Genomic DNA, 417208 nt, shown 5'->3' with positions numbered 1-417208 from the left:
AAATAAAAACATTTGCATAAAATTTGTTTTAAATAGCAGTCCTCCTCCCTCTCCTGTCCCTCAAAATGTCTTTTCTTCTTTTTTGTGGGGAGGATTTCTGCATCAGACAATAGGGCTGTTGAGAGTTCTCATTTTTTTCTTAGTTAGTTATCATTAAGTGCCAACTTTCCTGCCCTGCAGAGTGTACAGTCTAAAAAACAGATGTTATACATTTCATTTTTATTAAAAACTTCTGAGTGCATGGAGTTTGGGTGAACTCTTGTTCTCACTGAAGTCAACTGGAGTTTTACCATTGACTTCAATGGGGCCAGAATTTCATGCTGTGTCTGTAAAATTCCATGCACACTAATGGTGCCAGACAAATAATGAGCCATATTTTCAAAAGAGCTTAGTTCCCATTTCGACACACAATGAAGTAGCTAAATTTCTCAAAAGTGTTCAGCACTTAGCAGCTGCCATTGAGGACAAAGGGAGCTGTCGAGAGCTTAGATGCTCTGAAAATTTCTCCCAGTAATTACAATTGCCAGTAAAGAAGCAATTATAATACATCAGAAACATCTTATTTTACATGCAAGGGAAGGCCCCTCTTTTCCAGTTTTTTATTTTGTTTACAATTTCCTGGAAATTGATTGGGCTTATTACAAACTTTAAAAATGGATGAAAATCAGTGCAAACATTAACTTCACAGTTTTCTGGGTAAATAGTGGGCTTAATATTGGGGGATGGAAGGACCAAAAAAAGCAACAGGTTACCAAGACGCCATTGCTCCTTCCGGAATGGGAAATCTGATCCAGGGAGTTCTGCACATTTCCTTTTTTAGGGCTCAAATACTGACATACACATACTGACATCCATGCACATGTGTGTATCTTCCAACGCATTGACTTACTTTAACAGACAGCCTTGCATATACACTTGGACTAATTTACTGTTAACGTAAACACATCTACCTCATGTAATGGATTGGATTTGCTTCACATAATCAGTATTTTCAGGTACTTAAGTAGTCCAAAATTAGGTGAAAATAGATTTAAAAAAACCAAATGATAGCTTTTGTAAAACCCAGGAAATTTTAGGTAAAAATCAGTAAAATCTGAAAACAAAGGGCCTTATATATATTATATATGCACATACACACAAATACATGTCTGTCCATCTGTATATCTATCTGTCCATATTTATACACTCACACAATGACTGATAGAGAATGCATGATGTCATAAATATAAAGGGAAGGGTAAACACCTTTAAAATCCCTCCTGGCCAGAGGAAAAATCCTTTCACCTGTAAAGGGTTAAGAAGCTAGGATAACCTCGCTGGCACCTGACCAAAATGACCAATGAGGAGACAAGATACTTTCAAAAGCTGGGGGGGAGGGAGAAAACAAATCTTTCTCTGTCTGTTTGTGTGATGCTTTTGCCGGGGACAGAACAGGAATGGAGTCTTAGAACTTAGTAAGTAATCTAGCTAGATATGCGTTAGATTATGGTTTCTTTAAATGGCTGAGAAAATAAGCTGTGCTGAATAGAATGGATATTCCTGTCTGTGTGTCTTTTTGTAACTTAAGGTTTTGCCTAGGGGGATTCTCTATGTTTTGAATCTAACTACCCTGTAAGGTATTTACCATCCTGATTTTACAGAGGTAATTCTTTTTATTGTTACTTCTATTAAAATTCTTCTTTTCAAGAACTGAATGCTTTTTTTCATTGTTCTTAAGATCCAAGAGTTTGGGTCTGTGGTCACCTATGCAAATTGGTGAGGATTTTTACCAAACCTTCCCCAGGAAGTGGGGTGCAAGGGTTGGGAGGCTTTTGGGGGGAAAGACATTTCCAAACGGGCTCTTTCCTAATAAAATAAACCCGGATAAACGTTTGGTGGTGGCAGCGGAAGTCCAAGGACAAAGGGTAAAATAGTTTGTACCTTGGGGAAGTTTTAACCTAAGCTGGTAAAAGTAAGCTTAGGAGATTTTCATGCAGGTCCCCACATCTGTACCCTAGAGTTCAGAGTGGGGAAGGAACCTTGACACATGATAGTATGGTTTTATTGACATGAGTATGAAAGAGTCTCATTGTTCACAAATGGGAAAGCCATGGCTGAGTTGTGTAGAAAATTGCCCCATAGATGTGCCAGTAAAAGATTCAGGCCAACCCCCACCATCAGTGTCTCCATATATGTTACATATTTTACAGGGGAAAAAACTGTTTTTAAAATTATTTTTAGAAGGTATTTTAAAAGTTTATTGCTGCCAGATTTCTTATCTCTCCATCTGTACAGGGGACTGACTGTATAGGCTGTATGGGCTTTCAAGAAAAACGAAAGTTATAGCTGTAATTCTAATGAATTTTAGAAACATCTAAAAATTATCTAAAATTGCTTTTTTCATACTTAAAATGTCACAGTTTAAATATCTAGTATTTCAAAACCAGCTAGGGCTAGAAACAATGGCTCTATGTCAGTGGGATTCCTAGCTTTCCAATAATATAAAGCTCCTATTTCTAGCCCTAATGGGTCACAAAATACAGTATAAGACCTTGAATATGTTAATAGTCCAGAGTTGACTATTTCCCAGTTTAAAGGGTTAAGCTGTTGGGAAATACAAATATTTGTGACAGGCTGTTCTGGAGGTTTTTGGTGATATTTTGAAGCTTCTCAGAAGTTTAGAATGTGCGAATGGCAGAAATAGATTAGTGAACAAATGCAGGCAAAACTTTCAAAGGTGTACAAAAATGCAATTTATCACAAAATTCCATAATTTTTCATGTGGGTATCTCCACCATTTGTGCAGGTATCCATGTATGTCAGATAAATAGATACATGTAAATATGTGTGTCTATATATCTATATTTTCACATATATACACATGCACACACGTCACCACTCTGTTACTAGTTTTACGGCATTGTGATTCCACTGAAATCAGTGGTGCTGCTATGCCAACATAAAAATGGCATTGCCTGGTGATGTATCAGGGCCTTTATTGGTTTCAATCCTACAATGCAGTGTTGTCAGCTGCTTATGGGAATACGGACTTCAAAGGCCAAATTCAGAGGTAATTCCCGCACTCGCAATGCCACGCATCATCTGGGGAAGCACATAGGCTGCCGCGGGGAGTGGTGCAAGGAGCTCCAGGAGCTGGGAGTCCTGGTGCCGCAGATCAGGTCCGACGACAACACCATCGTCACCCCGAGTGCCAGGGGCATGCTGGAGAGGACCCTGAAGGCAGCCATCCACTCACTGTACATGGAAACCCTGAAGCGTAAACGGGACCAGGGTAAACCCTTTGAACTGACCAGCAAGTGGGATGCGAGCAACCACTTCCTCGCCGGGGGCGGCTTCACCTGTTTCACTGACTGGCGGTTCATCCACCATGCCCGGCTCAACTGCATCCCGCTCAACGGAGCCGTCGGCCACAGGAACCGAGACAAGCATTGCAGGAAGTGTGGCTACTCCAACGAGACCCTGCCCCACGTCCTGTGCAGCTGCAAGCCCCACTCCTGAGCCTGGCAGCTGCGCCACAACACCATCCAGAACCGCCTGGTGAAAGCCATCGCACCGCGCCTGGGGGAGGTCGCCGTGAACTGCGCCATCCCCGGTACTGACAGCCAGTTGTGACCTGACGTGGTAGTCACCGACGAGGCCCAGAAAAAGATCATCCTCGTTGATGTCACAGTCTCCTTTGAGAACAGAACCCCGGCCTTCCACGAAGCCCAAGCTCGTAAGCTGGAAAAATACGCCCCCCTGGCCGACACCCTGAGAGCAAAGGGCTACGAGGTGCAGATGGATGCCCTGATCATCTGAGCCCTGGGTCTCATGGTCTCAGACACCATCTGATGGTCCAGGGACATCTACATCGAACACATCACCGGCCACCGACAGTACCAGGAGGTGTGAGCCGGTACAATATCATGCATCAACTATGGGAAAGGGACTGAGGGACTTTTTCCATTGGACCATATGAACTGGACCCATAAACTCACTGAACATTAAATCCCACCAAATGAGGGTAAATCCATCCTCATCATCGTATCCGCTCATTATACTCCACACCTGAACATAGCCATTATATGAACAACATACCCCCATATTTCAGTGTCTGTACTTTGACCCGTTAAACTTTTATCCCCAATTGGGGAGATTGCAGATTATGTATTCCTTACGCCACCCGTTCCTAAACCAAATTTCGCACCCCTCGATAATCTGTACCTTATTCCCTGATAACCAGAAACTTCTATGCTTAAACTCTGTACCGTTTTCTTTTTACTTCAACATCATCTTAATAAAATTATTAAATATGTAAGCAGAGTCAGGATGAGCTCTATCCTGACATCTGGTGGCGAGTTGTGGGTTATGGAAAAGAACTTCAGGGGCTGATCTCATTTGCATAGGCACACCCCCCTGCCTAGATGGTCACTTTGGCTGCTGAAGGAGCCCCAGTTTCTCTGTTATTGGGGCAGGAAGAATAAACTGTTATTATCCTGATTATGTGAATCAAGGACAGTGGAACTGTACTTGGCCTTTTTTTAATGATGGAGGGATTCACCATCAACTAAGCAGCACTTGCTAGGCAAGGGTCATGGGTTCCAAAACCCAGTGAATTGAGAGAGGCTGGGGAAAGGTAATACTTGGTGGTATGGGTCCTTGATGAGGGCCTTACATGCCAATTGCACCTTCTCCTCTCTCCCTGGTGGAATGTCAGAGCTAGTTTTGATTTCACTACAAGTCTAGTTACAGGCTACTGAGCTGAATTCACTTTGGGCCAATGGTGTACCAGCACTGAGGCTCCCCTACTACAAGCTGAAATCACTAAAGAGCTAAAATTACTAAGAGCTGAAATCACTGAGTGTTGTGTTAAGTAGCAGGGGGGGGCTGAAGATATATTGCAGAGCAGTTTGTGGGATGGCTGGAGGAGCGGAGTGGCTGGCAGAGCAGAGCAATTCGTGGGATGGCTGGTGGAGCAGAGCGGAGAGGAGCTCCACGGACAGGTTGGGCAGTCGGCTTCAGACCACGTAAGGTGCCCCTTAACCCCCCCTCCCCCCCCCCCCGCCATTTCCACCCAGGTTGGGAGGTAAAACTCTGCAGATAAACTTTTGAACTCTAGGGCTGCACTGACCAGGGACAGAGACTTTTGGGTTGTTGGACTTTTGGGACTTTGGGTGACTTTTGGGTTGCTGGACTCAAGAACCAAAGGGAAAGGACATGGCCCAATTTACTTGGGGTGGGTTTTGGCTCATAGGTTGTGTTATGAATCCTGTTGGTGGTGTTTCCCCAACATAATGCCACATTGTTTCTCTCTGTTATTAAAAGGCTTTTGCTACACTCAGATTCTGTGCTTGCGAGAGGGGAAGTAATGCCTCTTAGAGGCGCCCAGCAGGGGTGGTGTATATATGTCCCAGGTCACTGGGTGGGGGCTCGAGCCGGTTTTGCATTGTGTTATTGGAATGGAACCCCTACATACTGAACCGAGCCCTTGTTGCTGCCAACTCTGATGGGCAGAAGGGTTACATGTGTAAGGCAGTGAAGTTAGACTCCCTTATACCCAGTTAGAATTCCCTTAGGCTTACTTATTCCCAGCCTGCTGCTGAAAGAATCTGAGCTGATAACTTAGGCCTGGTCTATCTGAGAATGTTTTAACTGGAATAACTAAATTGTTTCAATAATACTGGACAAACCTCCTAAAATAGACATGCAGCCTTGGCGCAAAGTGGGGCTCAATCTGGTTTGGTTTAATAGTATAAAATTTTTCATAAATTTAGTTATGTCCATTTTAGTTGCATACAGATATGGATACAGTATTAATATGAAGAGAGAGTGAGCAAAAGTGTATATGTTGAAAGTTTCTTTTTATTGAGTCAGAGGTGCTGTTCTGTCTGATTTCAGTCAATTCCAAACCTGGCACTGATGTGGAGATGGGACTCAATGATTTTTCTAAACGTCATGATTATAATGCTAAGGAGATGGTGCATTAATGTCTTTGGTTTGGAAAAAAATTTAGTTCTGCATTTCCTGTATTCCATGTAGTGATGTGCATGCCATCTTGTTACAATCTAAGAATTTCTATCCCCTATTACTATATACTGTACTGTAGGATGTTCACAGAAGCCTTCAGATTTGCTTAAATGCTACTATGTGAGTCATATGTTTAAAGCATTAATTCACATTTTTCTTAACAGAGCTTGCTAAAGACACAAGTGGTATTCTGGAGACCAATGAACTATTTCTGCAGACCCCAGTTCAAGAACCTCTCTGGTATAGTATTTGCCCCCATTCTAAACTCTATAGACCTGTTACCTAATAATAGTCAATTGATAAGAATTGATAATAAGAAGTATATTTTATGGGTTTGAATTTAGTTAATAATTAAAGAGACCTAAGATAACTCAGCTTGATTGAGTTTATTAAGCAATTGTTATTCAGAACGTAACAGAAAGGCATAGGTTACCCCAATCTGGAGAATGCCTTGCAGCTAGTGATAGTCTGATTTTGATACTGTCTAGTTCTGTTATTTGCTTATAGCTTGACACTTTTATATGCAACTTGTTTGCAGTTTCATTTATATTGTTTCCTTTTTTTCACAGACAGACATATCTTATTTTTAGTATTTTTCCTAACTTTCCAGCAACATAATCAAATATATTTTATTTACTTTACTTTATATTTTGCTAACTGAAGTATCTGTTACTTGTTGTTGTTAGTGCATTGCTAAAAATAGTATTCCTTACTTTAATTCTTGCAAAGATTATCATATCTTTTCCGGTAATTCTTGGGAAGCTGGTATTTTTCCTTTTCTTAAAATAACTGCAAAGCATCAGTCAACAGGCCCATATTTGCTGTGCTTGCTCTCACAAAATTCACAGTGATGTCAAAGGGAACAGTTTACTCTGACTTTCCACAAGCTGTTTGGATGTCTTTTTTGTTTTGCTCTGTCCAAATACAATATTTTTTCTTCTCATAAAACTGACAAAGACATAAATTCAGACTTTTTTGCTGTTAGCATCCAACCAATTTTTGATTGCTGATCAGTTAATCTCCTTTCACTTCAGGGATAGAAACCTCTGAGGCACAAACAAATCTATTAACAAGCTGCTGAGTCTGGAAAGAAAAATCCCAAACTTACACTACATGAAACTTACAGTAATATAATTTGATATTTTTAATTACAGAGAATTCCAGTTCACTGAGAGAAAAAGCTCTGAACCCTTTTGATGAAGTCAAGAAGATCCTTGTTAGAAAACATGCAGAAAAATGTTTGCGTTTCAGTTTGTAATTTTAAAAGGAGCACAGAGTTGCTGTGCAAGCGCCCAGGAACGTTAGGTCCTTGTATGACTGGTGTCAGGTTCAATATGTGTCACAAAGGTTTTTATCTTAACTATCCTGCATGTTGAAATAAAATACAAAAGGAATGGTAGCATTATAAAGAAAAACCAATATATTTACCTATTACATAATCTATCCTACAGTGTACCTCCTGTGAGGTGCTGAGCACTCTTAACTCCCATTGAAGTCAATGGGAGTGGGAGTTGAGGATGCTGAGCGAGATCAGGCTCTAAACATATATGCTAATTTTACATCAAAATCTAGCATTTTGTCCATTTCTGTGACAGTACACTTAAATTTTGACCCCTTTTACACAGGGCCTTCAGTTGAGTTTAACAAAAGTGCTTAACAGCTGTGACTCAAATGGGTTTTAACATGGTTAGAAAAGATCCAGCCTGGTTGGTGCACTATAGCATGGTTTAGATCTAGGTTATAATACAGTTTGGTCCGAACCAGCTTCAGCCACAACTAGGTTTGTTTAAGCATAACTATTGAACTCTCTTGAAAGCCCTGTATGAACAAAGCATTTGAAATGCTGTTTACCGTTCCTAGTAAAACAATAACCCAATGTAACAGTGAAACAGGTATATTTAACATGGAAATTTTTTGTCGTATTAAAAATCTGTATTTGACATGTTTAAAGCTACACAAGACACCTTTTAAAAGTGCACCTTGTGCTTGTTCTTGTAATCAAACAAACTAAAATCAATGGAGACTGATTTTAGCTAATAACCCACTAATAATCTAAAACTCTGATTCTTTTAGTACAGTGAAGTCTGCTTGGAGAATTTTATTCTAGTTTGAGTTGGTCAAATTCTTCTTGTCAGGAGATTCCCCTCATGATCCTTAGCAGGCAAACTTCAATAGGCCATTTTCAGGGCTGCTGTAACCCTTGACCTGTATAGAAGCTAGGAGGATAAAAGATTGAGGTTGTCCTTCTGAGAAATGTAGTAAAAGTAGACTGTTGGGGACCCTTTGAGTTTTATTTGGAAAAATTGATGCAGTCTACCATATATCAGATCGAGGGACGTGATCATTTCCCTCTATTCAGCATTGGTGAGGCCTCATCTGGACTACTGTGTCCAGTTTTGGGCCCCACACTACAAGAAGGATGTGGAAAAATTGGAAAGAGTCCAGCGGAGGGCAACAAAAATTATTAGGGGGCTGGAGCACATGACTTATGAGGAGAGGCTGTGGGAACTGGAATTATTTAGTCTGCAAAAGAGAAGAATGAGGGGGGATTTGATAGCTGCTTTCAACTACCTGAAAGGGGATTCCAAAGAGGTTGGATCTAGACTGTTCTCAGTGGTAGCAGATGACAGAACAAGGAGTAATGGTCTCAAGTTGCAGTGGGGGAGGTTTATGTTGGATATTAGGAAAACCTTTTTCACTAGGAAGATGATGAAGCACTGGAATGGATTACCTAGGGAGGTGGTAGAATCTCCTTCCTTAGAGGTTTTTAAGATTAGGCTTAACAAAGCCCTGGCTGGGATGATTTAGCTGGGACTTGGTCCTGCTTTGAGCAGGGAGTTGGACTAGATGACCTGAGGTCCCTTCCAACCCTGATATTCTGTGATATCTCATATCTCAGAAAACCAGTTCTTTCAGATCTAAATAAACAAAGGTTTATGAGTCCAAATAATTGCGATTTTTTTTCTTTAACAACAAAGCCTCCCAGGTTCAGAGTCTGAAGGAGGCTCCATTAGGTCCTTTGGTCAGTTTTTATCACAGTCCTGTGAAAGTGAGAGCCTTAGCCATAACAATAACCCTGTCCACTCATTCTCTTCAGGGCTGCAATCTGTGTAACTGGTTAAGAACATCTGATAATAGGATTTGTTCTATTAAGGCTATGCAAAACATACAACATTTCTAACTCCATCTGCACATTTTTGATCAGGATGCATATATGCAACACACATACAATACATCTGACACAGTGTGACGAGTTCGGTCACAGAGACCCCCTTGGGACTGCCACCTGACATGCTGAGATTACCTCTGAGCCCATTTTCCCTGCCTTGTTAGTTTCAGCAGACATCTTAGGTGGAAACTAGGGGTTTTCTCATGTCTGGGCCTCCTTTGTTCTGTTCCACCCCCTTTTATAGCTTTGGCACAAGGCGGGAATCTTTTGTCTCTCTGGGTCCCCACCTCTCCTTCTAAATGGAAACGTACCAGGTTTAAGATGGATTCCGGTATCAGGTGACATGTTCACATGTCCTGTGAGACCCCAGCCTCCATTCTTCCTGGGCTGGCTCACATGAACACAGGAAGGCTTACAAGTAAACAGAGACATCTACAACCAGTTGTCCTAGTCAATGGGAGCCATGAAGATTCTAAACCATCATTAATGGCCCACACTTTGTATAATTACAGTAGGACCTCGGAGTTATACTTCATATTTCTAGCTTCAGATACAAGAATAAGACATACGTACAAATAGGAGGAATATATTCAGTAGGTTATAACCTTTGTAATGATACCTTACAATAGACCTTTTGCATAAAGCATATTCCAGTTACATCTGTGACGGTGCCCCCCATAAGGCTCTATGGAAATATGCTTATGAATATATATATGTGACATAAGTGGAATATGTTTTATGCTACATATGCCATGTAACATATCTGTGTAAAGGTTATGATCTACTGAATCTATTCATCCTATTTTTATGTATGTATCATTTTTGTATTCGAAGTTATGAATATTGGCTGTGTACTTGCTTGATTTTAAGTAGCCTTAGTAAAGCATTTGGTCAGCTTCTTGAGAAAGGAATGTGCAAGTTAAATACCCAATCAATATGCAATTAATGGAGAATGGATCTTGGAAGGCTCCAATCCACATAAGAAGTCTACATGAGGACGTTCAAGCTAGCATGTGAGCCATGGCTGCTTCCTGTAAGTTCTGAGTCATGCATGGACATGTGACTTGCCCATGTGACTCCAAAACTCCATCTTGAAGCTGGACTTTGCATAGGAGAGAGGAGGGGGTCTCCACCCACAAGAGAGAGTCTATTTAAGCCTATGGGAGACTCCTCCATTTTGTCTTCAGCTGGCTAAAAGGAGAGCCTCTCCACCCCCAGGGATACCTGAAAGAAACTGGAACAAAGGAAGTAACTACAGTTTACCAGTGATTGCTGGACCCAGACTAGAAGGAGACTAGTCTGTAAAAGGAAGCTTACTGGAATTCCTCTGAGGGTGAGGTTTTATCTGTATTCAGTTTTCTTAGACACAGACTTGTGTGTTCTATTTTATTTTGCTTGGTATTTCACTTTGTTCTGTCTGTTACTACTTGGAACCACTTAAATCCTACTTTCTGTATTTAATAAAATCACTTTTTACTTATTAATTAACCCAGAGTATGTATTAATACCGGGGGGGGGGGGGCAAACAGCTGTGCATACTCTCTATCAGTGTTATAGAGGGCGAACAATTTATTAGATTACCCTGTGTAAGCTTTATACAAGGTAAAACGGATTTATTTTGGGTTTGGACCCCATTGGGAGTTGGGCATCTGAGTGTTAAAGACAGGAACACTTCTTAAGCTGCTTTCAGTTTAAGCCTACAGCTGTTAGGGGACGTGGTTCAGACCTGGGTCTGGGTTTGCAGCAGGCTAGCGGGTCTGGCTCAAACCAGGCAGGGCACTGAAGTCCCGAGCTGGGAGGGTAGGGAAAACAAGGGCAGAAGTAGTCTTGGCACATCAGTTGGCAGGCCCCAGGGGGTTTCTGTGATCCAACCCATCACAACATCATATTCACACTCATAAGCATATTTCCATAAAACATATGGAGTGCAACGTCACACACACATTTTATTTTTTTAACCAGAAATCTTTACTGTAAGCATAAAGATTGTTACAGCAATGTTCATTTTAAAACTTGAATACATTTTGAAGGTCTGAGAAGAATACACTTCAGAGGTCTGAGACGTTTTATAGGGCTGTTCCTACATAAATATATGCATACAGTCTCATATATCTCTCTAATAAATGGTTAAAAAAACCCACAGAACTATAAATTAAATGCTAAATAATAATACTGTTGTCCTTTGAGGCTAAAGTGAACTGGTTTCCACAGAGTTCACCCCTTATATTTCAATATAAATATTATTAATGTGACACTGAAAATATCAGAAAAGCAAGATACATATTTTATAGATAATAGGTGAAAATCACTTTAGTTTAATTTGAAAACTTTTATATAGGTCTCTCAACCTCTGCACTTTGTAAGTAAGGGAGCAATGGAAAGCACTATTTCCAAATATCTGATTCTGCTGTTAACAAAAACTTATCCTAAGAAGTGGAGCATTTTAATTTGTCCTTTTTTGTTGAAAAAACCTACTCATGCTTTAGAAAAATAGACTATCAAGAGTATACCAGACAGACACTGACTTTTTACGTGGTAGCTCCCAGAAATGTTAAGGATTATAAAACATGATATACTTTGCTCTTGTAATTGAATGTGATTTATTTCTGTCTCCCAAACTTTAACATGCAAATATGCTAATTAGCATTCATAAGCATCATTACTTTTTGTCAATCTACACTAGTTACTAGATGTCACTTTTTATAGGTGTTTGTAACAAAATGAGCACACATTCAAAATATAAGAAAATAACTTTAACACATTTTTGCCAATGCTTTTTACCCACATAGCTTTGAATGAAAATAATGAATTGTATTATCATAGATATATATGATATTATATATGTAATGATTTTCAAAAGAATCAAGGCATTGTAGGATGTCATATTTACAGAGAAAAATTAACCCAACAGTCTAATTCAACCACCTCTATGGTAGAGTGCAACCACCATCCCACTCCAGCAACAATTCACAGATTTTTTTTAATAGGGGAAATGAAATTTCAGTTTTCCAGGTCAAATAAACAGAGGAAGCAGAATGTAGTTCCCTACACTGGAATTTGGACAGGATTCTGTGATGAACATCCCTACTCTTGCAAACAGTACTATGAGGTATCTGATGTCTATAGATAATGGTCAGGACTCAGTTTAAAGTCTCATATAAAAATGACACGTCTAAAAACACAGTTCCCACTGTCACTCTGCTGGAGCATTGGTTCAGTACAGTTTGGAAGGATAGTGCCACCTACTGAATTACCAACTCCTTCAGCATCAGGATTTTCTTTGATGATCTCCCATCCAAGCATTGACCAGATGTGGGCATAATTATGATATGAGATTTGATAAAATCATAGCTCTTTCAGAACGTCTCTAATCCACAGTCCCCTAAACATCAAGATCAGGAAATAAAACTGAGGACAATCAAAGTACACATTGTAAAGACACTGCAGCTTATACAAGAATATATAATAATAGTTGACGTGAGTGGAATTTACTTTGCGTACATCAGAGCTGAGTTTGGCCCATAGCTTCTAGCTGTGCAAAGTAGTTTCAAAAACAAGGCTAGCCAAAAATATTGCAGCAAATCATTTTTTTTGAAATGGTAAAATTTTTGTCTTTAAAAGCAAGTTTTGTTACATAATGTAAGACCTGGCAATGACTCCACTTCATTGAATAAGTTTTTAAATAAAATTTTTGTGGATCAAACAGATGGCATCTTACATTAAATAACAATAGTTCATGACTAGGAAGAAAATGTGTGTGTTTGAAATCATTCTGTTTCTCATTTAAAAAAATAAAATGTACTGTAAGTTAATAGGTTGTATCCTCTAGATTAAGATATATACAATATTTCACCACTTACTTGTAAAGCCATTTTGAAAAATACTGTCTGAGTCACTGAAAGGTCATTCTGTTCTGGAAGGAATCCATTCATCTCAATGTAGTCCGCTATAAATGTAGTGGTAGAAATACTATATATAATTATCTAGGGATAGATAGATTAGATGGTGGTTAATATCACTTTTTATGTTACTGCTAGGAAGCAAATGGAAGACACAATATTATCTTATTTGTAAATAAAATGCAAAGCATAGGTTTATAGTCACAGTCAATGCTATTTGTCAGGTAAGACTCATACCAGTACACTCCAAGGTCAAAATTCATCAGCCTACCACAACTTAGAATCATTAAAGACTATACCTGGTCATGAAATCTGTTTAAGCATTTCTAAAGACTCCTAACACAAACAAGAGAATGAGGATATAAAATATATTTGCAAATCTGCATCTGTTTTGCTAATGTATCTTTATATGTACATGTTTTGGCCTATCGATAGATAGATCAACTGAAAGGTTTGTGTTGTGTCTGAAAATGAAATAACATTTTTGAGGAAGGTCTTCGTGTTTAAGTCTTTGGTTGACATCACCGTACTGCTGCAGAGTGATATCCAGAACACTGGGTGTCAAGGAGACTACATTCGTGATTGTAAAAGAGATTTCATAGGAATTTAGTAATTAAAAGATTAATTTCTTTCTTTATATTTGTAATATTCAGTTTCAATATTACAATATACAAGGCAAGAAAGACTTCTCGCCAAATGAACTTTTAAAAGGGACAAGGTTCAATGGAGATACAGATATCATTGGGTTGGGGGAAGGGAGGAGACAGGGCACTGGTGTGCCTTTAGCTGAAAATCTACCATTTAATCCCATAATTGTTTTCCATTGCTTCCTACTTCATGGGTAGTGAAAATACAAGATTCTACTCCCATGTGCCTCAATCCTAGCCTGGAGGGGTTAGTCTCCACAGGTGAGAGGGTAGTTAAGTGTCCAGATAAAGTCCCTGACCTTCTGCCTAGACTGCTAACTATTTATTAAGTATTTGAGTGTTGTGGGAGTCTGTTCACTAGGGTCAAGAGTGGCGTTGTCAGTTCATTTCACAGAAATGGCAAACAACTGTCAGATTGTAGCAGTTTTGAGGCACGGCTGCCCTACATCAGATCTGAACTACTGACATAAAACCTGGTCCTGAAGTAAATGAGAGTTGAGGGTGTGTAACACCTTACAAGTGTCATTCAGTACGTTGCTGGATCAGTCCCCTAGAAATGTAAAGTTCTGTCTCATGTGGCATCAGTCCACACAGCTAAGTAATCCTCTAAACCATCCAATTCCCCCATGTTATTTGTAATGAGTCTCTCCAGCCTCTGTGTAGTGGCCTGTCTGATTCACCAAAGCTGAATATTGTTCTTATTTCATTATAGATGCAATTTTTTAAAAATATGAAGTTTCTTAGAATTTGATTAGCTCACACAAGGGCCTCTAGAGATGTCTCCCAGCATTGTGTGATTTCCATCTTCTCTGAACGATGAAGGGCACTCTGACCATTTTCTACAGTTTTATTTTGTAAGTGCATTCCTTCAGCTTCCCGGAGCTTGATTGGTTGCAGGGAATAAACCTCCAAAAGGCCTCCCTTATCCTGTGTCTATCAGGAAATGTTGTCATGCACTTTCTAGGTCAGAGTTGTGGTGTTTGTTACAAACTATAAAGTTCTTTATGGTTCAGGACCTGAGTATCTTAAAGACCCCTCCTTCTTTGTGCTTTACCTCAACAGCTGAGACAAGCTGGGACAATTGAGCTCATAGACCCTTTGGTTAAACAACATGGAGCTGGTATCAGGATTTCTTCAGGGGCGGACACACAACTACCCCTGGTCTTCCACACTCCCCAATTCTGACAAAGCCTGAGTGGACACCTAACTAGTGGTGCAAGGTCTAACTATCCATGCTGGTGAGCACTAACTTGAGTAGCTTTGCTGAAGTCATTTGGACTATAGCATATATACTCACCAGCGTGAATGAAGGCTGCATGGCCAGGGTCCCAGGTTTTCACAGGGTAATGGGCTCGGCAGTTATTTTAATCTCATTTATTTCACATTATGTACATCTAGATCAGAGGTTACCCCACAGGGTGCTATGTTCTGCGAAGGGGACGATTCTACCCCAGCACCCAGCCCATCTACATAGACAGGCACTGGCCTCTCAATTTGCACCTGCAGACTTACGAAAGGTACACAATAACAATTACAACAGAATAATATTCCATGTTTGTAATACAGGCAGATCAGTGTTACATGGCCTGTGTTTCGAACCCCAGATTCTAAGCTCTGCAACAGCAATGTCTTTAGTTTTTATGTTCTGAATTTGAAATAAGCCTTCATGTCTGGCGAGACATGGAACTCCTCACAGGAGCTTTGTGACTTTAGAATATTTTGAGGAATCAGGAGCCTTTGCTTTTACTTTGCATCTCCCATACTCCCCTGTGGGAGAGCAATATCACGAGTGCATTCAAACTTTGTCATACATGTGTTGGAGGTGGCTGGAGAACTGCTTGAGGTCAAGGTAAGCATTTCTAATCCTTCCTGTTACATTAAAGTTCTTGGAGCACTCTAAGAGAGGTGTCCATGTTCAGACATAATTCCCATTTATAATAAAAGTTACATGCACATATCAAGGAGCACCTTCATGGTAACTTATAAAGTTCAAGTGTTTATATGTGGATTGTATGGCATTCCATAATAGCAATCAGAAGGCACGTGCTTTCTTAAAATTATAATTGTAGGCCAGCCTATGGGTAGTTCTTTAAACTGCTGTGCATGAGACCCAACCCCAAAGCTTGTGGAATGCTGTAGAAGCAACATTGTCAATCGAGACACAAATTGTCTCACATGACTCAGTAGCTACCACTCCAGCCAAATAATAAGTATTGCTGATAACTTGAAGGGAGTCTCTCCTGCGCCATAATATGAAACCTGAATTTGAATAAGACTTCAAATCTGCTGACACATTAATTTGTGGTTTATTGAGGAGGATTGGGAGAAGGGTGAATAAAAGTCAGAGCATGGAGTGACACCATACAGAAAAAATCATGATAGCATCTACCTGGAGCTAAACAAACAATTCACAATGAGCAGTTTATTCAGTGATTTGTCTCTTTTTCCGCTCATGGACTATCTGCAAACAGAGCATCATTTCCATGAATGTATTTGTTGTCTTAATGCATTTGTTGAATATCTTTTTTAACTGTTTTATTATTTGGATTGATTGAAAATATTCTAAATTTGGAGCAATGATCGTAGATTGTAAACTCTTTGTACAGGGATCACCTTTTTGGTTAAATGTGTGTACCATGCCTGATAGTGTGGGGTCCCGATCACTGACTGGTGCTTCTATTGCTGTACAAAAATAAAAATCCTGAAAATAATCATTTGAGCTGTGTTTCTGGTTGTGATTGGTCAGATAAGTCACACGTTGTTTGTTTCCTGATTGGGTAAGTGCAAATGCTGAAATCTGCTTTGAAATTCACATTCTGTGAGCATGTATGCCAGTAAATTGGATGGCTCAAATGTTTATGGAAAGCCAACACAAAACAGCTCTGAGTGTAGCTTACACTGGTTAGTTTAAAAATATGAATTCCTATTCACAGGAATGTTTTTTCCTTATTCACCCAGATCTGCTTCAACCACATCACTGGCTGTTCTTGTGTAGATTCCATCAGCACAACAATACAACTTCCTTTGAAATCTGTTGGGCTTAATCTCACCATCATATGCTCTGATTCAGTACTGCAGTCCCCTGTTGTACATTTCCCAATATCAGACACGAGTGAAATATCTTCAGGACTGTGAGTGAGAGTGAAGTTAACTATTTTTTAATAAAAAAAGATACTGGAAATATATAGTGGTCTTCAACTGAAAGAGTATATAAAACCTAGGCCTGCATCCTTTGGTGTACATAGTGAACTCTGGGTGCTACTGATAGGAAAAGTTGTAAAGAAGATATTTCCAGTTGCCCACTCACGGGGTTATTTCCATACCAGCCCTGTCCCGATCATAGTTCAGAGCAGCCTCAGGGCAAAATACACCAGCTGGAGATTTCCAGAGCCAGCTCACTGCATCCTGCAGAGGTGGCATAGAGCCACCTATTGCAACTCTGTGATGTCCGAGAATTCCATCATCCTGGGTAAATCATCAGCCTTTCCCCCCCACCCCCCCGCAAGTAGGGCAGCTTTAAGTCTCTTTTCTACTCCCAGAATGGCTCAACGGGAACTTATGGTGGATATAGCCCTGTAAGTGCTTTTAACTTATTCGCCATATACAGTAATGCCACCCAAAGTGTTCAAAAATCATTTCAGGCCCCCAAAATCATGAGTTTTTTCTAAAAAAAATGACATTTTAACTAATAAATATTGGGTCTTTGTTTTTCCCCTTCTAGTTTCTAAGCCTCTATGGTGCACTTAGGTCACATTTTAAAGCTTTTTTTCTGCACCCGTACGAACTAAAAACTTACTTTTTAAATGTCAGCTGAGATTTTCATGTAACCTCTTGACTTCAGAAGCTAGGACTTTAAGAACAGCCCCAAATATTGCGAGACTTGCAATAAAATTGTGAAACTTGCCAACACTGCATATGATGTCTTTACACAACTAGTTTCTATTATTTGTATTCAGTACAATTTTGTATTTGTATATATGCATTGTTTTCAGTTTGTATGAAAAACAAATATACAACAAAAATTATTGTGCCTGGTGATGAAGTCTCTTCCATAGTTCAGTTTTTATATCATAACTTTATCATTTCTAACTGCTTTTTCATATCCCTGAGTGACAGCCACAGATTTCTTCAGAAGTAATCTCAATGATCTTGACTGTTTTTTTCACTGATCATTTTCTGGGGAAAGTTTTCAGAAGTGTGTCATTCTACTTGTTTCACACTCTCCAAAATCACACCGTGTTTAGTTCAAATAATGTCCCACTCTTTAGTTTGCAGCATCACTGTCTGCTTACCTTTTTTATTTTAACGTGCTCAGGAAGCTGTTGTTTGTGCAGTGCAAATGGACAGTTATTTTAGTCACGCAGAACCTCTAGAGACTCCCAACCGTGCCATGGAGGGTACTGAAATGTATCTGAGAGACAGAGCGAGTCTAAAACCGGAGTAGAGATGAGACTTTGAGACTGACTCTCCTCCTGTGCTCTCTTTCTCCTTCTCCATTCATTCACTTTCTCTTCTGTCATTATCCCCATTCACACTTTCCTCTCTGCTCTTCCCTCTATCTTTCCCTCTCCTCATCCACTCCCTTTCACTCATTCATTTGCTCAAACTGTCCTCTCTCACTCTCATTTCTTTTAATTAAGCTTAGCTTCTACTGAAGCTGATCAACATCATCCATCATGTGACTTGCCGAAAAGGGGGTCATGTGTAATCACATGTTCTGCATAGTCTAGGACCATCTCTGAAGCGCGATGCCAGTTCTGTGACTTCCTGAAACTCTTCGTTAGCCAAAGGTAGGTCATAGTTCCATGAGAAACATTCACCTTCCTACCAAAGAACTCCATTTTTCCACAGGTTTCCAGTGTCTGAAACTGTTGAGCCAATAAGATTTGGACTGTATTGATACAGTCTCCAGTAACTACTACTACCAAAGTGATGTGTGGCTGTCTAATATTTGTCAGGATAGGAAACTCACCTGAAATTTTTACTATCCACTCCTGTAGCCTTGTTATATCATAACTTTATCATTTCTAACTGCTTTTTCATATCCCTGAGTGACAGTCACACATTTCTTGCATACGTACTGATTGTAGATGTCAGATATATCTGAAATAAAAATCAGCACGTGATGCACTAATTCTAATTACATTTTGGTATAAACTTAGTTGGTTCCTAAAAGTTACGTTATGTCCTCTGGGAAAAAATGAAAATGTATGAGCCAAAAATGACATTGATTTCTGCATACCATGAGGACAGCCAAATGCCTACCAGATTCTGCTTTTCAGAAACCTTGATCTTACTGCAGCTCTGGCTGTGGGCCAAGTTAGTAGATCTGTATTTCAGAAGTACATGATCAGTGTTCAACTAACACCTAATTCTTTTTAATCTAATTTCATTCATAACAGGCTCCCTCATAATTTTCTTCCCTGGAAGTAAACTGATTGCCTCCATAACAAGAATTAGCATTATTTAACAAACTGTTATGTTTGTGCTGTTAAAAGATCAAGATCCAAATCATCTAAAATATTGTTCAGTAATGGATTATCCCTAATACTATTTAGCAAAAATGTCATAATATCTCACATGAGCCAACGTTATATAATGAACTCCTCATGGCAGTATTAATTTCAAGACACCATGGCTTTGTGTACTAAGATCTGTAACAAACTTGCAATTTTTTGCCCAGTCAGTGTTTTCAGCATCAGCGTGTTTCTCTGTTATGCAGCCTGGCTGTTAGACATGGTAATGTGATACTGCTGGAGTTGCAGGAATCTGACTTAAAGGAGATCAGAGGTACGTTGCACACCCGCTTTTTGCTTATAGCAAATTTCCTAGGCGATATGGCAATATTGCTCTTTATGTCATGGAATATGTGTTCTGCCACACCAAAACCAACCAAACATGATTATTGTACATCAGTTAAGTTGGGAGATATTTATGTCAAAATAAAGTACTTCTCAATTTCTGTTCCATTCTACTTGCTCACATTTAGGCCTCGATCCAGCAAACCACTTATGCATGTGATCAAGGGCTTAGTCTCTTTAATTGGTTCAAAGAAAGCAGTACCCAATCTATTCATCACAGCAGAACGTACTGGTTTTGAGACTACACTAGGTTAATTGTCATGGTGCTTATTTTATTCATGCTTTGAGATGTTTATTTCCTTTACCTATTTCAGAGTGCCAGTTTGAAGAAAATTGGTTCTGTTTTTCTTTACATAACATGAACAATATTGAGAAAAGATTAAATTTGTCACAGATGAAAAATATACCCACTTTGCAAACTGGGTCAACTGTCCCCAAGGTTCGTTGGATGATCTGTCTCTAGGGCTAGAAGAGAAGCCCAGTTATCCTAACTAAGTGGTGTTTAGCATGTGTGGTAGAGAAAATGCACTTGTAGCAGCAAATAGGAGTATATGGGTGAGCAAGGGGTCAATAAATGCTTGTCCATTTAAATGGAATTAGGTGTATTCATTGCTATTGGATGATTGTAGAGATGATTATAAACAGGCCTGGTGAGGTTTGTTGATTATGTGAGAAAGGAAATTCTGATTAGGGTTTCTCTGTGTGTACTGTTTATTCAGTAGATTTGAGTGACTTTTCAGTTTAGTAAAACTCTTGTTGCCATTATGATATAAATGAGCAAACTCAAAATGTTAATGTGATGAAGACAAAACACTTCTTTTATTTGTTGCTTTGACAAAGTGACTTTTCATGAATATAAGGCACTCCTGAGAGAAGCAGCAAAATGTTTATTACAAAAATGAAATATCAGTTGCACTGTGTAAAATCTGACTGCATTTAGTGTCTGTCTTCGTACTACAGCTTCCACTTCATCAAAAATAGCATCAAATAGTGTAAGTGTGACAGAGTGCTGGGCAACACCAACAGAGCCAGCACTCTGATCACTGCAACTCTAATGAATTACTCTAAAGTAGACCTCATTAAGAAGAGCTGTGTCTAAATGATGGATGGGGATAGGCTGAGGAGAACTAAGAGGCTAATTAGCCCATTAGGCAGATGATACAAATGACACAGGAAAGAAGGGAGAAAGGGGAAGTAGAAGAGAGAGAGACTTTTGACTTTTAAAGCACTGTTAATAAAATCAGTATAAAAACACAGTAAAAACAAGAAAATTCAAAAATAATTGCCCATTCCGAACAATACAAAGTGCATTTCCAATAGCCCATTGCTGTATAAATTGATCCACATTGCTTATAAGTGTAATATCTAAACAGAATGTTGTTTACCTGTGACACATTTTTCCTTTCCTCTCTTGCACTGTTTCTTTTATAATTTGCTGACCTTCTCTGACTACAGCCTGCAAGACAAGTAAAATGGGGCTTTCATGCGCATAGCTGTTGAAATGAGGACATGTTTTCCTTAAATAAAACACATCTATGCTGGCATTAAAAACATTGTAAGTGATGTGTTTTGCAAAAAAATGGAAATGTCATTTACATAAATATGCCACAATATGATAGTGTGTGGATCAAAGTGTTCAAAATGAGACAATTCTGAGACAGTAAGGTAAGAATCAAAATAACACATCCATGAGTATCGTGTAGGATACCAGTTGCTTAACTGTGGCTTTTTACACATACACATTTTACCAACTGTTTAAGTAAAATCCTGTCACTACATTCTAGTAGCCATGTTGGGCTATGTATCTAGGTTCTTGTACAGGGCTCATCATTGTGATTTCTGAGCACCTTCAATTGTCTAGATTCATTAAAAGGTTAAGAAAAGGGAAATTTTGAAAATAAGAGTTAATAGATAATGGTGGTTAATTGTTTTAATTTTCTACTTTTGACAAAATGTTCTGGTGATAATTACTGAATTTCTATATTTTCATAACACTTATTCACCAAGTGTTTCTTGTTCAAGCTATCTGGGTTGAAGATAGCTAGTTCAAGGGAGGACTGGCTGGCTCAGCATATTGTGGTATCTTTCACATCTAGGTCATTTGTTCAAATGTAGCCCAGCACCTAAGTGACAAGTCTTAATGATGAATAGATGATGATCCATGTGAAATGAAATGGTAGTATCAGTTCCTAGAGGGCAAGTGTCAATACCACAGAAGTCGCACTTGCCCTTGTTGGCAGTCTCAACTGAAAAGCCTTAAATCATATGGGCAAAAGAGCTTGTACTGTCCACCTGTCTTCATAATATGATCCTTCCAAGTCAGTGTTGATAATCTGGTTCTCCCCATGCCATACATGTTGGTCAATAAGTACAGGACTTTAATTGCTAGGGTTGTTAATCCACCAAAATCACTTCTAAAATCTTGGAGGGAAAAAAGAATGTAAGGAACTCAAGTAGTGTGGCCAGCATCCTGGGAATGATTTCAACTTCTCTCTATTTTTCTGGATTCAGCAATGGATTTGAAGCATACATATTTCTTTTTGTTAACTATAGAAATTCAGCTGTAGTCTTCCTGCAACTATTCAAGGACATTCAAATAGTGAAGGATATTTATTTGTTAAATAGTGAGAAACAAACACTAAGTCCCATTGCATAATTCCTTTTGTGTTAATCTGGCCTGCTGTCCATGAAGACTTCAATTCTTGTTGAGGAAGAGCCATAAAGGAGGGTTTGTCGTATTATTTTTCTTAATAGAAAGCATCTAAATGTAAGAAACTTGAAAGATTCAAATAGGCAAGGCACCAAACATGTCTATTAGAATCTTTTAAAAGACCTATTTAAAAATAATAAACAGGAAGGGATGATCTATTTTCTTAAAGATGAAAAGCTGAAGAACAATCAGAAAATAAAGTAAATTTTACAATTAAGACTGATATATCTAATTTAAATGCCATAAAAAGAATGATCCCTATAATATCTTCTCCTGTCTCAAAAGATGTCTCCTCTTAATTTGGGATAAAACTTGCCTCCATTAAAAAGGAAGCCCAAGCCAACTCCATGTTTAATTTAATTTCATGCCCAGTTTGATCAGACCTGTCATTCTTATCACTATAAGTAAGGGCTTGTCTACAATGGATACGCTACAGCGGCACAGCTGCAGCCCTGTCGCTGCACCACTATAGCATTTCAGTGTGGACATTATTACCCTGATGAGAGGTGTTCTCCAATTGCCATAGCTTATCCATCTCCCCAAGAGGCAGGTTGATGGAAGAATTCTCCTGTCAATCTAGCACTGTCTACACATGGACTGAGGTCAGCTTAACTATACCACTCTGGGATGTGGATTTTTCTAATGTAGACCAGGCCTAAGAAATTCACTAGGGTTAAATTTAGCACAGTGTAGGCTCCAGAGCAAGTCTTATGTGCCACTTTAAGTTCCATTTCACTCTCCAAAATAGAGCAGAAAAGTGAATTGCTCTTTAGTGACATGAAAAGAATTGGTATCAATTGTGACAGCGTTGAAAGTGCTGCTGCTATAAAATGTTGTAATTGTTGTTAAACCAGACCTTTCACGAGACCTTCAACCACCATCTGGCTTGTTTTTTACTTGCTCAGCTGGTTTTTTAATTTTGACACTTGAAACCTTTTGATGTCTTTGTTAGATAAAAATAAAGACACTTTTATAGAAAATAAAAATGCAAGGCACTTTGTGCATGCTGTTACATTTCCCCCATTCATTCTCTTAGCCTTCCCCTCAAAAAAATCCCATCCCAAAGGCAAAGGCAATGTAGTAGGACTTCCCACAGAAAACGTCAATTAAAAAGGGCCGTCCACAAGTTAATGGCAAATTTTCAAAAATAGGGTCAGGCAATGCTCAGCTGTAGCTCAGGAAAGCTTATGCTCAAATAAATTTGTTAGTCTCTAAGGTGCCACAAGTCCTCCTTTTCTTTTTGCAGATACAGACTAACACGGCTGCTACTCTGAAACCTGCAAAAATAATTGCATACCCAATTATCACATTTGCACATGCACATCAGAAACATAGACCTACTAGTCAAGTACACGTATATGCAAATTTCTAGTTAAGCACCCAGCTTGTCCTTTTATCTCAGTTGTGCTCCCTGGCAATGAGTATATGCACAACTGGGGTTACACATTTGTGCATGGAATCTAAGCTATATCCTTTGAAAAGGTGGCTCTTAGTTTCTGGCTCACCCACTATGAGAATGATACTTTCCTAGCATATCTTCCATGTGATGTTCTCAAAGCATTCTCTTCTCCCCCATCTACAAAGTGATTGGCTTGTTCCGCAGGAGGAAATTGAACCCCAGAGAACTTAGGAAATGTGACTGAGGTCACACAGCAAGTGGGTGGCAGGCCCACAATGGAAACTGATGCTCCTGATGCAACTCCCCTCTTCTAACTGCTAGACCCTTCCCTCCTACTATGTCCAGTGTGACCAGGCCACTTTTGGACAGAGAGCTTGCTTTAATGATTCAAATGGTTATCTTGATGTGATTTGCAATTGGTGGAAGGCATGTAAAGCAGGCCTTTCTGCGCTGACTTAATGGCAGGGGGAACCTCAAGGAGCTTAGCACATGGGATAGCAGGGTGGTGGGACAGGAAGATAAGGCTTGTCTGTGTAACCTACCTACAACAAGGGCCTGGATCCAGTTCTTGTATTAACCCCAGCGAGGAGGTGCTTTTGAATGATTCTGTATTTCCCCCTTTCTGTCACAACCCTCCCTCCCCCCAAAATAGTGACTGGTTACTAACAAAACAAACCCTAGTTAGTGGCAGAAGAAATGTTAACAATCCAGGTCCCGTGGATTGTTCCAAATGATGACTATCCCCTTGCTTCCGGCTTTGTGCCCTAAGCTTAACACACATTTGATCTTGTGTGGATGGCGTTGTGTGTAGATTTTTCTGTTTGTGGAGTTTTGCTGAGATGCACTCGGAGGATAAGGACCCCACCACAACACACACGCATTCCCCATTATTTTCCAGACTGGCTTTCTTTCTGGGGAGGAAAAATTCCTCCGCCATCCCCACCCCTGGTCCCAAAACCACGTCTCTCCGCAAGGGATTGCTCTTTGCGGCTGGGAGCTGAGGAAGGCCAGGCTAGGCTAGATCACAGTCCAACGTGCGACTCTGGCTTTTTCTCTTTTTGAACTCGAGTGAGTTTAGGAACCGATGTCTTTGCAAACAGATCAGGGGGAAACAGAGGCAACATGACAAGCAGCGTTTGCAGAATCCTTTCCGTACATCAAAGTGCCACACTCAGGAATGGGGATGTGGCTCAGGCATCCCTTAAGCAGCGGATCCCCCTCATGAAAGGGCCTCAGAGACGAAGCATGTCGTGTGCAACTGTGCAGCTCCAGCTCCGTGTGATGGCAGAGACGAGAGAACTGTTCAGCAAAGCAGGACACGTTTCTTTGATGGCTTCGGAAAGATCATAAAAGGGAAAGCGCTGCTCTAATTCCTGGGTTGATGGGAGAGAAAAGCTTTCGCGTTGAAACAATGGGGCAGGGTGAATATGCGCACGTCTGGTCCCCTCTCCCTGCTGCTCTTGAATGTAATTTTGCCCAGGCTGTCCCCAGTTTTGTCGCCTTAGGCCACTGGCACAGAAAGAGCGGTGTCATTTCTACCAACTGGGCTCCGGACCCAGCCACTCATCTGTCACCGCTGTCTCATTCCTGTTATTTACATCTGTCTTTAGCATTCTAATTACTCGCTTTATTACTTTAGCCTGGAGGAATCCCGTAAAAAACAGTGGAGATGAGGATCCTACCAACAATAAAACTGCCCCAAATCCCCACCTCCTATTATACAGAGCACTTGAGAATATTTGTGCTGTTATATGACCTCAATATGTCCTTAAATTGATCTTATTATATCTTCCTCTTTCCCCCCTCCCCCTGCTGAAATGAACTCTTTGGGGCAGGTGGTTAAAAACCAGAATATTCAGCCAAATGTGGAAGATGTGATTATTCCTTTGTCTTGGCCCCGGGAAGGGAGGGTGGGGGAGAGGGGACTTCACAAACTGAATCATATCACAACAAAATGTTGGAGAAAAAGCTGCAGTTTTGTTGTGGCGGATTCCAGATTTCCTCTGTCCTCTCCCGCCCCAACACACACACACACACACACATGCCTGTCATCTGTCAATGGGGGGAAATGTAGAAAACTTAACTAAAACGGTTGGGGTTTTTTTAGTCTATTTTCTATTCAGTCTAGCAATTTTGAAAAGGCTTCATCTGGCTTCTATAATTCAGGGGAGAGCGTATGTACAGATTGAAGACAGCGATTTATTTACGTTCCTTTATAAAGTATAATAAAGAGAGAGAGACGAAAAGTTTGCAAACCCCTAGTTTCTTGCAGTTCACTACGTCCCTGAAATAAATGATCCAAACGCCGGACTAAGGCCCTGTAATTAATACAAACATATCCGGGGAGCCGGCTGCAAATGCAGATTTGTTATTTATCCCTGCTAGTGAAATGCTCGTTGCACTCACACTTTTCTGCCTGTGCTAATGGTTTTTCTTTATTGTGTTACACTGCCAGAATCTCCTCCAGAAAGAAAAGGACAGCGTGTGTGGATTTTTTAGCTAAATAACACGTGATTTATTGGTCTTTATGCTCGTCTGATGGAGTGGTTGATAGATAACGTAATAATATGTACATAATTAAGCGGGTTTACTGTACCCCAGTCAAATTAGGTTCAGCTCCGCAGTATGTCCCTCCCCCTCTCAGAGCTGAGGGCTTCACTTCACTTCATCCCTCCTCATTAACTGGGGGGAGGGGAGGGGGGAAGAGATGATGTAAAAACCAAAACCCAAACTCAATAACTAGACAAAGTGCAAGCTTAGGGGCTGCCCTGCTGGAATGAGCAGTATCTGGATCAGGAAGCCCTGCTCTACAATACAATAACACAGACATCACCCCTGCACACGCGAGACCCAATCTTTGCGTAAGGCGAGAAAGAGTGTGTCAGACAATGGAAGTGTGTACAGTACAGGATATGCGTTGTGGCCACATTCTGTATGACGAACAGTGTCTTCGATGGAAGCCCAGTGCACCGAATGCTACGCATGACTCACTGCCTGCTCCGGGGGTTGTTGATCGGGCTATAAGATGAGTGCTTTAGAGGAAATCCTTTCCGACCAGCCTTTTGTAACTAAAGCTAACCCCTCTCCTTGTTCTTGTAGGTTGCCCATTCAAGGCATGGCGTACTTGCTCTTCCAAACTCATCTAAATTACATCAATAACAGAGCGCACTCTTTAATGAGCTCTCAACTTTAAAGACTTGAAGGATATTAACAAGCCGCTTGACAAATGGTGCTTAGAAGCACATTAAAGACGCGGCTAATGGAGCGCATAATGACGGCTAATTTTCGATCAGATATAAATTAGAGCCCCAACAGTTATTTGCCTTAAGGACTTTATGTAAATGATTCTGTTCTGTATAAACCGAAAGACGAAGCCAGCCCTGCCATGTTGGCAACCCTTGTGGATATGATTAATAGATCTGCAGCAGAACTGGGCGGACAACTCAGCTAAAAGTCATACACTGTTTGAGCACTAAATATTATACCTGCACTGAGACAATGTGACTTGCGAGTAAATAGATAGATTATAGACCGCTACTGATACGCAGCTGGGGCTAAGAGCGTCTCCGGCCACTCCACAGTTTTAGGTGTCTGACCCTAAATGGAGATAAATTTTGTATTTATCTTCTCTGTCTGTGTGTGTGTGTGTGTAATACCTCTCTCTCTCTGCCACACATACACACACAAAGATGAATACTATCCCATAAAACCGGGAAGCGATTTCGAGGGAATTTGTCCCCGTGAGGTTACGTCTCTGGTTCTGCTGCTTAGAGTGGACTGTGTTCATTCGCGTTTAGGTTGTCCTTTTCGGTTACAAATAATAGTAATCACAACAGTACCCTCCTCTGAGCTGCCTTCTGCTGGTTAATCGCACGCAGCTCACGGTTCTGGACAATGTCAGGAAGCCCAAGTACTAGCCAACGAAGCCAGGCGACTAGGGTGTCACTTCCCAGCCCAGGCTCTTTGTTCCTGACTCGGAGAAGTTGGCGCAGGTTTCCGATTGGTTTTCAAGTAGATCTGGTCAACGTGCAATGGCGTCGGTAACATGTGGAGCCCTTGCTCCGCCTCCCCTGAAAGGAACTCGCTTTCCACCCAGCCTCAGCACCCTGTCTAGGCTCTCGGGAAGGGTGCTCTGCATGCCCTTTGCGGGTCCCATATACTGCGGGAAAGGGCTATGGCCCGCGGTCAGCCTGCAGCCAAAGCCCTGGTCTCCGTAGTGCAGCACTAGCGGCCTGCCTTACCTGCACAGGCGCTGCCCTCACCCCGGCCCTGCGCCCTTGGCCCCTGGCCACGACACACAGGTGGCAGAGCTACTGGGGAGTGGGACCCGTGGCGTTGCTCTCGGCGCGTCCGACTAGCGTTACCTCAACAACCAGTGGCGGGAAAGATGCTCGCTCTCCTCAGCGATGGCGTGCGCCCTTTGGGTCTTTCCAACTCTCCTGCGGCCGGGACTAGCCGTAGTTCCTCCTCCGACTGCGGGCTGCTCGCCAGCTGAGCGCCTGTGTCTGACAGCTCTGCGCGTGGCGCGGTGTGTTGCACGGGGGGCAGGAAGGGCCTTCATTGGCACCGCCAGGCGTGGGTGTTCCGCGCCTGCCCCCGCGCGCGCGCGGCCTCTCTCCTCCAGCGCGGGCGCTGCGGCCCGTCATGCACCGTGGGTCGTTAGGCAGCTGCTTCGTGCCAGTCCTAGCGAGGGGCTGGCGTGCGTGCAATCGTTCCAAATGCTCGGGCGAGGAGTGAAAGAAACTCTTTTCCCTCGCATGGGACGATGCTGCCCTGGGTCAACTTCTCCCCACCGTTAATACATGATGTAGTCGCTCCCCATGTGTGAACATAAATTAAATCCTACCAGTCTTCACCATTACAACTCTGGCTCTCTCCCACACACCTACAATAGGGGGAGGGTTCTGTCTGTTTATTCCTGTTGGGAGCCTTACACAAAAGGAACGGTGAAGTGGCAAATGAGTTATGACGGTCTCGCCCTTATATGAAAACTAAAATGCACCACGCCAAACCCCTAAAAATACGCCCGTTCTCTGTGCTTTTCATTTAAGAAAGTACTGTCTTTTGCAATGGTTTCAACTGATTCCACTGATGGAAATAAATACTGATGTGACTGTAAAAAACAAAACCAAAAACAACCACCAAGTAAGTACATTCTTGTCCTGTCAACTCTCCCGAGCACTGTATGCATTTGGGGAAGAAGAAAAATCTCCAGGTTACTTATGTTGACTTTCCGGTATACAATACCTTACTTCTATACTATACTTCTATACTTTGATTCTTAAGCCTGTTTCACTAAAGGGTATAAATGGGGCATGCAACACCAAGTTCTTCCTACGCTCTTCAACATCAGCCAAAAGTGACATTTAACTCCACATCGAATGTCTTCCTGTTTAGATCCAAATTTTCCACATTATAAAGAATAATCACTGACATCGTTTTATCAGCAGACATCTCTTTCATAATAATTGTTTTGACAAAACAGAGCAGAAAACATGGTGGGAACTCTCCAAGCGGAGCTACCTGGGGTTTTAATAAAATCTAAAGTTGTTCTTATTAACTTCAGGAGCTGAATGACTGTGATAATGAGTCGAGAGAGAATGTTGAGTACTTACCCCTGTTCCGGCGGGTATACAGCTTTACAACCGCAAGCTTATTCTCTGTGGATGAATTTAAGGGGGTACATTACCTCAGAACCTTCCTCCACAAGGTATTTCTACCAAATATTACACATGCAGTGCCTGCAGTTACAAGTAGCGTGGGGAAGTCAGTAACATTATGCAAGAGAGGAAAACCAAGAAATGTATTCTGCATACAAGCGTCTAGCACAGTACTAATTAAAAAGTGTTTGAACTTAAAATATTTGGGCTAAAAAGAAGCACGTTAGCTCTTATCTAGACTCTTGGTGGTGCATTTTTACACGTGTTAATTTTAGTTTAAACGTTTGAACTTTAAGTGACAACACACACACGCACACTGTACTTTTGCAACTTAGAAGTAACCAGATTTGCTTCTTTTTGCTGTATTAAGGTGCCTTGGCACGTTTCTTAAAATGCTGTGAAAGTTGGCTGTCGAAACTCCCTGGACCAAATGGAGAGCCAGTGGTTGTCATGCAAGAAGGTTTGTTATTCTAAGTGCTGGTCGCTAATGTTTATTTCGACATGTCCTGCGTGCATAGAGTAAATAAGCAATTTCACTTTAAAGAACGTGTACCGAAAAAAACCCCCATGAACTCATGACACGTTTGTTTCGTAATGTGTGTTATTTGCATATAAGGCAAAAGGTAATGATGTAATGGCTTTCATTAATTGGATGAAACAGTTATATTTTTAGGAGTTTTCTTTGCAAATTCTAAAGTCTAAGGCCCCTTAATGTGTCCCCGTAGCTCTAAACTAGCCAGGTACATTCACTGTCCAGCACTTAGGGTCTGATACTGAGGCGACTGAAGTCCGCGTCAAAACTCCCTTTGGTTTCAGTGGTGCTGTACAGGGTCCGTAGTCAGTTACTTACCTCCATTAGCACTTCTCGGGTGATTGAGACAAACTGGATTTAGCTCCTGTTCAAGAAAATAAGTAAAAAATAAATAAGTTCTGCCTCGTTTTCTGATATCAGGAACCACAAATGAGATGTTCCCTAGCTGCTGCATTTCTCTGCTGTGTTGTGATTTCGATCAAGCTAGATGTTTAGCTTGCTTTATAGAAGTCCTTCTATATCCTTTTGTCAGCGTTGTACAGGATTTAATATGAGCACATAGCACTCTCTGCATTCACACTTGTTCAGTTCCCTGGGATTATAAATGCTTGAAGAACTTGGGTTAGTCATGTGGTGCCAAAATAAGGGGACTAATGTGTGACAAGACAAGCCAGAGTGAAGGCATATGCCAAGGGTTAGTTGATTGTGCTATGGTAGGTCTAACTTTCAACTTGAACCTTCATAAATATATTTCTTAGGATTGTGGCAACTAGAATTCCAAATAATTGAGTTTAGATTTTATAAAGAGCTCCTTTTCAGCTCCAAGACAAGTGCATTACTATCTGATAACTTTTTAAAAAATCTGGTAAATGTATTTTCTTCATTATCTTTAATGGATAGATAGGTAGATGTAGCATCGCATTCCCAGTGTGTGTTTTAAGTCTATTGTTATTTAAATCAAATGCAGAATAGCACATGTTCTGCAGTTCCTGTGGAATATATTTCATATTATTGTTTGAGGGTGATGTCCTTTAGCTACCCACAGAAACGGTTTCAAAACTAAAACTAGGCTGGAAGGAAATATGTGCCACTAGTTACAATGTGCTATTTTAATGTATTTCTATTGTATGCTATTTTAATATAACTATAACGTTAGAAGTATTTTCCAAATGCATTCATTCTTCATCAGCTTATTACTTCTATGTTCGGTCCAGTGAAATAAAATAAAGAGAATGATGCAAGGAGAACACATTCAATATAAAATGCAATATTATAATCACTTTAGGAAATCGAGTATATCAGATCCAAAGTTGTTTAAACAGATTTCATCCCAACACACACAGCCCAGAACGTTTCCCCACGGTATCTAAGAGAGTGTGGGTCGGGATTTATTTAAAGAAACATTCCCTCAGCAGTCAACTCCACGAGGAGAGATGATTACGTGAGACTGCAAAATGACACCTTCTCTCCAACAAGTGACAGCTAGAGTAATGGATCTAGCCCCCAGAAAATAACAGAGCTGCGGAGGGTGTTCGGGAGACGTTAATTACTCACAAGCATTAATATCATACAGGACCAGATCCTGCAGTCTTTCCTCAGACAAAACTCCCACTGAAGTAAGTGGGCGATCTGACCGATGGTACATTTTTATGCCTTAAGGGCTTTTTGCTGCATAATTGAAGTCAGTGGAAAGAGTACCATTGTCTTTAATGGTGCTGGATCAGTCTACTCTACGTGACTCCCTCTCTGCACCTGCCTACGCAGTGCCTGCGACTTTTGTGCATAATTTCAAACCAGCCTAAATGAGGAATTTTATTTCATTCATTTAATGGAATGAAAACTTCTGCTACTGCTCTGCAAAAGCTAGATGTGCGTTGGTGGCGCATGAAAGCAACCAGTCAGGTTAAGAAGCGTACTGCTCCCTTCCCCCTCCCCGTTTCTGAACAGGATGAATTAAATTTGTAGAAAGCGAAGCCGAGAAGGGAAACAATCTGTTCATTTGTATCTATCTGCTGTTCTCATCTTCAACAGCAAAGCGCTTTACCTTTCCTGTGCACGCTCAGGGCAGTTTTCTCTTCTGCAAATATTGTTGGTGTTGCATCCACAGACTGGGAAGTCACAGAGTTAGAATTAAACAACCTTGTATGCCTGGATAGTTTCACATGACTGTGATAATTGTATGGGAATCTGCTGGAGAGGAATTTAAAGACGATACCTTTAGAAAGAGGCACATTTAAATGCCGCCACTCCTCCTCCCCGACAGAATGTTTTGTAAACTTTGCCACTCAAAACGTGCTTAATGTTGCTTGGGAAACGTCGAAGGGAGCAGAGAGCAGATTAACTCGCAGTCTCCCCCCTTCTTCCCCCCAATCTGGAAGCCTCACGTAGCTTGGGATTTTTTAAGAATAATTTATGGGTCCAGTTCTCAAGAGCATTTCCTTGAAGCAAATGGTGGAACCATATTAGAATTTAAATAGACAGGATTATTAAAATACAATGGACTAAAATAGCCCCTAATTTCGTGATGACTGATTTTCACAGTGTCTCTAGGAAGAAATTGTTTTAAAGAATAAACCGACAGCAATGTAGTTAGCTAGCATAGACGCTTTTGGTGCGGCTCTGTCTTATTTATGCACCAGTTCTGTGGGCTGCGATTTTTCAGCAGTGGGTAGTTTGTTGTTTGTTAGGGGAATTTGCTGTGATGAATGTCCCTGCGTATAGCAAAGGGTTGAGAGACTCCTGTTATTTCCCCCACGTCTCAGATACTTTATTCGTATCCAATCTACAGCCGTTTGTTCTGGCTCTTTCTGCCATGAATACGCGTCTGATCAAGAACACAAACAGAACTGACAATCTGTACTCACCTAAAGCTCGGGGGGTATTTGAAAATGAAGTTATACCGCAAGCAGAGCGTTTACCTTTGCTTTCACATCCCAGACTCATCGATTTGTTCCCGAGAAACGCTGCGCAGTCTTATAACAGCTACAACCAATTAATATTGCATTAACCCTATTTAAAAAAAATCCAAAAACACAAGAATACTGCGCCCTATCAAAGCCATCTATTATTAAAGCAAATGTAATTGGAGACCTGAGCTAGATGCTTGTGTTATGGGGCAATGGAGGCAAACACAACCGTGACAGTATTCCAGAAAGACAGGGGAGCCGACGGTGTCTAATATTTAATTTCAGGTCTGTGGTTTTCTAATTCGAGATTAAAAGCAGTCACGTCTTTGAAGCCAGACACTTGGTGTAAATGTACAGTTAAAATATTCGATTCCAGAGTCCCCAGACAGAGCTCTGCTAGTCCCAGGCTTCATTAAATTTTAATTATCATCCCAGACTGGAGCAAGGAAAGAGGAAAAAGACTGTCCACCTAATTGCAATTGATAAAGAAGCTTGGATTGTTTTCCATACACGAAGAACATTTTCTTTTATATGTGTAAACCTCATATAGGGAAGTATAAGCTTCTCTGCATATGCATTTGCTGTCTAGAAAGATCCCACTTGAATACAAAATGGAAAGGGATGGTAAATGGGACAAAAATGACATTCTCTCTCGGAGAGATCTGGCGAAAGATCAACAGAAGAGACAACGCGCCTCTAATTAAGATTCCACAGTTAAGAGATGAAAGCTCATTGTCTCAAAAACAAAGCACACTGATTCCTTGAACCTTCCCCAGTCCGGGCAGCCCTTTTGTTTTGCAATAGGAAAAGAGAGAGGCTTTTCCTTGTACCTTTATTACGTTTGTTGGAGCTCAGATTTCTTGCTCCCTGTCTCATTCCTCTTAATTTGTGATTAATCTGCATGCGTGGGTCAGACAATTATTCAGAATTGGTCTAATTGCAGAATATTTTTTATTTGGGGCACCAGAAAGCTTTCTATCTCCAGGCAGTAAAAGGTAAAAAATAAAACCCGCAGCGTTTGCTTTCTAAGCAGCTTCCTATTATCACATCTCCACTTAATTTTATTTCCATTCGCTACAAGTTAAATAGAAAGACTGGCTCACAAGGGAGCTGCCATGTGCCTACAGACTAGGGATGTCAAGCAGAGAGACTCACTGGGCAAAGTTAATTTCAATTCCCGAGGAGGATTTCATATTCCAGCTCGCTCTGACCCACAGTAATTAGCTGAGCTAACTAATGATTACTTACTTATTCCTTGTAATTATCTGGATTTAATAATTCGCTGTGTAATTTATTAATTCGCCCATAATAGCCTTTAAGTGAATGGCTCATTTAAGAGGGCAAAGCGGAAGTTCAGAGACTACCACACGCCTATTGACAAATGCTGCCCTTCTGGTGATTTTAATTACCCGATTCACTCTTTCTGTGGAATAGGTAAGTGGCAGCGTGGATCTTTTTTGTTTATTTGTTTACATATTTGGTAGCTCTTCTCTCTTTCCCTTTCTTTTCCCTCTTTTTTAAGCCACATGAGAAGCTCACAGAGTATTCTTTGGTTCCCCTCCCCTCCTAGAGACACAAACGTTATTAACAAAGCAACTTCAAAGTCATCAATACTTCCATCACACTGGGAAACATGAACTTCATTGGAGAAGCTTCAAAATGTTGCTTTATTTCACGCAAATTAAGTGGGGAGGAGGAAGATTTTAGCTTAGGCAAATAGGAGGATTATTTTGTGTTGTTTAGCAAAGAAATGTACATATCCCTGAATAGAAGTTTAAAGGGAAGAAATCACGTTTTGTAGTTTTATTTCAAGTTGAAATTGTGATACTAAAACGATAGTCGCTTTGCTTACACGGTGTAAACGCCGTTTGCAAGCTTATTTCTATTCATTGCAATATTGGGTTTGTTTAGCTCATGAAAATGCATTTTTCCTTCTTAGGGAATTCAGAATAACTACTTCACACCTTCAACTCGCCACAATTTTAAACCAGTCTCTTACTGCATTTTAGTTTATTTAAAAACAAACAACAACAACAACAACAAAACCGTGGTTACCAAGCCAGAGAATTGCACTTTCAAGAGATTTATTTTTTTGTAAATGGAACTAGCTAACAAAGAGATATTTAGATGAAAGACTCTAACCCTGATTATTGATAAGGCTATTCATCACTGTAGTTTGCACGTTAGTTCACAATCCTTTGCCTCCCGCTTCCTCCCCCCCCCCCCCCCCCCCCCCATTTAGTTCTTGATCACTGGGACGTGGAACCGAAAACCATGAAACGTTATGACTGAAAAGACTTACAACAGTAGCGACTAGCCTGTGACTCTTTAAAGAAAAATGAGGAAGTGAAGGAAGTAGGGTCTGAAACCTACGAATCCTCTCTTTCGCCGTCTCTGCGGTAAACATAGATATAAAATATCAGTCTGTATAACTTGAGTTCCTTCAGTTGTGAGGCTTGGCAAACATTTCAAAGAAACTGAGTCATGCGATACCGATTTATTTGATTGATACACCAGTGACATACGGTAATATCTGTCTATCAGTTATCACTCTCGGCGTGTTCAAGGTATTTTTAAAGCAAAATATCGATGTAATCCCTGAAGATAAAAAATAATATGTAACAACCATTTGTAGATTACATACTTTTTTCCTGTTCGGTGTTGGATGTTTCCGTCTCTTATGAATGCCAAAGGATCTGTTCTTAGTCAAATTACTTTTTGTTTGTTTTATTTTTCTAGTGAACAAATAAGCATTGCGTCAAGTGGAAACAATGGCCTATTAAACAGAAAATGAATCCAGATCTTTAAAACATGTTGGTGTCACTTTCAAAGTTATTTTAAAGCATTTGTTTATCTAATCTATCTATTCATCATGACTTTAAATCATAAAATCCTCAAAGAACCCAAAGCAAAAAGATTTACTAGCGGTCTGGGAAAGAAACGGCAAATTCTGAGGGGGAAAATGTTGCTATTGTAACTTACTGGAGTCAGTTTAACAATATGTGCTATTAACCCTTGACTATATCAATTCCCAGTGCAGCTCTCTATCCTAATCGATACTCTGCCATATCTGTAAAGCAGGCTTTCTTGTTATATTTAGCTGCCTCCCCTGACTTCAGGTTTTGTACTTTTTAAAAAATGTTATTTGTAAGAAGATTTAATATGGTGTTTCCCATCCTCCGCCTCCCCATTAGCGCTACATGGAAGGATTTGTCTAGGGCGAAGTAATATTTCGTTTAATTTGCTGAGTCCTAAAGCAATAAGCTGCTTCCCCTCCCCCCAGTCCATCTCTCTCTCTCTCTCTCTCTCTCTCTCTCTGCAGCAGGGTTTCTCGGATGCCTGGGCTGGAGGAGGCAGGCACTGGCAAGGTTGGAGGGCCGGACAGAGCAGAAGAGTTCTGTCCTTGGTGCTGAAAGCAAAGCCGGCATGAGGCAGAAGCAGCCACCATGACATAAAGGTGAGTGGAGAAGAGAAAGGGTTTGTATTTCAGCGCTCTCCGCTTTTACACTAATATGCGTCCCCCAGATCTTTTATGTACAAACTGCTCCTTCTCAAACACCCCGCCCCATAGAGCGAGTAATGGCCTGGCACTTGCGAGGAGACTTTCTTTTACCATCGCTGTTGGTTTGGTGCGTCTTTTTCTCAGTTTTAGCAAAATAACAGCCCATAATCCCCATTCCCTACATTTGAAAGGCGAAACGCCAAGGTTACAGCCCCATCGTAGCCGTTTATTCAAATTACTCTACATCAAAGAGCGCAACTCCTTGGGCAATAATGTTGTCAATCCCTACCTCTGTCTGACACACGAAGAATAGGCATGACACAGACCTTTCCAAGTGCTAAATCCGTTCTCTGTAGTACAAGGCAGGCTAGTTCTGGAGGGTATTTATATAGCACCTTCGGAATTATCTTTTCATCCCATCACATTTTAATTTGTCCTGCTAAACAAGAAACGCTCTTGGTCCAGGGCAATCTGTGGCTGTCTCTCAAATGGGGAAGGGGCTGAACTACACCTATATCTGATCTTTCCTCCCTGCTAGTCCCTCGTGCATTTTAAAATTCGTATGCATGTCCCCATGGCAGATGTTATGTGCGTGAAACTGATTACACACGGTTGCGTTTAAACGCATTTCACCACGCCAGTCCATACTATTAATTTTAAAGTATTTCTATTACTTCGCTGACTGTTCCTGTTGCCTTTGTGACTGGTAATATCGATCTGTACTAGCCAATAAGCAAGTGGCATAATGGCGCCACATTTTAATCTCCTCCTCGGACTTCTTTGGTCCAGAATAAATGCCACAGGAAACGCCGGTAGGTAAGTAGGCAGCCCTTCCTCCTTGTGTGTGTGTGTGTGTGTGTGTGTGTGTGTGTGTGTGTATTGTGCTGGGCACTGCGGCTCTGGAGCTGAGCTCCTGGGACCCAGCCTGCCCTCGTCATCACTCCCAGAGCCCAGCTAAGAAGACAGGTTAATTGAATAGCCATCTCCAGGCCACCCCAGCTTCCTTTCCACCATCCTTGCTTAGTAAATTCTACTGTGCAGTTAGCAAACTATTTATCTGGCTATATAGCAGGCCACACAGAAGCTCTGCGATGTTGCCTGGGAAGGAACAGTCAGCACATCCTTGGCGACCAACAGTGTCTATAAAGGTATGTATTTTACCGTCTGACAAGGTAGGCAAACACAGGGACACTATCAGCTCACGGGTTACCCCCTCCCGCCTCCAAAAAATCGGGTAAATACCGGATCAGACATATAAAGATGATCCAGCCACCATCCAGCCTGAAAGGAAGAGCTGGCAGGAGCTGTAAACCATTTAAAAAAATCAAAATAGTCCTCCCACTTCAACTTTAAAATATGAGATGTGGAAGCAATTTAAATTCAGTAGTAGACTTTTAATGAAAAAAAAAACCAGCAAACATACTTTCCCAATAAAACGTTAAAATCTTTTTTTAATGAAAGACAATTCAACAACATTTTAAATAACTTAATACATTACTGTAATAAATAAACCTTCTATTAACAAAAACAACAAAATTGTATCGGATACAGAACTTAAGACTTCAAATAGTCTCAAATAGAACAGCAATACAGCGAAATCTGTAAGAATATATCTATATGTGTGTCAATTCGAATGAAATATTTACAATACATATAGGTACCACAGTTCAAGTACCTTTCATTTTTCCTCAAAAGAATTGTACCAATAACGTGAATTTACAAGAGTGCACACTCTCTCTCTCTCTCTCTCTCTCTCTTTCTCTCTAAATTAAATTTGGCTTTTGTACAAACAAACCTCCAAAAAAGATTCTCCTCGAAGTATTGCAATTAAAGTAAATAAAAAGCGATCAGGTCTGAACACAGTTGTGATATAGCTTAGAAATCTAGAAAGACAAATACTGTGATGAAAACAAACCCTGAAACAACAAAACGCCACACTGTCACCTATTCAGCCACTTCTTTTCTCGCTTTAGAAGTGTGTGTGGGGGGGGACAATATGGGAATCCCCATTAAATATGTAACGCAGTAAACAAATACCTCGGACAGTGAATCAATCTACACAAATAATGTAGGACATCTATTATAGAGTGCCAACGCCTTACAAATAAGAATACTGGCCAGAGAAATATTTTAGTTTCAGGTGACAATTTACAGATGGCCAAAAGGGATATTTTTATAAGAAGGAAAAAGCTACAGATAATCAATTCTATCAACACAAAGTATTTGATTTTCACTATCCATACCTTTTTTTTTTTTACTTTTATCAAGACTTAGATTAAAGAGGTGTAATTAATTAGAATGAGCACAGAATGAAGTTGCTGGACAGATAAAATTAATAATTTACAAAGGGTTGTTTGGCAGTAATCTAATAATAGCTTTTAAAGATCAGTGAACACAGCAGGATCAATTCTTTTCCTAAGCATAATAATTTCAGCGAAGGAAAGAGTAATAATCACAGTAAAAATATATATATATATTTATAATACGCAGTGTATATGCAGAAAAAACTGCCATTTTTTTTTAAATCAAAATACTTTTGAGATGTCTCTCTCGCGGTATAGCCTCAACTCTAGATTAAAGTTTCAGTTTCCAGTCAATTTATTTTCTGAAAAATAGTTGCAAAGTGTACTTTTAAATTTTGAACACGGATGATGTCTTTAATAATAAAAACAAATCTTACTTGGTACGTCTTCGGTCCTTTAAAAAAGAATTTCTTATCTGCCTTCAAAAAGCCAGTCTCTGTTTGATAGTGTCATTCTGAACAAGCAGCCGTTCTGTCCAAGGGGAACTTTCCTAAACTTGACAATTTACTTCTTGTTTGGCAGACTCTCTGACAGTTTCTCTTTCTCTGTCGGTCTTTCTGTCTGTCTCTCTGTGTTTGTCTCTCTATCTCACTATAGAGAAGTATTAAAGTGTGTCTTGTTGCCGATTTTTTTATTTTTTTTTTTTAAAAAAGCTCCCATAGACTTTAAATCCCAGCGGAATATTTCATTCGTTTCTGTTTCTGTCTCTGATTACAGAACCAGACCCGGACCACGTTCTTCTTGAGGTCCAGTTTCTCTGCGATGGCCGCTATTTTTTCCGAGGAAGGACGTGGCTGGATGGCAAAATAGGCCTCCAAGGACCTCTTCTCAGGTGCAGCGATAGAGGTACGCTTCCTCTTCTTCTCTGCTCCATTGAAGAGCTCTGGTTTGGTGAGCTTCTCCCGGTGAGATTTCTCTGCTTCTTCTAGCCAGGCTTGCAAGATGGGTTTGAGGGCGATCATGTTATTGTGGGACAAGGTAAGGGACTCAAACCTGCAGATGGTGCTTTGGCTCAGTGAGCCTACCCCTGGGATCTTCAAGTTGGCCAGGGCAGAGCCCACATCTGCCTGGGTCACTCCGAGCTTGATCCTCCTCTGCTTGAACCTCTCCGCAAAAGCTTCTAGATCCCGGGGATCTGCGTCCACGTCGCTCATGCATCCCATGTGAGAAGGCAGCCCGTGGGCATGGGCCATGCTTAGAGCCGCCTGGTGCATAGGGTTCATACTGGCCATGTGAGGAGCATGGGCTGGCGTGGAGACCACCGAGCCGTCTGGTCCGGTCATGGCCCCCAGCGCCAGCCCTGGGGTGATGTGATCTAAAAGCTCCCCTTCCAAAGCCTGGTGAGGCTGGTGGTGGTGGTGATGGTGGTGGTGGTGGTGGTGGTGAGTGCCGGACAGGGCTGACGGGTGGGAAATGGGAACCGACGAGGAGGAGGCAGCAGAGGTGCAAGGGATGGTGTTCATGGTGTGGTAAGTAGCGTCCGGCTTGAAGGGGCTGTGATGAGGCGGGTGATGATGGTGGCTCTTGGTCTGGGAAACTATATCCACCGCCGCCAGGGCTTCGGCGCGGGCCAGCAAACTCTCATCCAGACCGCCGAATATATTGCTCTGCAATTGCAAATAGAAGGCACACATTACTGTCAACAGGGGATCGCCCTCCCTCCGCATCCGCACGCCTCTGGGCCATTAACACAACCCCAGCATGGCAAAAGAGAGAGCCTGAACCAGGAGAGGGGGAGAGAGAGACACACAACACGAGGCACATGCAACTTCCCAGGTCATAAAAATTAATATGAAAGGCAAGCGCCGCTGCATGCATAAGGCGGAAGAGAGCCGGGGGGTGCTGGGTGTTTTGCTGGGCAGGCATGAAAGAAACACCGTGCAGATCAAGGGGGCTGTGGGCATGTGCCTCAAAGCGGGCGCTGCTGCAGGACGTGCCTACCGGAGGGGTTGGGAGGCAGGCTCGCCTCATCGCCTCCGAGCTGCTGCTGGTGCTTGTGCTGCTCCTGCCGGCCCCGCTGCTGGTGCTGCTGGGGGAGCTGGCCGAGGGGGCGGCGGCGGCGGAGGTGCAGGGGGAGGCGTTGTGCAGCGCCGAGTACTTGGGCTCGTGCAGGCTGCCGCTGCCGTGGGGCATGCTGAAGGGCTGCTTGCTGTTCAGAGACATCATCATCATCCTCGCCGGCGGTGGGGGGCCCGCCCAGCCCACAGCGGAGACAGGGGAGGAGGTGGGAAGTTGAGGCTGCCGCCGCAGCCGCCTTGAGAAGGAAGGTGGCGCGGGGACGCGAGGGGCTTTTCTCGCTCTCCTCCTTCAGCCCCCGGTGCAGCCTCCGCCGCCTCCTCTCCGGCGGCAGCCGGTCGGCAAACTGCCCCTCCAGCCGCCTGGCCGCTCCGCTCTGCCTCTGCCTCTGCCTAACTCCCCGCTCCGCTTCCCGCCTGGGCGCCGGGTCCCTCTCTGCCTCTCGCCCCCCGCCCAGCCCTCCGAGCGCCTCTCCCTGCTCCGCTCCCCGGGAGTCCCCCTCGCCTGCCCGCCCTCCCACCCACCCGGCGGGAAACTCCCTGCTGCAGCCCGCTGGCTCAGCCCCTTCTCCGGGCCGCCGAGCCACGAACCAGCCCCGAGCGGAGCGTGTCCCGCTCTCCTCCCTAGTCTGCGCCTGGCCCCCGCCCGGCTCCGAGCCCCCTTCCCCGCGCCGCCGGAGGAGGCGGGAGTCCGGCGCCCTATTGTTCTGGTGCTGCCTCTGCTCCGGCTGCCGCGCACCTTGGCCCGGCAGGTGCCTTGTGCAGAAGAGACATCCCTGGAACTGGGCTGTGAGGCTTTCTCTCTCCCTCTGTTTCTCGCCGCTCTTCGCCCATTGGATGGAGGCGAGACCGGGGCGATGTGGACGCATGCGTCCTGCGAGTATGTGTGGGCAAATATTTAAGAGGGGTGGGGGTGGAAATCCGGGGAGAGGGGTGTGAGCGAAAAGGCATGGGGGCGGGGGGGAGGCTAGGGATGGCGAGAGAGCGCGCGTATGGGCGGATATATGGAGTGTGCGTTTGTGGGATGTGTATATGGCGCGCCAGAGACTATCTGGGTGTGAGGTGGGGGGTAGGGGGGCTGTATCTGAGAGTGTGTAAGTACAGAGTGTGTGTGTGGGTGTATGGAGTGTCTGCACAGACAGTGTGTGTTTGTATGGAGTGTCTGAATGGGATTTATGTACGGCGTGTGTATACCTGTACATGGGGAGTGTGGGTGTGTGGGGGAGCTGGTGGGGGGGGGGGCTGTGTGGAGGGTGCCTCGTGTGGGGGAAGAGCTGTGTGTGGGGTACCTGATGTGGGGGGGAGCTGTGTGGAGGGTACCTGATGTGGGGGAGGGTCTGTGTGTGGGGTACCTGAAGTGGGGGGGATACTTGTTGTGGGTGGGGAAGGTGTATAGGAAGTGTTCCCGTCTCTGGTGTGGATCCATTTGAAAACCTTTCCCTTCCAAGTCTTCTTCTTCATTAGCCACAGTAAAGGAGGTAGCTGGGTGCCCAGGGAGCCTGCGCTGCGCAGATGCAGTAGGACACCCCCACCCTCACCCAGACAGGCTGGCACAAGCTCCACTTATCTTCATTTCCACCGCCGCTTGTTCCTATTTTTATCCTGTCACGCAGGCACTTTGGCAGCACTTTGTGCCCAGCCGCTTCTCTCTGAAGCGGACGCACTTTTATTCCCTGCAAACAAGGCGCTGCCTCCTCCCCCGCCCCGCTCCTCAGACCTTTGTCTCTAGCACTTCCACAGCCTCTTTAGCTTTAGCCGAGCGCGGGGGGCGCCTGAGAGGATGCAGGAGCCGGTGCCTGGGGGAGCTGGGGTTGGAGGGAGAGGTGCTGGAGCTGGTTCTGGAGAATCAGGGAGCTGGTGCATGGGGGTCTGGTGGTGGAGGAAGCCGAGGCAGGAGGGAGCTGGTGCCTGAGCCTGGGGGAGCATTCAAGAGCTGGGGATGGTTGTGTTGGAGGTAGCAGGTGCTGGAGCTGGTGGTATTGGAGGGAGCGGGTACAGGAGCTGAAGGGGGTAGAGCATGTGGCGAGCAGGAGTTCCCACCCTGCTTTCCCATATGTTGTTGCAGCCCGTTATCATGAGGCTCCATAAGGGCCCCATGCTGCTCCCTCTGAAGACACCAGGACTTCTAGCACTGACATCACATTGGAGCAGGATCTGGCCCTACATTTCCAAAACAAGCAGTGAGGAGCATGGGCATCTCATCCCTCCGTCTGCACCTTCCCCCTGCTGCCCGATTCCTCCAGATACCACCAGGAGACATTGGGTACTCCCCGTTGTATCAAACTGGGATTTGTGATTAAAAACCACCCATCCATTCATCTGTACTGCCAACTTCATGCTTACCTCCCTTTTAAAATAAATAAAAAGTCCCTTTATTTAATGTGGACGGGTTTATTTCAATGAATTTTTGTTTGCACCAGGAGATTCAAATAAGTGCTTAGGTGTTTAATTTCTCACCTAAACAGTAGACTTGGTAATTTTAAAGGAAATCAAAAAAATTACACCGTATCAGCTCTCACTGTCGCCAGCTCAGAGAAATGAAATAAATCAAAGTTAAAAGCTTGAGTATCATTTAATTATGGTGCGAATAGCGCTTGGAAAGAAGTAGAACAACATCTCTAAACAAATTATAGCCGGGCCAGGAAGGAATTATTAGATTGAAATTTCATTTAGGCTCGGGAGACACAGAGCTTCAATATGTAATCTGTTATGCCTCATCTGATTTGTATGCTTAATTCAGCTTGACGAATTTATTAGTTTTCATAATAGTAAAAAAATTGAGCAGCACTATGGGCTAATGCATTGTGTGTACAATAAATTGTATGTCACCGTTGAAAGGCTGAAGTCTATAGAAATCTTTTATTAATGACAACATAGGAAGGAGAATTTTCTTGCAAGCCTTTATGGAGTTCATGCCAAACCTCTGTGCTTAGTGTCTCAGCAGGCTATTAACATATCGTCATACTAATTAGGCTACTTCATGAGTGATATAATTTCAAACTTTAAATTATGTTCTAATTAACAAGGGTTGTCCAATTTGCTTAATCTTCAAAAGGCTTTCGGTTTGTCTAATTAGCCGAAACTATTGAGCATCTCAAATGCCTAATAAAATCCATAGATAATATTTTTGTACTTTCATTGTATAGTGTGTAAAGTTTACAAGAAAGAACTGAACGTCAGTGAAGGGAAATAGTTGGCAAAAACGTCAATTCACTAGAGTCATTAAATTTAATTTCGCCATCCTTGTCTTATAGCTTCAAACTCCCAAACAATAATCACATTTTACATCTTATTTTGGCTTTGCGCTGAGTTTTAAGAGGGAAACAAAATAAAAGGCAAATATCTTACTTCTCAAAATGCTTAGATTTAAAGTAAAATTAATCCAACATTTTAAATGAACATTACTAGAGTAAGGACTTTAATTCAACACTCTTAACTGAACTTTGATACTAGCAATCTTTTAAAAACATAAATTTAACATCTTTGCATTCAGTTTAATTACTTGCAATAGTTGTTTTAATGTATGTTGTCACATGGGAGAATTGAGAATGCATATCGTTAATATGAATTAATTTTGATTTTAATAGCAACTGACAACTGATCTCCAAATGCTAAACACTTATCACCACTTCATATGGTAAGTATGGTATTCTAATATATACATGAAATAAAGAGACCACTGCTGAAACAACAAAGCAAACTTTGTTTGGTGCTATATTGATTGACCAAAATTATTTAAACCCATCAGTCCCCGAGGCGGGCCGAAAAGATATCCCTACATTTGTGTTTTTAATTTGGAGCCATCTTCAGCTTTCACTTATTTACAGGCAACACTCTTCTCTGTAACAATGTATTTATCAAGTTGACATTAAATGTGTTTATCTTGGTATAATAATTCCCATGTATGCGGCAGTCTTCGCTACCTCATCGGAAAACAATTATGCTTTTATTAAATAAAATAAGTAAATAAATAAATAAATACAAATAAAAATATCCGGTTATACTATTCCAATTCTTCCTTTACCTCTCCAATGTGACAACTGAAAAGCAGCGCATAGAACTGACACTTGTGTAAACAAAACGCAAACCTTCCCTGTAGTTTGCAATCTCCTGCTAATTACAGAAGTGTCCAGAATACCAACATATTCAGAAGGGGAAGGATATCAGTTAATATTCACTCTTTCTTCTGAACGGGTGTCACTGTCTCGAACAATAGCTCTGAAGCAAGGATACCAGTACCTCTAAAAAGGGGAAATAACAGAAAGTTTAGTGGGAACGGTGGAGGCCAATGTTAGAGTCCAACTGGGTGAACATCCCTGATCTACCTGAAATTAATGCAATATTACTAATATTAACTGTTATATTAATAATTAATAAAAATGACGACAATGACCTCACTAAGTGTACAACAAATTCATAAACTCAAAAAAGAAGTGGATTCCATAGGGCCATATCAAAGGCCTGATCACCCTAGGTGATCCTGGACATGCCGGCCTCTTTGTCTGACTATAAGTTCTGCCGCTGTCCTCAGCCAGATGCAGACACATAAAATGTACCTGTTCCAAGTAATGACAAAGCTGCTGGTGAAAGCGCAAGGCTGCACTCGCAAGCCTTCAAATGCCATTAGTCTTTCAGCAGGCTTTGCACACAAATGGACTGCCTAAATAAAATTAGAGTCCCCTTTCATATCCTGACCCACGCAGACATCTGGGGAGAAATCACTGTCGCCTCTCATGGATCCACGTTCTGATTTATGATTAAAATTTAAAGCAATGCATTCATATTTTACTGAACCTAATGCGTTGTATGAATTTTTAATCCATTAAGATGCAGTATATACTTTACGGAAACTCTACCCTTGTTTTAAGCACAGAACAGAGTTTGGCTATAACTACCGTATTTATTTATTGAAAATGCAGCTGCTTTTCGCTCTGCTTTATAGTAATGTTCACACTTTTTTGTTTTGACACTTCAATTTTATTTTTCTTCTTTTAGCATGGAGACAAGCTCAGTGCTAACACCTTGCTAACCAATACGGTCTAAAGTGATCTAGTAAGATAAACACATTGTTTCCGTTCCCTTAATGCGGAGCACCTTAACAGGAGTGCTCTGATAAAATTTCAAAGGGATGACAGTTCATATGGAAGCAAGTAAGAAAAACTAAGAATGGCAAAAGCTCCCGTCAGGACCCTGGACAGAGCAGATCGGTTGATGCACTTTTCTTTCCTGCTAATCTGGAAAGTAGAAAATAAACGCAAGACCCTTCAACACAGATGGAATAGCCCCACACAGTGAAGAGCAATCAATGAAGGCTTCTGCAAGATACCTCAGGCAAATGCTGTGGCCAGTTCATGCTGAGGTCAGGATATGCTCCCAAGCTGTTGTCAGGGAAGGAGATTCTCCCGGATCGATTTATTCCCATTGTAGGTTCCATGGGGCAGATATTCAGACCCAGCACCTAGGGTTTACTAAAGGGATTGCCAAACAGCATATAGTTTGTTGAAAAATTAAATAAAAGTGATTATTTCTGTATAGTCCAGTTACCTTATTTGCATAAAATGCAGGAATAATTGTATAACAATTACAGAGGCCACTTATATACAGGAACATGATTAAATAAACAATTCCCTGCACTGTTTTGGGGTGACTCATTGGGTGCTCATTTACACGGGGGTATATCAGCGAAGTTACACCTCTGTAAAACCGGATCGAGAGGAGAGGCAGGCTCATGAATTGTATTCCCTGATCCTTGGAGCATGTCTCTAATGCTAAACATCAAACGGCAACCCTTTGGCCTTCTGCTTATGTATTCAGACACAAGCTGCCCCTCAGTCAGTGGCTGAGGTTAATACAACCTGAAAACACTGCAGCTTGCAAGCCGTTTCAGTGAACCTGTCTAGTCCTAATTAACAGGGAAGATCTGGCCCTGTGAGAATGGGGTGATGCTGTGGGTGCGTGGCGAAGCTTTCCCCTGTGCTTCTGGGAAGGGGGTGAAGCTCTCCGCAGCCCTTAAGAAAGGAATGAATCTCTCCGCGCTAAACGCTGGGCTGGGGCTGGGGTGGGGGGATGTCCCTCACAAAACACGAAAGCCCCACCCCCTCCCCGTTGTGTCCGTTTCAGTGTCTGTTCCCCTCCAGAGGTAGGGTGATTATGCCTTTAGAACTGTCTCGTGCGCCCAGGGGTCTGTATTAAGGGCTGGAGCTCAACCCCGCTCCATCATACGATCTGTCTTCCTGCAAGCAGGGGGAGAAGGTGGCTCCTGCGTGTATCAGACTAGTCTGGTCTCTCGCTGGCATCTCTGGGCGGTGACGCCCTGGCAAGCGTCAGCCTTGCCCCAGCAGAACTGGCATTTCACAATGGACAAGCGCCCCTTTCGGGGGCCCCCTCCCCGGCATCTCACCAACGCCCCCGAAAGGGAAACTATCCAGAAAGGGATCTGGCTATTTATACTTCTGGAGGAAACTCTCGTTTCAGTGTCTTAAACTGAGCCCCAGGCAGAGACACGTTCAACCCGCCAGCCCTGCTCTCCTACCTCTCCCGCACTGGTTCGCAGGACGGAAACTTCCGGAGGTCTCCCTCTCTCTAAGCCCCCGGCAGCGGTTGTTTGGCAGCCAACTCCTGACTTCCCCAGAGCCGGCGTGTTTACCCTTTTTGAAAGTTAAGTCAAGTCACGAAATCAAACTTAACGCACGGAACAATCAATGGAGACTTTTGCAATCCATGGCGCCTTGTGCTTCCTGGCACTAAAATAAATGCAAGAAATCGAAACGTAATTACTTGAAAGAAATCCCTCTGCATAATTTATCCAGTCATTTTTAGTAGAGTTGGTACTGAATGCATGCATTTAACTCTGTACCTCTGTCTCTCCCCCCTCCCGCCCCCACACCGTCCAATAGTTGTATTTGCATTTACATTGCTGATTATTGTACTCAGCCCTAGACTCTTTATTTGCAACTGTAACCTTCATGAATCTGTTCTTGTTCTGCCCTCTTTTAAGTGTGTGTGTGTGTGTGTGTGTATTTACCGTTTTTGCATTTATTTGTAACCCAGTGTTGGCTGATTACCCGTACTGGAAACGGGGTCTAAGTACACACCAGAGCGGAATATTTCTCATGGAGAATTTGCACTATCAAAAAGTAGCATTCATCTGGTGGTGGAAACATTGATTAAAAGAAGGGTGCCCCCCCCCACACACACTTTTTGCTTTTTTTTTGTTTGTTTGTTTCTTGTTTCTCTTCGGAGAGGAGTAATGTTCTATACTGGAGTTATTCAGTTCAGTATCCCATGTGGTTAACGGTGCTTCTCAGTGGTAAGGATGCTACAAGTGTTATGTACAGTATTTCTCTCTGCCCCCCTCCCCCAAACCCTCATGGTCTCTGTGTTAATTTTCTTAAAAGAACACTGTGCAAAGATTTTCTGATCAGAAGCACCTGGAAGGACAACTCCAGTCCCACAAACTTAATAGAAAGTGCCACCAAAGTAAGTAGCTGCTTTGTTAAACTTTCCCCTAGTGTCTGATGATACCCCGGATATCCTGCCCCAGTCCTTTTATGGTTAGGGTTTGTATAGCTGCAGTTAGTGTATTGATTGGAAGTGCAAGAATGGCCCTCTAATTTATCGTCCAGCTTGACAGATGAGGGTCTACACAACCAGATATCCTCTGAGTTCATTAGTTTTGGAATGGTGACTGTTCCGAGCCAAACTTTATCATAGATATAAAGTAGCATAGAACTTTATCACAGAACTTGAAGTAATGTTATGAAAGAATGAAAAATACATTTGGGAGCTGCCTGGAAACTGAAGTACTTTTTGATTTAACTTACATTAACAGAAATGTAATGTAAAAGTGAAGGGATCTAACAAAATCATTAATAATTTAAAAATAATTACAGATAGCCTATCCTTACTATTCATAACCACTCAACACTTTAGACAAAGAAGGCTGAATATTCTTAGTGTGAAAAGAATGTGAGCTGACTGCTAATCAGAAACTAAGCAAGGACTGCATGTTGACAGTTTTATGCTGGCTCGATGTATGTTTCTTAGATTTCCATCTATACATATGCAGAATTTAAAGTCTCCAGATTTACTTCCCAGAGTGGAAGGTGGGAGCTAATAGGTGGGGTGTTTGAGCCTGTGTGGAGAATGGATTCTGGTGTGTGTAGTGAGGAAAAAGAGAACTTTCTATGGCTTACATTAGTCTTGCCTTGACCTGCTTGATCTGTTATATTTTATATTTAATGTAGGCCCCAATCCTGCACAGGGAGCCATGCAGGCAGCCACCTATGCTTCTGTGAAGTTCTGTTGATCTCAGCACAGTTCTGGGCAGGCCAGGAACTGTACCGTTATCCTTGCAAGGTCTTTTTTTTTTGCTGTTCAGAACCAGACAAACCAATACTTACTCTATTTTGTTTCTTTATTGAATGGCTTTTCATATCAAGCCATTCAATGGCTTCTTGTACATTATCTGCTTGAACTTTTTCAAAAATCTCTGCGTGAAGGTTTTTAAATTCAGCCATTATTATTCTTGTTTCTATTGTATTGTTTTTATTTCTCACAGATCCTTAAATGTAACAAAAGCCCACTTGTTTGGTTTTATTTATGTTAGTTGTTATTTTCAGATACCTGGTAACTAGACTTTGTATGAAAGCAAATTTCGCTGCTATTTTTCAGAGATAAAGACAAGATTACAAAAGAGGACATTCACAGACATGAAGCTACTATTAATGACCAAAAGAAACATACATGAGCCTATACAAAAGGTTTGAAATTTGAACAAGAGTCTCACAATATACCCACTTTATATAAATCAGGACATAGACGTTCCTCCCTTGCCTTATCTTCTGCCTGAGATAAAGAGTTTCTGGTCTTTCATGGATCATTTAACAAAAATATTAAAAATCAAAGTGTAGCTCTTATTATGACTCCATTCTTGCTGATTTTAAATATAAAGGGGCCTGATTCTCATTTCTCCTTGCATCTTTTTGCATATGTACCATCACAGATCATATTCCACACACATTTATATAGTAAGCACGAAATTCCACTTAACTTTCTTACGTATACCTGTGCAAAGCCAAATTGAGGGGGCATCTATTTAGTGGACATTTTCCAGATTACACACACACACAGAGTATACCAACAGAATGTAAATATAACAAAAAGGCAGGGCTTATGCACAAGATATTTTTAAACTATTATAATTCAGAAAAATATTGATATTTCACTGGATCATTCAAAGGCATGACTGTATCCTAGAGACTATATCACTGCCAAAGTTCAGTATCTACCACGGTCTTAGCTAGAGCTTTTCAAAAGAAGGTTGCACCATTTTTTTACAATAATAAAATTGTATTTTGTCACTCTCTTCAGTCTTGATATTGGCTGGACCATTTTCCTACAAACTCCCCCAAAACAACATTCCCTGGCTGAGACAACCTGCCAAATTTCAGCCAAAAAGGTAAAAGTTTGAGGAAATTATATACATTTGAAAAGGACCCTCTAGAATGAAAGCAGTACTCCTATAATAATACTTACTATCACAAATGGATTGCTGCAATTTTTTAACTACAATCCTACAGGGAAAGCCTGAATGAAAGATTTGCATTTGTACCTCTGACTCATTGGAAAGACTGTTAAAAACACATTCAATCAGACAATTTCCTATTGGCTACTGTAGTGGGGTGGATTGGCTGCCCACAGATCTGGCATGGGAGGAGCCCCTCATTGAACCCTGGTGGACCGAGCCACACCATGCTCAACCTTCCTGCTGGAAGTTAGTGGGCAGGACAGGAAGTATAAAAGGCATGCTGGAGAATTCAGTTGGGAGGCAGCTGCTGGAGGAGCCAGACGCCTCCTGTGAGCTCCAGAGCTGGTAGGCCGCTGCAGACCCGAGGGAGCCGAGGACTGGTCAGGGCTACCAGGACCATTTATGGACCCAAGCACGGAGGAGCTGCAAACACTGACAGAGGCCTTCTTCCCCGACACCAGGCGACCGTATACAGAGCCAGGTATACCTGAGGGGGAGTTGGGAAGTGGCCTGAGGTAGCCGACCCCTGTCTGGCTGCAATGCTGACAGCAAGCAAGTCAACGTGTTATGGTCAGGATCCCCACTTGACACAGTGGCAGACCGCTCTGCCACTGCTAGGGCCCTGTGCTGGGGTGCAGTGGAGTGGGTGGGCCTGCGTCCCCCCTGCTGCCCCAACCCATGGGTGGCAGTCTCCCCCTCTCTTAGGCAAGAAGCCTGTGCTTGTCAGCCCTCCGCCAGAGCTAGGAGGCCCGACTGTTTGCTGCCCAGCCTGAGTACAGGCCTGAGCCAGAGACTCTTTGCTGCCTCCCCACCCACCTCAGGCTCCATAACTGTGTGTGTTTGTTCTGCCGTGATCACAGGCCTGAGCCCACATCTCCCATCGCCCCGCTGATTCCCCATGTCAGGCGACCCCCGGAGATGTAGAGTGGCGAATTGGCTGCCCGCAGACCCAGAAGGGGAGGAGCCACTCCTCCCAATGGACTACAGTTACACATCTAAGGAGTATAAACTGTGTCAGCTGAATGTCTTACCTTGTGTTCTTTAAATCGCCTACAAGTCTTCTAAGGTCAGATATTCCACCTATCTTAAATTTTCTTTGGCCTTCCCTCATGATACAAAGGGGGTGTAAAACTGCCTCCTAGTGGCAGTTGAAGATTCCCTTAGTATAATACCTACATAAATACCTCCTAGCCCACATTGATGTGAATAGTGTTCTGGGGTGGGCTAGGTGCAGAAAGGGGGCAAGGACTGAATGTGATGTGCTTTGGTGGTCCTGGCTGGCAGAACAACAATTTGCAGCCATTATCTATTAATGCAAATTAAAGCAGTCCTGAGGTTACACTAACTTGCAGCTGAGGCTATCAGCAATCCCCAGAATCAGTGGGAAGGAAAAATGGTATTTAAGCCACTTAGCCTCCCTTCTCAAGGGTGTTAGCTATTGTCCTTTTGGACATCTACCATCACAGATATTGGAGACAAGTGGATCTGAATGGAGAAAGTTTGGAACATGACATTAGCAGTACGTGAGTAGTTAAGTGTGGAGGTCCCTCAGATGCAAATCATACCAAATTTAGAATGTGTCTCTTAATGGTCATTACATCTATTTTTTATTTGCAAATGTCATTATTGTTGAGTTCTTTTTTGTTTGCTTCAGGGCTCAGATTGGAAGGAATGAGGGATACATGGCAATACAGCATACTACCGCCTCTCCAAAAACACCATCTTCTGCTCCAGAAACTCATGGGCATTTCTTAAAAATGATCATCACAACTCAGATGCCCAATGATGAAGATTTAAAACTAAATGTCAACATTATCAACTATTTCACTGCTTATCACAGCATATAATAAAGAAGGGTAAGTATCATATTATGAATCTATACAATGTACTGTGAATCACAATTCAAGTACACTCTATCATGAAAAGAGAAAATATTGTCTATAGGTGAAATCACAGAACAGCAAGTCAGGTGATCTGGTATCTGTCCTAGGCTCTGCTGCATACTTCCTTTGTGATGTTGGGCAAGTTAATTTACTTCTCTGTACTTCATTTTCACCACCTATAAAGTGGACATGGGAAATATTAAGGCTTCTTGTTCTTCAGAATTCAATAATTCACAGTAAAATCACTGCTCCACACTAGAGGTGATCAGAATTTTTTTTCCAATGGAAATTTTTGAGTTTTTGGTGAAAAATCAAAAGTTGAAAACTTTTGATGAAAACAAACAAATTAACAAAAAAAGTGTCTGTGTGTTTTGTTTTGTTTTTTTTGGCCAAAAACTTCCAGTTTAGCACAGAACATTTTGATTTAGAAATTTTGCCATGATGTCTCATGGGCATTGTAGTTTGGATGCTTCTTACCTCCATTCTCCTCTAAGGGCCAGGCTGACTAGCGGGGCTACATCTCCCATGATGCACCATGGTCTCCCATCTTGCTAAGTCACCATGCTGCATTGTGGGAGTACAGGGTCATGGTGTATCACAGAAGATGTAGTCCAGCTAGGGAATACAGTCCACTGAAATAGAGGTTTTTCAGGTGTTCTCTTTTTTAATGAAAATTCAAAATTTCCCAGTTATTTTGCAGACATTTTTGCAAAAATCTTCATTGTGTTGAAAGCCTAGTTTACTATTAAAAAAACCTTAAGACCAGTTTTTTTAAACCAGCTGTATTTTACACCTCTTGGTGTTCAGCTGGGAGCTTGAGTGTCCAGCAATTCTCAGGATAAGACCTTGTTTCCCTAAGGGCCTGTTACTGATCCCATTAAAACTAATGGAAGGTTTGCCATTGACTTCAATGGGAGGAGTCTCAGTCCTAATATCTGTAAAGTTCATGGAATCATAGAATATCAGGGTTGGAAGGGATCTCAGGAGGTCATGTAGTCCAACCCCCTGCTCAAAGCAGGACCAATCCCCAATTTTTGCCCCAGATCCCAAACCGCCCCCTCAAGGATTGAACTCACAACCCTGGGTTTAGCAGGCCAATGCTCGAGATTCTTGGATGAAAAGCAGTATAGTAGGGCAATATATTAATTAATTATGTATTATTATTATTTTTTATTCACAAAATTACTGACCTGGAAGTCATTACAAATTACAATTTATTTTGTTGATCTGGCTGTCGCACATGCACACTAAGATACCAGTCCTGCAAGAGATGCATGCTGAAGGACCTCTCATTGCAGGATTGGGACCTATACGCACGAATCTGATCTCAAATAAATAGGCTCATGATCCTTTAAAATGAATCTTCACAGTATGCTGTCTTTTTCCTTTAAAACAGATGTTTATATGTATGCACCAGTAAAGTGTTTCCCCACAATATGTGGTGATAGGCACCTGCATATTTGAAATTTGAAGCTAATCATAAAAATACTCATATTTTCTTTGTATCCCTTACTGGTTTTCAACATTCTACCTTTGGATACAAAAGCCAAATCAAAGCAAATCACTGCATGCAATGAGTGTGTGCAGATCTCCTCATATGTTCTACTCATTCTTTTTATGAATGAAATATTATTAAGGTTTGAAGAATGTTAAAGTAATGAAATCAAAGCAGGAAATAACTAAGTCATGCAAACATTCCATAACAGAAAAAGCTGAAGGTTATTGTTAGTATGTAGGCCTGTTTCTCAGCCTGAGACAGAATTTGGGGTTTAACTTTTGATACTTTTACATCCTTACTAATATGTGTGAACAAAGACACAGTGTGTTGCATTTCCCACAACCAGATGGGGCTTTTAAACAATGAGAAAAGATAAGGAATAGAGCGAACGTGTTTCTGTGTATAGTGGGAATGTAATATACGAGTGTACACTTAAAGACTGCCTGACTCCTATCTCAAGGCAAGGTCAAGCAACCAGTCAGGAGGGGAATGGGGGGAGGGTATAAAAAATACTAAAAGCCAAAGAAAAGCCTGGCCTTGGCCAGTATGTAACCTCACGCCTTACCCATCTCATGGGATACAAAAGATGTGCTACCAAGCTCCCAGACTCAAGACCCTCCAAAATAGAACATGACCATAAGTTGTAAGGATTACGACCAGGGTGTGCACTGCAGATATATTTGGCCCTGCTAAAAAGGAGGAGGTGGGAACAGAGACACTGGGAAAAAGGCTCTGTGGCATCAAAGCTATGGATATGCTTGCTTGAAACTAACCCCAATAAACATCGCATTGCCTGCACTTCAGACTTCCAGCCTTCTGCTTTCTATCTATGTGATAAGAACCAGCGGAGGGGTGAAAGGAAAGCCCCTAAGAGTCATTATACCTTATTACAATTATATTATGTGTTTATAATATTGTTTTGTAAAGCAAACACCTGATGCAGACAAATTTGTATCTTGAAGTCAATCATATAAAAGTGTCAATGGGAGTTTTGCCTATAGGCTCAGGCATGATGAAATGGTTCAATGATTAAAACAGAAAAAATTCTGAAAAAATTCAGTCCAGACAACAAATCAGAAAACCAGAAACACAAAGAAAATAAAGAAGAAATAATAAAAGGGAGACCAAAGATTAACTGATGGTTCTGAGTTTGTTAGCCAGCTGACACACACAGCAAACTCATTCTGAACTAAAAAAGATTTGCATGGAGGCCCTGATTCAGAAAAGCACTTAGACATTTAATTTTACATGCTGTGCTGAACAAAGATAGACTCAAGCATATGCTTCTTGAATCAGGACCAAAGGGATTTGTCATTGCAGGTATGTCTAGACTAGGTTATGCTTTTAATTTGAGTTAGTTTGAGGTACACCATTTCAGACATCACTTAGCTCCAAAATCTTTTTTAAATGTTAACACTTTAAATTAATTTAATCTGGTAGGGGTTGATCCTATAGACTGCCTGGATATAGCTAACTTGAATAAATAAAACCCTTTTCCCCCTAGTATAGGCTCGGAAGAGCTACCAAATGTGCACTTATTAAACATGTTAGTGCAAACTGGTGGTGCTGAGGTAACATTTTCAAATGTGCCTAAGTGCCATTGACTTTCAAAAGGACTTAGTTTTCTAAATCACTTAAGCATCTTTGAAAATATTACCCATGAGTCTATAGGGCCTTCTCCAGGACAAGATGCTTTAAAAATTAAGTTAGCTAACAGCTTTGAATTCAGCACCTGACCTTGACCAGCTAACATGTTTTAAAGGTGTTAAAACCTGTCTGTATTAAGTGCTAACACATTTTTAACAAGTCTTAATTAAAACACATTCGCTAACACATTTTTTAAAAAATAATTTTTTTCCTAGTCTAGACAAGATCTATCTGAGTTAATCCCGCTCATGGTACTAGAAATGGCTAGTTGCCTTAGCAGTGTTGTGAGGGGAAGTGAGGTTTTGCATCTTCCTGGAAATAACAGGAGGTTCAATCCATGGAATCTGTACATTCCCAATGATCTACCTGGATCCCATAGATTCCCCTGCTCATAGCTGCTCAGCAATCTTCTCTCAGGTAGATTTCAGAGTGAAGGAGAATATGCCTAAATTAATGCTGACCCATCACTGTTAATTTGGGCAGGAATCCTGTTTCTAACACAGATACATATTATTAAGGGATTGGACTATAATGAAGACTGAAAGCAGGATAAATTCTATTTTCTAGAAGAAGGACATTTTTGAATTATAGGGATGATAAAACATCTGGAACCAAGGGTGAGTATACTCCCTATCTGGGTCTTGGAGGACACTGGGCCTAGGGCCAGCTGCAAATGGTCATACCCAAAAAACCTTCCTTTCCCTCACACTTGTTTCCAAGACTCAGAGACCAGGCACATAAGGGTTAAGCATCTGGGAGGTCAAGGCAGCTGGAGCTCATCAGCGAACCAGGCCCAGCTGCTTTATGTACTAAAAGGCAAGAGAAAATGGTGGGGGGAGAGGAAGAAGGTTATTCTGTGTACATGTGAAGCAGGTTGTGGTCTAATGTTATGAGGTTTCTGTTTATTTCAGGATTGTGTTAGTATATTGAAAAGAGATCATTTTATTTTGTGTAATATTGGAGAGGAAAGGGAAGGAGGTATGGCTGCCCTGTATCTTTGGATGTGTAACAAAATATGGATAAAATATTTTTTTCTATAGAACTTGGTGCTTAGTATTCATGTGGTCAATTTCTAGCAGAGATGGGCTATCTACATATGGTTTTCCTCTTCACTATGTTGAAAGTAAGGCTGTGTTAGCATATCCATTATAAACCCATCTTTTCAAAGGTTTATGACATAACCATAAAAATTCACTCTGGGCTGATGTGTGCCATACAGTGTCTTAGTTAGGGAGCACATTTTCAAAAGCAGCTTTGATTTTTAAAACTGAGCCACATGACAAGGAATTAATCCATAATGCGACCTAATAAAAATGGATGATATTTTGAGGATTGCAGATTAACTCCTACACCTATACAATATCTTTTTAGTTAACACTAGATAGAGATTTTTAGTGTGCATGGGCAATGTGAATGACATGATAGATGGTAATAGTATTTCAGGAAACATTAGGGTCTATTATGTCAACTTTAATCTAATCAAAATTACTTCATATGTACAAAAAAAATCCAAGCTAGGTAACGGGTGTGGAGATGTTAATTCAAATAAAGATGCGTGGCCACTTTCTGCTCTTAAGCCATTTTAAAGCTGGAGCAACTCATTTGAAGTGCACTGGCTCAATAGAGAATCTGACCCAGACATTTAAATGTTCCTGTTAAACAAAAAAGACAACTGGGACTGTGTTGGTGTCCTTCCCTTTGAAAGTTTAGATAGGTGGTTTTCTAACCCTATGGTGGTATCCATTTAAAAGATTTTTGAATATTATATCTGTTTTGAAAACACAGCACACAAATATATCCAATATTTGATATTGGCAGGGCAATATTACAGGTTCTCAATCAAGTTTAAGTATATCAGTAACATTCTCTTTTGAACACTTGAAGTCACTCTGGGGGGAAATAACCTTCCAAATATATAAGAACAATTTAATTTTTATTTAAAAAATGAGGAAAATTCACAGACCCAAAATTACATGTAATATTAAGTGTATGTCAAAAATCAAGCAAAAGCCAGTAAATTGGAAACTGTGGGCTTGACACAGAACTTTAAGAGCAGTTACACAATGAGAGTTTTGCCTGAATAACGAAGGCAGAACTTGTTTTGAAGGGTGGCAGTCCCTGGGTGTAAATTAATAATAATAATTAATTTTGTTTTGTAGATCAGAACAAAAAGTAAACAACCCCCACATTATGAAAAAATAGAATGTGTTTGTGATATATAGATATATACACACACACAAGTATGCACTTTAAAAAAGTCATTCTGCCTTCTTTTCTCCCTTGTATATGACTATACATTCATATATATCAATTCTTCTCTAATATGTTAAACTCATATACATATGTATCAATACTTGAATAATATATTAGTGTGTGTTCAGGTATCAATATTTCAATAATATTTTGGCAGCTACAGTCAAAAATAAATGTGGAGTTCAACATTAGTTCATTCAAACCCAAGTACACCTTATAGTAAAAATTTAATATAAGGGAGCTACAAATGAATGAAAATTTGATTTTAAATATTGTGTTCTCATTACCAGCTCTTCTGAAATCAAAGCAGAATTTGTCCTTGCTGGACCCAATCAGAAGATGAGTCTTGTAAGTAAAGGCAAGCAAGGGGGACAATATTTTATTTTGGATAAAACTCCACAAAACTTCTAAACCTTTCATTTTTTCTCTTCTTTCATTCTTCGCCTGACCAGCATTTGGATCTCTCTGGGTGTATACCTTCAAAGACACACTAATACAAGTTATACAGTCAGATGATCTAGCTCAGGCAGTAGAGCATCAGACTCTTAATCTCAGGGCTGTGAGACCCATGCTGAGCAAGTTGCCTGTCATATTTGCTGCAGCTGATTCTCTGACTGCCTCCCCTACCCCGCGTGGAGGGGAGGGCTCTCGGCCAGGAGGCAAGCCAGAGTAGCCGGGGTCAGAGCTGTACAGCAGCTATGTAAAAAGCATGAGGAGGGGAGGGGCATTTATGTGAAAGCACATGAGTACCTGGAAAAGGGCTGCTCAGCTACCTCAGGTCTGCCACCTTCTTATTGGCTGGAGGTGGGGGAATGGACTAGCCATGTTCTCGTGGCTCCAGCCTCACAACATATTTAAATTGCCCCCAAGCTTTTCAAAAACCTCTTGCACCTGCTAGCTACCCCACACTCCCTTCCCATAGTTGTAGGGTCAGTATTGTGTATGTGGGGGGTGGAATTGAATGCTATGGACCTGAACAATTGTCTCTTTCAGGCTCAGGAAGGAATATTTCCTGTTGGACCAAACTGACAAGAAATCTGGTGGACTTTTTCACCTTCCTCGCCACATCGTGGCAGGCACAGTTAAGTTATAACCAGTAAGACTTTAAAAATGTAATATTAGGAAAGGTCTGACTATTCAACTTGTGGTCAATGTCCAGTGTGGATAAGGCTGAAAGCCAGAAACCAGCTCCCAGGTAGGGTTGCCAAGTGTCTGGTTTTTGACTGGAACAGCCGGTTGAAAAAGGACCCTGGTGGCTCTGGTCAGCACATCTGACCAGGCTGTTAAAAGTCCCTTTGGCATGGGGTTGCCAGGCTCCCTACCCAGCTCTGCACAGCTCTCCGGAAGCAGCGACATGTCTTTCCAGCTCCTAGACGTAGGGGCGGCCACAGGGGCTTTGTGTACTGCCCCCTGCCCTGAGCACTGGCTCTGCAGTTCCCATTGGCCAGAAACTGTGGCCAGTGGGAGCTTTGGGGGTGGCACCTGATACGGAGACAGCACACAGAGTCTCCGTGGCTGACCCTATGCCTAGGAGCCGGAGGGACATGTCTGCCGCTTCCCAGGAGTCCTCTGAGGTAAGCGCCACCCAGAATCTGCACCCCTTATCCCCTCCTGCACCCAAACCCTCTGCCCCAGCCCAGAGCCCCCTCCTACACCCCGAACCCCTCATCCTCAGCCCCACTCCAGACTTTGCAACACCAGTCAGAGCCCTCACCTCCCTGCACTGCAACCCCCTTGGCCCAGCCTGGAACCCCCTCCTGCTCCTCAAACCCCTCATCCCTGGCCCCACCCCAGACCCCACACCCCCAGCCAGAACCCTCACCCCTCCTGCACCCCAAACTGCTGCTCCAGCCCAGAGCCCCCTCCCATACTTTGAATCCCTCGGCCACACCCCCCAGCCTGGAGCCCCTGCCGCCACACCAAATCCCTCATCCCCAGCCCCACCCTAGATTCTGCACCCCCAGCTGGAGCCTTCACCCCCTCTTTCATCCCAACCCCCTGCCCCAGCCCAGAGGCCCCTCCTGCACCCTGAACCCCTCATTTCAGGCCCCATCCTGGAGCCTGCACCTCCAGCCAGAGCCCTCACCCTCTCCTGCACACCAACCCACTTCCCCAGCCCAGTGAAAATAAGTGAGTGAGGGTGGAGGAGAGTGAGTGGGGTGGGGGGTGGAGTGAGTGAGGGCAGGGACTTGGGGAAGGGGCAGGGCTTCAGGGAAGGGGTGGGGCAGGGACCAGGCAAGGGTGTTTGGTTTTCTGCGATAAGAAAGTTAGCAACCCTACTTCCAGAATAGAAAAGACCCAGGATTTTGCTGGTGGCCCTTTTGCCTATGGAAAAAATGGGGATGGATCACTTGATTACCTGTTCTGTTCATTCCCTCTGAAGTACCTGGCATTGGCCACTGTCAGAAGACAGGATCCTGGGCTAGATGGACCATTGGTTTGATCCAGTATGGATGTTCTTATGTTCTTCACAGACTGAGGTCCCTCTTTGGGAACCTCTTGTACACACACAAATTCCACCCCACCCTCCACTCCCAATTTTTCTGAAATAAAGTCACTTTCATTCCATAATAGAATACAGGGGGGAGTTACGCTAGCATAACTATAGCAGACAAATCATTCCTCTTAGCTATGCTGGTTAATTTCCCTGGGTAGACCACGCCTCACTGTTACACCTCGTCTCAGTTTAGGCATTATGCATGTGGGTAACAAAATGGGACTACTCATGTGCATATAGTTACTTACACTTTAAAGGGCTTGCAGCTGGTTTGGTGCAGTGGACTCTTGTGCCTGTGTGGAGCCCTGCGACGTCAATGAAGCTGTATGTGGGTAGAGGGGGTTGCACAAATTACAGAAATAGGTGCCTTCAGGGGAGGGGCTGTGTCTTACTATGTGTTTGTACAGTGCTGAGCACAACTGGGTCCTGATTCTGACTAGGGCCTCAAGGTACAGCTGTAATACAAATAAGACTTCATTACATTTTTTTCTATTTTAAAAAAAGGAAACTTTCTCTTTTAAGAATCTTATTTTACACACACCTGATTAGTCAATGCTACTAGTCACTGCAGGTTAGTTTAGTGTACAAACCTACCATTTTCAGGGGTTTATAGTTCAGTGACAGTAAAACTGCTTTAGGGAGTGGGGAGGTAAGAGTGGGAAGACGTACAAGTAGAGGTGCTGAGCCTTTGAAGAGGTGTATACATAATTAGCAACGTTTTGTATGGTTTCTTTCATCAAAATATCCCAGCAGGCTTGGAAGTTTGTCAAAACATGAAAATGCACAAAGAGTTCTAGTTTTACATTTACTCTAACTCTGTCTAAGGTAACTATGTTTAAACTTTAAAATGTGCAGTATTTTAGAAGCTATTTTAGGTAACAGTTCTGCACAGCCAAGCTCTCTTTGCTTCCGGCATGTTTTCTTTAGAACCTAACATTTCTTCAAGATTCTTTAGACTCTTGTAGCATTAGAACCTTGTGTATTTTGCAAGCCTGCAAGATGACTCTAACCCAGATGAGAACATGAAACAGCTCTTTCTAAAGTAAGTCACAGTCTGCAGTGAGTGAATTCTAGGCTATTTAACTTTAGAAGAGAGAGAAATTAGCTGAGAAAATAAGAAACATGTTGAGTGTTAGACCTGCTGAAATGTGAGTGCTATGCGCACAAACAGACAAGTACTTTTATGCCACTGTAAATGGAGATGGGTCTTTCTGCAATGTCTGTAGCTGAGAGGCTCAGATAAAGCATTTCTTCTGTAACCTGCAGATGTAAGTGAGGGAGAGTTCATTTTTATCTATAAATTAATTGCTCTAGTCCTCGAAGGAAATGTAATATACCTTAATGTGATCAAAACAACTTCAGCATCTTCTATATCAAGCAGATAGTTGATGAAATGCATATATTTAGCCCAGTCCACTTTCCTATTAATAATAATTAAATAATATTATTAAAATTAATAATAACGATTTTGTAGGGTAAACATGTCAATATGTTCAAAATTTTCATATTGTGACTTACAGACTTGATCATATTCTGCTTTTGGTTTACCATATGTCTCCAGTTCTTTGTGTTACTTATAGAAAAATGTGATGTAAAAATGGTGGTTTGTTTCTGACATAGTGATGTTCTCCCACCCCTAAATATTCACAGTCAGCTCTGCGGAAATGTCTAACTTTAATTCTTACTCTGCAGTCCTTTATTCATTCCTTATTCAGGTAAAATTTCTGTGGATGTCAATGAGAGTTTTTCCTGAGTAAGTATCTGTTCCTGATCCCACTTAAAACAGTGGCAGTCAATTGACTTGGGACAGAATTGGGTCCCAAGCAGTGAGTACAGAATGCTGAATAAAGCATAGTGAAGGGCATATCCAGTGACCATGGTCAGAGCCACATAATCTCACTTGGTCTCTTCTTCCTTATCTGTAAAATGTTGATAATGATGCTAACTCTCTTTTGTATGGTGCTTTGAGATCTTCTAATGAAACGTGCTAGGTATTACAGATTTTTTTAAAGTGGCATGGCTGATGAACTCAGGCAAACTTTTCAAGTTCTCACCTTTAAAAACAAAACTAAGCAAACAATGCATATGCAGGGCATGATTGTATCAGCTCGCTGCATTTTCAAACAATGCAGTTTTTACAGCCAATAAAATTCTAACCATGTTCAATAATATGAAATATAAGTACAAAGTTTTAGAACTGCTTGAAGTGCAAACTTAATAATGAAAAGAGAGATTCTTTTATTGCAATTTAGAAAACCATATAAGATGCAGCATCAGTTATTTTTCCTCCCTTGTATTATTTTCTCTATTCTTCTCTTACTACTTCTAGATGTAAAATTTTTCACGTTCGCTTTTGTTACCTTCCCTCTAGGTCTCTAAAAATATGTCTACACTGCAAAAAAGGTGTGTTCTTAATAAGGCTATCAAGCGATTAAAAAAATTAATTGTGTGATTAATCATTCTGTTAAACAATAAGAGAATACCATTTATTTAAATAAAATCTGGATGTTTTCTACATTTTCAAATATATTGCTTTCGATTACAACACAGAAAACAGAGTGTAAAGTGCTCACTTTATATTTATTTTTATTACAAATATTTGCACTGTAAAAACAAAAGATGGTATTTTTCAATTCACCTAATAAAGCAATTGCATTACAGTACTTGTATCATGAAAGTTGAACTTACAAATGTATAATTAAGTACAAAAAAACTGCATTAAAAATAAAACAGAGTAAAACAAATATTTAGCACATTGCCACGTAAATATCTTGCAATGCCGGCTACAAAAGTGCTGTGCAAAAGCCTGTTCTCACTTTCAGGTGTCATTGTAAATAAGAAGCGGGCAGCATTATCTCCCGCAAATGTAAACAAACTTGTTTGTCTAAGTGATTGGCTGAACAAAAAGTAGGACTGAGTGGACTTGTAGGCTCTAAAGTTTTACATTGTTTTGTGTTTGAGTGCAGTTATGTAACAAAAAAATCTACATTTGTAATCTACTTTCATGATAAAGAGATTGCACTACAGTACTTGTATGAGGTGAATTGAAAAATACTATTTCTTTTGTGTTTTACAGTGCAAATATGTGTAATAAAATAATATAAAGTGAGCACTGTACACTTTGTATTCTGTGTTGTAATTGAAATCAATATATTTGAAAATGTAGAAAAACATGCAAAAATATTTAATAAATTTCAATTGGTATTCTATTGTTTAACAGTGCGATTAATCACAATTAATTTATTTAATTGCAATGAATTTTTTTTAGTTAATTGCATGTTAACTGTGATTAATGGACAGCCCTAGTTCTTAACTCTAGTTAAAATAGCAATGGAGATACACAGCAACTATGCTTCTAACTTGGGTAAGCAGCCCCAGGCTCCTCAACAGGTTTTACTCAAGCTGCCAACCAAAGATTTTCTCTTTGGTGCTGCTATCTGAAAATCTGAGTGAAATTCTGACCCCACTGAAGTTAATGGGAATTTGCCATTGATTTCAATAGGGCCAGGATTTCACCTGTAAACTTTCACTACTTACACTTTCTATAAGGCCTTCAAGTCTACAATAAGAGATGAACTAACTTCACCCTACCTCCTTCAGTGTTGATGCTGATCATGATCTTCTTTCACAATCTTCATATGGATAAAATGCTAATATAACAAACCATTTAATTGCTGATCATGGGCTAAGTTAATCTGTGAACCAGCATGCATTTGGTTCTCTATATATACCTTTGCAGGTACATGATATGATGATGATCTAATCATTTTTTTTCTCCATCTGATTCTATTATGTGACTAAAAACCAGCTGTTTTGCTTATCCTGGGAATAATAATGCACTTCCCTGGTCTCTTCATTCATTGGAAAGATCACTGCAAAATAATAAGCCTGCAAGTATTTTGAATAGATAAATGTTTTATCAATAACAAATGAGGCTGCTCCATTGTATGTAGTTGATTCAGGATGTAGTTGCAGAGTTATTTATTTGATTTCAGGTGAGCACGTTATGCCCATCAAGCATTCTTTACATATGTTGTCCATAAACTTGTAGATTGACTTTAAATTGGCAGTTCTGATTTTTAAAGTCCTAAATGGTGGTGGTGGTACTACATTTATATTGACAGTTATCTGTGCATCAGTTACCCCTGTTGGCCAAATTTTCCCCGGTGTGAGCCCACTGACTTCAATGGGGGTATGCCAGGGATGAATTTGACTTGTTGTGTCTGACGTTTGCAGGCAATTACCTTCTGGAACTCACTAATCCCCAAAACAGTCTTATTTCATCCTTCTTGACTTCTTAAAATCTTTTTTCTTTTTCTTTTTTCAAAGGTGATTTTAGAATAGCCACTCTTGGGCCCCCTCAATTGTCTGTAGGTGTTTGCATTTTAAGAAAGTAGAATATAATTGGTTTCATTTTGTATATGTTCTTGGTATCTCATCCAGTGCTCTGGCAGGGGGAGTGATATAAAAATAAAATTGTTCTATGTTGTAACCCATGGAATTCCCAATGGGATTTAAAGCTAAGTAGACCCCCTTCTCCCTACCTCCACGAGTAGAAAAATTGCTGTTTCCCCCTAGATTTAAGGAGCTAGACTGGTGATCTGTAAGGATGTCATATAGGCTACCTCTACATATCACACCACTTGCAGCGGCATGTAGTGTATGTGTAGCTACGTGCTGCAGTGAAAAGCCTGTTGTGTCCGCATTGTGGTGTAGCTACATGTGTCAGTGAAAGGCTCTGGCAGGGGTATGGTAGCGGGGAGCCCTTTCCTGCTGCCAGAGTCTTTTCCTGCAGTGGGGAAAGGCTCCAGTAGCTCCTTATGGCAGGGAAAGGCTCTGGCAGCTCGCTGCTGCAGGGAAAGATTCCAGCAGTGGGGAGGCAGTGGGACATTATACTGCTAGAAATAGTAGTGTAGACATACAAGGCACAGCTTGGGCATGTTTAGAGAGCTGTTTAGGGTACATACCCACAGAGTTCAGGCATGTCTTTTCTCTACTAGCCTAAGCAGTGCCTCACCATCTACACTAGTATTTATACTCATGCTGGGGCTGTGGTGTAGTGTATGTATTCTACACGCTGCCAAAAGGAGTGTGCAGTAAAGATGTACCTATAGAGACAAGACACTTAGTAAAAACTATCAATGGCTCTGAGCATCCTAGTGACTCACAGGTAGAGTGAACCATTAGCTGTGTGAGCTACTTCTTCCTTATGGACTGATCCAAATTCTAAGGAAGTCATTGAAAAGATTTACTTTGACTGCAATGGGGTTTGGATCAGGCCCTTGGAGAAGTCTGAAATCCGGTGAAGTCCACCAGAACCCAGACCAATGAAATGGATCCTAATGGAGGTGATGACAAGACCCTGCCAAAAATGTCATTCGCACCTCTTCCCCAGTCCAAAAAATACATGCCGAGTAGAATCAGTTATGAGTGCAATAATCCCATGCTTGTCCTGGCATCCAGGAAACCCTGAATTAATCCAGAAGCATTCACCTGTGTGTGGGCTTGAAGTTACCCAGGACAATAAGCCTCTGTGATTCTATCACCAAAATTGCCAGGAATTCATTAAATGGTGTGACGTTGCACTCCATGTTTTATGGAAATACTTTTGTAAGTTTCAGAGTAGCAGCCATGTTAGTCTGTATTCGCAAAAAGAAAAGGAGTACTTGTGGCACCTTAGAGACTAACAAATTTATTTGAGCATAAGCTTTCGTGAGCTACAGCTCACTTCATCGGATGCATCAGCTACAGCTCACTTCATCGGATTCAATATCCGATGAAGTGAGCTGTAGTTCATGAAAGGTATCATTACAAAGATTTTAATCTACTGAGTGTGTTCATCCTGTTTGTATGAATATATCATTCTTCTAACTGAAGCTAGAAATATAAAGTATTACTCTGAAGTCCTATTGTAACTATGCAAATTATGGGCCATTAATGGTGGCTTGAAATCTTGATTGCGCCCATTAACTAGAACGATTGGTTGTGAATAGCTCTGTTTCCTTGTAAGCTTTCCTGTGTATGTGGGTGCCAGCCAGTGGGTAATGAAGTCTCAGAGGACATGTGAACATGTCACATGATACTGGAATCCATCTTAAATCTGGTCTTTTTCTATTAAGAAGGAAGGGTGGGAACTTCGCCCTGGGCCAAAGATATAAAAGTGGATGGAACAGAACAAAGAGGGCAACCAGTCATGAGAAATCCCTGAGTTACCACTTGAGCTGGAACTAACAAGAACTGTACCAGGGGAAAGGATTGGGCCCAAACTAGAAAGGAGTCTAGTCTGTGAAAGAAGCTTATTGGAACATCTCTGAGGGTGAGATTTACCTGTAAACAATTTCTTAATGTATTAGGCTTAGACTTGCGTGTTTTGTTTTATTTTGCTTGGTAACCATGTTCTGTCTGTTATTACTTGAAACCACTTAAATCCTACTTTTTATACTTATTAAAATCACTTTTGTTTATTAGTAAACCCAGAATAAGTGATTAATACGTCAGGGAGCAAACAGTTGTGCTTATCTTTCTGTCAGTGTTAGAGGGCGGACAATTTGAGTTTACCCTGTATAAGCTTTATACAGAGTAAAACAGATTTATTTGGGGTTTGGATCCCATTGGGAACTGGAGATAGGTGACTTGCTGAGCAGTTTTTGGTTTAAAGTCTGCAGCTTTGGGGGCATGGACCAGACCTGGGTCTGTGTTGCAGCAGGTTAGCGTGTCTGGCTCAACAAGGCAGGGTTCTGGAGTCCCAAGCTGGCAGGGAAAATGGGCTCAGAGGTAATTCCAGCATGTCAGGTGACAGTCCCAAGGGGGGGGGGTTCTCTGTGACCAAACCCATCACAAACGGGTTAGAAAATTAGAGCTGCAGTTAGGTGACCTGTCCCCCTCATGTATATGTAACAGATTCATACTGTGTGGTGACATCCAGTTTGTGCTCCACTATTACCTTTCTCACAATATTAATGCTTTCTTAGCAACCATGTCCAACTTCATACTTTTGCCTCCACTTAAATGGCAGTTATTAGCCTGAAAATAAATTACCAGCCAAATTAATGTCAGCCACTGCTCCTCCACAAAAAAGGGTTTTTATTTCCCCCCTTTTCCTCTATAGCTCAAAGGATGGGGCAGATTCTTTTCTTACACTGATGTAAATCAGGAGAAGATCTATAGAAATCAGTGGAGTTACACCAGGGTATGTGAGAACAAAATCAGGCCCAGATTGTATTTTGCTTACTGTACCGCTCTTACGGTATCTGTTTAGAATGAATGACAAACAGGCTCTGTGATGCCCCAACTTTTTAGGCCCTCTTACTTGACATCCATCTTTACTCCAATTGTCTTATTTTTCCTTTGGTGTATAGCTGGTAATGCATGTTTTCCATCTGACAACTTAACAGCAAGGGGAAAAGTGTGGCACTATGCTATTACTGTATCTATTCTTTAATATTCCAGGATGTGAAGTGAGCCTTTTAAGTGCCTGGCTTGTGGGTGGTCATCATTATTCTGTCAAGATAGTTCTTTATTGCTATTTTCCATAAACATATTTAATACAGCAACCTCAACTCAAGTTGTTTTCCTAAGCAGTACATCTTGTCTCTTGGAAACAGACCTCTTGAAAACAAGCTGTTTTTACTATGTTTAAATGTGAGCAGTTTCTTCAGCAGGAATTTTGTGTAACAAGCATGAACAACAAAAAATTAGCTCTCTCGCTAATATATAATGTGTATATATAAACAAAGATTCTGTCTAAAAAAGGAGCATATTAGACTCGTTTGAGGTAGACTACACAACAGCATACCAAGGGGACATTATATTTTCCAAGATACCGGGAAAGCGAAAATATATTATTGAAGATAATGAAAGCAAATTTACAGTTCTCTTCTGTGTGTGAATTAAAAGTTCCTATTGCACATAATGCATAGCTGCAAGAAAATATAACAATGAAAAAACCATATAACAGATCATTAACATAATTCTAGATATAGCTAGTCCTTTCAAACCTAAGCAAATCTTGCTGCACACTTTACCACAACAATAGTCTGCCCAATCTAATATAGCCAAATTGGTTCACATTTCATTCTCTCCTACTAAGATATGAAATGGAAATCCCCTCCAAAACCCACTGGGATTTCAAAACTGATTTGAAGTTTTATGTTTCACCTTAAAAGAAAAATTAGTGTCCACCGGTAGTCTCTGGCTTCCAAATTATAAGGTGATTTGGGAAACTTAGAATAACTTTCTGCCATGAATGAAAAAGTAAATGGCTATCTTAAGCCACCAATGCAATTAAAAATCCTTTAAAAAAAAATACTTACTGATTAGTTGTTGTTTTAATTGCTTTATAATAAGGCTTAATCGTTTTGTTATGTATAGCGTTCTTCAGAATTTGGGTACCTTCACAGGAAATGAGTTTTTTAATAATCAAAATATCTTCTTAGGTAGTGGGAATTTTATATTAAAATACGTATTTTAAGTGTGGGTTGTACTTTCCTGAACAATATCAGCTGAACTACAACATTCAGGGTGAAATCCTGGCCTTATTGCAGGCAATGGCCAGGATTTTACGCTTGCTCCGATGAAAATTATGAAAATATTTTCAAAATAGGTAGACTTGAGATTCCATTTTAATGTGCATGTGGCCCCCTGCTCTGAATTTTCTTCCTGTTTTGTATTTTCAATATTTAGCCCTCTTATTGGAACTAAAGATATTGGAGATGCTATGTACATAGAATTTTGCAGGAACTAACTCTTTTTAAGGACCCAGTCCTGCAAACACTCATTCATGTGACCAGTTCCATTGCCTTCCATTGATTTCAATGTGAGTACTCAAGTGAATAAGGAGTACTGTTTGCATGAAAAGAAATTTACAGAGTTGAGCCCTAATGAATAGGACTGTATGCAAGGCTAAGGAATGGGATTATGCTATAAAAAGCCTGACTCTGCAGACTTTTTTGTGAAGTATTTATTACTCATCTGAATATGCTCATGTGCCTTTAATAGCAGCAAGGGCTACTCACTTGAATAAGGTCTACAGCAGGAGAGGGCAAACTTTTTGGCCCTAGGGCCACATCGGTTACAGAAATTGTATGGAGGGCCAGGTAGGGAAGGCTGGGGGAGTCTATGCCTCCCCAAACAGTGGGGCATGGCCTGGCCCCCCACCCCCATTCCAGCCCCCCGGAACTCCCATCCCCATCCAACCCCCCCTGCTCCCCACCCCTGACTGCCCCCCGGGACTCCTGCATCCTAGCCAAACACCCCTGCTCTCTGCCCCTGACCATCCTCCCGGGACACCCGTCCCCTATCTAATCTCCCGTTCCCCACCCCTGACTGTCCCCCAGGCGCCTCCACCCCTTATCCAACCCTCCCTGCTTTCCCTGCCCCACATTACCTGTTGGGTGGAGGAAAGGGGGGATCAGTCTTTTCCCAGTGCGTTTTCCCTGCTCGTTTGGCTGCTCTCCCTGGCAGTCAGGCAGGGCTTTCTCCCTGTCTGGGCTTGGCTGCTGGGGCAGGGGCCAAGCATGCTGGAAGGGGCCCTGGTTTGCTATGCCTGTGTTCCCGGCGGCAGAGCCCAGACTCCTTGGCCACGCCCCTGCAGCCCCCCCTGCTCCTCACCTCCCTCCCCCCCCCCCCCAGAACTCCCCCTGACTGTGCCACCCTGGAGCACCAGGTCTGGCCACACTATAGCCGTGCAACCCAGCCAGAGCTGCAGCCACACTACCCAGGTGCTGGGGGAACTGTGACTGAGGGAGGGAGGGAGGGGAGCAGAAGGCAGGGGGCCAGGGGCTAGCCTCCGCCCCGCTCACCAAGCTGCTGGGGAGTTGGGCTGGCTCCTCTGCAAGCCTGTCCTGACCCCGCTCCCTGGCAGGAGCTCAGGGGCCAGAGGGAAGGGTCCCGTGGGCTGGATGTGGTCTACAGGCTCAGGGTCAACATGTATGACTTCAAGGTGTATTTATCTCTGCAATATTAAATTGCTGTGTATGATTTTACTCAAATTGTTGCTTTTGACATACTGAAATGCCAGATGCTGATATGTTAAAAAAAAAATAAGTCCATAGAAAGAGTATCACTCCTTTCCGATCAAAATAAATTCTCTCAGACTCTTTATATGTTAATAACAAAGCAGTCTGCAATTTTTCCATCAAGAGATTTGTGGGGGGAGGGGGTATGGAAGGGGGGAATTTTTTTTAAAAAAACTCCTTTTTTCAAAAGTAGAAAAATGTGAAAAACTGACTTTTTTAAAAATTTCCACAAAATATTTTCCCCATTTTTACTGAAATCATCCATTTTTTCATTTATCAAAAATTGTGGTTTTGGGAAACAAAAGAATTTAAATAGCTGTTAACATTTTCATACAAGTTTTGATTTTTTTTTCTGGTTTAAGAATAAAAAAAGTCTGTTTCAAACTATGAAAAACAATTTTGAAACTTCAAATTTGTTTTTATTTTTAGCTAGTTCTAGCTAATGCATCCCTTAAATAATTCTGTTGATTGATGGTTCAGAAAAATTTTATGACAAGAACGTCACAACACTTACTATATATTAGCTTTATTAAAATTGCTGGGTAATGAGTTGGTTCCTGCTATTACAAGGAAAAAGAGAAATCTAAATTACAAATATCAAATTTCATTTGACAGCATGTTTCTCAGTTTGGCCTCTTAATCTTGGTGAAAGCCTCCTGGAGCACCCCTGTCCTCAAGAGGGGCAGAGTCCACTTTCTCCTTTGTCCTAAATTACTCAGTGTCCCGTTTTAGGGCCAATAGGCTTGGATTCATTCAGCAACTTGTGATGACTGGTCTTCTTACTTTCTCCACCTATTTGTTGTATGAATAGACAAACAGCCTCTAGGACATGAACATTTTGTAAGGACTAACTAATTGTAAGAAGAAATAAATACTCTATTCTGGGAAAGGATAGGGTTGAATTTGAAAAAGGAGTAAGGGCAGGAATCAGAGACAAAAGGAAAAGTCAGGGGAGACAAAAGTAAAAAAACAAAAAAAACCAAACAAAACCAAACCTAATAAACCCCACAGCAATATTTAAATATTCCTTTCCTCAAATAACGATTAAAAGCTCACAAACTGAGCACAAAAGTAGAAAGGTGCAACCTAAAGTCTCCCCCACAGATCTCAGCTAGTCTGTAGATTAGAGCTCAGTAGGCAGAGGTAATCTCTTGCCGGGAGGCTGAGAGGTCACACTTCAGGATGGAGCAAGGATGTCTCAAAATCTGGCTATCCCCAGGCTTCTGACATAGGTGTCATGAGTAGGGAGCCCTCTTTCATGTTGTGGGTCTGGGATCTCCTTCTCTCCTTTCCTCTAAGGAGAGCTGAGGGGCCTCATTTTACTGTATTGCTGGAAGCTGATGCCTTGCAGCTGGCTCCCTTCCCTCAAACAAGTGCACCTGTCGGGGCACTCCCAGCTGTGGGCAGACTATTATGACTGTATATTTGGTTGCCCTGAAATGTCAGTCAGCTTACTGGTGCAGGCCAATGCCTTCTTTTATTTGGCTTGGCCCCCCACAGGTTGCATAGGTCTTAGGCTTCTGGGTTAGGCAGACCTTTCCCCATCTCCTTTCTGATAGGCTCCAACTGAGATTGCCAGACAAATATTTTAATTTGTAATTCCCCAACCACCATCACCAGCTACTGTTGCTTCTGGGCTGGTGCTCATTGGAACTTTTTCTCATAAGCCCCCAAATTATAGGGGGGTTACATGTGCATACGTTGATTTCAATTATAAATTTAAGAAGAAGAAATGGTGGCAGTTACCCATCTTTTCACTCTTTACATTCCTCCTTTAACTGGGCATGTGTCTGGCATAACATTCTTATTTATGTGACCTTTTTCTGGCTTGGAAACATCAGTAAGCAGTTGTCTATTAATATTCCATTGATATCCTGCATACAGTGCTATGAACAGTGCTTCTGTGGGCATAACAGGGATGTTGGTTGAATTTTATTTGCACCTGTGAATTTATTGAGTGGTATAGAAATAATTGTCTGCCTGAATGAGAAGGCCTGATTCTCCTCTAGCTTATATACTAGCTTTATATCATTGTAGCTTCATTGATTTCAGTGGATTTGCAACAGTATAAGTGAGAGGAAAATCAGGCTCAGGAAGTCTATAACTTGTGATAAGGACATTAGTAATTGTTCTTGAGTTTCTTAGTGAATGTTGGCTCCTCTTATATTTCTTACTGCTATTTCTATTTTCTTTCAAAGACAGTTTAAGAGAAATAAAAATTGCATTAACACCAGAGGAGGTTATTGCATTATATGTTTTATTTACCATCATAGATCCAGATTCTGGTCTGTTACATCAGTGTAGAACAGGAATAACATGACTGAAATCAGTGGAGTTAGTCCTGACTTACACCAATTAAAATTAGATTAGAATCTGCTCCATTGCAAAGTAGCTGATGTGATTTATAGGGGTCACAGGGCTATAATTCCATCTTTAGGGGATTCTGGTGGTATCAGAAAAGGAGATAAGCCTGAATAGTTTGTGTAAATATCCAAACTAGGAAAAACTGTACAGCCTTATAACTCAAAATCTATTTTGCATATAATGCAAAGATCCAGTAATAAAAATCTATTAGAGGAAAATAAACCAAGAGAGAAAAAAGTGACTGAAATCCAAGTGCTGTTGCTATTAAAAAAATTATTGTAATTCAGATCTGTGATGTTGCTCTGAAAAATACAATTGTTTTTTCCAACTATGTTGGTTTGAAATCTGATTAAAGCAAGTATCCATGTGTTTCTTTCAATGGAACTGCAAAGCATCTATTTGTTGCAGCAACTATTTAACTAGTCACCAGCACAATCAATTAAATTAATCCCATGAAATAAAACTTGAAATAAAGATGATATCTGAAATCATTTTTATTCATGGTTAGAGACCATGCAGATTCTTTTGACAAGCCTAAAAATCTTATGGGTGATGTTGAAAACTTCAATGTACAAGTGCTAATTCAATTTGAGGGGAAAAAAATTTGACTTGATAGAATGGTTTCTGTAGAGATATTACTAGAATAGCAAACCCCCAAGTAATACAAAGGCAACCAGAGTATTGTATGCTCATTACCTGAATTTTCAAATGCTTAACAACTGTGAGCAGTATGAATATGCAAAGCTTGCAGACTCTCTGACCAACATCTCCCAGTCTCTCCTACTTCTGGAATGCAAAAGTCAGTGGCCCAAATTTTGCCTTCCAGGTTGTGCAGGCAACTCTCACTGCGTTAATGGAAGTTAAGTGCACGCGTAAGGGCAAAGACCCCAATTCAGCAAAGCACTTAAGGATGTAATAAGTCCTCCATTGACTTCAACGGAACATAAAGTTGAACATGTGCTTAAGTGCACTGTTGAATTAGGTCCAGAATTTGGCGAACTGTGTATGCAGCTCAATTCAAAGGTGCCCCTGAAGGGGAGACAAGATGAGGGGAGGGGAATGCATAGATAGTATGATCTTCAGAAATGAGTTCTATAGACTACAAAAATGTTTCCTCTCATCTCTAAACACCTCCTTTTAGTGAACAGGGACAGAGGTAGAATAACCCCCTGAAGGAAAAACCCAGGGGCGGGAGCCTGGGTGAAAAATCCTCAGAGATTCCTCTCATGCTATGATCTGAAGAAGAGGAATTCTCTTTCCACATCCAGAAGTTTGCTTGATAGCCACACAGATTTCAGGGATGTACTTCTGCATCAGATCCTAAGGCTCCAATTTTAATGTTAACTTGGCTGCTTTGCACTTCCTGGGCCAGATCCTTCAAACTCTTGCTCGCATAAATACTCCTAGTATACCTGAATGTTTTGTGTTATTACATTTTGTGATGAACAGTAATATAGTAAACGATATAGATACAAAATACTACATATGTGTACCATGACTGAATTAGCATTGCTGCAGGAATCTTAACTTTTTGCATTTCCAGACCTGAGACTTCAACTGAGCCAAAAATTTGTGATAAAAAGATATTTGTGAAAGATTTAAAACCCTTGTCCTTTGAAGTGAGGGCTCAAAGTTTTGAGTCCAATTCTCTAATCCTGAGGAGGAAATAACAGAAATTACAAGATTCTCTGTTCTAATATATCTAAGACAAAAACATGTCATGGCTAACAATAGCTGTTTGTATTAGCATAACACTTACAAGCCCTGGTCATGGACCAGGACCCCATTGTGCAAGGCACTGTACAAACACAGAACAAAGAGACCATTCCTACCCCATTATAGGTCATAAATGAGCAACCAGTTTTTCCCTTTTGCAGTGCTAAATTAACAGGATGGCAGCAAATCAGTTTATATTGTGCTGCTGTATCTCTGCAATAGGGAATTTTTTTAAATGAAAACTTGAAATGTGCTTGGTATTTTAGAATGCAGCCTAACTTATTTATTATTTGATTTTCTGCTGCCCTAGACTTATTTTGGGAGATTTTCCTGTGAGACGTTTACAGTCTTTCTCTTGCAAATTGTCCCAGCTGGAGACGGAGAGCAGCAGGCTCTGTGTGTGCTTGAGTCCCCTGGAAGAATGTGTAGTAATGTGACAAACTTAGCAGGGCTTCCAGCAGACATCCAGTGAGTACTGAGTTATAATAGAAACATTTCTGTAATCTTAGGGTGTGGTTGTATTTGGAAAAGAGACTGTAAAAATAGGGTTCCCTATTTGTCTGTCAATGACTCCAGATCAAATTTTCTCCATTTACAAGTTACTTAACCCAAGACGTGAAAATCTATCTGGGTTCTTTTCCTTCTTATGCATCATCGCCAGTAAACTTGCCCAAACTGAGGTGTATACTTCAATTACACCTATACATTACTGCATTTTAGATAGGTCAGGGTATTGGTTGTGATAAAAGACCAAAATCTCTTTCAAATTCCAAAGTGAGTTTGTAGACTGAGCAACTTTGATGTGGAATCACTGAAACATACGTATCCCAAAACACATTTTTTTTTAACTGTTGCCATTTTGTTGTTGCCATGTTGGTCCTAGGATATGAGAGAGATGAGGTAATATCTTCTATTGGACCAACTTCTGCTGGTGGTAGGGAAAAGCTTTTGAGCTTCACAAAGCTCTTCTTCAGATCTAGGGAAGGTAAGACACTCTGGTTACCTTCCCCAGCCCTGACAAAGAGCTCTGTGAAACTCAAAAGCTAGTCACTTCCACCAACAGAAGTTGGTCCAATAGAAGATATTACCTCACCTACCTTGTCTCTCTCATTTTTCACTTTTCAGGGTACAACTACACTTTAACTATAATGTAAGGTAGAGTATATATGTCATGTAGCTTCCTGTCTGAGAATGGACAGGTAACTTTATTCTGGCAAGCATTCGTTCAGTTTCAACACTCTGCTGCTTTCTTGAATTATAGGCATTTTCCAATAATCAATCAAAAATGTTTGTTTGCTGTCATTGTTCAAGATGATCAGAAATTAAAGGATTTGTAAATATAAATTAAACATATAGCGTGGCCTAGAGCAATGAGATGCAACTTGTGCAAAACGATATTACTCTTGACTCAATAAACAAGTAGCTTTCATTTTTGCATAAAAAGGCAAAAATGAATGGAATGCTATTTTGGAATGCTGAACAGAAAATAAAAAATGCAGGCCAGTGTTCAGGAACATTTTACTTACTGTTTTAATAAACTTTTGTTTATGCCTGGAGGTGCCATTAAATTACCAGCCAGACATTAATATACAGTACACAAGGGATCTTGTATATAAGCAGTGATTATTGCAGTGTGACTCACATGAAGCTTATTATATACAGATAGCTGCTGGACAGAAGAAAAGTAAATTTGTATTTATGGTGTATTACCTATCTGTGGATAAACAGTTGTGATACATGTGCAATAACACACCATTTGTGGACTGTTTCCCCAAAAAAACCAGAAAGAGGGAGAAAAGGAGTGCCACAAGTACTCCTTTTCTTTTTACGAATACAGACTAACACGGCTGTTACTCTGAAACCTAGAAAGAGGGAGGAACACCCTACACCCCCATGTTCATCTTTATAAAATGATTGTGTGGTATCCAATGCAAAGTTTGTCATGTTGGGTATCTTCGGAAGGCTCATGATGCACAGAGCACGGTTGTTATAGTGAGGTTACAGTAATGTTATAATTTCATGTATAAAGTTATAAGGCTGAAAAAGTATCCTCATGGCTTAAAGCAAGCCCAGACAAAAACTCTGCAGAAGCAGAGGGGCAGTTCACACCTCATCAGGGCATTGATGGGACAAACCCAGCCCAGCCTAGCCTCACAGGAACAATAGATGCCGGCCTAAGCAGCAGGAAAAGAATGTTAGACTCTCAAGTGAGTCATCCCCTGTAAAGGAGCGAACTCACCCCTGCGGTGCTTCCTGCTGGTCATTGGGAATTAGCTCTTTTCCAGCCTGGAGCATCCTCTGCACGCCAGTGATCCACCCAGCTCTGGCCCCCGTGTCCCTCACAAACCCCAGTGCCCATTTCTCTGGGGTTCTGCCCCCTGGCAGTACTCCCACACTCTGTCTCTGGGTCTCCCCTTCCTGGGGAACCCCCAATCCACTATCCCCACCTTGCCTCAGTCTGGGCTACTGCCAGTCATCACCAACCCCTGCTCCCTGGGGTAGACTGCAGTGTAAAGGCCACTCATCATAGGCAAGGGAGTTCAGACCTGTTGCCTTCCTCTGCCTCCCAGTACCTCTATGGGCCTTGGACCAGGCCCTACAGCCTGGGGAGTTGCCAGCCTGGAGCACCCCTGCTCAGCCTGCTCCTTCCCTAGCAGTGCACCACCCTCAGTACCCTGTCAGGCAGGCCCTGCTCTCTCCCAGCCTGGTGAGAGACTCCTTGGGCCTCTGGCTCACAGCCTTTTTATATAGGCCAGCTGGGGCCTGATTGGGGCGTGGCCCAGCTGCGTCTGCGTCCTCAATCAGCCATCCCCAGCCACAGCCCTCTCCAGGGCTGCTTTTAACCCCATCTATTTTAGGAGTGGGGTAGCCACCCCACTACACCCCCCCTTCCTTGGTCAGTTTGGGACTGCAATGAGGTAATGTTCACCTGACTTTGAAGGGGGGTGCAAAGCCAAGAGGGAAGAAAGGACATATCAAAGGGAGAGACATATGCCATGCTCTTCCTTTCTCTTCCACCTACATCTACAGACACCACACCAAGCGACTGAAGCATGATCAAAGAGGAGAACCTGGCTGAAAAGCAAACAGCCAGACTGTGGTGAGAAGCATCAGAGTTTGTAAGGGCACTGAATGTGTTAAGATCAGCTTAGAATATGTTTTGCTTTTATTTCATTTGACCAAATTTGACTTGTTATGTTTTGACTTATAATCACTTAAAATCTATCTTTATAGTTAATAATAAATTTGTTTGTTCTACCTGAAGCAGTGCATTTGGTTTGAAGTGCGTCAGAGGCTCCCCTTGCTAATTGGTGTTGTGAGACTCTAAATGTATAATTTCTTTAATTATTTGTTAGGTATTTTCTCTCCTCCAAAAGTAGTGAATGCTTACACAATTATTTCAGGTGAGAATCGCAAAAGCACCTATGGGAGTTGGGCCTTTTAATCCAGTAGGCATTTCTGAAAAGCCTGCCTCTTATTCCTTGCAAAGGTTTTAGAATTACTAAAAGTGCTGATTAATTTTAATGGTAGAGGGCATATTTTACAATAGAAATTATTCTTTCCTTCTTAGGCTATATTGGCTTTATTTGACCTTCTTATGAAAAGGTAATAGATAAAAACTGTGAATAATACTAATAACCATAATTTTTAAATATCAGGGGTAGCCTGTAAAATTGTGTTCTTTAATGTTGAATATCCATCCAAAAATGCAATAGTTTATTCTATGCACAAGAACTGATTGGGGTTTCTTCATATTACCTTAACTGAGAAAAGTGGATTTTTAACAAAATCCATGTTTTGAATAAACCACAACTAGGAATCTATTTAATCTATTTGAACAGTTGGTAGTAGTTGAACTAGGTTGAAGGAAAAAATGAGCCACAGAAGATCTTAATAGAAGAATCTTGTTTCCTGGGTATCTGGATAACTACCTCATGGAGGGCTACTCAGACATATTGTTCTCTCTAGCAGTATGTGAAAAGATAAGAAGCAGAGTCTAGATAAATTGTAACTGGAATGATGTTTCAGCCAATCCTGCAAACTTCTACAAGAACTGTATCACTGATTTCAGTGGTACTACTCACATGAGTAAGGGCTACTTCCAAGAAAGGATTCAGGCCCAAGAGGCGAATAGGATATGTATGGCATGTATAGAAGAACAATATTTCTTCTTCAAGTGGTGTCCCTGTGGGTGCTCCACTGTAGGTATCAGTGCGTCCCTGCGCCGGAGATCAGAGATTTTTCGCAGCAGTACTTGGTCAGGGGAAGGGCGCTTACAGGAGCTGTCTCATGCAGCCATTGGCACCTCCTGTAGCACGCTCACCCCCAACTGTTCCCTCCGTTCCTTCTCAACCATCCTCGGCTGCAGACGGAGCTCCGCGGCAGTGCTTGCCTTGATACTTTCTGGGGGGAAAATAGGAACTTCTTATTAGTTTATACTTAGTTACATAGTTTCATTAGTATTAGTCTATACATAGTTACATAGTTTTGTTAGTTCCTCTTAGAGGTTTTTCTTCAACAAAAAAAACCAACAAACAAAATTTTTTTTCTTTACTTAGTTCTCTGTTTAGGAATAGTTCTACAGTTTACCACTACAATTAACTCCCACCCTCATCTATCGAGGGGGCGGGGGAGAGGCTTAACTGAAGTCATGCCGGACTTAACAGGATTTAAAAAGTGTGACTCCTGCCGTGAACCGATGCTGGTCTCTGACGGCTACGCATCCCTCATCCGCTGTCTGGGAGAAACTTATATCTCCCAGAAATGCATACATTGCAGCAACTTGAAGTCAAGAGGCAGATGTGATAGGGATCTCCATTTGAAAATGCTTCTGATGGAGAAATCCCTCCAACCTCTGCAAGAGACGTCCTCCAGAGTGAGCACTTATGAGGCACCGAGCTCCTCTGGCACCGTCCCTCGGGACCTCTGCCGAGCCCCAACGCATGGCACCAGAGTTGAGACGTCAAGTCTCCTCCGTGGCACCGATTACTCTGATGCGGCACAGGCAGCCGCACCGCGATCAATGCTGCCGCCCCCGGCACCAACCCCAGTCTTAATGCCAGCTAACAAGCCAAATCCAGCACTGGTCAGTGCTCCAACAGTTGACCGCAATCCCAAGGCGGGACCAGCACAACTCCTACATCATGCTGACAGCGGTTTCTTCTGCATCGCACTCACCACTGCTCAGCATCGAACATCCCCGAGCTACATAGCACGGTACCATCCTTCATCTCCTGCACCAATCTCCATGCATAGTGGCGAAGAAGGAGACATGAAGAACAACCGCTTCTCCTCCCAGCATTCATGGCCATCACAGATGAGACCTACATGGAGTGCTATGAAGCCTAAGACTCATCCCTCTGAGCCTTCACAGCCCTGGTATGCACAACACTGGCCTTACCCATTACCACCTTACCCTATGCAATGGCCACAATGTGGTCCTTGGGCCACGTACCAGAGCCCCTATTCTTGACCCCCTTCTCCAGCCAGAAGAGGTTTCACAGTACACCCATCCTTACCACTCAGAGAAACCTCTGATCCCCCTGAGACAGAGATAGAAGAGGAAGAGATACTATCACAGGCAGACCTGGATGATTCACCACCTGCCCCACACTCATTTTCTGCACCAGAGGAAGTGGTGACACCGTCTACCCCAACGGCACCAGATGACCTGAAACAGTTCCAAGAACTCTTCAAAAGAGTAGCAAACTGCCAAGAAATTGCCTTACATGAGGTGCAGGAGAAACAACATAAGTTGTTAAAAATCTTACAGCTGGCATCATAGGCCAAGATCGCCCTCCCCATGGATGAGGCTATAATGGAGCCTGCAGAGGCCATATGGCAAATACCAGCATCAGCACCACCCACCAACAAATAGGCTGACAGGAAATACTTTGTTCCAGCCAAAGGCATGAAATTTTTGTTTTCACACCCTCAAGCCTATTCTCTGGTAGTAGAGGCTGCCAATCAGTGCAGTAAACAGCCTCATTTCCACTCCTCAAGAACACAAGAGACTGGACCTCTTTGGGCATAAAGTTTACTCATCAGCCACCCTTCTGCTCAGAGTTGCCAACTATTCTGCTCTACTAGCAAACTACGACGACTCTAACTATAGTAAAATACAAGAGCTTGTGGAAGACCTCCCCGAGCACAAACGTCCTCAATTCAATGCCATTATTAATGAGGGTCAGTTAGTAGCCCACACAGTGCTGCAAGCCTCAATGCCTGAAAAACCACCACAGCTGTGGTTAGGAGAAGAACATCATGGTTGCAGGCTTCAGGAATTCCGAAAGAACTACAGCTAAAAGTGGAGGACCTTCCCTTCAATAGGGGAAAAACTATTCCCGTCTCAAACAGACTATGTCCTCCCTAGTATGAAGGACTCCTGAGTGAAGCTGTGTACACTAGGCATACACCCACCGCCTGACAAATGCCCACACTTTACACCATACCAGAGTTCATGAGACACCTCATTTAATCATCAACAACCATGATACTTCGCTCAGAACAGACCCAAACAATGGGCTCAGAGACAACAAGCTCCACAGAACCAGGCCTCGTCCAACCGTCCATCTACATCTAAGCCACAATTTTGAAGTATAGGTCGAGGGTATGCACAACCTCCCCACACCTCTAGCGCCAACAGTTACCCCATCCCACAACTTTGGTCACTGCCTACACCCATTTTACCGTGCCTGAGCTGTGATAACCACAGATCAATGGGTTTGGAGATCATACAATCTGGCTACATCATCCCTTTCACAACCATCCCCCCTTCCCCGTCCCTCCTCAGGGACCCCTCTCATGAGCACCTTCTGCAACAGGAAGCAGACCACCTTCTACTACTGGGTGCTGTAGAACCAGTACCACACCAATACCAAGGGAAGGGTTTTTATTCCAAATATTTTCCGACAGAGAAGAAAGGAGGGGGATGGAGACCAATCTTAGATCTCCGAAAACTCAACAGGTTCGTACACAAGCATAGGTTCAAAATGGTCACTCTGGCCACAGTAATCCCAGCGCTAGACAGGGGAGACTGTCCTTGCAGCCCTCAACCTCCAAGATGCATACTTCCGTATTACAATACATCCTGCCCACAGATGGTTCCTGTGGTTCACAGTAGGACCCAATCACTACCAATACAGGGTCCTTCCCTTCAGACTCCCTTCCACTGCTCCCCGCGTATTCTCAAAAACACTCAAGGGTGCCAATCGACAAACGGCAGACCTGCTGAAGACCACAATAGACCTGTTTCACCAGCTAGGTCTACAGATAAATGAAAAGAAATCCACCCTGGAACCAACCCAGCAATTGGAGTTTATCAGAGCTGACCTAGACTCCATATAAGCCAAGGCAATATTACCAAACCACTGATTCACTACATTCACCAATCTTATTTCCACGGTGACCATCAGCCCACAAACTTCAGTGAGGACATGCCTTCAGATTCTGGGACATATGGCAGCTACAACTTTCATAGTAAAGTGTGCCAAACTCCGTATGTGCTGTCTGCAGCATTGGTTGAGCATGGTCTATGCACCCAGCAAGCATTCTCTCAACAGACGTGTGACACTATCACCAAGGGTTATCCTCTCCCTACAGTGGTGGACACAGCCAGGGAATGTATGCTCCGGGATTCCCTTTCAACAAGACCCCCGCATCAGTGACTATTACAATTGATGCCTCCCTGATAGTTTGGGGCGCCCACTTGGGTCACCACAATGTACAAGGCAAATGGTCTGCAACGGAAACCCAACTATATATCAATCTCCTGGAACTCTGCTTGGTACACAATGCATGCCCCCACTTCCTCCCACTCATACGACAAACCTCAATCTCTATTCTCACCAACAATGTGGCATGCATGTTTTACATCAATCACCAAGGGGGAACCAGGTCTCACTTGCTATGTATAGAAGCCATGAACTTATGGAACTTGTGCATCCGCAACATATAAACATCACAGCGTCATACCTACTGGGATGCCAAAACACTCCAGCTGACAACCTTAGCAGGCACTTCTCACAGGAACACGAGTGGGAAATCCACGAAAGTGTTCTCAGCACGATATTCCAAAAATGGGGTCATCCAATAATCAACCTCTTCACCTCAGTGACAAACTACAAATGTCCACTCTTTTGCTCCAGAGCAGGCCTGGCGCCGGGATCATTAGGGGAGCCTTCCTCATCCCATGGAACGGGTTGCTTATGCACACCTTCCCGCGGATCCCACGGGTCATCCGCAAGATACAACTTGACAGAGCATACATCATTCTCATTGTCCCCACATGGCCCAGACAGGCTTGGTTTCCAGACCTGTCACGACTAGCAGTCTGTGCCCCACAACCATGGTCTTTACGGATGGACCTCCTGTCCCAGAACAAGGGCCTGATGCTCCATCCAGACCCAGCAAAGCTCCATCTCAAAGCATGGCTCCTGTGTGGTTCCAACATGGAGAATTGAACTGCTCGGAGAAAGTAAAACTGGTATTACTAAATAGCCATTGCCTCACCACTAGAAATACTTACCACCACAAGTGGAGAAGATTCTCCCTTTGGTGTCAGCAAAAACAGCTGGACACAACCAAGGCACCTCTATCTGTGATCCTAGACTACCTACTAGAACTGAAGGAAACAGGGTTAGCCATAAGTTCTATTAAAGTACACCTGGCTGCCATCTCGGCCCTCCATGAACAGATAGAAGGGGCTTCAATATTCTCTCACCTGGTTACACGGCGCTTTCTCTCAGGTATACAGAACATGGACCCAAAAGTAGTCAATCTCTGCCACCATGGGATCTCAATCTTGTGCTCAAATGTCTCACAAGACCACCCTTTGAACCTCTAGCAACCTGCTCTCTTACATATGTCAATGACTGTCATATTCCTGGTGGCAACCATGTCTGCACGATGTGTCAGCAAAATAGGAGCATTGACAGCTGAACCGCTGTACACTGTATTTACCAAAGACAAAATCATGTTACGTCCTTACCCAAAATTGTTGCCCAGAGTGGCTACATATTTTCATATTAACCAAACCATACACTTACCTGCCTTCTATCCCAAGCCACAAGGATTCTCGAGAAGCAACGTTACACATGCTAGATGTCAGATGGGCTGCAGCCTTCTACTTGAACAGAACTAAATCATTTCACAAGTCACCAAGACTATTCGTCTCTACAGCAGAGCGCTCCACGGGCTCTACAATATCAACCTAGAGACTCTCCAAATGGGTCTCTTCCTGTATTCAGACTTGCTATCATCTACAGAACAAAGAACCCCCCATGGGCATCAGATCCCACTCAACACGATCCACGGTGACATCGATTGCATTCTTGAAAAATGTCCCCTTAATAGATATTTGTAGAGCTGCAACCTGGACATCAGAATACACTTCTGTAAAGCATTATGCTATCACCCAAGACCTTGTCTTAGACTCTATCATTGGCCTCACAGTGCTCTCATCACACACTTATACGTAACTCCGAACCTCTGCCACCCCTGTGGGGTACTGCTCTACAAGCACCTAGAGTGGAGCACCCTCAGGGACACCACTTGAAGAAGAAGAAGTTACTCACCTTGTGCAGTAACGATGGTTCTTTGAGATGTGTGTCCCTGTGGGTGCTCCACTACCTGCTCTCCTCCCCTCTACTTCGGAGTTCACAAAGCTGAGCTCTGCAATAGAGAAGGAACGGCGGGAACGGTCGGGGGTGCGCGCGCTACAGGAGGCACCAATGGCTGCACAAGACAGCGCCTGTAAGCGCCCTTCCCCTGACCAAGTACTGCTGTGAAAAATCTCCGATCGCCGGCGCAGGAACGCATCGATACCTAGAGTGGAGCACCCACAGGGGGACACATCTCGAAGAACCATCGTTACTGCACAAGGTGAGTAAATTCTTTTTCCGAGTATGTTTTTAAATGTTGACATGTTTCAACTAGAATAAGGATTCAAATGTTTCTTTCGTACTGCAGTAATGCCTAGGGGACCAAACTCATGGTTGTAGGTTCTGTACAAATTCATAATAAGATGGTTTTTGCCCTGAACAGCTTCCAATCTAAGTATGAGATGAGAGATAACAGATGGATACAACAAACAGATGTAGGAAGCATACTGAGGAGACAACTATAAACGGTGTGATAAGCAGCAGTCTCAGCACACCAACTTGTCTAACCATTGTCAAGTTTTTGTAGGCCTCATGACAGAGGTTGGTTTTAAGTAGTGATTTGAAGTAGGACAATGAGGTGGCTTAGTGGATTTTTGAAGGGTGCTCCTTCCAGGCATAAGAGATGGTATGGGAGAGGCACTTGTTGGAAAATTTGATAAATGGGCTATCAAGGCTGACATCAAAGGTGGAGTGAAGACAAGGGTTGATAGCATATAAGGAAAGATCAGTAGGGTACGGATAGATTATACAGGGCCTTAAAAGCGAACTTGAGTAGTTTGTGTTTGATGCATTAGAAAAGTCCAGCTGAGGGATGCAAAGAGGGATTGACATGCTTGAAGCACAAACCAGGAAAATTATCTTTGCAGCACTGCTTTGGGATGGAGGAGGTTGTGGCAGACAGTATGTGAGATGATGAGGGATTTAGTTGTGTGGATGGAGAGGAAAGGCCAGGTCTTAGAGCTATGTAGGAAGATGTGACAAGATTTAGACCTGAGCTGGATATGTGGGTCTAGAGAGAGGGCCAAGTCAAAGATGATGCCCAGGTTATGGGTCTGACTAGCAGTGAGGATATCTTATTCACAGTGACAGGCAGATTGTGAGGAGGATTTAGGAGGAGAGAATAAGAGTTCTCTTGCTGGCCTGTTCAGGTGGTCTAACTTGCTGGAGTATCACAGTATAGGCAGGGAACTAACATAAAAATGGCCATACTAGGTCAGACCAATGGTCCATCTAGCCCAGTATCCTGTCTCTGACAGTGGCCAATGTCAGGCTCTTCAGAGGGAATGAACAGAACAGACAGTCATCAAATGATCCATCCCCATCATCCAGCTTTAGCTTCTGGCAGTTGGAGGTTTAGTGGCACCCAGCGCAGGTGGTTACATCTCTGACATCTTGGCTTATAGTCATTGATGGAACTATCTTCCATGAACTTAGCCAATTCTTTTTTGAACCCAGTTATACTTTTGGCCTTCAAACATCCCATGGCAATGAGTTCCACAGATTGACTAAGCATTGTATGAAGTATTTCCTTATGGTTGTTTTAAACCTGCTGCCTATTAATTTCAACAAGTGACCCTTAGTTCTTGTATTATGTAAAGGGATAAATAATATTTCTCTATCCACTTTCTCCACACCATTATGTCCTCTATCAGATCCCCCCTTTAGTCATCACTTTTCTAATCTCCCCTCATATGGAAGCTGTTCTATACCCCTGTTTGTTTTGTTTCCCTTCCAATATATCTTTTTATAGATGGGGTGACCAGAACTGCATACAGTATTCATGGTGTGGGTGAACCACTGATTTATATTATGTCATTCTGATATTTTCTGTTTTATTATTTATCCCTTTCCTAATGGTTCCTAACATTCTTTTAGCTTCTTTGACTGCCACTGCACACTGAGCAGATGTTTTCAGAGAATTATACATGATGACTCCAAGATCTTTCTTGCATGATAACAGCTAATTTAGATCCTATCGTACTGTGTGTATAGTTGGGATTATTTTTTCCAATGTGCTTTACTTTGCACTTATCAACACTGAATATCATCTGGCATTTTGTCAGCTAGTCACCAAGTTTTGTGAGATCCCATTGTACCTCTTCACAGTCTGCTTTGGACTTAATTATCTTGAGTAATTTTGTAACTGTGCAGTCTGGAAAAACTCTGGTCAGGAGGTAGAGAAACACAGGTCTCTGCCGAAAAGAGGTGACAGCGGAGGAGCCAGCATCAGTGGGTGCCCTTGCTGGACCACAGAAGGGATATACAGGTGCAGTTGCCCTGAACTGTGACAGTAAACGGAGATTGTACCGTGGCAGCAAGTTCTTCAGATTACTTTCCTCTGCCCACCAGAATCACCTCTGTCTTGCTTGGGTTCAGCTTCAGCCAGCTGTTCATCATCCATGAGCTGATCTCATTCAAACACTGGGCCATCTTTGCAGTAGTGCTGTGGTAGTACTTGATGAAGGATAGGTAGAGCTGTGTATCATATTGCTAGCACTTGAGTCCATGTCACTTGACCAGTTTACCTAATGGCTGCATGCAGATGTTGAAAAGGACGGGAGAGAGCTTGTGGAACTCCACAGGAGGAGGTTGAGTGTTAGAGGTGGAGTTTCCCATCACTATTCATTGAGTGTGTCCTCCAGGAAGACTCAAACTATTTTAGCACATTACTCTGGACTCCTGCCATCTCTCTCAAGCAAGATAGCAGTGTCTCATGGTCAACAGTGTCAAATACCGCAGGAAGGTCCAGGAGGATTGAGACTGGATGTCTGCTCCCTCCTATCCATTGACAGGAGACCATCCTGGAGTGGTTTCAGTTCTCTGTCCCCACCCTGAAACAGGATTGTGCCAAGACTAGAACGTTAGCTTCAGTTAGATGAGCTTGAAGTTGGCCTTTGGGTAGCTTTTCTATGAGCTTGCTCTGGAAGGGAAGATTTGACACTGGGCAGTAGTTGACAAGAACAATGTATCCATAGTAGGTTTCTTCAGCATTAGTCAGACTGCTGTGTGTTTTGAAGGAAAAAAGGAAAATTCCTTGTCTGAATAATTCACTTTTCTCTTTCTCTTTGACGGATGACTCAGGGTGAGGGAAGTGGGAGAAGGGTGGCATTGTACAACAGCATAGTTGCAAAACAAGGTATTCTAAGTCTCTAAGTCAGGAAATGGAAAGAAAAGAAGATGAAAATTTTGTGGAGGGCAATAACTTTGTTAGAGAGAGAACAGGCATTCCTGAAGGAGCAGGGAAATAGAGGGTGGAGGGTAGGACAGTAGGGATAGGACTGGTGGGGCAGAAAGGATGACAGGGAGGACGTGGGGTGGAGCAAAATCGTGGGAAAAGAGGAAGTCCATGACTGGGGCACAAGTCACCAGATGCAAGCAAAACATATCCAAGGAAGAATAGAGATGCAATGTGGATTTGTGAAACAGCCTTCTACAGGACCTCCACGTACCATAGGGGCTCCTGGGCAGGATTTATGCCTTGTTTACATTTAGCATGTTGGGCTTTATATTTCCTCTGGAGTAATAATTACATCCAAATCCTTCATCAGACAGTGTCAACTGCCATGTTTTGGATTTGATTAATATAACAAGAAGTTGCTATTATTTCTTTGTTTATGATGTACACAGACAGCCTTTTGAGTTGTATTTTTGTTTTTGTTTTGTTTTGTTTTGAACTCACGTCGTCATTCATTAGCAGTACACAATCAGGTCCTTTGTTTTAGTTCAGCTTTATTCCTATGTCCTCATGTGATATTGCTAGGCAAAAAGAGTGCTGACTTTTTTTTTATTTGTCTTTATTGTTCATCATTTATTAATGCCACAGATTGTGTGATGAGGAGTTGTCAACATCATCATTTACAGGTATAATAACTGTACAGATGTATACATCTGTATTTACAGGTAGAATAAATGCACTGCAGTTGATTTGTCATTTAATAGCCTTTAAATGATCTCACCCTTTCTGGCTGCATTTTTCCTCATTATTTACTGTGCTTCCCAATAGCTTATCATCCATTCCTAACTACTCTTTTCTTGGTCTTTAATTTTCTGAGACAGCTGTCCTGTTAATAGTGAAATTCTAGGGGGGAAAAGATTCCACAAACACTAGCAAATAGGTCCCATAACTAGACATGCTCACTTACCTTTCTAGGACATGGACTGTTCTATCTTTGTTTGCACAGCACCTGGTACAAAGAAACCCTGAATGTGATCAGGGCCTCTGGATTCTACTCTAATATAGAAATAGCATTTTGGATAAATTAAAAGAAAAATTAGTTGATTCCATCCATGCAGTGAGGCATATTCTTATACTGATGGGTGGGAATGCACACAGAACTCTCAGATCTGGCTCACAGGATGTGGTATTTGTATATGTTCACATGGGGCCAAAACTTAGAATCATAGAATTGGAAGGGACCTTGAGAGGTCATCTAGTCCAGTCCCTTGCACTCAAGGCAGGACTAAGTATTATCTAGACCATCCCTGGCAGGTGTTTGTCTAATCTGCTCTTAAAAATCCCCAGTGATGGAGATTCCACAACCTCCCTAGGCAATTTATTCCAGTGCTTAACCACTCTGACAGTTAGGAAGTTTTTCCTAATGTCCAACCTAAACCGTCCTTGCTGCAAATCAAGCCCATTGCTTCTTGTCCTATCCTCAGAGGTTAAGAAGAACAATTTTTCTCCCTCTTCCTTGTAACAACCTTTTATGTACTTGAAAACTTATCATGTCCCCTCTCAGTCTTCTCTTCTCCAGACTAAACAAATCCATTTTTTCCCAATCTTCTGTCATAGGTCATGTTTGCTAGACCTTCAGTCATTTTTGTTGCTCTTCTCTGGACTTTCTCCAGTTTGTCCACATCTTTCCTGAAATGTGGTGCCTAGAGCTGGACACAATATTGTAGTTGAGGCCATAACAGCAGAGAGTAGAGTAGAAGAATTACTTCTTGTGTCTTGCTTACAACACTTCTGCTAATATACCCCAGAATGATGTTTGCTTTTTCTGCAATAGTGTTACACTGTTGACTCATATATAGCTTGTGATCCACTATGACCCCCAGATCCCTTTCTGCAGTACTCCTTCCTAGGAAGTCATTTCCCATTTTGTATGTGTGCAATTGATTGTTCCTTCCTAAGTGGAGTAATTTTGCATTTGTCCTTACTGAATTGCATCCTATTTACTTCAGACCATTTCTCCAGGTTGTCCACAACATTCTGAATTTTAATCCTATCCTCCAAAGCACTTGCAACCCCTCCCAGCTTGGTCCATTGAAGCCAAAAGAAGTTTTGCCATGTGGGGCAAGGATTTGTCCCTTGATCTTCATGCCAAGTTTTCTAAAGCAGATGCATGGCTAGTCCAGGAAAAATGTGTGTGCCAATCGGGTAAACGTACTCTTGCCTGCCTACCTACCTGCACACAAAATAACCTGATTTGTGCACACAAATCAAGGGTTTTGCAGGCACAAACTTCCTATGAAACCTTGTCTCTTAATGCGTTTCTTCTCCATCTTGTTGTCAGTTCTGTAATTGTTTATGCTGATGTACAGAAGTCACAGTGGGAGAAGACTGAATGGCCAGAGCACAATCAGAAAGGATGGTGCCATGGTGCGGGGTCAGGAACAGTCAGTAAGTCAACACCACAAGCCAAGCACAGACTGATCGGGGTTCCAGCAAGGCCAAAGACTTCCCTTCTGGGCCTTTCCTTTCCTTCAAGGAGGCCTGGGGAATCTCTCCCGTTCACCTGAACTTTCAAACAGATTGGTATATTCAAATCAGAGGGAGTAACCAGTCCCAGATGGCTGAGTGGATTAAAAGTTTGTAGCCTGAGGTTCCCTTTCCCTCAGGGATGCTCTGATACTGTTACTCTCTGGCAGCTAGGCTGTAGACCTCTGGCTCCTGGTATCCAGTCCCTTCCAGGCTTAAAAGAAAAATCCTTCCTCTGTCACAGAAGCCCTCTCTCTGAAGCTTGCTTCTTCTCTTTTATTTTCAGTTTCTCTTTTGAGTGTTCCCGCTAAACTTTTAGCAGGCATTGCACAGCTGAACTGACTATCTGCAGGCCTGATTGTTAACCCCTTTCTGCCTTAACCTATTAGAGAATTTGTACACCCTGTTGCGGTTGGTTAGTTACTTTCAAACTATAATTCAAAGCTTGAACACACCTACAACCTGGCCTACCCTGGCTAAAATGGCCATGTGCAGAAATCCCTATGCATTGAAATTACAGTACACTGTATGTGAGTAGACCAGGTTTTCTTATGTTGATAACTGTTAAAATATTAGTGTGTGTGACTTTAATACACTGTATATATAAAAAGGTTATCTCTGTAAGCTGGAGAGGGAATGTATATAAAAGAAAGTAGAATTACATTACCTCTGAAAAGTTGTTTAGTAGACTGAACCTAGCTTTGTGGTTTATTGTGGAAATCATCCAACAAGCTATTTTACATGTTCACGTTTCTATGCTTGATAAAAAGTAATTTATTTGTTCTCTTTTTTGTATTCAAACAGCAGTTAAGGAAGCCTGTACCTTATTTCAATCGTAAATAATTCTGCTGATTGCTTTTACATGTTTTAAAAAAAATCCAAACTTCAGAATACATCGATAGTTCTGGAGTCTGAGGTCCTAGAAATGTAAACAACAATTACAGCACAGGCACTGGTAATGTGACCATCCCTATATTGCTCTTTTAGTGTGCTGTCTTGGAAGGGGGCAACTGGTTGGGGCCAAAGAGTCTTATGGTAAACTTAAAACTCCATTTTATTCACTGTAAGAAAGAATGTACCCTGCCAACTGGACCAGCAAAACAACACTGTGTTTTGTTGCCTTTAACCTCTCTCTCTAAAACACTAGATTACTGCATGAAAGTTTTCACTGGCTAAACATTTTGAGGTCTAAGTCAGTAGTATCATCCCAGGCTGTGACCTTTTCATTAGCTAAATAGGATTTGTCCAGGGGTCAGAGAACTACTAAAGAAAACACAGGTGCTGTAAGAAGTGGTGACAACTATAAAGTGGTACTTTTCCCAGTAAGTCAGTACTGAATACCTTCCATAGGATCTACTGCGTCTCTGGATACAGTTTCCGAAGGCAGGCAAAACAGGGGTCCTGACCACTTTTACTCTTTAAGGGACAGCTTGTCCCTGGCCCTAACACAGGTGTGGGAAGGGCACACAAGGAGCCTTCCCTTGCTTGTACTCTCCAAGCAAATGAAAGGTGCCTCAGCCCTTTTTTACTCTGTTTTTGCATCCCTAGAGAGTAAAATACCTCAAAGAGGAAAAGTTGGGCATGGGGTTGTGGTCCTGCCACTCCATACAAGCCTGTAGAGTGGCTAGCTGTACATAAAGAAACACGCTGTGCTATCCAGAGGACATAAGATGCCCTGGAGATGAATGGCACATAAATACTTCAAAAGAATGGGTGTGTATTCTCTATGCTCCCGGGAGCTATAGAAAGATTTGCTCCCTGAGGCACAATCGCTCCGGAACACCAGCTGGGGCATGGTGGCTCCATACATTGTCACAATCCAGCTATGAAGATCAGCTGACCTTTTTTGCAAGAACAGAGCTATTAGCCACAACGTTCAGCCCAAATATCAGTTTGAGCAATCACATGTTGTCTGACTAAATTCTATCTGTAGGTTCGATGGCTCTGCTATTCTTAATCTCCTGGCCAAAATTGTAGTAATGTTGTTGTTTGCTGTTAAATGGCTGCTGCACTTCAGAGTTGGCTACATTTCCACCAGTGGGTGAAGTGATTTCTGTGTATATATATAATTGTGTGTATTTGTGGATCATAATTTCTAAAGCATTTTAGGATCAAAAAGACTGAGGAATACTCAATAACATTTGCATGGCAAAAGGGCAGCATAAATGACTGTGTGCTGAATGCTGTCCTGAGTTTGTAATGTTCCCATTCATCAAGCAGGGTGCGTCAGTGGTTTTATCTCTATCCATTTTGCTACCTAGCCCACATATGGTTATTTATTAAACTTAACCAGGAAACTATTTTGCCATTGATAAATCATAGCTTTTATTTATGGGAATTATATGGATGTAATGGGGTGCCCTCACCTATCGTAAGCACCCCCTTCTGGTCAGGTGTGGGCCTGCTGTTTCTTAGTTCCTGGAACAGGATGGCACCCACCTCTTGCAAGCCCCCTACCCTCTTGGCTGATGGCTTCTTCAGCGGATCTTCAGTGACTCAGCCCTCCAGCTGAGTCTCACACGCTGCCTGTATGTGGAACAGAACACACCCCTTCTGGGGTATACCATCTTTACTTTCAGACCAGGCCTCCTCCCTGGAGACACTGCCCTCTATATCAGTCCAACAAGGCCCGTTGTGGTACCCTCCATTGGTGTGTTCTTTTTGGCAGCCTCCCCCTGGGTTCAGTCTTTAATCAGACCAATAATAAATACCCATCACAGTATCCTTGCTTGGCCTTGCTAGGTTCTGTGCTCATTCCTTGCTTGGTCCCTTCAGCCAGCCAGGAGCTCTTTCCTAGGGCTTGTCTACACTGGCAAGTTTTGTCGATGAAACTAATGTTGACACGAAAACATCGACAAAAGCAAAGTCGCCAAAGTGAGTCTACATTTGCTCCCTCTGTCGACAGATCCTGTCCACCATTGTCGATAGCATGAGCAATGCACTGTGGGTATGTATCCCACGGTGCCTGGCAACACCATCTGTTGCTAGGTGTTGTGGAAAGGTGGAAACGGAGCGCAGCACATCCTGGGATGTGCAAAATGTCCCGTCATGCACCGCTTTGTGTCCCAGCCCTCCAATGGTTTCTGGCTTCCTTTCGTACCATTCTGTCTTTCCTTTCGCACCGTTTTTCCAACTGTCAGTCTTTGTAGTATGCGCCAGCATCTGCAGTGAGAGAGGATGGATCCCACACTTCTCTCCTATGTGCTGTTGACTGTCATAAGGACATCGCGCATGGCAGCAGAGTTACTCGCAAAGTTACCGACAGAGGATGAATCGCAGGCACCCAAGTGTGATATAGACAGCAGCAACGTATCAGTGCTTTTGACATTCACAGAGCAGCTGCATACAGTAGACCATCGCTTTTGGGCTAGGGAAACAAACACTGATTGGCGGGATCGCATTGTCATGCAGGTGTGGGATGATGACCAGTGGGTACGGAACTTTAGGATGGGTAAAGCAACCTTCATGGAGCTATGTGCTGAGCTGGCCGCCGACCTGCGGCACAAGGACACCAGAATGAGAGCTGCCCTTTCGATAGAGAATTGTGTTGCAATCGCTGTGTGGAAGCTGGCGAATCCAGGCTGCTACTGGTCAGTTGCAAATCAATTTGGAGTGGGGAAGTCCACTGTTAGGGCTGTATTACTCCAACTGTGCAGGGCAATAAATCGCATCTTGCTGCAGAGGACTGTGACTCTGGGAAATGTGCATAAAATAGTGGATGGCTTTGCAGAGATGAGTTTCCTTCACTGTGGCGGGGCAAATGATGGCACACACATTCCAATTTTAGCGCCAGACCACCTTGTCTCAGAATACATCAGTAGGAAAGGATACTTCTCCATGGTGTTGCAGGCGCTTGTGGATCACCAGGGGCATTTAACAGACATCAGTACAGGCTGGTCTGGAAAGGTGCATGACGCATGCATCTTCAGGAACAGTGGCCTGTACAGAAAGCTGCAGGTGAGGACTTTCTTTCCAGACCAGAAGATCACAGTGGGGGATGTGGAAATGCCCATAGTAATCCTGGGAGACCCAGCTTACCCCTTACAGCCCTGGCTCATGAAACCTTACACAGGGCACTTGGACATCAGCAAGGAGAGTTTTAACAACAGGTTGAGCAGGTGCCGCATGGTAGTTGAATGTGCCTTTGGCTGTTTGAAAGCTTGCTGGAGGTGTCTCAATGGCAGGCTAGACCTTACCAAGGATAGTATTCCCGTGGTCATAGCTGCGTGCTGCACTTTGCATAATCTGTGTGAATCTAAAGTGAAATGTTTGCTCAGGTGTGGAGCACTGAGGCAGAGGACTTGGCTGCACCGTTTGAACAGCCGGATGCTCGGGCTGTCGGAGGAACCCAGAGGGCTGCTATTAAGATCAGAAAGGCTTTGAGGAGCCACTTTGACAATGAGGGGCACTAACGCATCTGCTTTGGAGTTGCTTCCCTGGTGCATCCATGTACAATTTTGGAGCCCAAGATCCATGCAACAAAATGCTTTAGAAGCCTGTTCCCATGAGTGAATTGATTGCTATACGCTTTTTGTAGAACACAGAATAAAAACACTGTACCATTAAATACCTTAGCCTTTATTTATTGTTAAAAAGGGTAAAACCTCACAACTGTGTGTAGCTCCAGCTATCATTGTTCAAGCTGTGAGAGGGGATGGAATGATGGGGAAACTCAGGAGTGCTGTGAAGTGAAAAGGGACGTGTGGGCATAGAGAGGGGTGGGATTGGCAGAGAATTGTACATATGGATGTGCTGCCATGGAGGTCAACCACAGAACTGCTCAGTCTGCAGCTGTATCAAAGACTTGAGCATTTCTGTCTGATCCTCCATAACTTTTATCATCCTCTCTCTCGCTTGCCTAGCAAATGCTGCATTGGCTTCCCAGTACTCTTTGTGTTCCCTGGTCTGTTTCTCATCAGGCTGAAGCACCTCCCTGAACGTCGTCTTTGCTGCATCTCTGCTTCTGCCTTATCTGCTGAAGCCGGTTGGCAGGGGTGCCTGGTGTGTTCCTCAAGGTCTTGGCTGCTGTGGACAATGCACAGAAGAGGGATTGTTACATTCCAGCAAACGATTGAAACATTTCGGTAACAAGGGCCTTTTGCAACTAGTAGCAATCAGTCTGCTGTTTCTCACTGACTCCAGGCAGGCACACAGATCCGTTAGCACCCCAGTCATGGTGAGTGTCAGGATCGGGGGGAAGGCAGTTGTGCGTACGGACAAAACTGTCACGGCTTGCAGGGCAGCTTTGCAGGGAACTCATTCTAAAATTATCACACGCTTTTTCACAGGTGGCCAACCTGCTTGCTGACATCTCACTGCTGCAGGTGAGCAAGGAAACCAGGACACCACTACTGCATGCTTGCAGCTTTCATCCCGGTCTATATGCAGCTCAGCTATGTGCTGCTTTGGTCCCAGCTCAAGGGATTGCTAAATGGCATTGTACAGTTTCCTACAATGGGGGAACTAACAGGGCTGCAATCCCTTGGAATCTACCGCAGAGGATTAACAAGTACCTCTGTTAACAAGGGAAACTTTCCAGAGCCTCTCTCTGGAGGATTCCCTGCAGGTCTCTGTCCATCCCCACCCTGCTTGGCCATGCAGATTAGTACAGGGCAATGTCCAGCTCACATAAAACACTACCTGCCTCCCACTTTTCGATTCCCTACACAAGCCACAGCAACTTATGTGGTGTCTCATCTGCTTTCTGCCCCATAAAGCACTTCTGGAGTGGAGAAAAGTTTCTGGCTGCCTGGCCCACTGGATGACCCCGTTGGGAGCTCCACATCCTCTTCCAGCTCCATTTCTTCATCCACAATTTCAGCCTCCGGGTTACCCCCCTCTTTCTGCTGCCTCCAAAGTATCCACTGGGCTATCGGTGGTGGAGATGCAGTCACCACCGAGGATAGCATTCAGCTCCTTAGAAGTGGCAGGTCTTAGCTGCACCACCAGAGCGATGGTTTGCCTCCCACACCTTATGGTATGCCTGCCTCACCTCCTTTATCTTCGCTGTGCACTGCTGCGTGTCCCGATCATAGCCCTTTTCACACAAGCCTCAAGAAATTTGCCCATATGTGTCCCGATTCCTATGGGTCAATCGCAGCTGTGACTGAACAGACTCCTCTTCCCATATACTGATCAGATCCAACAACTCAGCAGTGGTCCAAGCGGGAGCATGTTTGGTGCAATAGCTGAGTAACTTCAGTTTCAAACAATCATAGAATATCAGGGTTGGAAGGGACCTCAGGAGGTCATCTAGTCCAACCCCTGGCTCAAAGCAGGACCAATCCCCAATTTTTGCCCCAGATCCCTAAATGGCCCCCCTCAAGGATGGAACTCACAACCCTGGGTTTAGCAGGCCAATGCTCAAACCACTGAGCTATCCCTCCCCCCCAGCCATGCTTACCTGGGAAGTCACCTGGGAAGCTCACATGGGAAACCAGCAAGCAGGAAATGAGATTTAAAATTCCCTGGGCTTGCAAGGGGGAGGGGCGGGTTGGCTGCAGGGCAGCGGAGTTCAAACTGCTGACCAGAGGCAGCATGGGAATTGTGGGACACTTTCTGGAGGCCAATAAAATAAAAAAAAAGGAGTGTCTACACTGGCTGTTCGTTGGCAATAAAGGGAGGGGAAAAGACAAAAGTCTCTCATAGGGATGAAAGTTTTTTGTCGACAAAAGTGGGCTTTTTTTTGACAGAAGTCCCATTTCAGTGTGTACGCTATCGCTGTTTTGTCGCAAAAACCTGCCTTTTGGCAACAAAATTTGCCAGTGTAGACTAGCCTTTGCTTCCCCTCAATCATCATCAGCCCAATCTGGGCTCAGCCTTCCCACACTGAGCTATCCATGGTCCTGTTGTTCTTCCAGCCAGCCAGGAACCCAGTCCTCTCTCTTCCAACTCCAGGCAGCAACTGACTGCTCTGTCTCTGTTGCTTCTTTTTTATAAGGCCCTCCTTGCCCTTGATTGGCCACTCCAGCATCCCCTCCAATTGGCTGTTTCCCCTGCAGCCACTCTAGGCTGCCTGGAGGACTTCTCTGCTCTTTCCTGGGGCAGGGTGAGGCAGGGCTGCAACGCCTCCAGATCTAGTCCATCCTGTCACAATGGATCAACAGGATAATAAGACATTGGTTTTTATCCTTCATTCAAGCTTTGCTCTTTGTGTTGGCTTTCAAATACACAATTAATTTCTTTACATGTGCCAGGATTGATCTCATTATAAACTAAATGGAAATATCTGACTATTATTCATCTCATACTACAGAGTCCCAGTACAATCTTATAATAGTTAAATATGCATATATTTAAGAATCGTACTTCAGAAATATTGCCTGTGGAGTCAATCAGATTGGATGAGTGGCATACGGTATGTGGATGGGTTTTAATGACCACTGTTGGTTTTAGTTATGACTTAGCTAAGTAACTATTTACTAAATATGAATACATGTTAAATTTTTTCCAATTACTTCTTAAAAGTAGCCCAGTTTCAATATCTTCATAGTTAGGCCCTAACCCTATGGAGGGATCCATGTGAGTAGTCCCTCACACCCATATGATGAGGACCTTAATTTGTGAATGGGGCAGGTGTCTCAATAAGAACTACTGTTCTGATATTTCACAGCAAGAAATCCTGTTTGATTCCGCAGTTTTCAATTCAGGGAAGGAAGTTTAGTTTGAATGCATGAAAAAGGTGGGAAACTTTCAAAACTGTAATGTAAGTTATATGGAAAATAGGTTTTTCAGTTGGTTAAACCACAGAAATTAACCATAATTTGTCATTGTACTTCCCTTTAATAGTCAGCCATGTATAAAAAATACAGCTCTAAAAATGAACTGACTCACCAGACAGCATTTACTTCTGGGAAAAGGCCAACCTACAAATGTTTAACCATATCACAAACTATCTTTATATTCTGTAGTTTAAGATGCATCCTGCTTATTTGTTAAATGTCTAATTGTATGTAGTCAGATGGTCATTCCTATTACAGATTTAAAAAAGTGGTTGTATACTTGTGAAGAAAATACCAGTACAGAAACAAACATAATATGATACAGAACCATGAAATCTAATGTCCTCTCTACAGTCCCTATTCAGGACAGCACTTGAGCATGTGTCATCCTTTTGACAGTCAGTGACATCCTACTGACATCAAGGGAACTTAAATACACACTTAAGTGCTGTTCTAATTTGGAGCCATTGTGCATAATTCCTACTACCATTGGAGTAATGAACTAGTAACTCTTGCAACTGGTCTAAGACATTTTATAATACCCAGTAGTAACAAGCAGGAGAGACCTTACAAATATATAAAGCAGTGTAAGCACCTATACAATATATATAAAGTAATAAACTCCATTTCCTTAAGTAAAACCAGTTAACTAATGTTAACACTATAGCAATCTCTTTCAACTGTTGAGAAAATCTGAGATTATGCCATTAAGTGACTGCGAGAAATATAAATGTGTTGTAAACTGTCTCCTATATATTTCCACTTTCTCTCTGCAACTTCTCTATAATTAACACCTCTCTTTATCTTGTTCTTCTTGACTATCTTTGTTCTTTTCAAGTTAAATAATTTAATACCTTCTCTTCCTCTCGTTTAAGCTCTTTATCTTGTGATCCGCGTTCCTTTATACTGAAATCTCTGCTGTCTAAATGCATAATCAGATGACATCCATTACTGTAGAATTTAAAAATCCCAGCACATTCACTAAAAACATCTAACTGTGTAGTTATTAGACATCAAGGTATGTCATGCACGTGAGAGGATGAATACACAAAAGAAAGAGAAATTTAAGAGACTGAATGTGCTGCAGAGGGAGCCAACTTCTAGATATGACTTAAGAATTACCTATCTTGGATGTTCACATTAAGGGCTTGTCTACACTAGCGAGCTTACAGCGGCACAGCTGTACTGTTGCAGCTGTGTCACTGTAAGATCACTCGTGTAGCCACTCTATGCCAACAGGAGAGAGCTCTCCATTTGTGCGTCGACAAAACAAAATCACCTCCATAAGCGGCGGTAGCTATTTCAGCGGGAGAAGTTCTCCCGCCAACATAGCGCTGTCCACACCGGCGCTTCTGTCCGTGTAATTTATGTAACTCGGGAGAGAGGGGTTCACGCCCCGGGGCGACATACGCTTTATACCAACAAAAGTGATAGTTTAGACAAGCCCTATATTCAGAGTGGTGCATTCTATTACTCTCTATCTTTTAAAATATGAAAAATGGTTACTGTTGACAAAATCCTGTTCACCGTACACAAATAGTCCTGTTGACATCAGTAGAGCTACTTGTGTGAGTCAAGCAGGCAGGATTTGGTTCCACATAACTATACATCTCATGATGCTATTGGATCTTGCAGAAGGAGATGCAAAGGGCATAAAGAGGCAGAAGAAGCATCTCGGAGTCTCTGAGGGGTATCACACATTCTTTTCTGGAAAAAAAAACGGAACAAGTTTGAAGGTTAGTAATGTGAAAACTGAGAGACACTATACAGTTTTCAACTGGTGTGCTGTGTCTAAGCCATAACCAGATTTATCCTATAATATTTCCAGAGTATAATGGACAATACACCTGCAGATGCACCAGCTGATGCTGAGATCTGGTCAGATCCCATTAGCTGATTAGGATACTCAAGGGAGCTGCATGGGAAAATCCTGAGGAAAGCCTAGTTACTGCAGGAAGTGGGTGTGGGTGATTCAGTATCTGCCACTCTGCCCTGAGTTAACACTGAACAATTTCTATAGGACATGATGATAATGTTCACACTGAACAATGCTATAGGGCATGATAATGTTAGAGGTGCTGTCTTGCAGTACAGAGAAAATCAGTCATGGTCCTTGAATTATACCTTCTTAGAGTTTTCCTCCTCCCTAGCCCCATTCTGTGGGTGAAGTTGATCTGGCCCTATAATATCAAAGGTCAGTGACTAAAATGTGCTTTATTTTACTTAGAAGACCCACATGCCAAGAGACATAGTAATAACTGGGAAACAGATTTTAGATTAGAAAACAAACACTAAAAAATAATTAGGGATAAGTTATGGATTCAATCTACGAAAACATCTCTGCATAAGCCCTCTGAATATGCAGTGTAAAATACTGCATAGATCCTAACATCCAAAGGCTATATAAAATGAGTAGCAGATACAGGTCTATGCCAGCAACGAAATTCAGCAATTGGCAAGTTCTAACACATGATTACAGTATCCCAAAGTTCAGATCTTCTAGAAACAAGTTGTTAAACAAAGCAACCTGATAATCTCTTGTAAAAATGAATGTTTGTTGTGTTATTTGGCATAGACAAAAAGTTGACCCTTTTGGTGACTGGTGCCAGACTTGTTATTGCACCCCACAGACTAGCCTCTTTCTTTCCAATCTCAGCAACTCAGTACCATAAAGAATGATATTCTGGATGTGGAAAAATTTACTTGCATGGAATATGATAAAAATAATGGCTACCTGGCTAATTAGCATCCTTCTCTTAACCATTCTGAATCTGATACGCACTCGGCTATCGCAGCTAGCTTATTCTTCCCTTTACCTTATTGATCTTCTCTGATATTGCTGTGTATTTTACTCCTAGCAGTTATTCAGTGGGTATTTTCTTGTTGCCAATACTCTGTCAGTGATTTGTTATCCTATTTCTGTTTTTTTTGCTGTCACTCTCAATTTTTTTAAAAAAAGTAACAAAGCCAGAAGACATGGATGAAACATTAATTTCCTTTGTTTTTAAAAAATCATAAAGTTGCCCATTCTACAATGCGTAGGCCAGTCCCAATTTCAACTGGCCTATGCCTTGACCCTGAAGACTAATGTGCAGGGTATTAGTAAGTTCAGGATTGAATTCAGGAACAGAAAACCTTTTTGCTATAGAGATTTGTTATTGTTCCAGAGGACCAATCAAAAACAGGGACATATCATGCAAACTGTCTTTAGAGACAGTTTCAAAATATATTCTACAGAAAGGCATGTGCTAGTGTTGTATTACTAAAAAGAAAAGGAGTACTTGTGGCACCTTAGAGACTAACAAATTTATTTGAGCATAAGCTTTCGTGAGCTACAGCTCACTTCATCGGATGCATTCAGTCCACTGAATGCATCCGATGAAGTGAGCTGTAGCTCACGAAAGCTTATGCTCAAATAATGCTCAAATAAATTTGTTAGTCTCTAAGGTGCCACAAGTACTCCTTTTTCTTTTTGCGAATACAGACTAACACAGCTGCTACTCTGAAACCTGTTGTATTACTATGTACTTTGGGGCTGATGCTGCAAATAGTCCCACAGATTCTAATGTGGGTTTCATTATTGCATATTTGTAAGATCCGGCCCAATGCTAACAAAGGTAAACTATAAACTGTAGAAGTCTGAGTAACTTAACATCATTTATAGATAAACTGATGTATATTAATTCACACCTCTACACTTTCAATGCAGTCATGGGGGATTTAGCCATGCAACTCAGAGTCAAAAGCATTCAGAAAACTGAAACTCTTGTAAGACTTTGGAATTGTAAGGGACAGCATCCAGTTTCTTTGCTTTTACAACAGTCTGCATAGCATGCACAGAAGAGATTTTGGCTAAGCCATAACAATGGGTAAACTGAGTTTTAGCATACATAGACAAGAAAGTGTCCACAAGTGACCTGCTTTCATCAGTAATGTGAATGACGTGTAAGACTGGAGTAACATAGTGGCAAATCAGGCCCTCTAAGCATGTTATGAAAATTATCACTGGAATTGAGGGCTAACATTGAATAACTGGCTCTCTTTTTTTAGCATGTGCTAACAACTATACATGTACATCTCAAGCACAAATATTGTGGATGTATTGGCTGGATTTTGCATGTGCCAGTTACATCAACAAGACAAACCTGCCTGCACATACAGTTGTAAATGCACAAATGAAGGCTAGGTGGAGGCAACCTACAGACTGTTTTAAAAAATTACAAGGAAGCTTAGTGGCTAGACATAAAATGACTAGTTGAAACAATAGTAAAGAATAAAATTGTCAGACACATAGAAGAACATAAATTGTTGCGCAAAAGTCAACATGGTTTCTGTAAACAGAGATCATGTTTTACTAATCTATTAGAAAAAAGAGTACTTGTGGCACTTTTGAGACTAACAAGTTTATTTGAAAATAAGCTTTTGAAAGCTTATGCTCAAATAAATTTGTTAGTCTCTAAGGTGCCACAAGTACTCCTTTTCTTTTTGCGGATACAGACTAACAGGGCTGCTACTCTGTAATCTATTAGAGTTCTTTTAGGGGGTCAACAAACATGTGGACAAGGGGGATCCAGTGGACATAGTGTACTTAGATTTCCAGAAAGCCTTTGACAAGGTCCCTCACCAAAGGCTCTTACGTAAATTAAGTTGTCATGGGAAGTTCCTTTCATGGATTGAGAACGAGTTAAAAGACAGGGAACAAAGGATAGGAATAAATGGTAAATTTTCAGAATGGAGAGGGGTAACTAGTGGTGTTCCCCAAGGGTCAGTCCTAGGACCAGTCCTATTCAATTTAATCATAAATGATCTGGAGAAAGGGGTAAACAGTGAGGTGGCAAAGTTTGCTGATGATACTAAACTGCTCAAGATAGTTAAGACCAAAGCAGACTGTGAAGAACTTCAAAAAGATCTCATAAAACTAAGTGATTGGGCAACAAAATTGCAAAGGAAATTTAATGTGGATAAATGTAAAATAATGCACACTGGAAAAAATAACCCCAACTATACATACAATATGATGGGGGGGCTAATTTAGCTACAACTATTCAGGAGAAAGATCTTGGAGTCATTGTGGATAGTTCTCTGAAGACGTCCACGCAGTGTGCAGTGGCAGTCAAAAAAGCAAACGGGATGTTAGGAATAATTTAAAAAGGGATAGAGAATAAGACGGAGAATATCTTATTGCCCTTATATAAATCCATGGTACTTCCACATCTTGAATACTGTGTCCAGATGTGGTCCCCTCATCTCAAAAAAGATATATTGGCATTAGAAGAGGTTCAGAAAAGGGCAACTAAAATGATTAGGGGTTTGGAACGGATCCCATATGAGGAGAGATTAAAGAGGCTAGGCCTTTTCAGCTTGGAAAAGAGGAGAATAAGGGGGGGGGATATGATAGAGGTATAAAAATCATGAGTGGTGCGGAGAAAGTGAATAAGGAAAAGTTATTTCCTTGTTCCCATAATATAAGAACTAGGGGCCACCAAACGAAATTAATGGGTAGCAGGTTTAAAACAAATAAAAGGAAGTTCTTCTTCACTCAGCACACAGTCAACCTGTGGAACTCCTTGCCTGAGGAGATTGTGAAGGCTAGGACTATAACAGGGTTTAAAAGAGACCTGGATAAATTCATGGAGGTTAAGTCCATTAATGGCTATGAGCCAGGATGGGTAAGGAATGGTGTCCCTAGCCTCTGTTTGTCAGAGGGTGGAGAAGGATGGCAGGAGAGAGATCACTTGATCATTACCTGTTAGGTTCACTCCCTCTGGGGCACCTGGCATTGGCCACTGTCGGTAGACAGGATACTGGGCTGGATGGACCTTTGGTCTGACCCGATATGGCCTTGCTTATGTTCTTATGATTCTATCTCTGTCATTATTAGGGTTGCAGCTAAGTTGTGTCAGTAGTAATGCCAGGTGGTATTACCTGTATAGCATCTTATTATTGGCACTTCTCATTATAAGACCCTGGTTCAGTAGCTTATAGTTCTGCCAAACTTTAAATATTTACGCTGTAATTTTCCACAATGGGTGTCTCCCTCAGGTTGATTTTTTTTTTTTTTTTTAATTTCAGCCATTTCTGAGATGCCCAGGCAGTGTGGCGGAGAGGCCTGCCTGATTCAAATTCAGAAAGGACAAGAGTCAAACATGGGGTGGAGCGAGTAGATGGGACATGGAGTACATGTGGGGAAACAGGACTGGAGACTGGTGAGATGTGGGGAGAGGGAAACTGGGTATGGGCTTAGAGGGGAGAGTGGGTCAAGGAGCCCGGGGAGAAGACCATGAGCCTGGATGAGAAGCCCTTGGAGGGAGATTTGGACTGGATCCAGTGGAGATGGAGAACATAGGTGGGGGCATGTGGAGGTGACTGGATGCCAGAGTTGGGGAGAGAGATTGGCTGAGAAGCCGGGAAAAAGGGTTTCAATGATGATAATGAAGTGATCGTAGCAGTTGAGTTTCTGAACATACAGGACAACGACTTCTACAAGATGGTCACAGCCAAGCTGAAGCTGCACTGGACCAAGTGCACTGATGTCAAGGGGGACTATATTTAAAAAAACAAACAAACAATTAAATGAAAATTATGTTTTTTTCTTTGTCAGGCTGGAACCTTTCTGAAATACAGCAATCAGTTACTTCATTAGCTCAAGTAACTGGTCAAAGCAGTGGATCTAAAGATTACAACCCTTCACACAAACTATGTTGGTATCAATATGATACTACATGATGGAAGGTTTTTCAGAGTTTGCCTTTTTTAAAACCTAGGAAGTTATGCACAACGAAAGCTGCTAAAAGAACATTATTAAAGTTGCAAAGTCAAGCACTCCAAAGTTAGAAAATGCCAGAATTAAGGTGACCCAGGCAACCTTAATTTGGTTCCCTTGTGGATATGCATTCTGATACAGTCATTAACTACATGAACACATAATTTTTCCAGAGGCCCCTTGCCTACTTCAGTACATAGTATGGATCTGCTATAGAGATGAATCACAGTTAGATAGTGAAGAATGCTGTTGTCTGTGTAGGATTACTGCATCATTTGTAGCAGATGTTGGAAGGCGTGTAATGATTGAGGCAAGAGATTGCAGGAAGAACAAGGATGGTCTCGTGCCCTAGAGAACTGGATTCTATCCCTGCCTCTGCCACAGAATCCCTTTGTGATTCTGGTCAAATCCCTTTAGCCCAACTTTTCACAGGTAGTCACTAATTGTGTATTCCTTGTTTTGTGAGTGTCTGACTTGAAACTTGGGGTCTGATGTGCAGAAGTGCTGATCAGTCACAATTGAAGTCATTGGGAGCTGTGCTTTGAACATATAAAGTGCAATACAATTCTAAGATCCTAGGTGTCTCAAATAAGGCACCCAAAATTCAGGTACTTTTGACCTTAATCATTCTTTGCCTCAGTACCCCATCTGTAAAATGGAGATAACACCCTTTGTGTGACAGGGGTATTCTGAAAATAAATACATTAATATGCGTAAAACACTCATATATTATAGTGATGAGTGCCATATGAAAGCCCATCAGGAAATTAATAATCCTGTCTTCAGAGCAAATAGTATAGTGTACAGAGAATAGGGCATTGTGTCACACATTGAACACTGAGAATCATGGGTGGCAAGTCCTATGGACCTGGGCACCAGGAATATTCCAGCAATGGCTGAGGCCGGGTTTCTCCCTCGGCGCCATTATTCTGTGAACTGCCAAAAAAGTATTGATCATGTAATTAAAGACTATCATAATGCATATACACAATGGGTGGGGGAGCAAATTAAGGATGGACAGGAAGCCTTAATTCTGGAATTCCTTAACTTTTGAATGGTTGGCTTTGCAACCTTCATGATGTGTTTTAGTGTATTTTTGTCTTTGTGTTAACATTGAAGTAAATAATATAGGTGTTTATCTTTTGCTTAGTAACAATGGTAGCTCATTTAATGAGCCCTGATAAACTTGGACATGCCTTTCAGCCCTACTGGGGCAGAGTAAGGTCCCAATTTCCCCAGCTGTAGAATAGGGCTGGTAATGTTTGTAAAAGGCTTTGTGATCCATGGATGAACTGTCCATATAAATACTGTTACCTGATGAATAGTAGGTAAAAACCCATTCCAAATATATTTCAGTAGGTGCAGTCCCATAACTATTGTAACCACCCATTGATATTGTGAAAACAGCTGCAGGACCATTTCAACTATTGCTGGGAGCAGTTTAAATATTAAGGCATACCACAAGAGAAGATCTATATATAAAATACAAGGACATTGACCAGAGGATGGTTCTAGTCAAATCAGGACTTGTGAAGTCTGACAGAAAACACATAGATCAGCATGATTGCTTGCATTATAAAATCAGCTGCTGTGATCTATTTTTCAAAAGACAACCAATCCTTACACACATGTATGTTAGCGGATTTTGCAAGTTTTGCACTTATGTATCTGAGATTGGAATTAGGTCCATAATGTGCTTTGATCAGCTATAGTAAAATGCACAAACATTTTTAACTGTGCAAATTTCTCCTTATGGGGTGGGAGAAGATGCAGCCCTACATATTCTGAAAATTCAGGTACGGCATGTGCACTTAAACATACACTAAATTGTTCAGGATACCTGGCCATACACACTTACATAGGTGAGATCAGAACTGAGCTGTGAGCTACAAACAGTAAACATTTATATACTGGAAAGCAACAGCAGCATAAACTTACCTTAAACACTTAAAAATCAGATATCAGGAACAATTATGTGCTTAAAACACCACTGAACAAAGGGCACTATGAAAGTACTGGTGTGAGCAGTTACAATGATAAAACGTTTCATACTTTATCATTTCCTTGTTAATGTGCTTTAGAGGAAGGGGGTCATGGCCAGTCTGAGACTGGACTAATGAATCCATCAAGGAAGCTGATACAAGAGAGGAATAGAAAATTGAAAGAGCAAGTCGAGCACCAGAATCAGATTTTTATGATACTCTGTTTTAATGGAGATTTATTTAGTATTGAAATAAGCCTGCTGACTTTCAGCTAAAGACTAGAAGAGAATCATATATATTTTTCTAAGTCTGAAAGCAAGCTAGTCATTCATATGATAAATCACAAAAGATTAAGTTGGCTTTAGTTTATAGTAAGTGTTCCTTTTCCTGGAGGCAGGGCAGATGAGTTAGAATGAGTTCAGACTGAGAGGGAATCTGCTTTTTGTGGTGATGCAGTGGTAATGATAAGTGGATAAACTTGAAGACAATGATGATGAATCTGCCATATGTGGTTTTATCACATCATTTAAATGACCAAAAGTAATTCTTTTTTGCTCTCTGTAATTTGACTACATGGAAACATAGGATTATTAATGAAAGAGAATCAGATTTCACCTTGGAGAACTTCATCATTAAGGGAAAAACACAGTTATTTGGTAAGGATCTATAGTGCTTGGTGCTCTACAAGACACAAAGGAAAACACAGCCCAAAGAGTTTACAGTTGAAAGCCCTGCTCCAACAAGAAATGTATGGACTCCAGTTCCCGCAATCCACTTTTCGTGAGCTGGAGTCTTACACCTGTGTGGATCAGACTGCAGGATCAAGGCCAATATAGACAACTTTGAAGCCATTAAGCCTCCATCTATTTAGATCAATTAGAGCACTTGAATTCTCAGAAAAGTACTTTGTAGGCTCTGTGGTAATCTGTATACAAACAAAAATTTTTTTATGCTAGTGTGTAGGAGCATATCTCAACCCAGGCACACACAGCCTACTCCAAACTACACACCAGTAACACCCAGTAATAATCTGAACAGAGAAACTAGTCTCCCTCGTTCAGTTTCTGACATTTTTTGTTTTATTGTGAACAACCTTCCTTCCAAATAAAGCGTATTCTACGTCTTACACGCCTGTTTCACAAACTGTCCTAGTGATGAATTAATCTAAACGATATTACACAAGTCAGAACTATGATCATAGACTTAAGAACAAAATATGATATCTATATTTGTTTAAAGAAAATAAGTATTTGTGGCACCTTGGAGACTAAAAAATTTATTTGAGCGCATCTGATGAAGTGAACTGTAGCTCACCAAAGCTTATGCTTAAATAAATTTGTTAGTCTCTAAGATGCCACAAGTACTCCTTTTCTTTTTGTGGATACAGACTAACAGGGCTGCTACTCTGAAACCTATATTTGTTTAGTAATTAGACTGCCAGATGTATTTTTCTATGCTGTTCCTATTGTCATATAAACAATAACTTCAACTGTCAATGTTATAAATCAAAGGGGGTCAGTTCAACGGCGTTCAGAAGCAAACTGGGGGGATCCATTCTACAAGTTGGCCCAGTAAGTGAGCTTATCAGTTGTTGACCAGAAGAAGCAATCGGTTAAACCACTTCTGGAAGGCCACTAATTGTGGTCTCCTGGGTGAAGAAAAACTTGCTGTGATGGTAGAGCCTGGAGGTGACAAACACTGAACTTTTGCTTGAATTTTGGCGGTTGTAGCCCTCTGGGCAAATAGCGGCTACAAACTAAGGGATGGGTCCATGCTCTCCTTGCTTGGTAGTTAAAAGAATCCTGAAAGGCCAGTGGATCGAGGTCTACTTTTAACAGTAATTCACTCTTACATTTTATCAGACAATTTCCAGAACCTGAAACTTCCTTCTTTGCCAAAAATTGTTTCCTGCCAGATTGTGCAGCACAGGCACCGGTTGCTGATTACAGCCTAGTCTCCCCTGCTGCATGCGGGAGTTTTCCACACCCCCTGCCACGAACAAAGAAGCGAGTCATTCCAGCAACCAGCCTCCCATTGCAAACGCGCCCATTGGTTTGCAAAGGTCGCTCGGGAGGAAGGCGCACGTGTTGCTCCGACTGTCCCTCGCGCCGTGGCCGTCCCTGCCCCAGGCGCCCCTTTACAGCGGGCCCAGCTGCGATTGAGGAGGAGGAGCGCGCGCTCCCCCAGCCCGGCCCCGGGGAAAGCCTCCAACCCCGGGAACTGAAAAGCCGAGTCACCCCTCCCCCCGGCTCGCGCGTCAAACGCCGGGCGTCACGGACACATTGTAATGTATCAAAAAAGCGCGCAGCCCCCTAATCGCATAAGCCTCCGGCACGGGCGCCAGCCCCGCCGCCCACGGAACCTGGAGGGGGCTCCCCGGGCGGGCCGCAGCCGTGCCCCGGCGGCAGGAGCAGCTCCCTGGCGCTGCCCCGCGGTCCTCGCGCGCTGGCCGGGCTGCAGCCGCCGGCGCCCGCCTGAGCTAGCGGAACTGCCCGCGCCGGGGGTAGCCGCGGAACTCCGCGCCGCGGAGGCAGCGGGCGCTGCAGCCCGACCCCCCTCTGATCTCGCGCGGCGCCCGGCCGGCCGGCGTTCCCTTGCCTGGGGGGAGCTCGGGGCTGCGGCGGGAGCCGGTGCGAGTCTATTAGCAGGCGCGTGGTAATGATGGCGGCGCTCAGTGAGACTTTCCCTGTCACTGGATACTACTCCCGGCTCCTGCCCGCCGCCGCGGCAGCCCCGCTCCGAGCCCGCCCTTTGCAGCAGCGCCGCCGGGCAGGGGCCAAAGGCGCGCGTGGGGCGGCCGGCGCGAGGGGGCGCCGCGCAGCATGGGGCTGCTGGAGCGGACGCGGAAGGAATGGTTCATTCTGGGGATCGTGCTGGTGATCGCCGTGGCGAAGCTGGAGCCCGCCGTCGGGGTGAAAGGGGGTAAGTCCGATCCCGGACCGCGCCGGCTGCCGCCAGGGGCTCGCCAAGCCAGCGAGAGAGAGATGGGGCGCGGCGGGGGGCATTGAACAGGTGCCGGCCGTGCCCTGCGCGGCGCCCCTCGCCGAGCCCCCCTCTCGGCTCGTTCGCAGGCAGGCAGGCGAGGGGCTGAACCCGAGCGGGTGGGGGCAGCGTCCCCTGCCGCAGATCACAAGTTTTGGGGGGAACCAGACCAACCCCGGGGTTACTTTCAGGGCACAGCATCCTGTCGCCCCAGGAATGTAGCGTTACTCCGCCAGGCGTGGCCGTTGCTTCCAGTAACGGGGCAAACCCCCCGCCCCGCCAGCCCCCGCGGGGCGTTGGGCTGCGCAGGTTATGGGCCGCGGAGCCCCCAGCACAGGGCTCCCTTGCGGCTCCAGGGCCCGCGCTGACACGTTGCACTGAGAGCCGGGCGCGACTTCCGTGTGCCGGGATTGGATGGCGGTACAGTGCTAGCTACCAGCACAACCTTGCTCAGTCGGGAAGGGTGGATTTTTCTGCAGCTGTCCAACTTGAAGAGAAAGGTGGTTTTTTTGAGTGAGGTTTGTAAGTGTCTCATTGAAATATACACCAAAAAAATCCCTGATCACAAGAGAAAGGAGACACTTTAAAATGATCTAAAATGAGTCCAAAATTAAGGAACCTCCTTCCAAATGAGTGACTCTAATAACTGGACAAATAACATTTAATCACACTCAAGTTTTAAGCGATGGCAAATCGTATTATAAGGGATATGTTTCAAATGTGGGGAATTCAGTCTTGCTAGTCCCAGTTTTTTTCCTGACTTTTTTTTAAAGTTGTGTATAGCATAAGGTGTTTTGTATGTAATACACAGACTGTTTTTGTATCTCCTGGAGTCAGGCCTATGTAAATTCAGGATTTCTCTGTAAATAGCTTGTCTCCAGCAATGCAGAAGTTGGGTGGATTCAGTGTAGAATCAAGCTCTGTATGAACTTTGAGATCATTGACTTGTGTAGAGGATTCAGTTTTTCCGTGACCGTCAATAATGTATCTTTCATATGCGAGAGGAGACAGGATCTCCTCTTTTGGAGTAGAGCGTAAAGGCCTGCCTGCTTGCTACTGCAATTTTAGTCATGTCAGATTAGTACTACTAAAAGTATGAAATAAAAAGGAAAGAGAGAATTTTAAAATAAGATCCACTAACTGAGTTTAGATAGTAGCGTGGTCAGAACTCCATTAGTAATGCTTAAAAATGGAGGCTGGGTTTTTGTTTTCAGCATTCCCACATGAGGCATGGTTCCTACCCCAAAAGGGTATTTGTCATTTTTATAAGAGTGAAAAATGTTAATTCCTTTGAAAGAGTGTACAAACATAGGCTTTTGATTCAGTGGGGTTCCTTGGAGGTGCAGGGGTCTGCCCATGAAGATCTAACTGCTGGACTGGGACCTTAGTGTGTTTAGAAATCATATACAGCTGGAGGTGTACTACACTGCCCCAGGGAGCCCTGTGTAGGGGTGCAGCTTGCTTTCCACTGTGCAGCCAACCAGCCTGTCAACCTGCTGGCTGGTACATGTTGCAATTCTGACTGGCCCATATGTGTGCAGCCCAGAGGTGTGAGAAGGCTCCTTATTTGCCACTTACCACTTAATATTTCCGCATTAAGGCAAGGCAGAATCTGCCCCATGGTAACCAACAGGTTTTGTATACATAGGCATACTTTTCATTGCATCATGCCTTTCATTGCTATCTCTCTCCGTTAATTAGTCTTGTTTGTTTTTGTTTTAAAATAAGAATGACATTCACTTAAATAGCAAAACTTAGTCTTTTAAACAGACTTTAAAGTTAATGATCAAAGTGCTCCAAATATTTCTCTACATTCTGAAATATTTAATTACTTTGGTATATTATAACTTTTTATAGTGTTATTTCCTTAAGTGGTTCACTTTGTTTTTGTGGTTTTGTTTTTTTTTAGGACCACTGAAGCCAGAAATTACCATAACATATATTGCTGTTTCAGCTATATTCTTTAACAGTGGACTCTCATTAAAAACTGAGGTACTGTAAATAAGTTCTCTTTGGTTCTTTCTTATTTTATTTTAGAAGTTTGGGCTGATCTTGAACAGGCCTGAATGTAGTTAGGCACATCAAATTATTGACTCTTTTTTGTTGGTAGGTAACTAATGGAACCATGTGAAAGTTACATGTGTACATAACTAGTTTGTGTGTTTTTACAAAAATTACACAGCGCCGGAGGGAGAGAGGAGCAGGATATGCTGAGTGAAATTCACTCACGTGTGGAGGGTCTGCACAAGACACTTTATTGTTGCAGAAATCCCACAGTCAATCTCTAGTGAGATAGAGAGGGTATAAATGGAGCCTCCATGCCTCTATGAACTACAGAGAAGGCTTAGCATCATCCCCAAATGAGGCTGACTGAGCAAGTAGCTACAGGATCCATGCTTATGATGATCCAGTGGCTTCAAACTGCTGCAGAGGTGGACGCCTAAGGGATAGCAGTTGCTACAGCAGTTTATTGCCTGGAATAATGGTCCCAGAAGAGTTTCTCTGCAGCTCCATAGCTTGCCTATGGCTTGGGAACAGTTTACTAGAAGATTCTCATATATTCAGTTGTGCTTGGTGGAATGCTGAACTTCAAAGGAATATTGCTGCATTTGTGCTTTGACTCTGCTGCCACACTCAGTAGTGCTTCAGGGGTGCCTGAGCCTGTTTCAATTCTTATTCCCATTTTACTTTAAAAAAAGAAAAATTGGTGGGGGGAAAAAAGTCTCAAGTAGCTTAAGAAATGTTGCCTAGTTGCCTGCAAAACTTTGGTGACTGGGTGAAGGGATGCAGCAGTTTTCTGTCAAATTTGTCTGCCAGGGCATCTCAGGTGACCTTACTTGAAAGAGAACCATTGCACTTCTCTGCCTGTGCAGCCTCTCTGTTCCTTTTCACTTTGTTGGCTGATTTGATCTGTTACTTAAGAGGATAACTTAAATAGCTCCTAATTCACCTGCTTAAGTAAGTAATTTAGCTAGCTGCAAAGCAATGATGAAATCAGTAATTTGGCTAATACTTTGCACCAGGGTTTGACAAATCTACTTACCTGCTCACCTTTGTTAAGTGGGAAGTTTCTCTTGGCTATTGAGCCAAACTATATTATTGAATTCTGCAGAATTTAAGCTTTCATATTTTGTTTTAAGTTTCTAAGCTTATGGTTGTGAAGATAACCCTCCAACTGGGAGCCAAGTCTGGATTAATGCCATCCTGAGTCTATAGTCAGATTGTTCCAGCGCCACTGTTGATTCTCATGGTTTTGCCCGGTTATGGCAGCAGTGAAATTAATCTCTCTGGTTGGTTTCATTGCTGCTATTTCAGAAGCCTGTGGTTATTAGTGAAACTGTCAAGAATCCTGTCAGTTTCATCCTTTCACATGGAAAACCAATTAATACTAACAGAAGCTAGCACTGGAGTTATTCACGGGGAAGAGGACCCAAAAACAGTGGCTGGGAAGTGGTGGTGTAGTTGAGTTCTCTTCTCTCAGCAGGCAGGAATTCCTGAAGTGCAGGGAAGAAATGGAAAGGTCCTTTTTCCTTTCAGTAATTTCAAGTCTTGATGCTTCAAATTAATAAAACAGCTGCTAACTAGAAGCTGATGAGAGATGTAGCCCCACACCTTGTCCAGGGACAGTACTGTGGTAGACATGCCAGCAAGTGAGGGTGGCAGAAGGGCTTGGCTTTTGTGTCTGGCTGGTGAGGCACCCCTCCCCACCCAAATCATTTTTTTGTATCTACCTTTGTCTAGTAGGTTTAGTGCTTGGCAAGTTAAGTGCCTAATAAACTTTTCAAGCCCAGCTTTGGACTTACATGGCATCTTTTCATCCAAGGACCTCAAAGCAATTTATAAACATGAATAAGGCCATGTGTACACTACAAAATTATGTTGACCTATGTTATGATGGCATACCGCCGCTATGGTAATTAAATCACTTTTGCGGGTCCACACTATATTCGTTGTGTCATCAGTGAGCGTCCTCATCAGGAGACCTTGTACAGATTGTACTGTCAGTGTGGAGCATTGTGGGACAGCTTCTGAAAGCCAGTGACAGGTGATGTAAACAATGCAGTGTCTACACTGATGCTACATTGACCTAGCTACGTCAACCATAACTCAATGCTGCTCGCAGAGGTGGCGTTACTAAGCTGGCACAATGGGGCAGTTATGTAAGCGGGAGCGAAATTTTAATGTAGACTCTTAGGTCTTACTCAGTTAGGTTGATGCAAGGCAACTTACATCAGCCTATCTTCCCATATTTTAATGTTACAGTATTTTGAGTTGCAGTGCAAGTTATTTTCTCTTTTGGTTTTTATCAGTTCTTGAGTGTGTGTGTACGTGTGTTGGGATCACTTTGTTTTTACATTTGTTAATTTTAATGGAGCATGCATTCAGTATATTCTGTAAAATCATAAGAAACTGTACAAATTTTATGTCATTGTTAAGGAAAAGTTAGCACATGTGACTCCATTTTGGTTTGGGACCCACCATTGTTTAAATGCCAGCACATCATACACCAGGAGGAGTAATCCTTAGATACTGAATCCATGTGAAAATCCTCCTCCTTGTCTCCAGCCTGCCTTGATTTGCAGTATCTGGTTTTTGTCAGTCTCTAACTCCCTGTCTCTTGGCCTTGATGTGAGGCCTCCCATCCTGATAATAAAAGTTACTGATGCATGGTTTTAGGACCATGCTGTGTAATTAACATACTGGTATAGCACGAGGAATGCACCAAGCAGGGATAGGTGGTAGATAAGACAAGGGTTTGTTTATTGGCTAAGGTTTCCGATGCACGAGGGCAACATGCTTTGCTAAAAGGTATATAACCTTTGTATAATTTGCAGTCGGGGTCCTCTCCTGGCTAGCAGGGGGGCACCACGCTCGAGCGTAATAAACTTAGTGTCTTTTGGGAACTCTGCAGTTGTGGACTTTATTTCTGTGCCTCAGCCTAGATTCGAACTGTGCGTGTCCTACCAGGTGTAATTCGCAGCACTTGTGTGCGTGTCCTACCAGGTGTAATTCGCAGCACTTGTGTGCGTGTCCTACCAGGTGTAATTCGTAACATCATTAATAGACAAAATGTTCACACTTCCAGATTTTTATTTTAATTTATAAACTACAATATGCTTGCTTTTTTTTTTTTTTTTTTAATATTATCCTTCATGGTTCAGTGTTATCAGGAAAACAGAACTCATGCTCAACAATGCTATTGTAGATGTGGATTCAGAAGTTCTTTACAAAGCAGTGGGCAGCTTACTGGTATAGCTCTGTTTATGCACATACAAAAAGCATCTTGGTTGTATTTTCAAAAACATGAATTACCATAAGTAGAGAGAATTTTATATTTGTACTAATAACTCTGTAGTCATGATACATGAGCAGAATATTTGCCCATACCATCACGCCCATTCAACTTTCAGTTTATTGGCTGGTTTGGTCTTTGAAAGAGCTCTATTAACTAAGTCCCCACAGACCTAGAATTTGAAATCATATTCCTGAGTATCTGGTTAGTGGCTACAGTTGTACAGTGGGGAATCTGATGAGTCATTGAAAAAGGTTTTACTGTGTGTATGTACTGACGCACAAAAAGCCATATTGTGCTCACTGGCCTGATTAGAGGGAGGAGTGGAACTGCACTGCCCTGTGGGAGCTTGGGTGGCACAGAAATGCCCTGAATGTCCTGATATGTTGGGGAGATAGTGTAGCTTTCTCTGTTGGCTTGTGCAGGGAGGGGTGGGGCTATGGTTTGGCAGCTTCCCCCGCCCCTTTGAGGTGTCCTGAGAGGGTAGTCTCTGCATTTTCTCAAGTGCACCGACTGAAATTCTGACAGGCTTTTTTGTGAGATGCACAACAGGGTGAAGGTTCCTTATTCACTCCTTTCCTTTGTATCCATGATATAGACTGTGACAATATGATTCAAAATGTATCCTTTGTAAGGGTCTCCTCTTAAAAGTGACCAGCAAAGACATTGAAAAACCAATAATTTGGGGAATATATTTCTTGTAACGCAAATCTCTTCCTCCACTCCCATCTTTTCAAGTCTGCAAAGGCCTATCCTATAAGTGTGGCACCACTGCATGCACTTCTACAGCAATTTTCATTAAACCTATCTTGGGTTCCTTATAGGGCATTTCCCAAAAGATATAAGATGATACTATTGAAAACTGTATAATACTGTACAGTTCTAAAATCCAGCAATGGGTGGCAATTTCACACTCACCCAGACTGATTATGGGGTGAGTGTGACATTGCCACCCATACACTGTACAAGGGGTCTTGGACTGGCGTAGTGAATGATCTGTGGTGGGACAGAACGTTTCGGACCTGGCAAGAAATAAGACGGAATGTACAAATGGCCAGATAATTCTCTTATTCTAATTATTTGGGGTTTTAGCATATGTAATAGTTGTTGTTTTTTTAAAAAAAACCCTTGCTTTTAAAATAGCTATACTTTAATCACCTTCTGTATTGTCTCACCTCATCTGGTCTTTAAAAAAATTCTTTCCTTTGCTGGTGATGAACCCTCTATTCATCTTTGTTCTCCTTGTTGAAGAAAAGATGACGTCGTACTGTGATGAGATTATCTGTAGTGCAGTAGTTGATATGCAATGCTGGTTAAGAAGATGCTATTCTAATGCTTCTTCACAGATTGTATTGCATTGTGATCAGTCTCACATGGATAAAGAGGCCCTTTTTCTTACTGACGATTTTCCATTCTTTAAAAATATTTTCACTTCTTAAAGGTCTTCTGTGTTTAAACAAAAAATTAATATATTGTTTCTTTTGTGATAATATTGTCAGTATATATTATAAATCCCTGTTTTCAGGGCTACGTGACTTCCTGAGAACACCTTGCAAATAGAAAAAAGGGGCAGATTTTTAGATCAAATGTGTTGTGGGTTTTTGTTTTTTTTTGTTTTTTTTTTTTTAGTCAAGTTTGAGGGAAACACTTTTGGTTTGTTAAGAGAAGGCAAAAATACCTGACAAGGTTCCGATGCTGAATCCCTTATATTTCTAAAACTTTTATTTTCTTCAGTGGTGGATAAAGATGCAGTATTTGACCTTAGTGTGGGTCTTAAAGCTTGTTTGTTTGTTTTTTATTTATAAATTGCCTTTTTCTTAAAGTTGGCTAAATTTTAAAATTAAAAACTTCAACAGGCCCTTACTTTTTAAGCTGCTTGAAAAATAATCCACTGCCAGCTGATACAAATTTACAGTTTAAAAAGTGACTACTATGTATGTGCAATGAACTAGACTTTCTACATTTTTTAAAATGTAGAATCTGACATATCTAACCTAATTAAAGATAACTGGAGAAACCTAACAAATTAGCTTTCTCATAAGAGTTACATTAGATATCAGTTAAGTAAAGTGACTGAAAAGGACTCCAGTGTTTTTCTGAGGGAGACAGCTAAATAGGTTAGGGTGATCCATTTCCATTCAGATTTATTACATTCAGAAAGAGTTGATCTGACGACAAGAATTTTTCTTTTGTTTGAAAGGAAATGTATATACAAAACTACTAAGAGAATTGTTGCACAACAAGAGTACCAATGTGAAGAGACACATAGTTAAGAGGGAAATATGTAATAATCTTTAATCACCCTTGTGAAGTGCTTTGAGGTTCTCTGATGAGAACGATGAGATGTAGCAACAAAGTCGTATTTATTTTTCCTGCATCCAGCTGAATTTTACTCCTCACTTCTCTGAATTTTCTTGCTTTTGTTAATTTGTCATAGCCTCAGCGTTCTTTCTGTGTAGTTCTTCCAAACCTTAATATTACTTGGTACGAATTTGCTGTCGATGGTTCTGGTGTATGTCAGTTTTTAAGCATTTCTGGGATGCTGAACAAATAAAAACTGACGCTGAATTAATTTGCTATGTGAGTTTTAACTTTTCACTAGAGAAAGCCTACCTGTGATTCTTTCTGTAGTGTAAAGGCCCTTTTCTGTTGGCATGCAAGAGACTTACACTCTTGTTGGCTCTATTTAGATTAGAGAAACTTTTAAAACTGTCTCCATATTGATTACATTAGTTCATCTCCCTTGTGGTATTCATAGAATCATAGAATATCAGGGTTGGAAGGGACCTCAGGAGGTCATCTAGTCCAACCCGCTGCTCAAAGCAGGACCAATCCCCAATTTCTGCCTCAGATCCCTAAATGGCCCCCTCAAGGATTGAACTCACAACCCTGGGTTTAGCAGGCCAATGCTCAAACCAGTATTAACAGTGGGAGCCTTAGTGTTGACGGGCTGTCAGCTGACATAGTTCTTGGAAGGGTGACAGAGCCAGAGACTTTTCTGCACTAACCTACCATGATGGGAGCTGAGCTGGTGTTAGCAACAGTGGGAAATATTTTGACAAAAGACCCTTTAGTAGACAGGGCCTTGGTGTTAATGGTTTTGAAGGGGAGAATAGACTTCTAAAAGACTTAGAATGCGTGCATTTTTGTCTTAATGTAAAGGTGACCCTATTTCAAACAGCCCAAATGTGAACTTACCTTTGCTGTTATGACTGCAGCTTCCTCTCTTCTTGTTTTGCAGGAGCTGACAAGTGCTTTGATGCATGTGAAACTACACCTTTTTGTCCAGATCTTTACACTTGTGTTCTTCCCAACAGCAATATGGCTTTTTCTTCAAGTGTTATCAGTCACACCTATAAATGAATGGCTTTTAAAAGGGTATGTTTAAACATATTAGAGTGAAATATATTATGGCTACTTATTAAGGGCTGCTGTACCAGTAATATGTATTTAACAGTTATATAGTGAAGAGATTTCACTGTGTAGTTTCATGCTTTGACACTTGCTATTGAAGAAGAAGTACACATAAGATTATCCTTTCAGAATTATGGTCTCATGTTTAGAAAGACTTGTCAGCTAATTTCATTTTTAGTGAGCTTGCAACAGATCAGCTTTCTCTTTGACATGCAGTCTGTCGAAGCTGCTATGCTTGATTTCAAGACGTATGGAAAAAAGTGATTGCTGAAGAGAGGCTTAAATCTATGAATACTTTTAAAAAAGCACAATATGTGGCATATGTGTTACAAGTATTGTGTGTATTTAGCATCACACTGCACATCCAGATGATTGTTCGATATTGGTTCTTCCACTAAGTTGTGGAAAAAAAATTAGAGTTTTTATGTTGGAACAAATCTCTTATTCTTTGAAATGGTGAATTAAGTAGTGGCTGTTTATCATGAGAATAAAAGGCATTGTCTTAAATGAATTTTTCTAATCTTCAAACAAATGTTTATAGATACAAAGTGACACCATAAATGATATGATAATAAACAGTACAAAAAATCCTAAAATAGAGAAGCATCAAAATCAAACTTATATAGCAAGAACCACCAGGCTTTGCTGTGTAAATAAAATATAAAAATAAACTATTGTGTTAGAAATATCCCAGTTGTAAATAGAGAGCAGTGCTGTTCCATCCACTGGAAAGAAACCCCATTGTTCCAATAGAGTGGTGTTGCTTCAGAACAATCCTCCATGTAAATATCTTAGTTGTAAAGCTGCACATGTGTGTATGTCCTTAAAATAGAGCTGTTTTTGCTGTTTGTTTCAGTATTTCTCCAGACTGTTCTGATTTTCTAAGTATAAAGTGGTGCACACATTACAAGTGACGTTGAATTCGAGACAACAAAAACATCATTTAGGAAATGTTAGTGCTGTTCCTCATAATGGTGTCAATAGATCAGTTGGAGTAGAAGCATGCCAGTGTATCAGAATTAATTTAGACTTGGTGAAGCATAAAAACAGTTACAGTGAATATGAGTGCAAAGGTTTTGCACCAGCAAGACCACTGACAGGCTTTCTCATCGTCATAGCCTGTCAAAATTCAGTCCTAACAAAGAACAGTCTCATTTGCTAGACTGCAAAGTGCAAGGAGTTTTGATTCCTCTCTTCCCACTCTCTGCATTACCATCCCCATTCCCCTCTTCCTTTTGATGACATTTTTCATGCTGATCTAGTCCTTAAGGGATGCATTCTTATCTTAATACACAGGGGTATATACATGCAACTCCCTACACGCTGTTTTTCTCTCAAATTTGCATTTACGGCCATTTTTACACATTGATCTAATGAGCAAATATGCTTTTTGTGATGCTTATAAATGCTTTTAGAGAGGCACCATCAACTTGCCAGACTGTTATATATATATATATTGCCTCTTAAAAATAAATAAATAAAAATTTAGAGCTGATCCCGCAAAAACACCAAATGCTTTTAACTCCAACTGGCATTATTAGGCTTTGAGGGCACTCACCACCTCAAAGGAGGTACTCCAAACCTGGCATGACTGGATCCATATAACGCTCCTTTCCATCATCTGCAGTTTCCTTCTCTAACAATGGTAACTGTGACTGAATTGATCATCCTTTATCCATTCCTTCTCATTTATATTTTTTCTCATGTTTCTAAGCATTCACTAACAGCAAATCTATTCTGTAATATAGTTTCTTTCTGTGCTGGCTTATAAAGTGATATTAACACCAACGGTGTATTGATATTACATCTCTGAGTGTGAGCTAACACTTTAAAATTCATAGTAGTTAATGTCTAGAGATGGCCTTGAACCAGAATAGTGGGTCAGAAACACAAATACTGGAAAGTTTAGGTTGGGCCCATTATCAGTTAAGAGCCTTAGCTGGTTTTGTTGCCCTTACCAGCCTCAAGTCCTAATGGGCAGAGTCTGAACTCTTGTTGCATATCTTGTAAGACTAGAGGCACTACTTGTGTAAGCTTAGCAACTGTGAATAGAAGATGCCCTGCAAGATTAGGGCATTGTGATCTTACTGTTGTAATGCCTGCAACATTGCATATGTAATATAAAACTTATTTAAGCCATAGTAGCTAACATTGTCCTGGTACGTGAACTCAAGATCCCTTACTTTCAAAAGACACGCTGTCAAGTATTTAGGCCTAAAACCTAACCTCCTAAATTTATAGTAATCTGCTGTGGCATGTTTTCATATTAAATGTATAATTAAAAATAACCAATGATTAATTTTTGTACATTTTACTATTTTTGTGGGATGTACTTAAAACAAACAAAAAGCTTACCTGCTATTTTTCTCTTGTGCTCACTCTGCGGTAGCATTCACAATATACTATACGCATTACTAAAGCATCATTGATGCACAAACGGGGACGTGAGCAACAGAGCTATTTTAGTTTCTGCATTTCTAAAAATTAGGGGGAAAAGCAATTGATGTTTGACTAATAGATGTGGAAAAAACCAGTAAGGAAGAAAATGTTTATCTTCATATGTATTTTCACTCTCTCTTAAAACTCTCAGAAGACTGAAGATGAAACACTTGACAACTTCTCTAAACATACAATAAATAAAAATTTTAGTGGTGTTTTTAAAATATGTTTTAACTAAAAGTAGAAGAGGACAATGTGAACCTAAAATAATGAACCTACATCTTCTCCCTCTGCCACCTTCTTAATGGTCCATGTTTTTAGAACATGGTATCTTCTATAGAAAAATAAATGCATACGTCTTATGTTGCATATTTTCCATTATAGATGTGGTGTTTCAAAGCACTTTACACACATAAATAAATCAAGACTCAATTTTGTGAATTGTAAGCGTTATAATCTCCATGGTACAGATGGGGAAACAGAGTCACTAAGAGGTTAACTGATTTATTCAGGATCACAGAGCAGGGATGATCACAGTGCCATGGATGATAACAGAACACGTAAAAGTCTTGCTTCCTAGTGCTGTGCTCTAACCACTAGACAGTTGAGCTTGTGATAAATAATCATTTTTGTTCAGCTTTGATGGTTGTTTAGTGCTAGTGTCTTGCAGTGAATATTGCATTTCCTTTTTTGTGTTTAGTTTGCAGACAGTAGGCTGTATGCCGCCTCCTGTGTCTTCTGCAGTGATTTTAACCAAAGCTGTTGGTGGAAATGAGGTGAGTTTTTATTTTATTCACAATTGATTTTATTTGTTGTTGATTTATACAAAGAACTTTTGTGTAATCAAAGTCATGTGCTAAAATGTACAGCCTGGTGAAATAGAGCTTTTCATATTATTACAGTTTATGAAGACTCTCAAACTTAAAGCATGGATATGAAAAAAGGCAAATTTAAATTTATCATGTAAACTGGGGTTCTCAAAGTGGGGGTTGGGGCCCCTCAGGGGTTCATGAGGTTATTACATGGGGGGTTGCGAGCTATCAGCCTTCAGCCCAAACCCCGCTTTGCATCCAGCATTTAAAATGATGTTAAATATATAAAAAAGTGTTTTTAATTTATAGGGGGGGCACACTCAGAGGATTGCTATTTGAAAGGCTTCACCAGTACAAAAGTTTTGAGAACCACTGGTGTAACATCCTGACAAACTCCTGTGGCTACTGAGCCCACTGTTGCTACAAAGTAATATAATCACATCATCTCTATTATGGTTTATTTCTCCTTCCCTGACCAGTTTGTGTATTTATTCACCTGTTGTATATTGTCTGAATCTTAGATAGTGAGCTCCCTGGGGCAGGGACAGTCTCTATGGTGGTTGTTTGTACAGTGCTTAGTATTATGAGGCCCTAAGCCCTTGTTAGGATCCTGAGGCAATACAAATAATTATTACACACACAAAGCTACATTTAAAAGACCCTTCGAGGGTTGTAAAGTCAAGTGCTCAGAAAGTTAGGAAATGCCAGAATAAGCAACAGACAACTTTAATTAAATCCCCTTGTGCGTATGCAGTATGATGCAGTCTTTAATTACATGCTCATGTACTGTTTTTTTGCCCAGGATCCCTACCTTATTCAGTGCACATGATGGACAATGCTCACTGAATGGGTAGCTGTTCATTACTTTTTTCTCTCCTCATTTACTGCACACTATTCAAACCCTGCTCTGAAGTCAGAATTATTAATTTCCTCTTTGGCTTTTCTGTTGTACTTATTGCTATAGTACCTGAGTACTTCAAAAATATTCATGTTTGTTTTCATTACACACCAGTGAGATTTGGAGGGGGAGGGTATTATCCCCATTTCACAGATGGGGGAATTGAGGCCCAGATGTTTACAGGAGTCTAAGTCTCATTTTTCAAAGGGATTTAGGCACTTATGAGTTTAAATACCACAGATAGTGTATGGTTTAGACTCCTAAGTGCCTAAGTCCCTTTTGAAGATGAGACGTAGGCTCTTAAATCAGTTAGGCATTGTGCTGCTGAGTAAAGCAATGCCTAAATAGCTTTAAAAATCAGGACAAGAGAGATTAAGGGTAGGTCTACACAACCCACTGGATTGGCGGGTAGCGATCGATATATTGGGGGTTGATTTATCGTGTCTAGTCTAGACACGATAAATCGATCCCCGAGTGCTCTCCCATCGACTCCGGAACTCCAGCGCTGTGAGAGGCACAAGCGGAGTCAACAGCAGAGTGGTGGCAGTAGACTCACCGCTGTGAAGATGCAACGGTAAGTCGATCTAGGTATGTCGACTTCAGCTATGCTATTCTCATAGCTGAAGTTGCGTACCTTACATCGACTCTCCCCCTAGTGTAGACCAGGGCTAAGATCAAAGGTATCAACAGAGAAGCTCTAGAACTAATTTTTAGGTGTCCAGGACCTGGTTTTTCTTAGCAAACTTAATTCTGGCATTTTCTAACTTTTGAGTGCTTTGCAACTTTAATAATGTTCTTTTAATGTAGGGGTTTTTAAAGTGTAATTTTCTAGGTTTTTTGTTTTTGTTTTAAAGCAAGCTGGTGAAACAGAAATTCAATCATGAACCATCGTATTGACACCCCCATGGGTCATCAGCAGGGTTGGAACTTTTAAATCCTCTGCCACTTGAGCTCACTGAGCAACTTATAGCAGTAGTACGTTGTCATCCTTTGTGTGGACCAGGTTAAAGGGGGATGAGACATATGCTTTGCCAGTAGGTTGTGCACACATTTTCTGATGTCAGGATTGGTGAAGCTTGGGTGTCTTGGTTCCACACTAGGTTCTGGAGGGGAGTGTGGTCTAGTGGTCACATATTTCTGCCTCTGTTCCCCCGAGCCGGACCCTTTCTGCCCTGTCCCCTCCAGACTGTCCCTGTCTCAATCATCTCTGCCTGCCCCCCTTAACCCTTAGCTTCTTGTCTCTTTGCCTAGCCAGTCCAAGTCTCCACCCCCATCTTGGATTTCACATCTTAATACCGATTTCCCTCACTAGCTCATTGTCCCAATCTATTCCCTCACCTTCCTCCGTACCATGTCTGGCTCTTGTCCCTTCTGCATTGAAGTCAGGGTGCATTCTCCTCCAGACTCCCTGGGCACCAGAAGCGGGAGCATTGAAAGCACAGAAGAGACAGTCTCCCTGCTCTCAGTTCTGGTGCCTGGTGCTACAGCAGCCACTTGCTCCTGGAAATAGCAGTTGCAAGGAAATTTCCCTAAAGCCTCTCAAGCTCTGGGCTGAAGCATGCTCAATACAGATGGAATCTATAGAGAATTTATTTGCCAAATTCTGACAAATTCTACAGAGAATGTGCAATTATTTGTGGTTTACAGCATGGCCAGATTCTGGCTCTTTTGCTGCATGGGAACAGCAAAAGGCAAATGACTGACACCAGGGCAATGCTCCCTGCCAAATTTCAGTCCTTTGCCCCAAAGCACGGAGGTTCTAGAGCTTCTCAACTGAATGGTTGTGAGAATTTTTTAATGTAGGAAAAACAATGTATTTTTCTCTGTCACTGAAATCACCTCTGATCTGTGAAGTTGTATTCAATACCTGAAGCGAAATTCAGCTTGCATGGTGGTAGTGATTGTTGACTATTATCCCTTCTAGTCTACTATTGTCTCATCAAGCACTGATTCATCTTCTTACATGATCCTTCTTACTGAGTTAGAGATTTGTTAGGGCTTCAGTAGATTTTATAAGGGTAAAGAATGGAGAGGGTGGTGGGTAGTTGCAATATGTTAGTAAGAAACATGAAGTGGTGAGTAGAGATGCCTAGTTTGAAATAGCAGGCATTATTTAGTCTGTCTGGATTCAAGTACTGAGAGGAAAAAGAACCGTGAGTCTTTAAAGGAAGCATTAGACAGTGTGGCCTAAGACAGAGCACTTGACTGGGACACAGGAGACCTGGGTTCTATTTCCAGCAGGCCTGTGGCAGAGATGTGTAACTTTGAGCAACTCCCTTCACTGTTCAGTGCCTCAGTTTCCCCATCTTTAAAAATGCAGGTAAAGGTGCTTATGTTCTTTGTGAAGCACTTTGAGCTCTTCTGATGGAAAAGCACTATATAAAAAATGCATTAGATAAATGCTATATTTTTATTATTATTAGGTCTAGATAAGAGCAAGTAAGTATTTGTTAAAATGCTTGGGGAGATAGCTAACACCATTAGGCTAGAAGCCACTGGGATAACTGGAGATTTTGAAGCATAATAATTGGGAAAACTTGGTCATGAAATTATGAAGATAAAGGGAGGATTTTTTAAAAAAAATTTTATAAGGATCTATTTTTATATCAGCATATGTACTAGAGGGAACATACTTTTGTTGAATAAGGAGGGTACAGTAAGTGAATTTAATCTTAAGGGTAGTTTGAGTAACTAATTGAGCTTTGTTCACTGATTCTGAATTTCAGCTGTACTGTGATTTTTGGTGCAAAACCAGGTAAATTTAAAAATCCAGTGTCAGTAAAATGAGGAGTTTAATTAGGAGCATAAATTGGCATTTATGAAGTTATAAGATCTACCAATATTTATGTATTTATTTCTATTTTGGTCTAAAGAAACTCTAGACCAAAGAGTGACCACCAAAGTGCTGGGTGCCCTTGATGCACATTTAAGAACACAATGACTCAGAAGTTACAGAACATAAAACCATCAAAAGCAGTAACACTTCTCCATCTTCCCTCACTTCACACATCATTTGGTCACTAAACACATGACCCGTACAGCATGAAACCTCTAGTGCACTCCACTACCTCTGCCATCCACAATGCCTGCTCAGATTGGCTTTGCAAGAGCACCTGGAAAACCAACAAATTGGGGCTATTTCAGAGTTTGAGGGTCAGAGCAGTTCAGAGGAAACTAACTTTTATGGGGAGCCTGCTGCCAGTAGTCTCCTGCCTTTTATAGTGAGGGGGGAACCAAGATTGAGGGCCTCTGCTGGTTGCAACTGTGGCATTATGATATGGGGGAGGTATTCTCTCAAGTAGATGGCCTCAAACTCTGTAGGGTTTTGTAGGTCAAAACTAACATCTTAGACTCCACTCTGATACGTGGATGAATGGCAACTTGTTTAAGGTATTTGGGAGCAAAAGTAGAGCTCATAAAAATTCTAGGGAGGAATAAACTTTGCAGTTTTTTAAGAGAAATAAGGGAAATGCAAAGGGGTATGCAAAAGAGAAGAATGGAGTTCAAGTGTCTGGGACGCTAAGATCAATAATAAAATATATTTAAAATACTGTATTGGAGTTCAGAGGGTGGCAAAAGGGGGAATCCAGTGAGGCCATTAATAAGCTGGGAGAGCAAAATGGTCCTTGAGGGTTTCAAGAAGAGACAGCAGCTGTTCCTTTTCTGCAGATATTAGATGTAAGGGTAGTCATGAATGGCAGTTTTTTTTCTCTTCCTGCTGCAGGATATGCTGCACCTGTTGCTGATTAGGAAGAATAGCCTTCTCTGTAGGTCCCCCAGTTCATATCTATTGGGGCAGTTGGGAGGGTTGACAGTGTCAGCTCATCCTCATGTACCTCTGTTCATCTCCCTTTGAAAGAGGCCACACAAATCTTGAGAGTGGGCCATCCTCTCTGCTCTTGTTCCCTCCTTCCATTTAGCTTTCTCACTAATTTCCCTTTCTTCTTCTATCATTTCCCTCTGTGCACTGATACCTTCATCAGCCCTACAAACAAAATTCTAAAACAGCTGCTGCTTATGTCACAAATCAATTTAGTTTAGTTGGAAAACTAATTTCAGGTCCATGTGTAAATGTGTTGTGTGTGGGAAAACTCTGCTCCCATGAATGCTGGCAGAAAGTAAATACAAAAGGGGCTATTGTGAAAATGACGCATCAAGATCTAATATTTATTTGAGATGTTTGCCACACTATTTGTGTGGCTATGCCGTTAATAATTTTTGGGAAATCTCTTGGTACTGGGGAAATAGTAGAGAAGGATGGTCATGGAGTGAAAACACAGAATTGAAAGAGAGATCTGTTTTCAAATTTCAGCTCTGCCAGCATGCCAGACTCTCATCATGGCCTTGGGAATACCACTCAGGGCCAGACTATTAAAGGTATTTAGGTGCCTAAAGATGCAGAATAGGTGCCTGATGGGATTTTCAAAAGCACCTAGGGGCTTATCTCCCATTGATTTTTTTGTTTAAAGAGCAAGGCACTTTTGTAAATCATACAAGATGATTATCTGCACCTAAATACCTTTAAAACTCTGCCCTAAATCTCTCTCTGTTTCTGTAAAATGGGGATTATAATTTTACCAACATTACGGGGAGTTGCGAATTCATAAAAGAGCTTTGAGATCTTCAGATGGAAGATTCTATGGAAGTGCAAAATATTATTAAAAGGTGTTTGGCAGAGAGCAAGTATAGTCCTTTCTTTGAAAAAAGAGGCTGAAAATTAGATTTGTAAGCCTATCATATTTTTTTGGAAAAAACAATTTGAGATGACTTTTATGGGCAGCTTAATGACACATTTTGAAAAGTTTAATTTACTACACAAGAGTCAGGATAGTATTGTGCAGATAAATCACATCAGACAATTTGTGTTATGGAAGACTGACCCTTTACTACTTCACAAGAGGAAATTGTAGAAGTGATTTTTTTTTTGTTTTGTTTTTTATTTTGACAGTTAATTAAAAAAACTGTAGTCTAAATAACTCCTTAATTTTAGTAAAATTGACTTCTATTTTTGTATGTTCCTCCTGGCTTTGTATATACTGGATTTGGTGCTTCCAAAATAAGATGCTGCTATATATTCAGGGCAGAGGACTTGTAAATACAAAAGACTGAAATACAATGAAAAAGCTAATAAATGTATTCCAGGACCAAGATAATTGGGGAAAGTACTAAAACTGATTTTTAAATGTTGTTTATTTAAGGATGTGTAAAAGATAAAAACCAAATTGTAAAATGAAAGGTATACAAATAGTTATTTTCTCTTTGATTCCTTTCCTGAAAGGCTATGTACAAATAAATAAACTAATAGTTTTAACTGATATTTTAAAATGAACTGCATGGGAGTTGTCACACTGGCAAATAAATACTGGAAAATTCCAGTGATTATTTTTTTTTTTTTATTAAAAACAAACAAAAAAGGTGAACCCTAACAACATGGCAAAGTCAGAAGAAAGATATTGATTTTTCTAAAAATATCAGAAAGCTTCTTTGAACTGTGTGTATATGTACATTAACCTTTTAAAAACAAAATACTATGAATTTAAAGGAACGTGCAAGCCTTAATGTTTTGTGTTTCTTACTTTGTACCACTGTGTGGGGTATTATTTGACACTGGATGGTAACGCACAAATATTATGAAAGAAGATCACTTAAGACCTGTACAGGAAATATGCATATTGCAATGTTTGGCTTCCTTCTCTAATATAACCTTTTTGTGACTGAATGTTAAATCTTCTCAAGTGATCTTTCCGAAGATGTTATGAAATGTAACTATAACCTGGAAGCTATAGTATGTGTTAATAGATATTTTTCAGATTTTGGTATATGTGTGGAGGGGGTGGGGTCAGGAAGAGTGCAGGACTAGTCCTGAGGGGCTGCATTTGTGAAAATCTTTAGTTAAGCTGCACTGTACACATACACATGCAGAGAAATAACTATGAGCATGCACTTTGTGTATACATAGGGAACTGCCTTATTGTTACTGAGAAGTGGTCCATCTCCTGTATTCTGGTATTTTCTATACATCCTAATGTGGTGTTTACATTTTTGACCGCTGCTTTGCTTTGAGCAAATAGTTTTTATTTTACTGTCAGATGAGGCTCAGTTATTTTTCCATTGAATGGTTTGTTTGTACCCATCAGTGCATATGAGTAGTCCGAATTGTGACTTACAAATCTGGACTTAATCTGCCACAGTATCTGTTAAGAACCTCTAAAGTTCCTCACAGTCTTCTCAAGTCTTGACTAACCTAAAACATATTGATATCTGCAATTTTTTCTCCCATACTGTTTATATGTATTTAACAGCAGTAGTTCTAGTACAGATCCATAGGATGCCTCCTGTTAACCTTGTGAAAAGTTGAAAATTGACGACTTAGTCCTACTCTTTGTTTTTGCGAAAAGGAGGACTTGTGACACCTTAGAGACTAACAAATTTATTTGAGCATAAGCTATGGTGAGCTACAGCTCATTTCATCGGATGCATGCCTTGGAAAATACAGTGGGGAGATTTATATACACAGAGAACACGAAACAATGGGTGTTACCATACACACCATAATGAGAGTGATCAGGTAAGGTGAGCTATTACCAGCAGGAGAGCTGGGGGGAACCTTTTGTAGTGATGATCACGGTGGGCCATTTCCAGCAGTTGACAAGAACATGTGAGGAACAGTGTGGGAGAGGAATAAACACGGGGAAATAGTTTTACTTTGTGTAATGACACATCCACTCCCAGTCTTTATTCAAGCCTAAGTTAATTGTATCCAGTTTGCAAATTAATTCCAATTCAGCAGTCTCTCGCTGGAGTCTGTTTTTGAATTTTTTTGTTGAAGAATTGCCACTTTTAGGTCTGTAATCGAGTGACCAAAGAGTTTGAAGTGTTCTCTGACTGGTTTTTGAATGTTATAATTCTTGACGTCTGATTTGTGTCCATTTATTCTTTTACGTAGAGACTGTCCAGTTTGACCAATGTATGTGGCAGAGGGGCGTTGCTGGCACATGATGGCATATATGACGTTGGTAGATGTGCAGGTGAATGAGCCTCTGATAGTGTGGCTGATGTGATTAGGCCCTATGATGGTGTCCCCTGAATAGATATGTGGACACAGTTGGCAACGGGCTTTATTGCAAGGATAGGTTCCTGGGTTAGTGATTTTGTTGTGTGGTGTGTGGTTGCTGGTGAGTATTTGCTTCAGGTTGGGGGGCTGTCTGTAAGCAAGGACGGGCCTGTCTCCCAAGATCTGTGAGAGTGTTGGGTCGTCCTTCAGGATAGGTTGTAGATCCTTGATGATGCGTTGAAGAGGTTTTAGTTGGGGGCTGAAGGTGATGGCTAGTGGCGTTCTGTTATTTTCTTTGTTGGGCCTGTCCTGTAGTAGGTAACTTCTGGGTACTCTCCTGGGTCTGTCAATCTCTTTCTTCACTTCAGGAGGTGGGTATTGTAGTTGTAAGAACGCTTGATAGAGATTTTGTAGGTGTTTGTCTCTGTCTGAGGTGTTGGAGCAAATGCGGTTGTATTGTAGAGCTTGGCTGTAGATAATGGATCATGTGGTGTGGTCTGGATGAAAGCTGGAGGCATGTAGGTAAGCATAGCGGTCAGTAGGTTTCCTGTATAGGGTGGTGTTTATGTGACCATCGCTTATTAGCACCGTAGTGTGTAGGAAGTAGATCTCTTGTGTGGACTGGTCCAGGCTGAGGTTGATGGTGGGATGGTATATGCCATCATGTGCCAGCAATGCCCCTCTGCCATGTACATTGGCCAAACTGGACAGTCTCTACGTAAAAGAATAAATGGACACAAATCAGACGTCAAGAATTATAACATTCAAAAACCAGTCGGAGAACACTTCAAACTCTTTGGTCACTCGTTTACAGACCTAAAAGTGGCAATTCTTCAACAAAAAAACTTCAGAAACAGACTCCAACGAGAGACTGCTGAATTGGAATTAATTTGCAAACTGGATACAATTAACTTAGGCTTGAATAAAGACTGGGAGTGGATGTGTCATTACACAAAGTAAAACTATTTCCCCGTGTTTATTTCCCCCCCCCGGCACTGTTCCTCACATATTCTTGTCAACTGCTGGAAATGGCCCATCTTGATCATCACTACAAAAGGTTCCCCACCCCCACCCCCCCGCTCTCCTGCTGGTAGTAGCTCGCCTTAGCTGATCACTCTCTCTTTACAGTGTGTACGGTAACACCCATTGTTTCATGTTCTCTGTGTATATAAATCTTCCCACTGTATTTTCCACTGCATGCATCTGATGAAGTGAGCTGTAGCTCATGAAAGCTTATGCTCAAATAAATTTTAGTCTCTAAGGTGCCACAAGTACTCCTTTTTCTTTTTGTGGATACAGAAACATGGCTGCTACTCTGAAACCTGTCTTTGTTTTTGGTCTCTTAGCCAGTTTCTGATTAATGGCAGAACCTTAACTCCAACCCTGTTTCCTTAATATCCTCTTATTTACCAGGTACTGATGTAATATGCAACTGGGGAATTGTGCATGCAAATAGATATTTACACACACATTCTAGTTAACATATGTAGCTATCCATTTTGCATTCATATATATGTATGTTTAGCTTAAACTCTGATTTATTGAACTTTTATTAGTCGATTTGTGGGAGCAAATAAATGAGGAAATAATTTAGAGGCCCAGTCCTGCAAAGGCATAATTCTGAGTTCAATACATTACACGTATGATTTTCAAAAGCATTTAACATTGCTCTTAAGCCAGTGGGAGCAGAGTTAAGCCAACAAAGAATACTTTTAATAATCCCCACCTTTATTGTCTTACGCCAAAGTTTTGTGCATCCCAAACTGTATTGAATTCAGTGGGAATTGTAAGTGACCTTCACCATTTTGATTTATTACCTGTAGGCATTAGTGTTGGGGGAACTTTTATCTAAGCTTTCTTCCTATTTACTCTTTGCTTGTGTGCCCCCAGAATGCCCTGGTTGTCTGCTGAAAGAAGCCCCTCTTTTCACCTTGTAAAGTCTGCTGGAGAGCACTTGTCTCACAAAAGATAGGGCTGGAGAAGTTGCTTTATCCCTTTCTCGGCTACAGATCTAAGGCGTATTAGAGCAGGGATTTTCTCTTTACCCTTTGTAACGTACACAGGAGCCATCCCTCTATTCCAGAACATCTTGAAAAATATCTTAGAAAGTGCATTTGGGCTGAGGAAGGACATAGTTGAGCTCCACTCCTGTACTGCTCTCTGGGGACTCTTTCAGCTCACTTATTTATTTCATTTCTCTTGTGGTAGCGCATTGAGGCTGAGGCCCCATTGTGTTCGGCACTGTACAAAAGTATAACAGAGTCCTTGCCCCAAGAACTTACAATCTAAATATTAGACTGCAGACAGCCGGTGGATGCAGCAAATAGATGACTGGAGCAGAAGAAGACAATGAGATAATAATTACTTAGGCCTGGTCTACACTAGAGTGCGGGGGATCGATCTAAGTTACGCAACTTCAGCTACGTGAATAACGTAGCTGAAGTCGACGTACATAGACCTACTGAATGTGGTGTCTTCACTGCAGTGAGTTGACTGCTCCCGCTCCCCCATCGACTCTGCCTGCGCCTCTCATGGCGGTGGGGTACAGGAGAGTGCTCGGGGGTCGATTTATCGCATCTAGACTAGACACGATAAATCGACCCCCACTGGATCTATCGCTGCCTGTTGATCCAGCGGGTAGTATAGACATACCCTTAGAGTGAGACGATACTGTTGCCAGAGGCAGGAGGGTAAAGGACAGGTTAAGGTGGGTTTAAGACATCTTTATGCCCTCTCAATTCTGTGTTGCTCCAGGAGCTGGAGAGGTCCTCAATTTAGACAACCCAGAGTTACACCTGCTTCCCTGGACTGCCCTTTGGGCTGCAGTACTGCCTGGAATCTTCACAGTGCTTTGTGCATTTGCTCTGCCCTGACATGCTCCCTACACCAGGGCTTGCGAGCGAGCCTTCAGAAGGCAACCTCACAGTTGTGTCTGCAGTACCTGCACCAGTGGAATCTGGCCTCATCTGACCATGGGCTTTCAGGGGCCCTTTTATGCTGCTCTGGCCCTTTTACCTGGTGTAAAGAGGTTAGAATGGGTGAGGATCTCATCTCCACATTTGACAAAACATGCCCTGATTGAATCCAAAGACATTTGCAAAACCTTTGCCGTGGCCCATGTGCAATTTATGCACATTTATGAGTACGCAGAAGTTAGCCACACATTTATATGTGGCTTGAGCTTCCTTAGCAGCGTGGTTTGTTGGCATAGTAAGGAAGGGTGTGCAAAATCTGTTGCCCAGGCACAGCAAAAGATTTTTAGAAGGCTCATTACTTGGTCAAATAAGAGCCACTTTTCATTAGACACTGAAAGACGTTTTCCATTGAGGGCTATTACCTTGCTAAATTTCAAATTCATACCCCAATGGTTGAGAAGAGAGGTTGCAGAAATTTTATTATATAAACAGGGAAAGTGTTTTTCTTCGCTTTCCTTTACTCAAAAATGACAGAACCATTTTTGTATAAGCTTTCAATCACAATTGGAAATTTTCATTCTAAAGGTGAAAGTTTCAGAAAGTCATAAAGCCGAGATTTTTAAAGGTAATTAGGCAATGCTGTACTCAGTGTTCCAACGCTGATCTGATTTAGGTGCCTAAATCAGTTAGGCATTGCAATGCTGAGTCGCTGCAATGCCTAATTATGTATTTTAAAAATCTGGGCCTAAGTGACTGAAAACAGGGGTTCACAATAGAAATGGCTGATGTCACAGTTACTGGGCTGCATCCTTGTCCCTTTTTGAGGTCTCTGAGTGCCCCCCCACAGCAGTCAGGCTTTGGCCTGTTACCTCTCCTGCAGTGGGATTCTGTGGTTCTCCCACTCTCAGATAAGGGCCTAGGCTACCATCCCCTGGGAACCAAGTGTGACTAATTCAGCAGGTCCAACTGGGGTTGGAGCCTGCAAGCATTTCTCTTTGGAAACCTGTGATAGCTTACATTAGTAAGGATACAGACACAGCTTTTTCAAAACAAAGCCCAAGAGAAGTAGATTTAAAATAAAGAGGCCTGTATTCCCTTAGATTATCTTAGCCTCTCTATCCATAGCTCAGGTGGGTCTGGCTTGTTCCCCATCTCTGAGTTGGAAAAAATAGCCTACATGGCTTGCAACTTGGTCCCTCTGTCTTTTTCTGTCTCTCTCAGCGTATGTCTACACTCTGAGTTAATGGTATAAATTCCAGCTCGAGGAGATGCACATGCATTAGTTCTGATGAAGCTTGTTCACTAAAAATAGAGTAGCTATGATAGTGTGAGCAGTGGGAGGGGATTAGCAACCCCAAGTACGTTCCTAGCATCTCAGGCGAGATTGTGTTTTGGGTTGGCTAGGCCCTCCCACCATTCATGCTGCGGCGGCTACCTTCTATTTTGAGCACACCAGCTTGATCAGAACTAGCCTGGGTATGCCCTCTTGAGCTGGGAATTATGCCCCCGTTTCAAAGTGTAGATATACCCATAGTCCATCAGTCTTTCTACAGACTCCTTCTGGCCGGCCAGCCTCTCTGACCAGCTCTTCCCTCCCTTTCTATCAGGATTATGTTTAGCGGACCAGTGTCTTTGGAATTCCCTGTGTTGCCAGTGTTGGGGCTGAGGAGTTCCTCATATGGCTATAAACCTGGCTATTGTTTGAGGGAATGTTCCTTGTCTGGGCCATTGTTTTACCTTTCCTACATTCCTTAAGCCCCCTGTGATTTAACTCTGTGCTTTCAGGTAGGTGTTCAATAATAAACTAAGTCCCTGGCCATTACCATCAAGCAGCCTCCAGCTCCAGATTACAATTGGATCTGTGCTCATGGTACATTGAGCTCGTGACAACTGTCAAATACATGGGCAGCGCCATGCAGTGCCAGAGGATGCTCAAAAGATGTGGACGCTCCTATAACAGCAGCTGCTGCTGTGCTTCGGGCCCCTCTCTGTCACAAAGCTGCAGATCTCTAGACCCCTGGTTATACCAGCTCTGTTTTATGGAAGTGAAACAAGCGCACTGAAGAACACTGGACTGACATTTTGGATTCTTGTAATCTTCGTCAGTTGCTCCATTTTAAGCGGCAGGACAAGAGCAGAAATGGGGCTATCCTAAGCTGAACCCAGCAACCGCTTCCATCTGCACTGGTTGGCTTTCTTGGAATGGACATATTATTAGGACAGAAGACCAATGAATTACGATGTATGCTTACCAAAGAATGTCTCTACAATGGCCATTGATGACATGGTCATCAAAACCTTCGGTGACACAATAAGTTGAACTTAATATCCAAGTAGACCTTGTTATATGGATGGAGCTTGATCTGCAAGGAGGCTACGGCCCTTTGGGATTTGCCATGGTGAAAATGATTCAGGCAGGTAACAATGTCACACTGAACAGGGAAACTGAGTCACACATCATATTAATTAAATATATTCCACAGTTATTCACACCTCATGCAATTTTAATTCTTGCTGTTGCTTACATTCTAACAAAATTTTATAGAATAGGTGGTGTTTATGAACAGTATTCATTTGGTTGGGAAGTACCATTATTTTTTCACATTGGCATATTGAATCCTACTGTCAGACAGCTGTAGTTTCCACTATGCCTTTTACCGTAATAGCATAACAATAGGCAGGTATGAACAGAAGGGGAGCCCTTCCTGTCCTGTCTGCTTCTACTGCAGAGGGCATTGGATTTGCAAGAAGGCATTATTTCTGGTAGTTTTTATTAAAGATTCTAAAAATCAAGAGATTTTTACTGATTTGGCCTCTTAAATTGATGGGTTGATTTTTTTCAGAAGTGCTCAGCACCTAGCAGCAATGAATGACTAGAGTTGGTGCCTCAATGTTTTTTAAATTAGCCCTCTTTTAGGAGCCTAACTCTTTCAAAAGTAGGAGCCTAAAATCTTGACCTCCACATTAGAACTCCTGGTAAACTCTGTATGGGTTTGCCAAAGTAATGGCCTGTAGCCTTTACCAATTCATCATGCTTAAGACTGCCGTAGCAGAGCACTCGGCTAGGCAGTGGAGATTTTTTTTTCAGGTGTTTGCTGCTGCATAGCATATTTTCTGCAATGCAGAACCAAACACTGAACCTCCCTACCACCATTTGCTTCCATAATTGACATAGGTTAACATGGATGGATGGGAAATATGTATGAGTGGCAATAGCAGAGTGTTATTCGTTGTGCTCAACTACATGCATGCAACTCCAATAGAAGCTGTTGGTATTCGGAAATGCATATCTGAGGGAAGAACTTAGTTCAGAATGTTTTGTACAAAAATTCAATATTTGAATAAGAACCACAGTGAGCAAACAAGCCAACAGCTGATTGCATCGGCAAGAGAGAAAGAGGCAGCCACAAGAGCCTCAATTTCTAGTAATTATGTAGCCTACAAACTAAAAAATACCCCGACCCTTGAAATACGTTTGAGCTAATGAATCCAGAACTATGGTTTGTTTTCAGAGTTTAATTTGGCAGTTTACATGTGTTACTTATATACAATTTTGAATCCTACAAAAATGTGTGGACTTGGGTTTTTTAAAATCATTTATATCTGCAGCAGAATTCTTTATTAAGTTTTTAATGTATAAAAGTGGTGTGGGGTCTACACATAAATAGATCTTGTTCATGATACTGTTATATTTTATAATTTTTTAATTTAGTTTGCTTGTTATTCAAAGCATAATGAAAAATCAGCATTGTAGAAATGTTATGTTCTCCGTTCCAGCTATGTATCCAAATCCTTTTCAAAGGATATCTCGGAGTCCCATAGGCCAAAGTAAATTATTACATGTGGTGAACTCTAAGTTATCGAGCAAGGTCATGGCAGTGAGAATATTTCAGAAAGGTTTTATCTTTGCTTGGAAAGCAAATGAAACCTCTCATCATCAACTTTAAAGTTATAGTTGTAAGAGAATTTTCACTAGGGGTGAAAGATCAAGTTCATGGGAGACATAATTCATTCTAAAAAGTTCTTCCTCAGACATAACACTGGGACATGAAACATTCACAGAGATTTTCATGTTGTTGGTGGGGTATTTACACATTCACTAATATTGAAGATCAGAATCATTGTAACTTTTCACAATCTATTCTGGTTTTAGTCCAAGTTTTCCTAAGTGAGGAAGACATTCATTCTGTGATGATTTAAGAACTTAATTTTTTAAAATATTCGTTATTTTACAGCTATCATAATTTTTATAGTGTGCACCTTTTAGAGTATTTAATCAGTAATACCTGTTCTATTATTATTAATTTGTTAAATAGTAGCACTTACAGAGCCTAGATGATTAGAGCTCTATTGTGCTAATGAACGGACACATACACAGTGAGATCATCCCTGCACTGAGGTGCTTATTATCTATAATAATGAGAAAAACAAAAGGTTGGAAGGGAATCAGGTACAGAGAGGTAAAGGGAATTGTTCAGGGTCACAAAGCAGGTCAGTGGCAGAGCAGAGGGAATAGAACCCAGATCTCCTGATTCCCATTCTAGAATTCTGTCCGCTAGACCACTATTTATTTGTCCCGTTATCTAATAGACTTCTATATGATTTTAATCGATCAATGATACACCTGTCACAGATCATGGCAACCTGTACCTGTATTACCACTCTGTGGTCCAGCAAGGGCACCCGCTCCAGGCTCCTCTACCAACATCTCTTTTGGGTGGAGACCTGAATATTTCTCCCTCCTGACTGGGGTATTTCGGCTGCACAATTCTCTGACTATGCTGTAATATCCCCAGCAAAAAACAGACTGCCTAAGCAGGCCTGTTTTGCTTCTCTCCTCAGAGGCAGTAAGCAGTGTAGTTGTCCATAGTTACACTACCACACAGCTTTTCCTAAGCAAGCACTTTTATTCTGAGGGTAAAAACATTACAGCGAAACATACAAAAGAATCTACACACATGCAAATAAACTTCCCGGAGATCATCCCCTAACTCCAACAAGAGCTCTGCTTGGTGAACAGTCCTTCAAACCTCACCCAGGGTTTGTCTGTCACATGTTCATAATAGCTTTAATTCAGAACAAGGATGCAGACTGAGCCAAGTCCTTCTAACTCTTCCCAGGAAGGATTGGGGGCCCGTCTTGGACCAAAGGTCCTGTCCTTTTGCTGGATCAGAAAGAAGGCCCTGAGTCAACTCAGGCTGTTTATCCTACAATCCTTTCTTTGTCTGTTGGTCCCTGGAGACTTCAGTTTGAAGGAGTTCACGTGAGCCTATCTCTAAGTGGTGGTAGCTCTCTGCAAGTGTTACAATCTGAGTGAATTTGCGTAACCATCCCCCACTATTCTTAGTTCCTGGAGCATTGTGGTCTCCCCTCCCGCATAGAATTACATACAGTCCCTGCCTGGCCTGGAATGATACATAAGATTATTTCAGTAAGGTTTGTCCAGAATGTTGCAGGAAATTGCCATGCCTGTCACAGCACCCACCCCAGTAATGTCTGAGTGCAGTAGAAATCTGCTCAGTAGTTTGTGCCCTCTTCAACAACCATTTCCGGGGGGTGGTGTTTTGGTACCTGCTGGCCTATGACAGCTGTCCTTTGTTAGGAGGGCTGCTAGTGGCCAATCCCTTTCCTTTTAAAAGGTGGGCAATGGGATTGGACAATGATGTGCCACTTGTAATAGCATAACAATAGGCAGGTATGAACAGAAGGGGAGCCCTTCCTGTCCTGTCTGCTTCTACTGCAGAGGGCATTGGATTTGCAAGAAGGCATTATCTCCGGTAGTTTTATTTATATCCGCTTGTTTACACACTATTCAAATTCTAGGCCAAATTGACTCTACTTTTAAATCCTTCACATGATATTAAAACAAGAATATTTGCTTTAGGGTGCGCTTCTTTTATGTACTACAGATACAAATCTTAAGTACTTGTATATTTAACCGGTATATTTAAATTTCTTTTAAAATATAAGCTAATTTAAAAGGAAGCATGTTGATAATGGGAATTGTAGAAAGTTCTATCTGTCTTGGAAAGTAAGTATGTGATGTCAGGATCTTCCTACTTCGAGAAAAATATTTTGTTTCTTATGCAAGTTGTTTCCTTGTAAATGTTTGTTTTGAAATTATGTAATTTTATTACAAAAAAACTGTTTTCAGAGGAAGTTACAGTTGGATTGTTAAACATCCAAAACTGAATAAATGATAAAATTAAGGTCACATATAGAACTGTAGCTCTGTTTTTATGGATACATTGATACTGTTATAAATTACACAATCATATGTTGTTTGCAAAATATTACATAATTTTTTCTTAGAGCTATATCTAAAAAAATAAATAAATTAAAAAAAATCCTGGTTGCATTTACTTATAGTTTCATTGCCCCAATGGTGTAATATGTATTTATTGAGGTAGACTTTTTTTTATATGTTCTCTAAGGTATCTATTTTAATAATTAAGTAACAGCCATATATTATACAATTTATTTTCAGCCACCAACACAGCTTGCTTAAGGTGCAAGTCTGGGAGGAATTGCTCAGTATTATCCTATTTACAAACTTTTGTGGCCTACAAATACTATCATGTTCCTATGTGTACTTCTTATATAGATTATTTTCATGTGACCTGATAGTCATCTCATGCTGTTTTTATATAAGTGTATCTCTTCTTGAATGTAAAAAGTTTTATTCCTGATTTTCACAAGTGCAATTAGATCAGGACAGTGGGCTCTGTTTGTCTGGAATATGCACAGAATAGCATGCAATACTACAGTATGCTTAAGGCCCTTCGTTTTCAAATTTTATTGATGTTTACCAAAATATTTTCAGGTTTTATGGAAGCTGTTATTGCATTGTTGATTTTTCAGTAGTTGGACTACTCAAGTAGATGAAAATACTAATTATGTTAAGAAAATCCAATATATTATATTACATAGATGTATTTGTTAGAAAATTACTCTAAATGTAAATGTGAGGCTGATTTAAATTAAGACCATGTTGTGGAAGATACATACACACATGTGTGTTTATATGTGTACTTAATGGTAATGTACAGTTCATGAAATAAATTACAGCATTAATCTGCCTTTACTTTCAGCATTCTTACTTTTTTGCTATTTGTTGCTTTTTTGATCCTCTTTTTCCGCAATATTAACCTCAATATTTACCCAGAAAACTGTAAAGTTAATATTTGCACAGATTTTCACTCATTTCATTTTTGTAATAAATGCTATTAAATTGCTGGAAAATTTAAAACAAAATACAAATCAAAAATGAAGGGCCTTGAAGATGCTATACATGAATCCCTAATGAAAAGAAAGTCATTCACCACTACTATTGCTTCATAAACTCTACCATTGTGATCCCATAACTGACAAGTACATAACCCACTACTCCTGGCTTTTCAAATGACATCCACTGAATGCATCCGATGAAGTGAGCTGTAGCTCATGAAAGCTTATGCTCAAATAAATTTGTTAGTCTCTAAGGTGCCACAAGTACTCCTTTTGATCATAGTATTGTATGACAAACGAATATTTATTTGCCTTCAGAATTTTTTTTTTTTGTTTTTTTTTGAAAATTTTCTCTTCCAAGTCTGGGCCCCTTGTTTTGTTCTTTTTCCAAATCTGGGCATTGAGAATCTCCTCTCTAAGTCTGTGTCCTTCTCAATGTAGGACGAGGGCTCAGGGAAGGGTTATGGGGGTGGGGGGAAGAAGCCCTGTGCATTTTGCTGGTGCACCAGACTGTTAGCAGATTTTTCACTGAGAATAGCTAGGAGTGGGGTGCAAGCTGGCTGCAACAGCACTTGCACTGAAGAGCCACATCCAACAATACCCACCAGTTGGGCAAGGTAAGTCCAGGAGGGATGGGATCATGTAGCTGGAATACCTGCTGATTCTGCACTTCTTCCAGGCAGCTTCTACTTGTGGGATGTCTGTGTAGCCCCATCCCTAAAATAAAACTGCCTTCTAGTCATGGAAAACATCTCTTGGGATGGGGATGACCTGGTCGCACCTTGGGGTATGTGCCTGTGCCAAACCATCTGCCCCTGAAGACACAATGCATTGTAAATTGCATATCTGATATTATGGTGATGAATCTGGCACTATCAGAGCAATAAGACAAAGGGGTACTTTAATGATAACATTGCTGATTTGACTGGCAGCAAAAACCCCTGGAAGCCAACCAATCAAAAGGAAGAAGTGTGAGGTAGGAAGTTGGAATTATATATCTCAAAATTATAACAATCAAACTGTGTGTTTCAGTTGATCATTCAATAAAACCTTGATTAAATTACTTGTCCTTTCTAATTTTTTCTTGTACTCTTTTCACTGTTATCATTCCATAGATTCTTAAAGGTGATTGATAGTCCTTAAAGATCTAATATGCATTCCCTTTCGTTATTGTAAAGTGAAACTGCACAACAGAGCAGCCCCCAAACCCCTGTAGAAAACAGAAGACAATTTTGATACTCTAGTCCACTCAAAGAATCTGCTGATAATGTAATGATTTTTCCCTTGCCAGGACCGTCCTTGCCCGGTGTCATTTCTTGAGCTCTCGTGGGATGAGATTAGTCTAAAACAACAAAGTAGCCAGATGTCTGGTTCTGAGAGAGTCCCAGAGGCCAGGGTATGGTAGGCAACAGTAATTGCTTAGGGCTGAAGATCAAAGATACCTGAGAATTACTGATGGGTACATACTATGTGTCTTTCCCATTATTAACAGTATGAGAAAATTTGTATCCCTAATCAGCCCTTTTGTTGGTTATATTTAAGTGTGAGTTTAGTTCTGTCTGATATAAATATTTTGTGTGTGTGTGTTTAGTAGAATTAACAAGAGTAGAAGTTTACATTACATATGTTGGCAAAATTATGCAGCCTAACATTTTGACTACAACCACTTCTCTGTATATAAAATATGATTGTATTTTAGTTTAAAAACATTAGAAGTTAGTGTTCAAAAATTACGATGCCATACGTGGGCCAGTGTTGGTAGATTTTTTTTCTTTTTATCCAGAATTGTCACTGAGAATGGTTAACTTGTCTCAGTAAAAATTTTAGATCATTGCTTCATAGTCTAAAATGAATTCAGATCAAATCCCAGAGGCAGAATATCTGCACATCACTGCTTTTTTCCCACATAGATATTCCTAATGAAATGCTAATTAACATTTTTAGTGATCAACACCTGTTTGTGTTATATAAATTTGAGTCTGTGTTATTTTAGGGTAAGTGCTAGCTCTGAATTCTTGCAATGCTTTTAGAGTGGGATAGCTCCTGGGGAGAGACAGAAATCTGACTGTAACCCTCTGTGTGTTACCATCCAGATGAAAATATCAAGATAAAAAAAATGAATGTTCTGTCCTTCATTTTATTCAGTGAAAATGTTAGCAGTCATGCAGAATTTAAAGCCTCAACACCATTTCTTAGCTTTCAAGTAATAAACTCTTGTTATCAACAGTGGTACAAGTAGAAATAATTTCTTGCTGGTACTTCACTCATGGGAGGGACATGGGGGAAGGGAAGAGGGGAGGCACATGGCCTTCCCACAAGACCCTCCATGTGACTCCTCCCTAGCCCAGGGCCCCCACGCTCTCCCCATCCCCTCAATTACCCCCTTTTATTTATATATATATATATATATATATATACAAACATCAACATGTTTAACTACTCACTTCCCTCCCTGTTCCCTCGTATGTAGCATTCAGTCTATTTATATGGAATATGGGAGTTGGGTGAGGAGCCATTTCAGCATATGTATGACTTATTAAAAGACAAATTTTAAGTAGAACTGTATCCTAAAGTGCTTTATGGTATTGTACCCATACATTGCATTTCAATGGGGGATTCAACTTCCTTTGTAGGAACAGACTCCTGAAACTTTTACCAGTCCACAAAAGTGGTCCATGGTCATGCAAAGAGTCCCATTGTCTTCAATGGGATTGATCAAATGATTAAGGGTTTAGAGGATTAGGTTCTAATTTTGTAAATTGTTCTGGACGAAACTGACAATGCCTGAGCTGTCAGATCAGAAGGAGCTTCATTCGAATAAAGGTGGGCAGATGTGTGATTAGATCCGTTCTAAGCTCCATTGCTAAGATGAGGAACATATTTTCAGCAAAGTTCTTGACAGATTCCTGAGCAGCTGGTTTAAGGCATTATAATATTCCTTATAGTTCTCTCACTCACAAAGCTGGAAAATGAGGCATTTGTTTTCTTTGTTTTACTGCTCCAGTTTCAGTTAACCAAATGTGTGTTCGACTAATTTGACTGCAAAGAAGAATTCTGTGTGCACTGGTGACAACACCTGATTCCTGTAAGGCTGCAGAACTGGGCTGACGTCAGCCAAACATCGTCTGGTCAGTGCAAGCAGAGGCATTCCTCTAACGATTTGGACTTGATGTGATGCACTATGAATGTCCTGGATAATTCAGACCAATGGGGAGAAACAGAATCGAAAACACTATTTAAACAGGTTTCAGAGTAGCAGCCGTGTTAGTCGCAAAAGGAAAAGGAGTACTTGTGGCACCTTAGAGACTAACGAATTTATTTGAGCATAAGCTTTCGTAAGCTACAGCTCACTCTGGAGGACTCCTGACAATGTAATAGCACAATACATGTGCTTTTGTTTAAGTTTGTTAGCATATGTATTGTGCTGTTAAAGCCATATAAAGAATGAATGCCCTCCCTAGCTGCGTTTTGCCTCCTTTAAGGAGCAGAGCGCAGCCCCTACCCCCCTCCGGAGGTGGGAGGAGGGCCTAGCCCCAAGTCTTTCCGGTACCCCGTAAAAATCTCTTGCCAGTGCTGTGTACTAGAGGGTACCACCCTACTTGTGCTCCTAGTTATCAAGGACAAGATTACATGCCTTATTTTCTGTGGTTTAGCTGCTACAATTTCACTGTCTTTAGGACAAAGTAATGTTAATGTGCTGTAAACAGTGGGACTGGGGGCAGGTAGTTTCTGGTCACACTGAAAATGTGTTTGCAATGTATTGCCTATATTACATGTTTAACAATTCTATGGGACATTTTTAAGTGAGCAGGCATTTTAATTCTGAAGAAAAGATCCCTGGTTTAATTTAAGGGACAGAACTGATTTATCTGTTTTAAACTTGACAGTCTCTCTTTCTCTCTAATACATTGTTCAAGAAAGAAGCCAAATAGTCTGAGTGCACTAGAAGAGTATCTTGTGTTTACGTTTAACTCTGCACGTGTGCCCGAGGGACTACATCCAACAGCATAAACACAAGCTGCTGTTCTGGTGTTGATTGCATCAGTTTGACTGCTTTGCCTCTTCTTCCACTCCCTTTCCACCACTCAGATCAAGACACACAGAAGAAAACAGGCAAAAATGGAAGTTTGAACAAAAAGCTTGGTGACATTGCTGGGCCACATAAAAACTTGCTTTGCCTTTTGGTTCTTTGGGTTGTTCACTCCTCAACTGAAGAAATCCTTTTCATTGAATATTTTGACCACTGCTCCTTTATGATGTGGTATGATGAAATTATTGCTCAGTAATTTTCACTTTTTGTTTAAACTTTTGTCTTTTGGTTTTGAGTCTTCCTTCTCCCTTCTATCCTGCACCTACAGTGTTTGTAGCAATCTGTAGCTGTTTATGGTCCTGGGAAAGATCAGTACAGACAAATCTGGGGGGGCCCTGTAGGTCATTGGATTGGGGCTTATGTCTGCAAGGGCAAAGTGACCTTTCCACTTGCTCCAAACTCCTTTGCCACGCGCTCAGCAAGGGATTGAATCTCACATGCACTGAAAATAGCAAAGAAAAATAGTACATCTATAAGTGGTGTGTGTGGGGAGCATTATTAGATAGAGGTTTCCTTTTACAAGAAGGAGGACCTCCAATATGTCAGCTCAAATCATAAGAAGGGGAGATATTTGATTGCTTGGGCTGTTCATTTTATTTTGTCCATAGAGGTTTCACATGGCATGAAGCAGTTAGTAATCAAAAAGTGGCAGGGGAGTATGGGCAGTAACATCATGCTAATATTTTGGTGCTCCTTTGTCCATCTGTAGTTTGTTGTCTGACAGACTTGACTGAACCAATCCCATGTTTGATTGTTGCACCTACCTACTGTGGGTGAAGAGGTGACAGGGACTATGTGGATGTGGAACACTAAGGTGCAGAATAGTGTGGGGAGAGCTTTGCAAACTAGAAAATCTGCCAGTCTCTGACAAATATGTGTCATTGTGCTCTGGAGTGGAATTTTGGAATGGGCTGGTTCTTAAACCAGTACTTGATCATTCTTGAGCTCTGAAACTGATGGAGTTGGTGACATCAGCTGTGACTGGAGAAGGTAAAGATAGGAGTCTTGGAGCCCTGTTCATTTAGGGTTGCCTAGTGGAGAATTCTTTTTTTTAACTGATGGGAAGGTAGAGTCTCAAGAGGTTTGGTCATTTTATTAGTCTGGTGAATACATTTAAAAGTTCTTGATAAAAACTAAGGAAAATTTGGGCTGTGTATTCTGAGGCATCACATTGCAGGATAGTCCAGTACGAGTGTATGTTGGATATTATGTTCAGTTGTGGGAACTCAAGTAACAGGAGAGAATTAAAATTTTTTGGAAATCTTGCAGAAGAGTAACAGAAATTAGGGGGCTAAAGAGACTGATTTTATGAGGGAAATTAAACACATATAAAAGGTCCAGATATTCATATCTTGGTTAAGTGATGCTTGAAGGGTAGAAGAGGGATATAACATTTGATGGTTATAAAAATGAAAGAGGCAATTTAGTTACCACAAAAAGAGGTTTTAACAAGGGGTAGTGGAATGAAAATATGAAAGGGAAAATTTGGTCTGAATATGAAGATAACATTCCTGATGAGCTTTGGGAGCCTGTGGAAGAATCCCCAAAGGGAAGTAATGGAAACTCCATCACTTGACAGAGGCTGGACAAAACATTAATAAATACATAGTAGGGAATAACTTGCACTGATACAGAGAGGAACTAAGTGATGTAATCTCAACATTATATGATAAAATACATAAGGATAATATTATGCACATGGGGACTATGTGAAGATTTGAGAAAGGAGACTCTTGCTAGTGGGATTCCAGTAGGTTTTGGAAGGGGAAAGTTATGGGCCCATTCAATTTGATTGAGTTAAAAGTATAAATTGTGATCTAAATTAAAATGGCCAAAGTAGACCAACTGACTGCATATTCCCAATACATTAGGTGATTATGAGATCTCAAGAAATTAAATTTTTGACAGCGTAAGTGGCATCTATCATTTGTATTCATTTTTGCCACATTACAGCCTTGGCTCTTTCAGTAATATAGGGAATGTTCACTGGTTAAAAATCATCTTGTCTACCTGAGCATCACCTTCATATGCCTCTAAAGCCCCAGCTTCCCTTCTGTGCTGGGTGAAAGACATTTCTGTTCTAATCTTGGTGTTGGGGATGTTTATGGAATATCTCCTGTTGACTTAATTGGAGATGGGATTTGACCTTAAAGGATAAAACCAACAGAAAATACATACTACTACTCAGAAGCCAAGGAAATAGTTCAAACACATATGAAAGTAGTAAACATATATAATATAGAGCATGTCCCTGGTATGGGCCCCTGCAGATCTGTCTGTAGGGGACTACTCTTTCTAGAATATAACAGTTCAGTTCTGCTGCAAGAATAAGGAATAGACGATGTAGCATTTTGACTGAAGTAATAAGGTTCTACGGGTGATACAAATTTAATGTAAATTCTGCTAAACCTATGCATATAGTAATGTGGATTTTTATTCAACTGTGCCTCTTTCCAAATATCACTTTCTTTTTTGTTGCAATGTGTTTCTTGTGTAACTTATGATGATTTTTATTTGTGGACTTTTTTGCCTTTTTTAGTAGAGAACTATTCCCTTGGAAAGTGGTGCTCATTCCCAGGGAGGTTTTTTCCAAATCTATCAGACTTCGACACTCATCCATTCCTTTTCCTAATTTTTCTTTCTATATTTGCTGCTACTTAGTGTTGTTTGTATTTACAGATAACGAAGAAGCAAATCTCTATTTAGCTTTCCAACAAATTGTGCAGCAGAGTCATAATGCTGTCCTTCCCCTTACCACTAGGATAGGGCAATGTAAGGACCCCATTTGGCTGAAGTACACTCTTTAGAGCATCTTTGCAGCCTGGGGAGGATTCCTCAGCACCCTTCACTTTGTTTCTGCAACATATGGCCTGGCTTTGTGGGGTTGGTGCTGGACCCTGGGTTTGTGCCTTCATGCGTCTTGTCAAATGAGGAGATTATAGAACCCTCTGTAGGAGCATAAAGCATGATTTTTGTTAGGCCTGCAATATAGGTCTCCCTATGAGATGGGGATCAAGCAGATATCGGACACAGTGTTGGTATATAATACTCTAAATGCTCTTTATTGATTGCAAAACAAACCTTACTCACTCCACATTTTCACCCCAAACATACTATGCCAGAGTCCAAAGGTCAGAATGGTCCTGATGGCCAGTTGAGATTCCTTCCAATCATAAGATGCGGGGAGCTGGCAAAAATCACATCTATATCCACACGGAGCTCTGGATCAATAAACGACTCCTATTTGCAGAAATCATGGGCAACCATTTATAGTCCATTCCTCCGCGTCATCAGTTCTTTGCCTTTGTTTATTAGGCTTTCTACGCACACAATTCCAAAGAGACAATCCTGTGTTGGCTGCCGTGATCCAAGGCGTGCCATTTCCTCCAATTCTTATATTTTATATCAGTCCAGCTGGTGTTGTTTCCTTTTCTGCTTATTCTCCTTATTTTTCCTGGAACATAACAAGATTGTTTTCGGACAAATAGTTCTTAACCTTAAGTTCTTGCTTCTGTTGCCAACTTGCAACACACATTTCATGTCAAGCATGCGTCATTCATACCAGGCCTCAATGACCTATAACATATATGGATATATGAATCACAATGTATGTGTATATATGTATATCCCAACAGTTTCATGTACGTACAAATATTTGTATCTGAGATCACAATTTTTGTATGTGCTTTTACATCAGTGTATAATGCAGAGATGGAGAGGATTTAGGGAAAGGGGGGGTATTTTTAGGATTTTCTGAGATTTGTAAGGACAACGAACTTGCTTAGATTTTTATTGGAAGAATTATTTTTCATATCGTTTGTATTAAAGATTCACAGAATTCATTATAAAGGGTAATACTAGGGTTGCCAACCTGGAGTCCTGGAGTCTCCAGGAATTAAAGATTAATCTTTAATTAAAGATTGTCAAGTGATGAAACCTCTAGGAATACATCCAACCAAAATTGGCAACCCTAGCTAATACTAGTGTGGGGTTGAGGCTATTGAAAAGAGGATTCTTACCTGTGTTAATTCCAGATATTTATTATTTTTGCAGTCCCATAGGATTTCATGGTGCTTTACAAACACATGAGGCAAGGACCTGAGTTTCTAAGAAACTTTCATCTAAAATATATAGATTCAATGCAAGGAGCTATTGCCAACTGAAACACAGCTTCCCAATTTTGATGGCTACATTTTTTTTTTTTTTTTTTTTTAGTGGATTGGTGGAATTGTGAAAATGAATTACTATTGTATAGATGTCATCATTTTTATGTGAGTTAGTTTTAGTTACTATTTTTAGTGTAATAGAAGATTATTGGTAACTATAGATTATACAAGGGTTTTTTAAAATGTTGTAAAGGCAGTCTTTGATATATTTATTCTTTGGGATGTTATTGCTATATGAAGACACTTTCTAAAAATTTTCTGTTGTATTAAGGATGAAAATCAATGAAATGTAAAAAAATAAAAGTAAAATCTAAAAATTACTTCAGAAAGCTTCTCTTGAAAATACTTGACTAGTGAAGACTGGTGTATCTTTATAGAACTGGTACGTACCATTTATTTAAATAACATGTTTTTTCACAGTCCCCAAAACGTTATTTTATTAGAATGAAATTAAGTGTCTGTTAGACACCTTTGGCACTGTCCCTTTGTTAGGGGGAAATAAGGGAAATGATTTAAGAAGGAAGACTATAATGTTTAATTGATTGAATTGAATTAGAATCCAAAATGTCTTTCTCGTTCTTTATAAGATCACATTGTGTAATATGTAATAAATAATACCTTTAAATGGCATTCACACTTTTCCTGTCCCTATTTGATATGTGCTGTAGCTTGTAAAAAGGAGTGTGCACACAGTAAATCAAAGGTATTTGTAATAGAACAGTGTTTAAATACACTGCATAATGCATTTGAAGACCTGCTTAACTTATGGAGCTCAGAAAGGGGGACATTTTAATTTGATCTGTTTGATGTTTGTCTATTTAAAGGCACATTCTGGTAGTTACTTTGTAGATATAGGAGGAGCAAATTTGTAGATTAAGATAAAGAGGATTAGAACAGTCTTAAGCAAAACCTTCAGTAAATCTTTTGTTGATCTTTTGTCTGAAATAGTTGTTCACAGAAATTCCTAACATGTATAGATGCGCACATATACATGAAACATGAGATAGAGCCATATCTTGTCCGGCAGTAGCCATGCCATATATCTGAGGGCAGAGTTTGGACCATAGAAATAAAAGAGCTATGCTGCCGAAAGCCATCAGCTGTAGCAAATGTAAATACTATTGAGCCAGTTTTATTTGCTGAAAAGAAATAATGATGGCCTATATATATAGCTTCTGCACCACCCTCACCCCCACTGGCCCCCATATCCTTTCGTTCATTGGGAAATCACAGGAAATGTGGGGCTGAAAGTAACGTCTGCAAAGGTGTGTTTTGTATTTGAAATTTTGTTTCAAGGTCTTATTCCTGCTGGCTGTAGTAATATGTTCTTTAGACAGTTAGACTTTCAAAAGTTAAAAGGCAATAAGTCAGTCCCCTGGAAACGATGCAGAAATGTATATTCAAATCATAAATAAGGAAATGTATCAGGTACATTAAATAGACAGAAAAATGGATTTCTGCCTTTTGTAGTAAGGTAATTGGGCACCACAGCTTGGCAGGAGTTGGTGCTATTGAATTGGCTGTAACTGCCACAGGTTGATAGGCAGGTGATCAGGCAGCTTCCACTAGGGTCTGCACAGGAGGCCTACCTAATATGCTGTCTGCCCTAAGGGCCTATGGGAACACAGTTGGATTATTATGTTAATGCATGAGCCTGCTGCCCTCTTCCTATCCCAGCTGGGTTCCCTGTTGTTAGGAACTGCTTTGCACTGACAGTGGAGTAATATGCTTCATGATTGAAAGGGCAAAGGGGCTTGGAAGAAAAAAGAACAGGCCCTCACAGATATGTAAATGAAGAAAGCAAGTCTGTAGGAGGGTTTTCATATAGGTGTAGATAGAAAGTTTATTAGAAAAAGTGTAATATAAATCTGCTAATTAAATTGTTGTTTATAAATCCTTTTTTCAGATTCATTTCTTTGAACATAACCCTTTCTAATGCTGATGTACACTGAATTTGAAGTGCTTACCAAAGCAGGCACTTACGTTGATTTATTTTGAATCAAGGTGCTATAATACACTGGTACCGGTGCATAATGCTGACAGTAGTGTATTTTTCAGGACTTTGATTACTGTTTCATACTCTGCCACTGTATTGCTACACTGTAGCGTACAGCAATGATATGATTTTTTTATATATTGTAGGAAAGTACGTCAGTCTGATTTTGTTGATACTTCAATAAGAGTAAGATACAGATAAATTTATTATGGCATAGGAAGCAAATTGAATTTTATTTTGCCTCTGTGGTGACTATGCAGTGATATTTTCTTTTGAATCTTTCTTGCATTCGGAATTTCCTAAATGGTGACTCAGTCCTGGAACAAGTGTGTGACTCTTTGGTATGGCGGAAAACTGCCTGGTTTTGGTTTCATTGGATATATTGTGCAAACTCTTGTTAGGAAGAAGATACCCCCTTCCTCTTATTGATAAATAGCAAACCTCCATTCAAAATTCCAGCCACATGTAATTTCATAAATGGTTCTCGCTCTTCTAGTACACCCTAAAAATAAAGTAGCAGAGTACTCAAAAAATGATTAACTTGAAAAAGCCCCACTTTTTACCATGTTATCACTTTTTATGAAATACATACAGCTAAAATGCCTACTATACATTTGTCTGATACATGACTTGCATATTCTGTATCTTTATCTTGCATTTCTGTTTTACAGTGCATGTTTGTATTCATATTTTAATTAAAATAGTTTAAAATAGCAATTAGACTGTGTTTAGCTAACTTTTTGAAATAATATTCTGCAAGCAGCATACTATGGGAATTTTGTTGCTGTTGAGTATTCATTTGCCAAAATGTAACCTGCTCTCCAGTTATATTTCCCTATGCCAGGGTGACATACATGGCAATTCCTTATTATTAAAAGGAAGGTACTTCCTTCTTAGAATAAGGACCTATAGGTACACAGAAAGGCCATTGGCTGTTGCAACTTTGGAGTGCTTGACTTTGCAACCTTAAATGTTCTTTTAATGTAGGTTTTTATGGGTCTGTATTTTTATATGTATTTTATGCATGTGTGCATACACACACACACATACATACAAAAATCCTACATTTTAAAGAATGTTAAGGTTGCAAAGTCAAGCACTCCACAGTTAGGAAATTCCAGATTTAAGGTCACGTGGGCAATTGTTGTTTTTGCCCCATTTATAAGGTTACTAAGTGTCCAGTTTTCATCCGGAACACCTTTTTGAAAAGGGACCCTGGCAGCTCAGTCAGCAGTGCTGACCAGGCTGTTAAAAGTCCTGTTGGCAGCACAGTGGCGCTGGCAGGCTCCCTGCCTGACTCCTGGGAAGCAGCTGGCATGTCCAGCTCCAAGGCAAAGGGGCGGCGAAGGGGACTCTGCCTCTGCCTGCAGTTGCCGCCCCGAGCGTTGGCTCCACAGCTCCCATTGGCCAGGAAATGTGGCCAATAGGAGCTGTGAGTGCAGTGCCTGTGGGTGGGAGCAGCGTGCAGAGCCACCTTGCCACCCTTCACCTAGGAGCCAGAGGGACATGTCACCACTTCCTGAGGGCTGCCTGGAGCCCACACTCCTAACCCCCTCCCCGACCCCAATCCCCTGCCCCAGGTCAGAACCCCCTCCCTCACCCAGACCCCCTCCCGAGCCAACACCCCACACTCTGAACCCCTGGCCCTAGCCCAGAGCCCCCTCCTGCATCTCAAATCCCGCATCCCAATCACCTGCCCCAGTCCACAGCACCCTCCTGCGCTTGGAGCCCCCTCCTACACCCCAAACCTGTCATCCCCGGCCCCAAACTAGTGCCTGCATCCTCAGTTGGAGCCCTCACCCTCTCCTGCACCCCAACCTCCTGCCCCAGCCTGGTGAAAATGAGCGAATGAGCAAGGGTGGGTGAGAGCGAGCGATGGAGGGAGGGGTGGAGTGAGTGGGGGCAGGATCTCGGGGAAGGGGCAGGGCAAGGGTATTCAGTTTTCTGCTATTAGAAAGTTGGCAACCCTATGTGCCTATATACTATGATTACATGATCACGTGCTTTTTTTACAATACCCTTGACTCATTCACAGGGTGGCCAGTGCTTGCTAAATGGGTAGTTATTTGATAGATCTTTTTATCCTCATCATTCAGTGTGTAGCCCCTGCCTTATTTACTACATAATATTTAAACACTGCACTGAATACAGAATTATAAATTTTCTCTAAGTTTTGTAATGGAACTCTTTACCGGAGTATCTGATCCTCACAAACAGTGAATTTATTTATCTTCAGAACTCTCCGGTGAGATAGAAAGGCAATAGTATGCCCAATTATAAATGGTGAAAATGAGGAACAGAGATTATGGCCAAAGTTTGCTGAAGTGCTTGCTAATTTTGGGAGTGTTTTCAGTGGTTGGGTGTTTAAGACACTTTGGTCTGTGTAAACTCTTGGTCTGTGTAGATTAGAACTGGTTAAGGATTTTCCCATTGAATTTTTTTTATACATCCACAGGAAAATTTGGATTTTGCAGACATTTTTTACTTTTCTGTCAAGAAGATCTGAAAAAAATGTTTCATTTCAAGTGCGGCTGACCCAATTCAAAACTTTTCAGTTTGTTGAAGGGAACTGAAATGTTTTATTTCAGGTCAGCTTGACATAAACCTGCATCTACCTCAGCTGCCACTGTAGTTTGAGTGCCTTATACCCTCATTCTTGTTTATGTGCTGGCTGCCTGCAGCTGGACTTTGCCCTGCAGTTTGCCTTCTGGTTGAACTGCCAAAGTATGTCATTTGCAGTTCCATGACTATGGTGCATCATGGGACATGTAGACCAACAGGGGAGCCTGGCCCATAGACAAGAATGGGGGAATGAGGCACTCAAACTACAATTCCCATCAGGCACCATAGCAGCTTAAGTGAACGCAGTTCAGTATCAAAACAAAATTAAACTTATCAATTTGGTTCAATAGACTGAAATAGGGTGTTTTAATGTTTCCAAAACCAAATGATTTTTTTTTTTTGAAATTTCTGTTCCCTGACAAATTTCAGTATTTTGTCATTTTGCCTCCAAATTGGGGCTAAAACAAATGTTGAAATAACGACAGGTTTCAGAATAGCAGCAGACTAACAAATATGTTAGTCTCTAAGGTGCCACAAGTACTCCTTTTTCTTTTTGTTGAAATAATGAAAATCCCCATGGGATGAAAACACCTATTTTCAGCTAGCTCTACTGTAGATGGAATCTAAAGAAGCTGAGTGAGCTGGGGGCATGTTCTGTGCAGATGGAGTGTTTGTGGTTTTTAATGGCAAGCCTCTTGCAAGCTTTTCTGAGCAAAATCCACACCGAGGCTTCCTTGGGACAGATCCCATGCCAACTCATCAGAAAGGAGCAAATTCCCACTCCCCACAAAAGGATGTGAATGAAACTCTGTATGCTAGGAGTTTATGCTCTTCTCCACATCTTTTTTTATTGGCATAATTGCTTTTAGAATATTGTATGCTATTAGAAATCTAAATGCTCTGGATTTAAGAAAGCAAGATCTTTAAGGTTTGCTGGGTGAACTTTTTTCTTATTTAATAAGGTGTTTTTAATTGTAAAGGAAAAAATTATAATTCATGATAGTACTGTTACTGCTGACCAAGGAGACTGTGAGTTCAAGTCCACAACCAAGATTTGGCTGATACTGAATGGTGACACTTGCAGCTCAATGTAGAGTAGCCACTGCTTTTTAGATTAGTGGATAAAATTGAGGACTCTGTTGTTTGTTTGGGACAGCTGTATAACTAGAAGTTAAAGACCCTTTGGCATTTATTAAGAAGAGTGAAGGTGGTGGCAGTGTTTTAGCCCAGCCTCTTCTTCCTTTATAGAACAGGTTCCGGTGCCCCAGATTGTGAGAGAGCTACTACTGAGAGCAAATGGTTATTCCAGTGGCCGACAGTCATTGTGCTCCTACTGCCTAACTGCTTACTTTGTAAAATGCTTTGAGATACTTTGAGTAGCAAAGGTGTTATATAAAAACATAATTAACACTTCATGAATAGCTTTCTGTCTGTCAAATGTAATCTAAATATATAGTACTATGCTTAACACAGTGATACCAGAGCATCTTTTAACTTGTAAAATTATATACATACAGATTTCTCCTCCCCCACCCCTCCCGGTGGAGGTATTGGTGTTTTTTACATGTAATTTTTGTCATGATACTACAGAGTGCAGAGCTTTGGCTGGACTCATAAACTGTGAGGGGGCCACCAGTACAACTCAGTACTGTTTTAGAGCTTTCCCAAGGCCACTTGAAGAAGGGCAGTTGTGCCAAATTAGTGTTGGCTCTGTGATATGAACAGACATCTATTATACCTGGGACTAATAGAAACCTCCTAATATATTTCAGTTGTGAGCTCTGACAAATTCTGACATTCCCTAGAGGTCAGGGCTCATGGATCTGTTCAGTGGCTCATTTGACCTTCTTTTTATTTTATAAAACAGGTAATTAGGCAAAAACTACAAACTTTGGCCTTCTGTACACTACTGATTTTCTTCAAATCTCTCACCAGTGTACTGCCAGCAGTGCAATGCTGCTGTAAATCACAGACTCAGCAAAATAATCACAATATCATCTAGTCCTGTTCTGAGCAAGCTTTGGGGAGCTAGTAGTTAAAAAGCCTGGCATGCTCTACACTGCACTCCCAGTGGTGGACCTGCACTGTAGTATGACAAAAAGAAAAGGAGTACTTGTGGCACCTTAGAGACTAACCAAATAAAGCTTATGCTCAAATAAATTGGTTAGTCTCTAAGGTGCCACAAGTATTCCTTTTTGGGAATACAGACTAACACGGCTGCTACTCTGAAACCTGTATTATGACAGTGGGATATTAGTAGATAAATACTGGTATAAGCACAACTTTTGAGTTAATGCAAAAGGGCACCTTTTAGAAAATGGCCTTGTTCTTTCACTTCAGCAGAAAAGTAATACTCTTTGGAGTTGTTTAACTAGACCTCTAATCATGTTATGGATGATGTCTTCAGGAGGATCTGGGGACAAGACCTTTAAGTGTTTTTATCACAGCTTAAGATCTCAGAAAATTTGAACTTAAATAAAAGTATGGTTGGGAGATTGTTATTGCTCTGTATCCTTCTGAGGATACCTTCTGAGGTAATTTTTTAAAAAGAGAAAGTCACAAATATAAAATGTTTGACCAGAATAAAGCCTCCGGTTATCAGAGTAACTTATACACCATTATTCAGCTGGGCCTTTTTATTAAATCATCATTTAGCCATCCATTTGTTTTGGTGCTACAGTTATTGCCTGGCCTACTCAGCTAATAAGTCTTCGGTCACTAACAAAAATGAATCCCATAAGATTTGCAGATAGTTCTCATGCCTGGGTGTTTGGTGGCTGGTTTTGTTCTTTCTATAATGACCATTTAATGATGTTATACAGGATTGGTTCACTCTGCTGCTAATTTTGCAGATTCTGGCGCCCCAACCCGATATTGAAATGTTCCTGTGGGGTGGATAGGAGAGGGGGTTCAGCTGTTTCCTGATGGCTGGGAATAGTGTGGAAATAATTTCAATCCTTTGGTGAAAAATACATATACCAGTTCTGGATACACATACACCAGTTCTGGATATATTATTTCTTGGCTGCCGAACCTTTCCAAATCTGGCATGGCAGCGTTGTTTGAAATAGGTTGTAGAGGAGAAGGCCATATGCTGAATCTTGGATCTTGCAGATAGGGGCCCAGTCAAACAGCTTTGCAGGAGGAAGCAGGTTTCACTGAAAAAGTCCTGCTGTTCCAGGCATAAATTCAATGTGTACATACTCAAGAAAAGTCTGTAAATACAATGTTAAGATTAAAGTTAATGCTCCTGGTAATTTAAATGTGCGGAAACAAGGAAATGGAAGAAGTTATGACTTTCATAATATTTCTGACTACTTGTTAAATACATACAGTGTGTTCAACACAAGAGAAGCAACATAGCTATGAGATTGTCCACCTTTTATCATTTCTTGTTTTTTGTGTGTGCTAACAGTGCACAATGTTTTTAATTTTTGCATTTAATTTGTGTGACATTAAAGAAGGGAGGAAGAAAGAGAAACTGATTGTGCTGAGTAATGTTAGTATATAAATGACCAATTAAGATTTTTGGGGCCCTGCCTCGCTGTGGTGAGTGGGCTGGGAATGTACATACAGGCATTGATGATTTCATAACACATCCGTATGTGTATACCACTGGTTCTTATGCTACTGTCCATTGAAGGACGGAGCAGGAGGCAGTAAGTTAGAGCCTTTTCAGCTTCAGCAGAACTCTGGACTTCAGCAACTTGAGCTCTCAGTCTTCCTGCACCTCTTACTTGAGTATCAAACACATGACTGGGCTGTTCTTCTAAAGGTTTGTGTGAAGGGAAATCTCAACTGATGGTCCAGCTGATTTGCAGGGATGTCGAGGCCACATAAAAGGATAGGCATCACGTAGCTGCAGGTTGGTTAAGTTCCTGAACTTAACAGCTTCACAAATGCTGCTGTCCCTTGTCCACCAGCCTCTCTTCTGCTTCCACAGCCAACTCCACAGCTCTGTGCAGTGTCTCCTCTCTGTGCAGGACTTGTGAGCACCACACGGCCTCCTGTGTATTTTTAAGCTCTTCGGGCACTCATACACGAATTAGTAGCTCCACAAAGGCATTTGCTATGGGCAGAGCTACGCCCCTGCAGAGTCTAGGGACATGGGAGAAGCTGCATGAAATGAGAAGAAGGATTTGTGAAAGAGGGAATGTGGGTTAGTAGGGCAACATCTTCTGTGAAGCTCTTGAACTTAAGAAGACAAATCCCCTATCATTTTCACCAAGGGAGCAGACATTCCAATGTGTAGCAGAGGGCTTTCTCCACCCCATGTGCCTGGTCAGTTACAGTGACCTATGTGGCACTGTTCAGGGAGATTTTTACTTTACCAAATAGAATAAAAGCAAGACATCTCTAGTATCTGTAGGAAAATGACTCTACTATAAAAGGCCACAATGCTACTAGACCCATATTCATGGAGTTCCTACATCCAGGCACCTGTCTAACATTGAGACCACATCAAATATAAATGATCCTTCATTGAAAAATGAGTGGAAATTGGGAGAGCACTGTATACATCATCACAAGATCTTAAGGTGCACTTAATTGAATGTTTATTGTTCACTTATTTTCTGATTTCACTATCTGGGGAAAAACCTTACCAGTCTGCACACCTTTCTGGACTGATTTCAGTCTCCATTTCCAATCACCACTGAAATCTGAAGTCCCACAAAGACACTTCAGATCCAGCTGGAAACACTCAAGCAGCTCACAAGTAGAAAACTGTAGCCATTTGCTGACTAAAGAAGAGGAAGGTACCTCTTTCAATATTGCCAAAGATGTTGGTGAAGTTGAAGGAGACTTTCAAAGAAGCAGCAGGAAAACTAAACAAATGTCTTCATGCCAGTTTTTAACAGAATATTTTATTGCTACGAGTATCATTGTTACCAAGGGCAGTGATTATTACATGGAACAATCAGTGTGGGAATCTGGACTGGTGGAAAGAATGGTTTCTACACAAAGACCTTGGACCCAACTATGTGGTTAGCAATAATACATAATTCGGTAAAACCCTCCGTTTTAGCACAAAGCCTGTGGCTGGAATAGCACAGACTTATATGTAGTTGATGACAGTCTCTTCCAATGCAGAACAAATCTTCAGCATACCGAGCTTCATGTTCTGTGATTAATGTGAAGATGTTTCAGAGGACAGCATACTCTGGGTGGCATTCCCATCTTGCAGTGCAAATAAACATTATACACTTGTCACATTTGTATTTTATACTGCATTTTTTAGTATTTTCATAAAACGGATAGTTTTTGAACATTTTTGTAATCAAGAAACTCTGTCACAGAATTCAGTGCATGTCTGCTACAGAAATCCAGGGTTGCATGGTCCTGGGTCTAAATATGTAAAGTAATAACTCCTGTGACATTTTTAGTTGGTGGGAGGAGGAGGCTACAGAGTGTGTGTGTGTTTAGGGAAAAACCTTTTAATACCATTCTTTTACCAAAAGTGGGCAGTAATATAATATTTTTGTCAGTTTTGAAACAATACGTCTCTTTCCCTAATTTTTTGGGGCTTCATATAAGATTAGTCTTCATCAAAGCTTGCCTTATTGTGACTAAGTACTTTTGCAAGAATTACTAGTAAGAAATTATACACCTGGGGCCAAATGCTGCCTTAAGGTCCACATGTACGGCTCCCATTAAATTGAATGTGAATTGTATCTGCATCTTCAAGGCAGAATCTGGCCTCTGTTCATTTAAAAAAAAAATGATGTTGAAATGTGAAAAAGCATTTGCTTTGCCTTTGAGGGATACTTGTTCATCTGGAGGATTTGTTGAGCAGTTAGCACCATCCTTTTTTTCTATTTTTGCCATTTTGTAACAGGGTTTTTATATGCATTTTAACAATAATTTAAGAGTCCCTGTATGCATAGAAAGGAATCTGAATATGTGTGCCTTTTTTAAAGCAGCATCAAAACTGGGTTATTCCATCAGTGCAATAGAATGATGGGGAGCTGTTGGAACAATATGTAAAAATACAGCTTGTAAAAGATTTCCTTTATTAACTGTCATCATCCACAGAATATATGTTCAAATAAACGTTGTGTAATAACTAAATTTGAGATTAATAGGCCCCTTAAGAAACAGCGAAGTCATTCAGGATAGTCAGTGAAAAATAGGCTGTAAGACTGTAACATGCACATATTGTCCTGCTTACATGCTCTCTCTGGTGTCATTCCCATTTATCAATGTCGGCAGGCTCTGTTCTCATTAAAACACTCTTGCACAAAAGCAACTTAATTTTCTTAAGAGGAGAGGACACCTGATTCAATTTAGCACCTACAACCTGGAACTCAAACATACATTTTTTTCTGTCTAAATTCGGATGAATAGTTATGAACAGCAACAAATAGATTAAACATATCAAGTATATTTATATTCTTTTTGCAGTAAGAGACCTGTGGCTAACAGCTTTCTACAACATTGTATCATTTTATTGGTGGAAACAGTGTTGAGTTAAGCTATGGTAACCATAAAGATCATAGATTCAAGATATTTTTATTTTTAAACAAGGGATAAGTTAAAGGGATATTGCCAGCCCATTCAGACCAGTCTTGATGCCCTGTTTATCATCTTCCACTGCTATGTCCTTGCCTTTTTTGCATGTTGCTCCATATGTGTAGATAAAATTCCCTTCCTGAGCTGGGCTCCCAACCCTCTATGCTCACCTCACTCAAATCTCTCCTTAAAAGTCTCTTCTACTGCAAAGCCTGTAAGAAATGGGTCAACAACATCCACTGTATTAATACAGAAGTAAAGGTTGCACCACCATACAATGTGTTCCAGCCCCTGCTGAGTAACCACATAATATTACTGCTGGAACCCTTCCCTCTACCAACTGTTCTGTTACCTCCTTCATTGTGTCATGTCTTAAATTAGGGAGCTGGGACCGTATTTTGCTCTTTGTACTGTAAGGCCCATAGTGCTCACGTGTAATTGTTAGGGCTGAATCCCACTTGATTATGGGCCACTTGGGCCTTTGAATTTCATTATTCTGCATCTGCAGAATTTGCTGTGGAATGTACCTCTCGCTGCAGAATTGTGCTCTAAAAATCAAAGTTCTTACGTAAAAAAAAAAATCCTCCTAGCCCTTTTAATGGCAAAGCAGCTTTTTTAAAAACCCAACAGAGTATAAATCTATGCAGTGTTGTTTTCCATTAATCTACAAGGAAAAAGCAATAGCACTAATAAAGCTGTGAACACCCATCTCCTATGGGATATGAATTCTGAAACCTAAGGATGGCAATTTAATGTCAACATGTTAAACTATTTCATTCCTGATCTTTGCGATCACAACTAAGAAGCATGTGAAGCAGAGAGTGAATACGTTGTACCTCTATGATGTGTCTAATAAACTAAGCTTTATTTGCACCATCCATCTAAGTATTTTAAAAAAATTTTCAAACAATGAATTAATTTTGACAACACACTTGTGAGGGTATTTCTCCCTTACAGAAGGAGAAATTGAGGCACAAAATGGTTAATTTCACAGGGTCATGCAGGAAGTGTTTGGCAGAGCCAAGAATAAACATAGATCTCCAGACTGCTGCTAGGCCATGCTTCTTTATTCCCTGAATACTTCCATCATTAGAAGTAGTTGTTTCAGACAGATTTTATTTGAATTTGCAGTCAGTTGATATTCCATAAAGATTTCCTTATTTTAAACACACACAAATGCTTTATTTAGTATATAGTTTCAGCATTTTTTTGTGTTACTATGTCACTAGGTGGTCAGTAGATGGTATGTAAACTATCAAGCTACTGGGTTTTAGTATATAACTACATTTATAAATGTTTAAAACAATAGATTGAATTATACTTATTTACTTAATTTTTGTATCACACTGAGCTAAGACATTTTCATTCTGTATCTGATTCTGCAAACTCTCATTCACATGGGTAGTCCTTACTCAGGTATGTAGTTGCAGAGTTTGCAGGGTTGTGCCCATTAATTTTTGCTTTACTTTTTTTCCACCAGAACTGTAATATATAGTTTAAACACAAAATTGAAAATAGCAAATCTTTGTGCTTTTTTAAAAAATTATTTGTCAATGTGGGGGTTGCTGCAGAATTGATCTTAATAGAATGAGTCCCTGTTGAAATACTTTGTTGCACACCCACTCTACTATCCTTGAATAGGAAAAACATGTCATCACCATTTTGATCACTGAAGAAATGATCATGCCAGTTTGTAAATACTTTGTATCGGTCAGGACCTTGTAGGTGCAGTCTATTACATGTTTATGTAATAAATTCCTGGTCAAAGTGGTTACCATAGACAAGTGTATATTAACTTACATCCAGAAATGCTGCACTTGCTCAGCATCCATTGCAAGTCAATGGGAGTAGAATGCTTATGCCCTTAGGTGAATTTGAAAAGATCACCCTTAATCAAGTCAGTATCAAAACATTTCCAATGTAGGGAGATACTGCCAAAATTTTAGCAAGGGACTTCCTCAAAAATTTTCCTTCCCTTGGTGATACAGCCTTTAAAACAAAACAGAACAAACATGGATTTCATATTCTTCTCCTCTGATGCCAAATCCTTCAGTCCTTCCTCTCCCTACCATATTTTCTCTTCCCTATCTCTTCACGGAGACTCCTCTGGGGGCTTGCCAGCCTGGCAGGTGTTCCACTTGCCATCGCAGGTGCTATTATGAGGGTATACTGCTGGAAGAAATGGTTGCAGGTCCGTCATGCTGTGGCCATTGTCCGTGTGGTGGCTGGTTGGATGGGGAGCAAATCTCCTTCTGTGATTTGTTGGGAAGTCAGTTGTGGAGTGGTCCCTTTTTGGTTCTTGGGGTGGGTGTCTTTTCCCCTGCTGGTATGAGTAGTCAGTTCAGGGGGCTTGGTCAGGATGGCAAACCAGGTTTTCCTTGAGTGGTGATGGAAGTTTTGGGATGGAAGTAGTGCTCCAAGATTCCCTCCTAGAACCAGTTCTTCAAGCTCTGGGACAAGCAGGGCAGGTGCTTGAGGACATAAAAGGGCAGCAGGACTCCCACTCAATACAGCAATAAGTTGTCCCCAGCTCCTGTCATCTCATGCATTGTGGGGGTGCCCAACAGGAGTGTTCAGGGATTCCTAGTGGGTGATGCCAGAGGGGTGTTTCTCCTGCACCACCTACTATTGCATAGCAGGCTCACCTGCAAGGTAGCAGTTGCCCAGGTGAGTAGAGGCTGGCTCAGTTGTAGCCGCAGAGCATCCTGCAATGGAGTGGGCCTTAGCATTTTGGGCTGAGCAGTTTTTTGGTCCATGATCCCACCATTGAGGGCTGGGCCAGCCTATGGATTCCGGGGAGAGCTCATAAAATAATTTTTTGAAATATACACATTTTATGTGAAGTGAGATGGTTACATTTCAGTGTATATGATGGGAAGTGTGTGCGGGGGGAGACCTTTTTTTTTCTCCTCAGCCTTCTGGTGCAGAAGCAGAGCCCAGCGGTTTCTTCCTTTCATATCTGGCAATCAGTTTGTTTTGAAGGCTATTTTTTGCAAGAAAAGGGGCTAGAAGTTTGCTTTTTGTTTTTTTTTTTAAAAAAAGAGAGAGGAAAAAAAAATTAGTGAAAGCTGAGATTTTCCTTCATAGGTTCAGAGGCTGAATGTATTAAAAGGGGGCTCCATGGTCAACTACATACAGTCAGAGAGGCATGTTTCTAAGAAATACTGAAAGGATTTGATAAAGTGTAGTTCTTAATACAGTGATGGGAATTAGAGGGGTTATAAGCAAAAGATATCTACAGTATGTAGTCAGTGGTTATGATGTGTGTTTACGCGCACATGTATGCATTGTACATGTCATCTATATCTCTTTTCATATGAAAATATCAATCTCAAAGTTTCAAAACTCAAAGGTTAAAAAGCATGATTTAATTCACACTTCTTGAAGAATTAGTAGCGAGCAGTGCTCATTCTTGCTTTCACTATGATGTCTGGCAGGAAAAGCCATTTGGACTTATGCCTCCTTTTTATGTTCAAAAGAAGAATGCTGATGAGGAAGAGGTGTTAAAATATGGTGCCATAGTTTACAACTGTCAACTATAATGTTTTATTTAGCTGTATCTATTCAGATGCTCCCTCCGCAATATGCAGTGCCATATGCCATTGTCCCTGTTAGTAAGCAAGTAAGCAAAGGTTTCCCAGTCTGGACTTGTTTTTGTGTTTGGGCCACCAAGGAGCTACGGTCCAGTGCCATCTTTTATTGATATGGCCGGCAGAGGAGGAATCTAATGAAATTATCAAAGCTTTGAATTAATTATGAACTTGAATAAGAAAGCTGAGCTCTCTAGAGCCAGAGATCTCATTACCCATTCATTCTCATTGCATCCTCTTATGGAGCAGAAGGCAGGTTCAGCAACAGCTTTTAGCCTGGATTTGGACTTTATTCAAACTTGCTAAAGTCGCTAGCGTCCACTTGTTATGGCTGAAAAAGTCCATGTTGATTAATTTGACTCTGCTCTAGAATCTTCATGTAATGGTAGGTTCTCACTCTCTCCTTCCCTTATAACTTGTCTCATGGCTTTTCATCATCGGACTGAGTTTCTTTCCATTCCTGATAATTGTGGAAGCTATTCATAATTTAAGTTTTAACTTCATGGAATTTAGTGATTTAAGGTTCAGAGCTAAAACTGCCATTTTATGTTTCCTGGATATTTAGGTAAGCAAAAAGGCTTCTACAGACATTACCAGTTGTTTAAAAAGACTGTTAAATTGTAGGTAATGCTTGGACATTTTGGCCTAAGAGTTAACTGTATTATTCTGTTTTTACTACATTATTTCTATTTGCAATTTATTGCTCATTTTATAGAAACTTCTGAGCCTGTTAATAAGTGATTGTTCATAACTTCTTAGGTTACTTGCCCAATTAAGATACTGTGCTGAAAAATTAGTAAGAGGGCTATTAAAATTAACTATATCTGTTTTAGTCCAATACAAATTAGAACTCTCTTTCTCTCCTGGGCCCCTTAAAAGTTTTGGGTTTCTTTTTAAATGACTTGGTCAATCATGTAAAATTCTTGTCAGTGATTTAGAGTAAAATCAGTGAGACTGAGATTCTGTCTCGTACTTTTGGTATCCATTATAAGTTTGTAAGATATAAAATACAGCGGCAATCTTGCTTTATACAATCCATTATTTATGAGTATATAAGCTGGAATTCATCTGTCCTCATAAGCTACAGGACACTGGAAATTTTTATAAGCAATGGCTAACTTTGCTTAATCAGGTGTGTGTGTATTTGGAGGTTATGAAGCCTTGCTGGGAGGGGAAATAGCATTCTGTTCTTCACTAGGGCTATTTTTACTTTGAGTGATATTTTCTTTTTTTCTCTCTCTCTCTCTCTCTCTCTCTCTCTCTCTAGGCAGCTGCTATATTTAACTCGGCCTTTGGAAGTTTTTTGGTAAGTAATGCAATGGTTACACCTACTGCTATAACGTTGTTTTTTATCTTATGGTTGGTGCTGGCTAGTCATTGAGTTAGGCTGGTAAATAAGTATTTCTTTCACCCCTTCTTTAAATAAGTAGAAATACTGCTATTTCTTTTCATTGAATCAGAGTCTCAAGAAAATTAGTGAATGAATAATCTTTGATCAATGTAAATAAATGTTTAAAGTACATCTTAATTTTCTCTTATCTATTATTAGGCAGATGTTTGAGATGTTTCAGAGATGGGTGTCAATACATTGATTTTTCTAAGGAAGTTTATTAGATAATCATTATTTTCTATCAAGGGGCTATGGACTTTGAAAAGAAAACATGACCTGGCTAATCGAAAGGAGATGGTAATTTACTCAGTGACATGTCATTTGTTTAGCATATTTTACTGTCAGCGAAGCCACTCTTTTCTGTGTCCCTGAGGATCAGACTGAAGTAGCTAGAAACAAGGAAACGAACAAGCTGTTGCTTTAAAAAAGCCAAAGTGATATTTGTGGGCATATTAGTCTGTAAAATTTCAGCAAACTAACTGAAAAGAAGGCCAAACAAATTTGTTTTTCTAATAAATAAATGTATTTATGAAGAAAGAAAAAATATTTTGTACTGATGTATTGTTTAGAGACATATTGGATTATTTTCTTACAATATGATATAAACTGATGAGACTGATTACTTGAGTGGTATAGTTAATCATGGATTTTACTTTACTTTACTTAGGTTTTTTCCTAAAATATGTAAATGCTTAAAAGTGGATGTTTTCAGTTCCAGTCTTGCTTACCCAAATAGAGAATTAATCTGATGTGTGATTTGAATGAAAGGCAAAACTATTAATGTAAAATATGTAGGTGAAATTGGAACTACAGACATGAAATTGTTCATTAAGCATGTAAAAAGATTTTTAGAATAGTGTATGTGTGTAAATATATAAACCATATGTATATAAAAACACACTGCAAAGAGTGTGATAGTAATACTGAGATTTGCAGTTGTGTACCATGTTTCTATAGTTGGATGTGTTTTAGAGTTACACAATATGTACATATTGTGTATGTTTATATATAGTATATACATGTACACACAAGTAAAATCTAAAAATGTCAACATCGAAATGTTTCTTCCCTTTTATGGGTTAGTGGGGCTCTAGTAATGTTGATCTTAAAAAAAAAAAAAAAAAAATCTCTGCACCAGGTTTTGGAATCTTTTTGTCAAATTACCTTTTAAATCAGGGGTGGCCAACTTGAGCCTGAGAAGGAGCCAGAATTTACCAATATACATTGCCAAAGAGCCACAGTAATACATCAGCAGTCCCGCATCAGCACCCCACCCCCCCACCGCTCCCAGCGCCTCCCATCCACTGGCAGCCCTGCCAGTCAGCGTTTCCCCCCCTCCCGATCAGCTGTTTCGTGGCATGCAGGAGGCTCTTTGTGGGGGAGGAGTGAGGGCACGGCAGGCTCAGGGGCGAGGGCGGGAAGGGGCGGAGTGGGGGTAGGGCTGTGGCAGAGCCAGGGGTTGAGGAGTTAGCACCCTGTGGCACATTGGAAAGTTGGTGCCTGTAGGTCCAGCCCAAAAGTGGGTGCCTATACAAGGAGCCGCATATTAACTTCTGAAGAGCCGCATGTGGCTCCAGAGCCACAGGTTGGCCACCCCTGTTTTAAATAGTCACACTTTTTTTTCTTTGGTCTAATAAGAGAAAATGGTCAGCAAGGCCTAAATTCTCTGCAGTTCCCATTCCCACTTCAGTGAGAACTTTGAGTTCACAGAGAGCCCAATTCAGGGCTCATTTAAGCCATTTGTAGCCTATTGACGTCATTCGGAGTTTGATTGAACCCTGTGTCACCCACAATATAATGTGTTATCAGACTAATTTAATATTTTAAAAGAATATTATTTAGAATTTCTAGACTCAAATTTGAAATACGTTTTAAACAAATCTTGGTTAAAGAAGTTAGACCAAATTCTGACCTCATATAAATTTGTATTACCTCATTGATACAAATGATACAAATGTATTAGTTTTGAATTTAGTTCTAGGAATTTCTAATATTGTTTTTTAATTTCCCAAAATATGTGATTACCTAAATTACCTAAATTTCACACTTGTGTGCAATACTGGGGAGATGTGGTGAACATTCTTTTTTATAAATCCATAGAAGAGGAAATCAGATTATTAAAAAAAATTGTTGTAAAATTAACTAAAGACAAACTATGGTACTAAACAATTTTTAAAATAAAATAAAATGTATTGTAAAAATACCCCCTCAAAAGTAAATTAAATCAGAGGTTATTAATGAGCCATTTGAAATTTTATTTCATTATACTGTAACTGTTTGAAAATGTGATTCTATGGGGGGAGTGTGTGTGCATGATATGTAGTCACTTATAAGCCGTGTATATAATATAACTGCATTGGTTGTGATCTTGTAAACACTTATGAACATATTTCATTTTAAGTAGGTGAGTAGTCCCATTAAAGTGAGGATTTTTGCAGAAGTGGGGCCATATGTAGCTGGATTCCAATCTCACACCATTTTATACTGGTGTATATCTATTCCCTTCAGGGGAGTTCCTCCTGGTTTATTCCCGTGTGAGATCAGAATCTGGTCCATAATATGTATGCTTTCTACTAACTTTTAGGATGAGATTTTTTCAAAAATCCATAATTAGGCATGTAAATAAGTAATCTAATTATAAAAAGTCAATGGAAGCTACTGAATGGTCATCAACTTTGAAAATCAAATGACTTTGTGCCTAAGTATGGACTTTGGGCACCTAGAATTATGCTTCTGTTTTGAAAATCTTGACCTCAAAATGCCTCTAAAGTGCAAATATGAAACTGATATTGTCAAGGTTCCTCCCCCACTCTGAACTCTAGGGTACAGATGTGGGGACCTGCATGAAAACCTCCTAAGCTTACTTTTACCAGCTTAGGTTAAAACTTCCCCAAGGTACAAATTAATTTTATCTTTTGTCCTTGGAATAACCACTGCCACCACCAAACTCTAACTGGGTTTACTGGGAAACGTAGTTTGGACACGTCTTTCCCCCCAAAATCCTCCCAACCCTTGCACCCCACTTCCTGGGAAAGGTTTGGTAAAAATCCTCACCAATTTGCATAGGTGACCACAGACCCAAACCCTTGGATCTGAGAACAATGAAAAAGCATTCAGTTTTCTTACAAGAAGACTTTTAATAGAAATAGAAGTAAATAGAAATAAAGGAATCACCCCTGTAAAATCAGGATGGTAGATACCTTACAGGGTAATTAGATTCAAAACATAGAGAATCCCTCTAGGCAAAACCTTAAGTTACAAAAAAGACACACAGACAGAAATAGTCATTCTATTCAGCACGATTCTTTTCTCAGCCATTTAAAGAAATCATAATCTAACGCATACCTAGCTAGATTACTTACTAAAGTTCTAAGACTCCATTCCTGTTCTATCCCTGGCAAAAGCAGCATACCAACAGACCCACAGACCCTTTGTTTCTCTCCCTCCTCCCAGCTTTTGAAAGTATCTTGTCTCCTCATTGGTCATTTTGGTCAGGTGCCAGCGAGGTTACCTTTAGCTTCTTAACCCTTTACAGGTGAGAGGATTTTTCCTCTGGCCAGGAGGGATTTTAAAGGGGTTTACCCTTCCCTTTATATTTATGACAGATAAATAAACAGATATCTAAAGCTATGCATCAGACAGTGTGTTTTCTATATATGCATCCGATGAAGCGAGCTGTAGCTCACGAAAGCTTATGCTCAAATAAATTGGTTAGTCTCTCAGGTGCCACAAGTACTCCTTTTCTTTCTATATACAGTGATTTATTTACAGACCTACAATACTATAAGGCATATTGGTATAATGTTTGTTAAAGGTGAAGCTGGGAGATCTGGAAGAGCTGAATTAAGGGAAGAATCTGTCTCACTGTGGCTCCAATCCTGCAGTTTGAAGCACATAGGCAGATTGCTGCGTCCACATATAGCTGTGGCAAAGTGAGTGGGACTCTGTGTGGCGGAGCAGTGTGCCCACATGCTCTGCACCTTGTGGACTCAGGGCCTATGCACATTAGGTTAAATATAGCCTGCTTATGGAAGAATCCAAATTTTGAAAGATTAATTGTAATATTCTTGGGTATGCTATTTGGACGTCTAACTCCTCTAAGAGGATTGTGCATGGACTTTGGGAAGTTTTTCTCCTAAATAAACTGTTTGTGGTGAAAAGTATTGATTTGTAGGAAAGTTCTCTTAATGACGTTAGAATGATATTAAAATGTGATCTGACTGGGGGGGAGAGAGGTGTGTGTGTGTGTGTGAGACAAAGGGCATGGAGTGAGTAGGTTAGCCTGCACCCTGACCAGGAGAAGCTGATTGGGGGTAATGGACTCAATTGGACCATCTGCACAGGGCTGATAGGAGGCACAGGAGGGAAGTGCAAGAGAGGAACAGGACTAGCTGGGGCTAGTCACAGAGAAGGCTCAGAGTAGGGAGACCTCTGTTCCCCATAGGTCCTGCTGAGAGGACCTAAACCTTGGCAAGCACTGTAAATAGGGGGAAGCATGAGGGACTATGGTGATATTGGTGAAGTAAAGCTTAACTGAGAGTACACCTGGAGGACTCTGCAGTTTCTTCAGGGAAGAAGATGGGGGTGGAGCAGGGTCCCTGTTACAGGGGGAATTAACTAGTGTCTGGTATTCATATAATAGAATTTGAAAGGCTATTTTGGTGGGTCATCGTGTTCTTAGGTCATGTAGGTTGTGATACTTTTGTTGGGGAGGAAAGTTTAAAAAAGTACCCCAAACCAACTTCCTTCCTCTCTCCCATCTCCCCACACAAAAAAATTCCTGTAGATTTACATGCAGCAGGATGTGCAAAATGATACTGTACATATTCATAGCTAGTTTAATAATGTCCCAAGTCTAATTAAAACAGTGTTTTAAAGAACTAATTGTTACAGAAAACTGTTTTTTTATGTAGCTAGACTGGTAATAACTAATGATAGATGAATTCAATTTACATAAATTTCAGACCATGAGAATATTTTAGAATCATGCCACAGAGGATTGCTTTAAGTTAGGAAGTTAATATCGTTATCTCCTCCTCTCATTTTAACAGTTTGGTTTGCAATAATTGTGGAGCATAATAAGTGATTCAAGTTTCCCCCCTTGATGGGGTTTTAATAAAATCTGATATCCAACCACTCTGTATTACTAAAATGCTATCAGAGTGGTTGCTACTATAAAGCATGCAAATGTACTGCAATAGCAGTGCCATTGAGTTCAACAGCATTGCTGGCTACTGCTCCAACATCTAAAAGGAAAAGGCACTTTTTTAACTAAAGAAGTTGGTGATTTGCAGTAGAAATAGTCTAGAAGTTCAAACATCTTTCTATCTAGGTTCTTATACTGAGCCCGTCCCCATGGTAACTAAGCACCTCTGTTTCATTTCTGATGATTGTCATGTTAGAAAAGAATGAATAGTTTTTAAATGCTAAAACCGGACCACCATATGTGGTGGTCTGCTTTTCTAGTATTTTAAAACTTAACTGAATTATTCTAGGTTAACCTAAAGAATTCAGTTTAAATCTGGATGAAATAAATAATATGTGTAGTTTTGTCTGACTGGATTTGTTGCACCTAGTCAGTTATTTGCAGTTGTGCCTACTGGAATATTCCAATAAATGGCAAGGCTGTATACCCAATCTGATAACTCTGGCTGAGATTTGTTAGAAGAGTGACTGAGCAAATTTGTGTGAACGTAATTAATCTCTCTGGGTTAGCTTTTGCACCCAGCACATAAAGAAGCTTGGTAGATCTGGAACTTGTAATGTGACTGCTAATAACTGACTTGGGAGTTAATACCATGGGGAATTGTATTCTATTTTATGTTCCTGCAGTATTCTACCCTCCTGCCATACAGGTGATTATTCAGATTTGTTTATCTGGGAAGCATCATCAGAGGACAGTCACCTTCCTTCTTGGCTTTAAAATTGTTTCCAGAAACTGGGCCAGCTAGATCCTTGTGCACATGCAATTTCCTTGACTTCATTGAAGATGCACTTGTTCAGATGAGAACTGAATTTGGTTTTCTTATGTTTTTCCAGTCACAATGTAATGCCATATGTGTGAGGAAGGGAGAGATTGGTTTCATACAATTCTCTGCATTGCTAGGCTAGAAACCAGTTTGGTTAGTCACTTCCTTCTTCCTCTTCAACTCCCTTCCTCTTGAACCAATGGGCTGGAAATCTGTAGAGGGTAGTATTGTTCAGCACTTGAAGTGAGGGACTGCCTTGCGTCTCTCAATGGTGATCCTTTCCAGTCAATTTGGGATTAATTATGATAGGCTTCAAAGGACCAGTCATCTATTTTCTTGGATCAAAGAATTGTGGCTGAATCCTGTGGTCTGTGGCAGTAGGAGACATAAAATTAGGAATATACGGGAAACTGGAACCTTCAGATCCCTGAGTAAACGAGCAAAATGGCAGCCTAAAAATGAAACTCATAGTTGAAACTCCTATGACTCTGTCTTGAACTAGCCTTTACTGGACTATTTCTATATTGTAGTTTATGGGAAAATGAGGGTATGTGTCCTGGATGAAGTGTGTCAGGGTGAGGAATAGCCCCTACTTGGTGCTCCATCAGTTGAAAAATCTCCCTCACATAGATCAAGCATATGTTATGCTTATCTTTGTAGCACGTTTATGGGTACAAGGCCCAGGACTTAACCTTTTTTGTTTAAGAGGACAGAATTTGTTCTTATTGCTTGAAAACTCCATAATACCCATGTCATTTTATTTTTAGGGCAGCAACTTAGCTGGTCAAATCAAGGCCACTATTTTTATAATTATGTTTTAAATTTAGATTTTAATTGGAAGTGTATGTAAAAGTTTAGCTTCCCACAAACAGAAGAAGCTTTGTTAGTTAATAAAAATGTATGGAATTCTTATCTACTCAGTTTTAGCAGGCATAATGCTTTACACACCCTGACAGGACTTGTGCAGCAAATAAATGCATTAGTCATAGTGTCCATTTTTCTTGCAAATTTGTGACATAGATTTAATTATGGGAATGACCAGCAACTTACAAATCAAATTTTGGTAGGCTGAACCAACTTTTTTTTTTTATTTTAATAATGATGGATTTTTTTTTAGCAATGATTTCATTACTATTTAAAGAAATCCAGCAGTGTGGAACTAACCAATTGACTGAATTAGTTTACTTTATTATGTTTGAGCAGATGGTGGGTGTATTTTCTTTTCTTTTAATTTGTTTTTTACATTTTAAAATGTTGTCCGGAAAACTGAAAAATACTTGTATGTATACTTTTTTCCCCTTATTGTAACTTCATGCAGTGTAAAAAGGGGAACAAAAGTCTTCTGGGACTTGCTTTTTTGCTAGCTGCTTGCAAGAAGAACTTGCCAGGAAGCCTGTTCACTACAGGTGCTGAATTCTAGATTAAAACTTGTTAATTTCAAAGTATAGCTGCTGCAGCTGCTTTATGGTGTGCCACTGCATTCTCAGAAGTCGGCTCTTTTTTCTCTGTGAAGCAGCACAACGGTGCCACTGGACTGTGTTCTGAATTTGATTCCTGCAGCTCACAGAACCCTCAGGAAGCTCTTCCTGTTAATCAGCCACTTGGGAAGCCTTCTCAACCTCAGAAGGTGGGATTTTTTTTTCATTAGGGAGAGGAGGCCAGGTCTCTGCAGTAGAGAATCCTTGGACCACATATTATATACAAGGTACACAAGGCTTAGATGCCACGGAAGTTAAATCTGCTTGGGAGCCATTTACAGTTGTCTCACTGTAACTTTTCTATGTCCTAGGAATAGTGTTCAATCCTCCTTTATAATGATTGCTCTTGTTTGATTTTTGCTGGCTTGAGCTAGAAGCACGATATAATGTGGACATCATCCAGTGCTTTGAAATTCTCAGATTAAAAGTATTGTATATGTGCAGAGTATTAGTACTATTTTATTATGTATTTTTACTTGCAACTAACCCTGCACTTTCATTAGTGGAAGAAGGTAAAATGGGCATCAGTTATAAAACAGACATAAAAATGAAAACTGGATGCTCACATTGCTGCAATAGGCTGTGAATGGTGCTAATTCAGGTACCCCAGGGAGATGGGAGAAGGAGGAGGAGCAGCCATCACAGACTGAGGAAAAGTGGGTGGGCATCTCTGATTCCGGTTCTAGTTGCATGTTGGGGTGTTGTACTGTGCCCAACACTCTTACTGAGTAATAATGACGTATTTAGAGCTGTACAATTGTACTGCTGATCTTCCAAAAGAAAAACTAATTGAGAAAAGAGTGGTTCTGGCAACTACTGTTTTATAAGTCCAACTTCAAGTCCCTGTATTCTTTTTTTTAAGTATAGCAAATAGCAAGAGGAACATCACTAGATAAATGAAACCATTAACAATAAATCACAGAACTGGAAGGGACCTCGAGAAATCATCTAGTCCAGTCCTCTGCACTCAAGGCAGGACTAAGTATTATCAAGACCATCCCTGACAGGTGTTCGTCCAACCTGCTCTTAAAAATCCCCAATACGGAGATTCATAAATAACCTTGGTTTATTAAAAAACAAATCAACAAACGACTAACGACATCTGTGTCTGAATTTTTATTTTTTTTTTTTTTACAGCTTGACAGAATTAGTGGATCAAGAGAATTTGGGTGATGTATATTTGGGTTTTAATCAAGCATTGATAAGGTATCTTATTAAACCTTACACTCAAAATTACTTCCATTTGGCTTGGATAGGAACATTGTCACATGCAGTAAAAACAGGCTGAATGGCCATAATCGAGTTTTGGGGAAGTTTTTGGCAGCCTATTTCAGGGAGTAATATTAGGTCTAGTTGTATTCGATGTCTCTAATGATTCAGAATAGGGAGTAAAACTGCATATTAATTAAATTTGCAGGTGATGCTAAATTGGGAGGAGTTGAAAACAGCAGTGAGGCCTGAGAAATAATATAAAGAGGCCAACAGGGGGTTAGATACAAGGACCAAAACCAGCCAAGTGAGATTTAATTTGGAAAAATAGTCCTGATATATTTTTGGAGAAAAAATAAACTAAAACATATTGTGAGGGAGAAACCTGCAAAGCCAGTAATGCTGAAAGAGATTTAGCAGGCATAATGGCAGACAGCAAATTAGATGTGGATTTATAATATGACACAGCCAAAACACAAACAGTCATTTTTTTTGCTGGATATGTAGAAGCATCATATTCCATATCAGAATGGAAATAGTTCCTGTCTGTAGAGCTCTGGTGCAATAACAGCTGAAATACTGTGTTAATTTTTTAGCACCTCATTACTGGAAAGATATTGACAAATAGCTCAAAGAAGAGCAATGAAAATGGTTGGGAGGGGCTGGAAGGATCAGTTTGAGGACAGATGAAAGGTGCTATTTTTGTGTAGTTGGCTTAATGATGAGTATGTGGGAGACAAAATGGCCTGCAAATATTTGAGTGGAACAACAATGGGGAGGATTTATATAGGCTGGTTCACAGGGTTCCCTTTTAACTAGAAGTAAGGAAATGGAATTAAGAAAGGGGATATTTAGACTGAATATCAGGAAAAGCTTCCGGGTATTTCGTTGAGTTAGACTGTGCCGTAGAATAGTTTCCCATGGGAAACTGTGGAAGACTCCACACATAGGACTTTTAAAACAAGATTGAACAAAATACTAGAGAAGGACTGCAGAGACAAGCCAGTATTGTCATGGAGATGGACTACATGTCCAAAAAGATCTTTTTCTGTCTCTGACTCTGATCATCTCTGTCAATGCAATCAAGGACAGAGTAACTTCCAGGGACAATTTGTGAATCAGGCACTCTGTGGCCAAGAAGAGGATTGCTCTCTAGGCAACAATGGCTGATATAAGAAGATCTTCCCAAGAAATAAAAACCTCTCCACACCTCTTAATTTTCTGTCGCTTGTAATAATGCCATCATTCTGCCTGTCATTCCAGTCCCTTGACCTTCAGATCATCTGCCTCTTTTTCCTCTCTTGCTTCCCACATCCAGCTTGCACTCAGATGCTGCCATTATAAAACATTTCCAGGATCTGTCTATTTCTTTCTGTTCTTACAGCTAAAATTACTATTCAGTCCCACATGTTTTCCCACCTTGACTATTGTAACTTCCTCTTTCTGGTTTCCCTGCCACCCATATCTCCCCCTCCAGTCTGTGCAAAAACTTATTTTTAAAATATTTTAGAGATTCCTGCCTATTGATCTGACCACATCACAAACTTTGTCACCCTTCCACTGAATCAAGTTCAGGTTTCTTGTGTCTTCTGTCAAGGCCCTGCAGGACTCGGCCCCTCCCTGTTTTACCTTTTTTTTGCCTCTTGTCATGTCACTGCGGCCCCACTGTCACCACTCTACCAGCCTGGACTGCCTGGCATCCATACCATTCTACAAGTGTCTGGTTTTTTTTCCACTATGCCCTTCCTGAGCTGGTTCACAAGGTCACCTCTCTCTCTCTCTCTCTCTCTCTCTCTCTCTCTCTCTCTCTCTCTCTGCATTTGAGTCCTTCTTGAAGACCCACTTTTCCCATACTACTTACAAAAAACTAACTGGATAATTGTGGGTACAAAGAGAGTTTACATTTCATTTGTCATCTGAATCTTCTTTCTAACATTTTATAATAAGGCTATTTAAAAGCTTTTCTTTTAAATGTCACTTTTATGGATTTTGCCTATTTTGAATCTACTTGGAAGGTTGTTGCAGAATTTTCCACAGTCAAATGTTTATAAATAAAGTAGATCCTAGACTAGTTGTATTGTGTTTTTAGTTCTCCTCTTAACTTTTTGTACTTGTCAATGACTTCATTCATCTCTCCATTTTGTATGGCTTGAGTGGCCAGTTCCTTTGAAACAGGTTGGTTAATGGTGGTGGGGACAAGCCCATGGAGTGACCCTCTTCATGTTGTCTTTGCAGTGGAAAGCTACTCAATCATCATTTTTTAAGCCTTTCAAGATATTTCCACTTGTGTTGCCCCGTTTCTCCCATACAGTAATTAAGTGTGTTAATGGTAGTCAGGATTCTGTCCCTATGTCTTTTGGTCAGTAACCCCTTCTAGTGCTTGTTCTTGGTGTGATACAATAGCCGGATGTACCAGGCATTCTCTGCCGTTTGCTGGAGATCCCGGTGCCCTGGCCACCCCACCCAAGGAAGCCCTTTTTCTAAAAAGAAGGGCAGCGACTTTTGGACCTCTGCAGTTGCCGATTAAGACCTTCCCGGGACAGCTGCTGATGGAACCAGTGACTTGCTCCTCCCATGGCCAGAAGGACAGGGATCATGTGGCAGCCAATCAGGGACCAGCAGGCCAAATTAAAAGGACTGGCAGCTTCTACCAAATGGCACTTCCTGCATGAAGTCAGAGTGACAGGAAGGATTTTCCGTCTATCATAACCCAAGAAGCTTTGCATTTAGGTCACTGGGAGAGTTTCTCATTTACCCTGTGTAAGTGTAAGGCCCAAGTGGGTCCACCTGAGTTACACACTTGTTGGACTATTGAAAATTAGCGAAAAACCCTTTAGGTCAGTCAAACTGGTGATAGGTACTTTGGGACATTTGCCCCAGCATTTGTTTCTTGACATAGGGAATTTGATTTTTTCCCCTCCTGTTTGCTAAGCTTCACGATATCTAGTTCTCAGCGAAACCAGTAGTAGAGAATATCTGCAATACTATTGCTTGAGTTAACAAAACTAGCAGAAAAGTAGATGTTACAGGAGAAATTTCAGAGGCACACCTCTATTATCAATTAGAGCAATATCTGGCCAGATAGTCTGGGTTTACTCTTCCAATCCAGTGGCCATCCATAAATTGCAAAATAAAAACAAGTGATAGTTCAGCAAATGGAATTGAACATTTGCAGTATCTAAGGGCTTGGCTACTCTTGCAGATGTAGAGCACTGGAATTTAAACCAGCCTTCAGAGACTGCAGCAGGGAAAACGTTGCCGTGTGTTTACACTGTCATAGAATCATAGAATATCAGGGTTGGAAAGGACCTCAGGAGGTCATCTAGTCCAACCCCCTGCTCAAAGCAGGACCAATCCCCAACTAAGTCATCCCAGCCAGGGCTTTGTCAAGCCTGACTTTAAAAACTTCTAAGGAAGGAGATTCCATCGCCTCCCTAGGTAATGCATTCCAGTGTTTCACCACCCTCCTAGTGAAAAAGTTTTTCCTAATATCCAACCTAAACCTCCCCCACTGCAACTTGAGACCATTACTCCTCGTTCTGACATCTGCTACCACTGAGAACAGTCTAGATCCATCCTCTTTGGAACCCTCTTTCAGGTAGTTGAAAGCCACTATCAAATCCCCCCTCATTCTTCTCTTCCGCAGACTAAACAATCCCAGTTCCCTCAGTCTCTCCTCATAAATCATGTGTTCCAGTCCCCTAATCATTTTTATTGCCCTCCGCTGGACTCTCTCCAATTCTTCCACATCCTTCTTGTAGTGTGGGGCCCAAAACTGGACACAGTACTCCAGATGAGGCCTCACCAATGTCGAATAGAGGGGAACGATCACGTCCCTCGATCTGCTGCAAATGCCCCTACTTATACATCCCAAAATGCCTTTGGCCTTCTTGGCAACAAGGGCACACTGTTGACTCATATCCAGCTTCTCGTCCACTGTAACTCCTAGGTCTTTTTCTGCAGAACTGCTGCCTAGCCATTTGGTCCCTAGTCTGTAGTGGTGCATGGGATTCTTCCGTCCTAAGTGCAGGACTCTGCACTTGTCCTTGTTGAACCTCATCAGATTTCTTTTGGCCCAATCCTCTAATTTGTCTAGGTCCCTCTGTATCCTATCCCTACCCTCCAGCATATCTACCTCTCCTCCCAGTTTAGTGTCATCTGCAAACTTGCTGAGGGTGCAATCCACACCATCCTCCAGATCATTAATGAAGATACTGAACAAAACCGGCCCGAAGACCGACCCTTGGGGCACTCCACTTGATACCGGCTGCCAACTAGACATGGAGCCATTGATCACCACCTGTTGAGCCCGACAATCTAGCCAGCTTTCTATCCACACTGGCGTGGCCACATTAGCAGCTCTTGCAATGCCACAAAGAGCAGTGCATTGTGGTAGCTATCCTAGTGTGCAAGTGGCTGCAAGGTGCTTTTCAAATGGGGGTGGGGGTAGAGTGTGTTGTTTCACAAGGAGTGTTGTGTGTGTATGTGGGGGGAGAGACAGTGTGTTTTGGGGGGCAGAGAGCATGTCAGCATGCTGTCTTTTAAGTTCAGACAGCAGCAGACCCCTCTCCCCCCCACTTCTCTCTCTCTCACACTCACAGCAGCAGCATTCCACACTAATGGTTGCTTTGTCCCGGAGCAGATAAGCATGCTGACTGTCAGAAACTGAGCTTTGAAAGGGGATATCTGCATGCCTGCAGCTGAGTTCAAAACAATGACAAGAGCGGCCAATTGACTTCAGGGGATTATGGGACATTTCCAGAGGCCAATCACAGTGCAGTAATGCAACACGTCGTCCACACTGACACCCGGGCATTTCAGCCGGGGAACAGCAAGCTTCTCGTGGAGGTGGATTACCAGGAACGCTACAGCTGCAGAGTCCAGGCGCTCTATGTGCCTTGCCAGTGTGGACACCTCAGGAGTTAGGGCTCCCGGGGCTGATTTAAAAATGCGCTCTAACTTGCAAGTGTAGCCAAACCCTTAAAATTAAAAAGTTGTTGTATTCCTTCTGATCACATTCCAAATGATATAAGGAGAAGTGAAAAGTATGGTGGGGAAACAATAACTAAACCTCATCTAGAAGGTAGAATATTCTAGGATTAACACTCTGTGGTTTTGACCAAAATAAAGATCTGCTATGAAAAGAAAGTGTTAAAGTGAGATGCTTTGGAAAACTTGATTACAGACTTTAATGAACAATGAAGGCATGAGGTTATGTACTGATGGTAGCTATTGTCTTGAGAACATCTGGAGGGGGAGACATAGATGTGTTTAATATTATTATATTACCAAGCAATTTACTGGATTAGCATGTAAATCACATTAGTACCTACATACAGATTTGGTTTAAAATCAATTTGTGATATAAAGATTACTTTTGTCATGACTTGTAAAACCCATCAGCTTGAACCTATTTGCATTTGTCAAAAATTTCCCTTTTTACTGTGAAAGTACAACATTTTAATCAAGGGAACAATTTTTATTTAATTTCTTCAGATTTAATTTCAGGGTATTTTTGGTTTGTTTAAAGCTTGTTATTGGCTAGGTTTTGGGGAAACAATTTCACGAAGAAGGAACTTGCATATAGTTCACAACAATTTGATACATCAGGTACTCACTAAAGATCAGCTGTGGGTGTTTCTAATAATTATTCAGGAAAATATATGGACACTTTGTTTCAAACAGGATGATCATTTAATCTCACAAATTTTGATCAGGCTCATTATTAAATAAGAAAATAAGTTATTTGGCAGAATTTAAAATACATATGTAGGAACCAAAAAGAGGAGGGGATTTTACTAAGGCTTCAGTGTATAAAGGTCCATCACCAAAAAAGTCCAATGATGATTCTGCCTTTAGGAGTATCTTGGTTACAGATTTAATTAGAAAGATGTCGTTTTACTTTACTTCCAAAAGTGCCACAAGTGAAGGCTTGAATGTGTCTCTATTGTGGTGTACAGAGGCAGGGCTGATAGAGGATGGGGCAGGAGGTAGAGGATTGGGAACTACGTGTGTTCTTAAAGCTAATCATTGCTTTGGGCTAGTGTACACTGGCAATGCTAAAGAAACCACCCCGTACGAGGGGTGTAGCTCCTAGCGCTGGTGCACTGTCTACACTTGCGCTTTACAGCACTGAAACTTGCTGTGCTCGGGGGGAGTGCTCAGGGGGGTGTTTTTTCATATCCCCGAGTGAGGAAGTTCCAGCACTGTAAATTGCCAGTGTAGACAAGCCCTTTGTTGCGTGCATGCAGATGGGTGTAGGAAAAAAAAGATTCTTTCATTTTATTGGGTATTTGCACCATGTGGCTGTTTAGATGGAAGGACAAGAAAGGAGACAGAAAGGTCTGGGATAATTTTTTCTTTGTTCTGTCCTTTCTGGAACCTTCTTTAGTGCTGTAAGTAGAGGTGCATTCCATTAAGGATGTGTGTATATGTATAAAAGTTACATTGCAGCTAAGGCTGGTCAAAAAAGGATGAGTGTTTTCTGCAAAAAAAAAAAAAAATAAAATAAAATAAAATTGAGAGAAGCAATTTTTTTAACATTAATTAATTAATTATGAGTATTTTTGTTTGTTTTCATCCAAAAAATCTAAATTTTCATTTAGATTCTGTATAAAAATGTTTAGATTCAAACCAAAATTAAAACAAATCTGTATTTTAGTTTTCCCCTCTTTCTTCTCCTTTCCCTCCCCTTCTGGAAAAGGCAGGGGGGGGGGGACACAGAGAAACCCCCAACCTCACACGTTTCTATTGGAATAGAAAATATTTAAATATTTGTAGTTTTGGTTTTTGAACTACTGGGTTTAGCATTAGTGCTGTAAGGAACTGTTTCACCTCAGGGTTTTTTTGTGTGTGTTGAAAGACAGACTTGTATTTTGAGGAGTTGACTGTGCACTGATCCATAATGGAGGTTGTAGATTTGCTCGCCCATATTTTACATCTGCCACAGATGTTGGGTTCAACAGATAGTGGTGGATAAATTCAGAAATTAGAGGTTTATATAAAATGTGTACATGTATCATGGCCTGGCAGGCCTTTACAAACAATGTTGCTGTTGTAAATTATACAGTATCAGGTGCTATGCTTAAATTTCCATAATTTTAAGTTGACTCTTTAGGGGGAAAAACCAGGTATACATTAAGCCTTTTTGATTTTGCTCCAGAACTGTTAAAAGCCAGGCCTGTGTTGTCTAAATCCAGATGACTTTATTTCTTCGGTTCATTCTTATCTGGTCTGCTAATGCCTGCTCAAAAATCAGAGGTCCCTAAGGATAGAGAGAAAAAGGACACCACTGTTCTATAAACAGGCTAGTTCCAAACCTTTCACCTTGCTGTCAAGGTGACAAATGTTTGCCTTTATGGAAACACTGAAGGTTAAATCATAAGCTTCCCCAAAGTCCTTAACCAAACTGGCAGTTGAGAGAGTTGTCAGAGAACTGGCCCTTCTTTTGGAAATTCATATTACTTATTATTACTGACCTTTTAAAAAGTCAATCTTAGGAAAGCGTGATGAGCCACACAAGGAAAAGGCAATGATAGCTTTAGTGTACAAATGTTTACTAATTTTTTTGAAAGGCATGTATATGTATTGTTGCTGAGATGCTTCATTCATTATTTTTTTCCCTAAAGTTTTTTTAATGTGCCAAAACCACCTATAACTTTCAACCCCATGACACACATTTGGTAGAATGTTGTTGTGAGGGAGAAGAGTGAATGTCTTGATTAACAACTTTGAGATTATTTGGGCCCTTTCAACACGGTTGTGGGGAGGGCCTGGAGCAGGTATTTAAGTTGAAATTTATAAATTCATAAGAATATACTCATAGGGTATGTCTGCACAGCAACTAAACGCTCGTGGCTGGCCTGGGTCAAGCTGACTTGGGTTTGCAGGGCTTGGGCTGTGGTGCTGTAAAATTGCTGTGTAGATGTTCAGGCACAGGCTAGAGCTCTGGGAATCTGTGAGGGATGAAAGTCACAGAACCCAGCCTGTGCTTAAACATCTACACAGCAATTTTTAGCCCCGCAGCCCAAGCCCAGTTCAGCAGACCCCAGCCAGCCGTTGCCATTCTGAGGGTCAGTATAGATATGCCATTAGAGGTCTGTATGTTCAGCAATTTAGAGGCTTCCCCCAAAAAGTTTTCACATTTTATATGACGAAATGACAGCACCATTTCAACTCCCTTACTCCACCTCCTACACCCTTTCCTCTTCCCTTCCCTCCAAAATCCCCCCTCCTAATGTATTAATTTGGGGAATGGTTCATTTGTCTCCTCCACATATGCAGCATATGTTTACTGTTCTGAAAGCCTTTCTAAAAATATGCTCTATCTCCACCACAAGATAAGGGCTTGATTCAGGAACTACTGAGTGAAGTTCTATGCCCTGTGTTTTGCAGAAAGTCAGACTGGAGGATCATCATTGTCCCTTCTGGCCTTAAAATCTATGAATCTAAGAAAAAATGGATATTTCATACAAAAGTGGACCACACAGAAATTACAGTTCCTGAGCTCTGATAGGCTCAATAAATTTATGACAAATATTTTATTACATTCTCCCATCCTTCCAATAAAGATCATAAATGTATCTATGAATAAAAATAAAGAGATGAAAAAAAATATATCAAAGCCTAAAGAAAGCATTTCTGTGCTTAGGTTACGATAATGTATTTAGAAATTGTGCTTGATAGAATTTTCTCTTTCCTCACAAAGTATCTTCTTTTCAGGAGACTGGGGAAGCGACCCAGTAAATGCGTTTGTGAAGCCACTAACTTTAGGCTTCAGCCTACAAGATCAGTGGGCATTAGTTTAGGCCCTGAGCCAGCAAATCATTTAACCATGTGAGTAGTCCCATTGAAGTCAGTGGGACTGTTTATATACTTAAAGTTAAGCATGTGCTTACATATTTTGCTGGATGGGATCTTAGTCTGTTGTATCAATAGATCTTGAATATAAAATGTATCTGAAAAGGTTGCATATAATCAGAGTTGTGTTCTTGCTTTCTTTAATCTGCATAATCCCAACAATAAATGTATTCTGTCGTTCAAAGCAAGTCTATATTCAAACTTTTTGTTACAGTTAAGAGAATCAACGCACCTTTGCAAAGATGCAGTTTTTCCCTGTTTTGTGTATCACTGATTGTTTGCTCTGTCTCTTCTTTCTCAATTTTTCTACAGTTTGAGTTTCACGGAGAATGTCTTACAACTCATCTATTTAGGAGAACAACATGCTCTAGGAGCCTGTGATTTCATTTAGAATTTCCAGTACGCTTGTTTTTTCCCTTTCATTGTCATTTTTCTCTAGGACCAAAAAAATGCTAAACCCAAAGTATGAACGTGGTCCCTGCTCTTTAGAACGTACAATCTAGACACAACATGGCTGTCATGCCGTCTGGAGTGGTTCTCATCTGTGAGTGCCTACCTCAGGCCAGATTGTCCGGGCAGACACCCCAAACTGCTGGTGTGTTCTATAATTAGATTTTACCAAGCCAGTAACAAATGTGAACTCCTGGATCACCATACCAGTCTCACCATGGTGTCACAGACAGTTCCCTTAGACTCTCCAGTCTATCTTGCCACCCAGACAAGCTGGACTTTGTGATAAAAGGTCACTTAAACCAAAAATCGCACCACATCAGGATGCGCCCAGTCCCAAGAGGCCAGTCACTTATCCCAGATCAATTGATACTCTAGATCTTATATCAAAGACAATGCTGGTAGCCAATTCTATTGTAAACTAACTAAAGATTTATTCACTAAGAAAAGGAAGTGCGAGTTTAAAGCAGGTAAAATAAATGTACAGGTGAGTCATAGTTTGTAATTCCAAATGGTGGCAGTGATGTAATAAACTGCCAATTTCCCAAAAGTCTTTTCAGGGTACCCAGATTGTCTCTGGGAATCTCGGCTTTGTATCTGGTACCCTTCCCTGTAAGAGTCCAAACAGTTCAGAGATGGAAGCTCTTTCCTTGAATCCATCCACGGAAAACAAGCTGACAGTGTCACTACCTATGTGGGCTTTTCCTTTGATGACAGAGACCAGGGAATGCATTTTGATTCTTTGACCTCTGATCATCCCACAATGACCTCTTCCTTTAAAATTAACACTTTTCTGTTTAAAGTTCTTCATTTGCATTCCACAAGGCTTCTTTCTCCTTTGCTGGGTTAGTTGTTACAGGGGTATATACAATATAAATGTTTGCTATTACATTATAATAGGATAGAGATAAGTGAAAATAATGAAAGTAACATCCCATTAGTTTTTGTGAAGTTTAAACACCAAATTCACTCTGATACATTTAATACTCATTTTGATCTATACTAATACACAAGTGAATTGTGGGGCTCTAGCATGGTCTCACCTGTTCTGCCAGCATCACAATGGGCATAAACCAACAAGTGGGGAGAGAGAGAGAGGAGGTACAAGGGTGTTGCAGTAACAGTTTCTCAGTAAAACTTTTGAAGATCTTGATGCATTAACTTTTCTTCCCTGTTTCTTTTTTCCTCTCCCATACCCCTCTCGTTCTCCACACAAGCATTCTAGTAGGTTAGATGACAGAAGTGAGTTTGTAGAGAGATTTGAATGGGGTGAGGGTAGGAGGCTTGGTGAAAAAGGCTTGGGACGGGTGTTCCATGCTTAGTGGCAGCATGGAATAAGGCTCAGAGGCAGGAGTGATGGAAAGGAACAAAGGGGGCACATCATCTTCATAGTCTTTAAATTAGCTGTAGCAGATGCCATGTTTTCACTGAAGTATTTTTGGAATTTTTTATACACAAGCAAAACCTACTTGATAAAAGCTTGTTTATGATGATACCCACCTCATAACCTTAAAAAATACCTATTTAGTTTATCTGTTCCCTTTTGCAATAGCAATAAGTAATTCCAGGGCATGTACTAATGAGCCATTGGTACACTTATTGGTTGGTTAAAGTCATTCTGTCTTTGGCCTCCTGCATCCCAATGCACCTGAGGCACGCACTAATGGCCCATTAATGCACACCCTGTTGTGTCTTATTGCTTAATTGCATTGTCGTTTATTTGCAACATTTTTGCTAGTGTATGTAAAATTAATGTTAACTTTTTGAAGGGAAAATATATTACATAGAATTAGATAACATTAATAAAGAGAGATCCAGAGTTAAAAAACAACACACAAACTTTTATTAAAATGGAATTTCAAGCATATGAAAATGTCTTTCAAGAAATGATCAAAAATTGTGTGAATAGTTTCATGTTCTTTTACAAGCAAAATGATTATCTGACATCATATAATTTTTTGTTAGATGGACAGTATAAAGATAAAGATTTTACAGATAACATTGAACTTCACAGCTGACTGAAGCAGGTGTTAGAAATGCAGATGAACTGTATTGACTAAAAACTATACAAATGTGAAGTGAAAATGCCACTGGTCTGCTTACAGAGCTCTTCATATGCGAAGTTTCTGATAGTTAAATTATTAATTTTATTGTGTGAGATAGTTCAGCAGTTAGGGAAAAGGTGCCTTTTGCGTTTAAACTGTTTCCCCCCTGTTCCTTTATCAGCATTTGACAATAAGCAAGCAGAATTTACTTCATTTTGTTAGTTTAATTCCACCAAATGAATAGATATCACAGCTATATATATATATGTATATGTATATATGTATATTACAGATGTATACACCATGTATATGCTTATGCAATATTGGCATGTTATATAAATGTACAGCATGACTATACATTGTGTGTATAAAATCTATATAGACAAAGGTGTCTAAATATTAGTTGACTTGCTGTACAAATCAACAAAACTGAGAAATTTAGTTAATGAGGATATTTGATCCTTCATTAAAATTTTTGTGAAAGAGGCACAAGTTGGTGAGCTAGATTTAGTGTCCTGGATTGTGTCACTTTTCATCAACTATCATGGTATTTCCTACGTATATTTATTTTCCCCCATTTTTAAAGGAAAGCCATCTTTGTTTGAAGTAGAGCTGGGTGAATAATTGATTTTTCAGTTTGCTGTCAGCTCCAAAAAATAGACAAAAATTTTGGTTTGACCCAAACAAACGTGAAAATTCCAAAACAATTAGATGAACACAAAGACGACAAAAACATTTTGTTCGACCAAAAATGAACTTTTATTTTTGGGCCATTTTTAACAAAAAAGGAAATTAAGGGCCAGAGGATGAATGGGTGGTGCTACCTTCCTTAAAAGCTTTAGCCCAGTGATTATGTTACTCACCTGGGATGTGGGGGAGACAGGTTCAGTTTCCCTTCTGCCTATGTCTACACTATGAAATTAGGTCGAATTTATAGAAGTCGATTTTTTAGGAAGTGATTTTATACAGTCGATTGTGTGTGTCCCCACTAAGCACATTAAGTCGGTGGAGTGCATCCACAGTACTGTGGCTAGCGTCAACTTTTGGAGCATTGCACTGTGAGTAGCTATCCCACAGTTCCCGCAGTCTCCGCTGCCCATTGGAATTCTGGGTTAAGCTCCCAATGCCTGATGGGGGCAAAAACATTTTCGTGGGTGGTTTTGGGTACATGTCGTCAGTTGCCCCTCCCTCCATGAAAGCAACAGCAGACAGTCGTTTCATGCCTTTTTTTCTGTGTGGACGCCATACTGCTTTCAGCAGACGGTGCAGTGGGACTGCTAACCGTCGTCATCGAACCACTGCTTCTTCTGCAACTCTGCTCTCCTGTTCTTGTCTCGATAGCGAATTTCTCCATGTTGGCTGTCATGTGCTCCTGCCTCCGCTGCAACTCTGCTCTCCTGCTCTCATGAATCCACCTCGCAGGTCGCCAGCCACCGCTTCCGCTGCAACTCTACTTTCGTGCTCTCCTACAGATGCCATACCACGGCAAGTGTGCAGCCCACTCAGCTCAGCTCACCAACACCACAGCTGTTGTGTCCTGGTGCTGCTGGCAGCAGACGGTGCAGTAGGCCTGCTAACCATAGTCATCCACCGCTTCTGCTGCAACTCTGCTCTTCTGCAGACACCATACCATGGCAAGCATTGAGCCTGCTCAGATCATCGAGGCAATTATGAGCATTGTAAACACCTCACGCATTATCCTGCAGTATGTGCAGAACCAGAACCTGCAAAAGCAGGCGAGGAGGCAACGGTGACAAGAGTGATGAGGACATGGACACAGACTTCTCTCAAAGTACGGGCCCCAGCAATTTGGACATCCTGGTGGCAATGGGGCAGGTTTATGGAGTGGAACACTGATTCTGGGCCTGGAAAACAAGCACAGACTGGTGGGACCGCATAGTGTTGCAGGTCTGGGATGATTCCCAGTGGCTGCGAAACTTTCGCGTGCGTAAGGGCACTTTCATAGAACTTTGTGACTTGCTTTCCCCTGCCCTGAAGTGTAAGAATACCAAGATGAGAGCAGCCCTCACAGTTGAGAAGCGAGTGGCAATAGCCCTGTGGAAGCTTGCAACGCCAGACAGCTACCGGTCAGTCGGGAATCAATTTGGAGTGGGCAGATCTACCGTGGGGGCTGTTGTGATGCAAGTTGCCAGCGCAATCGCTGAGCTGCTGCTATCAAGGGTAGTGACTCTGGGAAACGTGCAGGTCATAGCGGATGGCTTAGTTGCAATGGGATTCCCTAACTGTGGTGGAGCGATAGATGGAACGCATATCCCTATCGTGGGACTGGACCACCTTGGCAGGAAGTGCATAAACCGAAAGGGGTACTTTTTCAATGTTGCTGCAAACACTGGTGGATCACAAGGGACATTTCACCAACATCAACATGGGATGGCTGGGAAAGGTACATGATGCTTGCATCTTCAGGAACTCCGGTCTGTTTAAATGGCTGCAGGAAGGGACTTACTTCCCAGACCAGAAAATAACTGTTGGGGATGTTGAAATGCCTATAGTTATCCTTGGGGACCCAGCCTACCCCTTAATGCCATGGCTCATGAAGCCATACACAGGCAGCCTGGACAGTAGTCAGGAGCTGTATAGGCTGAGCAAGTGCAGAATGGTGGTAGAATGTGCATTTGGACATTTAAAAGCACGCTGGTGGAGTTTACTGACTCGGTTAGACCTCAGCGAAACCAATATTCCCATTGTCATTACTGCTTGCTGTGTGCTCCACAATCTCTGTGAGAGTAAGGGGGAGACGTTTATGGCGGGGTGGGAGGTTGAGGCAAATCGCCTGGCCGCTGATTACGCGCAGCCAGACACCAGGGCAGTTAGAAGAGCACAGCAGGGTGCTCTCTGCATCAGAGAAGCTTTGACTGGCCAGACTACGGTGTGAGAGTTCTGTTTGTTTCTCCTTAATGAAAACCTGCCCCCTTGGTTCACTCTACTTCCCTGTAAGCCAACCGCCCTCCCCCCTTCGATCATCTTTTGCAGAGGCAATAAAGTCCTTGTTGTTTCAAATTCGTGCATTCTTTATTAATTCGTCACACAAATAGGGGGATAACTCCCAAGGTAGCCTAGGAGGGGTGGGGGAAGAGGGAAGCACTGGGTGGGGAGGGGGGAGGGAAGGACAAGGCCACACTGCACTTCAAAATTTATTGAATGCCAGCCTTCTGTTGCTTGGGCAGCCCTCTGGGGAGAGTGGTTGGGTGCCCGGTGCCCTGCCAGCCAAACGAGAACAGCTCAGTGTCAATGGCCCCCCCCGCCCCGTCTCCCAGCTGCGTGGCTAAAAGCAGGGATGATTTCTTTTCAGCCACAGGCAAACAGCTCAGCAGGAACGGCCACCTCTGAATGTCCCCTTAATAAAATTCCCCTATTTCATCCTCAGGGGAGTGATATAATTCATGGTAGACTCTCCTGAGGATAACACAATGGATGTTGTGTATCCATTATATCACTCTCCTGAGGATAACAGTGAATGTTTTTTGAATGCTGGCAAAGACCGTGACCATACACTGCCATGCTTTGTTATGCAGTGATTCCAGACTACGTGCTACTGGCCTGGCGTGGTAAAGTGTCCTACCATGGAGGACGGAATAAGGCTGCCCTCCCCAGAAACCTTTTGCAAAGGCTTTGGGAGTACATCCAGGAGAGCTTCATTGAGATGTCCATGGAGGATTTCCGTTCCATCCCCAGACATGTTAACAGACTTTTCCAGTAGCTGTACTGGCCGCGAATGCATCCCAAGTCTTCAGGGAAAATTAATCATTAAACATGCTTGCTTTTAAACCATGTATTATATTTACAAAGGTACACTCACCAGAGGTGCCTTCTCCGCCTTCAAGGTGCAGGAGCCTGCCTTGGGAGGGTTGGGAGGGTATTGGATCCAGGATGATAAACATTTCCTGGCTCTTGGGGAGAACGGTTTCATCCTCCACCTCATCATCATCTTCCTCGTCCCCAAAATCCTCATCCCTGTTGCGTGAATCATAGAATCATAGAATCATAGAATATCAGGGTTGGAAGGGACCCCAGAAGGTCATCTAGTCCAACCCCCTGCTCGAAGCAGGACCAAGTCCCAGTTAAATCATCCCAGCCAGGGCTTTGTCAAGCCTGACCTTAAAAACCTCTAAGGAAGGAGATTCTACCACCTCCCTAGGTAACGCATTCCAGTGTTTCACCACCCTCTTGGTGAAAAAGTTTTTCCTAATATCCAATCTAAACCTCCCCCATTGCAACTTGAGACCATTACTCCTCGTGCTGTCATCTGCTACCATTGAGAACAGTCTAGAGCCATCCTCTTTGGAACCCCCTTTCAGGTAGTTGAAAGCAGCTATCAAATCCGCCCTCATTCTTCTCTTCTGCAGACTAAACAATCCCAGCTCCCTCAGCCTCTCCTCATAAGTCATGTGCTCTAGACCCCTAATCATTTTTGTTGCCCTTCGCTGGACTCTCTCCAATTTATCCACATCCTTCTTGTAGTGTGGGGCCCAAAACTGGACACAGTACTCCAGATGAGGCCTCACTAGTGTCGAATAGAGGGGAACGATCACGTCCCTCGATCTGCTCGCTATGCCCCTACTTATACATCCCAAAATGCCATTGGCCTTCTTGGCAACAAGGGCACACTGCTGACTCATATCCAGCTTCTCGTCCACTGTCACCCCTAGGTCCTTTTCCGCAGAACTGCTGCCTAGCCATTCGGTCCCTAGTCTGTAGCGGTGCTTTGGATTCTTCCATCCTAAGTGCAGGACCCTGCACTTATCCTTATTGAACCTCATCAGATTTCTTTTGGCCCAATCCTCCAATTTGTCTAGGTCCTTCTGTATCCTATCCCTCCCCTCCAGCGTATCTACCACTCCTCCCAGTTTAGTATCATCTGCAAATTTGCTGAGAGTGCAATCCACACCATCCTCCAGATCATTTATGAAGATATTGAACAAAACCGGCCCCAGGACCGACCCCTGGGGCACTCCACTTGACACCGGCTGCCAACTAGACATGGAGCCATTGATCACTACCCGTTGAGCCCGACAATCTAGCCAGCTTTCTACCCACCTTATAGTGCATTCATCCAGCCCATACTTCCTTAACTTGCTGACAAGAATACTGTGGGAGACCGTGTCAAAAGCTTTGCTAAAGTCAAGAAACAATACATCCACTGCTTTCCCTTCATCCACAGAACCAGTAATCTCATCATAAAAGGCGATTAGATTAGTCAGGCATGACCTTCCCTTGGTGAATCCATGCTGACTGTTCCTGATCACTTTCCTCTCATGTAAATGCTTCAGGATTGATTCTTTAAGGACCTGCTCCATGATTTTTCCAGGGACTGAGGTGAGGCTGACTGGCCTGTAGTTCCCAGGATCCTCCTTCTTCCCTTTTTTAAAGATTGGCACTACATTAGCCTTTTTCCAGTCATCCGGGACTTCCCCCGTTCGCCACGAGTTTTCAAAGATAATGGCCAAGGGCTCTGCAATCACAGCCGCCAATTCCTTCAGCACTCTCGGATGCAACTCGTCCGGCCCCATGGACTTGTGCACGTCCAGCTTTTCTAAATAGTCCCTAACCACCTCTGTCTCCACAGAGGGCTGGCCATCTCTTCCCCATTTTGTGATGCCCAGCGCAGCAGTCTGGGAGCTGACCTTGTTAGTGAAAACAGAGGCAAAAAAAGCATTGAGTACATTAGCTTTTTCCACATCCTCTGTCACTAGGTTGCCTCCCTCATTCCTTGGCTTTCTTCTTGTTGCCAACATACCTGAAGAAACCCTTCTTGTTACTCTTGACATCTCTTGCTAGCTGCAGGTCCAGGTGCGATTTGGCCCTCCTGATATCTTTCCTACATGCCCGAGCAATATTTTTATACTCTTCCCTGGTCATATGTCCAACCTTCCACTTCTTGTAAGCTTCTTTTTTATGTTTAAGATCCGCTAGGATTTCACCATTAAGCCAAGCTGGTCGCCTGCCATATTTACTATTCTTTCGACTCATCGGGATGGTTTGTCCCTGTAACCTCAACAGGGATTCCTTGAAATACAGCCAGCTCTCCTGGACTCCCTTCCCCTTCATGTTAGTCCCCCAGGGGATCCTGGCCATCTGTTCCCTGAGGGAGTCGAAGTCTGCTTTCCTGAAGTCCAGGGTCCGTGAGATTCCCCCCTTGCAGGAGTCCATGTACAGGGGTGGGGTAGTGGTAGGGGCACCACCTAGAATGGCATGCAGCTCATCACAGAAGCGACATGTCTGGGGGTCTGACCCAGAACGGCCGTTTGTCTGTTTGGTTTTTTGGTAGCCTTGCCTGAGGTCCTTAATTTTCACGCGGCACTGCTGCGGGTCCCTGTTATAGCCTCTGTCCATCATGCCCTTGGAGATTTTTTCAAATATTTTGGCATTTCGTCTTTTGGAACGGAGTTTTGATAGCACGGATTCACCTCCCAATACAGTGATTAGATCCAGTACCTCCCGTTTGGTCCATCCTGGAGCTATTTTGCGATTCTGGGACCGCGTGGTCACGCCACGCTGGCCAAACAGGAAATGAAATTCAAAAGTTCCCGGTGCTTTTCCTGTGTACCTGGCTAGTGCATCTGAGTCGAAAGGGATAGCTCAGTGGTTTGAGCATTGGCCTGCTAAACCAGGGTTGTGAGTTCAATCCTTGAGGGGGCCATTTAGGGATCTGGGCCAAAAATTGGGGATTGACCCTGCTTTGAGCAGGGGGTTGGACTAGATGACCTCCTGAGGTCCCTTCCAACCCTGATATTCTATGATTCTATGAAAGTACTGTCCAGAGCGGTCACAATGGAGCACTCTGGGATAGCTCCCGGAGGCCAATACCATCGAATTGCGTCCATACTTTCCCCCAAATTTGACCCAGCGATGTCGATTTCAGCACTAATCCCCTCGTCGGGGAGGAGTACAGAAATCGATTTTAAGAGCCCTTTAAGTCGACAAAAATGGCTTCGTCATGTGGACGGGTGCAGGGTTAAATCGATCTAACGCTGCTAAATTTGACCTAAACTCGTAGTGTAGACCAGGGCTAAGCAGGGATTTGAACTTTGTTCTTCTACATTGCAGAAGCATGTCCTAACCAGTGGGCTCTGGGATAGTCTGCTGTGGCCCCTTCTCAGTCTGTACTATGGCAGCAGTTCCACTGTGTATAAATAATTAAATAGTCATTGGAGAAAGGATATGAACTTGTGCCTCCCACCTCTTCGGTCAGTGCCCTGACTACTAGGCTATGGAGTCATTTGCCTGCTCTCTTTCTCTGGTCCAGTGACTATTTTTAAGTATTTTTATCCAAAATGGAACAGCTTCAACAAGGCAGACTGAGAAAGACCCACTCCAGACTATCTTATAACCCAGACACGGGTAGTCAATAGGCAGACCGTGGGCCAAATCCAGACCGCCAGATGCTTTTGAACAGACCCTGAAATCTTTTAGTTTACTTATTATCATCATTATTGGGGGGTGTGGGGTGGCGTTGTTATTTTTTCTGGAGTCTAGACCTTGACCAAGAAATTTGGACCTTGACAAAAAAGAATTGACTATCAATGGGAGAGGTTTGGGCACTCTTCTGCAATGGGTGAAACCTAAGTACAGATCCTGCACTCTGACTAATTGTGCTTTTTTGAAAATGTAACAAGTGGGCAATGGAGGCTGACATCATGGGCTAATCAAAGGCAGGGGTTGACCTTCTGATATGGATTGAGAGATGAACCAGGTGGGGCGCTGACCAGAACAGATTACAAGGAAGAATGACCTGAACTGGCCGAGTATTACCGGATAGTTCCCTGATGTGTTACTTAATAAAGTTGCAGCCTAATTTAAACCACATTCCTGATGTCTTGCCTTCCTTCCTGCAGTGTGCAAGATGATTGTCATGGCAGGAACTGAACTCTGACTGAGAAGTGGTCTTTCAGGTAGTTCAGAAACAGCCCAGTTAGGATCAGGACTTTGAATTTGGTGAGAAGCCATAGCAGTGTCAAGGGAAATGGGAGTGTGATTTCAGGAATTAGTGCTGCTGAGCTGATGTGCTGCTGAACTCTGAACTGACAGAGGTTTTTGTGCATAAATCAAACCTTTCCTTTGTGTCATAATCTTTCCGGATCCTCCGTTTCTTGGGACAGCCAGAGGTGGGCAAAGGCATTTTTGTTGGCAGCAGCTATCTGAGTATCCAGTAAATAATGAGAAGGCCTCCAAGCTCCATGCTCTATAGAAGCTCTCAACATGAGTTGGTATAGTGTGCCTTGAAATATTTTCTTTTCCTCCTGAAAAATACTTTCTGACATGGATGAAGTTTTAATTAGCTTTATTTTATTCAGACAGTGATTTTACTTAGACTCATGGGCAGCTTTAGCATGGTGCCATCTGTACTGGAAGTAAAGGAGATACAGAGCTAGTGTCTTCTGCATACTGTTGGCATTAGTTTCTGCTGTCTGACTTTTCTTTCCCAATGGCTGTACACAGCTACTATATAACCAAGTTCGGGGATGAAGTCTTGCAGATCTTGATAGGTGAGTGCCCTAAATGCAGAGGTGCAGCTGCCTATAGTGACCCTTGGAGATCAGTCAAAAAGGAAGGATCTCCGCCTGCTCAGCACACTTCTGTGGACCCTGTCTAGCTCACTGTGACATGTCAGCTGCGTTTCATGATTAATTGTTTTGAAAACAGCTGAGAGAGTGAGAAGGACAAGTATGGATACTTTCCTGTTCTGTGGCAAAAAGGAGTTTGTCTGGTAGTACAACAGGCACAATCTCTGTGCCATAACCAGGTCTAAAATTGTGTTGGGAAGGGTGAAAGATGTTGACAGAAGTCAGTTGAATTTGGAAACTGTTCCTTGTTAGCTTTTCAGTTACCTTGCTCAGGAGTGGGAGATACTATGTAACATGATAGTTGAAGTCAACTGCATGCAACAGTGTATTCTTTGTGCACTGGCCACACTATTACATGTTTTTTAAATTCATGGAAGATAGGTCCATCAATGGCTATTAGCCAGGATGGGAAGGGACGGTGTCCTTAGCCTCTGTTTGCCAGAAGCTGGGAATGAGTGACGGGATGGATCACTTGATGATTACCTGTTCATTCCCTCTGGGGCACCTGGCATTGGACACTGTCGGAAGACCAGATACTGGGCTAGAAGGACCTTTGATCTGACCCAGTATGGCCGTTCTTATGTTCTTATGTTATTGGTGCACTACATTCTTCAAAGGATACACTAATTTTTTACTAGCAGAAGGTCCAGAGGACTATGGCTACCATTTTTTTTAGCTATGGAAGCCAAGGGTTAAAGTCTAGGCCATTCCCTTGAAAATTCTGTGCATCCATGTATCCTACGTGCACTCCTGGATGCACATGTATATGGAGATCTGGGCCCATTAGCACAATTCTGGCTTATTTTACCCATCATGCAAAAATAAAACCTACATCATATAACACAGCGTTTCAAACAGATTTTGATTTAACTAAATTTGATTTTAAGTCTCTGCTGCCACACATGCTAATTCTTTCAAAAACACATTAATACGTAACTTATTACAAATGATAGCAGCAGCAGTACTAAATTATATTCAGAATGTTTCATATAAAATGCATTTATCTTTTATTTTACCACTTTATGCAGGAAACACACTGTGTACTTAAATACTATATCATATGTTCTTCTGTTACTGCACTGAAGGAGGTCTGGCATTAGTGTGTGTGTTAGGTCTGAAACTGATCACTTCTTTGTCAGTTTTTTTTCCTTGACATGTTAAGATATTGAGAATCCCTCATTTTTTCACATTTAAAAGGAGCAAATTAATTTTTGGGGGGGAAATTATGTGTTAGTCTGACTAAAGAATCCAAAGTAACATGAAGAATACGTGCTGGGATTCACTTTTGTTGGTTATTGTCACAGTCGAAGGTCTGACTGACATTTGCCTAAGCTGTAGCAAGCAAAGGAGGAGGAGGTCTGTTTGTGTCACAAGGACGTGAAAGTGCTGGTGCAGAAAATTATTAACCCAGGCAAGTTATTATATGACTAGAGGCCATTGCAGGTGTCTTTGCTAAAGAAAGACACTATGTATAAAAACACAGAACAACTCTTTGCAGAACAGAAATCTGATGCCAAGGTTAGATGTGCACAGGGTTGCCAGCTTTCTAATCGCACAAAACCGAACACCCTTGTCCTGGCCCGCCCCTGCCTTGCCCCTTCTCTGAGGCCCTGCCCACTCCAACCCCCTCCCACCCTCACTCACTTTCACCAGGCTGGGGCAGGCGGTTGGAGTGTGGGAGTGGTGTGAGCTCTGGGGTTCAGGGTGTGGGGAGGGAAGCTACAGGCTGGGGCAGGGGACAGGGCTGTGGGACGGGGAGAGGGCCAGGGATAAGGGGTTTGGGGTGTAAGAAGGGGCCCTGGGCTCAGGCCGAGGGGTTCGCGGTGCGGGAGGGGGATCAGGGCTGGTGTAGGGGATTGGGAGAGGTGCAGACTCCGGCTGGGGATGCAGGCTCTGGTATGGGGCCAGGGATGAGGGGTTTGGGGTGTGGGAGGGGGTTCCGACTTAGGGCAGGGGGTTGGGTGCAGGAGGGGGTTCGGGGTGTGGGCTTTGGCTGGGTGGTGCTTACCTCAGGCGGTGACTGGAAGCGGCTACATGTCTGGTTTCTAGGCAGAGGGGCTAGGGGGCTCTGCAGCTTCCTTTGGCTGCGGTTCATGGCCAATGGGAACTGCGGAACCGGCGCTCAGGGTGGAGGCTGCGCGTGGAGCCCCTTGGCCAGTGCCTAGGAACCGGACATGTAGCCACTTCCAGGAGCTGCAGGGACGTTCCATCCTCTTCCAGGAGCCGTGAGGAGCCAGGCAGGCAGGGAGCCTGCCTCAGCCGCGCTACGCTGCTGACCAGACTTTTAGCAGCCTGGTCAGTGGTGCTGACCAGAGCCGCCAGGGTCCCTTTTTGGCCAAGTTTACTGGTCGAAAACCGGATGCCTGGGAACCCTATCGTGCACACAATTCAAAGTATTTATTAATAAGAATAATAACTAAGTTCACTTAGGTGGAATTTTCAAAATGTCATAACTACATAGGAGAGTACCAGAGTACACCACATGAGTCAAAGTGAACAAGCACAATACTGTTGTGTGATACTGCTAATCCATCATAAACAAATGAATTTAAAAAATAATGTACAGATTCTTGACATTATATCTGGATGTGAAACTTATGAAGCACCTTACACAAAACAGCACATTGCATTGTTGTATTTTGTGTCATTTTGTTGTCAGAGAGCCTTAAATATTTATTACTGTTAGCCCCATAAGGGTTACTGATTTTCCCAGAATGCCTTCTCTCCTCCCTTTGATCCCTTTTAAACTCTCCAAGTTCTCTTTCACCAATCTGCTCTTCTTTTCTCAGCCTGATCTTTAGCTTTGGATGGAAGACACCACTCTTCTGCAATGCCCACTTTGCTTCACCAGCTACTACAGAGCTTTTGGGATTCAAAACAGGACCCTCAATATCATAGTTTCTCTTCATAATAAAAGAAAGCAGTGTCCTTAGCCAGTGGGATGCTATGACCCAGTCTGGTACCCACAGGAGCTCAAGGGAAAGAAGGCAAGACAGCTGGACACAATTATCAGAAGAACCATATATAAATCAATCTGTCTGATTGAGGGTGGCTGCTGCTGCTTGAGGGAGATTGTCTCCCCTTCTTGAAGGAGTGTTCAGTGTCATGTGCATTTTGTTCTCCTTCTTTTGTTGTGAATTGTTGTTTACAATGAGCCGCCCACAGCGGTCAAGTACTTCTGGATAAACTGTATTTTGTGATGGCGCTCCTAAAATTGAATAGGCAAGCTTCATTCCCAAGGTGTATTCCCCTCATGCACTGTGGCCTGTAATTTATCAGAAGAACTGGGCTTTGCCACACCGTGCCTAGGGCAGCAGTCTAGTTTCTGTGGTAATGCATGCAGCAGTAAAAGAGGGAGGCATTATTAGCAACACCCCGCTGTTCCCATCTCCTTCCTCTTTTTCTTCTGGTCTCATCTCACAAATGTCCCTTCTCTGGGAGGCAATGGTGCACTGACTAGATCAATCTGACCTGCACCCCTACACTCTGCTTCTGGTACACCACAAGGAACAGGAATCCAAATATCATCCGTTCCATTATTTTGCTAGAGGACAGTGAACATGCAGCTGGCAAAACAATGATTTGACATTTTAAAACATTAAAAATGTCCAGTTTCATATGTGTCAACTTCATTTTTTTTCCATAGGAAGAGTAAATAAATCCCAAACACCCATTCACTCTCACTGTTGTCCCTTCATTTCCATTCACAGGCTAACAGTATTTCTCCCATATTTTTATTAACAGGTGCTTAGAGACCTGCATGTTTGTTCCTGTAGAGTAACAGTCACTGAATCTTTCTCAGTACTATTGAATTGAGTTCCTTCCAGTAGCTGGCAAGTTATATGAAGCCATATGTAATTTTTGGCAAGGTTGCTTGATACATTTATAAGATGTTTAATATGTTTAATTCAATGTCAATAAGATAATGGTGCAAATTTCACTCTACTCTGAAGATGTATGTTGCAGTGTTGTATCCAGGTTGGTCTCAGGATATGAGAGATATTGGACTCATTTTTGTTGGTGAACAAGAAGAGATTTCGAACTCCACAGAGCTCTTCTTCAGATCTGAGAAAGGTAATCAGAGTGTCATAGCTAAATACAAGGTGGAACAGATTGTTAAGCATAAAGAGCTAACACATGTTGCAAGAAACAATTCAGACTGAAGTGGACAATTAATACCTCTCCAGTCATAGGACAAAGGAGAGTTAGTGGGTTACAGGTTGCTGTAATGCAACATAAAACCAGTGTCTCAGAGTCCATGATTTTTGGTGTCTATCAGAGTTATGAATTTAAGCTCCCAAGCTTGTCTTTTGAAGGTGTTATGCAGGTTTCCTTTGAGCACAAGGACTGAGAACTCAGATACGGAGTGATCATTTTTTGATGTTTGCCCATGGGTGATAGGATTATTTTATTATTTTTCTGTGTGAGTTCATTTGAGAATGTAGTATTTGTCTGATTTCACCCACATAGTTGTTTGGGGACATTTGATGCACTGGATGAGGTACACCACATGTTGTGATAGGCATGAGAGAGAAATTTCCACCACAACTTCAACAACCACCACCCACCCCTCAAATTCACTTTAGAACACTCCCACGCTTGCATCAACTTCTGCAACACCATGATCCGTTTCAACACTGCAACCCTACGGACAATTATATATATATGAAACTCATGGATCACCACATCCACAGATCCAGCTACCTCCCCAGACACATCAAGAAATCAACCTAATATGCTCTGAGGAGAAAGTCCAAGATACACATCTTAACACTCTTAAAATCACCTTCACCAAACAAGGACACTCCACCAGAGAAAAGAAAAGGAGTACTTGTGGCACCTTAGAGACTAACAAATTTATTTGAGCATAAGCTTTCGTGAGCTACAGCTCACTTCATCGGATGCATGCAGTCGAAAATACAGTGGGGAGATTTTATATACACAGAGAACATGAAACAATGGGTGTTACCTGATCACTCCTTTACAGTGTGTATGGTAAGGTGAGCTATTACCAGCAGGAGAGAAAAAAAACCTTTTGTAGTGATAATCAAGGTGGGCCATTTCCAGCAGTGACAAGAACGTGTGAGGAACAGTGGTGATGGGGGGAAGGAATAAACATGGGGAAATAGTTTTACTTTGTGTAATGACACATCCACTCCCAGTCTTTATTCAAGCCTAATTTAATGGTGTCCAGTTTGCAAATTAATTCCAATTCAGCAGTCTCTCGTTGGAGTCTGTTTCTGAAGGTTTTTTGTTGAAGAATTGCCACTTTTAAGTCTGTAATCGAGTGACCAGAGAGATTGAAGTGTTCTCCAACTGGTTTTTGAATGTTATAATTCACACGATCCATTGTCCACAGCCAAGCTCTATAATACAACCGCATTTGCTCCAACCCCTCAGACAGAGACAAACACGTACAAGATCTCTATCAAGCGTTCTTACAACTACAATACCCACCTGCTGAAGTGAAGAAACAGATTGACAGAGCCAGAAGAGTACCTAGAAGTTACCTACTACAGGACAGGCCCAACAAAGAAAATAACAGAACGCCACTAGCCATCACCTTCAGCCCCCAACTAAAACCTATCCAACGCATCATCAAGGATCTACAACCTATCCTGAAGGATGACCCATCACTCTCACAGATCTTGGGAGACAGGCCCGTCCTTGCTTACAGACAGCCCCCCATTCTGAAGCAAATACTCACCAGCAACCACACACCACGCAACAGAACCACTAACCCAGGAACCTATCCTGGCAATAAAGCCCATTGCCAACTGTGTCCACATATCTATTCAGGGGACACCATCATAGGGCCTAATCACATCAGCCACATTATCAGAGGCTCGTTCACCTGCACATCTACCAACGTCATATATGCCATCATGTGCCAGCAATGCCCCTCTGCCACGTACATTGGTCAAACTGGACAGTCTCTACGTAGAAGAATAAATGGACACAAATCAGACGTCAGGAATTATAACATTCAAAAACCAGTTGGAGAACACTTCAATCTCTCTGGTCACTCGATTACAGACTTAAAAGTGGCAATTCTTCAACAAAAAACCTTCAGAAACAGACTCCAACGAGAGACTGCTGAATTGGAATTAATTTGCAAACTGGACACCATTAAATTAGGCTTGAATAAAGACTGGGAGTGGATGTGTCATTACACAAAGTAAAACTATTTCCCTGTGTTTATTTCCCCCCCGCCATACTGTTCCTCGCATGTTCTTGTCAACTGCTGGAAATGGCCCACCTTGATTATCACTACAAAACGGTTTTTTTTCTCTCCTGCTGGTAATAGCTCACCTTACCTGATCACTCTCATTACAGTGTGTCTAGTAACACCCATTGTTTCATGTTCTCTGTGTATATAAAATCTCCCCACTGTATTTTCGACTGCATGCATCCGATGAAGTGAGCTGTAGCTCACGAAAGCTTATGCTCAAATAAATTTGTTAGTCTCTAAGGTGCCACAAGTCCTCCTTTTCTTTTTGCGGATACAGACTAACACGGCTGCTACTCTGAAACCACCAGAGAAGTAGATCACATTACGGAACATGCCATCCTACTTTCCCAAGAGAAACTGCTTCAATACACAGCGGGGGAAACGCTGACCTCACACCCTAGTTTTCACCTACCACCCCACACTGGATCCCATATGGGGTATCATCAAAGAATTACAACCCATACTTGATGGGGATCATATCCTGAAAGAAATGTTTTCCATCCCCTCCATTCTGGCCTTCAAATAGCCCTCTCCCCCCTCCTCAACGTTACCAAGCTCATAATCAGAAGCAAGCTCCCAAGAGACCAGGATACACCAGCACAAAGAAGCACCAGATCCTATCATAAGAACAGATGCAAAACCTGCATCCATATTTCCACTACTACAGTGATCAATGCCTCCAACAACACACCTTTCAAGGTCCATGGATTCTACACATGCCTGGCAAAACATGTGGTCTACCTCATCCAGTGCATCAAATACTCCCAAAACAGCTAGGTGGGTGAAACTAGATAATCACTAAGCTCTTGAATGAACTTGCACAGAAAAATTATACAAGACAAAAACACCCATGTGTGAACACTTTTCACCAAGTGATAACTCCATATGTGAGCTCCCAGTCTTTGTCCTCAAAGGAAATCAGCTCAACACCTTCAAAATACGAGCCTGGGAACTTGAATGCATAACTGTTAAGCACCAGAAATCATGGTTTCAATAGAGACACTGGTTTTATGTCTCATTACAGCAATCTGTAACACACTAACTCTCCTTTGTCCTATGACTGTGGAAGTATTAATTGGCCACTTCATTTTGAATGGTGTCTTGCAACATATGTTAGCTCTTTATCCCTGACAATCTGTTCCACTTCGTATTTAGCTATGATTACCTTTCCCAGAACCTGAAGAAGAGATCTGTGGCGCTTGGAAGCTTGTCTCTTTCACCTGCAGAAATTGGTCCAGTGAAAGATATTACCTCACTCACCTTGTCTCTTTAATATGTGTATAGCATTTCTGATGAATTTTAAATGTGGTCATTGATTCTGAGAAACAAACTGCATCCATTTTTAATTCTCGTTTGCAGAGCAAAACTATACTTGTCACAGCAAAAGAGCACAAATAACTCATTTTAAGGTTTTATAATTTGGAAATTATACCCAGCAAGGAATTGCCATCTGAATTAATTTATAAGCTGCGTGTGTTTGGCTAATATCATTGTCTGTCTTCTAGTAGATAGATTTTATATGAAAGACAAAGTATGAACTGGACTTAATAACAGCACTCAGAGAGAGCTGACAAAATAATAAAACTTCAATGCATTTAATAAATCCTCTAATTGATTAGTTTAATTACACAATTAATAGAAGCACAATTTTGCATTGTGCTTTTTTTTCTTTTTGGCTGATCTGGAGTTTGGGCTCACCAGGCAAAACCTGCTGCTATTCTCTGGCCCTTGTGTATCACTTCCTCAGCTTCCAGAGGTACGATCAGCTGGCTTAATATCACTGACCTGCACATATAAGAAATCATAATACATAAGCAGGCCCCCACTCTTCCTACCCCCACAAAGACTGCTAATGGCTCTATCCCTCCATCTTACTTATAAAGATCTGGCAGAATGGGAGCAACCAGTCTGAAGATGCAGGTGAAAACCAATCCTTCAGAACACCTGTATATAGAGGTCTGGTTTATTTATTGCATCTCAGATGCTTGGAGTGCATAACAATAGTTATTTAATGACAAGATAATCTGTGCTTTTTGTCTGCTCTGTTTTAGATCTCTAAAATTATGGTAAACTGAAACATCAACAGCACAATTATATTTCTAACTCCACTTGACTTAAGATACATTTAGCACAAGATTTTCACATAATGTATGTAAAATTGATGTAGTTTATGCTGTTGTTTGCTGCTGAAATTATTTTCAGGTCCCTTGAAACCTTCCATAACCACTCCCAACTGACTATTATACCTACTTGTGAGAGCAGAACAGGTCCCTGTTTAGCATAACCAGGAAACTGCTATGGCTTTGGCATTTAAAGCATGAGATCTGTTTAAAATTGTTTTTCAAGCGCTCTGAGTTAGTGTAGTTTGAGTATACTTTTGCTAGATGCAATAATACAGTATGTTTAATATTAAATATGAACATAATATTTCAGTTTATTAACCACAGAGTTGATACTGCTTCAAAGATGAACTTCCTATGTTGACTCTGTTGTAAATATCCCTCTTGATAAAAAAATAATTGTGCTTTTTTATGACATTATATGATAAATCTCTTGAACTGAACTCAAAGGCACTCTGTTTCTTGGCTATTAATAAATAATTTTGTTAAACATATGGAGATTATCCTGAATGTTTTTATATGGATTGTTTTAAATCCTGGTTTAAAAAAAACTATTCAGCGTTAAAGATAAGGTGCGGAACCTATATTGTGAAGTCAGACTAAAATTCTCTTTCTGATCACTTATTATTTATCCAATTACTGAACTTCTAAAACTGAGATTTAGTTTTAGGGAATTAAAAATTGTTAAGGAACTTTACTGGAGTAGTAAAGAGCTACAGTGCATGGCGTGGTGCCTTAGTTTTGTGGGGAAGTCCTTTTGCCTCCCAGAAACTATGATTTATACCCATCCATGCATACCTGGAATATTGATTTTGGAATATGGTTATGTTATAAAAAGTATGGCCAGAGCCTTTTTTGGAATGATTGTAAAATTTGCATTGTGAGTGTTAGACAAACTTCTCAAAAGAGGGCACACGTGGTGTGCCCACCAAAGACCATGTTATGTGCAAAAATGCATTTATGCCCAGTGATCCATTAATTGCACACCTAACTGCCTGTTTTATATGCAGAATTATTAGCTTTGCCCTTGCGAGAAAGTATTGTACCACATTGTATAGCCAAGACTGCCATCAGCCAACTCGTTTGCGCACATTCCAGTTGTACTTTATGATGTGAAGATAAAAATCAAAATCATGTTAATGAGAGTGATTTAGAGAGGAGAACATGGAGAGAAAGAGAGACCTATTTAGTAAGATTTAAATGACAATATATTTAGAACCTGGGATTTGTATTGGATGTTGAGAGGTTTTATTGTGTAAACTTAAGGAAAGAAAAGAAAACTGAAATCCTTAAGAAAGAATCATGTTTTTTCCTGCATCGTGATGAATGTAGCAATTGTGTGTGTATACTGGAATAGATCATATTGAACATCCCCTAAGCTCTGTTTGCAGACAAGTCTCCACCATGACAAAAATCCCACAAGATTTTGAATTATTAATGCCTTGGAATCTGCAGGGTTCAGCAGATATGTTCAGTGTTCTTGATGACAAACTTTATCCCTTTTATTTGTAAGACATAATGAAATAGAGAGTCCCTCAAATAACTGCAGTTAGTGTTTAGGCTAATTTTGTAGGGGCCAGTGGGCTTGCTTTTGACTTGATGTGTGTAAATGCAGTTTTTCTCTCTGACAGCAGATTGCATGGTAGATAGAGGGAGACTGATTTGGCACTAATTTATGAACCCCTCCAGCATTCTCTGTGTGCTGCACCCTGTGAGGGCAAGATGCTCTAATTACACTTACTCTGTATAATGAGAGCTTTTAATGACAATTACTGATTGTAGTTAGGGATGATGAGGGACCTTTTTCTCAGCTTAAGATGATGTATTGACATTCACAAGAGAAGACTTCATTTGCACTTTATACAATATCTCCCCTCCCCCCACATTCTTGATAACTGACCACCTATTTGATGAAACTGCTAAGCTATAGTATATGTGGAATGCTTGTCTTTAACACGTAAGTTAACTGGACATAATTCTGAAATCATTTTTATTTCTTAAATCTAGTCTGCTGATAGAACTTGTTTTCTTTCATTGCAATTTAATTTTTATATTTATATTTAGTGATGTCACATAGACCGCATTTGTCTTATGTAACAAGACCAAAACTGCTCTTCAAATTGTGTTTGCCTCTGCCTCTGTAAAGTACAATCAGGTACAGAAACCTAACACTATTTCCCTCCTAATGTGTTGGTGTCAATGGTAGCACTTCTATCTTGAAAATTTCATAAAGAATTGCACATTTCAAATATGTGTAGATTTGCTGACTTGAACTGATCATTGGAATTAAGATCTGTAGTGGAAAACTATTGTTTCTCCTCCCAATCCCCACTCTAGTCTCCCCAGTAAGGACTGTAACCACTTCTGTTTGACTATTATTCTAAGAGTTTCAGCAGACTTTGGAATTGATTTAAGCAGCAAACACTACTATAAATAAAATTTAAATATCAGATTTTATTCAATGATATGTAATTCTTTATTTAGGTGACAAGAAGAATCTTGTGTGGACACTTTTGTCTAGTGGTGTTAGTAGTTGGTGCTTAAGTCTGTCAGGAGTTGCTAGGAAGGCCCTTCAGTAAGTTTATTCCTTTCTCTGTCGAACCTGGATGGTGGTAATGAGTGCTTACTTTTCATCTGACGCACAGGTGCTGGGTAGTGCTGGTGGCCTACGATATACAGGATGTCAGATTAGATGATCTAGTGGTCCCTTAAGGCCTTAAACTTTATGACTCTTGCATGTAAGGTTCCATCTTCTCTTCAAGCCATGCATGTAGCAATTTGAGAGAAAGTGAATGGTTATGGTCCACAGTGCCACCAGTAGGAGGATGATATTTGTGTCCACCTCTTCTTGTCAAAACTAGATAATATTACTCAGTGACTTGAGAGTCCAAGCATGAGGAGGTAACATGGGAGAATGTATGAAGGTTCTTCTTTGAAAATTTAACAAGTAGGCAATGGATGCTAGCATTGTGGGCTGATCAGAGATGATAAGAAATGGATGAGAGTTCTAACTGTGGGTGGATGGATAGGAAAGGCCATATCTTAGGGATGTTGTGCACAAAGAATCTGCAAATCTTAAACATAGCCTGGATGTGATGTCCTAGAGAGAGGACTGAGTCAAAGATGACATCTAGGTTACAGCCCTGAGTGACAGGCAGGATGGTGGTGGTGTCCACAGTGATTAAGGGAAGGAGGTAGTGGAATGAGCTTGAAAGGGAAGATTAAAAGCTCTGTTTTAGCCATTTTGAACTTGAGCTGATGGCTAGACATCTATGAGACGATGTCGGAGAGACAGGCTGAGATTTTAATTTGAACAGGAGACAGGTCTAGAGTAGACAGGCGGTTCTGTGAATTGTCTGCCTAGAGATGGTAGTTTAATTTGTGTTTGTGGATGAGATAACTCACAATAAGGTGTAGAGGAAGAAGAAAAGGAAACCAGAGTGTTGAGGAGCCCCCATAGGAAGCTGAAGAAGGAGATGAGAAGGATCCTCTAAAGGACAAAATGAAGGAGTAATTAGAAAAGCAGGAAGAAGACCAAAAGAGGACAATTACAGACGGCAATGGAGGACAAGAATTCAAGAAGAAAAGCATGGTCAACCGTGCTGAAGCCTGCTGACAGATCAAGGAAGATGAGGATGGAGAATCGGTTCAGAGATTTGGCTAAAAAAGAGCTCATTACAGACTTCAGCAAGAGTGCCCACCTCTAGTTCCACAGAGGAGCAGCACTGACTACGTCTAGAGGGACCCCTGACCAATCTTTGTCTGGAATGAATGGAGGCTCAGGACGTCACTAGAGGTACAGTCTCATCACTCCCCACAAAAGGGGGAAATTCAAACAGCTACTTAAAGCTTCTTATAACACAAATTGAAAAATAGATTTAAGTGGAAATGAATGAATGGGGTTAAAATAATATCCTGCAAATTTTACTACATCTATTAATATGAATTATGTGCAATACAATGGCAAAGTATATGTTGTTTCACACTCTAGTATCTGATCCACTAGTAAGAGAACAACCTACTACTACCGCCAATTCCTTTAGCTCAACCAATCTGTACTGTGGATATGAAGGTTCAACCCCCACTGATGATCCCACTGCCAGGGTGGTATGCATATTCGATTAGTAATAAGCCCTAAATAGGCACATGCTTTAGATATGCAACTGAGAAAGCCATATGGAGTGCTAGATCACTGTGCCTTAAACCTACTCTGTAAAGGTCTGCTTACCTACTGAAGTTATTCTGGTGATGGAATAGATGAACATATACAGGCACTCATTATTAGCTTCTTCAGGCTACTTTTAAAGGGAGACTGTCAGATCGAAATCTAGTATATTTACAGAAATGAGTTCACTAGTTTCAGGTTGCTTTACCATTGTCTTGTATTCCACTTCTTGCCTTCTCTTCAGCCCCCCTCTCCCCAAGATTGTTTTATCTACATAGTATCTGATTGTAACCCAGATTATACATCTTCTGGGGGAAGGGACTGTCTGTTTAATAAAAGTGTGTACAGTGCCTCACATTAGAGCCTTTAGTCTCATGGAATCCCTGCAGTATTACCATAATACAAATAATAAAAATAAGTTTCTGTGCCTGCCTGTGTCCCCTGCTAATTTATACCTATACAATCGTATTCTCTGATTTAAAAAAAAAACAACATTTTTTTATCCACTCTGTTGCTGTGTGAAAGGCCCACACAAACAAAATAGGAAACTGACTAAATGACGATACCCAAGTGGGCTGTCAAATACACAGAATAAACAAACCAAAAAAAGGAGCAAAAATTCTTCGGTCTCTTTCAATCACAGTAATCAAAAGAGTTGCTTGTAACAGTAAATTAAAAAAAAGTCAAATTTTTATATGATTTGTTTAAGTTGGCTATATCTCTTTTAAAGCAAGTTTACTGGTAGTTTGATGCAGACAGCAGTATCTGTTTTCCAGTATGATGTTAATTAATATGAGGATGTGCCATTATTTCTTTTAACTTATTTTGACAATATTCCTACTCTAACTTTTAATTGTACAGGTAGGATTTGAGATGAGAGCGCTAGCTAAGATGATGGATAAGAAAAGCACTTTTTAAAAACTGAAAATATTCAATCTTCTTTCATTCTTTTAATTACTTTTTGGTGGTCTGTGGCACTCCATATGCAATTCAGGCAACAGTTCAAATAGAAAAGTCTCTTCTTTATTATGCCATTTCATAGAGGAAAGACTCTGAGATTTTGCTAGGGCATGATCATCAATTTGTATTCATTGGATGTGAGATATTGCATAAAAGTATCAAACAGTTCTAATGTATTTTGTTCAAGAGGTTGAAAGAAGTACTGCTATAATTGTACATTATTGGCATAACACCAACCGTTAGATACTGGAAAACTCTTCTCACATTTTCCCAAGAAAGTGTTTATAGTATATGATCATGTAAATTCTGCCTTTGGATGTGATCAGTGACTTCCATTGATTTTAGTGGAAACACACATGTATATCTGACAGCAGAATTTGGTCATTACATTACATAGGTATCAGATTATAGATTTTTAAAAACGCTGATTAATCTCTTTCTGAGGCTGAAGCATCTTGCTATGGAAACACAAATAATACTTACCAATATGTGCACTGTACATACATCGGTGACACAGTCTAGTTATGTAGTTAGAGAAACAGCTGCAGTAACAGTATCTGCTGCAGCAGTTTGGTGTGTGGCTCATCTATCTTGCTGATGACTTAATACTGATAAATTTAGAACAAAATCTTCTGGTTGGAAAGTGACCAGTATTAAGGAAAGTATGCTGTGGCCCCCTCAGCCCAAATCACCCAAGATAATGATGTCTCTGTTGGAAAAATGAAACTGTGACATACCTCGTCTGTATATTTGGGAAGCTCACTGTGGTGGGCTTACCTTACCTTGGGGGAGTGGGGATTTCATCCAGGTGTTACACCTGATCAGATGGTATTTTGTGGAAATGTTGACTTAACTTCACTTGGCTAAGGTGATGAACTCAAACATCTCTGAGATAAACTTTGAATCAGGGGCTTGAAAGAGAGCAGTTTTGAGAACTGTGCATATCTTCCTTTGAGACCGAAAGGGGAGAAATGGTGTTTCAGGCTGGTCTGACCAAAGAGTTGGCAAGTAGCTCTTAATTTCTAGATATGGAAGATATTCAAATAGTCTCTAATCCCCATAAAATGATGATTGACCTTCATTCTGTTAGCAGGCTGACCCATCTAACCCTGGAAGTGTCCCCGAGCTTCCTGGCTCCAAATTTAACATTTCAAAGGTCATTTAGATTTTCTCTGTCTTAGCCAGCCTCAGAAGTCAAGGTGATTGAATTCTGATTTGCATGTCCATTATTCTTGGCTATTAGTGTTCAACAGGCCGGCTCTCGGCACCAGCAAAACAAGCAGGTGCTTGGGGCTGCACATTTCTAGGGGTGGCATTCTGGCGCTGGCCATACCACCCCTAGAAATGTGCCCCAGCTCGCCTCGCCTCCGCTTGCTCCCCTGATCCTGCCTCTTCCCCCTCCCTCCCAGGCTTGCCGCTTCGCACGGCAAGCCTGGGAGGGAGGGAGAAGAAGCCAAGCGGCGGTGCGCTCGGGGGAGGCGGCAGTGGTGGAGCGGAAGTGAGCTGGGGCGGGGAGCGGTTCCTCTACCCCTCCCCCGTTACTTCCTGCGCTCCCGCACACCCTCGCTCACCTCCGCTCTGCCTGCTCCCCTGAACGTGTTGCCTCTCCCTTGCCTGAGAGGGAGGGGGGAGAAGCAGAGCGGTGGCGTGTTCAGGGGAGCAGGCGGAGCGGTGGTGAGCTAGGGCAGGGGTTGTGGGTGGGGGGAGCCGCAGGAAGCAATGTGGGGGGGAATGCGGCATGCCCAGGCGTGGAGGCGGGGCCGGGGATTTGGGGAAGGGGTTTGGAAGGGGCGGAGTTGGGGGGGGGCATGAAAAAAAAGTGGGGCGGCCAAAAATTTTTTTGCTTGGGGTGGCAAAAATCCTAGAGCCGGCTCTGGTGTTGAATCATGTGTTCATTCTGTATACATTTTATATGGTGGCCCTTCAAAGAGGCAGAATAGATTTTCTTAAGTAAACTCCCTCTTACCACTTTTCTCTTGCAGTGAAATAAAACTTACTGATGTATATCGAATTCGGTCACTTTGTTTCATGTTTCTTTTTGTTTTATTATTTTTCACCTGTTCAGAGGCTGGCCCCTTCTTCCTTTATTACTGTTTTATCACTCCTTAGAAATGAGCAATGTCTTATGAGTTATAATCACAGTTGCCTCATTTGTGTAAGATATTTTTAAAAATATGATAATAAGCAACCTCCCCTCAACTCCATAATTACAAAGTAGCTGATTTAGGGGTAGATATTCAAAGGCATAGGTGTCCAACTCCCATTCAGTGAAAGTTGGGTGCCTAACTGCCCTTTGTGCCTTTTGAAAATCTCTCACTTCATTATTTCAGCAATATCTCTTGATTTGCAAATAGTTTTTGTGTGCCCCTCACAATTTCCATCAGCCAAAGAATGCCTACATATTAAAATAAATGCACAAGATGCATGCACATGCTGACGAAAATTTGTGTGCACCATTTGACAGTTTATCCCATAAGGTTAAAACCTGTTTGTTTGGTTTTATTTTTTTAATGTAGCAGTCGATATAAGAGAGAAACACAGATGTAACAAAGAATAACTAAACAGCATCTTTGAATCATACTTCACAACAAATATCAAAGGGAAACACTATGCCACCTGTTAACATTGCATGAAAGGTTGTGTGCATCATTGTTTACTAAATTATGTTGCTCTATGAAAACAGAATGTTAAGCAGTTAAGATATGAAATTGTTACAGTAACTGGATCTTAATTTAATGATGTTAGTCCATGATGTGTCTTAGCGTTAGTACAAAAGAGCTGCCCAGGTGCTCTGTGCTGACGAAGCATCATTAGAAGCCTTCCTTGTGCAATGCAAACACATTTGCTTTTATCACAGAGCCATAAGCCATTATAGGTTTCTTTCATCCAACAATAGCAAGAAAATAAGAAATAATTGAGGGCAATGATATTAAAAATCATTGTCGATCTTTTTACTGTGCTGTCAATATTACTTTATGTAGCTAGGTTTTGAAGAACTTTTTTTTTTCTTTCAAAGCTTGAAGCTGTTTTAGAGGGGAGAAGGAAAAAATAAGTTTTGTTTTGTTCATAAGGATGGAGAATTTACAAAGTGTTTCTATCAATATTTTTTAGTTCAAATGAAAACATTTTCATAAACAAATACACATTCCCCTTCTATGTTTTTTGTTTGTCAACCCAAATTTTTGTATCATGATGTTAGTCTGTGAGAACTTAAAGGTGAAATTGTCCTAGAAATGGCTTATAAACGTAAGTGAAAGTGACTGGTCTGTTTTCCTCTTCCAACCTGAGAGAAATGTAGCAAATAAACCAAAATTACAAGTAGTTAAACTAAAGCAGACTTAAAATATTCTGGATTTTAATAATCTAAAATGTTTAGTGGTAGCACAAGTAAATGGATGTGGTTTTTAAAAGTGACTTGGTTTTCAGCAGGTAACCTTTTCACATACAGAACTTTAGACACACTAGAAGAGACCTTTTCTTGCCTTCATAATGTACTATCAGGCACAGGAAATCTTTTTTTCCTGTAAATTGTTCTGCCTTTTATGATTTATTCAAGCATTGCATTGCTTATGACCTAATACTACATGTAGGAACGATGCGTCATAGTTATTAAGCATTTTTGGCTGGCTTTATATTAAGTATTAACAAACTTGCATGTACGTCTAAGATTATTGGGGCCAAATCCTCACAGATGTACATAGAAAAGCCACGTCCGTGCAAATAGAGGGAACCTTACATTGCACTACAATGCCAACACCATAATGTGGCTGCAGTTTGATCCAGTTGGGCAGATTCCTGGCATGTACAAGCCTAGTAACGGAGAACCAGAAAGACCTCTGGGCTTCTACACGCACATGCCATTGTACTTGACCTGGACCTTTGGAGCCCCAGAGGGAGTGCATTCCTTGAAGTCCTTTCAGAGCTAGAAACTTTGCTGTTCCTTGCTGAGTCCCTTTCAGATGTCCCACCAAACGCCAACTAGTACAAGCAGAGGTGCTCATCTTTATTCAGCTCTTCTCTCTACCAGAAGTAGGCAGAAGCCGAGTTCCGGTATTCACTATTAATTCCAACTACAAACTGAAATAAGTTGTGGATAGTGTGCAGGTCACCGTATATGAAAGTAACCTCTGGATATAACACGTCCCCCATCATCTTTCCTATGCACTCCTCTGCACGAGTGAAGGACAGATTGATGTCCCCATCTGCAGTTTTCACCACCTGTATGAAATGGAGTGTGCAAACAAAACCCACAGTTTTAAAGATATGCCTCCTTTAATCTTAACTTCATCCCTTTGTGTGAAGTCCACGTGGACAAACCTTGACTGAGAATTTAGGCCTAGAACTGTAGCAGCATCAGACGTAAAAGGACCAGATGAGACATTGATAACCTGTGTAAGCACTAGCTTAATAAATAGGCAGCCAAATGACCCAAAAGGTGCTTCTGGTGCCACTGTTTCTGTATAGAACCTTACTCCATGATTATTTTGTGGCAGGGGGAGCAGAGAGCAAAGTGTGAATCAAGAAGTAATTAAGAGAATGCAGTTCCCCCTTCAAAATTAAATAAATTAATTTAAAATGTGAAGAAGGTGCAGAAAGAAGAATTTTCCTGCAAATGTTTATTATTCAAACCCTAGACAGATGGTGAAAAGCAAAAAGTCGAAGTGCTGCTGTTTATTTTGTGTGCCTGCAAAGGCTACAATTTTTTCCCTTTTGTTCAATACAATTTTAACAGAGCGAAACAGCAAGATGAATCCTGATTTGACCTTAAGTGCCTTGCCATTCAGCTCAGTGGTTTCCCTGTAGGAATAAAAGCTGACACTGCCTTGCCTGAATTTCCTTCAATCAATATCAGTGTGGCACCATACAAATTATACAGATAGGCAGACAGATATGAAATAAAAACATATCTGTTGATACAGATGGATAAATAGACAGGTTTCTATCTAAGAACTTCAAAGTTAGTCTCCAGGAGTAGAACATGACCGGATGGGATTTAAGAATAAACTCATTAGCAATATAATTTCGGACCTACAGACAATGATTTCAACCATTTTTAGGGGTTTTGAATTATTTGTGGTGTGTAAATCTGGTAAGTAAATGGCTGTTTTTGTGCACTAAAAATATATTGCTTTGACTTTTTAGAACAAATCCCTGGAGATTATGCATTGTGTGACTGTAAATCTACAGTGGCAAAATTGTGTTAATTTGTCTGACTAGAAATATTAACCATATTATATCAAATAACTGCCAGAAACAATTTTCTGCCATTCCCTGTGACTTCATTTTAATTGATTTTTTTAAAACTTTTTTCAAGCTTCTGAGATTTTGTTTATTCTGACACACAATTTATTAAATGTGTAAAAAAGGAAATTGTTTTGTAAATTGTTTTCGAGAGTGGGTTTTTTCTTCTCTAAATTGGTTGGCAGTTTAACATTTTTCCATCTACCTTTTTGTGATGCATCCCCTGCTCCGCCTCACATGTTTCCTTCTAGATGTGGTAATCAGCTACTGATACTACTTGTTTTTAGCATTTTCAGATGCACCCTCAGGGCACAGTTGCATACACAATTAAACAGAGTGTTTGTGTGCTTAGCAGTATCGCTTAATCTCTTTTACAGATGTTGGTGAATTTTGAAAATGAAAATGTACAAGAGTGATCACTGAAATAAGCCTAACGGGTAGTTTCTATGAGCAACAGTACAAATAAACCATACATGCTAGTTCAGTAGAAGAACCCTCACATATCCTATAGTGTTTTCAATTATAAAGCTCCAACTTGTGTTCAGGCCTTACTCTAACCACACAGACTTCATTGGAAGTTCTGTTCAGTCAAATTTTTCTTTTCTCCCAGATACAAAATACACAAATTTAGTACGGTAGATTATTACAGAAATAATACTATAAAGGTTCATGAAGGAATGGTGCATTTTCATTTTAAAACTACATGGATATTTTCCATTACAAAACTGACACCTCTTCCTGCATACTACCAAGTCTACTGCTTACTGCTGTAAAGAAGTCTAATTGGTTTAAGTGGAAATCCAGGTAGTTGGTGTTTGCAGGATAAAGACCATACTAATTACTGTATATACTGAATAGGTTTTTGCAGCATTGTTTGTAGCCATGATGGTCCCGGGGATATTAGAAGGACAAGGTGGGTGAGGTAATATCTTTTATTGGAGATGTTGATGAAAGAGACAAGCTTTTGAGCTTACACAGAGCTCTTCTTTGGGTCTGGGAAAGGTACTTAGAGTGTTACAGCTAAATACAAGGAACAGATTGTTTAGCATAAGGAGTTAACATATTGTAAAAGACCGTTAAAGGTCAGGTGGGCAGGTTACAACATCTCTGCAGTTGTAGTACAAAGGAGAGTTAGTGGGTTACAGATGGTTGTAATAAGCCATAAATCCAGTGTCTTTATGAGTCCATGATTCTTAACCCTGGTCTACACTGGGGAGGGTGGGGGTTGACCTAAGATATGCAACTTCAGCTACTTAGGTCGACTTACCTGGCCCTGAGAACGGTGGTGAGTCGACCTCCGCCACTCCCCCTTTGACTCCGCTTCCACCTCCCGTAAGCTGGCGTTCCGGAGTCAACCGGGAGCGCGTTTGGGGATCGATTTACCATGTCTAGACGGGACGCGATAAATCGATCCTTGATAGGTCGACCACTACCCGCCGATCCGGTAGTGACTAACCCTTAGTGACTAACGTTATGAATTTAAGCTCCCAGGCTTGTCTTTTGAAGGTGTTGTGCAAGTTTCCTTTGAGGACAAGGTCTGAGAACTCAGATATGGAGTGATCGTTTTGTGAAAAGTGTGTGCCCGTGAGTGATAGGATGCTTTTGTTTATTATTTTTCTGTCTCAGTTCATTCAAGAAAGTAGAGATTGTCTCAATTCACCTACACAGTTGTTACTGAGGCATTTGATGCACTGTTGAGGTACAGCGTATGTTTTGATATGCATGTGTAGGACCCATGGATCTTGAAAGGTATGTTGTGGGGGATATTGGATCATTGTAGCTGTGGAGTTATGTCTTCAGGCTTTGCATCTGTTGTTAAGGGAGGGACTGGTGCTGCTTTGAGTTGGTAGGTGCTGGTCTGAGAGTTACCATAGCTATTGATAACGTGGGGAGCCTGCTTCTGATGATGAGGTTGCCAACATTGGGGGGTTGTTTGAAAGCCAAAAGAGGGAGTTCAGGAAAGATTTTGCCACAGCTTCAACAACCATCACCCATCCATCAGACTCTCTCTCTGAAACACTCCCACACCAGCATCAACTTTCTGGATACCACGATCAGCTTCAGCAATGGAACCCTGCAGACCATTATATACAAAAAAATCCATAAACCTCACACTTACCTTTGCAGATCCAGTAACCACGCCAAACACGCCAAGAAATCCATTATCTACAGACAGGCACTCAGATACCAGAGATTGTAGAAAGTCTGGGATACACACTTTAACACACTTAAAATCGTCTACACCAAGTAAGGACAGTCCACCAGAGAAGTAGATCGCATCCCAAATACTCTGAAAGAACCTGCTTCAGAACAGAAAAAAAAGCCCTGACTGCATGTCCATATTATCACCTGTCTCCCCACACTGGAACCCCATGAGGTATCATCAAACAATTTCAAACCATAGTTGATGGGGACCATATCCTGAAAGAAATGTTTCCCACCCCAAACACACTTAGAAATCTGTTATCTACAGCTGAGCACTCAGATATCATAGGTTAGAATATGCTCAGAGGAGAAAGTCCAGGATATACACCTGTACACACTCATAAGAACTGCTATATTGGGTCAGACCAAAGGTCCATCTAGCCCAGTATCCTGTCTTCTGTCAGTGGCCAATTCCAGGTGCACCAGAGGGAATGAACAGAACAGGTAATGCTCAAGTGATCCATCCCCTGTTGCCCATTCCCAGCTTCTGGCAAACCAAGGCTAGGGACACCATTCCTGTCCATCCTGGCTAATAGCCATTGATGGACCTATCCTCCATCAATTTATCTAGTTCTTTTTTGAACCCTGTTATAGTCTTGGCCTTCACAGCATCCTCTGGCAAGGAGTTCCACAGGTTGACTTTGCGTTCTGTGAAAAAATATATCCTTCTGTTTGTTTTAAACCTGTTGCCCATTAATTTTGTTTGGTGACCACTAGTTCTTATGTTATGAGTAGGGCACTACAAAATTCATGGCCATGAAAAACGCATTATGAACTATAAAATCTTGTCTCCCCCCGGTGAAATCTGGCCTTTTGTGTGTTTTTACCCTATTTGATACAGATTTCAAGAGAGAGGCCAGAGTTTCTCAAATTAGGGGTCCTGACCCAAAAAAGAGTTGCAGGGGGGTCACAAGGTTATTTTAGGGGGGGTTGCAGTATTGCTATCCTTACTTCTGCGCTGACTTCAGAGCTGAGTGGCTGGAGAGCAGCAGCTGTAGGCCGGGCACCCACTCTGAAGGCAGCGCCCTGTCAGCAGCAGCGCAGAAATAAGGGTAGCAGTACTGCAACACGCACCCTCCCACAATAACCTTGTGACCCTCCCACAACTCCTTTTTGGGTCAGGATCCCATCAATTAAAACACCATGAAATTTTATATTTAAATAGCTGAAATCATGAGACTCTGCAATTGACCAAAATGGACCGTGAATTTGGTAGGGCCCTAGTTATGAGGAGTAAATAACACTTCCTTATTTATTTTCTCCACACCAGTGATGATTTTATAGACCTCTATCATATCCCCCCTTAGGCGTCTCTTTTCCAAGGTGAAAAATCCCAGTCTTATTAATCTCTCCTCATATGGCAGCTGTTCCGTACTGTTCCATACCCCTAATAATTTTTGTTACCCTTTGCTGAACCTTTTCCAATCCAAATATATATTTTTTGAGATGGGGTGACCACATCTGCACGCAGTATTCAAGATGTGGGCATACCATGGATTTATAGGGAGGCAATATGATATTTTCGGTCTTATTATCTGTCCCTTTCTTAATGATTCCCAACATAGTTTGCTTTTTGACTGCTGCTGCACATTGAGTGGATGTTTTCAGAGAACTATCCACAATGACTCCAAAATCTTTTTCTTGAGTGGTAACAGCTAATTTGGAACAATCATTTTATATGTATGGTTGGGATTATGTTTTCCGATGTGCATTACTTTGCATTTATCAACATTAAATTTCGTCTGCCATTTTGTTCCCCGGTCACCCAATTTTATGAGGTTCTTTTGTAGCTCTTCGCAGTCTGCTTGGGACTTAACTATCTTGAGTAGTTTTGTATCATCTGCAAATTTTGCAACCTCACTGTTTACCCCTTTTTCCAGATCATGTATGAATATGTTGAATAGGAAAGGGCCCAGTATGGACCCCTGAGGACACCACTATTTACCTCTCTCCATTCTGAAATCTGACCATTTATTTCTACCCTTTGTTTCCTATGTTTTAACCAATTGCCAAGAGGACCATCCCTCTTATCCCATGACAGCTTACTTTGCTTAAGAGTCTTAAGTGAGTCTTCTCCAAGGCTTTCTGAAAATCTAATTACACTATGTCCACTGGATCCCCCTGCTTGTTGACCCCCTCAAAGAATTCTAGTAGATTGGTGAGGCATGATTTCCCTTTACAAAAACCATGTTGACTTTCCCCCAACAAATTATGTTCATCTATGTATCTGACAATTTTGTTCTTTACTATATTTTCAACCAGTTTGCCCAATACTGAAATCGGACTTACTGGCCTATAATTGCCGGGATCAACTCTGGAGTCCTTTTTAAAAATTGGCATCACATTAGCTATCCTCAGTCATTTAGTATAGAAACTGATTTAAATTATAGGTTACAAACTACAGTTACTCAAACTCAAAACCGTCTTCACCAAACAAGGACTCTTTATGAGAGTAGTAGATTGGATCATGGAATGGGCCACCCAAGTACCCTGAGACAACCTGCTTCCATAAAGAAATAAAACAATCCTCTGATTGCACTCCCCTAGTTGTCACTTACCACCCCACACTCAAACCGATATGGGGAAAATCATCAAACGACTGCCACCAATACCTGATGGGGACCTCATCCTGAAAGAAATCTTCCCTAAGCCCCCTCTTCTAGTAGAGAAGAGACTTGAATATAGATCTATGTGATGATGCATACAAACCCCACATTGGACAACAAGGGGTTAAGGAGCTGCTCTGGGTTCAGCCAGCCCTGCTCCACCACACCTACAAGACATGGACAGGCTGGAGGGGGTGTTCAAAGGGAAGCAGAACAGCTCATTTGTGGGCAGACCAGGGAAGGGAACAGATTTTCAGCTCTCCGCTCCTGAGGAAAAGGCCAAGGGAAGGCAGGAGCTTCCCCAACAATAATTGCCTGAAGGTCCCTCCTGAATGGCCTGTTTCTGCTCCTGCTACAACTGAGAAGGAGACATCCTGCTCTCCCTCAGGCTACCCCAGAAGGGGAGGGACTTTGTCACAGCTGGCTAAGTCACAGGAAGAGGCAAACCACCACTGAGGTGGAGCAGCCAGTGGCAGCAGACCCCAGTATGCAGAGAGAGCTGCCATGCCACACCTATCCATGAGGAGGTACCACCAGTGAGCCGACCCCTTCACAACTGGTGGAGAATGAAGGTATCCTTCCCACCCCTAGAGACAGGGGAGGACTGACTGTCCCAGGTGGTCAAACACCTTAGACCTAGAGATATGGTAGGTCAAACAACATGGACCTAGAGCATCTTTCTAAATGGATGACTGATAACCACCAGCAGCAGCAACAACTCTTGCAGCAAATTGCTGCCCAGCAGCAATAGTTGGTCTGGGATTTCAGGGGCCAACAACAGGACCAGCAGCAAAGACTGGTCCAACAGGTCATGGCTTTGATGCAGCTCCGGGTCTCCCACGGGCTTCCTCTGGCCCTCAGGATGGCTCAAAGGGCTTCCTGAGAACATTTGAATGAGTGGTGATGGCAGCTCAGTGGCCACCTGACTAGTGGACCATCCTGCTGGTGCCTTACCAGATGGGATAAGCTCAGGCTGCAGATCAGGGATGGATGCTGCCCAAGACTGTGTACAGGTGAAAGCAGCCATACTTGACTACCTTAACATCATGGAGGAGACCTTCCAACAGAGGTTCCATGGGGAGTAATACTCTGTGAAACTCAGCCCTGAGGGGTCATCCAGAAAGTAAGAGACCTAAGCTGGAGGCAGCTATAGCTGGAGACTCGGACTAGAGGAAAGGTGGCCAAGCTCATTGCGGTGGAGCACTTTGCCCACATACTTCTGGCTGGGGGTAGGGATTGGGTGCTCAAACACTGGATGGAGTCCTTATCCAACATGGTCTGGCTGATGGAGAATTATTTAGTGGCAGAGATGGCTCTGGTTGCCTAACGCAAGCAACTGCCTCAGGCCAAGGGGGCCCCTCTATTCAAGGGAGAGTCCACCCAGGGGCGTCAGTGATTGGGGAGAGTGGTCTCAGAAGCTCCAGCTCTAAGGGGCCCAGCAGGCCATTGAGCCCTGGACTGTGCCCCAGTGGGAAAAAGCATCTCAGGCTCCAGCCTGGACAAAGACCCTTGGGACCCCTGTGGGCTCCACTGCTGAAAAGCCAGGAAGTGGGAGCAGACAAGTCACATAGAGAAGGGCTACTTAGGATATCATTCTCAGAGTCAGCAGCCACTCGGCGAGCAGTGGGGGCTTACTTTTCATGTGGGCACCCCAGTCACTGGTACTATAAGTGCCCCTACATTGAGTGTGGTTATGGAAAGGTGTGGATGGTAGAAAGCCAGGCCCATTAGCAAAGTCCTGCTAAAGTAACGGTCCCTGTGCAGAAAAATTGAACTGAGGCAACAGGCCTGGTGGATTCAGGGTGTGAGCAGACCCTAGTCCAGGACAAGTTGGTCCCAAACTCTGAGGCTCCAGGGAGACTATCTTCCTGCAGTATATCCATGGAGGTGCTCAACCCTATTCTAATGCACATGTTCAACTGACTGTAAGAGAAACCACGAAGTTCCATGTAGTGGGGCTGGCCTTGACACTAGCCTACCCCATTATCTTGGGTTGGGCTTGAGTGTATTCCTCTGTGGTACTTAAGGGGTTTAAACCAACTCCTGAGACCCCAGAGGGAGTATCAGAGGGACCCTGGGAGACAGGAGCCCAAAACCTGCGACATTGGCAGGTGTAGGTGAGGCGCTGGATCCTGGAGAGGGTGGGAGCTGGCCAAAGGGAAGCTCCTCCAGAAGGAGTTCATAACAATGAATCAATATTGGCCCTACCAAAGGAGAGGACATTCTAACCGGAGACAGATTTCACAGCGGACCATACAGAGGTTGAAACCTTGAGCCGGGCTTAAGACCAACTTCCAGTGGTTAACTGTGAAGTGATAGTTCCACAGAGAGGAGAGCCTGGTTTGAACTCCAGGAAGAACTACCACCGGCTGGAGACAGACTAGCTGATGGGGGAAAGTTCAGTTGCAACTCCTCATTCCAAGGCCTCATGGGTGCGAAGTCAAGCAACTGGCTCATGCTGTCCCCTTTGCGGCTCACCTCAGTCATGAGAAGATCCTGGCCAGGATTTTAGATCACTTCTTTTTTCCCAGAATTCACCAAGAAATTAAAGACTTTTGCAGCTCCTGCCCCAAATGCCAACTTGTAGGACCTAAAAGGGGGACAAATCAACTCTGGTCCCCCTTCCTGTAGTCGATATCCCCTTTTAAAGGATTGGGATGGACCTCATCAGACCCTTGGAAAAATGTGCAGCCGGGTATAAATACATATTAGCTATAGTTTAATTATGCTACCCACTATCCTGAGGCAATCCCACTGCACAACACCAATGCAAAGACTATTACTGCAGAACTGCTAAAAGTCTTTGCCAGAATAGGGATACCTAAGGAGATCCTCATGGATCAAGGCACCAACTTTACATCTTGGCTGCTGAAACAAGTATGTAATCTTCAAACATAAACTTTTTACATACATCTGTCTGTCATTCACAAATGGATGGTTTGGTTGAACGATTCAACCAGATCCTAAAAAAATGTTCATTGCTGAAGACCTTCATCACTGGGATCAGCTTATCCCTCCCCTGTTTGCTATTCGAGTAGTCCCCCAATCATCTACAGGATTCTCCCCATTTGAACGCCCATATAGGAATTAACTCTGGGGGATTGTTGATCTGGTCTGTGAGAGGGACAGGCTCCTAGGATGAAGAATCTTATACAATATGTACTGAAGTTCCAGGAATGGCTTGAAACCCTTTCTTTGCCAAAGAAAACCACCTCAGTCCTCAGTGGACCCAGGATCGCAACTATAACAAAGGGGTGCGTATGTGCATATGTAAGCCGGGTGATCAGGTTCTACTTTTGCTCCCAAGTACAGAGTCCAAGTTACTTGTTAATTGGCAAGGACCATATGAAGTAGTATGTGAAGTTTGGCCAGTTAATTATGAAATCAGACAGCCCAACAAGAGGAAACTCACTCAGGTTTACCATGTTAATCTTCTGAAGCCCTGGAAGGAATGAGGGACTTTATTTTATTGCTCTTTATCCCCCTGAGCCAGAACTGGGGCCCTAAGTGCCCACGTCACTGGAGCCACACCCTATACAGATGGGTGAACACCTCTGCCCAGAACAGAGGGTCCAGGAGAAAAGCCTAGTAAAAGCCTTCTCGACAGAGTTGGTCTCCTGACCAGAGCAGATTCATCTTGTGCACCATCATATCCAAATGGAACCTGGGCAACTTGTTGAGGAGAATCTATGGTCACGTCCCCCTGCAAAATGTGGGAGGCTGTGAGGCAAGAGGTCCAGGCGATGCTGGAGCTAGGGGTCATTGAAGAATCCTGCAGTGAATGGCAAAGCCTGGTCATATTGGTCCCAAAGCTGGACAGCACATCTGGTTTTGCATAGACTTCAGAAAGGTCAATGCTGTTTCCAAATTTGATGCTACCATATGCTCTGAGTAGAGAAACTATTAGACCAGCTGGATGAGGCCTGATATATAGCCATGTTAGACCTAATGAAGGGCTACTGGCAGATTCCACTCACACCAGAATCACAGGAGAAAACTGCCTTTGCCACACCCTTTGGCCTGTATGAATTTAGAACTATGGCTTTGGCTTCCACAGTGCCCCAGCAATGTTCCAGTGGCTCATCAATCAGGTTCTTCAGCCACATGGCTCATATGCAGCAGCCTGTTTACATGATGTGGACACCTACAGCGGAGATTGGGAGGAACATTTAGCACAAGTAACTAAAGGACTTCAGTCTCTGAAGGACTGGACTAACTGCAAACTCAGTAAAGTGCAAGATTGGGAAAGAAGAGACCATCTACATGGGATATACTTTGGAGAAAGGCCAAGTCTGACCCCTCATGTCCAGGCCCTTAAAGCATGCCAATGCCAGCCACGAAGAAGCAAATTGGAAGGTTTTTGAGGCTCACAGGCTACTACCACTAATTTGTGCCAGGGTTTTCGATGATAGCAGAAAAAAAAAATCTAATTAAGGACAGTAGCCCCGCTTGTGTAGAGAGCCTGTCCAGCTCAGTTCCAGCTTCTCAAAAGATTTCATTTTACAAACCAATGCCTCAGAATTGGGACTGGGTGCAGTATGGTCCCAGGAAACAAATAGAGAGGAACACTTGGTACTCTATTTAAGCTGCAACTGTTCGCTCGGGAGCAGTCATATTCCACGATAGAAATGGATGGACTCACCATGGAATTTCTCCAATAATACCTCTTGGGAAATCCGTTCAAGCTTATGTACTGGTACTTGTCCTTTCAGCTGTACGCTTTCCCAATTCAGTATAGAGCGGAAAAAGTTCACCAAAATGCAGATTTTTTTTCCCAGGAAGAGACAGTCTAGTGCTGAAGCAGAGCAACCAGCGGGAACAGATTCCAGTGGAGAGAGAGAGATCTGCCATGCCACACCCAGCCAGGAGCAGGCACCAGTGGTGAGCTGAACCTTTCACAGTCTCCCACTGCCCAGGTGAGTGTTCTGATCACAGAGTTGCTTGGGGGTGGGGTTTCCATCTGCTCCCCTTGCCCCAGTTTTGATCAAGATTTCTCTCTTGCACCTGAGAATCCTTTCCTAATGAAAGTGTTGTTGAAACTGATACGCTCCCCTGAAGAGTTTCAGTTTTGACAAATAGGCATTTTGTGACAAAAAGAATTTTTGTAAGAAAGTTTTAAATATTAACTGTTTCTAAATATTAACTGGACATTAAAGCTTATATGTAGATCTGCAAATTGTTGATTTGTCTTAGGAACGCTATAGATCTTTTCATTGTTGGCCTGCAGACAGTCAAGCAAGTTTGATAACCGTTGGGTCCTTTAACCTCCAAAGCTCCAATGCTGTGCTTGATTTGAGGATGAAACTTTTAGCTTCTATTTAAAATGTATAAAATAATGAGTCTTAGGCTATGTCTACACTACCACTTATGTTGATATAACTTATGTCACTTAGGGGTGTGAATAAGCTGACATAGTGACTATTGTTCTTCGGGGGTGGATTTATTATGTCAATGGGAGAGCTCTCTCCTGTTGTCTTAGATTGGCTCCAATAATAACCATAGCCTGAGTTCATGAATGTAATTGTAATGTTTAAATGTACGTTATTCATGGGAGGAGCACTCTGTAAACATCCACAGAGCCCCTATGGGTAAAATTTTCAAAAGTCCTTAGGCCAGATTTTCAAAGGTATTTAAGCGCATAATAGGAGTTAGGCGCTGAACCTGTTTAGCTGCTTTTGAAAATGCCAGTTGGCGCTTATCTGCATCTTTAGGCACCTAAACACCTTTGAAAAATTCTCCCTAAGTGACTTAGGTGCCATTGACTTTCCATAGGACTTAGGCACCTTTGAAAATTTTACCTTACATCATCTTCCTACAGATCTCTCCTTAGTACTCACCTGTGTCAATATATGTACCAAATATTTGATAATGACTAAGCAGCAAGGCCCTCATCCTACTTATGCATGGGCTTAGCTTTATACAATGTGAGTAGTCCTATTGAACTCAAAAGTTTAGTGAAGTATGTGCGTAAGTCTTTGTAGGATCAAGGCTTTAATGTGTAGAGACTACTTATTAAACTAATAATAGTCTAAATGTTTCCTGCCATTATCCTCATCTGTTTTTTTTTGTCTCTGGTCACATTGGGGCAGGAACTATCTTTTCATTATGTATAGACAGTGCTTAGTACATTGGAGCCCTAGGTTCTACCACTATTCAAATTAATAACTTGCCTCATAAATTGTATTAATAGTTATGCAGGAAAAAGAACTAATTAGTTGGTATCATTTTTTTTTTAAAATATGGGCATTATTCCAGACTTCCCGCATTTCTAGCACAGTTGTGCTTCTGGGTTTCTGTTCAAAATTATTTCCTCCTTTTTTCATTATGACTGGAATAAATATTAGCCAGGGTAACCATAATAAATGTATTTTAATAATGATAAAACCCTCTCAGATAGAATTTGTCACTGATTGTCAGAACTCTTGAGAAGAGTAACAAACCCAGTAAATAAAGTAATGTGTAACATTATCATTGACGGAACATTTCTTACCATTAAGCCTTCAAACTCTTATTCAGCTGTCAACCCATGGGCACTTTCTGGAGCCAAATTCTCTCATGCTGTGCACTGCCTGCAGCTCGCCTGAAGCTCAACTTTGACTAAAAGTGTTGATTTCACTTCTTTTAGCCTTGTTCTCATTTAGCATTAAAACCTGCGTAGAGTCTGCCTTTTATTCTGTAAAGTACACATGCATGTGTCATCCCTCGCACACTTCTGTTGTGAAGTTAAGGCGCTCAAAAGATATGCTAGTAATCTTAATAAATAATTGATTAGAAAGGAGTCTGGCAGTGTTAATTGTGAAGTGCAGCTGAGTGAATGTCAAAACAAAAGCTCTTCTGAATGTTTCCGAATACCTTGTAAAGTCTTTAGCACTGAGCAACAGGGTCAGTGCACTGAAGTGGAATTTAAAGGAGGTTCTTGAATGTAATGGATTTTGACTTGCTTTTGTCATGTGCCTCAATGCATCATTGATTGAGCACTCATTTATTAAATCAGCTGTATTTTTTGCTGTTTGTCAGACCATAGACGTTTATTGGAGCAGGTTTTTTTAAGCACAGGTTACTTGTCTTAATAACTCAGATATAATTAGTTGGATTTAAAAAAAAGATGATTGATTTTCATGTATAAAGACAGATGTGAAGAAGCTCATAAAGAAACATTTTGGGAGTATTTTATTGTATCATATACTGGGGGGGAAGAACAGGGTTACTGATCATTCAAGTCTTTAAAAGTACTGGAATACTGATAATTCAAGTGTTTAAAAGGTACCTTTAAATTCAGCTCTGAACAAATGCTCAAAAATTGTTTCATTTGGAAGGGTCTAAATGTGTGCATTGAAGGAGTAGCTCATAGTAACCAGTGTTCAGTGAGTTCCTTAGAAATGAGCATATAGGAAATCTGAGCGCTAAAGAAACAAGTATGGTACACTGTAGGTTTCTCAGGTGCTGTTCTCTGATTAGCGGAAAGGCTAATCACCTGCAGTATGCTGGAATTGCTTTGGTGCTATGCATATCTGATTAGAGCATTGACAGCAGGGCAGAAGAAAGAAGACCTTGACAATGTGCCAAAATATCCCTTTACGTAAGCAGATGTTATTACCCTTGGAAGGAAAAGTCACTTCTCCAGAATGGTTATTGCTGATTGTGATAAGTACTCTACAGATGGGCTATCAACTTCTGAGAAATGTACATATGCAGTATTTAATATGGCAATTACTTGTCAAATCTGGAAATGTTCATCTTGATGCTCTATACTTGTTGGATAAATGGCTAAGTCAGCTGTTTGCAAATCATCATCAAAGCTCCCGATCTGAGGAAACAGATTGAAGACAAGCTCAAATTTGATTTTTCAGTATTGCTATTGGCAATGAGAATTGGGGGAGTTTCCTGATCTGAACAATAAACAAGAGTTCCTTACAGGCATGGAGAGGGGAAAAAATCATGACAAAAAAAGTGAGGTGTTTTGATGTCTTGCTGGATATTGCACAAAATAACGTCCATGTGTGGAGGACCATTGGAATTTGGACCAGTGGAGCATTCTTTCTTTTATCAGCAAAATCCTGGATAATGGCTTTTTAGAGGAGACTGATCTTGAGGAGTGAGGAAAGAAGAGGAATGCTGAAAGAAATAAGCTGGAGGACGATGGGGAGGAAAGGGAAGAAACAAACATGTTGAGACAGGAATTTTAAAAATGTCAGCGGTAAAGTTTTGTTTGCACCATAAGTCACTAGATATGAATAGGCAAAATTCAAAAAATGTGAGTGGAGAGCCTAATCTTTAGTTCAGATCCTTATTACTAAAGCCACGTATCTATTAAGGACCTTTCTGCAAGGTGCTGAGTGCTTTCAATTCCCCTTTGTCTGTAGGAGTTGAAGATGCTCAGTACCAACTAGGGTTGGGCCCATTAAGGGCAAGAATTCTTAAATTACTGAAGACATGAAACTGAATTAAATGGTAGGCCATTCTCTTCTGTTGCAGTTAATTATAATACTGAAGTTAAATTCTAACTATGATTGTGAAGGTGTGTGTGTATGTATATATACTTTTACTAATACCTTTTTGATAAATACATTCTGTTTTATCACCCATAAACTGCAGTGACACCTGCTGTAGTTGTGAAATCCACACTGGACACCTTGCTCTTAAACCCACTTGACAAGTAACTCATGATTTAAGCAGCTGGTTTTGCTTTTTAGGCTGTCAGGCACATGGGGACAGTTTTTTTCCTTCTCTTTCTGGCTCCCCAGGCTCTTCCAAAAGATAGTAGTCTGAATTTGAAACCAAACAGACTAAAGCTTCAGTCCACATGTTTACGGAGATTTTCCATGTACATTTTCTTGTTTTGAGTTCTTTTAAACTACAGCTATGAGAGAGAATAAAATAGTGCTTTACCTAGTAAAGAACAAAAATGTTCACTCAAGCAATTTTTTTCTCCCTGAAGTCAAACAACCAAAGCTTTTTATTACTGATTGCCTGAATTGTCTGTCTGATTTTTAGATAAAACAGTAAAGCAGATTTAATATTAAAATTAAAACGGGTTTAAATATAATACTTCAAAAATACCCCATGTTAACAATTTTTGCGGCGTTAAATTTTGTGGAATGATCAAGTAGGCTTCTAAAGATTATAAAACTCTCTGGGAGCTCATTCCACAGCATGCAACTTTGAAGGGGGACAGTTTTTTAATACTTCATGTAAAACAGTTAATAAAAATAAATTATGATTGTCTTAAAATGTACACAAATTCACATCAGGGAAAAAAACCAGAAGAAACTGGAAACACTAAACTGTTTTTTTTTATCCACATACTGGTTTTCCTAATCTTTATATATAAGTAGGATTATGATATATATCATGTCTGATCCACTTTGTTTTATTATAGAAAACAGCTTTAATTATGACATTGCATCTAAATAGGGTCTTTCATTTTAAGATCCTTGTGTTTAAAGAGTGCCTTTCATCCAAAGGGGATCCCAAAGCACTTTATAAAGTTTATATATTGAATAATGTATTTTATATAAGTAGTATAGCAGTTAACTAGATTTCAAAAAAGTGATTTCAAAAAGTGTAATTATATGTCTGTATGTATTTATAACAGCAATCACTTTTCTCATCACTGTCATCATGCAGCCATCTCTAAGGGAAATCATGACAACTGTTAAATAGTGTGCAGCAAAGTTTCAGAACTATTTAGGACACAAAGTGAAGAATAATACTGTGTCCTATTGAAATTACACTTTGAATAGTAAGAGGCAGGATATAGTTACCTACAGGAAACTAGAATTTGACCATATTGCTTGGATAGAAACCTCTGTCCTGGTAAAAAGTCCCATGGCACTTTTCACATGCAAGTAGCCAAGACCTGTTTTACATCTGATCTGACAGAGAGCAGCAGCAGCAGCAGCATAGTGGTCCCTAACACTGTGTTAGGACCATTAGTGCCACATACAGGGGGATTAAACCTGCCAGCTGTTGGATAAATATTAGTTATTAACAGCTAGTACTGAGTAAGGCTGTTACATAATGTTGGTAATTTTCAAAGTGGAAACAACCAGTAGGTGAAAGGTGATACTTGATTGTAATTAGGTCACACAACCTGATTTCTTTAATGTCAAATTAGTGCATTTGAAAGCTAGCCTACAAATAATTGTATATTATTTTGGAGTGTGCACAAACTTGTTACCATCTCTGAAAAATGTAGCCTCTAGGTAGATAAAAGGATGTGATTCATTCAGTGGATCCTGCAGCATTTACAGTCTGCTGTGTACCGGATCAAGTGCTTTATGAATAGTGATGAACACAACGGTAGATGCAAGTAAATGCTCCTTTTGGTTAGAAAATCCTAGGAATCCTCACTAAAATTCAGCCTTGCCTTGAGTGCCTTAGGACATGCATCATATATCCAGCTAAGGGGAATTCATATGGTGCTAAGAATGTGCCGCATGTCATTTGCTTCATTAATTATACTCACTCTCAATTAAGCTTGCAGGCAGAGCTTAATTGATTTGTATGCAGAGGGCTGTGGCTTTCGAAATGTAAGCACACAAATGATAACTCCAGGTAAGAGTTTCCAGAGCAGTATTGTCAGCAATTCAGCCTTACAGTGGTTCCCCAAGTATGGGGCTGGGGGCTGCAGGAAGGACTAAGAAGACATGTAGGCTAGAGCACGTATCACCTCAAGGAACAGGACAGAGGACTACTGCCCTGAAAAAGGGAGGATAGAGTTCCCAGAGCACAGATCATTCCACTGCTTCCTTATTTTTGTTTTTTTTTTTTAAGAAAGGAAGCACCTCCTACAGTTCAAGACACCATCTTGACATTGGGAAGTTCTCATTAAAAAGCTTTCTTGTGGGAGCTGCGGGGAAGTATTTTCTTTTTATACGCATCCACCCAGACATGCAGTCTCTCTGCTCTGCCTAAGCAGTCTCTCCTAGATCTAGGACTTCTTTTTCTTTTCTGGTTTCAGAGTAGCAGCCGTGTTAGTCTGTATCTGCAAAAAGAAAAGGAGTACTTGTGGCACCTTAGAGACTAAATTTGTTAGTCTCTAAGGTGCCACAAGTACTCCTTTTCTTTTTGTTTTCAGTAACAAGTTTCCCCTCTGGAAATGTTCTCTTATGTTATTGAATCAAAGATCCAGGTTTCAGGGCAAACCATTTAAGCATAAGAACAGCATTCGTATCAGAGGAAATATCAGCTCCTCCTAATGGCAAGTTTGAGCAGCACAGTCAGGAAAGAAAATTGAAATTCAAAGCCAACCTCCTTGTAAGAGTTATTCAGAGCTCAGTTCCCAGTGCGGGGAACTTGGTGCATTTCTGGCTAACTCTCTGTGCTTTGACTGACTTGAACAAACTACAACACACTGTGTGTTTATACATCCTAATAGAATAGCCTAAATGGCACATGGCTGAAGGACCACCTTTCTCCTTCTTTGATACCTCCATGCACCCTTCCAGTGGAAGTATTTGAGCTAACAGCCACCAGGTTTAAAAGAGAAGGAGTGGGTGGCAGGGCATTGTAAATGAGTGTTTCGCTTCTGGAGCACACTTCTTTGGTATGACAGAGCGCCTGTTTGTTGGCTTTCGGTGTGTGCTGCAAGGTTCACCTGTTTTCTTGGTGAGATGGAGTGAGGGATATCAGACACTGCAGTGAGGGACAGGCTATTATATATAATGGGTTGATTGAATGGATGATCTATGTTTTGAGAACATATACTTGAACAGATAAGCAAGTAAAATATGTAGATTCATATTATGATAATGGAGAGATTTGCATTGATATTTGGTGGGAAATAGACACACACACACAAAAAATGCACATCTTTGAGGTAGATATCCAGCATCTTGTTCTTTCTTACCTGCTTTAATAAATATATGACATTATTGACAAAGAAATGGGATTTATTTTTTTAGTGCCTGTTCCTCACCAGATATGAATGAAAAACTCTCCTTTGTGGTAATATGAATTACTTGTGCGTATTGAGCAGGCAGTACAGCCTTTTGCATCTCTGTGTTGAGAGCACGTTGTTGCTGTCTGTTACATGGATGTTTAAAATTTCTGTGCCTGTATTTGGACAGTATACTAGATGGGTGGGCTAGTTAGTCAAGAAAACACCTAGCAGAGAGGAAAGAAGCAGTTTATATGTTTGTAGGATTAGTGAAATAAATAGCAATCAGTCTGTTGTTTGAGTCTAATCCCTGTTTGCAAAAATACATTTGGAGTTAGACTTGAGAAATGGCTATTTGTCCGCTGTAAAATAATTTGAAAACTTTAGACAGGATGAGGATATTTGTTCACTAATAAAATGATCCTGATCTACAACTTGAGAAAAGACCTAATTAATTTAAATAAAATCATATTTTGGGAAGGAGGGTGCTTGCTTTAATATGCATGCCATAGTCTCTAATTCATGCTTTTTTATGTCAGTTGTTTTAATGTATGATATAAGGAAACTAAGTTTTCTTCCCTTTCTCTTACCCAAAATCATTAGCAACACTTGTCTGCTTGATTCGAAACAGAATTTAGCTGAATAATATATCTTAAATTAACCAGGAATACAAAAGGCAACACACGATGGCATTAGGCCAGCACAGTGATTAGGCTACTGAAAATGTACTTTGCTGCATGAGAATTTTACTCAGTTGTTCCTAAACCAAATGTTTTCATTTCATGTTTTCAGCTAGAAAGCATAGCATGGCAGCATAATTTGAAGTGAAATATATTGTACTTCATGCACAGTTACATGACTTTAAAGTAGGTGTTTCTATACTTTCATTCCATTCAAAAATAGACTACTTTCAAGCTCTTTGAAACCAGAGCTATTTTGTAGCTTCTTAAACCTCGTTTAGCATCTCTCAGGAAATAGAGAATGTTTACCCACCTAGTACAGTAGCTCAGGGACTTCTACAGTTAACATTATGAAAACATAGTGTGAGACATCTTCTGGAATTTACTCAGATGCAGAAAGCAACAAAGGTTTGGCTTTGCATTGGGATTTCAATAAATTTAGTTTGTGTGCCTGCTGTAGAAATTTTGTTATCCACCGCTCACCCTCCCAGGGGGATAGACTGGTAGTGTACCAGCTGGTGTGTTCTGTTTGTAAAATATGAGATAATCACTCTCATAATGCTACAGTCACAGCATCTATGGAAATGTGTTCAGGAAAATTGGAAAGAAATACAAGAGATAAAATGGCCAAATCTATTTTTAAACAGTGGCTAGCAACTGACAGTTAATAATGCTGTTGCTTTTCATTGCTTTATGTATTTTCACACACAGTAAGGTTCTACTTTAGAAAAGATTTTATTTTAAAGACTGAGTTTGTTAGCTTTGCTGGGGAAAGAAATTTGTATTTATTTCCTCCATGTAAGAGATTACATATAAACCGTGATGCACTTGTGTACCCCTCTTTATATTTTCATTGTCTTAAAACTATACTGATCTTTCCCCCTCAAAATGAACACTATTATTGTTAGATTCCCAGGCCTATTCCACAGTTACTAGAGTATTGGTTGCAATACCGGCAAAGAAGTTTTGTTTGTGAGGAAAGTTCTTAGTTCTTAAAGGGTTAATCATATTTTCCCTTTCCAAATTTCCCCTTTGTTTTTTTTTCTGTCTTGTGTTTGCTAAAGAAGATACAGCCAAATGGCAAACCTGTGTTTTTGTTCCTTTTCAGAAATCCCTGACAAGCCCATGACACAGGCTACTGCTGTAGCTGTACATTTCTATTCATTATTGATGACTTGGGGCCTGGCAGACAGCACAGAGCACAAGCAATATGGATTACCATACTGAGGGGTTGTTTTTTTGACACAGGGCGAGGGGTTTCCAAATCTGTGAATTGTCCAGTTATGAAAGGAAATCATAACTCCTCCTCATAGGAGATTCTGGAAAACAAACAAGTGAGTTTTGACATACATTTTGTTACGCAGTTTAGAGCACTTAGTGGAGCTAGAAGAAGATGATGTGGGTGAGCTCAAAAAGGACCGAGCACTCACAAACTAATTAGCATTGGCTTAACTTTCTAGCAAACTTCGGGCATGATCCTGAAAGGTGCTGAGTGCCATCAACTCCAATGGGTTCACCTTGCTGTGAGCCCCTCCTTAATGGTATTCTAGTTTGAGCTATTCATTGGTGCTAGTCTGGTTTCAGAGAGTTTTTCCTGAGAAAACTGACACAAATGGTCTAGTCTGTAACCATACAATTATAAATTCTCTGTTTCAGTGATTTATCCAATGGCATGTATACATTGGGCTCCAGTCTGTGAATGTGAGAGTAATTATGTCTGTGCTCTAGTGCTTTATCATAGATGATATTTCTGGATAATAAATAATCGAGTGACATTTGCAATGCTAAGATAGTGTCCTGTCTCAGTGACTGGTGAATGAAGGTTTTCAGTTCTTCTAGTAACATGATACTTTTCCATCCATAATCTGAATAAAGCTTGTTTTCTGCCACACACACAGGGTTGTGGAGTGTTTCATTCTTAGCATAATTAAGATTCTTGACTTTAGGAAAACAGGATTTTTTGTGTCTGAATATAATATATCTTGATAATAGGGTGAACAGAATTAACTGTGCTTTGGTTAATATATGATGACATTTTCTGAATGGATTAATACTAGAACTGTTTTTCATTCATAAAGAGCAGGTTTCACAAAGAAATAAACAGATTCAGTTATGGGATTATGCTTATTGCTTCCTTTGTAGTTGAATGATTTTTCACAAACCTTTTCTCTGAGATGTGTGTGTAAGAGGGGTGATTGTTTTGAGGTTTTTTGTTTTTTATTTTACAAACATACCCACACTAATTATCACACCAGTGAAAGTTAAATTACTGTACAACTTTAATTTGCTAAAATCTTTTTCATTGGTACCCTGTTGATAACCTTCATTATAGTTAAGCACAGCTAATAAGCAAAGGTTTCATATGTGTGAATTATAATTTAAATTGTTATGGAGATTGAATTACAGTGATAATTAGATTAAGAATGCTGTTTACTATCATTTGGGAGGGAAAGATGAGAGCATTCTGGAAGAGGGTTAAATTTCATTTAGCAGAAAAGGAATCTCTGCCAACATTTTTTTTCAGAGTATCTTTTTCATTCCTGTGTTGCTTTTGTTACCTCTTGGAAGTGACTTAACCCTGTTTTATATACAATAATCAAGCTAATTTAACAGCACAAAACTTCTCTTAGGAGGAACTGGTTGTTCTAGAAGGTCCAACAGCACCACCTAGTGTACCATCGTTTCATGTTAACATTATTTTGTCATTAAGGTGCTAAGAATCGCGTTTTGGTTTTAACGTATTGCTGATATTAATTTAAATAGGGTTTATCGGGTGATACAGGACATTTCCAAGTAAAGCAGAATTTTAGATTGTTCGTAATTTTCTTCTGCACTAAAGAGGATTTTTTTTTAAAAATGTAGTAAAAGCTTTTCTTCTAAAATATATAAAAATGTAACTATTCATCTCAGTTTTCTACATTGTAAAGCAATGGTGAAAATAGATCTAAAGCTTCCTAGGTAGCACTGTACATGTAGTTTACGGCAATATCTTTTGAAATGTATTTTGTTTATTGTTTTGTTGTTATACATTATTTAAATACTTGTACACAATACACAGAAACAGACAGCACTTGAATTTACAATCAAAGACCCCTAATCCTGCAAGCTGCTTTGCATGGGTGGACCCCTGCACCTGTGCAGTGCCCCAATGGAATAACTGAGAGGTTTCTTTCTTTCTTATCCGTAATGAATATCTATGTACTGTACTCCAGAGATTGGTGGTACATAAATACAGTTTCTAAACTAGCCATATATAATTATAATAATCTCATTCCGTATGGGGACTGCACAAGAAAATTGTTTCAATAAGAACAGGGTTTGTTGAGAGCTGGCACTGAGGACTGACTGGGTACTGGGGGAACAGGAAAAATAATCACAGAGAAGGAAGCATGAGGAGGAAATGAAACTGGTGTTGAGGCTGGTACCGTTGGCAGAGCACGGGAAAGGGTGTGATAGGAGACCATCAGAGATGTAGGCCTGGCAGAGCTGTATAGTGCATTGAAGGTGAAGACAAGAAATTTAAAGTTGAATGTGGTGTTCAAGGGAGAATCAGTGAAGGGATGCATGCAGGTTTGTATATACGGTGTGGCCCCAGTCCTGGTCCATCTGTGTTTGTGAAGGATGCTCGAATTTATGCTGGCTGCCCGTGGAACCAAGGGGCCACTGTGGCAACAGGTGATAGCCAAAGTGCAGGGGAAACGTAACCAGGACCTCTTTCCTGTGGCAACACCCCATAGACTGGCTGTAGGAACTGTTATGCTGGCTGTACTTTGCTGGAAAATCCACCTATAATGGATATGCTGGCTTTAAGAAGCTTTGCACTAGCAGAACTGTGTAAAATGGCTCCATCACAGCATAGGATTGGTGCCTCTATCAATCACTCTCTCGATACTCATGCTGCCTGAAGCATAACATTTTATCCTCTTCTTTTTTAAACTGGAATTCTCAAACTCAATGTTATGTTATCTGGTAATATTAGATCTTGAATTTCAGACCTACTAGGTTTTATTATAACAATCTAACTCTGAAATTCAGTCTCGAATATTAACTGATGATGTCCATTTCATGCTTAGAAACTGCCACTTCTTACTCATATTTGGGGCATTTCGTTTTGTGTGTTTCATTCTGACTGTGGGAGAACACTACTGAAATATAAGCTTCAGAAATATACCGAAATTGATACTCCATCTTTATTTTTCAACCTCAGGATTCTTACTGGTGTGTGTTTTAAACTATTACTGTACAAGTAAGGTTTCAGAGTAGCAGCCGTGTTAGTCTGTATTCGCAAAAAGAAAAGGAGTACTTGTGGTACCTTAAAGACTAACCAATTTATTTGAGCAAAAGCTTTCGTGAGCTACAGCTCACTTCATCGGATGCATCCGATGAAGTGAGCTGTAGCTCACGAAAGCTTATGCTCAAATAAATTGGTTAGTCTCTAGGTGCCACAAGCACTCCTTTTCTTTTTGTACAAGTAAGGAAGAGGATTTTGAGAGTGTAGATGGTGCCCTCTGCTGGGAAACTGGGCACATTGTGTTTTAAATTTCTAATATACTCTGTTTATATTCTCACATTGCAGGTCTATCATACTAAAACCCTTCTCTTCAAATTCATTTTAGGAAAACTGTATCTTTTTTCTGGCTTTACTGGTGGAAACCAAACCCTTGATCAATGTACCAGTGTAAACTTGGACTACTGACTGTATTTTTTCTTTCTCATATTATGCTTTCAAGGGCATCTTGTTGATGCTGGCAGCATTTCTGGGCCAAATCTTTACTTCTCTCATGCAACCCTGGTGGCTGCAGTTGGGCTTCATGTGTGTAATTGGTGGGAGAAATAATTCCTAGTGTCTAAAACTAGTTACTGTCATTAAATGATAGAAGCACTACCAGTGTCTGCCATCTAATGCTAGTAGTGCTTTTAGCATCTAATGTGAATAGTTATGTTAATGATCCTCTTCCCTCCCCAGAGGAGAGAACAATGTGCTGTCCTGGAGGATGAAAATTGTGCAACATCTGATTGGGATTGCATGCCCAGGGCATAATCCCACAGCCTGAAATTAAACCTGGCAGATTACGTCCCCTCTAATAAAGTGATGGCTGTCTCAGGATTGCACCTCTAACTTTACATTTCAGTTATTAAAATCCAAACATCGGTCTCTTTGGAAAGTTGCCGTTTCCTATGTCATACTTGCTATTTATAATTGATTTAGGAAAATGTATAGTTATGTTATCTGTAGATTTGTTTTTAATTTGTTGTCCTGATAATATGTAGTATGTGTTTATCGCTGTAGTCTTTGCGGAAAACTACATGCATATTAATCTTTTAAAAGGGCATAACATTCAATTCACACATGTATTCACGTTCTGATATATTAATTGTGGAGGAGTTGGATCAACTTAGTGCCCTAAAAGTTGTCAGTTCATAAAGCTTTTATTTCTCCCTTTGTTCATAATAATCTTTTGGAATAAAACAATATGATATGCAAATAAGTTAAATGTTTTACTCTTAACTCCCAAAACAAAACTGATTGTTTTTAAAATCAACAAACACATTCCTTTTAAATAGCTGATGAAAAAATAATGTGTGGAAGGGGAATGTTAAAAGCTTTTAGTATGTAACTTGGGAAAATATTGAAAATAATAAACTTGGAAAACAAAGAAGGAAAATAAAGGTGATTATGCATCAAATGCAGAGATGTACAGGGAGGAAAAAGCATGGGCTCTTTGAAGTTACAAAGGGGGAGCAATGACTGATGCAATGAAGACATCAGAAAGAGCTATTCTGATTTTAATCTATGAAATAATACAGCAGAAAAAATTAGCATGTTGATTGAAAGCGGGAAACATTTAAATGTTAATGTAGAAGTTGGTGACCTGGTTCAGTATACCAAAATCCCGTCCCTGTTGTTATATTTAAATTATGGTTGGGAACAATGGACAGAATATTTGTATCTATGCTGCACAAATTTTAAACAGTGTTAAAGAGTTGTGTTTGATCCGCAGAAGAAGGGTAGTCTCAAACATACTTCTGATGCTACCGTTCCACATATAAGTGTATTAAACGGTTTTTACAAATGATTTCACTAACATGTTTGAAACCATTTTCAAAAATGATTTAACACTCAAAAATTAGAAAATGCCAGATTTACAGTTGCCTACACAATCTTAACTCACTACCCTTGTGGTGCTTTACAGTGGCAATGCATGTCACTGGTGCTTCATGTTCTGCACTAGCTGCATATTGGTTTCCATATGGAATTTAAGTGGTGATCACACCATCTTTTTTCCCTATCCCATAGCTTTGCAGTGTGATCAGTGGAGGAGCTCAAGTTGAATACCCCTTGTTTTAAGACAGGAGCAGGTGGTAGATTGTTTTCCCTGAAGAAGTTCCAGCCCTGGCCTGCCGACCTTCAGGACACCCAGTGAGGTGTATTTATTTGCTCTGGCTTCTGTGGAGGATGAGGTTTGATAGGGGTTAGATCTGTGTGCGAGGGAGGAATTCAGTGTTTCATGTGTGTGAGGGGGCTCTTTTGTTTTTGAGGCTAAGGCTGCTGTGCTACTATTAATTTTTGCGGAGGGTGTTAGTGTGTGTCATGAATGCTTAGAGCCTTGGATATTGTCCTTTTTAAAAACTGTAGAAAACCAAATAAATAAATACAAGGGCCTGTTCTTTGTTTTCTTTTGGTGGCAAGGTGTAATAAATTGCCTTAAACAGTGCCAGATTGCACCTAGAGTTTCTATCAATATTCTGTGGATTGAGGAATTCATTGCTGGCTTTCCCATATTGCCTTGACCAACAAATGTATTCCTTAACCCAGACCTGTAAACACATTGTAGAAGGGTGAGGATGGAGTAATTCAGTTTCCAAGCTCTTTCAGTTGGTCTCTGCTGAGATTGCCAACAAAACTGGCTCCCCCATGGAGCTGTTTTCATTAACCTACTCTATACTAATAGAAATACTGACCATTCAACAGTACTTTACATTGAATAAAATGACACTGTGGTCAGAGACAAGACATTTACATTTTTAATCCTGTTATACCTCATCCCAACGAAGCACTTAAGCAGGTGCTTAACTTTAAGCATGAATAGACCCATTGAAGTCAGTGGGGCTACACCCATACTTGAGTGCTTTCCTGGATCAGAGCTTTGATTACCAATAACTTTTTGTTCTTTCCAGTGCTGTTTCTGAAAACAAATTAAAGACTATGTTCATTGATTGATAGTCCCCATAAACAGGTGTCGCTGAGTGCCTGTAATGATGGTGAAAAAGTAAAATTTGTGGGCTAAGAGGTATAAAGAAAGTCTGCCTGACTCATTGCCTCACTACAATAATGCAATACACCTTTTCCACCAGGTGCCTCTCTTCAGCCTGGCCTGTCTTATACATCCATTAACATCACCTGTTTCCTAATGATTAGCCATCATAGCTGTAAAATTCTTTTTGCTTTTTGCTATCCAGTTTTGTCGCTGATTACATGTATTGAGGGTACATGTTTTGTCAGAGAAGAAAACCTCTTCCAGTAACCAAGATGGGGTAGTGCTATACTGTAGGAAACAAAATTGGAAAACCAATGTGATCTATTTTTGAACGTTTTCTTTGCAATGGAAATATGGTAAAATGCATCTCTCTGTACCTGTTTTCTGTTTTAAAAAAATTATAAATAGCACTCTTAACTGTGACATATTTTGTGATCCTTACTGTAAAGAGAAGTGCATTTACAAGTTTCTAATGTGACTGATTCTATGCAGAATCGTACTTTATATCAGTGTTTCAGGTCAGGCTGTGATTCCCTCCCCCCCAGCCTTCCCACTAAAATCATTGAAATATATTCAGTCAGTCTTTCACATCTGAGGTGTAAATGGATTTCTTGAAAGTTTTTCTGCAGATAGCAAATGGCAGTCACTTTACAACTTAGATTCCATTATGGGCTGCACAGAGAGAGCTTAACATTCCACCCTAATTTTGAGGATGCTAAAACTGTGTAATGACCTTGCATCCACAAGGGCAGATGCTCAGCTTCTGCTGGAAGTGCTTATCTACAACCTGTTTATCTCCATACACTATGTGCTTGACAGCACTTGCTCAGAAAGTGAGGTAGGGAAAAGAGTAGTCAAATTTAGGTTTTTCTTCCTGGTAGTGTTTGTGTGCAATGGACTAGAAAGGAGAGATTTCCCTTTTTAGTTTCTTTTGTGGCATTCAGTAACTGTTGCTGCAGCAATGTAAGATTATAGTTCACATCCTGTACTTAGAGTACTTCTATCTCTGATTCAGCCTATTAGCATTTCAGTAGAGTAACATATAAATTGGACAGTCCTGAATAGCTATCATTTTCCTATTGTTCTTTGAATTGCTTATTCTAGAATGAACCAATGTTTTGGTTTTATCTCCTAAACCTTTGTATATTGGTACACGTTAATTTTGCATTCTGTGATATCTATGGATTCTGAAATATCATACTGTTGGGTTATGAATACTTTTAAGGTATTTTAAGGTATGCTTAATGAAAAGAGATATGGCTTGAAGTTTTAATTTAAATCTTTGCGTGTGCTGGAACTGATACTATTTATCTAAGTAAAATGTTAACATCAAATAACTATTTTCTTCTTAAATATGGGCCAGTCATCCCCTAAGATAATTGTGGGTGGCTCCTCTGAACTTCCTTGTGTATTGATTGTATAAAACTGAGGGCAGAATTTGACCGTATAAATAATGATTGTGTAGAGACCACATGTACCTCATTTCTGAGTTTATTAAGATCACCAGGGCTTGTCATAAAACTTATCCTAAGAATTGCTAGAATTACATTTTGGGAGCCAGTTTTTTTAACAAAGCAGTCAGGAATCTGACCTGTACAGGGATATTTCAACTCCACGTCCACCTTTACGTTATTATAAAAGAGGAATATTTCAACTCCACGTCCACCTTTACGTTATTATAAAATTTTTCTTTATATTGTGCCTGTTTAGAATTAGCAGCAGCAGTAGTAGTGTGGTAGCACGCAAAGGAACTAATCACTATCAGGACCCCATTATACTAAGTGTTGTGCAAACCCATAGGAAGACACAGGCCCTGTCCTGAAGAGCATTGTTGAGTAAGTGAAAAGGAAGGGACCACCGCTACCCAGACTCACCAGAAGGACAGTAATTTAACCTCTCTTTACATTCTTCCTAAATGAGATTTCTCTTGGCAAAAGGGAATCCCCAAGTGGTATAAACCCAGCAGAGCTGGCTCTGTAATACCCATTTCTGGACCCAAGCACAGGGGGCTTCTCGGGAGTGGGAGGTGATGTGCCCAAAGCTTATACATGGTCCTGAACCAGCGCCTCCACACATTGTGAGGAGTTAGTCAAATTTGCAGGCTGTTGCAGGAGTGGGGATGTGGCCCCTCCACCTCCCTGCTGTCTTTGGGATGATGTACAACCCCAGGCACATGGACAGAGCAGTCACTGCACTGCTCCATCTCAAGCCTTCTGTATGTCACACAGGCTGCCTAGGATGAGGGATGTCATGGAACCCCCTCACCAGGCAGTCATACAAGCCACCTTTCTGCTCCCCAAATTTTAGGGCTGGCCAGGCCCTAATTCAGCACCTTAGAGTAGCCTTGTTACACCAGTGGACTGTTCTACCGGGAGAATCATTAGAGTGCAAGTGTTTTGGGTACATCACCTCCACCCCTGACAATCCCCCTGTGCTTGGGTCTAGAAGTGGGCATCACAGAGCCAGCTATGCTAGCTTTATACCATCTGAGGATTCCTTTATGCCAGGGGAAGTTTCAGGTACTTGGCAGTGCGAAGTATTTCTTATACACAGGAGGGGAAGAGGGAGATCTAGCCCACATACTCAACAGTGTCTAATAAAACTCTGTGTGTGTTATGTGGCACATTATACTGGAATGACCGCATTACATTCTCTCTATAAAGTTGTTCTCTATAGGCCATCATTTCAGGTGTTGTAACAACTACTTTGCATAATAACTGCTCAGCTCTTATTACATCCCACAACCCCCGCCTGCTGCTTCCTGCACCACAAATTTTGCCATCCTTGAACACCCATGTGTCTACTTTTCCCACAAACATTGCTGCATTTTCTTCCATGCGGCTCCTCACACAGGGAACGCCACCGCTGGAGTAATCCTTAAAGCCATTGCTTGCTGTCCTTCCAGGATCCACCTCTGCTGGGACACGCACAACAAGTCAGCTGACAAATGATGGCTAGATTGAGAAGCCATCAAAGACAGGATATATCATTTATTTATTTCAAGAAATACTTTAAAATAATTTGTAACTTTCAAGTTGGTGCAGCTAGCCTGTTACCTTCTGTTCTTATTCCTCTTTTCCTTGTCCTTTGTCCGCTCCTGTTTTTCACTTGTTGCATCTTGTTTTAAAGAAGGCACTTCAGAGCAAGAACCGTGTCTTCCTGTTTGTTCATAAGTGTCTGGTTCAGTAGTTTCTCCTGCTTGGGGCCTGTTGATGCTGCTGTAATACAAATACATCAGATAAAGAGAGAGTTTTATATTGGATTTTAACAGCTTTGAAGAGCCAGAGTGAAGCTGCATTATGACAAAAAAAAATTACCAAAAAGGGAGCACTGCTTTTAACTTGTATTTTTCACTTCGTTGAAACCAAGAATATGTGGGAAAATTATCATTCTAGATTTGTATAAGTGGGTTGGCATCTTGCCCTTGGAAAATATAGAGAGTTTTTGTGAGTGGGTCTCATTAATGGAATAATGGTATCTGATAAATACTAGGAAGAAAAATAATCTTTGTTTACAAAAGAAGTTCGAAGTGGGACTTGTGAATGAATATGCATTAAATGACAAAACTGCTTTTATTAAATCTTGAGAAAATATTGAAGTATGATGGAGGGGTGAGGGAGACGTACCACTTGCAGCTATGAAAGTGAAGCATGCCATGTTAACTCCCAACCCAAACAATTCATTTTAAGATTTTCTTTCATGAAACTTAAAATCTTGTATTTTGTCCAGTCATGAGCCTTAAACCTGTTCCCTGTCAGTGAAGAAAATAAATCTTTTGCCTGTCTCTGCTTGGGGGATGTGGAGAGCTGAGGTGGTCCTGTGTGACTAAATTAGATGAAAGACTTGCCTTTCTCCATTGAGACATGGAGTCTAATCAAGTGAAATGAGTTTTGAGATCTCAGCTCATTTCCTAGGGGATATTAGTTTACATTATAAAATCAGGACACCTAATTCATCACAGCTGATGGAGCTTTTGCTCAAGAGAGGACCATGAATTAGGCAGCGTGGGACTGAACCACCTGTCTCCCCGACAGGAGGGGCATCTTAACCAAGTGAGAGTACAACATATTGGTGGGGAAATCTTCACAAGATACTAGTCTGAACTTCTATATTGTGTATAGTTTGAGAAAGGAAGTCTTCAGTCTAAAAAGAAGAAAGCTAGGTCTAAGGAATATTATTTAAACTTCTAGCTACAGTAAGTAGAAATTATTCATATACAGATGTTAAAGAATCTGTACAGTAAAGAATGAAGCTAAACGTTTCCTTTCGTTATCATTTAGCCTTGCTTTAATTTAACAAAATCTATGTATTTCCATGCATCAGGGTTTAAGATGACAAAGAGAAGATTCTGCTTTCCTGGCTAATAAAACATTATCTTTTATTTCTTCCAGGGTATCATTATAACTCCACTTCTACTGCTGCTTTTTGTGAGTATTTTGATATTAAGACTCCAATCCCTTTTTTTAAAGTAACTTACCACTTATTAAAAAATATACTGTAAACCAGAAGTTTCATTGATTTTTACATTGTTTTGATACTCAAAAGGAGTTGTGGTCAGTATTTGGGACAGACTTCTTCCAAACTGGTAATAAATAAAAATGTGTCACAGCAAACACAGTGCCCACTGCTTCCTTTTATAAGGGGGTGTGAGCCTGCTCATCTGACAGTATCACAAAAGCATATGCTATCAGACAAGCTGAGCCAAACACACATGTTTGCAATGGCAAAATGCTTACCCCAGTAGGAGAGCTATCTTATAGCATATGCTGGGGTAGCATGGGATCATAATGAGCCAAAATGGACCTCATGTCTGACTGTTTGGCCAAGTAAATGCAGTCTTACATTTGGGCAACTAAAACCTGTGGGTATTTTTGTGTTAGAGGTGTGTGAGAGATTGGAAAGGGGATGACAAATTACTGAAGCCACTGGGTGCCACTAACAAGAACCTTGTTGACTCTTGTTTGTTCAAGTCTTACTCAGTCGTTGGTCATCTGTCAGGGTCTTGGTTACTTACAGTTCATGGAAGCAAACAGAGATCTGGTTGCAAGTGATGTTTATTTGTCATTACACAGTAAGTGACCCTGTAACAGGCTGGCAGTGTTTCCCTGAAATACCTAATATCATTTAGCAGGTGTTGATCCTGCTGGCAACAGGATACATGGGTTTCACGGAACCACTGAGGTATGTTGCTCTCTGGGGAGAGGAGATATAGGGTATGGGCTGAGAAGTCTCTGTTCACAGACAGGCTAATATGACTTCCTTATAAGGAAGAGGGAAGGAACTGCTTCCGGATGGTCTGCTACTACTCCCCTCACTGTCTGCCCCTCTTCTGCTCTCCCTGATAGATGGTAATTCTTCCAGAGGGGTGGAGTTACAAGACCAAAATCCCATTTTTAAAAGACAAAACTTTTGGTTTTATTACCTTGAACATGAGCATCTTTTTCACTTTCTAAGTGATGTCTTGAACCCTTGTACCTAGACTGAGATAGGACGTTTTTGAAATGGAGCCTGGGGGAAGGTGCATTTTTTGTAAAACCTGAAATTTATTTAATTTATTTAATTTATTTAATTTTTCAATCGTACAACTTTTGAAACAAGATAAAGGCTTGATTTATGTCAGTGACATCTCTTTATGGGCAAATAAAAGATTAGGTAACAAAATACTCCAGCCAGCTAGTAGTCAGCCGTAACGTTTTTCATCTTGTATCTCATCTTCTATTTCATCTTGTAGCAAGTGGTAAAAGTCTCTAATGTTCAAGAAGAAATAGGAGCCAGAGAATAGGCATATGTGCTTCCAATCAGTGCTGAAGTTACTAGTGTAACACTGTGCCACTTAACTGTTTATTATTTACCGTACTACTATTTGTAGCACTCTGAGCGGTTTGCTCTCCTGAAGAAAAAGAAGTTGTCACTTCTTAACAAAGCTCTAAACAAAATGTGTGGACTAAAATCTGCAAAAGCTGCAGATTCTTTCATTATCACAGTGTTCAAACTTGAGCCATGATTCTGTGGGATTTATTGATGTATAAAAGTCTAGTGTGTGACAAGGGGTGATTTGTCCTTTGCTACTCTATTCATGTTGGATGGAATTTTCAAAAACACTCAGCACCAAGGTAAAACTCTCATTGGAGTTAAGCCAACACTGGTTGTATTTATGTTGATTTCAATGGACACTGAATGGATTTCAAAAGCACTTCAATGGGCTTTGGATCAGGCCTATGATGCTCGCTAGTGTTAATAAAGCAATGGCCATGCTCCAACAGAGTAATAATACTATCATTAGAATACTGTATTATAGTAATAATATTTATAAGACTACCATAAGCTCTTAAGGCAAGGCCTGTGTGTGTAAACAGTGCCTAACGCTTTCTGAGTGCTACCAGAATACACGTAAATTATTATTTATTAATTTGTTCTTTTGTTTTCTTTAGATAGCTTGGCCCTAGATGGTCACGGTTTAAATTTTTCCCTCTGTGTGCCCCATGTTAATTTCTGACAGTATATAATGTTTTGAACTGCTTCCTTTGTTTGTAAATGTCTGTTAATGTAAACATGAGTTGTTTTAACAAAGTTGTTAAAGACATGTTGAAGTACACAAATGGAAGAAGAGTGAAAGCTTGTTATAAATTATATATTTCCTGCAAATAATTTATTTCCCTAAATGAATGGTGTTAAATATAAGATTGTCAGTCACATTTCTGAAGAGAATACTTCTGCTACCAAACTTGTTATATAAAGCTTATTTAGCAAAATGGTCTGAGATTTGAAGACTGATTTTATGAAACCTCATATATTGTACCCTCAGTTAGCAGACTTTATCTTTGTAGGTACCCTTTGTTAGATTTTAAAGGATAGCAACCGTGCCATAAGCATCACTGATTATCACTGTAATAGGAAGCTATAGAACCTTGGCTTCCAGCTGCATTAAACCCCGGTATTGTTGTCCTCATTATAACTGTTATTTTTAACACTTATGATGTTGGATTCCCAAGGATCATGTTATAAAGGGGCAGTGTACCATAAACAATACACATTTGCATTCATATATGTGATGAGCAGAAAAGGTTTGAAACATAAAGCACTCTGAGACCCATTGGTTGCAAGTTAACATGGGAATATGCCATTCTCCTTTCTTTGCAACATTTTGCAAGGTTTTATTAGAAGGATATGGGATCCTATATACTAGAGCACACACGACAAGTTCCTGCTCTCCTTGTGTCAGTTAGATATTTAAGTGAAACCAGTAGTGGCAGTACAGTAATCAAGATTTTTAAACTGAAGAGCCAGTTTTTTCAGCTGTTTTAAAAAAAATTTTCAGAAAAATAGTAAGCTAAGAATTCTCATAGACAAGAAGAAATCTCCTTTTGGGGGAATTTCTCTACTAATGATGAGTAATTGTCACAATGTAGAATTTAGAGAGTTCGTAGTTTAATTCCCCAGGCTTTGTCCCATCATGTGGGTATGGAGCAGTACCTTATGTTTACAATTATCTTATTACTTTGTTCTCTGTTTTCAACTAATGTCTATACTTTTCCCAGTAGCAGTAATGATACTACATTTATAATAATCCCTATTCATCTAAATGGATTGCACAGTGCCTTACAAACTTTGCTGACTGGTTATAGAAGCTGTATCCTTTGCTGTGAATACTGAAATAACTGCCACCTCCTCTCAGGTGAAACAGAGCAAATGTTAATAGCACATAATAACGATGAACAACAGTTTGTTAGGAAGTGATGAACAATATCTAGTGAAACAACAGAGAGAATTTAGGTAAGCAGAATGTAATTACTTGAATCCCAAATGTGGCACCCCTACTTAAGTTGATTAGCATTGTATTTCTTGAATAGGTTTTTTTTGTCTTGCAGAGTACAATTCTACTTAACATGAGTAAGGGTGCAGGAATCAAGCCCTCAACTTACAATTTGGCTGGAACACTAAGGCTAACACCTATACTCTTGTGAACGTTTATTATTTGAATTCTAAAAATATGCTGCCATTGCCAAAGCTTCTGGGCACATTTACGTTAATAAAAGACAGTTAAACAAATTGTAACATCATGCTGTGAAGGTAATAGTGCTGTGATCTCTTTAATAACCTCAAGTTGTCAGCACCATTGTTTTTATGTCTCATCTGAAAGAGAGAAGCACAGCACCCTGGAACAATTTTAACTACATCATCACTCCTGTGTCTCCTTAAAATATAACATCATTAAGACAGTATGTGTACTGTATGTTTGTATTTGTGTCTATATCTTTGTTAAGGGCTGGAGTGTGCCTTGTAAGCGCTGCCCCAGGTGGGGGAAGAGCTGAATGCCTCAGGAAAACAGTCTCTTGGAGCTCCCCGGGAGCAGGGAGAGCATAGCTGTTGTGCCACAAGTGCCAGGTTCTATATGAAAATGGCTCTGCCCCTCCTCTCATCCCTCTTGGGATGGCTAGCACCACTATTCTCTCTGGTCCTGCCCTTGGACGAGTACATGGACTTGCAGTTATGCTCAGCTGAGGAGGTTGGAAGCTCCTTATATTTCTCCTGCTCTTATGCCCCTATTCAGGGGTAGAACAATATAGCTCTGAGATTTTACTTTGCTACAGTAGTGCAATGGTGCTGACATAATAAAACATAGCTGATTAATCACAATGTATTTGGTACCACAATATAACAAATCATTTGAATGTTTATGAAAACAAAATTTTACTTTGTTTACTTTTTGCACTTTTTTATGATATTACATTACAACTCTGCCGTGGTCTTGAAATTATTACCACTATTGTGTATGAACGGATGCTAGGTACTCTCTTTAATTTATGGAAGTATAGTTGGTTGGATAACAAAGTAACAAATACAAAGATGTATGAATCTATATATCTTTACTGAAGTCACCAAAGAAACGTTGGGCTAAGTGTGTATTTTACATTCTTGTGTACGTCAGTCTTCAAAGCTTGCCTGCAAAACCACTTAAACCTGGAACGTTAAAAAGCTCTTGCAACACTCATGTACATTTGTGAAAATATACTTAGCAAAACTCCATGTAAGTGTCATGTACTACTTCTGTATTTGCCATACTATCAAAGGTGATTACCATGATACAGGTGTTGAAATAGAAGCTTTTTTACTTCCTAATCAGCTTGCTCCTTCTACTTGATTTATTCAGTGATTTTTTCCTATGTTCTGTATGTTATATCAGTCATTTTGATGGTGTGCTTGTGAACAGTGATACTACAAATATTAGAATATAGTATTAGTGAAAGAATCTAGGCTCAGTCAAGGGGAGAAAACTTCAGTTTAAACATCTTGGAGGAAAGGACTGCTGAAAAGGAACATGAGTAAAACTACATGTTGCCATAAATATTAAAGTTTTATTATCTTTTAACGTTTGCGTTATGTAAACAGTCTTTAAATGAAACTACTGTTCCTCAAAATGCTGGATTTCTCAGATTTTCAGGAAAAACAACCTGGATTTCTTTGCACTGTACTTTGTTTCCTTATTTCCCTGGTAAAATGGCTTCCCTTTTTCAGTATCATAGAACATACACACATTCATTTTTTGTGAGTTCTTGACAAGTGAAGGCTGATTGCCGGTCAACTGAAGAATGAATTGTTAAATAATATACTAATAGCTGAGAAGACACAGAAGTTGTTAAGGAAGTTGTGGCTAATGTATGTCACTGGTGTGTGACAACAGGTTGATTGTGGGAGTGAGGAAGACGATACAGTGCATTAACTGTTTACAGGTCAATTATTTCATCTGAATGATTTAAAGTGCACCATCTTCTTACTACCTTGTCTGTAATATCTATTTTGTATACAGATTAATTTCCTCCTTAATCTCTGAGGAATGAAATGATCAGTGGAAATCTTTCCGTTGACTTCAGTGAACTTTGCATCAAACTCTATGTACCTTTGTGTCAGACTAACTTTTGACTGCCTTACATTATACTTCTGTTTTAGTGGCCAAACAACAATACAAATCCTCCCATCCCCTACCACATATATAGATAGATGCACATCTGCAAGGGTAGAGGAATCTAATATCTATACAATTTCTGTGGAGGACTTTCTATTCCACTTGTCTCTACTTTTGTAATTGTATACCAGATATCACTTTAAAACACATGGAGAGTCTTTTAAAGATGTCTTTTGCCTATTAAACTAAAATTGTTTTTATGGCTGATAGAATACATTTACCTCTAAATAGAAAACTCACAAAATATTGCAGGAGTCTGCAAATTGCACCACAAACTCAAAAAGCCAATGACCCTTCCAGTCTGTCATCTCTTCTTTTTACCACCTTCCCCACTCTAATTATCTTTGGTGAGGCTTGCACAGATTCTCGGGGTGCATAGCAAGGGAGAAGGCTCAAGCTGGCTAACAGTGTACTTAATAGAGACTGAGGACACAGCCTGGAAAAACATGTTAAGTATAAGAAAATGCTGTAGAGCAGAGAGCCCAGAGTTCCTCTGAAGTGGACTCAATACGGGCAGCAAATGTGGCACTGGATTGTAATTTGGTACGACTGGTAGGAGGTGTTTCTTCTGAGTCTGTGGCAGTTCTGGGTGTAGCCTCTTCCTTGGGGAGGACACCCCAGCTGTGATATCTGCCTTGGCAACCAGAAAAAAGAAGATTGACCAGCTGTCATGTGGAGTTAGGATAGGATTGGAAGTGCAGAGTGTTCTCATTTTCATGCGAGGAGGATTCCTTTATACAACAAAAGTTAATTATATCCTATCACTTCAGGCTCAGTCCGTGTCTCTCCTGTGAACTCTGCTATAAACAAACCCACTAAATAATTTGGCAGGTGTTGTTAAAATTGGCAGTCTCTGGAGCTGAGAGGTCTAGGGCTGGAGTAGCAGGAGTGTTGCAGGTCAAGTTTAAGTACTGCACAGTGACAGGATTGTGTAGAGAAACTCGCCTGGAACTTGCTCCCAATATGGCCTTCCCCTGCAAACCCTTATTCATGTGTTCATTCCTTACTCCTGTGAGTTATCCCGTTTAAGTCAATGGGACTATTTAAGTGAATAGGGACTACTCAAATTGGTCCCCTTGTCTGATTCTAGTTAGTGCTTCATAAGCCTGTGCTGTTAATGAGCACCATATTCAGACATAGATATCCAGAAGAACACAGGCTATACAGTACATATAAACAAGGTATCCATTAAATAAAAATCACATGCCGGTGCAAAGAATTATTGTTTTAAAATGAAATATACTGGCAAATCAATTTTGCAATATTTTGAAAGACAGACTTGTGATGAGATGTGATTAAATGCTAAACTTGATCTCCACAATTTATGTAACAAGTTCAATGGAAAATAAGTGATAAAAAAATCCAGTCACATTTTTACAGCTATTAATACATGATTGGTATTATTTTATTCCCAAAGTTGTTTAAGAAATGTTCCTTCTATTTGGCTTTCTCAAACAAACAAAAAAGGCAGCTCATTCTTAGGTTTTGGGATTATGATGTTAAGGAGAGTAGCCAGTCGCTCTACCATTAACTTAAGATTTGGAGAAGTTTGAATAGCTCCTTACTTCACATTTTTTTCCCAATCTAGCTCATCCCAATCTCATCTCTGCTAATAGATGAGACCATAAGTCCCAAAGTACAGTAAAATCTGGAAACAGCAAGTGCGGGTGATCAAGAAGGAACGTGTTCTTGTGAGATTTTCAGTCTAATTTTGCATACTATGCATGTCCAGATAGTTTCGATAAGGCTTAGCTAAGCATCATCTCAGAATCTGAATCATCTGAGGTTCACTTATCAGTGGCCAGATTGTGTCAGTGATCAGGGGCTGAAAAGTGTGCTTGTGTTGGATGAATGAAAATTCCTCCTTCCTCCTGTCTTCTGTATCCTCTGGGCATAGATTCAGGGCCAGCTCTTTAATGGAGCTGTGATAGTTTACACCAGCTGAGGATCTGGCCTGTTGTCTTTAAGCTTATAGACCTTTTTTTCTGGGACTTGACAGTGATAAAATATAGCCCACCAGTGACATCATTGTAGAGTGGGTAAGGGAAACAAGAAACCAGGAGTCTATCTTTGAGGAAGGAATAACGGCAGTACCCTGAGTGGGGGAGAGAAGGCTAGCACTGTAACTAACTATGTATGAATAAAAGGCACTAGGATACAAGACAGGGCCAGGTGCATGCACTCGTCAAAAACAGGGGGTGTCAAAGTGGTTATTCACATTTGTCATGAAAGAGCTGAACTTTTAAAACTCTGATTTGGACGATCATTGCTTTGTATAAAATAATTTGTTTCTCATAGGTATATTTGTTTGTGATATGGCTCCCTTTTCGTCTCCCATACCTCACCCATTATAATTCAATTTCCTTTTCTTAAAAAACTTGACATCTGTGCTGATGAGTCCACAACTGCTTTTAATCTGAAGCCTTGAGATTCCTTTCAAATGCAGATTCTGTGCTTGGAAATGCTACATTTGAAATAATAGTTTGAAAAGATGGCAAGAATATTGGTGTCTAAATGGCTGTCTTTTTCAGCAATATTTTCTATTGTCAGACATCTTTTGATTCTTGACTTGGAGTGTGATTATACACTACGTCTAATTGACATAAAACGTTCAAACATTCAGATAAGTCAGTGAATCCTTCACACAAATACGGTGTTGTTACTGTAAAAGTATTGTAGCCTCAGGAAGCAAAGTGAAGGGTTCTGGAATCCTGACCACCCATTTTGATTTACTCCTCTGCGGTTGCTTTTAAAGTTTTAAAATCTTCATTTTCACTTGAAAAAGCTTATTTGAACATACAGTCGTTAATGCTTTTAACTCTCCAGCCCAAAAGTAGTGTCAAAATAGGGTTTGAAAACTTATTAACCTTTTATGCTTCAAAAGTTGTTACAGGGATCATTAGAAGAGCAAATCCACCCTGGAGGCTGTGTATTGTGTGATGAGATTTTGGTTAATCTGCAATGGAATTTCTGCAAGGAACCAGGGCTCTACCTCTCTGTTCACATTTGCTTAAAATTGGAGGTTGAGAGGTTCATGTGCAAAAAAGATGAAATTTCTCCTTCGGAAAATGTCCAGGCAAGATTCTCCCTGATACTGCAGTCCCATGTGAGGTCACAGATGGAGCAACAGCACATGAGCTCATGCATACCCAGTATGTGCCACAGCGGGGGCCTCTGTGCCACATCCAAATAGGCTGGTGTAGAAGGAAACACTGGGGAGTTACACAGAGAGTTATTCCAGAATAGCTATTCCTGGTTAAGTCAATGTGTGGATATTTTCATTCCAAAATAAGAATGCCTTATTCCGAATTGGCTAATCCACTGTGGAAGTGGATTAAACCAATACGGAATAAGGCACTCTTATTCATGAATAAGAGCATCTACACATGGAGTTATTCAGGCATAGTTAATCCACTTTAAATTCATACCCTACCTTATTCTAGATTAATTTTCGTATGTAGATAAATATTGGCAGAATTGGGGCTTCAGATTATAGACTCTTCTGGCAGAGACTGTCCTTAATTTTGTAACTTGTGGAACATCACGTATATTAATTGGGTTTAAGTTACACACGTGTGTGTAAGTAGGTGTGTACACATAAGTAAAATTATACATCAGGACATCAGTCGATATAAGTAAATATTGCAGATCTTTTGCTGAGCTCAAAACAGATGTGAAGGAAAGGTTCAATATTAACAATGTATTTTTATTTTGTAGCTTGGATCATCCTCCTCTGTGCCTTTTACATCTATATTCTCACAGCTGTTTATGACTGTTGTCGTTCCTCTTATTATTGGACAGGTATGTCTTTTAAATATACTTTTTTTAAAAAAAGAATAAGATAAAGAGGGCTGTCTTAAAGATAAACTGTCAACACAGTATGCTGCCACATAGGACACAGCCTCAGGATGGTGGAGTCTAAGATCATAGAGAAGATACTACAGTGCTCCCTGGAGCCACGTTGATCTTTGTTGAGATTGAGCATCTGACCCTCACTGCCGCAGACATACACTATTGCGTATCAAGAAGAGAGTTTGTGAATATAAACTGGGGGAAAATAGCAGTCCAGATTGAGAAACTTGCAGCCCAATGCAAAATGAGCTTTGAGAACACTCTCTAGTTCTTTTGTCATATGCCCTTTACCTTGATGATGGAAAAAATTCTTCCTGTGTAATGGCTACTGCTAATTACGTTAATTAAAAAATCCTATGTTAAAAGAACTTGAAGGTGATAAAGTCAGGCCATCAAAAGTTAGAAAATGCCAGAATTAAGGCTGCCCGCACCCTTCTGAATGCACATTATAATACAATCTTTAATTATGTGATCACATACTGTTTTTTTTCCCACAGAACCTCTGCCTCATTCTGAGCACAGGATGGATGGCTCGGTGAATGAGCAGCTGTTCAATATTTCATTTTAGCCTCATCATTCAGTGTGTGGCCCCTACCTTATTTATAGCATGCAATTTAACCTTGCACTGAACACAGAATTAATTTCCTCCTGAGCTTTTGTATTACACTTGTCACTGTAGTATCTGAGCGCTTCACAAACATTAATGAATCTTTAAAAAGTCCTGTGCAATAGGGAGGTTTTATCTCCATTTTACAGATTGTGAACTGAGGCACACAGATTTTTGAGTACCTACAGGCTGATTTTTCAGAATACTTACCATTTTATAGCACTTTATGCATTCAAAGCACAACTCCCATTGACTTCAGTTGCAATTCTGAACACTCAGTCCTTTTGCAAATCTGGCCAACGGTGCCCCATGCTGGACACCCAGAAAACAACACGCAACAACTGCCTACCTGTGAAAAGTTCGATACAAGTAACTTGCCCAGCATCTCATGGGAATCTGTGGCAGAAGCAGAGAGAATCCAGTTCTCCAGGGTGGTATTCAACTGCCTTAAACATGAGACTATCTTTTCTTTTCCTGCAATCCCCTGCCTCTTTCACGATAAACTTTCCAACTTCAGCAATACACATGGACAGGGGTCCGACAGAAAACAGCCTTATATGCCACACAATTCTGATTCATTTCCTGAACACTGTGCATCCTGTGCACTGGCATCTTCTAACTTTTGAGGGCTTGGTGTTTGCAACCTTAACTTCCTTTTAATGGATATTTAATGTAATTTCCTATTTTTTCAAAAAGGCAAACTGAAAAAAAAGAAAAAAGAAAGAAAAGAAAAGAAAATCCCATCATGTGGGACCATATTGCTGACCCCCCACATGGGTCATCATCAGGGTTCAGACCCTTAGATCCTCAACACAGAGTTCTTCCACTTGAGCTAACTAATTATCTAGTGGCAATAGTAGGCAGTTATCTATGTCAGGGAGTTCTCAACCTTTTGCTTCCTGAAGCCCACCCACATGCTATAAAAACTCCACGGCCCACCTGTGCAACAACTGTTTTTCTTCATATAAAAGCCAGGGCCAGCATTAAGGGGTAGCAAGCAGAGCAGTTGCCTGGGGCACCACGCAACAGTGGGCACCACAAAGCTGAGTTACACAGGATGGGGGGATGAGAGAGACACTTTGCCACGGGAATGCACAGCTATTTTGTAGAGATCACAGGGATGTTGAGACTCAGGAATCCTGGGGTCAGTTTCAGGTTTGGGAGGGGAACGTGCTGTAGTGATTATAGACCCTTCTGCCCCTAAGCTTCTCAGCTCCAGTCCCTGTCTTTATTTTGGCTCCTGTTCCATCACCACCACTCTCTACTCCACATCCCTTTGCATTTGAATAAGGCTGCTTCCTCTTTCTTCTTCATGTTTGTCAAGGTTCCTTCCCCACTCTGAACTCTAGGGTACAGATGTGGAGACCTGCATGAAAACCTCCTAAGCTTACTTTTACCAGCTTAGGTTAAAACTTTCCCAAGGTACAAACTATTTTACCCTTTGCCCTTGGACTTCCACTGCCACCACCAAACGTTTATCTGGGTTTATTGGGAAAATGTTGTTTGGAAATGTCTTTCCCCCCAAAATCCTCCCAACCCTTGCACCCCACTTCCTGGGGAAGGTTTGGTAAAAATCCTCACCAATTTGCATAGGTGAACATAGACCCAAACCCTTGGATCTTAGAACAATGAAAAAAGCATCCAGTTCTTGAAAAGAAACATTTTAATAGAAGAAACAGTAAAAAGAATCACCTCTGTAAAATCTGGATGGTAAATACCTTACAGGGTATTTAGATTCAAAATATAGAGAATCCCTCTAGGCAAAACCTTAAGTTACAAAAAGACACAGACAGGAATATTCATTCTGTTCAGCACAATTTAATTTCTCAGCCATTTAAAGAAATCACAATCGAACGCATATCTAGCTAGATTACTTACTAAGTTCTAAGACTCCATTCCTGTTCTGTCCCTGGCAAAAGCATCACACAGACAGACCCAGACCCTTTGTTTTTCTCCCTCCTCCCAGCTTTTGAAAGTATCTTGTCTCCTCATTGGTCATTTTGGTCAGGTGCCAGCGAGGTTATTCTAGCTTCTTAACCCTTTACAGGTGAAAGGGTTTTTCCTCTGGCCAGGAGGGATTTTAAAGGTGTTTACCCTTCCCTTTATATTTATGACAGTGTTCTAGTTGGGAGAGGGGAGGTCACTGAAAGCACGAGAGATGGTCTCCCTGCCTCTCACTTCTGGTGCACAGCACCACAGCATGTTCTAGCAGCTGCGAGGAGCAACTATGGGGAAAATGCTGTTCAGCTTTTACAGCCCAGGGATGGAACATGCTCAGTTGCTGTGTGGGTGGTGCATGTGTAATCCAGTCAGCATGCAGGAGCTGTGTGTGAAAGGAGCATGCCGATGGAATCTTTGGAGAATAACATTTACAGCCTCCAACAAACCTCTGCTGAGCAGATGCAAGGTGTGATTTTTTTCATAGACTTATAACTTGGTCATATTTGAGCAGACTTTCATTGAGACAGCACCAGGCACACCCCCAGACACCAGGGCATCCCTCCTGCCAAGTTTCAAGGTCCTACTCTAAAGCATGGAGCACGACTAGAACATCTCTATGAAACAGTGGTATGTATGTATAAATAAATAAAATAATTAACAGGGTCAAAATAACACAGTTTTCCCTAATTTCAGTCTCAGAAATGGCTTGACCATTTTGGTTAAAGTTTTCCAAAAAATTCAGCCTGAGGCAGACATGTGGCCTGTATCAACCCAAACAGTTAAAGTTTGGCAATAATAAAAGCAAATGAAAACAGGGCCTTATAATGGAAAGGGTTGTGCAACCTTAACTACAAGGGCTTGTCTACATGGCCAGTTACTGCCCAAGAAGCAGTAACACAGTAACATCCCATGTGGACACTGCTATAGCAAAGCAAAAGTCCCAGAGTACGGCTTCATGTGTTACTGCTTGAAAGTGTAGTATGCCAGGTCATACTACAGGGCTTCAAGTGTACTGTAGCAGTGTCCACGTGGGTCATTGCTGAGTGGCAAGCTGGTGTACTATAGATTCACACCCTGGCTTTCTGCACAGTAACTTGCCATGTAAACACCTATAATAGTAAATCATTTTACTGAATTTTAAGGCTAGCATATAGTACACCTTAAAAGGTTCTTGGAAAGTATTCTTGTTTGATAGAAGAAGTTAAGACCAGTAGGCTTTTATGGTAACAATAGCCACCGGACTCGAATACTGATCCCCTGCCATGTGACATAGGTATAACTTTTTGTAACTCTGACCATATCACATACTGAGGAAAGGAAGTAGGCCCCAATTCAGGGAAGTATATGAGCACATACTTAACTTCAAGCATTAGAATCAAACCATTGAAGTCTATTAGACTGCTTTTGAGTCAAGGAGGTGCATAAATGCTTTTTTGAATTGGGGCCATAAAGAGAAACCTCTTACCAGCATTTCTGTGTCACACCTTTATTGCATGTTGGAACTAAACTAAATCTTTGGTAAAAATGGAGCAAGCAGAATTTCATGTATCCTTCAGTCCTGTAGGGACCCAGGCAGAAAATTGAAAGAGGGGATTGCAATATTCCAGTGTGCTTGGAAGCAAGTGATATTTCAGCAAAACTAAATAGAGTGAAATCCTCCACAGCGCTATACGTGGCAGGCCCAGAGACATTTTGGTAAGAGTCCTTAGAGGATTGCAAAAAATTTCAAAAATACTTTGATCCGTGCACAAATATTACTCAGGAAAGATGCATTGTATTACAAGAAACCAACTGCCAGGTGAGATGACATACCCCAATATCAATTAATCAAGGTTTTGTCAGACCAAAGAGGGGAGCAAGTTCCATAGATGAAGGCTTTCCATTGGGAATGCCCTATCTTTAGCCCTAAAATGTTCAGACTGAGGACTGTTAGCAGCTTTAGTAACTGATGTTAACTGAGAGAGTGCGTAGGGAGAGAGGCAGTCTTAGGACCAAAAAAAACATATTTAGTAAGATTTTATAGCTCAATTCCAACACCTTCAATTGCACACAGAAATCAATAGGAAATCAGCGCTAAGTGGAGTGCATCAGAAATTTTCCGATGGAGCATTCTTCCATTGGAAAATGCTGATTCATCAACATTGAAATGTTGTGTGAGAGTGTGACTATTTCACCAGGTTCATTTGCAATGGAACTGCCTGCCAGACAGGTTTCTGCTGGAAACCAGCCTAAACCTGCCAGCTTTCCTGCTGGGCTTTGAAACTCCTTCCCCCTCAGCAGCCCAGAGTATGTCTACACAGCTCGTAGAAGAAAGTTCCCAGACTCAGTTGAGAGACTCAGGTTAGCAGGGCTCATGCCAGCACTATAAAAATAGCAGTGTAGACAGCACCTTGAAGTTGCAGCTTAGGCTTCTCCTTAGGCTTCAGCGCCCGAGTCCTAGCCTGAGCTGCAATTTTAGTAAAGCTTTTGATACTGTCTCACATGACCTTCTCATAAACAAACTAGGGAAATGCAACCTGGATGGAGCTATTATAAGGTGGGTGCAAAACTGGTTGGAAAACCGTTCCCAAAGAGTAGTTATCAGTGGTTCCCAGTCATGCTGGAAGTGCATAACGAGTGGGGTCCCGCTGGAATCAGTTCTGGGTCTGGTTCTGTTCAATATCTTCATCGATGATTTAGATAATGGCATAGAGAGTACACTTATAAAGTTTGCGGATGATACCAACCTGGGAGGGGTTGCAAGTGCTTTGAAGGATAGGATTAAAATTCAAAATGATCCAGACAAACTGGAGAAATGGTCTGAAGTAAACAGGATAAAATTCAATAAGGACAAATGCAAAGTACTCCACTTAGGAAGGAACAATCAGTTGCACACATACAAAATGGGAAATGACTGCCTTAGGAAGGAGTACTGCAGAAAGGGATCTGGGGGTCATAGTGGACCTTAAGCTAAATATGAGTCAACAGTTGACACTGTTGCAAAAAAAACCAAACATCATTTTGGGATGTATTAGCAGGAGTGTTGTAAGTGAAACATGAGAAGTAATTCTTCTGCTCTACTCCATGCTGATTAGCCTCATCTGGAGTATTGTGTCCAGTTCTGGGCGCCACATTTCAGGAAAGATGTAGACAAATTGGAGAAAGTCCAGAGAAGGGCGACAAAAATGATTAAAGGTGTAGAAAACATGACCTATGAGGGAAGATTGAAAAAATTGGGTTTGTTTAGTCTGGAAAAGAGAAGACTGAGAGGGGACATAACAGTTTTCAAGTACATAAAAGGTTTTTACAAGGAGGAGGGAGAAAAATTATTGTTCTTAACCTCTAAGGATAGGACAAGAAGCAATGGGCTTAAATTGCTGCAAGGGAGGTTTAGGTTGAACATTAGGAAAAACTTCCTAACTGTCAGGGTGGTTAAGTACTGGAATAAATTGTCTAGGGAGGTTGTGGAATCTCCATCATTGGAGACTTTTAAGAGCAGGTTAGACAATGTCAGGGATGGTCTAGATCAGTGCTATTTCAAAGTGGTGGTCCATGGACTGGTGCCGGTCTGTGTGCACATTGGGAAAAAAATTGCCAGTCCCCCACATCAGATAGCTTGAGAACCACTGGTCTAGATAATATAGTCCTGCCTTAAGTGCAGGGGACTGGGCTAGGGACTGGGCTAGATGACCTTTCGAGGTCCCTTCCAGTCCTGTGATTCAAGGCACTGTCCACACAGCTATTTTTAAAGCACTAGCATGAGCTTCACTAAACCAAATCTGTCAGCCTTGGCTGGGAGGCTTGCTGCTGTAGACATGCTCCCAGGGCTTCAGGTGGTCTGCCCCTGAATTGGTGCTTACAGGATCCCTGTGTTGCCTGACTCCTTGCCTGGCAGGGAAGCACTGGAAATGTTTTGAAAAGGTCAAAATGAAATGTCATGTTGACTTTTTGTAAATAACATTTTGGAATTCCTGTAGGGTAGGAGATTTTGACATTTCATTTTTCGTTCTGTTTAGAAACTTTTTTTTTTAAATTTTGGAATTTCCTGTGGAACAGGAATTCTAGTTTCTGGCCAGCTGTAATGCTAACTAATCAAGCACCCTTATAATGCATTAACTGTACTATAACTTTCAAGTGTGTTTTCAAATGAAAAATTACTGTAATCCAGTCTGGAGGTCAAAGGAATGCATAACTGTGGGCAGTGAAGGCAGTGAAAAATAGTCACAGATGACCATTTGGTGCACTGTGCAGTCTTAAGTGCACAAATTGGAAGCCTTTTGAAAGTGTGGGCCACAGTGTACATGGGTTAACGAACAAGAGGCTCACTAAATAGCTACTTGTTTTAAATAATAGTAATTGAGGCTGGATTTTCAAAATCTATTAAAGTTGTATTATGTTCCTGATGTTAAGCAAATAACATTGAGCATACAGGTTTGGCAAGCCTCATATTAAGGTGTGAAGTACTGATAACTGGAAAACTGGGCCATGCTAGTTATATTTTGGCAATATTTTAATGAAATCGTCCATGAGAGATTGGATCTTCCAATGAAGTTCACATTGGTCACATGGGAGCTATGACAAACATGGTCAGTAGTTCACAGCTCTCTACCGTATGTGTGTGTGTCATAATTAATTGGCAATATTAGTCTAACATGGTTTATTTTATTGGTCTTGAAGATCAATAATTTATAACAACCTGAGATTTGTGCCCCCTATTGCGTGCACAGATAGGGGATTAGAGAACACCTGCTATATGAGATCTGTTATATTGTTAGAGATAATATTTATTTATATATATGTTATAGTGTCTTGAAGTTCTTATATATTCTGGTCAATATAGCATAGTGTTATACTGCATTTGATCTCATTATTGAAGGTTGCTATTCATGAGCTACATTGACGTGTTAGGGTAATTTTTGCCTTCATTACAGTAGGCGGTAAATACTTTTACACAGCCAAGTAGAGTTTAGATCAATCCCTAAGCAGTTTCATCTTGTCTTTCAGACTGGGGAGTTTGGCCAAAGATCATTGTTTCTTTGTTCCTTTTTTTTCTTCCAAAAGTGACAGAAAACAGAAACAACAACTGCTGCTGCAATATTTCCTTTCCACATTCTGCAGATCTTCTCCTTTCTTTACACCTAAGTGCTTATGACAGACTTTTATTTTATGTTTTTATATTAGAGTGATTTATGATTAAATGTTAATGAAATAGAATTTTCACTGTGCTTTCATTATATTCTACTAGTTTGAACATTTTTCAAAACAGCACACCAAAACCCACTGTTTTCTATGAATAAATAATAAAAAGCATGTCTGTACATTATCATTCATGCATTCTCCAGTTGCCCCATCGGTGATTTGTCTGCCGGCATAAAGTGGGCACTTCATATTAAACAGATCTTAACTAAAGCTAAAATTCATGTTATGATTCCAGCAGTTCTTCTCCCCAAATCTATCGAATGAGGTTAGTTGTGTAAGTGCTGTAATATTTCATGGAATCTAGTCAACTGAAATGATCTGTGATATTCTACAAGTGGAGGATTTTGGATCTGTCTTCTGCATCCTTGTTCAGACTATTCAACAGGAGCTTTGCCAACATTTAGAACTTGTATTTGTAAACAAAATTTTAAAAGGATGCTGTATTGATACATGAGCTGCCAAAGGAACCAGAAAATAGAAATCTTAGCAGTAAAATTTTTCCTATGAATACTTTTAAAGAACAATCTATAATGTTAAGGAAGTGGTATACTGGAATTAGTGAAGGGAGGTACAAAACATATGGGTTGAAAAACATAAATTAAATGTAATCTAATTTAAATGTGGTTTAAAATTAAAAATAAACCAAAGGTTAGAGAAACTTTCATCTAAAGGAACACTTTATCAAATGGATTATATTTGTAATTAAATCCACATGGAAGTGGCCTTACTTTTTATAATCAAACTTCAGGTGAGTTGCAGGAATAAGGAGTGATGTTCTGGGAAATCAACACTACTGAAAAGCAGTTGCAGAAAATTAAGATGACAGATTAACAGGATTCCAACTATGATTCACTTTCTTATGACACTTACCTTTAATAAGTAACAGAACAAATTCGCCACAGAAATGCAAACAAAGTAACAACAAATATACACTTAACCATAAAGTGTCATAGGAGTATTTGTATATGTTGTTGTTGAATGTGTTGTTTTCTAATTTTATGAAAACAGCAGTTTTAAATTACTCAATGTTAGTAGGTAATTTTTAAAGTGTGTTCCATAGGGCCCATCTAGATGGAAAATAGAATCTTGGTTTACTTTGAGAGAGTTTCTGAGTGAGAGCTAATGCATGAAAGTAAATTGATTCACACACTTTAAATCACTTTTATATTATCCAGTAAGATGAAGATAAAAAAAGAAAAAAGCCAGAGCCTGGTAAATATTTTCTCCTCAAATTAAAAGAAGGAAGCAGTTAGTATTTCTCTTCATCCATTTTTAGGACAGGACATTCAATCAGAATTTGAGCTCTCTAATAAAGGACAAGTGACTCAACTGACATTTTTTAAAATTCCGCAGGCTGCAAGAATATGAGTGAATTGGTATACAGTCCTGAGGGTGGGCAAGGCTGTGACCCTCATAGTAATATACAGGAATTAACACAAAAACCTGCTATAAAGACAAAGATTCTGACCCTATAAAGAGACCTGCTCCGGGTCCCATTGAAATGAATGGAACTCTGCACTGAAGTAAGGGCCCATCTATGTGGATTCAAGTTGCAAACAAAAATACTAAAATAATGGGGAAAGGGTCTAGACCCCATTTTGTGTGTGCTGTGCTGCATATATTCACTCATTGCCATCTGCTCCCCTTTTTGGTCCCTACACTCCTTACAAATCCAGTTTATTATCTTCTCCCTCTCTGAACTTGGTTCCTTCATTCATGTAATCCCCAGTATTTGTTTCTCTTCCTGGCCTTGTTGCCATCACCTTGTAAGGGAAGGTGTGGTGAGATTATTGGACTGTTATGCAGTATTTTTTTTTAATGCTTCACTTTGAAGAGAGAGCTTTTGAAGGCAAAGAACACACAAAGTGTATTATAAAGTTATGGTGCTATTTGTTTATTATGTTTATTAAATAATGGCTCTACTAAGACAAAACGGAGAATTAGGAATCCTAAATTTAAAAGAGAGATAAAGTGAGTGAGAGGAAAAATCAGCTACTGGATTTGGGGCTAACAATGATCCAGTATTGTTTAGTAAGGCACAAGGGAATAATGACTCATACTCTCAGCTGAGGGGTTAAAGTCGAGGCATTTTAGAAGGTTTAAAGGAGGATATAAGGTTAAAACTATCTTCTTTAAAAGATTAAATCAATCCCAGAACAGTGGGTATAAATAGAAGGCACATTCTGCTTTGTGTGATGATGTAACTTCCAAAATATTTGTTGTATGACTATACAGCCGTTTTTGCAGTTTTTCAGTTTATTAGGGTTTAAACATCTTAAAGTTATATATATATGTACTTTTTAATGACACTTATTGTACAAATTTTTCCTATTATATTACAAATGTCAAGGAAGGCTCCATTTCTATATAGTGTGAAAAAATACTAGATATAATTAACTTCAATTAATAACAAACAGTAATGGGCCACATAAATCATTCCTGAATAAGACAGTTACTCATGTATTAACTTGTATGTCCTCCACATGGGGGGGAGGGACAGGGGGAGGGAGTCTAGCTGCATTTCACTAACAGATCTCACTAAATACATGGTATAACTATAAGTAAGTGCTAATCAGAATAAAAAAATGTAAACTCCACGTATGTGATGGATTTCTTCTGCCATTTCAAAGTATTAATTTGTAATAGGCATGCAGTGTTTACATGGGGCATTGCACTGAGTGCTGTTCCTGCTGGCCAATATTAAGGAGCAGCACCTGAACATATGTCCTGACTCACAGAAGTAGGTTACCTCTTAACCCATTAGGGTATAAGGGATGCGGGGTAACTGTCTAAAGAGAGGATCTGGGGTGTGGGCTGAACAGTCTAGAAGGAGAAATCCTAGGAGTTGTCAAGCCTGAGGAAAGATTTCTATTGAAATGTGTTATTGTTAATTTCTGTGTTGTTAAAACTGAACCCTAGAAAGTTCTCGTGTGTGGAGCTGTGTTTTAGAGTAAATTGGGAAAGACACCAGCTCACAGAACTTTTAGTGGCTTTAAGTCACTAACAAGAGGTAGTATGAGGGCTAAAGCCATACAGCTTGTTTTGTTATCTTCTAATTTTTCAGTAGATTCTTCATCAACATTCACATTGTGCTTTTTAATCTTTTTAAGTGGGCAGTTTGCATATTTAATATCCCCAAAGCCACTAGGGGTAGGGGCGTGTGTGTCCTGCTCTTTGGGTTGGGAGTTAAATCTTCACAGCCCCTCACATCTGATATGGTTACTGGCATGTGATCCAATCCTATTCTCATAAGTGGTTCCACAGTGTTACTGGCAGGAGTAAGGGTTGCAGGATCAAGACCAGCATCTCCTCACTGCCATCTCTTGTAGGGATCCTATGATACTTGGCAGTGTGGAGTGTGTTTTCTTTAAGGTTTGGGAAGTTACTTGGCCAGTCATTTTCTTGTGAAAAGGAAGGGATGTGAGAACTCTCTGCCTGCAAGAAAGCTGAGCGATTTTATGTTCCACAATGGGACTTGGTTTTCAAACATCCCTGCCCTTTTTTCCTTTAGCAAGATGCTGCCTTTAAGATTTTCAGTTGTGAGGAATTTTCCTTTAATATGGAGAAGTGGGATTTACCTCTACAAAGCTCTGTCCTTTCCACTTCTTTCCATCAATATGCTTGTCTAGGTCACTTATTTTTGGATGTCATTGTTTCACATCTCCATTCCAGGCTGTAAGTTCTGTCTGCTCAGACACTTTGTTGACTTCATTGTCCTGCCTCTGAAACCATCAGTGAGGTGCAGGTGGCCAATGATGTTGGTGTCTGAATCTGCTGATCTTAGTGTAGGCCAAGGCTTGAAGAAATCTCTGTGTTGTCTTTGTTGTTAGACATTTTCTTTCTAAGTATTTTAACCTAGGTTCCAGTTTACTTTCAGAATTTTTTATTTGGCAGCTAGCTTGTGAAAAGGACCTGTGCTGCTGTATTGATTTTTGATCTTGAATACCTCTAAAATGTTCTGTATTATTAAGTCAATAATGGTGATGTTTATTAATGGTATTGCAATAGGGAGGTAACATAATACTTTTAGCACATTATCATTGCAAAGCCCCATGATTTTGCATCATTATTTCTAAAAGAATGTGGCAACACAGACTGTAGGGAGATCTCATGAGAAATCAGGTAATACAGTATGATTGCTGAAAAATTAACACAAGTCATGGCCGTATGATTCTCTAAAGTTTTTCAAGCCATATAAAATAAAGCAAAAAAATAAAAGCAGTTCACCAGGAAGTGCTCAGATAGATATGTTGTCTCTAATGACGCTCAGTCCAATTTGACAAAATTTTAAAGTTTAAGTTACTTTCACTTTTAAACTTGTCTCTAAAACAAAATCTTGCAAAACAATTTCAGATTCAATTTCCTGAAAGTGGAAAAGTTACACTAAGCACTGTAGGTTTGTTCATTTTCATGTGTTAATTCTGGTATTCTAAAAGCATGCAAATTGCATTTGTCTTTAGATTTATAAAAAGTAGATATTCAGAGTTTGAATTATTTAAACTCCCACAACACATGCACTTTTGCTTTTCAAGCATGAGTTATAATTTAATTAAAAACTTCTGGTGCATCGCTAGCTATTTAAATATTAAAATGTTCCATGGATCACTTTCGATTATCTACCGTCATGAAATTCCTGAAGATGTCAGATTTTTAAGATTCCCAAAGTTGCACTTGGAATTGTCTGTTGATGCAAAGGGGACTGTGATAATTACATCCATCCATTAGTATCAGCAGAGGAGATAAACTTTGGGGAGGCTTAATGGGCATGTCTCAGTGACAGCTAGCAAAGAACATTTGGCATGATTAAGGATGGATTTGAATGTACTTGAAAATATACTCTCATTATGGATGCCCAGTGGAAGTTGCACTACAAATGTTAAATTCCCCAGAAGAAGAGTTGTGTGGCAGAGAAGCTTTGAAATCCACTGTGGCCGTCATCCGAATTATTCTCTTCTCTTTATGTCTTTCCGCTGTCAGATTCATTTTGTGATGCCCAACTTCCTCCTTGCATCTTTGAAAAGAGGCAACCTGTTGATTTCTGTGTTACAGATTGTCCGAAGACACATCAAGGATTGGCTTGAGAGGAAGAAACCTCCATTTGGTGCTATCAGCAGCTGTGTGCTCCTGATGATCATCTATACAACGTTCTGTGACACTTTCTCCAATCCAAATATTGACCTTGATAAATTTAGCTTGATTATAATAGTGTTCATAAGTAAGTTCGGTCTTAAACTATCCCTTTTATCACTTATTTGTCTCCCGCGTGCAATGAACAGCGTATACTGGAAAGAAAAAAGAAGGAAATACATTTAACTGCCATGAGGCTAGATTTTGTATTTTTAATGCATTTTGCAAGCAAGATAGATTAGAAAAATTCCTAGAGGCTGCATATTTTTAGGATGTTAAGTAAGCAGCAGCAGTAATAAAAGTATGAACGCTGCTATTATATACACTTGGGATTGCTCAAAGTAGCATTTCCTTTCTAAAGTAATAAGTTTTCAAATATCAGTGTCCATCCTGTTGAAGTTGTAGCTATTAAAGGGAAGTTCATGTTTTGATTTGGCACTCCTCACTGAAAGTGTAGATTCCAGTTGGAGCTGCTATTGACAGAAAATTATGTTAATAGCTTATAAAAAGCTGGTTTTTACTTTCCTTACTATATTATAAATCTTGAAAATATTGGGATTTTTTACGTGATAAATTTTTTGTGGTTGAAGTAATTTGTTAGAAAGTACATTTTTGATGCTCTTTATTTTATTCATCAGATTTAAGTAATATATTTAAGAGAACAGTGTCCTGGTATCCATCAGTTAAAAATACATTACACAATCATTAAGAACCAAAACAGCAGGATCCCTATCACCTCCCCACATATTATTTAATTATTAATTTTAAATAGTTCATGCAGACTAAGGTCTGTACTGTCTTTCTTTAGCAGAGGCTCCCTGGGAGTAGAAATTTGCCCTGAGAGCACGAAGTACTCACTGTCCCACTCCACCAGGGGAGCTGTAGGCAGCTAGTGTAACCCTAAAAGTGGGCAGCACTGCTTGGGAAAGGCATGTGGCCCAGACTCCAAAGGGGTTCACTGACTCAAGATTCCTGTGTGACAGGGCTCCTCTGGAGCCTGAATGCATCTTAAAAGCTGCCCTCCCCTGTCAGAACTCCCAGTATCACCTGCCTTTCCAATAGGCATAATCTGCTCCCCCCCTCCCCGCCCCCACAGATACAGCAGCCCATATTAGTGTAGGGGGGTGTAACTTGGATCTCCCAATACCAGCACTGTAGATCAAATCCTGTTTAGTCTAAAACCATTGAATTTCAGGAAAGCACTTGAGTCGCCTTTTAGTATATAGGTGTCATAGAATATCAGGGTTGGAAGGGACCTCAGGAGGTCATCTAGTCCAACCCCCTGCTCAAAGCAGGACCAATCCCTAATTTTTGCCCCAGATCCCTAAATGGCCCCCTCAAGGATTGAGCTCACAACCCTGGGTTTAGCAGGCCAATGCTCAAACCACTAAGCTATCCCTCCTCCCTTGGTACAGTGTCCTTGATACAGTGAGTGAAATCCTGGCCCCATTGAAGTCAACAGAAGTTTTGCCATTTACTACATTTCATCTTGCATCCTTGGTTGCAAAAGTGTATATGCTCTTCAGATAGTCTGTCGCCTTACATACAAAAAGGAAATAATATTTTTCACTTGTTCCAAGTAAATAGAAAAAGATCACACTTATAAGAGAATTAACAATTACATATCTTGTCTTTGTGTTTTAAAACACTCAATTCATAAAAAGCCCATCACTTAATGGAATAATGTTTGAATTTAGTAATAACAGCTGAGTTTGCTGTGGGATTTTTAGATAAATTCTTGTCTAATTTGTGTAGATTTTATAGCTCTCATAGCACTACTTTTGTAAGGCTGGGTTTTGCACCCCCTGTCCCACAGTGTTCACCCAGCTGTGGCTGTTTTCCAGTGGTGGATAATCTGTGGAGCACTTTCAGATGAAAAACACTATATACATGTAAAATATTACTTGTAATATTCGTTGCCAATTCAACATGATAAAATGCTTGTGTAATTGATAGTAAACTGCAGAACTGACATTGTAAAATGAGAACAAATAAAAAGAGTGTACTTCTAGTGAGCTTTTTCAAAATTGCTGAGAAGGAAATATAAAACCAAAAAGAATTCAGATGAAGGGTATGCATGCTAAGAGGAATATTCTCCTCTGATGATGTGCGTGTAACTTCCATGCACAAATCTGTGCAAATAGAGGGGGGAAAAACGTAAATTCTCTGTTAAAATGTAAAGAAAGTAAAAGAGAAACTTTGAATAAAAGACACTCATGTTACTCAGACAGCATAACAACTGGTGTGAAAAACAGGCAAAGCTGCTTTGCAAACTATGCTTTTTGGGACTGTTCATGCAGTCCAGTTGCTTCCATTGTTTTTCTTGTCATTTACAGTAGTGTTTGGAAAGATTAGTCTGTTTGCCACATTCAGGATAAAAAACTTCCTGTACAACATTGTGGTTCTTGTAATTGTGAAAATCATCCAACTTCATTTATTTTTTTGCCTATTCTATATTTAGTCAGTTCCAATGTGCATAACTAAAATTCCTTAGCAAAAACATTAATGTACACCTTGATACTTATAGATCTATAATTTGCTACAGATAAAGCATGTCTTTATTTCTAAAATATTTAGAAAGTTGAAAAATGAGGAAAGTCTGTACTACTTCGTTGGCGTCATTGGCTATGTGCCGTGTTATTTCAGTGGCAAATTTGGTCTGAGATTTTTAAGAGGAAAGTATATTTATCATTCTCCAGATTATTGTTTAAAGGTAACTTGTATGTTAATATTCTAGCCTCAGTGAAGTATATATAACATAGCATTGATAGCAACATTGGTGTTTATTTGTATGTAGGTATTACAGAAAGGATGCATTTTCTGTGCATGGTAAATTAATGCATTTATGCCAAAGAAAAATGATTTACAATTCCGTAACAATTGGTTGATTCCTATGAAGTAAAATACCAAATGAAATGTGAGGCAAAAATTTTAGTGTGCCCATCTCAGGAAATTCTCAAAATAAATGGAAAATTTCATTGATAGTTAAGAGATTCTTTCAGTCTTGGTTTAATGTGTCAGTATTGCCCAGTACCAACACTATTGCCCAGTTATAAATTGGGGCCAAACTGTTGCCTTATCTGACCTTGTACTATGAGACACATTTAGCTTCATGGTCATCACATACCCAGGCTTTGCAAGAGAGGGGGTTCTGCACCAGATTTCTAGCACATGTAAAAGTGTGCCCTCCTCCTTCTAAAAGATCTCTGGAAATCCTAGTCTTATGCCTCACTTGCCCTATTCTCCCCACAGGGGGTTGCTGCGGTCCCACATAGAGGTGGATCCACTCAATCAGCTTGTGTGACCCCACACATCATTCAGTTTCTTCAAATGTCACACATCCAGCCTGATTCCCACACGTGCTGAGATGTCTGGGAAGGCCACTTGTCAGTTGCCTTTCCATAACTGCCCCATTTCTTATATAGCATTTGGGTGGGATGTGGTCTCAGATTCCATGCTTGGGGACTGGGCTGCCATGTAGACATTAAGTAAGGTAGCTGAGAGGATGGTCCCCCTCAGGACTGTCAAATATGTCCACACCTGTAAAGTTCTGTTATGCTCAACAACTGCTGAGGGTTTCAGGCTGTGTGCACTGCTTGGTTCAGGAATTGGCTTTTTTCCAGTAGGAATGCAAACAAATGCGGTTCAATAAGGATAAGTGCAGGGTCCTGCACTTAGGACGGAAGAACCCAATGCACAGCTACAAACTAGGGACCGAATGGCTAGGCAGCAGTTCTGCGGAAAAAGGACCTAGGGGTTACAGTGGATGAGAAGCTGGATATGAGTCAGCAGTGTGCCCTTGTTGCCAAGAAGGCCAATGGCATTTTGGGATGTATAAGTAGGGGCATAGCGAGCAGATCGAGGGACGTGATCGTTCCCCTCTATTCGACATTGGTGAGGCCTCATCTGGAGTACTGTGTCCAGTTTTGGGCCCCACACTACAAGAAGGACGTGGATAAATTGGAGAGAGTCCAGCGAAGGGCAACAAAAATGATTAGGGGTCTGGAACACATGACTTATGAGGAGAGGCTGAGGGAACTGGGATTGTTTAGTCTGCGGAAGAGAAGAATGAGGGGGGATTTGATAGCTGCTTTCAACTACCTGAGAGGTGGTTCCAGAGAGGATGGTTCTAGACTATTCTCGGTGGTAGAAGAGGACAGGACAAGGAGTAATGGTCTCAAGTTGCAGTGGGGGAGGTTTAGGTTGGATATTAGGAAAAACTTTTTCACTAAGAGGGTGGTGAAACACTGGAATGCGTTACCTAGGGAGGTGGTAGAATCTCCTTCCTTGGAAGTTTTTAAGGTCAGGCTTGACAAAGCCTTGGCTGGGATGATATAATTGGGGATTGGTCCTGCTTTGAGCAGGGGGTTGGACTAGATGACCTCCTGAGGTCCCTTCCAACCCTGATATTCTATGATTCTATGATATATATATATAGGAGTCTCCTAACCCCTGTTAACAATTATGGAAAGTACAAGCATTTCATCAAGAGGGCAATATATACCAGAGTGTGGGCATGTTTGTGTCTGCAGTATGCACACTTACATGTGATTTTGCAATTTGTTAAGCAGAGATATATCTGGCACCTAAAGTATGTCAGAAGGTTGCACTATGTCATCACTCCTGTGAAGCAGTACTCTGGAAATGGATGCATGGCATTCACCAGTCAGCTTCTCTGTCAATGAGACATCATGTCAGGAAGTACCTTATTCAGAGGCAGTGCTTCTGCAAGTGCTGCCATAACCATAGTAATCGCATTTGCTACAGAAATGCTTCCTCAGACATGGTGATGTCCATTGCTCCTTCAGAAATAATTGTCCTTTCTTCAAGTCCTTATATGCCCACACACTTGGCTGGATCAAATTTCTTTGAGTGTTTTGGCCCATCCTTAAGCATCAGATGTGTATCTTTTCATACTTTATGCAGGTGTAAAAGGTATGTACACAGCATACAGTACAGTGGTTTAGGTGAAATTTATTTTTACCATGTAAACTTAAATTTAACTTGTTTCTCTTTCAGTATTTTTTGTTCAGCTGAGCTTCATGCTTTTAACTTTCCTCTTTTCTACAAGGTAAGTGGATTAGAATGTTTTGAACAAATGTACAATATAGAGTGTGTATATTTATTTATGCATACATTTAGGGGCATGCTTCCAAAACAGGGGTGACTTCATTCTAATGATGCTTTTGCTGCATCTCCCCCATTAGCATTGCAGAAGCAACACAGCTAAGAGAGAAGGAGCTGGATTCTATTCCTTCTTGTGCATTTTCTACTGAATTGTTAATCAAGTTCCAATTAACTACTCCATTGGTTCTCAAACTATTGTACTGGTGACCCCTTTCACATAGCAAGCCTCTGAATGTGACCCCCCCCCTTATAAATTAAAAACACTTGTTTATATATTTAACACCATTATAAATGCTGTAAGCAAAGCGGGGTTTGGGATGGAGACTGACAGCTTGTGACCCCCCCATGTAATAACCTCACAACCTCCTGATGAGTCCTGACCCCCCAGTTTGAGAACCCCTGAATTACTTCTATTGAAGGCAGTGGATTTGCCCAGGTGTCACAGATGCAAGTTAGAGCAGCCACAGTCCTGCTCTAAGGCACCATTCTGCTGATTGGGGATTGCTAGAGTGCAGCATACTCTGGCTATGCCCCCTGCCTAAAACATTCCCTATCTAGGGGGGATGGAGCACGTGGCATAGAGCCAGCTCTGCTAGTTTTATGCCACCAGAGTATTACCCTGTGAGAGAGGAATCCTAAATGATCCTTTAGGACATCTTTAAGTGCCTTTTGTAATGTTGGCCCTTTCCTGGACCAAGGATCTGACCCAGTTGTAGAACCCCACAATGCCATTTCTACAGGACCTTGAGTAGGATGCTACTTAAACTGTATAATAAATACATATCTGGAGTTTCAGGAAAAGCTATTTCCCATTTGGATTGAACATATGACCTCTACTGGGCAATCGTATGCCTCTGTTGGTCACTTTTCCGACCTTCCTGCCTTAATTTTATCCTATAAACCTCAAGCCCAGCTTCTCTCTCAATAGATAGAATGTATCCTATATCTCTTTACTGTCTGTTGGTCAGTTTTTACAAAGGGGAGTTGGCTGCTAATGTGATACAGAATGTATGTAGAAGTAACCTTGGGTGGATTTAGGTTGTGGGAATTTATCCATTAGAGAGTTTGCCACAACTGAGGGAAAAAAATATTTTTAAATAAATAAAACAAAAACCCACCACACACACACTGCTGTGCATTTGTGGGTAGAATTATTTCTGTCTAGCTGATCAAAGTGTTATGAACATGTGTGTGGATACTTAAAGTTGTACATTTGATCAATGATGTTTTAAGCAGATTTTTGCTAAGAGATTATTAAAAATTTTTTTTCTAGGAATAACTCTGGTTTCACACCAGCAGACACCGTGGCTATCATTTTTTGTTCCACACACAAATCCCTCACCCTGGGTAAGTCATTATGAGAGGTCAAGTTTATCTTTTCAGTGCAATCACAGTAATTCACTTTGTTGGAAAAAGTTGTTTTTTGTTAAATCAAAGTAGTAGTTGTTTCAGTGTGACAAGCATGTGAACATTGGTATATTAAGGATATTGGTATATTAATGATAACATTTTTGCACGGGGTAAATAAATGTTTATTAAAAAGGAGACAGCACAGTTTTCTCAACTGGGAGTTCAGTAGTACTGCAGTGCCATTAATCTGCTCTTATTTTAGAGGGAGCTACTTCATTTTCTACTTGTGATGTTCCAATACCCTAATCCAATATTGATAAAGTTTGAGGTTCATTACTCATAATGTTCTGAGTTATTCCTACACTGTCACCCCAGAAAGATGATATTGCTCAAAACTGCTTAGCATTTGCCGTGCTTAGCATATTCCAAAATAGATCACTAAGGACAGTTCTGTTTTTTGTGTAGTTTAGCAGCTTAATTGTATTTATCTGAAGTCTGCAACATCTTTGGACTGTGTGTATAATTTATTACAATTCATTAGTCAAAAACATTATTGAAGTATTTGTCATTTAAAATTACTTAGTGATAACAAGCATGGTCTGATCGAAACATACAAAATATAATTAAAATAGTTACGTTTAGAGTGTCATGAAAGTGCTCCATTCCTATTCCTGTTCTCTTCTGCCGATCAGTCAGTGGCACTATTGGTGGCTGTATGTTTTCTTATTTCTTTCCAAAACTGGAAAATGTTTGTTTGATAAAGTACAGCATATATAATTGAGTATTAACCTTTTCAAGCCTGTAACTATCAAAGATAAAACTTTAGTTATTAAATGGAGTTGGATATATTGGAAGGAATGGTAATGACGATCTTTACCATTGAGTAGCATTTCTACAGTTACATTTTAATATACAGAAAGTATTTATTTTGATTTCTTTTAAACTGCCTGGATACTTTGAATTCATTTTTAATAAAATCAGTTTGCATTGCCTTGAGTACAATTTCAGACAATCTGTAGTACATATGACTTCTCTTTCATATAAGTATAGCACAGTACAACATGTGTGATTAGACCAAGTTACCTGCAGACCTAGGGTACAACTGTGACCTGACAGAACAAAGGGCATTGATTTCAACTAGCTAAGAATGTGCAATTATTTTATCTTTTTTTTTTCTTGAGACTGTGATTTTGTGTGTAGACTGCACACACTTATATAATTGCTGTGCAAATAAAATCACTACAGTGGGTGCTTAAACATGAGAAGCCTCCAGGGGATTGCTTTCACCCAGAAAAAATCACGGATCTGTGTTCCCTTGTCACTAGTTGTTCTCATGCTATAAACCCTCCAATATAGCCCTGCCTGAATCACACATGGCATACACTGAAGTCAGTGCTCCTTCTCTCCAGCCTTTTCCCCACTAGCTTGTGACTCAATCCCCGTTCATTATATTTTTATTTTCTCCCTGAAGCTACCTGGTTCCTAGCTCCTAGCAGCTGCTGAATAAAAAGTAACTGCTCTCCCTGAGACATCTAAATTAGTCAGGTTTTGCTTGCACTTTGTAGTGCTCTGTGCACGTGCAACAGATGTGGGAAAACAGCAGCCAGCTAAAAGTTCAGGACTCTTTGGAACCTGTTTTCTCCAGGACTCATAATTCCTCTCTACTAATATATATAGCTAGTATAGGCAAAGAGGTGTGCAAGTGGATAGGTGGTGGGGGTGGTTGGCCAGAATATTGCAGCCCCTCCTCTTGGGTGTAAACTTTGCCACAGTTATGTTAGCCTTTGTCAGCTTTGGGGTAGATTGCTTCACTGGGGTTACCCTTGAAGAACACTCAGAAGTTCCAGCTGGTATTTCTTGCTGCAGTTTACCTCCCCAGTGGGCAGATAACTGGGAGCACACTCGTGCTCTGGGTGTTTGCACTAGCTTACTGTTTAAAGCTCTGAATAGCCTAGCACCCAGCTATCTGAGAGATTGCATCTGACTCTGTTACATCTCTGCTGTTAAGATCAGTTGCGTTGCTCTTGTTGATGGTTCCTGGAGTTTTGTTGTAAGAGACCACAACCAAGGCATTCTGAATGGAGCGCTCCCATTTGTGGAAAGTGGTTCTTTTGGCAGTTCACCAAGCCCACAGTTAGCAAATCTGAGGGCAGTGTGTGTAAGCATGCCTATTGTCTGTTTATCCATTGCCTCTGACAGAGTATGCATTTTTGTTTCTGTTAATCATTGCTTGGGTTTCTAGATCCCACAGCAAAGGGAACTTCAAAAAAAAAAAAAAAAAAGGCATAGCTATGTAAATAAATAAGTGGATGGAGCTTATCAGAAAGATCTGGATTAACAAAGCTTTAGTATTATGAAAATTGCCCCCAAAGCTAGTGGCATAAATAGGAATCTTTAACCTATGCAATTAACATTTATTGTAAAGTTATCCCAAGTTCCTCTCCTGGTCTCTGGCAGCGTTACAGGGGTTGTGTGTGTGTGTGTGTAACAATAAACTGTTTCTGAATGACCCTTCAGTGTACCAGATCCTTGTTTATTTATATCAGAAACCCAAGCTGGCTCCCAATGAAATCAATGAGAGTTTTGCTTTTGATTTTAGTGGGAGCATAACAGGCAGAAGATGCCCATGCTATGTTGTTGTTCCATCACATTTTACAGGGAATATTTACTGTAAAGCATGCAAAAAAACTGCACTAATGTTAGTACTTCTGTCTCCAACATCACAGTATCTGAGAGAACCACTGCAGTTCAGGGTCTTGTTTTAAGCCCATTTTGGGCAGTTGTTTTCATTTACCTTCAAGACATGGCCATTAAGCAACTGGTAACATATAAATGACCTCCTACAACAGTAGCTTTATTTTGGGGCTTGAAATTCGTTTTTCTCATCTTGACATGTGAAGCTCCAATAGGTGTTTCTTGTCCCTTCCCTTGGGGATTTTAGAATGGAACCAACAGAAGAGGAGGAAGAGAGAACAGCTTTAAAGCTTTAGAAGTGGTAATAGGAGAAGCACCAGAAGACTTTTGTAAGATATTTCTCCCGCACCATATTAAGAAACCAACTAATTCTCATGCAATGCATGCTCAACTGCCATTTCCACTGCTGAATTCATGAAAAATTGCTCACTCTACACTGAGACAAGTGCTGTCCCCATAAGTCGGGGTTTATTTTATATACTGAACAGCTGACGCACCTATTTTTCCTCAAAGATCAGGTGCAGGCATAAGGATGAATTACACTGACTAGGTTCCTTATATTTTTCATTCGGTATCATAAACTGATTAATATTTCTTAATATAAATGGTCCTTTCAATGATTTCTAAAGAGTATACATCATGTTGGCACACAAAACCATATTTATTTCTATTTCATTTAACTAGTGAATTAGGGATATAAACTTACAAATAGTGAAGATAAATGTGGTATCCTCACATATTCCCCCACACTTTGTTCTTTCTCTCCTTCTCCCCATATATACACAGTACATGTGAGTACGCACACATGCAGACATTTGATTCATGGCTTTTATTAGTGCATTTGCCAATGATTGATTAGTACTTAGTATTAGTACTTCTTCTATTGATTGATTGCAGATGAAGTGACTATTTGACCTTTAATTATGAGTCTTGCTATTGAAAATGACATTGAGCTATGGCTTCACATAATCCATCTGGAAAGCCTGACATGATGCCATTCCCTGGAGTTCGTTCAGCAAGAAAGAGGAGGCCTGAAGGAAGTGCAGAGCGATCAGTATGGTTCATCTAAAACAATACTGCAGGCTTGGTTGCCTGAACTTGTACATAGTCTCTGGCTAGTGTAGGAGATTATTGTATCTTTTATACTAGCTACAGGTCACCACTTAAAAAAATAAAAATGCAGACTCACCAGTAATTCAGTTTTTAATTTAAACCTTCATAATAGTTCGATAACTACAACCTATACGTATTTTATCCAGCAGAAAATAAATAGCTGCTACCTACTCTGTAACATCGGCATACCAGATATGATTGACAAAGGATTGTTAAAAAGCCCCTTATGGAATTAGGATTTTGTTTTCAATGCAGCGTACATTTTCTCATTTAGATGGCAATAAGGCAATGGCTTTTTAGATTCTTAAATAAACCCAATTAAATTTTTCAGTTTATATAAATACTCTGAGGAAGAAGCTGTAAATTTATTTATTTTGGTCAATTTTACTTGAAAATGTTTGTGGTTTAAATTCATTTGAAGGTTTTTTCTGTTTTGGTTTTCTTTTTTAATAAAAGTGGATACACTGTTTTATTGCTTCAGTGCAGAGTGGACAATCTATGTTCAGACAATTTAAAAACAAGGTAGCATGCTGCTGCATTTGCCTATTTTATGACGATGAGAATCTAGCTGCTTTAAATATAAAAAGGCCAAAAGATTGGATTCAGATTACAGGCTGCGATAAAATAAGGCTTCTTTTAATTACTGCATAAGAGAAAAGAAACACAGTGAAACCAGAAATATTGCCAAGTTTCAGCCCAGAGTTAATTTGTATAGTCAACCATTGCAGACCCACTAAATATTGAGCTGAACCTGCAGGAATAATGAGCACTTCTTGCATGGTGCTGAATGCTTTCTGTTCCCAGTGACTTCAAGTTTGTGCTCTGTAGCCCTGATTCAGCAAGTAATAAGGCATGTGCCTAATTTTAAGCATGAGAGTGATTCCATTGACTTCTCGTATAGAGTTCCCAAAGGGTAATGCTGTGCAATTACTGATGTTCTCCGAAGGCCTTCATTTGTGAGGTTATGGAGGATCCATCTTGTAACCACTTTTGTTCGATATTTATATGAAGACTAAGAGGCAACATTTTAGGCTGCATAATCATCCACTTGCTGCTGATATTTAGTTTTATATGGCCTTTCATCTAACTTGATTGAGAAAGGGATCTAGGTGAAAGTGACCTGCCTGCATAAGAGAGAGATGATTCTTGTTGGTAGGGTATGGCATTTGAAAGAACAGATGGCTGGAGGCTGTATCTGGACCAAGGTGTACTCCCAACTTCTACCAAAATTGTTAAAATCATAGGGGTCCTGTTGAATCCATTTTTGCTTTTGAATTCCTAGAAAGATACAAAGTCTCACAAGGGTTATTACTGTAGCCCACTCATTCCCAGCTCTAGCCTCCTTACTGTGCCTGCATAAGAAATCTCCTGGCCTTCTAATGGGTATGTTAAGAGCAAACTACTATGAAGAGCTGGGACCAAGGATAAAGTACCTACTGTTAGTGTGGGTTCTTCAAGTTCAAATCTATGTTCCTGAGGTCAGTTTTAAAGTTTGTTTTTTGAAGTTCTTTTGTGTCTCCCCCCTTGCCACCAGCAGGGCGGTTGGGAGGGCTTTCTCCCTTCCCAGTAAGTGGCACTTATTTCAGAAGATTAGGCCTGGAGGGGCTAATGGTGCATGAGTTAGAAAGGAGAGCCTGGCACAAGAGGACCGTTCTAGGACCCCAGTTCACATACAGAAGTTCCCAGTACCTGTAAACAGTTCTGTTATTGTCATTTAAAGTCATTGAAATTACTCCCAAGCTACATTGCTGTAGCTGAAAGCAGAACCAAGAAGCCAAAGAAAGTTACTCCCTTTTTGGTGCTCCTTTCATAGACTGTCCTCCCTTTCCATGGCTGGCTGACCAACCAGCCCTTTAGTCTTCTCCTAAAAACTTTAAACTATTTCCGAGGAAGGAAAGAGCTATCTAGTCTAATGAGAAGCCGTGTAGGCCTCCATGCATGGCTGGTCAGTTCTGTAAGACTGGCTACGTACTTGCTTCGCTCTCCCACCCTTGCTCATTTGGGTCCCTACCAAACATGTTCTTGAGGTACAATATTATTTATCAAGTCACCGTTATGACCTAACAAGTCGCCACCTTCCTTTCTCGCTAGACTCCGAGGAGAGGCAGAACTTGATGGTCGGGACTTGCCAATGTTTTAAACACGTCACTCCACTGGGGGGACAGACAAAAACCAAATCCATTTTCAAGGCTTCTGGGATGGAGATAGTTTAAATGTTTTCCTTCTACATAAGCCTCTGCACCCTCCCTCCCCCACTCCCCAAACAGAGCTGGCAGTTTGCAGGCATGTACAGCGTTCCTACTCACCCAGAAGGAGTAATCCCCAAGGGATTTTTTTTTAAAAAACAGGAAAAAGGTTTTATTCAGCATGGTAACAAACACAGTTGTGTAACTGAGCTGAGATACATGCTTCCAAATCCCAACCGACGGATGGCCAGAGTCCAGTGACATGGCAGGCAGTTTTAGCCACAACACCGTACATGAGGCTTTTTGCTGGCATGTGGTGAATCAGCACATCCATCATCACACCCATCAGCTGTGCCTATTTATTTAGCTGTTCAAACCCCCCTACACACTCACCCCAGTCCAGCTGACGTTGTGGACTTAGCAACTTTTTCCTTCAGCCAAATGCCCATCACCAGGGCTTTGCGGCAGGCACTTTGCCATCGTATGCTGACCTAGACCTGCCAGTGACTCTGGCCCCATGTTCATGTATAGTTGTATATTTTAATATCTAATATTTTATTATTATTATTGGGATGAAGCGAAGCACCGTCTAGCTTACCAGGTTAGTGTCTGGGAGTTTCAGATTGACCCACAACGTGAACATTTACCATATATTTCAGTGTGACCATTAGAATCAATAGGCAAGTAAACATACGGGGGGTCCAGGCACAAATCAGAGCAGACTCAGCCCTGCTCTCATGTGCCAGCTAGTGACAGCCTCTGGGAGTAGCAATGCTCTGCCAACACCTAGTCTCCCATCATGTCCACATGCTGGCTAGCTAAGTCAGCTTTATGACCTCTTTGCACCACCAGAGAAGCACAAAGGGGTTACAGTGAGGGCATATATTCAGGAAGATAATCTGCTAGTAGATCTACCTCAAAGAAAGAAATGTCAGAGTTTAAATGAGTCTTAGTGGCACTTGGACAGAGCACATGTTTTGCTATTGTTGTGTTTGGCATGAGATTCATGATATCCTATGCCTCCTCTGTTTCTGTTTACTGAATTTTCATCTCTCTTATGATTCTAAAAGGGTAACTGTATAGGAAATTAGGGGATCTCCCTTCCTATGTGCCCTGAAACATATGCTTTTTGATTAGCCTTTGAATGTGGGCAAGAAATCCAGCACTGGGGCTTGTTTCCCAGTGCTTCCTATTCATCTGTACACTCTGCCAGTAGTAGTTTTTTTATTAATATTTAGAAAGTTTGCCTCCAGCAGTACTAAAATGTGCATCAGAGAACAACAGTTGTTTACTGTGTTTGAACTGAAGAATCTCACCCAGGAGATCTCATTCACTTGAAGTTTACATCTCTCAATCTCTACTTGCAAAAAGAGATCGATGAATAACAATTGTCATTTCAGAGTTGCACCTCTCCAATTATTTATTTGGTTGTGCGTCTTGCCAGATGAACTCTTAATTAGATCAGACACTAAAAACCAGATCGCAGGTTTTTAATGACAGCAAGCTCATACCGCTTTATAATAATAAAAAAAAATGCTACAAACACCCAGCTGTAAAATGATAATGACACAAGAGCCCTCCCATCCCTCTCTCTCCACCAAAAACAGTTCCAGTTAATGTATCTACTTTAAGGAACTACGTTATACTCAGCAGATAGCTGGCAGGTTACCCTAGGGGAGATCCGAATTTGGACATGACTCAAGATCACGTTATCCCAAGCTGGCAGAGGCTACAAATGTCACCTATAGTAAAGAGTATTGAAGATGTTGTTGAGTCTCCGTGGGAGTATCACATCTACATGTGCTGCTCTCCGTGCACCGTCTGGCAGCCAGTCTCAGCTGCTGGCTTCAGACACTTCTGAAACTGTGGGTGCAAGGATTTTTTTTTAAAAAAAAAACACTTGGAAAAAGTAGTGGCCCTGTTAGAAGGGGGGTTGCTGGGAGGTTGGAAGTGGATAAGTTCAGCGCTGCAAGTTGCACAACTCCCACCACCATCCTAATTGTCAGTGGTTTAGTGTGGAAAATAAACATAGGACAGTATTTCTCTCTCCTGTGGATAGAGGACTGTTGGCTCCAAAGTCCCTGCCCAAGTGATGGGGAAAGTAAATCTTATTATCCTTTGTTCTACAAAAAAAAAAAAAAGCTGAAAAGTTGTAGCCAGTGTTTTCAGATTCTGATATCTGGCATTTCCATGGCCTAAAAACATAGTAAAAGGAGGGAGGGAGAGGAGATGTTTAGTTTATGCATCCGTGTTTTTGCTTGCCTTGATGCATAAGGAGGGAATCACTGTGGGTTTCATTTCTTGCGTGCGCTCAAATACAATAGGAATAATGTATATAAGTATTTCCATAATGTCTATTTTAATACATTAAATGAAATTCACTTCGCCAAAACTTTGATGCCTCCACAGATCCTGGCATCTGCTGTGCTGGAGAGAATAATTGTGTTCAAGGGAACAGCAAATTAATAAAACTTTCAGTCTGTAGGATATTGTCTGTCTCTCTGTGCATCCTTCCATTTATCACCATAATATCTGAGGCACTGACATGGCTCTGTTACATAAAAGTATACTAGAAATATAGAGAAAAAAGGGTGTTTCTGCAATCACTGAGTACACATATCTCAATGGCTTTCATGTTAGTAATGAAGTACAAGACGAACCTCTGAGTGCACTGAATGTATTGTCTGTGTGAACTATGACTTGATATACAGGCAGTAAAAAGTCTCTGAAGTAGACCAAGATCATCTACACCATAGCCATGCATGTGCCTAGGTCTCATTGTAGAGATAAGCTAGTGTTTAAAATAAGATTTATGGTGGTTTGATTCATTCTTGAATGACCTGTTAATTAATTACTACTACAATATTGTCAGATGGGTTAAGGTGTTCCTGAGTCTAAGGCAGTCTTCAGTTGTCGGTGTTTAATGTTTCATTGTTAGCATTTGGTGAGATTGCTCAGGTCATTCATTAAACATCACTTCCAATCTGAAAACACCCGTTGAAAAACCATAAATAGATCAAACAGCACATTCTCTCTTTTCCCCTTTTACATTTTTATTTACTTAAATCTTTGATAGTTGAAGATGTACTGTTTCTTGGTAGCTACATTTTACATTGCAGAATCTAATTTCTGTGGTAATATGAACAAGGTGAACCAGTGACCTGAACAACTAAAAACTAAAATTAGTAAAAGCATGCCTAGGGCACTAGCTTTTCTCCATCTTTTCCTTTAGTGTTAGTGACAAAAGAAATATCTGTCTCATTCTTCATTAATCTTCCTCCTCTTCCTTCGCCTTTATATGTATCACAGACCCATTGAATCTCTTGCAGCCAGTATGAATCTCACATAGACAGGACTGAATTTCAAAAAGTGATTCTCCTGCATCCCCCGGGTGACTTGGGGCCAATGTAATATGTTAACAGGTACTCAGTGATTCATCTGTATCCCAGTAGTGCTGTGCTCCCAAAGGAGGTAACAGGCACCCAATCTCATGCTAGCCATGTGAGCACTATTTTGAATGCTCTAGTGTCATTGGCCTAGATTCACAAAGGTTCTTAGGCAACGAAGTCCCAGCTTTAGGCTCCATTGCTATTCACAAAACTGCTGCTGAATCCTGTGGGTGCCTAAACACACTCAGCACCTAAGTTTTTGCAGTAAAAAGTTCTCTCTGCTCCTGTGTTTCTGCCTCTGGACATGTGTACGACTGCCTCAACTCTGGGCACGTATCTCCCTCCTAAATCCCAGAGCAATTCACAAACCGAGGAGGACAAGGATTCACCTGCATAACTCATGTGGGGCCTGATCTGGCTCTGTGCACGCCTACCAGGCCAGGCCCCTCAAGCAGATTCACACAAGACAGCAAGGGTGATGGGAGAGAGAGGACTTCACTCACAAATTTTAGCCCAGTGGTTAGGGTACTCCCCTGGGATGTGGAAGACCCCCAGTTCAAATTCCCCCTCCAACTGATTAGGAGAAGGGATTTCAACTGGAAAGCCACCTACTATGTTGGCTTTTGTGAATCTCTCCCCATTTAGGCACTAACTCAGGCTTCGTGAGTCAGTGTGGTGTTCCTGTGATTTTCCAGGCACACAAAATGTAGGTGCCGCAACGCTCAATGTCATGACTCCTGAGTATCGTTGTGAATCTAGGCCATTGTCCTTTCTTCAATGCACAGCATGAAAGTAAAGTGTTCTGTTCATTTGGATAAATGCAGGCCAGCCAAAACTTCCAGCTGAAGGACTGTCCCCCATTTGGGACTCTCTCATGTTGCCCCACCAAGCTCCTTTAATCTCTCACCATTTCATTGTACTGCTTCCTCTTTCGACATTTTTTTCTTCTGCTGCTGCCTCAGTTTGTCCCTCTTCCTCCCCACGTTGAAACTGAATTGAGATCTGAAAATGTATTGAGTTCCTCACCTCTTAAAATACTTGAAGCGAGGGTTTCTTTCAGCATAATTTAGATGCTATCAAGAAGGCAGTGGCAAAATAACTCCAGCTGCTCCTGGACCCTTCCCAGTCAGACTTGAGACTTAGATATGGCACCAAAAACGTGCTAATTGCACAGATGAAGGATCTTCTTATGCCCTTAGGCAGAGGAAAAATATCCACCGTAATACTTTTAGGATGGTCGGCCACCTTTGATACATTCAACCATAAAGTGCTGTTCGCAAGGCTACAAATGTGGACGTTGTTGATGGAACATAAGAATGGCCATACTGGATCAGACCAAAGGGCCATCTAGCCCAGTACCCTGTCTTCCGACACTGGCCAATGCCAGGTGCCCCAGAGGGAATGAACAGAACAGGTAATCATCAAGTGATCCATCCCCTGCCACCCATTTCCAGCTTCTAGCAAGCAGGGGCTAGGGACACCATCCCTGCCCATCCTAGCTAATAGCCATTGATGGACCTATCCTCCATGAATGTATCTAGTTCTTTTTTGAACCCTGTTATAGTCTTAACCTTCACAACATCCTCTGGCAAAGAGTTCCACGGGTTGACTGTGCGTTTTGTGAAGACATACTTCCTTTTGTTTGTTTTAAACCTGCTGCCTATTAATTTCATTTGGTGACCCCTAGTTCTTGTGTTATGAGGAGTAAATAACACTTCCTTATTTACTTTCTTTCACACCTGTCATGATTTTATAGACCTCTAGCATATCCCCCCCACCAGTGATCTCTTTTCCAAGATGAAAAGTCCCAATCTTATTAATCTCTCTTCATATGGCAGACGCTCCGTACCCCTAATCATTTTTGTTGCCATTTTCTGAATCTTTTCCAATTCCAGTATATCTTTTTTGAGATTGGGCGACCACATCTGCACACAGTATTCAAGATGTGGGCATATCATGGATTTATATAGAGACAATATGATATTTTCTGTCTTATTATTAAGGCTACATTTTAGTCATGGGTATTTTTAGTACAAGTCATGGACAGGTCACAGGCAGTGAACAAAAATTCAGGGCCCGTGACCTGTCCTTGACTTTTACTATATACCCCTAATTAAAACTTGGGCAGCAGGCCGTGAGTGCTCTGTCGGAGGTGGTCAGGTGTGCCACGGGTGCTGGGGGAGGTGGCCTGGTACCCTGCTAGTGCTGGCAGGGGAGGGTTGGTGGGGCTGGCAGGAGCTCCCTACCCAGATCCGCATGTCCCTGCAGCTCCTAGGCACCAGAGGGGCCGGGGGCTCCGCGCACAGCTCCCATTGGCCGGGAACCACAGCCAATGGGATTTGCGGGGGCGGGGCCTTCTGTAGCTCTTCGCAGTTCTTACATCATGCACAAGTGGGCAGAGAGTTGAATATAGTTTTCAATGGTCAGCAAATAAAGCATGATTCACGTCCGGTCTAGGCATTATGTTGGATAGGACTCTCACATATCACGATCATCTTACAAAGACAATGACTAAGGTCAAAACACACAACAGCCTACTCGGAAAACTGGCCAGAATGACATGGGCACCAACACCCAAACGTTATGCACTTCAGCTTTGGCACTCTGTTACTCAGCAGCTGAGTACTGCACTCCAGTATGGGCTGGCTCATCTCACACAAGGATAATCAATGTACAACTTATTACCACCATGTGTATTATTTCAGGCACACTTAAATCTACTCCTCTACCATGGTTACCAGTTCTCTGCAATATTGCTCCACCCAGTGTTCGCAGAGATGAAAGAGTAGCAAAGCTTGTGACAAAATTGCATGATATACCACATCTACCATTAATTAAAGACTTCGTTAATCCACCACAGGGTCATCTGCCCTCACAGCACCCGTTGTGGATAAGTTTAAGTGTGAGAGATTTATGCTAGAGGATGCGTGGCGAGCTTCATGGTCTGCAGAGAAAGTGACAAATAATTATCTTGTCTCTGACTCAATGTCAACCCGTGTTTGATTTACCACAAAGGCAATGGAGCCTTCTCAACCAATTTCATACCAGACGTGGAATTTGTGCTGCAGCAGTATTTCAGTGACATTTCAGAGATAGTACACTATGTCAGTGCGGGCAGCCACAAACCATGACACACATTCTTGAGGAATGCAAAATGACTCAACTTCCTGGAGGTCTTCATGCCCTGAACATTGCTGATAGGAACAGTGTGGCTTGGCTTGAACGCATTGCATGTGCTAAATAATAAATAAATCAAAGTGGTGTGCAGTTTCAAGATTTTAAAAAACAGTGGCCAAAAACACCTTCTTCCATCTACAGCTAACCAGAAGTTTGTGTTCCTTCCTCTAGGACACAGACCTAGCCATAGTAATATATCCTGTGTCACCTCAAAGCTAAACTATTGCAGTGTGTTCTGTCTAGGATAACCATGAAAGCTCCATCTGGTACAACATGCAACATCTCCCCTGAACGAGACAGACTGATCACAGTACATCACCAGTACTCTGTGCTCAACAACAGCTCCGCATCCAAGTTCATGTCTGCTTTAACAGCTTTGTTCTCAACTTCTAAATCCTAAATAGATTAGAACCTACTCATAACCATGACTACCTTTCTGCACCCCTCTGAGAATACTGCCATAGCAGGGAAGATGTGGCTGGCAAAACCACTAGGAGAATTCTCAGAGGCTGCTTGGCAGTGTGTTCTTAGTGGTAGGGTCTTATGAAACTCCCTGCTACTGGCAATCAAACTGAGCTAGTGTCTTGCCTGTCTTGGACAGATCCCAATGCAAGACTCACCTCTCTGAACAGGTATTTCCTCAATCAAGAAGGCTGCTAAATGTCCTGGCATCCCTCCTTTTGTAATCAACTTCCAAAGTGATCCTGCAGAAAGACAATATAACTTAGAAAAGCTACTATTATTCATAACTCATGTGACAAAGCTCCAAGCCTGTACTGTTGGGTCTCGCGCTTCTAGGCAGATTCAGTGGCCTCAGAAGCTCACTAAGGCCCTCAATATGACCTCCCTTTCTCAGTATAGCAGCAAAGGTTACAGCTTATTGAGCTACTTTCATCACAGGCCAGTATGGGAGGTGGGAAGGTGGAATACCCATAGTCTCTGTTGCTCCTTAGAGCTCAGTAGGTGCAGTTTGGCCTCCTGCCTGGACCAAAGTCTGCTTCCCCTCTCAAGAGGATCTCTGTAAAGCATGGGGGGAACCCAGGCCCACCCTCTACTTCAGGTTCCAGCCCAGGAATCCTAATGGTAGCAGCTGTTAGTGGTTTTCCCTTCACCACTGATGCTGCTTTGATTCCCTGGGCCACTTCCCCATGGTCCCCTTTTCCTAGCTTCACCCTTACCTCAGGATTCAGTGATGCTTTCTCTCCTCCAGCTCCTTTCACCTGGGCTTCCCCTGAGGGAACTGGAAAGGAGAGCTTTTAAGCAGTATGAGTGAGACCTTGATTGGTTCCAGCTGTCTCCATTAGCCTAACAGCCTTAATTGGTTAATTGGCATCAGGTTTCTTGATTAGCCTGGAGTAGCCTTTGTTTGGCTATCCAGGGAACAGGGACCTGCTCATTCTGAAGCTTCTACTACTCTCTTATATCCTTCTGGTCTGAGTCTGTGACACTCAGTAATGTCTTGTTTCTTGTATATGACTCTTAGATACTGTGGTAATTGATTCACTAGAAATGTATAGACAAATAGAATAGAATATTACAAATCTATAGACCAAGGACAGTATTTTAATTCTTGTCATTGCTTTTGTGGTATTTGCTTTTTCCTCTGATCTTCTGAATGGCTTGTGTGTCCCTACTTTCAGTGGTATTCTCTTTCTGTGGTTCCAACTATATTTCTCCAAGTAAAAATACTGCAATTTCTCATATGTGCAATGCACAAGTGGTTTGGAATGTGATTCAGTAATATAAGTGATAAAGTTTTAGGATAAATGGTTTGGTATACGGACATTTAAGGGGAAAACACTGAACAATAAAGAAAAGTATATCAGCTAGCAATAATTCGGGTTTGGGAGTGAAGGATAATAGCCTGTATTTTGGTAGCAATAAAATGTTATATTAAGTTCTCTCAAATCACAGTAGTACTATAGAAAACAGCAAGTGATGAAACGCTGCTATGAGGAAACTTCCAAATTCAGGGAGCATAAAATAAACATATTAAAATAGAAAAACTGAGCTACAGTACTTATTGTTTTATCCTTTCCATCATGGGTATAGGATAAAAGAAAACTCTTACTTGCTTGTTAGAAGAAGAAAGCTCTTACTTGAAGTTTCTTACTTGGCAGATGTCAGTTGAAAGCTCTGCTATGGAATATGCTGCAATGTCAAACTCTGTTGGGTAATTTTAGACAAATGTGTCATGTGTGACATGGAAATATGGCATGCTGTACATTAGTGATTTCCCAAGTGTTTGGATCAGGTAGTAATGTGCTGAGAAAGTGCTCTTTATCTATCCACCCTGTGTACTTGTATAGCAGTGGGGAAATGCTTTTGGTAGAAATTACTTTAGTCAGAAAAAGAATCCATTTACAATATGTGCCTTCTAACATCTTTCAGACAATGCATTGTATTAAAGAGGCACTTTTTGATTAATGTTTTATAAACATTTTTCAGCATGACAGCTTAAAGTCCCTGTAAAATTGTAAATGCGTGCACAGTGCTCACTTCCATAAAGTCAAATGCCATCTCATAAAGTCTGGTTGGATCCTGTCAACCATGGTGACACAGAATCAGTACCTTGGAGCATTAAAATTAATTTGCTTCATTTATATGACTGCAATGATAGCTAGATGAAAAGAGCCCTAAATTTAAATTTGCTTTAAAAATACCTTCAAATCTTGTAGGACTTTTTTATTATTTTACAGTTAACTAAATGTAATGAAGTGCCGTATGATATTTTCATAGGGCCTTTTATAAAGGAGACTAGAACATGTGAAAGTAACAACGGGGTTGTGGGGAGAGAGAGAGAGGAAGTGAAAGATGTGTGAGGTTACACTGGGTGCAAGGATGGGGGAGGGGAAAACGGATTTCATTTGAGTTAGTTAATTGGGAACCGGTAGCCTTAGATCAGGGATGTCCAAAGTACAATGTTGGGGCCAAATCAGCATAGGTGAGGGGAGAAAAAGAGCTTTTCTGGCACACCCACTCAGTACCCTTGTGTTGTAGATACGCCACCGTTATTGTTGGCCATGTTGATAGCCATGGAGGTTGGACAAGCAGATTTTCTCCTACTCGCATATCTGCTCCACATACGTAACAGGCTACCTTCTCCACCCTTTGAATCACCACAAACCAGGGTGGACACAAGCCCCACCATATTATTTATTACGTCCCTTCCACCAATTCACCAGTACAGCCTTGTGTAGCCACACACAACTGAAAGTAAACTTCCCCCTTAACACACTCTCTGGAGAGTGAGAAGGGAAGATCACCCCATCCTGAGATCCCGTATCCCCTGGTCTCTGCCTGCCACTTTCTTGTGCTTCCTTCTTGTCCTTTTAATTGTTCCCAGCTGATTGGTTGATTGCTTTCATTAGCTGGTCAGCCTCCTGTCTTATTAAGCCATTGAGCCCCCATCCGTCCTATTAATTCCATTCCAGGAGGGAAATAGCTAGTACCTTTAGTGACCAGAGCACTGGGTCAGCTCTAGGCCCCTAACACTGTATCACAAAATGCTTTAACGTTAGTAGTAAAAGAGTGGTGAAAGACATGGGAAAAGAGCAGAAACATCAGGAATAAATGGAAATCCAGCCCCACAAGCCTGGCCCTCCTCTCATAACATCTGTTTACACTGGTGTAACTCCATTGCCTTCAATGGAATTACACCTGATTCTCACAGCTGTAAATGAGAGGAGAATTGGGACCCTCGTGCAGCAGAAGAACATGGGTTAAAAGGGCAAGAACTGAGAAAAAGAAGAAAAGAGAGTATGCAGGAACAGAAGGGTTATGTGAGGGAGAACATCAAGGACCAGAAGAGGAAGAAAAAAGAGCCCATCGGAATACAGGAACCGAAGACTGAGAGGGAACACAGGAACAATGAGAGCAGACAGGAGAAGGAGAAGAAAGGAACAAGCCCAGGGGAGCAAGAAACAGGGAAAATCCAGCTGGAAAGATGCTTATTTTTTCCCCAGAAGTGAGGACATTTTTTGGACGATCCTTGGTTGGTGTTCCTCCTTTCTGCTTTTCATCTCCTGATCCTGTGAGGTGCTGTGCTCTCATCTAACTAGGCCCCATGGCTCCTTCTTTTCTTGGAGGTGAATGTGTGTGTACCTGACCACATGTCTGTCAGAATATTTGACCACCTCTGCTTTACATCGTGGAGATCATACAGTGAACCCGTAGCAGAGTCGAAAATCCCAGCAAAAAATCCCCTCCTTCTGATTGCAGTGTAAATCAGGACTAACACCAGCGAAGTCAATCAGATTACACTAGTGTGAGGAAAAAGCTGGCCCAATGACTCTTAAGAAAAAACAAAACAACAAAACCCACCACCCAAGCATACAGCAATCTATGTCAGGGTACATATAACCACTTTTAAACCATCAGGTAGAACTGCACATATGCTAACAAAAATCCAAGAAAAATGAGGTCAGAAACGCTTAAAGTATTTTGAGAAAACCTGCGAGGTGTCTGTCTGACCTTATTTTATTTTAATGTATGTGCTCTGATGCTGTGCAAACTTATACTGAATTAATTTAATCTTGCTGTAGCTATCTTATTACATTAGAGTCAGTAGTAGTATGCTATAAGTGATGAGCAAAACAGGAGCGGACAGACCAAAATAAAGATAACCAGATCCTTTTTGCTTAGCACCTTCATTCCTTGCTATCCATCTGAAAGATTTAAATTCATCCCCTTCACTTTACTATTTTTGTTATGGCAGCACCTGCTCATGTCACTACTGTTTCAGTCAGTGTTTCTGTTATAGCTTCAGTTAACAGCAGTTCACAACCTCACCATTAAAATACATTGCAGGCTGAAACTTCGCATACATCCTCAGCCCAGGAATCAAGATGGGGGCTCTCTTTGTTTGCTTGTTTATTTTACAACATTTTAAAAAGTTTTGCTCTTTGTTATAGGACAGCAAAACAAAATAATGTAACAGGTTTCCAATTTGAGTCTTTCTTCTTTTTTACCTTAAAAATTATGTATTTTTTTCCTAATTAAGGGTTTGCAAGATTTTCTTACGTGGTATACGATAACATCTCTGGATACTTTTATTTTATAAATGGCTAAGTTTTACATAGAACTACAGCTACAGTCCTATGGACTCTTAGTGGGATAGAAGGCATTTTAAGTATTGTTTGGCACATTACACACAAACATTTCTATTTACCTTTTTTTTTTTCTTTTTTTTAAATTTAGGGAGTAATTTTTAGCCAATGAAAAGCCAAACTTCCAACACTTGTTTTCACCATTACTGACATGAGTTTCTGAGCATCCAGTCTGTGTTACTCCCCAATTCCATATTTAGTACAAACACGTAAAAGATGGCAAAGGCTGGGTTTGCAGTAAGCGGGAGCTGCATAAAAAATGAACAGGATTTTTTCTTAATTAATGCATACCTGAAAATTTACTCCACCCCCAGTCAGCTTTTCCTGGTAAATTATGAAACTTTACTCTAATTGCACATTAATGGCTCACAAAGAGCTACTGTTTTGACATGTATCTAAACAATCCATGAATTAAGGATCACTTAGTACCCAACGATCTAATTATATTGTCACACTAGTTATAATACTTCGTAGTTATGGATGACAGTCTTCATTTTACTTCCCAGTTTTTACTGACTCATAACTTTCCCCCCAAAAAATCAACTTTTAGACTAACATTTCTCATGTTTATTCTCAACCCAGGACTTTGAAGAACATGTCCGTCACTTTGGATCTGGGACAGAATTGGGAGTCAGGGTTCTAGTTCTGCTTCTGCCGTTAGTTTCCTGCGTGACCTTAGGCTAGCCATTAAAGCTCTCTGTCTTAATTTCTCCATATGTAAATATGGAGAATGGGGCTTATTCACCTTTGTAAAGTGCATTCAGATCTCTGGATGAAACTGTGCTACCTAAATGCTAAGTACAGTATTATTATCATCATCATCAAGTTGAATGTAGTGCGTTCAGCAATTAAGTCATTTTTCAGATTGCTTTCTTGTATTTAGAGGACCATACCTTTTTTTTTATGCTTCAGGTTCTGAAGTTTGGGATGGCAAATTGTTATGCAATAAAACTGTTTCTAGTGTGCAAAAACAGCATGGTGGGCATGTGTAGCAAATTATACTCCTTTGCAATGCAAGTATCCATCATATGATTCTATCCAAATATAGTGTATTCACTAGCCTCAGAAAGTCCTTGAAAGATCTTTCATCCCTGCACTGTGGCTACCTCCCTTTCCACTGCAGGTTACCATGAATCCTCCAGGCCTTTCAGAAGTCCAGCAGGACTCGCATCCTTTTAATTGAGATATGGCACAACAAAACCAACTTTAAACGTCTCCCCCTTTTGGGTTGATGACAGACCCATAATGTTGTTTGAAGGTGTTTGTTTAATAATATTGGACCCAGTCCTACAGACCCTTATTATGTTAGTGGTTTTTCACTGGGAATACTCACATGAGTAAAGACTGCTAGTTATGAGTATGGTCTTGAAGGACTGGAACCAGTATTAGTGGTTTTATGTAAAGAAACTGACAATCTGGATTAAAAGGAGCTCCTGAGGCATGCTGTGGAGGCACCATGAATAAGGATGAGTTCGGGCAGCATCTTTGGATAGAGCATCACGCATGGATCAGGATTAGCTGGAGCTGTGAATGTGGGGCAAGTAGGTTTTATGCTGCCTAACTAGGGAGGGAGACAGTACTTGGTCCGGGAGGCCAGTAAGAGGAAGAGTTCGCAAATGAAGGGGGTAGTTAGTGTTTTTTAGAAGTAGTAATTTTGGTGGATCCAAGCCATCAGCTGGTGGGAGCGAAGAAGTGTCTCACCAGCTCAGTAGTGTTGCTCTGGCCAATTAAGAAGCCACATAGATGGACTCAGAAAGAAGACCTGTTCAGCCCACCTTGTCTGGAAGGATGAAGGCCAAAGTGTGAGTCCCCTGGAGTGACATTTAAATCAGGAATAAAATGGGATGAATTCTCAAGGCTCCCCTAGGGAATAGCTGGTACTTTCATGTGTAATCCTCTCTATGGTCCAAACAAGGCACTGATCGGTTACATGTTCTGTCTGCACCCCTGTTTGGTGGAGCATAGTAATAATTCTCTATGTCTTAAAAGAAACATTTTGAACAATGATGTGTTTGAAGAAAACACCTGGATAACTTCATTCTATATCATCTTTACACAAAATAATGTATTCTTTTAAATGGTAAGTAACCATGAAGTGCTTCTGAAAGGTGATAGGCTGAGGTCTCAAAGATATCCTTTATCTTTCTGTATCCGCATGGCAGAGCACAGACAGCATCAGTCCAAGTTTCCCCACACTGCCCTGTCAATGAACCGCAACCATGGCCAGACCCACTAACGGAGGAGCATGTGATTGACCCTCTAGTGACATGTTCATGCCTTCATTTCTCTTTTTAGGCTACCATTAGTAGTGTTAATTCTGCAGATGATTTGTGTGAAGTCACCACTTGTCCACTGGGGACGGAACTCACATCAGCAGCTCATTACACATGTCATTGAATAGCCATCAGATGGTGTGATCTCTTACATTCTCTGCTAGACCTCTGTGGAGCTTTGCAGGTTTGGCTCATGGCAGTTTGTCCAAACTTCTTGATTTTGGTTCATTTAGACTCCCACCATCCAGATGACAGTGAAGAGAAGAGGGGTTTAAGAAACCAGCTCCTAAGCGACCAGAGGAGCTAGCAAACAGGACTTTTGTGAGGGAGTGTAAGGTGTGCATGTGTGAGAGGCACCTAACAAACATTCTCTAAACTTAGACCGATAACACTACCCACCCCAATGAAGAATAAAAACAAAAAAATCCTGCAAGAGTAAAAGAACGCCAGCAGAAGTTCAGCAGCAGAGTGGGGGCAGGGGAGGATATCCAGTTTATTGCACTGAATGCTGCATGCACAATTGTGGCATATGTGTGCATTCAGTGCAGGTAGCTCCTGGCCTTCAGAGACCAACTATGGGCTCTGGAGACTAGAGTGGCTGAACTGGAGGAGCAAAGGGAGACAGAGGGGTTCACAGAGGAGACTTTCAGGGACATGGCAGAGCAGTCCCATCCCCACTCTGACAACCGCTGGGCTGTTGAGAAGGTTGAACGTCTCAGAAGGATAACATCAAGCTGGGATGGAGGAAAACAATCTCATAGTTGGGACCCTCCTTCCAGATGGTGTCACGGTGTCCTCGCATTGAGGATATCCCTCCAGAGGAGGGGACCCCAGTTATTGGGAAGAAACAGGTAATAGTCATGGGGGCTTTGGTTATTAGAAACATAGATAGATGGGTTTGTGATGGCCAGGAGAACAATGTGGTGCATTGCCTGCCGGGTGTGAAGGTTGCAGACCTCTTAAGACATCTAAACATACTTGTGTGCAGTGCTGGGGAGGAGCCGCTTGTCATGGCCAAGACCATAACAGGGTTCAAAAAAGAACTAGGTACATTCATGGAGGATAGGTCCATCAATGGCTATTAGCCAGGATGGGCAGGGATGGTGTCCCTAGCCTCTGGTTGCCAGAAGCTGGGAATGAGTGACGGGATGGATCACTTGATGATTACCTGTTCTGTTCATTTCCTCTGGGGCATCAGGCACTGGCTACTCTCAGAAGACATGGACCTTTAGTCTGACTCAGTAGGGCTATTCTTATGTTCAGATGGTTCATGTTTCCTCCAAACTCAGCTGAGATTTGCCAGCCTCTACAAACCCAAGTTTGGGTTTATGATAAAAATTTCACCTATGCGGGTTTTGTAATGAAAGTTTCGCAGATCTCATCCCTGCCATCCTTTCCCTAGAGTTGAATCAGTGACCTAAAGGTGAAGAGTTTTTTGTGTTTTATTTCCAGCCCTATATGGAAAAACATTCCGTAAAAAGAGATCCTCTCAGATTATATAAACTTATTTTACAGAACAAGTATTTAAAAAGATACCTTGTTTTAGTATATAATGGCTGAGTCAGACAGAGACATACAAATTCATTATCTATCAAGATTCTCCTTGGGAAAGTGTAATAGAAATAGCACTGCTGAGCTCAAACTAAGTCTCCTAGGAAAGATGTCCTACATTTGGGACTTTACTTCCACTCCTCCCAACCCCCAGCCTCCTCTGTACTCTAACCATTTCCTAGTTCTCCACTAACTACTTCAGCTGATTTGTTCTGCCCCTTTAATTCATTAGGACTTTTGTCTTCCTCTCTTTCTTCAGAAACTCATTGCTAGAGTGGGAAGTGATATTATCTCGCTAACAAATGAATATTCCCTTTGACAGGCACTTGGCTCCACCTGAGCCATAAGCATCAGTCAGAGCAGGGAAGGCTGATGATTGAACACTTCTCTATGAAAAGGGAGTGGATCAGGCGTTTGTAGGTGCACAGTGCTCCCACACAGCTGGTAGGACTTGAGGAAGATTATGAATGGGAGCAAATGGGCAGGTTCATAGGGAACAAGTGAGAAAAATGGGGATAGAGCAAAGGAGAGAAAAAAAAAATAAAAAAAATCCAAGACTCCCTCCAGCACCTGTACAATCACTCTCCATCAAGGCAAATCTGCATCAAGCCTCTGGCTGGAGCTTGGCATCACTCCACTTAATTAGGGAACTTCTGTTTCAAGCCTTTCTGGTATTCTAAAGCTTTGCCAGAGGAAGAAAGGGTCCTCTGCAGTGGAGTTGTTGTGTAATAACCTTTTTGTTTTTTTGCCTTTCACAAGATTCTTCTGTGTCTTCATTCTTGCAGAAATGTTCTTTTTCTCTAGTTGAAATCTTAGTAAAATGTAAAATGTTTTGCCATGATCCTTGAAGTGAAAAGCAAAGTTGGAGTCTTAAGTCTGCTGTCTTTGTGTCCACAGGGATTCCAATGCTGAAGATAGTATTTTCCGGCTACGAGCACCTGTCGTTAATTTCCGTCCCCTTACTTATCTATCACCCAGCTCAGATTCTTCTTGGCAGTGTGTTGGTACCAACAATAAAATCTTGGATGGTTTCTAGACAGAAGGTAAGAAATTGCACCCACAGACATATTTATAATGCAGAGTACTTCTTTTTAAATGTAAGAAAAAATAACGGTAAGTAAATGTAACTCTGAAACCCTTCATTGTTCTTGTAGATCCTGGGCTAGGGGTTTCCTTTGTTCCTTTCTTGTTTTATGGTGTTGATATTCACAGTAAGACTGAAAGAAAACCCAGGATTCAAACATCCCAGATTTTTGAGAAGTTCAGATCCAGATCAGACCTCTGCAGCTGGCTCCTTGCTCATTAGCAAGCCAGGCACCTGACTCAGAAAACCCCCAATAAGAAGGCCCTTCATAGATCTGAATTTAACAGCATGAGCCAATCTCTATCAAATAAAGCTAGCTTTGGAATTTCTCTTCTGGTGAGATTTCATATATCTATCATTTTGAGATCTTGTGTATATGCTGGGTTTTGTTGTTGTTTTTAAACAAGAGCCCTGTATGCAATGAATTAAAATCATTCAGGACTAAAGCTTTCATTGTTTTCTAACATTATGTTGTCCTTTATACTTAATGAAAAATATACAGATTACTAGGTGGAAGACTGGTATTTCATGTCAAGTTTTAAAAACAAAAATATAGCATTGGCTGGTTCATAGGGCTGCAACATGATACAGAGAGGTTTTTCATCTCCAAGTCACTGGGTCAAATTCAGTTTATTATAGCAGTGATTGGTGCTATTACCATTTGACAGCTGTTCAGTGGTCCATGTGAAATAAGTTTAGTGGTGTCTGTCCAGTTCTTAAGATAGAAATAACAACACCAGAGAAACAAATCCTTGTGATGGACACTAATTGGCACCTCTGGTTAGCAGAGATGACAAGGATTGAATGGATATGGAGACTGGGAAACTCTCAGCCATACAGGGAGTCCTTGTAGGTGAAAGTTGAGGTACATTACAGCACAGTGAGGGAAAGCTTACACTGCCACTGCCTAAGCCTCCTCAGTAGGCAGAGAAGAAAGCTGACTGAAATTTTCAGAATTTCGAATTTTCAACAAAAATGTTGGGGTTGTTGAGTCAGCAGCCAAAGAGGCCATCAGCCTCCACTGCTGTCAGTCCAACGCCCGTGTGAAACTCTGAGGCTAGGATTTTCAAACTAGTGATTTGGGGTGCCTCGGTTTTTGGTTTCCTAACTTGAGACACCTCAAACGGTGCCAATTTCCAGAGAGTGGATCCTCAGCACTGTCTAAAAGTCAGGCCACTTTAAGGCATCTCAGGTTGGGAACCCAAAATCACTAGTCACTTTTGAAAATCATGGCCTAAAACTCAGATTAAAAATTTCATCCCCTAAAAAAGCCCTTTCAGGCAGACTTTATCAATAAAAGTACAGTAGTCCTGATCTTCAGCTGTGCTTGGGTCTAACTTTGTGCTAGTCCTGCAAAAAAGCCCAGTTAAACTGGCATCTCTGGCCAGAGGATGATCACCACACTGCTAGGGCATTACAGCTTGTGTATCACCTCTCTCTTCCCTGTGGCTAGGATAGGGAGTATGGCTGGAGCTAATCTGCACATCTGTGATCTCCACTTGTAATAAAGGCCTCTTGAGGCTGTTGTCAGTTGCAAGTTACAGTAGCCTTCAGGCAGGGTACAAGATTGGGGGAGAGCAAAAGTGATATGGAACCACCATTGCACCTCCTTTGGAGGTGCACCAAGCACTAGTTTCTTATTCATTAAGTACCAGACAAGTCATCTACTCAGACTATAATGCTGCAATAAAGATATTTTGAGAAACTGTCATTCTGCTGCACCAATATATTTCACTTGGTCTCCTGGGTTATTCACATGAATATTATTTTAATTACTCTATTTTTTTAAAATCAATGAAGTTTTTGGTACAGATGCAATAATTACAATAGAACTGAATGTTGTGACTGGATAATGGTCTCCTGCTTTGAAAATAAACATGTCATCATCACCTTGATGTTTATTTTCTATAAACACCTTGGCTTCACTTTGGCATTTCTCTTGCAGTGGGAGACGGTTATCCAGTCACAGTTCTCAGTTCCACTGACATTCTTGCTTAATTATGATAGTACATGTGATCTGCTTGTATGAAATTGAATTTAAATATTTAGAGGTTCATCTGCAGTAGGATATTTCTAGCTTGTAAATATGGCAGCAAAATCTGCCAAACTACAAAGTAAAGGAAATTGTTACCCAAACAAAATGTGAAATTGTCTCTCTCTCCTGAACCCCTTGGTATATAATATCCAAGAGTACAGTTTCTAATGGCTAAATTTTGGCAGTTGTTAAATGGTGATAGTTGTTGGGAGACATGGCATTACATATGCCCAATTTATTTTTAAGGATTTTTTTTATGTTGGTTTTAAATAGCATCTGCCAAGGAGCTTTTACAGGCTTGAAAAATGTATAAAACTAAAGGACAGATATTTGCAAAGACCCACCAAATTACATCTCTCAAAATATAATTCTCTTATTTAATCAACCCACCTCAAAATAATAGTCTCCATCCTCATACCAACTTACATCTGTTAAAGTACCCCTTCAGGATAAGCCCAGGAAAAAGCATGACTGTTCTCTGATAAGGGTCAGCAAATCCCATCTCTCTAGGACCTATAGGAGTTGTGAGTTAACTTCCAGAGTTCAGAACTTCTCTTAGAAAATGTCCTGTTCTTCCTCCCTCCCCCTTTATAAAACAATGGGCTATTAGGACTAGCGCCATCCCGGATAGAAATTTCAGACTTATACCACAGGAAAGAGCTTGCCTCTCAAGTAATCAGGTCATGTAAAGCTTTTTTTCAACACTTTATATTTCATCTAGAAGCTAATTGGAAGCTTGTATAGATCACAGAGCACTGGTGTAATGTGCCATAGGACGCACTACTTAATAAATAGACAACCACATTAAGTGCCATGTAGGGTGCATTGCAGCAATTTTATCTCCCCAGGACAGAGGCATGGCTAAATAAATAGGGTCTACACTCAAGAGAACAAGCCATGCTTCTCTGACAAATGCAACTGAAAGAAAGCGTTCTTCACAGCTACTGTGTGAGCATCCAGGAGCAGTTACAGTCTAACCCAGCACCAACACTGCAAGTCGGAGGACAAACCGCTACGTGTACTCCCTAAAACAAGAGGGTCTTCTCCCCACCAACCTACAGGCACTATCTCTGCTTTGTATGAGTTGAGCCTCAGCTAGACAAGGACTAATTTGCTCGACTTCACTCGTTGGGTCATGCACCAAGATAATGTAGAGCTGGGTGTTGTCAGCATATTGGCAGCATCTAGTCTTGTATATCTAGTCTTGTATTTAATGGGATGGTTGACAAGCTGTAGAAACTGATACAGACATTACATATATTTAAAACTACTGTGTGAGAGGCCTCAGGACTGATAACCTATTTGCTTATTGTTACCATTTGCAACTTCTCGGAAAGGAAACAGTGATATTTGATCACCAGTCAATGCATCTGGTACAATTTCTGTACTATAATCAGGCCTGAAACCTAATGATCAGAAGTCAAGGGAATGCGAGGACTCCAGATATTATCTGAATAGCCTCTCCTTAACCTTCTCAACAATCTGTCCCCAAAAAGGGAATTTAAAACAGGTCAATAATTGGATTATCTGCCTCACAAGATGATTTCTTGAGCAGAGCCTACCAGTTGCTCTCTTATGGATAGCTGAGTCTCAGCCCACCAGCAGAGATGCTTTGACAGTCTCCTCCAACAGTTCCAGTGCTCTCCTGCTGGGCTTTGCCACTCAGGAAGAACACAGGTACTAGTCAAAAGTTGTAACACTAAACTCCCCAGCACCTCAGTGAGTGACAGTGACTGAAATGCAAGTAGAGGGGAGTTTGCATTTGCCCCCTCCAGCTGCTACTCTGCCTCCACAGAGGCACACAGCTCAGTTTAGAGTCAAGTGATTTTATTTTCCAGGTAAGATGAAAATCCTTCACAGCACAAAAAACTTGACTCTGTAACTGAGTGGAAACGACTTAGAACCCTTCAGTTATAAACTGTAATAAAGCTGGATAATATGGCTTCTCAGAGCCACCTGGAAATATACTGAACCCTTTGCACCCACTAAAATAAAAGCTTGCCTTGTATTTGGTTATAGTCTTTAGCAACGCAATAAATGACTGTTTTGTTTCATGTTTGCAGGCACTGAAATTAACAAGACAGCCCAAAGCACCTGTGAAGGTATAACAATGGAAGCAGTCCGTGTCACAGTGAATGTATATATGTACTATACTGTACACACACAGACAATTGAGAAGACTGGTATTTGTGAATGTTGCTTTAGCGCATATTTTATTTTTCTATATATATTAAATAAGAGATACCTGTTTAAGTGCCTTAAAAATGCATTTTTGGCAAAAGCATTGATTCCAGAAGCCACTTTGTTAGTTACTGCAAGAGGTTGTACAGTATTTTGTAGTCATTTAGTTTTTATTTTTCTAACAGAACGAATTATCATAATAATTAAAAGCTGTGTTCCCTTCATCACCTCTCATTTGAAGCTAGGATGCACCACCTGTAAGTTAGTGTTTTAAACTAGCTAAAATGACCAGGGGCTACGCTGGCTAACTTTAGAGAAGTGCTTTCTGAAGTTCTGTTCAAGATTAACTTGAATTTCTATGCGATTCTCTTCTCCTCCCTAGTCATATGACTGTGACATGCCTTTTTCTTCTGAGTTTGTGTACACTCAGCATGGGGCCATCCATTGGGTAGGAGCTGAGAAGCATAAATTATTTGCATTTCTTGACACTGTTGTCTAGACATTCCTTCAAAGTTAATGGTTTCTCAAGAAATTTCTTTCAGTTCTGTATTATGATATTGTGGCATTGTATGTCTTAAGTGCATCATAAGCTTCTTCAAAGAAATGGTCTGGTGCTTGGGTTATGAGTGAAATATTTGTGTTTTGCAACTAAGAAGTTTTTTTTTTATTATTTATCCAAGGTGAACACATTTTTTTTCTTTTTTTCTGTTCTTTCTCCCAAATGCAACACAGAGATTTGCAGTGACAGGATTTAGTTGCTATTTTTAAAACAGAATCTTTACCATAGTAAAAGCAAAACTAAGTTATATATTGTCACGTTAATAAACCTCATGAGGACAAGAAAGTTGACAGTTTTTTTCTCTAATTGAGAAGGTTGTAAGGCAAATTAAGAAGGATGCTTCTAACAACAAAAACATTATCATGGTTAATTTTACAATCAATTGCAAATATTTTCTTTAAAAATATAGAATTTTTTTTTTAATAAACAGAGAAAAGGGACCAAGGATACATGGAGAACAGGTATATAGTTGAACACACAACAAGCACCTTATTCAAAATGTCAGGCAATTAGAATAGGTGCATTAACATGAATTTTAAGATGTACCTCTCTGCTGGAATTGTGGTGGTGACTGTCCATTAAAAAATAAAAGGGAAAAAAAGAAAACTTCAAACAATAAGATAGATAAAAGTACAGAGTTCAGAGGTATCCTGTATGTCACTATTCCCCTTGCACTCAATTGCATTGCAAGCATTAACTGCAAACACAAAGGGGGAGATCCTCAGTTTCTCTGCCATAGCTCCATCGAGCTATGAAGATTTATACCAGCTGTCGATCTGTCTTAAGATGCTTGGGATGCATGTCCCCATGTGTTTGTCGAATTATTTTTCGCTGTATCTCTCCTGTTATTCCTGTTATTTTTCGCTGTATCTCTCCTGTTGGTTTAACATAAGAGGATTCCATTTGGTGCCAAGCAGAGATGCCTTGTGTTAGCAGAGGTCTGTAGTAGGCTGCTCCATTGCCACTGAGATTAAAATATCAGACATTATTACTGGCTGTCAGTGATGTGTTTTGAAATCATCAATCCCTGATCATAAAACATGCAAGCAACAAAGATTCTGCAAGGTGCTGACGCCCTCAGTTTCCATTAACTAGAGTTGAACCAATGAAACTAAACACGAATGAGAGTTGAGGGTGCTCAGCGCCTTCCAAGATTGGGCCTGTATTATCTAAGCTTCTTTTCAGCTGCAAATAATGCACAGAGCAGTGGCCAGTGAGCTCAAAGATGTTTTTGATAAGTGTGCCTTTAGAGGTGTGCTCAAACCCAGTTATGAAAGTAGATCAAACATAAGTTTTTAGCTCCAAATCATAAGCTTCGCTTTATCAAACGTTTTCCATAAAGTGGCTCCATATGCATCAAAATTCCTTTACCTAATGCTTAAGAACACTGAGAGCAGCCAAGGGTTAGCTAAAGGGCACAGTTCCATTATAGCTTTTTTGTTTTGTTTCCATGAATCTGTCTCTGAACCCTCAAAGTATAAAAAGGCCTGATCCAGCTCCAATTGAGATCAGTGAATTTTTCTGTTGGCTTTAATAGGCATTGAATCAAGCCCAAAGACAGCATGAGTTTGTGGTTGACTGTTATAAATTATTAAAAGAATTCTAGCACACACAATTGCTTTTCCCCCCTTTATTGATTGTGTCCTCTCTAAACAGTCAATACACTGCTAATATTCCAACTGATCTACCTCTATGTACTGAATCTAACGCCTTCGATAAATGCAACAACTAGTTTAGATTCCGTTGAAAATGTCTGTCTTTGTTATAATTTTATTGTGTTAAAAATATTCTTAAGACTATTTTCCAGAGAATTTTGTTAGATCCTTTAGTGTAATTAGTGATGGTTTAGAGCAGCCTAAATGGTATATGTTTATTCCTGTTTTTACATAAATTAATGTTGGATGTATTATTCTGAACAAGAGATAAAGTAAATCTGAAATAAGTTTTTAAATCCATACTTAGTGGAACTTAATTATTCATATCCAAAATATTCTGTTATGTTTAAAGATGGTTAAGCTGTTCATTTTATGCCTTCAATTATGCTTACATGCCTTTATAAAAGGAACACATGGGACTTAGTTTTGTTAATGTGAAATTAGGGGAAAGACAAACTTCCTTATCATCTGGGTCTGTGTTTTGCGGGTAGGGAGGGAGGGTTTGTAAGTTGAAGTTTCATTCTTTTGTCAGTGAAGTTGTAGAATTTTCTGCATGTTCCTTTTTAAAAAAAAAAAAAGTGTGAAAACAATTTTTAAAATATTTTACTAATTAAATTGAAAAAAAGTTCTTTGTCTAGAGACAGTCCTTTTCTTGTGGATATAAATAACTTCAAGACCTGTTTTTATGTAGCAGGAAAGGTGAGAATCAAGCAGAAGATATGGCAAGTTGTAATCAGATTTAAATAAATTAATTGAATATAGTGCTGTTTTATAAGTAGAGGATTAGAAAACGTTCTGAATGTTTCTGGCCTTGGCTTCACATTTATTGGGAGAAATCCAGCGGTCTATATTCAGAATAAAACTCCTTTTAATATAAATGAGATTTTTGGACTATGTTTAGGACTTCAAGGATTCTTCTCACTCATTAATGCCTTACATTCTGTATATCTGAGGCTCCATATATTACTGTCAATGCAAAAAAAAAAAAAAATTACACGTCGTATTGTCAACTCTGGCTATCAAGAGTTAACAGAACAGCTAATCATCTCTTATGTGTTGGAATAAACAAAGCTCCAAAGCTGAAAGGGTATAATGACCTAAGTAATATGTTCAAGTCAAATAATTTTCTAATTCTTTTGAAATCGTTATCCACTACTTTTTTGGGTTTTGTACTTTTTGTGTCAGTTGCTTAGTTTGTGCAGCACACAGGCTAAAAGAGCAGCAGTCATAGGAGAGACTGATGACTTGTATCCATCCACAGAGGAGAAACAGAAGAATTCAGCAGTTAGGTTTCACAAAAATACATATAAAATTTGTATAAATTATTCTTGTGAACAGGGAAAGAGGAAACCTTTGTAGTATGCTCCCTAATCACAATTTTCACCTTCAGTTGTACATGTGCATGATTTTCTGCAGGAATATCTTGATGCAGGAGTGAGATAGAAACCAGGATGAAAAATTGTGTGTAGTAAGCACACAAAAATTGTGTGTATATATACATACATACCTCTGTGTGTGTATGTATGTGTACATCTCTAGAGAGAAAAAAGTCCAAAATATATAATTGTTTGCAAGTTCACATGTGGAAGAGTAGTTTCTTTTTTTGATGTTATTCTGGCATTAAAAAATGAAATACAGAAAACCCTGAATTGCATTTCGTATTGAATCATAATCTTCTACAGAATTCTGCATATCAGACTATCACAGTATCATACTTTTTAAAACTTGTGTCATGCAAACTATTTTGCAATTAAATAGATGTTGCAGCACTGGAGTGATGTATTTGGGGAATTACTACCTGATAAGAGGCTAAATCATAAATTCTCCATTTTGTTATCATTCAAATTCAATTATATTACCATTATTATAAAGTGCCACATGTACCCATGGCCTCTTGCAAACACATTAAATAGACAAGATATTAAACTCTGCCCTTCAGTTACATTTGTGCATCTCCAACGAGCTGTCTGTCAAATTATGAAGTAATCTTGCAAGGAAAGCTACTTGAGAAGCACTTCTATTGTTCTAAAACTGCTCTGTATTATGTAGCATGCTAAGAGAGTAAATGAAGAGTAGTTTTATTTTAAGTGTGATGGTTTGTCCTCTGCAACCCATAACAAACCCGATCTTCACTGGCCCAGATTACAAGAGTTCCGAAGTCAATCCAGCCTCCTAGATTGTACAGATTGTACCTTCTTAGGAGACCATACTTAGGTGTCTCTATACTTTCTCATCTTTGAACCGCATACCAAGAATAGTTGTCAAATGTAAATTCTTTTGGATCTTTTAGATCAAAATCTTTTTGGTTATATGTAGGCTTTGAAGGATTAGATGATTATGGGTAAATGTTGGTACATGTCAATTCCACTGTGTACACACAAACCGACAAAAAAATATTTCCATTGATGATAATCAAAATATACAGATATGAAAAGTAAGAAAAAATGCTGCTTGAGAATTTTATTAGAGTTTGATTTAAGGATATTTACTTTGTCTATTTTGACATGTGATGTTGACAATTTGTGTTTTAGCTGTTATAAAACTTTAACTTTTGGAGTCTCTGCCTACTGTCATTAAATAGTTGTCTGACCCTCCCTTAATTTTGCACAAGTGTGAAGACTTAAATTGATTTTTTTTAAATGCTTAAAACCCGTAATTTTGTACAACTGTGGAAATGTAAATAGATAAAAAAATGCTATTACATAAGCATTAATATTAGACACCAAAACTATTAAAAAACAATTTCTACCAAGCTCTACACGTATAACCCCTTGAAGCTACCACTTAATGCAGAACAAACTACAGAACAATACAGTTTGCTTCTCAAATAATTATAAATATGTGCTAAAACATTTTTAGCCTTGATTTTAAATATAGAAAATTACTCAGTGGTGCCATGGTTTACCACAAAAAGTAGTGATCTGCAAAACTGATGTGCATTGCATCTTCTAACTCACTCTCTCCAGAGCTCGTGGTAGGAGGCATCACTACATACAGGCCTACTTCGTGCTAGAAACTGGAGAACAAGCAGAGGTAAAAAAACAAGCTTGTTAAATGTTTTCTTTGCCTTAGTGGTTGAGAGTGAGCTCTTCAGTAGGAAGTGGGATTTAATTTGTGGCCAATGCAATGATCAAAGAAATGGGGGAAATGTGTTGCAAACACGTCATGTTGATGTGATCTCTTGGCAGCTAACATGCCTAAATTGCAGTCTCTGTGGAATATCCGTTTCAGAATCCATTAAATTGCAATATTCAAGTCTGGAAGTGACCAGGGCATGAGTCACCACTTAGTTTTCTCAGCCGTGGAGGCAAAGTTTTCAAAATATTTTGAGTTGGATTTTTATAACAATCTCTGTCAGCCATCCGACCTACAGAGTGACAATGAAATGAGCAACAGAGCCACTAGATGAAACCCCTCATCTAAAACCTGTTTTTTCTATTACAGATTTGGGCAGAAATTAACCTTGTTGTTTCAGATTTCCATTGTACTGACTGGTTACTGATTTTGACACCCACCCTGCTAAAATCTAGGAACTGTATTTCACTTATCGCTCTTATTTAATATGCTGAAACGAGGGACCCAGCTCACTTAAGGAAGTAAATGCACATGAGCGGTTAACAGCTGTGCGTGAAGCATAATCTAATTACACTGGAGCTATATGGCTACTAAAATAACCACAGACTAAACTCTTTTAGCTCTTAATGCATGGGATAAGCATGCCTTGGCCAGATTTCACTGCCTGGTTTCTGCTGGCCAACCCAGGTGATGGGCCACCTGGAGCAGTGCCCGGTACCAGAAACTGCTGCAATTGCTGCTCAAAGGGTCATGAGTTGGCTGCTGCAGTGCACAAAATGAGTTGGCTTGCCTGAAGAGGACTGGGGCCAATGCATCTGGAGAATGGGTTAATTCAGAACATTTCCAGAAGAGCCACTGCCAGTGGGGTTTCTCTGGAGCCTCCCCAGAGTTTAAAGCTGCCCTCCTCTAGAGGATGGTTGTTACTGCCACCTGCCAGATTCAGCTCTTGTTCACCCAGTAAATAAAAAGAAAAATGCCTCTTTGCTTGATGGGCTGTCCAGGCACCTCCACCAGTGGATGGCACCTTTAGAGAAGGATAAAATAATTGTGACAAAAGCCAAAGCTACTCAACATTCAAATGTTTGCCCATTATGAATGTGCCACCTGGAGCATTTGCAGGGAAAAAAATAATTCATGGGAAAAAAAGTGTTTATACCAATGCTTCGGTGTTCAATAGGCCCTTGTGCCAAGAAATGGGCCTGTTTTTAAGCAAAAAGTTGGATCATCCATAAAGATATTTCATTGATAAAATGCAAACATATGGGGAGATTATGTGAAAATTAGCATTTTGCAGGAAGAAACAATAGAAAGTACTAACTGAGAGATTCAAAATCACATGAAAAAAACAAAAATCTGAGAGTGAAATTCCATTCATTGAAAATTTTATATTTTGTCTATTTCTAGTCAGCCTCACTCTATAATTCCTCCTGAGTGGTCTGTTCCTATCTACTTTCTCTGTTGCATCCTAGCAGTTGTAGATGAGACAGACTTGTTCAGTTACCCAGTTAGAGCAAGATTGTTTGCAGTGCACTAATGCTTTGGCCAGCCTTGGTTTTGATTGTTCCAAATGATGGGCCTTTCCACCACTTCCCTGGGAGATTATTTCACGGGTATTATTGTCAGGGAGGTTTTTTCCCTGATGTGCAGCCTAATTTTTTTCTTCATATCCAATTTACTCCAAGTTAAACTACCTTGTGTCCTCATAACTAAAATCTCTGTCATTTTAGGGCTAGATTGTGACATTTGGCCATAACCCAGAGTAGGAGATACCCCAAGAGGAGTTTGGGGAAGGAGGTTGTGCCTCAGGGAGGAACTCAAGGAACTGACTGACCCATCTCAACTCCCCTTTTCCCAGAAGTAACCCAGGATACTTCCGTGAGTCTGGAGCCATCTGTCACACTTCTGGGATTCCATTGCATCAACCTGCATGAGAAGTCACTGGGGAAGTGCCCCATAGGAACCAAAGTAGTACTACCTGGATTCCAAGCTCATCTCAGTGCTGGGGGTTGCTGGACAGGAAACCGAAAGTCAAGTGGTTATGTTGAAATTGGGAATTTAAAAAAAAAAAAAAAAAAAAGTCATCCTCCAACTCTCATCTTGCCAGTAGCTAGACAAGTAGTTAGTAGTAGTTAGTATATTGTGTCTGCTGGTTATTACATTAATCAGTTATTTTGTGCTCTCCCTATTTGTTTGTTATCTCCACCTGTGTTCTTTCATCATTTACTTACACTGTGAGCTCTTCTGGAGGCAAAAGCTGTCTTTTCATTGATTGCATTGGACACTGTACATACAAACAGCAGGGCCTTGATTCCTGATTGGGGCTTATAGACACTACTGCAATACAAACAATGCATAATTACATCCACCAAAATGCCCCTGTTTAACCTCGTATTCCTGGAAAATCAGGACCCTGGCCACCTCAGTATAGAATCCAAACATTCTCTAGCGAAGAATTCCAATTGTCAGTACACTATGAATTGAAGGCCAGATTCTGCCACTCTTCCAGTTGTTTAGCAGTCATGTATGCTGCCAGGAATCCTATTGACTTCTTACTCAACACAAGTAAGGGGGACAGCATCTGGCCCAGAATAAGCCGGGGCCAGATCCCCTTTGATATCTCCTGCATCAAAGCCTTCATTTGATGTTTCTGAGCCTGACATAGGGTCATGTAAAGAGCTTGATGAGTCACTACACAGTGTCTGATCACCAAGGTTTTCAGCGAACTGCATCTTGTTCCATTTCATGATATTGCATCGTTAGAGAAATTCCAAAGGGGCTTTAATTTTTTTAATAATTAAGAAAACTCTTTTTCAGTGAAATCTTTTAGAACACTATTTATCTGAAATATTTAACATAACTACTGAACGGTGCTTTGTGGTGGAGAGAGAGACATAATACATGACATGTACAGTATGTGGCTCCTCAGCCCCACTTCCCTCCCCTTCAAAACACACACACGCTATGTCCTTCAAGTACCTGGTTGAGAGTTGCCTGAGCCTCCTGTAGAGAATTGGATATTATCATCTCTGTTTAGAGCTATTGCCTCAATAAATAAAATATCTCCCAGAAGCACAATACTGTACTAAAATGTAAGTATGACACATTTTCAAGCAGATATGATAACTGTGCTGGATGCTGTTCATGGAGTGTTAATGTGGGAAGGCGGTTTCTGTTCAGCTCAGCTGTAACTGCCTATGAATGTTAAACACTGCGATCTTTCCAAGTGGAAGTCAGATCCCTCGTACATTCACATTAACACCCCTGCTAGCAACATGGGGATCAGTACTTCTATTGTGTGCTTGTATTTTTGCCACCGTACTCTAGCAAACTCCCCTCTTCTTGGCCCCTCGGAGTGCAAGAGCATAGCTGAGTTGTGATGCATGAGATTTTGTGAAGCAGTAGAAAACAGAATAAAAATACTGTAGCCTGTGGGAGCCCTGTGTGTGTGTGGTGTTATAATATCATATGCTGGCCCTTCAGTCTGGAAAGGCACAGGCAGATATATACAGCAATATTACCACATATGATGTTCCGCAAATCACCTCATTTAACAGATCTTATCAGGTCATTTTTTAAAAACAATTTCAAGTGTGGTGTTTACTCTGACAGATCCTAAGGTAGGAATTAAACAAAGGAAAACACCTGGAACTGAGTACTACATGTGAAAAACAGTTTTCCACATAAAAGTTGTAGTAAATCATTAACCTTTGTGTACTGTAATTTGATTTTTAAATAATATTTAAGAATTGTTAGTCTACCCTTTTGTTGTAAGAACAAACCCTGCTAATTTGTCCAATCCCAACTGGTTACTTAGCTCTGGTTTATACATAAAATGATGTTCCAATGTAATGTATGTGGAAGATTGCAGAAACAAAGGTTTATACTTTTTAAAAATTAAGTGCCATTTTAACATGGAAAATTTCTGGATATATTTGTTAATATTAACCAAATATTTGAGAAACAAAACTTGAAATATTCAGAAATTGTCTTTAGATCATTCAGGTTGTTGCGATTCAGAATCCAATGGCATTTCTTAACTCCTGACTTCAGGGGTTTGCTAGCTACCAACTGTGTGGTATGGGTGAAATTTGGGAAGAACCATCTTACACCAAGATGGAAAAATGTTTAATGGGTAGTAAAAGATTTTAAACGTTATGAGCGTAAGTAAAGAAAAATGGTTTCCTTTTTAAAAAAAACTGAAGAGCCAAATTCTGACTTCAGTGGCACTACTTGAGTAAAGTAATCCTCGTTATAAAAACAGAATCTGGCCCTTAGTTATAAAGGTGCTTTATTTCCATTTTAAAAAAATCTATTTAAAAAAAACCCCAAAGACTTTCCTGATAATCACTTTGTATAGTGCACTTGTTCTCAAATGAATTAGACGTTTTTTTTTCCGCATAAATATGCTCTCCATGAGTGAAAGTCTTTTTTTTCCCAGAGAAAATTTCCTAAGGCTTTTTTGTGTAAGTAGAACTCATGCTGATCCAATGGACATAATTGCTATGGTCTATTGACTCAATGATCCACACACTAAAAAGCCCTAAAAGACTTTGTCAAGATAAGCAGAGCTGTTGCAGGTTATCAACTATACCTAATATCTGTTTTTTAAAAGTCCGTATTTATTAATTCACGTGATAGCTATTGCATACAAATCACCCAAAGGAAAATATAACCTCAAACAGCTACTTTTTTACTTTGAAGTGATGTCAAGAGTCAAATCTAGGCTGATGCTTCTTGTACCTTTTCTTTTTTTTAGTTATGTGAATTAAGATTCATCTGTCAGGCTGGATTTTTAGCAGTAACTCCTTGATTTGTTTCTTTAACTTCTTTTGTTTTCTGTTTTGCTTTGGTTTATTAAGGATTCTGGAGCCCTTGACCACACATGATGTCCGTAAGGGCTAGTAAATTGTGTTTGAGGATATTAATGAACAGTTTTGTAATTATATTTCTGGCAAGCCCTGACCGTGGACCTGATTATTACCAAACTGGGTCCTCTGAGAGCTTGCCTAGAAGATTGAAATTCAGCCCTGTTCAGCCAGCCAGCATGAGATCTATGCACCACCTCTTCCCTCCAAAGAGGGCTCAGATGGAGTCAAATGGTCCATAGACCTTGGGTGAAATCCACACTTGAACAAACTCAATGGAACACATTTCTGACTTTGGTGCGGCCAGGATTTCACCCCTGGCGCTGACCATCTGCACAGGGTTGAATTTCACCCTCTGATGACCACAATGGGCCTGACTGAGAGCCTATCAAAGTCAATGGGACCCTTTCCATTACTTTTAATTGGCTTTGGATCAAGCCCTATATGTATTTAAAATAAATGTATGCCCTTAATCCATTGTTAATTGAAGAAGTTCTTCTATCACTTTCCACTGTTTTTTTTTTTTTAATTTATATCTTATTGTCTCTTAGGATGATTTCTCTTCAGAGAGAAAATAACGATAATTCCAGATGACTTTTTGCACTTTGTATACCAAGGGCTTCTATGTATTCATACATACTTTGTTTTTCAGTATATCAAATGTATTGCAAGATTCAGTCATTTAAACTGAAAATCAAAGAAATATATTGCAAATCGAGTGTATTTAAAATCACCAGGGTAGTTGATTTAAATTCTCAGTGCTTTCCTCTTCCCCTATTAATACCATATTGAGATAAATACACTGGTTCCGGTCCTGAAATCATGTTTTTTTAATTGCACAGCCCTCGGGCTACAGCTTTGAGCTGCTTTGGCACTTTTCAAAGGAGTGAATCGATACCAGCCCATTATGTAAGCGCGTACAATCCTTAACAAAGAAGAAGAATAGCTAGAGGTGAGAATGTGCTAATAGTGGCTTTCACAGTTTTATCAAATGGTATCTTTCTTCTTCCCCTGTCCCTCTGCTCCAGAATTATAATGGCATATAATTTACAGAAAGACATGAAAATAACTCTGGGCTGAAGTTTGGATTTTACATAGCAGCTCTCATGCTGGTATGTTGATATTGCCGTAAAAAAGCTGACGGAAGGTAAGGAGAATGCTTTGCTCCTGTATGTCCTTACACTGTAGCATTCTTTAACAATAATAAAACGTTTAAAATAGAAATTTTGTGCTGAAACTAAAGTGGTTTGGAAAAAAAACCAGAAAGATGCCACAGTTACGATAAATTTACCAATGCTACCCTCTAGTGGAAAACCAAAGCTTATGTTTTGGGGAGCTAGAAGCTGTAAGTCGGACAAACTAAGCTACAAGTTATATCTTATATAAACAAACTTAAGATATGTGGTCAAAGTAATTTCATGTTAATAATTGATATACCTGTAAGAGCTCCTACTAAATCCTGTTTTGTATCCTATTATTCTGAGAGTTCAGGTACAAAATAGTATAATATAGTATATAACATATAACAGTAATATGTTATGCAGTGCTCTAGATTTTCATTTCATTTACACCAGTGAAAATCTAGATTAACTCCATTTAAATCAGTGGAGTTTACTCTAGGTTGATACTGCTGTAACTAAGGGTATGTCTACACTATGAAATTAGGTCGAATTTATAGAAGTTGGTTTTGTAGAAAGCGTTTTTATACAGTCGATTGTGTGTGTCCCCACACAAATGCTCTAAGTGCATGTAGTTGGCGGAATGTGTCCACAGTACCGAGGCAACCGTCAACTTCCGGAGCATTGCACTGTGGGTAGCTATCCCACAGTTCCCGCAGTCTCCACCGTCCATTTGAATTCTGGGTAGAAATTCCAGTGCCTGATGGGGCTAAAACATTGTCGCGGGTGGTTCTGGGTACATATCGTCAGGCCCCCCTTCCCTCCCTCCTTCCATGAACGCAAGGGCAGACAATCGTTTTGCGCCTTTTTTCTTGAGTTACCTGTGCAGATGCCATACCACGGCAAGCATGGAGCCCGCTCAGCTAACCGTCACCGTATGTCTCCTGGGTGCTGGCAGACGCGGTACTGCATTGCTACACAGCAGCAGTTTATTGCCGTTTGGCAGCAGAAAGTGCAGTATGACTGGTGGCCGTCGTCGACGTAGTCCTGGGTGCTCTTTTAAACGACCTCGATGAGGTCAGGGGTGCCTGGGCAAACATGGGAGTGACTCAGCCAGGTCATTTCCCTTTTAAGTTTCGTCTCATGGCGATTGAGTCCTACCAGTAGTGCACTGTCTTTTAATCAGCAGCCAGCAGAAAATGATGGCCAGCAGTCATACTGCACCGTCTTCTGCCGAGCACCCAGGAGATGACGATGGCTAGCGGTCGTACTGCACAGTCTGCTGCCAGCAAGATGTATAAAGATAGATGAAGTGACTCAAAACAAGAAATAGACCAGATTTGTTTTGTATTCATTTTCTCCTCCCTCCCTCCGTGAAATCAACAGCCTGCTAAACCCAGTTTTGAGTTCTATCCTTGAGGTTTTGAGTTCTATCCTTGAGGGGGCCATTCAGTTTCTTGCAAAGCCACCCCCTTTGTTGATCTTAATTCCCTGTAAGCCAACCCTGTAAGCCATGTCGTCAGTTGCCCCTCCCTCCCTCAGGGCAATGGCAGACAATCGTTCCATGCCTTTTTCCTGTGCAGATGCCATATCACGGCAAGCATGGAGCCCGCTCAGATCACTTTGGCAATTAGGAGCACATTAAACACCACACGCATTATCCAGCAGTATATGCAGCACCAGAACCTGGCAAAGCGAAACCGGGCGAGTAGGCGACGTCAGCGCGGTGACGAGAGTGATGAGGACATGGACACAGACTTCTCTCAAAACACGGGTCCTGGCAATGTGAGCATCATGGTGCTAATGGGGCAGGTTCATGCGGTGGAATGCTGATTCTGGGCTCGGGAAACAAGCACAGACTGGTGGGACCGCATAGTGTTGCAGGTCTGGGACAATTCCCAGTGGCTGTGAAACTTTCGCATGCGTAAAGGCACTTTCATGAAACTTTGTGACTTGCTTTCCCCTGCCCTGAGGCACAAGAATACCAAGATGAGAGCAGCCCTCACAGTTGAGAAGCGAATGGCAATAGCCCTGTGGAAGCTTGCAACGCCAGACAGCTACCGGTCAGTCAGGAATCAATTTGGAGTGGGCAAATCTACTGTGAGGGCTGCTGTGATACAAGTAGCCAATGCAATCAAAGATCTGCTGATATCAAGGGTAGTGACCCTGGGAAATGTGCAGGTCATAGTGGATGGCTTTGCTGCAGTGGGATTCCCTAACTGTGGTGGGGCCATAGACGGAACCCATATCCCTATCTTGGCACCAAGCCGGCGAGTACATAAACTGCAAGGGGTACTTTTCAATAGTGCTGCAAGCACTGGTGGATCACAAGGGACGTTTCACCAACATCAACGTGGGATGGCCGGGAAAGGTACGTGACGCTCACATCTTCAGGAACTCTGGTCTGTTTCAAAAGCTTCAGGAAGGGACTTTATTCCCAGACCAGAAAATAACTGTTGGGGATGTTGAAATGCCTATAGTTATCCTTGGGGACCCAGCCTACCCCTTAATGCCATGGCTCATAAAGCCATACACAGGCAGCCTGGACAGTAGTCAGGAGCTGTTCAACTACAGGCTGAGCAAGTGCAGAATGGTGGTAGAATGTGCATTTGGATGTTTAAAAGCGCGCTGGCGCAGTTTACTGACTCGGTTAGACCTCAGCAAAACCAATATTCCCACTGTTATTATTGCTTGCTGTGCGCTCCACAATATCTGTGAGAGTAAAGGGGAGACGTTTATGGCGGGGTGGGAGGTTGAGGCAAATCACCTGGCTGCTGGTTTCGCACAGCCAGACACCAGGGCGGTTAGAAGAGCACAGGAGGGTGCGGTGCGCATCAGAGAAGCTTTGAAAACCAGTTTAATGACTGGCCAGGCTACGGTGTGAAAGTTCTGCTTGTTTCTCTTTGATGAAACCCGCCGCCCCTTGATTCACTCTACTTCCCTGTAAGCTAACCACCCTCCCCTCCTCCCTTTGATCACCGCTTGCAGAGGCAATAAAGTCATTGTTGCTTCACATTCATGCATTCTTTATTCGTTCATCACACAAATAGGGGGATAACTACCAAGGTAGCCCAGGAGGGGTGGTGGAGGAGAGAAGCACCAGGAGGGGTGGTAGAGAAGGGAAGGACAAAGCCACACAGCACTTTAAAAGTTTAAAACTTTAAAACTTATTGAATGCCAGCCTTCTGTTGCTTGGGCAATCCTCTGGGGTGGAGTGGCTGGGTGGCCGGAGGCTCCCCCACCACATTCTTGGGTGTCTGGGTGAGGAGGCTATGGAACTTGGGGAGGAGGGTGGTTGGTTACACAGGGGCTGTAGCGGCGGTCTGTGCTCCAGCTGCCTTTCCTGCAGCTCAACCATACGCTGGAGCATATTAGTTTGATCCTCCGGCAGCCTCAGCATTGAATCCTGCCTCCTCTCATCATGCTGCCACCACCTTTCAGCTTCAGCCCTCTCTTCAGCCCGCCACCTCTCTTCCCGGTCATTTTGTGCTTTCCTGCACTCTGACATTGTCTGCCTCCACGCATTCATCTGTGCTCTGTCAGTGTGGGAGGACAGCATGAGCTCAGAGAACATTTCATCGCGCGTGCATTTTTTTCGCCTTCTAATCTTCGCTAGCCTCTGGGAAGGAGACGATCCTGTGATCCTTGAAACACATGCAGCTGGTGGAGAAAAAAAAAGGGACAGTGGTATTTAAAAAGACACATTTTCTAGAACAATGGCTACACTCTTTCACGGTAAGCCTTGCTGTTAACATTACATACATAGCATATGTGCTTTCATTCCAAGGTCGCATTTTGCCTTCCCCCAGTGTGTGGCTAGCCCTTCCACCCTTCCCCCTCCCCCTGGCTAACAGTGGGGAACATTTCTGTTCAGCCACAGGCAAACAGTCCAGCAGGAACGGGCACCTCTGAATGTCCCCTGAAGAAAAGCACCCTATTTCAACCAGGTGACCATGAATGATATCACTCTCCTGAGGATAACACAGAGAGATAAAGAACTGATGATGTTTGAATGCCAGCAAACATAGACTGCAATGCTTTGTTTTCCAATGATTCCCAAGTACGTGCTACTGGCCTGGAGTGGTAAAGTGTCCTACTGTGGTGGATGGAATAAGGCTGCCCTCCCCAGAAACCTTTTGCAAAGGCTTTGGGAGTACATCCAGGAGAGCCGCGAATGCCAGGGCAAATTAATCATTAAACATGCTTGCTTTTAAACCATGTATAGTATTTTAAAAGGTACACTCACCAGAGGTCCCTTCTCCACCTGGCAGGTCCGGGAGGCAGCCTTGGGTGGGTTCGGGGGGTACTGGCTCCAGGTCCAGGGTGAGAAACAGTTCCTGGCTGTCGGGAAAACCGGTTTCTCCGCTTGCTTGCTGTGAGCTATCTACAACCTCAACATCGTCATCTTCCTCGTCCCCAAAACCTGCTTCCGTGTTGCCTCCATCTCCATTGAAGAAGTCAAACAACATGGCTGGGGTAGTGGTGGCCGAACCCCCCAAAATGGCATGCAGCTCATCAAAAAAGTGGCATGTTTTGGGCTCTGCCCCGGAGCGGCCGTTCGCCTCTCTGGTTTTCTGGTAGGCTTGCCTCAGCTCCTTAAGTTTCACATGGCACTGCTTCGGGTCCCTGTTATGGCTTCTGCCCTTCATGCCCTGGGAGATTTTGACAAATGTTTTGGCATTTCGAAAACTGGAACGTAGTTCTGATAGCACGGATTCCTCTCCCCATACAGCGATCAGATCCTGTACCTCCCATTCGGTCCATGCTGGAGCTCTTTTGCGATTCTGGGACTCCATCATGGTCACCTCTGCTGATGAGCTCTGCATGGTCACCTCTGCTGATGAGCTCTGCATGGTCACCTCAAGCTTGCCATGCTGGCCAAACAGGAAATTGAAATTCAAAAGTTCGCGGGCCTTTTCCTGTCTACCTGGCCAGTGCATCTGAGTTGAGAGTGCTGTCCAGAGCGGTCACAATGGAGCACTCTGGGATAGCTCCCGGAGGCCAATACCATCTAATTGTGTCCACAGTACCCCAAATTCGACCCAGCAAGGCCAATTTCAGCTCTAATCCCCTTGTCGGGGGTGGAATAAGTAAATCGATTTTAAGTTGAAAAAAAGGGCTTCGTCATGTGGACGGGTGCAGAGTTAAATCGATTTAACACTGCTAAATTCGACCTCAACTCCTAGTGTAGACCAGGGCTGAGAGCAGATTCTGACCCAGTGACTTTCATCTCTGGGGACCTGGGTACAAAGACTAGCTGAGGTCCTGCCAGGGAATGAATGGTCTTGGCAGGTGCTAACTGCCTTCAACTCCCACTCCTTTCAACTGGAGATGCTCAGTGCCTTGAAAAGATGTGTCCTTGTGTTGCAAGTGAGAATTAGTTTGAGACTCTCAAATCATACTCCATAATGGACACTTGGACAGCATCATAAAATCACAGCATAATTTTATGCTTGACAGACACTCCCAGGACTGAAATAGCCAAGTGGTTACAGACTAGCATTGAGATGCAGAAGCCACTCAAAGCAATCTGTCGCCCTAGGCAACACTTTAGTGTGCTGCTCCCCCCCCCACCTCCACCACCACCACTTAAATTTGGCCCATGACAGAGGAGCAGCTGCCTAGCTTGCCTACAGCTAGAACAGCCCCTGCTGAGGTTTACCACCTGGCACAGCCTTGTGAGCAAACTTACATGTCTTTCTCAGTGCCATTAGTCTCTCACCTCCAGGTTGGGCATTACATTCACACCCAGATTAAATACATACAAAGGAATTCTGTCAGAAGCTCTTTAGTTTGTCTTTGGTTTTAAGGATGCTGTATGTGTATTGTAAATACAACATAGCATATTTTGGCACTTCGCACATCGTCAGATCTGTCTCAGAGCACTTTCTGCCACAGGATAGTCTGCCTCAGTTTCCCTGTTTGTCAAGTGGGGATTTAATTCTTATTTACTTTGGTAAAGCACTTTGAGAGCTAATGGTGAAAAATGCCATCCAAGCTCTAAGTATTATTTATTAGGACAACTTTATTAAAGCCTCATATCTTTGCTAAGATTACCACGGAGTATTTCTGATAAACTACTCAAATGAGGCCAAATTGTTACAGTAGCTAACAAACTAGCACTTCAACTCTGAAGACAAGAGTTCAAATGTTGCCTGGTTAACATGACTTTAGTAGTGTAAATTATGTGTATCCTCCACATCGCAAACCAGCTGCACAAGTGACAGTCTCAGTTCAGGAAAGGAAGAAGACTGGACCAGCCCAGCATGTTGCAGGTAAGAACTGAAGTGCAGTATGGTGTCAAGAATCTTTCAGAACGCTATCTGTACTATTCCTGGTGTTAGCCCCTCACTTTCAGCTGTATTACATTTTATCCCACACCTACCCCAGGGTATCTGATTACTCTCCCTTCACTAGTGAGGGGATATTTCACAAAACGTTTGTGCTCTACTTGATCTCATAGATACAGGACACCCCCAAACCAAATAATCTGTGTATCTTTTTCTTTCTTTGTAATATACTTTTAAAAAATGTAATCGATATATGTAGAGCTAGAACCTGTGTATCATCAACCGTTCTTTAGGGGAAATGTTATCCACATTTGCAGTTCAATGAGGTTCATCTAGAATTCCAACATACGTAACCTGTGGCAGGCTTGTTTCAAATGACAGAAGGGCTAAGAAACCACCTTTTGGCCCTTATAGCAGATGTCCTAGGGAGATGACTGTCAAGCAGGCATTTATTATTATTTATTATGTGTATTATGGTATTGCCTGGAAGCTCCAACTGAGAGCAGGGCCCCGCTGTGCTAGGGGCTGTAGCTGGAGATAGGCGAAAGTACATTATCATCAATGCTTTCAGTTTGTCACAGCAAATTGCACTAATATGTGTATGAAAATCTATCTAGGTTATTTCTACCTCTTCCTTCGGATTAAATAACAGATAATTATATAGCATTGCAACTCCATATTTGTATATTTCAACTTGGAAAGAGATACACAAAAAATGTTGTTTGTTAAACACCTTCGTAAACATTTAGGAGCTGATTCTTAGGTCTTTAGGTCTCTTTACACCACTCTGGACAGGTAAAGTGAGTGTAAATTACATTTACATCCACATTTAGGCTGGCAAGCTTGGAGGAGGATGCTCACTCCAGATGGAACAAAACCTTCAGATCTCATCCAGAGTTTCTTTGGGATCTCTGGCCTACACACCTTTGACCATATCTTATCTACAATTCATAGCTGCGCTGATCATAAGAGATGAATATGTTGCACTTTTCCCACAGGAGAGCTTCTCATATTTTTGTTGTTGTACATTTATCCCTTCCACACATATTTCTACAGAAAGGGTTGGGCTGTGGCTAAAGGAGAAGATCACAGATAATGGAGTGCAAATGATACTTGTCAGACAAGTTAAGTGTTGGGAACTACTGGTGACATTTCACTTGACTGGGTTAATTATTTTTCCACTTTAGGCTATGTGTTTGCATAATAAAGATCAGCAAGTCACATTTTTTACATATCCCTTTAGATCAACAGCTTACCGTCCTTGGTACCTGCATGCCACTTCCTAACGTACATCAGTGTACATTGATATTCAGTGATTCTGATCTTTGGCTTGCCTTTGAAATAGAAACACATTTCAGAACAACAAATTATGCTTTGACATTAGAAGATGCAATCTGTAATGGATATTACAAGCTGAAGATTAAGAGAGACCATCTGTGATATTTGACCTTAGCTTGATAAACTGGAGTCTCTCCTTCCTCCTACACATTATTTGATTGTAAAACATAACCTTGGAACATACTAATAATAATTACTCAGAGCTGATATATCCTTTATGTACCCACTCTGGTAAGAAAGGGAGATGTTCGCTAGAGCAACTGTAAATCAGCAAAGCATACACTGAAATATACAATAGAGTGTACTTTGAGATAGAGTCCTTCATACACTATCTAGCAGCATGCTTTGCAGAGAGAGTCAAACATAAGGAATGAGAAAAGAGCATTCTGGAAATGAGATCTGAAGAGGGGAAGTGATTCAGTGACTGAAAGGGAGGTGGGGGGAAAGTCCAGATAGGCAGGGAGTATTGTGATACCCCAACTGAACAGAGCAGAGGTGGGCAAACTATGGCCCCCGGGACCGTCCTGCCCAGCCCCTGAGCTCCTGGCCGGGGAGGCTAGCTCCCAGTCCCGCCCCTGCTGTCCCCCCTCCCCTGCAGCCTCACCTCGCCACGCCACCAGCGCTCTGGCCCACTGCTCCTGTCGGGCAGCGCGGCGGCATGGCTGGCTCTGGGATGGTAAGGGGGCAGGGAGCAGGGGGGGTTGGATGAGGGGCAGTCAGGGGACAGGGAGCAGGGGATGGTTGGATGGGGCGGAGGTTCGGGGGGGAAGTCAGGGGAAGTTGGATGGGAGCAGTTAAGGGCGGGGGTATGGATAGGGGTCGTGGCAGTCAGGGGTTAGGAAGCGGGGGGCGTTGGATGGGTCGGGGATTCTGAGGGGGGCAGTCAGTGGAAGGGGGTGGATAGGGGGCAGGGGCCAGGCTGTTTGCGGAGGCACAGCCTTCCCTACCCGGCCCTCCATACAGTTGTGCAACCCCGATGTGGCCCTCAGGCCAAAAAGTTTGCCCCGCCCTGGAATAGAGGGAACTAGCAAGATTAGAAGGTGCTTCTCTGCTGCTGTGTGACAAGACAAGACTTCACAGCATGGCACATCAGGGAGGGGGTTAAGGAATTGAAATGGGGCTGCACATAGGTCTTTACTTATTAACAGCCCAAATTCAATAACCTTCTGAACATGCTGCAAAAGCCATTTATCTGATAGGGCTCTGGGGGAAGGTCGAGGGTCTGAGTGGGTTTTTTTGTGTGTGTGTGGGGGGGGTGCTAAAGGGGCTGTTTTTGCTGCTGCAATTTATTGGCTGGTTGGGTTGCTTTAGTTGTATACAATTCGGTTTTGCTGTTGGGTAGTCAGTTGTGATTGTAGATCTAAAGAATTGTTAGGGCACCTGGAGCTCTTTGCATGGGCATTTTTAAATGTCTGTGTGTAAATAAAGGCAACTCCTCAGCACAACATCCAGACCAAGTAGCTGGACTGGGCACTAGGCAGATTGGCAGAGGAATAGGAGGAGAGGAAACCTCACCCCCAGGTTACTCAGCCCATATTTTCTTCTGCCCCTGGACTTGCATGGCATGAACACATTGAATGCTTTCGTCTTCAGTATGTGTCCTCTTTTGCATCTGAGGTCCCATAAGAATAACATGGCTGCTTCACCTCAGCTGGCCTGTGTTGTAATAAGTAGCCTGGAGAACTGAGTCAATCCCAGGCTGGCAGAGTCTTCCAGCCAGATCTCAGTGGATATTCCTACACAGAAAAAAAAAACAACACAGCAGTGAGTCTGAGATCCTAGGCTCAGGCTCATGGGGTTCATGCTGCAGTGCTAAAAATAGCAATGTCAGCATTTGGCTTGGGCTGGAGCCCAGGCTCAGAGACCCTCTTCCCTCCTGGGGTTTCAGAGCCCAGGCTCCAGCCCAAGCCTACACTGCTAGTTTGAACAGTGCAATACGAGCCCCATGAGGCTTGTCAGTTGATCCGGACTCTGAGACTCTCTGCTGCAAGTCTGGGTTTTTTTGCCATGTAGACATACCCAGTGACAGAGGCAAAATCTGGGGGTGGGGGGGAACCTCATTCAAACTCAGTTTGTGAATAACCCTGCTTTTGTTGATGACTGCATTCATCAGCATGAACTTGTGAAGCCTTGTTGTACTAGCCACCAGAATTATGGTTGTAGCTGAGGTCAAGGGGACTGGCAGTACATTTTGACCATTGGGGGTGAAATCCTGGCTCCACTGAAGTCAATGGCAAAAATCCCATTGATGTCAGTGGGTCCAGGATTTTATCCTGGATTCTTTCCTGTAGGGTTGGTCTCCCAGATAGTCTCCCCAGGCGTGTTTTCACTGGAAATGGTGAGGCTAGGATGCACTTGGGTCCTTGACCTCAGATGTGTTCTCCAATTCAACAACTTCCAAAAAACAACATGACTGCACTATGTTCTTGGAGCCGGAGTCTTTACCGTGCATTACATTAGTAAAGCTGAGCCAACAGGGTAGCCAAGAGTTCTGTGGATGCTGGAGAGCCCCCCGGTGGAGCAGAGGTAGCATAGCATGAAGATCCAATGTCAAACAGTCAGGGGCAGAATTATCCAAAGTCTTGAAGGTGAGCTGCAGTTGAGGTTAGACCGTGACACTGGAAAAGAGTGAGCCAATGAAGGGATTCAAAAATAGTCAGATCACCATGCCAGGAAGGTGATCTGAGCAGCAGTGGTTTGTATGGGCAGGAGAAGGATGGCACGGGAAGTGTCAGGGAAGAGACATTTACAGTAAGCAGGTGAGGAGAAGAATGGGTGTATTTGTACAGAGGTTAGCTTGAAAGAATTTTTTTTATTGCTAAAGCTTTGATTTTTTTAAAATGTAGACCAGATAAGGTCAGAGGATTGTTGCAAAAGCTTTGGACAACCAATACAGGTGGCACAGGAATCGTGTTTGTCGTCCTCTTGTTGTGTAGCCCAGCACTACAACTTGGAATGGATACTTATTAGAACTGAACTTCTGCTTTTTGTTGCTCTTCCACCAATGATACTCATGCAAACACCATCACTTGGCTGCACGATGCCAGCATAAAACAACATACAGACCACCTTCTGCCAACTTGTGGTTTAAGCATTGGGATCCTGTAGTAAAAATAAAGTCAAAGGCATACATTCAAGTTTTTTGCCACCCCCATGTTAATATCAGCAGTTTGTTGAGAGAGGGGAAAATAAATTTTCACTTACTAAAATTCAAATCACATTTTGATTAAGAAGTTAATGTACTGATATTTGTAGATGACAGAAGAAAAGCACTGTATGTAGGTATTAAATATTAGAGATTCAATTATTAATAATCATATTAACACCCTTTTTCACCGCAATTATATTAAAAGAAACATTCAGAAGCACAAAAACAATGGGCTCCTCAGGGGCCTAGCAAAATGCGCATATTCACATTAGTCATTCCCAGTATCAGTTTAGATGAACTCTTGGTGTGCAGATCTCACCACCAACCATCGCAGTGGACAACCAGTGGGGAGGGTAACAATTGCTTAGTTTGCAAGCTCTGTGGGACAGGGACCATCTTTTTGGTCTGTGTTTGTAAAGTGCCTAACACAGTGGGATCGTGGTCCATAACTAGGATTCCTAGGCACTACCACAATGCAAATATTACTACAGTACTAATAAAAAATGGATTTGCGTGACTGTAACAAAGTAGGATTTGGCCCGGGTCTCCACCAAATCTTTCCCAACTCTGGTGTCCTTCGCCTTCACCGATTAACCTGCTAAAAGGTGGGGGTGGGAGGGTTAAGCTTCCTAAGCTATAACTATCTGCTAATGTAAAACATAGACAGGCAGAGAAATAGTGAGAGAGGACATAAGCATTTGTAATTTATTCATAAACTGCTAAGCCATCATAGGAAACATTTTAAATAAAATGTGATAGTTGTTTAAATATTTACTAGTTTGTTGACCTATTTTCTCAGTTAATTAGGACTTTTTTGGATGCATTAACAATGACTTGAATACAGTCAGCTTTAGAAACTACAGTTCACCTATATTGGGTTATATAAAGTTGTAGGGTTTTTTTAAAGGGTGACATAGGACAGAACCTCCATTGGATATACCAGAAAAAGTGTTCTGCATGTGGGACAAATGAACTTTTTCCCCTAATAGATAATGTATAATCATCCTGCTCATCTAACACAATGAAGGTCAGAACATTCACTTCACAATGAGTGCTGTTTAATAACAGCTCTTTACTGAGTTTTGCAACAGAAATATTTCACAATAAGTGTTTTACACCCAAGATTTGCTTATTCTGCAGTGAAAGGATGCAGGCGTTGTCATTAGAATAATTTCCTTGTAATGATAAAGAACGATTCAGCCTATCAAGAAAAAGAGTACTTGTGGCACCTTAGAGACTAACAAATTTATTTGAGCATAAGCTTTCGTGAGCTACAGCTCACTTCATCGGATGCATCTTCTCTTTTTGAGAATACAGACTAACATGGCTGCTACTCTGAAATCAGCCTATCAAGTTTACCTTTATAAGTTTTTGTGTATTTGGATAGTTCCACAGAGCTAGACCTTTCTCCACCCACTGTGTCTCTAGTTCACTGTGCGTGTGAAGTTGGTTTCAGAAGAATTTGGCCACATATGGACTGCAACGTTTAACACCACTGATCATAGTATTGCAAAAATCAAACTCCTTCTGCATAGAGAAGCAGGATACGAATGTATAGGCAAACAAACTAAATCCATTATGCTCATCACATTTCAAGAATAGGGATAGTAGGGAAACCACATACTGGACCAATTTCTGGGCTGACTTACCCCCCGGGCATCACTGTTGAAGACAGTGTGCAAAGCAAAATGAAACTGTACAAAGCGTAAGTCAGAGTATAATCAGTCTCATGGTCACTATCAAAGATAATATGGTACAGTTAGTCTTGGGCTGATCCATTGAGTTCTAGGTGACACCCTGCCTGCGTCCTCATCTTTCAATAAAGAGGTCTGGCCCATACAGGTCCTGGCAGAGTCTGCTTAGGTTAAGATGGAGCATTGCATGCTGTGACATGGCCTCTTCACGGGCTGTTCCTTCATGTAAATGGGCTTCATTTAATGCAAATTAAACATGTCTCCGATAAGCTCCCAACGTGGCCCTAAGTAAGGGAACGGTTGGGCACCTCTACATTAGAAGCATAGGCAGGAGGGGACACTTACTAGCAAAATAACATAAGCATGCTCTAAAATTTGCATTCTTCCAGGGTATTGTTACTGCTTGCTTATTCAAAGCTTCATTATACAAATAATTTGCTGTTGCTCATATAGCTGTTTTACCTACATCTTATTCTGAAAATGTTAAGAGCATAATGCTGTCCAAGTGCCCATTCTGTTAGCTGCCTGCACCTAACGCTGCACAATCTGAATCAGAGAAAAGTTTTGCTAAAGTTCAGAGTACAAAGATGGGGTTCCCTGGAAAGACCTGAGGAGGATACTCGATAGCAGCACTGAACTGAATTGAGGGGGGGTGGGGAAAAAGGGAAATGCTGGCTGTTAGCCTTAAACATGTCTCCTCATCAGGTGTAAATGGACAGGAAAGGTTTTCTTTCCATTTACACCTGCAAGGAGACATGTTTCTCCCCAAAAGCTAGTGTTTACTTCTGTGTGTTTCATTCCTTTAGATCTCTTCAATAATGCCAGCCAGCTGCTGCCTTCTTCAGATCAATTTTGTCAACTGACATGTCATCTCTTTGTATTTTTGAATAGGAACTTGAATTCAAGTGTCAAATATTTTACTGATTTGAGAAGTCTCTCTCACACAGTCAAAATATATGAAGTTTTAAGTGAGAACTGAGGTTAAGATCACCTTTGTCTGTTTTCTAGAAGAAGAAAATAAGACACCAGAAACTTTTGCCAAGAATAAATAAGAGACGACACCAAAGTGCAGTGGAATAATTTCTATTTTTGATTATACCTTAAGGCAACAAAGGAAATGTAATGGCTACAATAGCACAGTTAATGAGTAGCTATACAATATTTATTGTGTTAAGTGTAACACTTTAAACAATACGTCTACTTATATTTTCATAGCATCTGTAATTTAGAACATCTAATTTTCATAACATCTGTAACTGAGTTGCATGCATTTGTACTGTGATCAGAACATGCATCTACTTCCATCATTTTTCAGTTCGAGTATATTTACTGAGATGGTTTTATATATAGGAGCTACACTACAACAGCTTCCTGTATTCACGTTAGACATTCTGATTAATTTTTACCATTTGCCCTACATATGACGCTACCTAATCTATAAAGCACTATGTGGGATTTTCAGGTATTTTTAGATGACTGTCTTTTTTCCACTGCCTGATGGGCTGATCCAGTTGTACTCGGCCTGCACCAGGACAAAGCTGTTTTCCCGTATCTTCCTGAATTGCATCATCTCCCCACCTTCTCTCATTGTGATGACATCATTGTCTGGTTCACTAAAGGACACTTCTGTTCGCTTGTGACAATACTGGGCATGGATGCAGCGCAGCCCAGCAGCCAGGGCCATGCCGAGGGCAGCTGTACAGCCAAGGAGAATGCCAAGTTGGGCTGCTATGAATTGTGTCCCTCTTCTGGGGTGTTCTGCTCCTTTCCCAGGAACAGCAGCGTCAGGTATGGGTCTGGTCACCCATGGAAGTGTATTCCCAGCAACCTCCTCTTGGTTCTCCTCCTCCCCTCCGGAAACTGCTTGTTCTGACTGCAGCAAGAAGTTTGCTGAAGCCTTCTGTGTCACTAACCGCCTCTCTGTCATCTGCCTCGAAGCTGATGATAAACTGCTGGAGACATCCAAGTCAGCCTCCCTGTCTTTATGCTGTGACACTGTCCCTGGAACTGCAAGCAGGTAAGTGTACCAAAGCTGGGTGGAAAGTGAAGCTGTAGCATGCAACACAGGTTTTGTCATCTCCTGGTTGGAGTTCACAGCAATCTCCTTAAAAGCAAAAATGTGACAAAATAGCTGATGAGAGTCTAAATAGCTTGTAGGATTTAACTGGCTCTTTCAGCTCCTTGTCACTGGTTCAAATCCACCTAGTTTGGCAATAACCAAGAACAATAGCCAATGGTTGTTTATTGGTCTTTGTGAAACGAGTTGGTGCATTCAGCAGAGTTCCTAATGGACACAACTGACACCCTTGCTTGATATCTCATCAGAGAATGCCATAGATGGAATAGACACTCTCAGCTGGTCCCATTGCTCAGAGAGGAAGCAAGTTGGTAGGGCAGAGTAGGAAGCTTACCCCATCAAGGTGCCAGTCTCTGTATAAAGGACTCCAATTTCTGGGGCTGGTACCTGGCACCTTTCACCAGGCCTACAGTCACTTAACATATCTTGCTCAAAAATGTAAAATAGACACCTGAGCACACCGAATGATTACACTTCGCTAATGCCAGGATCATGCTGCCACATCAACAGAAAGATGCCCATTAACTTTCCTGGGCTTTGGATCAGGCCTTTGGGGCAGGGGAGTCACAGAAGAATTTAGTTTACCTCCCCCTTTGCTACTATTTAAATAAAAGGAAAAGGCCCCATAGGATTTTAAAGTTCAATAACCCAGCCCTGGCCTAAAATTGCCTGCTTTCCCATGCTGCGCTGTCAGTTGGAAAACTGCCACCTGTAAATAATGCTGAACCATCCCAAACAATGTGAATTAGTATTTTGTTAACACTCTTGTTTCTCAGTTTCTTCTTGTTTCAAAGCACCTTGTTTTAGCAGTCACAAAATGAGATCCCAGGCTAGACTTTAGCCTAGACTTCAGCCTAGACTTCACTATAGATCTTAATCAAGACTGACTGCAGAGGCAATCTGAGGATTTTAGAGATGCCCCTGAAAGAAATGAATCTGAGACCTACACTGAACTCTTACCTTCACATTGCACAGTTGCCGCCTGATCCAGAACCAGTGGTGTCTAGGGGTGACCAGTTTGAGTTTGGATCAGGCCCTTAGTAGCTGGTTTCTATGCAACTTGAGCAGTCCAGCAGGCTCTTTAGCACATCCATCAATTACACCAGAAAAGCTCTTGGCCTCTGATGTCATTAGTGGGTGTTTAAAAAGCTTGCTGGGTAGCCAGTCTGGCAAGAGTCCTGGTGAGCTGTGAGGCCAAGTAGGGGATAGACAGCAATAGCTCAGTTTGTGGGAGAGGTTACCACTGAAGAAGGTAAATGTGACAGTAAAATGTAGACAGCAAACAAGAGAATTTCAGTAGCTAACTAGCAGTTTCAATACAGCACAGATACTTGGAACAGCCAGCCCAGTCCTTTCCCCCAGATGGAAAAAGGGCTATCTACCTGGAAAATACTATGGGATGCAGAGACTTCTTCACTACAGAGGAGTAGCCGTGTTAGCCTGGATCTGTAAAAGCGGCAAAGAGTCCTGTGGCACCTTATAGACTAACAGACGTATTGGAGCATAAGCTTTCGTGGGTGAATACCGTGGGTGAATACCCACATCCGACAAAGTGGGTATTCACCCATGTAAGCTTATGCTCCAATACGTCTGTTAGTCCATAAGGTGCCGCAGGTCTCTTTGCCGCTTCTTCACTACAATTAACTAACCTGAAAACATGTCTTTTCCTGCAGATTCCTACCTCCATTATTTCACCCTTTGTTTCTCTCCTTCCATTTTGGATTCATTCTGTCCTTTCTTTCTTGATTTGTAAAATTCTCTTCTCCTTTGTTCTCGGTGTGTCCTTTCTTTCTCTCTCCTTTCCCTTCTTTCATTTTTTATTGCCCACCCCCTTTGCCCAAATGATCCACATTATCTCACCTTTGACTCCACTGCACCTGTTCTCTTGTCCAATTTCTCACTGCTCTCTCCTCTATTTCCCTCTCTTCTCCTTTTTCTCTTCTGGATTCTCCTAAATACTTCTCATTTGTTCTCTCCCTTGATTCTCTGGGTTCTCGTGTTTCTCTCTCCTTATGGCATCCTCTTACCTCCCAGACCCGGGACTTTATTGTCCCTTGTTGCTCCCCTTCTCTGTATTCTGCGTAGCGTTTTCCCTCTTACCACATAACCTCTCTATTCCCTTTGTCCCCCACTCGAATCCACTCTCCCTCTCCATCTCCTGCCCTAGTTCCCATCCAGGTCCCGAGTTCATCTCCCCTCCTCAACCTCAGGCTCCACCTGTTTATCTCCCGACAGTTCTTCTTTCCCCAGCATCTCCCAACTGCCTCTTTCCTTCCTAGTTAATCTCCAGTTTGTCCCCTTCCAACTCATTGCTCCAGCCACCCAGACCCAGTTGATCTCTCCAGGCCTTCCTTTTCCCAGTTCATACCTCTCCAAGTCTCTGTCAGTTCATCCCTTCAGCCCTTACTGCCACCACCTCAGTTCAGGCCCTGCCCTCACCTCGCCCCCCATTCATGCAGGACCCCTCAGTTCATCCACCACCCATAACTTTCCTAGTTTATCCAAACCCCCAATTCAGATGCTGTCTCCAATTACACACACACACATACACACACTTGTTCTCAGTGTATCGTCCCTAAAGCCTACCATCTCTGAAACAAGGGAGAGGACGAAACATGCTGCTACTTGTATGGGATGGGACAAGCGCTGTACCTAGAATCAGCTCTTCTCCCTGCTGTTGCTTTCTGCCTCCCCTAAAGCACAGAGACACCAGGGAGACAGCAGGAAGCAGCAGGCACAAAAAAAGCAAAAGCTGGGTCCGGCGGCACCACTGCAAACCCTGGCTGCCAAAGGAGGATGCTGCACATGAAGTAACAAGCTGCAGTTGGAGGCCTCCTGCAGCAGTGCATTTCACAAATTGGCTAGGGTGACCCCAGCTGTCTGGTCAAAAGAGGAACAGGCCAGATACCCATAAACACAATGGGTTTGAATCCAGTCTCGCCCACAATGCTTTTACATTAGTGTAAATGCTTTGACTTCAATGGAGTTGATCCTGTTTTACACCAAAGTAAGCGATAACAGAATCAGCCCCACTGCCTGGGTCTGTACACCTCATTCAGGCTAAAGAGGATTTCAGGATGTTGACTGCCCTCTAAGAGGTACAGCTCAGAACAACAGCTCATACAATCTCATCACTATGTCTGAACATATACTGAAAGGAGAGAGAGGAAATGGCCTGAAATGTTTCTAGCTGGTGTGCTTTGCTTTAAAACAAGATGTAGGGCATTTAGCTGCCTAAACAAAGCCAAGTTGTCCTTGTACATTCAGAAGCGCTACATTCCCATGCCGGAGTGCCTGTTTAAGCTTACTGTACTTCCTGATAATTTGTGTGAGCACTTTATATATTATGATTTATTTTTCTTATTTCAGAGTTCAAGGGAATAGTAAATTGCTGTACATGTGCTATATGTTACGTGGGTCAATGAGCCGGACCATGGATATGTTTTGAAGTCAGTATTTACAGCGGGGTGAACTAGAACTCTTTTAAAGAGTTTTAGGTTTTGCAAATTGTTTAAAGCTAAGCAGGAAAACAAAGCAGTAAACTCATCCATTTCTGCAAGAAAAGATCACTGAGAGAAATAGTGTGCAATGAAGACACAGGTAGTGCTCAGCGGTAAAACAGATTAACATAGATCCATCTCTGGGTCACGCTTGGATATGGGGCTTTGGGTCAGGCTTGTTTCATTAATTCATATATAGAGAGATAGACAGTGTGATACAGGAGGGCCAGGGAGCAGTGGGAGAGGGGAAATATATAAGCCCTAGGCTAATTAAGGCGTGGTTCCCTGTAGACTAGGAAGGGTTGTTACAGGTTAATTGGAGCACCTGTAGTCAATTAAGGCCCTGTCAGGAACCTAATAAAACCGCCTGCTTCAGGCAGTCAGGTTGTGTGAGGAAGGAGAGAGGACTGGAGCTTAGAGGTGTGTTGCTGAGACCTGAAAAACCAGAGAACTGAAGTAAGGGAGACTCCCTCCCCCAGCATCTAAGGACCGAGGGTAACCCTACCCAAGGGGGAAGAGGGTAAGAAACCCGCAGGGGTTGAGAGGGGCTGGGGCTCAGGCTCAGAATGTAGAGTAAACCCAGACCCCTCCCCCGCTTCCCTCCTTTACTACCTTCCCGGGCCACTAACTCACCACCCCAAGAGCTGTGGCAAGGGGTGATGTCTTAGCCCCCTGCCAAGAAAAGCACGGGGCCCACCATACCAACATCAGCCGTTTTGTCACAATAGATATAGAGAGATAGTGGCATCTCCCCCAGAAGAATACAACTGCCTGATTTCAGAGTAGCAGCCGTGTTAGTCTGTATTCGCAAAAAGAAAAGGAGAACTTGTGGCACCTTAGAGACTAACCAATTTATTTGAGCATGAGCTTTCGTGAGATACATTAATGCATCCGATGATGTGAGCTGTAGCTCACGAAAGCTTATGCTCAAATAAATTGGTTAATCTCTAAGGTGCCACAACTTCCTGAGACTCAGAACAGACCATATTAAGTCTTAGACACTGACAGCTTTAATATGTCAGCCTTTCAGGGCTAGAAACAGGATCACTGGAAAAAGGAGCTTTCCAGCTTCCCCATGGCAACCAATGCAGGGTTCTAAACCAAAAACATCTCAAATTGTTGCACTTTAAAATCATGTCATTGCTATGTAGTGAAAAGGTTTTTTAGATCATTTTACAGTTGAACTCCTAGTAATCAAGGCACGTGGCTCTACTGGTAGTGAAAACATTCAAAACTCTAACAGTGTTAAAATAGCTTTAGTAACATGTGGCATATTCAGAACACATCTTGCTGTTAAGATGCAAAAGGTTTTATTGTCATCTGCTGCTAAAACTTCCACCTGCTTCCAATAATTTTCCATTTCAGCAGATGCAGGCCTGGTTTGATGTGAGTAATTGGACATGGGTGAGGCCTCATTTCTTGGGAGATGGGATTAGGGAGGTAAATGGATCAGCAGGCTGGAAACAGAACGTCTGTACTAAGCTAAAATAAGGGGAAACATCCAGGGAATCACTTAAATGGCCAAGATAAAAATGGATCAGATAAGCCTAGAATGTAAAATGAGGTTAAGAGTAAGTTGTCCATGGACAGCGTGTAGGTAGAGCATGCTCTACAGGGATTGGTTCCTACAAAAAGACAACGCCAATCCCAAATCATGTGATGCACTGTAAGTGTATATAAAGGAATAGGGTTGGATGTGTGGCATACCCTGTACCCAACCCCTACGCTTAAGCCTGGTCAACTCAAATGTAATTTGATTCTATGCTGATAAAGGAAGCTGAGTGATGAGACTAGAGCCAAACTTAGTTTTTAGGGAACTGAAGAGGTCTTAGGGGAACCCGAACAATAGAAAACACCCCACTCAGTTCTTACCTGTATATCTTCCTTACATGTCAAACACAACTGTGACGTGGAAGCACCTGAGATGCTTGGTGGTCTAAAATATTGGAAAAGGAAGGATAAGTTTAATATATTTGGTCTAGTTGTACAAATTGCAATGAAAAAACAGAATCTGTACTTTATTAAAAATGTTGCCCGCTAGAATAGCCTCATGAGATAGACATTTATTGTGATGAGAGGGGCCCATAGAGACAGCAGTCATGCAATCCGACCCAAGTACTGTACAGATAAGATAATGCAGAATGTTCAGTACCAAATTTCTCTTCCTCCCCACCCCAATTATATAGACGCCTATTGGACCCAACCCTGCCCAAGTCCCATTGAATCCAAACTTTTGCAATCCACTAGTTCAGTTCTCCTTTTCCTTCTCCACAGTGATGGAAGGATAGCCCTGCTAGATTTGTAATTTCTTTGATTATTTTTAGAAAAATCTAAATATAAGTTGATTTTTTTATTACATCTTGAGCCTTGTAAGTCTAAACACTCTTCAGCCTAGTCTGTCCATCTAGGCATTTGTACTGTGCTTATCACTGTGGTGTCTGAATAACTTCTCCACAGTTCTATTTAAAGAGAGTCCAATTGTCGTATTAGCTTCAGTTTACATCACACACCCAGCCCCAAAAGGGGCTGAATAATTTTCAAAATCTCAATATGCAAATACCTAATAGGAATGCACAGCTTGTCACATGGGCACCACTTGCCCCATGGAGAAACAGGTGCTAATTTACTCCTTCCATAACTTTTGGAGAAGTAGTTGTATTCATATTCAGTACATTACATTCACTGTTCACACATTACCCATCAGGTGTGCTGGGGCTGGAGGTATAATCTTGTAAAATGAAACTTTGCAAGATGTTCGCCATGTCCAGCCCTTGAAACTCAAGTGATGGCTCCAGGCTTTGATCACTGTAGATGCTGCTTCTGTTGGCTTGCCCTCCTCCATGTCTGCTGCTGACCCTCAAGGCTACTGAATCCACAGAGGTCTCAGAGTGTTGCTTTCCCTTATCAAGTTGCTCTGTGTCTTGTCCGCTTCCAAAAGCAGGCTCCAGTACTTTTGTCACTGCAATTCTAGTCAGTCTGGCAGGCATAAATTTTGCAGACTGAGTAAAGACAGTAATACTGTTGGGTGTAGTAGAGCCTTAAGAAACACAGAAAAGTGAACAAGTATATTTTCTTTGTATTGTTTGTTTCAAACTTTGATTTGTAATGACATTGATTAATATATTATCTGCATTCATATGCTAAAAAATAATAACTTTGATTTCTACAGCACAAACCTAAATAGAAATCTAGGCATCCCATGGAAACTCGAGAGTAAATCAATAAAGCCCTCCCCAAATTAAGTTCAGATAAAATAATTAAATTAAAGTCAAGGGGCCATGCTGAATACTTTCAGAAACAAGGCTCATTTTTTAAGTCTAGATCCATGGTTTACTCCATCTTGGAAGGAGGGTATTTTCACTCACCTGAGACGGCTGAAGCAATGATAAAATTGTTATCTGCTCTTCCTAGATGTTCATTCACTTTGAAAAAGCCCTGCTCAGTCCAAACTGAGAGAAACGACATATGACCTGCCTTTTGTCCAATACACATAGTTGAGGTCATGCAAACAGTCTCACTGACGATAAATATAGAACTTTCTCTTATTTAGACAATAACGCCACACCCAAGCATCCAAAAATCATGAGACTGGCTTAAAGTTTTGAGATTTAAAAAAAAAGTACATTTTGGGTTCTTTTTCTTTTCATTTGAATCTACAGAGTGCACTCAGGTCATGTTTTCATGCTGTTCTTTGCAACTGTGAAGGCTAGAAACTCTTTTGTTTTAAATGAAAGCTGAAATTCTCATGAACTCAAGTCTCCAGGAGCTGGGACTTTAAGTAAAACATCAACTGTAGCAAGACTCAAGATAAAATCATGGAAGTTGGCAACACTCTTTGCATCCGATGAAGTGAGCCGTAGCTCACGAAAGCTTATGCTCAAATAAATTTGTTAGTCTCTAAGGTGCCACAAGTACTCCTTTTTCTTTTTGCAGATACAGACTAACACAGCTGCAACTCTGAAACCACTCTTTAAACTATATATCGCCACCATCATTCAGACGAAAGCCCGGACCCTGAATGGTGATGAGTGCTGTCACTTCAATCAGCCCCCAGTAACTATGTAAGTGAACCCCTGAGGTTAATTTATGTCACTTGTGTTAGGTGGATGAAGGAATATACCATAAAAATATTCTACTGGAACTAAGTTGTCAGTAAAATAACACATACCTTTGCTTGCTGTAACAGTTACTTTTAGATCAGTAGGTTTTTGCAGTGGTGTTGGCATTATAACGCTGGATTTCTTGCTACTATCAGCAGGCGTTCTGTTTTGTATTCGGTGGGATACAATAGCAGATTCAATCCTTACCCAGTAAACAAAATATGACTGGACTACCGATAAACTGTCAAAAATAACATATGTTAGTCAAGAATTTAGTCACCCTGTACCATTAATAGAATATCATAATATTCTGCTAATCAGAAGGCCTTTAAAAAAACCCTGAAAACAAACAATGCAAAAAATATTAATAGATTAGCCCGTCACACTTTTTATATTAAAAACAAAACACACTAAAAACCATAGGGAAAATGTAGCGTAATTATAATTAGGGCTGGTGAAAAACTGAAAGGGAAAACTTTTACTAACTCTGCTTCCATGGGCAAGGAGGCAAGTGGGAGTTACTGATTAAAAAGTCTCATTAGTTAAATTGGATATGATGGGGATCAATAGGAAAATTGAAAGGTGGATAAGGAATTGGTTAAAGGGGAGACTACAACGGGTCCTACTGAAAGGTGAACTGTCAGGCTGGAGGGAGGTTACCAGTGGAGTTCCTCAAGGATCGGTTTTGGGACCAATCTTATTTAATCTTTTTATTACTGACCTCAGCACAAAAAGTGGGAGTGTGCTAATAAAGTTTGCGGATGATACAAAGCTGGGAGGTATTGCCAATTTAGAGAAGGACAGGGATATCCTACAGGAGGATCTGGATGACCTTGTAAACTGGAGTAATAGTAATAGGATGAAATTTAATAGTGAGAAGTGTAAGGTCATGCATTAAGGGATTAATAACAAGAATTTTAGTTATAAGCTAGGGACGCATCAATTAGAAGTAATGGAGGAGGAGAAGGACCTTGGAGTATTGGTTGATCACAGGATGACTATGAGCCGCCAATGTGATATGGCCATGAAAAAAGCTAATGCGGTCTTGGGATGCATCAGGAGAGGTATTTCCAGTAGGGATAAGGAGGTTTTAGTACCGTTATACAAGGCACTGGTGAGACCTCATCTGGAATACTGTGTGCAGTTCTGGTCTCCCATGTTTAAGAAGGATGAATTCAAACTGGAACAGGTACAGAGAAGAGCTACTAGGATGATCCGAGGAAAGGAAAACTTGTCTTATGAAAGGAGATTCAAGGAGCTTGGCTTGTTTAGCCTAACCAAAAGAAGGTTGAGGGGAGATATGATTGCTCTCTATAAATATATCAGAGGGATAAATACCGGAGAGGGAGAGGAATTATTTAAGGTCAGTACCAATGTGGACACAAGAACAAATGAATATAAACTAGCCACCAGAAAATTTAGACTAGAAATTAGGCGAAGGTTTCTAACCATCAGAGGAGTGAAGTTTTGGAATAGCCTTCCACGAGAAGCAGTGGGGGCAAAAGATCTATCTGGCTTTAAGATTAAACTCAATAAGTTTATGGAGGAGATGGTATGATGAGATAACATGGTTTTGGTAATTAAATATTCATGGTAAATAGGCCCAATGGCCTGTGATGGGATATTAGATGGGGTGGGATCTGAGTTACCCAGGAAAGAATTTTCTGTAGTATCTGGCTGATAAATCTTGCCCATATGCTCAGGGTTTAGCTGATCGCCATATTTGGGGTCAGGAAGGAATTTTCCTCCAGGGCAGATTGGAAGAGGCCCTGGAGGTTTTTCGCCTTCCTCTGTAGCATGGGGCATGGGTCACTTGCTGGAGGATTCTCTGTTCCTTGAAGTCTTTAAACTACGATTTGAGGACTTCAATAGCACAGACATAGGTGAGAGGTTTTTTGCAGGAGTGGGTGGGTGAAATTCTGTGGCCTGCGTTGTGCAGGAGGTCAGACTAGATGATCATAATGGTCCCTTCTGACCTAAATATCTATGAATCAGTTTTACTTTTATAATAATATTCTAGCAGGGCTGGTAGCACCACCTACAACTGAGACTGTTAGACATTTTCTATTGTAAGTCCCTCTATTCAGTTGCTTATAACTTTGCCATGCTTTAATCATTCAAGCTCATATTTTCCATGCTGCTTTTCTGCCAGAGGAGGACAGACAAGCTTGGGGATGGACAAGAAAGGTCTAAAACTACTAAAAAACGCTCTCCTACAGACCCTGAAATTGAACCTAGGAGTCCTCTGTCTCTTGGGGTGTGGCTACACAGCAATTAAACACCTGTGGCAGCAACAGATCAGCTGCCATTTCCTAATTCTGGAGTATTTCACTTTGCAACTTTAGCGTTCTTTTAACGACTGTATTTTTGGATGCAATATGTATTAGTGTAACTCATAACTTATACTGCCTAAACTGAGCTATATTATCTTGGCTATCTGGCTATCTAGTGTCCTCTCTGTTACTATCTGATGCAAGACAATAACTTGTTCTGTGAACAATTCTATTTATATTTAACTTTTTAAAGGAGGTAAATAAAAATCAGTGAAATCGTATACAACGCTACTGATTTCCAAAGTATTTAGGCTGTCATTTTTTCATCTGCAGAATTGTTTAATAGTAGGAGAAAGCTGACTATGTAAATACAAAGGAGCAGTAAATTGCCACTGAAGACAATAAATCTATGACAATTTACAGCAGCTGAGAAATTACTCCAGTATTTGAATTTCAAGCAATATCTAACCCCTGTTCCCTGCCCCTCCCCGACTGAACATGGCAAACAAACTGTAAGGGCATTGGGACTCCTTTCCGTAGATATGAACTAGGGTTAGGAACCATATATTCTTACAAGAACTTGATGTCTCCAATGGGCTGGGCAGGTGCCTTCCACACAAATGACAGGTTTCTTTTCAGTGATTTGTCAGAATGGGTTACAGAATCACCATCTTCAAAACAAGTCAGCAGTTTGGAACCCGGAGGAATGAAAACAAAAGTGCCAGCAACTTGATCATTAGATACCCTGCGAGCTTGAAGTAAAAAGCCCATGAAATCACGAGTGCTCCTCACTGTCACTGCAAAACAAACCACGGTACAGAAAGAAATTTGTCCACGGCATCCACTTGCATTTCTGACATGAATCATTTTCAATGGAATTTTCATTGGAATTGATTAATTTAGGAGGAATCCGTATGGAACCAAGCTTGCCATTTTGCCTCTACATTTCTCTCTTAAGAACATAAGAACGGCCCTACTGGGTCAGACCAAAGGTCCATCCAGCCCAGTATCCTGTCTGCCGACGGTGGCCAATGCCAGGTGCCCCAGAGGGAGTGAACCTAACAGGTAATGATCAAGTGATCTCTCTCCTGCCATCCATCTCCACCCTCTGACAAACAGAGGCTAAGGACACCATTCCTTACCCATCCTGGCTAAAAGCATTCTGAAAATATCAGAACATTCTTTAATGTTGACTTTTTTTTTTCCCATGAAAATTACATGGAAATTTTGCCTGAGTCATTTTTTTAATCATGAACTAATCATCAGGTGATACTTGGAAAAATACAGCTATCTATACACTAGTAATATATACATCATATTGATTGATTTTGAAAAGAACTCTTGTATAAGAACTAAACTGTCCTGTTGAACAAAAGAGTGCATGCTCCATTTCTGTTTAAGACCTGGTCTTTTGAATAGGAATGAGTAGGTAGGATGGATGATGTGTTTACGGGTCAGGTTCCTCTTCACTGCCATTTAAAATACGTAGGGCCCGGTCCTACAGAGTTCTCTGTGTGAGAATTTCCCATTATATCTATGGATCTGATTGACTTCAGTGGGGATTATCTCAGGCCCAGCATCTGTAATATGGGGAAAATCTGAAGACCCCATTGAAATGTACAATTTCATTCTCTGAATTTACCAAAGTGTAACTGATTGCAGAATATAATCCTTTCAGTCTTGATGAACAATGAGGAAAAAAGAATGCATATTTTACATAGCAACCTCCATTTATGGTATGTATCTGTAATTACATTTATTCCTTGTGAGGAGAGCTGCTATAACTCATTCATGGCATTTCCATGTGTAGATTATCCCTCTTCTCCTTACTCACAAATGAATGTCTTAACTGAGATTAGCTATCATGTATTTTTTATATATATGAAAGTTTCCTCTTAAATAATTACTCCTTATGAGTCAATAGTGCAGTCTAGAAAACTTCCCCGCTAGGTACACAGTAATCACAATCCGTGCTGCTGTGCTTTGCATTTTTCTGCTTGACCCACAACAGGAGAGAACTAGCAGCACTGTGACTTTTTCATGAATGTTCTATGTCAGGTGTGGGCAAACTTTTTTGCCTGAGGGGCACATTGGGGTTTCGAAACTGTATGGAGGGCCGGGTAGGGAAGGCTGTGCCTCCCCAAACTACCTAGCCCCCGCCCCCTATCCGCCACTTCCCACCCCCGACTGCCCCCCTCAGAAACTCTAGCCATCCAACCCCCCAGCTCCTTCTCACTTCCCCTGAGTGCCCCATCCTAGAACCCCCTGCACCTATCCAACCCCCCCCCGCCCCAGCTCCCTGTCCCCTGACTGCCCTCACCCCTATCCACACCTTTGCCCCCTGACAGGCCCCCCGGGACTCCCACGCCTATCCAACCACCCGTTCCTTGTCCCCTGACTGCCCCCAGGACCCCCTGCCCCTTATACAACCCCCCACTCCCTTACCATGCCACTCAGACCAGCAGGACTGGCAGCCACGCTGCCCAGCAGGAGCTCACAGCCCCGCTGCCCAGAGCACTGGCGGCACAGCGAGCTGAGGCTGCAGGGGAGGGGGGACAGCAGGGGAGGAGCCGGGAGGAGCCAGGAGCTCAAGGGCTGGGCAGGACAATCCCGTGGGCCGTAATTTGCCCACCTCTGTTCTATGTTGTAAAGTTAATGAATACTCCTTACCTGGTACCTTATCACCTGGAAAGTAGAAGGACATATTGGTGTGGACAGTGATATAGTTGTTCCGGGGGTTCTGAAGCTGAGCTCTTATATGTTTGGGTGTCATGTCACCACAGGCAGAAAGACTCGCACCATGGGAGAAGGCAGCAGTGTACGAAAGCGAGCACAAGATTGTGCATGCCCATCCAATGATAACTACTTGGACTTTCATTCCATCCTCCACCTTGTTATTCAAAATAACAGGCATTATGCTCCAGGTTAAGTTCAAAGTAATAATCTCTAGGAAGATACAATCAGTAAGCACGGCACACGTGTCATCTTTGAATTCACTGAGACATGCAATAATACTTCCCCAAACCTTTCAATTAATTAAAAAAAAAAAAGTTATCCATGACTCATGGAGCCCTTCCTAGTAACCCACAAAAAAGGAACATTTTAAGAAGTGGTTTGGGAGGTGGGGGATGATCCATAAGAGGATTCTTTTTCTTGTGAAGTTGTCCACAGAGCAAAAAAGCTGGAAAACCATCACTGTACCGAGTCTTGTTACCATTAGTGTCAGCAGAAAGGATTCTGCAAGTTCTCATTCATCTACACAGAGTACAAAATCCTCAAGTAACAGTGCAGTACACAAGATGGAAACATCTATCTCGCAAGTCTGTAGAGCTGCTCCATGGAAACTACTTCAGATCCATCCCAGTGAAAGATTCCATGTAGCAGCAGATCTTCTGTCCCTGCTCCACCTGCACTCTGATACCTGGAGCCAACACCAAGCTGGACTCTGAATCAGTGGCAGTGGGTGTGGGAAGAGCACATACATACCCTGACTCCACTGTGCACAACAGAACCACAACAATTTTGCTGCCAGCAAACCCTTCAAGGCACTGGAAGTATGGGTTGTATTGACCCCAGAATGTCTATGCTAACTATGTCCATCAACGTTTAATATTTAACTATTTTTCTAAATTTTTCTCTTGTGTTGACATTGTTTGGTGATAGTGAAACATACAAGATGCAAAATCTGAAATCAACATTTAAAGCCCAAGATAAATCCCTATTTATTTTTGGTTAAAGATGAAGATTTCATCTTTAAACCCTAATATAAATATGAGGAAGCACTATTCACAAAGTTAACGCCTGCTATCTATCCAGGAACGTATAGCTCTCTTTGCCCAGAGTCTACAGTAGTGGGCATTAAATAAATGCCTAAGACAGACAGAATATACTTATTCCTGTTTCTTATCATCGGTGCTGTCTCCATGTAGCAGCGTGCAGGTTTGAAAAGTAATAATAAAGAATGTGTACACAAATATTTATCACACATGTGAATGAATGTGTACATGAAAGCAGGCTAGCCCTATTTTAATGTATATCTTCAAATACCTCCTTTTCAACATGTAAATTATATTGGCTTCGCTTTCCTTGGCTCATGAATCAGTAAGTGGATGTATAAAAGACAGAGGGAGTCTGAAACTAAAGAAGTCTCGGTTGCATCACCTCGGAAGTTGCCACAGATTCTGAAAAATTGCCACTGAACGTGAAACAGTTTGTTCCCAGCCTCAAGCAGAAAGCAGCTCGGCAGTTTAGCCTTCTCTAGGGCTCCATCACTCCAATCACTTAAGTGCCATAAGGAGCTTGTGGCAGTGAGTAGGAGCCCCTCTTAAAATTCCAACCCCCAAACTGAAGAGAAAGCTGGTGTGATACCCCTGGCTGGGATGCCACTCTCCCACTCCCTGAGTACGCTTCAATCAGCAGTTCTCAAACTGTGGGTCGGGACCTCAAAGTGGGTTGTGACCCCATTTTAATGGGGTCGCCAGGGCCAGCGTTAAATTTGCTGGGGCCCGGGGCTGAAGCTGAAGCCAAGGAGCTTCAGCCTGGGGTGGCAGGGCTCAGGCTCCACCCTTTTGCCTCCCGCCCAGGGTCCTGTAGTAATTTTTGTTGTCAGAAGGGAGTCGCGGTGCAATGAAGTTTGAGAACCCCCTGGCTTAAATCATCTTTGCAAGAGATGGTTTCTCCCTGGGCCTCAAAAAATACTGCTGAACTGCAACTTTTTGCCTTTGGAATTCACCAGATTCTACTCTCTGCTTTTTAACCCTGGGGTATTTGTTCCCCATGTATCTCGCCCCTTTACAAGCGTCTGTCACTATCAGCCAGGGAGGCCTTAGTCCCCAGTACCATTTCAGCTCTGTTCCCTGCCATTGACATTCACTTACCTTGGGATACATTCCTTCAGGCTCACTGTAACTGTTCCCCCTCAGCCTGCCAGAGACGCATCCTTTAAGGCAAGTTCTTCACTTTCTCCTCTAATGGGAAGTGCACCAGCTGTTACTCTAATACCGACAGGAACTCTCTGCCAGTGCCCAAATCAGCTTTAATCGTATTAGTTTTCCTCCTCCTCTCCCGCTCACTCATTTTATTTATTAATTCATTTTATTACCAAGTCTCTGGGATGAAAATAAAAACAAAGCAAGGGGGACAAAGTAGTATGTTCTGTACAGGATCACCCTAGAACTCCGTTACTGATGCTTAGCCGGATGGGGCCCTTGTTCTTTTTAATTAGCATGGTAAAGATTTGTAAAACAAAGACATCAGCTTCCTTTAGTCCTTAAGGCCCTGGGAACTGGATTTTTTTTTCTCTCGCACATTTACATGGAAGCAAAAGCAATACTTTGCTAGAAATAAGCAGAACAATTCTCATACATATTAGAGTAACCACAAGCAGCTGACTTAAACGTACCACAGCCAAAACATTGAAAGTTAAGTCTCCCACTCCATCTGTAAGTCTCACTTCATTGTCTTTAGTTCCTGGGTATTAGTAAATAATATAGGTGACACCCAATTCGCAGCATGAAACCAGACTAAGTAGTATGTATGCTGCAGCTGGGTGCTGTGTAAAATTTGTTCCATAATCTTAGACACCCCTTCTCCCCCCCTCCCCCCGCCCCACAAACCCACCACCAAAACAAACTTCATTAGAGTTAATGGTGACACTATATTGTCCTTTAAAACAACGTTAATAAAATATATTTTTAAGGCTAAGATTTCAGGAAATAGGTTTTTACCCCTTTCCTCTCAGTAAAATGGAGAGGTATTACATTAGAGGTAGACAGCTGTACTATGAATTTTAGGTCTGGAGATCATCAAGACCTCCTTAAGATCATTAGATTATCAATTCTTTGCTCAAGAAACACTCACTTGATTCTGAGAATATCACCCAGTCTAATCTCCCTCTTTTATGAAACATTATGCAGAAGGTGATGGCAATACCTGGAGTTCTCAGATTTCCTCGATTTGTCACTCCAGCTTTAAGCCTGTGTTTGGGATAGAGACTACACTGTTTTCATCAGACGGTGACTTCTTCCTAGCAATAGATTAAGATTAGCATGCAAATTCTCTACTTTGATACAGCACTTTTGTACCATTAGCTTACAGATATACAAAGAGACTTTGATACCATTTGTATGCTGCAGACCCTGGCAGGGTTAGCCAGAATGACTTGGCTGGTCCATTTTTGTCTGTTTGTGAGATTCCCAAAAGAATAGTTTTTGGGTGATTTCTCATCAGTGCCTACAGTTCTCTCATCACAGAGTTCTGTTCTGTCACATCTCTTTATTCAATGGGTATGGGAGGTCATTAAGCTACATAACGAGGCACTGTAGACTGAGTTGTCTTCTCGATGTGGATGACACTCAGTTGTACATCTCAGTTTCACGAGCCCCAGATAGTACGTGTATTTGATTTTTCCCAGCGCTGAGAGGCTTGAATGAAAGCTAGTTAGCCGAGACTAAACATGCATTGAAAGGAGGTAATGCTGGTAGGCTGGGGGGACTAACCAGAGGAAATGGGCAAGGTCATATTGGCTCCCTCAGTTGAAGGAGTGTGTTAACCTATTGTTACTCAGGTTCATACATTGGGGGCATTATTGACTCCTGGGCTGATTCTGGATGTCCAGATAGCCCCAGTAGCCAAAAGTGCATTTTTCTATGGCTAGGAGATTTTTGTGACCTTTTCTCTCACACACACATCTAGTCACTGTTATTCATGTCACTTCCAGCTTAGATTATTATAATGGACTGTTTGAGGCTTAGCCTGAAAATCATTTGGAATTCTCAGCTGAGGCAGACTACAGAACCCCTCTTGCTTAACAGTGGCACCCAGTGCTCAGAAGTCAGCACTGACTTCTAGTCTGTTCCCAGGTGTTGATTTTGACCAATAAAGCTCTAAAAGCTTTGAACACTGACTACCATAAAGAGCACCTGCTGCCCCACTTGAGGTCAGTAGATGCTGTAAGCTAAGAGAGGAGAGTCTTAGGAAAGGTTAGAGGAGGCAGCAGTAGCTTGTCCAGCTTCTGTTGTTCCAACCTGTAACTGCCTCTATTTTGTACACAAATGAATACATGTATCTAATGCTAGGATGTATTCATTTTAAATAAATCAGTTTGCAGATCGGAAAAAATGCTATTTTCCCTGTGAACTTTCAGCCCGCTGGGCTCAGCGGAATAGCTACACATTAGTTCACTTCAGAAATGAGTGAACCAGTCCAAATAAATAAGAACCAATATGAACCTGAATTTAGTTTGAATCCTTCAAACTAAATTTTATTTGAGGTTTGAAATAATTTTGTTGCCATTCTAAAGTTAAATCCTCACTGGTATTTTAAACACGCTTGTTTTTAATTGTAATGCACTTTAAGATGAGCATAAAATTGTGTATAAATAATACTACATCACATAAAAATCTGTTAGTAGGATAGAGCACAGATAAGTCACTGCCCAGAGGAAAAGCAGCAGCACTTGATAACAGGTTTCTACTTTGCTTACTCCCATAATAAAACATATAGGAGGTTTACATACTTGAATGCACTGAGACTTTCCATATTAATGATATACACATATATATTCCCACATAATATTCAGTGCTGGCTGGTGTATCTAACATTCAGGGCCCCAGATACTTTGCAATTCTTGCCATAGAATTCTACTCCAGAATCTAAGCATTCATTGCAGTAAAAAAATTCCAGCCTCTGGGGTGGCAAAGAAAAAATGAAGTGCAAACTGATGCAGTCTGCAGAGAGGATGAAGCAGTAACTCTCAGAAGCATGACTTCTCACTCCAGTCATCTCGATGGATTAACTCTGGAGCCTAATGCTAACACTTAAAATGTCAATATGTTTCAGAATTACAGAAACCTTCTACTAATGCATTTATCCCATACTCACAGCTGTTCCCTGCAAAATACTTATTTTTCATGAAATACAGGAACATGGGAATTACCATACTGGATCAGACCAGTGGTCAACTAGTCCAGTATCTGGCCTCTGATAATGGCCTATACCAGCTGCTTCAGAGAAGATTGCATTATGAAACTTCCTAACGGATATATATGGAAAAAGCCTGCCCACAGAGGAAATTTCTTCCTAACTCCCATCAGTTACTAGCAGACATGCCTTGAAGAATTACTGTTTATAACAATTCAAAAATTTTGTTTTAAATCCTTTCTAAAGTAACTACAGATGCTCTCATTGTCCATATGACCAAGCTTTCCTGAACCTTACCAATCTCTTGGCTTTAGTGATGTCACGGGCAATGAGTCCTGTAGGTTCATTGTACAATATTTCCTGTAATCAGTTTTAATTTTTTTACTTTTCTGTTTCACTGATCGCCCTTGTTCTTGTGTTACATGAGAGGATAAATCGGACAGCTCAATTTACCTTTTCTGTACCATTATTATTTTGTATATTCCTGTCATATCCCCTTTTGTCTCTAAACTAAACTGTCCCAGTCTTTTTACTCTTATTATAGAAGTAGTTTCATGCCTTTGATCATCTTTATGGATAACATTAGATCCTTTCTGGGTCAAAGTGACCAGAACTGCACACAATATTCCAGATGAGCACATGCCATTGATTCATATCATAGCAATTTATTTTCCATATTATTTTCTATCCCGTTCCTTCTGCACCCAAATATTTTTTGTCCTCTTTTTTCATTGTTCTTACACACATAAGAAACCAGTAGGAAGACCATGCAGAACACAAAGCAGTGGTGTCATATGCTACCAGCAAGACAAATTGTTTAAGAATCAGGCTGCAGCATTTTAAACTACCTTAGTTTCTGGGCTGATTTCAAGCATATTTCTCTGTAAAGTACATCACAGTACTCTACTCTTTGTTGTCAAACGCCTGGTTTACAAGCTACAAGGTCTGCATCCAAATGAAAGATTCACAATCTAATCAAACAGAAATGGAAAAAAACCCATCATGATCAGTACTGCTATAAGACCACTCAACAGCAACCTCCAAGTGTGAGCTTGAACAACAGCTGGCAGGCATACACGTTCAGTGAAAAGAAGATACAGTCCTCACCATATCTTCTGGTTTCAACTCCCAAGTGAGCAACATTGCCTTTTCTGGATTCACCTTCAGACAGCTAAACCTCATCCATGCCCCAGTCTCAGCCAGACAACTGGATAAGGCACTTGACAGCACTCGCTCTCATTACCGCTGATAATGTGACACACAAAATACCACATTACATTTCTGTCAACAGGGAAATAATTTCCTTTTTGATTCTGCTGTGACTTGCTTTGCAGGGGGAAAGACAACCTGTGTCCTATTTATTCTTTTCTTATCAGTAGTCTCTGTAAAGAAGCTATTCAGAAACCTCATTTTGGACATAAAAATATCAGCCATAATTCTATTACAGCTTGATAACTTATATAGAGAAACCACTAATTCACAACTTTAAATTTCAACAAATTTAGGGGGTCAGATTCAACATCAACCCAATAATACTCTTGTTCCAGGCTTTTACGCAGCACATTCCTTCTACTCGCAATCTACACTCAACATGTACTCTTTTAGCTTACACTAGAAATTCCATGTACGTTGCAGAGAGAGACCCCTATTTTCAGTTCAAGGAACTGAAAAGCGTTTTACCTGCCATGGCCAGAAATCAGGGGGTTGTGTTCCACCTTCAAAAGCTGATGTCAACACTACTGTCAGGGTCCCTTCCCCACTCTGAACTTTAGGGTACGGATGTGGGGACCCGCATGAAAGACCCCCTAAGCTTATTTTTACCAGCTTAGGTAAAAACTTCCCCAAGGTACAAACTTTGCCTTGTCCTTGAACAGTATGCTGCCACCACCAAGCGTTTTAAACAAAGAACAGGGAAAGAGACCACTTGGAGATGTCTTCCCCCAAAATATCCCCCCAAGCCTACACACCCCCTTTCCTGGGGAGGCTTGAGAATAATATCCTAACCGATTGGTTACAAAATCATCAAAGACCCAAACCCCTGGATCTTGGAACAATGGAGAAATCAGTCAGGTTCTTAAAAGAACGATTTTATTTAAAAAAAAAAAAAAAAAAAAGAGAGAGGTAAAAATCACCTCTGTAAAATCAGGATGGAAAATACTTTACAGGGTATTCAGATTCAAAACACAGAGGATCCTCCTCTGGGCAAAACCTTAAAGTTACAGAAAACAGGAATAAACCTCCCTCTTAACACAGGGAAAATTCACATAAAACAAAAGATAAACTAATCTGCCTTGCCTGGCTTACCTATACTGGTTGCAGCATTGGAGACTTGGATTAGGATGGGTTGGAGAAGATGGATTTCTGTCTGGCCTCTCTCAGTCTTAAGAGAGAACAACCGCATAAACAAAGAGCACAACAAAAGTGTTCCCCTGCCCCCATCCAAGATTTGAAAGTATCTTGTCCCCTTATTGGTCCTTTGGTCAGGTGCCAGCCAGGTTAGTTGAGCTTCTTAAACCTTTACAGGTAACAGGATGTTGCCTCTGGCCAGGAGGGATTTTATAGCACTGTATACAGAAAGGTGGTTACCCTTCCCTTTATATTTATGACAACTACCATCTAAAATGGTGCAGGGAGCAGCATTCGCTTTAGGTGTTAGCACTGTAGTAGGAGAAAAAACCCGAGGAGAAATGTTCAGATATTTTACTTTAAAATGCATTGGTAAATGTTTGCAAGTATATCTGGCCCAATTGGGGCCCTGCACTATGGGCACAATGTTAGCAATGGCAGGGCCACATGTCGAGTTACAGTAACGGGCCCTTAAATAATTGAGATCAAAGCAGAACTTTATTTTTTTTTAAAAGCACTTCAATTCATCTTTAAAACAGATAGCAATGGCCTACATCTAAAGGAGGCTGGGGATGAAGAAGAGAACACTTAAAAAACCCTTTATTTGGTGAATAGCCACAGCCTGTAAAAACCATGGGAGAAGTTCTGCTCCCACTTACGCCTATAAATTTCCATTACCTTCAACAGGGTTGTACAGGTATCACGGAGTACAATTTGGCACTGAAATAACAAAATATCAAGCAATTTGCTGAGCAGCTGCTTGCTTTCAAAAATGACAATAGGTCAAAGCTGGCAACAAGCAAAGGGATACAAATTAAAGATGTAAGCACTATTTCTTCCATTGTTCCAACGCTATTAGGCCCAAATCCTGCAGACACACGTTTAATTTTAATTAGGGCTGTTGAGCAATTAAAAATATTAATCATGATTAATCGAGCAATTAATCGCACTTTTACACAATAATAGAATACCATTTATTTAAATATTTCTACATTTTCAAATATATTTTCAGTTACAACACAGAAGACAAAGAATACTATGCTCACTTTATATTTATTTTTGATTACAAATATTTTCACCCTAAAAAAACAAAAGAAATAGTATTTTTCAATTCACCTAATACAAATACTATAGTACAATCTCTTTACCATGAAAGTTGAACTTACAAATATAGAATTATGTACAAAAATAACTGCATTCAAAAATAAAACAATGTAAAACTTTAGAGCCTACAAGTCCACTCAGTCCTATTTCTTGTTCAGCCAATTGCTCAGACAAACAAGTTTGTTTACATTTGCAGGAGATAATGCTGCCCACTTCTTATTCACAATGTCACGTGAAAGTGAGAACAGGTGTTCGCATGGCACTGTTGCAGCCGGTGTTGTGAGATATTAACATGTGAGGTGTGCTAAAGATTCATACGTCCCTTCATGCCTCATCCCTCCATTCCAGAGGACATGCTGATGACAGGTTCTGCTCGATAACAATCTAAAGCAGTGCGGACCAGTACATGTTCATTTTCCTCATCTGAGTCAGATTTCTTTTTTGGTGGTTCGGGTTCTGTAGTTTTTTCATCAGAATATTGCTCTTTTAAGACTTTGGAAAGCATGCTCCATACCTCCATACCATGCAGATTTTGGAAGGTATTTCAGATTCTTAAACCTTGGGTGGACTCCTGTAGCTATCTTTAGAAATCTCACATTGGAACCTTCTTTGCGTTTTGTCAAATCTGCAGTGAAAGTGTTCTTAAAATGAACACCACATGCTGGGTCATTGTCTGAGACTGAATGCTATAACATGAACTATATGGCAGAATGTGGGTAAAACAGAGCCAGAGACCTACAACTGTCCCCCAAGGAGTTCCATCACAAATTTAATTAATGCATTATTTTTTTTAATGAGGGTCATCAGCATGGAAACTTGTCCTCTGGAATGGTAGCTGAAGCATGAAGGGGCATATGAAGGTTTAGCATGTCTGGCAAGTAAATACCTTGCAATGCTGGCTACCAAAGTCCCGTGCGAACACCTGTTCTCATTTTCTGGTGACATTGTATGAGGAAAGGAGTACTTGTGGCACCTTAGAGCCTAACCAATTTATTTGAGCATAAGCTTTCGTGAGCTACAGCTCACTTCATCGGATGCATTGTAATAGGGCAGCAGTATCTCCCGTAAATGTAAACAAACTTGTTTGTCTTAGCGATTGGCTGAACAAGAAGTAGAACTGAGGGGACTTGTAGGCTCTAAAGTTCTGCATTGTTTTGTTTTTGAGTGCAGTTATGTGACAAAAAAAATCTACATTTTATAAGTTGCATTTTCACAATAGATTGCACTACAGTACTTGTATGAGGTGAACTGAAGACTATTCCTTTTATCACTTTTATAGTGCATATATCCGTAATAAAAAAATTATATAAAGCGAGCAGTGTAGACTTTGTATTTTGTGTTGTAATTTAAAACAATACAGGGAGTCCTTACGTCAGATGCCACTTACAATGTTTTTCAATTGACTGCCCGTTTTGCCCCTACGATGCCTGTTTTGCCCTTTATGCTTGATTTGCATAAAGTTGTTTGAAATCACTTCGTGCTTGCGTTATACTGGTATGGAGCTGGAAGGGGTCGCTTCTGATTGGTTTTGAGCAGGGTCGGCTCTAGGCACCAGCCTAGCAAGCAGGTGCCTGGGGCGGCAAACGGGGAAAGGGCGGCACTGCAGCGGCTTTCGGCGGCACGCTGGGGGCAGCTCCTCCGCTTCCCTCTTCGGCGGCACGCCTGCGGCAGCCCCTCCTCCTGTTTCCTGTTGGCAGCATTTCCCTTCGCCGCTTGGGGTGGCAAAAAAGGTAGAGCCGGCCCTGGTTTTGAGGCAGCAGGGTAGTTTATTGCTGGGTAGGGTTGCTGCTTGTTTTTGGTTGGCTGAGCCCAGGGCCGGGAGCCAAACAGGAAGCTTGAATGGTGACTGTCCGAGGCTCAGCATGTATACCATTCTCCCTGGCTTTCTGAGCCTGTGTTGCCAGTATTCTGAGCAGCATATATGAGTTTATATGTTTGTTTGAATGCTGTTTACAAAATACAGTGTACAGTAAATACATTGATGTTGCTACATTAGTCATCTATAATTCATTTTGCACAAAAATCTGGATTAGTGTGGTGAAATCAAGCCTTGGTTCAGGAATCAATCGCCCTTTCATACCACTGATTCCTATGGGAAAAGCGGTTTTGACTTACGACACAATTCTGAGGAACACACTGTGTCCGTAAGTCCAAGGACTCCCTGTATATTTGAAAATGGAGAGAAACATCCAAAAATATTTAATAAATTTCAGTTGGTGTTCTATTGTTTAACAGTGCAATTAAAACTATGATTAATCGCAATTAATTTGAGTTAATTGAAGGAGTTAACTGTGATTAATTGACACCCCTACTTTTAATCCCATTGAAGTCAATGAGTTATGGTAATAAAGTGGGTTTATTTGCAAGCTTGGGCAGTAGCATGATGACAAATCTCAAGTAAAGGCAGCAACTAAAAAGGGATCTAGACATTTATATGTCAATGTAATGTCATAGCACAGGAAAGATGGACAGAACTAACCCAAATATAAAAAACAGTAGGCCTTCAAAATCCTTCAAAATGCTAGTTTTCATGAGTCCCTCAGAAATAGGATGTCTGTTCTTTGCCCTTTCCCTAAGAACTGACTGTATGGCCATTGATTTGGGTTTACATTTTTAAGGGGATTCTTTAAAGGGATCCCAGCACGCTCTTGTAGTAATTAGCCCTTTATATCTGGGGGGATACAGCCAGCTGGAGGCCCAGAAGGGTCATTTGCTTTTGACTGACTTCCATTTCTTCAACTATTTAGTTACCTTTAAGATTTTTTCCCCCCCTTTCTTTTCTCATTCTTGATGGTGCCATGCATCTTCATGTGTATTCACCCTAACCAGGCTATTAGTTAAGATGTTATAGCTAACTTAATTTAAATGTAGCTAGCCCAAATTTCACATGCTGGTGGGAAATAGTGTTTCTGGCCAGATTTAGGGATCAAGCATATCCCAGGTCACGACTCTTTTTTGAGTTTATTTTTGGACATATGTGCGGATGGGAGATTAAGTGACACGTCCTCTCCTTCTACAGCTAGGCGCTTGGGCTTCAGAACCATCAGAGCTTATTTCTTAATAGGGGGAGATAGTCTCCCCACCCATTAAATACAATGCTTCAATCAAGTGGCACCTTCTTGGGAGCTCTAGAACCAACAGCTCTTTACAGTGACACAGAACAGCCTCTTTAAAACAAGACATGATTGATTAGTCAGCTGGAACAGTGTTTAGGAACATTAGATTAGAATGGTAAAGTAAAGCCTAGATGCACACAACCTCCCTGGGTTGACTCTCTGCACTGAGTCAGGAATCTTACTGCAGTCTGCTCAGACTTCCGTTCTTTGTCTCTAGTACCAATCATGCTGTTTTCACAAGTAGTGCCCCTTGGCCAGCAGTTGTTAAAAGTCAATGGTCCAATCATTAGTCTCCATTCACATACTGACAGTTCTTGATAGACTACTCATACTGACCCTGACATGCCTACTGACTCATGGCCAGTCACTTCCCTGTTTATATACTGTGCCTGAGAAGAAATTAATCTCTTCACACCCAGTGGGTAGCAATACAAAAGTGAATGGAGAAGCCAAGTCACATACATTGCATAAAAATAGGAACATCCTACATTCTCCACAGTAACTATATTCAGTATCTTATGTCTGTACACTTACTGGCATGCTATTTTGCTTTTACAGGCTGATGGATTTTACGTGACAATCTTCTAAAACTTACAATATATGTTTGGATAACAGGGAACCATCCCTGCCTGATTCACCTGCAGTTGGTTTATTGTGGTACAAACAATGGTGACATAACAGCCTTTCATTCATCTCTTGAACTAAATCCATGGTGGAAGATATCAGACACCCAAAGTGAGCTACATCTAAATGTGGGAATTCTTGGACAAAGACCAGAGTGATGTTCATTAATACCTTCTTGGGACTTAAGGGTGATATTTTCCAGAAGTGGCTAAAGGAGCAGAGCACCTAACTCCCTTTGAAAGTCACACATCTTTAGTCACTTTTGGAAGTCTCACCCTGAAAAAACACTTAATTAAAAAATAATAATAATCAAAATCACTGAATGAACATCACAACTGTACATCAGTAACATGGAAATGCTTATCTACGTCACAAGGGGCATAGGGGATTAACCAATATTTTTCCAGAACTCTGAAGATAATTTTAAGTATTTTATTCATTTTTATTCTTAAAGTAAATAAGAAAATTTTAGCACTTGGCAGAAACTCTACAAGTTCTGGTTCTCAATGTTAAACAACTTGCATGATTACAAATCATGTGTTCTGGTGACATTTCAGAAGTAGCATCTTATATGGCTGTCATGATTACAAAGTTGTTCCATGGCTAAACCTATAGAAATAGAAAAATGGCACTTATGAAGTTGGAGATTCATAATTTTTGTAATAAAATAGAAGCTTCACAAAATAAGTTGTTCTAGATTTTGGAAAAATCAAATAAAATTAGTTACTTCTAAAACAATTTCAGTGAATGGAGAACACAGTAACCTTCCAACCACACACATACTACAAAACTAATGAGAAACTGCATGCTCCACTTGGAGGCACATCCATTTTCTTCTTAAAAGTCATTTATAGAAGAGTACATTGGTGATCTCTTCTTACATGCTGGATCCTTCTCAAGAAATAAGTTATGAAGCATATTATAATGCGGTATCTCTGTATGTTCTGCAGTGTCCTTCACAATGTTTAATGTAGAAGGTTAACTATTAATTGCAAAATAATTGTTTGGAATTATTCCATCTTAAAAAAAAAAAAAAGCCACATGCCATGCATTTCCCTCCCCTGGATAATTGAAATGTTACCATTGCCTACTGACATTGAGAACCTGTTGGTATTTGGGGAGAATGGGCCACTGTAATATTCACACAATTGTTTGGTGCTCATTCATCCACAACTCAGAAGTATTTGTTGTTCCTGAAGACAGCATAAACTGCTCAGAGAATAAAGCAAGGTTTCAGAAAACTCATTAACAAATTGGTTAAACAACCTCAGCATGAGGTACATTACCCAAAGTTGTAACCTTGCACTGAACAACAGAAAAGCATTAAGTACTGGGTATTAGTGCAATTTTCCACTCTGATTTTGCTTCATAGGTACCCTAAAGCTATTTATTGCAATCAAGCAGAAATTAAAGAGAAAGTATTTTATAAGCTAGTAAGTAGCCATCCAGAACGTAGCTGAGTTTACTCACTGAGCTTTGACTTAATCTCTTAAAGTTGCTGTGGGACACAGGCATGGTTTTTTACTTCATTGCTTGTGCAGCAATTCCTCTCTCTCTCCCCCCCCCCCCATCCTGCTGACACACTCTATGCTGAGAGCTTGATATTTGTTCATATTGCTGGCTAGCACGCAGTTGAAGGATGGAAGGGGCTGAGTGGTATAAGAAAGGGGTGGGAATAATGAAAAAACATGAACAGGACACACAATGTGTTTATGTACATACACAGCACTGAGACTAACAGCCTCACCCGATGAGCAATCTGAAAAAAGCTTTAGATGTATTTTAAAATAAAACCAATTTTAACTTTTTAAAAACTTCATTATTGTGTTGGTGGGGAGAAGAGAAAGAAGGAAAGAAAACAAAGTAACTGCAATCTGGAGGAAAGAAAGTTGCTAGGATTTGAAGTGACCTACTGGTTCTGTTGGCATACCAACGAAAGAGCTGTTCACTTGTGTGACTGACTTCTATAGCTGCCACAGTGTTAATCCCTTGGGCTTTTCTTCCATCTGATTCAATTCTTTCCCTGCCCCCATTGTTGAAGTATTGCTGTTACATCCCCTATTCAAATTGATAATTCAAGGGTTTGGGGCCAATTTTGCCAGTCAGCAGCTGAACTTTTTACCCTGTTGACTCTTAGTGTAATTCAGTATTTAAACTTGGCCCTATTTTTTTCCCCAAGTGGGCCACATTATTTTCAACAAAGCATTTATATAGCTGAGGGAGGGGAGTTACAATTATCACCTGGCCAACGCTATAAAGTTCCAATGTGGGATAATTCTCAAAACCCTCATTTTCCACTCTGTGGTACCAGAAGTAACCTAACACTGCTTCAAATTTATCTTGTAGCAATACATACATGACATACTTTTCCATTTTTTATTTAATTCTGCACAGTGTAACAAAGCACTTTTTCACAAATCAAGTGTTCAGGAAAGTTTACAATTGTATTTTGGTAGTTTGGAATTTAAAAAAACCCTTCTCTCCACAGTCACTGCAGTAAATCCAGCTTTACAGCAAATAACAGAAATATTTAAACAGCTGTATTGTTCAACCAAGAATTACTAACTACAAATCAAACAGTTCTCATCATTTAGGAAAAAATGCAGCAGTACAAAACATCTCTCTTTACGCATCTTCACATCCTCCTCTTCTGTGTGCTTATATACAGAACTGTGAAAAGGAAGAAGTGAAACGTTATAAAATTCCGTACATAAGGTGCCTTGTTTACCCTATCAATTAAATCAGGAAATGTAAAAGTTGAAGTTCCAACAGCAATATTACCTGAGTCAAACTACATATACATAGTTTCGATTTCAGTTTTCCTTGTTGAACACTTAGTTTAATATATTACTTTGTCAAATTGTGCCCCATAATAGATAGAGGATGTACAGATAGGTTCTATAATGTGACTGTTTCTAAAACCAATTTAATTGGAACTGCCTTATGTGATGCCGAGGAGAGTCCTACCGGATTTTCAGGATGCGTAGATTAAGGGTGTTAGAAATCAGTCTTGATCTGACAACAAAAGGTTCAGGATCCTCACTCCTTTTCATTTAAAACTTTTGCAAAGGTCACAGAAACCTATGAAGTAGTCTGTACATTCCACTTACTGGGCCAGTACCAGGGTGTCTTGTGATAAAAGGTTTCCTGCAAGTTTTTAGGAAAGGGTCTCCTTTGGGGCATAGGGAAAGGAGGAGGAAGCCATGATACTTGCAGCTTGGGTGCCCAGTGTGTGAAATATTTCAGAATTAACTATGCTCTCAAACTGAGGTGTCTCATTTCTCAGCTCAACCTGTTTTCTAGAGTCTATCACAGCCCACCCAATAATGAGACGTGGGGTAAGACTTCTCGCTACCTCACTATCATCCAGGTTCTTCCCTGAGCCTTTCAAACATGCTCTTATTTCCAAGTCTTAAAAAAAAAAAAAAAAAAAAAAAGGGGGGGGGGGGGGGGGAAGAGGGAGGGAAGAGGTGAAATGGAGGCAAAAAACCCTTGACCATAGTTGCTTCAACCTCACTTATCCAAATTCTGTAAGAGATGCCTGGCCAACCCTCAAGGTGACTTCTCTATTCTCAGCCTCCTATTAAGACAAAGACTGTCTAATTTCTCTCTTTCTCATGGGCTCTGTGCTCTTCTTGTTTTCCTCTTTCTGTCCTCGCCTGTGGATGTCCACAGAGTTCAGTTCCTGGCCCTCTCCTTTTTTCCTCTTCACATTTTGCTCCTGGGTGACTTCATCCATTCCTGTGCCTTCACTTCCCTTCTCTACACTGATTCTTCTGCACATGTGATCTCTGCTCCTCTGTTCATTCTTGAATCTTTGCCCACAACCACCTCCCAACCTCTCTTCCTGGCATTTCTTGCTACCAGGGTGAAAGGTATGGCTATAATACAAATACCTCCATCTCAAGGGGTTGGGTTACACTACCATTATCCCTCAATACAGTTAAAGATGGGCCATTTTGTAGTGGGGATAGGACCGTAACTGTCTTTGAACCACACTAAAATTTATGTATCTAGTTGCTTATACTCCACCTATTTCCATGGTAGCTGAGCCTTGGAAAGTCTCATTATAATGTGTCATGGGTCAGTGTTAATTATTGCAATCTTTTTGAATGAGAGTAAAGTCTTCACCTGTAAGCACAGTCTTAAATTATTAATAAGCTGCATCAGACAGTTAAGTTAGTCAACATTCAGTTTTGGACAATCAAACTGAGCGTATATGACAGTGCAATCAATATCCACAGAACCCTATAAATGTACACACTGCTTTACAGAGCAAGACATGATAAGCTCTGTGAAACAAGGGACACCTAGATAGACAAGACAGGTCTGGTGAATGTTATTGACTGGCTGACTAAGAAAAGAAAGGGTCCTGTGATGGGTGGGTTAGAAGGAGGGATAGAAAAGAGAGGGTGCTTGGTAAAAGATAGGGAGAGGGGAAGGAGTCACAGGGATCAATAAGGAAGAGCATAGGACCAGAACAGCGGAGCAGGAGGAAATAAGAACACAGATGGTAGGTAAAAGAAAGATTATGTAAGGCCTCTTGCAAGAGTAAAAAGTTTGAAATGGATGTGGCTGGAGACAGGCAGTCACCTAATTTTATTTTCATACATGCCTCAAATTAAAAATTCCATGCCAAAAAACAAATCCGAATCAAGAGTATTGCAAGGAGGGAGAGTTACCATTATTTCCTCGGATAAATGCATCCCCATATTTGTTCTTTAATTGACCATTTACATATTCTTCTGTCTGCTCCAGAGCTATGTTCATATACCCATCCAGGCAAGCCAGGACACCTGAAGACATTAACAAGTTTTAAAAAATTTAAAAAACAAAACAAAAAATTAGATTTAAAAAATCAGGGTAAACATAAATCTGACAGTTTTTTATTCTTCAAACACAACTCAAACCTCTCTTTCTAGATAAACTGCTCTGATTAACTGAAACATACAGTCTCCTCTAAGCCAATTAGAAAGCAGGTCAACAATGGTACAATGAAAAATTGTCACCATATCCTCATCATCCATCAGGTAGTGATTAAATCTTCATCAATGCTCCGTAAATGAAAAATATTGCTTGTGATAAAACAGAACTCTGTCACAAGATCAATGGCTTCTGCTCTGAAAGTTGAAAATGGTGCAATTCATTTATGTATTAGCAAGAGATGAGTGGTCCTTAATATTCTACAGAAGAGCCCCATGTATTAGAAAGGAACTGGGCACACTGAATTTAGCTAGAAAAATGAATGGAAAGTCTATATAAAAGAGGCTGAGTTTTTTATCTAAATGACATGTCAGAGACATCATGGTGTTTAAGGCCAGAAGGGACAACCAGATCATCTAGTCTGACCTTCTGTATATCACAGAACCACCAACATTCCCCATCACTGGCACTAAACTGAAATTAGATGAAAGTATTATAGACCACAGGAGATTAGACTATTATGTGCCACAGGCAGAGAACAGAAGGGACTGAGGTGCACCAGAGCCCAAGGTCCCACACAACGGCAGGGAAATGATTAAGTGAGATATATCCAGATAACTGTGGCAAATGATCCACACCCACATGCTGCAGAGAAAAGCAAAAAACTTCCAAAGTCATTGCCAATCTGACCTGGGGGAAAATCCTTCACGACCCCTCAAACAAAGACCAGTTAAACCCTAAGCAGGTAAGCAAAAACCAGCCAGCCAAGGAGCAGAGAGTAAGCAAGCTCGGTGCCTCTCAGAGCCCTGGTCCCCCTTGTCCAATGTCCCATTTCCAGCCAGGCCCATCCCACAAGCTTCAGAGAAAGGAGATTTAAAAACACCAACAACAAACAGAAGATATGAGGTTTGTGGGGGTATGAATCCCTTCCTGACTCCTGCAGGTGGCTGGCTAAAATCCTGAAGCATGAGCTTTTAGGAACATAAAACAAGCTGGAAATAAGCCTCAGGACTCTTGGGTCCTACCCCCTACCATCACAAGCTACCCTGTCTTACAATCACACTCAAATTTGTCCATCTCTTTCTTAAAGCTCATTAAGTCGTTTGGCCCACAACTCCTATGGGAGGGTGATTCAGAACCTCACTCCTGTGATAGTTACAAGCCTTCTTCTAATTTCCAGCCTGTATTTGTTCACAGCCAGTTTATAGCCATTTGTTCTTGTGCCAACATTCACAGATTCTAAGGCCAGAAAGGACCATTTGTGACCATCTAGTCTGACCTCTGGTATAGCACAGGCCATAGAACTTTCCCAAAATAATTCCTGGAGCAGATCTTTTAGAACATCCAATCTTCATTTAAAAATCGTCAGTGATGGAGACTCCACCATGACCCTTAGTAAATTGTTCCAAAGGTTAATTGCTCTCCCCACTGAAAATTTACACCTTATTTAAAGTCAGGGGTGGCGAGTTGTATGGGCCCATGGTGCCTGGCCTCCAGAAATATTCAGGGCTGGGGGCCCTGCTCCACCAATGTTTGGAGCTGGGTCTCTCCCCTCCCCCGGAGCATCCCCCCCACAAGCCCCGGGAGCGTCCCTGCCTGAATGAAAGCGGTGCGGCTCTCCCTTGCCTGCCTGCACTGGTGGCTGCTCCTGCTGCCTAAGGCTACAGCACAAGAGCAGAGCTGGCGGCAGGCTGAGGCAGCTGGCTGTTGCTGAATCTCAGGAGGGGGAGAGGGAGAAGGCATAAACATGCTTGGCAGTCCTCCCCCTGCACCCACCAGGAGGAGACACTGAGGGAGCTTCCTTCCGGCAGGAGATATCTGGAGTGGACCTCACTCACCTGAGCAGCTGCTGTGGCTTCAATGAGTGTTTGATCCTGTTATCCGCACCGCCCTGCCACCATTCCTGCCCAACGCTGGGCAAGGGGCAGCCCCATCCCCCACCCCAGTGAGGCTATGGTGAGGGGCAGCAGGGGAGGAAGGAAGCCAAATGTGATGGCAGTCCCCTCTCCTAAGTGCTGCACCCCACCACCCCCTCCCAGAGCCTGCACCCGCACCCCTTTCCCACACCCCCCCTCCAGCCCCCAAACTCCCTCCCAGAACCTGCACCCCCTTCCTAAGCACCCCTCCCGCCCCCGAACTCCCTCCCAGAGCCTGCACCCCTCACCCCCTCTTGCATCCCCTGCCCCAGCCCAACTCCCTCCCAGAGCTTGAACCCCCACCCCCTTCCCACACACCCTCTCCTACCCCCAAACTCCCTCCAAGAGCCTTCACCCCTCACCCACTCCTGCACCCCACCCTCTGCCCCAGCCCAGAGCCTGCACCCAGCACCCAAACTCCATCTGAGAGCCCGCACCCCAGACTCCATCCCAGAGCCCAACCTCTCAACTGTCCTATGCCCCAATCCCCTGCCCCAGCCGAGGGCCTGTACCTCAGACCTCCTCCCCCGACCCAAACTCCCTCACAGGGCATTAGGCAGGTGGGGGGGGGGGCGCGGAGTTGAGGGGGGAGCCCTCTGGGCCTTCTGGGCACCACCAAAATTTCTACAAACCTGACGCCTGTTTCCAGTCTGAATTTGTTCAATTTCAACTTCTAGCAATTGAATCATGTTATACCTTTCTCTGCTAGACAGAAAAGCCCATTATTAAATATTTGCTCCCTAGGTAGATTCTTATAGACTGTAACCAAGTCATCCCTTAACCTTCTCTTTGCCATGATAAATAGATTGAGCTCTTTGAGTTTAACATTATAAGGCATGTTTTCTAATCCTTTAATCATTCTCCTGGCTCTTCTTCCCCTCCAATTTATCACCATCCTTCCTGAACTGTGGGCATCAGAACTATATGCCAGTGCTAAATACAGATGTAAAATAATCTCTTTTATCTTACTCAAGATTCCCATGCTTATGTGTCCCAGGATCACATTAGCTCTTTTGTCCACAGTGGGAGTTCATGTTCAGCTGATTATCCACTAGAACCCCCAAATCTTTTTCAGAGTCAATGCTTCATACAACTGAGTTCTCCATCTGTAAGTATGGCCTACATTCTTTGTTACCAGATGTATACATTTATATTTATCTATATTAAAACACACTGTCTGCTTGTGCATAGTTTACCAAGTAATCTAGACTGTTCTGACTCAGTGACCTGTCCTCGTCATGATTTACTGTTTCTCCAATTCTTGTCATCTTTATCAGTGATAATTTTATGTTTTTTTCCAAGTCACTGATCAAGATGTTAAATAGCGTAGGGCCAAGAACTGATCCCTGCACGATCCCACGGGAAGAACACCTACATGATGATGATATCCCATCTACAGTTACATTCTGAGACCTATCATTGAGCTAGTTTTTAATCCATTTAATGTGTGCCATGTTAATTTTATATCATTCTAATTTTTTTAAAAACAAAATGTCATGTGGTACCAAGTCTGATGCTTAACAGAAGTCTAAGTATATTATGTCAACACTATTACCTTTGTCAACCAAACTTGTAATCTGATCAAAAAAAATCAACTTAGTTTGACGGGATCAATTTTCCATAAACCCATGTTAATTTGCATTAATTACACTCTTTCTGTTAGGTTTTTTTTAAATTAATCGAGCCCTGTATCAGCCTCTCCATTATCTTGGCTGAGACTGATGTCAGGCTGACAGGTCTATAATTACCCGGGTCATCCCAATCACCTTTTTAAAAACGGCATAACATTAGCTTTCTTCCAGCCTCCTGGAACTTCCCCAGTGATCCAAGTCTTATTGAAAAGCAACATTAACAGTCCAGAGGTCACCTCAGACAGCTCTCTTAGTCCTTTAGTTTAAATAAATAACTTCAATATCCATGAAGTGATCACCTTAATATAGGATAGCATAATGCCCCATAATATGCCACATTTTATAACAATTTTGATCTACAATATCTTTAAAGAAAAAACTTTTTTGACCGGCAGCTGTTATCTTCATGCTATAAATTACACATTTCAATAAACTTCTCAACATTTTTCTTGAACACAACTCAGCTAAAATTGTAGTAACTGACATATTTACTTTTAAAAATACTATATATTTTTATTTCAATATAATTAAGTTTGCAATATTTTAAAATGCACACATTTTTAAACATGCCACAGGCATCGATTTTCCAAAACAGTTATACAGTTTAGTTACTGGATCACGAAGAAAAATTCCCTGCCCTTTAGTACTTTATTTTCTTGAATTTAAACAAATGAATACAAAACCAATGTTGCTTTTAAAAAAATAAATAACCTCTTTTCCCACTTTTCTCTTAGTCCTCTTCTGCACTGCACTCTATATACAGAATGCACTTTCTGAGCTGGTCCACTAAGCCCCTTAAATCCCTCCTCAAGATCTGCTTCTTTTGTGACACCCATGAATCCCAGTTTCTTCAAAAGAGCTCCACCAGCATGGAACTCAAGGCAGGATTAGGATTTTAGCCATCTACTTATGTATTCTGTTTACTTAATAAACAAATTGTTCATTTATGTAGAGGAAGGGGTTTAATGTTGGGAGGAACAGGTGCTAGGGACACTAGAACTGAAGCTTGAGGATAATTTGAAGAACTATTTAAAAAAAATTTTTTTTTTGTTAAAACACACTAAATTTGCAACTAGTAAGATGTGTGCCTTGTCACACTGGCCTTTTTGTATGTTGTATCCCTTCCCCTACTACTCATCATTTTTGTTGTCTTAGACTGTATTCTTTAGGGTTGGGACTATGCTTTCCTCTGGGATCGGAAAACATCTGGTACTTTTTGGGTTCTAAATAATTATTATAATTTAACTGTATAACTGTCTGGATTAAAGAACAGCAATGTGGAAAAACAGTCCAGTTTGATTCTCCTCTAGCACATATCCCCACATCTCAGCAGTGCTACTGTAAGATCTTCCATTAAATAACTGGGAATTTGAACTCTCCTGCCAACTTTTATGGTCTTAGGATCACATTTTCCTAAGTGTTTTTCTTTCTTCTCTTTCCACACAAATATGAGAAATTGACTGACTACACACAAAGTGCTGTTAACTGCACGAAATAAATAAAATGAAAGGTTTTCCCCCCTCTGATCTCTGTTTTAGTAATCTCAGGAATTACTTTTAACAATAGCAGGTAAAAAATAATTTCACACAAGTGAGACTAAAGTTGACTACATACCCTTTAAAAATATCACTCAGTATGCCTTAAATGGCAGTGTTTTCACAGCCTTTTTTGTTCCTAGTATGCATTCAGGCTTATTTCATTCTCTCTTCTTCCCCCTTGTATTTTTCCACTCTACTAACAGGACTGGCATAAAATGTTATCATTACCCAACCTCCTATTTACATTTTAAATGTATATATACACACACAGAGGCAAGCAAGTCACACACTGTAATTTACCAAATATGGTTTGTGCTTTTTCATGGCCTCTTTCCTTAAATGTGTCATTCACTTGGCACAGAATTGAGACATTTTGACATTTTTTAATATACAGTCATATCTGCATTAGGTGATATTTGTCAAAAAAGTACAATTAGCAACATGGCCTAGAAACAGAAGTAGATAAATTTGTTGACAAATTTGTAACAAGAGTTTGGAATCCTTTTTGAACAAAAAGTTTTAAGGAATTTCACAAATCTAGCTTACATTATAGTTTCATGTACTATAATAAATCCCTAAGTAAATTTTCCTCACCACAACACATGCGCTATTCTCTCAAATAGTGTACAGTGAAGTCAGCTGAGTTATACCTATGTAAAAACTGGTGTGATCAGTATCTGGCCCATAACATTTAAATATTTGAAGCACTCAGTAAAATAGTTTTGGGCCAGATACTGATCACACCAGTTTTTACATAGGTATAACTCAGCTGACTTCACTTTACAGCCAGTCCCCTCTTCCTCACTGAAAGCAAGCAGTGAGATATAAACCTCTGACGACACTGCTTTAAAAAAAAAAAAAAAAAAAAAAAAAAAAAATCAGGGAGCCAACAGACCTATTCTGGTTTAAGTCACGCTGGTACACTAGACCTGTAAGAGAAGATTCTCCTTGATAATCCTATGAGAGGATAAGTCCATGACTAACTTGGATTTTCAAAAGCATTTAAGGGATGTTAGAACAAGAATCCCACTTAGAGCCATTAGAACTTTTGCTCCTACATTACTTAGGTTCTTTTAAAAAAAATCCCACTCTGAGGCCTCAATCCAACATTTAAACATATGCATAACTCAAGGGGATTCGAAATTTCTATGCTGGGAGCCTACACTGCTTCTTTCAAGACCACTGACCTAGACAAATGGTTTTAATCAAACTAAACACGTTTTTTTTTTCCATCAGCAATTTGTCCAGACTTATTTATTTAACATTATGCCACCCTTTCCCAAATCTAAAATTGGCTATTCTAACACTTCAGATCACTGCACTACTATCTGGGATCCCCAGTTCAAGATTCCCAACCAAAATTCTCTCTGGAGCTTACGTAAATCACTAAAATGAACATGTCACTCTGGGGCCACAGTATACAGGAATTGCACCAGTCACAACACGAACTTGAGAATCCAACTCAAGCTATTATTACTATAGCAATAATTCCTGATATATGCAAGCCATCATATGAACACAGCCTCAGAACGCAAATACAGGTACCAAGAAATTAACATTCCTGCAAAGTTCTCTTGCTTTTATTAGTTATGGGACAGTCATTGTTTTAAAGTTAAGCACTGAGGGAGGAAGGGACAAATACAAACAGTGAGAATGTAGACATTCATTAAGGGAGAGAGTGGGGAGAACTTACCTCGATAATCAACTCCAGAATTTAACTTTACAACAACAGGCCTTCCTATAATTTGTTTTAAGAAGTCACTAGGGGTTTGCTTCCGGAGACTCATTGTGATAGTCCTGGTGGGCTGGGAGGGAAAAAATGTTTAGATAAATAACTCAAATACAGATCTTAAAACATATATTCAACTAAGACAGGCAGTCTTGTGGCTCTCAAAGTGTTCAGCAGGGAAAAAATATCAAAATGGATAAAAGTGAAATCTGCAGAAAAAGAGGACAGACTTAAAACTGCAGTTCCACAGCCATAGCATGAAACATTCCATTTAACTTTTTTGCAGTTTCTGAAATTCTTAATAGGAATCCTCATATGTTTTTCTGTTAAACATCTGTTCACCATGCTGTGCCTCTTGCAAACCTCCAATGTAGCCAGCAAAGGCTTTTCTTTTCCATAACACCTTTCGTTACAGCAGCTTTACTTGAATTATGGAATCAAGAATAGTTAATGAGTGTTTCATATCTAAAAAAAAAAATACAGTTATATGCAGACTGCTATGTTAAAATGGAAAGAGCAAGGAGACTGTGTTAAAAGTAAAATTCTGGCCACGATTCTGATCTTAGTTACACTAATGAAAGTCAAGAATAATTTGGCTGAAGTCACTCTCTCAAACTTAATGAAGTTACACACTGGTGTGAGAGTTCAGAATAGAGCCACTGTATATCATGTACACAACATATAGAAATAATCAGTACATGAGTATGTATTGTGCATGCTTTACATTCAGTTAAAAACATACTGAGAACTGATCTGTATTATCAACTCATCTACAAAGTTTCACTTTTCGAAACAAAGCTAACAGCAGCAAATAAAACTACTAAAACAAAACTCTAAACATAAGAAACATTTTAAAGACGTTTTTATACAAAAGACCAAAGAAGTATCTGAACATGACTATTCTCTTTACTGACTTTTACTTTAAAAATAAATAAATAAAAAGCAAAAGTAGTTTCTAAAACTAATGTCTAGCATCACACACAGCCTACATGAACCACCTAGCTCCCCCCACAAAGGCTCAGGTTTAGTGTACTAGTTTTTCCAATATAAAGACTTCCACAGAATGGGGAGCGAGAAGGAAGAGGGAATGCAAAACTTAGCATGTCAGAGTCCTGGATGTGCAGAAGCTTTTCTTAATGGATTTAATATTACTGCAATGGGCACAATAGTAAAATCAGTATGGTGTGTCTGCAAATGCATGTATATATCTTTTATTAAAGGAAAGGCCACAATTTTAGGTCTACCAGCATGTTATTTTACTTGCTGACGTTAAGTTCACTGCTAATTTTCAGTATGATGTAAATTCAACAATCAAGTTTTAGAACTCATTAAAAATATTACGTAAGTTCATACTGGAAAGTCTACTCAGGAACACTCCCACATTATTTGTAAAAAGAAAAGTAGTACTTGTGGCACCTTAGAGACTAACAAATTTATTTGAGCATAAGCTTTAGTGACCTACAGCTCACTTCATCGGAGCTGTAGCTCATGAAAGCTTATGCTCAAATAAATTGGTTAGTCTCTAAGGTGCCACAATTACTCCTTTTCTTTTTGCGAATACAGACTAACAAGGCTGCTACTCTGAAACCTATTATTATTTGTATTATACTAGCATCTAGAGATCCCAACTGAATTTGGGGCTCCATTATGCTATGCACAGTACAAACTATACTGCAAGGGAAAGTCCCCGAAAACTTACAATCTAAATATACAAGACAGCCAATTTGTATTAACACCATAAGCAATCTGATCATTTTTAGAGAAGTAATCAGAAAAGACAGCTGTTCATTCTGGTTCAGCATGATTTCTAAATGTAGATTACAGGTCCTTCTATCACAGCATCTTGCCACACTATTTTCAATTACCCACATTAACCATTGGACAGCCATACTCAGAAAAACTTTTACCACTTTCACGTGTTTTAAACGCAGTAGTCAATTAAAAGTATGAATTGTCCTGGGTCATTGTACTTCTTCAGTAGTCAGAATACATATTATCCAGTCTATTCTTATATCTGGGCTAGGTTTTTGTATGTGAATTCTAACATCCCTTTTCTACTTCTCAACTTCTAAATGAGTTAAGACATGACCAGCAACTCTGTAAAACTGTTTCTCAGCTTCCAGGGCAGAAGGATAGGACTAGTAAGCCACAGAACCTTGACTGAAGCCAATGGTGTGAAATGACTTTATTGATCAAAGATGAAGGCCGAACACCTTAATTTTAATTCCTAGGTCTTTAAGATAACACTTCTCTATTAGATGGGGGGGTGGAGGGGAGGTGTCAAACTTTTGTACCATGTGGACGGCATAGTGTTTCATGAACCACTTCCCTTTCTGTTGCGATTACACACCATCATCTGTGTGTCAACTATAGCAAAAGATACAGAAAAAAATACTGAGTGTATTTAATGTATTTTAACAGTCTAAGGGCTGGTCTGCACTTGAAAGTTAGGTTGACTTAACTATGTTACTCAGTTCTGTGTGGCTCAGGGACACACAATCTTTAAATGTGTAGATTTGTCAACATCAAGCAAACTCTGTGATATACAAATAAATACAAATAAGATAAAGATCCAACAAAACTTCCTTACTTTATATAAAAATGCATAACACCATCACAAGGGAAGCAGTAGAGACCCCATTGATTAGAAGATTTTAAAAGTTCTTGAGAATATTGCCGAGGTAACAATTTTGCATTACATGAATAGGCACATGTATTGGCTTACTTTTTCATCTCTCATTTAGGATACTTCAGATCAGGAATGGTAATGCAGATTTTAATGGGACTTTACACATTGTCACTCATCCAGTAACAGTTACATTGAATTTAGGTGTACCACATAGAAAACCCCCAGCAAATGGAACAAGCTATGAAAAATACAGACTATATGTAAAAATACCAGCCAAAGGCTGACACTGCAACAGCTCAGAAATAGAGAAGAGAACCCCAAGCGAGAACAGCCGCCCCTGGTGGGCACGGGGTGGTGATGGACTTGGGCAGGCTCTACTACCCACCATCCACCCTGCTTTGTGGGCTGCTCCACCCCACTTAGTTAGATCCTTTCTGGGCTTCACAATGGAGGGGAGCAAAAGGGCCTGTGCAAAGCCAAACGCTATGACGGGATGCAGCTACCGTCCAACCCTCCCTGTAAGGTACTGGGGCTCCTCTCGCTGTTAGCGCGCCCAGCCTGACCCTACACCCCTCACTCGGGACACGCAGCTCCCTCGAACCCAACAGGGCTGCAAGCGGCGGTGGCAGGCCCGGGGCGTTGAATTCAGCTGTGGAACCGCTGCCCGATCAGCCCCACTCCGCTCCCGGGGCCGCCGCCGCGCCCCCCAAGCAGCGATTTTACTCCGAGCCCCAGCGGCTGCTCGGGCCGTTTTCGGGCAGGGCCCGGCGCGGAGCCGCACGCGCCTTTCGCTGCAGCAAGATCCTCCCGCCCCCCGGACCGCGCGGGGCCCCGGCGCACGCAGGGAGCGAGGGGCAGAGGAGCCGCGCCCCGGCTGCGCGCGGCGGCCCTGACCACGTGGAGCCCGTGCGGACACAGCGGCCCGGGCGCGCGGCGGCCACCTCCCTGCCGCCCCGAGCTCCCGCGCACCCACCTCGCTCGCTCACCCGCGCCCTGTCCGCCGGCGGCGGCCGCTCAGTCGGCCAGTTCCCAAGCGAAGCGAGGGACTGACAGCGCTCGCAACCAATCAACGCCCCCTCCCAGACTTCCGGCTCCGCTACGGTCAGGTGGCTGAGCCAAAACACCCAACAAACCGAGCGCGCGTTTGGCGAGGGGCGGGGGAGCGTTTGGTCCTGGGGGTTGCTGGCCAGTGCTTGGGTTTGAAGGGTCCTCTGCCCTTCAGCCGCCGCTGCCAAGTCTCTGCGGCAGGTACCCGTCCCTCCAGCTCCCCACCTGCCCTGCTGCCCCTGCCAGCCTGGGGCGAGCTCAGTACTGACCGGGGCCTAGCCAGAGACCAGGTCAGCTGTCTGTCCGATTTGCTCAAACTAGGCATGAGTCTTGTAAGAGTGCAGGTGTCAGAGGAGCAGCCGTGTTAGTCTGCGTTCGCAAAAAGAACAGGAGGACTTCTGGCACCTTAGAGACTAACCAATTTATTTGAGCATAAGCTTTCGTGAGCTACAGCTCACTTCTGCTTCGAGTCTGGTGTCCCTAGCCTCCGTTTGCCAAAAGCTGGGAATGGGTGACGGGATGGATCCCTTAATGACTCCCTGTTCTGTTCCTTCCCACTGGGGCACCTGGCACTGGCTACTGTCGGCAGACAGGATACTGGGCTAGATGGACCCTTGCTCTGACCCAATAGGGCCGTTCTTATGTTCTTATGACTCTATGAAATGCTTGTACGAGGGGGACATGTGACTACCCCACATGTCTTCTCTGGCCCCTTTCCCACTCCCCCATGTCTCCCACACCTGCTCCAAGCCACACCCACCTTGCCCCCACTCTTCTCACAGCTCCTTCCCCTCTTACTTCTCCCATCGCCTCCCCGCTGTGGGCATGGCGTGGGCCAGAGCAGGTAACTGCGGCTGCAGGCGAGGAAGGGACGGGACTCGGCTTCCCTGTGCTATCTCCAGCAGAGCTGCTGCCAGCCCCATCTCTGGTCCCTGCTCTGGGTACCTCCTAGTGGGGCTCAGCTAGGGTGACCAGGTGTCTGGTTTTCGACCTGGACAAAAAGGGACCCTAGTGGCTCCGGTCAGCACAGCTGACCGGGCCGTTAAAAGACCGATCAGCGATGCTGCAGCGCTAAGGCAGGCTAGTCCCTACCTGTCCTGGGGCACTACACTGCACCCCAGAAGCGGCCAGCAGGTCCGGCTCCTATTCTGGGGGAGCACGGGGCTCCACATGCCCCTGCCCCGAGCACTGGCTCCACACTCCCATTGGCTAGGAACTACGGCCAATGGGAGCTGCGGGGCGGTGCCTGTGGGCTAGAGCAGCGCGCAGAGCTGCCTGACGCGCCTCTGCCTAGGAGCCAGACCTGCTGGCCACTTCCAGGGTGCAGCGCAGAGTCAGGACAGGCAGGAAGCCTGACTTACCGCCTCCCCCCCCCCCCCCGCCACTGCATCGCTGACTGGGAGCCGCCGGAGGTAAGCCTCCACCCCAGCCCTGAGCCCAAATCCAGAGCCCTCTCCTGCACCCCAAACCCTTCATCCCCAGCCCTATCCCAGAGCCTGCACCTCCAGATGGAGCCCTCACCCCCCCCACACCCAAACCCCCTGCCCAAGCCCAGAGCCCCCTCCCACACCCTGAACCCCTCTGCCCCACCCCCCGAGCCTGGAACTCCCTCCTGCACCCCAAACCCCTCATCCCTGGCCCCACCCCAGAGCCTGCACCCCTTCCCGCACTCTAAACCCCTGCCCCAGCCCAGTGAAAGTGAGTGAGGGTGCAGGAGAGTGAGCCACCGAGGGAAGGGGAATGTAGTGAGTGGAGGGCAGGGCCTTGGGGAAGGGGGCGTGGCCTCAGTGAAGGGGTGGGACTAGGGTGTTCGGTTTGTGTGATTAGAAAGTTGGCAACCCTAGGCTCAGCGGGAGCACAAGGTGCCTTTTCCAGGCACATCTCCATCAGCGGCACTCAGCTTGACTCCGGCCCTGACAGAAATCTGGAAGGGGGCACATGAACCCATGTGTCCTCCCCTACGTGTCACCTCTGTCTCCTGCTACATGATGACAGGGCCAAAGGATCAGTCCATCCTAACACAGGAGGTCTGTGAGAGCTGAAGGGTGTCATGTCATGCAGTTTGCTGGTGTTTCAGATATGTTTTGTTGCAATACTATTAATTTTAGAGCCATGTGAAAAGTTCTCCCTGGCCTTCACTTCTCTTTTCAGAGGCTATCATTTAAAGGGTTAATGGTACAAACTTTCAAATACACTCACTCCTTTGTCTTGTTTCTCCCACTAAGAAAGTTGTTAACTAGTCAAGTCTGAGGAGCTGGAATGTATGAAGAAGGGGTAGTGGCAAGTCGTGGTGTGAATGCCTTCCAGCCATGCTCTAACTTCTTGCACACACTCACTTATAGCTGATATTGAAAACTTTTCTAACATGTTCTATTTGCCCAACACATTTGACAGTGCTTAATATGAACTTCACTAGTATATAAAAACTCCACTTGTGTTTATTTTCAGTATTTTGTAAGTGAATGTTATGCTTCGGAAAGATTTTTGATTGACAACAGTGGAAATTTAATTCTTCTATTCATAGAGCAGGCACAGCAGCACGCAAGCTTCCTCATACTGAGTCTCCACGTGTGCCACAAACTTGTTCTGGAGAGACCTAAATTTAATCTAGTTTAATCTCTATGACCATTCGGTTCTTGTCTTCTATGGCTTCTACTGTCAATAAAGCATAATTTAGCACAATTTGTGATAATGTTTTTGTTGATGTTTTTAAATAACCAGAGCTACCACTAGAAAATTTGGCTAGTACTACAAAAGTCATTGGGGAAGGTCTTTTCAGCTGCCAGGGGGTGGGATGACTATCACTGGATGGGGGAGGGAGGGATCTGCTGATTAGCATCTTCCCCTTGCAAGCCTTCTTCTAACGTATAGAACTCCACACTTTCTTCCCAGTTAACCATAACTCCCTCCCTTGACCTCTATCCTCCTACTACTTGGAAAGATGAAGTGAGGACACAGCTGCCTCTGTACTGGATCTCTCTGAAGCAGCTGCCTTGGAATTTTTCTATAATATGGTGGGCAATGGAATCTAGTATATTCCAAATTAATCTGGGACAAAATTCATGTATGGAGTTCCACATTCCCTCTTGAGCTATATAGTATTTTGAAAATTGACCTTGAAGATCCTCCCAACCAGATAGCCAAAGTCGTGAAATTATGCAATAAACATGCTGGGAAATAACCTATAATAGTTCTCTCTTTTTGTCCTTTTAATATAATTGTCGTTTTTGCTTTTCCCATTAATAGAGAGAGAATTCTGCACAAATTTGAAGGGGTGGGGAGGAGAAAGAAGTTATCAAAATTCTAGTCGGTATATTTTCCTAATATATTGAAAGCTTCTCTGCCTCATAGCAAGAAACTTCTACTTCTTAAATCTGAGTATTTTTGCATTGAGTTAGTCCATTTCTATTTTATATCATTTGAAACTTCATCTTGTTATAGACCATAAGTCATATCTATTTTAGAATTATGACAATGCAAAAGTATTACTGATTTCTCATAAAACCACTGAGAAATCTGTCTGAATGTTCCAAGGCAGATTCACCTTTGGAGTCTACTTTCGAATTTTTTGTGTGTCTTATTCACATTTATAGAAGAAAATAACATGTAAATAGAGTTCTTATAGAGGGATAGCCATGTGAGTCTGTATCCACAAAAACAATGGGGAGCTTATGCCCAAATAAATCTGTGAGTCTTTAAGGTGCCACCAGACTCCTCATTCTTATAGAAAAATGTTGATGCAGAATATAATTTTATTACAATATTATTCCATTCTATTACAATATTATTCCATTAATGCCCAAATATTCTTGTCTCTATCTTAAGTACTCATAAGGACTCTATTACTGAAGTATTGTGTACCTCACAAGTTTTAGTATATTTATCCTGACTATACCCCGTGAGGTAGGGAAATACTATTATCTTCATTTTACAGATGGAGAACTGAGACACAGAGGAATTATGGGTGGTATTCATAGGGAGGACTCCTGGGAGCAGGGAGACCCAAGTTCAGATCCCTTCTCCACATCAGGCAGAGGGGGTGAACTTGGGTGTCCTACATCCTGGCACCACCTCCTCATTCTCTGGCTCTTTTGTGTGGGTTTAGTTGTACTCTGAGCATGCCTACTGGATGAGGCCCAAAAGGCAAGTCTAATCTGTGAATTGTGCTGTAATTGTGATGGGGCTTACTCATAAGTTAGGTGCCAAATTGCTAGTGTCAGAACTAAGGTGGTTGTGTGCATGACCAGATGCTGAAATGTAGGCACTTTGGGGACTTTCATGTGGAAATTTGGGTGCCTAGAGACTATAGGCACCAGTTGAGCAGGGGTTTTGTGAATGTCAGTGATACCTAAATTCTTCTTATGAATCCCACCCAAAGTGACTTGCCTAAGGCCACCCAGCAAGGCTGGGGCAGAGCAAGGAATTGAGTCTCCTGGTCTAGCCCCTAACCACTGGACCATGCATCATTCTCTTTAGGGTGATAGTACTAGGATAGGACTGCTTGTGTTCACTTAGAAATGTTTCTGGGATCTAGATTTGATAGTCATCCTGTCTCTTCAGTCATTATTGTATTAATAACTTATTAAATGATATATGACAAATAATAAGAGGAGAGCAGAGAGTGGAGCTTTAGAAAACAGGTTGATGAAGGTCTCCCTCTCCTCCCTCTGGAGTTATTTAACATATTTTTATTATGTTCTTGGTAACATTTTTCTCAAAGCCTAAAAAGTTTTATAAAGCAAGATCTGTGGACCTGATAAAGTTCATCTTACTGGCCCAGGAGTTCTGAAATGGGCATGGCCAAATAAATGGAGCCACATTGCAATTGGGTTGCCAGGCAATTATTGTATTATCAGGAGCCTCCAACACTGCTTGATTATATCTAATACTTGAAGCAGGAAACGAACCTAAAATAGTTATTGCTAGGGACAGCCTTGCAAAATTTAACTTGGCCACTAGTCTTCAGTATGTAATATTTTTGATGGTAAAATAGTAGTTTTCCCATTATTATTAGTCAGTATAGTAAAGACTGAGCAAAGAGATTTTGTGGGTTGCTCAATTTTCATAACAATTTTTGCAAATCTGAACAATGATATTTTGTCATTGCTGGGCTCTCCTTTTTTGTAATTTGTATTTATTTTTCTATGTTGTGTTTAAATAAATTCTGTTTGTTCATCACTCGTCTCCAGGATCCTAACTTGCAGAACCATTTAGCCTATAGGTTGCTCCCTATTCATGTTGGCTTTATATATATTTTTTCTTTTTATTTTATGCTATTCAACAGATGAAATGCCTCTGTTTTTTGTCTTTGATGTCCTATCAAGCTCACAAACAAGATAACGTTCTACCACCTCCCTAACCTGCCCTGTTTCAGGCCTGGGAATTGAGTTTGTGAACTGCACACACTGGTTGCCCCTCAGTTCAGAGTTAAAGATATTGAATCAGGAATCCAAACGCTGGTTCCCTTTCTTTGATGACTTGCAGTGTTTCCTTTAGGGCTTGAAGCTCTGTGATGAATTGACCTCAGTGCAATAAGAGGTATATTGTTGAGTATTTTGGTGTAGTGTGATTTGCATCTGGGATGAAAGACTGTTGAATTCCTAATATATTCAGAAAGATTATGTAAGCACATCTGTTAATGGGCAGCCTAAAGAATGCTACATTTTCTGAGTGACAAAGTGACCTCAGAAAGGTGGTCTTCGAAGGACTTACAAAATCCATATTTAATGAAATTTTTAATGATTTCAAAGCTTCAAAAAATGAAAATAAAATTTAGACTTCATTAGCTAACAGTTTTATCTGTTTGCGTCTCACTTATCCAAATGAAAATGGATTTAGATCTAAAACTTTGTATGTTTCAATCACAATAGATTCTTTTAAATACCATATTGCTTTATCTTTTCATCATGACCTAGGATAAAGCCTTTTCAGGTTTATAATTCAATGAAATCAGTGAGAAGCTGCCCTTGTGTTTTAATCAAGATGAACCTGAAAGGTGAACACTGTAAGTGGTAGAAATTATTTATAATTTGGTAATAAAAGTTTATGTCTAACACTCCAAATTTCATACAACTGCTATGTGCTGGCCTTGAGATATAAAACAATTGCAGTTGCCTTTACATTTAGCCGGAGATGTAAGGTCATAAATTACACTGATGGAGTCCATAGTCATTCCCAGCTCCTAGAATTTCCATATTAACATCTTCACCTCAAACATAAATGGTTACAAAATTTTTTAAAAAAGAGTTGTGTTGGCCTTTGTCAATTGAGCTTAATGATGGAAATCTGTGTAACATATACCTATTGCTAAGCCTTAAACATGAAGCATTTCAAAATCCTTGTGCAGAGGACCTAATTAAAACTTTAAAAATCTGATGGTCTCTCTCTTCTTTTAATGCGGTAAAAACTGCTTCAAAATTAAGGAGTCCCTCCACCACCACCAACCCTACTTAAAATGAAAGCCTTTCAAGAGTGAGAAAATGTTGTATAACAGAGTAAAATATGTGTTAAAGGAGTGCCCAATTCCTCACCTATTTCTTGTGGGGAAAAACATTTATATAACTTAGACACAAAATCAACTATTTGGATGACAAGAGAAAGAACCCAGTTAAGTACAGAGAGTCTGAGCAATTCCAGGCTACAATCACTGGAAGATAAAAGGAAGATACAGTAAACAGGAGGACAAAGGCAGTACCTGAAACTAGGGTCTTGGAGGATGAACTTATTCTGCCCCCCAAAGAACAAAGAAAATTGGGCAGAAAATAACTCAAACCTCAGCGATTTTAAATACCTAGTCCAGTGAACTCAACTGGAAGAAAATGATGCACAGTGTATTTGTGCTAGTTCAGAGCATATGAGTATGCGGGGAGGGGAAGGGAAGCAAACTCTTCTGGAACAGCAAGTGGAAGCATCTCACTGCAAAAGGGAGAAGTTTGAAAGTTCAAGGTCTCCATGGGAACATAAGAACTAGAGTTGTCTGAGGGAACAGGGGGAAACACTATTATATTTCTTGAAAATCAGAGATAAGGGGGGAAAACCTGGATCCACTGAAGTCAACAGAAGTTTTGCCAATGGAGCCAAATTTCACCCTGAAATTCTCCAAATGGATGTAAAAATGAAAAATTCAAAATGAAGCCAATCCATTGAATTGATGTCTCCCCCAACACTGTAGCTGCTAGTGTAAGGCCCCATAGGTCTATTCCCCAGGTCTGCAGAACAAGCATCTCCAGGTTGCCACCTGGCAGAAGTTGTAGCCTGCTTGCACTGCACTTCTCATGACCTGCTATGAACACAAAGCATAGAAAGTTCCATCTCAAGGATTTGACAGATAGTTTCATGGCTCCTGATTGACTCCCTGCCCTATATAAACCCAAGGGACAGTCCGGAAGTATCTAGGCAACAATGTGGATCTAGCTGCTATGACTGTTCCTGAATTCCTGGCTTTGACCTCCCCTTGATTTGGATTTTGCCTCCTGACTCTGATGCTGAAACCTGATTCTGACCGTTGGTAAAAACCCTGGTATGGAACCTGTGAACTATGAACTCTCCTCTGTGACTCCCAGCCTCAGGTTTGCTCCTGCTCTGACCCTTGGCCCTGATTGCCCTTGTTGGGATCCTCACAGGCTGAGAAATTTAAGTTTTTACAACTCTGAGCTGCAAAAGCAATGAAGAGCCTAAGGGTCTGATCCAAAACCCATTGAATTCAATTAAAGTCTTTCCAAGGGACTTTGGATCAGGCTCTAATCAAGGGAAATCGAGATGAGCCCAAGCAGAAAAGACTGATCCAAATTCCAACTCAAATTTTTCCAAAGTTTGGAGTTCCTTAGGTCCAGGTTTGCATGGCTCATTGTAAAGTAGGGTTATCTGCAAAAGTAAGATCCGAACTTTGATTTGATTTTTTCAAAGTTTAAGGGTGCTAGGAGCTAAAGTTTCGTTAGCATCTATCTTTCGAAAGACGCTACCAAGTGTATGTTTTAAAGACTGTTCCTCTGGAATCCAAAAGGATAACTGGATACACTAATATATGCCAAGAGCTCTGCTTTACCTGGCAATAACAATACATTTTCAATCTGATAATACGTTTGTGCTGCTCTATCTCATCTACCAGACAAGCACTGCAGCTCCAGTTCAGAGAGAATAGGGATGTTGGATCAGATTCTGTTCTCATTTACACCACTGTAACTCCACTGATTTCCATGGAGTTGTTTCTGGATCAGGCCCATCAAGTTACCATTGTAAGCCTAATTCTGTGTTCACGTATGAAGCTGTACATTAGAGCAACTCTCTGCTGAAGTCAATTGAGTTACGATGGTATGAAACCACAGAGAGAGAGTGAGAGAGCCTATAGGGTTAGAATTCCAATATTTGGGTTTGTGACGATAGTGCCTAATTCAGAGGGATGTTGAGCGTCTGCAACTCCAATTGAAATCAGTACTTCTCATGATCATCCCCTCTCTATGTACAAGGTGATTAGTGACCCTCATTTTTTTTATTAGCTTTTATAGCAGTTTGATCTAGGTACTAGCTGCCACCAGGGGTCCTGCTTATATGGACCACTGATAAACAGGTCAAAATCTCATTTTGAACAAGTAGATATTACTTGGGCAGACTGCTGGGAGAGTGCCTTGTGTGCAAAAATGCTTTTGAGAACAAAAGGTTTCCAGTTTTGCACTTAGTGTACCTCCTGAAGCTGGGCACTATTTGAGCCTAGAAATGTCCTGATCACAGGTAACCTTCACACCACGCCAAAAAATGTTAAATGTCTACACCCGCAGGAGAGAGGCCTTGCTAACATATCACATTTCTGTCTCTCCTCCCACCCCATGATTCTCATTAGGTTTGTCAGGGCCGTCCAATCCATCTGTAGGCCTTGTACTTCTGGGCTCTCGAGGAGATTGGGGCTATACAGGGATGAGTAAATTATTGGTGGAGGCATGGGGAATGCAAGGAGCAAAGAGAGGTAAGGAGCAGCTGGAGAATATAGGGGAAGCACTAGCACTCCTCTGGCACCTCCAGCTCCTGCAGCTTTCTGTGGTTCACAGCATTAGGACTCCCTATGTGATTCTGAGTTCCTAGACCCCTCTACTCTTGAAGCATCTCATGTCTCCCAGAAAAAGACCCACTCCCTCAATGTCCTCATACCCACTATAATCCCTGACCCATCCTCATGCCCCCAGTCAGCTATGCCCCAAGTCTAGATAATACTTGTCCTGCCATGAATACAGGGAATTGGACTAGATGACCTCTTGAGATCCCTTCCAGTCCTATGATTCTATGTTCCTTCTCAACTCATGCTCATCCTCACCCCTTTTAGAGACCCACTGGCTCCATGACCTCCCACCAGAGCATTTGGGGAGTGGGTCACTCAGGAGTTTCAAGGATGCAGGAAGAGAAGGCAGAGAGGACGTATTAGCACCTCCATTCCTTTTCTCCTTAACAGACCTCTAGTTACAGAAGAGCATAATATTCACTTGTAGAATCACAGGTTTTTTTGGAACACAGCAAGTAACTCCAGCACCACAGGTTGGACTGAATTTCCTGCTAACCCCCCAGATCAAATATAATAACACAGGAGCTGTCCATTAATTATGTAACACTTTTTTAAAATGATTTGCAAGACCACCTACCTTTTGTAACACTGAAACAAACATACAGAATTAAGGACCCTCCCACACCCTAATGTGTTATGTAAGTTATGGGCAGCCCCATACAAGATGACAACGCTAAGATAAAGATGCAGCACCATCTATTGGTGGAGGTACTATCTGCACTGAACTTTACAACTTCCCTCCCCTTTAGCTAAATAAGAACTGAAAATAGTAACTGGTTGGAATCCAAGTAGTCTGCTATCCAGGCAGGTTTCCATGTTGATCTACCTGCTTTAGTCATATATTCATTCAGGGACACCTCTGAAATGTCTCTTGTGCATTCATGAATCTGAAAGGCATTCTGCAGAGTTGAAACAAAAGAGCCAATACCCCCCTCGTAGTGGTTGTAGAAGTGTTTGCATAACTGTCTATAAGAACCACAATTTGCACAGGGGAGCTGTTGGTGAAAGGCTTTGGCATGACCATCCAATACAATACACTGCTAGACACGGTGCTGCTTTCTCATCAGTCTACTCATTCACAGAGAGCAACAGCTCAAAGTCTAAGTATTCACAGATTCCAGTCTCATCTGTATGAACAGTAAATTTCTTCTTAGGCAAAAGGACTTTTGCCATCTAGAAGCCACTGCCATCAGTTGTAATACTCACAAATAGAATCACAGGGATTTACTGGAACACTGCAAGTATCAACTTCAGCACAGACTGTCAGGACTATTCTTCTGGCTTGCCCCTAAATCAGATCAAGAGCATCATTAAATACATGACAATTTAACACAAAGATAAAGATACGGTACCATCAGGTGGTAGAGGTGCTGTCCACAATGACCATTGCAGGACCCCTCATGCTGCAAATCACAAAAGATTATAGGAGGATATTAGGAGGTCTTCAGGGAGGGAGAAAGGATTGTGTGAGAACTGGGCTTGGGGAAGGAGAGGAAGTCAGGGGTCATTTCTTTCCTTCTCATGTAGTTTCTCAGGTGTGCAAATAGGGAAAACTTCCAGAACACTTGAACCCCCACACAAGCCTTATGAGGGTTCCCTTTGGTTCCCCCTAATATATACTTTCATGAGCCTTCAAAGGCTTGGCAGATGTCTTTTGATGGTAAAATTCAAGCCTCCTTAGCAATTCAGTTATATTTTAAGAGCTCTGTTCAAGGCAAGGGCTGGAGACTTACCTCTTTTTTTTCCTAAGTGAAAGTTTAGTTCTTCAGCATTTCTTTGCCGTGCTATACTAAGAACACTAGAACTGCTGATTCAGAGTCATGTTCCCAATTAAATAGTTAATGCATTTTAAAATTAGAGCTTAACAATAAAATATTGGTTCTTGCACTAGATTTCAGCTAAAGGAACCTAGTAAAATTCTATTCTATGTAAGATCCTATACTATGCATTAACTAATGTTACTTACATGTGTCATGTTTGTCTCTCCTGTTTTCTGTTCAGTTAAAACATAGTTTAACAGATCATGTGAAAAAATTGTTTCTCGTGTACTAAATAAAGTATGGCAACTCCATTTAATTTCGCCTGTGACATTTATCATAACTAAATTCTGTCCACAACATTAACAAATTGGACTCATTGTTTTATGTTTAGACTTTTTGAAATATTTATGTTAAAGAAACACATGTCCTTGATTTTTCCAGTGTGGAATATCAAATCCATATGCCTTTTCAGTTCAAATGTTTCCACAGCCAACTTGGTGGTGCAGATTCAGTACATCAGATTGAAAACTAGTAGGGTCAAGTTCAAGAACAGATCTAAGGGATGAAATCACTGTGGCTGCTTTGCTCTGTAAACTAGTGCAAAGCAGCTGCAAAGCCAGTTTACCTAGCAACCTAAGGATTTTCCTGACATAGAGAACATGACCTGAGGAAATGAGGAGTGGCCATGTGATTGCTCTAATTTGCACTCAGGCTGAACCAATACCCAGCTAGCTCCAAGATTCAAGGGGAGAAGTAAATTTAAAAGTGTTCAGACACCTTTCCCCCCAAAGAACGTGTGCTTTGTGCTCAACGGACTTCAGTTGGATTTAAGGATCTAGTCCATTGTCTACAGTATCAAAGAAGGATCTACAGCACAGTCAGCTGAATCATGCTACAAGGCAAATAAATCCCTGGCCTGCAGAATGAGTATAATATGTCTCTTTACAGGGACTCAGAAGGAAATCCTCTATCACCTGATTTTTTTTTCTGGTCACCCAGCCTACTTTTGCCACTGTTCTGTATTCTCACAGGTTCTTCATACATGGGAAATTCTGTGTTGCCCTCTTCTTATCAGGAACCTCAGAGCCTCTCAGTTGATTTCAAAGTATTGGATCATGGATCAAGCCCCAGGTGGACAGTCCAAACTTTGACTATTTGACATCTGTACTCAGAGAATTATGCCTTAGTTATTCTGCACTTGGATTAGACCAATCTTCATGATCCTTTCTGGAAATGCAATGTGTAGCCTCTTCTAGAAGAACATGTTAGAGCTTGTGATGTGTCATCTTTGGGTCTCTACTCCAAGGGAGGTGGACACCTGAGTGCTGGAGCAAGTCCCTTAAGCTGAGTCTTCCGAGAGCTGATCTGCAGCCGGGTGTGGCCCTGCCTGTGTGTATGTTAGAGGAGGTTTTAAGAGCCTGGCTCAGTTAAAGGGGGCCCATGCTGGCAGAACAGGTAAACTTAGTGGTACCTCAGCACATCAGGTGACTTCCAAAGGGGTCCAACCAGTCACAGAGCTAAAGTAGCAATATCTGACTGTTGGTGTGTCACCTGTTTCCCTTGTGACAAATTAAAAGAAATAGGAGTACAAATAATTACCAATAAGTACAAAACTGAGCATAGGGAGAATTTGGGAAGACACATTTACTAAGAGCGTGATTATTTGTGTAAAATGGATTCCCAACCCAGTAGTTGAGGCAATTTGTGTATATGTTCACAAATGGGTTAGACAGATTTTAAATAATAAAAGATAACAGGGATAAAAGAAGGCCTGGTAGGCTGGAGTGGAGGGAAGAAGCCTAAAATAAGATAGGTTTCAGAGTAACAGCCGTGTTAGTCTGTATTCGCAAAAAGAAAAGGAGTACTTGCGGCACCTTAGAGACTAACCAATTTATTTGAGCATAAGCTTTCGTGAGCTACAGCTCACTTCATCGGACGCATACTGTGGAAAGTATAGAAGATCTTTTTATACACACAAAGCATGAAAAAATGGGTGTTTACCACTACAAAAGGTTTTCTCTCCTCCCTCCCCACTCTTCTGCTGGTAATAGCTTATCTAAAGTGATCACTCTCCTTACAATGTGTATGATAATCAAGGTGGGCCATTTCCAGCACAAATCCAAGGTTTAACAAGAATGTCTGAGGTGGAGGGGGTATGAAAAAACAAGAGGAAATAGGTTGCCTTGCATAATGACTTAGCCACTCCCAGTCTCTATTCAAGCCTAAGTTAATTGTATCCAATTTGCAAATGAATTCCAATTCAACAGTCTCTCGCTGGAGTCTGGTTTTGAAGTTTTTTGTTGTAATATCGTAACTTTCATGTCTTAATCGCGTGACCAGAGAGATTGAAGTGTTCTCTATGCATCCGATGAAGTGAGCTGTAGCTCACAAAAGCTTATGCTCAAATAAATTGGTTAGTCTCTAAGGTGCCACAAGTACTCCTTTTCTTTTTGCGAATACAGACTAACACAGCTGTTACTCTGAAACCTGTCATTATGCAAGGCACTGCATTTAGTCGTATGGAGTGGAAATCTGTCAACTGCATGAAAAAACTTGTACAGATACAGACAGACATCATCTTCCTTTCCAAATGCAAACAGATGGACATCGTACCAAAAGGACTGAAGGTAAAAAATCCATTACAATCTACATACCACACAGACTATGCTGACAGCTTGTGCCACACGCTCTCAAAGAACTGTGGAACCACCTGATCAACATCCTGTACAGCAAACAGGGAAAGATAAAGAATGAGCTCTCAAAAATGGATACTGTCATAAAAAACCAACCTTCCACACAAACTTCCTCGTGGCTGGACTTTACTAAAACTAGACAAGCCATTTACAACACACACTTTGCTTCTCTACAAAAGAAAAAGGACACTAAACTTTCTAAACTACTACATGCCACAAGGGGCCACAGCAATGGTTCCCTCAACCCACCCAGCAATATTGTTAACCTATCCAACTATACTCTTAGCCCAGCAGAAGCAGCTGTCCTATTTTGGGGCCTCTCCTTCTGCCCCTCCACCCCCACGAACAAGATACAGTTCTGTGGTGACCTAGAATCCTATTTTTGACGTCTCCGACTCAAGGAATATTTCCAACACACCTCTGAACAACATACTAATCCACAGAGACTTCCCTACCAACACTACAAAAAGAAGGATTCTAGGTGGACTCCTCCTGAAGGTCGAGACAGCAGACTGGACTTCTACATAGAGTGCTTCCCCCGACGTGCACGGGCTGAAATTGTGGAAAAGCAGCATCACTTGCCCCACAACCTCAGCCGTGCAGAACACAATGCCATCCACAGCCTCAGAAACAACTCTGACATCATAATCAAAAAGGCTGACAAAGGAGGTGCTGTTGTCATCATGAATAGGTCGGAATATGAACAAGAGGCTGCTCGGCAGCTCTCCAACACCACTTTCTACAAGCCATTAGCCTCTGATCCCACTGAGAGTTACCAAAAGAAACTACAGCATTTGCTCAAGAAACTCCCTGAAAAAGCACAAGATCAAATCTGCACAGACACACCCCTGGAACCCTGACCTGGGATATTCTATCTACTACCCAAGATCCATAAACCTGGAAATCCTGGGCGCCCCATCATCTCAGGCATTGGCACCCTGACAGCAGGATTGTCTGGCTATGTAGACTCCCTCCTCAGGCCCTACGCTACCAGCACTCCCAGCTACCTTCGAGACACCACTGACTTCCTGAGGAAACTACAATCCATCGGTGATCTTCCTGATAACACCATCCTGGCCACTATGGATGTAGAAGCCCTCTAGAATCATAGAATCATAGAATCATAGAATATCAGGGTTGGAAGGGACCCCAGAAGGTCATCTAGTCCAACCCCCTGCTCGAAGCAGGACCAATTCCCAGTTAAATCATCCCAGCCAGGGCTTTGTCAAGCCTGACCTTAAAAACCTCTAAGGAAGGAGATTCTACCACCTCCCTAGGTAACGCATTCCAGTGTTTCACCACTCTCTTAGTGAAAAAGTTTTTCCTAATATCCAATCTAAACCTCCCCCATTGCAACTTGAGACCATTACTCCTCGTTCTGTCATCTGCTACCATTGAGAACAGTCTAGAGCCATCCTCTTTGGAACCCCCTTTCAGGTAGTTGAAAGCAGCTATCAAATCCCCCCTCATTCTTCTCTTCTGCAGACTAAGCAATCCCAGCTCCCTCAGCCTCTCCTCATAAGTCATGTGCTCTAGACCCCTAATCATTTTTGTTGCCCTTCGCTGGACTCTCTCCAATTTCTCCACGTCCTTCTTGTAGTGTGGGGCCCAAAACTGGACACAGTACTCCAGATGAGGCCTCACCAGTGTCGAATAGAGGGGAACGATCACGTCCCTCGATCTGCTCGCTATGCCCCTACTTATACATCCCAAAATGCCATTGGCCTTCTTGGCAACAAGGGCACACTGCTGACTCATATCCAGCTTCTCGTCCACTGTCACCCCTAGGTCCTTTTCCGCAGAACTGCTGCCTAGCCATTCTACACCAACATTCCACACAAAGATGGACTACAAGCCGTCAAGAACACTATCCCCGATAATGTCACGGCTAACCTGGTGGCTGAACTTTGTGACTTTGTCCTTACCCATAACTGTTTTACATTTGGGGACAATGTATACCTTCAAATCAGCGGCACTGCTATGGGTACCCACATGGCCCCACAGTATGCCAACATTTTTATGGCTGACTTAGAACAACGCTTCCTCAGCTCTTGTCCCCTAACGCCCCTACTCTACTTGCGCTATATTGATGACATCTTCATCATCTGGACCCATGGAAAAGAAGGCCTTGAGGAATTCCACCATGATTTCAACAATTTCCATCCCACCATCAACCTCAGCCTGGTCCAGTCCACACAAGAGATCCACTTCCTGGACACTACAGTGCTAATAAACGATGGTCACATAAACACCACCCTATACCGGAAACCTACTGACCGCTATTCCTACCTACATGCCTCCAGCTTTCACCCTGACCACACCACTCGATCCATTGTCTACAGCCAAGCTCTGCGATACAACCGCATTTGCTCCAACCCCTCAGACAGAGACAAACACCTGCAAGATCTCTATCAACCATTCTTACAACTACAATATCCACCTGCGGAAGTGAAGAAACAGATTGATAGAGCCAGAAGAGTTCCCAGAAGTCACCTACTACAGGACAGGGCCTAACAAAGAAAATAACAGAACGCCACTAGCTGTCACCTTCAGCCCCCAACTAAAACCCCTCCAACGCATTATTAAGGATCTACAACCTATCCTGAAGGATGACCCAACACTCTCACAAATCTTGGGAGACAGGCCTACAGACAGCCCCCCAACCTGAAGCAAATACTCACCAGCAACCACATACCACACAACAGAACCACTAACCCAGGAACCTATCCTTGCAACAAAGCCCGTTGCCAACTGTGCCCACATATCTATTCAGGGGACACCATCACAGGACCTAATAACATCAGCCACACTATCAGAGGCTCGTTCACCTGCACATCCACCAATATGATATATGCCATCATGTGCCAGCAATGCCCCTCTGCCATGTACATTGGTCAGACTAGACAGTCTCTACGTAAAAGAATAAATGGACACAAATCAGATGTCAATAATTATAACATTCATAAACCAGTCGGAGAACACTTCAATCTCTCTGGTCACGCGATTAAGACATGAAAGTTGCGATATTACAACAAAAAAACTTCAAAACCAGACTCCAGCGAGAGACTGTTGAATTGGAATTCATTTGCAAATTGGATACAATTAACTTAGGCTTGAATAGAGACTGGGAGTGGCTAAGTCATTATGCAAGGTAACCTATTTCCCCTTTTTTTTTCCTACCCCCCCCCTCCTCAGACATTCTTGTTAAACCTTGGATTTGTGCTGGAAATGGCCCAACTTGATTATCATACACATTGTAAGGAGAGTGATCACTTTAGATAAGCTATTACCAGCAGGAGAGTGGGGTGGGGGGAGAGAAAACCTTTTGTAGTGGTAAACACCCATTTTTTCATGCTTTGTGTGTATAAAAAGATCTTCTATACTTTCCACAGTATGCATCCGATGAAGTGAGCTGTAGCTCACGAAAGCTTATGCTCAAATAAATTGGTTAGTCTCTAAGGTGCCACAAGTACTCCTTTTCTTTTTGTAAAATAAGATAAGAATTGCTTCCTTCCATCCTCACAGTGTGTATTTTCCAGAGACCAGGAAATGTAAGTCAATCCCAATGGCAGTATTTCATTGGATAGAGTAGTTAACAAAATTTAGGTACATAATACGTTGAAAAGTAGTGAACTGAAATTCACAGACACAGGCCAATATATCATATAGAAAAGGGCAGAGTAACTAAGTGAAATGTGAAAAGTCTGCACTGGAAAAGGTTAGAAAAATGATAGGAAGATGAAGGACTGAGACCATAGATTGTCAACTCTTTGGGGCAGGAACCGTCTCTGTGTTGTATGTTTGTAAGGGCATAGCATCAGGGGACTGGAGCCTCTAGACACTACTGCAAAACAAATAATTAGTCATAATCATATTTTAGAGAAAAGAAAAAATAGGTACAGTATGTGAAAATGATTCAGTAGATTAGTGTGAGAAGAGTACTTTCTTGGATATCAGCCAGCTTGCCAGCCAGCCACAGGGGGTAGCTGCAAAGTAGCTGTTCAGCTACAATGATACAATACTATCATGAGGAAAAAGAGAATGGCTGAGGGACTGAAAATGAACTGAAATGAAGGATGGTGTTGGTTATACAGCACAGGGATCGGAACTCAAGAGATCTGGTTTGTCTCCTGGCTCTTCCATAGACTTTGTGAAACACTAAATGCTCAGTACCTCCATTCTCCCGCTTGTAAAATGAATATAATATCTAACTGACAGAGGTTTGGTTAGATGGAAGATGTAATAAAAGGGCTAAACATTATTAGTATAAATTTTAAAAGTGATGGGGAAATATGGTTGAAATGTGGAAAATCTCAATTATTAACAGTTTCAGTATTTTTAAACATAAAGATTTAATCCACAGCTAAACTAGGAAACTGAAAGTTTAATCTGTTAAGTACTTAAAATATTAGCGATTGTGATGCAATCATCCTGTTCTTGCTATGCCATTATTAGCTGGCGCCCTGGAGAGTTCAGTTTCATTAGGAAGGGGAAGTGATTGTTAGGTCACTCTTAGAGCCGTCATGAGCAGAGATTTTCAGTGGACTCAACTCATGGTCATTGACCACAAAATCATTATGTCTGAGGTTAAGGCAGTGAAACTGAATATGAAAACAATTTTGCTATTTAATAACAAGAATAGATAAAATCAAAAGACATGACTAGAAATAAAGCTTTATATAAAGTTACAATTTCAAGTTTTTAATGAAAAAGATGACATTCTACATCCTAAGTCCTTCCTTTTAACGTTGTTTCTTTTTCAGTAGATACAGTATTCCATTTATTTTTAATAATCTGTAAACATAGAATCAGCCAAAGACCATTTGTCTGTGAACCAGTCCTGATATCTGATGCTTCAGAGGTAGATGAAAAATAAACCATAATATACTTGATTGTGTAGGGTTTGCACATGAGGGGAAATATTCCTTCCTACTTCATTTCTTGATCTCTTTTTAAAAAATAAAAGCCTAAACCATCAAAAATAAAACAAAGTAAAATCAGCCACTAAAGGTTATGTATTAATGTCTCTCTGCTTTATGGCCAGAGATAGGAATGTAACATTCTAGGAAAGGGCAACAGCATAGGGCAAGTGGCTCACTACTCCATTGTCCACACTGAGCTTTTCATAAAACTACCCATCACTGCAGCTCCTCTAGCACTAGGAACAGTGGGAGTACTATTGCAGACAAGGTGCCGGGGTTTTACCATCATGTCATATAATGCTTTTCAGAAAGTCTCTAGGTGACACAATGGTAAAAATGCCTGTAACCACCAATGCCTTTCATTAGACATCATACTGTTGCTATCACTGGTGGAGCCATGCTGATGTTAGCAACAATGGGAAATTTTGAGAAGAAGCTCTATGTAGATAAGATCTATGACTGTGGAGTTGAAAATGTTTGATTTGTTCTTCTGGAAATAGGATAGATGCCACAAGGGCAGGATCTGTAGCTTCTCGGGGCTTGTCTGGCTGGGAAAGTGTTAGATATATTCAGCTGAACTGGGCTATAAAGACTTATGAATTGGACCATAAAAAAAAACCCTACACTTCTCACTACTTGGTCTGCTTTATTGAAAATGAAACCTTCTATTTATTCACCTTCTACATAGAGGAAGAGAGTCACAGAGAGCAGGAGACAGCCTGAAGGTGAGAGGCACGTCATAGAGGAACAGTGAAAAGCTAGGGCAGAGGGGAGTAGTGGAACACCAAAGGGGAAGCTGGAAGGCTAAGGTGAAGTGATGCTGGAAGGTGGTGTGATGGTAGTGGGAGAGTTACAGCTGGAAGACAGGAGGAGGAGGAAAAGAATCCCTCCCTCCCTCCACAACTATGTGCCACGTACCCATTCCACTTTCTCTCCATTCCTGTGATCTATTACTACCTCATTCCCCCTCTAACTCCAGCCTATTAACATGAGCTTCAGTCCCTTTCCTCTTTCCTTCCAACACATATCTACCTCAAACCCTATTTCTACCCACTTCTAGTGACATGTCCCAACTTGACCCCCTCTTCAGCTGCCAAGACCTCTGTCACTGTGCCTCAGTGGATCACAGCTGAGGATACCAAATTCAGGACAAACTGATGAGAAATAGGGCAGACTCACCCCAAACTTAGGTTATTATATCATTAGCTTATCAAGAGAGTAACAAAGGTAAACTTCTGTCTCACTACACTGGTTAACAAGAAATCAAAAATGCAGTCTCCTTAGGCATTGCAGCCCTTGACTCACCACCCAGATACTGGACTCTATGATGAGTAATTACTGAAAACCAATTTCATCGAAAATAGGGTCCTTTTAATCCAGTGGTCCCCAAAGTTTTCCTCTCGCACCCCCACTTACCAGTAATTGAATGTGTCCACACACACCCTGGGCCAGGAGCACACTTGCAGTGGAGGGTAGAAGCTGACATCAGGGGGCGGGGGCTGGTGTCTGGAGGCTGGAGAGAAGGCTGGCAGCTGGGAGCAGAGCTGTGGCTGGGGGCTGGGGCTGCAGCTGGGAGCAGAGCTGGGGATGGAGGCAGGCAGCCGAGTTGCGGCCAGGAGCAAGGCTGCAGGCGGGGACGGGGGCTGAGCTGGAGCAGAGCTGGAGTTGTGGGGGCTGGGTGATGCCCCACAGTTTGCGGACCACTGTTCTAATCCCAAGAGATCAGCCACTTATCAGGTCAATATAAAACTCAGAAGTTACCCAATAATCATGCTGATGCCAATCCTTTAGTAACTAAAACTAAAGGTTTAATAATAATAATAAAAAAAGAGAGAGTTAAGAATGGTTAATAGATCATAGGCATGCAAATAACTGCAAAGTCCTTATATCAGTTTTGTAGCAATGATGGAATAGGCTGCCAGCTTTTTAAGTCTCTCTGGTAACTTCCAAAAGATTGGAAGGTCCTCAGTCCATAGTTCAAAATGCTCCTTTTAGTTGTAAATCCACAGTCCAGAGAATCAGGGCAGGAAAGAGGCATAATGGAGATATCTCAGGGGTCTTCTATATCCTCTGCCATGTGCCTGGAAATGTACTGTCCCAAACAAAGCCCACAGACCCTGCTTATGGAAAGTTTCATAGATATTAGATTCATAGATATTAAGGTCAGAAGGGACCATTATGATCATCTAGTCTGACCTCCTGCACAATGCAGACCACAGAATCTCACGCACCCACTCATGCCCAGGATGAAGTCCAGCATATCCCATGTACTTACATGGCTTGATGACTTACAGAGGGTGGCCATTGGTCCCTTGGAGTCTGAGGCATCCACAGGAAGAGCTATCTGGGTGGAAAGAGTTTCTTCTATGGCCTATTGTGGCCTTAATACATCAATACCTCAATATATAGCTGGCCATCAATACATGTCTGGCTTCAATGTAAATTTTATCTGGTGCGAGTTACCCAGGAATACAACACATGCATAAGATACAAGTCCATAGCCAAGATTCATCACTTCAGATACAAAGATGATACATGCATATAAACAGGATCATCAGACTTAGCAAATCATAACTTTTCCATTAATACCTTACATGACATACTTTGTACAAGATTTGTTGCAATTGTATAACAGTGCTAATATCAATGATATAAATGGTCATATTCAGTCATACATCATCACAACCTCCCTATCCCAATCGTAAGAAAGTTGTCCCAAGTTTTGCCTTCAACAACGTAGTTGCCCTGGATACTCGCCCACTTGGAACTGGACTGAGATCAATTAATTTCACGATATACACAATAGACAGTAAAACAACTATTTCTGTCCCAACTGACATGGGGCTCATATATGAACCAGTGGCTTGGAGATGAAAGGTTTCATAATCCAGTAATAACTCCTTGAGCCATTCATTTTCTACTCAATGAATAGAGTATGAACAATAGAATATTTTATGTGGATAATGACATTTGTCAGTGCTCTGTTCTGAAAGATTATCAGTTTGAGAATGATTCCATGTTCTTAAAGAAATTACCAATACAAGTCTCTCAAAATTTTATAGTGCAATCTCAAAAAAGTAGTATCCCATTTCTGTGATGATTTTTAGATACAATTCAGATATACTCCACTGCTTGAAACAAACTAAGCACTGAATAACAAATTTAAGCAGTGGCTATGTTACTGAACTGGGAGTCAAGAAACATGGATTCTATACCCAGTTTTGCCACTGACCTGCTCTATGACTTGGGGCAAGTCACTTCACCTCCCTGTACCTCAATTTCCCTTCTGTAAATTGGGGATAATGATAGATCCCATCCTACGTAAAGGGCTTTCCGTTCAATGGATAGAAAACACTACATAGCAGCTAAGTGTTATTGAAATGATGCCATGAGATGAAGCTCAATAATTATTTAGGAGGTATTTTGCTACCAGACATTTTCTAAAATAGTGTATATAATAGCTGAATACTGTTCGCTGTTTCTTACAGACCACATAGGTCTTTTGATTTAAAGATGAAAAACAGGTTAAATTCTTGTATGGCGTTTCTCTCAAGGCTGGAGGGCTAACGTCAAAGGAAAAGATTAGTGATTTACTGCATGAGCAAGTGTAAAATGTATGCATTAATAAATTTTACAGCACTGTATATTCATGCTTTACTCATATGGTTTTAAGCCTGGATTTTTAAAAAAAGGAAATAAAAGGATTTCTTTTGAAAATTGCCCCACTTTATATAGTTCACAGTTAAGAAAATGTAAATTTATTTTTTAAAGTAACCTCATTACTAGCAGGCTGCTTTTTTTCTTTTGACAGTAAAACAGAGCGCTTATCTTCATATTTTCATAATGAAAGCTCCCCAAGCACAGGCTACTGTGGCAGATTTACAGCCTTTGAGCAGGAGAACTGACAGGCATTTTAATATGAAAGGAGATATGATGTCTTTAATGTACAGTGATGTCACTTCTAACAAGGTAGAAGCCGCTTTTTTCACTGCAATCACCATAAAAAGTGAAACCTGCCTGCTGCATGAGTGACCTTTTAACCCAGGGAAAGGTCACAAATAATAGAAAAAAGCAGGGACTCTTCTTACTCAGGTGGAAGGGTGCACTCCGAGGTTAGAGAAGCGAGTCTGTTGTAGATGTGCATTAGCTGCAGGAAGTAGAAGCCAGGAACAGTCTAGCCAGAGCTAACCTTGAGAACAGAAAAGGGAAGGGTAATGAAAATCCTCAAGAGAGTGTTAAAATAAAAGCTAGATTGCCTGTTGACCATCTTTTTTTCCTTTTATGCCACATCGACTGGGCCTAATCATTTCAAAATGATGTTGACAGCAATATAGTCAGTCATTAGCTAGGTGCATGATTATTTCACCAAGAGAAAGGACAGCAAGCAAATATCAAAACCTGGGGTCTTTTATTTGTAAATTAGGCCTTCAGGGTTTAGTGTGTTGCTTAGGAAATATTGCCATTGATTCTGAGATGGCTTGACATTCTTAAACTGATTTCAGATGTTCTTCTTTTAAGCTTCTACTTAAACCTGCTACCTGCTTCTGACTAAGCTGCATGGGTTTTTAGCATGTAATCCTGAAGCTGTAACTAACATAAGAGAAAATATGTATTGGGAATTGAGTTTTCTGGCCATCTTAAGAGCTTTCGAACCTGCTTTCACATACACAAGACTTAATAACAGATTCAAAAGACCTTAAGATGGCCAGAAAACTCAATGCCCTATATGTATTTTCTCTTTCGATAGTATATAACTGGTGATTTGGGTCAATGAACAGTGGTGAAGAAAAATAAAGTGCACAGGGAAATACACAAGGTTTCGGAACTCAAGTAGATCCGAATCATTTAAACTAAGATTCCAGAAGATCAAGTTATCAACACAGAATATCACATTGTCTAGTATTTTGACACTTCAGTCTTGAAGGACATACTGAGGAAAGAATAGAGTACTGTTGCCATGAGAAGTAGAGTTCTCTTTTCCTGCTACTTGTACAGAAAAGCTTAATTTTCAACAACCACAACAACAACGAAAAGTTCTCCCAGCAGGGTCTGAACCCCTCCTAGAATGGTGCTGCAACAGCACCTGGAGCCCTTCACTCAAATAGTAATAGGCAGGCTGGAGGAATAAGGAAAAAGCCAGGTTGTTGGCCAGGTTTCATAGTATTTTCCCTGGAGCACATGTCAAGGCCAGTACACCTATATGTGCAGGTTTCCTGTGATATCAGCAATCGTCACTGGTCTAATGGAGTTCCCATGAAGATTGAATAGTTACAATTTTTAATTTAGTTTTCACACAAATTTATATTCTCAGAGCTGAAGTAGTAGACTTTTCCCTCCATTGAAAAAGCTGTCTCATTTCAGTCCTCTTAAAATGTAGGGGAGACAAGCTGCAAAATAAAGTTTATATATAAACATAATAAACCCAGGGCTGGATTACTCAATAGGCAGACTAAGCACATGCTTAGGGCACCAGCAAAGTAGGGGGCACCAAAAAAATGAGATTTGTTTTGGAAAAAAATTGATATTTGATATTTCAAAAAAAGCACCAAAGTAGTCATCATGGGAAAAATCAGAACTTTGTTAGACTTCCTTACACTCCACTGCACACTCAGAGACTGACCCTTCTTCTGTTGGTGAAACAATACCATTCCAGAACATGTGGATGTGTCAGAGACTGTAACTGATCATCCTACTCCTGGTGATAAAACAGACATTGTTGTAGACGGTGTGGATGTGTCAGAGACTGAACCTGCTCATGCTGTAAATAATAGGAGAAAAGATCCTGGTATGTGGGTTGATTTAGGTACTGATGATGTAGCTTACTGGATAGATCGTGGACCAAATGACTGTCAACACCACACTGGGCCATTTGAGAAATCACGTTGGACTTTTACCAATGGCAAACAAACAAGATATTGTCCACAAAAAATATTTTTTGGCATGAAAGCGAATGGTGAGAAATACACTTGAGAATGGCTACTGTATTCACCATCAACAGGGTCTGTGTACTGTTTTGTTTGCAAACTTTTTGCTGCAGATGGATTTAGTGACTGGCGGAAAACTGTTTTACTTGAACAACATGAAAATAGCACTACTCACAGAGATTCAATGTTGACATTTAAATTGAAAACAGGGCTTTGGATTGACACAAAAATTGGAAGAACAAATTAAAGGGGAGCGTGAATACTGGCAACATGTCTTGCAGCGTGTTATAGCTGTTATTCAAACATTAGCTGAACGTGGTCTGCCTTTCTGGGGAACAAATGACACATTTGGATCATTGCAGAATGGGAATTTCTTGGGATCGTTGGAGCTTGTGGCTCAGTTTGACCCATTTTTAGCAGGCCATATCTCAAAATATGGGAATGCTGGCAAAGGTAACCCATCATACTTATCCAAGACAATATGTGATGAACTCATTGATCTAATGAGTAACAAAGTTCGTTCAGCTATTGTGGATGAAATAAGTACTGCTGGGTACTTCAGTTTATCTGTCGACGCTACACCTGATCATTCACATATTGATCAATTGAGTATTGTACTAAGATATGTGTCTCCCACAGACGGAAAACCAGTTGAACGATTTATAACATTCCTCAATTTGAAAAGCCACACTGCTGAAGAAATGGCAAATCAAGTACTGCATTATCTGTGCCAAGTTTGCAAAATAGATTTCTCAAAGTGCAGAGGTCAATCTTATGACAACGCTGCCAACATGTCAGGGCGTTATCAAGGAATGCAGAAGAAGCTTTTAGAACAGAACAAATATGCCATATTCATACCATGTGCTGCACACTCTCTCCATCTTGTTGGCCTCCGTGCTGTTGATTGTTGTCCAGTGGCAGTAAGTTTTTTCTCAACATCCAGCTACTTTATACATTTTTCTCTGCCTCAATGTACCGATGGGCAGTTCTTAAAACATATTTGGGCAATGATCGTGTGTTGAAATCTCTTTCTAATACTCGCTGGGAGGCACATGCAGTGGCAACAAGTGCAATTCTGGAGTCCTACTCAAAGATTGTGGATGCATTAGAAAGTACAGCCGAAGACCAATCACAAAAGGAGAAACTATACGAGAGGCAGAAAACATTGCAAACAAGATGCAAGAACTAGAGTTTGTATTCATGTTGACCATGTGGAATGAAATTTTACAACACTTTTACCACACAAGTCAAGCTCTCCAAGAAAACGAATTGGATCTGAAAACATGTGCAGACCTCTGTCAATCATTATCAGACCACTTACACACTTTGAGGAATGATTTTGAAAGATTTGAAGACATATCAAAAGCTATCTTGCCTGATACTAACTACAAAGAAGCCCAGTCCCACAAGCGAATCAGGAAAAAACAAGCAAATGATAGCAGCGCAACAGAAACAGCATTGAATCCTAGAGACAAATTTCACATATCTACTTACTACGCTATAATTGATACACTTGAAGCTCATATGAAGAGGAGAGGTGAAGTGTACAAAGAAGTATCAAGTAGGTTTTCTTTTCTAAACGATACGGACTTATCTGATGAACAATATTCACAAGGTTCCCAAAAGCTAGTTGACTCATACCCTGTTGACTTGAACATGAATCTCTGTGGAGAAGTATGGCAGTTCCACTGTTATATGCACGCAAGGTTTAATGAAACAAGAAAAATGAAATTCAGTCACATTGATCTTCATGACACAATATTGAAAGATGGAATACAATGTGTATTTCCAAATGTAGAGATCGCACTACGTATTTTTCTAACATTGATGATTACTAACTGCTCCGCTGAACGCTCTTTTTCTCAGCTGAAAAGAATAAAAAACCCTCAGAGAACAACGTGTCAGGACAGACTTGATTCACTTTCCCTATTGTGTATGGAAGTGGACATGCTTTGTCCAGTCAGCTTTGATGAACTTATTCAGAATTTTGCAACCAGAAAATCTAGAAAGAAGCTATTTTAATTTCAGCATACATATAAGTTTTGTGTCATTTCAAAAAATAAAATTTTATTTTACAGTGTAGTATTGTTTTTATTTTGAATTACATATGGGGGGGCACCATAATCTTTTCAGTGCTTAGGGCCTTTAAAGGTCTTAATCCGGCCCTGAATAAACCCAAATTATAATAAACAATATTAGAAATGCTGGTACTGGTAGTAATTTCTTCTCTCTGTTTTATGCCTGTTAATGTACTCTGACAGCGCTGAAACATTTCAAAGACCAGTCCTGTGAGTTGTTGGAGATATGACAGTTATATCTTGCAAAAAAATTGTGATTCCCCTGAAGATTCATATATATCTGCAAACTTTCAGATGCCAATAATGTAATTTAAGTTTTAAATGGTTCGGTAATGATTTGAAAAGTCATGGTCTTGTTCAGGACCTGACACAATCAAGACATGAACTGCTTTCCTTTTTCCTAGCATCATACTTTTGTCAAATGGGTTATGGAGCTCTGCAGAGGGCAGTCTTGAAAGACAGAGTTCTCACACTCTCTGGAGTGGCTCATGACTGTGAGTGCCTACCTCACGGCAGACTCTCATACACAGGGCAGATATCCCAAATTGGTGGTGTGTTCTATAATTAGATTTCACCAAGCCAGTAACAAATGTGAACTCCTGGATCACTGTACCAGTCTTACTATGGAGTCACAGACAGTCCCCTTAGACCCTCCAGCCTATCTTGCCACCCTGACAAACTGGACTTAGTAGTCACTTACAGCAAAAATCACACCACATTCTTCCAGTCCCAAGAGACCAGTCACTTACCCCATATCAATTGGTAGCCTAAATCTCACACCAAAGATAATGCCTGTAGCCAATCCTATAATAAACTATGTAAAAGTTTAACAGCTAGGAAAAAGAAATAAGTTATTTACAGGTTAAAGCAAGCGAACCTATACACACAAATGAGTTATCATCTAAAGCCTAAGAGTGACAGTGTTGTAGTGATCTGTCAATTCAAAGTGTCTTTCAGGGTGGTGCCAGGAGGTAACCCCTGGGGATCTCTGGCTCTAGTTTGGTATCTCTAGCCCTGTCAGAGTTCAAACAGCGAAGAGATAGAAAATTTTCCGGTGACTTTGTTTCATTTCCTTCATTCAGCTTCCAAGTCCACAGGATGAGCTCCCTTCACCTTAGTAATACCATCTTCAGTCTCAGATGAATAGACCACCAATAGTGAAGCACTGGGGTCTCATGTAGCTTGTCCACCAGAAAGATCTTCTCGCACAAGACATGTCATTTGCTGCAGTCTCCCTTTGTCTAAACAAGGTTTCATAAATTCTTTCAAGGTATAGCTCACCTCTCTCAAGAAAAGCTGCCCCATAAATCACCTCCCCATATATTTATGTATAAGGATTAGCGGGACTAGAACCCACATCTGTAAAGCCTGGGACAACTGAGTTCCTAGGTTGTCATTGGATGGACATGTAGGGCTCTATACAAACAGCACTGTGGAGATTAGGTGCTGCAGGAAGTACTGCCCCAAGGGTCCAGAGTGACAGCACCCTGCAGCCTTCTGATTGGCCATGCACGCTATTTAAACCTGGAAAGTGGCCCAGGAAGTTGTCTGGGTAATCATACAGGCTTTTGGCTTGCAGGGATTCCAGGCTGTTTCTTGTTTTCTGTTCTCTAGTCTAACCTTGAGTCCAACCTGATAACTGCCTCTGGTCTCTGACTTGACCCTGACCTTTTTTGATTTCAACCTGGTAACTACCTCTGGTCTCTTAACCCAGCCTAACTCTGATTTCCAGCCTCCGACTCCTACCCTGACTCTTTCTTGTTGATCCCAACTCTAGTGATTACTCTGATCCCTGCTCACTGCCTACTACCTCATGGCTGTCCTTGACTTGTGGATACCAGCCCAGCTGTAACTGCTAGGCGAGACTATGGACTATGCCTGGTCCATTACATCATGATTGTGCGGACCAACTCCTTTCTCATTGGTGACACACAATTTCTGTGGCAAGTACAGCAATTGTTCACAGGGAAAAATATTAGGAAAGAACTTAATGCAACTTTAACTGTCTCTTAATGAAATTTGGCAGCTAGAACCATGAAGGAGGAGCCAGCACCATGTGATCAGTCAGGTCTTTGCAAACTTTCAGCAAGTGTTCTGCAATCACTAGCAATCTATAGACCACTATTTTGGAATCTCTAGTCTAAGCCTATGTTTGATTTGAGTCTTGCTTTATTAAAATTAGCTTCCTGTCTTAAAGAACCCTGAAGGTAGTATTGAGGGAATTCTACCACCCATCCTATTCAATGTGTATGTGAAACTATACAAGAAGATAGTGAGTAGTTTGACTTGTAGTGCCATTAGTATGTGGATAACACATAGCTGTTTTGTCAAATCTAGATCATATAGTGTCTGGAAGCAGAGCACTTTCTATAGAGGGCTCTCTGCACTAGAATTTTATTCACCAGTTATTTTTGAGCCTTGGTTTGCATACTTTAAGCCCTGGTGCTAAACCCATCTGTATGCTCAGGGAAGCATTTAAGCACTGCTTTTAAGCACAAGTAATCCCACTGATTACTAGTCAAGGAGCACACATTCCACTGAAAGTTGCAAATAGGCATATGCAGTGTTACTGTAGCTGTGTGAGTCCCAGGATATTAGAGAGACAAGGTGGGTCAGGTAATATCTTTTACTGGACCAACTTCTGTTGGTGAGAGAGATAAGCTTTCAGTTTCCCAGACCTGAAGAAGAGCTCTGTGTAAGCTTGAAAGCTTGTCTCTCTCACCAACAGAAATTGGTCCAATAAAAGATATTATTTCACCCACCTTGTCTCCAAAATAGGAATATGTAATATAAAGTTCTCGACTCAAAATTAGCTAACTTCAATGGGACCACTTGCATGCTTAAAATTAGTTATGTGCTTAAGTGCATTTGAGTTGAGGCCTTATGCTTTTGCCATGTGAGAACTATTAGAGGATATGCCAGCAGTTTACCTGGGGTTTGATTCTGGCATATGCAGTTTGATTAGCTAAATCTGTAGTGGTTTAGGACCTTGGTTTATATGTGCCCATTAAGAAGGCTGATAGACATTATTTGAAAGTGAAAAATAAACTACATCTGGTGTAGTCTGGATTCAAACTGCATCAATTATTATTCCATCCAATCAAACTTCTTTTGGATTCCTTCCACATATATAGCATCATTCACATTCAGTTTAAATATCCAGGTTGGTAAGAATGATATTTGATGTTTTAAGCATGTTCTATTTATGACAAATTAAAGGTCATAGTTGGAAAACTGGTCACTTTAGCTCAGTCATTTCTATGTCATTTGTTAATTCTTCCTGGTTAATGGTCCTTTCAAATTCAGATTGCATGGTTACATCTGACTCCCATCAAATACTCCTCAGAAACAGCAACTTGTGGTGGGAAAAGAGACGCTATTTCCTTCAAGTATTCCAGTTTTATCTGTGAATTATTGGTATCACAAGAACATTGATTGGGGTTCTATAGGTACCCAAAATGCTAAAATACTTTGCTGTCATGGTCTGTTGCAAAAGATAGATGTCTCAATTCTAGTCAACTGTGTCTGAGGTCTGAAACCAGCTGAATCTGTCTATCAATTAGGGTGCCCGTGTTTATAACAATATTCTGAGTATAATGGTAATGAGGGACCACAGTCATGGCTCTGGTAGGACATATTAGTATTAACCTCAGTGCTAGGTCATGCACTGTCCTTTTTAATGAGTGATGTTAGGGCTTCTTAGACAAGTGCATTCCAAGCTGAAAAGTAACCTAACCTCTTCTAGTCTATTATTTCAGGTGGCATATTTAAACCATAGTAGGATAAATTAAGCCAATCTCTCACTACAGATAATTTAATTTCTAAATCATCTTTCTCCCTTATCCCCCACTGAGCTGCTTTTGGTGCAATAAAAACATATGAAAATAAACAAAAAAGATTGGGGGGATGACACACTGGCTCTTGTCCTCTTCCTCCACCTTAGCAAATTGATTGATTGGAAGGCATTTCTCATGCATTAACTGTAGACAGGCAAGCCATTTGTAAGGAAAATAATTGGTGGATTTAGATATCCTCTTTGTTGACTGCCCTGCTTTTGAGGTCATCTGTCTGTGCTTCGTTGTGAAGTAACAGTGTCCTCAGAAGTCTGATGGGTACCTCAGGCAGCCATACCTTCCAACTGTACCTAATTTTCAAGTCCAGTGACTATTTTTCACAGGTGGTAGGGTGGTAAATGAAACTGAATCCATTTGTTAGAGGCCCCTGTTAGGAGCCTTGCTCTCATTTTCTCATACTCACTCTCATGTGCATACACGGATTTTTTTTGTTATCTACATTTTAAAATATACATGCACAATTTAAGAAAATTGAGTAATTTTAGGTTTATAATTGAAAGTTTCCTAGGTGCACCTTCCCTCTTTATCTACTCTGAGACGTGCTCTCTCTCTCATAGCAAATTTGAAATGTACCTATTTCTCTCTCACTTGCTTTCTCAAATATTGAAGGATAAAAGCAACTAATTCCATTAGCCATCACTCAGAGGCAGTGCAGTTTGTACCTCTCGCTGTGCTGATTCATTGCACTGTAGTTTATAGTTGGGAGGCAGTATGATCCAGGGGAATATGTTGCCTACTGCCTGTAGGTACAGGACAATTTGGTTCTAGTCCCTAGGTCAACTTACAATGTACTTTGTGACCCTTGATGAGTCACCTAAATGCCTTGTGCCTCGGTTTCCTCATCTATAAAATGGTATAGTAATACTACCCAATTATATCCCCTTTGTAAATTGCTTTAAATTGATTACAAGCATTATAAGTGCTATTTATTAGTAGTATTATCGGAGATAGATTACACTAAATAGGTGTGCCCAGTGTATCTTGGGAGTAGAATAAGACGGGTGTATGACTAAATTGCTCTACCCCCTCTGAAATCAACTCAATCCTTCCCTTATAGACAGTCTGAAATTAAAGCAGCAACACCACAAGTTTGTGACTGCCTAGAGCATGGTTCAATGCAGATTGATCAGTCAATGTCCTGTCAATCAAATTAGCAGAAGTAGGGTAACAATATGTCAGCACTAACAAGGAGTTCTGGTTTTTATATTGTCCATCTATTCCTATAGAATTGATCTAATTTCAGTGTAATTATATGTAACTTACTATTATGAATAGCAGTGTATTTTAGTCATACGAAGTCATTCTCAGAGTTTCTTTGGTAGGTTCTAGAATTTCCTTTCTTTGAGAACTACAGTGACTCTACATATTGCTAGAAAGCCGGTTGTTTCCAGAACTTACGGGAAGTTTTGCTTAGTGGAGTGAGCACTAGCATCAACAGAAACATGTTGTTGCTGAAATGAGCATTCCTCTCTTAGCCCTCCCATTCATTGATGCCAGTTAGGGACAGCTCTACATCTGAGTTAAGATTCTGATACCAGCTGGATGAGCAATAGCTGGTCAGTCAAGATCTGTTTCTGGTGATTGATTTCAGATGTTGAAGTAAATTTAGTTATCTTTTTATGATGATAAAATTGTTTCTAGTGCATCAAAGTGTTGCATTACACCTCTGGCGCACAGCAGAGGGTATCTGAAATATGGCTTCTTAATCCATTCAGATCCAAGGAAAGAATATGCCTTTGAGTTGCCTGAGGGACAGTGTGACTGGCATCATGCACAGTATAAGCCTGTCTTCTGTTCAAGTTTTTCCTCTTGTGTTCAGTTTTGATCAATGCCACCCAAACATATCCATCAATAATAAAAGAAATCCAGGACAGAAAAGGATTGTCTCATATCACAAAGTGCCTCTTGTTAACAGCAATGCTCTGCTACTGGGTGCTGGGCTGATAGGCTGAGGAATAAAATGACATCCATTTTTATGCCTGCATAACATAATTGCTTGTTATGTTAAAACTTGTGTATTATATAGCGGGTTATTTTACAACATCGACTTATGTATTTTCTTTTTATGGTTGGTCATATTATGGTAGAAAACCATACAACTAAAGTGAAGTGTCAGTTTTTGCTTCAGATCTTGCAGTATGTCCTTTGCTGTATGTGAATTGAGAGGAACTGTATTTTGCGCCGTATCAATACCTGATTTGTTTATTCATCTTCATGTTCTCCATCTAGCTCCTCTTTTGTTACATAAAACAATGTCTGACCTCCCTCCCACTTTTTTTCTTCCATTTAGTACTGCTTTAAGCAGCAGCATGATTGAGAACAGCTGGGATCCAGGAACACCTGAGTTGTAATCTTAGCTCTGCTCACAATCATTATAGGCCTGATCCAAGCCCATTGAAGTTAATGGAAAGACTCTCATTGACTTCAGTGCATTTTAGATCAGGCATTATGTAGCATTTGCCAAGTTTCTTAGACCAAAACTTTCAACAGTTGGATGTCAAACTTAGGGCCTAATTCTCAGAGTTGTGAAACACCCATAATTCTAACTGAAGTCAATGGAAATTGTGGAAGCTCAGAACCTCTGAAAATTGAGCCATAGACATCTAAAGGTGGGAATCAAACATCTGATGCATTAAAAGTTATAGACCACCTGAAAATGTGAGCCTTAACTTTTGCGTTCTGTTTCTCCACCTGTAAAATGGGGTTATCAATGCATACGTACACACCCAAGAGTATTTTGGAGGTTTTTGTCAACATCAGGCTTTGAAAATGTAAAGCACTATGTAAGTACAAAGTGTTTTAACTTCTCTGATTCCTGTACAAACTATGTCCTGGGCAAACCATAGAATGTTTACTGAATTAGTCTGATACTTGAATACAAAATAAAATCAATAACTCAGCAGAATAAATTAAGCTACCATGTAGATATTTTGCTTTCCCCCAAATTGAATGATTGAGCAGAGGATTATGAACAACAGCCAAAGCAGGATGTTCTGTAGCCTCACTTTTTAACTAATTAGAGCTGTGCAAAATGTTGGACTCAAGCCTTAAATGCAGTTGCAATCAGCCCTGGTTCAAGTTCTGCTTGTTCTGGTGAATCAGCAGTGGGTTTTGCTTTGATATTTTTATGTCCATGAACCTTTCATCAATTATGGATGTGAATTTTTTTTCCTCTGGATGTTTGTAAATATTTTGAAGCTGCTGTTCATGGATTCCCATCAAGTTTGAACCTTGTTCACTGAGAGTGAAAACATGGAGCAAGCTACATCAGGTTTCTCTCCTGTGTCCCTGAATGGCTGAGCCTCTCTCTTTTTGATACCTCCGTCATGTCTGCCTCCAGGCTTTTTTTTTTATGGTTTCAGAGTAACAGCCGTGTTAGTCTGTATTCGCAAAAAGAAAAGGAGTACTTGTGGCACCTTAGAGACTAACCAATTTATTTGAGCAGGAGAGTGGGTTTGTGTGTGTGTTGGGGGAGGGGTGAGAAAACCTGGATTTGTGCTGGAAATGGCCCAACTTGATTATCATACACATTGTAAGGAGAGTGATCAGTTTAGATAAGCTATTACCAGCAGGAGAGTGGGGTGGGAGGAGGTATTTTTTCATGCTTTGTGTGTATATAAAAAGATCTTCTACACTTTCCACAGTATGCATCCGATGAAGTGAGCTGTAGCTCACGAAAGCTTATGCTCAAATTGGTTAGTACTCCTTTTCTTTTTTTTTTATGCTGTCCCTATGCACACAGTGCCCTCCCTATCTGCTAATCCACTTCCTTCACCCCATCCAAATCCCTCCTCAGAATGTATTCCTGTCATATTGCCTGCATGTGTCTATATTACAATCGCTAATCTGGCTAGCTCTGGTACCTGAGCACAGAAGCCATGGCAGTGCACTCTTCATTGTGTGCCAGCCCCCTGAGTAATTACCCAGGACTCCAGGCAGACTTGTACGGCTCTGAAGCTTGCACTGCTACAGGTTCTCTGCTCTGGTACCTGAACTAGCTAGAGTAAAGCTAGCTCCAGTATGGCTGCATGAGTTGAAATCACACCCTGTGATTGCAGAGCTAATTTGCTAACAAACAAAACCTACATAAATGACATATTCCACTGAACTATTAATTTGCACAATTAACTTAAATTAATTAACTGCATGACCTATCTGATGTAGGGAGAGGTCTTCATAAGCACAGTGGAGTTGTACACCTAATAACCTGTGTTTTGTCTTTGAAAGTCTTCCTTGACCCGTCTTTTCTTTTCCCACCTTTTCCCTAATGTTTGCTACCTACATTTGTTGCCACATGTGTATCGATGATAAAGTCTCTTGGACAGGAATCGTGTCTTTTTATTTAGTTTGTAAAATGCCTAACCCACTGCTCGGCATTGTAAAGATAAATAAACAATTAAAATCAATGTGATTAGTAGGGTCAGAGGAGGTATTGTCACTCTTTCTCTGACAGAGAGGCTATGGTTTAGCTGTTCATTCTGATCCAGTTTAAAATAAGGGAAATGTTCTTACCTTTTTTAGATCACATACAAAATAATGAAAATAGAGGAAGGAAGCATAATTGGCAAAAAATCCATGACCATCTCATTCACAAGTGAAAAAGGTCTAATAAAATAACACACTACAACACAGGAAGTCCTAACCAGCACAGAGAAAAATCCAGCAGGTAATCTGTGTACTTGGTAGTGGCCAAACACTGGTCTAATACAAAAGCTCTCAGAATAGGTTCTGTGGCCTAAGCTCAGTGCAGCCAATGGCATCTGTAACATTGCTACCACCAGCTTTGTTAGCGGCCCAAACTCCAACTTTTCCTTCATGCCATTTGAAGTATATGATAAGGGAGTAGAACTGCAGGTTGTCCAGATATCAGCTCTACAACTACCCTGTCTCCTCCCAATATGGAGTTCACAGGGAAAGCAGTCAGAGCTAGCCTATTTCTCTTCATCAGAGGGATCTGACTACCGTGGCTTTCTTTTCCCCACAAGACCCTTATGCTTCCACCACTTCAGTGTATTCAGTAATTTATACAATGTGAGTTCATCAAAAGCAATTGCACCAAACTCTCTGCATCAGCCTCCAGCCCTGAAAAACAGTGAAACCTGAGCCTCAGCTCAGACAGCAGCACTAGCACAAATGAAGGTAGAAAGAAGGGGAAAATCTATTTTTATTAAAAGTAATGAAAACGTTTGACGGAGGGCTGTGGTTTTTGGAAGAAAATAGTGAGGGGTGTCCAAGCTCAAGACCAGCGGTTCTCAGGCTTATAGTGTATTTAATTCTATCAATTAAAAGAAATTGTATTCACCTGTACAGTATTTAAAATTTGTTAGTTTTGTAAGTATTGGCAGAGGCAGCAGTGTACATAAACGAGGCCTGCGTCAGTTAAATCAGTTTTGTCTATCAGGCAATAAACGTCCTAGTAGGACACTATCAACTATATCAGATTGAGGGAACTGGTTTCAGCCTAATAAAGCTATTGTTTTTGAAGGCAAAAGTTCCCTGATCTCTGTGTGCAACAGTCTGACATAAACAGTACATCAGGAAAGTCTAGCTTATGCATCTGTCTTGCAGGCCTACCATACAAATTCCATCCGTAAACCTGTGAAACGTTTTGGAACCTATGAATAGATGGACAAACCTGCAGGCAAAACAGTTTAGCAAACCACTCTGAGGCCCCAACCCACAAATGCTTATGCGTGTTTAACTGTAAGCAAATGAACAGTCCCACTGAAGTCACTGACTACCCTCATGCTCAAAGCTATTGTGTGAGTGTTTGCAAATTTGAGACCTTGCCAATTAGCAATGAGATTAATATATGGGGGGAAATAAATTAATTTGATCTCAACCCTTTTGACTCTCAGGGTTTGCAAACTTAGCATGAACTGGTTCTGAAGAAAACATTTGAACCAATTTGAATCCAAACTTGAAAGGGTCCAAACTGCAGACGCAGTAAACAAGCTTTGGGAATGACGGCATCCAAGTGAAAGTCATTTAGAAAAAACAAAATGTTTGAACAATCTTATTCCAAGTCATAAGAAAACCATGACCTAAAGTATGTCATAGTCATCATACTAAAAAAAAATGCGAACTGGCTAAAAACTTATTACTGAATTTGCTTTCAATAGTTCACATGCAGAAATATGTCCTTGAACAGGTAGCCTCATTCATGAACAGTTTCATATATTTTACTGAAATGAAAAGGAGTACTTGTGGCACCTTAGAGACTAACAAATTTATTTGAGCATAAGCTTTCGTGAGCTACAGAGCCCACTTCATCGGATACATTCAGTGGAAAATACAGTGGGGAGATTTATATACTCAGAAAACATGAAACAATGTGTGTTATCATACACACTGTAAGGAGAGTGATCACTTAAGATGAGCTAATACCAGCAGGAGAGCTGGGGGAGGGCGGGGAAGAAAACCTTTTGTAGTGATAATCAAGGTGGGCCATTTCCAGCAGTTGACAAGAACGTCTGAGGAACAGTGGGGGGGGGAGGGAGGGAATAAACATGGGGAAATAGTTTTACTTTGTGTAATGACCCATCCACTCCCAGTCTCTATTCAAGCCTAAGTTAATTGTATCCAATTTGCAAATTAATTCCAATTCAGCAGTCTCTCGTTGGAGTCTGTTTTTGAAGTCTTTTTGTTGTAATATTGCGACTTTTAGGGCTAGTCCAGACAGTGGACTAGTAGCATCACTGTTAGCTTGAAGATAAGCTTTACACATGCTTATTGTAATATTTTTACGTGAACAGAACTAGACAACGTTCGCACTTCACCTGCTTTTATGAAGTGTTCACTAAAAGAAGAACAGAGCCCCCATCAAGAAATCACTGAGACTTTGCAGATTAGTCAAATTGCCTCACGTTGTGGTGTCCCTCTCTATTGGTTGGAGCAGATCTAATTCTCTCCATGAAGCATCACATTATCTTGAGCTGTTGTGAAGTAATGTAAGATTGTGATACCTCTGGTTATTCAAATTCTCCCTCTGATGGGGAAAAAACAGCTAGTAGTTTGTAGCCATCAGATCCAATAAAGTAGATGTCACATCACCGAGATACATATCACTTCACCACTGGCTTGGGGAATGGCAGGCGTATGGAGAAATGGAATTCAACACAGTGGACAATAGCTGGGGGAGTGACATTTTTGGCCAGTGGCACTAGAGCAAATTCTTACTTTCAAGAAAAGTTCCATGGGGTCTTTAATATTCATCAGACTATAAGAATCTAGGTTTATAAGGACTTGCCTGAAAGATCAAAGCCAGTCAAATGCTGATGTTATCTCACATTAAATGTCATGGCAGTTGGTTTATCTACTTCAGTAAAGTAAAAGGCTCAAATGACCCTGTTGGGATTTGAGCCTGTGGCATAAGATGGCTAGGTATTTTTCAAATCGAATACATTATGCTCTTCTCTCAGATTCAACCTTACATCAGGAGGTATTAGCCTCATACAGCTGAACCAATGTGCAATTTTTTGGTAGATTTACCAAGATTCCGTTAATTTACAAGGATGCAGTTGGGGCCTGATCCTGCAAAGTGCTGAGCACTTCTTGTGAGGTGCTTTCATTTTCCATTAGCTTCAGAGGGACTTCAAGATGCTCGTCATCTCATAGCAGGTGCCCAGCATTCTGGTCGGGCTGAGATCTGATCAAATGCAGAGACAGCTTACAGGATGCTCAGATTTAAACACAAAAATCTAGCTGGGTTTGGTGTTGCCAATTCTCATAACTGTTATCAGTAGTCTTATGATATTTACTATTTTTCTTCAAGCCTCATCTCCAGGAGTCCTGGGATTATACAAGACTATTCACTTTCACTGGACAGGAGAAAAGTTTGAAATCATGAACCCTAAAGGCTCAAAAGCCAGGAACAAAAAAGAAGACTAACATTTTATTATGTTTTAAAGTGATTTGGGGAAAGCCTGATTCATGATTTTTGAATATTTAGGGTTGGCATTACTTGGGCTTGCGGGTTTATTTCAGCAATTCTAATTTAACTAAAATAAGATAAACTTGGCAGAAGTCTCTGGCTATGTTCCTGCCATGGAGCTTTATAGTCAGTTCGCTTTCCAACACAAAACAAATGTATAAACCAACAAACATGGAAGTTTTTCTGCTATCCCAGAGCTCCCTTCCTATCTTCTGGACAGCAAAATCCCCTCTCCCTACACAACATGAGTAACCTAGCACCTCTTCAAATTACTGAGACTGACTAGCTAAATCTATATATTTTCTCCCAGCTTGGAATACTTCCTTGGGCCTACTATGGACACCAACAGTGAAAGTGTGTGAGGGCTATGGGGACACAGAAATGGGATGCTGGAGAGGCAGAGAGAGGAGTGCTGTGGACACTGTGTCAGATACCTTAGAGATGTAGTCCCTCAGATAATAGCACTCATTAATTTCTAAAATACCATTTTTTTACACCGAACACACAAATCCTTCTCATGGGCAGCTATAATTCCACTAGAGAAAAATTAATGAAGATTGTAATGTTCTTACATAACACCAAGTACTGTCTGCCATGAATTGGTCATCTTTCCTTGATATGTCAAGATTTTGCTATCTTCTATAGCTCCCTAATTTTTTAATGATTTCATGTATTTTTATTATATTAATTGTAAGTTTTATATAGTGACCGTTGTAAAAGCAGGATTGGGTTGGGATGTGAGCCAGCACCTTTCATATGAGCCCCCTGCTACTACATCACTAGACTTTTAGTATACATAAATAATTCGCATTATTCTTTTTTCGAAGTAGTTGGCTATCCTATTAGAAAACCACTCTAATTTCGTAAAACTTTCTTCTGTGTAATGTTTTAGTATTAACGTATAAAAGATGCTTTTCTGCTTGCCTGCCTGGATTATGAATCTTACATCTGAAAGATGCAATTTATTATCAATACATGAAGTGGATTGCTGTGCTTCTGCACTTTATTAATAGCTGTATCCATTATTTTCTTTAAAAAAAAAAAAAAAGCTTCTACGCCCTTCCTGTGATATAAGCAATACTGTTAACGGAAGAGTTGGCTGGAAAGTATGATAGTGTACCCTGCTATTATAAATCTAGTGAGCTCACCTTTAAATGTCTGTCTTGCTAGCCTTATTCTCCCCTTTGGGCATTGTTCCAGTCACTTTTTGGCCTTTTTTATTTTAAAGAAAAATCCTATCCATATGGCCGAATGACAGAAGTTTACTTGCCCTCAGATTCAATTAATGTGTGCTTTTTCTATATATTATACAAGACTGCCATTGTGCGAGGGGGTGGAGGTTGTAAAGGTTTTAACTGAAAATAGTAAATTACTAAGCTAGCTGCATCAAACAATAAAAGACCATGTTGGAAAATACAATTCATCTAAATATGCATGCCGTGTTTCACATGGGTGGTAAAACTCTTTGAGACATAGGCATTATTTGACCTATATAATAATTCAAGCCATGTAACGAAGTTTACAAACGCCACACTGGAGAGCAAGGGGTTAAGGAGCAGTTCTGGGCCCAACTGGCCTCGCCCAGCCACACCTACAAAGCCTGCACAAGCTGGCAGTGGGACTTAAAAGGAGAAGTAGAGGAGCTCAGAAGGTTGTAGGGAGTGGAAGGAAGGAAGCAGACTGCTGTTCTGAGGTAAGTTCTGCCTAGTAGCTGACTGTCTGAGCAAACCTAGCAAGAAGATGCATGTGAGAGACTTTACCTGAGATCCTTTGATTTTACTCCGTGGGGAAAAGGAAACTTTGCTAGGAAGTGGTCAAGGGGTGTGGTTGCTTATCACCCCAAGATCTAGAGGGTAACTTCCCACTAGTGGGCACCAGAAACTGGTGGACCTGGACTCCCCTAAGAAGACAGAACAACAACAGGAGTCTTCACACCACAGAAGAAACCAGCTGAGAGACCCACAAAGTCCCTGGGCTAAAGGGGAGGACTCGAAATCTTAGGGACATTATTTGCAACAGGGAAATGACCTGCCACATGCCTGCCTCAACACTAGATAGCACTGTTCGTTGGTTCGCCTTCTACAAGTCATTATTATGAAGAGGCTGTAGCCTATAGTAAGGATGTCACTAGCTCCATTATTAGGAAGCACTAATTTTGTGTACCTATATCTCTGCCTTAAACTAATTTGGCTGTAAAATGGCTAGATTTGCTCTAACAACAAAGAAAATAGGTCCAAATTTTTTGAGTTACAGATCATTATTTTATTTTAAATGTTGACATTTTGAGTTACAGATCATTTAAAATACCATTATTTTAATGTTGACATTTCCCCTGTAACTCAAAATTATCTTACTATTCCTTCCATCTTTCCATATAGGGGTTTTTAAGAAGATACAACTATATTTGAAAAAAAAAGGCTGTAATTAAGCAAAATTTTTTAAGTTTTTGTGATGGATTGTTTGGGGTCCGATCTTCCTTTCATTTATGTCAATAGGCTTTTTTTCCCACTCCTTTTCACTGGGAATAGGATCCGGAACTGTATGCATAAAATGTTTGGCTCAGATCTATAAAGGGACTTACGGATTGTGAATATTGCAACACCAAACTTTTAGGCACCTTGAAAATCACTGAATCTACAAAGCCTGAATTAGGCCTCTAGGCTCCCTATCCACAAAAGCCAGCACTAGGTGGAGAGCTGCCTAAACTAGCCAGGGATGAGTGTTGTGTCCTAAGACCCACCCTTTCTATGAAGTTAGGTGCTCTCTTTGCTTGTGATCCACAGCTGGGAACCCTTCTCCTGGAGTTAGGCAGTGTGGGGCCCCTAAGCTGTTTCTTGGAAGACTGGCTTAGGTGCCTGCCTAACCGCATAGGGCGTAGAGAGGCAGCAGCCTGTGGAAGATTCCAGTTCAAATCCCTTCTCTGCCTGATGAGGAGAAGGGATTTGAATAGGAATTTCTCACCTCTCAAGTGAGTGCTCTAGCCACTGGCCTATTCTGCTGTAGGGCTGTGTCTCTCTTGTTGAAGCTGTTGTTCCACTTTGTATCAAATATTAATCGGGCCAGGGAGTGCATGAGTGGCACTATAGCCTAGGGGTTAGGGCACTCACGAGGAATGTGGGAAACCCCTGTTTAAATAACTTCTCATCAGGCAGCAGGAAGGGGGGCAATTTAACTGGAGTTTTCCACATTCCAGGTGAGATTACAAGATTACAATAGAAGCCTGCCACTTTGTGTGAAATTAAACACACTCAGCATATACCTACCAGAGTGGGCCCTGCAGGCAAGATAATCATCGCTCTACCTATCTTCACCTGGTTTAAGGATCACGCTGGGGCTTAGGTGCAAGAGAGGCATCTGGGCGCCTGCCTGAGGCAGCAGTATGGATGCCCAGAGGCAGAAAGGTAGTATCTATGGGAACTCTTACAGCACAAATTTAGGTGCCACGTGAGTTTAGGTATCTACAGAGTTAGGTGGCAGCTGAACAAGGGTTTTGTGGATCACAGTGGTGCCTTAGGTGTCTAAATCCCTTTGAATCTGGGTTTTTCTTTCTGTTGCACTTTATAAAATAACATAATGTTTTTTCTATAGGGAGTAGCTCATGGGAACTTTCCTGTAGCTCAAGGGGAAGATACACATGTTTTGGATCTGTACTGGGCCCAGTCCTATTCAGTATATTCATAAATGATCTGGGGAAAGGGTAAACAGTGAGGTGGCAAAATTTGCAAATGATACAAAATTGTTCAAGATAGTTAAGTCCCAGGCAGACTGTGAAGAGCTGCAAAAGATCTCTCAAAACTGGGTGACTGGGCAACAAAATGGCAGATGAAATTTGGTGTTGATAAATGCAAAGTAATGTACATTGGAAAACATAACCCCAACTATACATACAAAAACTATACATACATCTAAATTGGTTGTTACTACTCTACAAAGATTTTGGAGTCATTGTGGATAGTTCTCTGAAAACATCCACTCAATGTGCAGCTGCAGTCAAAAAAGCAAACAGAGTGTTGGGAGTCATTAAGAAAGGGATAGATAATAAGACAGAAAATATCATACGGCCTCTATATAAATCCATGGCATGCCCACACCTTGAATACTGGGTGCAGATGTGGTTGCCTCATCTCAAAAAAGATATATTGGAACTGGAAAAGGTTCAGAAAAGGGCAACAAAAATTATTAGGTGTATGGAACGGCTGCCATATGAGGAGAGATTAATAAGACTGGGACTTTTCAGCTTGGAAAAGAGACGACTAAGAGGTATATGATAGAGGTCAAAAAACATGACTGGTGTGGAGAAAGTAAATACGGAAGTGTTATTTACTCCTTCTCATAACACAAGAACTAGGGGTCACCAAATCAAATTAATAGGCAGCAGGTTTAAAATGCAAAAAAGGACTTCAGATATTAGGACTTCAGATATTTTAAAAAAGAGAGCACAGTGTCTCAGATCTTTGTGTTCCTCCATCTGCCTAATGAAATCACACTACCATCACATTTGAAATATTGGCAGATTCTGACACTGGCTCACAAGACAGGTTTTAAGGGCCGGGGAGCAAACTGCTTAGAAAATTGTATCTATCGGTTCAAAATAACCACACCTTCTTGTCATTAAAAGCCAACAAAGAAAAAAATGTGATAGAGAATAACTTTTGTTCAAAAATGGTTTTGAAAATACTTTTCAAAACTGAAAGCGAACTCCAAGAGCTGGTCAGATGACTGCTCTTTTGCATTCCCCTTCAACGTGTCCCCTTTACCTTTGAGAAAGATATGTAGGTCCTGAATTCTAGGCCTACTTCGTACAGTGAAAAGCCTCACAAAACCTCTGCCCTTCAAAACCCTTACTTAGTGTCTGTTCATACCATTTCCAAAAGACCACAGTTGTTACCCCCATTTTCCAGTGAGGTGATGGAGAGTTTAAGCAACTTGCCAAAGGCCACAGAAGAGATCTGCTGCAGATGGACGAAAAGAAACCTAACCTCTGACGGAGTAGACTGACATTCTAGATACTAGACCAGAGTGCCTCTCTTACAAACTGCTTCTAATCTTGCTGCTTAAAACAGCTGTAAAATCAGGCTAATAATTCTTACTCACTTTCATAAAGAGCTTTGAGACTTAAAAATGAAAAGTCATCTCAGCAAATGCTAAACATTATTTTTCAGCTGGGGTAATTAAAATACAGGGGATATTTTCAAAACATTTATGGGATTTAGGAGCACAATGAGTTTCAATGGGACTTCCCTTGTGCTCCTAAACTCCTTAGACACTTTTGAAAATCCTTCCTAGAGAAGTTCAGGCCCAGCTCCACAAAGGTATTTAGGTTCTATCTTCTAGGCCTCACTGATGTGGCTTTGAAAAACTGTATAGTTAATGGGAATTGAAAAGAAAAATTGTGGCTCGAGTTCTGGAACTTCCAATTAACATGCTATGAATTTTTTTAGTACTTTTTACCAAATTTGAAAGTGAAGGTATAATGAGCTACAGATATGTAGTGAAAGCTGCATACTTAAACGTACATGGTGTTAAATCTGTATTAACATAGGCAGGGCTTCAAAGATTTGAATCATTGGATACTTGATAAGATCTCTTAAGGTATGCAGGAAATGGTACTCTGGTGTCTAGCCAAATAATTCCAGGTTATGGAATTTGTCTTTCCTTTCCCCTCTCTTCTCCTCCCCCTCTCCCCCGCATCTAAAATTCCATATAAAAATAATGTTGATAATATTAGCTGTTTAACCATGCATCATAAAAGTCAGGAAATGTGAAAGGTCAGATTACACATATATAGCCAATATGTTACATTATTTTATTACATGATGATTTCTTACACAATGAAAGCATCCATTTTTTACAACTTCGTATCAGGTACATTAATGACTCCCCCTCCCATGGTTAGTCAGATAGAATGGAACCTAGGACCTTTTGCACCAAAAGCACAAGCTTCTACTACTTAAGCTAAAAGTTGTCTATAAATAGTTGGTAGAGTCTTGTTCTGTGTGAGCCAGCTACTATGTGATCACTGACATTGTGGCCTTGTTTTCAAAGAATCTGAGCACCTGCATGTCCCACTGACTTTGGTGAGGTGTAAGGGTGTTCAATCTTTCCAAAAATCAGGCCATTAGTGTTACACACTTGCCTCTTTTAGTGGAAGCTTGTCCCAAACAGCAGTTCACGACCTCATAGGACCCCATTTTGTACAGGGCCATCATGAATCTCTATCAGGGATAGGAACTATGGACATAAGCACCAGAGCACAAACACTTACCACCTGAGCATATGACTGCTCTCTTCTAGAGACCCCATCAGTGCAAAAAACAAAAAAAAAGCCTCAGGGACAGAGGAGGGGACCATCAGCGAATAGCAAATGGGAGTTCAGCGAGTAACATATGGGAGTATGCTGCACTGTGTCAAGGCATCTCCACATTGCCCCACTGCAGGCCAGTGTACAAAGGGTACTATCTGGCCTAGAGATGGAATAAAACCAGAATCCCAGATACAGTCCCCTCCAGACTTTGGAGAAGTTCAGATCTGAATCCAAACTTTGCAGCTTGGTCCAATCTCTGCTTTGAGAAACCAGCCACCACTGATGAATTAACTCAGCCATAGGCAAAATAAATTAGTTTTCAATACAACAAACCACATCCTGCTATTTTTGGGTCCTGGTTTCTCCTTTTTCAAAAGATTTTAAGACCGACATAGTAACATTCTTATTCTAACAACTGTTTGACTCTGAAAAGAGAATGTTTTAATCCAGGGGTTTAGCGTGAGTATCCCAGAATCTAACCACTGGCTTGCAGAATGGCTCATCAATCTCTGCCTACAGTTGCTGTACATCTGAACTTTTGTATCCTTTCTCCATTATGTAATAGACTAGAGGTCACATGTGTTCCTCTGCTTTGAATAATACATGTCTATGAAACTTCAGTATTTCTGTTTTATAAATTTATTTCTTTCATTTTAATATTTTATCAATTTTGTCCTAAAAGGCTGACCTTAACTGATTGCAGTTCATTTCATTTTTTTCTCTGCTTAAATATTTTAAAGGTTCCAAAGTACTAACATTACTCATACCATGTATAACAAATGTTCATCTTAAATTGAAGTTATTTAATTGTAATTAGCAGGCTTTTATTAAATAGGATTTTTACTTTTTCCAATTTTTTTCCCTTTTTGGTTTTTATCCTTTTGTTGTGTGCATAGCTGGTACATGAGCGACACAATATCACTGCCTAACACCATAGATTCATAGATTATAAAGCCAGAAGAGATCACTGTGATTGTCTAGTCTGATCTCAAGTCTAGGCTATGGGACTTCCCTAAATTTAATTCCTCTTTGAACCAGAGCACCAGTGCCCTCAGTTGGTGGTAACAGCCTGCTTCTTCTGAGCTTCTGCCAAGAACTACAAAGACTACATGGTGGCGGGCAGGTAGCATGTTAGGTCATGCTAATACCTAGAGAAAATACTTACTTATAGTAGCAAATCCAGCACTAAGTATAATAATCTGTTTTAGGCTACGTACAGCTATTGATGGTCTTTCTTATGGAAAAAATTATGACCTGGTACTGCTTTGTGCTGTGGATTCTCTTGGATTTTACTAAGGTGGGAAAGGGCAATACTAGAATGGTAAACCTCCAGGAAACATGTATTTGCAGCAGGAAGTGATGGCAGTGAATGAGCTGCCGGCACCCTTAATTAATGGGGGCGCTGTGCTGCTGCACTTCTTGTCCTTTTAGATGAGACATAAAATCAGTGTCCAGCTTTGTCTTGACAATTTCTTTGGTAAAGATGCCATTGCATTCTGTGTAAGAATAGCAGCTCTAGCCGTTCCCAAATCTCATTCAGATAATTAAATCCTGGCTACATAAACTTCTCCTTCAGTTTCAATTGGATATGGGTTTTGTCACATCCTGTCCTGAACTGCCAAGTGCTCTTTCACCCAAGGGTATCTTATTTCTGGGGTTGGTGACCCTTATAATCTGTAATGTGCTTTGGGATCCTTGGAGATGAAAGTTAGTAAATGCAAGCTATTTTTAGTATTATTATTCTGCAGATATGCTATGGTAAGGCAAAACATATATATATATACACATCAAACATACAGTAACATTTTTATTAAAGATATAAATAAACAATGATTCATCACTTAGAGTGATTCTAGAAGAACTTTACATTTTGTTGCAAATAAGTTAAAAATCAGAATGCAAGCTGTTCTTTAACACTTTAAAAGGAAATAGAAAGTCATTACATTGAGGGGTTATTTTAGTTGGGTTTACATTTATTCTGGTAGTTACCTTTCCAATTTTCTTTATTCTGTTCTTTAGTTAACACTAAAATCTTTGGCAATCGCAAACCTATCAGCATCTTTTGTTCAAAATTAGGCTTGTGCCATGTTACAGCATGGTAGGGGAAGCAAAAGTGGATGGAAACCTGGGAGGCAGTGACCATGAGATGGTCAAGTTCAGGATCTTGACACAGGGATGTTCAGGTATGTTAGCAACAAGAAGAAAGTCAAGGAAAGTGTGGGCCCCTTACTGAATGAGGGAGGCAACCTACTGACAGAGGATGTGGAAAAAGCTAATGTACTCTATGCTTTTTTTGCCTCTGTCTTCACTAACAAGGTGAGCTCCCAGACTGCTGCACTGGGCAGCACAGCATGGGGAGGAGGTGACCAGCCCTCTGTGAAGAAAGAAGTGGTTCGGGACTATTTAGAAAAGCTGGACAAGCACAAGTCCATGGGGCTAGATGCGCTGCATCCCAGAGTGCTAAAGGAGATGGCGGATGTGATTGCAGAGCCATTGGCCATTATCTTTGAAAACTCATGGCGATCGGGGGAGGTCCTGGACGACTGGAAAAAGGCTAATGTAGTGCCCATCTTTAAAAAAGGGAAGAAGGAGGATCCTGGGAACTATAGGCCAGTCAGCCTCACCTCAGTCCCTGGAAAAGTCATGGAGCAGGTCCTCAAGGAATCAATTCTGAAGCACTTAGAGGAGAGGAAAGTGATCAGGAACAGTCAGCATGGATTCACCAAGGGCAAGTCATGCCTGACTAATCTAATTGCCTTCTATGACGAGATAACTGGCTCTGTGGATGAGAGGAAAGCAGTGGACATGGTGTTCCTTGACTTTAGCAAAGCTTTTGACATGGTCTCCCACAGTATTCTTGCCAGCAAGTTAAAGAAGTATGGGCTGGATGAATGGACGATAAGGTGGATAGAAAGCTGGCTAGATTGTTGGGCTCAATGGGTAGTGATCAATGGCTCCATGTCTAGCTGGCAGCCAGTATCAAGTGAAGTGCCCCAAGGGTCGGTCCTTGGGCCGGTTTTGTTCAATATCTTCTTTAATGATCTGGAGGATGGTGTGGATTGCACTCTCAGCAAGTTTGCAGATGATACTAAACTGGGAGGAGAGGTAGATAGGATACAGAGGGCCCTAGACAAATTAGAGGATTGGGCCAAAAGAAATCTGAGGTTCAACAAGGACAAGTGCAGAGTACTGCACTTAGGACGGAAGAATCCAATGCACCACTACAGACTAGGGACCGAATGGCTCGGCAGCAGTTCTGCATAAAAGGAGCTAGGGGTTATAATGGATGAGAAGCTGGATATGAGTCAACAGTGTACCCTTGTTGCCAAGAAGGCCAGTGGCATTCTGGGATGTATAAGTAGGGCATTTCCAGCAGATCGAGGGACGTGATCGTTCCCCTCTATTCGACATTGGTGAGGCCTCATCTGGAGTGCTGTGTCCAGTTTTGGGCCCCACACTACTAGAAGGATGTGGAAAAATTGGAAAATGTCCAGCAGAGGGCAACAAAAATGATTAGGGGACTGGAACACATGACTTATGAGGAGAGGCTGAGGGAACTGGGATTATTTAGTCTGCGGAAGAAAAGAATGAGAGGGGATTTGATAGCTGCTTTCAACGACCTGAAAGGGGGTTCCAAAGAGGATGGATCTAGACTGTTCTCAGTGGTAGCAGATGACAGAACGAGGAGTAATGGTCTCAAGTTGCAGTGGGGGAGGTTTAGGTTGGATATTAGGAAAAACTTTTTCACTAGGAGGATGGTGAAACACTGGAATGGGTTACCTAGGGAGGTCATGGAATCTCCTTCCTAAGAAGGTTTTTAAGGTCAGGCTTGACCAAGCCCTGTCTGGGATGATTTAGTTGGGGATTGGTCCTGCTTTGAGCAGGGGGTTGGACTAGATGACCTCCTGAGGTCCCTTCCAACCCTGATATTCTATGATCCTATGATCTTCAGGGGTCTAATTCTGGTATAATATCCCAAACTAGAAATGCACATTAAATCCCTTTTTTTCTCAGTCATTAACTGCCATGATGAGTGTGGAGTGAAAGAAATGAATATCTCTTTGGGTGGTACCACAACAGCTGAGATCATCTGAGGCACTCAAGTTATCATCTTCATAGTTTACAAACAGGGGTTAGAGGCTGATTATTTTCAGTGAGATTCTTAAATTGTGGGATTAACTTCCCTTTGTACAGGAATGAGGAATGGCAGAGCTGCTAGGAAGTATAGTGGGTGGCTGGATATGGAGTTTAGTTGACCATGGGATGAAGCTCTGGGAGAGTCTGGTTCCACTGAACATTGGTGCAACTGTTTGCTCTGGTAGTTGTTTTTAAAGTAATTATATATTCAGCAAGAGCTTTGGCTGGCTGTGTGTAAATTATGATAAATGCTATGAATGTATTTTCAAAAAACACTTGAAACATACTGAATGGTTCCTCATCTCGCAGAAATAATTGTCCAAGTTCCTGGTGCTATTTCAAATGGAATCAGCAGGCTAAACAATGGTGCTTTTGTATCTACATTTGTATCTTATTTCAGATGTGGGTCAGGCTTTCTTCACCTAATAGGCAGTGTGCTCAACATAATCCTTCAGAAAGTTTATGCAAACACATCCTCCACCTCCCTAAATACAAAAGTAAAAGTACTGAAAATCCTACTTCAATACTTTATCTACAGTCTAAAGTCTCCCTTCACTGAAGTATCAGATTAGACAAGAATGTGAAAAAGTTTAGCAATGTTTCTGGGTTCTACTGGAGTTTCTCAGAGTCTCTCAGTTGTGCACATGTTCTCTGTATTAATGAAAAGCAAATATCAAGATTACAAGTGTTGTATGATAATTTTAATGTAGTTGAAAACTCATTTCCCAGCAGATGTTGGTTGTATAAATAAACAAGGTAGACAAAGAGTGGGAGAAAAGGATAGAATCTACAAGCAAAAGATTAGGAACTGAGGCACAGTAATTTAGTAAAATTCACTACCAAGAATGTTCAAAGAATATCCTATACATGGCTAATGGTCTAGATCTGACAGGCGCTGCTCATCAGTAGCTCAACAATAGGCATAAGTACTCTGAAAACCATATGAAGCTGGCATTTTTCTAGAAGTAGAGTTGCCTGGGAATTATGTTACTCTAGGATATATTGGCTTAAGGGGAAAATGTACTGCTACCCTTTACCACAACATGGTAAAATTGCTCATGTATAATGGTATTTTCTAAGGGTACAGCTGCTCTTTTAACTTGCTAGATAAAGACCTGTGCTTGGGGAGCTTAAGGTTATGATTTCAAATCCCAATCTCCAAGATTCATGGATACTGTTGGCTGAAAACAATGGCGTCTGTATGTGTACAGCCATGGATCATTACAGCAGCACAAGTCAATTAGCCTTTTTTGATGCTCCATCACCCTGTGAAATAATTTTATGAATACTTAAGGGGATACTGCAAAAGGATGGCACTGAGAACCAACAGTACAGAAAGGGTAAGTGTAGCACAATAACCAGCTTTTCCACAAGCCCCCAAGTACCTCTGTGTTTACAGATACCTGAACTCTTCTAAGCCTGTCTGGTCTCTCCTGAAAAGTATAACAATTAACCTTTACTTATCACAAACCATGAAAAACAGTTGAAGCTACTCCAAGGCTACCTGTCTTTTTTGATCTGTCTGCTGATGCCTGCAGTGATATGCATTATGTGCAAGTGAAGATGACTAGCACTGAGGTCCCTGATTAAAATGTGATTCTATCAGTCCTGATTTGTCTAAGCAGTGACACGCAGGTTGTCATCTAAATTAACATATGACACATCACAACTATAATATTAGTATAAGATGTTGTCCATTAATTCCATAGTCTCTCCCTTTTACTCATGGTATGGTGTGAAATAGCAAAAGCTTGCCAGGAGAATAATTCATATCACCAGCATTTTGTAGATGGTTGTCCACTTTTTCCACCAAAATCTGTTTGTCCCAAAGTCTTAATTTAGCTTGGATTCACCTAAGAGTGTAAGGATCCAAAGGACTGGAATCTAGGTCTGTAGGTGACCAACATGTCCATGCCACAGCAGCTATGGCACACCTTTAATCCATGGCCTAGAAATGCTGGGGAACTAAGCGCCACCGGAAGTGCTGCCATGGGGGACCCGATTGGCCGCACTGCCTATGAATGCTGATTGGTCCAGGTGCACTATTTAAACATGAAGGGAGTTAGAGGAAGCTGTCTGTGCAACCTGACAGTATATGACCTGTTGGTACAACAGACCCTGCTCTTGTTCTCTGACTCTGATCCCTGGCTAGTCTCCTGATTCCTGACTCTGACTCTGACCCTTGCCTTGACTCCTTCTCTGACCCCCTAAGCCAGACTCCTGGTCAGACTCCCCATATCCTGATGTCCTTTCAGTGAAATCAGTTGGTCGCTCAAGGTCTGTGACCTTTGCTTGCTCCTTTTGACTACAGAGTAGGGTGACCAGATGTCCTGATTTTATAGGGACAGTCCCGTTTTTTTGGGTCTTTTTCTGATATAGGCTCCTCTTACACCCCCCCCCCCCCCACTGTTCTGATTTTTCACACTTGCTGTCTGGTCACGCTACTACAGAGCCAACAGAAACCTCTCTTGGTGAGCAGTAAATCTAATATAAGACATTCACTGCAATACTTAGTTCATATGATTGTGAGCCTAAAGAGAAAACATAAGCCTTAATTTCCCATATCCGGGCTCTTGCTGGGTTTTGGTTTTTTGGTTTTTTTAATGCCATAATCTTCACATTATTTTAATGTAGCTTTTTATGTATGGATTTCCTTCTCTTTTTTTAAAAAAAATCCATGGAAATCTTTGAGAGCTGAGAAAATTTCCTTGGAAGAAAAAGTCAATAGAGACTAAATGAAGTAGATGTAGTATATAGTGACATTAAACATGGTTCCTCACGACATGCTTGTGGGAAACGTAATAAGTATGGATTAGATGGAAATGTTATATCAGGGGGATGAATACACAGCTAGCTTTAAAAAAAAATCAAGGATTTAGGGCTAAATACTGTTTGGTTTAATAGTACCAGTAAAGTCAAATGCATAGTCCCAGTGACCATAGTGCCAGGTGGGATTTCAGATCCAATACTTCAACAGCTTGGAGGATGTAATGGAAAGTACACTGACTGTGCAGAGGATCTGAAGCTGGGAGGACTGCAAATACCCTGTAGAACAGGAGTAAGATACAATACAATCATGATAAATTGTAGAAATGGGCAATATATATATGTATCTTTAGCTCCTTACTAATACTAGCTTAGATTATTAAAACTGAAATGTCATACTTATTTTTACCATTTATGTTTTCTACTTACTTTCTGCATTCCACAGAGCTTGAATAATAAAACTAGATGAATTTACCAATAGTCCCTTTCACTTCATTCACTAGCACACTTTGACTTTGCTTGGATTGCAAATGTCTGCAGGGGAATTATTACTGCATTATTTAAAATTAATGTAAAATTGTATTCAAAATTAACAAAGACATTTTACGTTAAATATGACCCGCAAAGGAAAAGTGTGGGTTTTGGACCACTTTTTGCTGCTTTATGATCCTCCAAGAAAGCCCCCCCGCTCCCTTCCCATTCTGCCCGCCCTCCCCCTCCCTCCCCCCCCCGGCCCCCACACTTGTTATTTGCAAACAAATTTAGGTCTTGTCTACTGTTTTTTTGTGGAAGACTCTATGGATGACTGGAGATTTAGTAGACTTATGAAATCCTAGATACCAAACAAGTGAAACAATCTAGAACAAAGTAGTCTTTAGATTTGTTAATTATTTAACTCAAACACCTTATGTACAATTGAAACCAAAACCTCTTTGGTAAACATTCAATATTCTTATACCTTCAGTTAAAGACTAAGAAATCTCACAGTTCACTTTATTTTTTCTCCAGTTGAGACCTGCAGCAAAAACTGAGAAGACAGGACTTGCTATTCTTGACATCTAAGGTAAAAAGTGAGTGGGAGGGAGGGAAATGACGACAAAGCCACCTAAAAACCCAACAGTAACAACAAGTAATTCAGCCCTACTTTATATATCATTTAAAAGTCAAAGAGGCATTGGCCTAATTTTCCCCCATTTTGTAGTTGTCTTTTAATGTTAAAAACTAGACCAGGTTGTAATTTTTTGCTGAAAAAACCACAACCCCAACCCCAGCCCCGACCCCATTTTTCCACAGAACAAAATGTGTGTGTTGTGGGGGAACATTTCTGGTCCATTTTTACTTAGTATGACAAAAGTACAAACACTAACACTTTTTAAAAAACTTTTTTTCACACTTTTCCAATGTGGGGGAAGTATATAAATGAGAGATTTATTTCCCTCACTGGTTTTTTTTACCTTTTTGCCATTGGGAAAGCGTGAAAAGTTTTGTTTTTATAACTTTTTTTCAAAATAACTGTTAAAGAAAGTAACACTCAGATTTCACTCAGCTGAATAAAATCACAATAAATCGTATCTCATGGGTCGTGTAAAATTGTTCACTGGTTAATATGGTAACCCCTGTTAAATAGAGAAATCTATTACTGTATATTTCTCTTAACAAAATCTCACTGTTGTAGTGATTGTTTTGTCTCTTAACATTTACATGGCAAGGATCTGCAAACCTGCTAAAATGTCCGATAATGGTTATATATAACAGCATCACCCCTCAATTTTTACATTGAAATAAGAACAGCAGAAAAAAGAAAACATGGAGCAGGGAACATTTAAATAACTGAAAGAAAAGGGTGAAGTGAAAATGTTTGGTTTGAGGGGACTCCATAAGAAAATCAAAACAACACAAAACTAAAATTTTTCATTTGGTTTCAAACTTTGTCAACTCAAACTTTTTTGTAGAAAAACTTTGAATGAAAACATTTAATTCAAAGTCTCCCCCGCCCCCAGGGAACCTCCCCCCCCCCGGCCTTTTTTTTTTAAACCAACATTTTAGGCTTAGCTTAACCTGTACTTGACATTATCTGATTAACTATGAGTTGGAAATGAAACATTACCATTAAAAAGCCTAATGCTATATTGGTTGTATAATGTGAGTATTACGTAGTAAAACAGGCAAGGTAACTTAGATTCTATTTTCAATGCCATATTCTGTTGTCCGGCCCTATATCTGAACATGACTTCAGTAAATTGGAGAGAATTGAGAAGATGGCAATAAATGCTAAAAGGTTTGAAAAGTAAGACCAAAAAGAAGGGCTAAAGATGCCCTACATGGGACATCAGCAGGGTTGGACCCTTTAGATCCCCACTGCACATACTGCTGCCATTTGTTTAAGAGTAACTGATAACACTCGCTGGTTGTCATCCTCTGTGTAGACCAGTACCACAGGGAATGAGACATGTGGGTTTCACAGATATTTGCTGACAGCAGAAGAATGGCAAGATTCAGGAATTTGGGGTTCCATTCTTGGTTCTGAAAGAGAAGTGTTCTCTAGTGAGCACAGTCTCCATTTCCCCCAAGCTGGACCCATTTTGCATAGTCATCCTCAGCTGGTCCCTGTCCCAGTCCTGTCTCTTCCCCACCTGTTTTTGTCCCAGTTCCATTTTCCTTCACTCTGTCTCCACTCCTCAGGCTTCTCATCCTAGTCCCAGCCTCCTTGCCCAACCATCCCTGTATTCTCCCCGCAGACGTTTGCTTCTCCTCCATTCACCCATTCCCAGTTCTCCCAGTCTACTCCTGTCCCTCCACCCTAGTCTCACTTTTGTCCCCCCTGCATTCTAATCAGATGGCTTCTTCTTTCATGCTGCAGAGGTGTCAGTAGGCAGAGTCATTGGGAGCACAGGAGACACAGGCTCTCTGCTCTCAGTTCCAATGCCTGGCTCCACCCAGACTTGAGCATGCTCAGTCAGTCAATGGGGATGGTGCATATGCCATCTGGTCAACACTAGGAGCTAAGAGAGGCTGAATCAAGCTCACTGAGGACAGATTCTTTGGATAATTTACCTGCTAAGTTCTAGAAAGTATCTATTGAACATGTGTGATTTGGAATTTTTCAAAAGCTTATAACTGGGCTAAATCTGGGCAGACTTTCAAAGGAATGACAAAAGATACAACCTTAACATCAAAGTCACCCCTTTGCCAAATTTCAAATGCGCATTCCAAAAAGGGGGGAGGAGGTAATTTCAAAGAAAAGGTCTCAAATTTTTTTTAATACAGTATGGATGAAACAATGTGTTTGTTTTTCCTTAGCTTTATTCTCAGAAATGGCTGAACTATTTTGGCTGAAAATCTCCAAAACACTCAACCTGAGGCAGATACCCACCATGGACAACTGCAGCCCAAATGGTTGAAGTTTTGGCAAAGTTCTGGGAAGTTTTGGACAACCCTAATAGGCAGTTGTGACGTTCTGTACCTCGGGGGAACACTGAGCACCCTCATGTTCATCCTTATAAAATGATTGTGTGGTATCCAAAGCAAAGTTTGTCATATCGGGTGTCTTCAGAAGGCTCATGATGCACTGAGCATTGTTGTTATAGTAATGTTATAGGTTGTAATTTCATGTATATAGTTATGAGGCTGAAAATGTGTCGTCATGGCTTACAACAAGCCCAGATAAAAACTCTCCAAGAGCAGAGGGGCAGTTCATACCTCATCAGGGCATGTGTGGGACAAATCGAGCACAGCTCATACAGGAACAAAAGACACTGGACTAGGCAACAACAAAGGATCTGTTGGACTCTCGAATGAGTCATCCCCCTTCCTTGGTCAGTTTGGGACTGCGGTGAGGTAATGCTCACCTGACTCTGAAGGGGGTGGGGAGGCAAAGCCAAGAGGGAAGAAAGAACATGATAAAAAGGAGAGACATTTGCCATGCTCTTCCTCTCTTCAACCTACATCTACAGACACCACCACCACCACCAAGTGACTGAAGCGTTGATCAAAGGGGAGAGCCTGGCTGAAGGGCAACCAGCCAGTCTGTGGTGAGAAGCATCTAAGTTTGTAAGGGCGTCGAAAGTGTTAAGATCAGTTTAGAATGTGTTTTGCTTTTATTTCATTTGCCCAAATCTGACTTGTTATGCTCTGACTTATAATCACTTAAAATCTGTCTTTGTAGTTGATAAATCTGTTTGTTTGTTCTACCTGAAGCAGTGCATTTGGTTTGAAGCATGTCAGACTCCTTTTGGGATAACGAGCCTGGTACATATCAATTTCTTTGTTAAACTGACAAACTCATATGAGCTTGCAGCGTCCAGCGGGCATAACTGGACTCTGCAAGATGGAGGTTCCTAGGGTTGTGTCTAGGACTGGGGATATTGGCTAGTGTCATTCAGTTGCACAATCCAAGGAGAAGCTTACATACAAGAGGCTGTGCATGAACAGCCCAGGAGTGGGGGTTCTGACAGCAGAGTAGGGTACGGCTGGCTCCGAGACTCAAGGATTGGAGTGACCTAGCAGATCACTG

At 41.1% G+C, this 417208-nt stretch overlaps 5 protein-coding genes and 3 long non-coding RNA genes across 21 annotated transcripts in view; 4 read left to right on the top strand and 4 right to left on the bottom strand.

The window, feature by feature from the left end:
* TTC29 (tetratricopeptide repeat domain 29) overlaps positions 1–8447 on the top strand; it is a 214823-nt gene extending 206376 nt beyond the window's left edge. For all 4 annotated transcript variants that reach the window (XM_037897363.2, XM_043545782.1, XM_043545784.1 and 1 more), the window contains 2 exons: positions 6171–6246; positions 7161–8447. In XM_037897363.2, coding sequence (XP_037753291.1) covers positions 6171–6246; position 7161 — 77 coding nt within the window. In that variant the 3' untranslated portion in view covers positions 7162–8447. The remainder of the gene's footprint in view (positions 1–6170; positions 6247–7160) is intronic.
* Positions 8448–33937: 25490 nt separating this feature from the next.
* On the top strand, positions 33938–39930 carry LOC122465464. Of its 2 annotated transcripts, XR_006290352.1 has the most exons (4): positions 33938–34223; positions 36112–36246; positions 37364–37439; positions 39312–39324. It is a non-coding gene; the product is annotated as an uncharacterized LOC122465464 (long non-coding RNA). The 2 variants fall into 2 exon arrangements; XR_006290353.1 differs by lacking the exon at positions 37364–37439 and having other exon boundaries at positions 39312–39930.
* POU4F2 (POU class 4 homeobox 2) lies at positions 37409–41056 on the bottom strand. Its single transcript, XM_037896430.2, has 2 exons — positions 40536–41056; positions 37409–40201 (listed from the first exon to the last, which is right to left on the bottom strand). Exons 1-2 carry the CDS (start codon positions 40764–40766, stop codon positions 39260–39262), a joined length of 1173 nt encoding a protein of 390 aa, XP_037752358.1. The 5' UTR covers positions 40767–41056; the 3' UTR covers positions 37409–39259.
* Positions 41057–50468: 9412 nt separating this feature from the next.
* Positions 50469–51966, top strand: LOC122465482. Its single transcript, XR_006290379.1, has 3 exons — positions 50469–50619; positions 50999–51204; positions 51793–51966. It is a non-coding gene; the product is annotated as an uncharacterized LOC122465482 (long non-coding RNA).
* A 42177-nt stretch (positions 51967–94143) lies between these two features.
* LOC122465643 lies at positions 94144–108023 on the bottom strand. The gene is made up of 3 exons (XR_006290634.1): positions 107694–108023; positions 98629–98803; positions 94144–94397 (listed from the first exon to the last, which is right to left on the bottom strand). It is a non-coding gene; the product is annotated as an uncharacterized LOC122465643 (long non-coding RNA).
* A 151-nt stretch (positions 108024–108174) lies between these two features.
* On the top strand, positions 108175–297911 carry SLC10A7 (solute carrier family 10 member 7). Of its 3 annotated transcripts, XM_037897360.2 has the most exons (12): positions 108487–108763; positions 110733–110815; positions 117358–117494; positions 120670–120745; positions 163057–163095; positions 239515–239550; positions 248805–248888; positions 261715–261880; positions 266812–266863; positions 268193–268266; positions 290658–290803; positions 294943–297911. In XM_037897360.2, the coding sequence occupies exons 1-12, from the start codon at positions 108664–108666 to the stop codon at positions 294985–294987; spliced, it is 1038 nt and encodes a 345-aa protein (XP_037753288.1). In that variant the 5' UTR covers positions 108487–108663; the 3' UTR covers positions 294988–297911. The 3 variants fall into 3 exon arrangements, with proteins under 3 accessions (XP_037753290.1, XP_037753288.1, XP_043401712.1); XM_043545777.1 differs by lacking the exon at positions 239515–239550 and having other exon boundaries at positions 108530–108763; XM_037897362.2 differs by lacking the exons at positions 117358–117494; positions 163057–163095; positions 239515–239550; ... (4 more) ...; positions 290658–290803; positions 294943–297911 and having other exon boundaries at positions 108175–108763; positions 120670–120744.
* Positions 297912–319869: 21958 nt separating this feature from the next.
* Positions 319870–341031, bottom strand: REELD1 (reeler domain containing 1). 4 transcript variants are annotated; one of them, XM_043545776.1, is made up of 7 exons: positions 340977–341031; positions 333423–333642; positions 331327–331549; positions 328548–328720; positions 327077–327416; positions 326252–326315; positions 319870–320906 (listed from the first exon to the last, which is right to left on the bottom strand). In XM_043545776.1, the coding sequence occupies exons 2-7, from the start codon at positions 333628–333630 to the stop codon at positions 320271–320273; spliced, it is 1644 nt and encodes a 547-aa protein (XP_043401711.1). In that variant the 5' UTR covers positions 333631–333642; positions 340977–341031; the 3' UTR covers positions 319870–320270. The 4 variants fall into 4 exon arrangements, with proteins under 4 accessions (XP_043401711.1, XP_043401709.1, XP_043401710.1 ...); XM_043545774.1 differs by lacking the exon at positions 340977–341031 and adding an exon at positions 335630–336299 and having other exon boundaries at positions 333423–333698; XM_043545775.1 differs by lacking the exon at positions 340977–341031 and adding an exon at positions 335630–335654.
* Positions 341032–348224: 7193 nt separating this feature from the next.
* LSM6 (LSM6 homolog, U6 small nuclear RNA and mRNA degradation associated) lies at positions 348225–361352 on the bottom strand. 5 transcript variants are annotated; one of them, XM_037897357.2, is made up of 4 exons: positions 361202–361352; positions 357564–357675; positions 350545–350658; positions 348225–348532 (listed from the first exon to the last, which is right to left on the bottom strand). In XM_037897357.2, the coding sequence occupies exons 2-4, from the start codon at positions 357655–357657 to the stop codon at positions 348498–348500; spliced, it is 243 nt and encodes an 80-aa protein (XP_037753285.1). In that variant the 5' UTR covers positions 357658–357675; positions 361202–361352; the 3' UTR covers positions 348225–348497. The 5 variants fall into 5 exon arrangements, with proteins under 5 accessions (XP_037753285.1, XP_037753286.1, XP_043401708.1 ...); XM_037897358.2 differs by having other exon boundaries at positions 361215–361330; XM_043545773.1 differs by having other exon boundaries at positions 361198–361312.
* Positions 361353–417208: the final 55856 nt, after the last annotated feature.

Source organism: Chelonia mydas, chromosome 4, assembly GCF_015237465.2.
Source record: "Chelonia mydas isolate rCheMyd1 chromosome 4, rCheMyd1.pri.v2, whole genome shotgun sequence".
In the NCBI taxonomy this organism is placed as follows: domain Eukaryota; kingdom Metazoa; phylum Chordata; order Testudines; family Cheloniidae; genus Chelonia; species Chelonia mydas.
The sequence above is the reverse complement of the archived record's forward strand: the minus strand, read 5'-3'. Positions and strand labels throughout refer to the sequence as shown.

Coding starts and splice junctions, on each gene's coding strand:
- POU4F2 (XM_037896430.2), bottom strand. CDS start 40,766: ATGATGATGATGTCTCTGAACAGCAAGCAGCCCTTCAGCATGCCCCAC. Junction 40,202..40,535: donor CCTGCCTCCCAACCCCTCCG/GTAGGCACGTCC, acceptor TTGCAATTGCAG/AGCAATATATTCGGCGGTCT.
- SLC10A7 (XM_037897360.2), top strand. CDS start 108,664: ATGGGGCTGCTGGAGCGGACGCGGAAGGAATGGTTCATTCTGGGGATC. Junction 248,889..261,714: donor TTCCTCTTATTATTGGACAG/GTATGTCTTTTA, acceptor TCTGTGTTACAG/ATTGTCCGAAGACACATCAA. Junction 290,804..294,942: donor GGATGGTTTCTAGACAGAAG/GTAAGAAATTGC, acceptor TCATGTTTGCAG/GCACTGAAATTAACAAGACA.
- REELD1 (XM_043545774.1), bottom strand. CDS start 333,666: ATGCCTGTTATTTTGAATAACAAGGTGGAGGATGGAATGAAAGTCCAA. Junction 328,721..331,326: donor ATTGGAGACATCAAGTTCTT/GTAAGAATATAT, acceptor TATTTTTGACAG/TTTATCGGTAGTCCAGTCAT. Junction 320,907..326,251: donor CATGTAAGGAAGATATACAG/GTAAGAACTGAG, acceptor TTTGCTTTTAAG/GAGATTGCTGTGAACTCCAA.
- LSM6 (XM_007055709.4), bottom strand. Junction 350,659..357,563: donor TTCTGGAGTTGATTATCGAG/GTAAGTTCTCCC, acceptor TAATGTCTTCAG/GTGTCCTGGCTTGCCTGGAT. Junction 348,533..350,544: donor ATTTATCCGAGGAAATAATG/GTAACTCTCCCT, acceptor TCCTTTTCACAG/TTCTGTATATAAGCACACAG.